General features: G+C 41.5%; 3 protein-coding genes, 1 long non-coding RNA gene and 1 pseudogene across 11 annotated transcripts; 2 read left to right on the top strand and 3 right to left on the bottom strand.

Moving 5' to 3' along the window:
* Positions 1–45073: 45073 nt before the first annotated feature.
* On the bottom strand, positions 45074–91043 carry LOC140466230 (uncharacterized). Of its 2 annotated transcripts, none has more exons than XR_011955205.1 (3): positions 90862–91043; positions 46669–46751; positions 45074–45158 (listed from the first exon to the last, which is right to left on the bottom strand). It is a non-coding gene; the product is annotated as an uncharacterized lncRNA (long non-coding RNA). The 2 variants fall into 2 exon arrangements; XR_011955204.1 differs by lacking the exon at positions 90862–91043 and adding an exon at positions 47908–48003.
* Positions 91044–113556: 22513 nt separating this feature from the next.
* LOC140472763 (5S ribosomal RNA) lies at positions 113557–113675 on the bottom strand (annotated as a pseudogene).
* Positions 113676–120714: 7039 nt separating this feature from the next.
* Positions 120715–159338, bottom strand: ddx1 (DEAD (Asp-Glu-Ala-Asp) box helicase 1). Its single transcript, XM_072561958.1, has 26 exons — positions 159223–159338; positions 156667–156718; positions 153531–153594; positions 153344–153373; positions 153031–153130; positions 152378–152425; positions 150662–150745; positions 149772–149855; positions 144637–144713; positions 144444–144516; positions 143890–143966; positions 143693–143807; positions 139376–139514; positions 138237–138297; positions 136490–136588; positions 134384–134473; positions 133317–133502; positions 132929–132980; positions 130829–130975; positions 130658–130749; positions 127491–127563; positions 127341–127413; positions 127201–127243; positions 126385–126480; positions 123548–123668; positions 120715–121063 (listed from the first exon to the last, which is right to left on the bottom strand). Exons 1-26 carry the CDS (start codon positions 159236–159238, stop codon positions 120933–120935), a joined length of 2223 nt encoding a protein of 740 aa, XP_072418059.1. The 5' UTR covers positions 159239–159338; the 3' UTR covers positions 120715–120932.
* Positions 159339–160251: 913 nt separating this feature from the next.
* On the top strand, positions 160252–409241 carry nbas (NBAS subunit of NRZ tethering complex). Of its 3 annotated transcripts, none has more exons than XM_072561955.1 (52): positions 160252–160381; positions 172261–172309; positions 173045–173081; positions 173445–173522; positions 174451–174498; positions 175236–175279; positions 177221–177354; positions 180421–180554; positions 183051–183149; positions 186201–186339; positions 187863–187925; positions 197600–197728; positions 198102–198165; positions 198799–198992; positions 200810–201067; positions 207873–207998; positions 209182–209333; positions 210622–210759; positions 214499–214577; positions 214827–214931; positions 219727–219863; positions 227047–227136; positions 229893–230046; positions 244276–244461; positions 247048–247221; positions 247936–248069; positions 252549–252611; positions 258971–259093; positions 260805–260907; positions 268658–268887; positions 288012–288124; positions 298058–298171; positions 298655–298768; positions 302656–302813; positions 309153–309233; positions 310499–310663; positions 310746–310859; positions 314236–314359; positions 318555–318631; positions 325985–326122; positions 333142–333371; positions 338222–338332; positions 344566–344816; positions 347745–348079; positions 356539–356757; positions 357816–358018; positions 366482–366571; positions 366686–366881; positions 371782–371921; positions 378589–378733; positions 385053–385181; positions 408611–409241. In XM_072561955.1, the coding sequence occupies exons 1-52, from the start codon at positions 160271–160273 to the stop codon at positions 408884–408886; spliced, it is 7098 nt and encodes a 2365-aa protein (XP_072418056.1). In that variant the 5' UTR covers positions 160252–160270; the 3' UTR covers positions 408887–409241. The 3 variants fall into 3 exon arrangements, with proteins under 3 accessions (XP_072418056.1, XP_072418055.1, XP_072418058.1); XM_072561954.1 differs by having other exon boundaries at positions 197600–197737; XM_072561957.1 differs by lacking the exon at positions 385053–385181 and having other exon boundaries at positions 197600–197737.
* A 123857-nt stretch (positions 409242–533098) lies between these two features.
* On the top strand, positions 533099–575907 carry lratd1 (LRAT domain containing 1). 5 transcript variants are annotated; one of them, XR_011955203.1, is made up of 3 exons: positions 533100–533279; positions 534281–535906; positions 571802–575907. XR_011955203.1 is itself a non-coding variant. In XM_072561951.1 (2 exons), exon 2 carries the CDS (start codon positions 534323–534325, stop codon positions 535256–535258), a length of 936 nt encoding a protein of 311 aa, XP_072418052.1. In that variant the 5' UTR covers positions 533099–533279; positions 534237–534322; the 3' UTR covers positions 535259–550996. The 5 variants fall into 5 exon arrangements, 4 of the variants coding, with proteins under 4 accessions (XP_072418052.1, XP_072418051.1, XP_072418054.1 ...); XM_072561951.1 differs by lacking the exon at positions 571802–575907 and having other exon boundaries at positions 533099–533279; positions 534237–550996; XM_072561950.1 differs by lacking the exon at positions 571802–575907 and having other exon boundaries at positions 534281–550996.
* The last annotated feature ends 809 nt before the right edge of the window (positions 575908–576716 follow it).

Genomic DNA, 576716 nt, shown 5'->3' with positions numbered 1-576716 from the left:
GGTGAGGTGGGGGAAGGGGAAATGAAGAAACTGTTGAAGTCCACATTGATGCCCTGGGGTTGAAGTGTTCCGAGGCGGAAGATGAGGCGTTCTTCCTCCAGGCGTCTGGTGGTGAGGGAGCGGCGGTGAAGGAGGCCCAGGACCTCCATGTCCTCAGCAAAGTGGGAGGGGGAGTTGAAATGTTGGGCCACGGGGCGGTGTGTTTGATTGGTGCGGTTGTCCCAGAGATGTTACCGAAAGCGCTCTGCTAGGAGGCGTCCAGTCTCCCCAATGTAGAGGAGACCGCATCGGGAGCAACGGATACAATAAATGATATTGGTGGATGTGCAGGTGAAACTTTGATGGATGTGGAAGGCTCCTCCTGGGTCTCCTTCACCGCCGCTCCCTCACCACCAGACGCCTGGAGGAAGAACGCCTCATCTCCCGCCTCAGAACACTTCAACCCCAGGGCATCAATGTGGACTTCAACAGTTTCCTCATTTCCCTTTCCCCCACCTCACCCTAGTTCCAAACTTCCAGCTCAGCACTGTCCCCATGACTTGTCCTACCTGCCTATCTTTTTTTCCACCTATCCACTCCACCCTCCTCCATGACCTATCACCTTCATCCCTCCCCACTTACCCATTGTACTCTATGCTACTTTCTCCCCAACCCCACCCGCCTCTAGTTTATCTCTCCATCCTTCAGGCTCCCTGTCTTTATTCCTGATGAAGGGCTTTTGCCCGAAACATCGATTTCGAAGCTCCTCGGATGCTGCCTGAACTGCTGTGCTCTTCCAGCACCACTAATCCAGAATCTGGTCTCCAGCATCTGCAGTCATTGTTTTTACCTTGCTGGCAGGTGGGACTAGATTAGGTTGGGATATCTGCTCAGCATGCATGAGTTGAACTGAAGGGTCTGCTTCTGTGCTGTATATCTCTATGACTCAACGACTGTATGGCTACCAATGACACTACTAACTGCTGGCTCAAAGTGGAGAAGATCTCCAAGTAGATTGACACAGTTCCACATTAAAGCAGGAAAGCATAGTAGAGAGGCTAAGTGGTAAAGGGAGGGAATTGAAGATGTTGGACATTCTTGACATTGATTGCAGTGGTTCAAGACAACAGCTCATACCCACCTTCTCAGGGATAGGCAATAAATGTAGCCTAGACAGTGATGTCCACATCTTCTGAATGAATGTTAAAATAGTTGGAAAAACTAAAATTATGGATCCACACAAAAACAGATATTATGGAGGTTTATGATGTTGGAGGAGATTACAGAGCTAAGGAGAGGTGAAGGCATAAAAGGGAAAGAAAAAGACTTGAAAGTGCAAAATCTTCAATCGAGTAAAAGTTCTATTTTAAAAATCATCCAAACAATACAAAATATCTCACACAACTAATCACTTTGGACTTGCAGAATTCTTGTGGAGATACCAATAACATACAACAAACAGAAGTGAGTTGAAGGACCTATTTATGTGCTTTGCAGTGATCCTGCCTGATTGACAAATATCAATCAGAATACTTGAAGGATTCCCAGTTTCTCATGAATAATTATATTTCTAATGTATGAACAGGTAGTTAAGTTTTATGGCACAGCTGAAGGATGGATGATACATTGTGATAATAACAACTGACCGTAAGCTATTGTCCATCTGTGACCCTATGGTGGGTCTTCGAAGAGGCTATATACTTGGTAAGATTTCGACACATTTCTAGATCCTAACCTGTAAGATTACCTTTTCATTTAACAGGCTGTAACCAGTGACACTATTAAGCTTAAAAATCACAACACGAAGTTATAGTCCAACAGGGTTAATTGGAAGCACTAGCTTTCGGAGCACTGATCCTTAATATAGCCCGGGGGGAATAAGGGTCAAGATTAAACACATGCTGCAAATAATGTTACACACAAAGAGTGTAGGATAATTATAAATGTGTACATAACTCACAATCAACACTTTTCAGTTTTGAGCCTACATTCATGTCTTCATACCTGTCTGATCATCGTTGTCATAGCAAAAGGAGCTTGACCAGCCCACAGAGAAAAACTGGTTCAAAACATAAATGATGACTAACTGTCAGGGGCAAGTGGTAGAAGATTTAATTTGACTTTGGAGACTCATAAAATAACACCAAAAAATGAAAGACTGTCTTGCAATTACCCATGTTGGTATAAAAGAATTATTTAATATTGTTAACAGAAAGGGGAACTGTGACAGAACAGAGAGATTGGGTAGACTGGAACATTTTTCACTGGAGCATATGAGGTTGAGGAGCGACCTTATAGAGATTTATAAAATCATGAGGGGCACAGAGACGGGGAATGGCGGGTGTCTTTTCACAAGGGTGGGGATCTCTAGAGTGGAAGGCATATTTTAAGGTGACAGGAGAAAGATTTAAAAAAGACATGGGGGCAATTTGTTTTAAAACAAAGAATGGTTCATATGTGAAATTAACTTCCAGAGGAAGTGGTTGATGTGGGTGTTGTTACAATGTTTAAAAGGCATTTAGATAAGTACATGAACAGGAAAAGTTTGGAGGGATATGGGCCAAAGTGCAGGCAAGTGGGACTGGTTTAGTTTGGGATTGTGGTCAACATGGACTGGCTGGACTGAAGAGTCTGCTTCCATGCCGCATGACTCTATGACGGGTGGAAATATGTCCCACCATCACAGATGAAATGTTCGGAAGACTATATTCAGCAAAGTTTGCCAGAAGAATTAAATGTTGAGATTAATAATGACCAAACAACACATGTAAAATCATTTAAAAATCTTTGAATGAAGTTATTCAAACAAAGGATTCCTGGAGGCAGGAAACATGTTTCCGCTGATGGGTGAGTCCCGAACCAGAGGACACAGCTTAAAAATAAAGATAGGCTATTTAGGACAGAGATGAGGAGAAACTTCTTCACCCAGAGAGTGGTGGCTGTGTGGAATGCTCTGCCCAAGAAGACAGTGGAGGCCCAGTCTCTGGTTTTGTTTAAGAACGAGTTGGATAGAGCTCTCAAGGATAGTGGAATCAAGGGTTATGGAGATAAGGCAGGATCAGGATACTGATTGAGGATGATCAGCCATGATCATAATGAATGGTGGTGCAAGCTCGAAGGGCAGAATGGCCTACTCTTCACCTATTGTCTATTGTCTATTGTCTAAAGCAGCCAGCTGATCAAATTACTACAGCAAATTTGGCTTTTTTTGCCAGATGAACTGGCAGTTCAAGAGCAAGATTTCAGTTCTTTGTCTTTCAAAGAAGATTTACCAGCACCACAGACAGAGAAAATGCTAAGTCTTCCAAGAGTACGATTACAGATGTAAAAATCTGTAATTCACCAGGATGTCATTGACAGAGGAGGAATGAATTTGTCCAAACTACTCACAGTTAACTAGTAAAGGTAAAGTGCTTATGTACAACACAAATGTATCAGCAGATTGAGAGTGAAGATGTGCTTGAGCTAACTGGTGATAGGCTGCATTCAATTTCATGGAAACTAAGCCTATATTTGCAGGAGCAGGACATGATCAAAAGAAAATTGCCTTGTCTAAAAATCCAGGACATAGCAAAGAGTTATTTTAAAGAGCAGCAATCTTACTGTGCGCCAGATTGGTAAGGTAATGAGTTTATTTTTTATTCCTTATTTTTCAACAGTCTCTTTGGGAATTTAGAATAGTGGGAATGGAGGTTAGGGCAGTTGAATGTTCCTCCTGCAGAAAGTGGGAGGTAAGGGTCACCACTAATGTCCCTGCTGACTACATCTGCGGGAAGTGCACCCAAATCCAGCTCCTCGAAAACCGCGTGAGGGAACTGGAACTAGAGCTGGATGAACTTTGGATCATTCGGGAGGCAGCGAGGGTTATTGAGAGGAGTTAGAGGGAGATAGTCACTCCTCAGGTACAAGAAAAAGGCAGATGGGTTACAGTCAGGGGACGGAAAGGGAAACAGCAGGCAGTGCAGGGACCTCCTGTGGCCATTCCCCTCAACAATAAATATACTGTTTTGGATACTGTTGGGGGGGGGGACTTACTGGGGAAAGCAGTGGGGCACAGGGCTCTGGCACCGAGTCTGTCCCTGCTGCTCAGAAGGGAAGGGGGAAGAGGAGCAAAGCAGTAGTCATTGGGCACTCCATAGTTAAGGGGACAGATAGGAGGTTCTGTGGGGACGAGAGAGACTCACGGTTGGTGTGTTGCCTCCCAGGTGCCAGGGTTCGTGATGTCTCTGATCGTGTTTTTGGGATCCTTAAGGGGGAGCAGTCCCAAGTCATGGTCCACATAGGCACCAATGACATAGGTAGGAAGAGAGATGGGGATTTCAGGCAGAAATTCAGGGAGCTAGGATGAAAGCTCAGAGCTAGGACGAACAGAGTTGTTTTCTCTGGTTTGTTGCCAGTGCCACGTGCTAGCGAGGCGAGGAATAGGGAGAGAGAGGAGTTGAACACGTGGCTACAGGGATGGTGCAGGAGGGAGGGTTTTGGATTATTGGATAATTGGAGCTCTTTCTAGGGTAGGTGGGACCTCTACAAGCAGGATGGTCTTCTTCTGAACCAGAGGGGTACCAATATCCTGGGGAGGAAATTTGCAAGGGCTATTGGGGTGGGTTTAAACTAATCCAGCAGGGGGATGGGAACCAAAATTGTAGTTGAGCATAGGGAGGTCCAAAATCAAGTTTCAGGGATGCAAGATGGCACCGGCAAGCAAGACGTTGGTTTGAAGTGTGTCTACTTCAATGCCAGGAGCATCTGGAATAAGGTGGGTAAACTTGCAGCATGGGTTGGTACCTGGGACTTTGGTGTTGTGGCCATTTCAGAGACATGGATAGAGCAGGGACAGGAATGGTTGTTGCAGGTTCCAGGATTTAGATGCTTCAGTAAGAACAGAGAAGATTGTAAAAGAGGGGGAGGTGTGGCATTGTTGGTCAAGGACAGTATTACAGTTGCAGAAAGGATGTTTGGGGACTCATCAACTGAGGTAGTATGGGCTGAGGTTAGAAACAGGAAAGGAGAGGTCACCCTGTTGGGAGTTTTCTATAGGCCTTCGAATAGTTCCAAAGATGTAGAGGAAAGGATAGCAAAGATGATTCTCGATAGGAGTGAGAGAGGCAGGGTAGTTGTCATGGGGGACTTCAACTTTCCAAATATTGACTGGGAGCACTATAGTACGAGTACTATAGATGGGTCAGTTTTTGTCCAGTGTGTGCAGGACGGCTTCCTGACACAGTATGTAGACAGGCTAACAAGGGGTGAAGCCACATTAGATTTGGTACTGGGTAATTAGCCCGGCCAGGTGTTAGACTTGGAAGTAGGTGAGCACTTTGGTGATGGCGATCACAATTCTGTTACCTTTACTTTAGTGATAGAAAGGGATAGGTGTATACCACTGGGCAGGAGTTACAGCTGGGGGAAAGGCAATTACGATGCGATTAGGCAAGATTTAGGAAGCAAACTGCAGGGGATGGGCACGTTAGAAATGTGGAGCTTATTCAAGGAAAAGCTCCTGTGTGTCCTAGATAAGTATGTACCTGTCAGGCAGGGAGGAAGCTGTAGATCGCGAGAGCCGTGGTTTTAGAAGGAAGTGGAATCTCTGGTCAAGAGGAAGAAGAAGGCTTATGTTAGGATGAGATGTGAAGGCTCAGTTAGGGCACTTGAGGGTTACAAGGTAGCCAGGAAAGACCTAAAGAGAGAGCTCAGAAGAGCTGGGAGGAGACATGAGAAGTTGCTGGCCGACAGGATCAGGGTAAAACCTAAGACTTTCTATAGGTATTTAAGGAATAAAAGAATGACGAGTGTAAGATTAGGGCCAATCAAGGATAGTTGTAGGAAGTTGAGTGTGGAGTCAGAGGAGATAGGGGAAGCAATAAATGAATATTTTTCGACAGTATTCACTCTAGAAAACAACAATGTTATTGAGAAAATACAGGCTACTAGACTAGGTGGGATTGAGGTTCACAAGGAAGAGGTATTAGAAACCCTGCAGAGTGTGAAAATAGATAAGTCCCCTGGGCTGGATGGGATTTATCCTAGGATCCTTTGGGAAGCCAGAGAGGAGATTGATCTTTAAATCGTCATTGTCTACAGGAATAGTGCCAGAAGACTGGAGAATAGCAAATGTGGTTCCCCTGTTCAAGAAGGGGAGTAGAGACAACCCTGGTAATTATAGACCAGTAAGCCTTACTTCAGTTGTTGGTAAAGTGTTGGAAAAGAGATAGGATTTAAAGTCATCTAGAAAAGAATAATTTGATTAGGGATAGTCAGCATGGTTTTGTGAAGGGTAGGTCGTGCCTCACAAACCTTATTGAGTTCTTTGAGAAGGTGACCAAACAGGTAGATGAGAGTAAACCGGTTGATGTGGTGTATATGGATTTCAGCAAGACATTCGATAAGGTTCCCCACAGTAGGCTATTGTACAAAATGCGGAGGAATGGGATTGTGGGAGATATAGCAGTTTGGATCAGTAATTGGCTTGCTGAAAGAAGACAGAGGGTGGTGGTTGATGGGAAATGTTTATCCTGGAGACCAGTTACTAGTGGTGTACCGCAAGGGTCAGTGTTGGGTCCACTGCTGTTCGTCATTTTTATAAATGACCTGGATGAGGGTGTAGAAGGATGGGTTAGTAAATTTGCAGATGACACTAAGGTCGGTGAAGTTGTGGATAGTGACAAAGGATGTGGTAGGTTACAGAGAGACATAGGTAAGCTGCAGAGTTCGGCTGAGAGGTGGCAAATGGAGTTTAATGTGGACAAATTTGAGGTGATTCACTTTGGTCAGGATAACCAGAATGCAAAGTACTGGGCTAATGGTAAGATTCTTGGTAGTGTGGATGAGCAGAGAGATCTCGGTGTCCAGGTACACAGATCCTTGAAAGTTGGTACCCATGTTGATAGGGTTGTTAAGAAGGCATACAGTGTTTTAGCTTTTATTAATAGAGCAATCGAGTTCCATAACCATCAGGTTATGCTACAGCTGTACAAAACTCTGGTGCGGCCACACTTGGAGTATTGTGTACAGTTCTGGTCACCGCATTATAAGAAGGATGTGGAAGCTTTGGAAAGGGTGCAGAGGAGATTTACTAGGATGTTGCCTGGTATGGAGGGAATGTCTTACGAAGAAAGGCTGAGGGAGTTGAGGCTGTTTTCGTTAGAGAGAAGAAGGTTGAGAGGTGACTTAATAGAGACATATAAGATAATCAGAGGGTTAGATAGGGTGGACAGGGAGAGCCTTTTTCCAAGTATGATGACGGCGAGCACGAGGGAGCATAACTTTAAATTGAGGGGTGATAGATATAGGACAGATGTCAGAGGTAGTTTCTTTACCCAGCGAGTAGTAAGGGTATGGAATGCTTTGCCTGCAATGGTAGTAGATTCGCCAACTTTAAGTAATTTTAAGTTGTCATTGGACAGGCATATGGATGTACATGGAATAGAGTAGGTTAGGTAGGCTTCAGATTAGTATGACAGGTTGGCGCAACATCGAGGGCCGAAGGGCCTGTATTGCGCTATAATGTTCTATGTTCTATGTGACATTATGAGGCAACTTCCTGAATTAGCTGGGAAAAGTTTCTTTGTGAAGAGAATTTAGGAAATTAAGGGCCCTTTGAATAAGGTGAAAAAGCAACTACCAAGTTAACAGAAGCAACATCATCTATGAAGGGTATCCAAGAAGTAAAGATCTTCCAGCAGAATAATGATATAATCTTTTCAGAATCAAGATCAATAGTTTTCAAGACAAACGTCTAACATCTCAGACAGAAGGGAACATGGTCTGGAAGCCCTTGTGAAACTACCTGACTTCCTGAAATTGTCGAATCAGAGACTTGGGTAGAAATAGAATAGTGGGAAATATACAAGTATTTATATATTTAAATGCACGAATGTTAACTGTGAGAGAGAAAGTCTTGGTGAGAGATATTGCATACAGCAATGGTTCTGAAAGGGTTAATGTTGGAGATTGCATTCTGTGCCATTCAATCTGGTCATGTTACACAGTCTTGAGTGAAACATCATGGAGTCCAGCTCGAGATCCCAACAAATTCATATGGGCTATCTCTGGCTCCTGATTGGATAGTCAGGCATCATTAGACATCTATGCAATTTATATCTATTGTAAACATGCAATGAACTACATCTAACTGTTAAGATAAATACCTTTTCAAGTGTGGTCATCTTCCTCCCAGCAAAACAAAGTGGCACTTGGTGTAGAAAGAAGTATTTCACAGTAGAGGGCCCTCAGAAAAGTATCTTTCCTCATTCCATTTGGGGAATCTTGGGATGGAGAGTGCAGCATGCAGCAGTCCCATCTAATAGTGGACTCAGTAAGTGCACACATGTGTGTCCTCGGGGAAACAATATTCCACAACTATGTTCAAAGATTGCAATCCCTTTACTTTTCTTAAGGGGCTACTCTGAAATATTTAGTTGCAGTTCAACCCCATGCTCCTAATCTGCAGACATCCCCTCAGAAACAGGCAATCTCTGACTGGCAATCAAAGTTAGTACCGAGGATCACCCTGACCCAGTATATCATTAACCAGTGTAAGGGGTGAGCTTTACACCTGAGAAACAGATCCAGCTTTCATTGCTTGAATGAGCAGCCAGTTGCAGAAGTCCACTATTCTCTGAGAGAAGAACAATTATCTAATATTGCAACTTGGAATTATGAAATCTTGTCTGCCTTAATATACTTAGTTGAAACAAGCTGTCTATTAATGGTGCAAAAGACCCCTGAATACCTTTCGATCTCAAATATTATAATGTTCTCAATCTTAGTGACAGCATTGTCTCCTTCAGAGACTGCAGACAGAGACACGTCTATAACTTTGATATGCTTTCCTTTATTGGTCAGAGCATTGAGTATAGCAGTTGGGAGGGAGTTGGGATAGTGGAATCAAGGGTTATGGGGATAAGGCAGGAACAGGATACTGATTGAGGATGATCAGCCATGATCATAATGAATGGTGGTGCTGGGTCAAAGGGCAGAATGGCCTACTCCTGCACCTATTGTCTATTGTCTATTGTTGTGCTGAGGCTATACAGGACCTTGGCTCAGTCACTTTTGAAATATTGTGTAGAATTTTGGTCTCCTTCCTATTGGCAGGATGTTGTGAAACTTGAAAGGGGATCAGAAAAGATTTACAAGCATGTTGCCAGTGTTGGAGGGTTTGAGCTACAGGGAGAGGCTGAATAGGCTGGGAGTGTTTTCCCTGGAGTGTCGGAGGCTGAGGGGTGACCTTATAGAGATTTATAAAATCATGAAGAGCATGGATAGGGTAAATAGACAAGGTATTTTCCCTGGGGTGGGGGAGTCCAGAACTAGAGAGCATATGTTTAAGATGATTGGGAGGTGCTGATGTTGGTCTGGGGTGTGCAAAGTTAAAAATCACACAACACGGGGGCAGCACAGTGTCACAATGGTTAGCACTGCTGTCTCACAGCGCCAGAGACCTGGGTTCAATTCTCCGCCTCAGGTGACTCTCTGTGTGGAGTTTGCACGTTCTCCCCGTGACTGCGTGGGTTTCCTCCGGGTGCTCCGGTTTCCTCCCACAGTCCAAAAATGTGCAGGTTAGGTGAGTTGGCCATGCTAAATTGCCTGTAGTGTTAGGTGAAGGGGTAAATATAGGGGAATGCGTCTGGGTGTGTTGCGCTTCGGCGGGTCGGTGTGGACTTGTTGGGCCGAAGGGCCTGTTTCCACACTGTAAGTAATCTAAATCTAAAACCAGGTTTTGTCCAACAGGTTTATTTGGAAGCACTAGCTTTCGGAGTGCTGCTACAGTTGATGTTGTCAACCACCTGATGAAGGAACAGCGCTCCGAAAACTCGTGCTTCCACATAAACCTGTTGGACTATAACCTGGTATGTGAGATTTAACTAGGTTTAGGATGAGACGAGAAAGATTTGAAACAGACCTAAGGGGCAACTTGGTCACACAGAGGGTGGTGCATGTATGAAATGAGCTGCCAGAGGAACTGATGGAGGCTGGTACAATTACAGCATTTAAAAGGCATCTGGATGGGTATATGAATAGGAAGGGTTTGGAGGGTTATGGGCAAAATGCTGGCAATTGGGACTAAGATTCAGGTCTGGTCAGCAGGGACGAGTTGGACTGAATGGTCTGCGTCTATGCTGTACGTCTTTAAAACTCTACAACACCATCAATAACACAGCTCTTTGTAGGTGGGGTGGAGATACAACAGAAGATGGACAGAAGAAACAATCACAATTCTCTTGTTTGGAGAGGAGACAGGTATTTCTACATCAACAGACCTGAATCCAGAATGGCATGGTGCTTTTATCGTGCCTGGGTCAAGAATGCCACTGAGTAACTGTAGAGCAACTGAACGGATAACAGTCAGAGGTCATGGCCCAGACTGGAATAATTAATGCAGGTAGAAAGAGGGTTGATTTCCCACAGGAAATGTTTAAGGAGCTAGGAATGTGAGTTGATTTCCCACAGGAAAGGTTATGGAGCTAGGAAAGAGACTAGCAGACAGGACCTCAAAATTGTAGTATTCTAATACACCAGCACTCTGTTGAGTGTAGAAATAGGAGACAACAACAATGTGCCAAGAGAGATAGTGCAGTGTGGAGTTTGTTTAGTCCTAAAATCAGTTTGAGAGATGTTATGAAGGTTGGTTGCTTTCACCTCAACAGAGGTGTTGGTTTGTTATGTTGATGGAAGGCTTTGAACTAACAGCAAACAGAAGGAAAGCATGCAAGGGTGTGGCATTAGAAAGGAGGACCAACGTGCACAAAGGTTTGGGAGATGTAGGACTATTTGTGAGATAAATAACACAAGAATAAGAAACAATTATTAGTTAGGGTTAGGCCATGAGGGAATATAATAAACTTTTGAGTAGGTTTACAAGTGTGTGTGTTAATACACAAGCCATGGGAAATAAGCTGTTGAGGGGATGAAGGGAGGTGCAACTAATGGGGGAAATACTAAATGAGTATTTTGCATCAGTACTTACTGTGGAAAAGGATTTGGAAGATATAGACTGTAGGGAAATAGATGGTGACATCTTGCAAAATGTCCAGATTACAGAGGAGGAAGTGCTGGATACCTTGAAACGGTTAAAGGTGGATAAATCCCCAGGACCTGATCAGGTGTACCCGAGAACTCTGTGGGAAGCTAGAGAACTGATTGCTGGGCCTCTTGCTGAGATATTTGCATCATCGATAGTCACAGGTGAAGTGCTGGAAGACTGGAGCTTGGTAAACATGGTGCCACTGTTTAAGAAGGGCGGTAAAGACAAACCAGGGAATTATAGATCAGCAAGCCTGACCTCGGTGGTGGGAAAGTTGTTGGAGGGAATCCTGAGGGACAGGATGTACATGTATTTGGAAAGGCAAGGACTGATTCGGGATAGTCAACATGCGTTTATGCGTGGGAAATCATGTCTCACAAACTTGATTGAGTTTTTTGAAGAAGTAACAAAGAAGATTGAAGAGGGCAGAGTGGTAGATGTGATCTATATGGACTTCAGTAAGGCGTTCGACAAGGTTCCCCTTGGGAGATTAATTAGCAGGGTTAGATCTCATTGAATACAGAGAGAACTAGCCATTTGGATACAGAACTGGCTCAAAGGTAGAAGACAGAGGGTGGTGGTGGAGGGTTGTTTTTCAGACTGGAGTCCTGTGACCAGTGGAGTGCCACAAGGATTGGTGCTGGGCCCTCTACTTTTTGTCATTTACATAAATGATTTGGATGCGAACATAAGAGGTACAGTTAGTAAGTTTGCAGGTGACACCAAAATTGGAGGTGCAGTGGATAGCGAAGAGGGTTACCTCAGATTACAACAGGATCTTGATCAGATGGGCCAATGGGCTGAGAAGTGGCAGATGGAGTTTAATTTAGATAAATGCAAGGTGCTGCATTTTGGGAAAGCAAATCTTAGCAGGACGTATACACTTAATGGTAAGGTCCTAGGGAGTGTTGCTGAACAAAGAGACCTTGGAGTGCAGGTTCATAGCTCCTTGAAAGTGGAGTCACAGGTAGATAGGATAGTGAAGAAGGCGTTTGGTATGCTTTCCTTTATTGGTCAGAGTATTGAGTACAGGAGCTGGGAAGTCATGTTGCGGCTGTACAGGACGTTGGTTAGGCCACTGTTGGAATATTGCGTGCAATTCTGGTCTCCTTCCTATCGGAAAGATGTTGTGAAACTTGAAAGGGTTCAGAAAAGATTTACAAGGATGTTGCCAGGGTTGGAGGATTTGAGCTGAAGGGAGAGGCTGATCAGGCTGGGACTGTTTTCCCTGGAGCATCAGAGGCTGAGGGGTGATCTTATAGAGGTTTACAAAATTATGAGGGGCATGAATAGGGTAAATAGACAAAGTCTTTTCCTGGGTTCGGGGAGTCCAGAACTAAAGGGCATAGGTTTAGGGTAAGAGGGGAAAGATATGAAAGAGACCTAAGGGGCAACGTTTTCACACAGAGGGTGGTCGGTGTATGGAATGAGCTGCCAGAGGATGTGGTGGAGGCTGGTACAATTGCAACATTTAAGAGGCATTTGGATGGGTATATGAATAGGAAGGAGGGATATGGGCTGGGTGCTGGCAGGTGGGACTAGATTGGGCTGGGATATCTGGTCAACATGGACGGGTTGGACAGAAGGGTCTGTTTCCATGCTGTACATCTCTATGACTCTCTATGACTCTATGACATGGAAACATGATGCTCGTGATAAAAGAAAGCTAATCTCAATAAAGGGAAAGAATGAGTATTAAATATTCCTGGACACAAAATATTTGAAATAATGTCTGATTAACACACATAGAAGTCAACATAACAAGCTTTTTAAAATGTTACAATTTATAGATGATAGTAAGAGTGGGCATTTAATCTGCAGACCAAGAGATCCAGGTTCCCGTTTCAGGCGAGCTGATGTCAATATTACGCGGTACCTTTCATATGTGATCTATCACTGTACTTAGAGATATGAGTCCCTTTCTTTTACATTCCAACTGTATTTGAAATGCCCCATTCTCCTTTTTGCATAAAACACTTTAACTCCACTTTCCAGCCCCTCACAATTGACCTTGGCTTAAGGGACTAGTCTCCAATAGAGTTTTCTGTTCTATTAGAGGACAGCTATGATATATATATTCTCTTGTAATTTCCCTACAGGGTCAAAGCATAGTCGAGTGGAATGATTGCTTTTGATGAAGATTGCTCTTTGTTCTGTGACATAGACAAAAACTCAAATTTGGCAGCAGCAAAGACCAATCAAGAAAAGCTGATTCAGAGAGGACAATACTCCAGGAGTCTTATGATCTCACGCTCTTGAAAAAGAAAGACAATAAAGTAAAATTCTCACCTTTCCTTCCATCTGCTTTGATTTCTGATTTAAAGATAAATGTAATGGACACAAAAAAAGCTATAGCTCAAGTTCGTTAGATGGGTCAGTGTTTGTCCAATGTGTGCAGGAGAGTTTCCTGACACAATATGTAGATAAGCCAACAAGAGGTGAGGCCATACTGGATTTGGTTCTGGGTAACGAACCAGGCCAGGTATTAGAACTAGAGGTAGGTGAGCACTTTGGGGACAGTGACCACAATTCGGTGATTTTTACTCTAGTGATGGAGAGGGATAAGTGTGTAGTACAGGGCAAGAGTTATAGCTGGGGGCAGGGAAATTATGATGCGGTGAGGCATGACTTAGGATGTGTGGATTGGAAAAGTAGATTCCAAGGCAAGAGCGTAATTGATATGTGGAGCTTGTTCAAGGAGTAACTATTGAGTGTCCTTGATAAGTACGTACCTATCAGGCAGGGAGGAAAGGGTCGTGTGAGGGAGTCGTGGTTTAATAAGGAATTGGAATCCCTTGTTAAATGGAAGAGGGCGGCCTTTGTAAAGATGAGGTGTGAAGGTTCAATTGGGGCGCTTGAGAGTTATAAGGTAGCCTGGAAGGACCTGAAGAGAGAGCTAAGAGCAGCAAGGAGGGGACATGAAAGGTCCTTAGTTGGTAGGATTAGGGAAAACCCTAAGGCTTTCTATAGGTATGTTAGGAATAAAAGAATGACTAGGGTAGGAATAGGTCCAATCAAGGATAGTAATGGGAAGTTGCGTGTGGAGGCTGAAGAGATTGGGGAGGCACTGAGTGAATACTTTTCACCAGTATTCACTCAGGAACAGGACATTGTTGTCGATATGAATACTGAGGCACGAATAAGTAGAATGGATGGCTTTGAGATATGTAGAGAAGAGGTGTTGGAAATTCTGGCAAGGGTGAAAATAGATAAGTCCCCTGGGCCTGATGGCATTTATCCTAGGATTCTCTGGGAAGCAAGGGAGGAGATTGCAGAGCCATTGGCCTTGATTTTTGTGTCCTCTTTGTCTACAGGAGTAGTGCCAGAGGACTGGAGGCTAGCAAACGTGGTTCCCTTGTTCAAGAAGGGGAGTAGGGATAATCCTAGTAACTATAGGCCAGTGAGTCTCACTTCTGTTGTGGGCAAAGTCTTAGAGAGAATTGTAAGGGATAGGATTTATTCACATCTGGATAAGAATAACGTGATCAAGGATAGTCAGCATGGTTTTGTGAAGGGCAGGTCGTGCCTCACAAACCTTATTGAATTCTTTGAGAAGGTGACTAAGGAGGTAGATGAGGGGAAAGCGGTAGATGTGGTATATATGGATTTTAGTAAGGCATTTGATAAGGTCCCCCATGGTAGGCTACTGCAGAAAATACAGAGATAAGGCATTGAGGGTGAGTTGGAGGTTTGGATTAGGAATTGGCTGGCTGGAAGAAGACAGAGGGTAGTAGTTGATGGCAAAGGTTCATCTTGGAGTGCAGTCACTAGCGGTGTTCCGCAAGGATCTGTTTTGGGACCATTGCTGTTTGTCATTTTTATAAATGACCTGGAGGAAGGGTTAGAAGGTTGGGTGAGCAAGTTTGCGGATGATACAAAAGTCGGAGGAGTTGTAGACAGTGAGGAAGGATGTGGCAGGTTACAGCGGGATATAGAGAAGCTGCAGAGCTGGGCAGAAAGGTGGCAAATGGAGTTCAATGTAGCTAAGTGTGAGGTGATTCACTTTGGTAAGAGTAACAAAAAGATGGGGTACTGGGCTAATGGTCGGATACTTGGTAGTGTGGAAGAGCAGAGGGATCTTGGTGTCCATGTACATAGATCTCTGAAAGTTGCCACCCAGGTAAATAGTGCAGTGAAGAAGGCATATGGCGTACTGGCTTTTATTGGTAGAGGAATTGAGTTCTGGAGTCCTGAGGTCATGCTGCAGTTGTATAAGACTCTGGTGCGGCCGCATCTGGAATATTGTGTGCAATGTTGGTCGCCATACTATAGGAAGGATGTGGAGGCACTGGAACGGGTGCAGAGGAAGTTTACCAGGATGTTGCCTGGTATGGTAGGAAGATCCTATGAGGAAAGGCTGAGGCACTTGGGGTTGTTTTCATTGGAGAAAAGAAGGTTTAGGGGTGACTTGATAGAGGTGTACAAGATGATTAGGGGGTTAGATAGGGTTGATAGTGAGAACCTTTTCCCACGTATGGAGTCAGCTATTACAAGGGGGCATAGCTTTAAATTAAGGGGGGGTAGATATAGGACTGATGTTAGGGGTAGGTTCTTCACTCAGCGAGTCGTAAGTTCATGGAATGCCCTGCCAGTAGCAGTGGTGCACTCTCCCTCTTTATGGGTATTTAAGCGGGCATTGGATAGGTATATGGAGGATAGTGGGTTAGTGTATGTTAGGTGGGCTTTGATCGGCGCAACATCGAGGGCCGAAGGGCCTGTACTGCGCTGTATTCTTCTATGTTCTATGTTCTATGTTCTATGTTCTAAAAAGAAGGACATTCTGAGGACAACAGTTCAAACAAGGAAATGAAGCTTTTCCACTCAATCTAAGACAAAAAACGTTTCCTTCTGTCACTGTCACACTAGGTGAGACATGACGCTGCTGAGGTGCGTGTAAGGACATCAAAGGGACTCCATAACTCATTTACTTTGACATACATTTCCTAGAGTTTGTCCTGTGCATCTGTAGTGTAAGGGGAGTCAAATTCTTAAGAATTCCCACCATATAACCCTACAAGAGTTCCTCCTGTGCCTCTGCATTACTTACTGGTCAGCTTAATTTCCTTTGCACACATTGCACTCCTCTGGGCAACCGTTTATAAAATTGGTTGAGTTGGGTTTCTGTTGATGGGGTCACTCAGTGTCTTTGACCATACCCTGTTTCTTCACAAATTTTCGGTTGGTGTATTTTCCAAGTGTTCATTTCTTCCTCATCTCAGAAAGTACCTTAAACTTCTGGTATACTTTATTTACTATGGCCAATTGATTTCCTCTCGTTGCTAACCATATATTTGCTGTGGGCCTTCTCTCACACTTGCTTCAGCTTCCACCCAGTTTCCCACTCCATGCTACAATTCCTAAATATGTCTTTATGTCTGTTTCTGGCAGACCAGGACCTACCACTCCACTTCAACTCATGGGGTGATTGTTGAACTAGCTTCATAGTTACTCTTTATTGGATTTACTTTAGGGTTTTACCATCATTGTCCAGTTCCACAGATCTAGTCACTTTTACCACCATGCAGCGGAGGCTGAGGGGTGACCTTCTAGAGGTTTATAAAATCATGAGGGACATGAATAGGATAAATAGACAAAGTCTTTTCCCTGGGGTGGGGGAGTCCAGAACTAGAGGGCATAGGTTTAGGGTGAGAGGGGAAAGATATAAAGGAGACCTAAGGGGCAATTTTTTTCAAGCAGAAGTGGGTGCATGTATGGAACGAGCTGCCAGAGGATGTGGTGGAGGCTGGTACAATTGCAACATTTAAAAGGCATTTGGATGGGTATATGAATAGGAAGGGTTTGGGGGGAGGTGCTGGCAGGTGGGACTAGATTGGGTCGGGATGTCTGGTCGGCATGCATGAGTTGGACTGAAGGGTCTGTTTCCGTGCTGTTCATCTCTATGACTCTATGTAGCGAAGTGAAATATACATGCTTACGAGTGAGCAGCCACCGATGTATTGAACACAACTTCCAAGAGAGAATGGTGAGAAAGGACATCTTATCTGGAGCCCCACAGACACAGGCTACAGTTTTATTCGATGTTATAACTTATGTTGCACATGCTCTATCACTGTACTTATGAATAACTCCTTTAACTACATAATATTTAGGAAAGATAGGGAAGGGAGGAAAGGAGGAATATTGCAGTGCAGAAATGAGATTAAACCTGGAGGGGGGTCGCGAGTGGAATTTATCAGCTTGCAGCAAAGAAGCATTGTTCATTGTATCCAACAGATGATTACCCAAGGGGAAAGAAGGGGACAAAACAAATTTATTGGGGAATCTGCAAGGTTAAAGAAAACATAGGCGAAAGTGAGGACTGCAGATGTTGGAGATTAGAATCAAGAGTGTAGTGCTGGAAAAGCACAGCAGGTCAGGCAGCATCCAAAGAGCAGGAGAATCGATGTTTCGGGCAAAAGCCCTTCATCAGGAAGGGCTGATTCCTGATGAAGAGGTTTTGCCTGAAATGCGATTCTCCTGCTCCTCGGATGCTGCCTGACCTGCTGTGCTTTTCCAGCACCACACTAAAGAAAACGTAGGGCAGCCTTACATAGACTGAGATAGAAATAGTATGAAAAGCTGGATGGGGGTGTGCAAGAGCTTCTAGAGTATGAACCTTTTCAATCAGCATGCTTGTGGCCCAACAAGGATCTGATACTGAGGAAATGAGGTGTGTCAATTAGGTTAAACATTAGGAGGTGACCTTTAGGAAACAGCGATCATCGTATCAGAAAGGTCAACTATAAAAATGGACGAGAAACACAAATATTAAGTTGAAAGAGGAGCAAATAGAGTGGAGTAGGAACAGATCTGTGCCAAGTAAATTGGAATCAGAGATCGTTGGGTAAATAAATTGTAAAGAACAGCAAACTTTATTGGGGAAATGGTTTATGGACATTTAGAGTAAAGTTTCCAAATGACAAACAAAGCTGGGGCTCTCTGAATAAAGAGATAGAGAACAGATTGAAGCAGGAAAAGAGTGCATGTAACAGATATCAGGTTGACAACAAAATTGAGAATGAGGCTGAACATAGAAAGTTCAGAGAGGACATGAAAAGTTAAATTCAAAACAGAGAATGAGAAGAGATTAGAAGTTAACATAAAAAGAAATCTCAAACTCTTTTTAGAGGCATATAAATAGCCAAAGGGTAATCAGTGGAGGGGTGGAACCAATTAGAGATTAAAAATGAGATTTGCAAGTCAGCAGGCAGGCTGAAATACTAAATGATATTTTATATCATTGTACCAAGGACAATGATACTGTCTAAGTCAGATACACACAGCGAACGTTTTGTATATGGATAGGTTAAAAATTAATAATGACAAGTTGTTAGAAAAACGTTAGCAGAATTTGAAATCAAGAAGTCACCAGGACCATAGGTGATTCATTCAAGGATGTTGAGCACAGGAAGGAGAGATGTTATTGAGGTATAACCTCTCAAACCTTCTTAAATATAGATTTGGTGGCAGGGAAATGAAAATGTAAATGTTACACCTGTTCAAAAAAATGGATGTATGCATAAACATAACAATTACAGGTTTAATCTTGTTTGGAAAATGTTTAGAGATGATAATCCAGGACAAGATTAAGGAAAGCCATCAGAAATTTTTTAAGAGCAAACTAATTTGATTGAGTTTTTTTTGATGAATTAGCAGCTGAAATAATGTAATCCAATATGTTTTCCAGCAAAGAAACATCACAGCATGAATAACAATACAAATAGAGTACTGGAGAAGCTCAGCAGATCTGGCAGCATCAGTGGAGAGAGAGAGAGAGGAGAGACAGAGAGACAGAGAGAGACAGAGAGAGAGAGAGACTTACACACGGTTAATGTTGAGTCTGATGTGACTTCTTCAGAACTTTTGCCAGCACTTTGTTTTTATTTCAGATTTTCAGCATCCACAGCAACTTGCTTTTATTAACATGAATAACAAGTTTATATAGTGACAGGAAAGAGAACTCAGTGGTGGATAGTTATTTTTCAGACTGTAGCAAGTCACGCGATTTCCCAGAAGTCATGACAAGAAGCACTGCTTATCTTGATACATGTTAATGTCCTGTACTTTGATGTTCAAGCCACAATTTCAAAATTTGCATCTCATTCAAATGTGGAGTTATTGTGAACTATTGGGTGGAAAGGAGTAGATCAAGAAGCTGTCATCTGTCACATTGGTAGACATATGGTGGATGAAACGTAACATAAGAAAAAGGTGAAGTATAACATTTTGATAGGAAAAACAAGAAGAGAATTCTTAAGGAGATGCAGGACAATGATGTATGTAGTAGACATATACAAATATGTTGTTGTTAGCTATGACAGGAATGGTTTAGCAGAAATTTATAATGGGGAGGTGCCAGTGTTGGACTGGGGTGGACAAAGTTAAAAATCACACAACACCAGGTTATAGTCCAACAGATTTATTTGAAAGTACAATCTTTCAGAGCACAGCTCCTTTGTAGCTACCTGATGAAGGAGCTGATCTGTGAATGTTTGTACTTCCAAACAAGCCTTTTGGACTATAACCTGGTGTTGAAGGAATGTTGAATCCTAGCCTTATAAACAAAAAGGGATAGGGTGCAAAACAAAAAGGTTATGATGAACCTTTATAAAACAGTTCCTTTAATAATATGTATTATGTTTTGGAGGTGCCAGTTCTGTCCTCTAGCACATCGCCAATTTGTTTAATCTTATCATTGGTAGCTGTGCCTGGAGCTGTCTAAACCCCAAACTCTGGATTTCCTTCAGTTAACCTCTTTGCCTTTTTCCTCCTAAAACAATCCTCACTACTCATATGTGACCAAGCTTGCAGTTAGAGAGTAAAGGGTGCAAAACAAGAAGGTTATGATAAACCTTTATAAAACAGTGTGGAGATGCTGGTAACATACCTTCACGTGGTTTGGTGTAGATTTTTGTCTAACATACTCTTGTGAAGCAACTTAGGATGTTTACTTTAGTGAAGTTGCTATACAAATCTAAATTGCTGTTGTTGCAGCATCTCTGTAAAAAAAGAGTAATGCATCCCCATTTCCCAGAATACCTCGTTTACAGTGCTGTCTTCATTCTGCGACAAGCAATGATCGTTGTTCACTTACATATTGCAGGGAACAATTTGAGGTGGCTGACAGGAGGAAGGATGGTAGACAGAAGAATAACAAAACAGCGCTTTCATTCAGAACAACAGCAATAAAATATTTCCTGTGGTTTAATTCTTGTAAGAACAGCTGATCCTTTACTCATTTCTACTTGACACAGATTAGTATCTACTCTTTAGCTAATTACACCCACAGGGTCTGGCTGGCAGCCCCTTCAGTGCATCCTGTGTTTAATACCACCCAAACGATTCTGCAAATGATTTGCGACCTCAAAGTCACAATAGATGGAAAGACATGTATACACATACTGCAATAAATAATTATTTTAGCTTGAATTGCACTCCAAGATTCCTCAGAGATCACTCATCGACCAGAATTTCAGCCCCCTTTCCTGCCTTTAGATCTTAAATCAAAAGCAATTCAATTAAAAGAACTCTTTTCTCGCCTAACACCTGGGCAGTCAGCCAAACCCCCCATCAGCTGATCAGAAACACAAACTTAACAAAATACCACATCTGAGCCAGAGACCAGCAACTGAGTCACCATTTATTAAACCCAGTTGGTGGTCATAAAATGTGAAGTGAATCTGATGGAAATTTCTTTTTTATCCCCCCAAAACAGTTTATGTATTGTAAATCCTTTCAAAGGGCAAGCAAACTCCAGTAGTGAGGTCATCCCTTTCATCACATCACCTCCAAACGTATTTCCTTCCAATGACAGGGAACGTGTCCCAGTCAATGTTAAATCATAAGGTCGATAGCAGCGAGTTCCAAATAGGATTAGAGTGAAAAATTATAAATTTTGAGCCAATGTGGGTGAGGTTTGTTAGGACTACCTTGTTTCTTTCGGCAAGCATTAACTTTCATACACTGTAGGGAATACACTGATTTTATTGTGGAGCATCATGTAATCATATTCTGAATAATTCTCAATGTTGTTGGCAGGAATCAACAGGTGATCTTTTTCCTCTCAAATATCTGTTAGCCGGCTAATACTTTGCAGCATCTAAAATGTTCGATTTCTATGCTGACTTTAACAGCGATACCCAGGAGATTCCAGAATTCAGGAATTATTTGAAGACTCACATCCTTGAGACAGAGTATCCACATTATTTTACACTACAAGGAAATTGTAGTGAATAGGAGGTACATTTTACACTACTGTATAATGTCCCGAGCTGTTCACACAGCCCCACAATGAAAGGTTCATCAGAAAAGCTCCACCCACCAATTCAAGAGCATTCTAATAGCAAGTTTTCTGCACATGAAGCCATTTTCTCATAACAGCCACTTAGATTACGAGATGATTGCGTGGGTAGTTCCTTGGTCACCTATATCAATATAATTCATGGCTCGCAGGTTGGGAGGATCGTTAAAACTATGATATCTGCAATCTTAGATTAATCTGGCATGAGAGAGAAAAGCTAATCATCTTGCTGATGTTAACGAGATAATTTTGACAAAAAATGATCACAAATGTTAGGTTTATATACAGGTTTTTTAAAAAAACCAAAAGACTTTTTTTCTCTTTATTCCTTTGCAGAATGAGGGCATTGCTGGTGAGGCAGCATTTATTGTCCATCCTTAATGACCCAGAGGGCAGTTAAGAGTCAACTGCAATTGCTGTGGGTGTGGAGTCACATGTAGGCCAGACCTGGCACAGCTGGTGGTTTCCTAAAGGGCATTAGTGAATCTGATGGATGTTTCCAACAATCAACACATGGTCACCATTAGGTTCTTAATTCCAGATATTTATTGAATTCAAATTCCACAATCTGCCGTGGCACGATTCAAACCTGGGTCCCCCGAACGTTATCTGGATCTCTGGATTAACAGTCCCGTGATAATACCACTCAGCCATCACCTCCCATGAACAGAGGTTTAAAATGAGAGAGGAAAGAGTTAAAAGGGACCTGAGGGGCAACACACATCCCTCCCTGACATGCTCAATGCTCTCTAAGCTTGGTTCAAGCAGAATGCCAGTGGCACAATGTCACCTGCCCCGACAGCCCCAGACACACCTGTTCCCTCTGTCACCACTGCAGATGTCCGATCGGCCTTCTTGAGAGTAAGCCTGATGTAAGTGACTGGCCTAGATGGGCTCCCATGCCATGCACTCAGATCCTGTCTGGACCAGTCTATAGGAGAATTCACTGGCATCTTTTAACCTCTCCATTCTACAACCAGAAGTCCCTACCTGCTTCAGAAGACCACCATCATCCCAGAACAACAAAGACTCATGCCACACATCTCAACAACAACAACCAGTGGCTCTGTCCTCCACAATCATGAAGTGCTTTGAGAGGTTAGGGATGGCTCACACTAACTTTAGTTTCCGAGCTTGCCTCGATCCCCTGCAATTTGCCTCCTGGCGAAACAGGTCCACAGTGAATGCCATATCCCTAGCCCTGCCTCATCCCTGGAATATCTGAATAACAAGAACACTTATGTCAGGCTCCGACACATCGACTCCAGCTCTGCGTTCAAAGCTATAATCCTTATCAGATTAATCTCAAAACTCCAAGTCTTTGGTCTCAGCTCCGCCTTCTGCAACTGGATCCTCAGCTTTCTGACCCACATTAGTGAAGATAGACAAACTGCACCTTCTCCATGATAACACTCAACACTGGAGCCCCCCAAGGATGCGTCCTCAGTTCCCCACAGAACATAGAACATCACAGCGCAGTACAGGCCCTTTGGCCCTCGATGTTATGCTGACCTGTGGAACCAATCTGAAGCCTATCTCTTCTGCACTGTTCCATTTTCATCCAAATGTTTATCCAATGACCATTTAAAAGCCCTTAAATTTGCCGAGGTAAAAACAATGACTGCAGATGCGGGAAACCAGATTCTGGACTAGTGGCGCTGGAAGAGCACAGCAGTTCAGGCAGCATCCAAGCAGCTTCGAAATCGACGTTTCGGAAAAAAGCCCTTCATCAGGAATAAACGCAGTGAGCCTGAAGCGTGGAGAGATAAGCTAGAGGAGGGGGGGGGTGGGGAGAAAGTAGCATAGAGTACAATGGGTGAGTGGGGGAGGGGATGAAGGTGATAGGTCAAGGAGAAAAGGGTGGAGTGGATAGGTGGAAAAGAAGATAGGCAGGTAGGACAAGTCATGGGGACAGTTACTGAGCTGGAAGTTTAGAACTAGGGTGAGGTGGGGGAAGGGGAAATGAGGAAACTGTTGAAGTCTACATTGATGCCCTGGGGTTGAAGTGTTCCGAGGCGGAAGATGAGGCGTTCTTCCTCCAGGCGTCTGGTGGTGAGGGAGCAGCGGTAAAGGAGGCCCAGGACCTCCATGTCCTCGGCAGAGTGGGAGGGGGAGTTGAAATGTTGGGCCATGGGGCGGTGTGGTTGATTGGTGCGGGTGTCCCGGAGATGTTCCCTAAAGCGCTCTGCTAGGAGGCGCCCAGTCTCCTCAATGTTGAGGAGACCGCATCGGGAGCAACGGATACAATAAATGATATTAGTGGATGTGCAAGTAAAACTTTAATGGATGTGGAAGGCTCCTTTAGGGCCTTGGATGGAGGTGAGGGAGGAGGTGTAGGCACAGGTTTTACAGTTCCTGCGGTGGCATGGGAAAGTGCCAGGATTGGAGGGTGGGTTGTAGGGGGGTGTGGACCTGACCAACTAGTCGCGGAGCGAACGGTCTTTGCGGAAGGCAGAAAGGGGTGGGGAGGGGAATATATCCCTGGTAGTGGGGTCAGTTTGGAGGTGGTGGAAATGTCGGCGGATGATTTGGGTGTTCTAAACTTCCAGCTCAGTAACTGTCCCCATGACTTGTCCGGACTTTTCCTACCTGCCCAACTTCTTTTCCACCTATCCACTCCACCGTGTCCCTGACCTATCACCTTCATCCCCTCCCCCACTCACCCATTGTACTCTATGCTACTTTCTCCCCACCCCCACCCTCCTCTAGCTTATCTCTCCACGCTTCAGGCTCTCTGCCTTTATTCCTGATGAAGGGCTTTTGCCCGAAACGTCAATTTCGAAGCTGCTTGGATGCTGCCTGAACTGCTGTGCTCTTCCAGCACCACTAATCCAGAATCTTAAATTTGCCGAGTCCATTACTGGTGCAGGCAGTGCATTCCACACCCCTACTTTTCTCTGAGTAAAGAAACTACCTCTGATATCTGTCCTATATCTACCACATCTCAGTTTAAAGCTATGTCCCCTTGTGCTAACCATCACCATCCGAGGAAAAAGGCTCTCACTGTCCACCCTATTCTAACTCTCTGATTATCTCAATTAAGTCACGTCTCAACCTTCTTCTCTCTAATGAAAACAGCCTCAAGTCCCTCAGCCTTTCCTCATAAGACCTTCCCTCCAGACAAAACAACAACTTAGTAAATCTCCTTTGAACCCTTTCCAAAGCTTCCACATCCTTCCTATAATACGGTGACCAGAATTGTTTGCAATAGTCCAAATGTGAGAGCACCAGAGTTTTCCACAGCTGCAGCATGACCTCGTGACTCTGAAACTCAATCCCTCTACCGATAAAAGCTAACACACTGTATGCCTTCTTAACAACACTATCAACCTGGGTGGCTATCAAGAATCTTACCATTAGCCAATACTCTTTATTCCTGTTGTTCCTTCCAAAGTATATCACCTCACACTTTTCTGCATTAAACTCCATTTGCTACCTCTCAGCCCAGATTTGCAGCTTATCTATGTCCCTCTATAACCTGCAACATCACTCAGCACTATCCATAACTCCACTGACCTTAGTATCATCTACAAATTTACTAACCCATCCTTCTACGCCCTTATCTGGGTCATTTATAAAAGTGACAAACAGCAGTGGCCCCAAAACAGACCCATGTGGTACGCCCCAGTAACGGAACTCCAGGATGAACATTTTCCATCAACCACCACCCCTGTCTTCTTTCAGCTAGCCAATTTCTGATTCAAACCGCTAAGTCATCCTCAATCCCATGCCTCGGTATTTTGTGCGATAGCCTACTGTGGGGAACTTTATCAAATACCTTACTGAAATCCATATAGACCACATCAATTGCTTTACCCTCATCCATCTGTTTGGTCACCATCTCAAAGAACTCAGTAAGGTTTGTGAGGCACAACCTACCCTTCACAAAACCGTGTTGACTATCCCCAATGAAATTATTACTCTATTGATAATTACAAATCCTATCTCTTGAAACCTTTTCCAACACTTTACCCACAACCGAAGTAAGGCTCCCTTTGCACTCACAGCCTTGTGGCCAAACTTTGTACGAATGCGATCTACAAGTTTGCTGATGACCCCGCCATTGTAGGCTGGATATCAAACAATGAAGAGTCAGAATGGAGGAAGGAGATAGAGTGCTTGGTGTCATGGTGCAATGATAATCTCTCTCTCAATGTCAGCAAAACAAAAGAACTGATCATTGACTTCAGGAAGAAAGGAGGAGGACACACCCCTATCTACATCAATGGAGCTGAGGTAGAGAGTTTCAAGGGTATCAAGTTCAGAGGAGTGACAGTTACCAACAATCAGTCCTGGACCTCCCATGTAGATGTCACAGTCGAGAAGGCACAAATCCTTTTTTCTCAGGAGGCTTAGGAAATTTGGCATGTCCATAATGACCCTCACTTACTTTTACGGATGCAACATAGAAAGCATATTGACCGGTTGTATAACAGCCTTGTACAGCTACTGCTCTGCCAGTAATATTCTCATTGAACCCCCTCCACCAGGCCGAAGATACAGAAGCTCCAACACATGCACCGACAGGTTCAAGGACAGATTCATCCCCCTGTTATTAGACTGCCAAATGAGCCTCTCTAATTTCAAATCTAATGTTGAAGTTGTTTGTATGCACCTCGTGTGCAGTCATAACCATGTATCGAAGTGAAGGAGCCATTGGGAAGTAGTGACCATAATACAATTAGCTTCAATCTGCAATTTGAGAGGGAGAGGGTACAATCGGAAGTGACAATATTTCTGTTGAATAAAGGGAACTATGGAGCTATGAGGGAGAAGCTGGCCAAAGTTCAATGGTGCAATACCTTAGCAGGGATGACAGTGGAGGAACAATGGCGGATATTTCTGTGTATAATGCAGAAGATGCAGGATCAGTGCATTCCAAAAAGGAAGAAAGATCCTAGGAGGAGGCATCGGTGGCTGTGGCTGATGAGGGAAATTAAGAAACATATAAAGTTAAAAGAGAAAAAGTATAACATAGCAAAGATAAGTGGGAAAATGGAGGACTGGGAAGCTTTTAAAGAACAACAGAGGATTACTAAGAAGGAAATACGCAGAGGAAAAATGAGGTACGAAAGTAAACTGGCCAAAAATATAAAGGAGGATAGTAAAAGCTTTTTTAGGTATGTGAAAGGCAAAAAAATGGTTAAGACTAAAATTGGGCCCTTGAAGACAGAAACAGGGAATATATTACAGGGGACAAAGAAATGGCAGAAAAATTGAATTGGTACTTCAGATCTGTGTTCACTGGGGAAGACACAAGCAATCTCCCTGAAGTAACAGTGACTGAAGGACCAGAACTTAAGGGAATTTATATTTGCCAGGATTTGGTGTTGGAGAGACTGTTAGGTCTGGAGATTGATAAGTCCCCGGGGCCTGATGGTCTTCATCCCAGGGGCTGAAGGAGGTGGCTCGAGAAATCGTGGATGCGTTGGTGATTATTTTCCAGAGTTCAATAGATTCAGGATCAGTTCCTGCAGATTGGAGGGTGGCTAATGTTGTACCACTTTTTAAGAAAGGTGGAAGAGAGAAAGCAGGAAATTATAGACCAGTTAGTCTGACCTCAGTGGTGGGAAAGATGCTGGAGTCTATTATAAAGGATGAAATTACGACACATTCTGGATAATAGTAACAGGATAGGTCAGAGTCAGCATGGATTTATGAAGGGGAAATCATGCTTGACTAATCTTCTGGAATATTTTGAAGATGTAACTCTGAGGATGGACGAGGGAGATCCAGTAGATGTAGTGCACCTGGACTTTCAGAAAGCTTTTGATAAAGTCCCACATAGGAGGTTAGTCAGCAAAATTAGGGCGCATGGTACTGGTGGCAAAGTACTAACTTGGATTGAAAGTTGGTTGGCTGACAGGAAACAAAGAGTAGTGATAAATGGCTCCATTTCGGAATGGCAGGCAGTGACCAGTGGGGTACCGCAGGGATCAGTGCTGGACCGCAGCTTTTCACAATATATATTAATGATATAGAAGATGGTATTAGTATTAACATTAGTAAATTTGCTGATGATACTAAGCTGGGTGGCAGGGTGAAATGTTAGGAGGATGTTAGGAGATTACAGGGTGACCTGGACAGGTTAGGTGAGTGGTCAGATGCATGGCAGATGCATTTTAATGTGGATAAATGTTTGGTTATCCACTTTGGTAGCAAGAACAGGGAGGCAGATTACTACCTAAATGGAATCAATTTAGGTAAAGGGACAGTACAAAGAGATCTGGGTGTTCTTGTACACCAGTCAATGAAGGTAAGCATACAGGTACAGCAGGTAGTGAAGAAGGCTAATAGTATGCTGGCCTTCATAACAAGAGGGATTGAGTATAGAAGCAAAGTGGTTCTTCTGCAGCTGTACAGGGCCCTGGTGAGACCACACCTGGAGTATTGTGTGCAGTTCTGGTCTCCAAATTTGAGGAAAGACATTCTGGCTATTGAGGGAGTGCAGCGTAGGTTGACGAGGTCAATTCCTGGAATGGCAGGACTACCTTATGCTGAAAGACTGGAGCGACTGGGCTTGTATACGCTTGAGTTTGGAAGACTGAGAGGGGATCTGATTGAGACATATAAGATTATTAAAGGATTGGACACTCTGGAGGCAGGAAACATATTTCTGCTGATGGGTGAGTGCCGAACCAGAGGACACAGCTTAAAAATACGGGGTAGACCATTTAGGACAGAGATGAGGAGAAACTTTTTCACCCAGAGAGTGGTGGGTGTGTGGAATGCTCTGCCCCAGAGGGCAGTGGAGGCCCAGTCTCTGGATTCATTTAAGAAAGAGTTGGATAGAGCTCTCCAGGATAGTGGAGTCAAGGGTTATGGAGATAAGGCAGGAACAGGATACTGATTAAGGATGATCAGCCATGATCATATTGAATGGTGGTGCAGGCTTGAAGGGCAGAATGGCCTACTCCTGCATCTATTGTCTATTGTCTATTATCTCTCACTCTGTATAAACACTCTATGATCTGTATGTCCTTGTTTGCTATGATCTTCCTATACTGCTGGCAAAACAAGATTTTTCACCGTATTTAAGTACATGTGAGAATAAATCAAATTTTTCCACACAGAGGGTGGTGCGTATATGGAACGAGCTGCCAGAGGAAGTGATAGAGGTAGGTACAATTACGTTTAAAAGATATTTGGACAGATACATGGATAGGTAGGGTTCAGAGGGATAAGGGCCAAAAGCAAGCATATGGGACTAATTCAGTTTAGGAAACCTGGTCAGTATGGCTGAGTTGGGCTGAAGGGCCTGTTCTATATACTTTTTTTTAATGACAGGTCTTCAATTTTAGCTGGACAGACAAATTGCTTAAATGAATCTACTAATAACTCACAACAAACCGAAGGATTTATAGAGTTAAACAGCACAGAAGCAGACCCTTCAGTACAACCCATCCATACCAACCAGGTTTCCCCAAACTAAATTATTCCTATTTGCCTGCACGTGGCCCATGTCCTTTTAAATGTTTCCTATTCATTTACCTGTCGAAACGTCTCTTAAATGTTGTAATTGTACCTGCATCTACCACTTCCTCTAGCAGTTCATTCTATATATGAACCACCCTTTGTGTGAAGAGTTAGCCCTCAGGTCCATTTGAAATTTTTCTCCTCCCACCTCTGTGAGCTCTGAGGGAACATGCTTTTGGAAAGGAATCAATAGAATCAATTTGAAAATTGCAGTGTCAAAATTGGAAATTAGAGACAGACCTAAAATAGCTGCCTTATTTCACAAAGTACCTTCATATCTGTAGCACATACCCAGAGCATGCAGCAGGTAAGCTGACTGTAAAGTTGCCACAGTCCAAGAGGATCTTGAGATGCTCTGACAGTAATGAGATACGAACAGTGGTGAATATAACCTGAGGGTCTCCACAACTTGTGCAAGGGGCGAGGTTGAGAAGGTAGGGCCTTCACGGTAATCTCAGCCAGTGCGGGGATTGAACTTCTGCTGTTAGTATCACTCTGCATCGCAAACCAACCATTTAGCTAACTGAGCGAGTAGTAAATGTACAGAACATATAATATTCACAGAGTCTACAGAGCTTGTAGCATGGACAGAGTATCAGATTCTGGAATTTTGAGGGGGGCTTTAGTAGTTACCCATAGCTTGGAAGAAAGTTTTTGTTTCAATTTGTGCAGTTGTGCAGAAGACTTGGCTGAAGCTGGATGTGCAAAACAGTTGCAGAGAGGTAGTGGTATAGGATTGTGAAACATAGAACATAGAACAATACAGCACAGTACAGTCCTTTAGCCCTCAATGTTGTGCTGACCTTTTATACTACTGTAAGATCAAACTAACCTCCAGACCCTTCATTTTACTATCATCCATGTGCCTATCCAAGAGTCACTTAAATGTCGCAAATGTATCTGACTCAATGACCACCGCTGGTAGTGCATTCCATACACCCACCACTCTCTGCGTGAAGAACCTACCTCTAACATCTCTCCTAAACCTTCCTCCAATCACCTTAAAATTATCCCCCCTCGTGATAGCCAATTCCACCCTGGGAAAAGGTCTCTGACTATCCACACTATCTCTGCCTCTCATCATCTTGTACACCTCTATCAAGTCGCCTCTCATCCTTCTTCGCTCCAATGAGAAAAGCCCTAGCTCCCTCAACCTTTCCTCATAAGACATGTCCTCCAGTCCAGGCAGAATCCTGGCAAATCTCCTCTGCACCCTCTAAGAAAGTTAAGAAAGTCCATCCTTCGTATAAAGCCTTTTGTTTAAAATTTCCATACTTAAAGATTTTGGTTAAAACCCTAAGATGGTTGAGAAAATCTAAATCTAATGAATCAAGGAAGGGATGATCAGGTTCCTATGATTCTAACCCCTCCCGATGTGAGACAGTAAAGGACAAGTCTCTCCATCATGTATGTTGTAAAAGTGTTTTAGGATGAATAGAATTGTGTCTTATATTTATTTGTAAATCTTTACATATATTTTTTGGGCAATAGCTTGGCTTACTCTATTTCATCTTCACTTCTTTTGTATTTTGTTTTGTCAAATCTCAAATCTGCAATATTGCGTCCCAAATTTCAGAGTGTTATCATTTAGTTAAAACCATAAAAAGAGGCACAAATGGCATGCCCTCTCCCTCCCTCACACTTGAGGCCTTTTAAATTGCAGCCTCCCATCCTGCTTCACTGTTGTTTGAGTCGTGTACCAGGGAACTTCCACCCACCACATTCGAAACAGTCACCACCAGGCAGCAGCTCAGACGCAGCCAGGAACTAACAATGTCCCCTTGGGGGGGGAAGGTGGGAGGGGGACCTGAAGCTTGATGAGCAAGGATCTACACCACCCTGTCCTCCCACAGTGTAGACCCTGGGCAGCAGCAACTCAACTCACCCCTCAACGGTGAGCCCAGTTCTGAAGAAAGGTCACCGGACCCGAAACATTAACTCTGACTTTTCTCCATAGGTGCTGCTGAGTTTTTCCAGCAATTTTGTTCAGAATGTACGGTCAGTACAATGTTACACTTTTTAAATTGGGTCGCTATCTAATTTGCCAATGTAGGAAGTATGCATTTAAAGTACAGTATTTCAAATTAAAGGATATAGGTAAAATGATTTATTATTTTTTCTCTGCTAAGGAAATCTCTAAAAACCTAATTCCAGTTTTAACATTAATGTTTCACTTAAAGTCAATTTTCAGGAACATGAACCTGGCTTTAAGTGAGAACATCCTGTAAATTCAAAATGTCAGTAGTGGCACTACCTACTGGTAGTTGGATAGTTTCACAGCCCACAAGATTAATGATTCACAAGCACATGGAAACTAAACTAGGTAATACCCACATGTGAAATATTAATGGTCAGAAACAGAACACAATGGTCCACAGTTAATTGAACGTACAGTAGTCCATTGGGATCACTGCCCTGAATTTGTTCATTAAACAATGGGTGCTTTAATCATGCAAGCATTTTATAAAAGTCTGGATTTCAAAATAAAATAAAATCATAATCACATGGTGTTAACATCACATTGGACACCATTGATATGGATGCCACAACTCCTTTACACAAACAAACAAGGATTGAATCGCTTCAGGAAAGGCTTTGTTCTCTTCTGCACAATGATAGTACTGAAGCAAAGTTTTATCCCCAAAGGGCTCAATATGCTTTAGACTCAATATCAATTCTGTAATACGGGACTTCAGTTTTGCTTTACCAATCAGATGCAAATGTCTTATGTACAGCCCGTTCTTTTGCTGCCAAAATAGTAAATAAAAGATGGGCTCAGACCTTTACATTGAATTTAAAAATGAATGAATAAAAAGAGAATGTATATGTTTGTCTAAAAACATAATACTCTGCATATTGATAAGTGGAGGCCCCCGAATTGAGTGAAATGTATCGTGGAACTAGAAAGTAATGAGACACTTTTCTGCGTTACTTAAACAACAATACGTTCATGAAAATGACAAGCAATTGTCTGGTAGAACTGAATGGCTGAGTATATGAAGGTGAGAAAATTTGTTACTTAAATGTTAGATCAAGGGTCAAGAGTAACTTAATTTGTCATTTCTATCATATACAACTGATACAATAAAAAACAAGGCAGTAGTGGGTGAAGGATCAGCAATCAATCAATACATTTTGTGGCCAGGTATAAAAATTACTCTAAACAGTGAATGACTACTAACTGCATTCTATAGGCTATGCATAGACAAGAGAAAAAAAAACAGTACTGTCTTCACTTTTTATATCAAAGCCTGGAATTCAACTTATTTGAGCTCAAAAGGATGCTTTTCATTATCATCACAGCCTTTGGCTTAAGGTGAATTGAAGTCGACTGTTGTTAGATGTCACATCAGAGACAGGGATAAAATCATTGAAGAGGATCAACTGAATGCAGAGGATTCCTGATGTTGCAATGTTAGGCACCATTTGCAAATGAGTAGCTTAAGACATTCACCCTAAATGTGATTTCATTCATGTTATCAGTTCACCTCAGCAATCTCAAGCAAACAGACCAGTGAAGCGTCTGGACAAAAGCTACTGAAGAAAAACAAAAGATTTGAATTGTGCACCACTAAATTACCAGCCCTCACTGTCAACATTACTGATGGACAGAAGACTGAAATGGTAACTATATCTGTCACAGGTGTTAAATCATATTAGTGAGAACGATCACAATAGAGTACTGACCGAGAATCAAACGGGACAATCTGGCTTAAAACCACAATAAGGAGTACAAAGCAGAACAATAATCAGACCTGCAGCCAAGGGAAGTAGTACAGGGACTGAGAGTGGCAGAATGGCTCAATGGTTCATACTGCAGTCTCACAGCACCTGGGTTCAGTTCCAGGGGTTTGTGTGGAGTGTGCACATTCACCCTGTGTCTGTGGGGGTTTCCTCCAGTTTCGTTCCATAATCCAAAAATGTGCAGGTTAGGTGAATTGACCATGATAAATTATCCTTAGTGTCCAGGGATTTCAGGCTAGTTGGCTTAGCCATAAGGAATGCAGGGTTACAGGGATACAGTAGGGTGTGAGTCTCGGTGGGATGCTTTTGGGAGGGTTGATGTAAACTCAACAGGCCAAGTGGCCTGCTTCCACACTGTAGGGATTCTATGAAAGAGAGAAACAAACAAAAAATAATCATAGCAAAAAGACAACTGAGAAAATATGGTTGAATCAAATCATTGTGATTTCCCCTCATGATTCAATATATTGATATCATTGAGCAGCATGCAGGATGAGTATCCCTGGTGGAGTCTCACTTAGTTTCAACATGGTATTCTGAAAATAACAAGAAGTGTGACTCAACACTAAATAAGGTATTAGAATAATAATTCTATTAACAAACACTATAAGCAAGAAAGGGAAGGAAAGGAGGAAGGCACCCAAATGATAACTCCAAACTGGTTGTACAAGGTAGCTTCCTAACATACTAAAATAATCCAAAATTAATCTGTTCACAAGAGCTCCTTAAATTTGTACAGCCCCACTTGCATTACCAAATCTCTGAAGAGCTTGACATGGCTTGGACTCTCCCTCTCCAGTCAGTCACTTTGTCAACGTCCTTCCTCTATAGTTCCGATGCTCGATTAGACCACTCCAGCTGCAGCAGTGAGTGCTGGATCTCATTTATGTCCAACTTCTAGGATTAGTTCCAGCCTTTCAAGGCCTTGTCCAAAGTTTCACAAAACAAGAACCTGCAACCATGGGTCCTTGTCAATTCTTCTCACAATTCAAAGATGTGTAAATACGGTGGATTGAACATGCTAAATTGTCGATAGTGTCCAGGGATTGCAAGCTAGGTGGGTTAGCCATAGGAAATGCAGGGTCAGAAAATGCAGGAAATGCTGTGTGACTGCAGAACTCAGGCTGTTAATATATCCGTTTAATGGTGCTCCCAAACTAATGTCACCAAACAAGTTAAACTGTCCAATCAAACTTCACCTCCTGACTTCATACCTATAGTTGACTCCTCCATGTGCAAGACTACTAGTTGCTCTAGCCTGTAATTCAAAGATCATTGAATACAACAAGGACAATATATCATTAGTCAACAGAAAACAATTTCATTTTAACAAATTTAACCAGATGAGGGAAAACAGGAATCAATAGCTATAAAGGAATTCCAGTTAATAATATTGGTACTGATTACATAATTGCTTAATAGATCAATGTATACAAAGTAGCTTTTAGAAAGAAAAATCAAGATGTTCAATACAGTATCTCATACAATCACAAGCAAAGCAGAAGTAACATTAAAAAATACAAGACTGTAAAAAATTGGTGATTGCGGATAGATCTTAATAGAAACCATTTGAAATTTTTAATGATTTCTCAGGAGAGAGAATAGGAAATCTCAACAACCATCCAGGAGAATAAGGAAAAGTGCACAATATCTTCAACCTCAATAAGATTGGAATTAAAATTAAGGAGATTGGTCAAAGAGATCCTTCCTGTGGATTTGGGGAAGATGTTTTGAGTGCAATTGTAATGATGATAAAAGAGTATTGGGGGCAGAGGTATGTAGAGTAATGGGACTATCATAAATCTACAGAATGATGATGCTAATTTAGTGATAATGTCAGTTACATGTTTCAGTGGAGAGAGCTAGAAGGATGCTGATGCTCTAATGCAAAGAGATTATGTAACTGATCAAGCTGTATATAATTGTACTTGTAGGTACTTCCATGGACTCCATCAACAATATTTTGAGAAACTAAACAGTGATAGACCCCAAATACTATTCAAAGCAATCCTAAGAAAGATAATAGGTTTGTGTTCCACAGAGCTACTGCTACTCTCCCAAGGTAGCACTTCTGCAAATTTAGTTACTTACTTCAGCACACATTGCCCGATAGCTGAGGGAGCCTACATTGTCTTTTGATCTCCAATCATGTTTGTAGAAATCTGAGCTTGTTTAGCAATGAGCATTAATCTGAATTTCCACTATGGTACAAAGATCTCGAGCATCTTCTCCATACGCTACAGCAGGAGCTGAAACCTTGGCAAATGACATCTATATGATGGTCACGCCACCTAATGCTTTCAATGGTGGAAAGGATAAGTTCCAAGATTGCACTAATGCCCTCAGCAATTCTGGAGTCAGATCCTTTACTTTCTGAGATAATGAATGTAGGCTGTTCAGCAGGCCAACCACACAACAAGAATTCAGTGACCAGCATGCACTTCAGAACTACCCTAACTGATATCCTCACCTGCGTCCAATGAGTCAGAATCTATCTGCAATCTCCCTCCCTGAGATACCTTTATCCCTTACCATTTGGAACACATTGGTGCCCAGTGCAGAATTTGACTCCATAACAGTTTCTAAAGTGTGCACATTGGCAATATCTGAGCTGTAGAGAGTGCAAGATCAACTGAGGGTGCCTCCTTTTCTCTGTTGTATGGTAGCTCATGCATCGCTTTCTGTGGTGGGTCAGATGTATCCGAGAACATAAAAGCAGTTGGGGAGAATAGGAGTAAGGGAAGGATTAGTGATGAGGAAACAAGGTGCTTCCCTTACACTCCATCTGAGCTCCCACTTCATGACACGCCTCAGGAGGGGTCCGAGAAGGACTTTGAGAAGGTGTAGAAGACTGCCACTTATCGTCATCCCTGGATAGCCTCTGTGGCACCAGGTGTCACAGGCTCTACTGGGGCTGCCTCTATAATTCAGACGACCATGGGACTAGGTGGAGGGAGATGAAGGTGTGCCAACTCGCTACTGATTCTCAGGCTCTCTCTGCTTTTGTGGGCAAATTTCTCCTGTAAGAACAACTCTGTTGTGAAAACAGATGATGACAGGCCCCTGTTACAGCTAAATAGTTCGATATTCCTGGATGTTGTAGTAAGAGATCATAGAAACCCTATGATGTGGAGAGAGGTCACATCAAAGAGCATCCCACCTAGACCCAGTCCTCACCCCTATCCCCACATCTCCCATGGCTAATCCACCTAGCCTGCACATCCCTGGATACTATGGCCAATTCTACACAGCCAATCCACCTAACTTGCATGTCTTTGGACTATGGGAGGAAACTGGAGCACCTGGATGAAATCCATGCAAACACAGGGAGAATGTGCAAACTCCACACAGACAGCCACCCAAAAACTAGAATTGAACCTGGGTCCCCGGCGCTGTGAGGCAGCAGTGCTGACTACTTGTGCCACCATATGGATGCTAAGCCGGTAGTAATTGTAGGGGTACGCGGATGAGGTACGATATGGAATTTATGACAGTCCGTAGTGGTGCCAGGAGTGCTGCAGAGTTACCCAGACCAGTAAGAGAGGCTGGTATCATAGAGCTCACAGGCTGCGTGTTCTCTCACAAAGATCAAATATTTTAACTGTACAGTACTGCTGCCATGCTCTGGAGCCAGGTTCTGGCTCTCTCACCTCTCTAATAAGGGCGGCACGGTGGCACAGTGGTTAGCACTGCTGCCTCACAGCGCCAGAGACCTGGGTTCAATTCCCGCCTCAGGTGACTGACTGTGTGGAGTTTGCACTTTCTCCCCATGTCTGCGTGGGTTTCCTCCGGGTGCTCCGGTTTCCTCCCACAGTCCAAAGATGTGCAGATTAGGTGAATTGGCTATGCTAAATTGCCCGTAGTGTTAGGTAAGGGATAGATGTAGGGGTATGGGTGGGTTGCGCTTTGGCGGGTCAGTGTGGACTTGTTGGGCCGAAGGACCTGTTTCCACACTGTAAGTAATCTAATCTAATCTAACCATCTGGTCCTGCTCCCTCTACAAAACTTGCACTGCAATAATAGAGAAAAAAAACGATCAAAGTAGCATAATGCTGAAAAAGAAATAAATATGAATTACCATGTCATCTCTAGGCTCTGAATGAATAGAACATAACTGCACCAAACATCAGAATTTTAATAATTTGTATTCAAAGAAGGTGAACAGCCGATCAGTGGAAAGCCAAGAATTTTGGGTCCAATAGGTCAAAACGAAATCTATCGCGAACACTCACTGAAAGCTGCAAAGGACATGCAGTACTCAGAGTTAAGTGATGAATGTTTCCAATAGAAATCTCTATATCCTGCTTCTATTCAGTTTAGCAGCTCTGTCCTGCTGTTAAAATGAGCTGTACAAGAAGGCGCTGTCAGCAAAAGTGATCTTTACAGAAGGCAGGCTGTGACTAATGAAAAATGGTTTCTGTTCTATTGAAACCACTGGAGTCACTATGTACGCAGACCTGTTCAGGAAACTAACATCTGGACTGTGTTAGGATAGGTATTCCCAGTCCTACTTAATGCTTTAGCGTACATTTATGATTTACTATTTGAGGATATTACCTTTGTTACACTTTTAGGATTTTAAATTAACTACTGAAAGACGGAAAAGGATTCATTAGTTCCCCTTAAATTTAAAATCGCCCCGTATCAGTGGAACCAAAGGTTAGGACAGGGTCGCACTCTGCCTGAGAATCATAGTGCATATCCTGGTATCCATAATTCCTCACAATAAAGACCCCACTCTCACTCAGATCTTTCCAATAGAAACTGAAAAGGTGAAGCTGCCTATGTATTTTTTTATCCTCTTACTAACTGGTTAGTCAGGTCTATAGTTGGAACAGGCCATCATTGATAATCAGCATTAAAGAACTTAACATGAAATAAAAATTTAAGCTTCTTCACGTTTTGTTTTTCTCCAGTTTCTTGATAATTGAATTGAACTTTACCATTTACCAGGATGTTGCCTGGAATGGATAATATGAGCTACAAGGAGAGACCAGATAAGTTTGGATTATTATTTTTTTACATGAGAGAAGGGGTCATGATTGAGGTGTATAAGATTATGAGGGGCATGGACAGAGTGAATAGAGAGCAGCTGTTTCCCTTGGTTAAGGGATCAATCACGAAAGGGCTAAGTTTTAGGGTAAGGGACAGGAGATTCAGAGTGGATTTTGAAGAACGTATTTTCACTCAAAAGGTGGGACTCTGGAATGCACTGCCTGGGAAGGAAACTTTACAACCTTTAAAAAAAAATTTTGGATGAGTACTTTAAATAACATTTAAGGACATGGGACAAGTGTAAGAAACTGGGATCAGCACATGTTTAGTGTTAGTTATTTCAGTGCAGACTTGATAGACCGAGGTGTCTTTTCTGTGCTGTATAAAGAACAAAGAACATTTACAGTCTAGATTAGAGTGGAAACTGGAGCTGGAAAAGCACAGCAGGTCAAGCAGCATCCGAGGAGCAGGAAAATCAACGTTTTGGGCAAATGCTCCTGAGATGATGCCTGACCTGCTGTGCTTTTCCAGCACCACTCTAATCTAGACTCTGATTTCCAGCATCTGCAGTCCTCACTTTTGACTAAAGAAAATTTACGGTCCAGGAACAGGCCCTTCTGCCCTCCAAGCCTGAGCCGATTCAAATCCACTGTCTAAACCTATCACCCAATTCCTAAGTATCTATATCCCTCTGCTCCCCACCTACTCATGCATCTGTCCAGACACACTATAAATGAATCTACTGTGCCTGCCGCTACCACCTCTACTGACACCCAGACACCCACCACCCTCTGTGTAAAGTACTTTCCATGTGTATCCCCCTTAAACTTTTGACCTTGAACACGTGACCTCTTGTTATTGAATCCCTCACCCTGGGAAAAAGCTTATCTCTATTCACCCTGTCTATACCTTCATGATTTTGTGGACCTCAATCTCCTTTTTTCTAATAAAAACAATCCAAATCTACTCAGCCTGTCTTCATAGCTAGCACTTTCCATACCAGGCAACGTCCTCGTAAATCTTCTCTGTACCCTCTCCAAAGCACCCACATCCTTTTGATAATGTGGTGACCAGAACTGTACACAGTATGAATCAATGAATTGACTTTGGTACTCCAACATCTGGCCAAAACGTATATCTCAGGCCCACACTTGCCAACGCAACAGGAGCAGCTCAGTGATTGTATTGAAGACAACTTATGGACCATTAAAATCCTTGGTGGGCTCCCAAATGATACCAGCCCAACCACTCAGAGGCCTAACTGCTCAGAAATATGTGCCAACCTTAGGAGAGGTGGGCACTGCTGAGGCAGACTGAAACCATGGAGGCGCTCCCAACTGAGTAAATTAAAAATAAAACATTAAAAAAAAAGACAGCTTTGAGACAAAGGAGTAACTCTTGCACTGGGCAATGGCTGTCACGGGGGCTGTGGGCACTGTCTTTCTTGGCATCAGTCCCCTCTGAGCCTCCAGATTCAAAGGGCTCACATGCCTCCTTGGTGAGGTCAACTCCACAAGTTTGGTAGCTTCCCTGTGTGGCAGGGACTATGCTGGGGACAGGATAATGCCAGCAACTCCAGTTTAATGACCACTAATTGGGAACAAAATACAAGTGAAATGAGGCAGGAGATTATTTAGCCCATCTGCACCACTTCTGAGCATTTTTTAAAATTATGCTCATTCCCTGCCTTCTCTTAAATATGCTCATACATATTTTCTATTTAGTTAATCCTGCAATTCTCTCTTGAATGTCTCAATTAAACCTGCCTTCATTACGTGTTCAGGCAGCAGAGTCCAGTCCCAGCTTCTCATTGTGTGAAAAGATTTTTGTAACCTAGCATTTGCTTCTTTTGCAAAACACTAAAAGTATGCCGAAAGGTGTGGTGCAGGAAAAGCACAGCAGGTCAGCCAGTATCCGAGGAGCAGGAAAATTGACATTTCAGGAATTCCTGATTCTTTTAGGAATTCTTGATTCTTTTCAGGCTTTTGCCTGAAACCTTGATTTTCCTACTCCTCAGATGCTGCCTGACCAGTTGTGCTTTTCCAGCACCACACTCTTGACATGGATAAGTCAAGTGGCTGGGTTGGAGGAGTGTTTGGGCTGGGTGCCAACTGTTAACAATTTAAGCTTTCATAACACCCAAACCTGTCCATTGTTTGAGATTAAATTACAGCCCTTTGTCTCATACCGAAACCATTGTTATACAGAACAATATCAGTAGATTCTGACATAGACGCAAAATAACACGAGATTCAAAAGATTTGAACATTGATTACGATGACACGTGTCTTGGGTATCTCACAGTCCTCTTCTAAGTGTATTCTTTGCTAAGGATTGATGTTTGACAATTTTTACTCTGACTGTATACTCTATACATCAGCGATTTGACTTTACATATAATAGAATGGCCTCCAGTCTTTATCAGCTTTCTTCCAATAAAGTTTACAATTATACTGAATTATACCCATTAAAAAAAGTTTGATTTGTCTAAATTTAAAATCCTTAATTCGCTTGCCAATTATATAATCTACACTAATTCCCATGCGTGAATTGCTATGTTAAGATGAAGGCATTATCTTTCTTGTTTTCACTTAAATTTGATTTCCTTTTGGCACATTTCTTTATGGTGCTTTCATAATATAGTGAGATCACCATCCTGCGCAATAAACAGTGAATTATAAATAAAAGGCTTGTCATCATCGTCTTCTGAATGATTGAAATAAGGAGGGTACAATTTGCTTTCTAAAAGTCAGTAGATACTCATTGGTATTCACAGAATTAAAGAGCATATGGAGGCAATGCACCCACGGGCTTATTCCTTCCCTGAATATATTTGCAATTCTTCTTTTAAAGTTACGATTAATTCAGATTTCACTACTTTCTCATGCAGTGCATTTCAGTTCATAACAACTCATTACATAAAAGATATTCTCATCATCTCTACCTGGATATCTTTGCCAATTAATTTGAATCTGTCTGCTTTGATTATCCACTTTGACACATGTGGAAGCATTTTCTCTCCATCAACATTATAAAATTCCATCATAAATTTTGACTACCTCCACTAAATCTCTCCCTAATCTGATCTCAATGAAGAACATTCTGTTTCTCCAATCCCTCCACCTAATTGAAGTCTACCTTCCCTGGTAATATTCTGGTAAATCCTCATCGTTGCATTTCCTCCCTTCCTGATCTCTGGGACTCAAGACTGAGCAGGTTACTTTGAGCTCTGGTTTTGATGAATAACTTAGATTTATTCCCCTCAGTCCCACGTGTGCCAATGGGCAGCAGGGCTCTGCCACTAGCTCTGATCTCTCACCATCCCTTGTCAAGTGCTTTCATCCATGGACTCCATCAATAAATACATAGATCTAGACCCAATATATCGACCACTGCAACAGACAACTGGAACCAGCAACCAGAAGTAGTGGAAACAAAACCAAGTAAATTTCAACTGACAGTACAGCAGTGCTTCACAGGAGGCTCCACAGCACTGAGGATGTCTCCTAGAAAAGGGAAGAAATGTCTGCAAACCAACTTCCCAGTTCAGCAAACATATCCACAACAACTGCAAGAGGCATCCGAGCTACAAATCTTTCCACAAACCTTGAAGTGGTGTCATGTCTTTGGACAGGATCACAGGAGGTCACTGCTTACAATACGTTCTGAGATATTGATGCGCAAGACAGAGCGTTGGAGGAGAATATAGCGAGATGGAGTCACTAGGTAACCATTCTGACTTTCGTGTCAGGAATTGTTGATGTCTAGTTTCCATCAGCAGCTAGGAGGATGGGAAACAGTTTATAAATGTAGCAAGATCAACTCATAATGAGATGTCAATGCATATAAATGAACCTTTGCAGTTCACTGCAAGATTCTTGCTGTTCAACACTTGGTTGAAAAACAGGATCTCTTGTCCTCGACATTAAGAAGCTCCTTGCTCCTCATCTCACCCAATTTTCCCAACTTTCTCACCAATGCCTATGTTGCTCAGTGGCTGGGAAAATTCTACCCTCTGTTACTGACTTACATCTGGAAATGTGCAGGTATTGAATTTCATTCAAAATTCTATTACCCTTTTTTAAAAGTCAGACTTGATTTCTGTAACACTATTCAGCTTTACTCTTCTGCCTCACTCTTCTGTCCTCATTCAAGTCTTTTGAATATTTCCCTTCCTTTCTGGATGTTGATGGCATGGTCTTCAGCCATGTTCCCCATGCTACTCTTTCTACACCATTAAATACTTTCTCTAATCCCATCTCCTCAATAAAACATTCAGTCAACCACCTTAACTCTTACACCATGGACATTGTCCACTTATTCATTTTTCATGACTTTAATTGATCTTATTATATTCTATTTTACTCATCTCGTCTCCTAAACCACCATGGAATATTGTTGTCACTATAGTTACAGTATAAACACAAGTTGCTATTTGTCACTGGTGGACAATTGCAAACAGCCTACACAGAATTTCACAATATGGTGCCACTGGGCAAGGATTCATGTCAAAAATGCAGAGTCGGAAAATTGCCTTTCAACAGCTTATATAATGGAATGAAATTAATGAAAACATTAATGTCTTCATGGGTTCACTAGCGACAATCAACCAACAGGCCTTAACTGCCCTCTGGGCAATTAGGAATGGACAATAAATGTTGGCCTAGTCAGCAACACTCTCATCTCATGAATGAATAAAAGAAAAAGATGAATCTTTGAAGGCTAGGTCATGCTTAACTAAATTGATTTTTTGAAGAAGTCACATTGCATAAATAAAGGAGCAAAAGGTGCCAAATATGAATTTTCAGGAGGCATTTGGTAAGGTTCAAAGTAAAAGATTTATTACAATATTAGTATTAAGGGATAAGCAGCCAGATCCATAGAAAGAAATCAAAAATAAAACTTCACTGGAAGTCTTTCAGAGAGGAAGGATGTGAACAATTGTATTCTCAACTCCAATCCATGCCTCCCTCATCCCAGCTGAGGATTCATGTTAGATTCTCTATTGTTTTCCATTTGCATTTACTAAAAGCAACATTAAAAATATTTACAATACGGAACAGTGTAGAAAACAATGAATGGGTCAACACCGTTGGCAAATATACAAGGTCAAACTACATCTGGTGAATCTACTGTGGTTTTGGGAAGTTCATTGGAGGAAGGATGTTCAGGCTATGAAAAGATTTACAAGGAGTAACACAGTGGCTCAGTGGTTAGCACTGCTGCCTCTCAGCGCCAGAGACCTGGATTCAATTCCACCCCTCGGTGACTGAATGTGTGGAGTTTGCACATCATCCCCGTGTCTGTGTGGGTTTCCTCTGGGTGCTCCCACAATCCAAAGATGTGCAGGTTGGGTGGATTGGCTGTGCTAAATTGCCCATCATGTCCAGGGATGTATAGGCTAGGTAGATTAGCCACATAACTATAGGGTCTGGTGGAATGCCCCTTGGAGGTTGGTGCTGACTCAACGGGCCGAATGGTCTGCTTCCACACTGTAGAGATTCTATGTTTCAGGTAAGAGAATTCACAGAATAAGAGGCAATGATAGAGAAGAAGGCTAAAACAATTTTTTCACAGAAACAAAGAGATATTAAAGGAGTCTTCAATAAGCACTTTCAAAATGATAAAAGTGTTTGAGAGCATATTATTAGAGGATTCTTACCTGAAAAATGAAGGAAAAGTGGTTTTACTGTCAATACTAATAGATGCTATGAATTTTCAGAGAAATATTTCCCATGTCCCAACAATACTTTTGCTGCCTGTTGGAATGATGTTCATGACAAGAGAAGAGGATAATCCCTGTGAGAATTCAGGGCCATAATACAGCGTTTATAGTGCCCTTGCAACGAAGAACTGGGATAATTATTTGAAAAAGAAGAATGGAAAAGATATGGCGAATGATCATAGAATTTTCCTGCTCCTCGGATGCTCCCTGACCTGCTGTGCTTTTCCATCAACACACTCTCAACTCTGATCTCCAGCATCTGCAGACCTCACTGTCTCCTAGTTAGCATGGCAGAGGCTAATTTATCTCCTCTGCACTTTATCATTCTATGGAACTTTGGAAGAATGTGCTTAAGGTAGCATATTGTTTATACTTCACACAACCTTTATAAATTTGCATGTTAACTCCACCCCCATATTCTTGACCTATGCCACAAGCAGCCTGTCACTTTGGACAGACAGCATGAGAAAAGAACCTAGGTAATATCCCACTTCACCATTCTGTAGGTGCAAACCCAATATTTGATGAAGTTGCTGGAGGTGAAAGACCTCCATTTAGCTTCCCACACAGTAGCAGGTTAGTACACTCTTAGAATCAGTTACAAGATGGTGCAATCCCCATTGCGGCAAAATGCCAACATGCTTAAAACATAGACTGTTGAAGCACCCACAAAAATAAAGAGACCTAAGTGGCAACTTTTTCCCGCAGAGGGTGGTACGTGTATGGAATGAGCTGCCAGAGGATGTGGTGGAGGCTGGTAAAATTGCAACATTTAAGAGGTATTTGGATGGGTATATGAATAGGAAGGGTTTGGAGGGATATGGGCCGGGTGCTGGCAGGTGGGACTAGATTGGGTTGGGATATCTGGTCGGTATGGACGGGTTGGACTGAAGGGTCTGATTCCATGCTGTACATCTCTATGACTCTATGACTCTAAGTGAATTAGTTCACAATTAGACTTTGTTCTTGTAGGATTACTCAGTGCAGAAACTAAGCACCAGGAGGAAAATGTTAAAGATGCTATTTATAGATGGAACTTCCTTATTTTCTAAACCAGGTAAAAAGAAACAGAGTAAAACAAACATTGTTCAATGATTAAAACTATTGTTTTTCCATGATAATTGTACCTATTCCAGAAAGAATTCTTTCCACATTCCAATTGAAATCAAAATGTACATTAGCTCACTAAGATATCCATGTGAATGTACATTTGATTATGCAAATGAGATGGAGGAAATAAAAACAGAATAAAAATGAAAGAATATATCATTTGATTGTTACTTGAAAAAAAACAAGAAAATATTTCAATTTTATGACGATATATAAAAACTATATGTGCAATGATCTCAGTGGAAATTTTCTCAACACATGTCACGATTTAGGTACTGTATATAGGTGTTACTTACTTCACGCATACGATTCAAACAATTTTAAGCAGAAGCAAGAGTTTATGAGTATCACATGAATCGAAGTTAGTCCACAGCCTCAGGCTTTCTTGAAATGTGTTTTTTTCTCTTAGCTCAGTGCAGGGAGAACTAGCACACAGATAATCTTATCTATCAACCATACACTTGGAAATATTTCTTATAAGCTGTTCAATACAAAAGCCTTCTGTGCTTATATTCGTAGCTTGCAATTATTTCACTTAGCAACGGGCAATTTCCTGATATCATCATCTGGTGACAAAATGCTGTTTGCCATCTACCTAAGGCAGTCAAACTGCTGATCATTCAGAGGAAGCCATTCACTGTGAAAGTTGTTTTATTCTGCAGTTACATTAATGTATAACTCCAGGGACAGAGTTAGTGAGTTAAACACTTACCTCTCACATGGATTCAATCTAGCCTGAATTCTCTTGGAATGAAATTCTCCTCTGAATAACTCAAAAACCGAAAATGCTGGTCAGGCAGCATCTGTGGAGAGAGAAATGGAATTAACGTGTCAGGTGGATGAACTGATCAAATGGGTAGATCAATGGCAGATTGAATTCAACCCTGAAGTGAGACATGATGCACTTTGGAAGAAGTAACAAGACGAGGGAGTACTTAATAAATGGCAAGACATGAAGAAATTCAGAAGAACAGAAGGATCTTGGGTATTTGCCCGCAGATCCCTGAAGGCAGCAGGGCAAGTTAGGAGAGAGGTTAGGGAAACATACAGTACATTTTTGTTTATCAGTCAAGGCATAGATGATAAGATCATAGATTATAAGGTTATGTTGGAGCTATACAGAACTTTGATTAGGCTGGAGTACTGTGTGCAGCTTTGGTCACAGGATATGATTGCATTGGAGGGGATACAAGGAGTTTCACCAGGATGTTGCCTGAGATGAAGCATCATAGCTACAAAGAGAGTCTAGGTAATCCCAGGATGTTTTATGTGGAGGAAAGAAGATCATGGTAGAGATGTATTAAATGATGAGGGCCATGGACAGAATGATTAAAAAGCAGCCTTTCCCCTCAGCTAAAGGGTCACTAGCAAGGAGGCACACTCTCAAGGGAAAAAGCAGGAAATGGCAACCTTTTTTTCACTCAGAGGGTGGTAAGGGTCTGGAATGCATTGCTTGAGAGGTGTTGGGGTGGGTAACCTTTAAAAAGTACTTGGATGAGCACTTGAAGTGTTGTGACATTCAAAGCAATTTGTCAAGTGCTAGATAGTGGGTTAGTGTAAATTCTGTGTATTTTTGATGGTATAGACTCAATGGGCCAAAGAGTTGTTTAACCACTGCAACCCTGAAGTAAACTGCAACATTCCAGTTGCTCATCATGTTTTGAATCCCTCCATTATGCCACTACATTCCAAAACAATCTAGCACATTGAGGAAAGGAAATATTCCTCCATTCACCAGGACCACAACCATGTTCCTAAGCATTAGTTAAAAGTTATGAAAGTCCTTCAGACTCTCACATTTAACCTTCAATCACGCAAATTCAAATCTAATCAAGCTTGGAAAGGTTAAGGGAGCTCACTAGAAGTCACAAATGAATTGTTTGTGGAGCACCCAACACAGAAGAGCCCTGGATTCAATGTTCTGCCAAGCACATGGACAACTCTGAACCATGTAGGCATAAACCATGGCAGATGCAGACACCTGATGCAAAGCAGCTATGTTTTTAAAAACTTGTCTGAGACTGCAATCACCCAAATCAGACGGTGGAATACATAGACCTGGATTTTCACCAGGATGAGTCTCCGAGTCATGGGAAAAATGGCAGAAGAACCTACAAATTGCAAGTCCCACCCACAAACACTGCACTTTCCATTTTTGCAGGGGCAGGAACAGAGGTGAATCTGGAGTTGAGCATGTGCAAGTCCATCGTAGTAGCTGGTCACTTAAATTAGCAGCTACATATGCTCGTACAACCTTACAGTGTGAACCGTGGAGTGTGTGTAGTAGACTGAGTAAAAGTAACTCTGGATTACCTGCACTTCTCTGGATAGCATGGAAAGGCGAGGTACTCCTCTGGATTTAGTCCTGGACATATGTTTGGGCAATCAAGTGCCATCTGAAATCATTAAAATTAGACGTAATTGTGATATTAATGTGAAAAACACATTGCTGTAAAGTTCATGAAAACTATCAAGAAATCTGTCAGAATAAACCATCAAAACTGTCAAAGAACCTGGTAAAGGCATCTCTCAAGAGTACCAAAGAATTCCTCAAAAGGGACCTGTCAAGAACAGCTGTCAAATGTTAAGACAATCCATCAAGTTACCAACAAAATGTAAAGTTCTGTTCTTTAAAGCTTTGAAAATATGGAATGGTTAAAAAGAATAGTGTTTGTTATTTCTGTCTATAGATTTCTATTACTGAATTGGTGCTCCATGACTGATTTTCCCACCATTTATTTTTCACATCATGGAACTTTCCATTTCACAGTTTGATTGACAACTACATGTGCTTATAGAATTTGACGTGGGACAATGAATTCCAACGTTAGCTGTTACAAAGATTGCACTCTTTTACAGCTTTATTTAATTCAGGGTACTGTATGTAAAAATATTGAATAGGTTTTTGTGAATGAGCTTATGAAAGAAAAGAGTGACGTCTGTAATACAAACCAATTTATTACATCTAATCTCCATGCTTCCTGAGGTCTGGCCATTGTAAACAGCAGATGGATTAACACAGGTTAGTACATAAGGGAAGACAATGGGAGGCATAAATTGGTATAAATTGACGTGAAACTATAAAGTGCCATTGGGATTTCTGGAGAGGAACAGGTTAGTATGGAGGGTAAGAAGGCCCATTGGCAATAAATGGATTGGGGGCTATGAGCACACCAGAGTACATGGCTGGGGACATACCTTTACATTTGGAGGACGGGCCATGGAAGATAGAATTGGGACATAAGGTGAAATGGAATGGCATGGAAGGTGTGTTTGGTGATGAGAGGATTAAGGACTGGAGGGATATTTCATTTGCCTGACTGGCTCCACACCTAACAGTCTCTTCAGTTCTTCTACAGTTAGTTGTTCCAACAACCACTCATCACACCCTCTCTCCCATTGCTGCAACTCCTAGTTCAACAATCCAATATATGGGCAGCCATTTTCCCCTTTCCTGTCTCAGAATATGCTTCACAAACATGAAGCAAGCACCGCAATCATTCACAGCCATAAACTAAAACAGAAATCGCTTGGAAAAGTCTCAGGACTGACCGCATTTGTGGAGAGAATTCAGAATTAACGTTTCGGGTCCAGTGACTCTTCTTCAGAACCGAATGATCATTCACTCTTCTACTCCTGACAGACACATCTGTCTTAATCACCTGAATGTGAAATTAGCCGCAAGAGAGATGGTGTGATTCAAGTTTATTTTAAATATTCATCAAAAGTACATAAGAGAATGACAAGTGACATTGCACCATGTAGCTATAAAGATAAATTTATACTTAGATTGAACACAGTTTAACTTATATTTATCAAAGACTGCTCGGATATATCTGGGGGAGGGGGGTGGGCATGAAGGCAGCATTTGGCTGAGGGTACATCAAGGAGACCAAACAAAACTGAAGGTAAGTGGGAGTGGGGAAAACTCGTCCCTGGTTGACTCATCCTCAGATTTTATTGTCACGTCTGCTCAAGTACAGAAGTAAGGAGCACAATGAAAAGTGGGTACAATGGAAAAGAAAAAGGAGGATGGTGTGATTCTTGAAAGATAATCAGCCCAGCTTCAGGACATAGCTGCCGGAGTTCCTCGGGGTATTGTCTAATGCCCAATCATCTTCAGCCACTTCAATGACCTTCCCTCGACCATACAAAGTCAAATGTGAAGATGCTCATTGATGATTTCACAATGTACAGCACTATTCAAACACATCAGGTAGAGAAGTAATCTGAATCCCTATGCAGTTGTACCCAGACAACATTCAGGCTTGGGGTTTTAACTGATGATAAGTAACATTACCTGACATTTTTTCACACAGAGGGTGGTGCGTGTATGGAAGGAGCTGTCAGAGGAAGTAGTGGAGACTGGGACAATTACAACATTTAACAGGCATCTGGATGGATATATGAATAGGAAGGGTTTAGAGGGATATGGGCCAAGTGCTGGCAAATGGGACTAGATTACTTCAGGATACCTGGACAACATGGAGAAGTTGGACCGAATGGTCTGTTTCTGTGCTATATGAATCATGTGGCACAAATGGCCATCTCAAATGAGAAAGAATCCAATTATTGCCTCTTGACATTAAATTGAACTACCATCACTAAATCCCAGAATAACAGCATCCTGAGGACTACCACTGACCAAAAGCTGCATGGGAACAGCCATATGTTTAGGGCAACACAGTGGCTCGGTGGTTAGCACTCAGCACCAGGGAGGAGAAAGTGAGGACTGTAGATGCTGGAGATCAGAGCTGAAAATGTGTTGCTGGAAAAGTGCAGCAGGTCAGGCAGCATCCAAGGAGCAGGAGAATTGATGTTTCGGGCATAAGCCCTTCTTCAGGAATGAGGAAAGTGTGTCCAGCAGGCTAAGATAAAAGGTAGGGAGGAGGGACTTGGGGGAGGGGGCGTTGGAAATGCGATAGGTGGAAGGAGGTCAAGGTGAGGGTGATAGGCCGGAGTGGGGTGGGGGCGGAGAGGTCAGGAAGAAGATTGAAGGTTAGGAAGGCGGTGCTGAGTTCGCGGGATTTGACTGAGACAAGGTGGGGGAGGGGAAATGAGGAAACTGGAGAAATCTGAGTTCATCCCTTGTGGTTGGAGGGTTCCTAGGCGGAAGATGAGGCGCTCTTCCTCCAACCGTCATGTTGCTATGGTCTAGCGATGGAGGAGTCCAAGGACCTGCATGTCCAACCAACCCAACCACCCCGTAGCTCAACACTTCAACTCCCCCTCCCACTCCACCAAGGACATGCAGTAATAGGAATGGGCCTGGGTGGGATACTTTTCAGAGGGTCAGTGTGGACTTGTTGGGCCAAATGGCCTGTTTCCAAACTGTAGGGATTCTATGTTATATACTGTTGCTACAAGTGCAGACTGAAAATTTTGAGTCAAGTATCTCTCCTCCTGATTCCACTATTTACAAGGCACAAATCAGAAATATTATGGAATACTCTCCACGCCACCTAAGGGGCAACATTTTCACGCAGAGGGTGGTACGGGTATGGAACGTGCTTCCAGAGGATGTGGTGGATGCTGGTACAATTGCAACATTTAAAAGTCATCTGGATGGGTATATGAATAGGAAGGGTTTGGAGGGATATGGGCCGGGTTCTGGCAGGTGGGGCTAGATTGGGTTGGGATATCTGGTCAGCATGGACGAGTTGCACCGAAGGGTCTGTTTCCGTGCTGTACATCTCTATGACTCTATATGGTCTCACCAGCACTTTAGTCAACTATAGTCAGCCTTCCCTACTTTTATAGTCCAAACTTCCTTGAAATAAGAAGCAGTATGAACCTTCCTGATCACCTGTTGCACCTGTGTGTGAGTTTTCTATGTTTCATGCACAAGTATTCTTTTTTTAAAAACATAGATATGCACAACCTTTTCAATATGTATATTCAACAACCAGTACCCTGTTAAATAGTAATGAATGTTAAGCTCAATTATTCTTCAATGTCACTGGATTCCCTTGGGTCTTCTGTTTCTTTCTGGACTCACACAAACTGTACCCATTTCCCCTTTTATAATTTATTGTTTTATGTCTTTTCTGATAAATTACAATTTTATTTCTTATTTTACAATTTTAATATGGGAAAAGCCATTTATGCCAATAAACAATAATGTGATTTTTATCACCGATTATTATGTAATTATTCCAAATGATCTCCACTCTTCCTATTTATGCTCCCCTGTAAACTTGTGTGAAATCTGACAGTAAGCTAATTAGCTATTTAACTGTGAAGGAAGAGTTAAGCTTCAATTTCTCCCCACCTGATTTCTATTCACTTGATTTGCCAGGAGGGGATGTGAGGTGGAGTAACTTTAGCCAATACACATCTGATTAAGCCAGAGTTTTGAGATTATATAGATCACCCCATCCTTGAGGCCGTACATAGCTGAGAACACAGAGCAGACAGGAATAGAAAATGGAACTGCTTCATTTGGATGATTCAGACATAATTTTACCGAACTATTGGAGGAGCCCTTAGCTGTAAAGCTATCTTTTTTTTAAGGAAGAGAAAGCCTTTTCAATGCATGTAGTGACTTGAAAGCCTTTGCAGACAGCCAACTGATCCATTCCTCATTTTGTAGAACCATGCACATTCCTGACATCAGATGAAGGTTAAGTTGAAAGCATCACTGCAGGGCATTGCGTGTGGTGAGGTGCAGAGCAGGCCTCATTAGAGTATGGACAGACTCCTGCGAAGCTCTTTAATGTGGTACAGTCACATTCTTCCAAGCCTCTTGAAGGAAAAGCAAATAAAGTGGAACATTTATTACTGTTTTATAACTGGTTTCTTTTTTTCTACTGGAACATTTAGTGCTTGTTAGGGTGAAAGCTTAGGGATTTCCTTCGCCATGGGAACGGCTGCAATTAAAAGGGAAATGGGGCAAAGCAGCTACTTGGAAACCAACCAAGGTTATGACCTTTACAGCAGGAGGGTGTATATAAAGAAAGGTCTGTAACTTGACAAGATCTTCCACCTGGGAAGACTGTGACAAAGCTCTTCGTGCCAGGCATCTATCGAAAACATACTCGTTCTAATCGCTTTTAAAATTTGGAAACCTCGTGCCAATATTTGACACACTTCCACAACAATAAACAGGCAAAGACTAAATCTCTTGCATTTTGTAGCTCTTTATACTGTTTGAAGGTGCAACAATCAATGAATAAGGAAGAGTTTATATCAGTACATCAACTAATGTGTGTTTTAATGGCCATTGAAATCACTCAGGCCCAGTTACACCAGTATTGCTTCCTGAAGTCTGGTGACCTCTCCACAAACGATCCTCGTTCGTTCACGTAGTCTTCAGTGTTGGCTGAACACAACGCCTGAGGCAAAAAAAAAGGCCAGTGCAGTTCTTTTAAGGTGCTTGGATTCCAGCTGCAGATTGGCAGGATAATATCTATGGAGGAAGTGAGGACTGCAGATGCTGGAGATCAGAGTCAAAAAGTGTAGCGTTGGAAAAGCACAATAGCTCAGGCAACATCCAAGGAGCAGGAGAGTTGATGTTTCGGGCATAAGCTCTTCATCAGGATAGTACATAAGCAATGAATAATGTTGCCAGACTGAAGGACTGGTTCTGTACTGTGTGCGTATTACAGGGTATTAGTATTTATCTGGAGGATCTTGCAGAGTCACTCAAATTTGTGAAAGAGGCATTTGGTAGGAGGTAGAAAGGAAGAAAACTAAATATCTGAAACTAATGTGACCAATCTACAGTTGCAGTTGGATGAGATGCCAAGAAGATGAGAAAGGTACTGTGGAAACAATGTGCCCAGTCATTGGGGAGAATCAAATCATAGACTTTAACAGGTTCTGAGTATTCTGTTAAATCAAACCATTTTCTTCAATTTTATTATATGATTCTTTATTATTGAGTTCCACAATTCAAGATAAGGACTCAAAATAATTATACCAATTTTGATTGTATATTCCATGTACATTGACACTGAACTACAACATATTGAAGAACAATGCAGACTTCAGTTCACAGAGTCAAGAGATGAATTAATGTTCATCTCAATCCCTCCTTCTTCAATTATTTTTCAGCCTTGAACAGAAGTCAAAATTGTGTCATAAACTCTCAAGGTATGAATGAGTAATTTATCCATTCCTTCATTTTCTCATATTTGACAAAGCACACCTGTTCAGCAGAACCGAAAACTGTTTGAACTTATCAGAGGATGAACCCACTGAGATATATGAGTAGCATGAACTCACATTCCCTAATCTGGCTATTGAGAAAGAGGAACGAGGTAGAAATATAACTTGATTCTCAAAGTTCTCGGCAATGCTGGGCCCTATGTCAGCGAGGTCCATCTTTTCATTGGGATCAGGAGAATTCCGGTATCTCCTGTCGATCCTGCTCAGTCTTTCATTTTCCATGCCATCTTGTGTTTGCAAGAAAAGGGCAGAATGTCAGGAAGAGTAATGCACTGTACTTGAGTAATGAGCCTAACACAGCTGAAGAGAGGGGGCTATGGTCTAAGTAGTAGGATTGGGTGTGAGGTGGCAGCATTTGGATATGTGTAAAAGTGAGATAGTATTTCTGAAAGTTAGACATGAATCCTGAGTGCCAGAAACTGGAGCTGATCTGGTGAATGTTGTGTTGTGGAGCATTGAGAGCTCAGTGGGTTGGTAGGAGGTTGATATCATATGAATTAAGTATGGTCTCTGACCTTGAACATGAGATCAGTAGGTATCTTGTGGTGCAATTGGTAGCTCCTTGGCTTCAGACCTCCAGGAATTGATCTATTGATCATATGCCTCTTGAAGGTGCCCTCCACAATCCATGAACTTGGTATCCTTCTCTCTTCACCCGTGTTCTATTTGCCTTACGTATAATTATAGCACAGATGTTCAGCAGCGGTTTTCTGTGATTCAGAACAGCTTCTCAAAGAGGGGCACACGGCTTATAGAACATGCCGCCTGTGAATTCTGCACAATCTCCTGCTGAGAAGTCACATGGGCCGTAGGAAATGAGGAGGCAGCACTGCCCACTGCCTACCTCCCCGGCTCTGAGTGCAGGCAGCTCACAAATGGCCACAAATAAACAGCTTCTCACCATCTGGCAAAGTCAGGAATCATGGTGGAAATTGCACTACCACCAAGGAGTAGCTTCCTGACTCAAGTTTCTGGTCAAAGATGCTTATATGTCCCTGAATATAAAATTTGTCAAAAGGCTGTGCAATTGAACAACTTTATAGGAATCTTTCTAAAAAACAACTATGGCTGAGAGAAACAACTTGGTTCAGCTTTATTAATACAGAGAGAAATAGGGTTATCACACAAAACATCACATTTTAATCAGTCTAGTCCACTACCTGTTAGTAGCCTGGAATTCAACAACTGAGAAAAGACTTTTAAGAAATCAGTTACTAATTACATCAGTCTCTAAAATACATGTATACAGAAACTTTTAAATGGTGTCTATTGTGTCATCATCAAAAAGTGTGGCGCTGGAAAAGCACAGTAGTTCAGGCAGCATCTGAGGAGCAAGAGAGTAGACGTTTCATCAGGAATTCCTGATGAAGGGCTTATGCTTGAAACATCTATCCTGCTGTTCCTTGGATGCTGCCTGACCTGCTGTGCTTTTCCAGCGCCACACTTTACAACTCTCATCTCCAGCATCTGCAGTCCTCACTTTCTCCTATAACGCCATCATGCCAAAGACAAACAGTTTAAGGACTCCTCAAAGGCTCATAAAGGAATGCAATCCAGGGCAGGTAGGGATGGGCAATAAATGCTGACCCAGCCAGTAATACCTATATCCCATGAGTGAAGAAAAAAAAAATTAGAAGGATCATTGCATCATAGTGGGGATAGGGTTAGTTTGTGTCCATGGGCAGCTTCCAGAGTAGTTGGCAGAATATCATTAGGTACTGAACACATGGGCATTGGAAAGAAGTTTAGGAAAGATGACATGAGTTGGAATTTCTCTATGTCAAGAACAAAAAAATCCCATTTTCCAACCAAGTGTTGATTGACTAAAGGAGATCGTCGCTAGTGAGTGTGAGAGGTTCTATTTTCATACATGACCCTGTTTTAGCATCTTATTGGTTAATCTCACCTTATTAGTATATCTTTGGCATGATAACTGTAATGCCTTGTTACAATCCATTAGGTTTAATTGGAATCATACTAGCTTTCGGAACACCGCTCCTTCATTAGGTGACAACCACCTGGTGTTGTGTGATTTTTAACTTTGTACACCCCAGTCCAACACCGGCACCTCCAAATCCTGTAATACCTTGATCAATCTTCAATTGTGGGTCAACAACAAATTCAATCAAGTTAGTCAGGCATACTTTGTCTTCATGCTGACTTACTTTGATAACATGTCTTGCCAAACGAAAGTTTATTTTGACGTTATTAATGGATTCAAAACTTCTCCATGACCAATGTTAAGATGACTAGTCTTTTGTTTGGAATAAGCAGCAAAAAAGCAACAAAGATATCTACTATCTTGTTATTGCTTTTAAATTTAAGGAATTGATAAATAAACAAGTCAATGTGCTATTCCCCTATTGTGCTAAAATTAAGCAAATTCTACAATTTTTTAAAAATGATAACACTGAATCATTATAATATAGTGATATGAAGTAGTGAGAATACTTAAAAGGGTAATTGAAGAGAAAAGGGATTATTATAGCGAAGAAAGGAATGTAAAAGAAAAAGTTAGAATTGAGATTAAAAGAAACAAAACAGATTGAACTAGTTTGCAAAAGGGAAAAAGATACTCTCATACTATATAATCTTTTGCATGGGGACCACATAAAGGCAGCATGTCACTCCCAACTGTTAACTATTTGTGGTACTAGATCATTGCTTGTAGCTCTGACATCAGGCATCATATGAACTAATATTATTAGGTAGCCACTAAATGCAAACAATGGAATTTCAGAAATAAGCCATGTGTGAAATGCATCTGCCTTCCATATGTTGTCTTGGTTTTTGAATCCAAGGTCAAAATCTATCTTAGTCTTGGTTGCAACCCTCAACATTATTTCCAGCTTTTTAGCATTTTACTAATCTAATACTTCCAGTTTTGCTTTCAGTTATCACTCTCCTGAGCTCCTTGTCGCACTTCAGTTTCTGTCAAAAAAGTTCCAGCCTCCTTTATTGGCAGCTCCCCTTACATCCACCCCCAGTCCTGAAACCCCTGAAAAGTTACCTTCTCCACCTCTGATGCTGCCTGGCTTGCTGTGTTCTTCCAGTCTCCTGCCTGTCTACCTCATTTCAGTGCCTAACTGTTACCTCTTGTACCTGCAAACTCTTTCGCTCATCACTGTTCCCAATTCCTTCCCTCAGGACATTTACGAGCTCTATACCTCTCTCCTGGTCCAATTCAACCTCTGAGCATTATGCTAAGCTCTCCCTCTCTGACTCACACCCAGATTCTCCCCTCAGCGCCACACCTTAGCTCAACACTGCTGCACCCTTGTGCTTCATCAGGTTTCTACCTACAGGGTCGTTGCAGTTTTAGGAATTAGATCCTGCTGTAAAAAGGAATTTGTGTTCATTAAGTGAGGTCAGGAATCCATGCTCACAAATTAGGAATGAACTGCATGAACTGAAGGGGGAGGGAGGAAAGCCATACCGTGAAATAGGGAGAGAAACCGTCTTCCAGAGAGGAGAGACCGTTTTGCTAGTTTATACTAAATGTAAAGTTGGGCACCATCAACAGCAAAACTGAGGAATGAGGAGAAAACTGCCAGTTCAAATCAAGGAGAGAATTAAGGAATAAAAAGAACCATGTTGAGCTGTGGAATACAAGGATAAGAATGTCAGTTTGAACAGAAGGTTAGGAAGTTATAAACACTGCTTCTATGAAAAAGGGGCAGGAAGAAGTGTGTCTCTGTGTTATCATGACAAGCATATAGACAATTTAATTATGAGATTTGTCAGAAAGTACTAATTATGGTGATGATAGCTCATAATTTCTCTGCAAGAACTGAGTGCAAATACCCATGATTATTGCCACAGATTTCCGTTTCTTTATTAGTACAATTTTTCTTAGTGTCCGCAATTTAAATAGCCACCCGTGCTAGTATGGGACTGCATTAATCAGTGTGGTATTAAAACATGTACGTGAAACTGTATAACCGCAGAGGCAAAATGGTGCTTCAGTGACATAATTGTGATGCACTAGATATTTTTAAAGTTGGGTCCCCTCCCAGAGCTCACCAATTGAAACATGCCTGAACTGCAGGATCAAGGCTAGACCCAGGCCCTAACCCACTGCTGATTCTGATTGTTGTCTAACAACCCTCTCCCCCTCCTCCGACTAAAAATTGTTTCCATTGGTCTACAGTCTTGGCCCACTGCTATACAATTTCCTGCCTCCATTGAAGACCTGGCCACGAGTTTGAATCCCTCCCCCACTTACAGATACATGGATCATTTATTGATCTTTGTTCCAAGTTAAAGTCTTGGCTATTTTTTTCCAGGTTAAAAGGCAACAGATTAAGAATTTAGATTGAAGTATTATCTATTATCATTATGTTGAAAATTGATAGCAGGATGCTAGTTACATCCATTGACTTGTCTCTGCAGAATTATCATAACCTGTCAAATGGGGCAATGGCTCAATACTGCCAAGTTCGCACAGAAACACAGAATTATTGCAGCACAGAAGGAGACCATGTAGTCCTGTGCCAGTTCTCCAGATAAGCCTTTCACCCACTTACTGTTCTCCTATCTTCTCCCTCTAACTCTTCATACTGTTATTTTTCAAATAACCAACTAATTCCCAACTAATGCCTTGATTGAACCTGCCTCCACCACACATTTAAGCATGCATTCCAGACCCTAACCACTGGCTAAATGAACAAATGTTTCCTCATATCATTTTTGCTTTTTTTCACGAATTACTCTGAATCTGTGCCCTCTGGTTCTCAATCCTTTCATGAGTCAGAACATAATCTGCCTATTTACTCAGTCGAAAATCCTTGTGATTTTGAATAATTCAATCAGATCTCTTCTCAACTTTCTCTTTTCCAAGGAGGAACATGCTCAGCTTGTCCAAACCAACTTCATAACTGAAATTCCTTATCCCATTCTCATAAACCTCTTCTGCGCTCTCGCTAATGCCCACACATCCTTCCTAAAGTGTGGTGCCCAGAACTGGATGCAATACTCCAGCTTAGGCAGAACCACTGTTCTTTATAAGTTCAACATATTCTCCTTGCTCTCATGCATACTTTATTAACTGGCCTCTCAACCTATCCTACCAACTTATGCACATATACACCAGATGCTCTCTTCCTGTACCTCCTTTAGAGTTCTATTCTTCCTTTCATATTTTCTGATCAGATGTATCAATACAAATTCTCTGCACCTATCTTTTCGCTCCAACTTGTCTATGTCCTTTTGAAGTTCCATGTAATCATTCTCATGTTTTACTATCCAGGTTTTGCATCATCCACACATTTTGTCATTGTGCCATGTAGCTCAATGTCCAGATAATGAATAGGTGAGGAAAAAGCCAGGGTTCCAACACTCACCCCTACAGGATTCTACTACACACTTTTCCCCAAGCTTGAAAAACATTCATTATCTTGGTTTTTTTTTTATGATTCGGCCAAATTTGTAACCATATTGCTACTTGTCCCTTTTCCTGTTTGAGCTCTAACTTGCTCCCATGTCTATCCTGTGTCACTGGAACAGGTGCCTTTTAAAGTCCATGTACATTACATCAACAGCATGGTCCTCAACAAATAAACTCCAGTAAGTTAGTTAAACATGATTTTCATTTAGGAAATCAATGCCACTCTCCTTAATTATGCCACATGAGACTATTGACTATTTCCCCAAATACTGTTTCTGGGAGTGCTCCAAACATCAAAGATAAATTGACTGGACCATAGTTGTATGGCTCATCCTGACACCTTTATTTCTGAATGAAGGTTTGCAATCATTTGCAATGTTCAAGCTCCTTAGATTCATTCAAATCTAAGGAACACTGCAAAGGACTGTAATTTCTATTCTCACTCCTTCAGTGTCCTTGCATACATCTCAACCCATTGAGTACCTTGTCAACTTGAAATTTGGAAGTTTCTCCAATACCACCTCCTTGTCAACTTTAAATCCTTCCAGAGACTAAATAAACTGATCTTCCACCTTGGTAAAGAACAGATACAAAGCACTTTTTAAAATATATTGCAGCCATGCTTTCTGCCTCCATATGTGAACCCCCATTTGGTCCCTTACTGGATCCACTCCTCAATTACCACCATTTTACTATTTCTATGCAGGTAAGCTTTAGAATTTCCTTCTATGTTCACAACAAACTATTTTCATATGTCAGTCTTGCTGCTCATATTTATCTGTCACCACCCCTCTGAACCTTATATTCTTAGCCTGTTTCTCAAATGTATTTTCTACCTGATTTCTGTCATAAATGCATTTTTGTTTATGATGGATATCAAAAGGGTGAAGTGAGGGAAAGCTTTTTCACTCAGTAAATAGTTAGGGCATAGAATGCACTGCCTGGAAGTGTGATTTAGAATCATAGAATTCCTACTGCACAGAAAGAGGCCGTCAAGTCTGTACCAATCCTCTGTCGAGCGACTCACCCAGCCCCAGCCCCCACTACCCTATCCCTATAGCTCATGGCTAATCATCCAGTCTGCACATCTCTCGTCACTATGGATGACTTAGCATGGCCAATCCACCTAGCCTGCACATCTTTGGACATCCTTGGATTGAGGCATTCAAGAGGGCATTGGATAATTACTTGGACAGAAATTACATCTAAGCATATGGGGGAAATGCAGGAGGTCGGCAGTAGTTAATGATGCTCATTTAATGAGCTAGCTTGGGTATAATGAGCTGTATGGCCTCCTTTTGCACAATAATTCTTCTTGATCATATTCCTACTTGTAGTGTCATCCACAGAATTCTAGATTTGTTTGCTTTATCTTTTGCTTCCAAGGGAATATACCTTGACTGCTCCTGAACCATCTCTTCTTTGAACATGTGTTTGTCAGTTGCCATGGTGATATCTAATGAAACAGTATTGGAGACACAGCTTTAGAATCAACAGGTTTTTGTTCCACTGCCAGTAGATTCTTGTTGCCTTAGGTTGTTTTTAATGACATGGCCTTCAGATTTGTTAGTGATGTCTTAAACTCGCTATGTTTATGATTAAAGGAAACATCCATAGCTTAAGGAGAGATTTTCATTTTATTTTGTTTTGAGTTTTGAGCAGAAATATGAAATGCTTGGTTGAAGATGACTGTACAGGCTACTACTCGTGAGAAGGAAAGGATAAAGTGAACCAAAATTATTTTAGAGGAAAGAATTAGTATAAGTCCCAGACCAGAATTATTTGGATAAGGCCAAAGGAATTTACTTAAAGTTGAGTATATTTAAGCTCGCGTATCTAACAGCTCCAGGAAAATTCTAACTGCTGCTTCAATCTTTAAAGTGTTAAAGACGGGTTTGAGACTCTGGTGTGTGTACAGACTGAAATGTGTGTCCACAATGCACCCTTCCAAGACTTATTTAGAGAATTAGGTGTTGAATATATTACATCTATTCTCTACTCCCCTCAGCTGAATGGCCTTACAAAACACACTGTACACAGCAAATTCCATAATCATTACATGAAATGACTTGATAGTTTCAGATAGTTATGTTAAATCTATGTGCTACTCCTCTAGGCAAAGGTTCACAGTTACTGGTAGTTTTACATGTTTGGAAAAAACATTCACACAGTTCTTTCCTTCCACACTCTCCCCATCCAATCACATGTGCAGGAAGTACTTTTGGAAAGAAGGGAGAAATTTGTCAAGGCAATGATAGGTTTCCCAATCTGAACCACAGTGCAAGTTTGAGATTTTTCCACAAACACAGGAACATTTTAAAGATACTACATCCTTGTGTCCAGCCCAGGACCTATGATGTAGTAATATGCAATGGTCAAGTCCTGCAAAGGAATAGAAAATATCGGAACTGTAGGTCATCCAGTGCCTGTCACATAGGATAACAACTTGGCTACTAAAGATATCGTGGAAAAGGTGAGGACTGCAGATGCTGGAGATTCAGCGTCGATAAAGTGTGGTGCTGGAAAAAGCACACCAGGTCAGGCAGCATCTGAGGAGCAGAAGAATTGACATAAGCCCTTCCATACAACAAACACACATCTACAACAAATGATACACATCCAGGTATAATGAGAAATAAGACATTGCAGAATGGTGCTACACGGTCAATCCATGATAATTGTATGGGATCAGATCTGGATGTGTCTTATCTCCAGCAAGATATTATTTGAATACATTGAGATAATGAGCTGTATGCATCCTTGTGCGTTTTATCCAAAAAGGGTTTCCATTCTTTCAATTAAAAAGGCGGAATATTGCATTTTGGCATAGATACCAGACCATACAGGCCTGTACCTTCAAGATAGGTACATCACATTACAACATGGCATTCTGGCATAAAGAGAGCCATTTCACGTTCAGTCACTGTCTATGTGTAGTCAGTCAGATATGTCTGTCAAAAACAGACGATACTGGCGGTTAAAATATACTCTACCTCACCTTGATCCAACCCTGCCAGACCCAACACCCACCCCCACATTGATCTGCCCCGCCAGACCCAACACCCACTCCCATTCCAATCCAACCCTGACAGACCCAACACCTGCCCCCACATTGATATGCCCCGCCAGACCCAACACCCACTCCCATTCCAATCCAACCCTGACAGACCCAACACCTGCCCCCACATTGATCTGCCCCTGCCAGACCCAATACTCACCCCACCTCGGTCTGACCCCGCCAGACCCAACACCCGTCCCCACATCGATCTACCCCTGCCAGACCCAACACCCGCCCCCCACATCGATTTGCCCTTGCCAGATCCAACACCCACCCTACCTTGATCTGACCCTGACAGATCCATCACCCACTCCCACCCCAATCCAACCCTGACAGACCCAACACCCACCCCACCTCCGTCTGATCCTCAAATACCCAACACCCACCCCACCTTGATCTGACCCTGAAAGACCCAACACCCATTCCCATCTTAATCTGACCCTGACAGACCCAACACACGCCCCACCTCGATCTGACCCTCGAAGAATCAACACCCACCCGACCTTGATCTGACCCTGAAAGACCCAACACCCACACCCACATCGATCCAACCCTGACAGACCCAACACCCACCCCCATCTCGGTCTGACCCTGAAAGACCCAACACCCATCCCACCTTGATCTGACCCTGACAGACCCAACACCCACTCTTACCCCGATCCAACCCTGACAGACCCAAAACCCACCCCACCTCGGTCTGACCCTGAAAGACCCAACACACACCTCCACCTCGGTCTGACCCTGAAAGACCCAACTCCCATCCCACCTTGATCTGACCCTGACAGACCCAACACCCACTCTTACCCCGATCCAACCCTGACAGACCCAAAACCCACCCCACCTCGGTCTGACCCTGAAAGACCCAACACCTATCCCTATCTTGATCTGACCCTGACAGATCCAACACCCACCCCACTCCAATCCAACCCTGACAGGCCTAAAACCCACCCCACCTTGTTCTGGCCCTGAAAGACCCAACACCCACCCCCTTCGGTCTGACCCTGAAAGACCCAACACCCACCCCTATCTTGATCAGATCTTGACAGACCCAACACCCACCCCCACCTCGATCCAACCCTGACAGGCCTAAAACCCACCCCACCTTGTTCTGGCCCTGAAAGACCCAACACCCACCCCCTTCGGTCTGACCCTGAAAGACCCAACACCCACCCACATCTCGGTCTGACCCTGAAAGATCCAACACCCACCCCTATCTTGATCAGATCTTGACAGACCCAACACCCACCCCCACCTCGATCCAACCCGGCAGACACACACCTGACCCCTGTTTCTGGTTTAATATATGTTAGTCCATGTAACATATAACACCAGGTTACAGTCCAACAGGTTTATTTGGAAGTACTAGCTTTCGGAGCGCTGCTCCTTCATCAGGTAACTAGTGGAGCAGGATCATAAGACACAGAATTTATAGCAAAGGATCATAGTGTCATGCAACTGATACATATATTGATATAATAAACAGATTGATCAAGACTTTTGATCCAGTCCTGCAGAGTTCTCTGCACACTCTCCTGCCTAGGGGACTTCTACTCCCTTCCGAAACAATGTATTGTTTTGTTTGCATGCCACTATGATCTTTTGCCATATGAGTCTGCCCCACTAGTTACCTGATGAAGAAGCAGCGCTCCGAAAGTACTTCCAAATAAACTTGTTGGACTATAAACTGGTGTTGTGTGATTTTTAACTTTGTCCACCCCAGTCCAACACCGGCACCTCCACGTCATGTAACATATAGAAAAAATAGTGGTCTCTGCTGGGAAATGTATCTTTAAATTTATTTACAACATTATTTACCAGGCTACAGTATCACAAGCATACACACAGTCTGGGTGACATTACTGTAGGTTACACCCACATAGAGGAAAACATATCATACTGGGCTCAGAATGTTAACTCTATTTACACTCCACAAATGCTACCAGACCTGCTGAGTTTCTGCAGAAATCTCTCTTTTTGTTTGAGATTTCCAGAATCTGTTTTTTTAATATATTAATAAAGATGTACTAACTGATATATCTCACAAATACTTAACACACTTTTACTCATTTCAAGAAACCTTACTGAAAGCATCTTCTTTGCTACACCCAAAGAAATTCGCTCCTGTACAGTTTACATTTTACTCAGGCATGACGGTCCTAACTGCAATAATGAAAAAAATGATGCCAGTAAAAAGAATTGTTTTTATGATTAGATTACTTACAGTGTGGAAACAGGCCCTTCGGCCCAACAAGTCCACACCGCCCCGCTGAAGCATAACCCACCCATACCCCTACATCTACATCTACCCCTTACCTAACACTACGGGCAATTTAGCATGGCCAATTCACCTGACCTGCACATCTTTGGACTGTGGGAGGAAACCGGAGCACCCGGAGGAAACCCACGCAGACACGGGGAGAACTTGCAAACTCCACACAGACAGTCGCCTGAGGCGGGAATTGAACCCGGGTCTCCGGCGCTGTGAGGCAGCAGTGCTAACCACTGTGCCACCGTGCCGCCCACTGGAAGAATAACATCCCACTATCTGTTGATAAACTAAAATATATGACCTGATATTCCAACTCAATCAATTTACTGTTCTTGAAAGTTATGATGCAGTTGCAGGAACTGCAGATGTATGGCAATTATTAAAGGGCTGCTGTTATGTATCAATTGCTCACTTCATTTCTGTTGCTCAGAGATGTTCCTGTGTTAAAAGCTTTTCCCAGTTTACTGAATGAGAGCCCAGAGAATATCAATAATGTTCAGACTGACAACATTATAAAGCTGAACATTATATCCCACAAGACCCGCCACTTAGTTCTGTTACAGATTCACCTTTTAATAGTCTTAATAAATGGTTTATAATGTTACAAGCAGATGTTGTTCTGGCACTATCCTTAATCCTTGTTATGTTTAATGAGAAACAATTAAACTGAATTTTTATGTTCAGTCTAAAGCATGTCTTGTAAACTTTGGACAATTGGGCACACCAAGCCTGCGTGCATCAGCAAATCTAAAACGTTTCCAAACCTTTGTGAAATGATTATGTTATGGAAAAGTCGAATGTTGGAAAGAGAGCTACAAATCTCAAGACAGAAATATAACAGTGAGGGCAAAAACAGAAGATGCTCGAAATTCTTAGCTGACCTGATAACATCTACGGAGAGAAAGAATTCTTTCATTAGGATTCTCTGATGAAAGGTTGCATAACGAGAATATTACTTCTCTTTCTCTCTCCACTGATGCTGTCTGATCTGCTGAGTAGGTAGAGTATTTTTCTGTTTTTATTTCAAATTTCTAGCATCCATAGTCTTTTACAAAAGCACATGTTTATTTTTGTGACCTCAGTTTCAGTTCCACCTTGAAACCTGAGTCTACCTCTGCATTAAAATATCAGATATACCGATAGACATCTAATAAACAGACAACTTCAACCAAAGCAGACGTTTTGTAAAATTACACTCAAGCAGTCAGCTTTGCATTGAGATGGTGAGCTAGCCTCAACTGTGGAATCATCTTTAACGAAAACGTCAGAGTCAAAACGTGTGGTGCTGGAAAAGCACAGCCGGTCAGGCAGTATTGGAGGAGCAGGAGAGTCGACCTTTCGAGCATAGGCCCTTCATCAGGAATGAAGAACGTATGCTCGATATGTTGACTCTCCAGCACCACCATTTTTGACTCTGATCTCCAGCATCTGCAATCCTCACTTTTTCCTTTAATGTCAACATGTCAGCCCAAGGATTTTTTTTATTGCGGATCTCAAAGATTGGATGCGAAGAACTCTGATTTTTTTTCTTCTGAATTCTAACTCTTAAGATGTTTCACAATGTGAAGAGTTTCCTGAGAAAAATTACAGAGAAACTTGTCGTGATTTGGAGGAGCCAGTGTTGGACTGGGATGGACAAAGTTAAAAATCACACATCACCATGTTATAGTCCAATAGGTTTATTTGGAGACTCTAGCTTTCGAAGCGCTGCTTCTTCATCAGGTGTTTGTTCCCTGTGAAAGACTGCTAATCGGAAATGAGGATAAAATTAACACTAACAGTGTTAGTAGTTTAATGTGAAAACAAGGTGCCAATGTCTCACAGTCAGCCTTCTCCTGGTTTGAGTTATACAGACTGTTGTAGATATTTTTAAACAACCTGTGCAGATGTATTGTAACAGATGTCTAGAGCAGTTCAGACTTGAAACCAAATGGACCAAATTTCCACTGCACCACAAAAGACTTATATACAGAATGTTGTATATGAAGTTGAAAGGGTTAATAAACCTGACCATGATAATAAACATGAGCATCACCCACTGTTATGGAATATGGAGTCTAACAGATAGAATCCAGGTTTAAGGTGAGAGGGCAAAATTTTCAAAGGGACCTGAGGGGTAATGTTTTCATACAGAGCATGGTGCGTGTCTGGAAGGAAGTGGTGGAAGCTGGTACAATTACAACAGTTAAAGGCATCTGTATTGGTATATGAATAGTAAAGGTTGAGAGGGATCTGGGCCAACTGCTGACGAATGGTGCCAGGTCAGATTAGGATACCTGGTCAGACAGGCGAATTGGACAGAAGGGTCTGTTTCTGAGTCTATATCAATATGAACTTGTAACTAGTTGTTAACTAGTAGTGAATTGTGTCTTGTTAGCTACAAGAGGCTCTTTAAGTTAGGTCAGAGAGCGAGGCTGCGTTAAGACAATAGTTGGATTAGCTACAATATTATTGATCAACCACTTTAGAATGAGAAGGCCCTGCAGTTCCCAACAATTAGAAGGAATGTTACAGCAACTTCCATTAGGAGTTGCTGCAGCTTATACAGGCATTGTACTGTCCATCCAGCACAATCACCTGCATTCTTGGTTCACTCGTGACATCATGCAAGCTGTGTTAGAGAACAGGCAGATCATTCCAGTGCATTGTAGAAACAGGAATATCCAATGACAAATGGTCACTCTATCGCATCACTTTAATCTTCCATCCAAACCCTGGTTCCCTAAAGAAAGGAGAGAAATGCTCACTCATTCTCAGCCTACAGTCTAATTTCCTGCAGATTAACCACATCAACAGGAGCTCAAGGGTTGGGCTTGCGATTAAGAGTAAAATGGTGATGGCAAAGAGAGATAACTGTATGAACAGAAGTACCGGATAGTTTTTAGGCCTCTGCCCAATGGGTTCATCGTGTCTGTTAATGAAAATGTCGCACGATAATCTCGACAGACAGTAGGATCAGTCTATCATTAGAGAGAGAAATATTGGTGGTTTAACCTGAGGGTCATCATGCCTCAGGCAAGAGGGAAGGTTGAGGAGGAGAATACTTTGTGATAACCTCAGCCAGTATGGAAACCGAACCCATGCTGTTGGCATCACCTTTCATTGCAAACCAGCCATCCAAGTTACTCAAGCCCCTTTTATGATGATCATACTTCAAAGCTTTTGATCACCTTATATCACTGACATGGTATGTGAGGTTGACAATGTGAAAAGCTTGTTCATCTTCTGAAATGTGCATTTGGCTTTGTTGGCTGTGCAATTGTCAAAAAATATACACCAACAGAAACATCATTATGATTGGCCATGCTGTCAGTGAGTTGCTGTTGGACCATTTTGTCTGGCTTGGCTTTTGAAGCTAAGTTTTCTCCACATATGTGCCCAAGCCCTTTGGGGTTGCATACTTTGTAGAGATACAGCTTCTAGGTAGTTGTACCAATGACACCTGCTTTGGAACACTTTCCTGACTATAGTAGTACTGTTATCTGACTTAAAGAATGTAACTGACGTTGGCCTGCTGTTATAGATTTTTGGTAGTTTCCAAAACGTCAATGGTACAGCACTTTTTCTTACCCAGAAGATCTTTCCTAAAGAATCAGTGTGGATGCAGTTACCAATACAATTAGTCTGTCCATGAGTCACAGTCATAGGGTCATAGAAATGTACAGCATGGAAGCAGACCCTTCAATCCAACTCATTCATGCCAACCAGATATCCTACCTAATCAAGTCCTATTTGCCAGCACTTGGCCCATATCTTGTTAAACCTTTCCTATTCATGCACCCACTCAGATGCCTTTTGTTGGAGAATTGTCCAGTAACAAATAGGGGCCACACACAGATCTTGTGAAATTGACGAACACTAGTTTATTTCTCACCATATGGTGGGGATGAGAAATTGACCAACAAGACAGACACTTCACACAGTTAAGTCAAGGATTCTCTTCCCTGGGCTTCAGATACAGACAGTTCTTATAGAGTTACAGTAGTGACATGTCAATGACAAAACAATACAGTTTTGATTACAGTTAATATAATACAAATGCTTGTCCAGCAGCATCCACCAGTTAACAATTGTAACAGGAGGTTTAGCTAATATGCACAAACAGGTGTTAATGGCTAGCATCCTGGCTTCAATAGGTCCCTAGGGTAGTGCTCATTCTTATCAGGTATCTTGGTGTCACCTAGTCTGCATGTGCTTTGTGGGGATTGTGTACCTGGAGAGACAGGGAATGCCCTGGAGGCCTCAGGAACGGTGATATTATTGTGAGGTAGGAAACCCAGTTAGCAGATCAAATTGGCAGCGTACTCCTTCAGTTAGGAAACGGCTTTGGTAATGTCTTGTTTCACCGCTATTTCCTGAGCTCAGTGTGGTCAAGTTGACATGCCAGTGGCATTATGGGTAGGGTCTCTTTGCCTAAAACAGACATGGTTTCTGTGAGCAAGTAGTGGGCAGGCAAAGTGGTTTGTTGTTTTCCCCACACCTTTTAAATGTTGCAATTGTACCAGCCTCCACCACTTCCTCTGGCAGTTCATTCCATACACACACCAACCCCTGCGTGAAAAATTTTCCCCTTAGGTCCCTTTTAAATCTTTACCCTCTCACCTTAAACCTATGCCCTCTAGTTCTGGAATCCCCCACCCCAGGGAAAAGACCTTGTTTATTTATCCTGTCCATGCCCCTCATGATTTTAGAAATTTCAAGAAGATCACCCCTCAGCATCCTACGCTCCAGGGAAAATAGCCCCAGCCTGTTCAGCCTCTCCCCATAGCTCAAACACTCCAATCCAGGCAACATCCTTGTAAATCTTTTCTGAACTCTTTCGAGGTTCACAATATCCTTCCTGTAGGACGGAGGCCAGAACTGCACACAATATTCCAACATTGGCCTAACCAATGTCCTGTACAGCCAGAACATTCACATTCATGCCCTTTGTTGTGGCACCTTGCAACAATCTTGCAACTTTGGTATGTTTTTGTTTTGGCTAAGTCTGGGTTGTGACAATTTTCTGGAGGGATTTCTGCCACAAGGTCCAGTGAGCTTTCTCACCATATCTTTCCCTGTTTTCCTCATTAATTATCCACTCCACCCTATGACATCCTTCAGGTCTGATTCTGTCTCCACCTTATCATACGCATTCCCAGATAATTCTCCACTCCTGGAATTCCCCAGCATCCCTTGCATCCACACCACCACTCCAAAGCTGCCCTGCATAATTCCTGACATTTGTCCCAACCAGAGGGGAACGAAAAACAGTAAAGAAAGGAAGCGCATTATTTGGAAATGAATATACTGGTCATACTGGAACAAAGTTCTGAGACATACGAAACCAGTATACACTTTACTGTTTCCCTCAGATTTCATGCAATGCTGGAGAAACAAAGTAGTGGAATAAACCAAGCCACAAAGGGAAGCTTCCTGAGATCAGAAAATCGTGCTTTTGTGGTCAAAAAAGATATTTGTTCAATAAGAAAAAGGTGTGCGTTTGAACTGAAAGTAGCTTTTCACAACTAACTTTACTCTTAAACACCACAGGTGGGTTTTGAAGCCAGGTATTCTGGTAGAGACATTGCCAGTGCAACACAAGAATCCTTCTTCCAGTATTCAGGAAGTGAGTTACTCGCTGCAAGATCCCTAGCCTCTGACATGTCCTTGTAGCCATTGTATTTATATGGTGAGTCAAGTTTAATTCTGTTCAGAGATTACAAATCACACAACATCAGGTTATAGTCCAACAGGTTTATTTGGAAGCACTAGCTTTTGGTCATCAACCACCTGATGAAGGAGCAGCGCTCTGAAAGTTAGTGCTTCCAAATAAACCTGTTGGACTATAACCTGGTGTTGTGTGATTTCTAACTTTGTACACCCCAGTCCAACACCAGCACATCCTAATCCTGTTCAGCTATGGTATTACACACCTCTGGTATGGGTGAGACTTGAACCTGGTTCAAGATTAGAGTGGTGCTGGAAATGCACAGCAGGTCAGTCAGCATCCAAGGAGCAGGAAAATCAAGGTTTCGAGCAAAAACCCTTCACCAGCACCACTCTAACCTAGACTCTGATCTCCAGCATCTGCAGTCCTCACCTTTGCCTAGTTGAACCTGGGTCACCTTGTCTAGGGTTAGGGAAACTACCACTGCACCACAAGAGGGCCCCCTTTCTAGTGGTCAATTGATCTATGTTCAAGCATCTGTCTCCTATTCGTACTCCTTGTGTTTGATTGGTTAAGCCTAGGTGGAAGCTCAGAAAAAGGCAGTCAGACTGCTGAAAGAGCTGAAAACCTGAACTGATGCATTGAAACTAGATCTTGTTACAGGTATAGATCCAACATGGACTCATGGTTTGAATAACACTTTAGTTTTTTGGTCTGCTTCCATATATTTAATACACTCAAACCGTATTCAGACCCATTAAGGTGAGAAGGCTAACACCATCCTACTGGTAGATTTTTTTCACGCGTTCACTCACAGGATGTGGGGCAGCATTCATTATCCATCCCATGTTGACGTTGAGAAGGTGTGCCTTCAGATGTCTTCCTGAACTGCTGCAGTCTATGTGTTGTAGGATTCTGTTAGGGAGGGAGTTTCAGCAATCAGACTCAGTGACACTGAGGGGACAATGATATATTTCCATTTCAGGACAGTACGTGACTTGGAGGGGAACTTGCAAGTGGTGGTGCTGCCTTTTCCTTCTAACTCAAAGAGCTTATGGGTTAGGAGGGTACACTGAAGGGTGTTTGGTGAATTCCTGCAGAGCATCTTCTAGATAGTACACGCTGCTGCTGTTAAAGTTCAGTGGTGGAGGGAGTGGATGTTTGTGCATGTGGTGCCAAGCAAGTGGCTGCTTTCTCCTGGATGGTGTCAAGTTTCTTGAGTATTGATGGAGCTGCACCCATTCTGGCCAGGAGGGAGTATTCCATCACACTCCTGACTTGCGTCTTATAGATGGTGAATAGGCTTTGGAGAGTCAGGAAGTGAGTTACTCGCTGCAAGATTCCTAGCCTCTGACCTGTCCTTGTAGCCATTGTATTTATATGGTGAGTCAAGTTTAATTTCTGGTCAATGGCAACCCTCAGGACGTTCATAGTCATAGAGTCATAGAGTCATAGAGATGTCCATGCCGACCAGATATCCCAACCCAATCTAGTCCCACCTGCCAGCACCCGGCCCATATCTCTCCAAATCCTTCCTACTCATATACCCATCCCAATGCCTCTTAAATGTTGCAATTGTACCAGCCTCCACCACTTCCTCTGGCAGCTCATTCCATACACGTAGTGGGGGATTCAGTGATGGTAATGCCATTAAATGTCAAGGGGTGATGTTTAGGTTCTCTCTACTTGGAGTTGGTCATTACCTAGCAATTGTGTAACACAAATGTTTCTTGTTAAGTAGGCAGAATCCCTGTAGCTAAATGTGACCAAAGTCAACAACAGTCTGCCTTGTACTCACAGGTTCACCACGTAATAATAAATAACAATAATAATAACATGAAAGCAGTAATTATTTATTTAATATCTTTAACATAAACATACCTATAGGTTCTTCACAGGAATATTAACAGAGCCCAAGGAGAGGAAGTGGGAACGGTAACCAAAAGTTTGGGCTAACGTGAGTTTTAAATTTAATTAATGAGATGGTAATGGAAAGGCCTAGGTTTTAAAGAGGGGGTTCCACAGTGTTGTGCCTAGGGGCAGGTCTAGCTGGATTAATCTGTAATATTTAACTGCTTCTCAATGCGCCTCCTTCTCCAGACATCACAGCAAGCTTCTGAATCTGACCACAGACTGAATGTACATATTCTTCCATTTATTTATCTGTAGCAATAGGTAAACATCCAAATATGCAATAGAAAATTCTGCACAATGACGATCTCAGAGTGCACGTCACTTTCTGTGAACATCAAGTTCAGCATCTTTGTTAATATTTGAAATCTAAAGGTTAGCCTTTTAATTTTCATCTTAACTGCTGTCTTTGACAGGATCTGAAAATAGTGTACTTCATAACAGCTCAGACTCAAGTGCACAGTACAAGCAGGAACAAGACATTTGAGAAGGTGCGAGACAGCTAGGTGAAAATCATGCATGATAAGTCGCAGCAAATCTGTTGAACAAACAGCTATTTTAATTAAATGTGTAGTGAATAATGAGGATTTCCAATTTCAGAGAGAAAAAAACTTATGGGTAATCCATTGCATTTTTAAAGAAATCTGTTAAGCTTTCAACAAAATTGTTTACATTCCCAAACTTGTAGCTTAATAAATTTCTGGTAAACAGTTCTGACTTGAAACGAAGTGCTTTTATTGTCTGTTTCTCACAGAAGTGGGATAGTTTTGGTTTACAGCTTGACTTGTTGGTAATGGGATCCACCCAGGCTCAGTGGAATGTTAAGCTCTTACTACATATTTGTTCAATTCATTGTTCACAAGGCTCCATGGAGGTGCAAAAGAGACTGAGTTTAACCTTAGATTAGAGAAAAAAAATCATGGAACCTGAAAAAAAGAGCAGCTTGCAGAAAAGGGAAACGAATTAGAGTCATTGAGATCTATAGTATCGAAAAAGGACCATCAAGTCAAAAGCAATCACCTACATTCTTTTATTCATTTGTGAGATGTGGGTGTTGCTGGGTCAGCATTTATTGCCCGTATCTAGTTGCCCTTGAGAAGGTGGTGGTGAACTGCCTTTTTGAACCACTGCAGTCCACCTGGTCCACAATGCCTTTAGGAAGGTAATTCCAGGATTTTGACCCAGCAATAATGATGGAATGGCAATATATTTCCAAGCCAGGATGATGAGTGGCTTGGAGGGGAACTTGAAGGTGGTGGCCTTCCCAAGTATCCCTTGTCCTTCTAGATGGAAGTGGTTGTGGTTTTTGAAGGTTTATTTTGTTTATATTGGTCCTGTGCATATGTGCAGTTGTTATGACCTTCACTGGAACTGGTTAACCTAGTAAAGGTTACCAAGTGGAAGTGGAAATTTATTGTCCTTTTTACTCAGTTCACATTGTATGGGCTATACTATTAAAGGGCCACTAATTCTGATCCCAATATATAAAGCCTGTATTTCCTGGAGTCCTGCTCTATCAGCAGACACACAGTGAAGAAAGAAATAGTGTGGTGCTGGAAAAGCACAACAGGTCAGGCAGCATTCTGATTCCTGATGAATGGCTTATGCCCAAAACTTTGATTCCCCTGCTCCTCGGATGCTGCCTGACCTGCTGTGCTTTTCCAGCACCACACTCTCAACTCTGATCTCCAGCATCTGCACTCCTCACTTTCTCCTAGTGAAGAAAGAAAATCCCACATCTACCTGTGGATTGCAAATTTTGGGGAAAGGGACATTTTACTACTCAGTAAGTAGCTTTGACAAAGGGTCAGTTTGACTCGAAACGTTAGCTCTTTTCTCTCCTTACAGATGCTGCCAGACCTGCTGAGATTTTCCAGCATTTTCTCTTTTGATTTTACGACTCAATACTGGCAGTATGCTCCCATAAAGATGCCTGTTTCAACTTGTTATGATCTCAGATGGTCATACAAGGTAAGTCAGATCGCCGAGTGAAATCTAAATGGTTTGATCATAACTCGGTTTTCTCTTATTCCAGAGGTCAGTCACAAGAGATTGCCATATGATTTCTAAAACAAAAAAAAATGAAACAAGAAAAATGTGAACAATATTACACCTAGGCTCCTTCAGAGGTAGCTTCCAAACCCATAATCAGCTCGATTTCGAAGGAGAAACATGGGAACACCACCACTTGCAAGTTCCCCTCCAAGTCACGTACCGTCCTGAAATGGAAATATATCATTGTCCCCTCAGTGTCACTGAGTCTGATTGCTGAAACTCCCTCCCTAACAGAATCCTACAGCACATGGACTGCAGCAGTTCAGGAAGACATCTGAAGGCACCACCTTCTCAACGTCAACATGGGATGGATAATGAATGCTGCCCCACATCCTGTCAGAGAACCAGGATGGTGTTAGCCTTTCCACCTTAATGGGTCTGAATACTGTTTGAGTGTATTAAATATATGGAAGCAGACTAAAAAACTAAAGTGTTATTCAAACCATGCCCGAGTCCATGTTGGATCTATGCTTGTAACAGGATTTATTTTCAATGCATCAGCTCAGGTTTCCAGCTCTTTCAGCAGTCTGACTGCCTTTTTCTGAGCTTCCACCTAGGCTTAACCAATCAAACACAATGAGTATGAATAGGAAACAAATCCATATCATACACCAGACAAAGGTTGGAAAAATTAATTACAGATTTCAATACAACTTCACACTGTTCCTTTTATCTAAGCAATATGCTTAGACCCTCAAATCTCAGTGAAGAGTTAATATTCTTTTAGCATTAAGGCTCCTTGCTCAGATCCAGGGTGGACAGCCGCTAGTAGTTTCCCTTCAATGAGTGCGCAATCATTATATACTACTTTCCTTCAATCAATATCTTCCCGCAAGACACCTAAAACAAACTGCAAATTACACGCACTATGACTTTACCTTCAAGGCAAATATGGAAGATCTCTGAACTTTGAGCCCAGCAGTTTTCCCTCCATTCTCCCGCACCCACAGGCACACTGGACTCAGTTTCTGGATAGTTCTGTCCTCCTGTGTCACTGGCCCTCTGTGCCTCAGCCATGGCATAATTTTTTTCTCCACCGTTTTTTATAATAATGCATGAGACCATTCGGCCCCAATTCCTCATTTCCAGATTGTAAACTCTCATTAAAATACATGTAACCACAACAAACCTCCAGATTTCCTGGTGCTATTCACAGATCACATCCAAAATGACACTTAATCAAGACTTCTCCTCCTTAACAGACAAATACAAACTTTAAATTCACCATAAAATCAGACGTTGTACATAAATGTCTGACCTAAGTATTATCAGAGTGGCACCTCTCCCATCTTAAAGCTGGCTCATTGTAAAATGGGGGAAGTTAACAATCTGCTTAAAATGGGCAGAAAATGTTTAGAAACTTAACAGGTCTGGCAATATCGGACAAGAGAGAGAAATAGAATTAGTATTTAGAGTCCAGTATGATTCTTATTTGGAACTGAATTTCTGAAATGTTACCTCTCCACATATACTGCCAGAACAAAATAAAAAGATAAAGAACTGCAGATGCTGGAAATCAGAAACAAAAACGGAAATTTCTGGTAAAACTCAGCGGGTCTTGGTCCAGTGACCTTTCTTTAGAACTGCCAGTTCTGCTGAGTTTCTCCAGCATTTTCTGTTCTGTTTTTATTATCTCAGATTTCCCATATCCGCAGCATTTTGCTTTTATTCAAGGGAAGCAAATAGCCATGGGTCCAGTATAACTGATCCCTCTGGCACTGGATTCTTTTGTTGACCCAATTTTCCTCTCAGTGGGGCTGGCAGGTATGGAATTGGTTAAAAAAAAATCTTAAGAAATAGGGAAAGGAGGGCTGAGGATTCCCGTGCTCTATCTGATTGAAATTCTTAGGAGAACCTAAATAAGGCAGTCGCTCACAATTGCCTGCTCCCAGCAGTAAACCCTACATCCTCCACAACAACTAAATTTTCCATCCATTATGTAGTTTTTCTGCTACCTTCATGAGCTTGTGGCAATGTACTGTTTAAATGTGTGATGTTTTGGAAGCAAGGTCTAGAAATGACAGAACAATCTATTGGCTCTAACGTAGTTACCTAGTGACTTTTCAAGTTGTTTCATTTAATTTTGCCTTTTTGCTCTTCAACAAAACCATAATAAAACTTAGGTGGAGAAATTGCATGATTCATTGTTACTTCTGTTTCGCATAACTGAAGTATAACTCAGTCCTATCAGAGATTCATGCAATTTGAATGAGGACATGCGTGCTCTTACATCACACAACATTTTACAGGTAATTTTTTCAGACAGATCCAATACTGTCGATGTTTTATCAATGTTTTACTTTCTGCTTTAATGGGTTTGGCATTTAAAACATTCAAATGGATAATCAAATCTACAGAAGTCATTTCCTTATGAAACAACATTGAAGATTGATCATGGTATATTCGTACAAATATAGTGAGCACATGCTGATGGATTTCTGATTGACTCTCCTGGACCTCTAACTTGCAAACAGATTAACTAATTCCTGAAAAGAGAACCAAAGGTTCTAAATGTCATGAAAGCAATATTGGAGACAAAGAAGTAAATTGCACTAAATCGCAAAAAGGCTTTTGGGCTCTCAGCACAAAACACATTGCATTCTCCAATTTCCCTTTCTAGTAAAATGCTTTGTATTTTCCCTCCTGTTCTTTACTAAGTCTATTCTGGACTAAGCGGTCTTCATGGGTCAATATGGAAGGGGAGGGCATCATGACCAATTCTCAGTAAGGAATCCATTGTTATTTGATCAAATATGAGTAGATGAGTAGAAGTCTGGGCAGTTTTCCCCATTGGTGTATCTCCTTCCCGGTGAGGAAGTTGTTTGATTTAATTTAGCAACTTATCCTCAAAGAAAGGCGAATTAGAATCCAGTGTTTGGCAGAATCGCGACTCTGCATTTATGCAGTATTGCTCTTTGGTATCATAGTTTGAATTTTTTGCTTGTTTTGAGATTAGAATTGGTAAACCTGCAATCGGGTACTCATAGAGTCATAGAGTCATAGAGATGTACAGCTTGGAAACAGACCCATGCTGTCCAACTCGTCCTTGCCAACCAGGTAGCCCAACCCAATCTAGTCCCATTTACCACCACTTTGTCCGTATCCCTCGAAACCCTTCCAATTCATATACCCATCCAGATGCCTTTTAAATGTTGCAATTGTACCAGCTTCCAGCACTTCCTCTGGCAGCTCATTCTATTCATGCACCGTCCTCTGCATGAAAAAGTTGCCCCAGAGGTCCCTTTTATATCTTTCCATCTCACCTTAAACCTATGCCTTCTAATTCTGGACTCCCCTGCCCCAGGGAAAATATTTTGTCTATTTATCCTATCTGTGCCTCTTATGATTTTCCAAATCTCCATGAGGTAACCCCTTAGCCTATGACGCTCCAGGGAAAACAGCCCCAGCCTGTTCAGCCTCTCCGTATAGCTCAAATCCTCCAACCCTGGCAACATTCTTGTAAATCTTTTCCAAACTCTTTCAAGTTTCACAACATCTTTCCGATAGGAAGGAGACCAGAATTGCACGCAATATTCCAACAGTGGCCTAACCAATGTCCTGTACATTGGCAACATGACCTCCCAACTCCTGTACTCAATACTCTGACCCTCTTGGGAGTCTTTTACAGGCCTCCTAATAGTCCTAGAATCGTTGAAGAAAGGATTGCGAAGATGATTCAGGAGAAGAGTGACAGTAATAGGGTGGTTGTTATGGGAGACTTTAACTTTCCTGATATTGATTGGGAAAGCTATAGCTCAAGTTCGTTAGATGGGTCAGTGTTTGTCCAATGTGTGCAGGAGAGTTTCCTGACACAATATGTAGATAAGCGAACAAGAGGTGAGGCCATACTGGATTTGGTTCTGGGTAACGAACCAGGCCAGGTATTAGAACTAGAGGTAGGTGAGCACTTTGGGGACAGTGACCACAATTTGGTGATTTTTACTCTAGTGATGGAGAGGGATAAGTGTGCGCTACAGGGCAAGAGTTATAGCTGGGGGCAGGGAAATTATGATGCGGTGAGGCATGACTTAGGATGTGTGGATTGGAAAAGTAGATTTCAAGGCAAGAGCGTAATTGATATGTGGAACTTGTTCAAGGAGCAACTATTGAGTGTCCTTGATAAGTACGTACCTATCAGGCAGGGAGGAAAGGGTCGTGTGAGGGAGCCGTGGTTTAATAAGGAATTGGAATCCCTTGTTAAATGGAAGAGGGCGGCCTTTGTAAAGATGAGGCGTGAAGGTTCAATAGGGGCGATTGAGAGTTATAAGGTAGCCCGGAAGGACCTGAAGAGAGAGCTAAGAGCAGCAAGGAGGGGACATGAAAGGTCCTTAGTTGGTAGGATTAGGGAAAACCCTAAGGCTTTCTATAGGTATGTTAGGAATAAAAGAATGACTAGGGTAGGAATAGGTCCAATCAAGGATAGTAATGGGAAGTTGCGTGTGGAGGCTGAAGAGATTGGGGAGGCACTGAATGAATACTTTTCATCAGTATTCACTCAGGAACAGGACATTGTTGTCGATATGAATACTGAGGCACGAATAAGTAGAATGGATGGCTTTGAGATATGTAGAGAAGAGGTGTTGGAAATTCTGGCAAGGGTGAAAATAGATAAGTCCCCTGGGCCTGATGGCATTTATCCTAGGATTCTCTGGGAAGCAAGGGAGGAGATTGCAGAGCCATTGGCCTTGATTTTTGTGTCCTCTTTGTCTACAGGAGTAGTGCCGGAGGACTGGAGGCTAGCAAACGTGGTTCCCTTGTTCAAGAAGGGGAGTAGGGATAATCCTAGTAACTATAGGCCAGTGAGTCTCACTTCTGTTGTGGGCAAAGTCTTAGAGAATTGTAAGGGATAGGATTTATGCACATCTGGATAAGAATAATGTGATCAAGGATAGTCAGCATGGTTTTGTGAAGGGCAGGTCGTGCCTCACAAACCTTATTCAATTCTTTGAGAAGGTGACTAAGGAGGTAGATGAGGGGAAAGCGGTAGATGTAGTATATCTGGATTTTAGTAAGGCGTTTGATAAGGTCCCCCATGGTAGGCTACTGCAGAAAATACAGAGATATGGCATTGAGGGTGAGTTGGAGGTTTGGATTAGGAATTGGCTGGCTGGAAGACAGAGGGTAGTAGTTGATGGCAAAGGTTCATCTTGGAGTGCTGTCACTAGCGGTGTTCCGCAAGGATCTGTTTTGGGACCATTGCTGTTTGTCATTTTTATAAATGACCTGGAGGAAGGGTTAGAAGGTTGGGTGAGCAAGTTTGCGGATGATACGAAAGTCGGAGGAGTTGTAGACAGTGAGGAAGGATGTGGCAGGTTACAGCGGGATATAGAGAAGCTGCAGAGCTGGGCAGAAAGGTGGCAAATGGAGTTCAATGTAGCTAAGTGTGAGGTGATTCACTTTGGTAAGAGTAACAGAAAGATGGGGTACTGGGCTAATGGTCGGATACTTGGTAGTGTGGAAGAGCAGAGGGATCTTGGTGTCCATGTACACAGATCTCTGAAAGTTGCCACCCAGGTAAATAGTGCAGTGAAGAAGGCATATGGCGTACTGGCTTTTATTGGTAGAGGAATTGAGTTCTGGAGTCCTGAGGTCATGCCGCAGTTGTATAAGACTCTGGTGCGGCCGCATCTGGAATATTGTGTGCACTTTTGGTCGCCATACTATAGGAAGGATGTGGAGGCACTGGAACGGGTGCAGAGGAAGTTTACCAGGATGTTGCCTGGTATGGTAGGAAGATCCTATGAGGAAAGGCTGAGGCACTTGGGTTTGTTTTCATTGGAGAAAAGAAGGTTTAGGGGTGACTTGATAGAGGTGTACAAGATGATTAGGGGGTTAGATAGGGTTGACAGTGAGAACCTTTTTCCACGTATGGAGTCAGCTATTACAAGGGGGCATAGCTTTAAATTAAGGGGGGGTAGATATAGGACTGATGTTAGGGGTAGGTTCTTCACTCAGCGAGTCGTAAGTTCATGGAATGCCCTGCCAGTAGCAGTGGTGGACTCTCCCTCTTTATGGGTATTTAAGCGGGCATTGGATAGGTATATGGAGGATAGTGGGTTAGGTGGGCTTTGATCGGTGCAACATCGAGGGCCGAAGGGCCTGTACTGCGCTGTATTCTTCTATGTTCTATGTTCTATGTTCTAAAGGAAAGCATACCATTCATAGCTTTCCACAACAGTATTCCACCAAGGAATCTGTTGCTTACAATATTATTCAGCATAATTGTGTATGTTTCTTGGTAAATTTGACAGTTAACTTAAAAACACTTAATGTGTGACAATGACATAATCTGAATGAAGTGAGCAGATTAGTACATGCTCTGTCAGAGGACAGTGCCATGCTGTTATAGGGTCAGTATTGAGGGAGTGCCAGACTGTCGGAGGATCAGTACTGAGGAAGCGCTGCACTGTTGCAGGGTCAGTGCTGAGGGAGCACTACATTGTCAGAAGATCAGTACTGAGGGAGTGCCATACTGTCGGAGGGTCAGTACTGAGGGAGCGCTGTACTATCAGACGAGGTTCTGGATTAGTGGTGCTGGAAGAGCACAGCAGTTCAGGCAGCATCCAAGTAGCTTCGAAATCGATTCGGGCAAACGCCCTTCATCAGGAATAAAGGCAGTGAGCCTGAAGCGTGGAGAGATAAGCTAGAGGAGGATGGGGGTGGGGAGAAAGTAGCATAGAGTACAATGGGTGAGTGGGGGAGGGGATGAAGGTGATAGGTCAAGGAGGACAGGGTGGAGTGGATAGGTGGAAAAGAAGACAGGCAGGTAGGACAAGTCCGGACAAGTTATGGGCACATTTACTGAGCTGGAAGTTTAGAACTAGGGTGAGGTGGGGGAAGGGGAAATGAGGAAACTGTTGAAGTCCACATTGATGCTCTGGGGTTGAAGTGTTCTGAGGTGGAAGATGAGGCGTTCTTTCTCCAGGCGTCTGGTGGTGAGGGAGGGGCGGTGAAGGAGGCCCAGGACCTCCATGTCCTCGGCAGAGTGGGAGGGGGAGTTGAAATGTTGGGCCACGGGGCGGTGTGGTTGATTGGTGCGGGTGTCCCGGAGATGTTTCCTAAAGGGGTCTGCTAGGAGGCGCCCAGTCACCCCAATGTAGAGGAGACCGCATCGGGAGCAACAGATACAATAAATGATATTAGTGGATGTGCAAGTAAAACTTTGATGGATGTGGAAGGCTCCTTTAGGGCCTTGGATAGAGGTGAGGGAGGAGGTGTGGGCGCAAGTTTTACCTGCGGTGGCAGGGGAAAGTGCCAGGATTGGAGGGTGGGTTGTTTTTGGGCGTGGACTTGACCAGGTAGTCACGGAGGGAACGGTCTTTGCGGAAGGCGGAAAGGGGTGGGGAGGGAAATATATCCCTGGTGGTGGGGTCTGTTTGGAGGTGGTGGAAATGTCGGTGGAGGATTTGGTTTATGCGAAGGTTGGTAGGGTGGAAGGTGAGCACCAGAGGCGTTCTGTCCTTGTTACGGTTGGAGGGTTGGGGTCTGAGGCCGGAGGTGCGGGATGTAGACGAGATGCGTTGGAGGGCATCTTTAACCCTGTGGGAAGGGAAATTGCGGTCTCTAAAGAAGGAGGCCATCTGGTGTGTTCTGTGGTAGAACTGGTCCTCCTGGGAGAAGATCCGGCGGAGGCGGAGGAATTGGGAATACGGGATGGCATTTTTGCAAGAGGTAGGGTGGGAAGAGGTGTAATCCAGGTAGCTGTGGGAGTCGGTGGGTTTGTAAAAAATGTCAGTGTCAAGTCGGTCATCATTAATGGAGATGGAGAGGTCCAGGAAGGGGAGGGAGGTGTCAGAGATGGTCCAGGTAAATTTAAGGTCAGGGTGGAATGTGTTGGTGAAGTTGATGAATTGCTCAACCTCCTCGCGGGAGCATGAGGTGGCACCAATGCAGTCATCAATGTAGCGGAGGAAGAGGTGAGGAGTGGTGTCGGTCTAATTATGGAAGATCAACTGCTCTACGTAGCCAACAAAGAGACAGGCAGCGCTGGGGCCCATACGTGTGCCCATGGCTACCCCTTTGGTCTGGAGGAAGTGGGAGGATTCAAAGGAGAAATTGTTAAGGGTGAGGACCAGTTCTTCCAAACGAATGAGAGTGTCGGTGGAAGGGTACTGTTGGGGACGTCTGGAGAGGAAAAAACGGAGGGCTTGGAGGCCCTGGTCATGGCGGATGGAGGTGTAGAGGGATTGGATATCCATGGTGAAGATGAGGGAGTGCTGTACAGTCGAAGGGTCAGTACTGAGGGGGTGCCACACTGTCAGAGGGTCAGTACTGAGGGAGTGCTGTACAGTCGAAGGGTCAGTACTGAGGGGGTGCCGCACTGTCAGAGGGTCAGTACTGAGGGAGTGCTGAGCTGTCAGAGGGTCAGTGCTGAGGGAGTGCCGCACTGTCAGAGGGTCAGTACTGAGGGAGTGCCACACTGTCAGACGGTCAGTGCTGAGGGAGTGCCGCACAGTTGGAGGGTCATTATTGAGGCAGTGCCACACTGTCAGAGAGTCAGTACTGAGGGAGTGCCACACTGTCTGAGGGTCAGTACTGAGGGAGTGCCGTACAGTTGGAGGGTCATTATTGAGGGAGTGCCACACTGTCAGAGAGTCAGTACTGAGGGAGTGCCACATGTCGCAGGGTCAGTACTGAGGGAGTGCTGCACTGTCAGAGGGTCACTACTGAGGGAGTGCTGCACTGTCAGAGAGTCAGTACTGATGGATTGCTGCACTGTCAGAGAGTCCGTGTTGAGGGAGTGCCACACTGTCGGAGGGACAGTACTGAGGGAATGCTGCACTGTTGGATGGGCAGTACTAAGGGAGTGCTTCACTGTCAGAGGGTCAGTACTGATGGAATTCCATACTGTTGGAGGGTCAGTACTGAAGGAATGTTGTACTGCTGGAGGGTCAATACTGAGGGAATTCTGCATTGATGGAGAGTCAGTACTGAGGGAATGCTGCACTGTCACAGGGTCAGTACTGAGGGAGCACTGCATTGTTGGAGAGGCAGTACTGAAGGAGCTTTATTTTGTATAAGGTACCTTGCCATGTGTGGCAACATTACACACTTTTCACTGCACTCCTGTCCTGTACTTGAGTTCACGTGACAATAACATCTAAAATCTAAAATGTTAACAACAAGATTCTCTCTTTTTGAGAATGCAAGTGAGCTATAATAAAGAATGACACTAATATGGGAGAAATTCAGAAACCAAAGGTTGATTTGTTTTAAGTGACTACATCCTGTGTGGTAGACAAGAGTCTGAAATCAACACTGCAACATGGGCTCAAGAGGTGGATTATAGAAAAAATGTTAGTGAAAATTGTGGATGTTGACAGTTCCATGAAGGATACAAACAGGTGTGTTAATAAAAATTAGAGCTTTTTGAATTATGAGACCTGCGCAAAGTGAAGACCAACAGTGGGAAAATCACTACTCTCAATCCCTGGGGCAGACATCAGAGAAGGTGAATCCTGGTTCAGTTTTCAATTCTGGTCTGTTTTTCTTATTGGTCCATTCATCTTCGAGATGAACTGGTCTTCATGGTTTCACCCGCATCTCTGCAAAATTTCCCAAGTTTCTTGTTTTAATAAAAGGAACAGAATATATATTGTTGGTAATTCCATTAAGTTGTTCAACAGAGGGGTCCAGTGAGCAACAATTTCTTTTGTGTCTATTAACTTCTTCAAACAACAGCTGGATAAACAAAAATAAAATACTTCAGATGCTGGAAATCTGAAATAAAAAGTGCTGGAAATATTAAGAAGCCCTGTAGAGAATGATAAGAATGGATAAACACCTTCTAAAGGTTGGAGTTGCAAGTTTCCAGTAAAAGTATAGACAGATATGCTCCAACCCTTCATGTAAAATGCTTTCTTTCTGTGCTGAAATGATGAGAAATAGTGAAACGTTGTTTCCACCCCTACACCCCCCCCACCCCCCCCACCTCCCCCCCACCACCACCCCCCCCCCCCTCCCCCGCACAGGCTGGAGGATCACTACTCTCTCAGAATAAAGGGCCACCCAGTTAGCAGTGGGGAAAAGGAGGAATTTCTTCACAGAGAGTTATGAATCCTTAGAATTCCAGACGACTATGGATACACAATTGATGAATATATTCAAGACTGATTTTTACACACTAAAGAAATCAGGACTTATGGGGATAATGTGGGAAAATGGAGTTGCTTGTTGAGTGATGGAACAGACCTGAGAGAATATGTGGTCCACTTTTGCTCCTCTTTCTTACATTCTTTAACAAAGATGTCAGTAGAGAAATATCAGTATTCAACAAATGTAAGAATAAGGAGTTTGATTTAATTATTTGGGATTCATGAAGATTAATGTAGAATGTTATCTTCACTGTCTGGTAATGGGAAATAGATTGGGGATCCACAAGATCTGTGAATCCAATGATCTTGAAGGAACAAACCATATTTTATAAATTCAAATTTCTAAAGGTATATCTTGCAATTCTTAGAGTTTATTACATTTATTCCTGCAGTAGTAAATAGGCTGACTGACCTGAATAATGGATGGTTGGCTCTTTGCATCCATTGTTGATAAGTGTGGTGCTGGAAAAGCACAGCTGGTCAGGCAGCATCTGAGGAGCAGGACAATCGACGTTTCAAGCAGAAGCTCTTCATAAGGAATGTGCAGGGTGGCCCAAGGGGGCTGAGAGATAAATGGGAGGGGTGTGGGACTGGGGGAAGGTAGCTAGAAATGCGATAGGTGGATGAAAGTGAGGGGTGATGGCGATAGGTCAAATAGGTGGGAAGGAGATTGGACAGTTCAAGAGGGCAGTGTTGAGTTGGAAGGTTGGATCTGGGATAAGTTGGGTAAAGGAGAAATGAGGAAACTGGTTAAATGGACATTGATTCTGTGTGGATGGAGAGTCCCAAGGAGGAAGATGAGGTGCTCTTCCTCCAGTCATCAGGTGGCTAGGATTTGGCGATGGAGGAGGCCCAGGGCCTACATGTCCTTGGTGGAGAGGGAGGAGGAGTTGAAGTGATCGGCCACGAGGCGGTGAGGTTGTTTAGTGCATGTGGCCCAGAGATGTTCTCTGAAATGTTCTGCAAGTTGGCATCCTGCCTCCCCAATGTAGAGGAGGCCACATTGCCAGCAACAGACACAGTGGATGAGGTGTTTGGAGGTGCAGGAAAATCTCTGCTGGATGTGGAAGGATCCTTTGGGACCTTGGATGAAGGTGAGGCAGGAGGTGAGTTGATGGGGGGGGGGGTATGGACCAAATGAGGGAGTCATGGAGGGAATGGTCTCTGCAGAATTCTGAAAGGAATGGGGAGGGAAATAGATCTCTGGTGATGAGGTCTGATTGTAGATGGCGAAAATGGCGCATGATGATCCGTTGTATGCAGAGGTTGGCGGGGTGGAAGGTGAGGACTGGGATGTGTTGGTGGGGGTTGGGGGGGGGTGGGGGTTGGGGGGGGCATTGTTCTGTCCTTGTTGAGGTTGGAGAGGTGGGTTATATGGTAGAGGTCCAGGAAGTGGAGGAGATGCGCTGGAGCCTCCACTGCACTTGCTTCCAGGAGGACCAATTTCACTCCAAAACATCCTAGATGGCCTCCTACTTCAAGGACTACAATTTCCCCAACTCATTTGATTAGCTGAACTGGTCCTCACTCTCAACAATTTCTCCTCCGAATCCTCCTACTGCCTTCAGACCAAAGGGTTAGCCATGGACACCGCGTGGTCCCCAACTATGCCTTCCTCTTTGTCAGGACCATGGAACAGAACATCTTCTAAGGCCATACCCCATCTTTTTTTCCACAACATCGATGACTGTACTGGCGCTACCTTGTGCTCCCACAAGGAGGTAGAATGGTTCATCAACATCACGACTACCTTCCACCCTGACCTCAAATTCATGTGGACCACCTCGGACACCTCCCTCCCCTTCCTGGACCTGTCCATCTTCATTTCTGGCGACCGACTCCACACGAACATCTATTTCAAACCAACCAACTCCCACCCCCTCTCCTGTATCCCTTACTCCCAATTCCTCTGTCTCCGCTGCATCTGCTCCCAGGAGGAGCAATTCCCCTCCAGAACATCTTAGAAAGTCCTTCTTTAGGGACCTCAATTTCCCCTCCCACTCAACAACAATGCCCATGTCACCTCCTCTTTGCATGTATTGTTAGGTATATGAGCATCTATTCCAGGAGACCAAGTACAAAGGACTGATTGAGCAGAAGCCAAACAGCAATCATTCATCACATTGAGAAAATAATTTTTTCCCCTTATAAGATTAATTTTGACTAATGCACAAAACCAGACAGTGAGGAACACTTGTCGCTATTTACACCTGTCCTTGTTAATTGAGATTTCTGTGATAGCTTGGTTGATAAGTCAAGTTGGAAATATGAAACGGTACACAGACTTTTCGGAGCATCTTGCATCAGAAAAACAATTGTGAGTCTCCTTAACCAGACAGATTGAAGGGTTGTGAAATTGAGAGTGTAAAGTGTGAACAAAGAAATGTAAGCTAGTGTAATGATTTAAACACATTAGGCGCTGATATAAAAAGAAAAGCCAGAGAAAATGATTGGATTAAATGAGAAAAACAAAAGAAGTAATAAAAGGGTATTCATCAGCTTTCAATTTTGAAATACAGTATCTTGATGTTTGTTTCATTTCTTGCTAAGAAAGGATTATTAGGTATGCCTTTAACCTTACATAACAGAGAAACATGCATAAATCTTACAGATACTGTGCTTGCAAAGTGAACATTATTTATTATGAAAACTTTACAAAATGTGATTTTTTAAAAAACATCATATCTTGAATATGATTGAACACTGAAATATTTTACCCTTATTATGGCATTAGGATCAATAATCATAACCTCTGCAATAGTTAAAATAAGAGACATCTAAATTAATAAATGGTCTTCGTGTTACTCTGTTCTGTTTTCTACAATAATATGATAGGCCTGAGTCTAACAATTGTGAGACATATGGCAGTTTGTTGTTGAAAGGCAAAATGAAACTATTGAACTTTTGATTCAATGATTTGTGTTCCTGTCTTTACCAACGGACAAAGATCTTTGTTGAGAGATTTTGATTTTGAAAGATATTGGAGGGACAGTAAGGTATGATCAGATTTTTTACCTTTTACAAGGAAGCCAGCATTGACAATGAAATGACACAGTAATAATGGTGATTATGATGATCGTGGCGAGACTCAGATTAGTAATGCGCATGAACATACAAACAAGGAGCAGAAACCAATCAGCAATCATTCATCATATTGAGAAAAGACTTACAAGTCATTCAGATAGGTCATGGATGTGAGAAAGAGTCATCTTTAACCCTGGATTATGCTTTTCAGCAGAACAATATGTAGCAGCAAAATTAGATATAGAAACGTTAATGGTCACATGGTTTTAAACAAGTGGAGCAGGTCATGGGTCAAATGATTGAGCTTTGCTCCTTCTATTTCTTATGTTCTGAAGTTTCAAATGTAATGCATTTCATCAACTTAAACATCTCATAACTTTCTAAAAATGAATTTCTGAAGCATGATGCTGATATTTTGGCAAGCATGCCAGACAAAGGAGAATTGGTGTCCCAATAGGCAGACAGGCACCTTAAGGTCCTAATGGAGGGGCCACGCTCTCTTCACCCAAGATTGGCAAAGAAGGCCATACCATCACACTGCCAGCCTATACCAAGTTTGTCCCCCTGGCCAGTGCAGTATCTACTGTCCAAAATGCCCAGCTGCGCACAGGGGGTTCAGTGGCCTCCTGCCAGGCTAAGTGCCTCCACCTTCCCTCTGCGACCGCACACCCACACTACTCCTGCTACTGACCCAACCTCCCCACAAAGCCAGTCCTCTAATATCATCACTGCTGCCTGAAACATCCTCCCTCATACTCTCTCTCCCTCATCCATAACCTCCCACATTACTAACCCTGGCATGCCTTCTGCCCTGCCTACTCACACATACGGGTCATCTCACCAGCTTTCGCCCACCTGCACCTCCACTATGTGCTGTGCCATCCACTTTCACTTTAGCCAATCCCTCTGGTTGCAGGAGAAGACAGCCCATGATGGGACAGGGCAGAGATGGGTGTAGGGTACCCACCATCAGGTCCCTCTTCCTCCCCCTAAGGGACTGCCTCTGTGGGGATACTGAAACATCCATGTCCCACTGACTGAGTAAGTACCACTCTTCACTCTAGTGAAACCCTCACAATAACCCAACTGTCACTGCCATTCATTGTACACCTCTCTGAGCACTGGCTATGTCTGTTTTGTGTCTTACAGGTTTGAAGCAGATGTCAAATGTCTTAGTGATCATACGTGATACCCTGAAAAAAAGCCTTCCAGCATCTCTCAGGAGGAGAGTTCATTGACCTCAGAGGAAGCAGCAATAAGCCTGACCCCGCACCCCAACTCCACCAGCTCAGATACTGACTCCTTGCTGGGAACATTAGCTAGGTTAGAATCAGGACCACCAGCTGGAGAGTGTGTCACTGCCACACAGATGACTGAGGAAGAAATGTCCAAGGTTTCAGGTTCTGAAAAAGGGTCACCTGACCCGTGTTGACCCTATTTTGTCTCGTCACAAATGCTGCCAGACATGAGTTTCTCCAGCAATTTCTTGTTTGTGTCGCCTCAAGTACCTGACTGTTTGACTGCATCAATGGACAGATTGGCAGCTGCCTTGGACAGTCAGCTCCAGCTCTCTCAGGGTCTGCTGGGGAAGCGCATATACCTGCACTCCAACAGCTCAGCCATTGGTCCTCAGCACCAAGAGCAGGACGACAGAAGGGCTGGTCCATCCTACCCTCACCCCAAGGTGCTCTGTCCTGACAAGGAGACAGGGGGATGCTGGGAGGCTCTTAGCCAGAGGAAGAACCACACACAGGCTCCACAGAAGGGGTGGTCCCAGGAAACTCTAGAGGCAGCAGAGCACCTCCTTGAATGCCAGGGTGGGTGGGGAAATGTGGGGCAGGTGCGTGCTCATGCCATTGGGTTGGGTAGGGAACTGAGGAAGTGCGAAGACTCTGAACTTCACGGGAAGGGTTACCAGGAATGGGGTTTGAACATTCAGGGCTGTCACTGATGTGTAAAGTCAGAAGCAAGAAATTTCTTCCTGTGGAGCACTCTCTGTCACCTTCCGTCTTCGTAGGAATCACTACTATGCAGTGGGAAAGAAAATGGCTGCAACCAGACTCAAAGTGGGTCTTGATCCATGAGGGAAGAGGTTGAGACATCCAGCAATGTGAGGCCCTAAATATATACATTGACCCATTCACTATGTAGGACACACAACAACAGGCTCCTAATCTCTGGAACAACATTCTGACTCCTCTGAATGATGATACTGTTACTCTTCCAATTTATTTACCCTGATTTTCTTGTTTTAGTCTCAAATGATTTGCTGGAATATGCATTTCATCAGCACACATTGGCTACAATGTGATTGACGAACCGTGCATGTTGTTTGGATAATGCGAACTTTCTGCTGAACGTGTACAGCGATTTTCTATTAGCAATCTTCGACAGCGCCATTTTCTATAGCGTGAGGTTTCAGAGGAACATAACCATCACATGAGAGCTGAATGACCTGTAAGCAACTTTTAAAACAAAAACTCTTCTTTATTTATTCTTAGGAAATGTAAAGGTACCATAATCTTACCAAACCCGTCAGAGAGAAAGAGAGTTGATGGGTCACCACACCTCAGGCAAAAGGTGAGGTTGCAAAAGAGATCCCTCCATGGTGATTTCAGCCAATACTAGAATTGAACCTACACTGCTGATATCACTCTGTATCACAAGCCAGTCATCCAGCTAACTGAGCTAACCAATTCCAGGAAACATACATCACTGTTGGTTCTGGCATTTATCCCACATCCCTAGTTGTTCTTGAAAAGGAAGCTTTTGTCTTTCTATTTGAACCATTGCCATCTGTGTAATGAGAAAATGAGTTTCTCCCAGGCTGTTGAGAAGTGTGTAGCAATATTTCCTTCTTCATTTTCATTCATACTTTCGGATATGTCAGATTTTTTTAGGTGCTAACCTATTGTTTAAATTGCAAACATGCTGCTCTCCTGTGACCTGTACAGTAAACACAGCCATTGCTCATATTTCTGTTCTTTTTAGTATCAGCATATATGACATAATGCAAAATTTACAGGCAGGATTTTCTTTGATGTTGAAATCCTCGCATTTTGTTTCAATAGCATGTAATATCATCACTTGGAATATTGCAGAGGGATCACCCACTGTGATAATTCCCTCAGCCTCAGCCTCCCTTCTGACCAGTCTGCACTGAGACCAGGATGAATTCCATACACAGTCACTGACTTAGCCAAAGTGCGAACGACCTGAGACCTGACATGGAAGCCTTTGTGTTTGAACCATGAGAGATCATAGCCCAAGGACCAAGTGAGCCTGAGAGTAACAGAATTTAAGCACTAGTCAGCTGTTAAGCAGCTTGCCAGCAATTGCATCTCTCATGTTGTGGGTTCCCACTATTGTCAATAACAGGCTAATTACTTAGAACGAGGCTAACTCCAGATATCCTACTGTGATCAGGGGCAGAGTTCATTGATTTTCCATCGGCTATAGTTGGGCTGAGGGTTTGCTTCTCAAATATATTTTGTTGTGGCAAAGGTTCATGGAAGCCAGCAACATTTCCCTTATTCTAATGAGAATCCTTCATCTATGAACATGGACAGTGTTCATTGATGGACTGCACAATATTCCTCTCACCTGATAGCTCCATACACAAGCATCTACACACACCTGACCAAGAACACACATGGATACAAGAACATGCACATGTGCACACACACACGCATCTGTTGAAGTACATATGCAAGCACATGATTAGATAGACACACATATATGACCCACTCTTATGCAAAGTGGCAATTAAATCTCCTTTTCAATCCTTTTCTCACTCAGTGACTCAGAGGCCAATGTAATGTCCCTACTACAATACTAAGACTGTCTAACTCAATATAGACTGAGGCTAGAACCTGGGTTACTCTTGGTCTGTCTCAATTAATACAAAACAAGGTATTTGAATGACCTACTACAAAGACTAACTACTTCATTTCTAACTCGCAGTAGCTGTTAGAAGTTGAATGTTTCTAGGTTTCTGGTCATGACCTAAGGAGGTGAGAGAAATCAATTCCTGTGATATTAGATTCGACTACAGTGTACTTAAACAAGCCAATGTCACTGAGGGGGTATTCTCAATACATGGACTGCAGCAATTCAAGAGGGAGGTGTGTCACTGCCTCCTCAAGGACACGTAAGAGGTGGACAATATGTATTGGCCTTGACATCAATACTGACATTGTCAGAATGAATTAAAAGGAAACTTGCCTTTTTTTTTGCTTCCCCAACAATAAATCATGCAGGTAAAGAAATTGGGAGTCAGCAGAGTATTAGAAAGAGTTTACATTTTTTTACAGCAGTGCAGGAGGTTTAAGGTTAGGTTTCTGTGAAAATGCAAATACATCAAAGGATTTCAAACATATAAGATGTTCGAATATTAAATTCAATACTTTAGCCTCACTGAAAATGTTATTCCATTGATGAACCAAGGTGCCTCATCGAAAGACATATAATTTCATTTCCACATTGAGTGACTTTTACTGACCAGTTTTCTTTCTTAGCTATACTAGATTGACTCTCATTCTTATCTTAATGTTAGATCAAAACAGTTCTATAGCTGTTTATAGGTGCCTGCGTGCCTCTGCAGCTGACATGCTCTCATCATTTAACCTCCTTGTGCCACTAATTCAAGCAGGCTGTCCTGTCCCCTCCCTCCAACCCACTTATCACCTCCCCTAACCCCCCCCCCCCCAACCCCCACAACACACTCTCATATAACTCATAGGTTTGCGACTTTTAAAACAGGGGAACCAATGTGAGTGAAACTTAAATCTACAAAATTAACTTTAGCTAAAAAAGAAATCAATTGTCATGCTTTTTAGAAAGACCTTAATTTTTACAGCTGAAAGAAATTGAGACTGTAAAGCTATTCACCCATTGCAGCATGTGGTTACTGCAGAGCATGTAATTCACCCGGAATCTCAGTAACCACTGGACGGGATCACCTTCTTACAGATGTTTTTGAGGAGTTCTTGATGTGTAGTGAATGCAAAAATAATAAAGGAAAGACCGACCTTCTCTCAATTTCACCGATTATAGATGTCCGTAAGGGTTTATATGCCATGAATAATTTACTCCAGTGGAGCCTGGTTCAGACTGACCTAACTTCTGTAACCTTTTACTGCGTACAATACAATCTTTCAGCATATTCAGCATTCCTTTATTTGCTTTCAGATCCTGACAGACCACCAGTGTGAACTCAATGTGAACAAGGAACAGATAGATTACCAGCATCCTCATGTAACCATGTTCATGGTCCATGGCATTGCGTGATTATATTTCAGTAATGGAATTTAGGTTATGAGAGAATGCTAGCTTTCATATTTACTTCAATACATGGCTTTAAAGTTGCAGCTTCCCCTTTTTCAGGACACGCCTGCCAATTTTAGGTCAGTTTCATGGGTCACTTTCACATAATTAACTCTTTGAACACTACTGCAGCATTTCTTTTCGGAACTAAGAATTTAGTCATTATGCAATGTCTTAGTTTATCCTGAGGTCATTGTGCCTTATCGAGTGTTCCAAATATTTAGGATTTTCCAGTTATTTAGGCATATTGAAAATGACTCTTCCAGATGTAGCATGAGGGCCAAAAATGCCAAGTCCTCCGTTTTCCCTTGCAAGAATAAGGACAACAAAAATGCAGGAACAGAGATGGTAAACTTATAGTTATTGCATTTGAGAGAATAACTAGTGACTTTTGACGTGAGGCAAGAGTAGCCATTACCACGCTGACCCTGGAAAGATCAGGCAAAGGTGTCAGGGATCGGACCAAGGTCACAGGTTTCCGAGTGTTTGCCCAGTTGTCTCCTCCCAACCCACTTCCACTTGACCAGGAAGTTTCTAAACATGAAAACCTGATTTTGTGGCAGTCCACTTGTGTCTAGTTATTTACTTCTTTCTAATCATACCTAATTATCATCTTCATAGTCCCCACTGCAGCAATTTCTGAGTTGGGATCTACAAATGGAGGATTAAGGTGACTGTGGTTCTCCATCAGACATGAGCTCTTGCTTATGCCCTTCATTGTGAGGCAGCAATTCCTAGGTTTCTGAATGCACAATTTCAGCGAGGCCTCCCATTGGTGTGAAGGAAGTGTTACTTGGGTGGAAAGCAAAGAGTCTGTAATCACATCATCTGCAATTTGTATTTCATGCATATTTGTGGAATTAGACTGAAGTGAAAAATGAGAAAGTGCATAAGGCATGCTGTCCTCAGGTTCTTTTAGAGCCAGTTGCAATAGTCTCTAGGCATGGCTGGCCCAGAGATTCACAATATTGCCTCAACCAAAGGTCAGCTTTCTGATGCTCCTTTCTAATGTGTAACATGTTCTTTCCTGCAAAATAGCATCCAGGAGTGAATTGTAATATTGTTGAGGTGATTTTCCTCACTGAATAGGTGGATTTATATGAAAGCTGCAAAATTTGGGTATGAAGTTTGCAGCAGTTATGTATGTGTGAAGGCCAGGTGTATCACATCAATATTAGGCATATGTCCTGATTGTTAGTCATTGCTAATGCTTGTGTGATCAGGACTGTGGTGAACTGAGCAGTATGTGAAGTTGGTGGAGCAGTGGGTGGGAGATGACATTTGAAGATGTATTCATTGGTCTCAGCCACTCATGTGAGGTCATTCAATATTTTATGGCGATATGTCCAGGTCCTCCTGGTCAGACTCTTTGATTTGCCCTCCATGTGGCTATGTGCTCTCAGTTCCTTGGCAGAATATACCCTGAGGACATCCTGCTCAAACCACAAGAACCAATCACCCTCACCCACCACCCCCACTGCAGAAACATAGTTTCTCGCATTCTTTCCACTCCCTCATCACAATATCACATCAGAGACTTTGGAAACCCTCTCTCTATCTATTCCCTTTGAGAAACACATTTGTTTCACCACCTGTTGCAGCCAGGACTGTAAGAAACTACAGAATTGTGAACACAGCCCAATCCACCATACAAGCCAAGCCTCCAGTCATGGACTCCATCCACACTTCTCAATATTTTGGAAAAGCAGCCAACATCATCAAAGCTCTCTCTCACCCCAGTTATAATCGCTTCCAACTTCTCCCATCAGGCAGAAGATACAAAAGCTTAAACACACTGACCAACAATTTCAAGAACAGCTTCTTCTCTACTAGTTATTAGATTTCTGAATGGACCTCTCAAATTTCAAATCTAATGTTGATCTTGCTTTTTGCGCATTTTCTTTGCAGCTGTAATTTTGTATTCCTCGCTCTGCTCAGTCATCCTGTGATCTTTGTATGTGGATGATCCATCTGTACAAAACTTTTCACTGTACTTAGGTACATGTGACAATAATGAATCAAATCAAATCAAAAGGAATCACATCCCTATTAAGGGCTACAGGTTAGTTCCAACTCATGTGAGCTGTGTTCACCTGGGGTCTCTGCTGGAAGGGCAGAGAGACAACAGTATACTTACTATTGGGGTTCACATCACATTCATGATAATGTGTGCTGCTTGGATTGGGTACACAGTAATTATGCTTCATGTCGCTTGTGTTCAAAAACCATCCCTAGTGGATTTTTCAGCCATTGTGTCATTGGCAGACCCAACTCCGGCATAGCAGTTGACATCAAACTTCAAAGAAAATTTAGCACCAATCACTCTGATTCCAAATGTATGGGTATAGAATACAAACTTTGACAAGTTGAACTGTTGCCTTTTCAGGTGACCTTTGTACTGATCTGCACTTCAAAAGCCTTGACTGTGTTCTTTGTAGCACTGAACAGTCTCAGGTCAAATGATGTGAACCCAACATACTTTGTCCAGGGGGCATGTAATGATGCATTGATAATTGCCGTCCTAATCAACAGGACACAGGAAGAATATTTTGATTCTGCTTTTGGAAATTCAGGCTGCAAAAAGCACACTTAAATAAGTAAAGGAAGAATAATGAGGTCACAAACTTTTCCTACGCTGCAGGAAATAATGTAAAACGCTTTTCTGAAGTACAGCACTCAAGGTAAGTTAACAAGCAGCAGATTTCATTGGTGTAGATCATAAGATCCAAAGAGTTTGACCCCCATTACTCACTGACCTTCCCTGCACTAAATTCTAGTATCACTGGTCACTTTTGTATTCATGTGACATTCCATGTTATTTTCACATTCCAGGAGTTTTGTCCAAAATTACTTCCACATCTTTGATGACCCATGAGATTTCCCAGGACTGGTGGTTGTAATGCATCAAAAGCTGGATGTAAGTGGAAGCAGGTTTATCCATATCCAGTACCAAAGTCCAGGATGTGGAGAGACCAGTTCTCTCTAACATATAAACTAACCTTGTACTGAATGTCAATGCATCTCTTGAGCAATGCCTCTTTAGATAGTGAGGAATAGAATCCTGACAGGAGGTAATTGAGATGGAGATTAGGTGACAGGATTATAACAGAGCAGCAGACAATTGGCAGAGATCAAATAAAATATGTATGCAGCTCACCCTAGTGCATGAAATAAATTTTGTCTCTTTAATTTAGAGAATAATTGTGTTGATTCAATACTGCTTTTTGTTTTTATTCTATTATTAACAGGATTAATTGTCATAGATTCTCAATTTCTATTCTTGAACATTTAGCAAACTTTAAAAGTTTGAACGACTTATTTAAACCTTGGAGCATTTTTTTTATAAACACTGAAAATTTACTTCACAGAAGGATGACTTTATGATTTGCAGATTAAATGGAATTATATGTAAAAATAAGTTCCAAGAACATAGAGTCATAGAGAGGTACAGCACGGAAATTTACCTTTCAGTCCAACTCACCCATGTTGACCAGATATCCTAAATCAATCTAGCCCCATTGGACAGGACTTAGCCCGTATCCCACTAAACCTTTCCTCTTCATATACCCATCCAGATTCCTTTTAAATGTTATAATTCCAATACTTCCTCTGGCAGCTCATCCCATACATGTACCACCCCCTGTGTGAAAAAATTGCTCCTTAGGTACATTTTAATTCTTTCCCCTCTCACCCTAAACCTATGCCCTCTAGTTCTGGACTCCTCCATCCCAGGGGAAAGACATTGTCTACTTATCCTATCCCATGCCCCTCATGATTTTATAAACCTCTGAAAGATCACCCCTCAGCCTCCAAGGCTCCAGGGAAAACAGCCCAGTCTATTCAACCTCTCCCTATAGCTCAAACCCTCCAATCCTGGCAATATCCTTGTAAATCTTTTCTGAACCCTTCCAAGTTTCACAACATCCTTCCTATAGGAGGGAGACAAGAATTGTACACAATATTCCTGAAGTGGCCTAGCCATTGTCCTGTACAGCCGCAACATGACCTCCCAACTCCTATACTCAATGCTCTGACCGATAATGGAAAACATACCAAACACCTATAAGTAAGGTTCTGGATTAGTGGTGCTGGAAGAGCACAGCAGTTCAGGCAGCAACCGAAGAGCAGTAAAATTGACGTTTTGGGCAAAAGCCCTTCATCAGGAATAAAGGCAGAGAGCCTGAAGCGAGGACAGATAAATGAGAGGAGGATGAGGGTGGGGCGAAAGTAGCATAGAGTACAATAAGTGAGTGGGGGAGGGGATGAAGGAGAAAGTAGCATAGAGTACAATAGGTGAGTGGGGGAGGGGATGAAGGTGATAGGTTGGGGGGTGAGGGTGGAGTGGATAGGTGGAAAAGAAGATAGGCAGGTAGGACAAGTCATGGGGACAGTGCTGAGCTGGAAGTTTGGAACTAGGGTGAGATAGGGGAAGGAGAAATGAGGTAACTGTTGAAATCCACATTGATGCCCTGGGGTTGAAGTGTTCCGAGGCAGAAGATGAGGCGTTCTTCCTCCAAGCGTCTGGTGGTGAGGGAGCGGCGGTGAAAGAGGCCCAGGGCCTCCATGTCCTCGGCAGAGTGGGAGGGGGAGTTGAAATGTTGGGCCACAGAGCGGTGTGGTTGATTAGTACAGGTGTCCCAGAGATGTTCCCTAAAGCGCTCTGCTAGGAGGCGTCCAGTCTCCCCAATGTAGAGGAGACCACATCGGGAACAACGGATACAATAAATGATATTAGTGGATGTGCAGGTAAAACTTTGATGGATGTGGAAGGCTCCTTTAGGGCCTTGGATGGAGGTGAGGGAGGAGGTGTGGGCGCAGGTTTTTCAGTTACTGCGGTGGCAGGGGAAGGTGCCAGAATGGGAGGGTGGGTTGTAGAGGGGCATGGACCAGGTGGTCACAGAGGGAACAGTCTTTGCGGAAGGTGGAAAGGGGTGGGGAGGGAAATATATCCCTGGTGGTGGGGTCTTTTTGGAGGTGGCGGAAATGTCGGCAGGTGATTTGGTTTATGTGAAGGTTGGTCGGGTGGAAGGTGAGCACCAGGGGAGTTCTGTCCTTGTTACGGTTGGAGGGGTGGGGTCTGAGGGTGGAGGTGCGGGATGTGGACGAGATGCGTTGGAGGGCATCTTTAACCACGTGGGAAGGTGAATTGCGGTACCTAAGGAGTGGGGGCAGAGTCAGTAACTGGAGTGAGTGTGATGGTGGGGGGAATGGGGGTGGAGTCATGAGCAGGGGTGGTGTCCATTTTTTCCTCTCCAGGCATCCCCAACAGTACCCTTCCACCGACACTCTCATTCGTTTGGCCGAACTGGTCCTCACCCTTAACAATTTCTCCTTCGAATCCTCCCACTTCCTCCAGACCAAAGGGGTAGCCATGGGCACACGTATGGGCCCCAGCTATGCCTGTCTCTTTGTTGGCGACATAGAACAGTCGATCTTCTGTAATTAGACTGGCACCACTCCCCACCTCTTCCTCTGCTACATTGATGACTGCATTGGTGCCACCGTGACTACTTGGTCAGGTCCACGCCCCCCTACAGCCCGCCCTCCCATCCTGGCACCTTCCTCTGCCACCGCAGGAACTGCAAAACCTGCGCCCACACCTCCTCCCTCACCTCCATCCAAGGCCCTAAAGGAGCCTTCCACATCCATCAAAGTTTTATTTGCACATCCACTAACATCATTTATTGTATCCGTTGCTCCCGATGAGGTCTCCTCTACATTGGGGAGACTGGGCGCCTCCTAGCAGAGCGCTTTAGGGAACATCTCCGGGACACCCGCACCAATCAACCACACCGCCCTGTGGCCCAATATTTCAACTCCCCCTCCCACTCTGCCGAGAACATGGAGGTCCTGGGCCTCCTTCACCGCCGCTCCCTCACCACCAGACGCCTGGAGGAAGAACGCCTCATCTTCCGCCTCGGAACACTTCAACCCCAGGGTATCAATGTGGACTTCAACAGTTTCTTCATTTCCCCTTCTCCCACCTCACCCTAGTTCCAAACTTCCAGCTCAGCATTGTCCCCATGACTTGTCCTACCTGCCTATCTTCTTTTCCACCTATTCACTCCACCTTCCTCCTTGACCACTCCACCTTCCTTCCACCTTCATCCCCTCCCCCACTCACCTATTGTACTCTATGCTACTTTCTCCCCACCCCCATCCTCCTCTAGCTTATCTCTCCACCTTTCAGGCTCACTGCGTTTATTCCTGATGAAGGGCTTTTGCCCGAAACGTCGATTTTACTGCTCCTCGGATGCTGCCTGAACTGCTGTGCTCTTCCAGCACCACTAATCCAGAATCTGGTCTCCAGCATCTGCAGTCATTGTTTTTACCTATAAGTAAGGCTCTTGTTGTGCAGTAGTGCTGTCTCTATCCCTGATCCCAGAAGCTTGGCTCAAGTTCTACCAGCCCTAGAGGTGTGTGATAACATTTTAGAAGAGGTTGATTTGTAAATATCTACAATTAAGGCAAAAGAGGTATAGAATCAAATATTAGTTCATCTTATTAAAATTAGTTTTCATACATACTAGATTGCTATACCAAGGTGATTTATAAAGGGAACAGCAGCAAAGAAAAAGGATTAAGCCAATTTGCTGTGCATCGGTTATACTTTTTAAAAATCACCTCTTGATTTTCACCTGATCTATCATGACTCCTTTGATTCTTGCTGAGCTATTGTTCCATAGATAACACCAACCTTTCACACCTTAATTACAAGTGCAAGCTAAATTGTGACTGTCAGCAGCAACATTGTATTAAACCCAGCATGATCACGATGCAGATATATTTTCAAACAGAAGTAAATGAAGTCCGGATTGGGAAATGCAGCAGATTTTTCTCCCCCTCTCATTCCAGTTCTGAGGTTGATAATAGAACACTACTGTTGCCCTGGTTGAAATTGGTTACACAACACGGTTTGTGAGTTGAATCTGACACCTTCTGGTTGAAATGACTAAGTGTTACATCATGCAGACAACAAGCAAGAAAGAATAACTTGCATTTGTATAGGTATGGAATTTTCTGGAAATTGGATGTGATGTACAATACAGAATTTTAACACTTGAAGTGAAAGGTTAAGTCCACGCTGACAAATGATAAGTCAGCTGTAGTGTCATTGCTTGAAGGGTATATTTTGCCCAAGACATTTGAGAACACTGCCTCCTCAATTTTCAGTTACCACTGTGGGAGTTCCATCTGAGATTGCGCAAACAGCTTTGATTTAATATGTCATTGTTAAGACAGCACATGCAAGAATGTAGCACTCTCTGATGACTGCACAATAGTGGATAGTTTCGGTCATTTTACTTAAGCAGGAATGTATTTCCCTTGGAGGAAGTTTGGAGAAGATGCACTTGGTTAGTTCCTGGGATGAAGGGGTTATTTTATGAGTTGGAGATGCCAGCGTTGGACTGCAGTGTACAAAGTTAAAAATCACACAACACCAGTGCTCCGAAAGCCAGTACTTCCAATTAAACCTGTTGGACTATAACCTGGTGTTGTGTGATTTTTTAACTTTATTTTTTGAGGAAAGTTTGAGCAGATTGGGCCTGTATGTATTGGAGTTTAGCGAGATTGGATCTCATTGAAACATTCAGAGGAGGCTTGATAAGGTAAATGCTGAGTTGATGTTTTCCCTCCTAGAGGAATTGGAGGGTACAGATTCAAAGTAAGTGGTATCCTATCAAAAAATGGAAATTCGTTTTTAAGAATGTCATTAGTGTCTGGAATTCTCTCCCTCAGAAAACACTTGGTCATTAATATATTCAAAAGTGAGTTCAATTGACACGGGAGTCAAAGTTTATGGTGTACAATCAAGAGAGTGGAATCACGGCCACATCAGAGCAGAAATATCTTTATTGACTGGTGGAGCAGTTCATCTATTCTAGCTCTGATTTCTTATATTCTTACTCAGAATTAGATTCTCTGCTGTACGCCAGCACGGCTTGAGCCCATAACCTCCCGAGAGAGGAAATGCTATCCCGTTCCAAGGTCGAGAAAAACATGAATTTATACTCAGGAATAAACAATAAATTTAGACGGTGTTGAGTGATTCATTCACTGTTCGCCTTTAGTAACAATTTTACAGACTAGGAGCCGATATTGGGGCATGCTGCAATTTGCAACTTGTACATGAAGCTTTGTACCCGAAGACAATATTTGACTTTAGTGTAGTTCATTCTTGCAGCTCAAAAATCTTTGTTCAAGTAATTTATGCGTAAATCATTCCTTTCCAATTGCTGCACACTTAAAGAAAAGTAAAGGCATTCCTAAACAGTAATAAGGTTGCATACCATTTCTACACTGCAGGAAATAAGGTACAGCACTTCTCCAAAGCATACATGGCTCTCAAGGTAAATTAACAAGCAGCAGATTTTACTGGTATTGATCACAAGATTGAAAAAGTTTGACCCCCCCATTACTCACTGACCTTCCCTGTGCTAAATTCCAATATCATTGGTCATTTTTGTATTCATGTGACATTCCACTTTATTTTCACATTCCAGCATGTTTGTCCAAAATTACTTCCAAATCATGCCTCTTCACTTACTAGTTCAAATGATTTAAATATGACTTACGTTGCTTTTAATGGCTCTCAATTTATTATTTTCAAGAGACTTTTAAGATCAGAAGGATAGTTGAAATTATGGTGTGACTATTTTTCCACGAGTAAGGTCTGTACTGGTTATTTGCCAGAGGCACGTTGGAAGGAACAATTACACCCTTGGATCCGCCTGACCAGATTTACGAGAAACATGTTTAGCGCAGTTACATGCAGCCGGGATAGATGCCGGAAGACACCACCCTTGAGATCCCAACCACAGATGCATCACACAAAAGTGGTCCTTCCTTCAGGGCTTTCTCTGGTCATATTTTTGGTTTTTCTTACTTTTTATGTGAGCAGGCTGGAACGTTGTCTGCGTGCATTTCTTATCTAATACTATATTGTAGCTAGATGCTCATGGGAAGGCATGAGGACTATGACGCACAAATACTCTGGCCTCATCTCACTGAAGCAGACAACTTGTAAGGTTTGTGGTAATGGTGGTACTTAGGAGAAAGTGAGGACTGCAGATGCTGGAGATCAGAGCTGAAAATGTGTTGCTGGAAAAGCGCAGCAGGTCAGGCAGCATCCAAGGAGCAGGAGAATCGATGTTTCTGGCATAAGCCCTTCTTCAGGAATGAGGAAAGTGTGCCAAGCAGGCCAAGATAAAAGGTAGGGAGGAGGGACTTGGGGGAGGGGCGTTGTAATTGCGATAGGTGGAAGGAGGTTAAGGTGAGGGTGATAAGGTGAGGGTGATAGGCCAGAGTGGGGATGCGGGTGGAGAGGTCGGGAAGAAGGTTGCAGGTTAAGAAGGTGGTGCTGAGTTCGAGGGTTGGAACTGAGACAAGGTGGGGGGAGGGGAAATGAGGAAACTGGAGAAATCTGAGTTCATCCCTTGTGGTTGGAGGGTTCCTTGGCAGAAGATGAGGCGCTCTTCCTCCAGCCGTTGTGTTGCTATGGTCTGGCGATGGAGGAGTCCAAGGACCTGCATGTCCTTGGTGGAGTGGGAGGGGGAGTTGAAGTGTTGAGCCACGGGGTGATTGGGTTGGTTGGTCCGGGTGTCCCAGAGGCGTTCTCTGAAACGTTCTGCAAGTAGGCGGCCTGTCTCCCCAATATAGAGGAGGACACATCGGGTGCAGTGGATTCAATCTTCTTCTTGACCTCTCCACCCCCCACCCCCACTCCGGCCTATCACCCTCACCTTAGCCTACTTCCACCTACCACATTTCCAACGCCCCTCCCCCAAGTCCCTCCTCCCTACCTTTTATCTTAGCCTGCTGGACTCACTCTCCTCATTCCTGAATGGTGGTACTTACACTGGTTGAGTGGACAATGCTATTGGCCTTGTTCCTACAATGCTGTATGTTGTGACAGGACTACCGAGACTGCACTGACCTTAGTGGTAACCTTGGATGAGGCTGACGTAGTCTGGTGTCCTGATCTTCACAGTGGTCCTGGGAAAAAAGGAAGTCCAACCTGTGCACCATCCTGTCCAACAGGAGATCCAAACCCATGCCTGTAACACGGGATGCCGATTTCCCCCTGTTTGGTATATCTGGGGCATTATGTCAGGAACTGCATGAAGCGGCTGAAGGAGCAGGTAATCTTGAGGAGGCTGGGAAGCTGCAGAAGGACACGGACAGGCTCAGGGAGTGGGCAAAGTAGTGGCAGATGGAACACAATGTGGGAAAGTGTGTGGTCAGTGGGAAAGATAGAAGAGTAGACTACTTGCTAAATGAGGAAAGGCTTTGAAAATCTGAAGTAGAAGGGAACTTGGGAGTCCTTTTTTTAGGATTCTCTTAAGGCTTACATGCAGGTTCAGTTGGCAGTTAGAAAGGCAAATGCAATGTTAACATTTCTTTCAAGAGGGCTAAATATGAGAGCAGAGGTGTACTCCTGAGGCTGTATAAGGCTTTGGTTAGATTGCATTTGGAATATTGTGAGCAGTTTTGAGGCCCATATCTAAGGAAGGATGTACTAGCCGTGGAAGTAGCCCAGAGGAGCTTTCCAAGAATGATCCTGGAGATGTAGAGTTTGTCATATGTGAAGTATGTGAGGACATCTGGTCTATACCCAATGATATTGAGAAGGTTGAGGGGGGTGGGGGCGGGGGGGGGGGGGGGGGGGGGTGGACCTGATTGAAACTTACAGAGTACTGAGAGGGCTGGATAGAGTGGACACAGAGAAGATTTTTCCACAAGTATGAGAGAGTAGGACCCAAGGAGATAGCCTTAGAGTGAAGGGATGACCTTTTGGAACTGAGATGAGGAGGAATTTCTTCAGACACAGGGTGGGTAATCTGTGGAACTCATTATCATAGAACATTGTGGAGGCCAAGTCATTAAGTGGACTGTGTTTAAGTCAGAGATAGATAGGGTCTTGATTAGTAAGGGGATTAAGGGTTAGGGGGAGAAGGCAAAAGAATGGGTTTGAGAAGCATGTCAGCCATGACCGAGTGGTAGAACAGACTCAATGAGCCGAATGGTTGAATTCTGCTGCTATATCTTATGGCTCCAGATGGATGGTGCTTGCCTGGGTGCACAACGGGCATTTAAGGATGGCTCTGATGCCAGTGATTCTGGTCAATTCTGGGATGGCTGGTGAGTCGCTCCAGGATTGGAAGGTAAGAAGGGGTGGAAGTCAGACATGATGCTCACCATAAAGGAAGGATTGCTAATCAATACAGCGAGTTTAGTATGGCTGGGCAGAAAAAAAAAACATTCAGCCTTGCAGCGAGATACACCAAACTCAACGTGACATGCACTTAGACAAAAACAAACATCAGATTCAGTCCTAGGTCTCTGACAAGGAAGTCCAGACACTTGATCTAATGCTCCTAGATGCCCCATCAGATACTTGTGACTGAATTTGACCATGGGATGTGGGCATCGCTGCCCTGACCAGCATTCATTGCCCATTCCTCATCGCTCTTGAGAGCAATTGATGGCGAGCCAGCTTCTTAAACTGCTGCAGTTCTTGGGACATGAGACACTCATTGTTAGGAAGGGAGTTTCACGATTTTGACTTGCTGGTACTGCCACCAGGGATCGGGATTCAATTCCAGCCTCAGGCAACTGTCTGAGGGGAGTTTGCACATTCTCCTCGTGTCTGTGGGGGGGGGGGGGGGGGGTTTGCCAGTTTTTTTCCCGCAGTCCAAATATGTGCAGGTTAGGTGGATTAGCCATGGGGAATGTGGAGTTAACAGGATATGGTGGGGTGCTCTTCCGAGGGTCAGTGCAGACTCGATGTGATAAATGGTCTCCATCTTCACTGTAGGAATTCTGTGATTGTATGGATGCACCTTCGAAAACAGCATAGGTTCATGTTCAGCTTTACTGGTGTGTCCCGCAGCATGAGTGGGCTCCAGCCATTCCAGTGAAAAGGGGGGTTTGTGTGTAAGCTCACAGAGGGATTCTGCTGTTCCAGAGAACAAATTGGATGGGATGCTGCATGGGAGAATTGTGATGTCTATAGACACAGAGATACTTAACGCATTCTCAGGGTTTGTCACTGAGCCTATTTCTACTGCCAAGGAGCATGAAGGAGTCTGGTTCCAAACTAATGCAGGATTTTACATGGGGTTGGAGCCTATCTTTTCCAGTGTATACACTCACATCATATATAATATATATATATAATACGCACATATATATAATCCTGCTTGCATTCCTAGCCTTAATGCAACACTCAGTGGTCAATGTCTCAACTGCTCAGCGTGTCAGAGTGCAGGTTGGAGTCTCAGGCTGAGGTGAGAAGGGACATGCTCACTCCCATGCAGGGTTAGACCACTGTCCCCATGGCTGGAGATACTGGTGCTCAGAGGGGCTTTCAGGATCTCACAGCAGTCCAGCAATCAGGCTGTTGAGGTATCTAACCACGGGGAAGTGACACGTAGTGGACTGTGATTCACACACACCTCCTGCCCTCTCTCTCAGGGAGACAGCATTCAGGCTCCTCCCACTGCTACCCAGCAGACACCTTCCTATTTCCCATTGGCCAGTCCAGACTGCTGACTCCCCCCTTTGCAAAGATGGTGCAGACCAAAGCTGGACTTGAAGCCACCGTGCTGCTCGAGGTCATTTGTCAAGTCGTCTGCTGTCTTCCCCCAGTGAAATGAAGCAGCGTTTGAACAGGTAATAAAGAACCATGCAGGGCAGGAAAAGACAGGCATTAAAGAACAGGGGGTGAATGCTGCTGGTGGTGAATGTGGTGCCAGTCATGTGTCTGCCTTATCTAGGATGGTGAACAGCAGTGTTGTTGGAGCTGCACCCATCCAAGCAAGTGGGGAGTATTCCATCACACTCCTTACTTGTGCCTTGTAGATCATGGACAGGCTGTGGGGAGTCAGGAGGTGAGTTATTCGCCGCAGTAATCCTAGTCTCTGATCTGGTTTTGCAGCCACAACATTTATATGCAGTTCAGTTTCTGGTCAGTGGTAACCACCTAGGATGTTAACGACAATAATCCTATCAAAGTCCCCTGGTTTGAGGAAGAATCCTCATGCCCTATCTATTCAGGATTATATTTGTCCCGAGGTATCAATTTGCTTTTATCTAAAAGCTGTTGACTATTGGGTGGGAGAACAGCTCAACATTGCGGACGTAAAAACTGAAGTTTTTTCTCCCCCATTGGAAAGTCTGCTTTCTTTTTCATTTTACAAGAAAAAAAAACCCAAAGAAAACACATCATGCTGCAAATTGATATTCATTTTACAAAGTGATTGGACTAGTACCAGAAGGTACAACATTTAGTATAGGAGTCCTATCTTTATTTATGAAAACAAGAAAAGGGAGTTGTACTTATCAAACTACAGACTGTATCTAGTTGACCATTTTACAGATCAGTTTGAATACTGACAGAGGACACTTCTGGATCTATCTTGCTGAGTTTCAACAGGAAACAAGCAAAACTCAAGATCATTTATTCACTCCCAGATCTGCCTATTTTAAATGAAAACTGAAAGAACTGCGGATGCTGGAGATCAGAAACAAAAATAGAATTTGCTGGAAAAGCTCAGCAGGTCTGGCAGCAGCTATGTAGAGAAATCAAAGTTAACGTTTCGGGTCTAGTTACCTTTCCTCAGGACTTCCACAAAATTTTTCAGTTATGTATGAATCCTGTGAGTAGTAAAAATCCAAGAATAAATTTAAAAATCACACAACACCAGGTTATAGTCCAACAGGTTTAATTGGAAGCACTAGCTTTCGGAGCGACGCTCCTTCTTCAGGTTGTGGCCACAGAAAGCTAGTGCTTCCAATTAAACCTGTTGGACTATAACCTAGTGTTGTGTGATTCTTAACTTTGTACACCCCAGTCCAACACTGGCATCTCCAAATTAAGAATAGACTGTTTGATTAGATTAGATTCTCTACAGTGTGGAAATAGGCCCTTCGGCCCAACAAGTCCACACCGACCCTCCAAAGAGCAACCAACCCAGACCCATTCCTCTACACCTAACACTACGGGCAATTTAGCATGGCCAATTTACCTAACCTGTACATCATTTGGACTGTGGAAGGAAACCAGAGCACCCGGAGGAAACCCACGCAGACACGGGGAGAATGTGCAAACTCCACACAGACAGTTGCCCGAGGCGGGAATTGAACTCGGGTCCCTTATGGATTTCTGTTGGTTGTTTCCTAATAGATAGATATTTGAATCTATTCCCATCTCTCTTTACGATTGCTAAGTCAGTTTATAATCTCATTACTAGTATTACCATGAAAGGTAACTTCCCTTAAAAATACCATGCACAGCATTTTATCAAATTACTTCCATTCATCATTTTTCAACCTGTAGAACTTTAGACTTTGGCAATAAACCTGGGCCTCAGGAAACCTGACAGATAGAGAGAGGTGAAGAGCAGGGATGCTTTCTCCTGGATTCCCACTACCAGACCCTACAAGGACTTCCATAATCAGGGATCAGATCATACCCAAGTTATGGAGTTTAGAACCCTATTGGCTCTGGATTATAATCAAGTCCTGATTTGAACCCTCTCAGAATCTGGGATTAGACCTTTTTCCCAGGATCATGGATTGATCCAAGCTGGTCCAGTGGTCTGCTCTGTGATGCTATCTGCTTAAAGCCTGTCTATCAAGTTGATTCATGATGATGTAGTTGAGGGCGTCAAACAACAAGTGCTGTGAGGGAAAACTCCAGGGAAACCCAGGTATTTAGTTTCACAACCTGAAACTCTACATTACCATCTACCACTGCCTAACACACCCAGTAAGACCACAGTGACAAACATAGAATCCCTACAGTGCGAAAGCAGACCATCATGTCCACACCAACCCTCCGAAGAGCATCCCTCCCAGATGCAGCCCCCTACCTAATCCCTGTAACCCTGCATTTCCCATGGCTAATCCACCTAACCTGCACAGCCTTGGACACAATGGACATCTCAGCATGGCCGGTCCACCTAACCTGTACACCTTTGGACTGTTGGAGGAAACAAGAGCACATCCACACAGACACAGAACAATGCGCAAACTCCACACAGACAGCTGCCCAAGTGGGGGATCAAACCCAGAACTCTGGAGCTGTGAGGCGGCAGTGTTAACCACTGATCCAGCCCCGCGGAATCGACCAAATGTGACCCACCTTTAACAAAGATGTTCTGATCTTTGTAGACGATGCCACTACTTCATCCTAATTGGTTTAGCTCAGTTGGCTGGATTGTTGGTTTGCAGAGCAGTCTGATGCTGACAGTGTGGGTTCAATTCCTAACCCCTGTTTGAGGTATCTAACCACCTTCTCAATTTCTTCCCTCACCTGAAGTCTGGTGACCCTCAGGTTAAATCACCACCAGTCATGGATCTGGTGAGAGCGCGGTCCCAATGGTCTGGTAAGATTCTGGCAACAAAACAACAACAACTTTATCCTGAAAAATGGAATGCTAAGAGATTTCCCTTATTTTATATTAGGAAAAGTGGCCTAAGCATTTTTTTCATGAACTGTTTGGACATACTACAACACAAGATGGGAGGGACTTGAAACTGGACCTTTTGGCCCAGGTGGTAACGACACAACCACTGCACCAGAAAAGCTTTGACAAAGCGGTGAAGAGTTTAACTCATTGGTTAGGCAGCTCAGTTAAGTTGGGAGTTGATTTTTTTCTTTTTTTTAAAATGTATTCTGCTATATGATGGATGCAGATATTTTTACTCGCCTTTTTCAGATAGGCTATGATATACCTCTGAAGGTCCCTGAAGGTGACAGGACAAGCTAATAGGATGGTGAAGAAAGCCAACAGGCCATTTGCTTTTATCAGGTGTGGCATAGCTTATAAGTGTGGGAAGGTGATATCGGAGCTATATAGGACTATGGTTAGACCACAGTGGGAGTACCATGTGCAGTTCTGCTCACCATACTATAGGAAGGCTGTGACGGCACTGAAGAGGGTTCAAAGGAGATTCACCACGATGTTGCGTCAGATGGAACACTTCAGTGATGAATAAAGGTTGGGAAAGCTCCCTTTATTTTCTTTGGAGCAGAGAATTTTGAGAGGAGATGTGATAGAAGATATAAGATCATGAGGGGCATAGACAAGGTATTTAAAAGGCAGCTGGTCCCCTTAGTCAAAAGGTCAATAACAATGGGGCATGGTTTTAAAGCGAAAGGCAGGAGATTTAGAGCGGACTTGAGGGCAAATGTTCACATATGGAGGGTCGTGGGAGGTCGGAATGCTCTGCCTGGATGCCTCACAGAACGTACTTGGATGAGAACTTGTATATTCAAGGCTATGGGCCTAGTGCAGGAAATAGCATAGTTTTTGGCAGTACAGACTCAATCTGTCAAAGGACTGCTTCTGAAATATGTAATTCTATAAAGGTGTTCTTGAGCCTAGACCTCCTGGTTCAGACACTGCTTGGACACCACCACCACCACTACCACAAGAACCTTCTCCAGAGGACAAACAGGTTGTAGATACTTATATATTGATGTGTTATGGCATACCTCTGGTGAGACCTGAGTCTTCTGGCTCAAAGATAGGGACCCCTAACATTGCATCATGAGACCCCTGCTAAAACAAGCCTGTACAGTAGTTTAAAAATTTGGTGAGGCAGCTCAATTAAATTGGAAGCGGTTCTTAGCTCACAGCTGCCACCAAGTGGTATTAGTTAGCAACATTCCTTGAAGTATAAGAATAGCCAGAGTGGTTAAAAATTCCTCCTCAGGGCAAGTCTAAGACATATTGGTAAAGGGAGGGAAACTCTTGGTTCTAAAGATTCCTTTTTAATGGGATAACATTCTTTCCACAACACAGTCATAGTTTACTTCAGAAATGTAAATGTTGTCGTTATGCAGACCATTCAAGTATACATCCTCTCCCTACAATATCTCTTGAAAACATTCAGTTTGAAACCATTAAGATATGCCCTGACTCCCAAAGTGATTGTGTTATTGGCAGAAGGAATAGCTTTTAACCAGCCCGTCGTGTAATCCTAATTACAGGATTGTTCTACGTGCTGGAAATTCTGTATTTATGATCTGGCATGCTCAGCTCAGGAAGATTGTGAGACAACATGGTGGCTCGGTGGTCAACATTGCTGCCTCACTGTGCCAGGGACACAGGTTCAATTCCAGCCTCAGTCTGTGTGGAGTTTGCACATGCTCCCCATGTCTGCATGAGTTTCCTCCCACAAACCAAAGATGTGCAGGTTAGGCAAATTGGCTATGTTAAATTGCCCATAGTGTTCAGGGATGTTTAGGTTAGGAGTATTAGGTAGGCGTAAATTTAGAGGAACGTGTCTGGGTGGGTTACTCTTCGGAGGGACAGTGTGGACTTGTTGGGCTGAAGGGCCTGTTTCCACACTATAGAGATTCAGCTCTGTTCTGTAACTCTTAGCTCAGATTTTTCTGCTTGTCCCTGTTCTTCCCAATGGGGTTATTTCAGAATGGTCCCATTAATTGAGGTCATTAGAGTGGTCTGACAGGAATGAAACCTTATTTCAGGATTTCCATTCAACAACAATTCTGTAACTTTGGAAAAAAAAGCTTATTAAATATTTCTGGCAGAAATATTGTCAGTAGAGGAGGAAGGGATCAATGACAAGGGAGCATGGATTAAAGGTATGGGGCAGGAAGTTTGGAGAGATTGTGAGGCAAAGCCTTTTCAACCAGACCATGGTGGGAATCTAGAATTCAATGCTTGTGAGAGTAATCATAGAATCCCTACAACATGGAAGCAGGTCATTCAGCCCATCAAATCCACACCAGTCCTCCAAAGAGGCATAGAGTGAATCATCAGAGGTTATTTCCCAGGGCAGAAATGGCTGTCACGAGGGGGCATAATCTTAAGGTAATTGGAGGAAGGTTTAGGGAGATGTCGCAGAGCGTGGTGGGTGCGTGGAATGCACTGCAAGCTGTGGTAATAGATACATTAGGGGCTTTTAAGCGACCCTTGGATAGGCACATGGATGTTAGTAAATTGAAAGCTATGTAGGTTAGCTTGTTCTTAGAGTAGGATATAAGGTCGGCACAACATCAAGGGCTGAAGGGCCTGTACTGTGCTGTACTATTCTATGATCTAAAGAGGATCCTACCCACCTTACCCAATCCCTGCATTTCCCATGGCTTATCCACCTAACCTATACATCACAGGATTCTATGGGTATTTTAGCATGGCCAATCCATCTAACCTGTATATCTTTGGACTGTGGGAGGAAGCCCATGCAAAAATGGGGAGAACATGCAAATTCCACATAGACAGTTACCTGAGGGTCGAATTGAACTTGGGTCCTTACACTGTGAGGCAGCAGTGCTAACCACCGTGCCACCCTAATAGAGACTAGCAGAGGCAGAAATCTTCACTATATTTAAAAAGAATTTACATGGGCATTTCTGATGCCAAGGAATATAAGGCTATGGGCCAAGTGTTGGAAAATAAAATAAGAATAGTCAGGTGGTTGTTTTTGAATAGCGTAAACACAATGGGCCGAAGGGCCTTTTCCTATGCTGTAGACATGCATGGTTCTACGAGGAGTGCAGTCTGAACATTTGAAGTAGTCACTTGTGATTTTCATTTCACTGAACTGAAGAATATAGGAAGCTGATTTCGACATAAGTCTGTAACGTAAATGCGGGAAGTCATTGCACGCTGAAAATGTAAGCGAAAGGATACATACCTTGACACAAACAAAAATTCATTGAAGTAATTTGGGGAAGAAATGCCATGTTTTGTCTCTTTATATATCTTTTCCTCAAATCATTATTTTGGAGAAGAAATTTAATTCATTGTTGTCCATTTTTGCATCTCAAAAACTGGCATTTAAGAGTGAAAAAATCAGGGATTAATTTCCAACAATGGCAAAGACTCAAATATTCAGTACATCACCATAACACAGATTCTATTTGTCTACAAAAAGGGTATCACATTATTAAGTCAAATTATGTTTTTAATGCTAAGAATTCCAAGATTTTGCAGGCTACTTTGAAAATGTAATGATGTCATCGGTTTTTTTCTATGCATGCTTTAAATGCTTACTAAATTGGCCATATGAATGCATTGTTTAAAATTTGCATCAAACTGCAGTTTTGCCAAGGTACCGTTTAGGCCAACAGTGTTTACCATTCTGCCATAATTTCAGTGGAAATTCATCAGAAGAGACACAAACACTACTGCGGTGCATTGTAACAGAACTTAGTCAGCAAGTATTATCCCAGGGGTGGTTTCCACCCACAAGCAGAAAAGCATTGGCTTAAGTGGGAGGTGGATCTAGACATCAGATTGGGAGTTCCCAACACTCTAGCCCTCAGGAGGGACTTGGTTCTTGGTCAACACCCCATGTCATCGGGAGTACCTCGCCATCAAGTCCAAAGATGTGCAGGTTAGATGGATTAGCCATGCTAAATTGCTCCATAGCATGCAGGGGGTGCAGGCTAGGTGGATTAGACGAAAGTGGGTACTGCAGATGCTGGAGATCAGAGTCAAGATTAGAGTGGTGTTGGAAGAAACATATACTGGCTAATCTCTCAACTTTTCCCTTTGTAGGCACATATTGCGTTATTCTAGAGCTTTTGATCAAAGTAAGTAGTTGATCTTGCTGATAAGCAGCGAACACAAGTGGTTGAGTGTACAGAAGCTTTAAGAGTGGTGTTGGCAGGTCAGGCAGCAGGGAAGAAGCTTTTCTTGAACCTGTTGGTATGTTTTAGTCTTTTGTACCTTCTGCCTGATGGAAGAGGTTGGAAGAGATTATAACTGGGGTGGGAGGGGTCTTTGATATTGTTGGCTGCCAATCCGAGGCAGCGAGATGTATAGAAGAAGCCAACGGATGGAAGGTTAGCTTGCGTGATGGACTGGGCTATGTTCACAACTCTCTGTAGTTTCTCACGGTCCTGGGCAGAGCAGTTGCCGTACCAAGCTGTGATGCACCCAAATAGAATGCTTTCTGTGCTACATCAATAAAAGCTGGTGAGGGTCCTTATGGACTTGCCAAATTTCCTCAGCCTCTTGAGGAAGAAGAGGCAGTGTTGTGCCTTCTTGAGCAATGCAACAACATGGGTGGTCCAGGACAGATTTTTGGTGACCGTCACACCCAGCAGCTTATCATCTGTATTCCCACAGAAGAAAAGTGACTGATCTTTCAAAAGTATGTTGCCAGATTTTGTAATCATTGATAATAAAAAGGTCAAAAAGGCTCTATTTCTCTTTTACAGATGTGAGGAATTCAAAGATATGATACTTAATTGTAACAACTCAGCCGAAAAAATGCAGAAACTCCTTATTTCTTGCCCAAGTAAAATATACAAAACACATTCTTCCTGATGTACTGGGCAGAAAGCAAACAGCCCACTAATATTGCTCGGGACTGAGGCAACAAGCAAACAAATGCGACTTTGATGTCACAGGAAAGAGACAGAGAGCTCTCAGAGTACTGTCGCTTTCTGAATGCAGAGCTACTGAAGTTGAGGCTGCCATTAACAACTACCAAATTCCTGGAAAGAGTGTGCATTGCTAACATAGAATCCCTACAGTATGGAAACAAGCCATTAGGCCCAACAAGTCCATACTGACCCTCCAAGAGTAATCCACCCAGACCCATTCCTCTACACTTAGCCCTGACTAATGCACCTAACCTACACATCGCTGAACACTGTGGGCAATTTAGCTTGGCCAATTCACCCTAACCTGCACATCTTTGGACTGTGGGAGGAAACCTGCAGAGAACGTGCAAACTCCACACAGTCACCCGAGGCAGGAATTGAACCCAGGTCCCTAGCACTGTGAGGCAGCAGTGCTAACCACTGAGCCACCATGCCATCTACATGCAGGAATCTATCTGCAAAGTAACAACATAAGTCACGCAGAGCAGTGACTTGATGAACAATATTTCCAATGGGTGGCACGGTGGCTCACAGCTCCAGGGACCCAGGTTCGATTCCACCCTCGGGTAACGGTGCGAAGTTTGCACTTTCTCCCAGTGACTGTGCAAGAACCATCTGGGTGCTCCGGTTACCTCGTACAATCCAAAGATGTGCAGGTCAGGCGAATTGCCTATGCTAAATTGCCCTTAGAGTTAGGTGCATTAGTCAGGGGTAAATATAAGGTAGGGGAATGGGTCTGGGAATGGCTACTCTTTGGAGTGTCAGTGTGGACTAGTTGGGCCAAAGGGCCTGTTTTCAAACTGTAGGGATTCTAATTTTAGTCAATGTGGTGGTGCTTATTCATTTAGGAGACAGTGAGGTCTGCAGATGCTGAAGATCAGAGTTGAGATTGTGGTGCTGGAAAAGCACAGCAGATCAGGTAGCATCCGAGGAGCAGAAAGCAGAATAACCTGCTGCTGACAAACTGTTAAAGCTTCTGTACACTCAACCACTTGTGTTCGCTGCTTATCAGCAAGATCAACTACTTACTTTGATCAAAAGCTCTAGAATAACGCAATATGTGCCTACAAAGGGAAAAGTTGAGAGATTAGCCAGTATATATTTGAATGAGGTGGACATGAAGAGAATTATATTAAACTTTGTTACTCTTTCTATGGATATTGCCAAGTCTGTTGAGTCTCTGCTTTTTCTGCTTTTATTTAAGACTTCCAGCATCCACAGTATTTTGCCTTTAAAGAGACCAATGACTGTGAACATACTTCTATGTTGCTTGTTAGACACAGCAATCAACCACGTGATATAGTGACCACTATCTGCATGAAAGTAGATGGTCTGATCCAGGAGTGTTTGCCAATGTCATGGGAAACAAAACGTTTCACAAATGTCAGCTTGAGCCCAGTCTCCGCATACCACTGAAAATTACTAAAGTCTCTCTTGCTGATAATGGTTGCCTGACACTTCTATTTCTCAGTATTACTTGTTACTTCTCATCTCAAGTTTAAGTGCTGTCCAAGTCTTCCTGCACATGGACAAAGGCCCCTTCACAATCTCAGGTGTTGCAAATGAGTTTTTGTGATAGACAAGTAATAATTTGATTGGATTAGATTCCCTACAGCATGGAAACAGGCCGTTTGGCCCAACAAGTCCACACCAACCCTCTGAAGAGCAACCCACTCAGACCCATTTCCCTCTGACTAATGCACTGACCATGGGCACTTTAACATGGCCAATTCACCTGATCTGCACATCTTTGTGACTGTGGGAGGAAACCCATGCAGACACAGGGAGAACGTGCAAACTCCACAGACAGTCGCCCGAGGCTGGAATTGAACCTGGGACCCCGGTGCTGTGAGGCTGCAGTGCTAACCATCGTGCCGCCCCTTAAAAGCCTACTGCACCTGGTATTCACAGGCAGTCTCCCATCCAAGTACTAACCAGGCCTGAGTCTGCTTAGCTGCCAAGATCAGATGAGATCCAGCTTGACCAGACTAGCATGGCCACAGGCTCCAAGCAGGGGGTCCCTTGTTACATTGGATGCTTTTGATATCTCAAAATCAAACTTATGTTAGCAGCTAGCTAGGGCCCTATTCATCGGCTTCATTAGACTGATCTTGTGTCATGTGGGAATGTAAGAGTTGCCATATGTAAATTTACTGTGGTAGACCATAGTTAAGAACCATTTGCAGTCTTCATACCTAATACATCATGGAAGGGAAACTCATTTAGTTGCTCCAGTTCAATGGTAACTTTGAGTGCAGAATGGAGTTTGTTTAACTGTGTAAACCATGAAAACAGGGTAATCTACTCATCTACAAAGGGGATACATGTTTTGTATTGAACACTGCATTGTGCATTTTGTCCACGTAAAGCTACAATATCCATGTACCAACAGAATGAATTAAGAGCAAGAATAAATGAATGCATTCTGAAGTCTCCTTGCAGTTTCTTCTAAAGGACTTCAGAGACTCAGCAAGTCGGTCATATTTATGTACACAGTAGGTAGGTTAACATTTCATATTTACACCTTTCAGATACAGTAAAAATAAAATGTACTTATCTGAATTGCGTTCTTAGTGGGTAATAATGAAACTAGTCAGATCTTCTAAGTGTTTTCATGATTCTGTCATAAAATGTGAACACCGTTGGATTTATATGGCACAGTCACAAATATGTATCAGAAATCTTGTGGTTTTCCAGTACATGGTTATGCAATTTCCCCAAGGTTTCCATAATATCAGGAGAAAATGTGAAAGTTCCAGGTGCAAATTTTTAGCTTACACTCATTACTGCAATGGGATATGAATAAATCATGTAATTTTATTGGGTGAGTTTAAACCAGAATACAATATGCTTCCTTAATTAGAAAATAATAATTAGCAAATTTATTAGATTGATACATGGATTTTGTAGCTTTTTGTTGTTGCGTTGCCATAGTCTTACCAGACCATAGGGGCTGCTCTCTCATTAGAGAGAAGCAACTGGTGGTGATTATGACTGCTACCAGACCTCAGGCAAGGGAAGAGTTTGAGAAGGCAAGTCCTTCATGGCAACCTCAAACCAGTGATGGCGACTGAACCCACGCTGTTGGCATCACACTGCTCTGCAAACCACCAATCCAGCCAAGCTTTATGTGGAAAAATGCACAATGCAATGCTCAATACATAATGCACTGCTCAACACATTAATTCTCTTCTTCATACATGAGAGGAATACTAACTTTTCACTAAAATGGAACAATCCAATGAGGTACCCTTTCTTGATGTGTTATGTAAGAAGTATGAAAATGGTTCTTAACTATGATCTACTGAAAGTCAAACTGACGAAAGGCATATGAGAAGTTTATGTCACAATTGTCATGAACATTTCAAAGGCAAGCAATTAAAACTCTACAGGATTTAATGAAAAGCACACTCATGTAGTGCCATGGCAACAACAGTGAGGAAAATGAACCACAGCACTGTGCAATTCCAAAGGCTGGCCTGAGCTGGAGCAACAGCGCCACCCTATGGCATGCCAGGACATTTCTCAAACATTTTCCATTACTCCAGTTAGGTCAGTAAGGAATTCCACAAGGTCCATGTACTGGTCTGAGCCCATTCACTTCCACTTCAAGGAATCTCAGCAGAATTAATAGGAAGAACGATGGTGCATGTGACTGAGACGCCAATGATGTGAAATCATTTTCCAAGGTGGAGAATTTAAAGTCAGGCTCCACATTCATTTTTGTTTTCAGGCCCACAAATGTGCACTTTTGCAATTACCTGTATATGTTGTAACAGTAACAGGCTAATAAAAAAGGGAATTGTTGCTGTTTGATCCTCTAATGATGTGCGCCATGCAGATGGCCTGTTTGCGTGACCTGAGGATGACTCCTGGCCTGTTCTTTTCTTTGACCTCAGCTGTGGTGCTTTTCCACTTTTTCCATTGGGACCTCCAGTTCATTCTCCCATGGTTTACCATTGATCTTTCTCAGGCAGTGCAGATACAGCACCAGCTGAGTGCATCTCTTGATAAGACCATCCTTTTACAAATATTATTGATCAATCCAGTCAGACATCTTAAACATACATCTAGAGTAGGTGGGATTTGAACCTGTACCTCATCCACATGTAGTGACTCTGCTGCTGTACCACCAGACTGCCTTTAATAACCAATTTTAACCTATGTCAATTTAACCTCTGCATGAACAAGTCACCCCTCAGGTCTTTTTCAAACATTTCCCCTCTCATCTTAAACTTGTGTCCTCTAGTTTTGGATTCCCAAGCCATAAAGATCTTGGCTATTCACCTTATCCAAGTCCCTCATGGTTTAATAAACCTCTGTAAGGTTACCTCTCAGCCTCCAACACTCCAGAAAAGAAAGCACCAGCCTATTCAGCCTCTCTCTATAAATCAAACCCTCCGACCCCTGGGATTGAAATACTGTCCAAATATAGCACTGTATTCCTAAGTGAAAGCTGGCAGAATAAAGTGCAAATATAAATATGAAAATAATACAACAGGTTGCTTTTCAGACTGTGACCAGTGGTGTGCCACAAGTGCTGGGTCCACTGTTTTTTTGTCATTTACTTAAATTATTTGGATGTGAACATAGTAGGTATGTTTAGAATCTTTACAGATTACACCAAAATTGAAGGTCAAGTGGACAGTGAAGGAGGTTATCACAGTGTACAAAGGGATCTTGATCAGAGGGGCCAATGGATTGAGAAGTGATAGATGGAGTTTAATTTAGGTAAATGAGGTGCTACACTGTTGGAAACCAAATCAGGGCAATATAGGTCCTGGAGGAGGTGTGCGTGCATGATAACAATGAGACCTTGGAGCACAGGTTCATAGTTCCTTGAAAGTGGAGCAGCAGGTAGATAGGATAGTGAAGACGACATTTGGTATGCTAGCCTTTATTGGTCAGCACTGGAGTTGGGAGGTCATGTTGCAGCTGTACAGTACATTGATGAGGCCACGTTTGGAATATTGCAAGCAATTCTGGCCTTCCTGCTACAGGAAACATGAAAGGGTTCAGCAAAGATTTACAAGGATGTTGCCGGGGTTGGAGAGTTTGAGCTACAGAGAGCTGAAGAGGGACTATTTTCCCTGGAGTCAGAGGCTCAGGGGTAACATGATTGTATAAATGTCTATAATGAGGGGCATGGATAGGGTAAATAGACAAGGTCTTTTCCCCAAGGTAAACGTATCCAAAGGTAGAGGGCATAGGTTTAAGGTAAGAGTGGAATGATTTTTAAGGGACCAAAGGGGCAACATTTTTATGCAGAGGATGGCGTGTATATGGAATGGGCTCCCAGAAGTAGTGGGAGACTCATACACTTACAACATTTAAAAGGCACCTGGAGTACATGAATACGAAGGGTTTAGAGGGATAGAGCCACATGCTGGCAAATAGGACTAGATTTATCGAGGATATCTGACCCGCTGGACGAGTTGAACCAAAGGGCCTGTTTCTGTGCTGTATATCTCTATGCTTCTGTATTACCTCTGTACAACAGTCATTTAAAATATTCACCTCACTTTCACTGGAAAGCCACAGGCTGAGCAGTGACCCGATAGAGGTCTGCAAAATTATAAACAGAGCTAGGGTGAATAGTCAGACACTTTTTCCCAGGGTGCACAAGAGTGCACATGGTTCAAGGCAAGAGGGGTCAAGTTTAGGGGAGAAGTATGGGCTAAGTTTTTCACTAATAGGGTAGTGGATGCCTGGAATGCATTGCCAGTGGAGGTGTTAGGAGCAGGTACATTAGCAATGTTTAAGTCATACCTCGATAGACACATGAACAAGAGGCAAACAGAGGAATATAAACCACCTATGGGCAATAAGTAGCGTGTCTAAACAAAGATCAGGAATCACCACAGGCTTGGTGTGCTGAGGAGCCTGTTCCCATGCTGTATTGTATTGTTCTGTACTTTTAATTATGTTCCATTTAGTAGCATAAATTAGTGCAGGAAACTTCATCTCTGCACAGGCAATCTCTGCCATTAGATGGAGCCCTTCAGAGAAGTTCAGAACGTAAAGCCAAAGAAGGAAATGTCTTCAATCGCAAAGAGAGCAGCGTAAATGAGAGTAGAGACAAGAGAGGCCAGGCTGGAGTGGCACAAGCTGGGAGGCAATGTTGGGGCAAAGGTGGAGGGAGGCAATGCTCAGGATAAGGGGTGATGGAGGCAAGAGAATGTTAGACTGGAACTGCAAACATATGAGGAAATACTCCTCAAAAATAAGGTAATGTCTATAAGAATCTAAAGCATGGGCTACGCTTGTGAAGCAGTAAACTAAAAAGCTATTGTGACCATGGATAAGTATTTTATAGAAAGACTGTATGCCAATAAGAGAATTTAGGTAAGTTTGATGTACTAGCTACTTCACTTTAATTAAAGTACACTATCTAAAAGTCCAGCTGCATTATTGTACAACTTTGAGTAGGCTAATAATTGTCTTTATTTTTGAGTCTTTAAAAAATTGTGGATTACAAGGAGAAAGAAGCACTTTTAAGAACACCGATTTACTAGGATGGCTGCATCATCTCGTAGCAAGGCACCTAATACCTTTTATTAACTCTTTCTTTGCGACTAGGGCTCCTGCAATGTTCAGATGATCAGGAAATAAGGAGTTACATAAGAAGCGGATTGTTGTTCAGTTAACTGAACATGGGAGGGGGGGGGGGGGGGGGGGAAAGAGGACCACAGGAAGGTGTGCTGTTGTTCATCTCAGAAGAACCTGCCAGTTCTCCACAGTAACAAACTCAATTTAAACTTGATAAATCAGATATTTCCCAAGTGAATGAGTTGCTCTGTACTTCTAACAGATCAGTGGAAGCATCCAGAAGAGCAGAAATGAATATCATGAGCCTGGCTAAAGTTGGATCATCTCAGTATTGGAATCAGGAAGCAAAGATCACTAAATTGACTTGCCAGTTTTTCTCTATCTCCACCAATACTCTATTCTCCCTATTTGTTGCTCCTCCCAAGGGGAGTCTGTTAGGGAATGAGAGTTTTAGTTAGACTATTAAGTATCAATGGTTTATATCAGTTTATTTGCAATGATAATTCTTGGTTCAATTAGAAACCTAGTCTCTGCTTTCTCTCAACCTTGTCTGAAGTTCAGTTAAATTGGGCTGCTAAGTGTACCTTTTTTTAAAAAAAGTAAACATTTTGTATGATTCTGGGAATACAGGAACTCAATGTATAGCAGACTTCCCCACAGGGTCATAAAAATGCATTGCTCCTACAGGTAACTAATCTCTTTGCTAATTAGTGATAGAAATATTTGAGACAGTCCCAATAAATTAGAAAGAATTGGTTTTAAAACCTACATAAAACAGATGGGCCTTTAGTGAGAGAGGTGGTGGTGGTGTAGGTAACAGAGGAATTAGCTGTTGCTAACCTTTCATATAGAGCAATAAAAAAAAATCAATCTATTGTGCTGTCAATTCTGTGTAATCACAAGTGGGGAATATATAATGATGGACATCCAAGAATAATGAAGACCCCAATGTCATTACGACTTAATACAGTCAAACAGACTGCTTTGTTCTGATGTTAAAGTACAAGTATTGTGACCTTTAGTCACCCATGTGAGTGCTGAATTCTCCATTGTATTCCTGCCAAGATTTATAGATGACCAAGATAAATCAGGTAATGAGCCCCTCCAGCACAAATATTTACTCAATGCATTTTGAAATAACTGGTTCAATTAGGTTTCCAATTAATTATGATCCTATTGTGTTTGTTTGTTTATTCCAGACTCATTTCCAATAACGGAGGAAAACTGAAAACCCTCAAACTGATCAGCTCAGATAACTGCATATTTGATATACCATATATTTAGCAAAAGAATTTCCCCAGAAAGTCAACCATAGGCCTGTGATTTTATTGCTATCACTAATACAGAATAAAGAATCCTTTATCCTTTTTTAAAAGGAAATGCATTGTTTTACTAGCTACTTATTGTAAAATTCTGTACTTTTTGCCTTCTAGAAAATATCAATGCTAGAAGTGATGACTTATTAAATCTAAGTAACCTTTAAATGCAGAGAACGTTAACTCAGGAAAGCATTGTTTACTAGAGTATTTACTTTAATCTCGTTACAGCCTTTAAACAGTCCTGTTCATTTCTACTACATTGAGAGCTAATCAAGGCTTTACTGACCTGTGTGATTTAATAAAGGAAATTAACATGGCTAATGTGTATTTGCATTTCTTTTTGCCTGCTACTATTTTTAAGAATGCACTCTTATGGTAAAAAAACTACCAAATGTAGATACATTTTTATGCTTCTAGCAAGGAAACCGAAGCATGCGTTAATAATTAATTTTTGCACTTCTTTGATCATTTTCCTAGAATGCAGTTTGCCTATAACTCTCAATTTGAAGCATGCGAACATCAGTCTGGAACAGGCTCTCAGCAGATGCTGTAGGTTGCAGTTATGAGAGTCTTGCAGCGAGAGGAACAGGGTTATGTTTTCCACTTCATTTTAGTAGGTTGCTATCTACATTAAAATTAAATCTGAACCAAAAATGAGTTTTCCCAAAGCACACCTATTACAATGCTGTTCCAGATTTGTGTGTAACCAAGTCATTTTATTGTTTGAGAATGGAACATTTTGCATTCTAACATCAGCTGCCTTCATGCCACATTATGGGTGTTCTGCTCTGTGGGCATGTGTAAACAAAAAGGTCCCTACAGCAGTGAAAGGAAGCTTTCATTTAAAATCAGTGCAAGCTGAATTTATACTACAGGTTCCCGGGGTTGGCAAGAATGGAACAGAAGAGAGAAAAGACAAAAAAAGGCATCATCCAATTCCACTCAGACAAAAGACAGCAAGTTGTTGATTTAAAAGCAAGCCGAATATTAAACTATTAACTGTAATGCAAGTAGCCAATGATGTTGGAAATTTTTTTATACATTAATGGCAATCATGGAACTTGTCCAGCTTGCATGAAAAATACGATTAAGATTCTTTTCCCTTGTAGATGCGATTGAAAGAGTTGGAAAAATAATGCTTTATAAAAGTATGTTAAAAAAAAATCACACAACCACTATGATTTAATTATTTTAATCACTCGCAATTCCAATGCTTGATGGTTCACAATCTAATTAAGTTGTGTAGATGTGTTTAAGCATCAAAAAACTAACAAGTTAACAAAGATTGTAGCATGTTAACAATTAAGATGTCACTTTGTAGTAATAAACATGCTAAAACCTCTATTGTAGGTTGTCTGCCTCTTTGTTGCACTAACCTGAGGCACATGCTCCAATCAAAAGGGTTTGAAAAGTTGATTGGGAAGATAGCCAAAATGTAAGAAAGAGGATTGAGCCTCCTTTTCAAGAGCAGCCAACTCTTGTACTGCAGATGCTAAAGCATCAACATGGCCCCTATACTGCCCACCTGCCAAGGGAAAGAGCAGAGAAAGTTAAAATAAGACAAAGTTTGAATTACTTGGTCAGTGTCTTCTCATTAAATTTCATCAACTACTGTAACACACATTCACTACTAAAGCTGCCAGGCAAACTTATTGCTGTTGCTATGATCTAATTGGAACCAATGAATGCAGTTAGCACAAATGAAGACTGACAAAAGGAAATGGAACCCTTAAGTACGTTTAAAAAAAAAGTAATTTTGTTGACAACAAGAAATAGCCAATTATAGACTAAGTAGAGAACACAAAAAAAGTAGGTATAATCTCTTGGCACGGAAGTGATCTTACTTTGCTTCAGACCGAACTTGTATCCTTTACTTTCCTGAAAATGGTTTGACCCCATTATAGCTTTTGTGCTAAGTTGACTTCCTCTTCCCAGATTTATATAATTGGAAATAACGTTTGACATGCGTCAAATTGTAATCTCCAGGTTAGCCCTTCACTTCAAGTCCAGCCAATGAAACGTTTGCAGGTTATGGGGACGCATAGGGAATTGGAACTTCATTTAAATTTTTAAGAATATTTGTTCACAGGGATGAGGACATCACTGGCTAGGTCAGCATTTATTGCCTATCCCTAACTGCCCACAGGACAGGAAAGTCAACCACATTGTTGTGGGTCTGGAGTCACATGTAAACCTGACCAGATAAGGATGGCAGTTTCCTTTCAAAAAAGGTTGTTATCAAACACTTGGGTTTTTCTGACAATCAATAATGGTTTTGCAATTAGATTCTGAACTCCAGATTGATAGTTCGCTCGAAGTATCAGCACAGAGAGGATGGCCAAATGGCCTTGTATATTGTATGTATAAAGTGTGTTCCCAAGAACCTTAAAAACAATTCAATGAGAGTGGAGGGCTTATGCAACAATAACTTGGGCAAACCCATTTCAGAATAAAAAAGGAACAGAAAGTACCATGAACTTGAAGTTAATGAAGCAAATTAAAAACAGCATGGTACTCAAACTGATGTTAATTATTTAAAGATCTTCTGGTATAGTTAGATGTAACTAAGTACTTTAGGAATTTGTGAACACTATAAAAATAAGGTAGATTCATTTAATGTTACAGCATTGTCATTAAACCTCTTGCTGGTAATTTAACAAGGAAGATGTGCTTGCAAGACTCATCAAGACACAAGATAATTTCCAAAGTTCAGGAAAAGGGGATTTAAAAAGAGATGCTCAGTAGGCAGGACTTCTGGCATTCATTTCACGCTCATGCTGTTTGTTTCCACAAAATGGAAACTTCCTAAAATACGCTGGACTTTGTTATTTGTGACAGCAAAATAAAGTTGCACTTCATTTAGTGTTATACTGACTTAGTTAATGATGATTACCTTTAGGAATAGGTGATTTAGGACACTTTCATGCATAAATGATCTAATTTCCAAAATGGTATGGTGTGAAGATGAGGAAGATTGAAAGAAGGGAGAAAGAATTTTTTTTCAAGAATACATTTTTTGGATTAACTATTCAACTGTTATTCACTTAAATGATGGTGACATGAAGATGACAACACAGTGGTCAGCACCACTGGATTAGAAGTCCAGAGGCCGACAGATTTTAATTCCGATCATGTCAATAAATGAAATGTGGAATTTGAAAGTGATAGTGACCGTAGCAGCTTGTTGTAAAACCCATCTGATTTATTAATATCCTTTCAGGAACATGCCTTCTTCACCCTGAATGGCCGACATATGACTCTAGGTCCACAGCAATACGGATGACTTTAATTAATGGTATGGCAAACCATTCAGTTGAAGAAAAATTAAATGGATTTATAACAAATGCTGTCCTTCCCAGAGACAGCAACATCCCATTAGAGATGCAAAAAGTAGTATTAACCAAATAAAAGGCAGTAGTTAGTCGTGAAATACGAAACACTACGCCCAATATCACAGATCATACCATTGGTATAGAATGGTCTACATTTACTGCAAACTTTATTCACAGGTTTGGGTAAGCATTCATTATACCTTCAAATTTAACATTGTTCTGGAGATAGTGATTAAATGAAACAGAAAAAGGAGGTTTATGACCATTAAAAACTGTATAGTGGCAAAATGCCAAAAAGTAAATATAGAAAATAAAGGAGATCTAAATTGAAAGGGCAAAGAGAATAGAGGAACAGATTAGTAAGAACCTTGAAAACAACCTTGAAGTCTTTTTTTGAAAAATGTAAGCAGGAGAAAAATAGCCAAAAAGGAGAAGTGGGATTGGATCAAACAAAATCTCCTTTTTATACAAAAAAAAACTGTTCTTTGGCAGCTGGTAAAGATTCAATGGGCTAAATAGCCTCATCCTGTGTTGTCAGTGACTCCATGATGTCAACACAAGATAGATAAACATCTTTTGGAATTTTAATGAACCCACAGAAAAGCAAAGATAACATGATTTTAAAAAAAAACTGATGAATGTAATGTATCATAGTTCTTCCTCTGTAAAATACTCACCTCCCGTTGCTCTTTTCTTTCCATAGACTACTTTGCCATCAAACTCATCCACTGGTATTTTCAGGTCAGGCTCAACTTGAGTGATGATGACATTCAGGTGCTCTTCAATGTCAGACAACAGCTTGGAAAAAAATCAGATATTTTCTTATTTCCTTCTGAGATAACTTAAATGTATCCAAATATTTATAATTATAAATAAATGTTAAGTCATTCTAGCAGACATACTATCCATTGTATTATGCAGAAATGAAAGATTTTTGTTCTCAATTGGTTATTTTTTAAAACTAGACAATCTGGGCATGAATAATGTTTAGCATCCAAACTCATGAAGGAACTAGTTCAGAAGAACAAATTACTTGTTTTTATTTTGGGGGAGGTGCCAGACAACACTGTTGGGGAGGGACAGGTAGGTTGATAAAAACAAATAATCTGAATGAGTTCCTATTTGCATCAATACATTTGCACGATTAGATTAGATTAGATTAGATTAGATTAGATTACTTACAGTGTGGAAACAGGCCCTTCGGCCCAACAAGTCCACACCGCCCCGCCGAAGCGCAACCCACCCATACCCCTACATCTACCCCTTACCTAACACTACGGGGCAATTTAGCATGGCCAATGCACCTGACCTGCACATCTTTGGACTGTGGGAGGAAACCGGAGCACCCGGAGGAAACCCACGCAGACACGGGAGAATGTGCAAACTCCACACAGAGAGTCGCCTGAGGCGGGAATTGAACCCGGGTCTCTGGCGCTGTGAGGCAGCAGTGCTAACCACTGTGCCACCGTGCCGCCTTCCCCAGAAACATTGCAATGTACTTATCCTCAATAGCACAAAGCTCAGCTATATAGCCCAAAATATCGAAGTCAAATTCTTGGTCACTGTTAAAGCAGCTAATCGTAAACGAATGTGGTTGATGATGTGACCATTCGTCTTCAAAGAAGAAAGAAAATTAAAAAATGTTTAGCACAGTTTTACCACAATGTACATTATCAGCAGGGTCAGAAATGGTTTAGTTGAGATCAAGTTTCCAAATCAATTTCTTGGATCACAGGTTCATACAGGGTACGTCGTAACAAATGTAATCTTTATAAACAGCACACCATGCAATTCACCATAAACAATCTTGCATTCATTTCAACAGTTTCATTAGAATATCACATTTTGACACAAACACAAAGCAAAAAGCTGAGTCATTCTATTAACCAGATATTTACAAATCAGCTAAATCTGTCAGAAAATAATTACTGATTTCATTAATTAATTCCTCAACATGTGCTTATTTATACAAATAAACCTAAATGGCAGTAAAGATAGCTATAACACAATAATGCATTGAACACTACAAAATTAAATACCCCTATCCTCGTCTGCATTCTTGGATTAAACATGAAGATTGTATGATAACATATTCTGACAATGTTTTCTTTTGCAAAGGACAAAGTGAATAATATCCCTAGTTGGTGGCCAGCTGCCCTGCATCAAGCATTGCAGAGAAGCTAAACAAGCTCCTATGACATTCCTGCCCCTACCCTTCATGTAATCTTGTACCCAAAAACAGTAGCCCTGACAGCGCCGGAACGTCATTGTGGGTGCTGTTGGAACTGCAGAGAAAACCTGATAGATACTGGAAGTCTTTAGACTTAAGCTGGGAGTTTCAGTAATTTGGGATATCTTCTCAAGGAGGGTACCCGTAAATAGGAGAGGGGATCTCTTCGATGATAGCAACCTTCCCTTCATCCAATTTTCAACACAAAACAAATTGCACATTCCTACCCACACGAATCATTTTATTCTCTGGACAGTTTATTATTGAAAATTCTGAGCTTTTGACAATTAGTTGTTTACATACAGTGGCTGGACTGCTGACATTTGTGCCTGCCAACTTTTTCTGATGGAGTTGATCTGGCTGGGTGGATGGGAAGGTAATGGGCTAGTCACTTTATATCACATGTCACAACTAGTTCACGGCATTAACAATCAGTTCAAGATCCAAAGCAGTGTTCGAGTTGTAACACGTTTCTCAAGTTCCATCGATTACTAAGTTTATTTATTTGCTACATTTCAAGAGATCAAATACCACTATTTTGATCCCTAAAAGAGAAACTTCTTATAATCAACTAATCCATTACATACAGGTCACCAAAGTCTGAGATTAGGTATTTTACACATTTGGTACCTAGAATGGGAAGCCAAAAAAAAAAGTCTTAGTGGGGGAGCAAAAAAAAAACCCAGCAAGCTCAATATAATTGTAGATTGTTTCCAAGTAGTTATGGGACATATCAGCAGATTAGGCCATTCAGTTCTTCAGCACGGTGCTGACATTCAATATAATCATGGCTGATCTGATTGTGGTCTTAATCCTACTTTACTGTTAATCCCCCTGACTCTTTGTCAAAAATGTATTTAACTCTGCCTTGAACAAATTCAATGACAAAATGTATTCAGCCGCTCTACCTCCTCTTGACAACCTACTTTCCCACCTATTGTGGCACCAATGGTAAATTCTGCTACCATTCTGCATCCATGTCATTTATATAGATTGTAAATAGTGAGGGCCCAAACACTGATCTTTATGGGAAGCCTCTAGTTACAAGCCAACTTGAAAATGCTCTCATTCATCTCTTCTGTTCCCTATTTGAAAGCCAAACCTTTATCCATGCTAACAGTTATTCTGAAGTTAGGCTGAAACTCAGTGACTGAACAATGCCCAAATATATTGGTGAGCTGACTATTACAGTAGGTGAAAGGATTTACATTTTTAAAATCGCACAAACTAACGTTATGAATGGCTGTGATCACTATTATTATTTAGGTGTAGAGGTTAACATACCTGTAGTTCATTGTACCATATGGTGCACCCACCCTGATCCTTAAGTCTGGTGTTATAGCAACCTCTCCCGCGATTTGGACATACATGGTACCAAACCTAGAAATGATTACAATAAGATTTTTTTTATTAGATCATTCCTAATAGTAATCTCCAAATAGCCAAGATCTTTTTCCCCCACAGTCGGGGAGTCTAAAACTAGAGGGGGATTTATGGGGAAACTGATTTATGGGGAGTGGGAAAAGAATGAAAAGGGAACAGAGCGGCAACTTTTTCACAGAGGGTGGTGAGTGTAATGGCATTTGTTGCCAGAGATGGTGGTGGAGATGGGTGTATTTACAACATTTAAAAAAGGTATCCGGGTGTGTATACAAATAGGAAGAATTGATGGATTTGGGACAAATGCAGGCAAACGGGACTGGATTAATTTAGGATATCTGGTCAGTGAAGACAAGTCGGATTGAGGATCTGTTTCCGTGCTATGTAACAATACGACAAGTCAACTACTGAAACCATTAATTTAGTGATCAGATAGCAACAAATCAACATCAATGGTCCTTAAACATTTCTAAATTATATATGTTCAATACGGATACAAATCATCTGATTTGCACTTCAAGTGAGTATGAGTGACAATTTACCCATCAGATCAATATATTTAAAAACAAACACTAACTGACAACAATTATAAACAGCTCCAGCTAAATTAGCAGCAATTTAGATTAAAGCACTCACAGGTTGTGGTTGTTATGATACTGAATAGTTTAAAAAATAACAAAACAATTTTTTATTATAGTAGAATTAACACAAAAGAATTACCTTCTCTTTCTCAGTTGCCACCAAGGAAACGGCTAGACCCATCCTGAAAAAAAAATTGCCATTTGTTATTTTGCAAACATACAATAAAAAGCAATATATTAAAGTGTACATATAGAATGAATGCAAACTTTGTACCTTACCTGTCAGCTCTGCCCACTCTACCAATCCTATGAACATAGTTTTGTTTTTCATCGGGAAGAGTCACATTAATTACTGTTTTTAAAAGCAAAAATAAATCAGTACTGAATTAAATTAATAAACAGCAACACACTAATGAATAATATACTTACCAAAAGGAATTCCATGAATGTCAATACCTCTGGCAGCAACATCAGTGCAGATCAGGAGTCTTACATCTGCTTTCTTCCCAAAACAAAAACCAAGCATCAAATCTTTGTATTTGACCTCTAATGTTTAATCATGCCAAAAACATTTTTGTCCTTTAGCACACATTGTATAGCAAGTTAATCTCACTTGATACCACTTTTGATTTCTATCTAGACTCCATCCTACTCAGTAATTGGAGGTGGCAAAAGACAAAGACTCATCATCAGTTCAAATGAATAATGACAATTATTGGGTGAGCTGAATTATCACCAACTAATGTCATTAAAATTTATAAGACTACACATGATGTTGCAAGATTATAGCGAAAAAATGTCAAATCTAAAAGACCAGTTTAACAAGAAATGCTGGTCATGAAATTTACCTACCCTTTACAGTGAAAAAAAATAGAATTAAGTACATCCAGCTAAATATAAATTGCCCATTCCTGTTTCTAATGCAGAGCAATTATTTGATCCAACGTTAGTCACTAACATTATTTAACATTGTTTATTTTCACTGAAATAAATGTGTAACTTCAAATAAAAATAAGAGAATATAGCACCTTCAAGTTTTTCAAATTTAGCTGAATTTGTGGTTCAATAACTGGCCAAATTCTGTAAAAATTGAATTAATTATCCTCACAAATAATTAGTCTTCAGATCTCAATTTTAGATTAGTTGCTTAATGCTCAATGCTCAACAATACAAGCGTTGCCAGCTTTGTTCAGAAGAACAAACTAAAAAGCTACCAAATCCAGTTTCAAATGTCTCTAAAACAAAACAAATTCTTGCTTTCTCTCTACAATTTCACATTTTTAGATTGGTCTAAATAGGACTGACTATAATGGAACAAAGGTAAAAACAAGGACTGCAGATTCTGGAAACCAGAGTCTAGATTAGAGTGGTGCTGGAAAAGCACAGCAGGTCAGGCAGCACCCGAGAAGCAGGGAAAATAAAAAAATCGACGTTTCGGGCAAAAGCCCTTCATCAGGAAGAGAGGCAGGGAAAACATGCTGACAAACTGACTGAGTATCTCCAGCAGTCACGTTATTTTGCTACTGAAGAAGCCATAAACCTTCCCTGAATTTAAAAAAAATGTTGTTGTATCATCTACTCACAGCTTTGAAATTGGCATTTTTATTCTTTTAATTGGTGGAGATGTTTATTTTTAATATTTGATCTTTAAGCATTATATTGGTGAATACATTTCTGAAGATTTCTCAAATTATTTTGAAATTAATAAAAGCAGTAATACATCAAGGAACATAAACCTATTCTTGAACGAACCTGATTTAATATAAATCATGCACATATATAATGCAAATAGTCAGACACCAGGAGCTGAAGTTATCAAAGTAATGTGCAGCAGTTGCTCACCAATTTGACGTTAAATTGACAATTGCATAATAAAATTGCAGCATAATCAGACCATTCAGCCCTTCAAGCAGATTCTACTCTTCGATAGATTCACAAATGATTTTGTATCTCACCTTTCCTTTCCTCCCTGCACAACTTGGTTCCCTTTGCGTTGCAAAATCTATTGGATTGTCTTGCATACATACTCAACGACAGTTACTCTGAAAGCAAGAGGATGCTCAAAGATCTACAACCCACTGAATAAATACATTTCTCCTTATCTCTGTCCTAAGTGGATGACCCTTTATTTTCAAACTGAGCCCCAAATTCTGGATTCACCAGACAGGGAAAACATCCTGAAATAGAAAGATACTACTGGACAAACTCATGCCTGGCCGTTTCTGTAGAGACAGAAACCATTCATGTTTTGAGTCCAATGACTCTTCAGCTCTGAAGAACGGAATTTATAGGTAGTTATGAGATTTCAAATAAATTACCAGCTAGCCAGCTGGGTAGATAACTGCTTACACATTTGAGGACTTGAGTTTTGTGGCCACACAGAGAAAAGGCTAGAGACTCATTACAGCAGAAGTGCTGTTGTCAGCAGTCTCAAAACATTCAGGGCTGGTAATGCTTAGAGGCCAGTAAGAAGAAAGTTCCCAAAGCAGAAGGTTGTGGGGGTGTCAGAGACAGAAAACATGAAAACATGAATCTAGGGAACTTGTGTTAAACAGTAACCAAACTGAATTAAAAGTTTGTTTCAAGTGCTGCAGGGAGGGACGTCAATGTTCTTTTGCTAAAAGTAGGTTAACAAATGAATACATTCAGGGACTGATTGCCATTGTCAATAGAAAGAAAATAAAATTCATGATCTACCAAGTCAGATTTCACTCTGGAATAAAACTTTACCAATGTTATCAGCTGGGATCATGACTAATTCAAGACAACAGACTATAATTCCTTTCTGCTAAAAGGAACATTAGCTTAGCTTACACAGCTTCTCATACTCTTATGTACTTCAACACTTGAATCAGTCCAGTAAATCTTTGTTGCGCATCCTTTAAAAGGCAAGTATATTCTCTCTTGGAGTACTGTGTTCATTTTGATCTCTACACCCATATGCAGTCTTGGATCTTGCATAAAGCTATAAATAAAATGTATTTACTTTTATACACCAATTCCTTCACTATAAAGGCTAATATAGGATTTGCATTCCTACCTGTTTGCTGTACCTCCATGTTAACTTCCTATCATTTGTGTACAAAGGTACCCAAGATTACTCTGAATTCTAGCATTTCGTTGCATCTTTTTAAAAAAAATTCTGCTTTAATTTCCTTATCAAAGCAGAAAACGTCACACTTCCCACTGAGTTTTGTATTGTTACTAAACTTAGATGAGACTGTAAATAATGTATCCAAGTCATTGACACAGATTGTAAACAAGCACAAAAGGAGCAACCCACCAGTTACAGCTCACCAATGCAAAAATGATTTAGTCAGACAGTTTTCGATGAATCAATCCTCGAAATGCAATCATATTATCCCCATCCCACTCTAACTTTGTCGAATGAACTTGCATTGTAAGTTATTGAATATTTTTTGAAAAATCCAAATTCACATTGAGCTTGCTTCAATTCCAAAGAATCATATGGAATGGTTTCTCATGCCACAAAATGCTGCCAGACTGCAAATAAATTACTCCAGTACATTCTGATTTGTTCTTAGACCCCCTTATCTGGTAACTCAAAAATGAGTTGACAAGTTTTTCAAAACTACCTTGAATCTTTCCAGGTTTTGCTTTCGTTCATTTGGTTTTCTATCACCATGCAAGCAGACACACGAAAATTGATGTCCCCTTTTGTCTGGTCCTGAAAGAATAAAAAATAATCTAAGAATCGGTACCTCAAAACACAAATGGCCAAAGAATAGCCATCAAAATGATCTCACCTCCTCCCATCTGAATAAAGTACTGTTCCATGTTATCACAGTCAATCTTAGTCCTGCAAAAAATGATTGCTTGGTCCATCTTGTGTTCTTTGATTGCACGGACTGTATATTCTCCCTTCAGTATTTTAATAGCCTCTGACCACATCTCTGGAGAAATTAGAAATGGAAATACGTGAATTAAAAATAGAACATTGATATTTCTAAAATACAAGCTACTGAATCCAGTCAATTCAGAAATTCCAAGGGCGAGCAAGTTCATTAAATGATTTAAAAAAACCTTTTACTATTCCAAGCTATGGAAACCTGATATTCAATAATTAAATTCAGTACAATGTTTCTTGCTGCTAATGTATCATTTGAATTCATAGGATAAAGCTTTTAACTTAAAATGTAATGTGAAGGAAAGAGATTTTGCAGATTAATAAGTATTACTCGAAAAATGTACAAAGAAGTAAATTAGCTATTGGAATTTGGACGTCGAGATTAGAAAGGGGGCCAGACAGCAAACAGTTTGACTTCAAACTTTCCATTTGGGTGAAAGACTTGAGCCCTGCATGTAGCTAATTAGTATTTCCATTTATAAGGCCCTTGTGATTCATGGTGCTATAATAAAAGGGTACAGAAGAGGCCATTGTAAAAAAAAAACTGACCTCAGACTTTCCTGGAATATCATCAAACATTATAGAGTATTTTGAGTCTGCATGGATCTGGGATGTGAGCAGCTGAAATTAAAAAGGTTTCTGTGGATCACTGTGCGAGAGCTCTTGCTCAGGTGTGAAAGATCAAATGTATGGGGAATTAATGAGCCAGGAATTGTTGATTAACTTGAGACACCTCATTGTAAAAGACAGTTCAAAGATTTCAAGCTATTAGGTAAAGAACAGGACAGGAATGAACCCACGAGAACCAAGAATCACTTTGGTTGAATCAGGGGAAAATTGAGTATCTATGTAAAGGACAGTACAACGATACCTTTGAAGTACGTTTGTCGGTTAGACTAGTAATATGTCTTAATACATGAAATCTTGAGGAATGCTTTCAGTAATTAACTGGAAGTTTGAATTTCTTTTAAAATGTCATCACTCTCTCTGGAGAAGCTAACAGGTTTTACAAGAATGTTTTGTGGCTACTCATTCACACCTATTTAGATACAGGAGGTTCAAGAATTTCAGCTTGATGCTTGTCCACAATGTAAATAAGATGAAATAGCTGCACAAAATAGCTTTGCTCCCTTCCTGGGCAAAAATGTTGAGCCGCATATTCTTGTATTGCCCAAGACAAAGAATCACTGCTATTATCCTTGATTACTTTCAACATCCAGTTCAGAGTTCCACAGAGTTCACATCATTCTTTCCGCAATAGAACAAGGTAGATCGAGATTGACCACCATGTGTAAACATCACAGGTAAAGCAGAGGGCCCTCTTGTAGCTCAGCAGTAGAATCTCTACCTCTGCACCAAGAGGCCTGTGTTAAAGTCCCACATGCTCCAGATGTGTGTAATGGCATCTCTGAACAGGGTGATTAGGAAAAGGAGGTTAAAACTTTTACTGTTAGATGAAACACAGAGGGTCCTCTTGTGGTGCAGTGGTAGCGTCCCTGCCCCTGGACCAAGAGGATAAAGGTTTAAGTACCACTTGCTCCCGAAAAGTGTAATAACAGGATGATTAAAAGAATAGGATTTTAAAAAATTAAAAAGAAAATTTGGATGAAACAGACTCAATTTACTCCTCTTTCCCATCTCTTCCAAGAAGACAGTCAGAAAACCAAAGTACAAATTAAAACTAAAGGGAATACCAGAAGGTGGCTCATTTGAGGACCTTGAACAGCAAAGCTCACGAAAAAGTGATGAATTACACTGCAATGGTATACACAGTTTTCATCAGCTGGAAATGCAGTTTTGATTTTTCAGGAGGGAACTATGAATTTGCTGATGGATACATAGGAAATTCAATTAAGAGTACATGCTACATGATGTTCAATAAGAAAAGCTTTTAGAATTCAATACCAATAATTTTCATTTAAAAATATTACATACATTAGTATTTAGCAATCTAAGAAGGAAAGCTGGAAAGTATGACATATAATGTAAAGGCACTGACCTGAACTATTGGCGCCAGGTCTCGTGTTATCTTTTGCATGGACTTCATCTGTCTAAGGGAGCAAAACAGTCATATATTCTGATTACCAATTGGTTTAATGCATATTAGGAGTAATATTTTCTTGTCATAGAAACAAAAAAGTAAATTAAAGCACATCAAGATTACTTTGAAATTGGTTCTGAAGCTTAATTCAACAAATTTTCAAAGGAACATTTGTAGTTTTTGTTGGGGTGAGGGTGAAAGCGGGAGAACAGAATATGCAGTACCATGATAAAAAAGGTTCCACAAACACTAACACAGGATTAGCATGTTCCCTTTGTTTAGGCACTGGGTCCAAGATTGCTAATAATTGCTAAATTGCTAATGAAAACAGTCCAACCCTCTTTACCCGGATATGCCTTTGAAGTTTCTCCCAGTGATGATCGGTTTTTGGATTAACTTTTAGAACAACATGATGTACGGTCTCAGGAACAGAATCTTCTCCTTTAAGATCTACCCAGGTTGGGAAATGCATGATCTTCTCTGACAACTTCTTAACATCAAATGAATGCAGTGTGGCAGAGCAAACAATGACCTAAACAAAGCATAGTAAACAAAATCATTTTAGGCCATTTTACTACCTTGAGTGGAGGAATCATACATTTAAAGATACAACGGGTGAAGTCAGCATTTCAATTTCAGAAAAAATAATGTTTTCCATTGATTTTTACTCATGTTGTTAGACGTATGGCAGAGGATGACTCCCAAGGTCTTTTATTCTTTACCTACTCATTGTACTTATGAGTTAAAAAAAATGGAAAGAGCACTTTTGCAATTTTTGACAAAATATTTGGCTCACAAAATTGAACAGCTCTTGTAGTTCCCAATTGCAAGGAGGTAATGCTTTCAAAAAACAATTTCAATACATGAATAAAAGATCCTTTACCAGCCAAGTTTCCAAATATCACTTTCTAGCAACTTTTGCAATTTGAAAAATACCAATTCACTTTAATTTCATTAATGAAGTCAGACTGGATTTCCTGCAAAGGCAAATTATGCGATATATTAGGAAACCCAAGTTTTTTTTTGAAAACAGCCCAATCACAGAATTGGAAATTTTTTTAATAGCCATTTCTACATATGGGATCATTTAAAAAAAATTGTTTGGTTCAACTCTTGAAGCCTTTATCACATTTATTTTTGTGTCAAGGAAGTCTGGTAAAGTTTGTAAATAATTAATTAAATTTCAGTTTGCAGCTGATGAAAATAATCAGGTCTTTTTCAAAAGAAAATTTCAGAATGCTGAAATCAATGAGACAAACAAAACCAAAAGCAGTGATTCCCCGATTGTGCTAAATACCCAGCATGACCAAAATTAAATGAAATATCAAAAGAATCCCCATGTGATCTTCAAACAAGACACTTTGATGTTATAAGGTGTTAAAATGTCATTGCCTTGCTTAACAAAGTTCATACCTGCAACCTTTTGCCATCAGATGTTACTTGAGGGATCTGAGAATGTATTCTTGAAATGAAGTCTGAGTAGCCTTGAGTAAGCAGTCCATCCTGCAAGTAGCAATCACACAAGATAGTTCCATGCGCAGTCAGCAAGAAATATGCAACATAAATCTTGTATACAAATATTTTTTCAACTTTCAAATATGTGATGTCTTTTAATCCAACATTTGATATGTGGAAGTAGCAGGTCATTTGCCATCGAACTGTTCATGGCTGGTCTGATAATCCTCAACTTCACTTTCCTGCCTCTTCCCAATAACCCTGGATTCCTTTACAGATTAAAAATCTGCCTGAACCTTGATGACCCAGCCACAACAGTCCTCTGCAGTAAAGAATTCTACAGATTCAATACCTTCAGACAATGCATTTCTAAATGCTCTATTACCACATTCTTTATAACAGACTCTACACATTTTCCTAATAACAGACACTAAGCTAACTGGTGTTTAGCTCCCTGTTTTTTTGTGTCCTTCCATTTTTGAATAAAGATGTTACACTAGCAGGTTTTTAATCCTCTGGAACTTTACCAGAATCCAAGGATTCCTGGATTACTAACATTGCATCTGCTTTCTCTGTAGCTACCTCCTTGAATATCCTAGGAAATATATCACTAGGTCAGTGCATGATTTTGTCTTTAGCCCCATTAATTACCTCTAGTGCTAGTTCTAGTATTTATTTCCTCTCCTCCTTTTACCTTTGATTATTCGATTAATGTTTTCTACTCAGAAAAAATATTTATTTAGCTCTTCTGGCATTTTCTGCTTTCCCCAAAGTTTCACTAATTTTTAAAACTTGTCCAAACCTCTGGCTCAGAGCTAATATCTACCATGTTTCACATTTATTTTCTTTCAATTCGATACTATCCTTAACTTCTGTTAACCACGGTTGACTTGTCCCTTTCAAAGAATCCTCCTTTCTCTTTGTAAATACTTAGCACAAAGTTTAGACTTACTTATTACCTACACAACCAGAGAACTTCCATGAACATATGACACAGTAAACTTTGTTCTTTTTTAAACAATAGGTACCTCCCTTTGACTCAAAGAAAAACATGTCAACACAATGCTAACACACCTAAGGTAAATAAAACAGGGTTTTGTGTAAATAAATATTGGACAAAATCTAAAACTTTGATTTTTGTTTTTACTGTAAGGTATAGGATGGTAAAATGCTTAAACTGTTTCCCATAATAGTAAGATTAGTCTACACCATTTTAAAATAAAAACACTTAATCTAAGTATTTCTGAAAAATGAACAAAATGTTGGCCTAAGTTTTGTGGGCAGCAGTGCAACAGACCACCAACACAGGATAAATATCCTGGTGGTAAGAATTACAGCTACCTTGAAACCCAGCAGCACAGGCTTGTGCAGGCAAAAAGGAGACAGTCATGGTACCAGAGAATCTGAACATTCAGCAGTAAAACGGCACTGGAAAAATCCCTTTTCTGTACACATTTCACAATTTGAAAAACGTTAAAGTCTGACACTCAAAATGTTGGTAAGTCATCTCAAATTCATACATTTTACTTTTTAATATGGTTAATCAGATTTTTAAAAAGGTTCTAAAGTGAAGAAATAGTACAAAAAAATCATGAGTTTGAAAAATTATATAAGAGGGCCTCCCATTGTGAAGTTACAAATTGACCGTTGGCTCTTTACATTTTAAAATTTCACACCAATATTTTCAAAAGTAACTCATTCAAATTTAACAGACTATTAATGCAAATCCATACTGGCTCCTTAGTGTCAGAAGTATTGAGCCCTAGGTAGCAGCATTGGCTCGTCAATTGCAACTTTCTGATCAATATGCCACAGGTGTAATTCGAAAGCGGTGAGGCCTCAGTCGGGTCTTGTAAGTCTGTCATATTCATTTAACAGGTACCCGAAATCAGTCTTGCAGCTTAGAAAACAGAATGAAAAGTAACTAAAAGCTGTTTGATTGAAACAGAGATTACAGATAGTATGTGAAGTTATGAAAAAGTGCTGGTGAAGATGAGCACAGATGCTATTCAATTTGCAGGATTGGCAGTGACAGCATTTCAGTTTTGATGAATAAACACTTACAGCTTCATCCAACACCAAGAATCTAACTTGGGACAGATTCAGTTTTCCTGTTGAGACAAGGTCATCTACTCTTCCAGGAGTTCCGACAACAATATCCACCTGGAGAATAGGCCAAAAAATTCATTTATTTGTAATTTAATGCCATCAAGACTTCAAATGTAGGATAGAACTAGAAGCTTGAATAATTGCTGAAAATGTGGTTTTCAAGAAAGGCACCTTGAGAAAAATAAAACATTAATAGCTTAGTATTACAAACTAAGGAGATCCAAATAAACCATGTTGACGGCGTGTAATAGATTCAGTTAAATTTTGTCAAAGCTCTCAAGTTTAAATTTAATGTTGATAAAGACATAAAAACATTACCAAAACAAAGCCAAATTTTGTTCTTAATAAATTGTCTTCAGAGTGAAGTGATAAAACGCATAAATTAATTTAACCTCTCTTTTAAAGATGGGGTTAACACAATTGTAAGAGAACACAAAACTGTACATCATGAAAGCTTGAGAAGGTCCCAGAAAGGAGGTTAACATACAAAATTAGAGTGCATGGAATAAGGGTAATATACTGGCATGGATTGAGCACTGGTCATCAGAAAGAAAACAGCATAGGTCGACGGGCATACCTGAGCCTACTGGGATTTGGAGGAGGGTAAGTGGAATATTTCCAAGTTTTTGGCTGAGACAAAATTAGGAGACGGCTGATGCATAGAGTCTTAGAAAGGGTACATACAAATTAGTCAGTAAGTACATAGCAATTTAAATATAACATGGATAAGTGAGAGGTTATCAACTTTGGCAGGAAGACGACACGCAGAGTATTTCTTATAAGAGAGCAGTAAGTGTCAATGTCAATACACAGATGCAGATAGAAATCAGAAAGGTCAACAGTATGCTGATCCTTACTGCAAGAGAATCAGAGTACAGCAATAAAGTTGAACAAAAATGAGAGGGAATTAGATGGGTGCTCGTGAGGGAGAACAAATGATTGTGGTGCGAAATTGGGAGGGGGAGTAGTAACAGCAAAAGGATATTTTATGCAAAATGGAATGGTTAGGAAAAGGCAAAGGAAAGCTCCAAAAGAAAGGTTTAGGGAATGAAATTGCAGATCTAGATAATAATTAGAGAACACAGCCTCAGGAAGAAATGGATGTCAACAAGATGCCTTTTTTGTTGGTGGGGCTGATGGTGTGCATTTATAATGAGGAAAGTGAAGGTTAAAAACACACAGTTTCTCAAAACATCTATTCATTAGCAGTAGATGATGTTCGGCAGTGATTGGTTTTAAGTAGTCCCGAAAGAAAATTGTGCAGATTAACAAAGCAAAAACAGTAAAAATACATTTGCAATGGCTATATTTTACATCAATAGCTTGCTATGGAAATTTAAAAATACATTGAAAATAATAACTGTTTTTCCGTTAAGTCACAATAATTGTTTAATGGTAGCATATATTAGGAAATAGAAGTTGTTTTAAAAGAAAATAAAATTTGGGACTGACAAAATTTGGGGTTTCATCAGTGCTTGGAAAGGAGAATTATTTATATTCACACACCATTCACGACCTAGGCCATCACAATCCACTTTTAGCACATGCTTGGTACTGCTGTGCACAGAACATCACTGCAACTCCTGTTGAATTTTTTTAACTCATGTACCATAAATTTATTCCATGTTACTTTGTTCAGCGAAATCACAAATAAATGTACACATCAACACATTTTCTTGGGAGTAAAAAAGTGAATACTTACTCCTTGGTCCAGGACAGCTAGCTGATCTTTTGCAGAAACACCACCAATTATCAGAAGCTCCCTAAAACAGAACAAGAGAGTGTCCCAAAATAAGACTATGCATGCACGAACAAAGAGTACAACACAGTTCAGTAGTTGGGTTTCGTAGTTTCCCAAAAGGACTGTTGTAAATTAACCAAAACATTTATCTTTAAAATCAGCACTTGTACTATTGAGTCTGAACATATATATCTGTGAAGATCAAATCAGAGACAAAAGCGCCCTGTCCTTTCTGAATGAGTTGGTGCAACAAAATAAAAACCTTGCAGTCAGAGGAAGAGAAAGTCAAAATTGGGATTCTAATTTCAGTGACTATCTGGTGAACACAGCTGCAAAATGAAATGACACTATGTGGAGATATATTTTCTCAATGTGCGGTGTAAAGTTTTCTCTAGATATGCAATGACGAGTAACGTTGGAGGGCTGATAGCATCTATGGAATTGTTCTCCGGATGGGTAAGTCAAAAAAGGAAGAAACTAAAAATGTTCTTGGTTACCTTCCACTGACGATTCATGCGTAAAACGTAACTGACAGCTTGACTGTTCCAAAGCATTTTGGGCACACTGCCAATTGGAATGCAGTCTAACCAAAACATTTTGTTAAACATTTACAAAACAATACTTGCACAGAATTATTTCAACACACAAAAAGGTGCTTTATTATCAGCATATTTTTATGCCATACTGCCACTTGAGGAAATGACTGCTTGACAATTTTATGCATTGACTCTGTAAATATATAAGACAAACAAAAATTTGACACATTCTTTGACCAAAAGTCAGAATTCTACCAAGTGTCAGAAACTTCTCATTCCTGCGCAAGCAAAATAACTGAAAATAATGCAATGTAGTCGCAGAGTTAATGGAATGCTGGACAAAGATGCAGGATAGAACAAATTACAGTTGAAATTAAATACAATAGAAATGATTTGTGATTTCAGAATGTTCAAGGGCAATGGCATCACCAACCAGATATCCCATTAAGGCCAATATTTGTGATAGTCTGAGAAGTAAAGGACAGTTGGTTCAACAGTACAATTATTTATTGGATGGCTGGGGTAAGGGGGAAAAGAGGGGCAAAAGCTTTGAAGACAAATTACCTTAGTTTGGGATCAGAAATATTTTTCTTGAACTGCTTGACATTATTCAGGGTTTGTTCAGCCAGTTCCCTTGATGGTTCAATAATGAGTGCCTTTGGAGCATTTGGTAAGTTTTTAGTTTGAGCCACTTGTGCTGTGCCTGGAAAAGAATGAACATCACTGAATTTGTTTCTCTCATAACTTATGATCAGGTATGGTCTGAAAGAATTCTCTTAGTTTACAGTTTCAGTGACATTTTCAACCACCTACAGAATGAACAAGCCAAAGTCATGACCAAACATCTGGAAATTTCACAATCATGGATTTATCCAGAATTATTATTTAATTCAAGAATCCTGAAGTGAGGTCAATAGTTGTGACAAAACATTATTGACTTAAAACTTTAACAGTGTCCCTCTCCACAGGTGTTGCCTGTTCATATTTTCCAGCACTTCGTTTTTACTTGAGACATTAGAAATCCAAAGCATTTTGTTTTGGAAAAACACTACATTAGGTATCATTGAGGCTGTTGGAATTCCTCCTCACTGTTGTCAAGTTTTGGTTTTCCTTCAATTCAGGTAGTAGTCTTCAACTACATTGGGTTCACTTGTGAACTTGCTCATCTCATTATCTCACTCTGCTTTAAAAATATTCTTAATACTCACTGCGTCAATCAGCAACTAATTCCCCATTTGCTAGTTAATTTTGACATGACTTTTCTAATCGATTACCTGGTCAGCCTCCCATCTTCCACCTTCCGTAGAAACTGACCTTACCTAATATTCCTTGGCCTTATCCTAACTCGCACCAAGTCCTGTTTAGCATGCTCACTAACCGACAGAGGTTTCAGTTTCAACAAAACCTCAACATTGCAATTCTTATCCTTATTTTCATAGCTTCTGTCACCTTGCTCCTTTCTCTCTACGTAACCTCCTCCAGTCAAAACCCTCTGAAATCTCTGCATTCAAAACATTAGGAGCAGCTACTGTGTCACTTGCCAACTGTTTACAGCTCTAGAATTTCTTCCTTACACCTGTTACTTTCTACTCTTCTAAAATGCCCCTTAAAACCTACCCATCTAACTCATTTTGTTTTGGTTGCTGGTCCAAATTACATGGTATCGAGGTTTGCATAAAGATTTGTAGCTCAGATGCCAGTTGCCATATTTGTGACTAAGTTCGCTGAGCTGGGAAGTTGATTTACAGATGTTTCATCCCCTGTCTAGGTGACATCTTCAGTGTGAAATGCTGCTGTACTCTCTCTTCTGGAATTTATTTGGTTCCATTTCTGGAGCTTCAGGGTGCTGGTTCCAATTGCTCATTGTAGTGGCCGGTATTTTGGGTCTAGGTCTGTGTTTGTTGATGGATTCTGTGGATGAGTTGCACGCTTCTTGAAATTCTCTGGCTGTCCTCTGTTTAGGTTGTCCTATGATCGTTCTATTGTTCCAATTGAATTTCTGGTCCTTATCATCAGTGTGTGGCTCTCAGGGACAGACGGTCATGGCATTTAGTGGCTAATTGGTGCTCATGGATGAGGATTGCTAATTGTCTCAAGAGTGTGGTGCTGGAAAAGCACAGCAGGTCAGGCAGCATCTGATGAGCAGGAAAATAGACGTTTCGGGCAAAAGCCCTTCAAAAGGAACGAGGCTGGAGCCTTGGGGTTGAGAGATAAGTTTGGGGGGGGGGGGGGCGAAGAGGAGGAGAAGGGGAAGGTAGCTGAGAGTGCAATTGGTGGATGGAGGCATGGTAAAAGGTGATAGATCAGGGGGAGGGTGGTGCAGATAGGTGGGAAGCAAGATGGACAGATGGGACAGGTCATGAGGACGGTGCTGAGCTGGAAGGCTGGAACTGGGGCAAGGTTGGGGGAGGGAAAAATGACGAAACTAGTGAAATCCACATTGATACCATGGGGTTGGTGGTTCCCGGAGCTGGAAGATGGTGTTCTTCGTCCAGGCATCCTGTGATAAGGGAGCGGCAATAGAAGTGGCCCAGGACCTGTACATCCTCGGCAGAGTGGGAGAGGGAGTAGCAGTGTTCGACGACGTGGGGGGGGGGGGGGGGGAGAAAGGTGGTTGGGGGTTGGTGCAGGTGTCCCAGAAATGTTCTCTGAAGGGCTCTGCGAGTAGGAAACCTCCCCCCCTCCCCAATGTAGAGGCGACTGCATCGGATACAGTAAATGATAGGTGTGGAAGTCCAGGTGAAATATTGATCGATATGGAAGGCTGTTTTGGGGCTCTGAATGGAGGTTTTTGGGGGGCGGGGGGGGTGGCGTCCGCAGGTTTTGCAATTCATGCAGTGGCAGGGGAAGGTGCTGGTGGTGAGGGGGGGGTGGACCTGACGAGGTAGTTGCGGAGGGAACAGTTTTTATAGAAAGCAGATAGGGGTGGTGAGGGAAATAACTTTCTGATGGTGGGTTCCATTTGTAAGTGGCAGAAATGGTGGAGGATGACGCGATGTATACGGAGGCTGGTGGGATAGATGATGAGAACCGGGGTGGGGGTGGGGTTCTGCCTGCCCTTGTTGCAGTGTAGGGTTCGACAGCAGAGGTGCAGGAAGTGGATGAGGTGCGCTGGAGGGCATCAACCACGTGGGAAATCGCAGTCTTTAAAAAGGAGGCAGCCATCTGGTATGTTCTGTGGTGGAACTGGTTCTCCTGGGAGCACATGCAGCAGAGATAGTGGGAATAAGGGATAGCATTTTTGCAGGAGGTAGGGTGGGAGGTGGTGTAATCCAGGTAGCTGTGGGAGTTGATGGGTTTGTAGAAAATGTCTGTGGAGTTGGTCACAGTTGGTGGAGATGGAGGGGTTCAGGAAGGGGACAGAAGTGTCAGAGATGGTCCAGGTGAATTTAAGGTCGGGGTGGATTGTGTTGAAGAAGAAGTTGATGAACTGTTCAACCTCCTCATGGGAACACGAGATGGCATAGACGCAGTCAAAGTAGTGGAGGAAAAAAGGCGGGTAGTGTTGCCAGTTTAACTGTGGAAGATAGAATGTTTCACTTAGCCGACAAAGAGACAGGCAGAGCTCGGGCCCCAAGCAGGTGCCCATGGCTACTACTTTGGTCTGGAGGAGAAATTGTTGAGGGTGAGAACCAGTTCAGCCAAATGGATAAGAATGACAGTGGAAGGGTAGGGGTGGGGATTTCAGGACAAGAAGCAAGGAGAGGACTTGGAGATCCTGGTCATGGTGAAGGGAGGTGAATAGGGACTGGCCGTCCATGGTGAAGATGAGGCATTGGGAGCCATGGAAAAAGCAGCCTTGGTGGAGGTGGAGTCCCTAATGTTGTGGGGAGGTACGTGGAGATGAATTCGGTGGGGCTGAGCAGGCTGAGACCTTCACCTGGTCGGAGAAGTCTGTTAGTTCAGAGTGTTTTTTATATAACCAAAGTTGTACAATCTATGTAAAAGAATTTAAATATATTGCCTGTGAACACTTAAGATAGTAAAATAGAGAACACAGATTTTATCGGCATGAGATAATGTTTTTCTAAGGGCAGAATATGCAAAATGAAAATCATTAGGAATGCACTAACTGGCAAATACAACCCAACCTGATCCAGACATGGCACAGGTATACACACCACACTTCCCTCCCACATTGCCACACGAAGTAAGCCCTACCTAAACAACTAAGTCAAACTGCAGCAAATTGACAATACTTGAGAATCTTGTTGCTCACAAACCTCCACCATATCTTTTTCCTCTGTAATTTGAATAATACTTCTTTTCAAGGGTTGTGGATATTTGTGCAAATTCGACCTGAGCTCCAGTGCTCTGACAAAATAGGCATGTCTTAACAGTAAACCTATACATAGCTGTATTTTATATACATCTTAGAATGTGGCAAGGCAACTTGCCCCCACGTCACTGGCAAGGCCAACATTTGCTGCCCATTCCTGATCGCCCTTGAAGAGACCAGCTTTCTTGGCCATTTCAGAGGTACTGAAGAGTCAACCACATTGGTGAGAACGTGGAGTCACATGTAGACTATCACAGATAGGAACGCAAGTTGGCTGGATAGCCTACTGCCTTTATGTCTTCTCCAGTTCCATGATATTCCTATGACATGCAGAAGATATGAGTGGAACATAACTGCTGCTGTACCAAGATAGCTTTGAAATTTTATTTTCAATTTCATTTTGAACTATTCTAACCAAACAGTCGCAAACTCCTAAGTCCTTGCCCAAATGGCCTAACTGGTAGTATTAGAAACAAGTTTTATCAAAGCTATGTAGCTAGATTGCTAATATAGATTAATAGATTGCAGAGAGATCACCTAACATTTTAATTTTCTGAATTACTCAAAGGAGTTGGAAAGTCAACATATTACTTCTAACATACCGGTATGTGGCGACTTTACAACATGGCCATCAATAGCTTTGCTTAGTGCTGTAAAACCATCTTTTGGTGGGAACTTGAATTCTTCCTCACCGAAGTTAAATTTAAGTTCAGCATTCTAGGATGCAACAACAAAGACTTTTAGTTATCAGGACTATTTGTGAGTCATAAAATTTGTCTCAAGTGATGGAGAAAATTACCTTTAAAACACAAGCAGCAAATAAGCCTTGGGTTTTTAAATGAGCAGGAATATCAAAGGCATGTCCAAGGTCTCTCCCTGAAAAAAAACAAAACAACTCTTAAAAACAATAAATAGTTATTTTACAATTGAGATATAACCAGAGAGTGTTAAACAATCTGTGTTAAAGCAAACGGATTGTGTCTATCAATTAAGTTTCAGTCATTACACAAGATTGAGATTCTTCTAATAATTTTTCCATTCACAAATTTCCTTCAAGGATATACGGCAAATGAGGAATAGAGTGAGGAACAGTACGAGGGGGAAGAAAATAAACTAGTGGCCACATTATCTAACTGTACACTGAAACATACAGTTTAATAATAAGAGATGGCCAGATATACAATCGTCCATTATGTCAAGTCATGCATTACGAAAAGTTAATCATTTGAGAGACTGAGGAGCAGGAAAATTATAAAAGCCATAAAAAACTTACACCAGAGACTCACATCTGCTTTTAAGCCAGCATATTTGAATTAAGAGCAGTAAATGCAGAACATCTTGGGGAAAGCTTACCATTTTTTGAAAAGCTTACATTTCCTTTATCAAGATCGATATAGCATCCAATGGTATCATGCATGGTAAATTCCTAAAACGTAAAAAGTAACATGAAAAGAGTCATGAGCAGAACTGCAACATACAAACAAAGCCACACCATGTTGAATTGCATTCAACTTTCATTGTGATAGCAAGGGCTAAGTGCAAGTACCTCTCCATAGCTGTCAAACTGTTTGCAATGGGACTTCTTTCCAGTGCCACCAAATCCAAAGCCAAATTTGTCAGTACCTGTTCAGAATTCCCCAGAAAAAAAAAGATCAGCTGTTAAATCAAGGACATTCATCAATCAAAACACCCTCACCACAATTTTATTCATGATTATAATATAATTAGGGACCCTTGTTTTTGCCTCCTTCACAATTGGAAACATCTCCTCTATATGTATCATATCAAACCCAAGAATAAACCTCAATGCCACTGTGGATGATAATTTAATCTTCTTGCTTTGGGAAACGATTCTCACCTGATTGCTTAAAGATGGATTTTGTTCCCAAATTTAATCTCTGCCCAAAAAGATGTTTATAACAATTTTAAAATGATACAAGAATCAGATAGACTATAGATTCATCAATATGTATCTGGTCTAATATAGATTACTGTACCTGTGTCATTGTTTAGTACAGTGTTTGAAAATGATCAGAAGTGACGATTTAAGATTAACCAACAGAATAACAAAAAACAGGATTACTGACTAGCGTAGAAGTAATAGAAAAGTCATTTGCAATCACGTGAAGTCAGAATTGCCAAATCATCGAAGTATAATTAAAAGTTTTTAAAATATTTAGTGGGGCTGTGTGGTGTAGTAGGGGAAGATTATTTAAAAGAAAGTGAGGACTGCAAATGCTGGAGAGTCAGAGTCAAAAAGAGTGGTGCTGGACAAGCACAGCAGGTCAGGCAGCACCCAAGGAGCAGGACAGTTGACATTTCAGGCATAAGCCCTTCACTCCTGAACTCAGGATCAGAAACATTTGCAGAGGGTTCATGGCAGCAAGAAATGAGTCCATCAGAATTTTAAACATTCCAGGCTGGTCCCACGTATGTTTGTGTATCAGACCTTCGCAGTCTCTCAAAAATGCTTTCTTTCACCCCCCTGCTCCAGTGATCTGGAGTCACCTAAGAGGACGGAAATTGAGCTATCGGAATAAACCCGATGTTTCTTAACAAAAAGTATGCACCTCAAACATTTGTGTGCATCTCAAAATTCATGTTCCCACATCATTAAGTGGTATTATCCATTGAATTGATCAAATGAAATGTGACTTGTGGTTATTAGCAAGTCAAAGTACATCTGCAACCTGAGAGAGCAGGGCAAGCAACTGTGCGTCTCCTCAGCCAAATCTTTTTGAAGGCATTTGATGGAGCCATGATGGGTCTAAACTACGAACTGTAAATAAGAATGAGTTGTGTGATGTTACACTCATTACCAAAGTGGAGTAGAGACAGGAACAGAGGATGAGAGAGAAAAGATAAGTTTGTTTTTAAATTTCATTTTAATTTGTCAACTTTAAGATCTTGAACAATAATTAAAATTTGAAGCAATGATGCTCCATATTTAATTAAATTCTTAACTTTGTTTTGGCAAATTTGTTTAGCACACACTAAAGTTCACTTAATGTTGAACAGACACTTAACATTTTCTGTATTGTGGGTGCATGGGACAGCAGCTTCATGTCATATCTACATGAATGCTGAATCTACTGGAGGAATATCAACATAAAATTTGCAGAGAATGTGAGGACTGCAGAGTTGGAGAATCAGAGTTGAAAAGGGCGGCACTTGAAAAGCATTGGAGGAATTCCCGACGAAGGGGTGATGCCTGAAACGTTAACTCTCCTGCTCCTCAGATACTGACTGACCTGCTGTGCCTTTCCAGCACCACACATTTTGACTAGCAGTGTAGTACTAGTGCCCCTGACACTGTGCCAGAAGTTCAGGTTCAAATTCCACCTGCTGCAGCACTGTGATCTACTAGATCATAACAGACTGAATACAAATGTTTACCAAATACTTAGTGGGAATGGTGAAAATATTAATTGCTCACTTTGCATTGGTCTTGAAAATTATTCATGATTACTGGAATTTCTTCATATATAGAAACTAACAATGGTGAAGATTAAAAAAATATATATTTTTGTAAATAGAAGTCGTCCATGTTGAAATGCAACAAGATCTGGGCAATATCCTGGTTGGGCTGACAAACGGCAACTAACATTTGCACCACACAAATGTCGGGTAATGCTCATCTCCAAAAGACGACAGGCAATCTAACCACTGCCCCTTCACATTCAATGATACAATTACTGAACTCCCATTAACATCCAGGCAGATTACCATTGAACTTGGATTTGCCATGTAAGTATAGTGATTACAAGAGCAGGTCAGGGGTTACAAATACGTAACCTCCTGACTCCCCAGAGCCTGTCCACCATCTACAAGGTCCAAGTCAAGAGTATGATGGCATACTCTCCACTGTGGTTGATGCAACACAAAGAACAATTCAAGAAGCTGGACATCACCCAGGAGAAGGCAGCCCACTTGACTGGCACTACATCCAGTCCCTCCATCACTACTAACATTCATTAGCAGCACTATCTACATAATGCATTCCAGAAATTCACCAGAGGTCAATCATACAGAAGTACAGTGAAGCAGCAGACCCTTAAGTCCAACTCATCCATGTCAACCAGAGATCCTAAACTAATCTAGTCTCATTTGCCAGCAGTTGGCTCATATCCCCCTCAACCTTTCCTATTCATTTCGCCATGCAGATGCCTTTGAAATGCTGCAATTGTACCAGCCTCCACCACTTCCTCTGGCAGCTCATTCCATACACGTACCACCCTCTGTGAAAAGGTTGCTCCTTAGGTCTCTTTTATATCTTTCTCCCCTCACCCTCAACCTAAGACCTCTAGTTCTGGACTCCCCGACCCCAGGGAAAAGACTTTGTCTATTTATCCTATCTATGCCCCTCATGATTTTATAAGCCTCTAGAAGGTCACCCCTCAGCCTGACGCTCCAAGGAAAATAACCCCAGCGTATTCAGCCTCTCCCTATAGCTCAAATCCTCCAACCCTAGCAGTGTCCTCCTTTCAGGTTTTACCTCATCCTTCCGATAGGAAGGAGACGTGAATTGCACGGAATATTCCAAAAGTGGCCTAACCAATGTCCTGTACAGCCGCAAACATGACCTCCCAACTCCTACAATCAAGGCTCTGACCAATAAAGGAGGTGCCTTCTTCACTATCCTGTCTATATGCATCTCTACTTTCAATGAACTATGAACCTGCACTCCAAGGTCTCTTTGTTCAGCAACGCTCCCCAGAATCTTACCCTTAAGTGTACAAGTGCTGTTCTGATTTGCTTTTCCAAAATACAGCACCTCACATTTATCTAAATTAAACTCTATCTGCCCCACACCATCTTCCAAACCCATTACTATTCCCATTTAGAAAGACAAGGACAATAGATACATAGAACACCACTACCTGCAATTTCCCCTCAAAGCCGGTCACTATCCGGACTTGGAAACATATCACTGTTCCTTTACTGTCGTTGGGTCAAAATCCTGAAATTCCCTAAGGCGTGGTGGATCTAGCCACAGCACATTAACTGGAGCAGTTCAAGGTTGCAGCTCAGCACCACATTCTCAAGGACAACTTGGGATAGGTAAAAAAATTCGGACCTGCCAGTGATGCATACGTTTGAAAATTGACTTAAAAAATTAGTAACCTGAAAAAGCGACATGACAGACCTGGGTACATATGACCCAAGCCTTTGTCATTAGAGGAAGAAAGGATACCCAAGGGAATAATCTTTTAAGGAAAAAAAGCTGCATTTATACAACACATTCTTCATAACCACTAGATGTTTCAAAGGTTTGCAACCAATGTAGCACTTTGCAAGTATAGTCAATATTGTAATGCAAAAATTGTTAGGGACACAATAGATAATTGACCAGGTGGGGGAAAAAATTACTTAAGCACCATATTTGGTTTCACAAAAAAAAGACAGTATGTATTAGTCCTACCATTGCAGAGTTTGGTAGTGGGACCAGAGGAAGTTGGAAATCTGGTGTGGGGTGGATATAGCTAATCACATGGCAGCAAGCTCATGGATGTAGGTGACTGGATCATATGGTAGAAGCTGCACCGATGTCAGGAAACCAATGCCACCTGATGCCGATATAGGAGAAGTCACCGGATTTAAACTTAACATTGCTCTTTAAAGTTGAGAAGTTTTATTATAGCCTTTAGTCAGGTGCCTTGGCCGTCCCTGCAGTTTAATTTGTTTTGTTAGATCTTGTAAGAGGTAAATACCAGCAGAGTGACTTGCCAAATTTAGACAAATGCTGTCTTGATGCCATTACAGGAGGGCAGTTAAGAGTGAACCACATGAAAGGGGATCTGGATTCATTTTTAGATGACAAGTTGAGGATGACAATTTTTTTTCCCGTAATTAATTTTACTGAGTCAGACAGACTTTTGCAACAATCATGGTCACCATTAAAGTAGGTTTTAATTGCAGGTATCTTAATTCTAATCAAATTTCACTACCTGCTATGGTAAGACTCATACGTAGGACATTATCCTTGTTCTCTGGATCACTAGCCCACTGACATTACATTACCTTCGAAAAGGAATAGTTTGTGCTTGAGATAGCCAGACCTTTACCTCTATTGTAAAAGTACTATGAAAGGGGGTTCTTATATAGTGAAAATATCAAACATTAAAAAAAAGTGAGGGTTAATGGCAAAACCAGCACTTATTGCCCATGCCTTAATTCCTTTTGAGAGATGGTGACGAGGCATCTTTTCCAAACACTGCAGTCCAGGTGGTGTAGGGACACATCTATATTGCCATGGTGGTTGGGGGGGGGGGGGGGGTGGTGCGCGGTGATGGCACAAGGTGGACGACAGGAATCAGCGTCCTTCAGGAGGGGCTGTACCAATGAGATCACCTTAGTTTGTGTGCTCAGCAAGCTCAGTCAGCAATTAAGAAAGTAGGATTTGTTTTGTTTCAATCCCATATATACACACTATCTAAGGTGCTACAGCAAAAGAACATTGATTCAATATATATACTACTACTCATTAATATTTGTACCTTATACAGTATGAAAAAGTACAGTAGTGCTTAAAATAACTACCACTTCTACAGAATTTCACATCGGATAAAACTGAACATACCATGCATTTTTTATTTAACAGTTAAGTATTAACCATCAAATTCATGAACAATTTAGTCCTGATGTAACCTCAGGAAAAGATACTTAGGTTAAATAACTTACCCAAATCTAGTGATGCCTGTGAGGTAGACCAACCAATTCTACACAAGCCTTGATCATGGCAATGTACTTCATAGTAATATTTGCCTGTTTGTAAAGAGGATAAGACAAATGAAACAATGTTGTAATTACATTTCAAAACTCATTTGAAAATTGATAGAAGTTTTTACTAATAGAAAATTTAAATAGCTTTTAATTGAACAAGAGCTGGAAAAGAATTCATCTAAGTTTTCAGAGGGAAGATTACAAAAGCAGAATAGATAAAACAGTGAATGTCAGATACCAAAATCACAAAAAAATTGGAAATGCTGGAAATAAATAAGCCAGGTAACAATCTTTTTTGAAATGCTGATTTGACCCATAATAGAACACATTCATTATAAATGTTGGTAATCCTCAAATATATTCTGAAGTATTAGCAGTGTAGCCATTTTCTGCACCTTTCATATTAATGCCAGTTTTATGCACATTTAAAACATAGCACAAAACTAAAGATTGTACAATTCAATACAATTCCACATGAAAGATCCAGTTACTGAATTTCTAAGTCACTGTAAATCTTATTAAACATTGATATTTCAAGTAACTGTTACAATATGCACAACTTGGTCTACCTTATTATCTTATTTGTTGTATACTTGTAAGTGAAAAAGATACAGCACCAATTCGAGTCAATTAATCCTTGCAAGAACAGAAAGGGAGGCAACTTTCCCTCAAATTCTACAGTTTGACGAGCATCGGAAAAAGATTGTTGTTCAAAAGTTGCACTAACTCTTTCATGAGACAACTTCAGAAAGAAATGTTAAGGCTGCACTCAACATCCAAACATTGGAGCACTTCAGCAGTTTTAATTATAGAAGCTGGTTCAATAACATCTAATTTATAACACTTACCCTTGATCACTCCCTTTGTGGACCTGCATCCATGCCACTCTTTTACTTCCCTGCTCTGACAACACATGCCATCGGATCCGATGGCTGAGAAAAATAAAAAACAAAATGATTAACACATTTGCAATAAGCTAAAATTGGAAAAGTAATACTAGTTTCACTGTCACAGTATAGTCTATTAAATTGCTCGAGTCTGTTTCAACACTCAAGTTATATCACAACTAATTTTTTTTAAATTTCACTTTCATTTCTATATTTTTGTTCTTTATTCTTTAATTTCTTTAGCCAAGAAACACAACTGGTTTCAAAATATATTAAACAACGAAGCATGGGGAAGGAAGCTCCGGACTTGTACCATCCCTTTGTGCAAACCTGTTAAAATGAATAAGCAGAGTTTGAAGGTTAACTCCAGAGTGCCCCTTTGTACTGTGCTATGCAGAGCTAAATTATGCATTGTGTATCTCCCTTCTCTGCATTATACATTGATTTGAAGTAAACTAGACTATGTTAGGTCACCAAGGATAAACATTCAAATTTTACCAAACAATTCAAAGTGAAGTGGGTTGCTAATTCATCTCCTGGTCTCTACTGAACCAATTCATCATGTCTAGGAGAGAAATTAAGAAGGAAAGGATAGCTCAGTTCTCTGTATTAGGATAAAAGGAAGAACTTAGCAGTTCTTTAAATAACTATTTAAATAAGAACAGGTTCAGGACTGGCCAAGATCCCTGAAGAACAAAATGCTCTTGATCCTTGCCAAATAGTTTATCAAGACATGGAATACACTTCATTAGGGGAGATGATGCATAGCAATTTAATTAATAGAAGCATAGAAGACAAATGGGCATGGTTGACCATAATGCTGTAATTGTGTATTTATTGCATCTTTTTATTATTCTTCATTTTTGATTAGGGATGAAGTTGTAAAGGACTATTTTAAAAAATAAGGATTGTGGAAGGGATTGCTGCACTTTCAGCATCACTGTGTATCAGCATACAGGAAGTTTTATAAGAAGGTTAGATTTTAACTTAAAAAACTCTACATGCTGATAATTTACAATTGTTTCTGTTGCTAGAATCTATTCACTTTTAATAAGTAATAATTCTTGTTAAGTACAGAAGCCTGTGCCAAGGTTGAAAAATCAGGTAAATTGGGAAATTTTGTAAAAATGTTGTGCTTCTATAGAGTTTTTAACTTTTGTGACAACTCTGGGAACAGATGTGTTTGAATTTCAATACAGTACCCCAGTGTGGTATAACAATTAAAGTTGATCAATCTGGACTAATTCCTTGAAAAATTCATTTAGGATGCTGTGAAGCAATGTTACAAAAACAAAAAACAGGATATGGAATACATTAAAAAAAGAGAGACATTTCCCCTTCATATGAATTAAGGCAATTTACATTCACATGTCACAAAATTCCTCCCATTAACATGAACATGTCTGACTGCTTTCTTCATAAACCATATTTGGAAAAAACGTTACAAAGCTGATCATTTGTGTTCATGGTCAATAAAACAACATTAGTTTTAATTAAAATAACTCTATAGGGCATTTTTAATGAAATTACAGTTTCAAGAGTTGCAATTTTTATAAATTTTCATCCTAAAACTTTCATGTCTTGACTTGCTCTTGCGATTGCTCAAAAATAGCAACCAGAAAACTAGCATACATCATCTTTATGTTCAACATTTAACAAAAATAAGATAAAACTTACCAAAGGCTGAACCTCTATCATAGGGGTTCATCTGCCATTTGCTAAATACTGGAAGAGAAAAGAGCATGCATTAATAAAATTCCCAAATTATGTTACTGAAGTTTCAAAATATTGACAGTATGCCGTGCTTCTAGGTATCAGGATCACAAATTCTAAGTATCTTAAAAAATACGCTATGGAATTTGCTTAAAAATATCTGAACATTCAAGACTGTCATTGATCAATTCACAGAATTGATTTTTATTTTCTCTTACTTTCAGTCCTTTGTATACCATGCTACAATAAATATATTAAAAACTTTATTCTTAAAGATTGAACATGAGCACATGATCTCATTGAATATGAGCTCTTGTCAAAGCTTACATTTACACAATATTAGCAAACAAAAAAGCATTTTCAAACTCAAAACAAAAACTAAGAACATTTCAATTGCAACAGGTCATAAATATTTAGGATAGGACAAGTCAAGAGTTATTCTTAAATGCAACAAAAATATCAAATGCCAAATCTTGCGATCTTAAGTTATTTCCAAGTCAGAATACTATGCATATATTAGGAGAATGCATTTTTCAGCTGTTTTCCTGGAGTCAAAAAAGATACATTCATTATGGGACATTTTCACCTACATATTAAAGCAACCTTAGCATCATTACCTGCACCACCAGTCTTGACAGATGTTTTTCCCCCTTTTTTGCCTTCTTCATGGTCCTTGAGTGTTTCATATACAATCTGAATAACTGGTATACTGAATGCCTAAAAACAAATGTTTGTTAAAAAATATTGTACTCAATACAGTAACTGAAATTCTACCTCAATTAATTTTACAAATGCCTTTCAGGAACTCTGACATCTAGAATTCAAATTTGCTGAAAACTGTTTATTTCACCTTAATAGCGTCTAATCAGCATTCACTATGTTTTACACATGATATTTTCAAAAGTTGTTATTAAATTATTCTGTACTTACTCCAGTCTTGCCACTGCCAGTTTCTGCTGCCTGTAAGTTAGAGGTTAGAAGTGAGCACCTAAGTTGAATAAGATGTCATTCTGTATTCTTCAGAATTGTATATAATGAACAAAATATAAACCAGGCCAATACAACCAATTGTAACAAATATTATTGTGGACACACTTAAACACTGCAATCTACTCACCATTAGCACATCACCACCACCCAGAATCAAAGGTATAGATTCAGCTTGGATATCTGTTGGAAGACTGAAGAAAATCGCTACGTTAGGAAGAAAGATTTCTACATATATAACGAATAACTACGACCAAACAATTTTAAAAATCCAGCATATACTCGTTGTAACATGAAAATAATTGTTCTGATTTAGCCTGAAGGGGCAACAATTCATCTAAACAGATGAATTAAGAACAGAAGTAGGTCATTCAGGACCCTAACCCTGCTCTGTTATGCAAGAAGATAATTTCCAATCATGTGTTTTGAATTCTACTCCAATAGCCTTTGATTTCTTTGCCTAACTAAAATCATCATGCACCTTAAAAATATTCAATGATCCCACCTTCACCGCCTTGTGACAGAATATTCCAAGATTGGCAAAATGTTCAAATTCTAATTTTTGTCCAAAAAAGGTGACCCCTAATTTTAAAATAGTACCTTCTAGTTAAGTAACATTCTGTGAAATGCTTTCTGGAAATCTAAACAGAGAACATCCGCAGGTTTATCCATGGTGTACATTACACCCTCAAGGAACCCCAAAAAATTGGTTAAATATGATGTACATTTCAGAAAACCGATGATTTTTCTTGTTCACCTTGACTTTTTCTAAAATGTCCACCTGTAGCCTCTTTAATAATTGATGCTAACACTAGCCCCACAATAGGTGCCAAGTAGCTGGCCTACAGTCTCCTGTTTTCTACATCAGAACAGTCCAGCATCAGGAATTGCAAGTCATTTTGTTAAGTTCTCCAAAGAAAAAATAGTTTGCTGTACAAAATTGCACTGGAAAATTAGTGGCACAACTGTAAGATGTCAGAAGAAGAAATGATCAGACATATGAGCAGAAATTAGGTCATTCAGCCATCGAGTCTGTTCTGCCATTCAATCGTGGCTGATATGTTTCTCAACCCCATTCTCCCACTTTCTCCCTGTAACTCTTGATCCTCAAGAACCTATCTATCTTGGTCTTAAATATATTCTATGACCTCGCCTCCACAGCCTTCTGTGGCAATGAATTCCATAGATTCCCCACTCTCTGGCTGAAGAACTTTCTCCTTATCTCTGTTCTAAACTGTCTTCCCTTTACTCCAAGACTGTACCCTTGGGTCCTAGTCTCTCCTACCAATGGAGACATCTTCCCAACATCTACTCTTTTCAGGCCATTCATTATTCTCTATGTTTCAATTAGATCCCCCTTCATCCTTTTAAACTCATCAAGTATAAACCCAGAGTCCTCAAAAGATCCTCACATATGAAGCTTTTCATTTCTGGAACCTCCTCTGAACATGCCACAGGGCCAGTACATTCTTCCTGAGATAGGAAAGCGAAATCTGCACACAATACTCCATATATGGTCTGACCAGAGCCTCAGAAGTTGCATCCCTGCTTTTATATCCAAATTGCATTTGCCTTCCTAATTCCTGACTCAGCCTGCAAGTTTACCTTGAAAGAATCCTGTACTAGAACTCCCTAGTCTCTCTGCACTTCAGACTTCTGAATCTTCTCCCCATTTAAAAATTAGGCTATGCCTCTATTCTTCCGACCAAAGTGCATGAGCTCACACTTTCCCACATTGTACTTCGTTTGCCATTTCTTTGCCACTCTCCTAACCTGTCCAAATCCTTCTGCAGCCTCCCCAAAGCGACTGGATCCCTTTGTATCATCTGCAAACGTAGCCAGAATGCTCTCAGTTCATGTAGATCGTTACTGCATGAAATGAAAAGTAGTGGTCCCAAAATGACAGCAAAGAATATCCTGATTAATGGAAAAGGGAAATTTAGAGTATGAGAGAAAACTAGCTTATTGTTTATTATGAGGGGAATTGAATGTAAGTGTAGGGGAGGTTATCTTTAAATTATACAGGACATGGGAGTACTGTGTATATTATTGGTCTGCTTTTTTAAGGGAGAATTTAACTGCATTGGAAGCAGTTCAGAGGCTTACAACACTAACCTGGAATAGCAGTTTGTTTTCTGAGGAAACACTATATAGGCCAGTTTTGAATCCACTGGAGTTTGGCAGATTTGACAGAGTGTCTTGACAAGGTGTGTCTGAAAGGAGTGTTTCCTCTGGTGGGAGAAACTGGAACTAAGAGTAATGATTTTTTAAAAAACTCATCTATTTAAGACGGAGATAAGAGAATCCTTTTTCTTATTGAAAATTGAGTGTGTCCTAGAACACTCTTGGAGGATGTTGTGGAAGCAAGGCCTTTGAATATTTTTAGAATCGAGGTAGGCAGATTCACAAATGAGAGAAAAGGGAGGATGGGGCAGAAAGACAGAATACTCTCATCAGCCAAGATCTTGTTGAATGATAGAGCAGGCTTAAAAGGACCAAAGGGCCAACTTCTTTTCTTAATTTTCATGCTTGCGAAATGTTTGTATCTTCGAGTGGAAAGGGTGAGGGACACGGCACTGCAAAATTACTTTTGGTATAATAGCATTGATTGTTATAAAACCTAAAATTATGCATTATAGAGAAAGCGGACCTCCTTGATTGATGCCAGTTTTCATTTGAATTGGTGACTGTGGATGCAGTTAATCACCCCTGGTAGAACAGACCCTACTTGATTCACATAAGATAGTTAAAGAAAATAGGTATTTCAACCTCAACACAGGAAATTTTAGAAGGTAATTTTTTTTTCCTTTACAGCAGTTATTTTTAGGCACACCTAATTTTGCAATTAGGTAGTTGTAAGCCATTACTAAATACTGGACAACTGTTAGCAATGCAAAAACAGAAATTGCTTGAGAAACTCAGGAGGTTTGGAAACATCTTTGGAGACAAAACACAGTTAATGTTTGAGTATGAAGACCCCTCATTAATTCCTGTTTTGTTTTCCCAGGCTTCCTGTATCTGCAGATCTTTGTTTAATGTAACTGATAGCAAGACCTTCTATTAAATAAAAAATCAATTCAGGCATAATTACTTAGATAACAAATTCCTGAATTGACCAATTAACAATCTCCATTATTATACTTTTATTCAATAATCCATCCTTAGGTTAATGTTTAATGACTTTCTAAACTTAAGCAAAATTTATTCAAATCTGACCTCATAATATACAATATTCAGGTTTGAATAAACTAAGAAATCATACTTACAGCCAGTCCATCTGTTCTACTGCCTCGGCAATTTCCGGCATAACACCCATCTCTTTAAAAAGAAAACAGTTCTTTAGCAAACAATAAAGGAAATAAACAAACAGCTAGCATTGAATAATTTCATGACAGTTCTGATTCTCAATTGTTTTGTGCTTTAGAAATACAACATTTAAATTAATGGAATAATTAGCCAAACAATTGCTAGATTGTATAACATTGAAATCAAATGCAATCCTTTCAAACCTTCTGAGCTCCATCTTAGGAGTCTGATATCCTATATACATCTGTCAGCATTTGAAAAGACAATTCAGAAATTATTTGTTTTGTGTCACTTTCATGTAGGTTTTATGTGAATATGGGATTGTGGCTAAATGAAACACTGGAACAGAATTAAGTATGGAAGGACGTTCCCATTTCTTTCGAGAGTCTATAAGTAATTTTATGTACCATCCATATGAAATATAAACCTATTACAACTGCTGAAATACACAGAGTGTCATAGCGTCATAATGCACAGAAACTGACCCTTTGATCTTCCCCGCTGTTAAGATTTATGAACGGACATCCCAAATTTCAAATCTAACGTTGATCTTGCCTTTTGTGTACTTGGTAGGCAGCCGTAACTTTGTATTCCTTGCTCTGTTCAACCTTTGTTTGTTATGACCTATCTGAACTGCATACAAAACAAAACTTTTCACTGTACTTAGGTACTTGTGATAGTAATAAATCAAATATCATCCATGCCAACCAGACATTCTAAATTAATCTAGTACTATTTGCCCATATTCCTCTAAACCCTTCCAACTCATGTACCAACCCAGATGCCTTTTAAATGTTGTAATTGTACCTATCTCCACCACCTCTTGTTCTATACATACATCACCCTCTGCTTGAAAAAATAGCCCTTCAGGTCCTTTTTCTGTCCTCTGTCTCACCTTGAAACATAAGAGCAGAAATTAGGCCATTAAGCTCATTGAATGGCAGAGCAGACTCAATCATGGCTGAAAAGTTTCTGAACCCCATTCTCCCACTTTCTCCCTGTAACTCTGACCCCCTTGATCCTCAACAGCCAACTCCTTAGTTCCTCGTCTCTCCTACCAATGGAAACATCTTCCCAACATCTACTCTGTCCAGGCCATTCAGTGTTTTGTATGTTCCAATTAGATCACCCCCTCATCCTTTTAAACTCCATTGAGTATAAATGCAGAGTCCTCAAACACTCCTTATATGTTAAGCTTTTCATTCATGGGAGCATTGTTGTGAACCCCCTCTGAATTTGCTCCAGGGCCAGTACATCCTTCCTGAGATATGGAGCCCAAAACTGTGCACAATTCTTCACATGAAGTCTGACCAGAGCCTTATTGAGCCTCAGAAGTACATCCCTGCTTTTATATTCAAGTCCTCTCAAAATAAATACCACCATTAAATTTACCCTCCTAACTACTGACTCTATCTGCAAGTTTACCTTGAGGGAATCCTGGACTAGAACTCCCAAGTCTTTGTGCACTTCAGATTTCTGAATTTTCTCCCAATTTAGAAAAAAATTAGTCCTTGTCTCTATTCTTCCTACCAAAGTGCATGATCGCTCATTTCCCCACGTTGTACTCCATCTGCCACTTCTATACCCTCCAGTTTTGGACTCCCTCACTTTGGGTGAGGCTATTCACCCCATCCATGATTTGATAAACTTTGCTAAGGTCACCCCTCAGCCTCTGAAACACCAGGGATTTAAAAAAAAAGCCCCAAACTATTCAGCCTCTTCCTGCAGCTCAAACCTTCCTATCCTATACTTGTAAACCTTTTGCGAACCCTTTCAAGTTTCGCAACATCTGAGCTATAGCAGGGAGGCCAGAATTGAAAGCAGCAACCTCAGTGGACTGACGAATGGTCTGTCCAGCCGCAACATGACGCCCTAATGCAACAAGAGACTGCATTAATAAACCATCTTTAGCATCGGCAAACATCCCAAAAGCGCGTCAAACAAAAGTCGGACCTTTAGCACCACCATCGCATTACCAAATCTAGAACCAAATGAAGATGAACGACCTTGCGGATATTAACAGAGAGATTTGCGGCAAAAACAAAAAAGAGGCAGATCATGGGAGAGGAGAGTTTTGGAGGCGAGCTGGGATTGAGAAAGGGCGCGAGGAGAAACCGGCCGGCGGCCTCGGATGCTGCGCCTTTCCAGCACCGCTCTTAATATAAACGCTCGAAGGGGAATGACAGTGCCACGTCCGTGCGAGGCATCGGGCATTTTCAGACCGAGAAATTTTCCAACAGTGGGGCCTCCCGGGGGAAAGCGTCCATCAGCGATTAAACCATTTACAGCAGCTCAGTAACTCGGGGAGGTGCTAACATTTAGTTGTAAACCCCGTTGTTTTGGCCTTAAACCCAAGGCCCTGGAGAACCTGCTTGTCCCGGGCCTCAGCTGCCCGACGCTTCCGAGAGAGAGGAGAGAGTATGAGAGGTGTGTAGGCAACATGAACATTTTAATATCTATCTATATGCACATAAAGTATAAAACGACAGCAGCCGGTGAAGAGCGGAGAGGCTGACCTGAGAACGCCGCCATGTTTCCGCCGTTAGTGGAATCCGCGCGCGAGCTCGGGGTACAGCTCCGTCCCCGAGACACAGACAGGGGGGGGAGGGGGGGGGGGGCAGGGCCAGGGCCAATCAGCTCCGTCCCCGAGACACAGACGGGGGGGGTGGGGGGGTGTCAGGGCCAATCAGCTCCGTCCCCGAGACACAGACAGGGAGGTATCAGGGCCAATCAGCTCCGTCCCCGAGACACAGACGGGGCGGGGGGGTGTCAGGGCCAATCAGCTCCGTCCCCGAGACACAGACAGGGGGGAGGGGTCAGGGCCAATCAGCTCCGCCCCGAGACTCAGACAGGGGGGTATCAGGGCCAATCAGCTCCGTCCCCGAGACACAGACAGGGGGGAGGGGTCAGGGCCAATCAGCTCCGCCCCGAGACTCAGACAGGGGGGTATCAGGGCCAATCAGCTCCGCCCCGAGACACAGACAGGGGGGTATCAGGGCCAATTAGCTCCGCCCCGAGACACAGACAGGGAGGTATCAGGGCCAATCAGCTCCGCCCCGAGACACAGACAGGGGGGTATCAGGGCCAATCAGCTCCGCCCCGAGACACAGACAGGGGGGTATCAGGGCCAATCAGCTCCGCCCCGAGACACAGACAGGGGGGTATCAGGGCCAATCAGCTCCGCCCCGAGACACAGACAGGGGGGTATCAGGGCCAATCAGCTCCGCCCCGAGACGCAGACAGGGAGGTATCAGGGCCAATCAGCTCCGCCCCGAGACACAGACTGGGAGGTATCAGGGCCAATCAGCTCCGCCCCGAGACACAGACAGGGGGGTATCAGGGCCAATCAGCTCCGCCCGTCACAAAGGGTAGAAACAAACCCCCTCCCTCCCCCCCTCCCCGGCCAACACTCAGCCCACTCCCAACCCCCTTCACCGCTTCTCTTTTTGCAATTTCGTTTCGGAAAAAAAAATCGATTTTAAATGTGCCGGACGCATTTGAGTGACGGACCCACCACCCCCTCCACCCTTTTTTACTGTTGTTTCCGGCGGTGTCACACGATGAATGTTCCCCCACTTCCGGCCGTTTCCGCTGGTGACGATGGCGGTGGAAGAGGAGAACGTTCTGTACGACCTGCTGGTTCACAGCGAGTGGCTGCAGGAGAGCGAGGCGCAGGTGAGCAGACAGGCATTGAGCGTGTGTGAGAGGGAGGGAGACAGAGAAATAAATAAATAAATAAATAAAGGAGAGTGAGGGAGGATGCTGACAGTACAACACGAAAGGCTGTAGAGTCTTTGAAGAAGCCTCACTGGTCCTGAAACATTAGCTCAGTGTTTGCCTCTTCACTGATGGTGCCAGACCTGCTGAGTGTATCCAGCAGTTTGTGTTTGGAAAGGCTGTAATTGTGTTCCGCTGGTTTAGCTGTCCCCAGGCTGGACCATTTTATAGCGCTATCTAGCCCTGCTACACCTGCTCCTTCTTGGTGGACCCGTCCCCTGATCGCTGTTCGTGAACCTGTCCCGTGCCCTGTCCGGTATTTCCATCCCCTTATTGCAAAGATTACTTCTGATGCTCATAGAGAGCCACTGGACTCTGAACTTTAAGTCTGCTTTCTCATCATGAGTGCTGCTTGATCTACTGAGTTTCTCCAGCAATTTCTATTTATTACAGCATCAAGGTTTCAAGATTGAGCTCAATAACTTCAGAAACTGATTATGTTATGTTAGTTCTTCATTTTTCTTGCATTCTCTCTTCCCCTGCTCCCCCTGCCCTCCACTCTTCCTCTCTCTCACACATCTACATGCAGTCACAACTTTGTCTTGTTACTTGGCTCTCAGTAGATCCATAATGCCCTTTTCACCCCTTAATTTACACACATTTTACATAGTCATAGTCACAGAAACAGACCCTTCCGTCCAACTACTCCTTGCCGACCAGCTATCCTAACCCAATCTAGTCATACCTGCCAGCACCTGGCCCATATCCTTCCAAATCCTTCCTATTCATATTCATATACCCATCCAGATGCCTTTTAAATGTTGCAATTGTACCAGCCTCTATCAATCCCTGTGGCAGCTCATTCCATACACGTCCACCCCCTGCATGAAAATGTTGCCCTAAGATCTCTTTTATATCTTTCACCTCTGATCCTAAACCTATGCCCTCTAGTTCTGGACTCCCCCACCACTAGGAAAATACTTTGTCTATTTATCCTATACATGCCCCTCATTATTTTATAAACCTCCATCTCTCTTTCCTCTTCACCATGAACATCCCTTTTGTTTTTGTTCTGGGTTTCTGCCTCTGTCATAAGTAAATCAGAAATAAAACACATTCCAATGCCTTTCAGCTCTGAAAAAGAGACATAACCCAACTTGAAATGTCAACTCTGTTTCTCTCTCCACAGATGCTGGCAGACCTGCTGAGCTTCTCCAGCATTCTGTTTGTTTCAGATCTTCTGAATCTGTAGTATTTTGCCTTTAAAATAAGTGAAAAGAGCTTATATGTTCTGGTAATTAAAATTGAGACCATCTAATCCGCTCCCTCTGCAATTTCCCTAACCTACCAGAGAAAACTTGCTTTACAGTTCCCTGTGTTAACCCTGAACTTGCAGCTTGCACTTGATACTATCTTTTCATGGCATCTCTGGGCACATAATTTTCACATGACCTCTCTCCTACTCTCCCAACTCTCTTTCCATTCAACTGCTTACCATCTAGCTTCCTCCCTAGTTCCCATACTAGCTGATAGAGCATTCTATCTCTTCAAGCTAGTCCTTTCCCTTTTTAAATCTTAAGTCAACCATCATCACCCCTTCCTCAGTAAAGAAACCCTTACCCTCATCATACTTTGCAAATATTGTCCCATCTCCAATATTCCTTTTCATGCCAAAGACCTTGACATTGATGTCATCTCCCAAAACTATGCCCATCTTCCTCAAGTCCATGTTTGAATTCCCTCCAATTAACTTTCCATGCCTCTTCTAGTACGAAATGGTTCTGACCAAATCACAAATGACTGGACAAAGGTGAACAATAAGATTCCCCAGACTTCAGTAATAATATTCCTGGTTGATATCTATGAATTAGACTTCGTTTGTACAGCACATAATGTTGAAATTTGCAGATGACATGAAACCTGGGATTATAGTGAATTGCGGGTAAACAAGTGGTTGACTTTGAGGAAGTGGTGGATTGGATGGACAGTTATCAGAGATGTTCTCCTTTAGAGAAGATCAGGTTGAAAGGAGATTTGGTAAAAGCGTTTACACTCTTGAGAGGCTTAAAGATTGTACATGCACTGTTTCCATTGACAGAGAGGTTGAAAACCAGAGGGCATGAGTTTAAAGTGATTGGCAAAAGAATTAGGTAATCAAAGGAAAAACAGTTTTATGGAGTGAATCATTCCAAACACAGTTTGAAAGGCTGGTGGAAACAGATCCATAGTTTTCAAAAATAAATTTGATAAACGAAATTTAAAAAGTTATAGGAGCAGGCAGGGCCTAGCTAAATTGATGTTGGAGAGAAGTGGCACAGATTCCTCGGACCTCAGAATGACCTCACTCTGTGCTGTAACTATTTTATGATTCCATTTGTTACGTCTAGCACAAAGCTAAAGTATCCCCTTCTGATCTTTCTCTATCAGTCTGCCACCTTTGACATGATATATCACAACACACTGCTCCAATGTTTCCCCACTGTCATCTAGCTGGTTCCAAGAGGTCCCACTAGTCGAGGAATCTTTTTCTGCTCCTGGGTTGTCAATATTGATGTTTCACAAGGATCTTTTTCTCTGTTCCCCTTCTGTTTCTATATATTGATAATGAAATTATTACCTGAAAACATATTTCATTAAGCGTTCACATGTGAACACTCAGACTGCTCATCAAGCATCCAGTACTGAACGATCTTGGGGTGCAGTGATAGTGTCCCTACTTCTGAGCCAGAAGGCCCAGATTCAAGCTCCAGGTTCAAGTCCCACCAACTTCAGAGATATGTAATAACATGTCTGAACAACTTGATTAGAAATCATTCTAAAACATCCAGTACTGACCCCTGAATCAGGAGGCCTGGGATAAAGTGCCTCCTGCTCCAGAGGTGTGAAACAACATCTCTGAACAAGTGGACAAGGCAATAAAAACATCCAGGACTGGCTTTGTTAATTTACTGAGAGACACGGTTTAGTTGGTGCCGATTTACTTTTTCAAAAAAAAAACTCCAATTCTGACAATGAAAGATTCCTCCACTTCTATATTAGGAAGAGTAAAGCCATTGGCTTAGATTTCACTCCAAATTCCATTCCCTCAGTAGTGACTGTGTAGCTCTCCCTGGTCTGCTTAATAACCCATTTTCTTGACCAAGCTTTGGACTATCTACTGTCTTATGGTCTTATGGTAATGTTCCTTTTTATGGTTTATGCTCTAATTTGCTTGACTAGGTATCTTGTGCAATGCCTTGGAAAGTTTTATTTGTCTTAAATGTGCATTCTAAATTAAATTGCTATTATTATGTTGGGAGACAGCCTGTTGCGAGTTGGACGAGTGGGAGCTGGTAATGGTGAGGGCGCCTGTTAAGACAGTGTATGTATTTGGGTGAGCCAGGTGGTGGAAGTATTTTGGAGAGATCCTGATGGGAGAGGGAGAAGAGGTCATGGAAACGGTTCACCGTTGGAGCTTCTGATCTCAAGGGGATGCTCCATCATCAGAATCAGTGAATGCATCAACAACATGATGAGGCTGATGCTTGAAATTTTGTTTTGCTGGTTAGATGTTCTATCAACTCAAATCAAAAGGTTTCTTTTCAGCATTAAGGTCAAGAAACATGGACTTATTAAGCTTCCAGTGCATGCAGTGATAAAACTTCAAATCACATTCTATCCACACCTTGTTATTGCTGTGTTAGGGGAACAAATATGTTACAGCTCTGAATTCTGTATCAGCAATTGTGAATACTCATTATAATCTGCAATATAATAATTTCTTTCACCCAACTAGATGGCAATCAACTGATTTTAGTTTTATATGATTAAATAGAAGTTAAATCCTTTTAATATCAAGGTGCATTTTAATCAAATCTTCCCTTATCAATCACTTCAATTTATAAACTGGTTTACTTGCATGAGTAGATATTGAGCTTGGTGTAACTTATTCTGTAACATTATTTAAACCTTCATTTCTGTAATGTATAATTGTTGTTCCATCAAGTGAAGTATTTTTTTGTAATGATGTCTAATTATGTATAATTCAGTACCAATCTCCTGATTCTTCAGTAACACCAAAGAAAAGGGCTAATTTATTGCAATATGTTTCCCTTTTGCAGGGTTTGCTATTTTGCCTGGAGCAAGCATCATTGATTGCGCTAAGATTCAGTATTTATTGAAATGTCTTTAATTCAGTCCTCATTAATCAGCCAAATAATTTATCTTTGCTGTTGGGCAAACGTTTATTCAAAAATTTGGTCCAATTTAAGACATGGTTCCAAAGCTGAATGATAATTGTGATGAAATTGGATTTGCATTTCAAAATAGAGGCAGATAGCTCAAGTTAGTTGTGTGAAGGTTATGTAACAGGTTAGGAATTCATTCTGGGACAGTGGCACACATATATCAGTTCCACAAAGACGCATGACTACCATCAAATCCCTGGTGCATCTTGTCGAGTGTTAATTAAGGAGATGTTTATCATTTTGAGTTTATGACAGGAAGAGTAAACAGTATAAAACTATTAGCTCATTTTTTAAGTTCAAGTTCAGAAGAAAATAAGTGTTTAGTTAAAAGGGAAAATGTTTTTCCTTAGCAGGAGTTTGCAATTCAGGGCAACAAACTACCACCCGGCAAGAGCGTTTTCTAGTCTGAGGAACTTCCAAATCAGGACAGTTTGGGATAGAAGAAGCCCTATTGTTGTTAGCCCAAATTCTTCTTCATGCAATGAAAATGGTGAAAGCTTCATGCCACCGGATTTGAAAAGCAATTCTAAAATTGTCTCCAGAGAAAGAAACTAGAAATAATCAGTTACGTCAAGATTTTAAAAACCTTTAAGGCTGAGATTTTCCAGCGATTGAATCTTGGAATATATTGTTTTGAGAAACAAATTATAACTTTGTATTGGTGTGTTGTGTATTTTTGTTTGTTTGCATTTCTTTGTATAATAAACTTATGTCTTGTTGTTAAACAACTGCCGTCATGTGAATATGTTTCAGTGACTAATAATCACAGAAACCAGCTGGAAAAATTAATTGTGCTCAATTAAGCAGGTTTAATTCTGAAATCTGACTTGACTAGTATTAGTATTATCTGGGATCATAACACAATGCAAAGATAATTCAATTGTAGTAGAAAATTAATAGACTTTGACAATCTGATCAATGTTTTCTTTACATTAAAAAAGAAATGTTTGTGGCAAACAAAGCTTGAATAAGCTATTTGGTATCATGAGCCTCACTTGTTGCTTAATGAAGGCTTGGCTGGTCTGTGGTTTAATTTTAATCCATATCCTTTAAATGCCATTGGCTTAATAATGTTGTTAGTAGGAGCTTCAGTGATGGTACAGTCGTGACACAAAGGTTAGACTCTCACTTATTTGACCTTGAGGAAGATAGGACCTCATGGTATAGGCAATAGTATATTAGCATGGATTGAGACTTGATTAACACACTGAAGACTGTTGGATTAATAAGTCTTTATCAAGTTGGAAACATATAGGTATGAGCAAGAATCAGCCCTTGGCTCTCAATTATTTACCATGTATATTGATTACTTGAATTAAGGGGCAGATTGTAATGTATCCAAATTTTCTGTCTATAGAAATATGTAAGAGGCATTTTGTAATGAGGCAGAAGGGATCAGCAGGGAGGAATATAGATAGGTTGAGTGAGTTGTCAAAAATTTGACAAGAGTACTTGAATGTTGGAAAGTGAAAGACCTTGATAGGAAGAATCAGAAGGTGTACTATTATTTAAAAAGTGCTGCCAAGAGGGGATCTGGGTGCATTAGTCCATGAAACATGAAAGGGTGAAATGCAGATGCCGCAAACTTGATTGAGTTTTTTGAAGAAGTAACAAAGAGGATTGATGAGGTCAGAGCGGTAGATGTGATCTATATGGACTTCAGTAAGGCAATCAACAAGGCTCCTCGTGGGACACTGGTTAGCAAGGTTAGATCTCTCGGAATATGTGGAGAACTAGCCATTTAGATGCAGAACTGGCTCAACGGTAGAAGATAGAGGGTGGTGGTGGTGGTGGGTTGTTTTTCAGACTGGAGGCCTGTGACCAGTGGAGTGCCACAGGATCGGTGTTTGGCCCACTACCTTTTGTCACTTATATAAATGATTTGGAGGTGAGCATAAGAGGTACAGTTAGTAAGTTTGCAGATGATACCAAAATTGGAGGTGTAGTGGACAGCGAAGAAGGTTACCTCAGATTACAACAGGATCTTGACCAGTTGGGCCAATTGTCTGAGAAGTGGCAGATGGAGTTTAATTCAGATAAATGCGAGGTGCTGCATTTTGGAAAGGGAAATCAGAGCAAGACTTATACACTTAATGGTAAGGTCCAAGGGAGTGTTGCTGAGCAAAGAGACCTTTGAGTGCAGGTTCATAGCTCCTTGAAAGTGGAGTTGCAGGTAGATAGGATAGTGAAGGAGGAGTTTGGTATGCTTTTCTTTATTGGTCAGAGTATTGAGTACAGGAGTTGGGAGGTTATGTTGCGGCTGTACAAGACATTGGTTGGCCACTGTTGCAATGTTGCGTGCAGTTCTGGTCTCCTTCCTATCAGAAAGATGTTGTGAAACTTCAAAGGGTTTAGAAAAGATTTACAAGGATGTTGCCAGGGTTGGAAAATTTGAGCTATGGGCAGAGGCTGAACAGGCTGGGGCTGTTTTCCCTGGAGCTTCTGAGGTTGAGAGATGACCTTATAGAGGTTTACAAAATTGTGAGGGATATGGATAGGATAAATAGACAAAGTCTTCTCCCTGGGTTTGGGGAGTCCAGAACTGGAGGGCATAGGTTTTGGGTGAGAGGGGAAAGATATAAAAGAGACCTAAGGGGCAACATTTTCACGCAGAGGGTGGTGTGTGTATGGAATGAGCTGCCAGAGGAAGTGGTGGATGTTGGTACAATTGCAACATTTAAAAGGCATTTGGATGGGTATATGAATAGGAAGGGTTTGGATGGATATAGGCCAGTTGCTGGCAGGTGGGACATCTGGTTGGCATGGATGGGTTGGACTGAAGGGTCTGTTCCCATGCTGTACATCTCTATGACTCTTGAGTAATTAAGAAGGGAAATGAAAGCTTTGTTGTACAGGGTGATGGTGAGGCCACACCTGGTGTCCTAAGTATGATTTTATCTTCCTATTTAAGAAAGAATATATAGGCATTGGAAGCAGTTCCAACAGTTTCACTGGGTTGATGCCTGGATGTAGAGGGTAATGTTTTAAGAATGGTTAAATGGGTTAGGCCTTTATTCATTAGAATTTAGAAGAATGAGAGGTGATCTTATTGAGATCTTTAAATCCAAAATTTCAAAGAGGCTTGACAGGATATATGCTGAGATGTTTCTGCTCATGGGAGAAACTCAAATGAGTGGATACTGTTACACATTCATTTAAAAGTGAAGCAATCTTTCAATGTCTTGAATGTCTGGCACTCAGAGAATTGTGGATAGTAGATTTTGTTTTCAAGTACCAGGAGTTCAAGGCTTAGAAAATGGTGAAGCAGGTTAGAGTGTCTGAATAGCCTATACCTTTTATATTTATGTTCTTACGGTCATGCCTGGCACGTGGTGTGAATGTTATTTGTTCATGCAAGCCTGGGTGTTGTCAGGTCATGCTGCATTTGGACGTGGACTGCTTCGTATATGAAGAGTCATAACTGATGCTAAACATTGTGCAATCCTTGCCAAAAATCTCCCCTCTATCCTTTTGATGGAGGAAAGGTCATTGATAAAACAGCTGAAGTTGGTTGCATTGATGACACTGCCGTAAGGAACTCTGCAGAGATGTACTGGAACTGAAATGACTGAGGGTCAGAGGGCATAATCTCAGAATAAAGGAGCACACTTTTAAGACACAGATGAGGAGGAATTTCTTCTGAGGGTAGTAAATCTGTGAAATTCTTTACTACCGAGGACAGTTGAGGTTGGGATGTTAGGTATATTCAGGGCTGAGAAAGACAGACCAGTTTTTCCTCAGAAAGGAAATCAGGGAGAAGGCAGGAAAGTGGAGTTGAAGGTTATCAGATCAACTATTGAATGGCAGAGTAGACTCTGGCCGAATGGCCTACTTCTGATCCCATGTCTTACGGCTTTATGGACCTCAACAGCCATAACCATCTTTCTTTGTATTGAGTGTGACTACAACCAGCAGGGGGGTTTACCTGGATTCCCACAGGCTCTTATTTTGCTAGGGATCCTTGATGCCTCTGACTAATCTGGGCTTTATGTCAAGTGCAGTCACTCACTTAACTTCAAATTCAGTTGTATTGTCCATGTTTGAATCAAGGCTTTAATGAGGTCAGGAGCTTAGTAGCCCTAGTGAAACCCAAACTGAGCATCAGTGAACAGGTTATTGCTTAGTAACGTGCTTAAAACCGTTGATTACTATTTCCATTACTTGACTGATGATCAAAAGAGATGGGGCAGAAAGTGACTGGGTTGGGTTTATCTTGCTTTTAGTGAACAGTACATATATCTTAACAATTTTGCACCTTGTGTAGGGGCCAGGGTTGCAACTGTACTGGAACAGTTTTGTTTAGGGGAAATGGCAGGTTTTGTACAAATCTCGGTACTTTGTCAGGATGTTGTCAGGGCCCATAGCCTTTGCAGTATTCAGTGCCCTAACTGTTTCTTGATATCACATGGAGGGTATCAAATTGGCTGAGTCTGGCATCTGTGACACTAGGGACTTCTGGAGGAGGTCGAGAAGGAGCATCTGCTCAGTACATCTGGCTGGATATTGTTGTGAATATAGTCTTGTCGTTTGCACTGATGTGCTTGGCTCCCCCATCATTCTCTTCTGGTGAGTTGTTTGATTGCCTCACTATGATTCACAATCGGATGTGGTAAGACTGTAGATTTTAGATCTAATCTGTTGGTTGTGGAATTGCTTCGGTCTGTTTACAATTTGCTGTTTATGTTATTTGGTATGCACGTAGTCCTGTTGTGTAGCTTCACCAGGTTGACACTTCAGTTTTAGGTATGTCTGGTGCTGCCCTTGGCAAGCTGTCCTGCACTGTTTGTTAAACCAGCATTGATCCCCTGGCTTGATGGTAATTTAGAGTGGGGCATATGCTGCACCTTGAGGTTATATGTTGTATTGGAGTGTGATTCTGTTGCTGCTGATGGCCCATACTGCATCACGAATACCCAGTCTTGAGTTTCTGGATTTATTTGAATTCTGTCTCACATAGATGGTGATAGTCACATAACACAATGCACAGTGAAGGTAGGACTTTGTCTTCACAAGGTATACTTGGTCATTCTTAAAGATATTGTCCAATTAGTGAGGTTGAGGTCAAGTACATTTTCCCTATATTTGGTTCCCTCCTCTGCTGCAGTCTCAAGCTAACAGCTACATCCTTTAGGACTTGATCAGCTCGATAATGAATGTTGCTGCTGAGCTACTTCTGGTGGTGGATGTTGAAGTTCTCCACCTAGAATCCATTTTATGCTCTTGTCGCCCTCAGTGCTTCCTCCAAGTGGTGTTTAACCTGGAAGAGTATTGACTCATTGATCAAGCATGAGTGGTTTGTGATAACCAAGAATTGCCCATGTTTGACCTGATGCCAGTTGATTGCATGGCTTTTGGAGTCAATATTGAGGACTCCCAGGGCAACTCCCTCTCACTATATACCACTGTAATGACAGAACACATCCAGCAATAGTGGTGATAATGTCTCTGATATTTTCAGAAGGGATGACTGGGTTTTGTGACAAAAGGAGTGGAATATAAAAGTGCAAAGGTTTGCCACAAGTGCACATGGAGGTAATGTGATGTGGATATTATATTCTGATGGAGTTGGGCAGGGCAGAGGCTGAGAGGATGTTTCCATTTACAAACAAATTTAGTATTGGCTGCATTGTTTCAGAATAAGGTTTCCTCCATCCAAGTTAGAAATGAGGATGAATTTATCCTTAGAATAATTAATCTCCAGAATTCACTACCAGAGAGCTTAGACATCAAATATATTTAAAGTTAAGTTGAACATATTTCAACTATCCGGTGGGGTTGGAATGGGGTGGATTGGAAGTGGCGAGTTGAGGTGTAGCTGGGTTAGATCATGGCTGGGAGCAGGGTGGGGGTGATGGTGAGTTAGGAGGAGAAAGTGAGGACTGCAGATGCTGGAGATCAGAGCTAAAAATGTGTTGCTGGAAAAGCGCAGCAGGTCAGGCAGCATCCAAGGAGCAGGAGAATCGACGTTTCGGGCGGGCTCATGCCCGAAACATCGATTCTCCTGCTTCGTGATGGTGAGTTAGGCTAAGGTAGAGTTGAAGGAGGCAGGAGAGATGGATGTATGTTCTTGTATGTTTTGTGGGATATATAGGGCATGTTGTTTTGAGTGGGATGGAGCCAGGTTAGGCTTCATTTGGGAGCCAGGGAGCCCCTGCACTATGAGCAAATTTTGGGTTTAACTCCGATTGATCCGCATTTCTCTGATTTTCACCGTAGGGTGTGTGGGTTGGAGGGGAACTTTAGAGGTGCCAGTGATTTCAGGCCTCTAGATGGTACAAGCCACACATTTGGAAAGTACTGTCGAAGGAGCTTGAATGAGTTATTGCAATATATTTTGGTCAATATCTGGTAGATACTGCAGTTATGATATTTTGGTGGTTATTGTGATGTCAGTCAAGTGCATCGCTTAGTCCTGGATGGTGTTAAGCTTTGTGACTTGTTGGAACTGCACTTGTCCACGTAAGTGAAGAATATCCCAATGTGTTTCTGACTTGTGCCTTGTAGGTGATGAGCAGGCATTGGAAATCAGGAGGTGAGTTATTTGCCACAGTATTCTCAGGGTCTGATCTGCTCTACTAGCTGTAGTACTTACCATATATACTCGAGTAATAGTCAAAGTTTTTTGACTACTTTTAAGGATAAATTTATGGGCACATGTTTAGCTGAATAAGGAAACTGGTTTGAACTTTTTGGTTGTATTCCAATCAACTTTTATGCTAGACGTCTTAATCCTGAAACAAAATTTCTGGCACTTTACTTCAGGATTACATTTTAAATTGATTGAAAATAAATTTATGTTCTGAAATCCTAACAAGCATTTTTTTTAGACCGTATTTAGAATCTTTGTTATTACATGAATGCAACTTTTGAGGGGCTGAAATTCATGCCTCTCAAAATTCAAACCATATCATTAGCAGAAGCCTAATTGATCTCTAAACGAAAAAAGAAAAATAAACAGCGGATTATGGTAATTTTGAAAACCCGAAGTGGAACACAGCAGCTGGCGAACTGGAAGACTGGGAGTGGAGCGGAACAACTGGCGGACTGGCAAGCTGAAGTGGGATGTGACAGCCGGTGCACTGACTCATAAACGTTGATCCGTGATCTGTGAAGGGCTAGGTTTGACTTTTACATATATGGAAAATTCCAAATTATTTGGCCAAAAAAGGGGATTGACGTTTACTATTACTGTCGGATATAAGGTATGTGCTTGGTACATGATCAGGTTGATGCTGGGGAGATTCAGTGCTCCCAATACCTTCAAAAAAAGATGGCTAGGTTCTCTTTTGTTGGAGATGATTATTGCCTGCGCTTGTGTGGTCGGATTGTTAATCAGCCCAAGCGTGAATGTTGTCCTGGTCTTTTTGCCTGTATTACAGACTGCTTCCATACCAGAGAAATTGAGTCATGACTTGTGAAGCATTGAACACTGTGCAATCAGGATCAGCATCCATATTTCTGACATTATGAAAATTATGAATGGTATTCGCTGAAGTATGTTAGGTCGAGGACACAACCCTAAGGAACTTTTAATTTTTAGTGAGTATTGTTGAAAGTAAAACATGTTTCACCATAACCTGCAGTTTAATGCCTTGTTTTATTTTGCTGCAGCCCAGACGCCACCGACAATGTGGATCCATTCTTGTCAAGACCATTTCTGGTACGTAATATTGGCACCTCTACTCATGGTGAACAGCTTGGAATAAATTTCCAACACCATCTTTTGAGAGATGAATTATTAAAATAGAAATAAATATACATGAAGCTTATTCCTTTCACAAAATCATTATGTCAATGACATGGCTGTTTTGGCAAAATAAGAAATGTAATTTCGCTGTCATTTTCCCCGGAGACTTCGTTTATACAATCTGTTTGTGATTGAATTTTGTTTGTGACGCTGTGTATAATGTTAAAGATGATATGCTGAACATTTGTTTCCCAAATGTAAAATTAATTTTATTTCTATAACTGAGATTTATCAACCAAAGAGCGCACGTTTAGCTGAATAAAGAAACTGGTTTGAAATTTTTTTTTGTTTTCCAATCAACCACTTTACTTTATGCTCGCTGTCTTAATCCTGAAACAAAATTTCTGTCACTTTACTTCAGGATTATGTTTCAAGTTGAATGAAAATAAATTTATTTTCTGAAATCCTAATGAGCATAAATTTTTATAAAGTATCTGCATTTTATATGTGTTATAAATGTGTTTTTCAAGACAGTATTTCGAATCTTTGTTCAGTTGTGAAATTCGTGAAGGTTGTTAGATTTATTTAAAAGTATTAAAGTTGTGTATTATCTTTGCATTTTGAATATTATCTTGCTGCATCTAAAAATATTAACACTGAATAAATATGTTCATTATTGTTCGTTTCTCAACAATTTTCTGTTTTCAGGTCCCCTTAAATTTGTGCTTCAGTATGTCAGATATAGGTAATTGCTATTGACATTTTCTTTTCATAATTTTGGGATTGTAGGGAGGAGTGTGTCAGTTGGAAATTATCACCTATTTATTATTGATCCTGTCACAGATTAATTTTTAATTCAAATACTGAATAAATTTCCTAAGTTAACCTGTTCATTCACTATTAATTACCCTTTGTAGTGTTGGTGGAATGTTTATATTGCTCCATTTTGAAACCTTTAACCTTTAAGTGACAATACATATTGTCAGTTCATTGTGTTCTTGGTGAACCTGCATGAATGTAAAGTTTAATTAGTCCAATAGTGTTCTTTGTTGGTTTATAGCGATTTTCTTTTATAGTCACAATGTTCTTAACTCTCTCTCCCACACAGCCACTCCAGCTCTTTGCTTTCTCCTAGTTTTATCCAGTTGGTCAACAAGCAGATCAACTGGCAACTTGTTGTAGCCAGGTAATTATCTCAGATGATAGCTGGACTGTTTTGATTTTCTAAGCAGACTTAATATGCAGTATGATTTATCTATTATAGTAACGAGAGGCCTTGAGTGCTAATAACTTGAATGTTACCTATTTTGTCATCTTTCAGAATGAACCCTTTTACTGTTAGTAAGACATTAAAAATTCATGGCTAGGTTGTGTTAAATGTTAAAAATCACTTACGTCACAAAGATACTATGTTCAAAATGAACAAGATTTAAGTTTCTGTTGTGCTTATCTAATATTCATTGCACAAGTATATCACTTTCACACCATTTAATATATTTTGATAAACTTGATTGCATAATAGTATTGTGAGGCTAATGGAGCACTGCATTTTTGACAGTAACCTTTTGACTTTCATGTTTAAATCAACAGAGTCCTCATCTGAATGTGTTACCACATTTGTACATTAATAGCCATGTGCTTTATTAGACAGAAAATTAATGTGCAAAGTAACCTTTAAATCCAAGTTGGTATAGATTTTTTTAAAAAGTCAAACCACAAAACATTTATCCAACAAAATAAACCAGGTTTAAGCTGGTGATAAAAACAAAAGACCCTAATCAATGTATCTTTAAAACATTTTTAATGTATTTAGTATTGTTTTGTATTCCCAATGCTGTTGCATGAGCATGTTCACTGAATCTTGTTCTTGTGCACAGGAAGTAATATTCTGAAAACCTTTATGGTGCTGACTGTTCTGTTTTCACAGTTAATTTTAATGCTGTAGCATGTTAGTCTCTTGCAAAAATATTTTAGCATATTATAACTCATTAAGTAATTTTGTTGAGAACATGCGAAACCTACTGGTTTCGAATTTTACATTTGAAATTATGTTTGTAGTTTTTTATTTTTAGGCATGACAATTTTGTTGAAAGTTATGTTCTGTTTTCTGACAGTAATGGGAAATTGTTGGCAGTGGTTCAGGACCAATGTATTGAAATCAGGTACTGTATGATATCAATCAAATATCCAGTTCTTTCGTTATATTATTAAATTTTTGTGTTGATGGATGACTGTTGTAGAATGAATTGACCATTTCTTTCTGTCATTAGTTAATGTTGTGTGTAATTTACAGTACAGACACATGACATTTGTTTCAGCTAGTTTGTGTCAAAGGTGAGACTCTACAAAAGCCTCTCTCCACCCACTTTGTTTAACCATACCCATTTATCCAAACAACTTGTTTAAATTTTGCTTCAGTAAGTAATTGTGATTTACTGTCTTTATTGAGGGATTTCTAAGTTTTCTGTTGGTTTATTATACCATTAGAGGTGCTCTATTTCCTCTTCTTGCTCTTCCAGCCTCCCCCCCCCCCCCCCCCCCCCCCCCCCCCTGGCAAATCAATGCAGATCACAATACAGCTTCTGACTGATTATCGAAAAGTTTGCAAATCAAAGTTTCTGTTCGCCAGATGGTGGTGGGGAAGGTCTGAGGATGGAGTTCATTTTTTTTTTGTCACTTTTCACCCTCTGGTTCATAATTTCCCAAATGAGATCATCAAACCTAGTTTGGCAGATCAGTCCCAGACTGTGTAGCTCAGTTACATAATGTTAATTAACCAAATATGGTTAAGTTTAACTATCCATTGGTGAAGATATTCTGAAGAAATAATTTGAGAGTCCAAAAGTAATTGAACAAAAGTTAACATTTTTCAGTTCTTAATTCTGACATTTTTTTCCAGATCTGCAAGAGATGAATTTGGATCTGTCTTTGGAAAATGTCTAGGTACTGTATCAATTAGAATGTTCCCTACTGTCATTAAGGGACTCTATTGTTTAAAGGAAAGCTGGAAGATGGGATTTAGTTGTCATCTTTTTACAATGGTAATCAATGTTCATATTTGATCTTTGATCATTGATTGTTGTGCACTTAAAAACATCAGGTTGTAAGTTTGCTCACTGAGTTGGTAGGTTTGTTCTCAGATGTTTTGTCGTCATGCTAGGTAACATCATCAGTGAGCCTCCATTGAAGTGCTGGTGTACTGTCCTGCTTTCTACTTGTGTCTTGGTCTGTTAAGATGGGTGACATCATTTCGGTTCTTTTTCTCAGGGGTTGGTAACTGGGGTCCAAATTTTTTTTTTTATTGAAGGAGTTCTGGTTTGAATGCCAGTCCTATAGGAATTCCCGTGCGTGTCTCTGATTAGCCTGCCCTCGGATGGATGTGTTGTCCCAGTCGAAGTTGTGTCCTTCTTCATCTGTATGTAAGGATGCTAGTGCTAGCTGATGCTCGTGTATCCTGGTGGCTAGTTTCCTGCCTGAATGTCCAATATAGTGTTTGTTGCAGTCCTTGTAGTGTTTGTAGAATACCCTGCAAGAACTGCAGACCCTGTAAGGATTGCAACAAACGCTATATTGGATAGACAGGCAGGAAACTAGTCACTAGGATACACGAGCACCAACTAACCACCAGAAGACACGACCAACTATCACTAGTATCCTTACACACAGACGAAGAAGAACACCACCTTGACTGGAACAATACATCCATCCTAGGACAGGTTACCCAGAGAGCCACATGGGAATTCCTGGAGGCCTGGCATTCAAACCGGAACTCCATCGATTTGGACTCCACTTAGCAGCCTCTGAGGAAAAGAACCGGAAATGATATCACCCACTTGAAGAGACCAAGACACAAATAGAAATCAGGACAACACACCAGCACTTCAAAGGAGGCTCACTAAAGCTGTTACCTAACGTGGTGACAAAATGTCTGAGAACAAACCTCACAGCTCAGTGAACAAACTTACAACCCGAACCTCAACCTGAGCTACAAATATTCTCAAAAATCGCAAGCTTAAAAACATCCCAATATGTAGTTAACCTCTCGAGATTGATCTTTCAGTAGGTTACCTGCTGTTTAAGGAACCTGCTATGCGGTCTTGTTTGCCCAGTTGAGCAACTCCCTACTCAACTAGTCTCCATTCCTTATGCAATAGCTGACTCTTTGTATCATAGCTTGCAGCAGATGCACTGAACAGGGCATCTTTGACACCATTCACATACCTTTTAACTGTAACTTGATAATCTTTTGGGTTTCCCCGAGTTGAAAAGTTTGAGATTCATGTAAATGTTTGTGGTTTAGTGATGCTAATGTGATCAGTAAAATTTAGAAAGATGTGGATGATTTGAGTGAGCACCAGATTGGAATTTATAGGACAGAGTTTCTGAAATGCTTATGACCTTTTCCACTTCTGTAAAGTTCTAAGGTTAGTGGTTGAAAAATGTTTACACGGCTCAGCTAAATCTTCACCACAGATAAGGTTTATACAGCTACTTTTTATCATTAGAATACAAAAGAAACTTCGATCTTAACAAATGCATTTAGCATCCTGCAGGAACCTGTTTTTTTTTTCAATCTGTGTCCTCATCATCGTTGCTATCTCAATTTGATTATTATGTGTTGCATGTTTTTAATTTGGTGGATTGAAAGATAACTAGGATAGTTGAATCACAGCATTGTTTTTTGTTAAGGAACTGCTTGAAGAAACTGACACTAACTAGATGATGTATCTAGTGACTAATTATTTCTTTACAGCTGTCTTTCAGGCAGTGGATGAAAGCTAGTTTTCTTTCCAAAACTCGTTGTGCTGATATATTAATGGTGTGACTTGTTTGGATGTTAAAAGTATAAAAAATTTAACAATTCCTCTTTATTTCTGTCCATAGTTCCAAAAGATCCACACCCTCAGTGGCGTCATGTGACGTGGAGTCATGATTGTACACTGTTGGCTTATGCTGATAGTTCAGGCACAGTGAAAGTGTTTGATTTGATGGGCAGTGAACTTTTCATCATTCCACAGGTACCACTGAAATATCATCTTCTATTTTTTAAACGTAAATGTGCACAGTATCATTCCCTGTAAATGATGTGCCTGTTTTGTCCTGTGGGCTTTCAGGTCCTGTGAAACATACGTCCAGAACATCTTGAATATGTAAGATTTCATTGAATCCCTACAGTGCGGAAACAGGCACACACTGATCCTTCAAAGAGCATCCCACCCAAACCCAACTACTTATCCTGTTCCTGTAACCCTGTATTTCATTTGGCTAACCCAGCTAACGTGCACGTCCCTAGACACTGTAAGCAATTTAGCATGGTCAATCCACATCTTTGGACAATGGGAGAATACCAGAGCGCCCTACGAAATCCACACACAAATGAGAATGTGCAAACTCCACACAGAGGGTCTGAGGGTCAAATCGAACCTGGGTCCCTTGTGCTGTGAGGGATATTGTTGGGGAAAGTTAAGGGGGAAATATTTTTACTGTGAATGCATGTGTTTAATTTTTATGTGGTCATCATAAAGTGGGAATACACTAAATTGAACTGGATTGAATTATTTGGTGAAGTTTCTTATTTACAGAAATGTAGAGAATGGTTGAAATAAAAGTATTTTGTCCAGCTTGAATGCTTTACAATGCAGTGCTTGCAGTCTGTTTTGATGGCTCTTTCTGCCAATAATTTAAAGCATAAAAATACATTGAATGTGGTGTGATGTCGATAATTAAAGGCATCATAAAGTTAGTGAATTTTGAGAAGATTTGTAACTCAGGTTGGGGTTCTGGATGTAAGTTTGCTCGCTGAGCAGGAAGGTTTGTTTTCAGATGTTTCGTCATCATACTTGGCAATATCAGTGAACCTCCAGTGAAGCACTGGTGGTATGGCCTACTTTTTATTTTAGACTACATCAGAGACATCTCTGAAATGACTGCCAGACTACTCAGACCTCTTGGCGTCATGGTAGCCCACAAACCCACCAACACACTAAAACAGCAGTTCATGAACTTGAAAGACCCTATACAGACAACTTGAAACTAATGTCATTTACAAGATACATTGCAAGAAATGTAACAAACACTACGTTGGACAAACAGATAGAAAACTAGCCACGAGGATACATTAATATCAACTAGCCACAAAAAGACATGACCCACTCTCTCTAATATCCTTACATAGAGATGAGGAAGGAAGCCACTTTGACTGGGACAACACATCCATCCTAGGACAAGCCAAACAAGGACACTCGGGAGAATTCCTAGAAGCATGGCATTCCAACCGGGACTCCATCAACAAACACATTAACTAGGATCCCATTTATCACCCCCTGAGAAAAAGAACAGGAAATGACATCACCAACCCAAGGAAACCTAAACACACACATAAAAACCGGGCCGTACCACCAGTGCTGATGATGTTGCCTAATATGGTGACAAAACGTCTGAAAACAAACCTTCCAGCTCAGTGAGCAAACTTACATTTGGCATAAAGTAACTATCAGGAAGGTTTGCAATTTAATCAGCACTTTGATCACTGCAGGTTGATGCAGAGGAATGGGACTCACCAACTCTACTTGAATGGAAAGCAGAGAGAAATGTTCTGTTTCTGTATCGGTTGAGAGTAAGGAAATACTGAAGTACATGTCTAAGCTCTTCCAGTACAGTACAATTCGGGCATGTACCTGACAATGTGGAAAGTTAACTATCTATGGTCTGTTCACAATACGCAGAACCAATTCAATCTGGTTAGTTATCTCTTCAATGATTTACTCTCAATCATCAGTAAAGTGAAGGGAGGCAGTGTTGACTATGAGGAAGGTTTAAAGTGTTTTATTATTACTTGGGAACTTGAGTTCCAAAGTAGAGGTGAATTTTTATTTCAATTCTGTGAAGGTGATATTTTTAAAGGTCAGGAACACTTTGGCATTGAGCCAAAATAGTATTTCCAATAAATCATGATTTGGAGGAGCCAGTGTTGGACTGGGGTGTACAAAGTTAAAAATCGCACAATACCAGGTTATAGTCCAACAGGTTAATTTGGAAGCACCAGCTTTCAAAGCGCTGCTCTTGATGTTGTTCGATTTTTAACCCAATAAATCATGTGATTTAGGATAAATACCCAAGCAAGGCAGGTCTGGTGAGATAACTGAAGATTTACACCCGGAGAAAGACAAGCAATGAAGAGACACAAGCAGAAGAGCAGTTAGGTTTTGGTAGTCTCCATGGCCTTGGTGCGAGAAAGATGTCCTAAGCTGTTTCATCAGTTCAAATATACTGAGTTTGGGAAAGGTCCAAGTTTTTTTCCTGGAATTTTGTTAGTTGTCTGTTCCTGTCCCTCTTAGGAAGCGATGCAATAAGAGAATATTTAGAAAAGAATTCAGTATTTCTTTTTGTTGTTCATGTTAAGAACTTTCCAAAATATGTTTACTTTGTATGGTATACTTTTGTTTCTTTTTAATTTGTAAGACTTTGACCGTCTTGTATGAATATGCCCAATTACTGACTATCTCGGTAACCACTCTGTAAAAGTTAAACATTATGGTCCATCAAGTCCGATTCGTTATTGATCTTTTTCATGTGTGCCATGAGCTTTGTCATAACAGACCGTGCTATTAGTCTAATTGGCACAAAAGATGATGATTGTCACTGTTGGTGGCTAATGATCTCAGCCACAGGAAATAGCTTCAAGAGTTCCTCAGGATTGTGTCCTAGACCCAGCCATCTTCGGCTGCTTTATCACTTCAGTCATTACTCTGGATTTATTTTGATGCTTCTCGCATTTTCAAATTTGAATGACAATTGACATGTGACAATCCCAGAATCTGATTATGGAGGACATTTCTTTAGAAATAGGATTGTAGTCAATTAAAGATTCAGGAGAAGATATGATTGAAAAAAAAATCATGAGTGAAGACAGTGAATACCTGTTTCATGGTGTTTACTTTTGTAAAATGATTTTTAAAAATATTGTGTGGTTTGACTCCCTTATTTGTGAAATGTTAGGTCTTGATTATGTTGCTCAAGTACAAGTTTTTGAATGATTAATGAAAAATATCAAATAAATTGTGCAATTTTGTCTTTTCTTTCAGACTACTAATTCTGCAGGTGACCTGAGTTATGCTGTGGCAGGATTGATATTCCTGGAGTCTACTGATAATGCTCAATGTTCAACAGAGCTTCTGGTTATAAATTATCGTGGGCAATTGAAAAGTTACTGGCTCAGGTAAGATAGAGATTTTTAGGAACATTCAGTCCCTCTCGTCATTCACTGAGATCATGGCTGTTCTGTGGCCTTACTCAATATCTCCTAATATCTTTTAACAAAAATGTATGTCTTTGATTTAATAATAACAATGGATCCAGCATTCAATGCCATTTGTAGAAAAAAAAACTCTTTTCCTGTTCAGTTTTTGAAGACTTCAATCAGATCACCCCTTAACCTTCTACATTCTGAAGAAAACAGGCCTAATTTGTGTAATGCCTCTTCATAACTCAATCCCTGAAGTCCAGGTATTATTCTTGTAAACCTATATCGTACTCTTTCTAAGGCCAGTATATCCTTCCTAAGGTATGGTGCCCAGATCTGCTCATCATACTCAGCATTTCGTATGACTGCAGCATAATTTCTGCGTTCTTGTATTTCATTACTTGAGATATAAACATCAGTGTTCCATTAGCTTTCTTGATTATTTTATGCACCTGTTCACGACATTGTAATGATCTATGCACCTAAACCTCCAAGTCTCTTTGGGCATCCACTGTATTTAACTTCAGGCAAAAGTGAGGACTGTAGATGCTGGAAATCAGAGGCTAGATTAGAATGGTGCTGGAAAAGCACAGCAGGTCAGGCAGCATCCGAGGAGCAGGTAAATCGACGCTTCAGGCAAAAGCCCTTCATCAGGAATCAAGCATTTTGCCTAAAACTTCGATTTTCCTGCTTCTCGGATGTTGCCTGACCTGCTGTGCTTTTCCAACACCACTCTAATCTCGACTCTATTTAACTTCATACCATCTAGAAAGTATCCTGAGACTATTTTTGAGATTAATTTACAGTATTTTGCATTAAATTCCAGCTGTAGAAACATTGCTCTCTCTTTCCATCTGTATAATGTTGTTTATTGCCAACTCAACTTAATTTCTAACAAACATAAATCAACTATTTCCTTTTTCAGGAAAAAAAATTACACTGTCAGAACTGGTAGCACATGCAGGTGTTGATCATTTTCTAATTTTGAAATTACATCAATGTATTTATAGTGACTCATATACAAAACAAATTCTACTGAAGATTATTTGGTGTAGCATGGATTGAAATTAAGTAATGACTTTGCAAACTGTAAGGCAGCTGCACTACGCATTTCTGAAATTTTTCAATTCCTGCTGAAGCAGAAGTTGACAGTGCAGCATCTCCAAGATAAATCCATCAAGCAGAGCTAAGCGAAATGGAGGACATGCTTCATTTTTATGCCTCTGGCAGCTGTATTCAAGTAAATTTGCAAACATCTTGAGTGTGGTTCAGTGAGTGGCTAAGTGAGTGAATGAATGAAGAGTTTGATAAGTTGGTGTGCGTGCCCTGAAGGTAGTCATGTTAGTTTAGGTAAAACTTTATTCATGGCTTAAAGATGAATGGGGCATGTGATGGGAGCGATGGGTAAGTTGGTTTTGACACTAGGTTGCTAACCAGTTGATAATTCGAGCATTAGACTAGCTGATGTTTTTCGGATAAGTTTCCAGGAAAGTTACATACTTCTGAACTCAGGATCAGAAATATATGCAGAGGATTCATGGCAGTAAGCAAATCAGCCCATCAGAGTTTTAAACCTTCCATGTTGGTCCCAAGTATGTTTGTGTATCAGAACTTTGCAGTCTCTCAAAAATACTTGTTCTTTTCTCCACTGATCTGGAGGCACCCAAGAGGGCAGAAAACGAGCTGTACAGAAAACATGTACCTCATCAAACATTTGTGTGCATCTCAAACTTTGTCTTCCCAAATCATTACATGGTCTTATCCATTGAATTGATCAAGTGAAATGTGACTTGTGGTAATTAACAAGTCACAGTGGATCTGTAACCTGAGAGAACGGGGCAAGCAACTGTGCGTCTCCTCAGCCAATTTTCTTGAAGACATTTGATTGAACCATGGTGGGTCTAAATCAGAAACTGCAAATTAGAATGGTAATGAATATTACATCAAATACTCAAAGTGCAGTAAAGACAGGAACAAAGGATTGGAACAGAGAAAAGACATGTTTGTTTTTAAATTTCATTTTAATTTGTCAATTTTTAAATGTTGAACAGCAATTAAAGTTTGAATGGTGCTCCATATTCAATTTAATTAAATTCTTAATTTTCTGTGCTGGCAAAGTCATTTGTGGGATGCACTAAAATTCACTTAACATTGAACAGACAACTCTAAATATTTTCTGGATTGCTTGGTCCATAGGATAGCAGCTTCATGTTGTATGTGCATGAAGGTTGAAACTTTTGGAGAGATGTCAATAAAGCAATATTCATGGTAAAGCAGAGAACCTTTTCACAAAATTTTCTAATTTCCTTGTTTAACTGTGAATATGCAAATGCTGGAAATTGCTGCCCAATTTCTTCCTTGAATAATGTTGTTCATTGTAATTGTTAGACTTCTTAAAAAACCCAAGCAATTTTGTTGATCGTTTTCCAAAATCTTGAAATTCTTTGTTTTTTTTTCTTTTTTCCTGTGCAGTGTTGGAACTCAGCAAAGTTATCAAGAAAGTCACAGCTTCAACTTTAACAGTCATTATTCTCATGGAATTATTACAGTGATCTATCACTCTGGCCACAAGTAAGTACACTTTTGTACCTGCTGTATTGGAAATGTATTCTGATATAGTTGGTAAATTATTGGAAATGATCAGATTATCAAATGCTGAATCTGTTGGCAGGGTATGGTACCAAAGCTTGTAGTGAAGCTGGGCAGGAAAACTGCTTCAGCAAATATGTAACGTCTTGCATATCTTTCTCCGACACCTATTGAATACACAACTAGTACAGAATAAACATTTATTTTTATTTGTTTGGGCATGGAATGTGGCATTGCTGGTTAGGGTACCATTTATTGCCCATCCCTAATTGCTCTGGAGGAGCTAATGGTGAGCTCTCTCTTTGAATCACTGCAGTTTTTGGAGTATAGAGAAACCCATGGTTGTGTTAGGATGTTAGTTCCTAATTTGACCCAACGACAATGAAGGGATGGCAATATTCCCCAACTTGGTACTACTGGCTTAAAGTGCATCATTGAGGACGGGGATAATGGTGGAGACTCCTATTGGTTCTTTAATTGTCTGCCATGATTCACAATGTTGGTTCGAAGGTCTTACAGGGTGAACAAGGCTTTGGTTGCTTTTGTTGCTTCAGGTTGCTTGCTAGGTGGTCTATCTGGTTTTCGTTCCTTTTATGAAGGTCTTGTCGTACTCTAATGCAACTGAATGACTTGCTAGATAGTTTCAGAGGAATTAGCCACATTGCTGTGGGCATGGAGTGTATGTATTATAACTACTTCACTTCAAATATTGTACTATCTCCCCAGATTCTAAACTATTAACCTGCGTGAAAGTGATCAAATTCTTTAAGTATTTGTTTTGAAAGGGTGAGGACAGCAAAACTAAATTGCAATTATATGGTTTCTGAGTAACTGTATTGAACTTGTGCTGGTATCTTGCTAATAGTCTGTCAACGTACAAATACTGGAAATACACAGTAACACAGTCAGCATCTTTAAAGAGAAATGCTGCTGAATTGTCTCTCTTCAAGTCGAAAACTTGGATTTGTCCATGTCTTTTGTAGTCACTGAATATCTCAAAATTCTTTGCAGGGAGTTAAGTATTTTGGAAATGTAGTGATGGTTGCACGGTAGGAAAGCAGGAGTGAAATAATTAATTTGCTCACCATGAACATGAACGAGGAAATGCAATAATGACCACTGAGTGTGTTTTTGTGATATTGAAGGACAAACTTTGACCAGGAGAGGTGATTTTATTAAAACTTTGGATCCTGAGGGGACTCAATAGGATGGGTACTGAAAGGATAAGATTAGAAATAGGGGACACAATTTTTAAAAAAAGATTTCTCATTTAAGATGGGAATGAGCAGACCTTTTTAGTCTTCTTTGAAACTCTGTTATCCATAGTGTGGTGGAAGCAGAGTCATTGAATATTTTAAGGCATTTTTTTGGTCACCATGAATCCTGACCAGTGAAGTCCAAGATTATCAGTAATATGTGAGAATGTGGAATCTATGCAACAATTAAATTAGCCGTCATATTATTGAAAGGTGGAGTGTGTACAAGTGTCTGGCCGATTCATGCTCCTAATTCTTGTGTTCATCAACTTGTCGGACACTGATCACTGCCCTACTACCCTACAAAATAGTGTAACAAAATCTTCATGCCCACCAGAGAGGGCAGACAGAGCCTCTGTTTAATATGTCATTCCAAAGATAGTGTGAAAAATGAAAACTTCAGTGGTGGCAAGATATTGATTTGTAAGTTTAATTCCAAGAGGCTTGATTCCAATATTTAATGATTATTAGAAGTGGAATTGAGGGTGATCGGAGCAGCCATGATCTCATTGAATAGCAGAGCAGACTTATGGGATGAATGGCCAACATCTGCTCCACAGTCTTGTCTTAGACTTATAATAGAATTCTATCGTTTATAACGAGAGAAAATAAAATTGCAAGTAGTAATATTATGCTTCGGTTTTATTGGGCCTTGGTGAGTCCATATCTCGGAAGGTTGTGCAGTTTTGCTCTCTTATTTAAGGAACAATACAGATCTGTTGGAGATGTTTCAGAGGAGGTTTACCAGATTGAAAGCCTGGAATGAATGAGTTGTCTTATGAAGGCACGTTGGACAGACTTTGCTTGTTTCCCTGTTGTTTGGAAGACTTAGGGGTGACTTGATTGAAGTAAATAAGATGCTTAGAGATCATGATAAAGTGGTTGCCTCTCTTATGGATGGCTCCAGAATTAAGAAGCACTAATTTAAAAACTGGGGTCACCATTTTCAGACAGAAGTGGAAATTATTTTTTTCTTAGTGAATTCTCTCAACATCTGTGGAATGCTGCCACAAAAAGCAGTGAAGGTACAGTCATTAAATGACCTTAAAGTAGTGGTATACTGATTTACTTTCTGAATAGAAATCTAAGTTTACTGGAAGTAGATGGGAAGATGGATTTCATAACTCACCATTATCCCATTGAATGATGAAGCAGGCATGAGGAGTCTGAAGTGATCATAACGCGATCAACCAGACTGGGGCTGTTAATCTGCTCCAATCAAGGAGCCTTAGATGACTGACATAAAGAGGAGTGTCAGATATCCTGTTCACTTTGAGACCTGACTCTGAGGAAGCTGGATCAATGTCAAGGACTTTCCACATGGAAATAAAAGGTCACTTGGCGACGGGCTACCAAGCCACTGTGAATTTATTTCAGGGCCGAATGATGTAGTTCTGCTCCTAATTCATAATATTAAAAACATGCAAATAATCTTTTATGCGGGGGAAATTATAATGCCCTAAAGCATTATTAGCATCTTGAGACCCCCTGGGTAATGGCTGCAAGCATAAAATGTGTTGTTGAATTTACTCTGCCCTACTAAAATTTGAGTTACTTTACAAAGATAACTAGGAAGGTTGTAAACAGTATTTTTTTTTAACATTCTACCCAATACCATTCATTAAGGCATGTAGTTTAGTATATAGCTGTACAAAGACATGAAGGATGAATGATTGAGCTAAGGAAAGGGTATTGTGCATTTTTTTAAAGCACCATTTGCATCTTTGTAAAGGAATTATTTTGTGCAGTATTAAAGGCAGAATTTATAATGATGCAGGTTACTTCTGGTAGGAGGCTGTGAAACCAGTGAAGAAGGAATCTCTAAAGCTAGCAGTTATGGGATAACTGCGTGGCGGGTTCTTTCTGGTGCACCCTACTACAAGCAGGTCACCAACTATGAAGATGATATCGCTGGTGTAAGTAGAAAAATGTTTTTGTAGTTTTGTTTAAACGAATAGCATGTGTATTGCATTGGCAGAGTTTAAATGAACAAAATTTTGGCCATAAAGTTCACAGTTTATACAAAATGCTGCAATTGGAGAAACTAATTTGCGCAATCATTCATTTGAAGAACATAAAACCAGTGAACTATACAGTTCAGAAAGAGACTGTTCAGCCCATCTAGTTTTGCCAGTTTCATTGAAGAGCAACCTAATTCATCCCACTGACTCATTCTATCTTCAAAAGATATTTATCTAGTTCCCATTTTGAAGGCTATTAGTGAATCAATATCTAAAATAGTGGGAAAACCATTTCGATAATCGGAGGCTGAAATTCCTCGAGGTGTAGAATCTGGATACATTATCAGTGGTAGAACTGATAAGTTCAGTTTGAAGATCGTGTACTGGTTGCATCTCCAAGAGAAACTTGCAATTTTACAGGTTAGCATTACAAAAGAATTGCCTAATTGTACAGCGGCAGGAAATTATGTCATTCTCATCGTATCTGGCGTGAGGACTTTTTAAAAAAAAATGTAGCAAGGGTTTTACTTTGTGATCCAAAACATCTGTTAAGCCCTCTGTGAGGTCAAGAGCTGGAGTTCCTTCTTCAGGCATGGTGGCTCAGTGGTGAGTACTGCTGCCTCACAGCACCAGGGACCCACGTTTGATTTCAGCCTCTGGTGACTGTGTGGAGTTTGCATGTTCTCCCAATGTCTGTGGATTTTCTCTGGGTGCTCCAGTTTCCTCCCACAATCCTATGATGTGCAGGTTAGGTGAATTGGCTAAGCTAAATTGCCCATAATGTTCAGGGATGTGCAGGTTAGGTGCATTAGTCAGGGTAAATGTAGAGTAATTGAGTAGGGAATGGATCGGGGTGGCTTACTCTTCAGAGGGTCGGTGTGGACGTGTTGGGCCGAAGGACCTGTTTCCACACTCGGGATTCTACTCTTCTAATTCTGACGTCGATATTTCTTTTGTTCTGATGCTGCCTCTCCTCTCTCTTTCCCATGGATACGTGTAACTACATAGTATGCATTTTGGAAGTTCATAGACACTACTTTGGCTGCAAAGATCTCATCCACATCCTCATCACCTCATTAAAAATATCAATCAAATTAAGGGAATTTGATTTTTTGTTAGAAATCCATGTAAACTTTCATTTACTAGTTGCAGAACTGTTCTTTTTATCATTTCCAAATGTCTCTCCACCACTGACATTGAAGTGGCTGGCCTGTTTTTTTTCCTTTCTCCCTTTTTGTTTTATCAAACGGAAGTCTGAAATACCCAATCCTTTGTCTCTCAGAAGGTTTGGAAGATTTTGCCTCAGTCAGAATTAGTCAGTCTGGTTAGGATTAAGCCTGTTTCTTTTTACATTCTAATAGTATGTCACAGATCTCCTTCCACTCTTCAGTGGACAGCTATGTATGAAACAGCCAAGATAACATTATTTTATTGTTTAACATTGAAACTATAACCTACAACCTCTGCTTTGTTTACAGTCACAAAGAGGTTTGTTAAAGTTGCTCAGTTTTCGAGGATTGTGGAGACAGGAACCAAAGCAGGTAAGACTAAAACAAAGTCATCATCCTGAGTACAGTGTGTGTTACGTAAATCCTATTCCACTTGACTAATAATTTTAAACCTTCAGCTCACATTGGAAAAATAAACCCTAATGTTCAAGTTTTAATTGTCCTTTTGTCCTGAGGCTGCTGGTAAGCAGTCTGGTCAGGTGATTAGAGGTAAGATCCCCATCTTGTACCTTTCCACCTAATCACATGGCTCAAATCTGCTTTTTGTACCAGTCTTGACATAGTGGAAAACACACACAATTTCTGGAATGAACGGGCAACTATCAGCAGCTTTGATTTATGGAGCATCTTTAATGGAGGAAAACGTTTAAAGATGCTTCACAGGAACATTATCAAACTTTGTGGGCGGCACGGTGGCACAGTGGTTAGCACTGCTGCCTCACAGCGCCAGAGACCCGGGTTCAATTCCCGCCTCAGGCGACTGACTGTGTGGAGTTTGCACGTTCTCCCCGTGTCTGTGTGGGTTTCCTCCGGGTGCTCCGGTTTCCACCCACAGTCCAAAGATGTGCATTGGTGAATTGGCCATGCTAAATTGCCCGTAGTGTTAGGTAAGGGGTAGATGTAGGGGTATGGGTGGGTTACGCTTCGGCGGGGCAGTGTGGACTTGTTGGGCCGAAGGGCCTGTTTCCACACTGTAAGTAATCTATTCTAATCTAATCTAATCTAATCTAAATTTGACACCGTTGGGAAGGCATTAGAACCAGAGAACCAGCAGCTTGGTTTGAGGGAGTTTTGAGAAATATTTTAGTGGAATAAAGAGTAGAAAGATTGGTTGTTTTAAAAGTCTTCTAACAATAGTGAGAAACTTTATGATTTCAACTTCTGACAGTTATATTTTTTAGTGAGATACTTAGTGATCTTCCCAATGGTGCAAAACACCACACCTATTCCAAGGGCATTTACGTTTCTGAAATTGATTTTGTTTTGTGTTGAATTACATATGTCTAAAACGAGGTTGACATTGTAATGAAATGTCCTCCTATCTGCTCATTATCAATTGTGGTATTCTATTCAATTTGGAAAAATGTAACCATTTGTTTACAGTACCTCTCAGTATGAAGCGAGAAACAAGTTGCTATGAGTTACAAGCCCTATCTTCTTATGCAATCAAACTTTGCTTGGTCACTATTTTCATTAGTGTAAAATAAATCAATTATGCACTAACATTAATAATCCCGAGTCCAACCATAGCAGATGGTGAACTTTTGATTCAATTAATTAATGGCTAATTTAAAAAGAACTAGTCCAATGGTGATTATGAAGTCATGATTGTCCTTACCAGGTCGAGCCTACCTGTGACTCCACATCCACAGCAATTTGATTCTTAAATGCCCTCTGAAATGACCAGCAAGGCACTTTACTGTATATAACAGCTCTACAAAGTGTAAGAGTAGGATAAAACTAGATGGATCACTAATCTGGGCATCAGAAACACAATAGGTGGGTTGATGTGGGGAGTCTTCAGCATTGGTTTTGGATGCCATGAAGTCTGAAGGTATCAGGTCAAACAAAGTCTATTACCTCCATCACTAAGAGGACCCTGACTGACTGATCTGCAAGAGTGGGTCTGAGATGACAAGAGGGAAAACCATACCTGACCTCATCCTCCCTAAGTTATTTATCGCAGTTGCTTTTGCCCATGACAGTATTGATGGGAATGACCACCTCACACGTATCTTGTCAGGATAAAGTCCCATGTTCACATTGAGGATACGCTCATCATGCTGAATGGCACTGACATCATACTGAATGATTTAAAATTCTTAACAGATTGTGTCTCAAGATTAGGCACTGTGGAACGTTAGCAACTGCAGGGGAGCTGCATTGAACCAAAATCTGTAACCTCTTTCCCCAGGATGTCCCCCACTCCACCAATACCAAGTTCGGGACCAACGCTGGTTCAATAAAGAGTGTAGTTGGGCATACCTAAAAATGAGGTGTCAACCTAATGATGTAATTTACAGGACAACATACATGATAAACAGCAGAAACTGCTTGTGATAGATGGGTGAAGCAATCTCTCAACCAACAGATTTGATCTAAGGTCTGCAGTCTTGCCACATGCTGTCATGGTTCACACTGAAGCAATAACAGGAGAAGGCAAGTGCCCATAATATCTCCATAATCAACCATGATCATATTGAACCGCTGAGCATGCTCAAAGGCTGAATGACCTGTTCTTGTTCCTGTTTTCTATGTAAGTGATGGTAAGTGTTGTTGACAGTGCTGTCAAGCAGCCTTCCTACAGAATAATCCACTTGCTGACAGTCCGTCTGGGTCTGTTGAAGCCACTCTGCTCCTGACCTCATTACAGCCATGATCCAAGCATGAACAAAAGAGCTGAAATTTGGAGGTTGAAATGACTGTCCTTGACATCAAGGTGGGATTTGAGGAGCCCCAGTTAAACTGGAGTCGATGAAATCTGAGAGAAAGTTTTCCACTTGTTGGAGTCATATATAATACAAAGAAAAATGGTTATGGTTGCTCGAAGTGAATCATCTAAATTCTAGGGCATCTCTGTAGGAGTACTCAGGGTAGTGAGCTTAGCCCAACCCTCTTCAGCTGCTTCATTAATGACCTTGGCTCCATCATAAGGTCAGAAGTGAGAACTGATGATTACATTAGGCTTAGCAGTATTTTCAGTTTCTCAGATGCTGAAGCAGTCCATGTCCATATGCAGCAAGACTTGTAGGACATTCTGGTAGGAGTTATTAAGGACCAGGCTAGACACCCCTCAAAACATTTCAAGGAAGTAACTTTGCCAGGTGATTTAAGCAGATCTAACGCAGATTAGATTCCCTACAGTGTGGAAACAGGGCCTTCGGCCCAACCAGTCCACACTGACCCTCCGAAGAGTAACCCACCCAGACCCATTTCCCTCTGACTAATGCACCTAACACTATGGGCAATTTAGCATGGCCAATTCACCTGACCTGCACGTCTTTGGAACTATGGGAAGAAACCAGAGCACCCAGAGGAAACCCCGTAGACACTGGGAGAATGTGCAAACTCCACACAGATGGTCACCCAAGGCTGGAATTGAACCTGTGACCCTGGTGCTGTGAGGCAGCAGTGCTAACCACTGAGCCACCGTGCCTCCCCTATTCCAGGAGTGATGCACGTGGTCAAACTACTTAGTTTTAAACAAAACAGAATTTATTTACAAGATTACGAAATGAAACACAAATAAAAGCAAACAGAATACCGAATAACTTATCTGAAAACCAAACAGATTATACCAACTTAATGATGCTGTTCCCAACACTTTGAACAATCCCAATAAACACCCCTTGGCACAATAGGTAAAATCCAACACAGGGTCTTGCAGGAAAGAAGTCAGAGAGAGGGAGGATCAGCATGGACCTACATCCTTGGGTTCAGTAGCTTCGCAACTGCCTGACTGCTTTCGCTGAATAGCCAGACTGCCAAAACCCAAATCAAACCAGAGAAAAGCTGAGCTGGGATAACTGGCCACTCCCCTTTCATTGTACAAATGTGTTTTGTAAATTTGAAAGTCTTTGTCTGACGCAGTGTCTGTTAGCTATAATCAAATTGGCCCTAAAATCCTTCAAACTTAGACTTCTCGGAGTCTGTGTCTTTTACAACCTCAGGAAAAAAAGGCCAGGACATCATGACCTTGTTAAAGGAGCAGCATTACACAAGGTTGACAAGTGAAACTGACATTTTTCTTTCCAAGCAAAGCGCCTCTTAAAAAAGAGAAAATCTAACCAACCTTGAATGATCATTGCTGAATTCCCCACTTTCAACAAGCTAGGAGTTGCTATTGAACAGAAACTAACGTCGACTAGGCATATATATACGAAGGTTACAAGAGCAGGGCAGAGCTTTGGCATCCCACAGTGAGTAACCCTCCTCCAGAATCTCCAAAGACACTGCTGTAACAAGGGCTGAGGTTGGGACTGTGATGAAATACAACCCACTTGTCTGGATGAGTGCAGCGCCAATAACTGTTAGGGAAGTTGACACCATCGAGTGCAAAAGGGCCCTAATGATCAGGACCTCAGCCCACCACCTTGACCATTTACTCCTTCACACTCTCTACCACTGCGCTCAAAGACAAGCAATGTATGATACTTGGAAGATGAGCCCCAACTCTCACAGACCTCTTTGATAGCACCTTCTGAGCTCTTAACCTGTATCATTTTGAAGGACAAGCCTATCATATGTATCAACAGCTGTAATTTTCCTCCCAAGCCACACGCCATTCTGATGTGCAACTAAATTGGTATTCCTTCACTCACTGAATCAAAGTCCTTGAGGTCCCTTTATAGCTGTTGTGGTTCTGTTCGTCGAGCTGGGAATTTGTCTTGCAAGACAAATTCCCAGCTCGGCGAACAGAACCACAACAACGAGCACCCGAGCTACAAATCTTCTCCCAAACTTTGTCCCTTTATAGCATTGTGAGCATATCCATACAATGGTTCAAAAAGACAGGCCACCATCACCTTCTCAATGGCAAATAATAATGGGCAATAAATGCTAGCCTAGCTTGTGACTCGACTGCAAACATTTCCAAGTTTCAAAATGTCTGCACTGCACTATTTGTACTTTTACCATCTCTGTTTCAGCTGAAGCTTCATTTATTAAACCTTTTCTCTAAAGGTTTTGATCATCAAAATCAGTGATTTTCATTTAGACTTTGCATGCTCGAGCTTTACAGTGTTGTTAAAACTCCTGAGATACTACTAATGTTTCTTGTTGTTCAGCCAGCTCCAGATCTGTCGTCTTGAAATATTATGAACATTTGATTTTGTTCACACCATGCAAGAGGCAAATACTTGCACTTTTCCTGACGTGAAATGCTTAGTAAAAGCCCAAGCTCAGCTGGCAGTGCACATTATGTTAATTAATGAACACAATAGATTGAACAGGTGTGATGATATGAGAGAGCCTCATTCAATGTTTTCCTGATTTAAGACACTCATTTAATGCTCAAGATAATCATATCCAAAGAATGATCAGTTATTATGGTTGTTGACCAGCGTTAATATGCACTAAATCAGTAAGCCTAGACAATAGATTTAAATGCAGCCTTGATTTATGACATTCCATTAGAGGATTGAGAACGTTGCCTGCTAATACTTGTGGTATTGAATAAGCAATTGACATCTGAGTGTGCTGTTATCAAATGGGAAGAATTGTGTCAAGTGTCGTTAGTGAACACATGCCTGTTTTTTATGTTGCTTGTAACTGTGTGGTAGAATTACTTAAAAAAGAGTGAATCAGAAATGCAGGTGTGTTCTGAAATTTTTAACCTGAGTCCATTTCATGGTAAATGTTGTCCACTCATAGCTAAGGAATAAGCCACCAAAAATAATGATATTAAAAAAGAAACTATGATCATTGAGGGCTTTTTAAGACCAATTGCAGGATTACAGCACGGTGTTAGTATTACTGTTAAGATAAGTTTGTAAGAAATTGCATTCTTGCCCTAGTTTTACAGTTTGAGAAAAAAACATTGTGAGGCACTTCAGGTGTGCATAATACAACTCCGAAATTAGGCAATCGCAGCACCTGCATCAATAACTTCTGGAGAAACTCACTTTTTGAACAACCAAAAAACATGAAAATGCTGGGCATTCTTCAAAATATTTATCCAGTTCTTGTACCATATAATACTTTGAAACTGTCATGATGTTATTTGCTGCAAAACATAATTGTAAAAATACTAATGAAATGATATGCCTTCAGATTTTAATTGTTGAGAATTGTTTTAAATTTTGTTTATACAGCTGTGTGTAATGGTTATGTTCAGTTATCTTCACATTTCTTTGCGTGATTTTTCAAGATATTGTGCAATTGCGTTTTCAGTTATACAAAACTCAAGTTGTATATTTACCTGTCGAAGAGTGTGGTGCTGGAAAAGCACAGCCGGTCAGGCAGCATCCAAGGAACAAGAGAATCGACGTTTCGGGCTGGCATTAACATTGTTAATTAATGAACACCCCTCTTTCTCCTTGTCTATTTATCTGTTTGTCTTTAAATTGAAAAAAAGGGTACCTTAATGTTTGCCTTTTAGAGTCATAGAGATGTACAGCATGGAAACAGACCCTTCGCTCCAACCCGTCCATGCCGACCAGGTATCCCAACCCAATCTAGTCCCTCCTGCCAGCACCCGACCCATATCCCTCCAAACCCTTCCTATTCCTATACCCATCCAAATGCCTCTTAAATGTTGCAATTGTACCAGCTTCCACCACTTCCTCTGGCAGCTCATTCCATACACGCACCACCCTCTGCGCGAAAAAGTTGTCCCCTAGGTCTCTTTTATATCTTTCCCTTCTCACGCTGAACCTATGCCCCCTCATTCTGGACTCCCCAACCTCGGGGAAAAGACTTTGTCTCTTTATCTTATCCATGCCCCTCATGATTTTGTAAACCTCTATAAGGTCGCCCCTCAGCCTCTGACGCTCCAGGGAAAATAGCCCTAGCCTGTTCAGCCTTTCCCTATAGCTCAAATCCTCCAACCCTGGCGACATCCTCTTTCTATCAAACAAAATAATAACAATGCTATTTTAATTAAACATGCTTGCCGTTTCTTATGCCATTCTTTCTGTAGGTCTCCAGTGTGATCATGGACAATGGATGTATTGTTTTGATGACTGCAATGTTCTTGTCATAGAATATGGTTTATACTTGAGTAACGGTGGCACAATGGTTAGCACTGCTGCCTCACAGGTTCAATTCCCGCCTCAGGCGACTGACTGTGTGGAGTTTGCACGTTCTCCCCGTGTCTGCGTGGGTTTCCTCCGGGTGCTCCGGTTTCCTCCCACAGTCCAAAGATGTGCAGGTCAGGTGAATTGGCCATGCTAAATTGCCCGTAGTGTTAGGTAAGGGGTAAATGTAGATGTAGGGGTAGGAGTATGGGTGGGTTACGCTTCGGCGGGGCGGTGTGGACTTGTTGGGCCGAAGGGCCTGTTTCCACACTGTAAGTAATCTAATCTAATCTAATAGTCAATCCTGTGCCCTATTTTTGGTCAAAAAAATCTTGAATTTTCCATACCTCTTGTGTAAAGGTCGACCTTTGTTCTTCACAGATAACAGATCACGTTTGTGACCCAAGGTAATATCCTGGACATAAATGTTAAGATGAGGAAATGAATTTTTTTGTGCTATCATGTGATGCCATGGACAGTTCGGTGTGAAAGAGTCAGGTGACAACCAACATCGTGAAATACAGTCATATATCTAGTTGAGGTTTTGACATTCCTCCATAATTTTGTCTAAAAATGTCCTAGAAGAAAAAACAAGTAGTATACAGAAGCATTTATACTGAAAGTTTCTGAAATTGCAGGGAAGACCAATAACTGCGTAACAGCAAGAGAATTTTATGTTTCAGAGAAACTGGGGAATGATATTGAACAACTTCAGACAAAGCTAAAATGGAAGTGTCAAGATTAGAGTGATGCTGGAAAAGTACAGCCGGTCAGTCAGCATCCGAGAAGCAGGAGAATCGATGTTTCAGGCTCCTTGGATTCTGCCTGACCTGATTTGCTTTACCAGCACCACTCTAATCTTGACACTGATCTCCAGCATCTGCAGTCCTCACTTTTGCCTCAAACAATGTGTGCCATCAGAGTAAGCCTACAATTGGAGGAAATTGGAGGAAAAACGCTGAATGGCTACAGGTAGACAATCCTTTATTCCCAACCCTCAGGACCAGCTGTGTTTCGGATTTTGGAATTGTTTGGGTAAAGGATTAAATGACAAATTCATAGTAAAAATAAAAATAAATGACCAAACAGCTGATGCACCTATGATTACTACAAGCACCAAGCAATTGATGCCTGCCAGTGTTGGACTTACTCCTCTGTCACACATGAGTGACGTGGGTCAAGTGGTGTGGAGTTCAGTTAATTGTTTGCACACCAAACAACATGGTTATTGAGAAAAAGGGTTCAGGGAAAAACTTCAGATTTTGGAGCTTTTTGGGTTTTGGATAAAGGAATGTCTGCCTGTACTTTAAAATTGTCAAAAAGGAAGGTGTGTTAGTTGTGAAACCATCCGAATCCATGCACGAAACAAATGAAAGGAGAATGGAACTTTGGATTTTAAGGCAAGTGCTTCTTGAGAAGGCATGGCTTAATACTTCGGCAGAGAACTAAGATTGCATAAAAGCAGCCTGCTGAACTAGAAGCTAAGATAGTACAGCTTCACTTGTTTGGAATCCGAAATCGGCAGAAGGAAGTTAAAATGCATTGGGAACATGGACGAAACGCCTGTTACACTCGATGTGCCGGAGAATTGAACTGCAAAGCAAATAAGAGAGAAAACCGTATTGGTGAGTTCCACTGGCCATGAGGAAAGAAGGTTTACTTCAGTTCTTTCTTGTATGGCTGATGGCAGGATTGTTATGGAAAAGGACCAGATCAGTTAAAACTGATGGCTGTTTGCCAAAGGAGAAATTTCCAAAAAGAATTGTCATCCATATGCATCCACGTGAGTGTAAAAAATGGATAAAGGAAGTTTGGGATTTATAACCTGGTGGGCTATGCAAGGAAATGATTGTACTCATCTGGGACCATTTTAGATCACATCTCACGAAGAATGTTATTGGTAACATCCAATCACGTAACAGTGACGTATCTAAATCCTGGCAGATTTACAAACAATAGATGTTAGTATCAATAAGCCATTTAAGGACATGATGAGAAGGAAGTGGAATAAGTGGATACATGATGGAGAAAAAACATACGTGAAAGGAGGCGGTATGAGGGCCCCATCACTGTCACTGATGTGTGAATGGATCATTAATTCATGGAAGGAAATAAAAGCTGACACTGTTTCCAAATCATTAAAAGTAGTATCGATGTAATAGTTGACCGCATAAATTTAACCTTAAAAAGTGACCTTAAAAATTTGACTAATTACTCAAGTATATAAGGTAGTTTGGAAACACGTCATTCGGCCCATCGAGTCCATACATCCCACCAAAGAACATACCACCCAGATCCACCCCCACATCTCCCCCCCCGCCCCCCCCCACCACCATATCCCTGTAACCCTGCATTCCCCATGGCTAATCCACTTCATCTGCACACTACAGAGCAATTTAGCATGGGCAATCCACCTAACCTGCACATCTCTGGACTATGGGTGTACCTAGGGGAAACCCAAGCAAACACTGAGATATTGTGCAAATTCCACACAGGCTGTCACTTGAGGGTGGAATCGAACCCAGGCCCCTGGCGCTGTGAGGCAGCACTGCTGACCACTGAGCCACTGTGCTATCCATGTGCATATCTTGATTTGTATTTTTCTAAGCAAATTTTAATCAGTGTTGCACTGATATAAAGGAAGATGTATGGATCCTGTGAGCTGTAATTTTCATTTTTGACTGGGAAAATAAACTTAATTCATTGAAGCTATTAATACTGATATATTAATAGAAATTTATTCAGAATCTGAGCATTGTTGAAAATTTTTTCCTTGTCAGATTTTGTATGGCAGCATTTTTAACCAGTCTGAGGGAGAGTCCTTGAACTCAAAATGTTAACCCAGATTTCTCTCCTCAGATGCTGCCAGACCTGCTGAGCTTTTCCAACTATTTCTGTTTTGCTTTCTGATTTACAGTGTCTGCGGTTCTTCAGGTTTTCATTTTGTAACAATTGTGTTTACTTTTTCAGGATGGGGTTTTCAAAATGAGTTTGTCTCCTGATGGGACGATCCTGGCTGTCATCCATTTATCTGGCCAGCTGACTTTATGGGAGCTTCCCTCCTTGAGGCACCAGAAAGAATGGAAACAAGAAATGCAGGTAGAATTTGTAAGTTCTGTTTAATACAGAGAAAGCATAGTGTGATACAGTCAGTATGGATCTCTAAAGAGGAGGTTATGTTTGATCAACCTGATGCAGTTCGTAAAAGTGCAGGGTCAAGAGTAGACGAACCTTTTGGATTTTCCACAGGCCGTCCAAATACTGCATTGTAGATTCATGATTAAAATTAGAACATTTGGATTCAGGGAGCATGCAGCAGAATGTGTAGCAAACTGGTTGGTAAAGAGAAGTGAAAGGGCTCAAGGAATTTACTGAGATTGGCATAGGTGGGAAGTGGTGCTTCATTCTCAGTTTCAGCATGATGGCTATTACATAGTTTTGGAATGTACAGCTGTGCTTGTTTTTTTCCCAGGTTGGATATGATGCCATTAACCCGGAGTGGACAAAATTTATGGAGAAAAGGAAGAAAATAAAAGGTATCCAATTCCTGAATAAAGGAGTGACTTCTTCGGATTTTTAATAGAGATTTATTTCTATTTTGCTTTTCAAAGTCCTGCTGTAGGAAATAACTTTTAATTAGATAGCTCATCCTTTTTCCCTTTCTTGTATTGTTGTGCAGTATGTTATGAACGGACTCCATCTATACAAAATAAAGCCCTCGCTCTCATGGTTTGTTTAAACTGTGTGTAATTTGAAAATAAATCTGACAGCAAGATGTTATAAAACATTTTTCTATGACTCTATGGTCATCATTGCCAAGGCCAGTAGTCTTCAGTCAATTGAACATGTGCTCCAAGAGCATTAGCCTGGGCCTCTGGATTACTGGCCCAATGATATTACCACTACATCACCATCTTTGTAAGTTGATAGAGACTCCAATAAAGAATGTCTTCGGATCCATGTATTGATAAAATTAAAAGCAGATACAGAAAATCTGCAATGAAAATAACATTTCTTGATAGATACTACCTCACCTGCGAAGTGTTTTCATTTTTAAAGTTCCTTTGCTCTGACAGGTAGTTAAATATACCTTTAATCATATCTGACCATTTTATGTTGTTGCTTTGAATGACCTTGACATGAAATTTATATTTTCTCCCGTCCTTTAGATCGATCATCATTCTACCCCCTCTGTGACATAAACTGGTGGTCTGACAGTGCAGTTATTCTGGCTCGCTGTTCTGGTGCTTTAACTGTATCATCTGTGAGGACATTGAAAAACTTGCTTGGACAGTCTTGTGAATGGTTTGAACCTTCTCCTCAAGTCGGTGCTGCTCATAATGGAAGCTTTATGTGTTTAGAGGTACTGAATGTAAAATGTATTTCACTAGATTGAAGCTTTAAAAAAAGCCTATTCCTATTGAGACTTGTTTAAAAGTTATTTTTCGTTTTGTTTTGCTGTTGTATCTTAGAATTTTTGATCAAATTATTTAACATGTTCGTGACTTAGTTTATTTTCAACCAATCTAATTTTTTCTCCCCAAATTGCTCAAGACATAATCATAGTGCAGCAGAAAAAAAACTAGTATCCTGGACTCAAAAATAATAGCATACTCTGAACACAAAGTCTTTCTTCATTTCTGCAATTTCCAATTTCAGAGATGGAAAGGATTAGGGAAGCCCATTTCAAGAAGATTAAACATGTCAAAGATGGGAAAGATTCATTGATGCTTAAGCATCTAATACACTTACCTTGGCTGGGAAAGCATCATATTGAATGTTGACATTTCCAACTTGCCCCAGAACTGTAAATCTCATGGTCTCTTCATTTTCTCATTTATTTGATTGAGATTTCTTCATTACATATCTCTGCTGATCATGCTTCATTCTTATAAACAGTACCTTTGCATTTGATAATATTAGAATCCAACCTTTTCTCGACTTAGTGATCTAACTGATATGTTGTTCACCAACATGTGTATGAACCATAACCCAATTTACAAACCCTTTGACAGATTAGTGCTGTTTTTGTTTGATGTCTTAAAGTATGTATGCATGTTGGTCTTCTGACTATGGTCAGTTCAGCAATGATATTCTGCCACGAGTGATATTTTGGGTGCAATTTCTGGACCACATTCAACTCTCCCACTAAACATTTCTACTGATCTTTTTGCATATTTGACAACCTTCTTAAAATTGATATGTTTGACTAAAGATTTTATTAACTGCCCATCTTGATAATCAGATAATAAGAAATAGAAACAGGATTATTGGCCATTTAGCACATCAGCTCCACCATTCAGTAATCCATTTGATAAATGTGGCAAGTTTGACTAAGCTATAGTCTGTCCTTTTATCCAAGTCATTTTTAATATAGTTTATAAAGCACTGAGGCTCCAACAGTGACCCCAGTTATAGTTTACTAAGCTGGAAATTATCCATTTATTCTAACTGTCTTTCCTATCAGTTAACCAATCTATCCATGCTTGTATAACATCTGGACTTGTTGGCTTTCATGTAGCACCTTATCAAATGCTCTTTTTGGAAATTGCAATGCACTCCATCTGAGTTTCACTTTATCCACCCTGCTTGCTTCATCCTGAAAGAACTCTAATAAATTTATTAAACATGGTTTCTCTGTCACAAAATCATGTTGACTCTCCTTAGTTATGTTTTACATGTCCTGCTATTTCCTCGATAATGGAGGATTTCCCAATGACATGCTTTACTATCCAGTCTGAAGGTTCTTCTGTTTCCCTACTTTCTTGAATGGTGTTGTTAGATTCGTGTTACAACTACAATCTTGCCAGAGTTTACAGAATTTTGGAAGCTTTGCATGAATTAGCCATTCTTTTATCCTTCATCTTTGCTTAGCCTTCACTAGAGGAACAAAAGATTAAACTGGCAGGTGGTAGATTGGCAACAATCACAGTTATTACTTTATTTATAATGAATAATGTGTCATCTTTTTCGAATTCTCTGAGATACATTTACAAAAAAAAAACATGGTGTTCCTTCACTAAACAATGCAGCCCAACTTAATTGCTACATCTCAAAATCCATTCTCGCCTCCATTCGAGTTAACTGTGATTAATGCCGGTTCAACTAATTACCTTCTCAAAAGGTGGTTACTGGAACCTGTAAGAATAATACACTATTTTTCTTTAACATTCTTCTTAGTGTGAACTGAAGGTAGCTTACAAGAGGCATCGTTTGGAAACTAATACATTCGAAGATGATGAAGGCGATGAAGAATCTGACTCAGATGATGAGTCCTCTGCCAAAGCTCGATATTTTAGTTATGTGAAGCAGGGCTTGTATTATTTGACAGAAATGGAGCGATTTGCTCCCCCTCGAAAGCGACCACGAACAATCAGTAAAACTTACAGGCTAGTAAGTTTGAGGTCTACAACTCCAGAGGAGCTGTATCAAAGGAAGGTCAGTATATGTTTTGATCTGATACTTTTCACAAACATAGCATTGATAAGAATTAACCAGAGAACATCCTTTTGCATTATGAACCAGATCGTACTGTTACACAATCAACAAAACCTTGGAAGTTGTGGTGAACCCAAGGTTTGAAAGAAGCCCTCGTTGCTGTAATTTGTTTGCTGAATAGAACAATTTGCTCATTTACATCCCTTGAATTTGGATGGCAGCATATAATTTAATTGCACAGAAGTCCTTATGAATAGTGCATTTCTGAAGTGCAAACGTTGTGAATTGTTGGTTCCCATCTGAATCAGTGCTAAAGTCAGAGTTTGGTTCCTTCAGATATTTTTGCCTGGAGAAAGACAATGTACAAGTTGAAATACTATACTATGTATGTGTAACACTGTGCATTCCTAGTTGAAATAACCAACAAAATAACATTCACTGTTAACTATGGACAAAATGCAGTCCAATAAATACTCTGCACATTACTGTAATTTTACTCACTTACCTGCAATTGTAAATTAACTAGGCTCCAACTAATGGCAGAAGTCATGCTGGCAATTGCAGAGTTTCAGCACCAATCAACCTCTTCCACAAAATGGAGCCTTTCAGTATAAGTTCTGAATCACATTTAGAAAGGAAACTGCTTCAATGAAAAGGAGGTTGCCCTTAATTTAAGGGCAGATGGTGTCAAGGCGGGAGGGGGAAGCGGGGGGAAGCAAACAAAGGTGTAATTGGGGCAAGGGCAAAGGGTAGCAAAGCCTGGGGGAGGAATCAGTACAGGGGAGGTAACTTTGGGAGATAATGTCAGAGGGGAGCAAATCTGGGATGTGGGAGTGGGAGGAAGAAAACTGGCAGACAAGGTCAGATGAGAGGAAATGACTTTGAACCCATAATGATGCTGGCCTCAAAACAATGTTGAAACAAAATTATATTGAGTGATGGACACAACTTAAAGCGAAGTCTTGGTGTAAACCTACATGTACTTCCAGTAAAGTTTTTGTCGTTGCATTTTTCCCCTTCTGAATTTCTGAATGTCTACACTTAAATCCCTCCATTCCTGTCCAACAGAGGACCTCATTTATCTTAACATATTTCATAAGAGTCATAGAGATGTACAGCACAGAAACAGACCCTTTGGTCCAACCCGTCCATGCCAACCAGGTATCCCAACCCAATCTAGTCCCACCTGCCAGCACCCGGCCCATATCCCTCCAAACCCTTCCTATTCATATACCCATCCAAATGCCTCTTAAATGTTGTAATTGTACCAGCCTCCACCATTTCCTCTGGCAGCTCATTCCATGCACACACCACCCTCTGTATGAAAAAGTTGCCCCTTAGATCTCTCTTATTTTTTTTCCCCTCTCACCCTAAACCTATGCCCTTTCATTCTGGGCACCCCGACCCCAGGGAAAAGACTTTGTCTATTTATCCTATCCATGTCCCTCATAATTTTGTAAACTTCTATAAGTTCACCCCTCAGCCTCTGATGCTCTGGGGAAAACAGCCCCAGCCTGTTAAGCCTCTCTCTATAACTCAAACCCTCCAACCCTGGCAACATCCTTGTAAATCTTTTCTGAACCCTTTCAAGTTTCACAACATCTTTCTGATAGGAAGGAGACCAGAATTGCATGCAAAATTCCAACAGTGGCCTAACCAATGTCCTGTACAGCTGCAACATGACCTCCCAACTCCTGTACTCAATACTCTGACTAATAAAGGAAAGCATACCAAACGCCTTCTTCACTATCCTATCTACCTATTTTGCCTAAATAAATTAGACATTTTATTAACTACATTATTATCCTCCAAACTTATTATATGCAAGGAATGGCATAATATAACTTAAAATTGGTAATTATTATCACATTTGCCTTTGGAATAAAATTCAATACAAGTAAAGTTTCGTGGGTTTTACAGTTGTCAGATTTAAACTAGCTTAGCAGTTTTAACTATTTTTGATTAACTATTTTATTATGGCATCTGATTTGTCTAGAATTAGCATCAGGTTGAATAATAACAAATTCACTGTCTCACCTCAGAACGATTACCTTTCACCTCCTTGCTTATCAACAATTGATCTACATCTATCTTAAAAATATTCAAAAACTCTGCTTCCAATGTCTTTTCGGAAAGAAATTCAAAGACATATGACGCTTAGTGATAAAATATTTCTCCTCATCTCTATCCTAAACCTTTAACTTTAAAACAGTAAACCCGAGTTCAAGATTCTCCCAGTAGAGGCTGGAATTGAGCCTGGGTTCCTGACACTGTATGGCAGTAGTGCTAACCACTGAACCACCATGCTCTCCCCAATTTTCTACAATATGATGTGGTGCCTTATCAAATAATTTTTTTTAGAAATCTAGATGCAGTATTAGCAAGTTTTGAGAAGATTTATAGCTCAGATTGAGGTTCTGGATGTAGGTTTGCTCACTGAGCTAGAAGTTTCATTTTCAAGAAAATAAACCTTCTTGCTCAGTGAGCAAACCTACATCTAGATGCAGTGTATCCACTGGTTCCCCTTTATCCATAACATATGTTACTTCTCAAAGAACTCCAATAACTTGACCAATGATCAAACTGTTGTTTATGTTTTGTGACCTTGAACTTTTCTAAATGGCATGCCAAGTTGTCTTAACTAGACGTTTCTTCATTCTCTCTGTGATGTGTTGAATTGTTTCAGAATCAAGCTGATTTATGTTACTTCACTCCATTTAATTACAGTCCTTTGGAGACAACTGCACACCAAAAGCTAACTGGATTAATTGGTATTTGTAATGAACTGACAAGTAAAAGTAGGGAGGATCTGTCATTTTAATACATGTTCAATGATTTCTCCTCATCTGAAGCCTACTCTAAGTGATTTGTAAAAAGTTCATAACTTGCATAAGTAATTTAATTTATGTGCATGCATATATATGTATGTTTCTATTTGTATAAATAAATGTTATGCATAAGTTTTTGAGAGGGATAAATGGTTATAAACTTGTTTGTTTTCATGTTCCTGAGAAAATTAAAATTTGAGTATACTAGACAGATTTGTGGATATAGAACAGTACCCAGTTAGGAATGAGTTTCTGTGTAATCTTCTAAAGTAAAATTTAATCACTTTCTCAAGGCTATATAAGTATGACTCCATGGATTTCCTCATTTTCCATTCCCCAAGATACCTGATTTTTTTACTTGACAGGTACAAAATGAAATTAATGCTGTATTTCCCTCTGTACTGTCTACCTCTATCTTATGCATCTAAATGTGTTTCTTTAAAATGTTGTGGACTAGATTTTGCCATGGGCAGACAGGCAGTTATTCCAGTATAGCTGCGAGTTGCACATGGGGACCTTATGATAACCACCATCTTAGTAAACTCTGAAAGAATCATCTGGAATTTAGAATTGTCTTCAAGAAAATTCCACCAATCCTTTTATCAACTTTTAAATAGGATATTTGGGAGGTTCTGATGAAATTCAATAAAATGGTCTCTCAGAAAATGTATACTTCCACAAGAACACTCAATTATACCTCTTGTACCCACTGATCCTGACCTAATCTCTCCCAGCCCCAAACTCCTTATTGCCACTAGAACCAATCTGATTTCCTTTCCCACCCACACCATTGAATGCAACTCCTCTCACCCTTCCCTGCCAGACCTGATTTCTCTCACCCACCCAACCTACCTAAGCATAGCATTGCTAACCTTGCTAACTTGCCCCCTATATGGCGACAAACCGACCCATCTGGTACCCTACACCCTCAGCAGCTGGCACTCTACTTATCTGGCAACTTTGCCAATACTCACCTGGTGCCCGAGCCTTGGCTTCCTGCTCCCAAGCTGGAACCCTTCCCAGCTGGCATCAGATCCTCTTACCCATATGATACTCTACTTCCCAGCACCCAGCATCATAATTACCTTCTCTATATATCATTTAACACCTATCAGAGTGGCTGTCAGGACCGATGAATGTCAGAATATACCACTTGACTGCTATTAAAAAGGGGTGTGGTTTGTCTTCCATTGACTGTTCTGTGCTATGGAAGAACTGTGAGAATGGAAGTATGACTTTGCACTTTTGAGAGAGCCCTGAGCAGAGTATCCGCTCAGAAATGTGAATTACCTTCTTTCGGTAGTAAAGAACAGCTGGATTGTCAATTCCTTAGAAGATCCAACCCTAAGTTTTTTTTATGCTGTAATTTGCCATTTTATTTGACCTTTTTTGTTTTCTTTCTCATTATACTTGAATTGAATTTATTGTCATGTGTACTGAGGCACAGTGAAAAGCTTTGTCTTGCGAGCAATACAGGCAGATTACATAGTTAACTAGCATAGGTAAGTAAATCATAGGTAAACAGTGGCAAAAACCAAAACACAGGTACAGGCGAATGTTAAGAGTTTGTGAGTCCGTTCAGTGTTTTAACAACAGTTGGGTAGAAACTGTTTTGAAATCAGCTGGTGCGTGTGTTCAGGCTTCTGTACCTTCTCCCCAATGGTAGCAATTGGAGAAAAACATTGCCAGGATCTTTGAGAATGCTGGTGGCCATTCCTTGACAGCAGGCCTGCTGGATGGATTCTGTAGATGGGAGGTTGGCCTTTGTGATTGTCCAGGCTGAGTTCACCACTCTCTGTAACCGTCTCTGATCTTGAATGGTACAGTTGCCATACCAGGTAGAGATACATCCAGACAGAATGCTGTCAGTTGCGCATCTATAAAAGCTGGCAAAGGTATTGGCTGTCATGCCAAATTTCCTCAGCTGCCTGAGGAAGAAGAGAGGTTGGGCATTTGTATCCAGTGTTTCCACGTGAAGAGTCCAAGAAAGCTTGTTGTGAATGACCACTCCGAGGAGCTTGAAATTCTCTACTCGTTCCACCTCTGCGCTGTTAATGTGTAGTGGGGCATGAGTAACATCCTGCCGAAAGTCAATAATGAGTTCCTTAGTTTTGCCGGCATTATGAGCTAGATTGTTCTCAGTGCACCATTTTCCAGGTCTTCCACCTCCTCTCTGCAGTCTGTTTCGTCGCCACCTGAGATTCAACTGACTATGGCGGTGTCATCGACGAACTTGTAAATGGCATTAGTCTGGTATTTGATTACGCAGTCATGGATATACAGTGAGTACAGTAGGGGGCTGAGTACGCACCCCTGGGGGGTTCCAGTGCTGAGTGTTAGTGAGGATGAAATATTGTCCCCAATTTTCACTGATTGTCTCCTTGTCTATCTGAACATGCGATGCTGTTCTCTCAGGCTTTCACTTGTTGTTCAGTTGGTTGTTAAGACTGTAAAAAGCAGTTTGGTGAAAATTGACACTTTCCCCACACTAATCAGATTGTGTCCTGCTTGGTGCTTTCCAATTGTGGTGAATCAGATCAAACTCGCAATTCAGAACTTCATAGTGCAGTAAATTATAAACATGCTGTTGTACCAAAGAACAAAGAGCAATACAGCTTAGGAACAGGTCCGTTGGCCCACTAAGACTGCGCTGACACATGATGCCTTTCTCAACCCAAAACCTTTTGCCTCGATGCAGTTCCTATCCCTCTATATGCTGCCTATTTATAAATCTGTCAAGATGCCTCTTAAATATTGCTATTGTGTCCACCTCCTTTGGCAGCACATTTCAGGCGCTTACCACCATCTGAGGAAAAACTTGCCTCTCACATCTTCAAACTTGCCTCCTTTTACCTTAAACCAATGTCCCTTACATATGTCCTTTTACCTTAAACGTATGTCCCCTTGAAATTGACATTTCTACCTGAGGAAAAAGACTGACTATCCATTTTCTTCAAGCCCCTCATAATTTTGTGAACTTTTATCAGGTTGTCCCTTTAGCGCTCTAGTGAAAACAAACCAGGTTTATTCAGTTTCTCCTTATAGCTAATACCTTCCAAACCAATCAACATCCTCATCAACCATTTCTGTATCCTCTCCAAAGTCTCCACATCGTTTTAGTAAGCTAAAAATCACGCAACACCAGGTTATCTTCCAACAGGTTTAATTTTAACTTTGTACACCCCAGTCCAACACTGGCATCTCCAAATCCTTCTACTAATGTATCGACCAAATCAGCAGTAATATTCCCAAGGTGATCTAACTGAAGTTCTATACAGCTGCAACGTGACTTGCCAATTTTTACACTCTGTCCTGACTGATAAAGGCAATGATGCCATGTGCGTTCTTGATCACGTTATCCACTTGTGTTGCCCCTTTCAGGGAACTGTGGAGCTGTATGCCTAGATACCTTGTATGTTGATGCTACTAACGGTCCTGCTATTTACAATATACTTCCCTCCAGATCTCCCAAAATGTATCAGCTTGCATTTGTTTTGATTAAACTCCATCTGCCATTTTTCTGCCCAAGTTCCAGTCTGTATAAATCCAGCTGTATTGTCTGGCAATCCTATTCGCTATCTATAGTTCCACCACTCTTTGTGTCGACCACAAACTTACTAATTGAGCCACCTACATTCTCCTCCAAATCCTTTATAATTATTACAAACAATGGGAGTCCCAGCACTGATCCCTGTGGGATACCATTGGTCACAGATCTTCAGCCAGAATTACTATTGACTACTTATGGCAAAATCATCTGAATGATTGGATTTAATTAAGACTTTTAAACAAAGATGTTGTAATAGTCCTAAAATGTTTTTGTTTTAGAAAAAGGCGATGAGCTTTAAAATTTATTATTTTGACAAGAAAATAGGACAAGTGGATTTCTAAAAAAATTGTAGCTATCATATAATTTTATTATGAGACTATGTATTATATGTATTTAAAAATATTTTGTTAAACCATCTTTTTTTCAGATTGATAATGAAGAATATGGTGAAGCATTGGCTCTGGCACAAGCGTATGACCTTGACAGTGATCTGGTATATCAAAGACAGTGGAGAAAATCCCCCGTGAATCTTGCGTCTATTCAGGACTACCTGGTATGTTAATGGTTAGCAATGTTTTGGTATCCTTTCAGCGCTGCAAATTACTTCTGTATTTTGATTACTGCTCAGTACTTTTTTTTTTGTGTTTTGCTTGATCATAATGCTGATTTTCTTATCGGTAACCTTTTGCTTCTTGAATCTGCCTGACTGGTTTTGTTCAGTGATATTACCAGCTAATGTGCTCCATATGATAATTGCCCTCTGTGTGGAAAAAGTTCTGCCTGAATTCTCTTTCGTACTAAACAAGAACAGGATTAGGCCATTCAACCCATCTAGCCTGCACCACCATATCATAAGATCATGGCTGGTTTGCTGCAGGCTTCAATTCCTCTTTGGTACCAGCTTCTGATAGCCTCAGGTTCTTGATTTGTTCAAAGATTTACCACCCAGGTCTTCAAATACTTTCGATTTTGTTCCCACAGCTCTCTGAATTCCAGGCATTCATTAACCCCTGAGAGGTTAAGCAATCTCTGTTTAAAACCAGCCTGCATTATCTCAAATATGGGGATCAAAACCATACGCAGTCGACTAGGTGCAACCTCAACCACACCCACTGCAGTTATTCCCTGTTTCCCTGTTTTTAAACACCAAACCCCCCTCACACCCTAATGAAGAGATATCTTTTTCGTGCTTGCATGGGGTGTAGTCCATCTGTAATTTCCTTTGAACTGAGTGGTTTCCTCGGCCATTTCTGAGGGTACATTGCTGTGTCTGCAGTCATGTGGAGCTAAGACCAGATAACAAATACCATTTTCCTTCTCTAATGGGCATTCGTGAAACAGATAGAGTTTGCCACATTGGGACATGAGTCTCAACTTCTAGTTCCAGATTTTATTGAATTCAAATTTCAACATATGCCAGGATTCAAACCTTTATCCCTATGACAAGAGTTCTGAATTACTAGCACAGTGATATTATCATGACATCACTTCCTCCCCTTGGTTAGGGACCACCACTTTAGGTACTTGCCTCTCTTTTAAAATCTCTGCTGGAATAGAATCAAATTAAATCTAATATCTTTTGTACACTTGCAGCTCTGATTTTTTGTTTTCTTGTGTTATTAATTTTGGTGATCAAATTGTGTAGTTTCATGCTTTCATTTTGGTCCCTCTCGATACTGAATTTGCTCACGCATCTGATATTTATTTGAGCTGTTTCTGCTCATTTTTCCCCACAGAGTAAAATTAAGAAACGTTCATGGGTGTTGCACGAATGTGTGGAAAGAGTGCCTGAAAATGTTGATGCAGCAAGAGAACTGCTTCAGTATGGATTGAAAGGGACTGACCTTGAAGCACTTATTGCTGTAGGAAAAGGAGAAGATGGAGGCAGGTTTGTCATCTGTTGCAGTGGGGAATTGCTAGTTATTTGTCCGAACTATTGAAGAGTCTCAACTGTACAGCCTGAAAACAGATCTTTTGTCTGATTCATCCATGCTGACTGGATATCCTAAATAAATCTTGTTCCATTTGCCAGAATTTGGCCCATATCATTCTAAACCCTTCCTATGCATATACCCATGCAGATGCCTTTTAAAGGTTGTAATTGTATTAGTCTCCACCACTTTGTCTGGCAGTTCATTCCATACACACACCATCCTCTGCATGAAAAAGTTGGCCCTTTAGGTTCCTTTGAAATCTTTCCCCTCTCCCCTTAAACCTATGCTCTCTAGTTTTGGACTCCCCTACCGTGGCGAAAAGACCTTGACTATTCACCCTATCTATGTCCCTGATAATTTATAAACTTGAATACGGTCCCCCTTCAGTATCTGACGCTCCAGGGAAAATGGCTCCAGTCTCTCCCTTTAGCTCAAACCCTCCAACTCTGGCAACATCCTTGTAAATCTCTTGTGAACCCTTTCAAGTTTTACAATTGTCTATATATATTTTATTTTCCACTAACAGCAAGGAAAAATTCTCCCCCGTCTTTCTGTTTTAACACTGTTAATCTTCTCTATGAATGCTGGCAGACCTGCTGAGTTTCTTATTTGGTTAACTGAATTTCCAGCTGGTTTCAAACTATTCAGAACAATTCACTCTACCCCAAGCTTTTCTGCATTTTATACTGCTTTATGTACACGATACTTTGAGTGTTGTGGTTGCTGGAAATGTGAAATGAACACAGAAAATATTGGAAATACCCAGCAGGTTAGGCAGCGTTCGTAGAAAGAGAAATGCCAGAGTTAACAGTTAGCTCTGTGACCTTACATCAGAACTGCATTTTCTGTTTTTATTGCTGTATTTTCTCAAATCTATGACTTGCTTTAATTTATTCTAAAGAAGTTTCATTTTGGAAAAGTTTTAAAAAGAACCCCATAAATCTATCATTTACATACCATAAAAATAATTAATGATTCAGAGGCAGTGTGTTTCAAAAGTTCTTTTCAATTATTTGAACTTTATGGCAACTAAATTTCTTTTTTTACAACACTTGTAAAATCTACTCTGGTTTACTACATTGTTCAGAAAATGTAGGCCACTGGGACAATATTTTTACACAATCTAATAAAACCTCTTGAACAGGTGCATTACTTTATTGAAACAGGACATTTATAATGATATACATTAAAGTTTGAAGCAGTTTTTGGTTCTTGGAGAAATATTCTCTTTCATTTTAACAGATTTATTTTGCCTGGAGATGTAGATATTGATGTTCTCCCCTACGAAGATTATATGTCACCAGTTGAAGAGATGCAGAAGAGAAAAGAAAAAGAGGCAGCCAAGAGACAGGAGCTGCTGCAATGTGTAAATTTTTCCATGTGAGTAACAATAGTTACTGTATGCAGTTATCATGATTCCTGATGAAGACCTCATGTTTGAAATGTCGACTCTCCTGCTCCTTGGATGCTGCCTGACCGGCTGTGCTTTTCCAGCACCGTACTCTTTGATTCTGTATGCAGTTATAAGCCGAATTGCTGTGTGTTTCTCAAATGTTGTCTGAGCAGTTTATATCTCACTTGCTCTAACTTGACATTGTAGCTCTGAAAATCCACACTGGTCTTAAGAATGTACTGTATGGCTTGCATAAACTTAATATACTGAAATGCAAAATCTCAGCAAAGCACTTAGTTATTCTTTGTTTCATGAGATGAACTTGCTACCAATGTTTCACTTATGAATAGGACTAATGTGTAATCCTGACTTCTGGACAAGCTTTGATTTTCACATCAAATCACATTACTAGCTTTAAAAACTATTGTCCACCAATAGTATATGTAATGTTAGAAAACATCGTGCAGAGAAAGGGAAGACTCTATAGTGACAGTTGATTGTGTTTCGTGCTATTTCCAAGCATTATAATTTTAAAATATTGATCACCCTATTTTGTTGAAGCCATTATTGTGCAATCTTGCCAATCAACTGGCCTGCATTTACTTTAAATTCATGCATTGTTACTGATACACACCAATATGAATGTGAAAATTGACCAGTAAATTCAGAGATTTAAGAGATTTGGTGTAAAGTACAAATCTAGACAACTTGTTGGGTTGGCATAAATCCATCAGCTTTTTTTTCCCCACAGGCAGAGAGTCCTTATCCTGCCTTCTGCTTAGCATGAAGAAAGATTCTTGTATCGAATGATGGCCACAGTCCTGGCTGTAGGGGAAATGTAAATATCAGTGCTTTAGATTTGTGTATACATTGGAATAAGTGATCTGTGGGCATCACATGATTCTGTCAAATCCCTGGAGGATGACTGACTGCATTAATGAGAATTGCCAGAAGAAAAAAACTGCAGAGTTCTGTTCTAATTGTACATTTGCAAAGAATGTGTTTGAAGATTGAAAAAGTATCAACTGTAAAAGGCAAGAGCATTGTGAAGAATTGAAATCAGTGTTATATGACTAACTTTGTGTGCTATATTTGAGATGAGGCACTGCGATGCCTGTTTGAAGAAGAGTTTGCTCATATTTTTTTCTGTTGCATGGAGCTTTGATTGCAATGGAAAACTGCTAGTGTTTTCTCAACTCTGGGCTTGGGTTTATGAGTCTAATTTACTGCTTGGAGCCTCAGCAAGTCTTCTAGTGCTGAGAAAATTCCAATACATCACAGGATGTAGCAGCAGAAATAGGCCATTCAGCTCATCGGGTCTGCTCTGCCATTCAATGAGATCATGATAGATCTGATAGTCCGCAACTCCACTAGTGTGCTTTTTCTTCATAACCTTTAATTTCCTGACTGATTAGCAATCTTTCTGTCTCAGCCTTGAATTTAATGATCCAGTTTCTACAATCCTTTGCAGTAAACAAATTCTACAAGTTCACTATCTTTGAAGAGAAGAAATTACTCCTGATTTTTGTCTTAAATTGGCTACACCTAATTTTGAGATCTCAAGATATCACTTATTGCTAAAACTCTGCTTCGTTGCATCCATTGTCCCTTTCACCTGCTTAAAGGATTACTGAATTTTGGCACTACTTCGATATTTCATTTCGCTCTTTATTATTTATCATAGAATCCTTAAGTGTAGAAGCCAGCCATTCAGTCCATCACATTTACATTGTCTCTCCTGAAGAGCACCCCACCCCATCCCTGTAACACTGCATTAAATTCTCTCAGGCCCCAGTAAGAAACAAACTCATGAACACTGGTTTACAAGACCAGAGTTCAAACCACTGAACTACAGAACCAGCAACTAAACTACAAGAGAATGTACAAATGTCTGCTTATTAAGTGTTATTAGCTATTATTTTTCATTTGTACAAGTGTGTGAAATGGAAAATAATTGGGTATAATAATCCCAGGGAAGAATGACACGTCATATGAAAAGGGGTCGATGACTCTGGGTCTGTACTTGATAGAGTTTAGAAGGATTAGGAGGATCTAAATGAAGCTTTAAAGGATATTAAGAGACCTGGATAGAGTGGATGTCGAAAAGATGTTTCCAGTAGTAGAAGAGACTAGGACCTGGAGGTACAGCCTAGGGATGACCCTTTAGAACTGAGGTAAGGAGAAATTTTTTCAGCCAGAGGTTGGTGAATCTGTGGGGTTCATTGCCGTGAAGAACTGTGGTGGCCAAGACATTAAGTGTATTTAAGCCAGTAAGAGATTGGCAAGGAGATCAATGGTTATGAGGAGAAGGCAGGAGAATGGGGTTGCAAAACATGTCAGCCATGATCAGATGGTGGGACAGACACAATTGGTATATTAGCCTAACCCAGCTTCTACATCTTATAGTCTAATGGCCACAAGAGTAGGTTGTCACTAATGAGATTCCTGCCTCCTTTCAAAATGAAGTTCTGGGTAGGAAGGCTCATGGTAAATCATTTTCACCCAATACTGATGAAGGCCCTTCAGAGGTTAATTAATGACCATAAAAGTGCCTCATCCCTCCACTGGCCTGATTAACCTGTTTCCCAGCAGATTAAAACAAAAGTGACAGATTTCCCAACTGATGAAATGGGTGGCCCACCTGCCGAGTTGTGCATGGGATCCATGTTTTGGCCCGGAATGGGGGGTGGGGGTGGGGGTTGGGGTGTTCATGAATGTGCAGGTTGGATGACCACCGAAAGCCAACCGCTACTGTTGCTTCCAACCTGCTTGATCCCCTCTCCTCACAACTACCACTCTATGCACTCTCCCAAAACATCTCACTCATCATCTTGCTCTTCCTGGTCTTCAATAATGCAGTGTAGCCAGCAGTATGACTCTTCAACATTGTTACTTTTTAGTGTGGCTGTTAGTATCCAGATTGGGTGATAGCGTCTTCCAGGGTAGGACATAATAGTGACAAAGCCAGGGAAAGGATCATGCTGCCACACCAATGTCCCACCCATCCCTTCGCATGACCACCACCTGCCTTAAGTGTGACAGAGCCTGTGGTAGCTCCTTATGGAACTCACCCTGAGAGTGAAAGAGAATCCTCCTCGTCTGCAATGATGATGAAGTGATTGATGTGGATTGCCCATGGGACAAACACTTAGGCAGCTGATTGGTACTTAACCTGGTGGACTTTCTAGTTGGTGGTAGGAAGTATCTCACTTAAAAAGATCTCCCCCACCCCCCCCCCCCACCACCGCATGAATTATGTATAAAATTCCTAACCCTTATAATTTTCAGCATATCAAGGAAAATGCTTTCTTGTAAATAATGCAATGTGCATAGCAATATTTTAGTTTTTATTGATCATAAAATTAAATTTAGTTATAGAATCCCTACAGTGTGGAAACAGGCCATTTGGCCCAGCAAGTCCAGACTAACCGTCCGAAGAGGAATCCACCCATTCCCCTACCCTAGTACTCTACATTTACCCCTGACTAATGCATCAAGCCAACACACTATAGGCAATTTAGCATGGCCAGTTCACCACAGTTGTACATCTTTGGAGTGTTGGAGGAAATCAGATTACCCAGAGGAAACTCACACAGACAGTTGCCCAAGGCTGGAATCGAACCCGGGTCCTTGGTGCTGTGAGGCAGCAGTGCTAACCACTGAGCCACCGTACCGTCCACAGTGTGTGAATGTTTAATGTTTGAACATCTGATTTCATTTTTACAGGTTGACATTAGAACAAAAGGAGCTCTGCCGCTGCAGGTTGAAATTATTAACTTACTTAAATCGCCTAGCAACATATGAGGTATGATATTCACGTTTTGTACACTAAATGAAAAAAATCACATCTTGATGATATAGTTTTCTCTATAATGGAGTTGTAACAAGTGCATATTGATTCATAGTTTGTTGTAGCTCATTATTCTGATGGCTTGACTTCATTGCATTGGAGGTGCTAGTAATTAACAATTCTCTAAGTTGTCAATGCACCTTTCGTGGAGCTATGTCTTGAATCTAGTACATCAATAACAATTGCTTTTATTTCTACATGTAGGAAATTCTTGGAGGGCCTCATGCTGCTGAAAGAAGATATGATTCAGAATTTTTCAAAAAATTTAGAAGTCAAAATATTGTATTATCAGCAAGAACTTATGCAAGGGTAAGGTGTACTTTCTGAAAACGCATCTCCACTCATGAACTAAATTTCATTAAGGGCATGGAAATAAATTTTATCTGATTTATATCCAACAACTTGAATTCATATGATGTTTATGGTACTTGTAGCAGGGCCTAAAGATTTTGAATTTGATTTCTGCTCATCTGGTGTTGGTTGTCAGATCCCTTAGGCAATTTGATACCTTACAGAAGTGATGGTGAGGAAGAGGTTGGTTTCGATAGCATTAATTTGGAAACTGACACTGTTTCAGCAAAAGGCAAAATATAGATGATAATTAAGAGGAACTCTAGCATAGGTTTGTTGGGAGAAAAGCAGAATTAAATAATTTATTTTTCAGAGTTTAACTTGCAAGCATGACAATACGTTTTTGCATTTTATTTTAATATTCTCTACTAAAAAAAAAATCAGATATTGCAACTGGATTGCCAAATTTAAAGACTCTTCCCTTGTCATGATCACAAGTTGTCAGATAAACCAATGTACGACCAAGTAGTGGTTGTATTACTGACTGAGTAATCTAGAAGCCTTGACCAATACTACAGAAGTATGAGAGTCCAAGTTCCCCAATAACAGCTTGAAAATATAGAATCTGTTGTTGGAGAAATCTAGAAATTAAAAGCTAATATCAGCAAAAATAACCAGGATGCTGTCTGATTGAACAAAAATGTTAACTGGCTCCTTACTGTCATTTAGACCGGAAAGCCTACTTCCTGCCTTGACTTGGTTTGACTTGTGTGTGATTCCAATCTATTACTAATATGGCTGAATGTTAACTTATCTCAGACAACCTAGCAAACTATGAGAAAGAGTAACAAAGACATATTTCTCCAACAGGTCCACTTGACAAAGATAGTCAATCTTCTAAAGTTCATCTCACTTGCGTCTCAGGGCTAATACCAAATTTGAGCTGGCCTATGGATTAGCAGGGCAATACCCTAATGTAGTAATTGCAACAGAATCATACAATTTAACCAATGCTCAAAACTCTATCTAGCTCCATCGTCCTATCTTAGGAGTCAGATAGCTCCTCAACCCTCTCCCCAGATGAAGGGACACAGGTCGTGTGCAATTGCAGTCAGTGGCCCTAAGAAATCCTTACATTAACTTTGTATCATGTACCATCAGGCCAAATATAGAAGAATATACCTCATGCTGAAGGCTACCATATGGCCCATGCTTAGCTTGAGTCTGTACTGGCTTATATTTCATACCATTTGGAAGAAGCCTTGAAGGTAGCAAGGACATTGGTGCAGGACCTCAAAGTCCATTATTGAAGGTATCACTAAAGTTCCACCAAAAATGGAACTGACTGGACACTGAAAGACTTGGCTGCCTTGCAATAGGTATGGAAGGAACTAAGATAACAATTATGACAAGGGTAACTTTTGGTTACCTCCCATTGCACATGCAATGTTCATTGATAATAGTGACTACCACACAGAGCTTTTTGAGACTGATTCCAATTTCACAATAAGGGCACCTTTCACTGTTCTTGCATGGCATGATCACCGCAATGAATCGAGAATAAATCTGGAAGCTGAAAACTGGGTATTCTTGAGGCACAGAGCTATCAGCATATTTCTCAATGATCTTGGATGAGCCGACAAACCAATGATTAATTTGACTCGAATGAATAATGTAGCAGAACATGATTTCAGCACGTGTTGGGACAATGAAATGGCTGTCTTGTTACACAAGTGAAATCTGAGCTTGCTGAATTCCTTAACCATACAATTCTGGGATTCACAGTTGGGGCCTACATGATGTAAAGAATGGACTCTTAGCCTTTCATGATGAATAAAGGATCAGTTAATGTAAGCAAAGCTATTCCGAGTAATAATAAAAATGAACAGCATACTGCAGAAGTTAATTTTATTACAAACACATTTCCATTATTACGGACAAAAGGGGAAACTGGGTAAATTTAAGTTAGGATTGTTTTCCTTTCTTAAACCTAAGATGGCAATGTCTTGTTTGATTTACTCTTTTCCCTTTTTATTCCCATCCCGTAATGAGGTAGGCCAAGGCAAGTTCCCCAAACTCTGGTTTACAAATTTCAATTTCTGAAGCAAATCCGAAGCAAGAATCCTTCAAGGTCATATCAAAGATAGAGTTTATTAACACACGTCCAAAACTTGGGAATTGCTTTTGCTATTTCATCGACACGTACCAACATTTGGGAAATTAAGGGAGAAGAGACCCTCTGGATTTACCAAAGATTTTAAATTGAAAGTTATGAAAAATCAGTTCATCTAAGTCACAATATCCTCGAGGTGAATGCACAAAAGCAGTTTACTGAGCCTGGGACAACAAGAAGGTTTCCTTCTAGCAGTCAAAGTGTAGGTTTCTTTCTAACTAGCAACTTTGAAATAGATGGTGGATCTGTAGTATGCTGCCAACTCAGCGTAGTCTTGCTGACTGGAGGTTAAACAGCAACTGGCTGTGAATCCCAGAATCGTATGGTTAAGGCATTCAGCAAGCTCAGATTTCAGTTGTGTAACAAGACAGCCATTTCAGTTGGCAATGGTCTATCTCAGAGGGCAAATTAAGATTATTAAGCTCATGGGATAACTTTACTTCCTCCAGCAGACTTCCAGTTGTGAGGTGAAGAGGTAACAGGAGTGATTGTAATGTGGTCAGCTAGCTGGACCTCAGATAATGAGTTCCCCATTTGGACCAGATTAACAGCCCCAATTAGGGAGCCCTGGCTGACATTAAAAAGGGGACTGTTAGAGATACAGGGTGGCACAGAGCTCAGTGGTTAGCGCAACTGCCTCACAGCGCCAGGGACTCTGGTTCGATTTCAGCCTCTGACAACTATGTGTGTGGAGTTTGCACATTCTCCCCATGTCTGCGTGGGTTTCCTTCGGGTGCTCCAGTTTCCTCATGCAGGCCAAAGATGTGTAGGTTAGGTGAATTGGCCATGTTAAATTGCCCAAAGTGTTCAGGGATGTGTAGGTTAGGTGCATTAGTCAGGGGAAATGTAGAGTAATAGGGTAGGGGAATGGGTCTGGGTGGGTTACTCTTTCGAGGGTTGGTGTGGACTTGTTGGGCTAAATGGCTTGTTTCTACACTGTAGGGATTCTTAACAAAAAATACTGGCATTTTGATAGGTGACTCTGAAAAGGCAGTATGAAAGTCAAACACTTTGTGTGTAAATAAAGGGTGACCTGGTGACAGGCTACCAGCCTTTTTGGGGTTATTTGAATACCTGAAAGCATTCGTGCCTACTTTAACATAATGCATTTTAATGTTTTCCTTCATCCAGAGCTGGTGGGCAAGACTTAGCTCGTGTCCAATCTTTTTGTGACAACTTTAGCTGGCATCTCTCGACAATGCAGGGTTTTCAGAAACCTCTGAAATTAAAATCATGTGATCACCCTCTGCAAGTTTGAGCCCAGAAAGGTCATCTATTTTAAAAAAAAGAATTTAAACAGAATAATACCAAAGAGAGTAAGGTTTTTCATGAGATTTCTCATCAGGATAAAATATTCAATTGTCTGACTGTCAAAGTAGGATAGGCCAGCTTTTGTAAATCATATTGGCCATGTGTGTTCTGATAAAAATAGTTATTGTATTCTGTGCAATTCATAAATATGTCTAGTTTTTCTGAATGGAAATTTAAATTCTGTTCCAAATCCAAGGAAGGCCAAGCTTGGTGTCAAGAATTGTACACCAGTTTTGGGTTTTCATATTACAGTGTATATGCAAGGTATTCTAGCTTCCGAAGTATATTTACCTGTTGCATAAAACACAATCTTGACTTTTGCCCTCCCTTGTTGACAATGTAATTTTTATTCATCTTTGTTCGTAGACGTACGAAAGCTAACTGAGTGCAGGGCATTAAGGTTATAGGTTACAGTTGGAGAAGCATTTAAATGAAATTGTACTTCATTTACTAATGTAGAAAGAAAAAAAATGGTGGCACTGTTCTCTGCTCATGACAGATGTGACTCCTATCTATGTGTTAATAGGTTTGCTTGGCTTTATTAAAGGAGACTTTGTGTAAATAATGTGTAATCATTCCAAATACTAAATATTTCTTCTGCCAAATTATTGCATCTTTGCTGGTGGCTCACTTTCCCCTGAGTCTGAAGCTTTTAGATTCAAGTTCCATTTGGGCACTTGAGCACAAATATCAAGACTATCTCTTCAGTGAAATACTGAGAAAGTGCTGCACTGTCAGAAGTGCACCATTTGGGCAATTCATTTAAACAAGGGCAACCCTGCCCTCTGAGGTGGAAATACAAACTTTCACAGCTGTATTTCTGAAAAGCCCCATGTTACCTTGTTTGTTGCTGTAGCTGTTTGTGAGAGCTGTCAGTCTGCAAACCTCCACCTCCTCGTCAAACCCTGAATATTTGTCCAAAACAGTTTATCGATTGTCAAGTGCTTTGACACATTCACTTGTTGCAAAAGACACTCATAGGTGTAGTTTCTTTTCTATTCCGGTGTTTCATTTTTAGATAGAAGATATTGGAAGAATGAATGTTTGTTGCATGAAGGCAATTGTTTTTCAAGTGTTGATGCATATTAATTTGGTTATACCAGCTAGAAGCTTTATTTTAGTGCCAACTGTGTTGGCAATGTCGTGGAGAAAATGTAGAGAATCACAAGGAGACGCGGAGAGTTCTTCAAGGAGTAGGTCTTTTGCAAACAAAAACAATGACACTCAGAAAACCAGATTCTTGAATGCCCCCGAATCTCCGGGTCCATGACTCTTTATGCCTTTTTTATCATGTTTTTGATGTCTTGGCTTTTTTTTTTCTTTAAACAGGAGAGCAATGTTCAGGCTTTGGAGATTCTTTTTACCTATCATGGATCAGGTTTGCTGCCTCATCGGTTGGCCATTCTTTCCAACTTCCCTGAAACAACAACTCCTCATGAGTATTGCTTCCTTCTTCCAGAAGCCAGGTAAGAATATTTTGTAAAAATACAGGTGTGCAGATTTATATGAAAAAAGTTATTATCAAAGCACAGATTATTACATTTCATTTTATAATCTAACCTGAAATAAAGCTGAGTCATTTACTACGCCAGTTCATTAATGTCTGAAATAGTGTAAACGAAGGCTGACACAGGTAGCCTAGTGGCATACTATTTCAGAACTGAACAAACCACTAGATTGTAGATATTTCTTTTTTTATAGAATTTAGTGATAGTTATAAAACTATAATTAATTGCTGATCATTGCAAAAGCACAATTCTAATTAAATCTGACACGTTTACCATGTTTGAGAGGTTTTTTCAATTGTGGAAAATCCTGGCCAGTTTAAAATTATCTACAAATTACAGATTCATTAATTTCTTGAAATGAGAGTTTAAGTTACATTAGCAAATACATGATCACATGAAGATGATTAGGTTTCAGAAAGCTATTGTATAGTTCTCTGTGCATAAACCTCCTATTCAAGAATAATATTACTTGAGTGTTAAAATAAAATGAAGAACTGCAGATGTTGGAAATCTGAAGCAAAAACAGAAATTTCTGGAGAAACCCTAGCAACGTCTTTGGAGAGAAAACAGAATCAGCTTTTCATGTCCAGTGACCCTTCATCAGTACTCGTAGTATCTAGAAAAAGCGAGTATATACGCTGAAAGCTACCATTTCTGCTGCCTCTAGTGGGATGCTACCACCAGACTCATTCCCCTCCCATCCCCTCCCTTATCAGCATTTCACAGGGACCATTCCCTCTGGGATACCCTGGTCCACTGCTCCTGCTCTCCCAATATCTCCCCACATCTACTTCTCATGCAATCACAGAAGGTGTAACACTTGCATATTTATTCACCATCCAAGGCTTCATCATACTTTCCAGGTGAATCTGTGATTTACCTGCACATCATTCAATTTAGTCTACTCTATTTGCTGCTCACAATGTGGTCTGCTCTACAGTGGGGAGATGAAGCACAGCCTGGGTATCTGCTTTGTGGAACACCCACATTCTGTCCAAAAAAATGACCCTGAGCTTTTAGTTGCCTACTGCTTCAACATGCCACCATGTTCCGTAGCCAACATCTTTGTGTCAGGCTTGCTACAGTCCTACAGTGAAGCTCAGCACATGCTGGAAGTACAGCATCTCACCTTCTGCTTGAGGACCCTGCAGCCTTCAGAACTGAATATCAAATTCAATATTTTTTTAGGGCCTCAACATCACCTTCTATTTCCTTTAACTATTGCCACATCCCCAGGCCTTGTCATGACAAGGGCTGCTTTCAGCAGAGCCAACCCATTTTAGGGTCCCGATTATCAGCTTTTCTTTCTTCCTGGCTCACCATTATTACTTCCTTTGTTTGCCTAATTGCTGTTCTGTCTCCCTGGGTTCTGTCTCATATATCACGTACTCCTTTCCTCCACTGTCTTACAGTATTCAGTGGATATACCACCTTTTCCTAGCTACTACTGACTCTGAAGAAAGATCACTGGACCTGAAATGTTGACTCTGCTTTCTTTCCATAGATGCTGCCAGGGCTGCTGAGTTTCTCTGGTAATTTCTATTTTTGTGTCACTTGAATATCATTGGATCACGTACTTTGTGGTACAAACTAATGAATTGGTGGTGAGATATGAAGACCTTGTGAATGTCCAACATCATGCTTGCATTTCAGAAATGATATTGTTGTAATTCTGTTAGAGAACATTTAAAAGGAAATCCGAACACCCTATAATCAACTGAAAGAACAGTGAGGAGAAAGTGAGGATTGCAGATGCTGGAGACCAGAGTTGAAAAGTATGGTGCTAGAAAAGCTCAGCAGGCCAGGCAGCATCCGAGGAGCAGGAGAATCAACATTTCGGGCATAAGCCCTTCTTCAGGAATGAGGCTGGTGTGCCAAGCGGGCTGAGATAAAAGGTGGGGTGGAATTGGGGGAGGGGTGCTGGGAATATGGTAGGTGGAAGGAGGTGAGGGTGATAGGCTGGAGAGGGGGTGGGGGCGGAGAGGTCTGGAAGAAGATTGCAGGTCAAGGGGGAGGTGCTGTCCCTTTTCACCCCCCCCCCCCCTTATCTCAGTCCCAACCCCCAGATTCAGCACTGCCCTCTTGACCTGCAATCTTCTTCCCAACCCCTCCACCCCCACACCCTCTCCGGCCTATCACCCTCACCTCCTTCCACCTATCGTATTCCCAGCACCCCTCCCCCAATTCCACCCCCCACCCACCCACCCCCCCCCCCCCCCCCCCACCTTAGCTTTTATCTCAGCCCGCTTGGCACACCAGCCTCATTCCTGAAGAAGGACTTATGCCCGAAACATTGATTCTCCTGCTCCTCAGATGCTGCCTGGCCTGCTGAGCTTTTCCAGCACCACACTTTTCAACTCTGAAAGAACAGTGACGCAGGATTTTATGTTTTTACACAAAACGAACTTTGTTGTCCGTAAAAAAATTCAGCAAAGGCAGGCACTATCAATTTAGGTTTGTATAATTGCTGATGCAATGATCTCAGTTTCACTTTGTATGAACATAGAACATAGAAAAATACAGCGCAATACAGGCCCTTCGGCCCTCGATGTTGCGCCGACCGAAGCCCACCTAACCTACACTAGCCCAATAACCTCCATATGCTTATCCAATACCCGCTTAAATGACCATAAAGAGGGAGAGTCCACCACTGCTACTGACAGGGCATTCCATGAACTCACAACCCGCTGAGTAAAAAATCTACCCCTAACATCTGTCCTATACCTACCACCCCTTAATTTAAAGCTGTGCCCCCTAGTAACAGCTGACTCCATACGCGGAAAAAGATTCTCACTGTCAACCCTATCTAAACCTCTAATCATCTTGTACACCTCTATCAAATCTCCCCTAAACCTTCTTTTCTCCAATGAGAAAAGTCCCAAGTGCCTCAGCCTTTCCTCATACGATCTTCCTACCATGCCAGGCAACATCCTGGTAAACCTCCTCTGCACTCGTTCCAGTGCCTCCACATCCTTCCTGTAGTATGGCGACCAAAATTGCACACAATACTCCAGATGAGGCCGCACCAGAATCTTATACAACTGCAGCATGACCTCAGGACTCCGGAACTCAATTCCTCTACTAATAAAGCCCAGTACACCATATGTCTTCTTCACTGCACTATTTACCTGGGTGGCAACTTTCAAAGATCTGTGTACATGGACACCAAGATCCCTCTGTTCATCCACACTACCAAGTAGTCTACCATTAGCCCAGTAATCCATCTTCTTGTTACTCCTACCAAAGTGAATGACTTCACACTTAGCTACATTGAATTCCATTTGCCACCTTACTGCCCAGCTCTGCAACTTATCTATATCGCGCTGTAACCTGCCACATCCTTCGCTGTCCACAACTCCACCGACTTTTGTGTCATCCGCAAACTTGCTCACCCAGCCTTCAAGCCCCTCCTCCAGGTCATTTATAAAAATGACAAACAGCAATGGTCCCAAAACAGATCCTTGTGGAACACCGCTAGTAACTGCGCTCCAAGATGAACCTATACCATCAACTACTACCCTCTGTCTCCTTCCAGCCAGCCAATTCCTAATCCAAACCTCTAATGCACCCTCAATGCCATACCTCCGTAGTTTTTGCATTAGCCTGCCATGGGGTACCTTATCGAACGCCTTGCTAAAATCCATATAAAATCCATGACTCTTCAAGAACTCCTTTGTACATGAGCAGAATCTTGCAGATTAATTTACTTCTTGAGAAATGAACCCAAAGGTATTCCAGCTTTCTCCAAGGAGCAAGGTGTACAGGGATTCTTCCGCTGACTTTTGGCTAAATGACTCTCCAATTTTGCTTTGAACACCTTAAAACTGTGAACTCTGCAGCTTCTTGCTTGGCAGTCAGTACCTACCCAAATGCTTTCTCACAGCCTTGCAAGTTAGCTGTGCTGACTGCTTTCTGATACTGCACTCTGTGAAAGCCACTGTAAATTTCATCCTGTAGCTTCCATCTGGACAAATCTTCAACTTCTTCCTCCTTGTATATTCCCAGCTAAACCGGAAAGCCATCCGCATTCCATGTGGTAAATGATAAAGTTAATTTTTCTCTCTGTTTAAGAACATGCCTGATTTAAAGTCATTGCCGTTTGCTCTTGATTGAGATGCAATTGATATCAAATCCAAACTTCTGAGAGAAATACTCACCTGAATTAAACAAAGGAACCTTCTTAGCTCCACAGGCCATCTCCAAGAAAACCTGACATGATTTGGGATGGTCTCGACAGAAAAGTGAACTGATTATTTTGTCTTCAAAGCAATTCTCTGGTTTTCTAACCCATATGAATAATTTAAATCTAGCACAAGGATTTACAATAACTTCTCAGAATTTGTACCCTGTTAAGCTCCTATCTCGTTTACAACCAATGTTAAGCATCTTTTCATCTGAGAACAATATAAATAATTTATATCTTATATTGAAGTTAGGATAAACCTTCTGACACCATTACAATTCTAAACATGGGTCACCCCATCGTTCAGTAATTCCCACTCCTCTCTCTGATTTTGTAAGATAAACGGTGGCTATAATTGAACTGAAATGAATAATTCAAACCGAAGTTTGGAATTAGACTTGCATACCAATTTCTTAAGCAGATATTTCCATTCATCGCGAATTTAACATTCCAATTTACAAAGCGAAAAGTTATATTTTACAGATTATGAACCAGATGATGATGACAATATTATTGCATCTGAAACAAAAACAGAAATTACTGGAAAATCTCAGCAGGTCAGTTCCGAAGAAGGGTCACTGGACCTGAAACGTTAACTCTAGTGTCTGTCCATAAATGCTGCCAGACCTGCTGGGCTTTTCCAGCAACATCTGTATTTGTTTCGGATTTCCAGCAACTGCAGTCTTTCAGGTTTCTTTGGGTCCAACCCCAACCTGACCTTAGCCTTAATCCTATCAGTTTTTTTCTTTTAGTATTATTGTATCAGAACATTTTCAAAGTAGTTTCCAATGTATTAACAGTGCTCAGATGTTCTAATTTAACTTCTAATAATTCTGTAAAAAGCCAACTCTCCTCTTTGTGAACCAGGTGATAAAATCTCAACAAGCTTCATACCTAGATGAAGTCAGAGGGCTGTTTACCTAGTTTCTTGCTGGGGGAAATTTTTAAACGTGTGCTGCGTTAAGAATGGATTCTCGCCATTTCTGCACAGAATGGTTTGGGAGACACTTAATATATTTTCCTGTATAAGACAAATTGTCAAGCTTTATTTTGAAAGCAACTAGATGAAAGATACGAAGAATAAAAGTTGCTTTCAAATAATATCAGCAAAGCTGATTTATTGGTGCCTCTTATCCATCGTGGTGGGGATTCTGAGATACCAGTTGATCTTGGCTAAATAAGATAAAATCATCAATCATCAAAAATCCCTTGCATGTTTCTGTTTTGTTTTAGAATAGTGCAAAGGTCTTTAAAAATTGAAATACGTGAGGGTGTTTATTTAGCCCTAATTTAGAAATTCTGGAGAATGACTTCTGATGATTTTGTTGTTATCAAATAAAATGAACCCCTGATCCAGGAAGTTTAACTCATTCTTCATTTTGTATTATCTCATGTTGATTGGATTAATTTGATTTCAATCATAATTGCAACTCTGTTCATTCATCGCATGAAAGAGAGCATGTATTATTGATTTGTATACAGAATTGTTTCATCATGTGTTTGCCTGTTTGCTGGTAGAAGGATTGAAGAAAAAACAAATGTGAAAGATGTGAATCTCTTGCTCAGATCACAAGGGGGTACTATTGTTATGCCTTAGATTTCACTATCATGCCTGGAGATATGGGACAGTATGAGTCAATTTCTATTAAAGGTGGATACTCAGACTGATTGCATGAGTGACTGCACTGGGAAATTGTCTGCAGTAGACCAGACATTATTAAACACAAGTATAATGTATAGTAGCTACAGGTTTTTTTTTTGCATTAATGTAATACCTTCATATTTTCTTTGAAATATTGCTGCTAGATACAATAAAACTAGTTGACATGATGACTGAGTTGATATACATCAGTGACAATATCAGCAAAATAAATCTGGAGCATTGTATAATGTAGTCATCTGCTACAAAATTTGTTGTCAGAGTCAACTAGGAACATAGGGTAGTGGCAAAGTAACAAAAATGTTCAAAATTAAATGTGTTATCGACAAAACTAATTTGCAATTAAGTATTGACTCTTGTAAAATCTTTGAATTCTCTTGTGTGTCTGTATACTATGTATTGAGGTTATACTTTATTTTGTTCGAGCAATGTTATGGTTTTGGGGGAAAGAAAACTAATGCAAGCTACTTTTATTAATATAAAATGAGATTTAGTTTACATTGAAAACTGCCAGAATCTCTCAAAAACAGGGAAACAAAGGGATACATTTGTGAAGTCTGTTGCTGTTTCTCTGTTGGTACTGTTAAAATCATCTCGATTAGTCGGCAGGGACATGGCCCCCAGCATGGTTTATTTGGAGACCATCACATTGACCCTGATTCCACCTTCCCTGACATTTAGTGCCTATGCCCCACAACAGGAACACACTTCGCCTACACCAGTCATCGAGCAATGTATACATCTGTCTAATCTGATTTACATTTAATGCAGAGATTATGATCTGTGGGTTGCGCTGCTTTATTTGGTACCTAACTCCTCATATTGACTGTGCAGAGCTTCCTGTTTTAACCTGCCAATATTTGGCGGTGCCAGCGTTGGCCTGGGGTGCACAAAGTTTAAAAATCACATAACACCAGGTGATAGTCCAACAGGTTTATTTGGAAGCACTAGCTTTCAGACCGCTGCTCCTTCATCAGGTGGTTGTGGAGTATAAGAGCATAAGACACAGAATTTATAGCAAACGTTTAGTGTGATGTAACTGAAATTATATGTTGAAAAAGACCAGGATTGTTTGGTAAGTCTCTTATCTTTTAGAATGACCATGTTGTTTTCAGTTCTTTCATATGTAAGTCACAAAACCTTTTAAAAAAATGTTACATTCTCAAGTGAACTTTAACATGTCAGCGCAGATAATGCATTGAAGATGTGAGGCAGGAGACGGTGAACATTGTATTTTAAGGTTTAGTATGAGGATTGATCTGTCTTAGTTTTGAATGTATTGCATTTTTTTTCCACAGGTTTGTTGATGAGCAGGGTGATTTGGTGGTATTGCCGTGGAATGAACAAAGGCATCAGGATCTAGATTGGTGTGAAGAACCAAATCTAAGGTAAATTTTTGCATGTTCGTATTCAGTTTTATAGATTTACCTACTGTGCTGAGTACAATACAATCAACACTTACTTCTTGAGATATTTTGTTGAAACATTCTTTGGAAGGGATTGGGTAACTTGGGATGGATTAAAAAAAAATTGATCAGCTGATCAACACGAAAGCTGCGCAAGATTAGTGAGGCAAGTGGGGAAGGCATGTTGCTTACCAGTCAGAATTATAGATTAGTAGCCTGTAGTAAAAGGTAGAATGGCTGTGACTGAAGTGTTTCTTAACAAGTTTTGGGAGTTAAGAGACATAACGTTTGTGGAAAAGTATGCATTAAAGAGGGGCAACTTGGAAGGAAAGCTGTGCTTTTTTAATATCTTAGTAAATTTAGGGGCAGCCAACACATTTTGATGTTCTTTAATGTGAGTTCAAAAATTGTGACTCACTCCAACCGCAAATATCTTCCTAAAGATTTGCATAATCTCTGCTGCATGATCACCCTGTAACAAAAGTTCACTTTTGCTGTTGCTGTCGACATAAAAAAGCTAGTATCAGTGAATGATGGTCACATAATATTAGATAAAATAGAATTGTGCTACTGTGTCACCTGCAAGAATGATGGTAATAAAATGTTGAGGTCATTCGTGATTTTTAGTATTTAATTGATAGGTACACAACAACCTACAAAAGAGCCGACAATTTTATGTTTAAAAATAAACTAATTTTGATTAAAATTTATATTTGTAACTGACATTAATAACCAATTGTTTCTGACATTGCCACCTTTGACTGAGGTTTCTGTATGTGCTTTCTGTGATAATTCTACAGTAATTCCGAGTAATAAAATTTGTTCAATCTTGTCAATTCAGCTCAGGGTAATTAGCAAGTTACTGGACCTGAATGACTGCATTCTTCTAAAAAAAAGTATTTCTTCAAGTTAAATTATTTTGATTTTGAAATGCACATTCTTGTGTTCAACTTCCTCCCTGGCCTCATCCCTCATAATCTACAGCACTCTCAAGAACGCTGAATCCCTTGTGCCTTGGTGTTTTACATCACAAATCTTAGGTTGCTATTTATTAGCTGCACAAACTCCAAATTCTAGTTTTCTACCTTTCTCCTCCTTTTGAGATAATCATAAAAACCTGTTTGTTTTTTGGCTAAGCTTTTAGTCATCTGTTCAGTCACATCTCTGTGACTGTCTCATCTGTAAGCAAAGGAGAGGAATAAGATGAGAGAGCAGAAAGCAAACCTCCAAAAAAATCAAAACATGGTGGCTGCAAAGGCTATAGTCTCAAATTATTGAGTTCAGTATAAGATCCAGAAGGTTGTAAAGATCACCATGATGCAAGAGTCAACAGATCAGGTCAAAACAAACTGCTGCTGCTTTGATAGAACCTTCTATTGTAACCTCTGCCATGTAAGACCAGGGCACAGACACATCGTAGCAGACACACCAGCTGCAAATTCCCCTCCAAGTCAAGCACCATCATGACTTAGAAGTATATCATTATTCCTTCAGTTCATTGGATCAAATCTTGGGAACTCCTTTCCTAACTGCAACTTAAGTGTTCCTAAACTGAATGGACTGCAGTAGTTTAGGAAGACTGCTCACCACTAACTTTCCAATATCACTTTGGGTTATGCTGCCAGTGACACCCATGTCCTGTGGATAAATTTTAGTAAGTTTCTAGGGAAAAGATGAGGTGTTGCACTGCAAGCTTGCATTGACGTTCACTGCATTACTGTAAAACTGAAGAACAGAGAAGACTGAAAGGGAGTAAGGTGGAAAATTTAATGAAAAGTGACTGGAAGGTCAAGGTCACATTTGTGAATTGAACTCTGGTATTCTGCAGAACAGTTGTCCAGTCTACCTTACTTTTTGACTTGGGAGTTTGCAAGCTTTCGAGTTCAAACATATTCAATCAAAACACTGCCCCAATTTATTTCGTTCAATATTGTTTTCTTCTTTTCTCGCTAATTTTCTCATTGCTTTTATACAGCAGCAATTCAGATTTCTGCCACTCGCACCTCCTGCAAATATTTTCACCTTCAATGAAGAGCATTCCTGCTTAATTATTTTTCCCCATTCATTTGGTTTTGTTTAAAATCATTAACTTTCTTCTTATTGGCTGCTATATGTGGGAAATGCTCTGGGGACCCAACACATCATGAGCTTTTTTCTTTCCCCGGCCAATTGAAAGCTCAGATTTAGGACATTATCTAGTTCTGATGTGTGTGATTGAAACAGGTTTTGATGCCTAGTGATATTCAGCTTTCGAGCCTGGAAATGCTCAAATGGTTAAACTTGACTGGGCTCGATTAAAAATCTTGATATAATAAGTTGCTGGAAAAGTAGACTCTGTTACTGAGAAAATAGTATGACCGAGCTTTCTCGAATAAGAGCCTTCGGTCTAAAAGAAAGACAGCTACTATAAAATAAGATGATCAAGATCCCTCTCCACAGATTATGCACAAATTAGAATAATTTCTACTTTCAATGTGTTAAGTTATTTTCTTTTAGTCCATAATCAAGTTTATTTCCTTAGTTATTTTGGTAAATATTTTGCAACAGGCATCCTAACTTGATAATTTATATTAACATGCTCAACTTTGATACGGTACATACCCCTAATGAATAAAATGCATTCAGCCATGACTAGCTTATTTTGTTCATCGTTGACTAGCTTATGGCTTGCATAATTATTCCTTTATATGTAATTTCTATTAATCTGATCAACTGCAATGTGTATTCCATTCCTGCAGACAGGTCATAGACTGCAGTCCACAAGATGTAGCTGAATTTCTGTATCAAGAGCAGCCTGAATTGTTGAAGTACAGCACAACTGAACCCTCTATTGAATGTCTGACAGAGTGGTATCAGAAGCGTGCAGAGGAGATTGAGAGCTACTCCAGACAGGTGAGATCAGAAGAAAATTCTACGTTTTCACCTTTTTGTTGAAATAGTGTTATAAATTGTTGGAGATGAGAATATTTCTATGCAAGAAGGTGACATTCACCACCTTATTTCAGAGTTTTTCCTCAAAAGATATTTATTGTTACATGTAGCATTCAGACTTCTGAATTCTCAAGGATTCATGGGAAAAGCTATGGGAAAAGGTCATGTGTGTATATTTCTTTAGCCATTGTTATAACTGAGATTGGAGAGCTGCATTATTCCTCACGAGTGGAAATCAGCCTCACTATTCCAAGAGTCAACACAGAAATTAAAGTTTAAAAAGTATAAGAATTCCCCAATTTAGCTATCTTGCAGATCCTGATTGACAGAAAACATGGACTAAGTTTCTGTACTTAACAAGATTTGTAACAAATAAGTAGATTCAATCTCTGGACAAGCAATTATGAACTGTTGTATATAACTACTAGTTAAGACGCTAGCTCTCTTTTAAATTCCCCATTTACACACAAATACAAAAGAGGAAACAAATGTGTGTGATGGGCAGATGGAAAGACTTTAATGGCACTTTAATGGTCCTTGTTCACAGCGTACACTCATTTGGCTTGTCAGGACGTGGTGCTCCCTGATTCTCTTCCTCTCAATACTTCCATGTGCTTGAAAAGGGTGCAAGGTGGTTGGAGTGCAATTATAAAGTCTCTGCCGTACTGGTTAAGAGCCACTGCCTCCAGCAATTTTTGAGGGGAAAAAATAAGCTGGCTTTCTTCAGGCTTGTTAGTTTTTCCTGCAGAGCAAAAACATCTCCTCCTGCAGAAGTCTAATGGTTTCTGTCCAAACATTCACAGCAACAAGCTATTCAGCTACCTGGGAGCCAAGCACATTTTTCTTTTTCATCGATATCCAGTCACTCATCTGGATGATCGGAAGCAGAGGTTAATTGTGAAAGGACGTTTGTCGGACTGGAGGCCTGTCACTATTAGAGTGCCTCAGGGATCGATGCTGGGTCCGCTGCTGTTTATTATTCACATCAGTGATTTGAATGAGAATGTACAAGGCATGTTCAGTAAGTTTGCAGATGACACTAAAATAGGCAGTATCGTGGACAGTGAGGAAGATTATCAGAAATTGCAATAGGACCTTGATCAGCTGGGAAGTAAAAATCTTCGAGGAGAAAGTGAGGACTGCAGATGCTGGAGATCAGAGCTGAAAATGTGTTGCTGGAAAAGCGCAGCAGGTCAGGCAGCATCCAAGGAGCAGGAGAATCGACGTTTCGGGCATGAGCACTTCTTCAGGAATGATTCCTTGGATGCTGCCTGACCTGCTGCGCTTTTCCAGCAGCACAGTTTCAGCTGGGAAGTAGGCCAAGAAATGGCAAACTTGAGTTTAATATCGGTAAGTGTGAAGTGTTGCATTTTGTCAAGTCAAATCAAGGTAAGAGTTTCATGGTGAATGAAGGGGTGTATAGAACAGAGAGACCTTGGAGTTCAGGTATACAGTTCTCTGGAAGTGGAGTCACAGGTAGTCAGGGCAGTGAAGAAGGCTTTTGGCACACTGGCCTTCCTCAGTCAGGGCAGTCAGTATAGAAGTTGGGAAGTTATGTTGCAGTTGTACCGGACATTAGTGAGGCCATATTGGGAATATTGTGTTCAGTTTTGGCCACCTTGTTATCGGAAGGATGTTATTAAACTGGAATGAGTGTAGAAGAAATTTACAAGGATCATGCCTGGACTCGATGGTCTGAGTTATAGGGAGAGGTTGGACCAGCTAGGACATTTTTCTGTAGAGGGTAGGAGACTGAGAGAGGACCTTATAGAACTATATAAGATCATGAGAGGCATGGATAGGGTGAATGCACTCAATCTTTTTTCCAGGATTGGGGAAACAAGGACTAGAGGGCATCAGTTTAGGAGAGAGAAGAAGAGGGAACTTGAGGAACAATGTTTTTACACAGAGGGTAAAAACACTTATGCCAGCAGAAGTGGTTGAGGGGGGTAAATTAACAATATTTAAAAGCCATTTGGACAAATACATGGATAGGAAGGATCTGGGCCAAGTGCAGGGAAATGGCGTTAGTGTGGATGGACATTTTGGCTGGCAGGACCAGTTTGAGCCAAAGAGCCTCTCTTTGTGCTGTACAACTTACAATGATTGTTCAATTACTTTTTTTAAAAAAATGCAGCAATCCTTTGACAATCCTTGGGGTTTTAAAATAGTTATTTTCCTATTTCACTCCACAATAAAAAAACACCAGAAAACTACAGAGATATGGTATCAACAAATTTTTAAAGGGTCAAGATATGACCAATTATTTAAGTCACAGACATTCAAAACCAGTCAGTCAGGTTTCCTTAGTTGAAGAATAATGTGTTTATTACAAATAAAATGTTGGAGTTTCGAGATTAGTTTGTTTGGAAATATGGTGTTAAAGCAGAACTCTAGTCAATAAGTAGGAGCCTGACTTAGGTTTTCTTGTTACCCAGATGTTCCAGGGATGAGTGTAGAGCCAGGAAGCTTGCATCTACCTTGGACCTGGTGCGTCAGTAGGCGAATTGCAAAAGATCAAAGCAGTTTGGTAGGCTGGAGTTGATGTGAGCCATGACTAATCTGTCAAAACACTTCATAATTATGGAAGTCAGAGCCATCAGGCAGTGGTCATTGAGGCACGCTGCATGATTTTTCTTTGGCAGCGGGATGATGGTGGTCGTCTTGAAGCAGGTGAGGACATGACGTCATAGTAAGGAGAGATTAAAGATGTTTGCGTATACTCCCGGCTGGTCCGTACAGGATCTGAGTGCACGACTAGAGCCTCTATCTGGGCCACTTGCTTTTAGTGGGTTTGTTGTCAAGAATGCCGATCTGATGACTATGGTAGTGACCGTGCGTACAGGTGCATCTAAGACTAATGAGAGAGGTGACACTGTTTCACTGATCTTTTCAAAGCTGACATTGAGCTCATCGGGTCGTGACTCTGTTCAACTTGGATTTGTGGCCCGTTATATCATGTGAACTTTACCATAAACATGTGTTTGGTCTGGGACTCAAGCTGAGTTTGATGTTGCCTCTTGGTGTCTCTGGAGTTATGATTTCGTGTAAAGGTCAGGATTTCCTGGGGTTGAACACCTCAGACCTGGACTTCAGTTGGGGGTGGATCTCCCCGTCCACCCATGGTTTCCATTTGGGGAACCTTCAAATGAACTTCCATACACTGTCGTCTGCACACTAATGAAGTTTGTAATGGTAGTAGCGTACTCATTTAGGTTGACTGCTGAGTTCTCAAATATGGACAAGTCTATTGATTCTAAGCAGTCCAGTAGAAACCCTTCCGTTGCCTCAGACCAACATTGCACTACTTTGTGTACTGGGTCCTTACACTTCAATCCCTGCATGTAAGCTGGGAGGGGGAGACAGCATTGTGATCTGATTGTCCAAAATGCGGATGGGAGATGGAGCAGTAGGCACCTTTTGGTTGCATGGTAATAGTCAAGGATGTTCAGACATCTGGGACACGAGAAGTGTTGACAGTATCTTGGTAGCATGTTTTTGAGGTTGGTATGGTTGAAGTCACCAGCTACAATGAAGAAGGCCTCAGGGTATTCTTTCTGAAAACAGTTTGTAGTGTTGTATGGTACATCAGTGCAGTTTTCACTTCTGCATGGAATGGGATGTAGACTCAATCAGCATAGTGAAGGTGAACTCATCTGGCAGGGACAGCACTTCACTTCTATGATATTCCAGACCTGAGGAGTGGTAACTTGCCAGAGTTGCCATGTCTGAGCACCAAGGATTGTTGATTAGGATGCAGGCCCCACCGCCCTTTGCCTTGTCCAAGGACACCAAGCGGTCTCTTTGGTAAACTGAAGAACACTCCGGTTGTAAGGCACAGTCAGGTGTCACAGGAGTGAGCCATGTCTTTGTAAAACAGGACACAGTAGTCTCTGAATTCTCTTTGGAAGGTGAGTCTAGCTTTAAGTTCATCCATTTTGTTTTCAATGGTTTGGATGTTTGCCAGGAATATACTTGGGAGAGGGGACTGGGGTGTGGGGGCGGCTGGTGGGAGGGGGACTTTAAACTCCAGAATTTCAGTCTCCCCTGAAGTTCAGCCCATATCCCGAGTACAGACCAAGATTATACTTTTGTAAAAATGACTACTTATTACAATTGGTTAGACTAGCTACAGCTAAACATTTACAAACTGTTGGCATTTAACACTACTAATTAAATTCCCTTATAAACTCTCCCTTACACAGACAGGAAATAATATATGGGGAGGAAAAACTGGAAAGAGATTCAAAAACTTCTGTCCACAAATTCTCTTGGATTGGTTCTTGCTGATCTGTAAGCTGCTGCTTTTCCAAATGTGTCAACTAGTTTGCAAGAGGCACAGGGTGGTCAGTTCATTTGTAAAATGTTTCTGATATCAGTTAAAAGTCACAGCTTATATCAACTGTTTAAGGGAAGATTAATTGGTTTTCTTAAGGCTTAAAGTGAGTTTTGACTGCAGAGAACTGAAACCACTTCTGAACTGGTGGATATCAACATCTTCCCATCTTGTTCCCAGCCCCAAGCCTGTTCGTTTACCTGACAACTAATCACACGGTTGTTGACAGGAAAAAGGCTTTTGTCATCAATAGCTGGTGACTATTCAATTGACCAATCAACTTATTGTTGCCTCTCAGCTGCATCTGAACGGAAAACTCCATGGATCCAGTTCCACTGCAAGTACTTCAATTACTGATTGTTAGAATAGCTGTTTATAGAATGTTCACCACGGGTGTCAAGTGACCAGCTGTTTATATAATGTTCACCACGGGTGTCAAGCGACTTGCTTTTCAAAGCACGAAGCACTCTTGCAAGACGCCAGGTTTGAAAATAGTTCTTAGTAATTTTAGTTCATAAGTTATGAAAAGCACAAAAATAAAAAGACACGGTTCTCTCATACTAGCCAGCAATGCCTGTGAACAAATAAAAACAATTCTTTTAAAGAAATAGAAGGAATCATGTTGGTGCAGAAAGCTCCTGTGGGAACTGTACTCCATAATTTATCACTATAAATAAGTTGTGGCTTCAAAGTGATCCAAAACCTAATCATAACTGCAGTGGGAGATGTGACATTGAATCTTGAATGTTTCCCCACACACTGTTGTAGAGCCTTCATGTAATTTGGTGAAGAAGCCAGAAGGCAAACCTTCTGTTGATTTAAAATTTAAGGTTTCACTGACATTCAGTTGCTCTTAAGCAAAGGTCTGCCAGTGTACACTTCAGTACCATGTGTGGACCCTCCTTTTCTATCAGTGGTTTCTTTCTCATGGCAGAATTGTCATTAGAAAATATAGACCTGATTTTTTTTTGCTATATTTGTTGATTCTCTCCCTGCAACTAGCTCTTATCAAAAGTTGCATTGCTTTTAGTGACCACATAGTGGCACCCAATCTTAATTTGTGTAAGCAATCAATTTAAAAATAATTATATCAATAATTATATCGCATGAATCATTGCATCATATCAGTTATGGATAGTGTAACAATTTTGCTTTGATGTTCGTAAGGGAAAAGGAAGGAGCAATAATTTTATTTGTAAATAAATGGAGCTGCAACTATTTTTGACCATAAAAAGTTTAAATAGGAGAACATGTACTTGAATGGATTAACTATATAAAAATCAGAATGAAAAAAATAAAGATTCTGTCATTTTTTTTTCTGAAATTTTAGTCATTAGGATTCCTGACAAATGGTCAATAGCAATTTTTTTAGCTACATCAAATCTTTTTGTCTGAGTCAAAGATTGTTTTGACAATCAAATTTAAATATCATTTAGCGATGTAATATATGTGATCTACAAAGTATTTATCAAAGTTATCATCCTGTTCAACATTGCTTTTGATGGTCATTGACCAGAAGAATATAATGAATAAAAGTAGCAGTAGATAATGGCCCCTTGTGCACATTCTACCATTTAGTATGATTATGATTAATTCTCTGCTTCAACTCTATTGTCCTGCCGGTTTCCCCAATATCTCTTGATTTCTTAACTGACCAAAAATGTTTCTATTGCTGTTTGGGATGCTTTCAATATGGGGCATCCATAAGTCTCTGAGGAAGCAAATTCCAAAAATACACAACCCTTTGAGTGAGAAAACTCCCCTCCTTTCGGTCCTAGAGGAATGTCTCTTTATCCTAAAACTGTTGCCCTGTGTGTTAGATTCCCCTGCCAGGTAAAACGAGCTCTCAATATTTACCCTGTCTGATCCTTTCCAAATCTTGCATGGTTCAATGAGATTATGTCTAATTCTCAAAGAGTATAAATCCAATCTGCTCAGTTTCTCAATATAGGACAGCCCTCTCATTATAGTGATCAATCTAGTAAAGTTTCACCACCTGCAAGGCAAGTATATTAGCAGCAATCCAGTGCTGTCTTACTGTAGAGTAGGTAAACCCTTCAGGTTTATTTTTCTCAATTGCCTATCCCAGTTATCTCTTTAAATAATTTATTGTCTCACTTTTCCTATCCTTGTGGGCATTGACTGTTTACTTTTATAGTTTTCATTTATTTAGAGAGTGATTATTTTTATTTTGAGCCAGTGGCAAAGTTATGTTGATTTATTTTGCTCATTTTCCCCCAAACATCTGATTGAGCACAGTTCAAACAGAGTAATAACTGTGTTAGTAAAAAATGTCAAGGTTATGCAAGAACTTTTTCAATTGCATGAAATAATTCCACCTTTCCCTCACTAAATCTACTACCTATTCAAGAAATTCATTGATGTGCAAGAGAAACACTGCCATGTTTTGAATCAAGATATGTACAAAGACATGAAAAAATGTCAGCAGTAGTGAGTGCATTGACAAGAGTGGATTTAAAAAAAAGTGTCTGATGAAGAATACTAAAGGTTAATGAAATGAAAAGCTGCTGGCAATTATTTTAGCTCCTTTGTGACATATGTAGATCTTCCATTTCTCTGTTTTTAAAAAAAGCTTTTGCATGTTATACATTGATAATTCTCAGTCCATTCAGTTTTGAAAGATTATTTTTATGCACTTGAAATGCACACCTCTTACTTCATAATACCATTTTTAACTTCATGCAATAATACATTTCTGAGCTTCATCAAAAATTCCCTTATTGATGGCATTGGTGAAATTAAAATAAACAATATCAGTTCTTTTCCATTTTTGATTATTTGCAGCTTTCAAATGACCTGTTTCCTTTGAATCAGTTAAATTGGCGTAATGTAAAGATGGGTAGGGACAGGTAGGCCATTCGGCCCCTTGAATCTGCTGTGCCATTCCAAAAGATCATGGCTGATCGTAAAGGGTGACCTCGAATTTTTAAACAGTGACTCCCTCCCCAGTTCTAGACTCATCCACTAGAGTAAACATCGTTTCCATGTCCACCTTATCAAGAACATTTAGAACTTCAAGTAAGTCATCACTGACATTTTAAACTCCTGTGTCAATCAGTTCTGTCTGTCCAAGTTTTCAATGTAAGACAACCTGCTCATCGAACTGTCAATCAAGTAATCTTTCTCTGATCTGTATCTGACATATTTGCATCCTTCCCTAATTGAAAGTCCAAAATTGTAGACGCAAATCAAGATGTGGTTTTATCAATACCTTGCACCACTGAAGCATAACACTTTGTGTTCACTTCCTCTTATTATAAGGATAACATTCCATTAACCACCTTAATTATTTACATTTAACATTTTGTGTGTCGTGCAGTGGGACACAGTGATCCCTCTGCGCCTCAGATTTTGGCACTTATTCTCCATTTAAGTAATGCAGTGCTTTTTTTTTTACTTTTTCAGCCTCATGAACAACTTCACATTTTCAAACATTATGTTTCGTCTGCTGGATTTTTGCCTACTCATTCAATGTATCCATGCCCAGCTACAACTTGATTTTGACTTCTACAAATCTGCTTCTCTACTTAGCTAGGTGTCATTGGCAAATTTTGTTTCTGTGTTTTTGTTTGCTCATCTACATCATGGATACAAATTGTAAAAACTCAAGATTCCCACAGTGCCCTACCTATCACATCCTTCCAATCAGAAAAAGATCCATGTAAGCATCCTTAAGGCCAGCCAGCCAATCTTCCTGATGAAGGGCTCCTGCCCAAAACGCGATTTTTCCTGCTCCTCAGATGCTGCCCAATCTGCTGTGCTTTTCCAGCACCACTCTAATCTTGACTCTGACCTCTAGCATCTGCAGTCCTCACTTTTGCTTATCAATGCCATTAGACTGGTTACCTTTTAAAGAATGTACTTCTACATTTAAAAAAAAAATTCTCTCACAGTCTAAGGGCATTGCTGGCTAAACCACAATATATTACCCACCCCCAATTGTCAAGAGGACAATTAAGAGACAACTACATTGCTGGTGGGTCTGGGGTCACATATAGGCCAGACCAGGTAAGCAGAACCGTTTTCTTCCTTAAAGGACATTAGTGAACCAGATGTGTTTTTCAGATAATCTACAATGGATTTGTGGTCACCATTGGAGTCTAGAAAAAAAATTCCAGATTTTTTCAGATTGAATTCAAATTCACCATCTGCTGTGGTGGCTATCAAACCCAGTTCCCCAGAAAGTTCCCTGTGTCTCTGTTTTAACAGTCCAGTGATAATTCCACTAGGCCATCAGCTCTACTTTCTGCAATAGCCTTTTGTGTGCATCTTGTGAAATATCCTTTGTAAATCCAGTTGATTAAGGAGCTCCCCATTATCCACAACAAGTTACTGATTTGAACAACTTCAATAAATTTTGTTAAAACTGATTTTCCTTTCACGAAACCATACTGGCTTTTTCCAATTATGTTGAACGTTTAAAGTGTTCAGAACAAGCTCCTTTAGTGATCAATTCTGGCACCTTCCCTACACTAGATATCAAGCTATCTCGCTTAAAATTCCATTTCCTGCCTGCCTACCTCCCTTGGATATAATGTATATGCTTGCTACTTTCTAGTCTGATGACACCTTTCTGACGTCAATTGACTTTTTAAAAATCAACACCAACTCATCAGCAACCTCATGTGAGACCCTCAAATGGAGTTATTCAGGACCTGAAGGCAAGTCACCCTGCAGTCCATCAGTTTGTCAGTACTGTTTCCTTGATGATTGTAATTTCATCAAATCTTTGCTTTCTTCCACATCCTAATTTATATTAAATCCAAGTAATAACTGTTGCCTCAACGGTGAAAATAGAAACCCAAGTATTCAATCACTATGACCACTGCTTTACTGTTATCAATTATTAACTTTCCTTCTTACTCTGTAGAGGACCAGCATTTACCTTTTCTCTTTTTAGATATCTATCGAAACTCTTGGTCTAGCTTTACATTACTAGCTTGCTGCCTCTCATACCCTATCTTTCCCTGGTTAAACTTCGAATCATTTTCTGCAGTTCTTTGTACTCTGACTAAATATCTGAACTGCCACTTTTTGTGCAATTGTACACTTTTTCTTTACGTTTGATGCTTTCCTGAACTGATTGTGTAATTAGCTACAGGCGTAGATCCTGCCCTTTGAATTTACCTTTCTAGTCAGATTGTAATTATTCTGAGAATTCTGAAATATTCGCTTTTAATATCTGCAACTGCTTGTCTATTTATCTATCCACTGGCTAGCATTGTAGTTCACTTCAGTTACTTCAGCTTTCATTCTCACATAGTTGCTGTAATTTAAGTTTAAAATACTCGACTTCTCCCTTTCAAACTGAAAGTACTGTAAATAAAAATCACATTGTCATTCCTGCTGCAAAGAGGTGACTTTACTCTGTGGTTCCTAATTAATCCTGTCTCATTACAAAATTATATTGTAAAAACCTGTGCTTTGCTTGGTTCCAGAACTTGCTGTTCTAAAGACCTATCACAAAAGCATTCTATAAATCCCTCATCTAAGCTACTATTGTACGTCTTATTTATCCAGTTTATATGTGGATTAAAGTCATACATGAAAATTACCATCCCTTTATCATAAACCCCAATATTTCTTCTTGTATACTGTGTCTCTCACTGGTTATTGTGTGGGGGCAGGTAGATTGCTCCCACTAGTGACTTCTTTTCCCCCTACCAAACCAATTCTATGTAATCTCCTGAAACAAGATAATTTCTAACTACTGCATGAAAAACCGCCTTTGATTAACAGTGCTTTACGTAGCATCCTATTCAACTAGAATATCATGTACCCGTCAATATATCAGGAATGATCCTTGTCCTCTTGCTGTCTGGTTTGAATAGTGATCAGTCATGTTTATTTACTTGGTTATACACTGTCAATTTATTTAATTTCTTATGAATGCCATGCACAGCACTTCTAGCTAGTCTAGGTTTTTTTTTCCCTCACTGTCCCTTCCTGCCATTCTTGATCTTCTTTTCCCATATTTTCTTTTGCTCTCCTGCCTTTACATTCTCTCTTTTCACTGCCCCCACTACTTTCTCCATGACCTTATTTTGCTTAAAAGCCCCTCCACATCCTTAGTTTTTTCATTTACATTTATGTGATAAATCTAGCATTTTCACAGTTACACATTGTTTCCCTTAAAATGAAAGTTTCATTTTACTTGCTGTTATCTGGATTGATCCATCTTTTTAAAATTCATTTCTTTGCATATTCACTTCATCTTTTTTTGGTTTTTATTTGATCACTAGACTCTGTTTATCTTCTTCTTACTATTCATTTCTTATTCATCAATGCAGCAGAATAAAAATGAAATAAGCATTTCTGTAACTTGATTGTAATATCCAGAGGAGAAGGATAAAAGCAATTTGTTTCATTCTTAATTTTGAGTTTCTTTGCCTGTTATGTATGGTCAAGGTAAGAGATTAGATAAAAATAATGGTAGAAACCACGCCAGTAAACCATTTGAACATCATAATTTGTTTATTTTATTGCAATCAGAAAAGGAAATTTTGATTCATGTGATGCAAAATGCTATGAACTTGAACATTATGTAACAAATCACTTTTGAGTTAAAATTTTGATTTATTTAAAAAGCACATCTGTCTTTCTGTAATAAAATCAATTTGCTGATAATACAAGAAATGTTTCTGAAGATATTAGACAAAATAATTGAGGCTCATATGGTCATGTCATAAAAGCATCAGGCACTCTAAGTTTATGTAGATAAATTACTGTTGCGGTTCATGATATTCATGAACAGTGTAACATCAATAGTTACAAAATCAGTACTGCACATTTTTTGAATAACATTGATATGCTGTAGCTCACCTCCACTTTTTTAAGGGCATCTAAGAAGACCAATAAATAGTCATCCAGTCAGTGACACCCCAAATCCCCTGAAGAAAACAGGTAATATTCTGTAAAATTGCTTAGGAAGCAGATTTATAGAACATCTGCTGAACATTTCTTGATGCTCACAAAGGGAATGCTAAAGAAACTCAGGTCTGGTAGCATCTGTGCAGAGAGAAACAGTGTTAACGTCTTGAGTTTTACTTGGCCTTTCAAAAAGCCGTCTTGCTCTCTCACTCCTATTCCTGTCCTGGGCATGCTGCAATGTTCCATTGAAGCTTAAGGAACAACACTTCATTTTCTACTCAGGCATTTTACGGCGTTGACGTCTCAATACTAGATTCAGTAACTTCAGAAACTGATCGCATCACATCTGTTATCCTTTTCTGTTGCATTCTCTTCCCCAAGCCTTGTCTTTTTGTGTGTTCTTTACTGTTATTATAAAGGACCCACTCCCTTTCACACCTTAAGTTATACCCATTTTACATTTCTTTTTCTCTTTCTCCACCATTAATAACCTCATTGTCTTTTGTACTGGGTCTCTACCTCTGTCAAAAGTGAAAAGAAAAATTTATAACACCCTTTAGCTGTAAAGTATAGTCATATTGGATTCGAAATTCTGCTTCTCTCTCCATAGATGCTGAATTTGCCTAGTGTTGAGTGCATTTATTTCAGATTTCCAGCATCCAATGTATTTTGCCTTTATTCAGAAATTTCTTGATTCTTGCCGTTTACTGCAGAAAGGTAATATCCACTGACAAAGCAATTATCTCGTAACATATTCAAAGTGTATTTCACGTACTTATTAACAAATATAGCCTTCTGTTTTTGTTGTCATTTTGGGGTAAATTAGACTAAATGCAAAGTTTTATTTTTCTTTACTCACTCATCTGATGTGGCTGATGCTTGTTAGGCTAACATACATGTCCTTTTGTTGCTTTTGAGGAGGTGGCGTTGAACTCCTATAATACATGTGATGTAAACAGATCCAGAATATTGTTAGGGAGGAACTTCTAGGATTTTAACTCTGTGACACTGAAGGAACGGTGATATATTTCCAAATTAGGATAGTGAGTGGACTGTAGGGGAACCTGCAGGTGGTTGTGTTCCACCTATTTGCTATCCTTGTCTTCTGAGATGGTAGTGGTCATGCATTTGAAAGGAGTCTTGGTGAGTTTTTGCAGTGTTTCTTGAAGATGGTACTTTCTACTGGTGCTGAGCCTCCGTGCTGGAGGGAGTGAATGTTTGTGGACGGAGTGCCAGTCAAGTGGGGTTTTTTTTTGCTGTTTGGTGTTCAGCTTCTCAAGTATTGTTGGAACTGCATCCATCCAAGCAAATGAGAAGTATTCCATCACACTCCTGACTTGTTCCTTATAGGCTTTGGGGAATCAAGAGGTGAGTTATTTGCTGCAGGATTCCTAGCCTCCGATCAGGTCTTATGGCCACAGCATTTATTCCCCTGGTAAAGTTCAATTTCTGGTCAGTGGCAACCCTTTGATGTTGATGTCGGGGAATTCACTGATGGTTATGCCATTGTGTTTCAAGAAGCAATAGGTCAATTCTCTTTTGTAAGAGATAATCATTGCTTGGAACTTGTGTGGTGTGGAAAATACTTGCGACTTGTCAGCCAAATCCTGAAAGATAGGTTTTCCTGCATTTAGACATTGACTGCCTCAGAGTCTGAAGAGTCACGAATTGTACAGAAGATTGTACAATCACTATCGAACATCTCCACTTCTGACCTTATGATGGCAGGGACTGATTGATGAAGCACTTGAAGATGCTTGGGCCTTTTAGCTATATTAGGTTACACATTTGGTTTTGGATGAATATGTCACCTGTTGAGTATTTGTTGAAGGTCTTCTCATGGTTTTTTTGTTTTGTTGGTGGCATTTTTTTGTCAGGGAAGCATAAAAGCAGCTGATCCAAATTAATTATGCTGCATTATACCTCATTTTCTTTTAATCCTAAGACAACCAGTGACTTGTATGTTTTTCTGTTTTGTTGTTTGACCATCTGCCTTTTTTACTGCAGGAGTTACATGAAACAAAAGTAAGGAATGCACTTGGCAAATGAATGCCTTGTTAATAAAAAACTGTTGTGGCCAGTAAAGTACATAGGCTGCAAATGAATGAGACATAGAAATTATGCTCACCTGCAGTATTAGTCTACACTTCTTCAGAGGAAAGACACTTCTGTTGGAGTTTTTAATTATTGTCTGGTGTAATGTCTGACCTATAATCGATGATGCTGGGCTTTGAAAGTGCTTCCTCACTACTCTTTCTGTATATGTTCACATTTTTGATGTCTCTTTAAGTAATGAAACCACCGCAGTAACATCACCTACTGCCAGTAAATATTTAGTTTGTGCAATAATGTTCATGGAATGAAATAAATTTATATTTAAACTGATTTAAGACATCACACCTACATGCACGCAAACACACAAAGCTATATATAGTCTTCATTTTGGGCACTCAGAAACCTACATTACTGCAGTATGTAAAAGGACAGATATGTAGTATGAATGTACAAGTACTGTTCAGTGGAAGCTAATTGGATTGATTTGAGAAGTCAAATTTTTCAACATCTTGCACCTGAATTAACTTTGAAAGATTTTGGGATCCATGTCATTTGCTGTCCCCTCACTTTTGAGACTGGAATCAAAATCCAACTCCACTTCATGACATGAAAGCCCCTTTTTTTTGGAGTTTTTAATTATGAGTGTAAGTCTACTTCATAAAAAGTTCCATAATTCAAAAAAATGATAGTCAAATGATACTCTTATCCAGATAGAGAAATGAAAGAATTGTCATTGGAGTTTTAGATAATGTTACAGAATGGATGTTAAACTGGAGCCAACATTTAAGCCAATAAATAAAACAGGCATAAGGTAATGTGTCAGAGGACTGAAAATCAAAAAGTTTTCATCTGTAAACCATGCCAAAGGCTTTGATCAGTTTTAATGTTGCTCTATAACATGCCTTTAGGTGGATTGTGCCTTATCTCTAGTACGCCTTGGCAAGGAGAGGAACATCCCTGGATTAGAGGTTCTATGTGATGATCTGATCACTCTGGAAACTCTCGTGTATGAAGCAGGAGCTGATCCAACTCTTTCTCTGAAGGAACTGCAACAGATGAAAGACATCGATAAACTGAGGCAATTAATGATCAATGTAAGCTGTACAAATTTGGTTCAAGAGGTCTTCATTTTTATATTAATAATACTGTAGTTTGGCGATTTTGTTTGTCACTGGCTCCCTTTATAAGCTGAGAAGTAATTCGTATGAAAAGATTTTACTGACAGGTGTTTAGAACAAATTCTTCTATCCCCACAATGTTCAATATGTAAAAAGCATGAATGCCTACCTTTATCCCAAGCCATTGCAAGAAATAAAGGGAAATCTAATCACCAGGATGTGGATGCCTCCGCGAGCTGGAAATATGGTGGCAGCTCTATGGAGCCATTCCCAAGAAACCCAACAGGATTAAGTTCCAAGTAGGCATTTGTTTTCTTGACGTCAGTCTTCCCAGCTCCTCTGAGAGCAACACCACCTCCTCACCTCTACCCCTACCCCTACCCCTAGAAATCCTTGACATTGAGGTAATGTCAGACTTTGGCAGCACTGCTCGAAGCAGTGGCCTCTGCTGATGCTGTAGCAGGTCCAGGTCAAGAAACAGTGTCCATGCCTCAGGGAACAGGAGAGGAAGGGCAGGTTCAGGTCAGACCCCCCTTCTCTTTTCCCCCCCCCCATAATAATTTAAGAAGGTAACCTAGACCTGAACTTTTTTCACTTTTTAAAGGCAGATGTCATGTGGGTGTTGTAGGTGGGATGCAACTGGTCAAAACACTCTCCTTTGAGCAAAACAGAATTTACTTAAACACTATTGTTGAAACACAAACAAAAAAAAGCAGAATTCAGAATAACACTCACTATTGGAAAACTTAACCAAATCAATATAGCAACTTAATTAATTATTCCAATACATAACATCACATCAACGCACCTCTTGGCAAAAACATAATTTCAAACAGATTTTTACAGGCAGGAGAGAACAGCGTCCAGAGAGATTTGAGAGAAAATCAGAGGAATTCTTTTGAAACTTGCAACACTTCTGGACTCTCGCATTTTGTGACTGCGATAGCAAAAAAACAAACTAGAAAACCTGAACTGGGAGAACTGGCCACTTCCTTTCCATTGTTAAGATATTTTTTTAAAAACTCAAAGGCCTCTTTGGCACCTCTGCCTTTGCACTCTCTCTTCAAAAAAAAATCCAGGACTTGATTACCTTTTTTAAAGTAATTGCATTGTCACATGAAGGCCCCTGTAAAACATTATAGAGACATTAATATTTAGGGCAAGCAGTGAAGGTCTACAGCCACGATGATTCATGTCTCCATTAAGTCTTTCATTTGACCATGTCTGCCCTTGTCAAAGTCACCCTAACCCCCACACCAAATGACCAAAGGCATATCAGCTGATCACAATTGACAGATTAGTTGTGTGTCACGGCTCCTTGCTGGCTAAGTATCAGTGTTGGTGGAGAGAGGTCTCCAACTAGCCACTTTAGAGCCTTGCTTTCTCAGCCAGAGGCTAAGTCTCTTTAGGCTGTTCCACTTTGGACCAAATCAGAGGAAAATGGGAAACTGTGGAATGTCTGCCAAACCTCCCTGTTTGTGAACCCATCTATTGAATTCTACTTAGGTGTGCAAAAGAAGCTGACTGTGAATTGTTGTCTGATTTATCCTTAAATGCGTTTGGAATATCGTGTGCAGTGTTGGGTCCAATATCGACGAATCTACTGGTGTTGAAGGAGATCTAGAGGAGGTTTATGAGAATGATCCTGGGGATGAAGGGCTTGACGTATGAGGAGCAGTTGAGGAGTCTGCCTATATTTGATGGAGTTTTGGAAGATGAGGGATGATCTAATTGAAACTTAGTGAATACTGAAAGGCCTGGATAGAATGGATGTGGAGAAGATGTTTCCACTCAGAGATGAAAGCATAGCCTCTGAGTGAAGGGATGGCCCTTTCAAACTGTGATGAGAAATTTCTTCAGCCAGAGGGTGGTAAATCTGTGGAACTCATTGCCTCAGAGGGCTGAGGAGGCCAAGTCATTGAATGTCTTTAAGACAGAGAGAGAGAGATGTTCTTGATTAGTAATAGGATCAAGTGTTAGGGGGAGAAGGCAGGGGAATATGGTTAAAAACAATCAGCCATAATCAAATGGCAGAGTGTTTTGATGGGCCAAATGACCTAAGTCTGCTTCATATCATATGGTCTTAGTGGAATTTAAACTTTATTTAGTTATAAGTAAAAGCCAGTGCCTACCTATTCCATACAGCTGAACAGTATATTGCTAGTTGTTGTGGTTGTGTTCACCGAGCTGGGAATTTCTATTGCAGACATTTCGTCCCCTGTCTAGGTGACATCCTCAGTGCTTGGGAGCCTCCTGTGAGGATGTCACCTAGACAGGGGACGAAATGTCTGTAGCACAAATTCCCAGCTCAGCGAACACAACCACAACAACGAGCACCCGAGCTACAAATCTTCGCACAAACTTTGAGTATATTGCTAGGTATGTTATATTTTCAACAATTATTATGATGATGTATCTATTTTAAAATAATTAATTGAAAATAATGCATTGTGATTAACGTCTAAAGTTTTTAAAATATGATGAACATTTTCTTTCAATAATACAATACCTATGTACAAGTTACTATGATGTAATTGATGTCTTTTTTTTATATTTTTGTAGTCCTCTGAGGAAATGTATATAAAGAATGTCTACCAGTGGGTGGTTCCTTTCCTGCATCGCTGTGAGAGTAAAAATACTGGACATGCAGATGAGTTGCTAAGAGAGTACTTAGTAACAGAAGCAAAAGAGGATTTGAAGTACCCTTTGAAAATATTTCAGCAATCTAAACCCGATGTATGTTTGTTGCACTGTTAGTTTTCATGGTTTTAGTGAATAATGAAGCAGAGTTGACTTTTTCTTAATTAATCTTCCCATTGCAACCCGTTTACCACATGAGTTCTCTGGCCAAGTGCACAGTTAAGCAGACAGCTCCCAGGAATGTGTTGCAATGCCCAAGTAATAACTTGCGCATAATAATGCCTCTATCCTTTGGGAAAATTATTAGTGATTGCTCTTTTTTTGATGATTCTGTAATTGAAAAGTGTGGAAAGAAACCTTTGACCTGCTGTTCTTCAGTTCAGCCCATTTATATTAACAAATATTGTGTAGTTTCATTTTTGGAAGTTTCATTAACTTTACCCTTAATAAGTCACCTAAACCAAAAAGAGAAATGATTAGAGTCAGTTTTCACTGTTCATTTAGTTACTGAGATATCATAACATACTGAGGCAGCATGACATGAGATTTTCACTCTAAGCATTTTTTCTGTCTATATGTTAGCAGTGTTCTTAATTTGATGCCAACGTACATGTTGTTTCTTGTTTGTCTATGCTGGGAAACCACTAGATTTTTATGCACTTGATGCTTTTTGTAACTTGCTGTACATTTCTTTCTTGCAGTGGTTTCAATTCTTTTCACAAAACAAAGCAACCAAGAATAACAAGAGTTATTCTCAAAATACACCAGAAATCTGGTTCATTCCATCCTTATCTTTTTTTTTTCAATTAGTGTCAGCAGAAAATTATTCCTGACCATCACCAGTTAATGGCAGTAGCCCTGGAATGTCTCTACAACTGTGAGCGGGATGATCAGTTGGCTCTTTGTTATGATATCCTTGAATGCTTACCACAGCGGGGCTTTGGGTACGTATGATCCAAATCATGACCATTTATAGGTTGACTGTTGTATTCTACGACAACAATTATTCTAAAGACCATTGACCAATTTCAAAATGAATTGTTGCCAGTGCACACTCTTCTTCTACCTCATATACTTCCAAAAATGTATTTTTTTTTAATTGTAATTGGGGTTCATAAGATAAACAAATATCTTGCCATGGAACAGACAGGGAATTGAGGAATTGATATTTGCTTTTTTATTTATTCAGGGATATCAGCTTTGCTGGTTGGGCCACCATTTATTGTCCAGCCCTAATAGGTCTTGAGAATGTGATGATGCGTTGTCTTTTTGAACTGCTGCACTCCATTTATTGGACCCACAGTGCTGTTAGGTAGAGAGTTCCACACTTTTGAGCCAATGATGGTAATGGATCAGCAATATATTTCCAAGTCAGGATGGTGAGTGGATTGGAGGGGACCTTCCAGATGGTGGTGTTCCCATGTGTCTTCTGCCTTTGACCTTCCAGGCGGTAGTGGTCTTGGATTTGGAAGATAGTCTGAAAGGAGCCCTACTGAATTTCTGCAGTATGCTTTGTAGGTGGAGCACACTCTTGCTGCTGTGTGTTGGTGGAGAGAGTAAATGTTTAAGGATGTGATGCCAAACAAGCCAGTTATAAGCTAGGTTCATGACATACATGAAGAATGGTGGTTGGAGACTCATGTGGATCCCAAACACTGGAATAATCCGTTGCATTAAATATCTTGATTCTCTGCGGTAGATTCTACATAATATTACATTGCTTAGCACGTATTTTCATTTTAAATTTGAGTGAAGTAAATTTATAAAAGTCAATGATCCAGTATTTTTTGAAAACTTCTGCTGAAACCAATGTGTAAGTATGGCATATCTGTTATGCAAACATTTGTTGAAACTCAGGCATAAATAACTTGTGCCAATTCCAAGCCACGAGCGAGTTTTCTCTAATTTTGTGCCAATATTTTGTGGCATCTCCATCAAAGCAACACAGTATTGCTTCACCACCTACAAGTCTCCAGCACTGCCTTACACAATAAAAGTGCAACATGGATACATTTCCTGGAATTATTTCAGTTCTGAACAGTCTGTACACATAACTGGAACAGAACCCAAAGTATAGATTCTGATCACTAATGGTGCAGGTTTGTTTTTTCTAATGTTGAAAATTGAATTCTTCTTAATGATGCATTCAGTATATTTCAATTTCTATTAAAACAAATCACATTGAAACTTGAAATCTTCCGCAATTGTTTTTAAACATGCTATGTCTAATATCTGTAAATGATATTTGATGTATTTTGCTGGTTTTAATGCAGACCAAGGTCCTTCAAGAAGGAATATGGCCAAAGTTCACTGTTTTCCTCCCCCGTTAGAATTAGAATGTGGAAACAGGTCATTTGGCCCAACAAGTCCACACCGACCCTCTGAAGTGTAACCCAACCAGACCCATTTACCCCTGACGAAAGCACCTAGCCTACACATCCCTGAACATTATGGGCAATTTAGCATGGCCAGTTCACCTCACCTAATTGTGGGAGGAAACCCATGCAGACACGGGGAGAATGTGCAAACTCCAAACAGACAGTGGCCTGAGGCTGGAATTGAACCCAGGTCCTGGTGCTGAGGCAGCATAAATAAAATTATTTATTTATCCAATTGTTTGTGCTGATTTCTATTTGTTTTCTGCCCCTTTTCCACCGGCATATGATAATGAAATCTCAATATTTCAAAGTAACCAACTGAAGATCAATGGAAATTTTGGCATAACTTGCCAGTTAGACTGTTCCAAGGCAGTCAGGAATGCATATATGTGCAATACTCACTGTGAGGAGGGTAAGTAAGCAATAAATTTGGTAGATAATTAGTGTTAAAACTAAAATTGTCCCCACAAATACTAGAAATGAAAGCAGAAACAATGAGTGGTTATGCTTTGGCTTAATTAAGAGCTTAAAAATGTGTCCCTGGAAAAGCGCAGCAGGTCAGGCAGCATCAAAGGAACAGGAGAATCGAAGTTTCGGGCATAAGCCTTCTCCTGAAGAAGGGCTTATGCCCGAAACATCGATTCTCCTGTTCCTTTGATGCTGCCTGACCTGCTGTGCTTTTCCAGCAACACATTTTTATGCTCTGATCTCCAGCATCTGTAGTCCTCACTTTCTCCCTTTGGCTTAATTAAGTTTGCTTACTAAATAGGTTATATTCCTATAAAAAAATATTACCACATGAAAAGTGAGGTCCGTCAGAGCTTGACTTGGTAATAGTCTCAAGTGAATGCTCACTGTTGTCTCAACATAAAGTGGATAATGTGTTTTTGATTAATTAATCTGATAATGATTTTTTTCCTTTCCTCATTTTTGAGTTTCTCCTTTTTGATGAATATTACCAATAATTGTAACATAACAAATTCAAAATTAGCCTTGGTGGAAATTTTGTCCCAAATTGCGCTTGAACCATTAATGTCAATACTTAATTGTGAAATAGATGTAATGCCTATCCTCTTGGTTGCTGCTTGCAACTACTCTTGCCACAAGATTTGTCATTGCCATACTTGTTTGTCATGAACCATTCTCACTCATACATTGTAGTTCACCTCTTCCTTTTTTTTATTGCATCCTCCTCAAGCGGTTATTAATGACAATCCTTGAACACCGTATAGTTAATTAATTGTGTTGTAAAGGCAATGGCAATAATTTTGAGCTGAGGATAATGCTGATTGGAGAAAATAGTTGTTCGAATGCCAGTTTATTCCTACTTGTGTTTCCTGTCCATTTTAATACATTACCCCAATCCAATTACTTCAATTTTACACATTAACCTCTTGTCTGAGACTTTAACAAAAACCTTCTGAAAGTTCAAATAAACCACATCGACTGACTCCCCTTCAACTCTACACGTTGCATCCTCAAACAATTCCAGTTGATTTATCAAGCATGATTTCCCTTGCATAAATCCATGCTGACTCTGCCCAGTCCTGTCACTGTTTTCCAAGTATTCTGCTATTAAATCTTTTATAATGGATTCTGATATTTTTCCTACTACTGCCAGCAGGTTGAGTAATGTATAATTTCTAATTTTATCTCTACTTCCTTTTTTAAATAGAGAGGTTACTTTAGCTATTCTCCAATCTGTAGGAACTGTTCCAAATCGAAAGAATCTTCTAAATTGACCACCAATGCATCCTCTATTTCTATGACTGTTATATACTGGGAGATGTAGATTATCAAGTCTAAGGGATTGATCAGTCTTCAATCCCATCAATTTCCCCAGTGCCATTTCCTAACTTATACTGGTTTCCTTCCGTTTCTCTGTCTTGCTGAATGCTGTGTTCCCAATATTTCGAAGAAGTCATTTGTGTCCTACTTTGTGAAGTATGCATTTAGTTGGTCATCTATTTTCTTGTTAGCCATTATAAATTCCCCTGTTTTTGTCTGTAAGAGACCTACATTTGTCTTCACCAATCTTTTTCTCTTCACATGCATATTGATTGTTCTACCTGTTGATTTGATTTTGTCAGCATCTAGTGAGCTCCAAATTTAGATGTCAAAATGTGTTACCCTTTATAAGCATAATGCAACATGAAACTGCTGCATTTCTTTCTGTGGTTCTTTTATGTCTCAGGAAATTGCTAATTCCATTTTTTTCTTTGTCCAGCTACCCATGATTCAGATGTTTAATATAATTTCCCTCCAATGACTACAAAATATATTATGCTGTCATAATATTTTAATATCATAGAACTATAGAATCCTACAGTACAGAGGGAGGCCACTTGGCCTATCCTGTCTGTACTGGCTCCCATATGAACTTCGCAGATATTCCAATTCTCCACGCCTGTCATAGCCTTTGAAATTCATCACTTTGACACATCTATCCGGCTTTCTTTTGAAAGCACCTATAGAATCCAGCAGCACCACTCTCCCAGGCAATGCATTCCAATTCCTGAATGCTCTCCTAGAACATGGGCTCGAACTTTCAGAAAAACAATATCCAACCAAAGACTTAAGACAGTTAATAGGATGTACATTCAGCTGATGAATGCCTTGAAACATCTTCAGTCTTTTAATTTAGTTTATCAGGAAAGGTAAATCAGATTTAAGAATCTAAAAATATCATCCACCAAGAGTACCATTAGGTTAGAATCTTGAGTTGTGTGGAAGGTGATATTGTAAAGATAAGTAGATTCTCTAAGTTAGACCATTTTCCCAGTTTCGCCATCTCCGCCGCAGTTCTGAAGGGTCACTGAACTTGAAACATTAACTCTGCTTTCTCTCCAACGATGCTGCCAGACCTGCAGAGTTTCTCCAGCAATTTCTGTTGCTGTTTGTTTCCTATTGCTTAGATAATTGTTTTACAACTTTGTATCAAATTGAACTCAGACTAATGGCAGTATCAGTTATTCAGCCAAAAGTTGCTAGCATGTCATTTAAAGGTATAAAAACAATTTTTTTTCCGTTGTGCTTTTATCACAGTCCAGAGACAGAAATGTCTAAAACTCTGCATGACCAGGTTGACCTTTTGGAACAACATCTGAGGTAAGACTTCTCCCCTTCTGATTTATATGCGTCCATTTAAAAAAAATGCTTAACGATAAAAACTTGATGATGAGATATATTGTCAGTAATTGAGTGCAGCACAGTACGAGTAAGATGTTTTGAAATGCTGTAGTATTGGGACATGATTGTTTCTTTGTGTGTCTGCATTCTAGTTTTCAGTAACTGAGGCACAAGGACATTCCGGTCCCTTTGAACATCAACATTTCCCAGTATATCACCCATTAAGATTTACTCTGCATGCCTGTTTTTCCTGTCAAAGTGGATAAATTCACATTTTTCCACATTATATTCCATCTGTCATGTTCTCACCCACTCACTCGTGTCTAAATTCCCTTTGATTGCTTTCAACACACATTTTTGCACAGTTTTATATCATCAGCAAACTTGGAAATGTTACGTTTGGTCCCCCCCATCTAAATTGTTCTGAAGAAGGGTCACTGGATATGTCATATTAATTCAGCTTTCTCTCCACAGATGCTGCCAGACCTGCTGAGTTGGTCTAGCAATTTCTGCTTTTGTTCCAAATTGTTGACCCTAGATTATGAATAGCTAGAGCCCAAGCATCGATCCTTCTGGTGTCCCACTCATCATAGTCTGTCAACCTGAGAATGATCCATTTAATCCTATTGTCTCTTTTCTGACCATTAACTAATTCTCAATTGATACCATTATAATACCCCCAATCTCACATGCTTTAATATTACTTAGTCACTTGTGTGTAAGACTGAATTGTGAACACCTTTGAAAATCCAACCATAATCACTGGTTCTCTCCTATCTGCTCTGCTAGTTGCCTCTTCAAAGCAACTTCAAGAGATTTGTAAAACATGATTTTCCTTGCATAAATCCATGCCTAATCCTACTGCAGTTGTTTCACTCTCCAGTTATCTTGTCTTTGACAATAGATTCAAGTTTTTCCTCTACTGCATGGCTGATTAGCAGATTTGGTGTTCCTCAATTTCTTTCTCCCTCCTTTCTTAAATAGTTGTGTTACATTTGCGACCTTCCAATCTATGGAAGCATTCCAAAATTCTTTGAATTTTGAAAGATGGTCACCAATGCATCTATTATCTCCACAACCAGTCTTTGAAATGACTGATCATTGGGTCCAGGGGATTGATCGACTTTCAGTCCCATTAATTTCTCCAGGACTGTTCTTTTAAACTGTAATTTCTTTTAAGTTTCCCATTTTCACTAGACCCTTGATTGTCTCGTATTTCTGGAAAGCTTTTTGTACCCACTATATGAAGACAGATGCAAAGAGAAACAAAACAAATCTTGCCATTTCCTTTTCCCTGCCTGTAAGTTCTACTCTCTACCTACGATGGGCCCACATTTGCCTTTGCTACTTGTTTCCTTTTTACATAGTTATACAATCTGTTTTTGTTTTTACCTGTAGTACTTGGACGTTCTATTTTCTTTTTCTTCATCGGTTTCTTCGGCATATTTTAGTGAATTATGAATGCTCCTAGTCCTTAGGATTACTACTTTTTTTTATTGCAACTTTCTAAGCCTCCCCCTTTGATCTATTACAGTATTTAACTTTTCTTGTTAGTCATGATTAGCTAACATTTCCACCTCGGTTTTTGTTCCTTGAAGGCAAATTTGTTGGGAATCATATATTAGTTCTTTAAATATTAGCATTTGTTTGTCTCCTATCATGCCGTTTAATGTGTTTTCTCAATCTGCCACAGCCATTTTGCCTCCCGTTCCTTTGTAATGTCCTTTGTTTAGATTTAAAGCTTCAGTGTTAGATTGAGCCACATCATTTTCAGACTCAGATAAAATTCTATCATATTGTGGTCACTGCCCCCTTGAAACTTCTTTAAAATGACACTATTAATTACCCTTTCTCAATGCAAAATACTCAATCTGACATAGTTTGTTTTCGAGTTGGTTCCTCAAATATTGTTCTGGAATGCCATCTCCCATAAATTCCATGATTAATATGAGTGTACTTGGACTAGTACTATTCCACAGCATTAGTACTAATTAGGTTTACCCAGTCTTTATGTTGACATCTGACATAAATACCATTTAATCCTTGTTTCCTAATTTCTATTATGCCCTACATTTTTGCGACTGTTTGGTGATCTATAAGCAACTCCTACCAATGTTTGTTGTCTCTTAGTGTTTCCTAGATCCACCCAAGCTGATTCTACATCTTGATCTTTCAATTGAAGATTCCATCTCACTGATGTACTGAGCACACCCTTGATTCATTAACCTCTCATCCTTTTCACATTTCTTAAATGGTCCCTTCCTTGGTCACCCTAAATCCATGTCTCATAAAAATAGCATTATACCATATCTGTTTCTTTCATCTGTGCTGTTAATTAATCTATCTTGTTGAGAACATTGTATGAATTGATTCTGTCCTGATTATTTTCACAACCTCTCAGCTTATCTGCTGGCCCAGACTTAGGTTTGTCCACTCTGTTCCTTCCTGTCTTAGTCAGATTATTACTTTCCTTATTTCTGCTTTGCTGTCTTGCCTTGAGCTCTCTCTTAAATTTATCACATCTTAAAAAATCCCTTTTTTTGACTATTTTGTTTAAAGCGCTCTCTATGTGCCAGCCAGAATACTGGTCCTAGCATGGCACAGGCAAAATCTATCCCAATAGTACAACTCCCGCTTTCCCCGGTACTGGTATCACCACTTTCCCTGAATTAAAACTCATTTCTCTCACAGAAATCTTTGGACTAATTTTATTTACCCTAATTCAATTATATTCTGGTTTAGGAAATAATCTAGTGATTATTACCTTTGAAGTTCTGCTTTTTAATTTAACTCTGAGTTGCTCATAAACCTAATGCAGAACTTCCTTGCTTATTTTGTTGGCACTTAATGTTGACCACAACAACTATGCCCTTCACCTCTCGCTACAAGCTTCTATCTAGCTCAGTGCAAGATGTCCTAAGTTAAGAAGTCAGGTTTTGTAACAATTAAATTGCCTATTTAATTTCAAACTATGGAGTTGAAGGTCTTAAGAATAGGTAATTAGCATTTCTACTTGGTTACTTCTCCCTTGTTTCTGTGGAGATAGGTGTTGGAATGGGTAGAGTCCATAGCAAGCAATTGTAGTATTAAGTTACCAGGATGTCATATAACTTTATTCGCAGCACAAGTTACTGCCTCAGGGAGCTCCAATAGACTGGTTCAGAATTACTTACAGTCCGCAGCATCATGTTGACTCTGATTAACTTGAACATCTCCAAGTGCTGAGTTCGAGCTGCTTCTATAAAAACTTTAAACATTCTCCCTATGACAGATGTTAAGTTAGCTGGTCTGAGTGTTCTGTTTATGGTACGACTCCCTTTTTCAATAAAGGATTGATGTGCTAATGAGATCACCTTTGAATCAAGGGGATTTTGGAAAATGAAAATCAGTGTATGAACTCTCTCTTTTAAGAAAAGCTATTACTTTTAAAATGGGATGCAGCCCATCAGCACCCAAGCACTTTTCAGCTTGTAGCTCCATCAACTTACTCAATACCACTTCTCTGGTTAGTGTCATTGCCCTGAGCTCCTCCCCTTTTTTTTAATGAATGCTGCTTCTGGATTTTTAAAAAAATTTCCTCCACAATGAAAAATGATTCAAATTGCTGAATTCATCTCCTTTTATTCCATTATTTCTTCAGACTTCCTTTCTCGACAAGTGTCGCTTGTTAAGCCTTCTTCTTGAAATATTTATAGAACCACTTTGGATAAGTTTGTATTTTTGGCCAGCTTTTCTCTCATTAGCTAATTTTTTCCTTATTAAATTTCGAGTTCTTTTTATTTTGAGTCCAATTTTCTGCCACCTGGCTTCGTAAGCTTTCATAGAATTGTTAGCCCACACAAGGAGACCATTCAGCCCATTGTGTCAGTACCTGTTCTATTACTTTGTATTTCTATCCAAATAAATTATCCAATGTTGTCTTGAATGTCTCCATTGAACCTACCTCCTGTACACTTGCAGTTAGTGCATTCCACAGCCTAACCATTCGCCGTGTGTAAAGATTTTTCTCTCATTACCCTTTGTTTGTTTGTACATCACTTTAAATCTATGCCCTATCATTCTTTTTATTTTATGGGCAGTTACTCCATCCAGCCCAATCATAATTTTGAAAATCTCTACCAAATCTCCTCTGAGCTTCCATCTCTCCTCTGAGAACAGTCCCAGCTTCTTCAATCTATCCTCAGAACTGAAAAGTGTCAGTCCTGGAACATCCTTGTAACTCACTCTGCACTCTCTCCAATGCCTTCACATCTTTCTATGCTGCGGCATCCACAATTGTACACAATATTCCAGCTAAGATCTAAAAGGTGTCTTGGACAAGTTCAGCATCACCTCCCTGCTCTTTTACCCTCTGTCCTTATTAATGAAGTTGAGAACACTATGCTTTATTAACTGCTCCCTCTAACTGTTCTGCTCCCTTCAACATGTATACACCTGTACCACCTTTAGGATTGTGCCCCCTCATTTCATATTGTCTTTCAATATTCTTGTGACCAAAGTGCATCTGCTTCTGCTCGCACTTCCCCGCTCGCACTTCCCCGCTTTGAACTTCATCTGCCACCTATTCACTCACTCCGCCAATTATCAGCGTCCTTTTGAAGTTCCGCACTCTTCTCACAGTTCACAATTCTTCCAAGTTTACACTCATCTGCAAAACTATGAAATTATCCTCCATACACCAGTTGTATCAAATGCCTTCTAGAAATCCACATATGCCACATTAACAGCATTAACCTCGTTGACTCCTTTTATTATCTCTTCAAAAATTGAAACAAGTTAGTTAAACATGATTTCCCCATTAGAAATCAATTCTGACTCTTTCTAATCAACACGCAATTTTTCATGTGATTAATTCTATCCTGAATAGAACTACGTTTGTTCTTTAAGTTTGTAGTGTCATATAGTTATATAGTACGGAAACAGACCCCTTCAGATAACTTTGACCAGATATCCTAAACTGACCTCGTATAAATTCTGTGTACTCTGAAATATCTCAAGTGCCTGCCACTTTATCATTTAACTAGTTTACCAATTCATTTCAGCCATCTCTGCTTCATACACTCATAATTCCCCGACTTGAAATAAAATCTTGGACCCATAATATTAAATTCATTCATATTGCTGCCACTGAGGGGTGCTTGCTCTATGAGTTAATTCATTAATCCTACCTCATTGCACAATACCAGGTTCAGTATAATTTGCTGCTTGGCCAGTTCCAGAGCATGCTATTCTGAGAAGCTATCCCAAAAATATTGTAGGACTACTTCATCTGGACTTCTTTTGCCTATCAGGCATTTCCAGTCTGTAGGAGATTAAAATCTCCTACGATTATCCTCATGCCTTCCTGACAAGCTTTCATTATTTCTTCCTTCATGTTCCACCCAACCATGCAGTTACTGTTAGGAGGCCTGTACACCACTCCCACAAGTGACTTCATCCCTTTATCATTTTTCACTTCTACCTAAACTGTTTCAACATCTGTGATACCTGAACTTAGTATTCTTTTTTGTTGTGCTAATAATAAGGCAGTTATTGTAGAATTTTAATAATACAAATAGCAATTGGAATAGTTCCAGCTCACAAGTTGGGGAGGGAGCAAGTTCTTAAATTGAATCTAAGAGAACCTTTTTTAGCCAGTACATAACCTGACTAGGGAGAGGGCAGTTCTGGACCTGATATTCAGAAATGACCCCTGGCAGGTGGAAGACTTGTCAGTAGAGGAGCTTTTTGGAGCTAGAGGCCATAACTCAATTTGATGTTGGATAATTAGGAAGGTGGATAAAGATGTGCCTGAAATAACAGTCCAAAAATTGGGGAAAGGCTGATTTTACTAAAACTAGATACAATTTGGCCTAGGTGGAGGGGGAATGGGGGTAGCGGTCAAGAAAAAATAGCAAGAGTAACATGCAAACATGTTCTTTCAAAATAAAGGATGGGACCAAGACTGAGAATCCTGGATGTCAAGAGACAATAATGGGATGCTTAAGAAAGAAAGAAAAGTTTATGACAGATACCGAGGCCTCAATACGGCAGAGTCTCTGCAGGGGTATAAAAAGTGCAGGGAGGAACTTAGGAAAGGAAATTAGGAAAGCCAAAAGCATTTGGGAGAATAAAGTAAAACACAAAATATGTAAAGAGCAAGAAAATAGCTCGGGGAAAGTAGGATCCATTAGGGACCACTGAGAGAATCTCTATGCAGACCTGGTCCAGTCCTTGCCTGCTGCTTATATCTCGCCCTTTTTAAATAAGTCAGCCTATGTGCTCCTTTACCCCTGTCAGAGAAAATTGAAAATTGTAAGTTGTTACTTTAACTCATTACTTGTAATTATTTGCTTCAGTGTGGCAGAAATTTTGGAAAAGCATGGTCTGCAGAAACCAATTTCATTTGTAAAGAACACACAGTCAAGTTCAGAGGAGGCTCGTCTGCTTATGGTGCGGCTAACCAGGCATGTTGGACGCAAGTGAGTAAAGCTCATATTGCTTTCTAATGGTAAAGTTCTAAAATGGGTTTCAAAGTGCATTTTAACATGCAACTTCCTCTTACCTTCAACAAATTAGCTGATGGCCAATATTCTGGTAAAGACTTAGCCCATAATAATAAAAAAAAGTAACTTAATTAGATTGTGCTGGTAATGCTGCTTTCATTTTCCCTCCAACAGTCAAGTCATGAGGCAAGTCGAATTAAACTAAGCAAATCCTCTAATTTTCCATAATGGAATAACCACAAAAGAAATGAGGGTGAGAAAACCACAAAACACAAAATTGATCAACTGGTGACCTTTAGTCCTTTTTGAGAGCAATGTGTAAGGTCGCCTTGGCATGGAATAGGCTCCAGTGTCATAGGGCTGATGGAAGACTATAAACTGAGATAGTTAAGTGCACAATACCCTTCATTATTGTTATCAGGTAATATTGCTCAATAACTAATCTTCAGAACAAGGTGTGGGAGACTTGAGATTTTTCCCACAAAATGTCCCATGTACTTCCATAAAGGGCGGCACGGTGGCACAGTGGTTAGCACTGCTGCCTCACAACGCCAGAGACCCAGGTTCAATTCCTGCCTCAGGCGACTGACTGTGTGGAGTTTGCACGTTCTCCCCGTGTCTGCGTGGGTTTCCTCCGGGTGCTCCGGTTTCCTCCCACAGTCCAAAGATGTGCAGGTCAGGTGAATTGGCCATGCTAAATTGCCCGTAGTGTTAGGTTAAGGGGTAAATGCAGGGGTATGGGTGGGTTGCGCTTCGGCGGGGCGGTGTGGACTTGTTGGGCTGAAGGGCCTGTTTCCACACTGTAAGTAATCTAATCTAATCTAAAATCATGCCAATCTGATTCAGAGTAAATTTGAAGTTTGCTATTTCTCTGTGCTGGTAATCAGTGCACCTTCAAATGCACAAGCAACTTTGTTCTGTTTGGAGGCCATTGATCTTGACCAGGATGTATTTATGCTTTCAGTGCTTTGGTAATTGGGTTTTACATCCTTGAGGGAAGATTTCATCATCTCTACCTGGTATACACAAAAATTTCCAGTGCGAGTAACTGGTTACAATACTCACACGGACCTGAGTGTGTTTGTTTTTGAGTGATTTAAAACTAGCATGCAAGTGTAGCAAACAATTAGGAAAGTGAGTGCTACGTTGGCCTTAGATGAAAGAAGATTTGAGTACAAGAAAAAAGATATCTTGCTACAGTTTTATAGAGCCTTGGTAGATCTCATCTGCTTGTACTGTTTTGGTACTCTTATCTAAGGAGATGTTACATTGAGAATGCAACAGGTCAATCCCAGGGATAAGTGGATTGTTTTTTAAAAAGAGATTGAAAATTCTGGGTCTGTTTTCCATAGAACTTCAACAAAGGAAAATGACATCATTTAATACCTAGGAAATTCTGGCAACTTGTGGCAAGGTGGATATAGCTGATATGTTTCCCCTGACTGCTGAGGCTAGAACCAGAGAACATAATTTCAGGTTAAGCGATAGGCCATGTATGACCGAGATGTGGAGGAATTTCTTCATTCAGAAGGACGTGATTCTTTGGAATTTTCTACCTCCGAGAACTATGCAAGTTGTAAAGCAACACGTTTTCTTTTGGAACTATAAATCAAAATGGAAATTGGGCAGCTACAACTGAAATGCCAGGTGAGATTTATAGTTTGAAATCTTAAATTCTCTTCATCAGGAACCCACCTGTAAGTGAAAGTGAGTGGCGAGGCTTGCTTCAAGATCTTTTGGAAATGCAGCGTTCTGTATACAATTGTCTGGACTTCAATATCTGCTGTGAGGTACTTTTCTTTTCTTCCAGTTCCGACTTGATAAGAATGAAAGTGTTTGAACAGATCCCAATAAATGTGCTTGCTTAACAAATATTCGGAAGCGAAGAAAGATTTCATTGGATCTGAACTTAAATCTCAAATCTGAATTGCTCCTTGCTCTTTTAAGACTCTGCTTTCCCCTTCTATTCCACCTGATTTTGGATGTATCCGATGCATGGTTTCACAGTCAAGCTATCATTCTATTGACTTAGCCTTTCATGTAATCAAGTTTCTGAGATGAGAAGGTCATTTTGTATATGAGGGTTCAATAAATAAAATCATGTTTATTTGCAAACTGTTTTACATATTCTTACCTCTACTGAATGTAATTCAGTTTTGGTTTTGAAAAATAAACACTTCATTGTTTCCAGACCATATTATGATTATTTTGTAGAAAATCACATTCTAATTCACAAGTTCATACTCTGTATGGTGTTGGCATTTGTTTATTTTGTCCCTATGAATTTTACAATGTGCAACATTATATTTGAAATGCATGAAATAGAATTATACATTTGTTCCCTTATAAACCTTTGACTGAAAAAGATGCAAATTTGCAGTTGAAAAGGACAGACTGAAAATAATTGAGAGACAAAAGGAAATTGAAGACCAAAATAGTAAATCTCAAAAAAAATGTTAATTTTCAGAGAAAGAATGGAATAAGGAAAGATAAATTGAAAAATAAGATGCAATGGGAAATATTTAAATACATGATCAGTAAGAAAGCAAGTGAAATATATTCTTCTAAAATAACAAAATCATCTTGTCATTAATGAATAAATAGGCCAAAATTAAAACTATAGATAAAAATATATGTTCACTGTCTAGAAAGATAAATTGGTGCAGAAAGTTTGTCATTAGACCAGTCATCCTGGAGCCAGGACTACTAATTTGAAGACATGAGTATGAATCCAACTCGGCATTAGAATAACTTGGTTCTGTTAATTAAATCTGCAATTAAAAACTGGCTTCAGCCTCGTTCATTCAGGTCCACAGCCCCTGATACTGGTCTCACGTGCCACTCCGTTATATCAAAACCGCTGAGATAAAATCGAATAAGAGTAAAATTGGACAATTCATGTAGCACCAATCTAAGCATTAGATACCACATAGGCACAATCTGCCTTAACATCCGTGAACTTGTGCCCAATTGAGAGGACTGTGCGAGACGAATAAATGCAAGGGCTTGACTTTCAGAATTATGCCAATGTCCCAGACTCCTCCGTCACCATTTGAAAGATAACAAGCATGAAGGGGTGGCCCTAGGAGTTCTCGGTATTCTCTCTGGACCCTGTGATATCTTATGAAATCAGATCAAACATGAATAAGGAAAGCTGCTGCTAGTTTTCATCTTCACCATTCAGGTCAGAGTCTAGGAATCCTGTGGCAAGCAGCTCACCACCTTACGTCCCAAAGCCTGTCCACTGTTTACAAGGCACAAGTCAGGAATGTGATGGATTAGTCTCCTAATTGCCTGAGCAAGTGTGGCTACAAAAACACTCAAGAAGCTGAAACCACTGGGACAAAGCAACACTCTTGATTCGCAGCACATCCACGAGCATTCACTCCCTCCATCACCAATGTTTAACTATAGCAGTATGTACTGTCAAAAACATGCACTACAGCAGTTCATCAAAGCACCTTGGACAGCATTTTCCAAACGTTCTCTCTTGGAAACGCATCACCATTCCTTCATTGTTACTGGGTCAAAATCCTGGAACTCCCTCCCTAACAGCATTGTGGGTCTACCTATGTCAAATGATCTGCAACAGTTCAAGAATGTCACTCACTACCATCTTCTCAAGGTCAACAAGGACAGCCAATAGATAGTCATAGAGTTATAACGCCCTTTGGCCCAAACTAGTCCATGCTGACCAAAATGTCCCTTCAAGCTAACCCCATTTCCCTGCACTTGGCCCATATTCTTCTAAACCTTTCCGATCCATGTATTTGTCCAAATGCTTCTTTAATATTGTTAATGTACCCACCTCAACCACTTCTGCTGGCAGCTCATTCCATATGCATATTACTCTGTGTGTAAAAAATGTTACCCCTTAGGTTCTCTTTTATTCTTTCCCCTCTTACCTTAAACTGATGCCCTCTAGTCCTCCATTCCCCCAACCCTGGGAAAAAGACTGAGTGCATTCACCCAATCCATCCTCTCATGACCTTATACCCATATATAAGTCCCCCCTCAGTCTCACACACTCTAAAGAAAAAAGTCCGATCTTGTCTAACCTCTCTCTATAACTCAGATCTCTGAGTCCAGGCACCATCCTTATAAATTTCTTCTGCACTCTTTCCAGTTTAGTAATATCGTTCCTATAACAAGGTGACCAAAACTGAACACATTACCCCACATATGGTCTCACCAGTGTCCTGTATAACTACGTCATAACTTCCCAACTTATATCCTCAGTGCCCTGATTGATGAAGGCCAGTATGCCAAAAGCCTTTTTCATTGCCTTGTCTACCTGTGACTCTATTTTCAGAGAACTGTGAAACTGAACTCAAGGTCCCTATTTGCCACTACCCTCCTTAAGGTCTTATAATTCACCATGAAACTCCTACCTTGATTTGACTTTCAAAAATGCAAGACATTACACCTCTCTATAAAACTTTGGTTAGACCGCACTTGGAATACTGCGTCCAATTCTGGTCGCCCTATTATAGGAAAGATGTGGACGCTTTGGAAAGGGTTCAGAGGAGGTTTACCAGGATGCTGCCTTGCCTGGAGGGCTTATCTTATGAAGAGAGGTTGACTGAGTTCAGACTTTTTTTCTTTGGAGAAAAGGAGGAGGAGAGGGGACCTAATTGAGGTATACAAGGTAATGAGAGGCATAGATAGAGTCGATAGCCAGAGACTATTCCCCAGGGCAGAAATGGCAAACATGAGGGGTCATAGTTTTAAGCTGGTTGGAGGAAAGTATAGAAGGGATGTCAGAGGCGGGTTCTTTACACAGAGAGTTGTGAGAGCATGGAATGCGTTGCCATTCGCAGTTGTGGAAGCAAGGTCAATGAGGGCATTTAAGAGACTGCTGGACATGCATATGGTCACAGAAATCTGAGGGTGCATACATGAGGATCATTGGTCGGCACAACATCATGGGCTGAAGGGCCTGTTCTGTGCTGTACTGTTCTATGCTCTATGCTTTCTACATTAAACACCATTTGCCACTTCTTGGCCCACTTCCCCACCAGAACAAGGCCCTGCTGCAATTTCTGAGGACCTTCCTCACTGTCCATGATACCACCTATTTTAGTATCATCTGCAAACTTACTGATCATGCCTTGTACATTCTCATCCAAATCATTGATATAAATAACAAACAGCAATGGGCCCAGCACCAACGCCTGAGGCACTCCAATAGTCACAGGCCTCCAGTCCAACAAAAATCCTTCCACTATTACCCTTTGCATCCTAACATCAAGCCATTTTTGTATCCAATTTGCCAGCTATCTTTGGATCTCATGCAATCTAACTTTCCAGAGTAGCCTACCATGTGGAACCTTATCAAAGGCCTTACTGATATCCATATAGACTACGTCTACTGCCCTGTCCTCATCAACCTTTCTGGGCACTTCTTCATCAAGAACTCGAACAAATTTGTGAGGCATGATCTCCCACTCTCAAAGTCATGCAGACTACACCTAATCAAATCCTGTCTTTCCAAATGCACGTGTATCTTATCTCTCGGTATGTTGTCAAATAAATTGCCCACAGGCATTAGCTTACTGGTCTATATTTCCCAGGCTTTTCTTTGCAGCCCTTCTTGAATAATGCGCAACATTCGCTACCCTCCAGTCTTCCGGGGCCTCACTGGTGGCTAACAATGATGTGACAATATCAGCCGGGGCCCCCGCAATTTGTTCTCTTGCCTCCTACAGTGGATATATCTGATCAGGGCCAGGAGATTTATCCACATTCATACATTCTAATACATCCAGCACCTCCTCTACTGTGATATGGACTGTCTCCAAGAACTCACTACTAACTTCCCCATGTCTTTGTGTCTTTCTCCATGGTAAACGCAGAAGAAATATTCATTGAGAACATTGCCCATCTCCTGTGGTTCTACACATACATGTCCTTTTTGGTCCATGAGGGATCCTATTCTCTCTCTACTTATTCTTTTTCCTTTAATATACTTAAAGTATCTCTTTGGACTTACCCTAACTTTCTCAGCCAATGCAATCTTGTGCCCCCTTTTTGACCGCCTGATTTCCTCTTTCAGTGAACTCTTGTATTTCCTGTATACCTTGATCACAGCCTCCTGTACCTGAGCTGCACCTCTTTTTCTGGTCAAAACCTCAATATCTCGTCATCCAGGGTCGCCTATTCCTGCCAACCTTTCCCTTCACCCTCATAGGACATATAGACCTTGACTGCTCTAGCTCGCACACTTCTAAAGGCCTCCCACTTGCCAGAGGTCCCTTTGCCTGCAAACAAACTACTCCAATTAACCTCTGCAAGCTCCTGTCTAATTCCATCAAAATTCGCCTTGCCCCAGATTAGAACTTGAACCTGTGGACCATTTCTGTCCCTCTCCATGACTATTTTAAAATGAATAGAACTATGGTCATCAGTCCCAACCTGCTCCCCTACTGTCCCCTCCATCAGCTATCCTGTCCTATTTCCCAAATGTAGGTCGAGTTTTGCCCCTTCCCAAGTAGGACCCACTGTATACGCTTGAGGAAACTTTTCGAAATGCATTTAGCAAATTCCACCCCATCTCAGCCCTTAATGCTTTGGCGGTCCCAGTCCATGTTAGGAAAACTAAAATCCCCTACTATAATAACTGTATTGCTCCCGCAAGTCTCCCCAGTTTCCCTGCCGATTTGTTCCTCTGATTCCCATTGATTATTTGGGGTCCTATAGTACAACCCCAATAACATCACCATCCCGTTCTTATTTCTTAGCTCCACCCACATGGCTCAGTCAGTGAAGCCTATATCCCATTAATGCATTTTTAAAAACCAGTTGATGTACCAATAGTCCACCATGTTGAAGAGCATTTGGAAGTAACGTTGAAGTGAACAAGAGAATGGAATGTCCTTTGGGTTGGGACAGTTCAATTAACAACTTGAAATCAGAGTTGAACTGAATTCAGGAGTTGTTGTACAGGACTTGAACTGTTAACTCTGTCTCTCCCTTCACAGATGCTGCCACACCTGCTGAGTTTCTCCAGCATTCTTTAGCTTAATGGGAGAGTTCAATGTTCATCCCTAAGCTCTGTCACTGCTGATGAGCTGGCTCAGTCCTGAAAGAGAGCTGCCACACTGAGCTTGTGGCAGATGGTGAGCGAATCAACATGAGGAAGCTTGAACCATCCTCCCTCACCGAACTGTGACAGATGAATCTGTCCAGGACTATACAGATTGGAGCGATCAGTACACAATTCTTGTGAAAACGAAGTCCCGTCATACTGAGGATTCCCTTAATCATATGCACAATTTCTAGAATAACTGGAATAGATTTAGGACAGATCTAACAATACAGTACTGAAGAGCCATGAAGCCAGGAGCAAATGAATTGTCAATAACTACAACCTGTTGCCTCGTAGCCCCTCATTTTACCAAGCCTAAAGGGCTATCAAGCTAAGGGACCAATGCATATTCTATGAAGATGTGTATTGAAGAGACAGTCTCAAGAATACCAGATCGCATTCTGGTAAACTCTCAACACAGGATGTCTTGCATGTTAAGCCGAAGCAGCAAACTGTAGGCAGAGTTAAGCAATCCCACAATGAAAAGACCAGGTAAAGTCGTGGAGATCTGTTGCAACTAGTCATTAATGCTGAAAGAAAATTAAATATCTTTTAAGAGGCAGTGATTCCATGAACGTGACTGTGTTCAATGATGGGAGACCTCAGCACATGAGTGAAAAAGAAGATACTGAAACCATTGGGTTCTTTTTCAGTCATCTGTTCTAAGTGAGCGTTCTATCTCAACATTTTCCTGAGGTCCCCAGCGTCAGTGAATCTTGTTGATTCACTCCATGTGATATCAAAAAACAACTGATTGGCTGGATGCAGCAAGGTGTATGGTCCCTGAGTATATTGGACTAATGATATACCGTGCAAAACTAGTCACATCTGTAACCAATCTGTGCCTGTAGAGTTATGGTACTTGAATCTAGCTGCCAAGGTTGAAAAATGCCAAACTGCAAGTCCAATCTTTAAAAGCAGGATCAATCCAGTCCAACCAATTGCCGCACATCAAGAACAGAGGCTGTGATGGACATGGCACCATGTGGCCCTTAATCAGAAATAACCTGCTCACTGATATTCGATTTGTTAGAGTCACTGAGTTCCAGGCTCATGGTCGAAAGAGAAAAGTTTCAGGAAAGATGAATAACTGCCAGTGATACCAAGGAAATATTTAATGGGGTTTGACCTGAAGAATCCCCACGCAAAATTGAAGTTTATGGTAATTGGAGACTAAATTTCCTCAAGCGCTCCTAGCACAAATGACGATTGATTGTAGTTGTTAAAGGCTGATCACCTCCGTCCCATGGCATTACTGCAGGCAATCCCAGGGGCAGTATTCTAAGCTCATCTGGCTTTAGTTGATTCATTAATGACCTTCCCTCCTCCATAAGGAATGGGAAAGTTTACTGATGATTGTGGAGTTCAGTTCCGTTAGCAATTCCTCTGATAAGGAAGCAGTTTGTGCCCGCATGCAGCAAGACTGAAGAACGTTCAAGCTTAGATTAGTAAATGGCAAGTCACATTTATACCACAAAAATGTTAGGCAATGATCATCTGCCATAATAGAAAGTGGAAGCATTTCTCCTCGACATTCCACTGCAATACTATTGTTGAATCACTCACCATCAATATCCTGGGGTTACCAATTACCAGAAACCTAACTGGACTAGCCACATAAATAGGAGAAAGTGAGGACTGCAGATGCTGGAGATCAGAGCTTAAAAATGTGTTGCTGGAAAAGCGCGGCAGGTAAGGCAGCATCAAAGGAGAAGGAGAATCGACGTTTCGGGCATAAGCCCTTCTTCAATGCTATGAATTAATACTGTAGCATATAAAGAGACAAACTGGGAGTGTGATGGAATTCACTGTACTTGCATGGATGAGTGAGGTTCCCATAGCACTGAAATAAAACTCAGCACCATCCCAGACAATGCAGCCTTTGAACAGCATCCCATTCACCTTGGCTGGCAAAAAAATCACTTTGAAGATATTAAGCTTCTAAATATTTTTGGTGGTTACATAAATATTTAACCTGACTGCAATATTTCGTGTAGCAATTGACAATGGATTTTCAGATTTAACGTAAGTAGTTGCCATTTCCACTTGTCTGGAGTGGGCAGTGAAAGTGAGCTGCCTGTTGTGCAAAGTTGGGAATGCATTCCACTTTCCTTAATAAGTCACCTAATTTGAAATTCTCAGCATTATTTATAAGTATGATTTCAATAAGGTGTTGCTGCCAATTGTCCATTATCATGGGTGTCAAATAGATTATTTTAGATTTATAAATAGACAATGAATTGAAGACTGGGGTGGATTCTTTGGAGTAACCGGTTTGGAACAAAAGGGCATTAACCTTAATATTAACTTGATTGCTTTGTAACCATATTGCTACCACTACAATACTGTCAAAAAAAGAGTCCCTATATGTTTTAAGGTTAAGAGCATAAATTTATGGATCTGTCATTCTTGGAACCAGAACTCTGAATGTGACCAGATATTTCAATTTTTAGATATTCACCGAGAGCCTACTATGTTCTAATCGTTTGGAGAATATCCGTTTGGCTGGGCAAATGATGCACTGTAATAGTGTATCTGTTGATCCTCCCATTAGTGCTACTTCCAGAAGCAAGATACAGTCCAAGGTCAACTATGAGAAAAGTATTGAATTGGTTCTAACTGCAGCGAGAGAATATTTTAACTCATCAGCCACCTTAACTGACAATTGCATGGATTTGGCCAGGTAATTTATTTTTACAGATATATTTATTTGTGTTTTTGTTTTGAAACACAAATGTGAAGACCAGTCCAGAAGTTTCTGGAAAAGCTCAGCAGGTCTGGCAGCATCTGTGAAGAGAAATCCAAAGTTAACATTTCGGCTCCGGTGACCCTTCAGAACCTGTGCTGAGGAAGGGTCACTGGCCCCGAAACGTTAACTTTGATTCCTCTTCACGGATGCTGCCAGACCTGCTGAGCTTTTCCAGCAACTTCTGATTTTGTTTCTGATTTATAGCATCCGCAGTTCTTTTGGTTTTTAAGAAAACCAATGTTTGTATAATGTCATTATAACTTGGTGTTGTGCCATGAGAGTTGCTAAGGTTCGTTTTGTGCTGCTGATGCCAGAAGAGCTGCTACAAATGAACTAAAATGTTGGTATCAGTTTAAAAAATGTTCAGCATGAAGTGTCAGTCATGTTATCACCACCACCTTCTTCTGCAATAAACTTCCAGGTAGGTGATTGCATGGAAGATAGTACCTCTTATACAGAAAAATGAATGTGGTGTAGCATGCAATAAGTCAAACCTTTTGTCTAAGTGAGCCACATAACCCCCAAAGGCTGTATGCACATCCTAATAGTTCCAAAGCCCCCAACAAATTAAGTGTTAACTTTAATTACGTTCACATAATTTACCCCAAACTAAATTAAGATTAAGAATTTTCCAAGAAGGAAAAAGCAATGCTAAGCACTAGAGTTGAATTTTTGCCAAGGAGGCAGGAAATACGAGTGAACTTGTTTTTACATCAAAGCTCAGTGGTCGATCTCTTCGTTGGCATGGAGGTGACTTTTCTGTCAAATGACAGAGGTAGCTAGCCCTTCATGCAGAAGAATTCATCAGAGGTCTTCTAGCTTCATGGCAACACTTGGTTGCAGTTCATGCTAAGTGCTGGGAGGGTGACTCAACACAATAAGGTGTCCTTCCAAATGTAAAAAAAAATCTTCAAGAAAGCAATAAAGTGTGTGAATGATCTGCCACTCTACAGGGTGGTCTTTGGCTGTACCCTCAACTGGCACATGTTGCCTGCCTCGAATATACATAATCTAGTGAGATTTTCTATCCTGTATGAGATTGAATAACACCCTTCTTTCCACCTATCCTGCTGAGAATTTTGCTTTAGACTAAACTAATAACATTATTTCCTGATGGGGTACACTGGAATAAAATTCAGTCTTGTTATGAGCATTTAGGTACTGCTGTACTGGAGAAGTGATATTACAGTTCATAACAAAAAAATGGAAAATCCAAGTTCCTCTGGGCTTGGTGGAAAAATATACTTTACAGTCGCTTTCTCTCCAGCGCTGAGGTTTATTATTCATAGGATGAAGAGGTTATCTTATGAAGGAAAGTTGAGCAACTTGGGCCGGTGCTAATTGGATTTAGGATGAATCAAAGATTATCTTATTGAAATAAAGTATTCTCAGGAACCTTGACAGGATAGATGCCGAGAGGATATCCCTCCTTGTAAGGGAATCTCAAACTTGGGGACATCATTTGAAAATAAGAGGCTTCCCATTTAAGACAAAGTTGAAAAAAGAAATTCATACCTTGGATGGTTGTCAGTCTCTAGAATTCATTTCTTCTAAGAGCAATAGATGTTCAGTTATTGAATATATTCCAGCTGGAGTTGGGTGGATTCTTGATCTACAGGAGAGTCTCCAGTTATGAGGGGGTAGGTGGCAAAGTGAAGTTACAGCCACAATTATGTCAGCCATGATCTTGTAAAAGAATGGAGCATTCTTAATGGCCTATTCCTATTTCATGTTTCTTATGACCTTGGGAGGAGTTAAGAGGCAACTCAGGCACAGATGAACCTGGATGTTGACAATTGATTAGGAATAAGAAAGCTAGATTTATGAAGCTTGTTAAATTGGCTTTTATTTGCTGCACATATTCTGCACCTCGGTACTATTGATTTGTAATAATGTGCAGACAGGTGCTCAGGTACAGTGTGAAAATGGAGCTTCACTGCTGGGCGTTGAAGTTAATATGATTGAGACAGGTTTTAACATTATAAATAACACTGCCGACAGGACTAATGGATATTCCGGGTAAGTGGTGTAATTGCTAAAAATAGGTTTTCTATTGAAAAAATCTTTTTGTGGGTGTTTGCAATGTAATTTTAGAGGTAATTTTGCAACTTGCTGAAAGAAAGTCATGCAATAGTGTAATTATATTACTCAAATTATCGATGCTAGGACTAACAAATGATTCTGAAAATAGAAGCTTGAGTTTTACTATGCCCATTTGAAGATAGGAATTTACATTCGTCAATAATAGGTGACAATCATAAAACTGAGCTGAGAATTAATTTTTAAAGATCCTCTACATTTTTATAAATTATTGCTTAATCAGTATAATTTGATTTATGTTGTTACATCTGTTTCACTCACATCATCTGTTATCATCTGTTTCTTTCCTCCTCTTTCTTTTATTCTACTTTATTTCTCTCTGTTTCTTACAGAATAGAGAGGGTATGTAACTAGTTGGCGAAGTTGTGGATTTATATAGCATGGAAACGGACTGTTGTCCACACTGACCAAGCTTCCCAAACTAAACTAGTCTCACTTGCCTGCATTTGGCTCATATACCTCTAACCTTTCCTGTTCATGTACAAGTCCAAATATCTTTAAAATATTGCAACTGTACCTCCACCTACCACTTCCTCTGGCAGTTCATTCCATGTATAAACCACCGCCCCCCCCCCCACCCCCCCGCAAAAAAGCTTCTTTTAAATCTCACTCCTCTCCTCTTATAATTAAAGCCCCTCTAGTTTTCAACTCCCTGACCCGAGGGCAAATACTTCTGCTACTCACCCTATCCATGTCCTTGTGATTTTATAAACCTCTATAAGGTCACCCCTCAACCTCCTACAATCCAGTGAAAAGATGTTGCAGCCTATCCAGCCTCTCCTTATAACTCAAACCTTCTATTCCTGGTAATGGCCTGGTAAATCCTTTCTGTACCCTCTCAAATTTAATAATCTCCTTCCTGTAGTAGGGTTAAATGCCATTGAGAAATTATAGAATTTCACAAACTTCAGCTTGAGCTTCTTTCTTTATCTGGCGGAGTGACCATTTTATCATCCTAACCTGCATTGAGGATAGATAGTTGACTGTATTGATGTAGTGTCAAAGATAGTAGGAGGATGATTTTAAGGAACATGTCTTGGATAAAATACGCTAGCTCAAGAATTAGAGCGAATGAACTCAAAAGCTGTAGTCAAGGGCTGATCAATTCTCCTTTTAAGGTAGTAAAGGAAAAGAAAAAATCTTGTACTTGTAAAATCAGCATCCCACAGGCAGCTAATTACATTTGATTTATTGTCTTGTTATTATGGAACACACAGCTGCCAAGTTGTGTAAAACCATGTCATTTTTTGTCGTGCTAGTTGAAAGATTAATATTTTTCAGGAGACTAGGAAAACTCTTTGCACTTTGATATTAGCCACATGATAATACTTACATGAACTCAACAAGCAAATGACTTGTGATTTAATTGCTCATAAAAATAATTTTCTGAACCTGCCATCACTGCCAACAATTGGATGTTTGTAATTTTTTTTCCAAATGTTTTTGTTATAATATGAGAAATGTTCCTTCTAGTACTACATCTCCTCAGCATACACAAGACAACATGGTGAATAAAAGGTGTTTCAAACAATATTTTGCCTTCTCTTTTTGGCCAGTTTGTTTTGCTTGGTACTTTATAATTGTCCATGAACAGTATTCCAAAGAACGAGAAGGTTTATGGAGATACAACACTTTTAACATGTTTGTTGAAGTTAGAACAACAGCTTTCATACAATATTCTTTTCCTATCCAAGCCATGTGAACATTGCTGGTAAGATTGACCTTTGCTGGACATTCCTAATTGTACCTTAGAGGGTGATGGTGAGCTGAATTAGAGTCTAGATACTGTTTAGATATCTACAGTGTGGAAACAGGCCCTTCGGCCCAACAAGTCCACACCAACCCTCCGAAGAGAAACCCACCTCCTTTATTTACCCCGACTAATCCACCTAGCACTATGGGCAATTTAGCATGGCGAATTCACTTAATCCGCACATCTTTGGACTGCGGGAGGAAGCCAGAACACCCAGAGGAAACCTACGCAGACACGGGGGGAATGTGCAAACTCCACTCAGAGGCAGGAATTGAACCCGGGTCCCTGGTGCTGTGAAGCAGCGGTGCTAACCACTCAGCCACCGTGCCGCCCACAAAAGCAATCACCAGCCCTGACACGGCACTGCAAACCTCACTGGCTGACACACCTCAGCCCGACACTCAGTGTGGGGATTGAACCCACGACCTTGGCATTATTAGCACCAAGCTCTAACCAGCTGAGTGACCTGACCAACCAACTAAGTCATAGAGATGTACAGCATGGAAACAGACCCTTCGGTCCAACCCATCCATACCGACCAGACCACCCAACCCAATCTAGTCCCACCTGCCAGCACCCGGCCCATATCCTTCCAAACCCTTCCTATTCATATACCCATCCAGATGCCTTTTAAAAGTTGTGATTGTACCAGCCTCCACCACTTCCTCTGGCAGCTCATTCCATGCACGTATCATTCTCTGTGTGAAAAGGTTGCCCCGTAGGTCTCTTTTATATCTTTCCCCTCTCACCCTAAACCTATGCCCTCTAGTTCTGGACCTCCTGACCCCAGGGAAAAGACTTTGTCTATTTATCCTATCCACACCCCATATGATTTTGTAAACCTCGATAAGGTCACACCTCAGCCTCCAACGCTCCAGGGAAAACAGCCCCAGCCTGTTCAGCCTTTCCCTATAGCTCAAATCCTCCAACCCCGGTAATATCCTTGTAAATCTTTTCTGAACCCTTTCAAGTTTCACAACATCTTTCTGATAGGAAGGAGACCAGAATTGCATGCAATATTCCAACAGTGGCCTAATCAGTGTCCTGTACAGCCGCAACATGACCTCCCAACTCCTGTACTCATACTCTGACCAATAAAAGAAAGCATACCAAATGCCGCCTTCACTATCTTACCTACCTGTGACTCCACTTTCAAGGAGCTATGAACCTGCACTCCAAGGTCTCTTTGCTCAGCAATACTCCCTAGGACCTTACCATTAAGTGTATAGGTTCTGCTAAGATTTGCTTTCCCAAAATGCAGTACCTCGCATTTATCTGAATTATACTCCATCTGCCACTTCTCAACCCATTGGCCCATCTGATCAAGATCCTGTTGTAGTCTGAGGTAACCCTCTTCACTGTCCACTGTACCTCCAATTTTGGTGTCATCTGCAAACTTACTAACTGTGCCTCTTCTGCTCGAAACCAAATCATTTATGTAAATGACAAAAAATAGAGGACCCAGCCCGATCCTTGAGACACTCCACTGGTCACAGGCCTCCAGTCTGAAAAACAACCCTCCACCACCATCCTTTGAGCCAGTTCTGTATCCAAATGGCTAGTTCTCCCTGTATTCTGACATCTAACCTTGCTAATCAGTCTCTCATGGGGAACTTTGTTGAACACCTTACTGAAGTCCATATAGATCACATCTACCGGTCTGCCCTCATCAATCCTCTTTGTTACTTCCTCAAAAAACTTAATCAAGTTTGTGAGATATGATTTCCCCCGTACAAAGCCATGTTGATTATCCCTAATCTGTCCTTGCCTTTCCAAATACATGTACATCCTGTCCCTCAGGATTCCCTCCAACAATTTGCCCACCGGCTCACGTCAGGCTCACTGGTCTATAGTTCCCTGGCTTGTCTTTACCGCTCTTCTTAAACTGTGGCACAATGTTAGCCAACCTCCAGTCTTCCAGCACTTCACCTGTGACTATCGATGATACAAAAATCTCAGCAAGAGGCCTAGCAATCACTTCTCGAGTTTCCCGCAGAGTTCTAGGGTACACCTGATCAGGTCCTTGGGATTTATCCACCTTACCTGTTTCAAGACATCTGTAATATGGACATTTTGCAAGATGTCACCATCTATTTCTCTACAGTCTATATCTTCCGTATCCTTTTCCACAGTAAATACTGATGCAAAATACTCATTTAGTATCTCCCCCATTTTCTGCGGCTCCACACAAAGGCCGCCTTGCTGATCTTTGAGGGGCACTATTCTCTCCCTCGTTACCCTTTTGTCCTGAATGTATTTGTAAAAACCCTTTTAGATACTTCTTAATTCTATTTACCAAAACTATCTCATGTCCCCATTTTGCCCTCCTGATTTCCCTCTTAAGTATACTCCTACTTCCTTGATACTCTTCTGAGGATTCACTCGATCTATCCTGTCTATACATTACATATGCTTCCTTCTTTTTCTTAACCAAACCCTCAATTTCCTTAGTCATCCAGCATTCCCTATATCTACCAGCCTTCCCTTTCACCCTGACAGGAATATACTTTCTCTGGACTCTCGTTATCTCATCTAATTTCTGAAGGCTTCCCATTTTCCAGCCGTCCCTTTACCTGCGAACATCTGCCCCAATCAGCTTTTGAAAGTTCTTGCCGAAGACATCAAAATCGACATTTCTCCAATTTAGAACTTCAACTTTTAGATCTGGTCTATCCTTTTCCATCGCTATTTTAAAATGAATAGAATTATGGTCGCTGGCCCCAAAGTGCTCCCCCACTGACACCTCAGTCACCTGCCCTGCCTTATTTCCCAAGAGTCGGTCAAGTTTTGCACCTTCTCTAGTAGGTACATCCACATACTGAATCAGAAAATGTTCTTGTACACACTAAGCAAATTCCTCTCCATCTAAACCTTTAACACTATAGCAGTCCCAGTCGATGTTTGGAAAGTTAAAATCCCCTACCATAACCATCCTATTATTCTTAAAGATAGCTGAGATCTCCTTACAAGTTTGTTTCTCAATTTCCTTCTGACTATTAGGGGATCTATAATACAATCTCAATAAGGTGATCATCCCTTTCTTATTTCTCAGTTCCATCCAAATAACTTCCCTGGATGTATTTCTGGGAATATCCTCCCTCAGTACAGCTGTAATGCTAACCCGTATCAAAAATGCCACCCCCTCCCACCCCCCACCCCTCCTCTCTTGCCTCCCTTCCTATCCTTCCTGTAGCTTTTGTATCCTGGAGCACTAAGCTGCCAGTCCTGCCCACCTACCCATCCCTGAGCCATGATTCTGTAATTGCTATGATATCCCAGTCTTCCCCCGCTACTTTAAATCCTCCTGAGCAGCTCTTGTAAATTTCCCTGCCAGTATATTAGTCCCCTTCCAATTTAGGTATTCTTGAATACCCTGCAATTCATACAGCAAAGGAATGTAGCCAGTGATATTAAAGGGTCTTGTGGTGCAATGGTAACGACCCTACCTATGAGCCAAGAGGCCAGGGTTCAAGTCCCACCTGCTTTAGATGTGTGTCGTAACATTTCTAAACAGGTTGATTAGAAAATATCAAGCCAACAATGTTAAGAATGGAATTTTCAAATCTTGACTTGATAACTTTGAATAACAATGCATTTCCAAGCCAGGGCACTATGTTTCCATGTGTCTGTTGCCCTTGCCCTTCTTGATCATATAAGTCAAAAGATTGGGAGATTCTGCAGAAGAAAACTTGGTAAGATAGGAGAAAGTGAGGACTGCAGATGCTGGGGCTCAGAGCTGAAAATGTGTTGCTGGAAAAGCGCAGCAGGTCAGGCAGCATCCGAGGAGCAGGAGAATCAACGTTTCGGGCATGAGCCCTTCTTCCGGAATGAGGCTCATGCCCGAAATGTCGATTCTCCTGCTCCTTGGATGCTGTCTGACCTGCTATGCCTTTCCAGCAACACATTTTCAACTTGGTAAGATTGTCAATGGTGCAGAAGTGATGGAGGGAGTGAAAGTTTAAGGGATAGATCAGGCACTATTCAAGAGAGCAATTTTGATCTGGATGATGTTGCACTTTTTGAATGTTGTTGGAGTTGGAACATGCAGACAAAAGGAGAGTATTCTATTATGTATCCGAGCTATGCACTAGAGGTGATGGAGAATGTTTGGCGTCAGATGGTGAGTCACTTGTTGCAAAGTTCACTGCATCCACCGCCTCCTTTACCCTGTATTCATGTGGCAGCTTTTGGTGAGTGATGACCTTAGTTTCCAGTCCCCACATGATTATGGCAGAAGCTACAATAACAGCAATTTCACTGCATGTCACAAGAAGGTGGCCCTTCTTGGGTATGGTCATTACCTGACACTGTGTCATCAGAATGTTACCTGGCATTTCTACCTTTGAATTTTTTTGTGTAAATAAAACCTTAATTATATAATGAAATGCAAAATATCATGTATAGGCCACTTACAGCCAGCTACCGTACTGTTAGCAATGGACTTTTGCATTGAAGCCTCACTGGTCAGAATATTGTGATATGAAACTAAAATTCAAATAATCCATGATCATATCAGCACCTTCCACCTTTGAACCTTTTTACACTCTTATGTGCAAGAACTTGGGTTTGAAACCCATCAGAGGTTAGTTCCTGTATTAGGATTTGCCTGTGTAAGCCTTGCCAAGCAGTAATAATTCCATTATCACATGTCTGTCTCACCTTCATGAAAAAAGTTGCGTTGTCTTTGTTCTTGGTAGTTTCTAAAGGCAGCAAGCTAAAAATCAAGTTCAAGTGGGCTTTTAATTAATTGAGACGTGTCTGTTTCATTTGATTCATTGTTCATTTGGGCAGGATATATTTAAGTGTTCATGGCCGCCTGTCACACCAAACTCTACACCAGATCAGTTGACTCAGCCTGAGTAAATTCTGTATTCGTGTCAGCAGTGCCTGCTTTTCTGATGCACTTGAGAGAATGTTTGGTCATTGGAACATTTGGGATTGGAATCTTTGTCAGGCTCAGCTATATGCAAAATCCTTTAGATTCAGTTTTTCTCTTTTTTTTCCATTTTCGTTTGACTAGTTAATAATACTTGACAAAATAGATGTTTGTTACTTTGGCAAAGAGATTTTCAAATAAATTTTATACCATTGTACAGGTTTTGATTCTCTCATTACCAAGAAGTCTCAATTGAGACTGAAAGGTTTTCAAAGTAATTGACTTTTGTGACATTGAATCACAAATAGAGACACTTAAAACCTTAGTACTATAATTTGACACTCTGGATGATTCATTCTTCTGCTTTGAGAGATTGAGGGGCTAATTCTTAGTTAATGCTTTCTTTGATCTGTTTCTTCTTCTCAAACTTAAAATCACTGTTTTTTTCTATTACTTGCTGTAATTACAACAAAGCAGTTAGCTGTATCTTTTGTTTTTTCCTATCATCTGTATGGCTTGATAAAGCAACTCTCTCTGTTGTGGCTTCCTTATCTCCTCTTGCCCTTCAAAAGTACAGCAAATCTTGCCTAGCCCTTTAGCTTTACTAAAGATAAAAAAAATTAATCTTGCAACATTTTGAAGTACTCATATCTTCTAGCCTTAAACTTCTTAGCTTGCCATCTGATTTCAATCAAGATTAGCTGTTAAGTATTTGATCCTTTCTCAATTAAATTCTGTTCATTTAACAAATAATCAATCATTTTAAGCTTACCTTTTAGTGAATACTTCTTTTGAAAGTCCACATTTTTCCATCACCTTTTCATATATAGCCGCACCAGTGTGGTTTTCATGTTATCTGCAGTCATTTCAGAATTGTGTTGGATTCTTTTATGCCTGAAAGCTTCTTCACCAACGTTTGAGCCCCTCATATCATCTGTCTTATGTGGGATGTCACAAAAGTGAATCATGGCTCAGAATCCTATTTCAACAGTTTGCCCTCTGTCTCAGTAACCCCCTTGTACTGCTAATGAAGTGGAGATTTTTTGTTAATTTCATGGCTGAGCTCATCCAACTATTTCACATTGACAACTGTCTTTAGATTCATGAATATTAATAATAAAGTTACTTTTCCCAATCTTGGCATAGAATTTCCTCTGAATTTTCTGTAGTGATCCAAGTATGAAGTCTTCCTGCCAATCAGTAATGCTTGATAGATTTGTTTTTATGCTCAAGATAAGCAATAACTTCATTTAGAAAGTTTTTCCTTTTTTCTCTCTGTTCTGAGCAGAAAAGCAATGGCAGCAATAGTGTTCAGGGATCCTAACGATTTAAGTTTATTAAGATTTGGGTTTTGCTAAGGCATACTCCACTCTCTCTTTTTTGTGATATCCCAAATAATAGTCTGTTGCTCAGGCTTTAGTTCATTAATTCATGGTCACACACTACTCTGATATCAGATATTACTTGACATTCTTGAAACTTCATAGGTAGTATTAGTTAAATCATGACTCTTTGTGTTCAGTTCTTAAATCAGTATGTCTCTTCCCTTCTCCCAGAGCAAGGTAATGTATTGCTTGGTATCAATATTGTTGTGTTCACAGTTTTCAATTTTATGATGCCTACTATGGGAGCCCCTTTGTCTCTACAAGTGTGAAGTAGAGTTCTAATTTGTTGCTTCTAGTTCTCCAACTTGAAAGAATTTGATCAATGAGTCTGCGTTCATTTTCAGGACTCTGCAGCAGAGGATTTCACTGTGAGTCTTTGCAGCAAGTTTGTTATTAAAATCCACTAGAGCTCAATTTGTCAGTGTAGGTTGTTAGCAGAGTGTTCATTTGTCTTGCATTCATCAACTTCTGATCGTCTTGGTCCCTTCCAATGTATGGTGTACTGAAGTAGAATTACTGAATTAAGTTGAGCAATTCTTTTTCTTGAGATATCAGGGGGAAGCGTTGAGTTTTCATTATTAAAATCAATTAGCACATCTGAAATGAAGCTGCATAGTAAACAGTACATTACAGACTATAAAGTGACAAACAAATGTCTTAATTCTTAATAGAACAACAACTCACTTTATAAAACATCTTTAACAGAAGATATTTCGAATCCCAGCAAGAGAATGAATCAAAATTTGACACCATGCCTCATATGGCAATGTCAGGGCAGGTGACCAAAACCTCAGAATGATAAGTTTTGTGGATTGTCTTATCAAAGAAAGGAGAAATGGAGAAAGCACTTTGGGAAGGTAGAAACCCACTGCATGTGGTGGAGCGTAGAACATCAGACATACAGAAGAGGCCAGAATTGGAGGAGCATGTAAATCTGGAAGGATTATTGTGCTCATGGCACCATGCAGTGATTTAGAAGCAAAAATAGGAACCTTGAAGAAGGCTGCTGGAATAGGAACTGCCAAAGGTGATGTGTTGCAACAGAGGTGTTAGGAGAGGTTGCAGTGAAATAGAATTAAGTGTTATTATGGTACATGTGAAAACTAATACCACTTTTGGATGGATTGAGGGAATTAGCTCCTAACTCAAGCAAAGTGTTGTAGAGCTTTCAGTATTAATTTATTGTAACACAATTGTAGAAGCCCAACAGCAAGCTAAATATTTGCAAGCTATTAATTTTTATAATATTTGTAGTACGGAGACCAGAACTGCGTGTTGGGTGTGCGGTTTGATTTCAACAAGAATTCTATATGAAGTTAGCAATCCTGCTTCCTTTTTATATTCTATTCTGCTTGAAATTAATTTGAGTATTTTATTTTGATGTTAAGAACTATTGAATCTTGTTTTATTATTTTGGAGTGTCTGTACTTATACATCCTTTTCTCCTCTAATTTCACACCTTCAAAAAAAAGGCGTCTCCATATTTCTCTTAACAAAATGAACAATCTCATGGTTAGCTACCTTAAATTTATTTGCCAGATAGCTGCTCACTTTGCAAGCTTGTCTAGGAGGAGACTGGGAGGAGTGTGTAGCAAGTCAACCTCACTCTGAAGCAGACTGGGGGATTGTGCAACAGGGAGTATCACTCTGAAACAGGTTAAGCAAGTGAGAGCAGGAGCCTTTGCTCCTGAAACAGCACAGGAAAGAGCAGAAACAACACCTTCAGAAAGAACATGAGAGCAGGGTCAGCAGCTTCATTAAGAGCAAGAGTGAGTGTGGGATCAGCAGCTTCTCAAACAATGTGAGATACACAAGTCAGCAGCTTCATAAAGAGAAGAATGGATCGATGTGAGGGAAGCAGCAACAGCATGAGATTAAAAACGAGCAGCAGAGAGCTCCTCCAACTAGTTTGTTCCTTTAAGAGCTGAAGTGTGATACCATAGGAAAGCAGGTAAGTAATTGGTGAGCAAAGTAAAAATGATTTGATTTATCATGGAGACATGGTTAGAGGAAGGACAAAACTGGGAACTCAATATTTAAGGGTATTCAAAATTCCAGAAGAACAGGTTAAAAAGAAAAAAAAGGGTGAGGTAGCTTTGCTAATAAAGGAGTATCAGTGTTGTGATATAAATGCATTAAATCATGATGTTGAGTCAGTTTGGGTGGAAATCAGAAATAGCAAAGCAAATAATTCATAGGTGAGAGTCATTTGTACATCCTCAAAGTGTTGTCTCACTGTAGAGCAAAGTATAAATCTGGAATTAATGGAGGCCTAATAGGACACCACAATTGTCATTAATGATTTTAATTTGCATATGACTGGACAAATCAGATGGGGAAGGGTGACATGGAAAGGGAATTTGTCAAGTGCATCAGGGATTACTTTTTAGAACGGTATTTTGCAGAACCTACAGGGGAACATGCTCGTTTAGGTCCAGGAATATATAATGAGGCAGAAATGATTGATGTATTTTAGAAAATTCATGAAGCTTATGAGTGAGAAAGGATAGACAGATATGTGGGGTGGAAAGAAGATAGGAGGAGGCATCTTGGGTTCTAACTATCACCTAATCAGATGGGCTGAATTTCCTGTTTCTTGTGTGGACTCAATGTAATTTTACAAGTGTTGCTGTTTTTTTTATTGGAGACTGAGCAAATTTAGTCTCCATAGATGGATTGCTTGTGAGAAATCTGGACTCAGAACCATTTTTGTACTATTTAGCTGTTAATGTGACCAATTCTTCTGGCAAATCAGGTAATTACACTTGGTTGCATACTGGGATCATTAACATGACAATTTTAACTGCTATACATTTCAGATTGAAAGTCACCTGCAGCCCTTTTATCAAAAACATCTTCATAAATCTGGCAACGTGTGTGATGCCTCGTGTGTGGTACACATGCATGTTTAGTTGTAAAGCCTTGGTATATGCCAGCAGGACATCCATGATGTTGCTCATGGAGCATCAGAGATTTTGTTGCTTTGAGTAGGAGGGGGGGCACATTGCCACTGAGAACTTGGAAAACATATTTGCACAGAAAATATGCAGAGTTGTTCAATTGCTTCATTAAAAAATACTTTTATCATCTTTAGGTCGATTATATTCGTTTCTTCATGTTATGTTTTTATGTAATGTTCTACGTAAATACATGAGTTAATAGCTCAGCTTACAAAGTACCAATAAATAAAACTTTTTTTGTATTTTTACATTATTACTAAATATCCTTGCAGCAGTAGTCAGCCACCCCCTTGTTCCTGTATAAACTCTGACTTACTATCATTGAAGCTAGATATAACCTATTAGTGATATGTAATGCAGAACTGAAAATAGTTGTTTCAATAAATAAATGTTGCTGTTTGCAAAACTGACCGAATTTTCTACCTGAAAAGCTGTTCCAAATTAATTTTTTCAAACTTATGATGGAGACAGGTACCTTTACATTGGAGACAGCATGGTGACTGTGAAAAAGACTCTAGAGAATGCAGGGGAGTGAATTACTGTTGCCAAGTTCAAGGTGGTGACCGGATGGAATCTTGTGCTGCTCCCGGGTGTGGGAAGTTTGGCAGGTGGGGAACCTTATTATGCACGAGGTTGAAAATCATCCTCATGGGAGCAGGATTAAATTGCAATATTAAGTTCTCATGAGCTTGAAGGCAAGTCAAACTTGCATCCATTTGCTCATCATGCACACTAATTAAAAGTTAATCTCTCCTGAATCAAGTGCACTTTCAAATTAACTGATCAATATGTGCCTTCAGATTCATGACTGTACTGTCAGCGAGGTATTGTATTTGGCGTGGAGTAAGCCGCTACACTTCCCTCTTTGGGGGCACTATTCTGCAATGGACCATGAATGAGATTGTGAAGTGGCAGATTAAAGACATAGAGAGTGAATGTCAAGGTGCAGGAGCATGCAAGGTCCTAGCAACATGGTTATGTTGTTTGGTGGAGAATGGGACTTGAGCATAGAGATGATTGGAAAGAGGTGATTCTAAAGGGAGGATCTGTGCTGTGAATGGTGGGGAACTGGTGTAGAACTGGAGGTACCTAGCAGTGAGAGGAATGGGATGCAGTAAGGTGGGACTTCGAGGATTATGGTCCTTTACTGGATGTCGTGAGTCGGAGGCTGTGGAGTCATATGATACAGTTGGAATGGTTAATGGGTCAGAGAGGGCAAGGGGATGGTAATGACTGTAGGCTCAGATGGGAGAGAACGCATGTGGTGTCTGATGGTAATAGGGTAACAGGAGTGACAGAGAGGTGTGATTCAGGAGTAATAGAAGAGGGAGGAGTAGTTATAGTCAGTGGGGCAAGCTATTTGGATGAATTTAGTGGATCACTCTGGGAGGATGAAAGCTGGATGAACAAGTTTGAAAAGGGATGACTTGTTTTTGTCTTCGTAACTGATCCTTAATATGCAATAACCCCAGAAGTGTGACTCCTCCAAAGTGGATGAGGGTCATTTTGGGTGGGTGGAGTCATTTTTTGAATGCAATTGACCAAATACAGAGTCATCCTGATAATAAGTTCAATATAAGAGCCATGGTCAGATATCTACTCATTGCGATGCAAACCTCTGAACACTTTTCCCTGAGCCCTGGTTCTCAGTTACATAACATCCCAGAAGCTTGGGAGGATATGCTATAGAACAGTTCTTGCTGACTGAGGAAAGGAAGGAATTGCCTGGTCTGTGATCACTTGGGAATAGGGGAGAGTAATGTACCGTACAGCAACTTCACTCTTGGCATTCCATTGGTCTGAAATATTTGCAGGGAGAAGCAAGCCTAATACTGGGATGCTCCCAAAGTTGTGAATCTCAAGGATGACTGTTGAAAATTTGCAGGTGGATCAAGAGAATACTTTGGTTGATGGGTGGCAGGTTGAGTGGGATGAATGGAGGACTGCCACTGTATTTGGGAAGTCCAAGGTTCCCTGATAGCTGGTCCGGGCTCATGTGGAACCTTTCTGAGGGCAAGGCGAGGAGCGATGGTGGAAAATCAGTGGTAATTGAGGGTGGGTGTAGGACCTATTTCTAGTGCTCCTGAATCTATGATCTCAATGGTGACTATTCAGGATGGTATTGATCACTGTGTGGTGTATGGCCAGGTGATTCTCAGTGCCTCTGATTTGGCAGAAGTGCACAGAACAAAGGCAAGGGTATGCTGCCAAGAGTATGCTGATCAGATTATTCCCTGTAGTTTGTTCAGACATGTTAGTGGGTCATGTCAGCCCAGCACTTCTGATAGCTCTGGTACAGCAGCAAAGGGTGATCCCAGGATAGGACAGACCATCACCAGTTCAGCCCCAGGGAGTATATGGTTATACAACTCAAGAGGCTGGCAACTCGGAGCCATCACAGTCAAAACCCTGAAGTGCAATCTAACGTGCAGCAGGCAGTGCAGCTAATTGCCAATGTCAGAGGCAGTTGGGGATATCATCGGTTGCCACCATTCACATGTTCTGCTTCTCCAGGAAGACTTGCATTTAAAGGCTTGGGAGCCAGTCTAGTGCGCCCAATGTAGATTCACAATAGACCCAGAGTTAATCTGGCAGAGCTGTGGGATTTGCTGTGTTTGCTGGATTTCCACAGGTGCAATTCGCTGCTCACTTGTGATTTTGAGAGCTCTCTGGGTCAGTCCTCGCTATTCATTAACAAAAACAAGTTTCACTCATTATATCTGAAATTGGTCTGTGATCAGTGGAAACATCCTTTAGCTTGTGTGCACTACCCAGGGAGTCTGACAACTCCTACATCTTCACACTCAGCTGCCACAAATGATTGCTCCCCTTCATCAACTGCAAGGTTGTCCCAGTGGTGACAGGGGATACCCAATTGGTAACACCAGTGTAGAACTCACAAAATGAAGCAGGGAACAGGTACAATGCTGCCTGAGCCTCAGATGGGGAATGATAAAGCATGATGGTTGACTTAGTAAAGGTGAGGTTCTGCTGTCTGCGCTGCTCAGGCAGAATGATACAGTACACGCCAGAGCTCTGCACAATCTTACTTAGCAATGTGGGGAGGAATTTGCAAACAGTGAGATGGAGGAGTGAGGTGGGTCCTCTGATGCTGTGATAAGGAAGTGAATGATGTGAGTGCAGCAGTAGATGCCAGGGCAAGGAAACAATGTGAATAGACAGACCTGTGAATTCCTCAGATTCCAGATTACTATCAGTATCAACGTATGTTGACTGCACACCCAAGGTCCTCTCGTGGGTACAGGCAACTCTGTTTCATTGAGTTGTAGTATTGCTTTAATGGGTGCATTGATGGTCTGGATATTGTGAGGTACTATAATCACAGCCATTTTGCAGTGAACATTTTTACATTAGAACTGTGATCCACGTTTCTGGCCAGCAATTCCAAAGTCGTCATCTTCAAATATGGGGAACATAACTGAAGTCAACGGGTCCTCCTTTGTGCAGGATAGTCAAGAGACATGAAACTACATCTCCTTTTTCATGGTAGTAGATGCCGCTCTCTGTGAGTTAAACATCCAGCAACACTGCCAGACACTTTGACAGCTCCTGTGAAAGCAAATTATGTAGATTCATGTGAGGTTAGGGTGACCTTTGGCCTAGGTGCTAGATGCCTAAGGCACCAGATGGGTTATGAAGGGCTTCAGATTGGAGAGAGATGGATGCCTCCAGTCTGATGGCAGGGACTGGGGGAGAGTCAAAGTTGTTAAGTCCTGGGTGAGGGAAATGGAATTGTGTTGGGTTGGGGGAAGGTGGTCTGAGGTCCACAGTGTACTAAATAAGGAATGATATAATTGGGGCATTGGAGGTGAATCGGGGTTAGTTTGATTCTTAGGGGTTAGACGTTTTAATACTCTTTTTTTTTTTCTGGTTACCTGTTAGCTTAACTGAAGCAGAACTCTCTGAATTCTCTTCTTAATGGTTCAGAGAGTTCCAGATGAAGGGAAGTTGCCCTTCAGTGTGTTCAATTTCCTGGACAATTCCCATAGATCAGCAGCATCTGGTATTTCATCTGGTCCAACGTACAACTACTGTTTATACTGCTCCAGTGACTATCTGGCATTGAAATATCTCGGCCAGCATTTTCGTGTCAATACTGTTTACAATGTGATTCTGTGCATGCCAATCTGACATAATAAGCATATTATTACTGCCACGTCAGCGTATGTCTACACAGTACACCTGTGAACTAATCACTCTGACTACATTCAAGGACATAATCTGAGACATCCTTCTCAAGATGATAAATGTAACTCGTCCCTCTTCTCATAATGAGTTTGGACTTGTCATTTTCTTCAGGGTGGATTCTTTCTCCCATTCTTGCACCAGTTTTTCTCTAATGCCAAATTCCTTCACTGCAGCATGGTTATTTGATGATATCACAAATGTATCATGTCTTTTAGCTTGAAATTAGCTTCATATGTCATTAATTTTGTTAGAAGTCTCATTTCTCTTCATTGTTCACCAATTATTCACAACCTGTGAGTGTGTATGCGTGTCTTTAAAGTCACATGCATCTTCACAACACAGCTGTATCGCCTACTAGATCCCCTGAGCAAAGTTATAAGACACAGGGTGTCCTTGCTTACAATTGGGATTATGTAACTGAAAACTGCAACTTTAATTGAAAAGATTTCAAATGGAGCATTGATTCCTATGGGAATCAATGTTAAAAATGAAGTTATATTTCATTGTGCCCTGCTTAGAACAAACCAATATAGCTGTACCCTCCAAGCTGAAATACAGTATTTTAAATTCCTAAATATATCACTGGTAAATGAAATAACTGTTCAAATAAAATGAATTGTAAAATATAAAATTGCAATGTAACGTTCTTCTTCCACACGTTCCAGTCATGTGCTCTCCGAGAATGGAGCCAAGGGGATATTGCAGAGTGAATACTGGGGGACTTAAGTCAGCTGTTGAGGGCGTCACTTGTTCCTGGCTTAGGGTTTTCCTTTCGGGAGAGGTATTTGCAGATTCCCTTTTTGCTGTCTGCAACCCACCCCCAGGGTCCATTCGGTCCAACACCTTGCCCCTCTTAGCTATCTACTGCACCCCCTCAGGACTGCACTCTCTGACATTTCCTTCTCTCGCTCTCTCACGCTCTGATGTTGGCCAGCACTGTCAATGCTCCTGAGGCAGATGATGACTCTCAGCCATTGGTGCAGGCCGACAGGGGGAGCAGCTTGGTTTTTATTTTCCAAGCAGTAGGACAGGCAGAGGGTGAAGACCACTCTGGTGTGGTAGGAGATCAGTGGCTCCCCTGTAGTTTATGTCGGTTATGCACTGCAATCTGCAGCAGTTGTAGGTCCACAGGGGTGGGATGGGTGTTGCCAAAAGCTCAGAGGCGAGGGTACTGGTACTGAGCTCAGGCAGGGCCTCTCTGCCTTATTAAGGTGGATTCTTGCGGCTGGTGGCAGCCTCTTGGTGTGAGGATGTATGTTGGTGTGCAGTAGCTACAACTTGGCTAGAGGCTAGCACCAGCTCTGGGAGCCAGTCTGTGTCCTGGTGGGAGGGGGCTCTTTGATGAAGACCTCAGGCAGTGTTGAAGCATAGGGAGCAACCTAAGAAGTCTGAGTGAGGGTTAGGTTATGCCATTTGCGACATCCCATGTGATTTGTGGGTCCTGTTAACTTAGCAACATTAAAACAAAACAATATTAAAACTGGCAATGTTAAGTTTGGACTCCCTGAACTGCTAAGTAAAGCACATCTATTTCAGCGTGGAAAAATTGAGGCTGACAACTGATTTGAGTACAACACCTTGTGGCTGAGAAGGGGGTCAACTTATTCCTGCTTATCAACTTATGCCACCATCTACGGTATTGCTTTAGTTCACTCTATACACTTGGAGAAATCATAATTAAGTGTTGCATTAAAGCGACTGATAATGAAGGTAATTGAGTGTGTCACCTTGCCTTCATGGTTGAAATTAATTTATCCACTTTATTGTGTTAATAGGTGCTGTTTACAACTCATTACAGACTGCCCCCCTGTCATTCAGGAAGAGCTGGATCTCATTAGTGCTCTCAATGTGATGGAAGAGTTCAACATGAAGATTTTGCCCATGCAAGGTATAAGAGCTTGCTTCTCAAATGAAGCAGGTCAAAGAAAATTTATCTCACGTGTAGAAGAGAGTGAGGGGCATTAGTGGTTACAAAGTGGGAGTGATGGGATGAAGACCACTGAGCAATGTTGGCAGGCAGTACAAGGAAATAGTGATGCTATTGCTGTGTTGTTGCTGGACCAGAAACCCAGAGATCTAGGTAATAAATCAGGTTCAAATCCTAGCACAGCAGATGGTGGAACTTAACAACAGTTTTTTAAAAAAAGTCTGGATTTAAAGTCTGTCCTGTACCCATAAAGCAGAATGAGTCTAACCTGATCAATTACCAACCCCTCAGTCTAAGCTCAATCTCAAGGAACGTGATTGAAGGTGTCATTAACAATGCTATCAAGCAGGGCTTGTCTAGCAATAATCTCCTTACTGCTGCTTGGATGGATTTCTCCAGGGCTACTCAGCTCCTGACCTTATTACAGCTCTGGTTCAAACATGGCCAACAGAGCTGAATTCTAAAGGTGAGGTGACAGTAACTTGCACTTCACATCAAGCCCACATTAAGGAGCCCCCAAGAAACTAGAGTTATTGAGAATCTGGAAGAAAACTCTCTTCTGGTTAGTCGTACATAGCAAAAAGAAAAGTTGAGTGTTGGAGGTCAGTCATCGCAGCTCCTGAACGTGTCTGCAGGAGTTCCACAGGTCACTGTCCTCAACCAAACCATCTTCAGCTGCTCCATCAATGATCTTCCTTCCACCAAAGATCAGAAGTGGAGGTGTTGGCTGATGATTGCACAACGTTCGGCACCATTCGTGATCCTCCGAATCTGAAGCAGTCCAAGTAAGAAAGACCTGGACAGTCTCCAGTTTGTCCTGACAAATGGAAAGTACATTTGTGACACACAAGAGCCAGGCAATGCCTAGATCCAACAAGACAGAATTTAACCTTGCCTTTTGGACTTGTGTTGGCATTACCATCACTGCATTTTCTACTATCAACATCCCGAGGAATTACTGTTGACCAGAAACTGAACTGGACAACCCGTATAAGTACTATGGCTATAAGTCATAGAGATGTACAGCCAAGAAACAGATCCTTCCATCCAACTCATCATGCTGACCAGATATCCTAAATTAATCTCGTCCCATTTGCCAGTATTTGGCTCATATCCCTCTAAACCCTTCATATACATGTATCCATCTAGATGCCTTTTCAATGTTGCAATTGTAGCAGCCGCCTCCACTTTCTGTGGCAGCTCATTCCATACACGCACCATCCTCTGCATGTAAAAGTTGCCCCTTTGGTGCCTTTTAAATCTTTCCCCTCTCACCCTAAAGCTATGCCCTCTAGTTCTGGATTCTTCCAGCTCAGGGAAAAGACCCTCATCTATTTACCCTATAAGGTCACCCCTCAGCTTCTGATGCTCCAGGGAAAACAGTCCCAACCTGTTCAGCCTCTCCCTATAGTTCAAACTTGGCAAAATCCTTGTAATTCTTTTCTGAACCCTTTCAAGTTTCACAACATCTTTCCTCTAGGAAGGAGACAAGAATTGAACAAAATATTCCAAAGGTGGCCTCACTAATGTCCTGTACCGTCGCAATATGACCTCCCAACTCCTATGCTCACTGCTCTGACGAGTAAAAAGAAAGCATACTAAATACTTTCTTCACTATCCAATCTACCTGTGACTCCACTTTCAAGGAGCTATGAACCTGTACTCCAAGGTCTCTTTGTTCAGCAACACTCCCCAGGACCTCACCATTAAATGTATAAGTCCTGCTAAGATTTGCCTTTCCAAAATGCAGCCCTAACGTTTATCAAAATTAAACTTCATCTGCCACTCCTCTACTCATTAGCCCATCTGATCAAGATCCCATTGTACTCTCAGGTAACCTTCTTAGCAGAGTCCATTACACTCCAATTTTAGTGTCATCTGCAAACTTGCTAACTATACCTCTAATGCTCACATCCAAATTGCTTATATAATTGATGAAAAGCAGTGGCACATCACTGGTCAGAGGCCTCCAGTCTGAAAAACAACCCCTCCACCACCACCCTCTGTCTTCCACCTTTGAGTCAGTATCCAGATGGTTGAATCTCTCTCTATTTCATGTGATCTGACCTTGCTGACCAGTCTATCATGAGGAACTTTGTCAAAGGCCTTACTGAAGTTCAGACAGATCACATCTACAGCTCTGCCATCATCAATCGTCTTTGTTACTTCAAAAAAACTCAATCAAGTTTGTGAGACATGATTTCCCCCACACAACGCCATGCTGACTATCCCTAATCAGTGCTTGTCTTTCCAAATACGCAGAATTCCCTCCAACAACGTACCACTATCGATGTCAGGCTCACTGGTCTATAGTTCCCTGGCTTTTCCTTACCACATTTCTTAAATAGTGGAACCACGTTTGCCAACCTGCAATGTTCTGGCACCTCACCTGTGACTATCGATGATACAAATATCTCAGCAAGAGCCCCAGCAATCACTTCTCTAGCTTCCCACAGGGTTCTAGGGTACACCTGATCAGGTCATGGGGATTTATCTAATTTTATACATTTCAAGACATCCAGCACCACTACCTCTGTAATATGGATGTTTTTCAAGATGTCACCATCTTTTTCCCCACATTCTGTACCTTCCATAACCACCACCACTGTAAACACATGCAAAGTACTCTTTTAGTATCTCCCCTATCGCCTGTGGCTCCACGTGTAGGCTGCTTTGCTGATCTTTGAGGAATCCTGTTTTTTCCCAAGTTACCCTTTTGATCTAATGTATTCATATAATCCCTTTGGATTCTCCTTAACCCTATTTGCCAAAGTTATCACATGTCCCCTTTTTGCCCTCCTGATTTCCCTCTTAAGTATACTCCTACTGCTTTTATATTCTTTTGAGGATTCACTCGATCTCTGCTGTCTATACCTTACATATGCTTCTTGTTCTTAACCAAAACCTCAATTTCTCTTATCATCCAGCATTCCCTATACCTACCAGCCTTTCCTTTCACCCTAACAGGAACATACTGTCTCTGGACTCTTGTTATCTCATTTCTGATGGTTTCCCATTTTCTAGCCGTGCCTTTCCCTTTTCCAAACACCCAATTAACTTTTGAAAGTTCTTGCTTAATACCATCAAAATTGACCTTCCTCCACTGTAGAACTTCAACTTTTAGATCCTGTCTATCCTTTTCCATCATTACTTTAAAACTAATAGAATTATGGTCACTGGCCCCAAAGTGCTCCCCTACTGACAGCTCAGTCACCTCACCTGCCTTATTTCCCAAGAGTAGGTCAAGTTTTGTACCTTCTCTAATATGTGCATTCACATACTGAATCAGAAAATTTTCTTGTACACACTCAACAAATTCCCCTCCATCTAAACCCTTAACACTATAGCAGTCCCAGTCTATGTTTGGAAAGTTAAAATCCCCTACCATTATCACGAGTATTCTTACAGATAACTGAGATCTCCTTCCAAATTTGTTTCTCAATTTCCTGCTGACTATTGGGGGGTTTTTAGTACAATCCCAATCCCAATCCCAATAATCCTTTTCTTGTTTATCAGTTCGACCCAAATAACATCCCTGGACATAATTCCAGGAATCTCCTCCTTAAGTACTGTGTAATGTTATCCCTTATCAAAAACACCACTCCCCTTCCTCCCACATCTCACTGCCAACCCCACCCCCCCCCCCCCTCCGCGCGCCCCCAATTCTTCTTTTCCCATTTCTATCCTGGAACATTAAGCTGCTAGTCCTGTCAATCTCTGAGCCACATCTCTGTAATTGCTATGATATTCCCAGTCTCATGATCCTTCCCTGTTAGGCCTCTTCCATAGAAATTCAGGTGCAATTCATCCTTCTTGTACAGGTCACTTCTACCCCAAAAGAGTTTCTAATGATCCAAAAATGTAAACCCTTCTCCCCTGCACCAGCTCCTCAGCCACGTGGTTCATCTGCTCTGTCTTCCTACTTCTATCCTCTCTAGCTCATAGCACCAGGAGTAATGCAGATATTACTACTCTCGAGGGCCTCCTTTTTAAGTTCCTGCCTAACTTCCTTTATTCTCCCTTCAGAATCTCATCCTTTTTTCTTCCTATTTCGTTTAGTTCCAGTGTGTACAACGACCTCCTGCTGATCCCATTCTCCTTTGAGAACATTTTGCACTGCCTCCAAGATATCCTTGACCCTGGCACCAGCGAGGCAACACACCATTCTGATTTCTCGCTGTTGGCTGCAGAAACGTCTGTCAGTGTCTCTGAATCGCGAGTCCCGTGTCACAGTCGATCACTTGGAACCTGACATACTCCTCCTTACATTAGAGCCAGTCTCGGTACCTTGGCCATTCATGCAATATTCCCCTGAGAATCTATCACCTCCTATGTTTTCCAAAACAAAATAATTGTTTGAGATGGAGATAGCCACAGGAGACTCCTGCACTAATTGCATCCCTCTCCTGACAGTAACCCATCTACCTGACTATAAATGCAGTATTTCTCCCTTCCTCTAACTGCCATTCATCACACCCCTGTAAATTCCTCTTTGCCTCTAACTGCCGCTCCAACCGATCCATGTGATCTGATAGGATTCACAACTGTGGGTGGCACGGCGGTTAGCACTGCTGCCTCACCGCGCCAGAGACCTGGGTTCAATTCCCGCCTCAGGCGACTGACTGTGTGGAGTTTGCACGTTCTCCCCGTGTCTGCGTGGGTTTCCTCCGGGTGCTCCGGTTTCCTCCCACACTCCAAAGATGTGCAGGTCAGGTGAATTGGCCATCCTAAATTGCCTGTAGTGTAGGTAAGGGGTAGATGCAGGGGTATGGGTGGGTTGCGCTTTGGCGGGGCAGTGTGGACTTGTTGGGCCGAAGGGCCTGTTTCCACACTCAGTAATCTAATCTAATCAAACACACTCGCTGCAGACATAATCAGCAGCAACATGAAAATGTTCCCTAATCTCCCACATCTGACAAGAAGAGCACATCACTCTACAAAAGGCCATCTTTGCAGTCTTACTGCTCTGAAAAACACTGCTGTAGGCTAACTTAGTAACTGTATTTTATATTTTTAAACTTTAATCAAGAGACCGATCTCAGTAAAGCATATAACCAAATAGACCCCACTCTACTCACTATTAAAAAAAGATGACAAGGTTATATTTGAAAACCATTACTTATCTGATCCTGTTCTGTGAGCTCTCCCACACCGTATCCTTAAATTCATCTCTGAATGTTGTTGTTTGTTAATTTTTTCCAGATGTACTCTGTCTGGAAATACTTGAGCTCAAACAGCAAAGACAGTGGCTGTACAGATTCACTGCTGTGTCAGACAGCAGTGTAGGTTTCTTTCTGTCTTTCTCTCACTGACCATTGGTCCCTGCCTTTGTTCTGTTCCTCCTTTTAAAAGTGCCATTATTTTGACTTTTTATTCTCCAAAGTTCCAAACCAATGCAACAGTTTATAAAACAGTAAATACTGCTTTCTGAATTTGAGGAAATCACCTCTAACACCTAAAATATCTCCTCAAAGGAGCAGCTCTTACAGCCACAATTTATTTCCCATCCTGCATCAGGTTCAGAGACGAGGGATACAGCAGTGCATAACTCGCCACCTGACTCAAAGCCTATTCACCATCTTCAAGGTACGAATTGGGAATATGGTGGAATGTTCACAAATAGCTGGATCAGTGCTGGTCCAACAACACTCGAAGCTTGAGGCCATCCAGGACGAAGTGACTGACTTGTTTGGCACCACCTCCACAAATATTCACTACTTCCTCCACTGGTATACAGCTGCAGTAATCTGTACCATCTACAAGATGCACTGCAGGAATTCACCCAGGTTCCTTAAGAAGCACCTTCCAAACTCAGGGTTACTACTATCTAGAAAGACAAGGGCAATGCATACATGGAATACAACACTTCTATGTTCTTTTCCAAACTAATCACTTGACTTGAAAATATATCACCGTTCTATCATTGTCAAATTCCTGGAACTGCATCCCAGTTGGCAATGTGAGTCTATGTACATCAAATAGACTGCAGATATTCAGGAAGGCAGCTCACCAAGGGCAATAAATTTGGCCTAGCTAGCAGTGCTCATATTCCATGGATAAAGAAAAAGATTCCCTGTTCTCACATCAGTTGAGTTAAGCTTTCTTTTTGCGCTCTCTCCAGGATCTCTGTATTCTTTTAGTAACAAGGAAACCAGACTGATGACAATAGTGCAAAGTCTGCATCTGCAGACTACGTATAGTCTCAGTAGAATGGGTGGAGCCAATATCACATTAACATCGACCCTTCAGAATCATAACCTTTGACAACAATTAACACGAGATAAACAAAGGACAAAAGAACTTTGCTTAAAGCACCCAAATACTAGAGTTCCATGAAACAGCATGGTTGCTCTCTCTGTTTTGATTAAGTATAATATCTGAATCTAAAATATTACAACAGGCACTTGAACTGTTTCTAGAAAACTGGAGCATCAAAGAAAAATTTCAAAATATTTAAAAGGAAATTTACAGAATCTAATCTTGCTGATAAGGTTCATTATCTGTCAGCATTTCAATCAGAACAGAGTTTAATCTAAGAAAAGGGGAGTCATAGAGATGTACAGCACAGAAACAGACCTGTCAGTCTGATTCGTCCATACTGACAGATATCCTAAATTAATCTTGTCCCATTTTCCAGCTATTGGCCCACATTCTTCTAAACCCTTCTTATTCAGTGAAAATACTCTGGAACAAATGTTCTGGCATTGACTTCAGTCAGTGTCTAAATGCAGGGTGAAATCCTGTCACTTCACAATTGAGATTGTTAATTCATCACTATGGACAGATGGTACCACATTTACAGCATGTTAATATAAACCACAATTTGCATCCCAAAATGTGTTGATACCATGATTCATCCATCAAATAGTTTGGCCTTGAGAAATGCATGAAATAAATTTAGTTACACTTAATTTTGCACTGGATTCTTATTAAAAGTGTGAAGAGGATTTGTCATGCATGATTGACCTCAGTTTTATTTCTAAACTGTTTCCGATTCTCAAGCTGTATGACCAGGAACAGAATTATTTGGAACAATGAGTTTTCTTTCAATTATGACATGAGATTTCATGAGTATATTTCAAATTGAGAATTTTACGTTAATATATCTAAAATAATTCTCTTATTTTCACTTTCCTGTCTTTGAGAGTGTGCAGACTCTGATACGTAAAGCTATAGTTCTTTTACGAAAATATTTTCAGTGTTTGATCAATGATTGGTAGACTGTTGATTTTACTTGTAAGTCCATTAGAAATTTGAAGTAAAAACACCATGTACTTCACAAATGCTGCTACATGTCTTTGTCAGCATAATTAACCAGCTGTTACAATATGGTGCCCAGACCAATTAATGAGTGCATAGTGTAATTTTTCATACAATTTGTGGTGAAAGACACTATAACAGTCATTGTTGCTAGATAATTAGATAGAAGACAACTGGTTTGAAAATGGAAATAACTTCAAGGATTGATTAATTGATCCAGAGGTTTTCAATTTATCAAAACTGTTGGTGCATTAAGACCACCTTTATGCTTCTCCTTGTAGATTACTGCCTGGAAAATTTAAAATTGGAAACAAAAGTCATCTAAATGTGAAACATTAACAGTTTCGGAAGGCAGCTTACAACTCTGTGGCATTGACCTGTTGCTCCATTGTAATGCAAATTCCTACAGTGTTTTCATGTGACTTGTGATATTTTTGATAGCAAGTTTATTTTCTCCCTCAAGTATTGGAAGTCTGCCCACACAAGATTACGTTTAATTTGTTGCTGATAAGGCTGTTTGTCTGTCCTGGGTTCCTGAATCCAATAAATGTTTCCGATGGAAGTAAAAACAGTTGTTTAGATTTTCTGGAGGATGTTTGGCACCCTCATCCAAGTGCTGCTGCTTAGGACACCAATGGCCATCAAAGAGAGTGAGGATTTAATACATTTGAAATAGGTATGGAACGAGACCATTACATCCCTCAAGCCTGCTCTACCGTTCCACTATGGCTGATGGTTTTGTGTTTGAATTTCACTTTCCCATCTTCCTCCGATAGCCATTTCCTTTGACAAGCAAGAATCTATCAATGTATTGAAAATATTTCATGACCCTACCTCCATTGTCTTCTGAGGCACAGAGTTCCAAAGTTGCACAGCCCTCTGAATGCAAAAAAAAATTTCACCTTTGTCTAAGAAAAAAGCTACTCCTAATTTTAAACGAGTGCTCCCTGCTTCTTGGCTGACTTGCAACGTCTTTTCCATGTCCGCCTTGTCAAGACCTTTCAGAGTCTTCTACTTAAATCAAGTCACCCCTCTCTGTCTTCTGAACTCCAGGGGAGACTAGCTCAGCTAATCCAATCTATCTTCATAAGCCAGCTCACTTATTCCACATATGGATCCAGTAAACTTCATCTGAGCCGCATTCATGTCCTTCTTATTTATGTCCTTCTTAAATAAGCAGACTAAATCTGTATATGCATTCGAGATGTGACCAGAACTGTATGCAATATTAAAGTGCAATTATTCCAAATAATTAAATTTTTGTTGGTGATTTTCAGTATTATTATTTGAAAGCATTCATACCTGTGACTGCCCACTTTTGTTTCGGTGAACTCGAAGCTTGGACATGTTCCGTGAATGCAGAAATTGGCCTCTCTACCACTCAGTTTCTCCATATTCATCATTCAAGCATGTACTGCTGCATTCTATATTTATCACCTTAATTCAGCTCTACATTATCTGTATTCATACCCGCAGTGGTTAAATCATTCCACCTTTATGTCCTCTGTGTCCTGTCAATTGTTCAGTGAAGAACTTGCTTCACCTTTTTGAAAATAATTTCTTCGTGGCTTTGTGCACCTCAGCACCAGCGAATGGGAAAGAACCGCAAAGAAGATTTATTCACAAAATGGAATCCATGAATTAAATGGAAGTGACTGCTTGGGTACAAAATTGGTTGAAGCACAGAAAGCAGAAAATGGTAGCAAATGATTGTTTTGAAGGGAAGCGTGCAGTGTAGCTCCGCAGAATTTGCAAATGACATACTCAAAAATATGACGGTGAGAAGGTTAGCAATTGATTTTTTTAAGAGGACATTTCACACTTGTGAAATACACACTTGTCAAATGAAATTTAACAAGCGTAAGAAGTGATTCTCCTTGGTATGAGGAATGAAAAGAGTTAGTATAAACTGCAAAAAGTTTAAAGGCTGGCACAGGGATATGAGAGAGAATGTACACTAAATTTTAAAAGGTGAGAATTTGTGAAGGCTGTTGAAAAGGCACATGGATGGGATCGTTGGTTATCTAAGTACGTGGTAGTTCATAAAAACAAGGAAATTATGTCTCAGAAATTACTGGTTTGCCACCATCTAAGTTTACTAAACGTTGGGTACTGCTTCTTTGTCAGGCGAAAGACGAAAGAGCAACGCTCTTAAAGGTTGTGATTTCCAGTAAACCTGTTGGACTGTAACCTGGTGTCATGTTGCTTCTGACCTTGGCATTCTATGGTTTTACAATTCGAAGTATACATGAAGCAAATGTTGTCAGTCCCAATATCTCAAAGCATGAGTGGACTGAACCAGTATAGGGCTTAGAGTCGAGTGTGTGGTGCTGGAAAAGCACTCCGGTCAGGCAGCATCCGTGGAGCAGGAGAATCGAAGTTTCGGGCATAAGCCCTTTATCATTTCCTGCGTGTCCTCCTGTGCTTTTCCAGCACCACACACTTGACTCTGATCTCCAACATCTGCAGTCCTTACTTTCTCCCAGTATAGGGCTTAGGTTGTCACCAGTTATGGTAGGCACATATTGCTATGATATGGACACTTATTATTGTAAAAGCTTTTCTCTTGTTATGACTGTGGAAACAGACTAAAGAAGTTGCATTTTTCTTTCTTTTTGCCTTGTCTCTCTACAGTACGTATGTGCTCAGACCGACTCCGACTCATCAAGGAGTGCATTAATCAGTGTCCAACAGCATACAAACAGTCAAAAAAGCTCTTGATTCTTGCAGATTTGCTGAGAGTAGCAGGTAAGTGGGCTTGTTAGTAAAATGCATCTGTCCAATTAGATAGCAACAAAGATACAAACAGTTGTTGACAGAAGCCTGTTCTCTATATAATCTCCACCTAGATGTTGTGATCTTTGTTAAAACATATCCTTATAATATCAGTATGAAATATAAACTACAACTTATTTTTAGTTTTCACGTGTTTGAATTTGTCACTTCTAACAAAGGGTCATTGACCTCGAAATGTTAACTCTGTATTTCTGTCAACAGATGCTATCTGACCTGTTGTTTCCCCGGCTGTCTGTTTTTGTTTCAGCTTTCCAGTATCAACAGTTCATAATTTTTATGTTCATATTTGTATCTGACAATTATCCTCATCTTGCCCTTTTAAAGTTTGAGACCATCTCCAGATGTTTTAGGTAATTTATTTTAAAGATGGTCATTTGTTCGGTAAGTCTTGCGCATCATCTGAACTGTTATTTTGTTTTTCCAATATATAAACAGGGCAGGATAAGGCACAGAGGAAAGGAGAGGTATTGGTTCTCCTGGCTGAGCAGGCCCTTGAGTATGAAGATTACAAAGCTAGCAGTATTCATTGCCAAGAGCTTATGTCTGCAGGTGACTTTTTTAATTGTGACTGCACCGATTTTGTACTGTTCTCAGAATAGGGATTAATTGATTTAGTTTTATTTTCCACATTAAAACCTGTTGTGAATTCATTATATAAATTCACAGTTGCTCATAAAACCCTATGCAATTGAATTTTGGAACACAGCCATCAATAAATACATCCGTATAAAATTTACTTGAACTTGAGCAGAATCTGATATTCCAGCAGAATTTGAGCAATGTAAACTTCTTTTGGGTAAAGTTAGCCTGTTACTTCCTCTTTGTCTGTTGGTTCTTGCTATATTTAGCCTACTTGCATTCCTCTGTATCCCATACAAAGATGCGATGAGGTTATAAATTAAGAGCATTGAGTCATCCATTCACACCTAAGCTCCGTGAACAGCAGGATCTTCTATTGACTGAGTAGCAGAATATGCACCTACACTAATCAAATGATTAGACACAACTATTCATGTTAATTGAATTCTTAGCATTTTGTAGCAGGGAGGAGAATCAATGGCATACTCCTTTCAGAAATGAATTTTTCATATCGGTAGAGACAAAAAAGACCTGCAGATGCTGGAATCCAAAATAGACAGGCAGGAGGCTGGAAGAACACAGCAAGTCAGGCAGCATCAGGAGGGGGAGAAGTTGACATTTCGTGTGTAACCCTTCTTTGGGACTTGAGTCGAAACGTCAACACCTGAAACATCAACTTCTCCACCTCCTGATGTTGCCCGGTTTGCTGTGTTCTACCAGCCTCCTGCCTGTTTATTACTCATATCTATGACATAAATGTAAATGAAAATTATTGGCTATTATGAAATAACATTAATTCTTCATCACTCAAAAAATCTCAATCAATGCTTAGAAATATTTAAAATGTATGCTTGGTCAAAAAAAAAACGACCTTCATTAATAACATACCTCTTGACATCCCCCCCCCGCTTCATGTCAAAATCTAAATCATTTATATGCAGAATGAAAATGTATGGCTACAGCACCACTTGCCTGTTAACTCAGTAACATGCTTTTTATTCGCTTATCCATATAGCAATCAGTTTTGCTATTGATATTGCCATTTCCAAGTTCTTTAGTTACAGATACTTATTCTTTATATAAAACTTTCTACTTGTTATGTTAAAATCCTTCTCTTTCTACCATTTCGGTGATGGCATCAAGAACTCAATTGGTTGTCATCACTGTGGCTCGGTTGGAAGCACCCTTGCCTGAATCAAAGTTGTGGATTTCCATCTCACTTCAGGACTTAAGCACACAAAAAAATATCAAAGCTGAAGTACTGAGGGAAGTGAAGTACTGAGGGACAGAGCACTTTCACCTTCTGGATGAACTGTGAAAGCAAGTCCTCGATCTGCCCTCCAGATGAATGTAAATGATCCTACGGCACTATTTCAAAGAAATGTAGGGGAGTTATTTCTGTTGGCTGGTATTTATTCCTCAAACAACAAATTATTTGTCCCCTTGCTTTCTTGCAAGCCTTTTTTTAAAACCTTTTCCGACTTTGAGGCGAGATGTGAGAATTGAGCGCAATATAAAATGATATCATCTCTTTCTCAATTCCTCTAAAACAAGAAATGGTACAAACCTGAACCAGATTACCTTTATTTGTCACTCAGTCATATTTCCAACATTTTAACTGGACCATATTTCCACACTTAAAATATATACCCACTGTGGTTCACTGAGACAAAGTTTACTGGCAGTCAGATTAAAAAGGCTGGTTGCACAGGCGTTTGGCCACTGGATGGATTGATAAATGGAAAGAGATTGAGCAGTCTGTTTAACAGCAATGTATAGATGATCTTTCATTGTCAAGTATAATGCATAATATTGAGTTACAGGAAATAGGTGATGGAACCCTCATGTTCACATGATAGTAGTGCTTAATCTCAGTCATTTTAGCAATATATGATACTGATTGTATGTTACAGAAATTACAGTATTAAATATGTAAAAGTAGTTCGATACCTGGAGGCCTATGATGCTTCAGATACTAAATATTAGAGAATTATTCATCGTAAGGTTTCAAAATGCAAGCTGATGCACAAGTCTGCAGTTAAGTATAGCTGACTAGGGTCCATTACTAATTCAGTAATTAACAGACATGACCAGACATCTTTAAACAATTCACACATGACATTAACGATTAGCCTAAATTTGAACAGATCCACGTTGAATGAATTTTATTGGATTGGAGTAAAATCTCTACAGCTGATGTTTGTAAATATGTGTCATTTCCTCAAGAACTCTTGACTTGCCGAGACTCAAACTTGAAAGCCTGGTTGTTTCCAAGCTTTCTAGGAATTTCCATAATCTTGGATGACAGGAATAATAGATACCAAAAGCAAGTTCTAGAAAAGGGCTGTACAAGAAATAATATTCATTCACTTAAGGTTCAATTAGTTGTATCCTTTGCGTGGACTTCATATTCTCTGTTCTGTAAATATCCCATGTAATTGTTGTGCTGTGTCAACGTCACTGGACTAATATTTAAGATGCTCACACAATGAGGACATGGGTTCGTATCCGACTATGGCAGCTGGTGGAATTTAAATTCAATTAATTAGCACAGGAAAGTAAAAGTTCTCCATAATGAACACCAAGAAACACTCATTAATTGTTGTAAAATTGCAAGTTTACTTATGTCTTTTGGGGAAGTAAATCTACCATCCTTACCAAGTGTTGCCTACCTGTGACTCCAGATCCACAGCAATGTGGTTACTTTACATTACTCTCTGAAGTGTCCCTGAAAGCCACTCAGTTCAAGTGTAATTATGGATGGCAACAAATGCTGGCCTTGCTGGTGATGCTCATGAAGAAACTTAAAAACGTGCATTTTAAAGGTTTTACCGTGTTATTAACTTCTCATCTTTACATGCTTTTAACTATTTTCTAATACGAAAAACAATTTATTTTCCTGATTCTTTCTATCCATCTCAACTGTCTGTTCAATTACCTTTCTTTCTGTTTTGCCTAATATTCTTGCATCTGTTTCTATTCATTTCAAAATCTTTTGATTTTTTTTTAATAAACATTCATATTGTTAATACACAAGGTAAACCCCTCTGTTAATTTAAACCAGATACACAGAAAAGCTCACCTTGCGCTGTAATCTGTTAAATTTTGAGTGGCAAAACTATCTCAAATATCAGTACTTTAAAAAAAATTAACAATTTTACTCTTTAAGTCCAAAAGAGAAGACTAAACAATAACTATTTATAATTCCTTTCTCTTAAATCTATTTCTGCCTCTCACTCTACAATACTGGCTGATAAATTCCCTCTTACATTTACGGCAAATCAATTTCAAACCCACTTGTCATCTTCGCAGGTTTCTTCAGGTCAGCTTCAATCTTCTGCTGCACAAACCACCGAAGTCTATTAAGCCTTTCCTTCACAGACACAGCAAAATGAAATATACAGATAACCCGTTTTCCCCAAATGATGATGAAATATGAGAGGCTGAAACACAGACCCTTATATAATCTGTTTAGATATCAATACTGGACTCAAAAATTGATGCTCTATTTATTTTGTTTTATATTTCCATTACTTTAAAAGCCCAGCCCCTTTAGCATATTGCCTTCTCTGTTTTCTGTAGTACCTAGATTTCCTTTTCAGAGTTTTGAAGTTCTCTGAATAAATTGGTTATTCTTTTTACTCCTAAGAGTAATATTGTTTAAGGAGAAATTGTACATTTAAGGACAAAATGGCAACTGGTACTTGTGTATCTTTTGTTGAAAAGAATGAGTACAATGCCATTTCTGCTGCAGTTCGCATATGACTAAAGTTGAGAAATTATGCAGTGCTAAAACAGGTTGTGACCCAGCTTTAATTAATCGAAGTAACAGGTGGGTGTTTATTTTTCTCCGAAAGGTTACAGCGCTGGTTGGCAGGTGTGCAGCAAACTGGGGCAGTCAGATGGCTATCAGGACCTGACAACCCGGCAGGAATTCATGTCCTTTGCTCGGACTTACTGCCCTCCCAATGTTATCCAGTCCCTGCTAGCTGTCAGCAGCTCACTTCAAACACAGGTATGAACGAATTAGCTCTATGCTGCCAAGAACTGCGGAACCTGGGTGTTAACTCTTGAATTTAAAGAATATCACCTAATACTGTTTGTCCCACTAAGTTTGATGTTCTGTCGAAAAATAAATCAATCGTAATGCAGTCTCCTTCAGTGTGTTCAGGAGAACCTCTTGGCCTAACTAGAAAGGTGTATTGCTGGACCTACTGCTGAGAAATGTGGTAGGCCGAATGGACCAACTGTCCATGGGGTGGGGTGTGTGGGTGGTGGTGGTCAATTGGGTAAGAGTGATCCTCACATTGGAAGGAATAGGTTAGCCATGCAGAAAAGCAACAAATGGTAGAATGAAGTATGTAGAGAATGGAAGAGGGCTCATTTCAATGAGATGAGAAAAGATCCAGCCTAAGTAAAGGCTGATAGGAACTGTTTTGGAACAATGGATAAAGTTCAGCTACAAACCGGGTAAGTTCCTATAGGAGCAAAAGGTATAAGAATCAAAACACAGCTCATTGAATGACGAGTGAAATAGAGATTTTAATGACATGAAATTGTGATTGCATGATGCTTGACATGTACATTCTTCCAAATGAGCACCAGGTAAAGTTCCTGAGATGAAGAAGGTGACAAGGGATATAAAAAGACAAGAGGGACTGTGAGAATACAGTGGCAATTAACATAACCTGGAACCTAATAATTCTCAGCATTTAAATAATTAAAGGTAGAAAGATGCGGAATGGACCCTATTAGGGACGAAGAAGATGCTGTGTAGTTTGAGGCACAAGGCAAAGCTAGAACACCTAATGGGTACCTCATGTTGGTATTTGGTAATGAATATGGAATCTGACAAAATATCAGTTGAAGTGGATTGTAGATACAATGTATAGGCTGAAAATTGAGTAGTAGTAGGACTGGAAGTGAGGCTCTACTTGAGGTAGATAAGTCAATTGGTCCAGATGGCTTGCATCCAGCATGCTAAAGAAAGGTGGGGGATGATTAGGAGATTGGGAAAGACCTTGCCATAATCTTCCAACTTCCCTAGATACAGAGTGACAAATTCAAGGAAGGATATGAGGACATTTCTACGAACTACGGGCCAGTTAGCTTAACATAAGTGACCGGTAAGGTTTTAGAAACAATAATCCAGGCAATGGATTAGATTACTTTACAGTGTGGAAACAGGCCCTTCGGCCCAACAAGTCCACATGGCAGAGTAGAGAGAGAATCAGCAGGAGAGATTGCAATTAGCTAAAGATGGCCAGCACAGATCTGTAAAATGCATATTGATTGATGGTCACATGTCCCAAGATACAGTGAAAACTGTTGTTGTGTGTGCTATACAGGCAGATTGTATCATACAAAGTGCGTCTGGGTAGCAAAACAGAATCCAGAATATCATGTTATAGCTGCAGGGAAGGTGCAGAGCGAGAGAAATCAAGATTAACATTTGAGAGTTCCATTAAAAAATGATGACAACAGGCAAGAAGCTGTTCTTGAAACTGTTTGTATATGTATTCAAACTTTATATCTTCTGCCTGAAGAACAGGTTGGAAGACAGTATAATTGGGGTGGGAGGGGTCTTTGATTATGTGGGTTGCTTTCCTGAGGCAGCAGGAAGTATAGATGGAGTCAGTGGATGTAAGGCTGGTTTGAGTGATGGACTGGACTGTGTTCACGACTGTCAGTAGTTTCTTACGATCTTGGGAAAAGCAGTTGCCATACCAAGTTGTGATGCATCCAGATAGGATGCTTTCTATAGTACATGTATAAAAATTGGTAAGAGTCATTGTGGACATGCCTAATTTCTTTAGCCTCCTAAGGAAGTAGAGACATCGCATTGATGTAAATGTACTAGGACAGACTGTTGGTGATCATCACTCCAGAAACTTGACATTCTCACCCATCTTCACCTCAGCACCATTGATGCAAACAGGGATGTGCCATCCAGTCTGCTTCCTTAAGTCAATCACAAGCTCGTTCATTTTGCTGACATTGATGAAGAGATTGTTGTCTTTACACCATAGTGCTAAGCACTCGATCACCTCCCTCTATTCTGTCTTGTCATAGTTTGAGATCCAACCTACAACCGTGGTGTCGTCAACAAAATTGTAAATATAAAAACAGAAAGAACTGCAGATGCTGTAAATCAGAAGCAGAAACAGAAATTGCTGGAAAAGCTCAGCAGGTCCTGGCTGTAATTGTGAAAAGAAATTAGAGTTAACGTTTTGGGTCCGGTGACCCTTCCTCAGAACTGACATGGACCTGTTGCACCTGTAGATGAATTGCAAAAAATCAAGGAAATTTGGTAGGCCTGAGTTGATGTGAGCCATGACAAACCTTTTGAAGCACTTCATAATTATGGAGGTCAGAACCTGGGGACAGTAGTCATTGAGGCATGCTGCATGATCTTTCTTTGGCACCAAGATGGCAGTGGTCATCTTGAAGCCCAGGTGGGGACTTCAGATTGTAGTAAGGAGACGTTAAAGATGTCTGTGTATACTCCCGCCATCTGGCTCACACAGGATTTGAGTGCATAGCAGGCGATTCCATTCAGGCCAATTGCTTTCCAATTCTGTAAGGCCGATCTGATGTCTGTGGGTGACCATGGATACGTTGTACCGAGGCTGTTGGGATAGGTGATATTGTTTCACTGATATACTGTTGTGATACTGGATAAGACTGTCAAAGTGATGTTACGATCTTGTTGGGGGCTAGCAAATACTTTTGTTTAACGAGGACATTGTTTAAGATCTCAGATATTCATGAAGAAAATAAAATCATGAGTGCCCATAAGCAAAAGTGAGGACTGCAGATGCTGGAGATCAGAGTTGAGATTAGAGTGATGCTGGAAAAGCACAGCAGATCAGGCAGCATCTGAGGAGCAGGAAAATCGACATTTTGGGCAAAAGCCCTCCATGAGGAATGAAGGCAGGGAGCATTCAGTGTGGAGAGTTAAATGGGAGGGGTGGGGAGAAGGTAGTCAAGTGTACAATTACGTGGATGGAGGTGGGGATGAAGATGACAGGTCAGAGAGGAGGGTGGAGCAGATAGGTGGGAAGGAAGATTGGCAAGGAGGACAGGTCGTGAGGATGGTGCTGAGCTGGAAGGTTGGAACTGGGGTAAGGTGGGAGGAGGGGAAAAGAGGAAAGTGGTGAAGTCCACATTGATGCCCTGGGGTTGAAGTGTTCCGAGGCAGAAGATGAAGCGTTCTTCCTCGAGGCGTCGGGTGGTGAGGGAGCGGTGTTGGAGGAGGCCCAGGACCTACATGTCCTCGGCAGAGTGGGAGGGGGAGTTGAAATGTTCGGCCACAGGGCAGTGAGGTTGATTGGTTCGGGTGTCCCAGAGGTATTTCCTTAAGCTCTCTGCAAAAGGGCTTGAGGGAACATCTCCAGGGCGCCCGCACCAATCAACCACACCGCCCTGTGGCCGAACATTTCAACTCCCCCTCCCACTCTGCCGAGGACATGCAGGTCCTGGGCCTCCTCCACCACCACTCCCTCACCACCCGACGCCTGGAGGAAGAACGCCTCATCTTCTGCCTCAGAACACTTCAACCCCAGAGCATCAATGTCGACTTCACCACTTTCCTCATTTCCCCTCCCCCCACCTTACCCCAGTTTCAACCTTCCAGCTCAGCACCATCCTCTTGACCTGTCTAACCTGTCAATCTTCCTTCCCACCTATCTGTTCCACCCTCCTCCCTGACCTATCACCTTCGTCCCCATCCACCTAATTGTACTCTTGACTACCTTCTCCCCATTCCCCTTCCATTTATCTCTCCACCCCGGAGGCTCCCTGCCTTCATAAGTGTCCATAGTTTGGAATAAACAAACTCAATTTTGCTATACAAAATTAGAAAAGTGAAACAATCATCAAACAATACACAGAAAAATTTGCTTTTTAACATTTGGGATGAGCATGAGCTAAATTTGAGTTAACCAAGATATCGTGGGTCACGAAATCTCATTAAAACTCTTGCTTCCTTTGCAAGGGATTCTAATTCTTCACTTTTGAAGATTCCGTCTTAGAATACCATCAAAGCCTCCGTGTTCTGAATGCTTCAGTGACCTCACATGTCTCGGTAGTTCAATCTCATCTCCCGAGACAAAGTTCCCCTGAATTGCTGTCAAGCATATAATTAATGCAACAGTTTCAGCTTTTATCAATCAGCTAACTTCCCTAAGCTGTTGCTGAATTTCTCGAGGTTCCAATTTTTCTCAACTGCGTCAAGCATATACTAATTGCAGCTTCCTTCTTCCCACACTCAGCTGCACTGAACTAGGATTAAAAGCTCAGAGCGTTTCTCTTTAGCCTTCACCCTTTTTGCATTGAACCACAAACTTCTTGGGATTTGTTGTAAACCCTAATTTTGAGGGATCTGCTAGCACTAGCAGTCATGGTGATTGGAGCTACTCGTTTGCGTCAGCACTGTTCCAGTTCCAAAATGTCCTGGACATTTCCCAGCAAGCACACAAATTGAAATCAGAGATCCTGCTTAAGCTGCAACCAATTTCGAGACAACGTTGCCATAGCTGAGTTGTCCTTAACCTGACTTTCAAGTTCCAAATCCTCATTTACAATTTCCTCTTTGATCTGAGCAAGTGAATGATTTTTAACAACCTTTCAGAATTCATAAAATTCATTTAATTAATTTAGTTTTACCTCCAGGATCACTCCGTCTCTCTGGACTTGCAAATAGTGCAAGCAGTTCAGGTGCCTTAGTTCAACAAGCTCTCCTGCTGTTGATCCAGCTATTAATCTGTTAAAGCATCATGATCTCAACCTTTTACGTGCAGTAGACTTGCACATGCTTCAGTTGTTTTGATCGTATTTTCTACTCTTCAATGCTAATTCCTAAAACTAACCATTACATTGTACTTGGATTACGAAGATCTCAAACCACACATTCACAAAGATATAATGCACCTCCTTTCCCATCTTCCTTCCCTTCTCCTCCACCCTCACTTTGCCCCTCATTCAGTGCTCCAGTTGCCTACATTGCAGTCAAGTTCATTATCTGTTCAGTTTGTTTGCCTTTTGGCTCACTTTGTTTCAATTAAATGTCACCACAAATGTCACAATGTTTTCGAATGTGAAGTCAAAATTCAGATGGAAAAACTCTCTCTGGCACAATCGATGGGAAAAATCAAAGAATGTACCTAGACATTTTGATGGTCCTTGAAATCACTAAGGCATAATTCATATCCATTTCTTGAGAGTCATTAACAATAACTTCTGTCCTCTTCAGATGGAATGGTGTTTGGATTTTGGGACCAGATCTATTAACAATTAATCATTTCCCATGATGTTATTAGAGTTAAATAATGTGAACAAAAACTGTAATTACTTTTAACTGAACAAACCACATGGTACTTTAGCTAATATAATTGTATTAAAATGAAATAAATTTTGTTCCAAGTATTTTTGTCAGAGCATTGGAAATTATTCTCAAATGGCATATATGTTTGTACAACCATGAAGACAATTGTGTTTCTATCCGTAAGCAACCAGACTGAGATACTATTCATGAACTGCACAAAGCCTGGACCAGGAAGTGTGCAGGTATCAGGGGCAGTAAACAAAAATAAAGGGAGGCAAATAATTATTTGATGAAAGCAGAGAGAAGTCATAAAAATCCAACAATTAAAAGCTGAAGTAATAAGATTTCACATTTATAAATTTAATTTTCAGTGCCACAGAGATTAGTAATTTAAGACTCATCATACCTTTACAAAGGCATCTTGACAAAAGCTAGCATGCCATAACTTTCTGTGGCTTGTTTAGATTGTACCTGACTGGTCGTAAGAAAGTCAGCAACATTTATGATTTTAAATGTTAAATTGGATTGCAAGATACTACTTTCAGGTCTTGCTACAAACCCACTGTCATAGGAAGTAGTTATGTGATTTAAGTGCAAATACCATTAAATTCAACATCATTTTGACAGTAATTCTTGACTCCTATACCGTATTCTCCAAGAAATAAAGTCAGTTTTTAATTTAGATTAATTATCTGAACAATGCAGAACCACTTTTGAATTGAGCTTTGAAACAATTGTGTGTGTGAATTAATGTTGAATGCAGCAGTTTCTAGTTATGCAAAGTATTTGTTTCATTTGTTGAGCCATTAGACAGTTACATTCGATGTATCCCTGCAATTTGTTAGTTTTTGTGACTCATTTCTTAATGTTGCTTTACTTGGAGTAGTACTTTCTCAACAGACATAAAAATTCAAACATTTTATGCTAGAAAAGATCAATATACTTGTGTGTTTCATAGTTCATTTAAATTAATCAATGTTATAATTGCAAGGTGCTAAATCACTGCTTCTTGTTGAATTAATTTTGCAGATATTGTATCAAGCTGTAAATTATCAGATTGAGCCATCAGAGAGGAGCGAGTCTATAAATTCTACGGGCAATGCTCAGCAGGTCAGAATTGGCATATCTTCAACGGGTTCTCCCACCTTTCTGAAGCAGGATTTTACCATCCCATCTAATACACAAGATAAATTGTTGTCTCATAACTTAGAGAGTGTGAATAATAAAATGCATCCATTATTTTCAGTGCCTTGTAATTCAGGTAACCTGTTTATTTTAAATATCAACAGCAACTTTTATTTATGTGGCATTTCCAAGCAGCCTGCGATACTTCAGCACTCCAACTATGACAGCTGCTTACATCTTAAATCTGATAAGCAGGTTACCCATCTGGAGAAAGTTTTGGGATTAATTGTGACAGGATTGTACATTGTGGCATGTTTTTCTTTTTGTGAATTTGATTAAAAAAATGTAAAACATATCCATGTAAGAAAGAATAAGATCAAGTAGATGATGTTAAAAATGAAGCAGCCTGTCAGAGAAAAAATTACATAAAATTATGATTTTTATTTTGGAATATTGTTTGATGATATGACAACTGGGGAAAAAAGAAACTTGAAATCTCTGGTTTGTCACAAAGCTGGTCCTTTTTTTTGGTCAAGGATACAGTGTCCTTGGTTTTTTTCAGAGGGGTCATAAACCACTCAGGCTCCGAATAGACTGGTTTGGTACAGAGATGAAAGGCCTTTTTGTTTTTACATAAACAAAGCTTTTTTTAAGAAGTAACCTGTATGAGTCAGTAGGGTGAGCATTTCAGTTCAGAAGTTGAGTTAGAATCAGATTAGCTGTGGGCTGTGTGGAAACAGGCTGCTAGGCTCTCTCTTCTTCTGCCCTTCTAACTTCGACCTGTAAGCCTTTGTTTCACATTTTGCTCTGTGTTTATTGGGACTGTTGTGTATATTCGGAACAGCATAATTAAGTCGAGTTTGGGATAGTCAGAGTTCTGTGGATATTCTATATTCTGTTCCATGTATTCCATTCTGTAATTTTGTGAATACATTTTTGTCTGTTTTAAAACCTAGTAGTCAACCTAGCGAACTTACTCCGGGTAATTTTCGAAACAAATTGCAAAGTTATACTCTGGGCTGCCAGCTTAAGAATGTTTTGAGTGGTTTGGCCTAGTCCAATAACAACTTTGTTATACTCTTGCCAATTAACTAATAGTGCAAGAAAGCTTTGAAACTTACCATTAAAGTGTTGGTTAATTTTTCCAAAACATTAACAAACCACTTCATTTCTTCTGAATGCCATAAATTTGTTAGGAACCATTTTTTTTAAAAGCACTAATTATTTTGCTTTTTGATTCAAACTTTTAGATTGAAATAAAAGTTTCAAATAATTCATCTGATCTGCTTCATCGGACAACTGCAAAGACTATGGAGGTTCTCAGTAGTACTTCAATGACAACTAAAGCAGTGTTGCATGCTGTCAGTGATGCACAGTGGTGGAAGAAGTCCCTCAGCTACCTGCGGCCTTTACATGTAAGGCCTTTTTGATCATAGCTGAAGAAATAGAAGTTAGATTCTCTCATTTCTATCATTTTAAAGTGTAATTTTCCTTTAGGATCAAGGACGAGAAGCAACATTAAGACATGAGGCTGGTGTAAATGGAGATTTGGAAAAGCAAGGCTGTCATCCCTTTTATGAGATCCTCATCGATGATCCTTTCATTGACAAAGTAAGTCAAACTAGCCGTTAAGTCCAGGATTTGCACTAAATTATCTTTCAAAGGTAGAGTAGTCACACTTATCAATAGTAGATTAGATTAGATTATTTAGAGTGTGGAAACAGGCCCTTCGGCCCAACAAGTCCACACCGACCCTCCGAAGATCAATCCACCCAAACCCATTCCCCTACATTTACCCCTTCACTTAACACTACGGGCAATTTAGCATGGCCAATTCACCTACCCTGCACATCTTTGGACTGTGGGAGGAAACCGGAGCACCCGGAGGAAACCCACGTAGACACTGGGAGAATGTGCAAACTCCACACAGACAGTTGCCTGAGACTGGAATTGAACCCAGGTCTCTAGTGCTGTGAGGCAGCAGTGCTAACCACTGTACCACCGTGTCGCCCCCACATAGAAGTTCCTGCTACTGTTCCAGAGAGATAAAGTTTCCCCTTACTCAACAGCTGAACAAAAAAATTGCAGCACTAAACTATTTGTCTTGTACACACCATTTGAATATTTAGGGCTCATTGAGAAAATTTACCTGGGATTTATTTTCTAGATTTCAATTGATTATTGATCATGTGTATCCTATAATATTGTTTGTATTATCCAAAATATTTGATACAGTAATGTATTTGATCTTTTTGGTTGAGGAATTCATTCTCTACAAAACTATTAATATTTTTGTTTTCTTTTGAGTTACATTTTTGGTGTTGGAGATGATATTCTAACAATTGAAAGTGCTGCAGAAAGCTGCATGAATTTGTTGGATCATTTATAATGACCCAGAATTTGGTGGAACTGAGCTTCTCATGAAATGTTTCTTCACCCTTTAACTCCAATTGTTTTGAATTGCAAACTGCTGACAGTGTAAATTGATAATGGTGCAGTAAGGCCAATGGGACACTTGGTACAAGACAGAACGTAATCTATATCTAAGTAACTTTAATTTTCTGCTGACCATCTTCATTCCCACTAATATTCATGGCATCCTTCAATTTAAGCTTACTCCATCAGTGGCTCTTCACCAATCACTGTCAGGGCAGTTAGCAAAGTTAGTATAGGCCTGTGACCTGGATCAATATTGATCACCTCAGATACAGGATCCTCTCCAGGATGTTCTGCTTTGTTAACATTTGAACAGACTCTGCTAACTGGTGTATTCATGTGTGGGTAGTTGGCTCACAATTTATAGGATCCAGGTCCAGAGCAGGTGTAATAAGCAAGTACCCACCCTTACTCATCAAATGTCTTGTACTTCGATGTCTTTTTCATTCTCAGATATTGCAAATTGGTGCAGAGCATGTTAGCATAAAGTTGGGTCAAACAGCACAAGAAAGGTCACTGGACCTGAAACATTGACTCTGCTTTCTCCCCACAGATGCGACCAGATCTGCTGAGTTTCTCTAGCAATTTGTTTGTGTTTCACAATTATTGAATACTATCATTTTCAGGTTCCATGTCACAATAAGATCCAGCCATGTTCTCAACCACCCCCTCATAATATCAATTGACTATTTTTAATTTGGCTGTCTGATCCAATGGATTATTTAACATGTCACTAAAATTCATAAAAAATAAATTCCTGTTATCATTTGGAATTAATTTGTGATTTCTGTAGGTTGCTTTATCACTTTGAGATAATCTTTTTGTCTTTTTAAGCAAGAATTGTACTGAACCACATTGTCAATTGTGATGACTATTCATTGCATTTAGTTCCAGAGTTCACTGAACTCTCGTGTCTAAATACAAGTTGGAAAGTGGCTAATGGAGTGTGTTATCTAATATTGCAACCTCCTTTCTGAGAAACGCAAGGGCTCAGTAATGGACACCACTTTAGGAAAGATGTATTGGCCTTGGAGAGAGAACAGTGTAGGTTTACAAGAATGAAGCGTGGACTTCATGGATTAAGTAATAAAGAGAAATTTTAGAAATTCGGCCAGTTTTAAAAATTAAAGAAATTTTGAGCATTGAAAAGATTAAGGGGTGATCTGATCAAAGTCTTCAAGAAATTAACAGTAAAGAAAATGACTGAAAAAGACAAACTATTTCCACAGGTTGGGGATTCTCTAATTATGTGACATTGTCTCTGAATTGGGATCAAACTGTTTATGGAGATGTTAGGAAGCACTTTTGTACACAAAGGGTAGTCGAGGTTTGGAACACGCTTCCACAAAGAGCTGATGCTCGATCAGTTGTAGATTTTAAATCTGAGAAAGATCAATTATTGTTAAGCAAAGGTATTTAGATATATGGGCTAAAGGCAGGTACATGGAACTAGGCCACAAATCTCATTGAATGGCAGAACAGGCTTGAGGAGCTCCTGTTCTTGTGTTCCTGTGAATTATTTTGTTCAGTTCATCAAGCATCCTCAGAAACATGTTCATTGCTGTTATGTTTAAAGCTGACATGTAGGGCTGAATGTTTGTTCTGAGGTGTTGACCTTGCCATTAGGATGAAATTCACGTCAGGATCACCAAAAATACCAATAGCAAAGCCCACAAGACAATTTTGAAAGAGGGAGTCCGTTAACTGGCCATCTCCTTTTTAGGACAGCAGACTGATTGCTGAGTCTGGAGGGCCAAGAAAAGGTGTGCAGCATGAACAAATTTGCAGCCCTACTATCAGGGTTGGGAGTTGCTGTAGTACACAGAGAGGCACTATGACACTTGCATTCCCAGTCACTGGCTGCAGATTAGGTCATTTAGAGGACCAAGAGGACTTTTCGACATAAGTGGTAATGCCCTATCTATAGTAATGGCCACAATAATGCAGGTATTTGGAACAGCAACTCCTAAATAGATTGGAGTTTGTTACTTTAATGCCTATTCGTACTGCCATTCAAGGCCACCACCACTGTTTCATAGATGGCCTATTGACATGACCAGCACCGCATGGGCCAGATTGGAAATCTGGTTAGGTTTTGGGGAATGTCCATAATTGTGCCCACTTAGCTGCCGTTTTTGGATGGGTAAGGTATATAGGGCATGCTGTCTCTAATAAAATTGAGATTGGACTAAGTCATAAAGCTAGCATGCTGTTTAATAACACAAAGCTTATCTGCTTTTGATCTTTTTCCTTTGTCAATGATATTGATTCATTTTCCAAACACTGCTAGTTGTCCTTTGCAATTTTTGATGGTGAAACTTCACACAGGTGTATCCTGGCAATTAAAATGCACCTCCTTGTAGGCTCTAGTCTGCCTCACAGTTTCTAATGTACTCATTTGAAAAAGCAAATGAGAAGGGTTGTGTTAATTCTTCAAAATGGAGTATTCTTTACACATTAAATCAACAGGATAGTTTGGTAGGAGTCGGCAGTAATTTAATTTTGTTCATTTAAATTTGTGATGTTCTAATATATATTTTCTCTCATGCAGAGTGAAGTAAACTACACTAGTTATCAATACAGTGCTCTGGAGAACTTTGCAGAAGTCTTGTTGAGAGCTGGAAAATTGTCTGAAACCAAAAGTGAGGGGGAAAACCTATTTCCTGCCACAGAAGGTAAAAGTTATCTTCAGTAGGCCCTGTTACAAATTGTATCTGGTTTTACACCATACTCAGTCTTGCAATGTTATCTGTACTAAAAATGTCTCATAATCAATAGAAATCAAATTCCTTTGACATATCATGTGTGTGCAGAAATGTAAACAGTACATCGTGAAAAATAATAAGCAGACACACGTAAATATATTGCTTATTGCAGCAACAGTGTGCAGATTGTTAGTTCAGGTACACGGTCCTTTATCCAAAATTGTCAGGACTAGCTGTTTTTCAGAATTCAAAAGTTTTCAAATTTCAGAGTAAGTGACAGGTTGATGGTGAAATTTTATAAAGTCTTAGGGGAGGGGCAGACTTATTAAGTAAAACAAGCCTTGAGAGAGAATCCAGGCCTGTCAGTGCTGGGCCACGCCTCCCCATGTCGCACCTGAGTGACACGCATCGAGTGGGTGTCGACTTGGGTTAACTGTTCTCTCCATCCTGGATGCTCCCTGCCTCCATTCCTAAAGAAGGGCTTTTGCCGGAAACGTCGATTTTCCTGCTCCTCAGATGCTGCTTGACTTGCTGTGCTTTTCCAGCACCACTCTCATCTAAACTTTGGTTTCCAGCATCTGCAGTCCTCACTTCTGCCTAGTTAACTGTTTGCATGCCAAACAACCTTGTTCATGACAAAAAAATTCACAAAAACAAATTGCAGATTTTGGAGGTTTTTGGATTTTGGAATTCGGATAAAGGATTGTCTACCTGTAATATCAAGAATGTGCGTGGTACTTTTTTTAAGAACTTGTGTGAGTGAAATCCATCCTAAATTTTCATCTGTCACTAACCTCCGCTGTTGAAAGTTCACACTTTTTGAAATGCAAGTCTCTCTCATGGTGGCAGGCAGAACTTTGTCACTTTCAGTGAAAACGCTGTAATTAATAACATGTTTCCAAAATGCTTATTAAAGAATATTTTTGTGAGATTTTGATTTTGTCCAATATTGTGGGATATTCTGTGGTATATGGAAAATAATATGTGAAGATTGAGAACCGTGCTATAAAATAGTTGATCTGTTTCCTAACAGTTGATTTATAGTTGATTTGTTTCCGAACATCTAATCAAAATTGGGTATTACATTGCCAGTATCTATAGTTTACATTTATGAAAGGCTGATGCATGTGTTCGGGGTCGGTTTGGGTAGTATTGAATTTTAGGACAAAAACCAATCCAACTATGGTCTAAATAATTTCGACTAGAGCACAACTGGACACTGTTCTTGAATGTCATTTACTCATAGTCTTTTTTTCCCCCTGATTTCTCTTTTCTTGGCTATTTCATGTGCTTTTCGGAGTGTTCAGCTAATGTATTGAGGACCTTATTCTCTCTTCAGAGAGGTGAATCAGTTCCTAGCTCCATTAAAATCAACCTGGGAAAAACACATGTCCGTCAGTAAACCTCATGAGCTATGCTGATCCAATTTATAATTATGTGTTCATTGATTATCTCATTAATTTAAAAATAGCATTCACATTAATTAAAAAGAATACACATTAATTAAAAAGAGTACACATGAACATTTTTTCAACTAATCTCTTATGAAAACAAACATTTTACTCAAGTACTCAAATCTCTAATGAAAACAAGCATGTGTACTTTAAATCAATGGACTGTCAATCAAACTGTTCACATAACAGGCACCCCACCATGCTAATGTTATGTAGTAAAATCAGTCATGTCGCACCAGTTTTATAATGATAACCCATGGACTCATCTCAAGGGAGAGGGAAATAGCAATAACTTTTTAAAAACCCTGAACAGCCAAATCATTTGACAGCTTTGAACATTGTCTGATAGCTTTGAACATTCTCTGGCAGATTTCACTTTTTAAACACATTAATGTGTTTAAATATAGCAATGCCAAAGGGCATCTGTCACCCTTGTGGAGTCCTGAAACCAAATCCAAAGGACTATCTAATATCTTAAAAGTGGTACCCTGGCTATCCAGAAACATACATGAAAAACAGACCAGATCTAGCCTGTTCTGCTTTGTACACACCATATTATACAATACAGGGGTGCCAGAATTTGGGTGGCACAGTGGTTAGCACTGCTGCCTCATAGCGCCAGAGACCCGGGTTCAATTCCCGCCTCAGGCAACCCACTGTGTGGAGTTTGCACCTTCTCCCCGTGTCTGCGTGGGTTTCCTCCGGGTGCTCCAGTTTCCTCCCACACTCCAAAGATGTGCAGGTCAGGTGAATTGGCCATGCTAAATTGCCCGTAGTGTTAGGTAAGGGGTAGATGTAGGGGTATGGGTGGGTTGCTCTTCGGCGGGGCGGTGTGGTCTTGTTGGGCCGAAGGGCCTGTTTCCACACTAAGTTTGACTGGAGGGAGCTGATCATTTAACTAGCCAGCAGTCTCTGTGAACTACACGGAAACCTATTCTGTCTTGCCCCCAATCCTGTCCCAGTAAAAATAAAAGGCACCTTGTTTGGGGCAGGATTGGCAAATTGCAGCTGACCTTTGACATGACAGAAGCCCTGTCTGTCAAAACTTCAGGCCTGAAACATAATTACAAAAGGTGTAAATGCGACTTCAGTGGAGTTTATTTAAATTTCCAGCTCAATAAATGAAGTGTTAGGTTTCTGATTTCAAGAAAGTAAGCTGCCCAGCAGTTTTCTATCCGTTCATGCTTGTATCAATATAATGTAGATGACATAGATGATTATGCTTCTAAGAGCATTAAATAATATCCTTGGGATCTCTGATAGCTGATTGAGCCAGTAATGATTGAAGTTATGTTTTCATTGGTGGCTATTTGATGATTGTCGAGTGCCAGGACCTGAAGGTATCATGAATAAGTCATCCATCAATAGATATCCATTTATAATGTAAGTTGAAATCTCAAATGGAATTACTGATTGGGCCATTTTGTAAATATGTTAACTGGGTATGACATCAGGATTAATTTGCTCCTCATGAACAGCTATTGGGCAAGTGTTACAAAAATTATTAAAACTTTCTAATACCCTAGATCAGTCATGATTTGTTCTAAAATTGCATTCAGTGCCAAGTCTGTTCATCATTTGAGAATTAGGATTGGTGGAAACTAAAAGCTTAAAATAAAATATTCTATTGTTAAGAAATCTGAGTTTCTCAATTGGATTTCATTTTTGTGCCTTTAGATGCAAAAGCTAGATAGCTTTATCTAAATGAATACTCTGTAGATGTAGGATTTGCTTTGTTGTAAAGTCAATTTGTGAGATCTGTGTGGCAAAGTGGATTCAAGTACTGCCTTTTCATTTTTAGTGTATGGATGTAATTTCATTTTGAGGTTGATCTGGTGAAGTACTGTATCCATTGGTATCAGGCAAAATGATTGTGGGCAGATCTGAGCTTCCTTCTGAGTGGGTGTGACTTGCAGCAGAAAAGTATCTGAAATTCAGAATTTCTTCATTAATCTCACCCACTCACACTCAGCCCACAGTGATTGCTGTGAGAAATTGAAATGTCACACAACGCAGGACGGATTCAATTCTGGAGCTTGGTTCGTTTTTAGAACAGTGAGGAGGATTTGATCCTGTACTTAATCCATCTTGTGCTTAAAGAAAAATTTCAAAGGAAAGTAGGGATGTCTGTTCTCTAGCCCAGTCCTCCTCTTTGCTTCACCAACAAAAAACATCAGGACATTCAATATTTGCCTTATTGCCATTTACAGAACTGCCGTGTTCATTTTCAAAACATTTTTATACTTTCAACTTGCCTTATAATAAGGATTTATTACATTTCTCTGAAAGATCCAAAAGTGCATTTGAGTGTTAGACAATAGAGTTGTGCTTAAAGCAGATTCCACCAACAGAACTGAAGTGAATGATGTGTTTGAGACTTGAACTTGCCTACCTCGTGAGAGTTTGTGCTCCGTTACTTTTGGTTCTGTTTGATGAGAGAGGACCTGCATATTCCTGGTATAAAGACCAGTTTGCTGCTTCATGTTTTCATGTTATGGATAAAGGATCAAAGGATAATCAGTTCTTTGCTGACAACAGAAAGCTTTTAGAAGTTGTGAAATGAAGATTAGTAATGAATTTTGTTGTAAAAGGTGAGTCAGTATGCATGTTTAGTTCAGTTACAAATGCAAATAGTGCACAAATTTAACACTATTAAAGGTTACTACAGTGGTCTACTTACACATTTTGAATTCTTTACCATCTTTTCACAGTTCTTTTGCAGCTAGCCAGTGACGCTTTACCCAAAGACATGACCTTAGCCCTAGCCTACCTTCTGGCCCTGCCTCAGGTACAGTAATAAACTTTCTGCTTGTATGTGTAATCTGCAATTTTAAAAGAATGATGCAGAATAAAGTTTTACTGCAGCTTCCTTTGTATATTTCTGAATTTCTTTGAGGATAAGTTATTTCCAGCTTGATTGTTTTAAAAATAAACTACACATAACTGTGTACCATCGCTAACCTATTGCTGAAGCCAAGAGATGGAAATGAAATAGCCATTATTTTTGATAATGGCTCATATAAATTCAAATATCTGTGAGTAAGGGTTGTTGTAGGCCTTACTTCTAGCATAATGACCAGTCAAAAAATGTTTATACTTTTCACAATATTAATTAAAGTAATTGATTATAAGAATATAAAGGTTACTACATCGCCTCTCATAGGATCATATAAATCATAGAATCCCGAGAGTACTGAGGCAGGCCATTCAGCCCATTGAGTCCATATCATCCCTCGAAAGAGCATTCTACCCAGACCCACTCCCCTACCCACCTATAACCCTGCAAGTCCCATAGCTAATCCACCTAGTCTTTACATCCCTGGACACAGAGCAATTTAGCATGGCCAAACCACTTAACCTGCACATCTGGGAGAAAGAGGGTGGAATTGAATCTGGGTCCCTAGTACTGTGAGGCAGCAGTGCTAGGCACTGAGCCATTGTACTATCCCACCATAGGCAGCATGCACATGCAGAACTTCTATAAAACTCACCTCTAACCAAATAGTCAACTGTCCTAATATCAGCGTTTTCATTTGGTATGTTTTCTTCTGAGTTATGTAATCCTTCAACCTTGCAAGCCATTGAGTCTGTTGTGCTTGTGCCAGTTCTTTATTAGAGCTTTCCAATTAAATTCACTCCTGTTTTCCCCATAGCCTTGTAACTTGTACATTTCTGAAACGTTAATTCATATTTCCCATGTTAAAATCCCTATATAAAGACAGGTTGTTGCTTTCTTTACATTCTTGTTAGCAATGTGCTTGCTTGATTGCATAACAGTTTTAAATTTTCAAGTTCCAAGACTGAAAATAGCTTTTATGAGTTTTAACTCTATGACTTTGTGTTTTCTGTTGGAAAGATGTCAGAATGTATTTCACAAGTTTCGGCAATCAATTCCAGGCAGTAATTTTCGTCACGTCATGTTTACTTTGATTTGCTGAACTATTTCTACCGAAATAAAAGCCACTCTGAAGCTACTACTAATTTGTTAGATCCAGTTGAATGCATCTTGTTCTTCAACAATTGCAGGATTTGTGCAACCTGCATGAACAATATAATATCTGTCACAGGGGAATGTTACAATCTGCCACAAAGGATGTGATAATTGGATACCCAGAGCATAAGAATTTAATTGGGAAGAGAACAGAGAAGCAGAATGGTAGACTGTTACTTGTGTATTACCACAGTACCAGTGCTTGGAATACAGCTGTTCACTATTTATATAATATTTTCCAAATTTCCTGATGACACAAAAGCAGGCAGGAATGTGAGATGTGACACAGTTGCAAGCAGGCTTCAAGGGACTTGGACATGCTAAGTGAATAGGCAAGAATGTGGTATACAATACATCATGTTACTTAATGTGACCATATCTACTTTAGTAGAAAACCATAAAGGTAGACTATTTCTTAAATGGTGAGAGAGTTGGAAGTGCTGACGTCCAAAGAGATGTGGGTGTCCTTGTTCATGATTCACTGAGTGCTAGCATGCAAGTACAGCAAACAATTATGAAAGTAAATAGTATGTTCATCAGAAGGGGATTTGAGTACAGAAGTAAAGATGTATTGTGAGACTTCACCTGGAGTATGGTGCATAGTTTTCATTTCTTTATCTGAGGTATCTATCTGAGTTTCTCTTGCGATAAAGAGAATGCAGCACAGATTCATCGGAACTATTTGTTGGGGTAGCAGATAGTGACTTGTGAGGAGACAGTAAAGAAACTGGGCCTGATATTCTCAAGACATCGGGAGAATAAGAAGTGGTTTCATTGAAAGTTGCAAAATTCTTACAGGGGTGCATGTGGATAAGGTATTTCCCCAAGTGGGGAGTCTAGAGTCTCAGACTCAGGGGCATTTAAAAGCCTGAGTTGAGGAGGAAATGCTTCAGGCAGAAGATGGTGAATCTTCGTAACTATCTAGTATGGACTTGTAGAAGCCCAATCATTGTTCAATACAGAAATCAATAAATTTCTGAAGGCTCATGACACAAGGGTCAATATGGGAAAAATGGTGTGCTATAGATGAACAACCATGGTCTGTTTGAATGATGGGCCAGGCTTCATTGGTGGAATGCTCCTGCTCCTGTGTTCTTCCGTCACAGTTATGTCATTTTTAACTTTGACTGGTACGGTGGTGAAAGGTTTGCTATGAATTTGTGAGGCTGGAGTATGTTCAAGTAGCTTGGAGCAGAATAAAAGATTGTAGATGGGACTCCCTTTGCAAGGAGGGCGAAGGTGTTTTTTTTTCCCCAGCTGGTTTGATGACAGCAGTTTTAAGGGAAAGGAAATGGTTTACAGTATCAGCTAACGTGGGTGTTGGTGGTCGCATTTTAATGAGATTTCATGTGAATGACATCAAGGGAGCTGGAGCTGGGTCTTAGGGAAAAGATGAACTGTGATGGTATATTAAAGTTGATGCTGAAAATGTGTTGCTGGAAAAGCGCAGCAGGTCAGGCAGCATCCAAGGAGCAGGAGAATCGACGTTTCGGGCATGAGCCCTTCTTCAGGAATCTATTAAAGTTGATGAGATAGAAGCAAAAAAAATGGTGCAATCCTGATGCATGGGCAAGGTTTGGTTTAGTGAGAAAAAAGAAAGCTAAGGGAGACACTAGCGGAACTGTGTGGAGATGATTAAAGTTTCGAATAAATGGTAGGAACAAGAAATGTAGGAGGCATAAACTGTAGTCTAGGAAGGAAAGATGACTCTGAGAAGGAAGGAGAAGAGATGGGTAAGGGCCCAGCTACAAAATAAAGGTGGTCAGCAGTAGAGCCTACAGTGTACTTACGAGTTCAGAGTTCAGACATCATGTATGCTTCCTCGTCAACGTTTTCACCAAAACTGGGTGGTACACAGGAATATCAGGCATGTCTTATCAATGTCTGTATTTGTGGATTCTTTCAACAAGAGTATGTGACAGAAATCTCCACCTCCCAATCATACAATATTTCCAGCCTCCTTTTACTCCTTGTTGTAACTATCCTATTGACATTTTAAAAATCAGTGGAAGCACCATGTTCCACATATTGGTAAACTGTTGAGCATGCAGATGTGTGAAGCTCTGCAACACTGATGTCAAAATTGAATCCCATCAGTACAGAGGAGGTGAGATTGCAATCTGTTTTGCTTGTTTATCTAATTTTGTGTTATCTAGTAAAAGCTGCATTTAGGTGTTGCAAATATTTTCATATCATTCAGTGAACTTTTAGAGATGCAGCAACTTCCAGAAGATTTTTATCCATATAATTGTCTCCCAAAGACCCAAGTTTTACTAGTCACTAAAGGGAGTTTTGCTAATACTGGCAACTTTACATACTTTGAATTACAAACACAACAAGACTGTTATCATATGATGATTTCCTCAACTGCCTTTGGACTCCTGCATGACTTTTGAAGTGCAGACATCACCACAGCCCATTCACCTAGATTCTTTCAGATAATTTTATTGGTTACTCAAGTTGAAGAAGGAGCATGAAACCATGAAAATATCTTGATCTAAAGATGCAGTAACCTGGTTTACATTAGAAGATAAGTGACATTTAATTTTACTTATGAAACAGTTGTAGACAGAATTAGAAATGTAGTTTTCTCCCTTAAGAAGTTCTGAAAGGTGCACATCATTCCCCTTTTTTTGTTGTCTCTTCATCTTAGTCTTAAAGCTATCTCCATAATTCTATTGGAAATCCATTCCTCCTTGAATAAGTTGACTAATTGCTGGAATAAACACATTTGATGAAATTCAACCAGTTGCTGTGCAAGTGGGTTTTTTGCCAAGACAAGAAAAGGTGCAATAGTGGCCAATTTAAGTGGTAAGATGTGAGATATTTTGTCAAGAAAAGGCATAATATTGAACAAGAGCTTCTGGAGTGAGGGCTATTCTTGAAGCTGTCTTTCTCTTCTGACATGGGTTACTCTGGAAGGTGTAAAGATCCACATATTTTCCTCTTTGGGCTCTAGCAATAGAAGTTGGATGGCTATATCACTGAAATACCAGGAGAGTTCTGCAACCTGTAATAAAAAAAACTTGGTTATGCGTATTTTTAGCTGTGTAGCAAATTATTGCTTTTTGAAGCAGTGAGCAGGATACTTTGAGACAAACTAGTCCCAAGAGTTTTTGGATTAAAGAAAATATGCCTGATGACAGTCCTTTAATTGGGGTGCTGTTTGTTACAAAGCTTTAAGTACATGACAGGCAGTAACATCCAAAACCTTCCAACCAAAAACATATCTCTGTCTTCCCCTCTCTCTCTTTCCCTCACTTTCCTCATCCTTGAAAGGACTGACTAACCAAGGAAGCTTAAAGGAAAGAATTCTAACATGTAAAGACCTCGTCCATAATATCAACTGTCAACATGAAAAACGACCAGCACTCTACAGACACCAGTGTGTTATCATCATTAAAATCAAAAGAAATTGAAGGAGACATTTTAACTTGAGATTGGTTATTTGATCTTCAAAACTTCGTTCTCTGTCTATTTTTTTTTTTCCGTAGGTTGTGTTTTATATTTATTCAGAATTTCTGAAAGGTGTAGTTTAAAATGCGTAATAGCTGATTTGAAATTCGTTCTCATCTCTGCCATTTGGTAAAACTAAGTGTGTTGCAGTCAATAAATTTATTTTCCATTAATGACGAAACCTGGTTTGTCCTGAACAGCGATCACCAGGATTAGTTATCTTACTAGTTGCCTTGAGTTTTAATGGTGGGGCATGATTATCTGTGCATTCCTCCCAGTTAAATCATGGCAAAGGGTTTAACAATCAGAGTCACTTTGTCCATTGTCCATCATGGACAGCTATCAGCTAGTATTAATCCTGTATTGAGGCAACAATTTTGGATCTGCTGCAAACTCAAATCACCCAATAATCTGCCAGAAACTGGCATTCAGATCAAATAAATGAAACTATCGCTGCATTAAAATGGGGGAGAGAAGATCTATGACCAGTGTAAAAAGTGTTATGTTAACTGATAGTTACACCACTACCTTCTGGCACATGAGGCTCTGCTCAGGTTTATAAAATGGGAGGACAGGTGGTAAATGTAATTCAGTGCAAAGTAATTTGGAGAAGTGTATTTTGCAAAACGAAAATGCAAATCCTGAACAAGTTTATTGGCAGCATGAAGAAACAGATGGAGGTAGGTATGCTGGTAATCTCATTTTGCAGCTGGGAATGGAAATAAAGATCATAAAACAAAGAAGAATTGGTGTTTTATGGATGGGACATTGAATGTAAAAGCAATTTTGGTGAAAACAAAACATTTTTGTTGGTAGTATTTTATTAGATTTTCTTTCTTGCGACTAAATTTATTGGGTGAAAAACCGTGTTGGCTCATCGGCTTTTTTTTTCTATCTGGTTATAATACAACTTTGTTCAGTTTAGGAGTCAATCATTGGATCCCTGCAGGCCATTGCCCATCGAGCCTGCGCTGACCCACTGAAGAGCATCCCACCCAGACTCTCACCCCCTACCCTTTCCACTGGAACTGCATTTCTCATGGTCAATCCACCTGTTTGCACATCTCTGGACACCATGGGCAACTTAGCATAGCCATTCCATGTAACTTGCACATCTTTGAACTGAGAGAGGAAGCCAAAGCACCAAATGAAACTCGCACAGACACCTGAGAGAGTGTGCAGGTTCCACACAGAGTCACCCAGGATGGATTTGAACCTGGTTTCCTGGCTTTGAGGCGGCAGTGCTAACCACTGAGCCACTGTGCCACCCCTAATGTGACCTGCATTCTGATATGTAAACATATTATACCAAAACCCTTGGTTTTATCAGTCATTGTGTTCAAAGTATTATTATTTTAACAGCAGCCTGTGATTATAAAGAAATCATTGACCTCCAGCATGAATCTAAATGCTTAAAAACCAATTTTCAGTTTTTAAAGTGTAGTCACTATTACATTAGCAAATGTAGGAGTTCAACTGCCCATGACAAAGTCCAAAACAGAAATTACTTGTATGTCAATTAATTTGTTTTGGTGAGATTGAGGGGAAAGTCTTGACTCTGCGAACCCCCATCTCCTCTCCTTCCTTGCTCCTGCCCTGCAGTCTTCCACATTCTGCTAAACAAGCAGCTGTGCTCCTCTGTCCTCTGGAGACCAGATTGAAGGTTGTGTGTGGAAATAATTAAAAATGGAGAACAAGACCAATAAACTCCATTCCTGCTGGCATCTCGCTGATTCTGACTTTCAGGACACCTATCCTCTGTTGAAATTTTATGGATGCCTATCTGATTTTGACAGCAATTTCTTTAATTTTAGTAATTCAGTCATGTTATCATATCACTGATTTCATTTTAATCTGAGGTTTGATCAGAGGAGCAGTGGTAGCTGAAAGATATGTAATAGAAAGAAAAGGGGATGTAATACTGTTAGAGTGGATAGCTCTGATTGAGGAGTTAAAGCAAGTGCAGTGTACCGAAAGGTCCCCCAAGCGGTAATGAAGATTCTTCAGAAACGGAAATGCCGCACTCATACAATCGCAAAAAGTGAAGAGCAGTTTAGTGGTGATCCTGCAATGTCAGAGAATATTACATCGAGATCTTGTATAAACTACAACCAGGGCTGCTGCAAACAGCAGAAGCAGGGTATTGAATGTAGCCTAGACCAAGATTTCAAATAACAGCATGGTAAAAGAATCACATCATAAAATTTCTTTTGAAATGGTGCAAACGTTACTACTAACTGCAGGATTTCATAATGTTGAAAATACCTGAAAGATTTAAATATAAGTAATTATTATCATTTTGCTCACCTGCAGAGTAGTATTTGTACAAAGTGGGCACTGGAGAACGAATTGTGTGATGTCTGCAAACTGCAATATCCCTTCAAAGGGAACATTTCTGTGTTTGCCCTCTGTTGGATAGCTGAATTTAGAAAAGTATGAAATAGTCTACTTGATTTGGAAATGAACTACACCATAATCTGCAAGTTATTTATGAAATACATTATGACATTTAAATGAAAGAAATGACTTTGAATGGACTTTTCACGTTGAATAGCATCGTAAAATATTTCAGCATTTTCCTACCAGATAGCTGAAGTTAAAGTTTACTTTTTAAAGACAAATTAGTCCTTGATGACAATTATACTGTAAATAGTTTGATTTATGAAATTTCTGTTGTTCTTTCATTTCTGGTAGATTGTGGATGCCACTAAGTGCTTTGAGAAGCAACCTCATTCAGCTTTGTCCCTCCAGTTTGCTGGATACTATTACGCCTTACAGATCTACATTCGCTTGAGTCCATGTTTTAAGGAAAAGTGTCACTCCATATACAGGGTTAGTGCTTACTTTTCCTTAGACATTAAATCAATCACAATAGAAATGTATGTATGTAACTAAAATGCCATTTGTTGAAAGCAGTGTCAAAATTGTATTCCAAATTATGTTCCGAACTGTGTTTCATTCTCTGTCAAGTAATGACTGGCAAATCAGTATATAAATAACAATAATAGTAATTATGTAAAAAAAACTATGTATGACAGTAACATACACATCCATTTCTGGTGAGATCTTATTAAAGTTCATGTTTATTACTTGCACTGAACTGCATTACTTTGAACATGATAAGAAGGTTGATGCTAAAATAAATTACCCTAAATGATGTACATTAGATATTATTGCTGCAGTGTTTTGTAAAGCAATAAGCTGCATTTTTAAAAATCTAAACTGACAACCATAGACTTATGTAATCAATCTAAAAGCAGTTTATTTAGCCATGTTGGTATGGGGTATTGCTAAATGATTCACCTGGACTTTATTTTTGTACAAGGTTTGTTGCTACCGTACATGTACCGTACCCTGTACTTAGAGCTGCTCAAGTTGATTTTTAAAAAAAATCACCATTCATGTTCTCAAGATAACATGTCTTAATCCATCATTTAATATCTGTTGAAACGTGAAACCTATACTTAGTTTTGAAACCTGAAAGTAAAACTTTTCTACTTAAAGTGCATCTTTCTATGCTATGAAGTTTCAAATCTCTAAATGATCATGACTTAAATAATATCATTAAAACTATGAACGATTTAATCTGAAAGATTTAAAGAAAACATTTTGTTCTCATTTTCATTGAAGTATTGAATTTGTTATGTGGAAATGTTTGTGCGAAGTTTTAAGTGCCCTGCTTGCATGACTTAAGATTAAATGGCACCATCTGTTAGTTAAACCAGATTCCTGGTGAAGTCACGAATGATGTGGCCTGGGACTGCCAAAATATCATGAGCCTAGCCCTCATTACAATTAGAAGACAGGTACCATCCTATGTAGTAACTAAGAACATAAAGAATGCTACTTTCCTTCATGATTTTCTGCCCCTGCCTATTTTATGTTTGATCCTGATATCTTATTCATCTACGAGCATCTTTACATCATATTAGTTTTGTTCAATTCCTTGTGCCAAAGAACAAATTAGTATTCGGTTGTAACAGGAAGCATTCCGCAAGATTATGGAACTATTCCACATGATTGCCACAGTTTAGATGGATACATCATCAGCAATGGTGTGCAGCTTACCTTTTCTCACTAAATTACTAGGTATTAGCTAATTCCATATTCTCCAGTTAAATACTTCTGTCACTTCCTTTGCTATTTGGTCTCTCCTAGAGCATAAAACTAGAGTCTGTTAGCAATTGTTCCTAGAGCTATTACAGGTCAGGTATCCATTGTCCACATGTCAGAAAACCAATAAGACCAAAAAAGCGAAGATCTTTTCAAAAGCAGACCCAAATGGACCCATAGACACACTGAGTGCTGGCCTATTCGGGGTAAAAAAAAACTTTGCTTTCCCCAAATTAACTTCTATCCCCAAGAGCTGAACTCGGTGAGTCTACAGGCCCATTTCGGTCCAACCAGTTATGCAAACTTTTTTCCAAAGGGCTCAACAGAGCTGAACAGATCCAAGCTGACTATATTGGGCAGCAAGGTTGCTCATTGAGTGCTGTTGCCTCAATGCCAGGGACCTGGGCTTGATTCTACCATCAGGTGACTGTCTGTGTGGAGTTTTCATGTTTTTCCCATGTCTGCGTTAGTTACCTCCAGGTGCTCTGGTTTCCTCCCACAGTCCAAACGTGCAGGTTAAATGGATTGGCCATGGGAAAGGTAGGGTTACAGGGATAAGATAGGGTGATGGGTTTGGGTGAGATGCTCTTTAGAGAATCCGTGTGGATTTGGTGGGCTGAGAATGGCTTGCTTCACTACTGTAGGGATTCTGTGATATTCAAAAACATCCTTTATCGAAACCGAGTTAGTTCCAATTTTTTTTTACATTAAGGATTCCCAACCTGGGTATTTCACATTCATACTCTTTCTACAGATTGTCCAATGACCATTCTTGCTTCTTTTAATAACCCAGATAATGTGTGATTGAAATCAGTGATTTGTGTGAGTTGAGATCAACACCTGACATGCATCGCAAGAGAGATGCACAGTGCAAAATTCCCCAAAAATCCCAGTTAACTCTGTTTAGTAGATTTCCTATTTTTATGCCTAAACAAAATGGATATGGATCATTCAAATTTTAATTAAAGTTGCATAATGATGGATAGAGATACAAATGCATAATCTGCACTCATAAAAGGATGATATCTCGGAAGATTTCTGTATGGAATATCTTGCCTGAATATTATTCCTCAGGCACACTCCATCTTAATTGCCATCAATGCTCACTTGTGCAATTTACTGAAATGTTTTCCCAAGTTATGCTTTTTCTCCACTAAGACATCAGTGTCAATGTTTTGTTGTCAATGTTTGATGTTTCGGCAGTTTATAATTGTTTATTTTCATGACCTTAGTATAGTCAACCTTTAGCAAACTGTCTCTAAATAAGGCAGGATTTGCTTGAGAAATAGTATTATTTTACAAATCTACTCTCAATGCAATGTGTAAAACTGAAGAAACTGTTTTGTCCAAAGACCTTCTGAGAATTTTGAAGAATGGATTTGAAACTCTTTTCTTTGTAGTGGCAGTAAATGGCATTTTTTTTTACAGTTGTCAAAATAATTCTTCTGATGCCAGCTGTAATAGATATTAATAGGTTATGAGTATTTTTTGAGGCTATACTACATCCTGCATATATTAACTACACATATTGTAATTATTCAGAAATCCAAGAATAGGTCTGAGACATATTCAGAGAAGACCTCTGCTCAGATCTTTCCAATGGGAAGGTAGTTGTTGCAGTAGCATAGACAGGAGTTCATCATGACCTGGGAGAAGTCCCAAAGTGGTTGACTCCACAGCACCATATGATAACAGTTGCAGAATTAGGCCATTTGACCCTTCAAGTCTGCTCTGCCATTCGATCATAGCTGATACGTTTTGCAACTCCACTGGAGTTACCTCAGAAGTTGGAACTTCCAAAGAGCAATTACCTGTCCTATAGAATCTTCTGGAAAGATCCCAACTCTGAGGTGGAGTCTCTGTGGGTTCTAGCTGACTAATCTTAGAGGAATTAAAATGTGCTGTTATTCCTATTTAATAGACTTTCCACAGACACCCCACCCCCGACTCACTCCAAGCTTCTCCAGCTGACCTTAACCACCACCCTCCTACTTCTTGGACCCAATCTATCCCAGCAACCCTAAATTCCCCACCCACTCCAACCACTACTAACCAAAACCAACCTCTTGCCCACTTAACGATCACCCTTACTCCTCCATCTATCACCCCTACTTTTTCAACCACCTGACTGCCCCTGCCAATCCTACCATTTCACCCTGGCACCCCAACTCCTCACCCACTGTCAGCCTGGCACCTCAACCACTGAGCCCTCAGCTTCCACATTAATTACCTTGCACCACCTGGCACTTTCACCCCTTACTTGCATACCTCCTTTCAGTTGCTGTGAAAGTGGTTTCAGAATCTTTTAAATCCTGAAATACGGATTGCTGTGATAAAGGATTGTACTTTGAAGATTGATCCACTTCCCTTTTGGCTGGGTGGATTCCTGGACTATGCTAGACTGCTTTTGCAAAGCTCAGACTTCTGCACAGAGAGCTCCTTTAAAGTTGTGTAAACCTATGATCAGGATTGGAAATCCAGTTTCAAATCTGGATTGAAAATCGAGTTTTATTAGGAGCATCCTGTATTCCACAGAAGATTCAGAATGAAAAGAATGAAACTTTTTTTTTCAAATCATGGACACTTGTAATTGATCGTTGTCAGATTCAATTTACTTCACCTTTACCTCATGTCCTGAAGATCCATCAGGGTGAATTTAGTTTGTCTGAGTTCCACTCAGGCTTGAAAAATGGTACGGTTGTTTTGGCATACAAAAGAAACCATCTTTGTGCAATCACTCAACTTTTCAGGAGCCGTTTCTTAACATGTCTTAGAGTCGTAGAGATGGACAGCCCGGAAACAGACCCTTTGGTCCAACTTGTCTATGTCGACCAGATATCCCAACCTAATCTAGTCTCATTTCCCAGCACTTGGTCCATATCCATTTAAACCCTTCCTATTCATATACCCATCCAGATGCCTTTTTAATGTTGTAATTGTACCAGCTTCCACCACTTCCTCTGGCAACTCATTCCATACATGCACCGCCCTCTGCGTGAAAATGTTGCCCCTCAAGTCCCTTTTGTACCTTTCCCCCCTCATCCTAAACCTATGCCCTCTAGTTCTGGACTTCCCCCACCCCAGGGAAAAGACTTTGTCTATTTATCCTAGCCATGCCCCTCTGAAACAAGGTTTTGAATTTGTTATTGTCAACACCCTGACAACAGGCTTGAGAAGGATGATACACTTTTTAAATTATTTGTTCGTGGGATGAAGGCATCTCTAACTTGGTGAGCATTTATTGTTCATCCTGAATTTTCCTGCACAATATGGTGATGAACCACTGTGGTAACTGGGCAGGGTGGGGGGAGTGGTACGTAGAGGGAGAGTATTCCAGAATTTTAATCCAGTGTCTGTGAAAGGACAGCAGTGTAGTTTTTAGTCAGTATGGTGTGTGGCTCAGAAGGGAACTTTCAGGTTGTGGTGTTGTCTTGCCTCTGCTGCTCTTTCCTTGTAAGTGATGGAGGTTGTGGGCTTGTAAGGTGCAGTATAAGCATCCTGAGTGAGTTGCTGCCAAGCATCTTGTAGATGGTACACACACCTACTATTGTACGCCAGTAGTGATTGGAGTGTCTGCAGAAGGTGGTGGATGGGGTGCCAGTCAAATGATTGCTTTGTTCTGAATGGCACTGAGTTTCTTGAGTGTTCAAGCTGAGTAGTAAATAATTCAATTAAATCTCAATTTGAATTTATTTGATCAGCTATTTAAAATCCATTATGTCTTCAACCATTATCTGTGAAATGGAACATTTAGCCATTGTAGCCACCTTATGAGGGGTGGCTAACAAATGCTGGTGTGTTAGTGAGGCTAATTTTCCATGGAATACAAATATATATATATTGTGTGTGTGTGTGTGCGCATTTATATTTTATATGTTATGTATAACTGCAGTGAATACTGAGACAAAATGTTTTTTCTCAATGCAAAGTTCTGGCAAGCATGCTAATTTAAAAATCACTTTTGCAATGTTAGATTAGTTCTTACTGTTTTGGTTTCATGGAGATAAAAGGACTTCTGCTATAAATATGTAAGTAACTTGACTTGGATAACTTATTTAATTAATTTGCTCGATTTTTATTTTAATGTTCAAAGCAAGCTCTAATGCCATTCTTTCTCATTTTTAAAAACAACTGAGAGGCCATGTACCTAATAGCAATTATGAAATGTGACATGCAATTCATTTCTCTGATATCTTCATCAAAAGCTAACATAGATTTCAATAGAGTACCAAAAGTGTGGGTGGATGCAACTTAGGCATTTCAGTTTACTGAAATGTGAGGGTCAACACAATCTACCATCAGGAGAATTAGAAATAAATAAATATCAAAATACTGCCTTGAAAGTGATTGTACATTAATTGGTGTGAGGGAAGCCGGGGTGATGGAGGGGGTTGGTGGGAGCCAGAATTAAATGTACAAAGAAACATTTAAAATCAGTGAAGATAATTAACTGTCAGTGACCCCAAGAACAAATTGACGGATGTTTGTTCACTTCATAACACGAAAAGGGTGTGGTTTCACAGGAATTATGCCACCCCACTTATCTTGCTGATGGATCCATGCTGCAGCTGGGACCACACATTCCTGTTACAGCCTGTTATGATTCTAATAGAGTCTGATAACATCTAAAAACATACTTGAATTCCCAGTAAAAGAGTTGTATTACATTACATAAGATTTCAAGTTTTAAGCCTTTTACTTAACAAGCAAACTGAAAGCAACATCAAGTCACCATTACTTCCTACGCAACGAAACTACAGAAAAATTACTTTTACTAATGTTTAACTTGACTGGCAATGTAACCTTGTATACATGGACATTTATAAATGTCCTCTCGACAGGAATTGCCAGGTCCTAATGGGTTTGAGTTTTCCAATCTGCTAGATTGTAACATCTGAGACCGCTAAAGGGTGCTTCTCTCAATTTGCAGAGAATTCTCAAACCAACTACAAACAGCAAAGCCTAACCCTGCGATTTCCTCTCCTGGCCTTGGCCTTGGCAATGGCAATACTTCCAGAGTCAATAGAGTGTCATGGGATGGTCCTTTCAAACAGAAGTATCGTCAGTTCTTGTGCATTCCACCTGGGAGCTTGTGAAGGATTCATAACCTTGTCCACTCTGCTGATTTTTATGTCAGGACAACAACTCTCATTCTTTCTGCCCAAAAAAGGCTCTGCACCAAAGGTCTGTCCACTGTTAGCACAGCTGCTCTTATCCTTTGTTCTGATATGGACATTTTGCACCTTGCTCCCAGTTAGTCTCAACTTGGATCCTATACCTATTGCCATGATAACCAAGCCACCCAGGCTTGCTGTTCAATGCAAAGCAGGTGATATGGCCCTCTTTATTGCTGCATTTAACATTAAGTTGGGAGACTTGCAAAAACATAATATATTTATGAAGCCTCATCCATGATGTTCTGAACACAGTCAGTGGCATGTATCTCCATTCTGATTACAGTTATTGGTTAATGTAAAATAGAACATTAAGGTTGGATATTGTTCAATTTTCACATAATCCTGAACAACTTATTCATAAGTATTACAAACACTGACCAATACTTTGGCAATTTTAATTAAAGTAGAACAGTACTGCTTTAGCTTTTCATAACTGTTGACAATTTTTATGACGTTTGGGGTTTTTTTGCAGAAAATTATTTAATTAGCAAAATATAGTAGAGAGGATGATTTTCTTCAAGAAAAAATAACAACTTCATCATTGCATCTGCAAATTTACAGGCTGATCCCAAAGAGGTAATTAATCTGGTCACGAAACATGTGACTGAAAATGCAGAGTTCAGTTGGCCAGAAGAAATTCAGGTGCTAATTCATCAGCTTTGCTATTACAATGAGCTGTTGACAGACTTCACACAAGCTCAAACACTTCAAGGCCTTGGCAAAGGTGTGGATGTCCAGCGATTCGCAACAGACAGCCAATATAAAAGGGAGACAATTCTGGGGTTAGCAGAGTAAGTATGATATCATTTGTTTTATTTTAGTCATGGTAAATAAAGATTGGTAAATAAAACACCAGGTGACTGTGTTAACTTGTAGAGTCTTTCCACAATTCAGCAGCTCTTAAGAAATTTAATGAAGGCAATGTATTTTTCATAAAGGGGGTGAAGCTAATTAAAGTTAACTCCAACAGATTCAAGAATAACTGACTTAACTCTGATGTACTTTGAAGGTAGTCTAAGTAAAGAGAAATAAGAAAGATGGACTGAAATGGATGCTAGGATGATCAATGTGATTTTCATTAAGGATTCACTTTTTAACTTTGCACATTTGACCAGATGAATTTCTTTGCATTTGATTATAGGTGTGTGTATGTTTTACTCTAGTGATGCTGGTTAGGTAATATAAATGGGGAAGTGGGAAAGTTTGTGAGAAGGCCTGAGAGCTATTGATTGAGAGTACATTTTTCTTTACCTGCAGTATGACTTTCCAGAGTTAAGCAGCTATGATACTTGTCAAACATAAATCTTATGTTTTTGAAATAATTTAAGGTAACTTAATCCCTTTATGGTCTCCCTTTCCTTTCACTTTAGCAAAAACTCAAGACATTTTGTAAAAGCAAATTACTACAGATACTGGATATTTGAAATGAAAACAGCAAGTGCAGGAGAAAATCAACAGGTCTGGCAGCATCTATGGAAAGAGAAAGTAGAATTAATGTTTTGAGTCCGATGTGACTGTTCAGAAAAGTTCTGAAATTAAGAGCAGCTGTCATTCATTTTTTTAATTAAACAAATGACACAATTTGCCAGGTTATTGTGGCAAATTAAAAGGCTGATCGGAAATTGCAAAAACTACACTTAAAAGTCATCTTTGTGTTGCACTTGTGAATTAAAGAACAGATTGCCCAATTGTGCAAGAATAATTAATTATGGGTTTTTAAGGAGGCAACCTTTGACCTAATAGTTTGCTGGGGAAATAATGCCAAGTTCATTCACCATTATTGCAGTGTTTTGAAGAAAACAACAATTTGTGATGTTAATGAGACTTAGATTCTGAAGTATCTCAAGTTGCTGGCCATTTTTTTCTTAGCCTTGCCAAGCCAGGTACTACTGTTAATATACCCATTAATATCAAGAGATATTGGATTGTGTCATAAATACAAATAAGACTGCTAAAATTTAAGGTTGATATTTCAAAACTCAAGGACTTTTTTTTAATCATTGACTGGTGTAGCAGAAATGTACATTTAATGTTGGAAGACTGGAATGGCAACAATCAAAACTGGAGCAATTGCTCTCTCAATCTAATGAATACAAAGCTGAACTTTTAGTAAGCTCTGGTTAGACCACAGCTATTTCATTGCATCCACTTCTGGTCACCAAACTTTATGACAGATGACAGGACTCCTGAAGAGTAAGACAAGTTTTTTTTATTCTTTGGGCTGGCACTTACAGTATATCTCTAATTGCCCAAACATACATGTAGTGGTATTCTCATGTTTTTGCTGCCCATGACCTTCTAGCTGATAGAGGTAACGGGTTTGGGAGAGGTTATTGGAGGAGCCTTGGTGAGTTGCAGTAGGAGGCATACACTGCTGGCATTGTGGTAATGGTTGGTGGAGTGAACATTGAAGGTAGTGGATGGTATAATGGTTAAGCAAGCTGCTTTGTCATGGATGGAATCTTGAATGTTATTAGAGCTGCACCCATCAGGGCAAGTAGAGAATGCTCCATCACACTCTTGATTTGTGACATGTAGGTGGTGAGCATTTCTTTAGAGAAACAGGAAGTGAGTTACTCTCGGCAGAATTCCCAGTTTCTGACCTGCTTTTGTTGCTCGTATTAGTGTGGCTAGACAGTTCAGTTTCTGGTCAATGATAACCCCAGGATGTTAACAGTGAGGGATCGAGCAATGATAATGCCACTGAACATCACTGTTCGATTCTCTCTTGTTGGCGCTTCTCATTGCCTTGTATGTATGCACTATGAATGTAATTGCCTCTTATTGCTGACTTAAGTCACCAGAGTGTTTGCAAGTATGGGAGATTTTAACTAAAGGTTCGATCGGAGAAGCTTGTGTTGTTTTACTTAGAGCAAATGAGACTGAAGGGAAATTTGCTGGGGAAATGTACAGGATTATGACAGGTTTGATTTATATTGAGGAGGAGAAACTGTTCCAGTTAACTCTGGATCAAGAACTAGGGGACAAAGATTTAAGACTTCTGGCAAGAGATGCAGGATGTTTGTGAGGAGAAACCGTTTTATGCAGTGAATGTTAAATACTTGGAATGGTGGAAGCAGCGATGATCAGTGATTTCAAATGGAAGTTTGATGGACATCAGACGAAAATAAACACAGAATGGGACTGGAATGGAATTGGACAAAGAATAAATCCATTAGCTACTTAGCTTTCCAGATGCGCCATTGACCTTATTAATTATCACTGAAAGCAATTTGTAGCTCTCAAATTATGAAGTGCAAGGATAAAATCTAACTTGCAGAGCCCACCACAAGCTGGGCCACACATGGTTAGCACTGCTGCCTGGTTTAATTCCAGCCTGGGTGACTGTGTGGAGTTTTTACTTTTTCCCCATATTGGCATGGGTTTCCACTGAGTACTCCAATTTCCTTCCACAGTCCAAAGATGTGCAGATTAGGTGGTTTGGTCATGCTCTTTAGTGTTCAAGGACATGCAGGGTGGGTCGATTAGCCATGGTAAATGTGGGATTAAGTGGGGTAGGGAGGGTGAGGGTGTGTGGGTCTGGGTGGGATGCTCTTCCTGGTGTTGGTGTGGATTCAGTGGGCCAACTGGTCTCCTTCTGCATTGTCGGGGTTCTATGATTCTGTGAGATACCCCACTGAAATACATTCTGGCCATTTAAATTTCTGGCCATTTTAAATCTTCAACATTCTTTAGTTCATATTTTTATTGCCTCCGCATTCAACTTTTCCAATACACTCCCTACATCCCTCTCCTCTTCATAAATTTGAACACATTGAAAACTCTGATGTTCCTAACTCTCAAGTCTTATTTATCCATTACTTCCCCATGGCTCACCAAACAATAGTGCCTTCTACTGCCCAAATACTTGGATTTTAAGATTGTCCTCTTGTGTCAAAAGCACAATTGGAATATGCATCCGAAATCATTATCAGCTCTGTTGACTATATCCCGTTGTCCTCTATAATTTAATTGGGCTCTTCAGTGGTTCAAGAACTGCAAGCTCCTACAGCTCTAGGCTCTTGTGCATCCCCTCATTCTTAATTCTATCATTGGCACTTTTAAGTTGTTCTGTCTCTAAGCTCTAGAAATCTGTTTCCAAGTCCATCCACTTGGCCTTTTAAGGTGTATAGTTAAGCCTATCCTTTTGACCAATCTTTTATCCATCCATTTTTAGATTTGTGTCATTTACTCCACTCGTGAAGCACCTTAAATACACATTGTTATGCAAGATGTAGATAACATAAGTTGAATAACATCATCTTGTTTTCACATTTTGGTATTTGCTCTTTTTTTTTGCATCAGTCTATTATTACATGATAGTTGGTTGAATGCCAAGTTCAGAGCAGTTACTGAAGTAGATCCAAGTCCACTGGGAGCAATACTGCACAGCAATAATGAAGTTCAAACTCAGCTTTTCTGGTGACGTTTCAATTAATCAGTGCAGTCCATTTAAATTAAAATACACCAAACACAGAAATTTTTAACGTGTACTGGGTGTTTCAGTTCACTGGGAAATGTCTTCAACTGTGTGAATGATTAATTAAGAGCTACATATTATTGAAGTTTTAATCATGTACACTGTTGAATACATTGTCTGGGGAATCAAAAGAGTGATTGGACAAAATGAACTTATATGGTTGTAGCACATGTAAGTGGATTAGAAGTTATGAGATTTGTAAACTTTGATCTGGGCTCAGGCACCTCCATATTTTTCATCCTGAAAATCTTCAACCTGAAAGCTGAATGAATAGATTTTGAAATTCCAAAGTAGTTTTTATTGTATTCCACGGCAACTTCTGTGTCATAAAGTCATACAGATGGAAACAGACCCTTCAGCTCAACTAGTCACGCTGACCATGTTCCCAAACTAAGCTAGTCCCACATGCCTTCATTTGGCCCATATCCCTCCAAACCTTTCTTATTCATGTACCTTTCCAAATATCTTTTAAATGTTGTAACTGTAGCTGCATCCACCACTACTTCTGGCAGTTCATTCCACTCATGAACCACTCACTCTTAAAAAAAGTTGCCCATCATTATCCTTTTTAAAACTTTCTCCTCTTACCTTGAAAACATGCACATGATTTTGATCTCCCCCATCCTAGGGAAACAGCCCTTGCTATTCACCTTATCTACACCCCTCATTATTTTATAAACATCTATACGGTCACCTCTCAACCTACATATCTCTAGTGAAAAACAGTCCAAATGTATGCAGCTTATATTTATAACTCAAACACTCCATTCCAGGCAACATCCTGATAAATCTTTTCTGAACCCTCTCCAATGTGAGTAATATCCTTCCTACCGCAGGGTGACCAGAACTGAAAAGCTTGCAGACGCCTTCAGCAAAACCGTGTAAACATTTTTTTAAAATTTCAAGTTCTGCCACTGTGTAGCAGAGTCATAGTGAGAGATTCTGGAATATAGTCACAGTATTTCAATACCTTAACCTCCTGAATCACTATCTCTTAAAGGAAGACAAAACAATCCAATTCAATTTTAACAACTTACATATTTATCTGTTGATTAAATTTGGCCATTAGGCTTTGTTTTATTCAGATTACTTGCATGATATTCTGGATGACTGCATAATTTCAAATGCTGATATTGAGAAATTATTTGTTTTTTTTCATAGAACCTTGGAAGAAAATGTGTACAAAATCTCTCTGTCTTTGGCTCAACGTTACAATATCGCACTCTGGGAAGTTTACATGACACATTTGGAATTCCTTTTCACTGATAGTGGGTGAGTATCCTAAGTATTAGGTCATTGTACAACTAAGAACATGAACCTTATCATTTATACATCATTTTTCAGTACACATCTCCATGCTGACTCTTCATTCTCAACCTAGCTTGTAGCAGCAATTGAAAATATAGCCAATCTGTTTTTGGTTATATAATTCATGAGGACAAAAAGACAAAACATGCATTTTAATCCTGCATTTGAGAGATATGCAGGGACATTGTAATAGAGAGGAGCAAGTTCTGTCAAGGCTATTTTTTTAAAATTAATTTCACAGTTGCTGAAGGAGTATAAACAGTGTCAGATATTACACGTGATAGTAAATCAGAAGCTGGTTTTAGTGGTAGCGTGCCATATTTTTGTTTTGACGAAGCCAAAAATATTCATTACTGAAACCTTTTTGACACATTACATGTCCTAGACATCACAGCAAATTTCCTACTTAAAGTTTGTCCCTTTTAATCAAGCTCATTTTGTTTTAATAGAGGTACAGAATTTATAAAGCCTTTCTAGATTTAAAAATTATCATGAGGTCTAAAGACTGATTGATTGGACAAGGATATCAGGGCAATGTATTAAGCAACAAAGGATATATTTAAAAACTGAAGCTAGTGATCATCCTTATTCATCCTGGTTCTTACTTCTGACCCAACTTTGAGTGGCACAAGCAACTTTATAGCTCTTCACCTGAACTCTGTCCATCTTCTCTATATCTGTGGCTGTGTTCTGATGTTGATGTCATGTTTTGATCTTGTTATTTCTTCTGTCAATACATCAATTCACAATCCTAACCTAAAATGATTATCGTCTAAGCAGCCCATTGTTAACTACTTCATGGATGACCGTTTGTCAGACTACTGACCGCAACATTCATTGATTAGAACCTGAAAGTCAATTGATACATTACAAAACATATCCTGTCATTACAGCTGGTAAAATTGTTTGGACATGTATCTTACTTTTACCCTGTTCATGCTATCAGTTCACACCATCGGTCTTTTACGATCTGATTCCAGTTTAACTCAAACCGCCCATGCAATATTTTCTCACATGTCTATAATTCACCCTTCGTCCACCAGGATTGTTCAGTAAATACAAAATATATGTAAAAATTAATGCACAGCATCAAATTTATAAAAATAAAAAAACTGTGAAAAGATTCACCTGTCTACGTCGTCGTGGTAAAGTAATATTCCGTAGCTATGAGTCGAGAGTGTAGTCCTGGAAAAACACAGCGGGTCATGCAGCATCGAAGGAGCAGGAGAAGTCCTTCATCAGGAATGAGGCTTGTGGGTCAGAGCTGAGAGATAAATGGTTGAGGGAGGGGGATGGTTGGAGGAAAGTACCTGGGAAAACGGTAGGTGGATGAAGGTGAGGGCAAAGGTGATAGGTCAAAGAGGGGAGTGATAGACGTGTCCAGAGGGCAGTGCCAAATTGGAGGTTTGGGACTGGGATAATGTGCGGGGAGGTGAAATGAGGAAGCTGTTGTAATTATGAGTCAATCAAAGGACAGAAATTACCAGAGATTGCTTTCATTAAGTCGTGAAAATGTATCCAAAGTCATTAGATTAAGAAATGGAGTTCACAGTTGTGGAGCACAAAGATTACAAAAAGAATTTTGAATAATCCTGATTCAAGTCTCTCAGCCATGAAGATGAGGAAGCTCATCACTTTGCTTCTTGATCTCTGCTGAGGTGGAAAATCTCAGCCAGGGCAACAGTAAGACTGCAATGCTTGACTGGAGATTTCTGGATAGACTTACTAATCCTAATCTTGATGCTATATTCATGTAGATATTCAGCAAGAAAAGAGCTTGTTTGTAATGTCTTTATTTGAAATTGTTTATAGGCTGTTACTGCTATATTTCACATTTGAACTAAGACCAATTGGTTGATGTATCAGTGGGACTAATGCTCATGGAACCAAGCAATAGGGTACCATCTCCATAATCGGCAGGAAGAAAATGAGAGTAGGAAAAAACTTGAATTTCTATTAATTTTCTGTTCAATGCAAACAATAATTTTGCTTTAGATCTGCTCAATCATTTAGTTTAACAACATTGTAGAAATGTTTCTACGTATGAACTTTTTAGCCTTTAGCAACACCTAATGTTCAAAAATCTTAGCACATTTAAGGAATTAAGTATCTGTCTCATTCTTGAACACATGAATCTCCATCAAGGATGGGCCCGTCAGTACCTCACTCTACCGCAAACCCATGTATAACCTCACAATGCTATACTTCTCCAGCTTCCACCCGAAACACATTTAAATAGCCATTCCCTATGGACAAGCCCTATGCATACACAGGATCTGCTCAGATGGGGAACGTGATGAGCACTTGGAAGTATTCAAGGATGCCCTCATAAGAATGGAGTATGATACTCAACTCATTGACCACCAGTTCCGACGTGCCACGGCGAGAAACCATAATAACCTCCTCAGGAGACAGACATAAGCTGCAACTGAAAGGGTTCCCTTCACTGTCCAATACTTCCCAGGAGCTGAAAAACTACTCCATGTTCTTTCAACCTGCAACACATTATCGGTGAGGATGAGCACCTCGGCAAGATCTTCCCCACGCCTTCACTTCTCGCCTTTAAGCAACCACCAAACCACCAGATCATTGTTCGCATCAAACTGCCCGGCTTTCAGGACAACTCCATACAACCCTGTCATGGCAGACGCTACAAGACGTGTCAAAGTGTCAACACGGATACCACCATTACCCATGGGGATACCACCCACCATGTATGTGGCAGGTACTCTTGAGACTCGGCCAACATTGTCTATCTCATACGCAGCAGGCAAGAATGCCCTGAGGCATGGTACCTTGGTGAGAACGAACAAAGGCCATGGCAACTGATGAATGGACACTGCGTAACAATCAACAGACAGGTGTGTTCCCTTCCAGTTGGAGAACGCTTCAGCCTGGGACATTTGATCTTGGACCTTTGAGTGACCATCCTCCAAGGTGGACCAGGACAGGCAACAACACAAACCAATCAGAGGCTTGGAGGTGGCCTCAACCAACCTTTGTTTCATGTCACACTACAGGTAATCCAGTGCACCGCAAACACACACACACATGCACACAAAAGTTTGGGGGGTGAATTTGTACTTGCAGAAATACATTTTATTTTGCTCAAAAACTGCATGAATCTATGTCAGATTCTCTAAATCTCTTTTTTTAGATTAGAATCTAAACATTGAGGCACAGACAGCCTCACACAGGGCATCCCACCCCTTCAATGCATGATCTGGCACCTGTTGTTAAAGTTCACTTGAGATTGTTACTTTTAAAAAGTTTTTGGATTTACATATAAACATAATATGGTTACTCTAAAAGATGAGAGACTTACAAACAATCCAGGTCTTCTTTGACATTGCACTGTAAACCTTTGCTATAAATACTGTGTAGCAGCACTCAAAAAGCTAGTGCTTCCGAATAAACCTGTTGGACTATAACTTGATGTATGATTTTTAACAATTAAGGAAAGATTACCTTCAGGTATGAAGCAGAAAAAAAAAAGCAAAATTATTTATTCATCAGTGAGTTGCATGATATTCTAAGTTTCTGTCATGATGTCTAGTGATTCTCAAGAGAATATAATTTGCTGATTGCTTGTATCTTTTGAATCTCCTTAAGACGCTACTATTAAAAGAAATCCATCTTTGTGACTATATAAGAGCAGCTGTTTTCTTTGGTTGTTTTGTACTTACATCTTACTACTTCAATAATCTCTATCCTTTCCAATACAATCTCTTCTTTGCCAATCTATCTTTGTTGTGCTGTATTTGTCGGCCTCACCCCCTTGTGCCATATTTACCAACCTCACCCCCTTATTGTGACGCATTCGCCGGTCGCACCTCCTTGTGCCATATTTACCGACTTCACCCCCTTGTGCCGTATTCACCCACCTCACCACCTTGTTGTGCCGTGTTCACCTGCCTCACCCCCTTGTGGTGCTGTGTTCACCCGCCTCACCCCCTTGTGCCGTATTCACCAGCCTCACCCCCTTGTGCCGTGTTCACCCGCCTCACCCCCTTGTTGTCCATATTTACCGACCTCACCCCCTTGTTGTGCCGTGTTCACCGGCCTCCCCGCCTTGTGCCGTGTTCACCAGCCTCACCCTCTTGTTGTGCCGTGTTCACCGGCCGGCCTCCCCCCCCCCCCCCGGCCTCGTTGTGCCGTGTTCACCGGCCTCCCCACCTCGTTGTGCCATGTTCACCGGCCTCCCCACCTCGTTGTGCCGTGTTCACCGGCCTCACCCCCTCGTTGTGCCGTGTTCACCGGCCTCACCCCCTCGTTGTGTTGTGTTCACCGGCCTCCCACCTCCTCCTTCCCCCCCCTCCCCCCCGTTGTGTCGTGTTCACCGGCCTCACCACCTTGTGATGAGTTCACCAGCTACACCCCCGTGCTCTGCCATGATCACCGGCCTCACCACCTTGTTGTGCTGTATTCACCCGCCTCACCACCTTGTGCCATATTGACTGACCTCAACCCTTTGTTGTGCCGTGTTCACCAGCCTCACCCCCTTGTGCCATATTTACCGATCTCACCCCCTCATTGTGCCGTATTCACCTGCCTCACCCCCTTGCTGTGACGTGTTCACCAGCCTCACCACCTTGTTGTGCCGTGTTCACCGGCCTCACCTCCTTGTTGTGGCGTGTTCACCCTCTTTACCCCTGTGTCATGAGTGTAGAAGTTATCTTTGCTTGTGGTTTAACTTCAGAAAGCATTATTGCTGTCCTTACAAAACCAAAGCCCTCAAACAGAGAGTGTGGGGAAAATGCGTCACCACTATTTAAAAATGTGGAAAAGTTAAATCTCAATCTGGTTACAGTCAGGTGGTGAGACCGAGAAGTGAAATTTGTTTTAAAACTTGTAATCTGTCCGTAACACCAACTACATAGAAAGACGTTTTTTTTTTACAAGTTTATGCATTTCCATAAGCCTTCCAAAGCAATGAGCAAAGGCGAGAAACATTCTGGAGGAAGTCCTAAAGAGTTGGGTTTCCAGCCTTTAATGGACTTTCCTTCTGGCCAGAGAAGATTTGGCCTTAGAAATAATCAATTCAGACAGGACAGGAGTGGGAGTGTTGCTTCTATTTCACAGAAGTTACTCGTTGGCCATGTATTTATAAGTTAACTAATTAAATTCAAGGCTGTAATATAATATAAATTACCTTGGTTTCAAATTTTACCCAATTATGCAGAGAGTCATACAGCATGGACTTAGGCCCTTCAGTCCTGCACTTCAATGCCAATTAAGTTTCTCAAACTAAACTAATCCCACTTGCCTGCATTTGGCCCATTTCCCTCTAAGCCTTTCCTATTCATGTACTTGTCTAAATGTCTTTTAAGTGTTGTAACTGTAACTGTACCTGCACCTACAGCTTCCTCTGGCAGTTCATTCCACATAAGAACCACCCTTTGTGTGGGGGGAAAAAAATTGCCCCTCAGGCAATCTTTCAACTCTCACTTGAAAATTGTGCCCTGTAGGTTTGAACTGCCCTACCCTCGGGAAAAGACTTTTGCTACTCATGTTATCTATGCCCCTCTTGATTTTATAAACCTCTATAAGGTCACCTCTCAACCTCCTACACTCCAGTGAAAAAAGTCCCAGCTTATCCAGCCTCTCCTTCTAACATGACCCGTGCAGTCCCAGTAACATTCTTGTAGATCTTTCTGCACCGTTTAATAATATCATTCCTATAGCAGGATGACCAGTACTGTACACAGTGCACCAAAAATGGCCTCACCAACATCCAGTACAATCTCAACATGGCGTCCCAACTCCTATACTCAATGGTCTGAACAATGGAGGCAAGCGTGAAAATGCAAAGGAAGACTACATTATGTAATTTTCAGAATGAGTTGCTTTTAGTACTGACAACAACAACAATGAAATGCTGCCATAAAAAACAGAAGTGCTGGAGAAACTCAGCAGGACTGGCAGCATCTGTGAAGAGAGAAAAAAAAGTTGACATATCAAGTCCAGAATGACTCCTCTTCAGAACCCTTCCAATAAATGCTGCCAGACCAATTGAGTTTATCATATACTTATTCTTTTTAATTCAGATTTCCAGCGTCTGCAGTACTTGGCTTTTATTTCTGTGGACAGAGTCCTATGTTTATCAGGTACTTGGGTGATGATAGATAGATATGAGAAATGTGAAGCTCAATCCCTGGAACTGTTTCATTCATAGATGATTTTGGTTTAACTTCCAGGCTGTCAACGTCAGAAATTGAAAATAGAGTCCGAAATCTTGATCTTTTCGATGTTCTGAAAACCAACCAAGAAGCCTTTCATGAGCACATGACAAAATATGTTTATCCTGGCATTGATGGTGTGGACCATGTCCGATTACTTTATTATTTTACTCTGCTGGAAAACTGCGGCTGTGCTGAATTTGTGAAAAAACCCATCAAACCAGACACTAACATAAAGCTTCTAAAGAAGTTAAAGGTCGTTACGCCAGGTATGATGGTCAATAGTTTAAAGGCTAATTTTTTATCTCTGACTTGTGCACTTCAACTGCATTAAAAATAATATAACTACAATTTTTTTGCTGGACTCTGGTGCATTCCATCTCATTAGACAATGATTTGTGCCATGATGATTGAGTTTGTGTTGGCCATTGCCTCTTGTGGCTCTGGAGCCCTTCTCTTGTATGGTGCACTCTACTACATTTGCTGCAGGTGAAGACTGCAGGACTGAGTACAAATCCCAAATCTTTGCTTTCTCTAAGTCCACTTCTCAGTTAGCTTGAGCTTCTTTTGTTTCTGCTCACCTCTTCCAAAACCCTTTCAGACAGTTAACTTCCAGATCTTCCAGCCATCAGTGACTATGTCCCAGATTTGGAGGTGCCAGTGTTGGACTGGGGTAGACAGAGTTAAAAATCTAAACAACACCAGGATATAGTCCAACAGGTTCATTTGGAAGCATAAGTTTTCAAGGCGCTGCCTCTTCATCAGGTAGTTCATCAGACGAGACAGTATCTCGAAAGCTAGTGCTTCCATATAAATCTGTTGGACTATAACCCGCTGTTGTGATTTTTAACTTTACCTCCCACGTGTCAGTGTCACTATCTGCTATCTTAATATCTCTCTTATGGATGTTCTTGTAGCAGACATGAAAACCCTAGCAGTTTGTGCCCCAGTGGTCTATTTGCAGCACAAGCTCTCTGGGTTTATGGATACAATTTATCATGATGAACATGGACAAGTCAGTTGTTTTGTTTGCTTGCCTGGTGCAATGGATTCTATCCACTTCTTGAACAGAAACTGTGAACTTGAAACACTAATTGAAGCAAGTGGATTGTGGCTGGTCAGCTCTTCAGAATTCAGGGTATTCCACCTTGAGGTGAGACAGTGGCTGAGCAATCAAACATGAGAGACTCATTAGAAGATGGGCTATCCTATCCAGGGCACAAACCTGGGCAAAATGTATTGAGTGCTTGGACTGTCCATACATCAGAAACACACTCTTAACTCCCCCAGTTGAATCCAAAGCATTGCAGAGTATGATGTTGCATTGTTCGGTAGTAGGTGTCTCTGGAAAGATGAGATATTCAGATATCAGTTTACCTTTGGACTGCACTCAAGATTTACTCATTTAACCTTCAGTTCTCCCAAGATATCTATTAGGAAGTAGAGCTATTCACCCATAGTTCAGAGTTAGTTTCATGAATGTCAGAATGCGTCACTTGTCAGTAGGCTTGCATGCTACATGGAGTTCCTCTGAAGCCTTAGACTAAAGCTGCAAAGAATCCAGGTTCCATCTGTCACAAGAGAGAGGCATAGCTGAATGAGATGGGGATAGGATTATTGAAAAATCATTATTACACAAGAGTGATCTTTGGCATTTAAATAATTATAGTGCATTGGAAATAGACACCTTTAATTTACAGAATAGAAATAGTTACTGCACTGTACATTTTATATTAAACTCCATGAATTACATGGTATCAGGTTGAGTTCATTGAACATTTATGTTATTTCTGAGTCGTGTTAGGAGGGAATTGGGCTGTCTCTTAGTTAATTAGTTCTTTACCTCATTGGTAGAATGAGTTACATGTATCATGGAAGAAAACACAAATAGAAAATTTCTAAATCTACTTGGAAATGTACAAAATAATTCTGGGCAATTTTATTTGATCAACGTATGGTAGAATCTTGGAGTCCAAAAGGATGTGGAATGTAGATTTTCAGAGTTATGTAAGTTGCTGGTGGTCGAGTTCTTTGTGCATTTCAAATTCAGCAGTTGTTAATGGGGCAGTAAATGTATAATCTATTTTGCATTGAGTACATTCAGATATTATTTAACCTTCCATCTTTCTTTCTGCAGCATGTTTTAGTCCACAGTTTGTTCTCCCCCACTAGATTTCCACTTTCCCTATCTCCATCTTGCCTTCCATCCCAACCCAGTCACACATTTAATGTTGTATTTGAAAAAAATAAATATTGCTCCAACTAGTTTACTTTTAATACCTAAACAGTACTTTTAAACAGATTAAAGCTAACAAGATGAATCGTCACATTGCAAAATAATTGGTGGAATGAAGTTGGGTGTTAGAAGATAGTTCATTGGCATTTTGCATGGCTATAAGGCACATGTGATTACCTCACCATGGCGGTGAACTTTGAGAGGGGAACAAGCCATAGTAAACCATTGTAGTTACAGCCTGTGGGTTTTTCTTAAGAAATCCTGACATGCTTCAGACAAGTCCGTCTTCAAAGAGAGCTACAGGAAAAGATAGAGGTGGCTAGTCCTCATTTTAACCACAGAAAATGCTGGGCCTCTTCGTCACCACACAAAATGTGGACGGGAATGTGCATTCAGACTGAAGCGTTTGCGTTCGTGAGGATTTAACCAAGACTGGAAGATTCAGCTAACTTTAGGTAGAAAGCGTGGGATTGCTAGAGTAACCCTCACTCAAAAATCAGTTTGGGAATTGGGTGTTACCAGCTGGGAAAGGACAAAACAAGCCATTGGGAACTGAGAACAGCTTTGTACTAGTTTCTGGAGATTGAGATGTCCGCAGAAGAAGTGGAATACAACTGTGGACAGTGATTTTCTGTCAGTTAAAAGGTGAATAGGAGATTTTTTCTAGAATTTAGATTATAAGTCACCAACTGAGATTGAGAAAGTGTTATTTTTGGTTTGTTCATTACTGTAGAAGCCTTTAAAAGTGAAATATTGTTATTTGATCTTCCTAGTCAACCAATGGGGGAATTGAAATATCCTTCTAAAAATTATTAGTCTCAATAACATCTCACTTGAATTATGTTTTGTTACTTTGGTCAATTAAAACAATCTCAATTCAAAGCTAAGTGTTGCAGATAATTTGTTTCTAATTGCTGTTGCATTTGTGTGCTGGCTTTATTTTCTTTCTTTTCTGTATTAGACCTTAATTACAAGAAGCTGACAGATGGAGACGCTGATCCTTTGGAATCTTTGGAGCCAGTTCTTAACAGCCATAATGTCTTATCAGTTTCTAAACTAGCACCCAAAATTCCTGGGAAAGGTGGCACAATGCTTTCAGCAAACCTCATCTATGCTACATGGCTTCGTAAGCTTTTCTGGATTGGAGATATCCAGCTTATTAAAAAACCACCACAGGAAGAAGCTGAATGGTTGCATGCCTATGATACATGTGCAAAATATTTCGACAGGCTTCTCCCTGAAGATGTTATTGGACTAATAGATGACTTCACCTTTTCTGAAAATTCTGTGAACAAGGTAATGGAAGTTGTTTAATTTGATTGGCTGCATTCCACATTCTATATGTTGACCCACAATTCCCTCATGGAGGGAACTCCAAGATCTTGATCCAGCAAAAATGAAGGAACAGTGATACATTTCCAGGTCAGGATGGTGAGTGACTTGGAAGGGAACTTGCAGGTGGTGGTGTTCCAGGTATTTTTGCCCTGGTCAGAAGGGGGCAGGGTGTGACTCATAAATAGATTTCATTTTAGCTCTTACGAGAGTCTGAATTTTATGGAATATATATATATAAAGTCTTGATGTCTCTATAAGATGAGTCTAACTATCATGATGTAAAATTATTTAAATCGCCAGTCCTTTAAAAAGAAAATGAAAGGCAACCAGTTTCGGTGATCGTTTAATCAAGGAAACTTAATTTTAGCAGATTTAGGCACTGTTTGGTGACATTTCCCTCGGGTTTCTTTGCAAATACTTGAGCTGATTTTCAAAACATAATTATCTCAGCAAAGTGCTCTATGTTCACAATATATTTGACAGCTCACAGAGGCTATTAACTGGTTTTCTGTCATTGTGTGTTTGTGAATAGAAGTTTGGTTTTGAAAGTGATCACCATTTGAGTGTTAAAAGTTTTGAATGGTTTTGATGAATGAGAGTTTTTAAAAAGTATAGTTGAAGTTGTATTAGAACCTGATTTTATTTCATCTTAACGTGAGTCAGAGGTCTGACCATGGAGGATATTGACATGAAGGGCAAGGTTGTTGTGTGAGTTGGTGTGGTATCAAGTCGTCCCCTGATGCTTAAGAACTACACACACACGGCGTAGGATGGGGGTGAAGGGTGATGGTGTGTGAGCAGTGAAGTCAAGCAGGCTAAAAGATGTAACTGAACAGTTGGAACAAAGGCAATGGCAGACCTGTTAATTAACCTACTCAGCACTTGGCCATTCCTTTAGCTAGGGGGCGCTCTGAGGCTGGCAAGTCTGAATCATTCTCAAAGCACGCACCCCTGGCTGCCCTACCCAAAAGCATCCAAGATTTACCACCCAGGCGTTTCGAACAAGACAGGTGACGCGATGAAATTTCCCAATTCAAACCACCCATGTTAGTGGAGAAAATCCAGAGCTTAGGATCACTGACAGGAACTGGGTTTTGTTGTCATTGCTGCTACAGAATCCAGACCATTACTCCTTAGAGCTGGTTGTGCTTTATAGACAAGATTACTCAGTGCATTTCTTTTGTGTAATGTTGCCTGTGATGTGTAGAAAACAATATTTGTGACTCATCCCTTTGAGGGCATTTTGAGTACTTCAATTTGTATCTCTAGTCAAACACTGAATAATTCCCAGTTGAAGCATTACAAGTATAGGGCTAGTCAACACTTGCAATGTGATTTCAATGCAGACAACTGTACTGATTCAGTGCCACATTGGATACTTTACTTACACTGCCTGGATTGTTAAAATAACAACTTGCAACATTCTGTTATATGTAAATACCATTGAAATACAAGAGGACATTAAAAACTATTATAATTATTATGGTGGTTAAAAGGATCATAATGTCAGCAGTTCCTAATAATTGCATAGGACTTGGATTTTGGAACAATAGATTATGTATTGTGAGCCTTCAATGTGTGAAATTGATTTTGATAAATAGAACATGTTACCACCACACACTTTTAACAGGCTCACAATCAAAATGAAGATTACACGACTGTCAGCCAAATCTGACAACAGTTGTAGAAACTGTAAGATTGCATGAAGTATTAAAATAATGCCTGCGCAGAGATCCTGTCCAAAGCCTACTGACCCAATTATTTATGACGTGTTCATAGACTTGAACGACATAAACAGATTTTTTTTTTCGACACAACAGACATTGCATGCAACCTGAAGCTATTACCATCCAATGACATTCAACGTTACAACTAAAAGGCTATGTGCATCAATATCTTATTCATAAGGTGATCTGCAGACAATCATGAATTTAGGTGCTGCAGGTGTTCTCCATAACCAAATTTCATGCAATACTAACTCCTGATTTAAAAGTGTAAGGCAGTCCTTCAAAATTTCAATCATGCCATTAATGCGAGGGAGGCATTATTCATATTTGTCTAAAGCCTGCCCAGAAATAATGCTGAACATTAACACATCCTCATTGCCTTTATGTGTACCAAATGTTTATTGTCAAATTACAGATGATTTTTAAAATCATGTTTAAACACTATACATTTAGAATAATTAATGTAATACTTATGTGAGTTGGAATCTTAAAATAACAATAGTTTAGTAAGGATGACTCGGTTCCACAAATATTGCCAGACTGCATTTTGTAAAATATTGTATTATTGGCTGAGTCTCTGTGGTATTACAGTCAAAGAGTATTTTTAAACTTTCTCCTTTCACAGTGTCACTGTACTCAGAATTGTATTGAAAAGTAAGTGGTAAAATTGACTTGAGTTGAATGAAAATTATTGTGTGGTGTCAAATAGGCTGTTAATTCACTTAAAAATCACACAATACCAGGTTATAGTCCAATAGGTTTATGTGGAAACACTAGCTTTCAGAGCGCTGCTCCTTCATCAGGTGGTTGTGGAACATAAGATCATAAAACACAGAATTTATTGCAGAAGATTGCAGTGTCATGTAACTGAAATGATATATTGAACAAACCTAGATTGCTGTGAAGTCTTTTAGAATGGATTGCAGGTTTCGGTTCATTAATATGTAAATCCCAGAACTTCTCTTAAGTCACCTTCTCAAGATAACTTGGGGTTTTATAACAAAAGGACAAAAGGTTACATCCCAGCTCAGACAACGCATGAAAGGTGTGAGGTTAGATTCTGTCAGTATCCCAACCTTGAGTCAGACTGCTTCTATTTCCGACATGGGATTTACAGAATATTACATGGATTGAATGTCAGCATTGACTGCCTGCAGATTGTGCACTTTTTGAGCAAAATAGAATGTATCTGCAAATATAATTCTGCAAATACAAATACAACCAAAAAATTATATGTGTATGTGTGTGTGTGAGAGTGCACATGGGAGTGTGTGTTTGCGTGTGTGAAAGCTTGGTAAAGTGTTTGCGTGGGTGTGATGGAGTATCAGCTTGTGAGGGGATGTGTGCATGGATGTGAGCGTGGAGGATGGATGTGTGTGTGTGAGCGAGAGCATGTGAATGAGAGAGAGTCAGCATTGAGTGTGTGTGTGTGTGTGTGTGTGTGTGTGTGTGTGTGTGAGAGAGAGTGTAGTGCTGTCCCCTATAGTGTGACATGAACACAAGTCCCAGTTGAGGCCATCCTCATGGGTACCGAAATTGGCTATCAGCCTCTGCTTGGCCACGCTGCATTGTTGCCTATCCCAAAGTCCACCTTGGAAAATGGTCACCCAAAGATAAGAGGCCAAATGTCCCTGACTGCTGAAGTGTTCCCCGACTGGGAGGGAACACCTCTGTCTGGTGATTGTTGCATGGCGTCCATTCATATGTTGTCGTAGTGTCGTGTGCCATGCCTTGGGGCGTCCTTGCCTGCAGCATATGAGAAAGACAACGTTGGCCAGGTCATCTGAGTACCTGTCACGTACATGGTCAGTAGTGTCCTCACGGGTAATAAGACCATAAGACATAGGAGTGGAAGTAAGGCCATTCGGCCCATTGAGTCCACTCCGCCATTCAATCATGGCTGATGGGCATTTCAACTCCCCTCACCCGCATTCTCCCCGTAGCCCTTAATTCCTTGTGACATCAAGAATTTATCAATCTCTGCCTTGAAGACTTTTAGCGTCCCGGCCTCCACTGCACTCTGTGGTAATGGTGGTATCCATGTCGTCACTCTGACATGTCTTGCAATGGTTAGCATGAGAAGGTTGTACAGTGTTGTGGTCGATGCTGTCCTGAAAGCTGGGAAGCTTGCTGCGAGCAATCATCTGTTTAAGGTTTGACAGTTGTCTAAAGACAAGAAGTGGAGCTGTCGGGAAGGTCTTGGCGAGATGCTCATCCTCATCGATAATGTGTTGCAGGCTGTGAAAGACATGGTGTAGTTTTTCGGCTCCCGGAAAGTACTGGACAATGAAGAGTACCCTATTGGTTGCAACCTGTGACAGAGACATCAAATCACTGTTACCCTGTTCCGCTCTACTACTGTTCACCAACTTTATCTATGTAATATTTGAGATGTGTGGACTTTTAAAAAAATTACTTCTTCCACATGTATACTCTCACACAAAAGCATATACATATCTAACTACCAACCAAATAGTCAATTCAATAGCCATTCTGTGAATGCAGCAAATTTCCTCAGTTAGAAATTGGCTCAGGTTGTTTGTAAAGTGATAGCAACAGTTGATTGTTTACATTCCTGTTATTGAGGTCATGTCTGTCATCTTGGATTTGTCTAAAGGAGGATTGACCTTTCAACCATTGTAGTGGCCTAAAGTATAGTTTTATGATTGTTGAGCTGCTGTATGGATGCCGCTGTACATGAAGTTACAACTGTGCATTAATGAAGTTTGGATCACATTACAAGCTATCATTAGTAAATATGTGCCTCATCTTTATACAGAGCAGATTCATAGCAAGGATATTCCCATTCAATGCTGTCTGTAACAAGAATGAGATTTTTGCCTCAACAGCAAAGCCTGTCAAGCTTTTGACACGAACCCCTCTAGTCAGTTTCTTAGCATTGGTCAACTTGACAATTGCACTGAAAAGGAGTGAGCTATTGACACTTACATGAAGTATACAATTTAGAAAACGTTTTGATTATTACAGTTAGAGTCATAGTCATAGAGATGTACAACATGGAAACAGACCCTTCGGTCCAACCTGTCCATACCGACCAGATATCCCAACCCAATTAGTCCCACCTGCCAGCACCCGGCCCATATCCCTCCAAACCCTTCCTATTCATATACCCATCCAGGTGCCTCTTAAATGTTGCAATTGTACCAGCCTCCACCACATCCTCTGGCAGCTCATTCCATACACTTACCACCCTCTGCATGAAACAGTTGTCCCTTAGGTCTCTTTTACATCTTTCCCCTCTCACCCTAAACCTATGCCCTCTAGTTCTGGACTCCCCGACCCCAGGGAAAAGGCTTTGTCTATTTATCCTATCCATGCCCCTCATAAATTTGTAAACCTCTATAAGGTCACCCTTCAGCCTCTGACGCTCCAGGGAAAACAGCCCCAGCCTGTTCAGCCTCTCCCTGTAGCTCAGATCCTCCAACCCTGGCAACATCCTTGTAAATCTTTTCTGAACCCTTTCAAGTTTCACAACATCTTTCCGATAGGATGGAGACCAGAATTGCACACAATATTCCAACAGTGGTCTAATCAATGTCCTGTACAGCCACAACATGACCTCCCAAAGGCTAGATTATTAATTATTCAAGTATTTTAATATTGCAACAGATGTATAGAAACATCTAGAACTAGAGTGTATATTAGGGCCAGACTGTTCAGAACAGATTTTAGGAAGTACTCCTACATACAGAGGATGGTAGTGGTTCGAGACTCTCTTCCACAAGTACAGTTAATGCTAGATCAGTTGTTAATTTTAAGGCTGTGATTGATAAATTTTGATAAGCAAAGCTATTAAGGGATAGAGGCCTAAGGCAGGTATATGGAGTTAGCCTGTGGATTGGCCATGATCTAATTGGCAGAACAGGCTCAAGGGGCAGAATGGCCTACATCTGTGCCTATATTCCTAAATGAAAACGTAATAGACCAAGCTAATTAAAAATATTTTAATTGTGACTTGTTTACAGAAAAAGATTTCTTATGGTTTATGAATATCTTAATATCCAGTTTCTTCCTGCACATATTGAGATTGTCTGCTTCTTTCCTCCAAGTAGAATCATAAAGATAATGCAGTATATATTCTGGCTACAGCATTAGCTGTAAGGTGAGACTAATTTTGCATTGGCCTATACTATTCCTTTAAAACTTTCTCCAAAAGGATAATAGCTGAAAACTGATAGTTATACTTAAGGAACGTTATTGCTGAGGTTCTTGCTTTTATCTGGATAGTATTCTTTTAAGCATTTTTTAAAAAACACAGTTAAGCCTCTTATGATTGGGAGAGAAGTACAAGAGTTCATACCACAAAACCTAGAAACCTGACCACCTGCAATCTCCTGTGATGATGCTGCTACTTCAACAAGGTTGTGTTGTCCTTGGTTTTTTTTCACAAGTGTTATACAGGGCAGAGTTGCTGAGATGTCTGGGTTATTTTCTTGAAGAAGTTTTAAGTATTAGAAAAAACACTTGTACAATGAAAGGGCAGTGGCCAGTTCTACCAGCTCAGCTCAGCTTTTCTGTGTTTTTTTTTGTGTTTTGGTTTTAGCAGTCTGGCTGCTCAAACCTGCTGATCAGTTATTAGCTGGGAAACCAAAAGAAACAGCTTCATGAAAGAAGGTGTTTGATGCTGAATCTCTCTCTCTCTCCTGTAAGACCCTGTGTTTGATTTTACCTTTTTTTTTCCAAGGATTGTTTATGGTGATTGTTGCAGGTATTTGGAACAGCATCATTAAGTTGGAATAGTCTGAGTTTTCGGATAGGTTAAGTTATTCTGTATCCTTCTCTCTTATTTGTGTTTCATTCGGTATTCTGTAAATAAATTCTGTTTTGTTTAAAACCGGGTGGGGGTTGACCTAGAATATCTACATTACACCTGCTTAAAGTAACAAGAAAAATTAGGGTCCAGGCTGAAATGTTTTGAGGGGGTCTGGCCTGGTCCGTAACACTCCCCTCAATTGCAAGGTGATGCATTTTTGGCTGGACAAATTCAGGGGTGATTTATACAATAAATAGCAGAACCCTTAACATTTAGAGGTATCTGGATGTACAGGTCCACAGAGACTTGAAAGTGTCAACACAAGTGGACAAGACATTCAAGAAGGCATACTCAGAAATCTCACAATACCAGGTTATTGTCCAATAGGTTTATTTAAAATCGCAAACTTTCAGAGCAGTGCTCCTTTGTCAGATGACTTTACCTGACAAAGGACCAGAGCTCCGAAAGCTTGTGATTTAAAATAAACCTGTTGGACTATAACCTGATGCCTTAAAACTTATGACCTTATCCACCCCAGTTCAACACCGGCATCTCCACATGAAGAAAGCATATAGCATACTTTCCTTCATCGGCTGGGGCATCAAATATAAAAATAGACAAATTATGACACAGCTGTAAAAAACTTTAGTTTGGCCGTATTTGGAATATTGCATGCAATTCCTCATCACCACACTACCAGCAGGACGTGGATGTTTTGGAGAGGGTGGAGAAAAGATTTACCAGAATGTTGCCTGGCTGAAGAGTCTTAGTTATGAGGAAAGGTTGGATAAACTTGGATTGTTTTCACTGGAAAGATGAAGGCTGAGGGTCAACCTGATAGAGGTCTACAAAATTCTGTGAGGATTAGATAGGGTGGATAATAAGAGCCTTTTTCCCAGGGTGGAAAGGTCAACTACAAGAGGGCTCGGGGTCAGAGGGGGAAAATTTAGGGGAGAATTGCAGGGAAAATATTTCACAGAGGTTGGTGGGTGTCTGCAATGCACTGCCACTGAAGGTGGTGGAAGCAGGCATGTTAGCAACATTGAAAATGTTATCTTGATAGACCTGAATAGGAGGTGAACAGATGGAAAATGTGCATTAAGTAGCAGGTCTAAATAAGAACTAGGGATCAGCGTAGCCTTAGTGGACAGAAGGGCCTGTTCCTCTGCTGTATTGTATTGTGTTCATAGTCACTCTGTATGTGTATGATCATGCTTAACTATTCATTCACAGTAGTTTTCAGAGTAAAGCTGCATATTCAGTCTGTGTAGCTGCTTTATTCCTCAATCTATAACTTTCTCACTAATGTGAGAATATCCACCTGAGAAGATTAAGTAACTTAGTTGGCTATCCAAGGCATTGGATCAGCTCAGTTGTCACTTAAAAGTAGGCGCAATGCAGAATTAGGATCTCAGTTTCTGAGAACCATGAGGTGGTGAGTTGGTGATCTCATATGATTTTGTGGTATTGATACCTATTCACTCGCAAATTGTAATCAATTTGCTGATATGGCAGAGACATGTCTAACAACTTCAATATTGGATACACATCAGTAGAAGCTCTACACTAAATTTCTAGTTTATTGCTAATAAACAAGTGCAGTTAAGTTGCATAATGTGATCTGCAGCAATCTACTAAAGCATGAAAATTAACTTGCACGGTGTTTTGTGCTTCAAATGAAAAATCCGTTTCATTTCCCCCACCCCCACCTCTTCACTGCTATTATTGTGCATTCTAAAAGGGAAAGTGGAACACGAGGAAGTTAGGCACTAACTTTGAAGATATAGTTTGAACTTCATTTTCTTTCCTTCTTGATTCATGCACCCTTTTTTCATACTTCTGTGCACAACTCATTTATGTCAGAAACATTTTCTTGTATGTGCTCACTTCCTTTCTATTGTTTTGTCTTTGCTTTGCAGCTGCATGTTCAAGCTAGGTTGGAGATTACTAAAAGAGCAATGAAAGCAATCAAACAGGCCAGTGAGAAGCAGCAGAAGAAGGCTTTCGAAGGCAACATCCCACCTGCTTCAAATTCCCAAGTCAGCTATGAAGAGGCTTTGACTCATCTACAGCAATCATTTGCTCATCTAGAAACTCTCAACCACAGCTTTGTGCACTCCCTAAAGGCTAACAAACAGGTAAAGCTAATCCTGTCCTTCACAACCAACTGCACAATGTTCATCTTCCATGAAAAGTGATTATATGACATGCACAAGGCAAACCCTTTAATCATAGCTTTGTGTATATAAAATGAAGGCTAGTTGTGCTTGGCAATCATATGTTGTTCATGTTTGTTAACACTATGATTGCTGTTGTGTTAAGTACAATAAAGGTCAATCACATGACTGACAATATAACTCTAATGTAAAAGGAAACTTTAATGAGGAATGTAAAAGCAAAGTCCCTACTAGAATTTTCCTCAATTCCACAAAAAAAAGCTCCATCATCAAGCTAGTTTAAAGCCCTGTATTCCTAGGTCTCCTTGGTGTCTTACTTTGTTGCAGTTTATGGAAGTTTGCACTGTATATGTTGTTGCTAAAATTCCCAACACTTTAGCAAGTGAATACATTTCAAAGGTGCTTGGCTCTAAAGCATCTGGTGACACAAAGAAGTCACATACAGCACTATATAAATGTAAGTTTGTTCTTTAATTAAAAATCTGCAATTTAACAGCACTTTAAATATTGAAAAAACCTTCTGCCTTTTATAATGGTATAACAGAAAAAAACATTTGCAAATTGAACAACTGAAAAGACAATGCCAGAAATACTCAATCTAACAAAAACTATCCCAATTGAACCCAAAATCCCCTTTCCTCTAGGACCCAACACCACCATTCCCCCCCCACCAAAGACCCAACACACTTTCCCCTCCACCCCTCTCCAAGAGACCCAAAACCCCACTCTACCTCCAGGATCCAAAACACCCCTCTACACCTGGCACTCGGCACTCTGCCTATCTAGCACTTGACCTGCCATCCACTTTTACTATCTTTGTTTCAGGAGCTGACAAAGTGGTGGATTGTGATGTTGGATCTTTAAGGCACAGGGTTACAGCAGCTGATTGATGTAAATCCTGCACTATGAGAGACTTGTCACGTTTAATACAGAATTGACTGAGTCAGAAAATCTGGCCCGAGCTTGTTTTCAGACCCTAGTTCGAGAAACAAATCTGAAAGATATTATTTTCTTTCCAGGTCCTGTTCCAAAAATACTATCGGCTCTATGACCTTTCGAGATCTGAGAGTAGTAAACTGCACAACCTGGTGGTTACTATGGTTCTAGATGGGCAACCTCTTGATATAATGCAGCAGATGCTTCTAGTTGCTGTGGAATCTCAAGACATATCCCCTAAAGCTGTCGTACAAGATGCTATACAGAGAGTTATAAATGTGCTAAGGTAGGCTTCCAAGCAGGTACAGTTTGGTGTTCTGAATTAATTAGCTCAAGTTACCTAATATTTCTATACATGAGCTATTTAGCTATCTTTGCACACCAGCCCACTACATCTAGATTATGTTTAGTCAGCACCAGTGACATGGTGGTTATATCACTGGACTGGTAACCTATTGTCCTGGACTAGAACTCTGGATTAAAATGCCACAATGACAGCTGGTATCATTTAAATTCTATGAATAAAATCGGAAATATAAAACTAGTCTTGGTGATGATGACCATGATAGCTAATATTGATGTTGTGGTGTTCATCAAGGAGGAAGATCTGCCAACCTTATTCTGTCTGATCTACATATGATTCCAAACTGGTCAAAACGGTTGACCCTTAATTGCCCTCTATGATGGCCGAGCAAGCCTTACGATATTTATGAGAATAGATTGTTTGTATTTGAATAAGGTGGGATAACAGGAATCATATGCTTATTTTTTGAATCATGATTTTGTATTGCTTTTCTGTAATCTGCATTGTGCATTTAACATCGTTGATCATTCTCTCTCTTATATAAAATTCTCCTGGGTAATTTCATTTTTTTCCCACTGTGTTACTGCAGGCAGTGCGAAGTTTATACCAGGACAGTTTGATAATCGTTACCGTCAGAATATGCTGTTGCTTTAATCTATTTGCATTTTAACTAACACAGAAGGCTTTAAGCACTGAATGACTTAGGTATTCAGAGATCTTGATCACTACCTCTGATTGTTTGCTTATTGTCTTTTTAATTATTGCGACACAAACTTAATTTTAATTGTACTGAGTTTGCAGCAATCATTATACAGACTGAAATAAATATGCAACAGAAAAATTGGCTATTTGATCCAATAATGCTCTGTGCAAATCCCTTCCCATTCTTCTTCTTTTGAACTCTACTTGCATAACTCCCACGCTCTCATATGATTATCTAACTTCATTTTAAATACATCCTCCAAATATCTTCAAAGCACCTTACAAACCTGTATCATCTCGACAGCCAAGTGCAGCAGGTGCATGGGAGCATCACCATATGCAGGCTTCCCCTCAAATTGCACACCATCCTGACTTGGACCTCTATTGCCATTTATTCAAAGTAGCTGGGTCAAAATCCTAAAGCACCCTCCCTGACAGCGCTGTGGGTGTCCCTACCAAACCCCCAGACTACAGTGGTTCAAAAGAGCAACACGCTGCAAACATCTTTAAGGTCATTAGAGTTAGGCAATAAATGCAGATTCAGCTAGCCATCTCATGAACAAATTAAATAAATGCCCTTACTTATTCATCTAAACTAGTTTCTGTTTTAGGGAGTTCACAATTCTCACTTACTTTTACCTCTACTGATCAGGAAGTTTCCATGCTTTCTCTATTTAACTATCTTTATACTAATGGCTTCTATTTTTATTTTTCCTGCTGTGTGAGAGGGTGGAAATACTTGTCTGTCAACTCTGTCAATATTTTTCAAAATTAGGTTATGTTCACCGTCAAAAAAGAAAGGAAATCCAGCCTCTTCATCGTTCCCTGATTAATATAGTCTTGTATTCCAGGTATCACCCTTAATGAATCTTTCTTTTTTCCATCTTTTGACCCAGGATCTACATAGTGCTCCGTGGGTTGGATTTGCAACCCACCCCCCCCCCCCCTCACAATCTGCCAGCTGGTTTGAAGGTTGGCAGGACACTTAAATGTCCAGGCTGTGTATAATGTGTAGGTTAGGTGGATTTGCTGTGTTAAACTTCCCACAGGGTCTGAAGGTATGCATACTAGGTGGCTGTGTCATGGGAAATGTGGAGTTACAGGAATAGGGTAGGTGGGGTGTGGGTTTGGGTGGGATGGAAGGTTGGTGTAGCCTCATACTGTCGGGATTCTGTGAATTGCTCCTTCCTTTCTAAAGTTTTATGTTTGAGTGGTTCAGTCCTAATGAGTCCAGAATGAAAAGCTTCAACTTCATGTCTCTTTCTAGCAACATTTAAGTTACTGCCATGTAGTTGTTTATATATTTAATAATATATTTTTAATATATATATAATAATATAGATTTTTATTCTAAATTTAATTGAGTGACTAATTTAAAATCCTCAACAAATTTGGTGGGACTTGACTGCTCTGATGGGCATGGAGACATGGCTGCAGAAAAATCACAACTGGGAATTAAACACTGAAGTGTATAATCTGTGTGGAAACATTAGAGCGAAGAAATGGGTGCCAGAGTCACTGTTCTTACTGGAGATAACATAATAGCATTAGAATAAAGAGTAACTGCCTCTGAAAAAGGCATATTGAATTGCTTAGTGTTCCAGAACTTAAATATTCCAAAAACAGATTGAAGTGGAAGCTTTTTTGCACACATCGGGATTGAAATGTAAGAATAGAAATACAAATCTGCCTAACAATGTGGTTGATGTTCCTCATTTGGTCTTTGTTGTCCCTTTGTCTCAAATATAAAAAAAAAACAACGTAAGTGTATGTTTCCTTGCTCTGTATTCCTGTACGCTCTCTGTATCGATCATACTATTTAACTATACCATGTCAGTGGCTTACACATGGTCTATATGTAAACATCTGGGGTTGGAGCTCTTTCAGGTGAGAGACTTGGGAGATAAAATTGAAAGTAACCTAAAGTAAAAGGTTGAATAAGATCCAAAATGGAGGAGAAACTGAGGACTGCAGATGCTGGAGATCAGAGCTGAAAATGTGTGACTGGAAAAGCGCAGCAGGTCAGGCAGCATCCAAGGAGCAGGAGAATCGACGTTTCGGGCATAAGCCTTCCTGAAGAAGGGCTTATGCCCGAAACGTCAATTCTCCTGCTCCTTGGATGCTGCCTGACCTGCTGTGCTTTTTCAGCAACACATTTTCAGCTAAGATCCAAAATGGTCAAAGGAACTATGTACTATCAATTTCCTTCACCATGTTTAGAGTTTTATTATTAGCAGAAATGGCAATTCTATCTAGTTATGCTGAAAGAGTGTCAAAGAGTTCAAGAATTTGGCTTTAGATTTTGAACTACATTCTTTACAACGCAGCTGAGAGATTAGCATACATGTGATTCTAGACCACGTTACAGAGCATTAATATTAAACATGTCAATAATTTAAATTTTTATTTGAACTAAGATTAAAATAAGACTAGTTGGGTCACAGTGAGGAAATTAGAAGGGGTATAGCCTTGGTTAGTGAAGAAGGAAAATCAATGGAAAATTACTTCTGTTACTTGAATTGTTAAATTAAAACCGTGCTAATTAAAGTTCAAGTATTAATCTCATGACAGACCTTTGCTTTTAAACAAAACTTTTTGCCCACCAAAATAAATTTAATTTACCAACACAACCAAAAGTTACACTGTAATTTTCACTCCTCTGAGAAAGGCAGACGTTTTATGAGGCAATGTAAATCCTGAATTGTCATTGCGTGGAAAGAACATTTGTGACTGCAGTTCAGTGATGCATGTCATGCAAAAGTGAACTCTACATGCACCGATTTTGGATCGGCTCTTTTTACGATCAGTTGATTTTAATCCAGTTATAACTGGCATGATATTGAGCAAGCTCATTTACTTAGGACCTTCCAGAGAAGGATCTGCAATTTGATCAGTTAGTTCAGTTAGTTTAAATCCTGAAATGAACAGTGTTCGTTGCATACATTTAGTCAAATAGGCCTGGCAGCATTCAAGAAAATCATACTTGCCCAGAATGTTTTCGTGGATGTCCGGTTTGAATTGACAAATATTTTTGGAGAAGTTTTGAATATGGAGAGGTGAAAGATCTAATAATGTATTTGGGAAAATGATTGTTGTATATCTTGTAAGGACAGGGTGAACATGAGAACTGCAGATGCTGGAGATCAGATTCAAGAGTCTGAAAAAGCGTAAAAGATCAGGCAGCATCCGAGGAGCAGGAAAATCGAAGTTTCGGGCAAAAGCCCTTCATCCGGAATCTTGATGCTGCCTGACCTGCTATATTGTAAGGACAGTCATTCCAAACTCTTCATCAGAAAGTGGCCTTGACTTGGGTAGATCATAGAACAATACAGCACAGAACAGGCCCTTCGGCCCACGATGTTGTGCCGAACATTTGTCCTAGCTTAAGCACCTATCCATGTACCTATCCAATTGCCGCTTCAAAGTCATCAATGATTCTGACTCTGCCAGTCCTACAGGCAGTGTATTCCATGCCCCCACCACTCTCTGTGTAAAAAACCTACTCCTGACATCCCTCCCTATACCTTAAATTTATGTCCCCTTGTAACACTCTGTTGTACCTGGGGAAAAAGTCTCTGACTGTCTACTCTATCTATTCCCCTGATCATCTTATAAACCTCTATCAAGTCACCCCTCATCCTTTGACGTTCCAATGAGAAAAGGCCTAGCACTCTCAACCTATCCTCGTACGATCTATTCTCCATTCCAGGCAACATCCTGGTAAACCTCCTCTGCACCGTCTCCAAAGCTTCCACATCTTTCCTAAAATGAGGCGACCAGAACTGCACACAGTACTCCAAATGTGGCCTTACCAAGGTCCTATACAGCTGCGACATCACCTCACAACTGTTGAATTCAGTCCCTCTTCTAATGAATGCTAATACACCATAGGCCTTCTTACAAGCTCTATCCACCTGAGTGGCAACTTTCAAAGAGCTATGAACATAGACCCCAAGATCCCTCTGCTCCTCCACCTTACTAAGAACCCTACCATTAACCCTGTATTCCGCATTTCTTATTTGTCCTTCCAAAATGGAGACCCTCACACTTGACAGGGTTGAACTCCATCTGCCACTCCTCAGCCCAGCTCTGCATCATATGTAAGTCCCTTTACAACCGACAACAGCCTTCCTCACTATCCACAACTCCACCAATCTCGTATCATCTGCAAATTTACTGACCCACCCTTCGACTCCCTCTTCCAAGTCATTAATAAAAATTACAAACAGCAGAAGACCCAGAACTGATCCCTGCAGAACTCCACCTGTAACTGGGCTCCAGCCTGAATATTTACCATCTACCACCACTCTCTGACTTTGACCGGTTAGCCAGTTCTCTATCCAACTGGCCAAACTTCCCACTATCCCATGCCTCATGACTTTCCGCATAAGCCTACTATGGGGAACCTTATCAAATGCCTTACTAAAATCCATGTACACTACATCCACTGGTCTACCCTCATCCATATGCTTGGTCACCTCCTCAAAAAATTCAATAAGACTTGTAAGGCAAGATCTACCCCTCACAAATCCATGCTGGCTGTCCCTAATCAAGCAGTATCTTTCCAGATACTCATAAATCCTATCCCTCAGTACCCTTTCCATTACTTTGCCTACCACCGAAGTAAGACTAACTGGCCTGTAATTCCCGGGGTTATCCCTATTCCCTTTTTTGAACAGGCGCACAACATTCGCCACTCTCCAGTCCCCTGGCACTACCCCCATTGACAGTGAAGACGAAAAGATCATTGCCAACAGTTCTGCAATTTCCTCTCTTACTTCCCACATAATCCTAGGATATATCCCGTCAGGCCCGGGGGACTTGTCTATCCTCAAGTTTTTCAAAATGCCCAACACATCTTCCTTCCTAACAAGTATCTCCTCTAGCTTACCAGTCCATTTCATACGATCCTCTTCAACAATACGGTCCCTTTCATTTATAAATACTGAAGAAAAGTACTCATTCAAGACCTCTCCTATCTCTTCCGACTCAATACACAGTCTCCCACTACTGTCCTTGATCGGACCTATCCTCGTTCTCTTCATTCTCATGTTTCTCGCATACGCATAAAAGGCCTTGGGGTTATCCATGATCCTACCCACCAAAGATTTTTCATGCCCTCTCTTAGCTCTCCTAATCCCTTTCTTCAACTCCCTCCTGACTATCCTGTATCCCTCCAACGCTCTGTCTGAACCTTGTTTCCTCAACCTTATGTAAGCCTCCTTCTTCCTCCTTACAAGACAGTCAACCTCCTTCGTCAACCAAGGTTCCTTCATACGACCATCTCTTTCCTGCCTGACAGGTACATACATATCAAGGACACGTCGTATCAGTTCCTTGAAAAAGTTCCACATTTCAATGACATCCTTCCCTGACAGCCTGTGCTCCCAATTTATGCTCCTCAGATCATGTCTTGCAGCATCGTATTTACCCTTCCCCCAATTGTAAAATCTGCCCTGTTGCACGCACCTATCTCTCTCCATAACCAAGGTGAAAGTCACAGAATTGTGGTCACCATCACCAAAATGCTCACCCACTAACAAGCCCATCACTTGTCCTGGTTTGTTACCAAGTACCAAATCCAATATGGCCTGCCCTCTGGTCAGACAATCTACATACTGAGTTAGAAAAGCTTCCTGGACACACTGCACAAACACTGCCCCATCCAATCTACTTGATCTAAACAGCTTCCAATCAATATTTGGGAAGTTGAAATCGCCCATGACTACTACCCTGTGGCTTCTGCACCTTTCCAAAATCTCTTTCCCAATCTGTTTCTCCACATCTCTGCTGCTATTGGGGGGCCTATTGTAAACACCCAACAAGATGACTGCTCCTTTCCTATTTCTGACTTCAGCCCATACTACCTCTAAAGGCAGATTCCCCCTCAAACTTCCTTTCTGCAGCCATTATACCATTTCTAATTAGCAACGCCATCCCCCTCCTTTTTTACCACCTCCCCCTAATCTTACTGAAACATCTGTAACCAGGAACCTCCAACATTCCTGTCCCTCTTCTATCCATGTTTCCGTGATGGCCACAACATTGTAGTCCCAAGTACTGATCCACGCCTTAAGTTCACCCACCTTATTTCTGATACTCCTTGCGTTGAAGTATACACACTTGAGCCCATATCTGTGTCCGCAAGTATTCCCTGTCAGTGCTACCTTCTCCACAGCCTCCCTACATTCTTGGACATCCTGAAAAACAGCTAACCTACTTGCTGGACTACAAGTCCAGATCCCATCCCACTGCCAAACATTTTATTAACTGGCACACCTCCTAAAATTGATGTAAATACATCTACTAAGTAATAGAAACTTAATGCAGGTGGTATACACATTACTGTTATACTTTATATGCAGCCTAAATACTCAGACATCACAATAGTTGAAGTAGATAATTCTTAGTGGTCTAACAAAAGTGCCAGTTGAGGAAGTGCCGGCTAAAACAGAGCTTGCTGAAGTTGTTATGGCTCACATTTTAATGGATAGGTTTTACTTGCATTCTTGGGATCCCGTTGAAAGACTTTTGCCTGAAACATCGATTTTTACTACCCTCAGGATCTATTGTGCAGTATGAAAACCTATGTGACAGGTTGCGGCAAAAATAAAAGGTTCGTAACAGAAGGTAGTAGCAGCAGAGATGGAACTGGGCTTGAGTGAATGTAGTCACAGAAATAACATGGGACACTATCTCAGGGAGGAGTTGAGTGACTGCAGAGAATAGTTTTGGGGCAATGTGAAGTAAAAACTAAGCGTTAGAAAGCCTCAGCTGATTTGGCATCTGTTGCATCGGTGGATAGAGAAAGAGTATTAGCATTTTGAGTGCAACGTTATTTTTGCTCAAAACTCAATTTTCTGTACACAGATGCTGCAAGACATTCTCAGTTTCTCCTGCACTTTTTAAAAAAAAAACTCTGATTTACAGCATTTCTGCGGTATTTTGTTTTGTGTTGGGCACTCTGAGCTGGAGTGCAATTGCCTGACAACTCCTTGCAGGAAGAAGCAGCAAAACTGCTTCCTGTGGAGGGAAACCAGAGGCTAAGTCCTCACAGAAGATCCGAAATCCCTCATGAGAAAGTGAGAGACTTTAAAAGTTTTTCTGACTCAGAAAGATCACAAACAACTGGGTGCGTTGCTGAGAACATGTTGGGCCTATCTTTATTGGGTCTGCAATTTAAAGTGCAGTTTGTGGTGTGTTTGGCTGCAGCTTGCCTGTTCATTCATGCGAATGGATTTCGGGGTACAACATAGCTGATATTAACTTTGTTTTGTTGTCTCTTGCATAGTTAAAAAAGAGCTTTGTTTTGGAATTTTAGTTTTATTCTTTTAATAACTATGATTTCAAATTTTGTCAACTGTGCAGCAATGCCACTTCAAAGGGTAGTTATTAAGAACCAATCAACCTGAAATGGGATAGAGTTGATAAGAAGTCAGAATGAAGACAACTTTTCTTCCTTAAAAGAAAGTTGATAGTTAGGATGTACAACAAACCAGTAACTTCACAGTGATGTTTTTGCTAACATAAGAGCATTTTATTTCAAGATCTTCCTCCAACTAAATGCACTGCCTCAAACTTCTCTGATGAGAGTTGAATTCACATTCTGTGATTAATTAGTTCAGCCTCTGAATTATGAGTGCAGCAATGTAACAACTACACAACAATTTCTGATGAATCTAAATGATAAATTGGGCATATAATTCTCTTCACTTACCTTCCTGTTTGTTCCTTTTGTGACAGTGGTACTAGTACCGATGTCCTACCAGAAAAGGATCCACTTCAGGTCCTTGAAGGTATTGTTAAATCTGTGCATTCCAATGTTGCGGATGGGTAAGTAAACATTCCACCTTTAAAGATGTCAAAACAGTCATAAAATGCTTATATCTTAATGTTACATTTTTTACATTGTGGGAAAAAGAAAATAAAAACTCTCCTCTAACTTAGGGGTAACCTTGTTTCTTCGGATGACCTCTTGACATGGCTGAGACCTTTTTGCAGTGATGCAGATTTGCCTGTAAAGCCTCGTATTTATGTTCTGCAAATTCTTGAGCAGGCATTTGATCTCAGTGATGAGGACAGCAAGTTACTTGTGCTGTTCAGAACTCAAGCTGTTCTGAAGGCATGCTGGCCAGAGAAACAGGTAGCTTTTATTTATACATTGTGTTGTTTTGGTTTCTAACTCGTAACTGTATCATTGAAATTACTTTACGAATGCTTTATTAATACAACTATTTTACGTGTTCTGTTTCCTTAAATACATTTTTTAAAATTTGGAAGTGATCATGCTTGTATTTTGGCTTGTTACATAACCAAAGTGAATCAACATATGTGTTAAAATATGTGTTTTTTTTTCAAACTTGATAGTTGCATAGAACTACTTCGATCCACTTCTAAATCTTACTGTCTGAAAGTTACAGGCTATGTGGAGGTGAAAGTTAGGATGTTCTAACTGGTAATTTTTATTTTGGGAACCTGAAAAAAAAGCAAGCTCAATCCTTCTTCAAAACCAGCAAATTTAAATTGTTCATTTTCAAACACAAATATCTATCTACTGCAGGAAACCATATAGTACTCTCTTAAAGAAAGAAAAACATGCAATAATATATCTGGGAAACTCAAAATTGCATTTCCCAGCAGTACATTAACAGTTATGAGTTGTATCATGTAAATTATAATCAAAATTAGGTTCAAATCATGTAAAAAAAATCACTGTGCTATGATAATTACCTAAAATGGCACCATATGTAGTGACTTATAAACTTCTCACTGTACTCATCTGTGTACATGTGACAATAAAGCTAATTCAGAAAATTCTAATTCGAAGATTCTAACTTCTTACATATGTGTACTGGATGTTTTTGTCTTGGTATTCTCAGAGTATAATTTTTTAAACTGCAGCTCGTTAGTTTTTCTCTTCTGAACTCTTACTTCAAGTCCACTCTAGTTGACAAATTTAAATAATTTCTGTTTTATAACCACAGTTGATTAACATGTCTAATCAGAATTTATTTTTCTGATGTTATAGATGAACCACCAAATTAAGAACTCACTTACCAAATGTATAATTGTATTTTTCTTAATTCTGTGAAATCCAGTTTTCAACCTAAATAGGTATTTGTTGTCTGGTGTTTTTTTATTATCCATTGGTTGGTTCCCTTTTCTAACACAGTGCATCAGCATTCATTTATTAAACTACATGTCTGTCTGAGGTGACAAATCAATAAACCTCCTCCTTGTACATGCTGAGCTTTCTGACTGTACACAGATACTTCTTCTGAGCTTCTGAAACCAGATTACCATTCCAAGTTCTTTTTTCTTCCATGACATATTATGCATGTTGTGACTAGTATAAATTTCTGCTAAAAACATATCATTGGTACTATGCAGAAAGGTAGTAGTTGCAGAAGATACATCATGCCCATCATAACTTACTGTAAGGTGTTTTATTTGCATGGATCATTCACTGACTAGACTCTACATAGCATTATATTTGCTCCTCCTTCAGCTGGTAAGTTGAAGTGTTGGATGCATGTTTCTTGGAACGTGATCACCATGATTGAAAATAAACATCATAATCAGTATTAGTTGCTTTCTGTTGCTTTTTATACAAGCTCTGCATGGTGTCATCTGGTCTCGTAATCAATAACAAGAAACCTCTTATTGGGAGAACCAGTAAGATACGAGAGGAATAAGTCCTGTGATTGAATCACTGTGTGTTGGAAACTGGCACTACTTCAGCTAATTAACATGCCTGTTTCTTCAGAATGGCTTTTGCTTATGTCATTGATGAACGAGAGAAACAAGAACTGGCTCATCAAATGTATAATTTAGTTTTTCTTTAATCAAACCTCTAAGTTTCCAACCTATGTGTCATTTGTTGGTCTGTTGGTCCTACTTTCATGCATTCTCTCTTACCTTCACTCACTATTTCCTACTTTTGCTCATTTTCTCAATCCTTCTGCTTTCATTTGTCATTGCACATGTTTGTTCCCACTCCTTTCACTCCTTTTTTGCCTTTGTCTGTCTATCTTCATCACTCCCCTACTGTTACGTGCCCATTTTTAAAATCCTATGCCACATTCTGCAAAAAGTTTTTTTTTAACCCTTTTTTTCACTTGTATTTCAAACATAATGCCGAACCAACCATTTTCCTCTGCAAGCTTTTGTGAAGGAATACAAATCTCAGTGAACCTTACCAAAGTTTGTGTGGCAGTATGTAATCCTCTTAGTCAGGCTATGTGGACATTAAAGAGTTTAATATTTAATTAATTTCTGTGCACTGTAAGTATGTTTTTATGGATTGCCATGGTGCTGGGAGATAAGCTCTTTCAAAATTTAAACAGTTGCATTGAGGCAAACAGCATTTGAACCATAAAAAATAGCAGATGCTGAGGCAGTAATGAATAGTTGACAGAATTAATAATTTAAATGTATTTAGTTTGCAGGAGACTTTGAATCTTTACTTGAAGGTTGAACTTGGAGCCCTACCTCCACCACTAGAGGGAGAAAGTGTGCTCTTCCAATTGCCTTGATGTGTCTTATCTGTGTTGTGTAATTTTCTAGTTACATGGTGTGTGGATAATTAGAATCCAGAAAACAGACTGTTTGTTTAAAGCAAATGAAAACTGATTTTTGCAGCCTCTTTGATAAGTACAGAAATCTCATTTGTACAGTCCAGGCTTAACTCAGTTTCACTAGGTACAGTATAGATGACCGACTGCTCAACATACTGCAATAATATTTAGCCTAAAGGCTTTGTTAATTGTAATCAGGTTTCTTCTGTGGGTACCAATGTATCATTAGTAAAAATCAAATTATGGTCAGAAATCTTTCATGTTGGCAGGCCTGTGTGCCCTGCATTGGACTTAATAAGGCAGAGGTCGATGGTTCTTGGAGGACAATTGAGCATCTACATATTAGTTGCAATCTGGGTGTGTAATTTTAAAGACCTGTTTTCATCCATTCTATCAAAAAAAAGTACAATGTTGCAGCATGCCTTCCTTCTATAGCAGTTAGCAAATTGAAGAAGAGCACAGCGTATTGTTTATAATATCTCTAAGTAAGTTGAGTAAAATGTGTAATTAAAAGTGCATTTTTTTTAAAGCCACAGTGGATTTTTGCAGTTCAAAAATATCTCCCTCATCTGGATGTTTGTTTGATCTTTGTGAGGGAACCACTTTCAGGACATACCTTCCCAAGCCACTCTAAAATCAAAGGAAACTCATCAGCTTAAGAAAGAATCAGCATACCTATAACAAATTTTGGACTTCACTCTAAATGATGTCATTACATGCAGCTTCCCCCTGGATTTTTAATATCATTTTTAAGACATGAAAATATTACAAAAAGCCGAAGTCTCTGAAAATCTTAACTAAACGGAAATTACTGGAAAAGCTCAGCAGGTTTGGCAGTATCTATGGAGAAAAGTAGAGTTAACATTTTGAGTCCAGTGACCCTCCTTCAGTCATCTGGTTAAAAAAAGTCAGTAGGATGAAGATAGGCATAAATAGTTAAATATTCAATCTTCTCCCCATAACAGTTTTTTGGGTTCAGTATTGACTGATGTAGGGTAGAAAATAAATAACCTCATTTGATTTTTTTTTCTTAATTCTACTCTAAACCAAGAGAAATATGAGTTTTATTGTCCTTTGAAGTTTTACCTAGAGTGATAGAGATATACAGCATGGAAACAGACCCTTCGATCCAACCTGTCCATGCCGACCAGCTATCCCAACCCAATCTAGTCCCACCTGCCAGCACCCGGCCCATATCCCTCCAAACCCTTCCTATTCATATACCCATCAAAATGCCTCTTAAATGTTGCAATATCTAGTTGATTGTTTCCTTCAGCCAATGATAAGTAACTTGAACAAAACAATAATGAGCTTGAATTGTATTTTCTAGCTATGTACTTGGTACCGATCTGCTTTGGAGTTTTGGTTTGTAAATGTGATTTGAAAAATTCACAGTTGGAATAGCCATGAAAGTTCTCTATCTCCATTTGTGTCCGAAACTTTGGACCGAATTCTTCCTGCTTCAAAGTGCTAAAAGCCATATCTCTTGGCATCTGCCTCCTTCCTGCCAATCAAGTGCTGGATGGGAAGGCCTGTGGACAGCCTTCCTGACCTGCTCCTAATTAAAGCCATTAAGCTGCCAATTCATTATCTCTTAACACTTCTGTCCTCAGCCCCTAGTAACCTTCCTATCCGACAGCTGAGAAAAGTGACTCCTTTCCCAATAGGGAAACCAGGACAGCCAAGATGAGGTTCTGTTTGCCCAGTCTGGGGGTAATTTGATGGAATGAACGATGGACTGGGAATGCCCAGTCATCCCCTGATCTAGCCTCTAGGTTCTCTGCAATCCACCATGTGATTCTCTCTCTTTCACCCCATTACCATGAAGATGCACACCTTTTGTCACTGCAGATCTTTGTGGCTGTGCAGCCTAGGTCTCTATAAACTTTGTCCATATCCCAGTGGTTGCTGGACTCTGACCACAAGCGTCAGGTCAGGTTTGTGGTCCATCAGACAGGACTGGCAGCAAAGAAATGACACATTGGCACTTGATCAAATGGGATTTCTGACTGGTCGTGGGACATCATTATCACACAGAGTTCCAAAACTCTTGAATCCTCACCTTGGTTTATTTCTAGTGAATGTTTGTAGTGGTTATATGTACCTTGTATTGAATTGGATTTACACCGCAATATATATTTTGCAGATTGTGATTTACTGTCCTTTAAATAATACTATAAATCAAATATTTCTTTAATGTATCCAGTTCTATGACTGTGCTTTGTCATGCTGATCATAGCATTCATCACCAAGAGTATTTTTTACTGATGTCATATGGTAGCAAACTCCCATTGGAGAAAACCGAGGAGAGCAGCCATAAAAATGAGAAACTGAATCTGTGCCCTCAGGGAGAGGTGCAACAATAGGCATCTTTCAAATCATAACTGAATGCAGAAATGCTTACTGTGGTCCTGAGGGTGTTGAAGTATTTAATAAATCTATGTTTTCTGCATGTTTTATCATCAGGTTAATGTAAATGACATTGCAAATGAAAAGAAACGTTTCCAGCTCTTTTTGGAGTTGTTAGATTCCAGTAACCATGGGACTAAATTTCAGCATTTGGTGATGCTCCTTCAGGCTTGGCCACCCATGAACAACGATGATATGTAAGTGTCAGTGCCTGTAAGACAATGTATTCATACCTACATTAGCTGCAGCAGCAGATCTGGGAAATGCTGTAAGTTATAAGGAAGTACCACTCAAACATACATCATCAATTAAACATTTAATATTCTAGCCATCCCCATTTATCTAAAGGAAGCGTTTGGCTGCATTCCAAGAAAATTTCCAACTTGCACTACGTTTGTACATTATGCCTCCTTGTAGTTATGTTATTGAAAACTGTGTTTTCTCATAAATAGAATAGGCCATTCAGCCCTCCAAGTTGGCCATACCTTTTAATAATAACATGACTGATCTGTATTTTAACCATTGTTCCATATCCTTTAATACCCTAACAGAATCTATCAGTGTGGTTGACTCTTTGCTGGGATAGGCGATAAATGCCGCTTTCGCCATCGACACCCACGTTGATTTGATTTCATTTCATTTTGATGTGATTTATTGTCACATGTACCGAAGTACAGGGAAAAGTTTTATTTTGCGAGCAGTACAGGCAGATCATAATTTACAAGGACATTCAGATCAAAGGATGTTTAAACAGCGAGGCATGCATTGCATGAATGAATATTTTAAAATCTTAATTTTGAAATTTCAATTAACCTAGCCTAACTTAATAAGTTAGCATTGTGAGTTTTCACCACACTTATGATTTATTGAGGTTTTTATTAACAGCAATCAAGATGCAGAAACGTCTCAGGAAAACTGGGAGAGCACATTTGCAGCGATTGTGTTTTAAAAAATAAAGCAAAAGTATCATTTAAGGCAAAATATATGTACATTTTCTTCTTTGGTGTGCTAGTCTCTTATTATTAGCCATATTTTCTTTTCTTTTTTTCCAAAGTGTTTTAGCCTTGTTTTAACTTTAATAATCTTAATAATATATAATTTAGATGGTATTATATAAATGATACAGTATTATGGGAAATATGTTTTACTGAGTGGATTGCATTGTGAATGAGCTGAAGATGTAATAGTGTTAATATGTATGACTCTGCTTATCTGCAATTACTCTTGAGGTTGGTGGTACATCAAAAGTTTGGTAGTTCCCCTGTTACACTATATACTTGCTACATGTCAGTGAAGGCTCGAAGAAGTGATCAAATTTTGAAGAATTTCTGCTGGTGCACTATCATGGTTTATTTGACAAGATAGTTTTTCCAACTTGAATCCTAGCACACTAAGACATATCTATTGATGCTCTAAAAGTTTGTATATAATTTATTTCTCCACCCTCCCCCCATACATTCTATGTTGACATCACATGCATGATTTCATTTGCACTGCAGGCTCACTCATTTTATTCAAGATTTTGTATTCATCAAATCTCAATGCACATGTTGGAAAATCTATCAAAATCAATGAATGAGTCAGAACCTGAGCGAATTGAATTGCTCCAATGAAAATTCAAGATACTTTCAGCCGATGAATTATTTCTGTATCTGAGTTTTGAATGTTTAAAGTAGCTACTTTAAGATAACCAAGGCAAACAAAGTAACGCAATAACTTGGCTAGGTTTAACTAAAATGCTCCAATTTTTGAAATTACATTTAATACACTGTCTTTCACCCACACCATTTTAAAACCAGTTAAATGTTTGAAATGTGGTCACTGACGTCAGTCGGTAAGCACTGCATTAAACTTTTTTATTCTTTAGAAGTCTCTATCCTTTTGCAAATTGAAATTGATGTTCCTGTTACTCTCTGCCTATAAATGGAAGAATTTCCTATGTCTTCAGGTCACAGAATGTTACTGAGCACACATGCTGTTGCTATCCTGAAGCCCTATAATTTGTTGTATAGAACTGCCTGCACTAGTTTCTCAATGTTTAACTTACATGTTATGTTGTTTTTCCAAGTAATTTGAAAATCATCTTGGCAGAGAAATAAAAACTTTAAAAGCTATTTCAAGGAACAATTTATTAGAAAATTAAATGCAAATGTGTTTTCTAAACATTGAAGTAAACCTGTCTTAGACAATGGCATTGACACAGAAAGACAAAAGGCACGTGCCATGTTTCAGGATTTTGCACAATTCTTTCCTGAAGGAAATTTGGAAATGTTTTACATTTAGATATTGCAAGTTCAAACAGTAAATGTTTATCATCTTAAAAAAAAAATTGGCTGCAGGAATCAAAGATATGCATTGATGGCATGATAGAAATTGTGTGAAATGACACACCTCGAACTGATACTATCAGGTCCAGTTGTATCATTTACAACCTAAAATCTCTCAGTCATTTTGAGGTTAACAAGAATGGTGGCTGGTTTTATTGACAAATTTACTGGCAAGTTACGTAAGTCAGAATGATTGAGGAAAATTGCTCTTCTCAGGACAATAGTCAATCAGGATCACAAAGCTGACTATTAAAAAGCGAAACAAACATGATAATTGCAATATATTTGCTATTGATTTATTTAATGTTTATCTTATTATCAGATCTGTTCTTCAATTCCTCAAGATTTGATTACAACAACAACATTATATTCATTCGCATGCTCTCTAAAATGATACAGCTTTTTGGTGGTACAGAAGTGATGGGCCCCAAGGCCTGTACTGTGCTTTATGATTCTATGATCACATGATTCCAAGAACTCATACCACATTTTGTCTCACTCAGTGTTTCAGAACAATTTCAAGAGGGTTGAGGGTGGCTGTATTAGAACACAATTCCCAGTTTTGATAATCAAAGTATCTTAAATCCAGGTGTTATTAGATTAGATTCCCTACATCAAGTCCACACTGACCCTCCGAAGAGTAACCCGCCCAGACCCATTCCCCTACCCTATATTTACCCTGACTAATGCACTTAATGCTATGGGCAATTTAGCATGGCCAATTCACCTACCCTGCACATCTTTGGATTGTGGGGGGGAAACCAGAGCACCCTAAGGAAACTCATGCAGACACGAGGAGAATGTGCAAACTCTGCACAGACAGTCACCCGAGGCTGGAATTGAACCCAGATCCCTGGGAGGCAGCAGTGCTAACCACTGAGCCTCCGTGCCGCCTTGTTAGTCAGTCAGAAAATGGGCAGGATGGGCACTTTTAGGTATATGATGCTTAGACTCAGTCATATGGGACAGTGGTAGTGCCCCAGTCTCTGGACAGAAGGCCTGGGCTCAAGTCCAGAGATGTGTCATAACATGTCTGAAAAGATTGATTAAAAATATCTATGACACTTGGATTACTTAGCAAGTGGCCAGTTGCAGTCCAGCGAGCATCAAAAACTTCAGTCTTGTAACCATTTGACTTAGCTCTCAAAACGCTGATTATTTCTGTGACAAAAGTGATTTAAAGCACTGAAAATTTGTGTCAATTCTCCTTTAGATTTAAAAGTCATCTAAATCTAATAAAGTTAGACATGAATTATGAAGGTTAGCTGCTAGATAAAATGAGAAAGTGTAAGAAACATCATGAACAGAGTTAAAGATCACACAACACGAGTTATAATCCAACAGATCTAATTGAAAGCTATTGCTTCCAGAGTGCTCCTTCCAATTAGACATTTAGATTACTCACAGTGCGGAAACAGGCCCTTCGGCCCAACAAGTCCACACCGTCCCGCCGAAGAGCAACCCACTCATACCCATTCCCCTACATTTACCCCTTCACCTAAACTACGGACGATTTAGCATGGCCAATTCACCTAACCTGCACATTTTTGAACTTTGGGAAGAAACCGGAGCACCCAGAGGAAACCCACGCAGACACGGGGAGAATGTGCAAACCACACAGACAGTTGTCTGAGGCAGGAATTGAACCCGGGTCTCTGGCGCTGTGAGGCAGCAGTGCTAATACTGTGCCACCATGCTGACCTGTTGGACTATAACCTGGTGTTGTGTGATCTTTAACTTTGTACACTCCAGTCCAACACCGGCACCTCCAAATCGTCATGAACAAGAGCAACTTAATTTGAGACCACAAGAAGGAGAAGCAAACTATCATGAGGTAATGCTGTAATTTCAATGATAGGGGGAAATAACATTTTTGCACTCTTGATCTGGCAGAAAAATATGGACTTTAAGGCTTCAGCAAATGGCAGGCATATTTCACAGGCGAAGGGATATTGATACTAATAACTTGGGTTGTACAGGAGGTGCTATTAACCAGCCACACCAAAAACCATACGGAAACCTAGAAACTAGGAGCAGGAGTAGTCCATTTGGCTGTTCAAGTCTGCTGTGCCATTCAGTATGGTTATGGCTGATGAATGCCATAATCTCACTTTCTCCCCATAACCCTTGATATATTTAAAATCTAGAATGTTATCTCTTTCTTCCTTGAATATATTCAGTGACTTGGTCTCCACAACCTTTTGTGGTGGAGAATCCTAGAGATTCACTACCCATTGTGTGAAGAAATGTTTAATCATCTCTGTCCTAAATGATCTACCCAGTATCCTGAGATTGTGACCCTAACGAGGGAAAACATTCTGTATCTCGTCTGTCTAGCCCTGTCAGGAGTTTTATATGTTTCAATCAGTTCCCCTTCCCACACTTCTAAATTCCAGTTCAGGCTCAGTCAGTATCAGCCTAGTGAACCTCCCCTGCATTCTCCCGATGGTGAATATATCCTTTCTTAGGTATGATTTGGAAGTGCTGGTGATGGACTGGGGTGGACAAAGTTAAAAATCACACAGGTGTGATTTTTTTAACTTTCTTAGGTAGGGAGAGCAAAACAGCAAACACTACTCTAGGTGTGGTTTCACTGAGGTCCTATATAACGAGTCGGACATACCTACTTCGGAACTCAAATCCCCTTGCAATGAAGGCCAATATACCATTTGCCTTTCTAATTGTTTGCTGAACCTGCCTGTTTTCTTCCATTGAAAAAGTGGACAGCTGGAGATTTGAGCAGTGAATGAGGCTGATTAATGGAGTTGGATGGATATGGCATTTAAAGATGCATTAATTGATCTTTGACCACTTGTATGAAATAATTGAATTTCTTGTAGCATTATGTTCCAGGTCTTCAGAGTTTGATCACTGACATTAGAGTAGCAGCAAGGATGAGAGGGATGGAGGAGTCAGGAAGTACAATTTGAGATCTTCACAAAACAGGGACAAGGATCACAATGCACAGTTAATCCACACCTGCTGATTGTAATTGTTGCTCACAAACGGTGGTGAATATTTGTAAGTTCTCACTGCTTTTTAATTGTGTGTCTGGATGGCCTTTGGCCCCCTGCAAATACAAGATAGCTGTTATCTCCCCTACCAAGGCCTCCAATGCAGCACAGAAAAACAATGGAACCCACACTGTCCCCATTGTGATTTCTTCATTCACAGGTCAGCTTCACTTCAACCTGTTCTGTGTACCATGTTCCCCAGGCTGCAACTGATTACTTGTGTTAAGTGGTTAGCAAAGTGTCCACCTGCGCAACATCAAATTAAAATGACACTAAAGTTATTCAGATACCTTTGCAATCCAATTTGAGAATTGTGGTTTCGTGGTCATCTTTGATATTTTTGTATGTGGATTAAAACCCTTAGTGAAACAAAGTTAGGTATAAATTATAGAGTCATAGAGATGTACAGCATGGAAACAGACCCTTCGATCTATCTCGTCCATGCCAACCAGATATCCCAACTCAATCTAGTCCCATCTGCAGCACCTCCCTTCAAACCCTTCCAATTCATATACCCATCCAGATGCCTTTTAAATGTTGCAATTGTACTAGCCTTAAGTCAGTTCTCAAATCAGTTCAAAATAGGAGCAGATTAAGAACACTCAGCCCCTCAAACCTGCTCTGTCATTCAGCAGGGTCATGGCTGATCTGCTTACGTCACACTCCTGCCTACCCACAATAACCTTTCATCCCCTTGCTTGTCAAGAATCTATCTCTCTATCCACCACTGCCTTAAACATATTCAAATACTCTACTTCCACTGCGTTTTAAGGAAAACGTTACCAAAGATTCACCACCGTTTGTGAGCAACAATTACAATCAGCAGGTGTGGATTAACTGTGCATTGTGATCCTTGTCCCTGTTTTGTGAAGATCTCAAATTGTACTTCCTGACTCCTCCATCCCTCTCATCCTTGCTGCTACTCTAATCTCTTTGTCTCTCTTCTTCCCGCTCGCCTATTTCCCTGCTCCCACTTGTTTCCGCTTTCTGAATTGGGTAAGTCGGTAGTAGACTGGATGGTAATGCATGGTAACCAATAGAATGACGGAGTGTGGTGGCGCACAGCTGTCAAATCAGAGGGTGGAAGTCAAGATAATGTTATTTGTAGTAACTGATTTAGAGCAGTTTTTGTTAAAAAAATGCTATCTGCAATATAATTAAGATGGAAAATGCAGGTCAAACCAGCCAGCAGCTGAAATTAGAAAAAGGCAAGTTAAGTTGGGTGCTAGGTTGGCTAGCAGAGCACTGAATTGTCCATTGTTGGTGCTCAGAAAAGCACAGATAAGGGTTTCAGTAGCAGGTAGGTTGAGGTGGGCTTAAACAAGTGATATTTGAGAGAGAACTGTCTGTTACTTTGCCTGACCTTAATTACAACTTGGTGCAATAGTTTATACCATGGTGCTAAAGTGGTAGTTATGCATTAAAAGACAGGCGTAACTTTAGAATTTTCTGTTTGGAGAGTGAAAATTGCTAGAATATAAATGATATTTACCTTCCTAATTAAAGCAATCTAACCCTTACAGGTCAACGGAGGAGCATAATGCTTGGATTAAGCTTGTTACTGCCATGTTGGTAAAGTGTGCCCCTGAAAAGCAAGATACGACTGGAAATGAAATACTTTCCATCTGCCGTTCTCTTTACTTGACAAAGCACAAACTACCATTGAAGGTGATTTTAGAATTGTTTTTCAATATTACAATTATATTTAATTTGGGTTGATTGTATCAACATCATAACAGCCAGCTCTGAAAGTAAAATTCCCACAGAACTGGTGTTAACAATCCAACCACAACAGATTAGTGGCAGTGCATTCACATTAAGGATATAACTTCATTATTCCTGTAAAAACAAAATATTCATATGTAAACTTAATTCACTTAGAACCAATGAAGGACAGAAGTTATGCTTTCCTCAGTCTTTATGATGATAGTGCATTTATCCCATGGGGATAGAGAGACTCTGCAGAGCTGTGGCTCCTGATATTACTTTGACAGTGGCAAGTAAAGTGAAGCCAATGAAATGTGGCATGTGCTTTCATAGGTCTGGCCAGATTCTACTCTTCTATTTAATATATATTGTTCTGATATTTTATTGCAGCTCCACAGACTTTTCCAAATATGACTGGTCTGCAGCATGCTGCAGACCAATCTTTGCCATCAGAAGTGGAATAATTTTGCAGCAATGGAAGAGATTGCTGATAATAAGCTCAGAACTAAAACTTTGTCTGTTGCATTAGAGCTGTAATGATGAAGACAATTCCAAAATGCCTATTAGAAAGCAGTTTCAATCACAATTCCCATACTGTGCATGTTCTATTTCAAACAGGCCCATCAAATAAACAGGTCCATCAAGCACTATTCCAACCAAAGATATCAAACTGGCTTCATCCACTATTCACACCTATTATTTATGCCTTGCATTAGAAACTTCTCCAAATACAAGCTCCAACAGCACTCGAGAAGCTTGACACCATTCAGGACAAAGCAGCCCATTTAATTGGCATCACCTCATAACATTCGCTCTCTCCACCATTGGAACTTATTGGCATGAGAGTATACCATCGACACAAAAAATATTGCAAAATTCACCAATGCTTCTTAGACAGCACCTTTCAAACTCATGATCACTTCAACTAGAAGGACAAGGACAGTAGAAACATGGAAACACTGCCTGTACAGACTGTCTTTACTTGGAAATATATTGACATTCTTCCAATGTTGTTGAGTAAAGTTTTGGAATTCCCTCCCTCTTGGCAATATGAATGTACCTTGAACGCGCAGACTGCAGTAGTTCAAGAAGGTAACTCCCCACCACCTTTTCAAGGACAAATAGGAATGAGCAACAAATGCTGGCCCAGCCCGTGCCACCCACATCCCATGGATGAAATAAAAAGTGGATTAGGAAAAGCCCTGAGAATTTTTTTTTTGAAAGCCAGCCTTTGGAACAGGCAGCCCCAGTCATCAAGAGAGCAAACACTGTAAGATGAGATTTATACATGTACCAGTCAGGAAGTAATTCTGCAGAAGTCCACAGAATGATTTGGAAAATTGTTCTTTTGTAGAAACAGAGAAGAGTAGAAAGCACTATCTCAATCCAGAAGATTTGGCATTTACATTTATTATTTGTGCCTGGGAGGTAATAGATACCATAATATCTAGACTTGCACTCTAATCTTTTGAAGGAAAGAAATCAAGTACAATGTTTCAAGGACAGCATTAGAAACATCATAAAAGCGGCAGGATTCTTTTTAAACAATACTAGAAAATCTTTATTCAGTTTCTGTTGTTTTGAACATTTTACATTCTTGTTCTGTAAAGGGCTAATCCAGAATTAGGGATGGTTTCAAAGGAATCAACAAGGGGTTGAGATAGAATTGAACTCTCATGAGAAGGTTTATGAGCTGTAGGTTACTTCTTAAAGACAGTAATATGCTTTCTGATATAGAAGATGTATTTTGTAGGAAAAATGGTATTTTCATCAACTCAGTTTCTCTGGGCAGAATATTCCACTCCTTGGTACAACATGGGCATTAACTTTAATTTACTCAGGTTCCCTTTTTACTACTTGTGAACTGTCTTAATGTATTTTAAACAATCTTTCAGTTCAATGACTCATCCTGAGAAACACTTTGGGTTTATGTTCTGAATGTTATGTGAATGCGAATGTTGCTATGTATTTTATAATGCATATGTTGATTTATTTAGAATTGACTATTCCAGTACTCAGCTGAAAATGTATTGCTGGAAAAGCGCAGCAGGTCAGGCAGCATCCAAGGAGCAGGAGAATCGACGTTTCGGGCATGAGCCCTTCTTCACGAATGAGGAGAGTGTGCCAAGCAGGCTAAGATAAAAGATAGGGAGGAGGGACTTGGGGGAGGGGCGTTCAAAATGTGATAGGTGGAAGGAGGTTAAGGTGAGGGTGATAGGCCGGAGTGGGGGTGGGGGCGGAGAGGTCAGGAAGAAGATTGCAGGTTAGGAAGGTGGTGCTGGGTTTGCGGGTCGACCCTATCACCCTCACCTTAACCTCCTTCCACCTATCGCATTTTGAACGCCCCTCCCCCAAATCCCTCCTCCCTACCTTTTATCTTAGCCTGCTTGGCACACTCTCCTCATTCCCGAAGAAGGGCTCATGCCCGAAACGTTGATTCCCCTGCTCCTTGGATGCTGCCTGACCTGCTGCGCTTTTCCAGCAACACATTTTCAGCTCTGATCTCCAGCATCTGCAGTCCTCACTTTCTCCTATTCCAGTACTCGCCAGGCTGGTCTTTGTGAATGGATGAGTTCTGACTGTCCATCATCTTTGTGTGCACTGACCTGTATTCGGCTCCCAGTTAAGCTGTTCTTTTTTCAACTCCTGCCATGGCTCATAGCAGGGTTAAATCAATAGTAAGAAACGAAGTAGGGTCAGATGGTGGCGAATTTGTATGGATAGAATTGAGGAACTGCAAAGATTAAAAAAACATAGTTGAAGTTATGTACAGGCCTCTAGATAGTAGTCAGGAGCTGAGGTGCAAGATACACCAGGAGATAGGAAAGACAAAATTACAATAATCATGGGGCATTTCAATATGCAGGAGGACTGGGAAAATCAGGTTGGTTGTGGATTGCAAGAAATGGAATTTGTGGAATGTCTATGGGATGGCTTTTTGGAGCAGTGATCATAATATAATTGAATTTACTCTGTAATTTTAGACTGAGAAGACAGAATCGAAGGTAATGGTATTACAGCTAAATAAAGGCAACTACAGAGGCATGAGGGAGGAGCAGGGTAGAATTGACTGGGAGAGGAGACTAGCAGGAAAGGCACTGGAACAGCAATGGCAGGAGTTCTGGGAGTAATTCAGGAGACACAGTGGAAATTCATCCTGAGGAAAAAGAAACATGATACTGGGAGGTTGAGGCAACGATGGTTGACTAGGGAAGTCAGGGATAGCATAAAAGCAGGAAAGCATATAATGTGGCAAAGGGCAGTAGGAAGCCAGAGGATTGGGAAGCTTACAAATGCCAACAGAGGGCAACAAAAAAAAGAAATAAGGAGGGACATTGAATATGAAAGTAAGCCAGCCAATAAGAAAAAGGAAGACTGTAAGAGTTTGTTTAAATACATAAAGGGAAAAAGAGAGGCAAAAAATGGACATTAGGCTACTGGAAAATTACGCTGGAGAGGTGTTAGTGGTAAACAAGGAGATGGCTGAGGAACTGAATAATTATTTTGCATCAGTCTTCATGGTGGAAGACATGAGTAATTTCCCAAAAACATCAAGAGATTGAGGGGGCAGAGCTAATTATGGGGGCCATTACCAGGGAGAAGGTGCTAGAAAAGCTGAATGGCCTGAAGGTGGATAAATATTTTGGACCAGATGGCCTGCACCCCAGAGTTCTAAGGGAGATAGCTGAAGAGATAGTAGAGACATTAGTGGAGATCTTTCAAGAATCGCTAGAATCAGGAGGGTCCCAGAGGACTGGAAAATCACTAACATGACACCCCTGTTTAAAAAGGGAGTAAGGCAAAAGACAGAAAATTACAGACTAATTTGCCTAACCTTTGCGGGTGAAATCCTGGAATCCATTGTAAAGGATGAGGTTTCTGAATGCTTGGAAGTATGTGGTAAAATAGGGCAAAGTCAGCATGGTTTCATCAAGGGGAGGTCATGCACAAGAGGCTTCTAAGCAAGATGAGGCCTATGATGTCAGGGGCAAGGTGCTAGTATGGATAGAAGCTTGGCTGTCTGGCAGAAAGCACAGCGTGGAGATAAAAGGGTCCTTCTCAGGATGGAAGCCGGTGGCAAGTGGTGTTTCACAAGGCTCAGTTTGGGACTACAACTTTTCACTTTATACATTAACAATCTAGATGAAGGAACTGAGGGCAATCTGATTAAGTTTGCAGGTGATATAAGGATATGTAGAGATACAGGTTGCATTGAGGAGGTGGGGAGGCTGCAGAAGGATTTGGACAGGCTAGGAGACTGGCCAAAGAAGTGGCAAATGGAGTACAATGTGGGAAAGTGTAAGGTCATGCACTTTGGTAGGAAGAATATTTTCTATGGTAGGCATGGGCTATTTTCTAAATGGGAAGAAAACTCAGAAGTCTGACGTGCAAAGAGACTTGGGAGTTCTAATCCAGGATTCGCTCAAGATAATTTTGTAGGTTGAGTCGGTAGTTAGGAAGGCAAATGCAATGATGGCATTTATTTTGAGAGGACTTGAATACAAAAGCAGGGATGTAACTTCTGAGGCTCTATAAGGCTCTGGTCAGACCACATTTGGAGTATTGGGCCCCATATCTCAGGAAGGATGTACTGGCCCTGGAGCGTGTTCAGAGGAGGTTCACGAGAATGGTTCTAGGAATGAACAGCTTAACATAATAGGAGCATTAGAGGACTCTGTGTTTATACTCAAAGTTTAAAATAATTGAAATACACAAAATACTGAACAGCCTGGACAGAGTAGATGTTGGGAAGTTGTTTCCATTGGTAGGAGAGACTAGGACCTGAGGGCATAGCTTTAGAGTAAAGGGAAACCTTTTAGAATGGAGATAAACTTCTTCAGCCAGAGAATAGTGAATCTATGGAATTCACTGCCACAGAAGGCTGTGGAGGCGATGTCATTTAAGACTGAGATAGATAGGTTCTATGGGATCAAGGTGATCAAGAGTTACGGGGGAAAAGTGGGACAATGGGGTTGAGAAACTTATCAGCCACGATTGAATGGCAGAGCAGACTTGATGGGCTGAATGGCCTAATTTCTACTATTATGTCTTATAGTCTAATGACCTCACCAACCACCACCAGCCCCACAATCCTCTATAATTCCAACTTCTTAAGCATTCCTAATTTGAATAGCTTCACAATACTGTGCCTTCCACTGCGCAGACCCTAAATCTTGGATACCCTCCTAGACCTCTCAATCTTACTTTCCTCCTTTTTATTGATATTACTTAAAATTGGCCTCATCTATCCTAAAATCTCCTTATGTGTCTCAGCATCAGATTATATTTATAATGCTGTTTGAAGTTCCTTAGGATGTTTTATTGCACTAAAGGTGCAGCATAAACACACATGTTCATCAAATTTTAAGATGTTAATGGTGAGAATGAAACTCTTCCCACTTTAGGAAATGGCATCCATAGTCAGGTGAAGCAGTCACAGGGAAGGATGAAAGTTCCTTGGTGTGATTTCAACCCCAAATCCTAAATTGAAGCACCAAACATCCAGGATTTTGTAGGATTTGGAACACATCCACATTGGAATTTTGGGGCTACTTTTGAAACTCATTACCCTTTCTGCCCTGGGAATTAAATAACCTTGTTGTGCCAAAAGAGCTCTGTTGAATAATGTTTACTTCAAAGAATCCCTACAGTGTGGAAGCAGGCCATTCAGCCCATCAAGTCCATACACGCCCTCCAAACAACAAACTATCTCCCTACCATATCCCTGTAACCCCGCGTTTACCATTGACTAACCCACCTAGCCTGCACATCCCTAGACACTATGAGCATTTTATTTTAAGCATGGCCAAACCACCTAACTTTATTTCTATAATCCAACTCACTTTCAGAGTTCTTCAAGATCTTTCCTAAAAGGTATCCATCTTGTAATAACTGCAATGGAACAAATAATAGATAATTAATTATCTTTGGAGAGTCTTTGTTAACTGATTGGGCCAAATGGCCTGTTTCCACACTGTAGGGAATCTAATCTAATACATTGTTAAGGGTTGTTAGTGGAGTTTCATATCAGAGCAAGCTAGTTGAACTGTTCATAACATTGAGTAAAATCTTAAATTTCCAGAAAGGAAGTAGTAAATTGTATAGAAAAAGCTATCGATTAGCACCTTATTTTGTGATTGCTGTAGAATGAAATGACACAAACCTTTTGGTGTGAGCGTTTCTGTACATTGTGTTGTTCCTGTTTACTGTGGATTTTCTGTGTGAAGATCATTGAGTTATAATACTGTTCCAAATTGACTAAAGGCCTCATTTTAAATAGTGTGTGAAACAAATTTATCTCCTACTCCTGGAACAATCCATCCTACTGCCAGCGTTGAAGCTTGGGATAGAAAGTGGTAACCATGAACTGCAGAAACTGGTCATGGAACAGATAAGGGCTGTCTCTCAGGTAAGGACTGTTCATTTAGAAATCTCTTAAATCTCGTATGAATGAACCAGCTATTTTATCGAAAACTTCAAACAAGATAAATATTTCTAATATACAATAATGAGATCACACAACAGATTCCACGATAAAGTATATATAAGCCGAATAAATTAGATTTGAGCCTATTTTGATCTACAAACCTAAGTAACCGTTATCATAAAAAGAATAACTTGTCCGAGATTATCCTGATTTTGTATCTGAACAGGAAAGCAGAGTGATGTAATAAATTAAGTAATTAACATTTACAATGGAACAAGGTGATGGCTGAAAATAATTTGTCTTGTCATCTTGGGTAAGGGATGCAATAACTGCATTTACACAATAAATATCGAGGTGCATTCAGTTAAGTTAACCAAGATTCATTCAGAATTTAAGCAAAGCTTACTGATTAAATTGATGTGACAGTTTTATTTCACTTTTAGTTTGGAACGCAATATTATTATTTGTAATATTACTGAGTATCAAACGTGAATTTATTCCACTGTGTGGTTAAGACCATTGTTTTATGGAACTCCAGATGTTTTACTCTTGTTGCCACTTAGACCAATGAAAATATCTTTTGTTTATCGACCGCTTGAGCAGAGCTGGTTTAGCTCTTGTTCTCCCTGGGTCACTATATACAATAGCACAAAGTTCAACCCAGTTGAATTTAACCTCCCATTTGTATGGAGCTAGTAGAAAAAAAGTTCCAGCCCGAATGGAAAACAGACATGTGAGTGAATGTCATGCAAGCAAAGGAAAAAGTGTGCATCCACAGGGGAAATGAAGCCAGAAACAAATTACACCCAATATCATGAGACCATAAGACACAGGAACAGAGTTAGACCATTTGGCCCATCAAGTCTGCTCTACCATTCAATCATGGCTAATATGTTTCTCAACCCGATTCTCCTGCCTTCATCCCACACCCTTTGATCCCCTTGCTAATCAAGAACCTGTCTATCTCTGTCTTAAATATGCTCAATGCCTTGGCCTCAACAGCCTTGTGTGGCAGTGAGTCCCATAGATTCACCACCTTTTTGCTGAAGAAATTCCACCTCATCTCAGTTCCAAAAGGTCACGCTTTCACTCCAACACTGTGTCCTAGGATCCTGGTCTCTCCTGTTAGGGGAAACATCTTCTCCACATCCACTCTATCCAGGCCTCTATTCTGTAAGTTTCAGTGAGAACCCCTCATCCTTCTAAACCGCATCAAGTGCAGACTCCAACTTCTCAACCATTCCTCATATGCCAAGCTCTTCATCTCCCAGATCATTGCTGGAAACCACCTCAGATCTCCTCCAAGATCAGCACAATCTTCCTTAGATATTAGGCTCAAAATTTCTCTCAATATTCCAAATACTGTCTGATCAGAGCTTATACAGCTTAAGCAGTCCACCCCTGCTCTTGTACTCTAACCCTCTCAAAATGAACAGTAATATTGCATTTACCTTCCTAACTGCCAACTGAACCTACTGCTTAACCTTAAGAGATATAGGATGCCAAAGTCCCTTTGTGCTTTACATTTCCAAATCCATTTTACCCATTTAGAAAATAGTCTATGCCTCTATTCATTTCCAGAAGAAGGGCTCATGCCCGAAACGTCGATTCTCCTGCTCCTTGGATGCTGCCTGACCTGCTGCGCTTTTCTCGCAACACATTTTCAGCGATGCTTCTATTCTCCCTACCATAACCTCTCAGTTTCCCAAATTGTATTCATCTGCCACTCGTTTGCCCAGTCTGCTACTTTATCCAAGTCTTTCTGCAACCTCCCTACCTTCTCAACACTATCTGTCCATCTGCCTATCTTTGTGTCATCTGCAAATTTATCATGCTTTTCAGCAACTGTTGAATTAAGCTGGTAATGTGAAGTTTTACAGGCTGTGTACTTAAATTTAACATGTTGAGTGACTGTCGATTCGAGTCGGTAGTGCAGCAAAGTGTTTAGAAGGAAAAACTACAAATGTGAAATCAAAGCAATGGGTGTTGGCATCCCATCCAAGTTCATCAACATTGGATACAAGAAAACTTCGTGTTACGCAGAACTTCACCTTCACATTTGTAAAGGTTATCCAGTCAAAGTGATAAACTTCTTGTATAGAAACAGAATTCAATTGATAAAAATAAATCTAATGTGAATGTTACTTCTATCAGTAAGCCCTTCTTGGATTGTAAGCTGAACCAGTTGATAACCATAGTTGTCCAATTTTAATGTGTTTTTTGTGTCTGGCACAGAACATTCTGTGCAATAATGATGTATATGTTTGAAATAACGTCAAATATTTATTTAATATTTGTAAAATATTTCTTAAAATATCTTTTATTAGGACTTTCTTAGCCTCTGGTGTGCCCAAATATATGACAGCATCTTTCCTATCCTCTAACCCTGTTTGACAGGAAAACTGCACTTAGCTTTGTACATTGAAAGTCAAGGCTATGAAATATCAACTAACATTTAAAATTAATTGTCATCCTGTACTATCAAGCTTGGAAACTGTTATGTTTTAGAGCATCTCATGTGAAAAACATGTCAAATTTATCTGTTTGGCTCATATAATTACCATCTGTTCAGTTCATGGTACTGATTCTGATCATTAAAGGCATGCAAGAAAGCTGCTCCATTGTAAATCAGTAAACTGGTAGGAAAAGCGAGCAGGTCTAAATCTTAAACCAACAATAAACCAACAATTAAATGTTGAATTGATAACTGTGAAGATATCAGTTGGGCAACTTCATTAAAGTTGAGCAATCAAATATTTGTTAAAAGCTGATTTGTTTCCTCACTAAGTTGTTTACTTTGCCTGACACATGCTTGAAAGTCAGTGCAGAAGTAGGACTACAAATATGAAAATTGTATGGATGAAAGGGGTGGCATATCAAAGGAGAATCCTATGTTAACACTGAGTCAGACACAGACAGATAAAATGGACATGTCTCAAGCATGAGGGGAGATCATAGAGTCATAGAGATGTACGGCACGGAAACAGACCCTTCGGTCCTACCTGTCCATGCCGACCAGATATCCCAACCCAATCTAGTCCCACCTGCCATCTCCTGACCCATATCCCTCCAAACCCTTCCTATTCATATACCCATTCAAATGCCTTTTAAATGTTGCAATTGTACCAGCCTCCACCACATCCTCTGGCAGCTCATTCCACACACGTACCACCCTCTGCATGAAAAAGTTGCCCCTTAGGTCTCTCTTATATCTTTCCCCTCTCACCCTAAACCTATGTTGTCTAGATCCGGACTCCCCAACCCCAGGGAAAAGACTTTGCCTATTTATCCTATCCATGCCCCTCATAATTTTGTAAACCTCTATAAGGTCACCCCTCAGCCTCCGACGCTCCAGAGAAAACAGCCCCAGCCTGTTCAGTGTCTCCCTGTAGCTCAATCCTCCAACCCTGGCAACATTCTTGTAAATCTTTTCTGAACCCTTTCAAGTTTCACAACATCTTTCCGATAGGAAGGAGACCAGAATTGCATGCAATATTCCAACAGTGGCCTAACCAATGCCCTGTATAGCTGCAACATGACCTCCCAACTCCTGTACTCAATACTCTGACCAATAAAGGAAAGCATACCAAACGCCGCCTTCACTATCCTATCTACCTGCGACTCCACTTTCAAGGAGCTATGAACCTGCACTCCAAGGTCTCTTTGTTCAGCAACATAAAGTGTATAAGTCCTGCTATAAGAAAAGATGCAAAAAGAGTGAGAACTTGAATAATGCTTCAGGTATCAGTGGCATTATATAGCAATATACAGCAATACATGTGTCAAGTTGGAAAGAATCCCTGCTGCTTTAAAACACCAGGAAGGTTACTACTCATTTTTTGACGCATGAAGTGTATTGTCAGGATTTTCTATTCTTTGTTTCAGAGCTGTTGAGTCATTTTATTTTTTGTAGAAATGTCTTATAAGATCAATTATTTATTCAGTAGAGCTGTCTGTACATGGTACAAATGAAGGAAATTGGCAAAGCATTTGAGTATTCCTAAATTCACAGCTGAAGAAATTAAGGCCTGTTTTTGAGTTCAGAAAGTTATTTTGACAGACCATAAATCGAAAATATATCTGGTGCCAATTTTGTCGGCTTCTAGTTTGTTTGTTTACCTTGTACGGAAAAGTTAGATTCAATCATTTCATAACAATAGATGTAAATATGGTAAATATATTCATTTATAGTAGTCCTGTTTGAAACATTCTGGTAGAGAAATAATTCTTCTCAAAGCAAATATTTTCTCTCAATTTTGAGCAATGAGTGCATTGTCTCTGACTGGTCACATAGTGTTCTTTATCAGCTGGGGTGTCCTTCCCTATCAAGGCAACCTATTTCAGCATTCTCTTCGTCATAGTGTGCATTTTTTTCAGCATCCCTGTCCTGCCTGTTGCCTTTTTTTAAAATTTCTTCAAACAACTTTCCATTCTTTCAGCTTCTGCAGTGTTCATGTTGAGTGGTCATCAAAAATCTAGCCCTAGCAATTTAAGTTTTTGTTTGAGAATTTTGTGAGACTCTAGAACACATTGTCAGTGTTGGTGAATGAGGCAGAAACTTAATCAATTATGATGTAAGGTATGTTATGTTTTTTAAAATAATTTATTTTACATTTTAGATTTTGAACTAGTGGCATGTGGGTTTAGATCTGTACGTATGAGGAAATTTAATGAGTAAGACGCCCATATTTCTGAAGCCAAGTTTTTTTTTAAAAGACAGTTACCAAGTTATGTATTTGTGCAAGAGAGAGAGAAAATGGGAGTTTCTTAGATGATAATCAAAACTTGTTTGCATTTTGGAAGAGCAGACCGAGTAAACTTTGAGGAGCATTAATTTGCTTTCAATTAAGAGTCAGGATTTTCTTTTCTTTGGGGAAAACCCCAGAGCTTGAAAAGCTGTTGTTTTTCAGTTTGCAGAATAAAATCTTGTCTTACAAAATTGATTGAGTTTTTTGAGGAAGTTCCCAAAAAGATTGATGATAGCAGAGCAGAAGACTTTGTTTATTTGGATTTTAGTAAACCCTTTGACAACATTCTGCTCGGTCAACTAATTAGTAAAGTTAAGTCACATGGGATGCAGGGTGAGCTTTCCAATTGGATCTGTAATCTTAAGAGTAGAAGACAGTATTGATGGAGGGTTGCTTTTGGACTGGAGGCCTGTGACCAGCAATGTTCCATGGACATCAGTTATGTTTGTCATTTATATAAGTGATTTGAATTGGTGGCATAGTAGATAGTAAAGAAATTTTTCTAAGATTACAAAGGGATCTTGATCAAATGGGTCAATAAGCTGGAAAATGGCAAATGGAGTTCAATCTGGATAAATGCAAGGTATTACATTTTGGTATAACAAACAGTGGTAGCGTCTTGGGTAGTGTTGTAGAACAGAAGACCTGAGGGTGCAGGTATGTAATTCTTTAAAGTTTGTGTCACATATAGACAAGGTAGTTTAAAAGGCATTTGGCATGCTCACCTTCATTGTTCATTCCTTTGAGTGTAGAACTGGGATGTTATGTTGAGGTTGTATGGGACATAGGTGAGGCCTCTTCTGGAATACTGTGTCCAGTTTTGGCTGCCCAGTTATAGGAAGGATATTATTAAGCTGGAGAAGGCTCAGGAAAGATTTACCAGGCTGTAGTCAGGTATGGAAAGTTTGAGTTAGAAAGAAAGGCTGGGACTTCTTTCACTGGAATGTAGGAGGTTGAGAGGCGATCTGATAGAAGTTTATAAAATAATGAGAGATGTAGATACAGTTAATAGTAGTTGTCTTTTCCCTAAGATGGGGAATTTCAAGATTAGGAGGTACATCTTTAAGGTGAGAGAAGAGAGATTTAAAAAAAGATATGAGGTTAATTTTTTTTAAGAGGGTGGCCTGTGTGTGCAATGACCTTCCTGAGGAAGTGGTAGATGTGGATACAATTATGTTAAAAAGACATTTGGATAGAGACGTGAAAAGGAAAGGTTTGGAAGGATATGGGCCAAGAGCAGGCTGGTGAAACTAGTTTCGATTGGGATCATGTTCAGCTTGGACCGGTTGGACTGAAGAGCCTATTTCCATGCTGTATGACTCTATGACTGTAAGTCCTAAGTGACAAAAAGCAAAATACTGTAGATCCTGAAAATCTGCAATTAAAAACAGAAAGTACTGGAGAAGCTCAGCAGGTCTGTCTATATCTGTGAAGACAAACTATTTCAAGTTCCATATTACTCTAATTTGGAACTGTAAGGAGCTGGAAAATAGTGTTGCTTTTATGCTGTTGACAGAGGGACAAATGAGCATGTGGAATAGCTTATGAAGGTGCCCAGAGCAAAAGACAAAGGGAGTGATAATGGTGGTAAAGGAGAGTTTGATATGTAAAATGGGTGTTAAGTATGAAAAGAGTATGAGTCTGCTGTGGAAGTACAGCCAATAATCACAGCTTTGAGGTGGTAGATGTAAGAACAAAAGTCATACTCTGAAATTGGAACGCAGTACTGAGTCCTAAAGGATGTAAAGTGCCCAAAATGAGGTGGTGTTCCTCCAGTTCATGTTGAGAAAAGGAAATAAAATAAGGTGGATGCACAGTGAGCACTTGGCATTAAGATTGCAGTTGATATGGAGAATCAAAGTCAACAAGAACTGGCTGCTCCTAAGTAGTATTTGTAACATGGAAGTAATTCCACAAAGACAGGATTCATATGACACACGTTATACTAATTTACTTCCCAAAACAAGCCTAGAAGTTTGTGCAAAAAAAACTACTGTTCAATTGCTTACTAATGCATAATTGTATTATTTCTTTAATCTGAAATAGCTCCAAAATACAGTATATTCCACTTAACAAATTATGGCTGTTGTTACACTGATGTTGATGGCCTTGAATAAATGTAAACTCCCAAGATCAAGTTTGTGACAGTGGAAGTAAATAGAGGCATCCTACTGCAAAGTAGGAATTATTATTCTTTCACATTGGTGATTAGGATGTGCATGTGCATGGTGAGAGACACTAGCTTCAGGCAGTTATGCTTCACAATTTGTTGTTCTGGATGACTTTTTTGTTGTTGGAATTTGCCAAACCACTTCTTGGATCTCCACAGCTTTCCAACCTTGCACAGAATACCATCTGTTTCTATCTTGCTGACACTTTGACTTTGACCAGACTTTTCCAGAGAGTGGAGAAAAACATTTGCATGCAGTGTGTGCATTTAAGAACATATAACATTACAGCGCAGTACAGGCCCTTCAGCCGAGGGTGTTGCGCCGACCAGTCATACCAATCTGAAGCCCTTCTAACCTACACTATTTCATGTGCGTCCATTTGTTTGTCCAATAATGTCTCAAATGTGCTTAAAGTCGGCGAATCTACTAGCGTTGCAGGCAAAGCATTCCATACTCTTACTACTCTCTTACTACTCTCTGAGTAAAGAAACTACCTCTGACATCTGTCCTGTATCTATCACCCCTCAATTTAAAGCTATGCCCCCTCGTGCTTGCCGTCAACATACTTGGAAAACAGCTCTCCCTGTCCACCCTATCTAACCCTCTGATTATCTTATATGTCTCTATTAAGTCACCTCTCAACCTTCTCTCTAACGAAAACAGCCTCAACTCCCTCAGCCTTTCCTTGTAAGACCTTCCCTCCATACCAGGCAACATCCTAGTAAATCTCCTCTGCACCTTTTCCAAAGCTTCCACATCCTTCTTATAATGCAGTGACCAGAACTGTACACAATACTCCAAGTGCAGCCGCACTAGAGTTTTGTACAGCTATAGCATAACCTCATGGTTCCGGAACTCGATCCCTCTATTAATAAAAGCCAAAACACTGTATGCCTTCTTAACAACTCTGTCAACCTGGGTGGAAACTTTCAGGGATCTGTGTACCTGGACACCGAGATCTCTCTGCTCATCGACACTACCAAGAATTTTACCATTAGCCCAGTACTTTACATTCCGGTTACTCCGACCAAAGTGAATCACCTCACACTTGGTCCACATTAAACTTCATTTGCCACCTCTCAGCCCAGCTCTGCAGCGTATCTATGTCTCTCTGTAACCTACAACATCCTTCGTCACTATCCACGACTCTACCATCTGCGAATGGTCTCCTCGCATCACTGATAGGGATGGGGAGGGAAATATATCCCTTGTGGTGGGGCCAATTTGTATACGGAGGTTGACGGGGTGGAAGATGAGGACCAGTGTGGGAAATGGAGGAGATGGGCTGGAGGGCATCATCAACCACGTGGAAGAGGTTTCAAGGGCGGAGGTGTGGGAAATGAAGTAGATTTCAAGGGTGGGGGTATTGGAAATGGAGGCGATTTCAAGGGTGAAGGTGCGCAACTAGAACCTCCCTGGTCCTCATCTTCTACCCCGTCAACCTCCGTATACAAATTGGCCCCACCACAAGGGATATATTTCCCTCCCCATCCCTATCAATGATGCGAGGAGACATTTAAGCAGGAAAGAATACCAAACGATACACAAATATGCACTTTCTACACAAAATCACTGTTTACCAGGAATAAAACTTTAAAACATTGTAGCATTGACTTTGCAAATCAGAAATTGTTTATCCTCCTTCCTAAGCTACAATTGCAAGTTAATCAGAGTTTGCGAGCAGGAATGCTCTCCTCTTACACGTTGTTGAATAATATACAAGACAAAAGTTAACTGATAGATGATCTTTTTATCTTTTTTATAGTCCAGAATTCTTCCATTTTTCCTAACTGATTGATTAGAGGCTAGAATAATAGGACGGAAGGTGAGCTGGAGAAGGGGAGTTTAGGGAAACAGAAGTGTGTCGGTAGTCATAAAGATCATCTGGCATAGCACTGCTGCAGAAAAAATGAACTGAACTGGTGGTGTGGAGCCATAGAAAAAGACTGCAGAAGAAGGACAATTAAAATTCAGTCAGCAATATGTTCCCAAGCTTCGTGGTACACTGTTGCCTGAAGGAAGAGGGGAAGGAGAACAAAGAGGAAAAGATTGGTTTGAAGGAGAGTGAAAGTAGAACAAACTGGGAAAAGGAGAGGAGGAAGTAAGTGAACGAATGAGGAATGGATGCAAGGAGTACTACAGGAGGTGCTGTTAAGTGTACTGGGCCTCATGCCTGGGAAAGCTACTCAGTGTGCAAAGTAAGACTGAGTGAGATCAGCCAGAATGAGGAACTAAAATAAATAACATCTATTGCCTTTCAACTGCATCTACCATGAATCATAGAGTCATAAAGCACAGAACCAGATCCTTCGGCCCAACTCATCTATACTGACCAGGTTTCCTAAACTGATCTCATCCCATTTGCTTGCACTTGGCTCATACACCTCTAAACCTTTCCTATCCATTTACCTCTCCAAATGTCTCTTAAATGTCCCCACCTGTACCCCACCACCCACTGTGTGAAAAAGTTGCCCCTTTAAATCTTTTCCTTTTCACCATAAGCAATGCCCTTTAATTTTGGACTCACCTACTCTGGGGAAAAGACCTTATCTATTCACCTTATGATTTTTTACGACCTTGTTCTGAGAAGCAATATTTTGCTCAAGAAATCTGTTGGGAGCATGGAGGCTTATCAGACAGAAAAGATCTTCAACAGGTTTTTGTGTGGGGTTTGAGATGTGAATGGTTGTAGGGCATGGCTAAAAATCTCAATCTGTGATTTAGATTTGCTCAAGTGTGATTTCGGGAGGAGGAAGAGTTGTTGCCCATGTTTTCAGGATGTTGGGATTAGGGGTATGGAGGAATGGTAGCAAGCAATAACTTAAGAGCGCTAAGGATTCACTGATTTTTGGGAAAGTTTGGGTGGATGGTGGACCTCACGAAAGCCAGATTCCTTAGTTTGTTGATAGTCTGTTGGATATGGTGCAATCACAACATGCTCAAAAGAGGGATAGAAAATCTCATCATTTGGTGATGGAAAGGTTTGATGCTGAAAGTCTGCTCTGTGGATTGAGAGTGGGGAGTAGTTCATCAGCAGGGAGATGACAGTGAAATGCTCTTGATCAGTGCCTGAATAGTTGGAGGTTAGAATTTCCAAGGAGTGAAGTATCAAAGACAGTTTCAGATCCAAAGGGCTACAATGTAGTTTGAAGTTGCTGAAGACTTCATTATAGAGGACAAAAGTCAAAATCAAACATTTAGGTTTGAGGTTTAAGATGGTTGCTCAAGCAATTAGAGTGGAGATAGGGCTCTCATTGAAAACTTGCTTGGCAGGTTGACACAGTACTTTTATTACACTTGTACCATTTGCACTAACATTTAATTTGTGTGCCTTAATAAATTTTGAACATTCTGAAATTATCTAAGCATGGGTGTTTGTTCTGGCTATTTGGTTCATGATTTGCCAGTTTTGCTTGGGTTCCATTTCAAATTTCAGTTGGCATGTAATTTGCCCAATCTGATTTCTTCATCACACTGGCATCTTATTCACTCAAAGTGCCAGTGCCACTTGTATCTTTTCACTTTGGTCGTTTTGTCATCTTTGCAACTTTTACTCCACCAGAATTTTTAGTAAATATGATTCACACCTTTCAAAAGGAATGCAATTGTAGCTCCTGAATTTATCTCCTCGTGGCCTCTATTTATGCTTCCTGGGATGTTGAAATCAGTTACTTCTTTGACAAATGATTACCTGGAAGTTTGTAGGAGAGACATTTAGGTTGTCACATAACATTAGGTGGTACTTTCCATTCAATTTATGTTGACAATGTCGCTTGATAGTGCAATATCTTTAGAATCCAAAGATCAATCACACATCTACTTTAAATATGTTATACTTGGCATGTTCTCTTGCAGTCACAAGTCTCTTTTATAATTATGCAGAATCATGTTTCAGACAGAGAGATGTGGAAGAATTCACATCTTGAATTGATGGTACAGAATGAAGCAAAGCTTCATTGTGTGACAGAAAATAATTTAAAGGGGGGCAGGAAATTGATTATACCAAATCTGCTATCCATTTAAAATCTGAATTGGCTTGTTGATTGAATTGTATGCACTGATCCTTGCTTTACAAATCTTTCTGATTACATACTGAACAGCATGTTAATGGCACTGAAAGGACTATTAAATGGATCTGTGTACTTGGTTGCTTCCTGAATATGAATACACAATCAATTTCAAACTGCTTCTCAGGAACATATTCTTTCAAGTCTTCCAATTCCAAACTAAACTTGAATTCATCCATTCAATTGATGCAATTACCTGGCATCTGAAACCCTCCAAAAATGCACCCAATTCTGAGTTTAGTCCAAAACATTGGAGCGTTGTGACTTATTTAAGATTGATAATCGCATGGGAAATGTTAGTTGGTTAAAATCTGTTCTAGCCTGGATAGCTATTATTCTGAATCCTGACCACTGATCCCCTCCCCAACTGGACTGCCTGAATTCTGACAGCCCCCTGCTCACCTCGAACTTGCTGACCCAACTACCACATCCCACGCAATCCCCCAGCAACTGGACACTCCACCCCTTTCCGTGACACTGATAGTTCCCTCAACCCCCAACCATATTGCTTGATTATAAATCCTCGCCTACCTTACATTCGTGCATTCTTTCAGAAGCTTTTAAAATGGCAGCCAGGTATTTAGACCACAAAATACAGCAACCTACTGCACATTAAGCAGATGCAGTTTCCACACTGATCCACTCTGCTGCAGGTTGCGAGCATTTCTGAATTGATCCCCTCTGGGGCCGAAGTGGTTTTTTTGTCCCATCGTGATCTTGATAGGAAAATACAATGTTCTGGAATCCTTGTTGGATCCCAGCTTGCATTTTGCTACATTTCGTGCATCCGTGCACATTGTATTTCTGGTGATGATGTAAGCGTTTGACTATTTTTGAGGACACATTCATATTTGTACTTTTCAGTCCTGTAGCTGGCTCCCTTTCCTCGTGGTCATTGACATCATCCGCAGGGCAGGTTCCCCCTCCTCCTCCTAATGCTTCTTTTTTCTAACATCAAGCTTTTCACTATGCTTTGTATGCATGTGTCTTAATGCATCTTTGCAACACGCTATCTGCTTGGTCCCTGGTACCCAGTTCTAAGATTGTTAAATAAAATATGTATTTTTGGGGAGAATAAAATTGAGACTACTATTGTGAGTATAGAATGTCTTGTTTGAAAACTGGGGTTGGGATTGTAACCTGGGTCAGTTTATATTCTGGGCAGTCAGCATACAGGTAGTTCTTTGATAATGCATTGGCTGTGTTCTTGTGCAATCTCGTGTTGATGAAAAATCGCATTTTAGAAACAGTGCTTTTATGTTGGCGATGTAATCGCATCACAGCAAACACATGTTTTAAAAGTTCACATTTTAGAAACAGTGTCCCCCAATTCATCAATCGTATTACAGCAAATTTGCATTAACGAAACACGTGTTATTGGAGGTGTAGTGGACAGCGAAGAGGGTTACCTCCGATTACAACAGGATCTGGACCAGATGGGCCAATGGGCTGAGAAGTGGCAGGTGGAGTTTAATTCAGATAAATGCGAGGTGCTGCATTTTGGGAAAGCAAATCTTAGCAGGACTTATACACTTAATGGTAAGGTCCTTGGGAGTGTTGCTGAACAAAGAGATCTTGGAGTACAGGTTCATAGCTCCTTGAAAGTGGAGTCGCAAGTAGATAGGCTAGTGAAGGTGGCGTTTGGTATGCTTTCCTTTATTGGTCAGGGTATTGAGTACAGGAGTTGGGAGGTCATGTTGCGGTTGTACAGGGCATTGGTTAGGCCACTGTTGGAATATTGCATGCAATTCTGGTCTCCTTCCTATCGGAAAGATGTTGTGAAACTTGAAAGGGTTCAGAAAAGATTTACAAGGATGTTGCCAGGGTTGGAGGATTTGAGCTACAGGGAGAGGCTGAACAGGCTGGAGCTGTTTTCCCTGGAGTGTCGGAGGCTGAGGGGTGACCGAATAGAGGTTTACAAAATTATGAGGAGCATGGATAGGATAAATAGGCAAAGTCTTTTCCCTGGGGTTGGGGAGTCCAGAACTAGAGGGCATAGGTTTAGGGTGAGAGGGGAAAGATATAAAAGAGACCTAAGGGGCAACATTTTCACGTAGGGGGTGGTACGTGTATGGAATGAGCTGCCAGAGGAAGTGGTGGAGGCTGGTACAATTGCAACATTTAAGAAGCATTTGGATGGGTATATGAATAGGAAGGGTTTTGAGGGATATGGGCCGGGTGCTGGCAGGTGGGACTAGATTGGGTTGGGATATCTGGTCAGCATGGACGGGTTGGACCGAAGGGTCTGTTTCCATGCTGTATGAGTCTATGACCTGTAGATTTGATTTTAGCAAGCTTCTGAAAATATTTGAGAGATTAAAAAATTAATTAACCTGTTTGCACAGTAAAGGTTTAAGGTTAATTTTTAGCCAAGACTGAAGGAGAGCTCCCCCGCTCCTCTTTAAAGAATGCTGTAGGAATTTTCAAGCGCACCTGAACAAACAGTCCACTGTCAAATCCAAAAGATGACACATTTCTTCAACACATCACTAAAATGTCGGTCCAGAATCAGTATGTGTGCTGTTCAGATAATGACTATCAAAATTAGTTCACCGTCATGATTGCACAGAAAGGCATAATGGCGTTCTGTTGGCAGTAGGCTACTTTTGGTTAGGAAAGTAAATGAGTACTAAAATTCCTTCCACTCAAAGACTGCTGTACTCAATTCCAAAAGAATTTTCAAACCGAATCTCTGAGTGTGTGTATCCTTAACTTGGTCGACATCCCCCACACCCCCATCCTGAAAGACCTGATAGCAGATTCATCTGTGAAATGCCAAACATAATTAAAATTCAGCTCTCAAAGAGAAAGTGGGTTATGGCTCTAACATCGGAGAGAGCCCTAAAAAAAAAATCACTTCTGTCCCAAAGGGATTCCTCCCAGAAGTAGTCCTCCATGCGTTCTCATGCTTTTAGCACTTGCAGCCAATATTCCTTAGCCAGTGCATATATGATAGTAACATACAAATTTTATCAGTTAAAGCTTTGAACCAAAAGGAAAGGGTTATCAGCTCTCAGTAAATATTTTAGACCTTTTTTCTCTTTTTGACAAATTTCAATGAAAGTGAATCTCAAAATGGTGTATTTCTGTCTGTCAACATTTAATATTTTCCCTATGAAGAACAGTAATCAGTGTTTGCTCAGAATGTTGGAACTAGGAGCAGTTGTGGGGTTTTTGCCCCCCCCTCCCCTTGAGCATGCTTAACCATTCGATAAGCTCATGGTTGATCTAATTGTGCCTTTAACTGCACCTTTATACCTACCTTCTGAATCCCTTGGCCCACTTGTCAGACAGAATCTGTCCATACTCGCATTGAATATGTTTTTCCTTTTAATTCATCTTGATAGCTGGGCCAGCATGTGGGGTGATAATGTTCTTCAAACATTACAGTCCTGCACTGTAGGTACACCCACAGTGCTTTTTCAAAAGGGAGTCCCAGGGCTTTGACCCAGGAATGGGAAGAAACAGTCGTATCATTTCAAATCAGTCAATGGGTCTGTGCACCTGGTTGCTTCTTGAACATGAATGCACAATCAATTTCAAATTGCTTCCCAACAACATATTTAGTGAAGTCTTCCAACTCTGAACGAAATTTTCCTTCCTCCATTCAGCACCTGTTTACCTGGTGACAAAGGTTTTCCGTCTTTGGGTGAATATCAAAGTAATAGCCAGAAATTCATTGCAAGAGCATAGGTTAGAGTTGTTGTTGGGATAATGTAGCAGTCTTGACACAGCTGACCGCATGGAATTGCCTGGGAAATTGAAATTTCCTCGGTGTAATTATCTGGCATCTGGAAGCCTCCAAAAAACTACCCAACCCTGAGTTTAGACCAAAATGTGGGAGGATTGTGACCTACTTAAGCTTGATAATCACACAGGAAATGGTGGTGGATTAAAATCTGCTCAAGTGTCTGGATAATTAATAAACTGGCTCGCCATTGATGCCCTCCCCAACTAGTCCTCCTGATTTCTGAAAGCCCCCTTCTCACTTCAACCTTACTGACCCAACTACGTCCCATCGTGTTGCACTGACCACTCAGTCCCTCCACCAACCAAACACCAATTGTACATGGCCTGGAAGGGAGCTTGCAGATAGTGATGTTCCCTTGCATTTACTTTGCTGGCTTTGTCCTTCAAGATGGTAGAAATCAGGGATTTGGAAGAGACATCGACACAACTTTCACTGCTGTCAAATGTAACCAAATCCAAAGATTAACAACAACTGAGAACAAATTTCTCCTCATCCCCATTTTTACTCTTATTCTGATAGTATCATGCCAGGCTCAAGATATCCCAATGAAGAAACATCTTCTCAACCTCTACCTTCAGTCAAGACAGTACAAATTTTATGTTTCAATAAGATCACCTCTAAATTCCAATAATTATAGGCTCAATTTGCTCAGCCTTTTCTAAAGAAAACCACTTTACGGAAATAAAAGATAATGGACTGTCTCTGAACTGTCTCCACTCCAAGTGTAACTTCCCTTAGGTAAGAGATTAAAACTGTACACTGTACTCTGGATGTGATCTTATTAACAACCTTTACAGTTGAAAAAAATCTATTGTTACACTCCATCCTTCTTGTAAAATTGAATAATATTTTGTTTGCCTTTCTAATTATTCCACTGTGTTCTAACTTTTTGTAGGAGTTTCTCGGGGTAATTCAGGAGACATAGCAGAAATTCAATGAAAGAGAAAGTAAAGATACTCAGGGGAGGATGAGTCAACCCTGGCTGACAAGAGAAATCAGGGACAGCATAAAAACAAAGGAAAAGCATTAAGTATAGTGAAGAATAATGGGAAGCTAGAGGATTGGCAAGCCTTTAAACTCCAGCAGAGGATAATTAAACAAGCAATAACAAGGGGAGAAGATGAAATATGAGAGTAAGCTAGCTAGTAAAATAAAAGAAATTTGCAAGACTTTTTTTCAAATATATTAAAGGTAAGAGAAAGATCGGACCCCTGGAAAATGCGGCTGGAGAAGTTGTAATGTGGAACACAAAAATGGCGGAGGGCCTGAGTAGGAACTTTACACTGGTCTTCACAATGGAAGACACCAGCAGTATACCAGAATTTCAGCAAGATCAGTGGGCAGAGGTGAGTGGAGTAGCCATCATTAAAGAGAAGGTGCTGGGAAAGCTGAACTCTCCAAAGATGGAAAATCGCTTTGGTAAGATCAACAAGGGCAGGTCTTCCACAGTAGAGCTCTGGGGAGCGTTGTCAAACAGAGACAGAGATTCAGATATATAGTTCTTTGAAAGTTGCATCACAGATAGACAGAATAGGAAAGGTTTAGAGGTAAATGGGCCAAATTAGAGCAAATGGGACTAGTTTAGGACATGTATGGCATTATGGTCTAGTTCGGGATTCTGTTGGCAGCTAGGAAAGCAAATGCAATGTTAACATTAATTTCAAGTGGGCTAAAATACAGAGCACGTGCTTTTTTTAAAATTCATTCATGGTTTGAGATATCACTGTCTCGAGCAGCATATATTGCCTATCCCTAATTACCCAGAGGGCAGTTAACAGCCAACCACATTGCTGTGAGTCTGGGTCACATGTAGGTCAGACTGGGTGGGTATGGCTGTTTCCTTCCTTTAAGGACATTAGTGAACCAGAGTTTTTTCCAGCAATTGAAAATTGATTCACAGTCATCATTAAGTTCTTAATTCCAGATTTTTGTTGAATTCCGATTCCACCATCTGCAATGATGGGATTCAAACCTGGGTCCCCAGAACATTACCTGGGTCTCTGGATTAATAATCTAGTGTTAGTACCACGAGGTATTATCACATCTAGTGATAATACTAATACGCATCTCCCAATATTTGGAATATTGTAAGCAGTTTTGGGCCCCATATCTAAGGAATAATGTGCTGGTGTTAGAGGGGATCCAGGGAAAGAATGATCCCAGGGATGAGAGCTTATCATGTGAGGAGCAGTTGAGAACTCTCGGTCTATCTTTGTTGAAGTTTAGAAACATTGAGAGGGGGAGGAGGTGGTGGTGGAGGTGGTGGTTGTGGTGTGTAGGGGGCAATGGTTCTCATTTGAAATTTACAGAATACTGAGAGGCCTGGATAGAGTAGATATGGAAAACCTGTTTCCACTAAAATGAGAGACTGTGACCCCAGGGCACAGCCTCAAAACAAAGGGACCACCCTTCAGAACTGAGATGAGGAGGGATTTTGTTAGCCTGGGAATGTGGCATCTGGGGAATTGATTGCTGGAAAAGGCTGGGGAACCCAAGTCATTGAATGTATTTAAGACAGGAATAGGTTCCTGTTTGAGAAGGGGATCAAAGGTTACAGTGAGAAAGCAGGAGAATGGGTTCAGAAACTTATCAATCACATCAAATGGTGGAGCGGACTTGATGGGCTGAATGGCCGAAATCTGCACCTCCATCCTACAGTCTTATTCCACATTTCTGTTTTGTGTTAATTCATCAATTCTGTCAATGCTAATATAACTCTCAACACCATGAGTTCTTATTTTGTGCATTAACATTTTATCTGACAAATGCCTTTTAGAAATCCAAATCCTCTACATGTGCTGGTTTCTCTTTATTCAACCTGCTTGTTACATTCTCATAGAGCTCAAAAACAACTTTGTCAAATCCAATTTCTTTTTATAAAACCATGGTGACTCTGCTTGATTATGATTTTTGTTCTAAACCATCTGCTACTGATTCCTTCGTAATGGATTCCAACACAGACATTAGGAAGTAGACCTGTTTCCTGCCTCCCTCCTTCCTTGAACAAAGATATTACATTCATGATTGTGTAATCCACTGAAACTGTTCCACAATCAAGGAAATTATAGAAGGTTGCAATCAACACATCCACTTCTGTGCAGGCATTTGTTATAAGACCTAAGATGTAGGCCAGGCCTGCTGAACTCTTCCAGCAATTTCTGTTCTTCTTTCTGACCTCCAGCATCCGCAGTTCTTTTTGGTTTTCATTTCCAAGAATGCTGATCTAGGCTAACAAAAATGCCAGCAGATTTGCAGAACCGCTCCTTACTATCAGCCACGGTTATTTAGTTGCACTTCAGTCATATTAGCAAGGAATTCAGTCGTTGTGTTGCATAAGCAACTTGCTTCTTATCTGTCAGTAATCTATGGGTGCATGATATTGTTCAAAATTCATCTGAATTAAATGTCACCTTTAGTCAGCTATCAAAAACATTTACTGATGTAAATGTAGACTTGAGTTATTTCATCCATGAGCCCAGCTTCCCAGAATGTTGCCTTGTGGGGGAAGAGCTATAGTACAGTTTGAGATGTGATTGAAAGGTCTGTGTCCTCATCATTGTCATTGTACTGTGTTTATACAAGTAGCTTGAGAGGCATTTTAACTGTAATAACCCAGGCAAAATTGTCTGGAATTATTAGGGTGGAAACACAGTGTTAAACACAATAATTCTAAAGCTGCTTCTGTTTTATTGTTGCCCCACTTAGCAAGTTAAAATCATTCATCATATTTGCCTTAACTTAAATGCTTAAATCGGTATGGATGAGCATTTCTTTGAGCCATGAAGCCATCATGCTTTAAGCAAATTCATGGTATATTGATCTGTTTTATATCCGAATCCACAATACATTACATCTGTAAACTTTATCTGTCTTACGTCTGTCTTGAGATTTTCTGCAACATGCATTATTCATTGTACAGACCCACTAGCTTTTTTTTCTGGATATCATTTATTAGTCTCTCTCACTCTATAATGGCAGAATTTCCATTATTTTATTAGCTACCACATGCTCCATTATTTAAGATTACCTATTACTCGTCACCAGACGATTATATAATTCAGTCTACACATTTTAATTTCAAGTCTTTGGACTTGCTCATTAATTTGACACATCCTATGTGATTAAGATGGTGGTCCAAGTATTGCTCCTGGTAATTCTCAATCAGTTTGCAACCTTTCAGGTGTTTGAGCATACATCATCCTGAAATGCTACCACTCTGACATCCAGCTGGAATATGACTGATCCTGCCTGATCCCATTGTCATCTGGGATGGCTTACTTTCTAGTCATGCACTGCTATTTCAGGCATTTCTTCAAGGATCTATCTTCAGCTCCCTCCTACTTCTCACCTAAGCCCTGTCCCTTAACAACAATGTAGAATCATAGAAACCCTACAGTGTGGAAACAGGCCATATGGCCAATCGAGTCTACACCAACCCTCCAAAGAGTGTGCCATCCAGATCCACCCACCTATCCTGCACATCCAGGACGCTATGGGTAATTTAGAATGGCCCAATCCACTAACCTGCTCATCTTTGGACTGTGGCGGGAAACCCACGCAGACATGGGAAGAAAATGCAAAGTCTACACAGACAGCCACCCAAGGGTGGAATCAAACCTGGGTCCATGGCGCAGTGGGGCAGCATCCTGCCACCCCATCTGAAATATCTGAAAGCATGCAAGATACAACACGTGTGCTGATAACCCCCAGCTTTGCCACCACCTTTATTTCAACACATCTATTGTCTATTATTTGCTGCTGTTTCAACATCCAAAGCAAAATGTCCTCCAGCTAAACATTAGGACTTTGGAAGTTGGTCTTCAATCCTACCACAATTCTGAGGCCAAATGATGCACTCCTTCTCTCTCTGAGGGTCTGATGAATGTTCATCAACCTGAAACATGAGTTCTTTCTCTCCACAGATGCTGTCTGACCTGCTCAGAGTTTCCAAAAGCTCCTATGTTTGTTTAAGATTTCCAGTATTTTGCTTTTGACTCTCTCTCTTCTCTCTGTCAGTCTGTGAGGCTGAGTCAATTAATTGTTACATTCTGATTGGCCCAGACATGAGCTGTACCACGTAGCCACTGTCCATCATCAAGGGTGAACCTTTGTCATTTTTTTAAAAATTCTGTCAAGGAATGTGAATGGTGCTGACAAGGCCAGCTTTTATTTTTACATCCCTCCCTCAGCTTTCAAGCTACTGATGGTCTCCCCCAGACTTCACAGCAGGTAATTCCAGTGTTCTCTTTGTGGGTCTGTTGCCTTCCATAAACTTCAGCTCATCCAATCCTTTTACAACCTCTCTCCCCTAAGTCCTAGCAAGTCTTATTCATGATTCCTTCGACCTATATTCATTTCTGACGTATCAGCTCCTCCGTTTTAAAACCCTCCTCCTTGTTTTCAAAAGCCCCATGTCCTTTCCCTGAAATCCTGCCCCACTCCCTAACATCCTCTACTGGAGATTTAAATGCTTCATTAACTGATAGCTGTAACTTTATCTGTCTGAGCTCTAAGTTCTGGAATTCCCTCCCTAAGCATCTCTACTTTATTACCTGCTTCCTCTCTTTAAATCTCCTTGGTACCAACCTTCTTGACCACATATTTGGTCTCTAGCCTTAATATCGTCTTACATGGCTTAAGGTTTTTTGGATATTTCATGAAAATTTTGGTCTTCACTTATTCTTTCTTTCTTTCTTTGTGGCCGTGGGAACGTTCTTAACTCTGAATCAGAAAGTTATGAGATTGAGCCACTCTTCAGAGCGTTATCATGTATTCTAGACTGACACCAGTGAAATATTACATTTCCAAAGGGCTTTCAGTTAAGGCAATAAATTGTGCCCTTTTCTGCCATCGCAAGTGGGTATGCAAGATGCTGTTGTTGTAAGTGGAAGTGAGTTCTTGTAATGTCTTAACTGATATTTATTTCTTGACAACATTACCAAATCAGAAAATTTAGTCATTTCTATGTGGAACTTGACTGCGTACAACCTGGCTTGTATGTTTAAAAATAAAGACTGCAGATGCTGGAAACTGAAACAAAAAAAAACAAAGTGCTAGAGAAACTCAGGAGGTCTGGCATCTACTAGAGAAAAGTAGAGTTAATATTTTCAATCCAGTGATGAAGTTCCTGAGACTCATTTTCATTTTTAATCTAAAGTAATTCCAAATTTTGAGTTAGTTGGTCACAATGTCCTGTTGACAAAGGACACTGGACTGAAATACTAACTCTGTTTTTCCTTCTACAATTGCTGCCAGACCGGCTGAGTTTTTCCAGGATTCTGTGTTTTTGGCTTTTAAGTTTGCTTGCACTGCCATGATCCCTGCACTTTAAAAATGTTTAATTGTTGCTAACACAGACACCCTGAGGTCATAAAAACTGGTTTATAAAGGCAAGTACTTCTTTCCTTTGTTACCATGGAATAAATCTACAACATTGGAAATCATTCCACAAGCATTCTATGACAATGTAAAATTCCCCAAAGTCAGCAGAGATATATTAAATCAAAAGTTGCTTGAAGCACAATAACATTAAGAAAAAGCAATTTCAGCTTTTCATTGCGCTGCCGAATGACATTCCAAACATTAAAATATCAAATGAAATATGTGTTGTACAAAAGTGATAGATTTCTAAAATAATGTTAATGTTTGCAGGTAACCCTAGCACTGGCATTTGATTCCCAGTGAAAAAAAAAATGAATAAAAATGTTGTACTTGTATTGTTGTAATATTATTGTTACTTCTTTTATAATGCATAACTTTGCTTTTTACATTAATCATTCCAAAAGGTTTTATAAGCTATTGTAGTGAATTAAAACTTTTTTAAAACCAAAAAAATTACTAAAGTTTTGCAATCTGGACATTCAGTTACTCACTAATTGATAATCTTACTCTAAAGTAATTCCAAATTGATTTAATTGGTCACAATGTAAGCCTGTTGAGTAAAATAACAATGTGCTTATTCTCTCTCTGCCACCTCACCCTGTCTCATACCCAACTCAAATTCCATGCTGTCACAATTGCCACATTTGTTTCAAATGCCCTATACCGATGGGTTGAGGAAGCCCATATCAATTATTGCTGTCGGGGTTAAGAACAGGAAATTGGGGATAGCAGGGAACAGGCTACAAATTTGACATAGGAGGGAGAGAATGTTCAAGAGAGTCAATCTTTGTTTTATCCTACCACCCAGATCCAAAAGTATCCATGGTGGAAATGATTAAATTTTATTCTGGCAAATGCAAGACATCTGATTCAAAACAAACTAACCTTTTTAATATAAAGCACCACTTGGCTGCACTACTTAATTTGGGGGTTCTGTGTAATGGAGTGAATATGCATTGGTTGTTACAAGTCCTTTTTAAAAATTATGTAAGCATTTATTTAAAACTAACTAGTGAGCAAAAAAGTCCTCTGAATATTCATGAGTGTTCAAACCTGCTTTAAATCCCTGAGGTATGATCAAATTTATCTGTGCATGTCAGTCTGAAGCTGTTATCTCTTGCACTGATGACAAAAAGATCAAGATAATGTGTATAAGAACATAAGTTTAGTAATCATTAATTGTTAAGCTGCTTATATATTCATCGAGGTTTTTATTTCGACTTACGCAGTATAAATTAAAATTACCATGTAATTTATAAACAAAAATAGAAGTCTCAATAATTTAACCACTGACATTAGAGAAGTTGCCAATGACAACTTCACTCAGTTGGTAATATTCCCACCTCTGGATCAGTTTTTCTACTAGAATTTGTGCAGAAGTTCAAATGTTGCTATTCAAATAGAAATCTAAGTGTACCCTGCACTGTTGCAAGGATTGTCCTTTTGATTACAAGTCTGTCTGTTTCTGTCTTTCAGGTGAACTATTAAAGACCTAATTGAAACACATTTCAGAACACTATTCAAAACTGTATTTCTCAGTTTTCCCAGCTCCCTTTCCAACCTCATGTCACTAAAACTATTAACTTGTCACCTGTTCCCAATCACTGAAAACTCCATCCATACCTTAGAAATAGTCAAACCTGAAGGTATTATTCCATGTAATCCTTTGTAAACCTCTTGTAAACTCTTTGTAACCCTTCAGGCCCTATCCTATCTCATACTAAATCATACTCATTTATTACTCCTGTTTAAAAATTCCCACCCTCCTCTGTCTTAACAATTTTGCCCCTAACTATCTCTGTAAACTTTCCTGGCATTATAACTCTTTCCCATCTATCTAGATCTGTCCATTCTTTCAACAGTGGCTTATTGTGAATTCATCTGTAATTTCTTCCTTAAAACTTCCTTTGTCTGATTTAGAGCTATTCTAAAAGCTTATGTCTTTTATCAAGCCTTTTTTGTTTTACTACAAGCCAACCCACCTTCTAACCCGCAAGCCCCCCCAAAACCCCACAAAAACACACACATCTGCACCTTTCATACAGGATTCATTTTGTCAGATTAGTATTGTGAAATTTGCTCTAATTATGCTCCATTCTAAAGATATTATATCAAAGTGTACTTTAAAGTTAGTGGAATGGAAAGAGCTATGATTTGATGTGTTTATATATTTATTCTGTGATCTCAGTACATAATGTGTCGGTTGTAATTTAAACCCTTTGGTAACTAATAAAATGTCGATTTTTCAATAGTCTATCCAGAAATGCATACTCATCATATTTTCTTTCTTTAGATTGATGCTTCCAATTGTGATACAGAGCTGCTTTCCTTGCTGTTGAACAATAAATTAGTGGTGGACTGCGTCTCTACTGTTTTCTACCCTTACCTTCTGAAACATCTTTTGGCCAATCATGAGGAAGGACAGTACACTGTTGAAGAGATAGCAGAACAATTGAATGAAGCAGGCTGCACTGCAGAGGGAGGGTCTTTACTGATGTATCATAGGGCAACACATCCATCATTAAGTACATTTAGTGCTGCATTAAGTGTAACAAAGAGGTGGTTATGAAAGGATTTTGCCTCGATAGCAAAGTTTCAGGTAAAGGACAAAGCATGGACTTTCTGACTTACTCACCTTCAATCAGATACTGCAATGAAGTTTAACATTACTGCATTTGCTACCTAAAAATGTTTGTGTTTCTAGCAATAGGGCTATAATATCAATGTGGTTCTGTAAACAATTTAAAACCTATTACTGAAAATTAAAATTTGAAACCTTTTTTCAGTTTATAAAGATAGTTTAATAAGGATGATGTAAAAAGGGTTGCACCACAGTAGTTTACTTTGGTGCACTCCTAGAAATTTCACTGTGAAATAGTGTATCAGATTTTTCAAATAAACTTGCAGTTTTAAATTTGGAATTACTTCATGTTTCCTCAATTTTATATCTTCTTCAGGCTAGCAGCCTTCCTTTCATTCAAAGGTGTTACTGTGTGTATTTTGTAATGGCATAAAAATTTTCTTATTTTTTTTAGATTAGATTAGATAACTTACAGTGTGGAAACAGGCCCTTCGGCCCAACAAGTCCACACCGCCCCGCCGAAGCGTAACCCACCCATACCCCTACGGGCAATTTAGCTTGGCCAATTCACCTGACCTGCACATCTTTGGACTGTTGGAGGAAACCGGAGCACCCGGAGGAAACCCACGCAGACACGGGGAGAACGTGCAAACTCCACACAGTCAGTCGCCTGAGGCAGGAATTGAACCTGGGCCTCTGACGCTGTGAGGCAGCAGTGCTAACCACTGTGCCACCGTGCCGCCCACAATTTGTAACCATAGACACTGCACCTGAGCAGCAAGTTGAGCTTTTCTTTTAGTGTGAACAGTGAGCTTGTTACTTTTAACGGTGTTTACATTTTTAATTCTTAGACTTGCCTTCATAGATCATCAGGTTTGTGCTAAGCCAGTTCTTCTCAAGCAGCATTAGGAAGGGAAAATAGTTAACTTGCTTTGACTCCAGCTTTCTAACCCATACTTAAAAATATTACTTTATGGACTCAGAAGAAGGTAAACATTGTAAACATTTATATAATCCACTAACAAACAGTGACAAGAAAATACATGTAATTTCTGTCTCAAAAGTCATGTAGGAGGCTGGAAGAACACAGCAAGCCAGGCAGCATCAGGAGGTGGAGAAGTCGACATTTTGGGTAGAGCCAGTCCTGAAGAAGGGTTAGACCCAAAACATCAACTTCTCCCCCTCCTGATGCTGACTGGCCTGCTGTGTTCTTCCATCTTCCTGCCTGTCTACTTTGGACTCCAGCATCTGCAGTCTTTTTGCCTCAAACATCATGCAGCCATTAATCACCTTGCCTGCCTCGATCTCTTTCAACTGCATCCATAGCCATTACACCTGTATCTGTTTGAAACACTGTTACTGCCTCCTCCTTTCACAATGCACCGATAGAAATCTCTTCCGTAAGGAAGACAGTGCAAAGTAATTATTTGGTTTTGTCAGCCGTACATTCTCCAAACAAAAGCAAACCTCTTTTTTGGCTCCTAATTGACCCCAGCATTTTTGTTTAATAACCTTTGACTATCTCATAAGTTTATAAACCATCGGTGGGTTCCCTTCGGTATTAGCTGCTCAGCCATTCTTTTGTACTTCTTACACACTGTGTCTCTGCTGTAATTCCTCCATTCAGCTTGGTGGTTTTTTTTTACACAGATTATGAATTTGTCATAAGTTTCCTTTTTGTGTCTCACTTTAATCTCAGTTCCTACAGACATTCAGGGACCTCTAATTTTCCTTTTCTCTCTTCACAATGTATCTACTTGACCATTTGCTGTCTACTATCCAACTAGTGCTAGATTAATTTTTGCCTCTAAAATTAATCATCTGGGCCAGACCATTCTTCATCTCACTGAAGTTCTCTGTCTCCAGCTAAGTATTGTTTTATTTTTCATCGTGTCTTGTCCCTTACATTGACTTTTACAAAGCTGATGATACATTGACAGTTCTCCAAATGCTCTCCAACTGAAACATGTTCTACACAGTTCCCCAGAACCATATCCAGCACTCTTTCCTTCCTCATTGTGCTGGGCACAATCAAATCAAAGTTATCTTGTACGTAATTTGGCAACATCAGAGCCCTATTTTCCTTTTACTCTGCTATCAACCTAATTTATATCAGAATAACTTATGTTTCCCATTATCGCTGTTTTTTTAGCATTTGCATGTTTCTGTAATCTGCTTGCAAATTTATTTGTCTATCTGCTGCCAATTTCATAGTCACTGGCAGTGGCTCGTGGGCAGGATACCCCCAAAAAAAGTCCAAGTCAAATGAAGTAAACACCAAAAGAATTGCGGGTGCTGTAATTCAAATAAAAAGAGATTGCTGGAAAAACTCAGCAGGTCTGGCAGCATCTGTGAAGAGAAATCAGTGTTAACATTTCAAGTCCAGTGACTCTTCTACACTGGACCTGAAACGTTAATTCTAATTTCACTGTCAGACCTACTGAGCTTTTCCAGCATTTTCTGTTTCTGTTAATCAAATTAAAAGCTGGTGTTAAAAGATCAGGTGCAGAATGATGCTGCCACTCTCTGACCTGTCCTAGGAACTGTAGCTATAAAGAAATCATCAAGTTCATGTTGAGTTCCTTGTTTATTCTCTTCAACTAAGTGCCAGAGGGTTCTTTCATTAGATATGCATGCAAATTTAGGATTGATCTGGAGATAACATCACCAATTAATTGGTCTGGTGAACAAGTAGATTCAGCTATCACTGTGTCTCAATCAGTGGCATACTTGCCTTAAATCACCAGCTTCCAGATTGAAGTCCCACTCCAGGACTCGGGTACAAACATATACCCAGCCATTCTAGTGCAGGACTGAGGGTGTACTGCACTGTCACAGGTGCCAACTTTCCACTACAGCATTGAACCAAAGTCCAGCTTCATGAGTGGATGTAAAAGATCCAATGGCACTATTTCAAAGAAGAGCAGAGAAGCTATCCATAGTGTTTAGGTTAATATTTATTCCTTGGTCAATATCACAAAAATAGATTATCCAGTTATTGAACCACGGAGCTGTACAGCACGGAAACAGACCCTGCGGTCCGACTCATCCATGCCAACCAGATATCCGAAATTAATCCACTCCCATTTGCCAGTGTTTGGCCCATACTCCTTCCTATTCATATACTCTTAAATGTTGTAATTGTACAGTCTCCAGCACTTCTTGTTGCAGTTTATTCTATACATGCACCAATCTCTGCATGACAAAGTTGCCCCTGAGGTGCCCATCTGATCAAGGCCCCATTGTAGTCTGAGGTAACCACCTTGGCTGTCCACTACACCATCAGTTTTGGTGTCATCTGCAAATTATGCTAACCATACCTCCTATGTTCACATCCAAATCATTTATATAAATGACAAAAAGTTTGATATCACGTTATTCTTTGTGCAAATTTGTATTCCGAATTGGCTGCCATATTCCCTTCATTATAACAGAGACTACACTTTAAAAGTACTTAATAGGCCGTGAGGTACTTTCAGAGGTCTGGTGATCCTGATAGGTGAAGCTACATGGCCAATGACCTGCAGAGCGCTATCTAAATTCAATGCTTAAAACCAGTACTGTCACTTGCCAGCAAAATAGATGCATATCAGCTTCGTTTCAGGTGATTTAGTAGAGAGGTTGGGATTGATTTGACATTCTAATTATTGAATCACAATTTGCTTTTATTAAGAATCTCCCATGTTTGAAACAAATTATTTCTTATGCCAGAGATAGATCTAACTGTTCAGGTGAACAGAGCATAAGGAGTCCATTTATTATAGTTTAGTAGTTCAGGTCTTCATGCCTCAGGTCTTCATAGATTTGTTGCTCAGCATCAGGAACAAATTTCATGTTAAGCAAAATTAACCAAAGGCTCAGATATTCTTTGGACCATCAGGACTCCAGCAGATGGCAATGATGGGAGGAAAGGTAGGTGAAGGATTAGGAAGATATGGTGGGGGCATGGTGAGTGTTGAGTTGTATCACGTCCTGGGAGCTGGCAGGAACAGCATACCAGAGGGAGAAGTGTCAGGTCTGGGAAGGAGGATCAAGCTAAAGGCAGAGGAGAAAGCAGCAGTGGACATTGGGTTCAGGGTGAGGCTACCGAGTCCACGCAAGCTCAACCTGCTGGAAAGAGAGAAGTGTTGGGTCAAGCAGGATGGTGACATAGAGTAGGGTAGGGCGTTGTGCAGTCAGGTTGTGGTGGGGTTGGGTGGAGGCTTCTGGTCAGGATGTAGTTGCATGGATCCAAGGGCTGGAAGGGGTCAGCAGAGATCTACTTCAGCAGGTGAGGGGTATAGGGGGAGCCACCAGTTTAATAGTTACCCAGGAGTTAGACAATGTCATTAATTCTCTCACCTTTCGTGGGTAACTTAAGTGAGATGAAACCTTGAAATTCTCCTATTTATGAACTTGTTCAAAGGGTTCCCAATGCAGGTGAGTTGCTTTTTGGAAAATTCATTATCAGCTGCACCGAGGCCTCCATATGTTCCCAATAAACAACTTCATTTTGTGCTTCTCCAGTGACTGGCCGTCAGAATATCCAGGCCAGTATTTACCTCCCTCATCCACTTTTTACAAATGGTTCGGTGGAGACTTACATATTTATAATACTGCACAGGAGGGGCAAAGAACCCTCCCGCCGGCTTGTTGCATACATCCAGTCATGTAATAACTTCTGTAGTGTCTGTTTGTAATCAAATAGTGTTTTTTGGCCAAACTTTTTGATCCATTGTGGGTCTCTCAATCTTACTCTATAATTCATAGAAACCCTACCGCGTGGAAACAGGCCATTTGGCCCAACAAGTCCACACCAACCCTCTGAAGAGTAACCCACCCAGACCCATTCCCCTACCTTATAGCTCTACATTTACTTTGAATAATGCAACTACCCTAGACATCCCTGAACACTATGGGCAATTTAACATTACCAATTTACCTAAACTACTGTCGTGGAAATTAAATCGACTTGACTCAACTATTAGCAAGAGCAAAGAAAGGAGCTTTATTTTAAATTCTGCAGAATTGACTCCATTACACTAAGCTAGATACCTCAATGTAAGGAGTACTGAGCATTGTTCAGATGCTTGCCTTATACTGTTTCTTATCATGTGCTCAAGGGCAAAGACTGGGAGAACTCAAGTTGTTATCCTCTCATCTCCTGGTCCTAACAGTTCTCCAGCTTTCGCTGAGTTCGACTATCACAAGGTCAAGTTGAATGTTTACTGAATTCAAACAGATAAGCTGACTGCAGACCTTCATCAAAGTATTGTTTACAAAGCTCAGTCCAGCATTAAATTTAAGGAAAGCATTCTCTTTTAAATTTCACAGTAAATGGATAATTTTCCATTACATTTCCCCCCTTTTTGTCATTTTATGATAACAATGACAACTACAGCAACAACAAGGAAAATACAGAGCCGTGATAGCTATACATCAGAAAATGTTAAGGAAATACCAGGCCTTTCGTCAGACACCACCGACCTGAAACACAGCTTTGTGGTGATATCGTCACTTGCTCTGGTGTGCCCTGTACACATCCCATGTTCACACATCACACTCGTCACAGCCATGGAAGGGTGGGGTCCGTGCAATGCCCCTGCTCTTACGAATAGTCCTTCCAGGGCGCTTGCAAGAAGTGCGAGCTGGGGCAGCCCCATATTTGTATGAGGTTTCTAATCACTACTTGCACTTAATTGGTCCCGGTGCTGTCCGATGTCTCCTCAGGCCCAGCTACACTTTTGCAATGGCTGGCGTGCATCCACGTGGCTCTTTCTGCGATCTTAACTGCTCTCTGTGTTGCAAGGCGCACTTGAAACAGTCCCAGCCACCTCTTCACCTTCCAGGTTTTCCTCCTAAAGTCTTTCTCCACTATCCAGTCTCCAAGTTCTAGATCGTGTAGCTTCCCTTCTGCTGGTTGGGGTGGTGCTGCTTTCACTTGATTCTGTATTTGAGATAAAAGGGTAGAGAGTTTTACACAGTAACGTGACATCTCATCCTCACAGTGGCCTGTTATCTGTCTTACCTTAGGTCTTGGGCCAATTCCTGTGTTGGGCCCCGCCTACCAAACATAATCTCAAACGGGCTAAGATTAGCTCTTCCTCTCCTACTAGATCTCATATACATTAGCACAATTTGAAGTGCCTTTGTCCATGTCCCCCCCAAGTTCCTCACAACATTTTGTCAATTTTAATTTATTTTTTTAGGGTAGCATTTTCTCTTTCCACTGCCCCACCTCTCGCTGGGTGATAGGCACAGTGTTGTCTTCATGTTTATTCCCAAATAATCACTGATCTGCTGTAAGGCATGATTGACAAATGGTGTCTCATTGTCACTACTAAGCGTTTCAGTGATGGCCTATCTCAGAATTATCTCAGTTAGCAGAGCCTTGGCTAGTGCATTGGCACCCGGTTTAGATGTGGGAACACTTCCATCCCATTTGGCAACATATCAAATATTACCAGACAGTACCTTTTCCCTTCGCTGGGCATTAGCTCAATGAAATCCATCGGTAAATGTTCAAAAGGTTTTTGGGGTTGGGGGTGTGCTGCCTGACTCATCTGTATTCCCCTCCCCACATTATTAGTGGCACAGATAACACATCATTCACAATAAACCTGCGAGCAATGAGTAAATCCCCTAGTGTGCCGAAATACTGTCGTACATCCCCCCTTTTGACACATGGTCCTTACCGTGTGTCAGTTTGGCATAGAATGGAAATAATGATCGTGGTAGACAGGATTTACCAGTGGGGCCATACCATACTCCTTCCCTCAAACTGCATCCTGCTTCTGTCCACTCACGCTTTCCTTCCAGTGTGGCCTGTGACTGTAACTCCCACACATCTGCTGTTGGGGTACAAATTTTTGTCACACACATGTCAATCTGCTCACTTGCTGGGCTGCCATTTTTGCTGCTGAGTCTGCCCTTGCATTGCCTTGGGAAATAAAATCATTATTTGTCGTGTGGGCTTCACACTTACACACAGCGATTGATTTAGGCAATAGGACTGCTTCCAGGAGGTCAGAAATCAGGCCACGGTGTGTGATGGGCTTTCCAGTGGAGGTCAAGAATCCCCTGTGTTTCCACAGGGTTCCACAATCATCTGCAACCCCGAATGCGTATCTGCTATCGGTGTAAATATTCACTGTCTTTCCCTCAGCTAATTTACAGGCCTCAGTCAAGGCAATCAGCTCCACTGCTGGCGCTGACAGATGAGAAGGGAGTGATCCTGCTTTGACTATCTCGTAGGTAGTCACTACAGCAAACCCAATACAATTCTGGCCTGTCTCCTTGCTCCTGAATGCTGACCCGTCCACAAAAAACTCCATATCTGGATTCTGAAATGGTGAATCCTGCAAATCCGGTCTCGGGCTGCAAATTTCATTAGTTACAGCGACACAATCATGTGGGTCTCCGTCTCCTTCTGTGGGGAGAAGGCTGGCAGGGTTAAGGACGTTACATCGCTTTATTGTAATGTTAGGCATCTCCAAGAGCACAGTATTATATCAGAGACAACGTGCTGCTGACATGTGTGCGGTCCTTTGCTCACTCAGCAGTCAGGATACTGCATGTGGGACCAGAAAGGTTAATTCACCATAGCCAACTATATCCCTGGATGCTACAACAGCCTTTTCAGTTGCGGCCACGGCTCGCAGACATTTAGGCAATCCTGCCGCTACGGGGTCTAGTTTAGCTGAAAAATATGCCACCGGCCTCAATCTTCCCCCATGATCCTGCAACAGCACAGATGTCATGCAGCCACGCTTCTCATCTACCGTTTGTACAAAAGGCTGGTTTGGGTTCGGAATTCTCAATATAGGTGTAGTTTGGAGCGCCCTTTTTAATTCAACAGAGGCACTCTCAGTTTCTAGGGTCCACTGCAACGGACTCTGGTTCTGCGAACCTTTGCAATGGGCTATGTCACTTAGGGGCACCTCACCTGCATAAGGTGAGATGAGATCAATGTTCTACAGTAGGAGCGTATGCCCAAAAAGGACAGCAATTGTTTCTTCGTGTGAGGCTTTGGAATTTGCTGGATTGCTTGAACTCTGTCTTGACCAATGGCCTTCCCTTGTTCAGATATTAAGTGACCTAAGAACTTCACCTGTTGTTGCACAAATTGTAGCTTTGCGAGACTGGCTTTGTGCCCTTCCCACGCTAGATGGCAGAGCAACACAAGGGTATCCTTCTCACATTGTTCCTTTGTTAGTGCCACTATCAAGTAATCATCTACATACTGCAGAAAAACTGATCCCGGGGTTAGAACAAGAGTCTCCAGACTCCTGCGTTGAGCCTCATTATATATGGTGGGGGACTTTCAGTAACCTTGACAAAGTCACGTGAAGGTATATGATTTCCCTTTGAATGAAAAAGCGAACCAGAGTTGACTATCTGGGTGTACCGGTAACACTAAAGAAGACATTTTCTAAATCCACTACAGAGAACCATTTACTGTCCGGTGGAATTTCAGCCAATATAGTATAGGGGTTGGGAACATTCGGGGCACGTGGGACAACAGTGTTATTGACTGCCTGCAGGTCTTGAACAAACCTCCATTTCTCCTGTTCACTGGGAATGTTTGCCTTTTTGACCGGAAAAATGAAGGTTCTCACCGGTGAGTTTTCACAGGGGATTATCACGCCAGCCTTTAGGAGGGATTCAAAGACTGGAGTAATTCCTTCTATGGCCTCGAGTTTTAACAGGTATTGTGCTCTGCAAGGACAATACTCAGACTTCGGGGTTATCCTTATGGGCTCACAGCCCCATATGAGCCCCACATCATGTTTGCCCTTTGCCCACAACTCAGTAGGGACCATGTTTAATCTTGGGTCCGAGACTTCAATCTTAGGGAAATGCCAGGCTATCCCCCCTAGGCTTTTCAGGGCTAGTGGGGGTTACCTGGACTGTCCTATCTGCCTGAGTTAGCCAATTTAGTTTCTGCCTATATGTCCGCATATCTGCATTGAACCAGACATCCACATCGTCCCTGAAGACCCGACCTTTTGTTCTTTGCGCCCTTAGCACCCATGGTCCCAAATCCTGCCACCTGTTGCCAGTGACACGTGAGGAGCGAAGCCTTCCACATCAAAAAGATCGGGTCTTCTTGCTGTTACAGACACCTTAGATAAGTTCACACTGACTGCACATTTGTGATCACTCCAATACAGTTCACACAGTAACAACTGATCTGGTCTAACCAATCTCCTGAACCAATCCTTCTCATATGGTTCATCAGGGCCATTGGGTGTATGTGTGCTGTGCAGTGCAGCATGTCCCCGGCAAGAAAATCGGTGTTAACAGGATTAACATGGCTGCTTGCTTCCAGGATGAGTGAATCGCTCACTGAACTTATCACTCTCCGGCTTAATCGCCACTCATAGACATAAATCAGGGGTCGTGGGTCATATTTTACGGCCTGCACTGGTAAATTGTCCCTTTGAATTACCTCCAAGCCCGTCGGAGTACTGAGCAAGTCCAACCCCAGTCTCCCTATGAGATGCCGATCGATCACATTTAAAGGACAAAATCCCGATAACAAGAAGGAGAATTGGAATGTTTCCCTGTTACTAGTTTCGCACAATAGGGGTGCGGAAAATCTCTCTTGTACCACAACTCCTGATGCACCCATTGTGTTCAGGAACCTTTCTCTCATTTTTATTTGTGTCGATTGTCTAAACTGGCTTAATGTAAGGACTGAGTGTGTTGCCCCTGTATCTACCAAAAAGGTAACTGATGTACCTTCCACATATAACATAGAAGTAGGCATCGACTTATACACATTATTGTGATATTGAACATACTGTCCACACTTCACAATCTCAGTGCTCAACATGGAGGTGTGATGTGTCTCAGTGCCCGTAAGGTTAGTAGAAGAGATTAGCATAAGCGAGTCTTCGTTGCCAAGCATAAAGGAAAGAGGCTGACCTGTACCTTGTGGGCTGCCCACCTCCACCTCAGCCTTCCCCTGTCAGTCCCCCTGTCACTCAGCCTCCATGGCCAAGTGAGGCTGTCTGTGCGGGCTCTGTCTCGCCCGGTGGTCCATTGCACCGCAAACAAAGCACCCTCCAGATCTAACTCTGCCTGCACCTCTTCCGCGACCTCTTCCTCTTCCACGACCTCCCCTTCTGCCTCTCTCTCTTCCTGCAGCACCTCCCTCTAACGGCTGGGTGACCATTTGCATCATAGTAAGCTGAGCTTTATGTGCTTGCTGTTCCATCTTTAGTTTCCGCTTATCCTTCTCATGGGTAAGCGATTTTTCTGCATGTATTGCATGTTGTTCTATCAAATTCAGCTTTCCCGTGTCCCAGGTAATACATGTGTCTTTTACTTTTTTCACTATTTCGCCCTTCACTCCATTGATGAAGCTGTCCCTCAGATGTGCTTCATACGACGTGATTTCTGCCGCCATTATGTTATTGGGTGGTCTCGGTCCACTATGGGCATTATGGACTTCAGTGAGATGTGTAAGATACTGGGACACTGTCTCACCTTCCCATTGTTTACACATTGCTATTTTGGTCATGTCCATTCGCACTGGGAATGCCTCCCTACAGGAGATTGCCAGTGCTACAACAAAAGCATCAAAAGTCTCCGTTCTCTTCCGCTTACGGGTTGGCTGCTCTGGCATGGACATTTGCAGCTGGCCAGTTATACTCGATTTTGGTGACATCGGCGCCTAGTTTTCATCCCAGGAGACGTCTTATCTCATGTGACGTGGGACGGAACTCGAATTTGTCACTTCTTCGGCAAACTTATTACCTCCAACCTCGCGGGGTCAGGCAACTGCCCATAGGCACTTTCCAGATCCTTCATGGTCCATGGCCGGTGGGCCAACACTGGATACCCTTCTGGACCTGCGCCTTCAACCATTGGGACTTGCAGAACTACCTGGTTAGGTGACTGTGTGCCAGTACCTTCACTGTCTGACTCATCATCCGTCGGGGTGTGATCGCGAATAGGCCTTGGATACCTTTCCGTCTTGGAGTGGCCGTCCTTCTTTTGGTCTTCTTGTTTCAATTGGTTGTGGGTGTGGTGTGTTATTGGTGATCCAGCAGACCCTGAGGCAGTGGCCGCTGCTGATGTGGAACCTTCGCCAGGTGGATCTCATAGTGGGGCTGTAGGTATCGGAGGGCAGGCATCAAGGTCAGGATCTGAAACAGACTTATGACACTGTACAGCTTCATTAGGTTGTTTTCCACATGCATCTGCATGTGCGTTGGTGTTTGTACATGTACTTGATCTATCTATTACTTGAGATTTTCTTTCTCTGATATCAGCCTCAGCCTTCCACATACTATAAGCACTCCAATTCACAGGTTCTATTTTTCCCTTCCTTTTCTCCTTCTTGCTCTCCTTCAACCTCGACCTCAATATTTCCAGCTGTCTTTTACTAAAACTTCCTCCCTCGGGAAAACCACATTCCTTGATCCACAATTCTAACTGCTTCACAGACTCTGGGCCGTAATTATTTAGCATGTATTGTATTTTTGGTTGGCCATTCCAAGACCTGTGTGGACTCTCCCTTTATTTGCTCTTGCCGAAGCCCATTTTTAGTGTAACTGGAAAAGTGTTCAGCTCTCTCTCTCTCTCTCTCTCTCTCTCTCTTTCTCTCGCGGTACCGTTATCTTTTCCCTTTTGACTTGCTTTTTACCTCCGGAGGTCCCCTCTCACATTGGGCACGTCCGCCTCAATGCCTTGGTTTTCATAAACCAACAAAACCACGTACCCGGTACGTCTTAGGCGAGTCCAACTCAGCCAGTGGTGGTTCCAAGTCTAAAACCACCCTTAAACTTGCTGTCTCCAAAACACTCTAGAGACGACAATCCCCTTCCCTGGGGTTTTGCTCTAATACCACGCGAGAGTTAACTGAACCCTTTTCCTGCTGTATTTATTTTCTTAGAATGAGTGTCTATGCAGGATTACTTCAGTCACGTCTCTTACCCCGAGCCTATTCGGTTCGCACCCCGGAGCTAGGGCGATCCACAGATTCCCAATCCTCTCACGCAAAGGGGTCAATTCAGCGTTCAAGATAAAGTGAAAGACCTTCAAGGCGCTGGTGCCTGCACCTCTTGGGAATCTTCAGAATCTCACCCAGTCGCTGGGTCCCGGGACAATTCCCCAAGTTTACTGTCATGGAAATTAAATCGACTTGATTCAACTATCAGCAAGAGCAAAGGAAGGAGCTTTATTTTAAATTCTGCAGAACTGACTCCATTACACTAAGCTAGATACCTCAATGTAAGGAGTATTGAGCATTGTTCAAAAACACAAAACCGATAACACAGGGGCATGGATAAAGAACTTATCAGACCGGACCCTATCAGACACAGAAAGAGAGGTACTAGTAAAAGGATTAAATTTCAATTACCGAGACGCTGACCAGAAGGATTTCCTAGCGGCATTAGAAACCACATTGAAGGACAACAAACTCACGGAAGAAACACAACAAACAATCAGACAGACAGTTGCACCTACTCTGAGCCGAAAAGGGGAAGGAAATAAACTGAACACAAAAGAAAAGAAAGCCCTAGAAAACCTCAAAAAAGACAAAAACATCGTTATATTACCTGCAGACAAAGGTCAGCTCACAGTCATCCTGAACAGAAGGGACTACATCGAGAAAGTCAATGCACTACTCGCAGACACCAACGCCTACCAACAGGTGGCGCTAGACCCGACCCCACAAATAGGAAACAAAATTACATATCTCCTAAAAAAAATTACACAATTCCAGACAATTAAACAAGACGGAATTCCAGAAAATGAAACCCGACGGGACCAACACCCCATGATTCTATGGACTACCAAAAATCCATAAACCAGGACCCCCCCTCAGACCTATAGTCTAACTACCCGGAACACCAACTTACAGACTGGCCAAAGAACTACACGAAAGACTGAAATACCTAGTAGAAGAGTCACAGCACTCCATCCACTCCACTCAGGATTCCTAAAAATCATCAAAAACACCAAAATAGAGGAAGACGAAGCAATAATCTCATTCGACGTAACAGCACTGTTCACCTCCATCAACATCGACCTGGCAAAGGAAACACTTACCACACTTTTAGAAGAGACCATCACACCCACCCCAAACACCATCGATCACATTACCAACGAAAACATCATGAAGCTGGTGGACCTGTGCCTCACCACCCACTTCACCTTCAACAACATAATCTACAAACAAACCAACGGCACCACCCATGGGATCTCCGCTATCAGGATTCATAGCAGAAGCGGCAATGCAAAGACTAGAACAAACAGCCCTACCAACCATCAAACCAAAAATCTGGGTCTGCTATGTAGGTGACACCTTTGTCATCACAAATGAAACAAGATAGAAGAGACATTTAACATCATCAACAACACCCTCACAGGCATAAGGTTCACCAAGGAGGAAGAAACCAACAACAAACTCGCATTCCTGGACGTCACAGTCGAAAGAAAGGACAACAGAGAACTACAAACCTGTGTGTACAGAAAACTGACAAACACTGACCAAATACTTAACTACACCAGCAACCATCCCAACACACAAACAAGGCTGTACCAGAACACTATTCCAACGAGCTGCCTCACATTGCAGCACAGACGAACTTTGGAAAACAGGGAAGAACCACCAATACAACGTATTCAAGAAGAACGGATACTCAAAAAATACAGTCCGCAGATTCCTCAAGAACAAACCACGACAAGCAGACCAAACGCAGCCAGAAACCCTAACTACCTTACCACACATCAAAGAAGTTTCAGAAATGACAGCCAGACTACTAAGACCCCTCGGAATCCTAGTAGCACACAAACCCACCAACACTCTCAAACAAAAACTAACAAACTTAAAAGACCCAGTACAACCCATGGACAAAACCAACATCATCTCCAAAATTCCATGCAAGGACTGCCACAAACACTACCTAGGACAAACAGGAAGGAAGTTAGCCACCAGGATACACAAACACCAGCTAGCCACAAAAAGACACGACCCTCTCTCCCTCGTAGCCCTACACACGGATGAAAAAAACCACTATTTCGACTGGGACAACACATCTATCCTGGGACAGGCTAAGCAAAGACATACCAGAGAATTCCTAGAGGCCTGGCACTCCAACCACAACGCCATAAACAAACACATAGATCTAGATGCCATCTATCAACTCCTCGGAAAACAAACAGGAAATGAGAACACCACAAACCCCAGGAACCCCATCCAGGAGAAAGATATAAATAGAAAGCAGGAGACAACAGTTTCGCTTCACTTGGAGGCCGCCACTGATGATGTTACTTAGCCAGGTAATGAATCGTCTGGATATCAAACCTACACCCATTGTTCAGATGCTTGCCTTATACTGTTTCTTATCATGTGCTCAAGAGCAAAGACTGGGAGAACTCAAGTTGTTATCCTCTCATCTCCTGGTCTTAGACATAACAGTTCTTCAGCTTTCGCTGAGTTTGACTATCGCAAGGTCAAGTTGAATGTTTACCGAATTCAAACAGATAAGCTGACTGCAGACCTTCATCAAAGTATTGTTTACAAAGCTCAGTACAGCATTAAATTTAAGAAAAGCATTCTCTTCTAAATTTCATTGTAAATGGATAATTTTCCATTAGACCTACACATCATTGGAAGAAAACCAGAGCACCCGGAGGGAACTCATACAGACACAGGGAGAACATGCAAACTCCATACAGACAGTTGCCCAAGGCTGGAATCAAACCCAAGTCCCTGGTGCTGTGAGGCAGCAGTGCTAACCACTGAGCCACCGTGCTGCCCAAATTGTTAGGTCTGGAAGTGTAGTCAACTAAGTATGAAAAATCAGAGCACAAGTAGGCTATTCCACCATTCAACGTGATCATACCTAATCATCTAGTTCAACATGTTTTTGCGTGATGCTCTGTATCCTGATGTTTTTAATATGTTGAAGTCTGTCAACCTCAGAGTTGAACATACTCGATGACAGAGCGTCCTCAGCCTTCTGGAGCAGAAACCTCCCAAGGTTCACTACTCTCTAAGTGAAAGAAATTCATCCTCCTCTTCATGTTAAATAATGTGTCCCTTCTTCTGAGACTGTCTCCCCTGGCTTTGAGCTCCCAGCCAAGGGAACATCTTCCATGCATGTTGCTTGTTGATTTCTAAAGAACTTGAATGAAGTCTGTAGGCTGTGGGGTCTAGTCATACAGAGATAGGGTAGGAGGATGGGTCTGGGAGGGTGGTCTTCAGAGGGTTGGTGTGGACTTGATGGGCCAAATGGCCTGCTTCCACACTGTAGGGATTCTATGAAAACACCCCCTTCTGAACTTCTTAGAAAACAATCTACTTAATCTATTAGAGAGACATGAGGGGCAAGTGTTTTACACAAGGAGTGGTGGGAGTCTGGAATGTGCTACCAGGGACGGTGGTGGTGGCAGATGCTATAGGGGAGTTTAAGGGACTTTTAAATCAGACCATGAATATGCAAGGAATGGAGGGATAGGGACCAAGGGCAGGCAGAAGGGATTCGTTTCATTTGGCACCATGTTTGGCGTAACATTATGAGCTGAAGGGCCTGTTCCTGTGCCATGTTCTTTGTTCCCTCCATCACAGGAACCAGGAGGTGTACTCTCACTAATGCTCCATTTTATTCCCATTTGCAGTTCCCTGTAATAAAGACCATCATGTCATTTAACACCTTTAAAGATATAGTGCTGGACAGTCTTCCCTTGCTGATTATTGAGAATTCACTAGTGTGGGAGTAAAAGGTCAGGTTTACTTTGTCTTATATTTTGTAAATAAAAGATAACAGAGTAAATTTGCATTTTGCTGGGTCAATACCAATGTTTTAACTGTCATGGATCAACCTGGTTCAGGGCGCTGCTAAATTTGGAGCATGTCTTCGGTACGATTGTCAGAATGTTGTCAGGGCCCAAAGTCTTTGCAGTATCCTGTGCCTTTGGCCTTGTTTTGATATCGCACGGAGTGAATTTATTGCTCTGAAAAGGGTTCTCCCCATCCTTTCCAGTGAATTTCACAATCACGGTGCACAGCATAACAGCCACCTGGGCAGATAAAGCAAAAGGGAAGAAATTTCTGTCACGTTTTAAACTAATTTTGATGGCATTTCAGCAGGAAGAAATCTCAAGAAAAGCTTAACATTATTTTGTCGAGGCTACAGTTGAGTTGAGCCAAGAAAGGCTTGTTGGGATGAAGTGATTGAAGGTGACTTTAAAGATGGTGATTTGAGCCTAAGAACTGGTGTTTTGGCTTTCATTAACAGGGGAATTGAGTTTAAGAGCTGCGAGGTTTTGCTACAGCTCAACAAGTCCCTGGTGAGACCACACTTGGAATATTGTATCCAGTTCTGGTCACTCTACTATAGGAAAGGTACAGAAACTTTGGAGAGGGTGCAAAGAAGGTTTACCAGGATGCAGCCTGGACTGGAGGGCTTGTCTTTTGAAGAGAGGTTGACTAAGCTTGGACGTTTCTCTCTGGAGAGAAGGAGGAAGAGAGGAGACCTGATCGAGGTATACAAGGTAATGAGAGGCATGGATAGAGTCATAGCCAGAGACTTTCCCCAGGGCAGGATTGACTGGGATGAGGGGGTCATCATTTTAAGATATTAGGAGGAAGGGAAAGAGGAGACGTCAGAGGTAGGTTCTTTACACAGAGAGTTGTGAATGCGTGGAATGTGTTGCCAGCGGTGGTGATAAAAGCAGAGTCATCGGGGACATTTAAGTGACTGCTGGACATGCACAATGAGAGCAGTGAATTGAGGGGTGTGTAGGTAAGGTTATTTTATTTTAGATTAGGATTAATCCTTGGCACAACATCATAGCCGAAAGACCTGTTCTGTGCTGTACTTTTCTATGTTCTATTTTAACCATATTTTACAATTTTTCAGTTTCTGGTTTTTGTTATGTCATTTCAATTTATAAAGCCCATGTTGGCCCCAAATTGGGATCATAGTTTGCTGCTAGATATGATATTTCTGTCTGATTCAAATCTATATGAATTCATAAGCTCAAGCTTCATTCTTGAAGGTTGCATTCTGTCTTGTAAGAGAATTGCAGAATGTCATAGGGGAACAGCTTTAAATTATTTGAAATTGAGACCATAAAGTGCTTTTCTTGTCACTATCATCTGTCAGTGTTAATGCATTGATTAAATTTAAGAATTAATCACAAACCCCAACATTTTTTGTTAAATGTAGAAAACACCGATTGATAGTTTGCTTCCTAGATTGCTGTGGCCGAAGTAGGACTGCATTTTATATTTTCCGAGCTCGGAATCAGGAAAATCAGAGGGTGGGTTGAGAGTCTGTTGTGCCTGCTCTTTAGCTGTTTCCCAGGCACCTGAATCAAGTCCCGATTGGGCAATAGTGACACTGGATGAAATCCTTGTAAATTCATTAAACATTACTCACTGGACGACAAAACTGCATCGTCAGGTCTCTAACAACAGTTAGCTGGCTATAAAGCTCCTTTTCAAGGACCTTGCTTCTAATCTGTCACACTTTGATGTGCTGCTACTAAGTGCTGAAAGTGTAGAAGGAGACAGAATAGATTATCCCTACCTTGGTGCAATTGTTTTCATTTTTTAAATAGCATCCTTCTTCACATATCACAACCCACGCACTCTTATCAACCGTTAAGTTCGACGGGGCTAGGGGAATCTCAGTTACCTGTGGGAGTCTTGGTCAAAATGAATTGGTACAGTACACTGGATAAAGAGGGAGTTCTGGCTTCTTACTGCAAGTTGAGCACACATTCAATATAAGTCCATTCTCCTACAGTATATGAAGAATGTTTCCACCTGATAAAAAGAGAAACCCCTTCCATCTCCCCTTAGTATTTCTAAACACACCATATATGTTTGTGTAAGAGCCACATTTATTAGATTAATTTTTAAGGTTAAATTTATGGGGTCAACTATTACATGAATACGGCTTTTGAGGAGCTGAATTTCATGCTACAGTCCAAAATATCATCTCATTAGCAGAAACCCAATTGATCTCTGAACATATAAAAAAAAACACAACGAATTACTATAATTACCAGATAAAGACAATAGAAACAAAAATGAATTAGTAAGCTTTGATTTATGCATGCAAAAAGTGAAGTAGAAATATAAGATGCCGTTAAATTACAAATTACATGGTACATCTTAAATTAAACATCTCAAATACAAAAGTTCATTAAAATCCTGCACAAGTACACTGTTCAACATCTTCAGCCCTGAATAAAGCTTCATAATCATCAGGATGAATGACATCATCAAATGGATCCTCTTCATCCTCGCTGTCCGTAGTTAGAGGTAGTACACTAATGATAAAGTGCTCGGTCAATAATGAGCTTAAGAAATCCATAGCCTAACATTGATGTGAGTTGTACATCAAAACACATAATAGCACAAAAAAAAATTCATTTCCCCATCACAATATTTATGTACGGCACAGTACCTTGACTTACAAATGTTGATCTGTTATCTGGGAAGAATTAGGAACAAACTTTACATGAGACATATGGAAAATTCCAGATGTTTTGGCCAAAAAGGGTCGACGTTTACTTGAGTATATACGGTAATCCGAAAATGGAAGCAGTTCTGCCTGTTTAATCACGGTTATACATGATTAATAAACAAACCATCAACTAATCACATTTCTATGAAAATGTGATCTGTTGCTGAAACATTTCGATTTCCACTAAGAAAACAGAGTTCCCTATATCATAAATGTTGAAACTGTATTCTAGAATATTATTGTTCTGTGGGAAAATTAAAGTTGATGTGAGAGATGTTCTTCAGAAATCTGTGTGAGTTTACCTTTTACCAGGTTTATGGAGTCGAAGGCATTGAAACCAGATGTTCCTGATTACCTATCTTTCTAGCTAGCTCAACTCATTAGAGTGCTATTTGTAAGACATTCCATGGAATAGATGGAAAGCTGAAGTAAGCAAACTGACCACACTCAGCTTATACCTTGGTTGGAGAAAGGCAATTGTAGCATTAATGTTGTAGCTGGCTTTTTGTAGTCATGCGAGCTGTACCTCTGCAGTCAATGTTGTGTCCAATCTTTGGCAGCAATTTAACAGACATCAGCCAAAGCACACTTCTTTGTTTATCTTGGAACTACACCGATGCCAGCAATAAAGGTAATCTACAGGGAATACCTCGCTGCCAATAGGTTTTAACAGGATAAGCAATGCTAATAATAAAAGAAAATTAGATCTGATTTCATTGGCAATTTGAAGAGTGAATGGATATTGCTTCTAGAGAAAGCAAGGATTAGAGACAGGAGTGTGGGATACAGCCATAGTTGTCTTTTCAAATTCCACACCTGTATAAACTCCAAAATGGGGATAAGAATGATTTTCACTCATCTAATGTTTTATCCTGTTATGTATTTTCGTTATGATCATTAGTTGTAACTATTGTTGCATAAACTATGAAGTCAATGTGACAAGTTTAACAAAATGCCATCTCAAGTAAGCAATGTCTTTCCCACTTTCAAGGACACTCTGATACAATTGATAATATTCAGTCTTAAAAATAAAATTTCCACCTTATAGTCAGAGTCATAGCTTCACCAAAGGAGGCACTGCTGTCCATCAAATCCTTCTTGTCTCCAATCAGTAGGTCCAATTTCCCCACTCCATCATGATAGCTCTTACATTTCTTAGATGTGTGGACGGCATGGTGGCTCAGTGGTTAGCACTGCTGCCTCACAGCGCCAGGGACTCAAGTTTGATTCCTGCCTCGGGCGACCGTCTGTGTGGAGTTTGCACATTCTCCCCGTGTCTGTGTGGGTTTCCCCCGGGTGCTCTAGTTTCCTCCCACAATCCAAAGATGTGCAGGACAGGTGAATTGGCCATGCTAAATTGTCTACAGTGTTAGGTGCATTAGTCAGGGGTAAATGTAGGGGAGTAGGTCTGGGTGGATTACTTTTCAGAGGGTCAGTGTGGACTTGTTGGGCCGAAGGGCCTGTTTCCATACTGGAGGAATCATTTATTGACACTTCTTTCAATTTATTTGTGGGCAGCAAGTTCCAAGTTATTGCCATTCTTTGTGTAAATATTTATTCCTCACGACCTATTTTTAAATTTTCCAAAGTCTCCAACCTGTGTCCCCTAGGCCTCGTAGCATCAGTGAATTGGGAAGGTCTAAAGGACCATTGGAGATGGTTGAGGGACATTGACTGACATGGAGAGAATAAGGGGCATTGCAGGTGGGTAGAGGATATAGATGGGCTTGGAGACTATAAAGAAGCTTGGGCCACTTGGGGTTCTTGGGTTGGTGTGGATGGGATGTGGGAAGTGGGTGCAGGTGTCAAGGATAAGAGCTAGGACTTCTAACATCAGACAAAGTCTCAGACAACTGAGGCAGGCCTGTAATACAGCCCTTTGGCAGCCCCTGTGGCCACTTCAGATCTGTATCCACCTTGCACCTGCATCTCCCACCCTCTTGCACCACTGCACACTAGAGCTATCAAGGATTGGGTTCAGTGTTCCATTTGAGGCCAAATCATTGTTTAATAATAACTTCTTATGCCTCTTCAGATATAGCCCAGGTTTCCATGTACTGTTTTACTCAATCTGTCCTGCCTCATTCAATGTTTCAAGTAAATATATCCCCAGGTCCCTCTGATCCTGTGCCTCATCTCGAATTATACCCTCAATTTTATATTGCCTCTCCTCAGTCTTTCAACAAAAATTAATCACTTCACACTTCCCTGTGTTTCATCTGCAATTTGTCTGCTCATTAAACCAACCTAGCTAGTTTATCTCAAAGTTTATTAATATTCTCCTCACCATCCTCAATACTCCCAAGTTTTGTGTCATTCTCAAATTTTGAAAATGTGCCGTTTATACTATATTCTAGATCATTATCACAGAATCCCTACAGTGTTGAAGTGTGGCCATTTGGCCCATCGAGTCCACACCGACCTTCCAAAGTGCATCCCACCCAGGCCCAGTTCCACCCCCCCACCCCCGCCCCAACCTATTCTTGTAATCCATGCATTTCCCATGGCTGACCCATCCAGCCTGCACATCCCTGGACGCTAGGGGCAATTTAGCATAGCCAATCCACCTAACCCGCATATGTTTGGACTGAGGGATGAAACCCATGCAGACGCAGGGAAAACGTGCAAACTCCACCCAATCCTCGAATGAAACCCCAGTCGCTGACACTGTGAGGTGGCAGTGCTAACCACACCAAAGGGTCTAACACAGACCCTGGTGATACTCACAATGCACCTTCCAGTAATCTGAAAAACAATTGTTCAGCACTATTCCCTGTTTAATTCAGTTAATTTTGCATTCAACAATGCCACTACTCATTTATTTCTTCGGCTTCAATATTGCTGATAATCCTGCTATGTAATTCTTTTTATCAAATGTCTTTTGCAAGTGTATGTACACCACATCAGCTTAATGGCCCTCATTAACCTTCCCTGCTGCACATCAAACAATTCAAGCAAGTTAATTCAACAGAATTTTCTCTTATCAAATCTGTGCTGCCTTCCCTTAATGAATCTACATTTGTTCAAGAGACTTTTATCTTTATTAAATTATAATAGCTTTTCTATCACTGAATGAAGATGTAACATTTTAAACAGAAGTTGTGACATTTGCAATTCTTCCATCTTCTCGTACCACCTGCGTGTCAAAGGAAAATTTGAATATTCTCCTCCTTTCCCTGCCTTTGTTTAAAACTTGTTACATCTCTAAGTTGTTTCATGTTCTAGTAAAGGATCATTGACCTAAAAGGTCAAATCTGTCTCTCTCTCCACAAGTGCAGCTGGAATCACTGAGTATTTTTTGGAGTTGTTAAAAAACAGTCTATTTTCACTAATGTTGTAGATAAAAGCAATTGAATGTACAAAATTGGCAGTCATTGCCAAATGGAGGGGAAGACATTTCATTCTACTCCGAACTTTAAAAGCTAATCAATGGTAGGTGCAATGCACTATAACATAGTTTAAGCCGATTTCATGACATTAAATGACTCCAATATTTGAGTGTAAAATTCCCTGATATGACTGCTCCTGAAACCAGCATGCTGGAAAAGATATTTGCACTGTTCCCTTCTGCTAGAATGAGATAATATTCAATACTAAGACTGTTTCAGGGGTTATTAGTTTCATTTGTCGAAACTGTCTTTCTGAGAATGAATTATTTTGGACGCCATCACAGTAATTACCAGGAAGGTGTTGTGCATGCTTAACTTTGCACATATGGATGATAGTATTAAACTATTATACTCAGATATTAATAAATATACCTTATTGCTATTCTTTTCTCAGTAACCTTTTGTAATAATTACTTAGCTTTATCACTTTCTCAATCTGTTTTCTTTTATACTTATTAAGAGTCATTCAATAAGATGTGTAGACATTGAAGTGGTACATAGTTCTTTGTGAAAGCATATTTAGTTTCTGCTAACTGAATTTCTTTTGCAGTTAAAATGGTCAAAATATTGTTGGTAATTTAATGCTGCTATGTTTTAAGGATGTGCATAAAACCCTGTTGTATGAGCTGTTGCTCATGATGAAGATAGTGACCACTATTCTCTTTAAGTGTAGGAAACTACAAAGTCTACTTGGTCTCATGTGACAGAAAAAAGGCACTTCCTGATCAAACTAAAGGAATCTGCTATTAATCAATATCTTATCAACAACTTATAGGTCCTTGTATGTTTGCAACAGTTACAGGTTCCATTGCTGTGATAGACATTTTTACAGAGACCCTGAGGAGGACTAGAATTTGCTTCTCACTCATCTGAACACACAAAACAGAAGCAGTGGTAGGTAATGCTGTGCTCCATCATCCAATAAGATCTGTTTCTGTTTCAAATTCCCTTCTACTCCTGATAAACCTTGATTCCCCTCACTAACAAAGATCCCTGTCTTAAAAATATTCAACAACCCCATTTCCCCCTTATTCTGAGGCATAGGGTTCCAAAGTTGCACAGCACTCAGTGAAAAATAATTCTCCCCAGCTTGCACCTAAAGATGGACTCCTAATTTTAAAACTGAGCCCTCTAGTTCTAGAACCATCCACAAAAGGAAACATCCTTTCCATATTAATCATGTCAAAACCTTTCAAGATCTTTTTCACTTTTATCAAGCCTCCCCTTATTTTTCTAAGCTCCAGTGAAGGTAAGCCCAACCTGTCCAATTTATTCTCAAAAGACAGTTTAATCATTCCAGGTATCAACCGAGTGGATCTCATCTGAACTGCTTCCAATATATTTGCATCCTCCCTTAAATAAAGAGACCAAATCTCCTGTGTACCTGAAGAATAAAGAACTGCGGGTGCTGGAGATTTGAAACAGAAACAGAAATTGCTGGAGGAACTCACCAGCTCTGGCAGCATCAATGGACAGAAAGCAGAGTTAATATTTTGAGTCTAGTTACCCTTCTTCCTGATGAAAGATTCCCGATGAAGGGCTTTTGCCTGAAATGTCGATTTCGAAGCTCCTTGGATGCTGCCTGAACTGCTGTGCTCTTCCAGCACCACTCTAATCTAGACTCTGGTTTCCAGCATCTGCAGTCCTTGTTTTTACCCAGTTGATTTTAACCCTACTGCGAATCCTCTTGCAAGGATGCCTGCCTTGAAGAGGTTTTCCTCCTCTCTCTACAAGAATCTCAGGGAGTCCCTCTCCCACTGCAACTCCCAGGTCATTTCCTCTGCCCTGAAGGTACAGAATGTCCTGACAGGGCCTGTAGTGTGGGGATGGGTATAAGACATGGAAGAAGGTTTTCAGAATGTAAAATTATTGATCTTCAGCTGCACTCCAGCTCCTCACCTCCCCCCCCCACCCCGACCCCCCCCCCCCCCCCCCCCCCCACCTTGTCTTCAGTATATATACCACCTTTTCCCACTATAACCAGCTCTGAAGGGTCACTGGACTTGAAATACTAACTCTGTTTTCTCTTCACAGATACTGCCAGACTCCCTTACTCTAATTTTCAACTCCTGTCTTAATAAAGGATTGTCCCTCATTAGTCTTCTTGATTAGGTGCTATATCTGAACACTAACTTATTGTGACTCATGCATGAGAACACTGACATCTATCTGCCACCTCAGAATTCTATAGTTGTTCTCTATTTAAATAATATTTTGCTTTTTCATTCTTCCTACCAAAGTGAACAACTTTATATTTTCTAAAAACAACAAATACTGGAGATCACAGTGGGTCAGGCAGCATCCAAGGAGAGACAGCAAGCTAACATTTCGAGACTAGATGACTCTTTATCAGAGCTGAATTGAGGTGTGGAGGGGACAGCATATATGCAATAATTGGGGGAGTGGGGATGGGGTATGGGGGTGCGGGAGTGGGGTATGGGGGAGTGGGGGTGGGGTATGAGGGAGTGGGGGTGGGGTATGGGGGTGCGGGGGTGGGGTATGAGGGAGTGGGGGTGGGGTATGAGGGAGTGGGGGTGGGGTATGGGGGTGCGGGGGTGGGGTATGGGGGTGCGGGGGTGGGGTATGAGGGAGTGGGGGTGGGGTATGAGGGAGTGGGGGTGGGGTATGGGGGTGCGGGGGTGGGGTATGAGGGAGTGGGGGTGGGGTATGGGGGTGCGGGAGTGGGGTATGGGGGAGTGGGGGTGGGGTATGAGGGAGTGGGGGTGGGGTATGGGGGAGCGGGAGTGGGGTATGAGGGAGTGGGGGTGGAGTATGGGGGTGCTGGTGGAGTCACGGTGAAAGAGACAACCAGAATTCCTGTTAAGAGCAAACCTTCTTCAGGGTAGACATTCCTCAGAGATGTGGTAGTCAATTAAACACATTGTAGGAACAATTTACTGCAGATGCTGGAATCTGTCCTGAAAACAACCAATGCCGGGGATCACAGTGCGTTAGACCTCACATTTCCCACATTATATACCATCTGTCCAAATATATATACCAAATGAAATTTACTTAATTGATACCAGAAAAGAGTTAACCATCTTTTAAGATTTTTGCCCACTCAATCAGTCTATTTAAATCTGGCACAAATTCCTATATATTTTCCTACCTATATTTTTGTTGTCTGCAAATTTCACAACCACGCCTACATTCCCCTCATCCAAGTCACTGATTTAAATTGTAAAATATACCCCAGCACAGACTCTGGTGGAAGCCCAGTCGTCACTTTTCGCCAATCCGACAAGGACCGTTACAGATATTCTCTGTTTTCTGCTGGCCAGCTAATTTTCTATAACACGATGTAGCACCTTGTCAAATGTAAGTTGAGTACAATACATCGAAAAGCTCCTCTTTAACTCCAATATAAGTTACTCCTTTCCATGAAGTTTAAATAATTCTTTAAGCATGATTTCCCTTTCACAAAGCCATGCTGATGCTTCCTGATGACCTTAAGTTTTTCTAAAAGCCCAGTTGTAGAACATCTAAATGATTGATTCTCACATCTTCCCTGCAGCAAGTTAACCAGCATATAGTTTCCTGTTTTCAGTCTCCTTCCCAAGCCTGCTTACTTGAATAAAAAGCTTAAATTTGCTACTCCTCACCCTGATGGAAATTCTGCTTAATCTTGGAAATTTTAGAGAATTATTATCAATGTATCTACTACTCCTTCAAGATCCTAAGCTGTTCTACTCATTCGTCCATGACATTAATATAGTGTTTGGTGATTGTGACACTCCACAACCTTAATCCTTTTAAACTCAAATATAACACACACTGCACTCCCCCAATGCAAATCTTCCATTCTTTACCACAGCTTGTCCAAAATCAAAAAACGCAAGGTGGAATACTTCCCTCTGCTCTTCTCCATCCCAGTCCCTCTAAAAGCACAGGCAGAATTGCATTTGCACCCTGCATTAGTCAGGGATAGCAAGGTGGTGTCATGAACCATAGTCACGGTGGGTAGCACTTGTTTCCCCAGCAACTGGCCTGACCCCAGATCATCAAATACACCAGCTACATAAGACTGCTTGCTCCAGGATTGTGGCGGCTACCAGGAAAGCGGGAACACACCTATACGAGTTGTAACGATGTTCACAGATCACTGGAAGTTTGTCCGAATAGAACCCTTTCCTCTTGACAAATGACCATAAGATCATAAGACCATAAGACATAGGAGTGGAAGTAAGGCCATTCGGCCCATCAAGTCCACTCCGCCATTCAATCATGGCTGATGCGCATTTCAGCTCCACTTACCAGCGTTCTCCCCGTAGCCCTTAATTCCTCTAGACAACAAGAATCTATCAATCTCGGTTGTTGTGATACAGCCCTCTCAATGCCATGTCATTGATGGCGCCCTGCACCTGGGGGCAGACATTCCTGAATGTCTCTGCCTGAGCTGCAGTGCTGACCTCTTCATTGGGGAACAAAATGAGCTGGTGTGACCCTTGGACCAATGGCAATCAGTCATCGTCCTGATGGATTTGTGGGTACACGCCAGGGAGACCCCGCACCGGTCGCCCATCAGGCCCTGGTAAGAGTCAGTTGCATTGAGGCTCAAACTATCTGTCACCTTCACAGCTATTGGGAGAGGAATGGCCTCCCATGCTTGCAGCTTCAGCTTCTGCTTTACCGTCTGGCACAGATCCATCACAGTGTCTCGGGACATACAGAGGATGTGTAAACACTGTGGCTCAGTTATTTCTTGTCTGTGACAACTGCCCTTGACTATCTGCATACAGTAACTGTGACTGACAGTACCAGGACTCGTTGAGTGACAGCACAAGAACCCACCCCAGCATCCCCCCCAACCTCACCCTTGACTGGATTGAGGACCCAGTTTCTGATATGGCCATGTGCTGTTGGGGTTAGACTGACATCATGGTATGCTCACACGCACACACACTCCTTCTCAGCCAGTGACAAGCTAAAGTGTCACGTTCCCACGCTGAGCTCCACGTCAGGATTTCCCAACATCTAGCCTGTTCAGCACAGTTAGTAAGATAGGAAGCTAAATAAGGCTAGTTGTGGCATCTTACAAGCAATAAGCCTCCTTAACTGGCAATTTACCACTTCCTAGTAAGAGACTCACTTCGTCACTTGGCAAAACCATAATAGTTACGGCAAGATGCTCTTGACATCAAGATAGAGCTCACTGGACTTCTTGCCCAATTTTGACACAAACCCCACCCTCACCTGATCCCTATGACATTGTGCCCAGAGTGCTAGATCACTGTATCAACTGGAATTAGTGTGCAGACAGCTGGTAACAGCTCAGGAAAGTCATTTTGGGCCATCATATTTGAGTTCACTGTAGACCAGTCTATCTGATCTCACTCCAGTCCATTACCAATCAGTTATTGGTTTAAACTTGTCTTATTGAGAATGAATACTGTCTGGAAACCTAATTCAAAGAGATGTTAGAATAGACTTTTTTTTGGGAAATGAAATCGGTTTACTGCAGAAGCCACTTTGGAGCAGAAGCCTTGATGAAGTTTTGTGTTGTCCATGTTCTGCTCAAACTGAAGCCAATTGCAGAGTCCTTGGTCTGTTAATAAGAGCAAAGATTGAAACTGGCCCTTTGCAGAGCTGTATGGTTCAGTTTTATACCTGGCATTGAATTTGTCAGTTAAACCACTGGGGAAATAATCGTAATGAGGAAAATGGAACACATATATGCTATATAATCTGATGTAATGATAATGAAAGGAGACCGATGTCAAGGTATGGAAAGGGAGAAAAAGTCACACTTGTACGAGGCTCAGGCTACGATATCAAAATGTTCACAGAAATGGAAAACAAAATCCCATTTCACAGCAGTCATTTCTCATCCTTAAACATAGTTACACCAGCAAATGGAAATGTGCCAGATGTGAAGAGCTACTACTGATGTAGTGCATTATTATGAGAAATCTATGCTTCGTGTGTAGATTCTGCTAATGTATATCATGTGGGAGATATTTTCCTTTATAGCAGTTGATTCATGATGGCAACACATTGCGGTCATAATGCAAACACCAGTAACTAATGCAGGTGGATGGCAGGCTGATACAATATTTAAATCTAAAAACACTAGAAATCACTCAAACGTAAGTCATGTTGTCATTATAGTGCTTCGAAGATGAACTGTCATTAATTATTTTCCTTTGAATTATTTCCCAGGACTGTGATGGAGGGAAAAGAGAATGGAATTGGGACATTTTTATCCCAAAGGGCAGGCAATACTCCTGAATCCCCTCATAATAAAGCTGATATTTGAACTAGTTTAACGGGGGGGGGGTGAGGGGATGGTGGGCGGTAAATGCTTTCAAAGTGAAACTGCATGGGACTCCAACCCCCCACCAGCATGTTTAATAATGTCAGATGTTAGCGAGTCTGAGTGTACTAATATGAGGAAGTGGGATGCTCAGTTTAAAATCAGGTTCCTACATTGCACTTGCAAGGCTGATTTGAATTCTGCTGAAGCTTTGCAGGCATTACAGGCAATCAACATTCTTAGCGATGGGAAGCCATTTTCAGTGTTCCATGTGGAGCAGGCATATGCCAGCTCATGCTGTGAAGGTACCTTTGGCCTCCCGAGTTGATAACCTCCCTTTAGCTTTGATCATGGGACACCCTTTGCCTTAATAATCAATGTGCTTGCTCCATCCTCTCAATTTGTCAGGGACTAGTCCCAAAGGCCTCACCCCAGTGTGGGCCCTTGGTATGTCCTCCAACTGCCTATCAGTGGGCCCAGTCTGCTGAACGAACCACAGATTTGAAAGGGTTGAAGTTTGACATGGACTCCATGTCTTTAGCCATCTCTGGCTCTTCAGACATTTTTCAGGAGAGATGGTAATGGTAATGTCATGTAAGACATATGCTCATAGCCCACTGCGACAGATGGTAAAAGCAATTTCATTAATAATCTGGAATTAAAAGCCAGCTCAATGGCAATCCACTGTCCATTGCTGTAAAAACCTATCTGGTTCATTAATGCCCTTTTGGAAAGGAAACCTGCTATCCATAGTCCTTAGTCCATGTCAGACTGCAGCTCGTGTGAGACAGCCATCTTACCAGACAGAAGATGGACCAGATACGGTGGAGGAAGATCGGGGAAGAGCTCTCAAACACATCAGTGAGGAAGCAGAATAATGCCAGTAAAAGATTCTGAGATCAACCCACTGTGCCAAGTATCTGTTCATTCTTTGAGATAGGTTCTCAACAGTTACAGGTGTCTATTTGAAAACGTATTGTATCTAAACAAATCTAACAATTTGTTAAAAATTACTTGCATCTACCTATTTTAAGTATCAGTGGCTTTCAAACCCAACTCCTTATACCAGGTAGATAATGCCATTGTCTCTTTCCACAGGCTCCCTAGTGAATATGAAAAACATGAACCTTTAATTGTGGTTTTAAAAATTTATTCACAGAATGAGGGTGTTGCTGACTGGGCCAGCGTTTATTGCCCATCCCTAATTGCCCAGAGGGCAGTTAAGAGTAACCACATTGCTGTGGGTCTGGAGTTTTTACAGATTTGCAAGGGATTGGTGGAATTATTGTTCATTGCAAAGTGTAATTCTTCACACGATTGGAAGTGAACATATAATTAGGAATGAGAAGGGCAGCCCATTTAACCTATTCCTTCAGGCAGCTTCATAGAATTGATTCCACAGAATTCATTTTTTTTTGCATACATATGAACATACAGACACACAAACTAGGAGCATTATGCCACTCAGCCATCAAGCAATGCTCAATCTGATCATAGCTGATCTGTTGTAACCTCAAGTCCATGTTCTTAAAAACTCTTGTAAACATTCACCTGCTTATTTAACAAAAATCTATCTACCTCTGACGTAATTATACACAATAATTGTTTCCATTGCCGTTTGAGAAAAAACGTTCCAAAGACTTGCCACGCTTAAAAATTTCTCTTTGTCTTTGTCTTAAATGGTGACCCAACATTCTAAGCTTTCCACAACAGCAGCAATTCCCGAAGAAGGGCTTTTGCCCGAAACGTCGATTCTCCTGCTCCTTTGATGCTGCCTGACCTGCTGCGTTTTTCCAGCAACATGTTTTTAAGCTCTGATCTCCAGCATCTGCAGTCCTCACTTTCTCCTAGTTCATTCCAGACATTATCCAAGTAAACTGTGAATGCTTCCGACGTATTTCTGTCCTTCCTTAAAACACGGAGACAGTACATGGTACTCCAGATGTGGTTTCTGCAAATCGTTGTATAACTGAAGGAGGACCTCCCTACTTATTTTTCCTAATGGTATATCAAAGCTGAAAACTAGCCTTTTGCATTTCATGCACTCGGACACCCAGGTCCACATACACCTCAGAGCTCTGTAATCTTACATTATTAAATAGTACACTTTTTATTTTACACTGCTTTCGTAGTGGACAAAACTAGAGTCCCAGACAAACCACATGAACACACATTGATTGTAGCAACACATACACAATGTTATAGAATGCAAATCAAAGTTGAGTGGAATCGCTGACAACAATGCCTGATAAGCTCAATGCATCCGATCTCTGTAAGCTGGGTAGCACAGGAGGACACTACAGTCTGAGCTCCTCTGCTTTGTCAGTTCCTTTTCCAGATTCTTCTTTTTCTTCTTCTCTTTTCTGCAGTATTTCTCTTCTCCACTAACCCAACTTTTAACTCCTTACACTTTCCCGGATGGAATGGAGAATGGCGGCGAGTCTGAATCCAGCCGGTGTGGGAGACGGGTCAGAGACCATGTCAGCGCTGGAGGCTAATCCGGAAGCAGGTCGTGGGTCACAGCCTGGAGCAAGAGGCAGTCTGAGCCCAGGCCAGCATGGGAGATGTGTCCCAGAGGGGAGTGTGTCCCAGAGGGGAGTGTGTCCCAGAGGGGAGTGTCATCCAGAGGCGAGCGTGACCCAGAGGTGAGTGTGTCCCAGAGGCGAGTGTGTCCCAGAGGTGAGTGAGTCCCAGAGGCGAGTGAGTCCCAGAGGACAGTCTGACCCAGGGGTGAGTGTGTCCCAGAGGACAGTCTGACCCAGGGGTGAGTGTGTCCCAGAGGCGACTGTGATCCAGAGGTGAGTGTGACCCAGAGGTGAGTGTGACCCAGGGGAGAGTGTGACCCAGGGGAGAGTGTGACCCAGGGGTGAGTGTATCCCTGGAGGTGAGTGTGACCCAGAGGTGAGTGTGACCCATAGGCGAGTGTGACCCAGAGGTGAGAGAGTCCCTGAGGTGAGTGTGACCCAAAGGTGAGTGTGACCCAGGGGTGAGTGTGACCCAGGGGTGAGTGTATCCCTGGAGGTGAGTGTGACCCAGAGGTGAGTGTGACCCAGATGCGAGTGTGACCCAGAGGCGAGTGTTTCCCAGAGGTGAGAGAGTCCCTGAGGTGAGTGTGACCCAAAGGTGAGTGTGACCCAGAGGTGAGTGTGACCCAGAGGTGAGTGTGACCCAACGGTGAGCGAGTCCCTGAGGGGAAAGAGTCCCTGAGGTGAGTGTGACCCAGAAGTGAGTGTGACCTAGAGGCGAGTGTGTCCCAGAGGCGAGTCTGACCTGGAGGTGAGTGTGTCCTAGAGGTGAGTGTGACCCAGAGGCAAGTGTGTCCCAGAGGCAAGTGTAACCCAGAGGCGAGTGAGTTTCAGAGGTGAGTGTGTCCCAGAAGCGACTGAGTCCCAGAGGTGCATGTGTCCCAGAGGTGAGTGTGACCCAGAGGCGAGTGTGGCCCAGAGGCGAGTGTGACCCAGAGGTGTGTGCGTTCCTGAGGTGAGTGTGACCCAGCGGGGAGTGTAGCCCAGAGGGGAGTATGACCCAGAGGTGAGCGTTAGCCAGAGGTGAGTGTCATCCAGAGGCGAGCGTGACCCAGAGGTGAGTGTGTCCCAGAGGTGAGTGAGTCCCAGAGGTGAGTGTGACCCAGAGGCGAGTGAGTTCCAGAGGTGAGTGTGTCCCAGAGGCGAGTGTGTCCCAGAGGCGAGTGAGTCCCAGAGGCGAGTGAGTCCCAGAGGTGAGTGTGTCCCAGAGGTGAGTGTGTCCCAGAGGTGAGTGTGTCCCAGAGGCGAGTTTGACCCAGAGGTGAGTGTGTCCCAGAGGCAAGAGTGACCCAGAGGTGAGTGAGTACCAGAGGTGAGTGTGACCCAGAGGTGAGTGTGTCCTAGAGGAGAGTATGACCCAGAGACAAGTGTGTCCCAGATGCGAGTGTGACCCAGAGGTGAGTGAGTACCAGAGGTGAGTGTGACCCAGAGGCGAGTGAGTCCCAGAAGTCAGTGTGACCCAGAGGTGGATTTGACCCAGAGGTGAGAGTGACGCAGAGGAGAGTGAGTCCCAGAGGCGAGTGTGACCCAGAGGCGAGTGTGACCCAGAGGCGAGTGTGACCCAGAGGCGAGTGAATTCCAGAGGTGAGTGTAACCCAGAGGTGAGTGTGTCCTCGAGGTGAGTGAGTCCCAGAGGCAAGTGTGACCCAGAGGCGAGTGTGACCCAGAGACAACTGTGACCCAAAGGTGAGTGTGTCCCAGAGGCGAGTGTGTCCCAGAGGCGAGTGTGTCCCAGAAGTGAGTGTGAACCAGAGGTGAGTGAGTCCCAGAAGTGAGTGAGTTCCACAGGCAAGTGTGACCCAGAGGCAAGTGTGTCCCAGAGGTGGGTGTGACCTAGAGGCGAGAATGTCCCAGAGGCAAGTATGTCCCAGAGGTGAGTGTGACCCAGAGGCGAGTGTGACCCAGAGGTGAGTGTGACCCAGAGGCGAGTGTGTCCGTGGAGGTGAGTGAGTCCCAGGGGCGAGTGTGACCCAGAGGTGAGTGTCACCCAGAGGTGAGTGTGACCCAACGGTGAGAGAGTCCCTGAGGTGAGGGAGTCCCTGAGGTGAGTGTCACCCACAGTGAGTGAGTCCCAGAAGCAAGTGTGACCCAGAGGTGAGTGTGACCCAGAGGCGACCATGACCCAAAGATGAGTATGTCCCAGAGGCGAGTGTGAGCCAGAGGTGACTGAGTCCAAGAAGCGAGTGTGTCCCAGAGGCGAGTCTGACCTGGAGGTGAGTGTGTCCTAGAGGTGAGTGTGACCCAGAGATGAGTGTGTGCAGAGGCGAGTGAGTCCCAGAGGTCACTTTGACCCAGAGGTTTGTGCGTCCCAGAGGTGAGTGTGACCCAGCGGCGGAGTGTGACCCAGAGGACAGTCTGACCCAGGGGTGAGTGTCTCCCAGAGACGACTGTGATCCAGAGGTGAGTGTGTCCGTGGTGGTGAGTGTGACCCAGAGGTGAGTGAGTCCCAGAGGTGAGTGAATTCCAGAGGTGAGTGAATTCCAGAGGTGAGTGTAACCCAGAGGTGAGTGTGTCCTAGAGGCAAGTGTGTCCCAGAGGTGAGTGTGACCAAGAGGCAAGTGTGTCCCAGAGGTGAGGGTGTCCCAGAGGTGAGCGTGATCCAGAGGTGAGCATGACCCAGACGTGAGAGTGACCCAGAGATGAGTGCGTCCCTGAGGTAAGTGTGACCCAAAGGTGAGTGAGTTCCAGAGGCAAGTGTGACCCAGAGGCAAGTGTGTCCCGGAGGTGGGTGTGACCCAGAGGCAAGTGTGTCCCAGAGGCGAGTGTGTCCCAGAGGCGAGTGTGTCCCAGAGGTGAGTGTGAACCAGAGGCGAGTGAGTCCCAGAGGCGAGTGTGTCCCAGAGGCGAGTGAGTCCGTGAGGTGAGTGTGACCCAGACGTGAGTGAGTCCCAGACGCGAGTAAGTCCGTGAGGTGAGTGTGACCCAGACGTGAGTGAGTCCCAGAGGGGAGTGTGACCCAGAGGTAAGTGTGATCCAGAGGTGAGTGTGACCTAGAGGCGAGTGTGTCCCAGAGGTGAGTGAGTCCCAGAGGTGAGCGTGACCCAGAGGTGAGCGTGACCCAGAGGTGAGAGTGTCCCAAAGGCGAGTGTGTCCCAGAGGCGAGTGTGTCCCAGAGGCGAGTGTGTATCCGAGGTGAGTGTGACCCAGAGGTGAGTGACCAAACGGTGAGTGTGACCCAGAGGTGAGTGAGTCCCAGAGGCGACTGTGACCCAGAGGCGACTGTGACCCAGAGGCAAGTGTGTCCCAGAGGTGAGAATGTCCCAGAGGTGAGAGTGACCCAGAGGTGAGTGCGACCCTGAGGCGAGTGCGACCCAGAGGCAAGTGCGACCCAGAGGCGAGTGTGACCCAGAGGACAGTCTGACCCAGGGGTGAGTGTCTCCCAGAGACGACTGTGATCCAGAGGCGAGTGTGCCCCAGAGGTGAGTGTGTCCCAGAGGCGAGTGAGTCCCAGAGGACAGTCTGACCCAGGGGTGAGGGTGTCCCAGAGGCGACTGTGATCCAGAGGTGAGTGTGTCCGTGGTGGTGAGTGTGACCCAGAGATGAGTGAGTCCCTGAGGTGAGTGAGTCCCTGAGGTGAGTGTAACCCAGAGGTGAGTGTGACCCAGAGGCGACCATGCCCAAAGATGAGTATGTCCCAGAGGCGAGTGTGACCCAGAGGTGACTGAGTCCAAGAAGCGAGTGTGTCCCAGAGGCGAGTCTGACCTGGAGGTGAGTGTGTCCTAGAGGTGAGTGTGACCCAGAGGCAAGTGTGTCCCAGAGGTGAGAGAGTCCCAGAGGTGAGTTTGACCCAGAGGTGAGTGAGTTCCAGAGGCAAGTGTGATCCAGAGGTGGGTGTGAGCTAGAGGCGAGAATGTCCCAGAGGCGGGTGTGACCCAGAGGTGAGTGTGACCCAGACGTGATTGTGACCCAGAGGTGAGTGTGTCCCAGAGGTGAGTGTAACCCAGAGGTGAGTGTGTCCTAGAGGCGGGTGTGTCCCAGAGGCGGGTGTGTCCCAGAGGCGGTTGTGTCCCAGAGGTGAGTGTGACCTAGAGGCGAGTGTGTCCTAGAGGCGGGTGTGTCCCAGAGGCGGGTGTGTCCCAGAGGCGGGTGTGTCCCAGAGGTGAGTGTGACCTAGAGGCGAGTGTGTCCCAGAGGTGAGCGTGATCCAGAGGTGAGCGTGATCCAGAGGTGAGCGTGACTCAGACGTGAGCGTGACCCAGACGTGAGAGTGACCCAGAGATGAGTGTGTCCCTGAGGTGAGTGTGACCCAAAGGTGAGTGAGTTCCAGAGGCAAGTGTGACCCAGAGGCAAGTGTGTCCCACAGGTGGGTGTGACCTAGAGGCGAGAATGTCCCAGAGGTGAGAGTGACCCAGAGTCGAGTGTGTCCCAGAGGCGAGTGTGTCCCAGAGGTGAGTGTGAACCAGAGGCGAGTGAGTCCCAGAAGCGAGTGTGACCCAGACGCGAGTGTGACCCAGAGGTGAGTGAGTCCCACACGCGAGTGAGTCCCAGAGGGGAGTGTGACCCAGAGGGAAGTGTGATCCAGAGGTGAGTGTGACCTAGAGGCGAGTGTGTCCCAGAGGTGAGTGAGTCCCAGAGCTGAGCGTGACCCAGAGGTGAGCGTGACCCAGAGGTGAGTGTCATTCAGAGGCGAGTGTGACCCAGAGGTGAGTGTGTCCCAAAGGCGAGTGTGTCCCAGAGGCGAGTGTGTCCAAGAGGCAAGTGTGTATCCGAGGTGAGTGTGACCCAGAGGTGAGTGTGACCAAACAGTGAGTGAGTCCCTGAGGTGAGTGAGTCCCTGAGGTGAGTGTGACCCAGAGGCGAGTGTGTCCCAGAGGTGAGAATGTCCCAGAGGTGAGTGCGACCCTGAGGCGAGTGCGACCCAGAGGCGAGTGCGACCCAGAGGCGAGTGTGACCCAGAGGTTTGTGCGTCCCAGAGGTGAGTGTGACCCAGCGGCGGAGTGTGACCCAGAGGTGAGTGTGACCCACAGGTGAGAGTGACCCAGAGGTTTGTGCGTCCCAGAGGTGAGTGTGACCCAGCGGCGGAGTGTGAGCCAGAGGACAGTCTGACCCAGGGGTGAGTGTCTCCCAGAGACGACTGTGATTCAGAGGTGAGTGTGTCCGTGGTGGTGAGTGTGACCCAGAGGTGAGTGTGACACAGAGGTGAGTGTGACCAAACGGTGAGTGAGTCCCTGAGGTGAGTGTGACCCAGAGGTGAGTGTGACCCAGAGGCGACCATGACCCAAAGATGAGTATGTCCCAGAGGCGAGTGTGAGCCAGAGGTGACTGAGTCCAAGAAGCGAGTGTGTCCCAGAGGCGAGTCTGACCTGGAGGTGAGTGTGTCCTAGAGGTGAGTGTGACCCAGAGGCAAGTGTGTCCCAGAGGTGAGAGAGTCCCAGAGGTGAGATTGACCCAGAGGTGAGTGTGTCCCAGAGGCGAGTGTGGCCCAGAGGTGAGTTTGACCCAGAGGTGAGTGTGTCCCAGAGGCGAGTGAGTCCCAGAGGCGAGTGAGTCCCAGAGGTGAGTGTGACCCAGAGGCGAGTGTGACCCAGAGGCGAGTGTGACCCAGAGGCGAGTGAGTCCCAGAGGTGAGTGAATTCCAGAGGTGAGTGTGTCCTAGAGGCGGGGGTATCCCAAAGGCGGGTGTGTCCCAGAGGTGAGTGTGACCTAGAGGCGAGTGTGTCCCAGAGGTGAGTGAGTCCCAGAGGTGAGCGTGATCCAGAGGTGAGCGTGACTCAGACGTGAGCGTGATCCAGAGGCGAGTGTAACCCAGAGATGAGTGTGTCCCTGAGGTGAGTGTGACCCAAAGGTGAGTGAGTTCCAGAGGCAAGTGTGACCCAGAGGCAAGTGTGTCCCAGAGGTGGATGTGACCCAGAGGCGAGTGTGTCCCAGAGGCGAGTGTGTCCCAGAGGTGGGTGTGTCCCATAGGTGGGTGTGATCTAGAGGCGAGAATGTCCCAGAGTTGAGCGTGACCCAGAGGTGAGCGTGACCCAGACGTGAGAGTGACCCAGAGATGAGTGCGTCCCTGAGGTGAGTGTGACCCAGAGTTGAGTGTGACCCAGAGTTGAGTGTGACCCAGAGTTGAGTGCATCCCTGAGGTGAGCATGACCCAGGGGCGAGCGTGTCCCAGACGTGAGAGTGACCCAGAGGTGGGTGCGACCCTGAGGCGAGTGCGACCCAGAGGTGAGTGAGTTCCAGAGGCAAGTGTGACCCAGAGGCAAGTGTGTCCCAGAGGTGAGAGTGACCCAGAGGTGGGTGCGACCCTGAGGCGAGTGCGACCCAGAGGTGAGTGAGTTCCAGAGGCAAGTGTGACCCAGAGGTGGGTGTGAGCTAGAGGCGAGAATGTCCCAGAGGCGAGAATGTCCCAGAGGCGAGTGTGACCCAGAGGCGAGTGCGACCCAGCGGTGGAGTGTGACCCAGAGGTGAGTGTGTCCCAGAGGTGAGTGTCTCCCAGAGGCGACTGTGATCCAGAGGCGAGTGTGCCCCAGAGGCGAGTGTGTCCCAGAGGCGAGTGAGTCCCAGAGGACAGTCTGACCCAGAGGTGAGTGTGACCCAGAGGCGACCATGACCCAAAGATGAGTATGTCCCAGAGGCGAATGTGACCCAGAGGTGACTGAGTCCAAGAAACGAGTGTGTCCCAGAGGCGAGTCTGACCTGGAGGTGAGTGTGTCCTAGAGGTGAGTGTGACCCAGAGGCAAGTGTGTCCCAGAGGTGAGAGAGTCCCAGAGGTGAGATTGACCCAGAGGTGAGATTGACCCAGAGGTGAGTGTGTCCCAGAGGCGAGTGTGGCCCAGAGGCGAGTGTGGCCCAGAGGCGAGTTTGACCCAGAGGTGAGTGTGTCCCAGAGGCGAGAGTGACCCAGAGGCGAGTGAGTCCCAGAGGTGAGTTTGACCCAGAGGTGAGTATGACCCAGAGGAGAGTGTATCCCAGAGGCAAGTGTGACCCAGAGGAGAGTGTGACCCAGAGGTGAGTGTGACCCAGAGGCGAAGTGACCCAGAGGTGAGTGAGTCACAGAAGTTAGTGTGAACCAGAGGTGAGTGTGTCCCAGAGGTGAGTGAATTCCAGAGGTGAGTGTAACCCAGAGGTGAGTGTGTCTCAGAGCGAGGGTGACCCAGAGGTGAGTGTGACCCAGAGATGAGTGCGTCCCTGAGGTGAGTGTGACCCAAAGGTAAGCGAGTACCAGAGGCGAGTGTGACCCCGAGGCGAGTGTGACCCAGAGGCGGGTGTGTCCCAGAGGTGAGTGTGACCTAGAGGTGAGTGTGTCCCAGAGGTGAGTGTGACCTAGAGGTGAGTGTGACCTAGAGGTGAGTGTGTCCCAGAGGTGAGTGAGTCCCAGAGGTGAGCGTGATCCAGAGGTGAGCGCGACCCAGAGGTGAGAGTGACCCAGAGATGAGTGCGTCCCTGAGGTGAGTGTGACCCAGAGGTGAGTGAGTTCCAGAGGCAAGTGTGTCCCAGAGGTGAGTGTGACCCAGAGGCGAGTGTGACCCAGAGGCGAGCGTGACCCAGAGGTGAGTGTGTCCCAGAGGTGAGTGAGTCCCAGAGGTGAGTGTGACCCAGAGGCGAGTGAGTTCCAGAGGTGAGTGTGTCCCAGAGGCGATTGTGTCCCAGAGGCGAGTGAGTCCCAGAGGTGAGTGTGTCCCAGAGGTGAGTGTGACCCAGAGGTGAGTGTGTCCCAGAGGTGAGTGTGTCCCAGAGGCGAGTTTGACCCAGAGGTGAGTGTGTCCCAGAGGCAAGAGTGACCCAGAGGTGAGTGAGTACCAGAGGTGAGATTGACCCAGAGGTGAGATTGACCCAGAGGTGAGTGTGTCCCAGAGGCGAGTGTGGCCCAGAGGTGAGCGTTAGCCAGAGGTGAGTGTCATCCAGAGGCGAGCGTGACCCAGAGGTGAGTGTGTCCCAGAGGTGAGTGAGTCCCAGAGGTGAGTGTGACCCAGAGGCGAGTGAGTTCCAGAGGTGAGTGTGTCCCAGAGGCGAGTGTGTCCCAGAGGCGAGTGAGTCCCAGAGGTGAGTGTGTCCCAGAGGTGAGTGTGTCCCAGAGGTGAGTGTGACCCAGAGGTGAGTGTGACCCAGAGGTGAGTGTGTCCCAGAGGCGAGTGAGTCCCAGAGGTGAGTGTGACCCAGAGGCGAGTGTGACCCAGAGGCGAGTGTGACCCAGAGGTGAGTGAATTCCAGAGGTGAGTGTGTCCTAGAGGCGGGGGTATCCCAAAGGCGGGTGTGTCCCAGAGGTGAGTGTGACCTAGAGGCGAGTGTGTCCCAGAGGTGAGTGAGTCCCAGAGGTGAGCGTGATCCAGAGGTGAGCGTGACTCAGACGTGAGCGTGATCCAGAGGCGAGTGTAACCCAGAGATGAGTGTGTCCCTGAGGTGAGTGTGACCCAAAGGTGAGTGAGTTCCAGAGGCAAGTGTGACTCAGAGGTGAGTGTGTCCCAGAGGTGAGTGTGTCCCAGAGGCGAGTTAGTCCCAGATGCGAGTGAGCCCCAGAGGTGGATTTGAACCAGAGGTGAGTGTGTCCCAGGGGCGAGTTTGACCCAGAGGTGAGTGTGTCCCAGAGGCGAGAGTGACCCAGAGGCGAGTGAGTCCCAGAGGTGAGTTTGACCCAGAGGTGAGTATGACCCAGAGGAGAGTGTATCCCAGAGGCGAGTGTGACCCAGAGGAGAGTGTGACCCAGAGGTGAGTGTGACCCAGAGGCGAAGTGACCCAGAGGTGAGTGAGTCACAGAAGTTAGTGTGAACCAGAGGTGAGTGTGTCCCAGAGGTGAGTGAATTCCAGAGGTGAGTGTAACCCAGAGGTGAGTGTGTCTCAGAGCGAGGGTGACCCAGAGGTGAGTGTGACCCAGAGATGAGTGCGTCCCTGAGGTGAGTGTGACCCAAAGGTAAGTGAGTCCCAGAGGCGAGTGTGACCCCGAGGCGAGTGTGACCCAGAGGTGAGTGAGTCACAGAAGCTAGTGTGAACCAGAGGTGAGTGTGTCCCAGAGGTGAGTGAATTCCAGAGGTGAGTGTAACCCAGAGGTGAGTGTGTCTCAGAGCGAGGGTGACCCAGAGGTGAGTGTGACCCAGAGGTGAGTGTGTCCCTGAGGTGAGTGTAACCCAGAGGTGAGTGTGTCTCAGAGCGAGGGTGACCCAGAGGTGAGTGTGACCCAGCGGCGGAGTGTGACCCAGAGGAGAGTGTGACCCAGAGGTGAGAGTGACCCAGAGGTGAGTGAGTCCCAGAGGTGAGTGTGACCCAGCGGCGGAGTGTGAGCGAGAGGACAGTCTGACCCAGGGGTGAGTGTCTCCCAGAGACGACTGTGATTCAGAGGTGAGTGTGTCCGTGGTGGTGAGTGTGACACAGAGGTGAGTGTGACCAAACGGTGAGTGAGTCCCTGAGGTGAGTGTGACCCAGAGGTGAGTGTGACCCAGAGGCGACCATGACCCAAAGATGAGTATGTCCCAGAGGCGAGTGTGAGCCAGAGGTGACTGAGTCCAAGAAGCGAGTGTGTCCCAGAGGCGAGTCTGACCTGGAGGTGAGTGTGTCCTAGAGGTGAGTGTGACCCAGAGGCAAGTGTGTCCCAGAGGTGAGATTGACCCAGAGGTGAGTGTGTCCCAGAGGCGAGTGTGGCCCAGAGGTGAGTTTGACCCAGAGGTGAGTGTGTCCCAGAGGCGAGAGTGACCCAGAGGCGAGTGAGTCCCAGAGGTGAGTTTGACCCAGAGGTGAGTATGACCCAGAGGAGAGTGTGACCCAGAGGCGAGTGTGACCCAGAGGTGAGTGTGACCCAGAGGTGAGTGAGTCCCAGAGGTGAGTGAATTCCAGAGGTGAGTGAATTCCAGAGGTGAGTGTGTCCTAGAGGCGGGTGTATCCAGAGGCGGGTGTGTCCCAGAGGTGAGTGTGACCTAGAGGCGAGTGTGTCCCAGAGGTGAGTGAGTCCCAGAGGTGAGCGTGATCCAGAGGTGAGCGTGACTCAGACGTGAGCGTGATCCAGAGGCGAGTGTAACCCAGAGATGAGTGTGTCCCTGAGGTGAGTGTGACCCAAAGGTGAGTGAGTTCCAGAGGCAAGTGTGACCCAGAGGCAAGTGTGTCCCAGAGGTGGATGTGACCCAGAGGCGAGTGTGTCCCAGAGGCGAGTGTGTCCCAGAGGCAAGTGTGTCCCAGAGGTGGGTGTGTCCCAGAGGTGGGTGTGTCCCAGAGGTGGGTGTGATCTAGAGGCGAGAATGTCCCAGAGTTGAGCGTGACCCAGAAGTGAGCATGACCCAGACGTGAGAGTGACCCAGAGATGAGTGCGTCCCTGAGGTGAGTGTGACCCAGAGTTGAGTGTGACCCAGAGTTGAGTGTGACCCAGAGTTGAGTGCATCCCTGAGGTGAGCATGACCCAGAGGCAAGTGTGTCCCTGAGGTGAGTGTGACCCAGAGTTGAGTGTGACCCAGAGTTGAGTGTGACCCAGAGTTGAGTGCATCCCTGAGGTGAGCATGACCCAGAGGCAAGTGTGTCCCAGAGGTGAGAGTGACCCAGAGGTGGGTGCGACCCTGAGGCGAGTGCGACCCAGAGGTGAGAGTGACCCAGAGGTTTGTGCGTCCCAGAGGTGAGTGTGACCCAGCGGCGGAGTGTGAGCCAGAGGACAGTCTGACCCAGGGGTGAGTGTCTCCCAGAGACGACTGTGATTCAGAGGTGAGTGTGTCCGTGGTGGTGAGTGTGACCCAGAGGTGAGTGTGACACAGAGGTGAGTGTGACCAAACGGTGAGTGAGTCCCTGAGGTGAGTGTGACCCAGAGGTGAGTGTGACCCAGAGGCGACCATGACCCAAAGATGAGTATGTCCCAGAGGCGAGTGTGAGCCAGAGGTGACTGAGTCCAAGAAGCGAGTGTGTCCCAGAGGCGAGTCTGACCTGGAGGTGAGTGTGTCCTAGAGGTGAGTGTGACCCAGAGGCAAGTGTGTCCCAGAGGTGAGAGAGTCCCAGAGGTGAGATTGACCCAGAGGTGAGTGTGTCCCAGAGGCAAGTGTGGCCCAGAGGTGAGTTTGACCCAGAGGTGAGTGTGTCCCAGAGGCGAGTGAGTCCCAGAGGCGAGTGAGTCCCAGAGGTGAGTGTGACCCAGAGGCGAGTGTGACCCAGAGGCGAGTGTGACCCAGAGGCGAGTGAGTCCCAGAGGTGAGTGAATTCCAGAGGTGAGTGTGTCCTAGAGGCGGGGGTATCCCAAAGGCGGGTGTGTCCCAGAGGTGAGTGTGACCTAGAGGCGAGTGTGTCCCAGAGGTGAGTGAGTCCCAGAGGTGAGCGTGATCCAGAGGTGAGCGTGACTCAGACGTGAGCGTGATCCAGAGGCGAGTGTAACCCAGAGATGAGTGTGTCCCTGAGGTGAGTGTGACCCAAAGGTGAGTGAGTTCCAGAGGCAAGTGTGACCCAGAGGCAAGTGTGTCCCAGAGGTGGATGTGACCCAGAGGCGAGTGTGTCCCAGAGGCGAGTGTGTCCCAGAGGTGGGTGTGTCCCAGAGGTGGGTGTGATCTAGAGGCGAGAATGTCCCAGAGTTGAGCGTGACCCAGAGGTGAGCGTGACCCAGACGTGAGAGTGACCCAGAGATGAGTGCGTCCCTGAGGTGAGTGTGACCCAGAGTTGAGTGTGACCCAGAGTTGAGTGTGACCCAGAGTTGAGTGCATCCCTGAGGTGAGCATGACCCAGGGGCGAGCGTGTCCCAGACGTGAGAGTGACCCAGAGGTGGGTGCGACCCTGAGGCGAGTGCGACCCAGAGGTGAGTGAGTTCCAGAGGCAAGTGTGACCCAGAGGCAAGTGTGTCCCAGAGGTGAGAGTGACCCAGAGGTGGGTGCGACCCTGAGGCGAGTGCGACCCAGAGGTGAGTGAGTTCCAGAGGCAAGTGTGACCCAGAGGTGGGTGTGAGCTAGAGGCGAGAATGTCCCAGAGGCGAGAATGTCCCAGAGGCGAGTGTGACCCAGAGGCGAGTGCGACCCAGCGGCGGAGTGTGACCCAGAGGTGAGTGTGTCCCAGAGGTGAGTGTGTCCCAGAGGCGACTGTGATCCAGAGGCGAGTGTGCCCCAGAGGCGAGTGTGTCCCAGAGGCGAGTGAGTCCCAGAGGACAGTCTGACCCAGAGGTGAGTGTGACCCAGAGGCGACCATGACCCAAAGATGAGTATGTCCCAGAGGCGAATGTGACCCAGAGGTGACTGAGTCCAAGAAACGAGTGTGTCCCAGAGGCGAGTCTGACCTGGAGGTGAGTGTGTCCTAGAGGTGAGTGTGACCCAGAGGCAAGTGTGTCCCAGAGGTGAGAGAGTCCCAGAGGTGAGATTGACCCAGAGGTGAGATTGACCCAGAGGTGAGTGTGTCCCAGAGGCGAGTGTGGCCCAGAGGCGAGTGTGGCCCAGAGGCGAGTTTGACCCAGAGGTGAGTGTGTCCCAGAGGCGAGAGTGACCCAGAGGCGAGTGAGTCCCAGAGGTGAGTTTGACCCAGAGGTGAGTATGACCCAGAGGAGAGTGTATCCCAGAGGCAAGTGTGACCCAGAGGAGAGTGTGACCCAGAGGTGAGTGTGACCCAGAGGCGAAGTGACCCAGAGGTGAGTGAGTCACAGAAGTTAGTGTGAACCAGAGGTGAGTGTGTCCCAGAGGTGAGTGAATTCCAGAGGTGAGTGTAACCCAGAGGTGAGTGTGTCTCAGAGCGAGGGTGACCCAGAGGTGAGTGTGACCCAGAGATGAGTGCGTCCCTGAGGTGAGTGTGACCCAAAGGTAAGCGAGTACCAGAGGCGAGTGTGACCCCGAGGCGAGTGTGACCCAGAGGCGGGTGTGTCCCAGAGGTGAGTGTGACCTAGAGGTGAGTGTGTCCCAGAGGTGAGTGTGACCTAGAGGTGAGTGTGACCTAGAGGTGAGTGTGTCCCAGAGGTGAGTGAGTCCCAGAGGTGAGCGTGATCCAGAGGTGAGCGCGACCCAGAGGTGAGAGTGACCCAGAGATGAGTGCGTCCCTGAGGTGAGTGTGACCCAGAGGTGAGTGAGTTCCAGAGGTGAGTGTGTCCCAGAGGCGAGTGTGTCCCAGAGGTGAGTGAGTCCCAGAGGTGAGTGTGTCCCAGAGGTGAGTGTGTCCCAGAGATGAGTGCGTCCCTGAGGTGAGTGTGACCCAGAGGTGAGTGTGTCCCAGAGGCGAGTTTGACCCAGAGGTGAGTGTGTCCCAGAGGCAAGAGTGACCCAGAGGTGAGTGAGTACCAGAGGTGAGATTGACCCAGAGGTGAGATTGACCCAGAGGTGAGTGTGTCCCAGAGGCGAGTGTGGCCCAGAGGTGAGCGTTAGCCAGAGGTGAGTGTCATCCAGAGGCGAGCGTGACCCAGAGGTGAGTGTGTCCCAGAGGTGAGTGAGTCCCAGAGGTGAGTGTGACCCAGAGGCGAGTGAGTTCCAGAGGTGAGTGTGTCCCAGAGGCGAGTGTGTCCCAGAGGTGAGTGAGTCCCAGAGGTGAGTGTGTCCCAGAGGTGAGTGTGTCCCAGAGGTGAGTGTGACCCAGAGGTGAGTGTGACCCAGAGGTGAGTGTGTCCCAGAGGCGAGTGAGTCCCAGAGGTGAGTGTGACCCAGAGGCGAGTGTGACCCAGAGGCGAGTGTGACCCAGAGGCGAGTGTGACCCAGAGGTGAGTGAATTCCAGAGGTGAGTGTGTCCTAGAGGCGGGGGTATCCCAAAGGCGGGTGTGTCCCAGAGGTGAGTGTGACCTAGAGGCGAGTGTGTCCCAGAGGTGAGTGAGTCCCAGAGGTGAGCGTGATCCAGAGGTGAGCGTGACTCAGACGTGAGCGTGATCCAGAGGCGAGTGTAACCCAGAGATGAGTGTGTCCCTGAGGTGAGTGTGACCCAAAGGTGAGTGAGTTCCAGAGGCAAGTGTGACTCAGAGGTGAGTGTGTCCCAGAGGTGAGTGTGTCCCAGAGGCGAGTTAGTCCCAGATGCGAGTGAGCCCCAGAGGTGGATTTGAACCAGAGGTGAGTGTGTCCCAGAGGCGAGTTTGACCCAGAGGTGAGTGTGTCCCAGAGGCGAGAGTGACCCAGAGGCGAGTGAGTCCCAGAGGTGAGTTTGACCCAGAGGTGAGTATGACCCAGAGGAGAGTGTATCCCAGAGGCGAGTGTGACCCAGAGGAGAGTGTGACCCAGAGGTGAGTGTGACCCAGAGGCGAAGTGACCCAGAGGTGAGTGAGTCACAGAAGTTAGTGTGAACCAGAGGTGAGTGTGTCCCAGAGGTGAGTGAATTCCAGAGGTGAGTGTAACCCAGAGGTGAGTGTGTCTCAGAGCGAGGGTGACCCAGAGGTGAGTGTGACCCAGAGATGAGTGCGTCCCTGAGGTGAGTGTGACCCAAAGGTAAGTGAGTCCCAGAGGCGAGTGTGACCCCGAGGCGAGTGTGACCCAGAGGTGAGTGAGTCACAGAAGCTAGTGTGAACCAGAGGTGAGTGTGTCCCAGAGGTGAGTGAATTCCAGAGGTGAGTGTAACCCAGAGGTGAGTGTGTCTCAGAGCGAGGGTGACCCAGAGGTGAGTGTGACCCAGAGGTGAGTGTGTCCCTGAGGTGAGTGTAACCCAGAGGTGAGTGTGTCTCAGAGCGAGGGTGACCCAGAGGTGAGTGTGACCCAGCGGCGGAGTGTGACCCAGAGGAGAGTGTGACCCAGAGGTGAGAGTGACCCAGAGGTGAGTGAGTCCCAGAGGTGAGTGTGACCCAGCGGCGGAGTGTGAGCGAGAGGACAGTCTGACCCAGGGGTGAGTGTCTCCCAGAGACGACTGTGATTCAGAGGTGAGTGTGTCCGTGGTGGTGAGTGTGACACAGAGGTGAGTGTGACCAAACGGTGAGTGAGTCCCTGAGGTGAGTGTGACCCAGAGGTGAGTGTGACCCAGAGGCGACCATGACCCAAAGATGAGTATGTCCCAGAGGCGAGTGTGAGCCAGAGGTGACTGAGTCCAAGAAGCGAGTGTGTCCCAGAGGCGAGTCTGACCTGGAGGTGAGTGTGTCCTAGAGGTGAGTGTGACCCAGAGGCAAGTGTGTCCCAGAGGTGAGATTGACCCAGAGGTGAGTGTGTCCCAGAGGCGAGTGTGGCCCAGAGGTGAGTTTGACCCAGAGGTGAGTGTGTCCCAGAGGCGAGAGTGACCCAGAGGCGAGTGAGTCCCAGAGGTGAGTTTGACCCAGAGGTGAGTGAGTCCCAGAGGTGAGTGTGACCCAGAGGCGAGTGTGACCCAGAGGTGAGTGTGACCCAGAGGTGAGTGAGTCCCAGAGGTGAGTGAATTCCAGAGGTGAGTGTGTCCTAGAGGCGGGTGTATCCAGAGGCGGGTGTGTCCCAGAGGTGAGTGTAACCTAGAGGCGAGTGTGTCCCAGAGGTGAGTGAGTCCCAGAGGTGAGCGTGATCCAGAGGTGAGCGTGACTCAGACGTGAGCGTGATCCAGAGGCGAGTGTAACCCAGAGATGAGTGTGTCCCTGAGGTGAGTGTGACCCAAAGGTGAGTGAGTTCCAGAGGCAAGTGTGACCCAGAGGCAAGTGTGTCCCAGAGGTGGATGTGACCCAGAGGCGAGTGTGTCCCAGAGGCGAGTGTGTCCCAGAGGCGGGTGTGTCCCAGAGGTGGGTGTGATCTAGAGGCGAGAATGTCCCAGAGTTGAGCGTGACCCAGAAGTGAGCATGACCCAGACGTGAGAGTGACCCAGAGATGAGTGCGTCCCTGAGGTGAGTGTGACCCAGAGTTGAGTGTGACCCAGAGTTGAGTGCATCCCTGAGGTGAGCATGACCCAGAGGCAAGTGTGTCCCTGAGGTGAGTGTGACCCAGAGTTGAGTGTGACCCAGAGTTGAGTGTGACCCAGAGTTGAGTGTGACCCAGAGTTGAGTGCATCCCTGAGGTGAGCATGACCCAGAGGCAAGTGTGTCCCAGAGGTGAGAGTGACCCAGAGGTGGGTGCGACCCTGAGGCGAGTGCGACCCAGAGGTGAGTGAGTTCCAGAGGCAAGTGTGACCCAGAGGTGGGTGTGAGCTAGAGGCGAGAATGTCCCAGAGGCGAGTGTGACCCAGAGGCGAGTGCGACCCAGAGGTGAGTGTGACCCAGAGGTGAGTGTGTCCCAGAGGTGAGTGTCTCCCAGAGGCGACTGTGATCCAGAGGCGAGTGTGCCCCAGAGGCGAGTGTGTCCCAGAGGCGAGTGAGTCCCAGAGGACAGTCTGACCCAGAGGTGAGTGTGACCCAGAGGCGACCATGACCCAAAGATCAGTATGTCCCAGAGGCGAGTGTGACCCAGAGGTGACTGAGTCCAAGAAACGAGTGTGTCCCAGAGGCGAGTCTGACCTGGAGGTGAGTGTGTCCTAGAGGTGAGTGTGACCCAGAGGCAAGTGTGTCCCAGAGGTGAGATTGACCCAGAGGTGAGATTGACCCAGAGGTGAGTGTGTCCCAGAGGCGAGTTTGACCCAGAGGTGAGTTTGACCCAGAGGTGAGTGTGTCCCAGAGGCGAGAATGACCCAGAGGCGAGAGTGACCCAGAGGCGAGTGAGTCCCAGAGGTGAGTTTGACCCAGAGGTGAGTATGACCCAGAGGAGAGTGTATCCCAGAGGCGAGTGTGACCCAGAGGAGAGTGTGACCCAGAGGTGAGTGTGACCCAGAGGCGAAGTGACCCAGAGGTGAGTGAGTCACAGAAGTTAGTGTGAACCAGAGGTGAGTGTGTCCCAGAGGTGAGTGAATTCCAGAGGTGAGTGTAACCCAGAGGTGAGTGTGTCTCAGAGCGAGGGTGACCCAGAGGTGAGTGTGACCCAGAGATGAGTGCGTCCCTGAGGTGAGTGTGACCCAAAGGTAAGTGAGTCCCAGAGGCGAGTGTGACCCCGAGGCGAGTGTAACCCAGAGGCGGGTGTGTCCCAGAGGTGAGTGTGACCTAGAGGTGAGTGTGTCCCAGAGGTGAGTGAGTCCCAGAGGTGAGCGTGATCCAGAGGTGAGCGTGACCCAGAGGTGAGAGTGACCCAGAGATGAGTGCGTCCCTGAGGTGAGTGTGACCCAGAGGTGAGTGAGTTCCAGAGGCAAGTGTGTCCCAGAGGTGAGTGTGACCCAGAGGCGAGTGTGACCCAGAGGCAAGTATGTCCCAGAGGAGAGTGTGTCCCAGAGGTGAGTGTGACCCAGAGGTGAGTGTGTCCCAGAGGTGAGTGTGTCCCAGAGGCGAGTTAGTCCCAGAGGCGAGTTAGTCCCAGATGCGAGTGAGCCCCAGAGGTGGATTTGAACCAGAGGTGAGTGTGTCCCAGAGGCGAGTTTGACCCAGAGGTGAGTGTGTCCCAGAGGCGAGAGTGACCCAGAGGCGAGAGTGACCCAGAGGCGAGTGAGTCCCAGAGGTGAGTTTGACCCAGAGGTGAGTATGACCCAGAGGAGAGTGTATCCCAGAGGCGAGTGTGACCCAGAGGAGAGTGTGACCCAGAGGTGAGTGTGACCCAGAGGCGAAGTGACCCAGAGGTGAGTGAGTCACAGAAGTTAGTGTGAACCAGAGGTGAGTGTGTCCCAGAGGTGAGTGAATTCCAGAGGTGAGTGTAACCCAGAGGTGAGTGTGTCTCAGAGCGAGGGTGACCCAGAGGTGAGTGTGACCCAGAGATGAGTGCGTCCCTGAGGTGAGTGTGACCCAAAGGTAAGTGAGTCCCAGAGGCGAGTGTGACCCCGAGGCGAGTGTGACCCAGAGGTGAGTGAGTCACAGAAGTTAGTGTGAACCAGAGGTGAGTGTGTCCCAGAGGTGAGTGAATTCCAGAGGTGAGTGTAACCCAGAGGTGAGTGTGTCTCAGAGCGAGGGTGACCCAGAGGTGAGTGTGACCCAGAGGTGAGTGCGTCCCTGAGGTGAGTGTGACCCAAAGGTAAGTGAGTCCCAGAGGCGAGTGTGACCCCGAGGCGAGTGTGACCCAGAGGCGGGTGTGTCCCAGAGGTGAGTGTGACCTAGAGGTGAGTGTGCCCCAGAGGTGAGTGAGTCCCAGAGGTGAGCGTGACCCAGAGGTGAGCGTGACCCAGAGGTGAGCGTGACCCAGACGTGAGAGTGACCCAGACGTGAGAGTGACCCAGACGTGAGAGTGACCCTGAGGTGAGTGTGACCCAGAGGTGAGTGAGTTCCAGAGGCAAGTGTGTCCCAGAGGTGAGTGTGACCCAGAGGCGAGTGTGACCCAGAGGCAAGTGTGTCCCAGAGGTGAGTGTGTCCCAGAGGTGAGTGTGTCCCAGAGGCGAGCGTGACCCAGAGGCGAGTGTGACCCAGAGGCGAGTGTGACCCAGAGGCGAGTGAGTCCCTGAGGTGAGTGTGACCCAGACGTGTGTGAGTCCCAGAGGGGAGTGTGACCCAGAGGTAAGTGTGTCCCAGAGGCGAGTGTGACCCAGATGCAAGTGTGACCCAGAGGCAAGTGTGTCCCAGAGGCGAGTGTGACCCAGGGGCAAGTGTGTCCCAGAGGCGAGTGAGTCCCAGAGGTGGATTTGAACCAGAGGTGAGTGTGTCCCAGAGGCGAGTTTGACCCTGAGGTGAGTGTGTCCCAGAGGCGAGAGTGACCCAGAGGCGAGAGTGACCCAGAGGCAAGTGAGTCCCAGTGGTGAGTTTGACCCAGAGGTGAGTATGACCCAGAGGAGAGTGTATCCCAGAGGCGAGTGTGACCCAGAGGTGAGTGTGACCCAGAGGTGAGTGAGTCCCAGAGGTGAGTGAATTCCAGAGGTGAGTGTAACCCAGAGGTGAGTGTGTCCTAGAGGCGGGTGTGTCCCAGAGGCGGGTGTGTCCCAGAGGCGGGTGTGACCTAGAGGTGAGTGTGTCCCAGAGGTGAGTAAGTCCCAGAGGTGAGCGTGATCTAGAGGTGAGCGTGACTCAGATGTGAGCGTGACCCAGACGTGAGAGTAACCCAGAGATGAGTGTGTCCCTGAGGTGAGTGTGACCCAGAGTTGAGTGTGACCCAGAGTTGAGTGCATCCCTGAGGTGAGCATGACCCAGATGCGAGCGTGTCCCAGAGGTGAGAGTGACCCAGAGGTGGGTGCGACCCTGAGACGAGTGCGACCCAGAGGTGAGTGAGTTACAGAGGCAAGTGTGACCCAGAGGCAAGTGTGTCCCAGAGGCGAGAGTGACCCAGAGGTGAGTGCGACCCTGAGGCGAGTGCGACCTAGAGGTGAGTGAGTTCCAGAGGCAAGTGTGACCCAGAGGTGGGTGTGAGCTAGAGGCGAGAATCTCCCAGAGGCGAGTGTGACCCAGAGGCGAGTGTGACCCAGAGGTGAGTGTGACCCAGAGGTGAGTGTCTCCCAGAGGCGACTGTGATCCAGAGGCGAGTGTGCCCCAGAGGCGAGTGTGTCCCAGAGGCGAGTGAGTCCCAGAGGACAGTCTGACCCAGAGTTGAGTGTGACCCAGAGTTGAGTGCATCCCTGAGGTGAGCATGACCCAGATGCGAGCGTGTCCCAGAGGTGAGAGTGACCCAGAGGTGGGTGCGACCCTGAGACGAGTGCGACCCAGAGGTGAGTGAGTTACAGAGGCAAGTGTGACCCAGAGGCAAGTGTGTCCCAGAGGCGAGAGTGACCCAGAGGTGAGTGCGACCCTGAGGCGAGTGCGACCCAGAGGTGAGTGAGTTCCAGAGGCACGTGTGACCCAGAGGTGGGTGTGAGCTAGAGGCGAGAATGTCCCAGAGGCGAGTGTGACCCAGAGGCGAGTGCGACCCAGAGGTGAGTGTGACCCAGCGGCGGAGTGTGTCCCAGAGGTGAGTGTCTCCCAGAGGCGACTGTGATCCAGAGGCGAGTGTGCCCCAGAGGCGAGTGTGTCCCAGAGGCGAGTGAGTCCCAGAGGACAGTCTGACCCAGAGGTGAGTGTGACCCAGAGGCGACCATGACCCAAAGATGAGTATGTCCCAGAGGCGAGTGTGACCCAGAGGTGACTGAGTCCAAGAAGCGAGTGTGTCCCAGAGGCGAGTCTGACCTGGAGGTGAGTGTGTCCTAGAGGTGAGTGTGACCCAGAGGCAAGTGTGTCCCAGAGGTGAGAGAGTCCCAGAGGTGAGATTGACCCAGAGGTGAGATTGACCCAGAGGTGAGTGTGTCCCAGAGGTGAGTGTGGCCCAGAGGTGAGTTTGACCCAGAGGTGAGTGTGTCCCAGAGGCGAGTTTGACCCAGAGGTGAGTGTGTCCCAGAGGCGAGAGTGACCCAGAGGCGAGTGAGTCCCAGAGGTGAGTTTGACCCAGAGGTGAGTATGACGCAGAGGAGAGTGTATCCCAGAGGCGAGTGTGACCCAGAGGAGAGTGTGACCCAGAGGTGAGTGTGACCCTGAGCTGAGTGTGACCCTGAGGTCAGTGTGTCCCAGAAGTGAGTGTGAACCAGAGATGAGTGTGAACCAGAAGTGAGTGAATTTCAGGGGCTAGTGTGACCCAGAAGTGAGTGCGACCCAGAGGAGAGTGTGACCCAGAGGAGAGTGTGACCAGGGCTGAGTGTGACCCTGACGCAAGTGTGACCCAGACGCGAGTGTGACCCAGACGCGAGTGTGACCCAGAGGTGAGTGAGTTCCAGAGGCACGTGTGACCCAGAGGTGGGTGTGAGCTAGAGGCGAGAATGTCCCAGAGGCGAGTGTGACCCAGAGGCGAGTGCGACCCAGAGGTGAGTGTGACCCAGCGGCGGAGTGTGACCCAGAGGTGAGTGTGTCCCAGAGGTGAGTGTCTCCCAGAGGCGACTGTGATCCAGAGGCGAGTGTGCCCCAGAGGCGAGTGTGTCCCAGAGGCGAGTGAGTCCCAGAGGACAGTCTGACCCAGAGGTGAGTGTGACCCAGAGGCGACCATGACCCAAAGATGAGTATGTCCCAGAGGCGAGTGTGACCCAGAGGTGACTGAGTCCAAGAAGCGAGTGTGTCCCAGAGGCGAGTCTGACCTGGAGGTGAGTGTGTCCTAGAGGTGAGTGTGACCCAGAGGCAAGTGTGTCCCAGAGGTGAGAGAGTCCCAGAGGTGAGATTGACCCAGAGGTGAGATTGACCCAGAGGTGAGTGTGTCCCAGAGGTGAGTGTGGCCCAGAGGTGAGTTTGACCCAGAGGTGAGTTTGACCCAGAGGTGAGTGTGTCCCAGAGGCGAGTTTGACCCAGAGGTGAGTGTGTCCCAGAGGCGAGAGTGACCCAGAGGCGAGTGAGTCCCAGAGGTGAGTTTGACCCAGAGGTGAGTATGACGCAGAGGAGAGTGTATCCCAGAGGCGAGTGTGACCCAGAGGAGAGTGTGACCCAGAGGTGAGTGTGACCCAGAGGCGAAGTGACCCAGAGGTGAGTGAGTCACAGATGTTAGTGTGAACCAGAGGTGAGTGTGTCCCAGAGGTGAGTGTGTCTCAGAGCGAGGGTGACCCAGAGGTGAGTGTGACCCAGAGATGAGTGCGTCTCTGAGGTGAGTGTGACCCAAAGGTAAGTGAGTCCCAGAGGCGAGTGTGACCCCGAGGCGAGTGTGATCCAGAGGCGGGTGTGTCCCAGAGGTGAGTGAGTCCCAGAGGTGAGCGTGATCCAGAGGTGAGCGTGACCCAGAGGCGAGTGAGTCCCAGAGGCGAGTGTGAACTAGAGGCGAGTGTGTCCCAGAGGCGAGTGTGACACAGAGGCGAGTGTGACCCAGAGGCGAATGTGACCCAGAGGTGAGAGTGACCCAGAGATGAGTGCGTCCCTGAGGTGAGTGTGACCCAGAGGTGAGTGAGTTCCAGAGGCAAGTGTGTCCCAGAGGTGAGTGTGACCCAGAGGCGAGTGTGACCCAGAGGCAAGTGTGTCCCAGAGGTGAGTGTGACCCAGAGGCGAGTGAGTCCCTGAGGTGAATGTGACCCAGACGTGACTGAGTCCCAGAGGGGAGTGTGACCCAGAGGTAAGTGTGTCCCAGAGGCGAGTGTGACCCAGAGGCGAGTGTGACCCATAGGCGAGTGTGTCCCAGAGGCGAGTGTGACCCAGAGGCGAATGTGACCCAGAGGCGAGTGAGTCCCTGAGGTGAGTGTGACCCAGACGTGAGTGAGTCCCAGAGGGGAGTGTGACCCAGAGGTAAGTGTGTCCCAGAGGCGAGTGTGTCCTAGAGGCAAGTGTGTCCTAGAGGCAAGTGTGTATCCGAGGTGAGTGTGACCCAGAGGTGAGCGTGACCCAGAGGTGAGAGTGACCCAGAGGTGAGTGTCATTCAGAGGCGAGTGTGACCCAGAGGTGAGTGTGACCCAGAGGCGAGTGTGACCCAGAGGCGAGTGAGTCCCAGAGGCAAGTGAGTCCCTGAGGTGAGTGTAACCCAGAGGTGAGTGTGTCCCAAAGGCGGGTGTGACCCAGAGGCGAGTGTGTCCCAGAGGAGAGTGTGACCCAGAGGAGAGTGTGCCCAGACGCGAGTGAGTCCCAGACGCGAGTGAGTCCCAGATGCGAGTGTGACCCAGAGGTGAGTGTGACCCAGACCCAGACGCGAGTGAGTCCCAGAGGTGAGTGTGACCCAGAGGTAAGTGTGGATCCCGAGTTGAGTGTAATTCAGAGGCGAGCGTGACCCAGAGGTGAGTATTTACCAGAGGCGAGTGAGTCCCAGAGGTGAGTGTGTCCCAGAGGCAAGTGTGACCCAGAAGCGATTGTGTCCCAGAGGCAAGTGTGACCCAGAGGCAATTGTGTCCCAGAGGCGAGTGTGTCCTAGAGGTAAGTGTGACCTAGAGGCGAGTGTGTCCCAGAGGTAAGTGTGTCCCAGAGGCGAGTGTGTATCCGAGGTGAGCGTGTCCCAGAGGTGAGTGTGACCCAGAGGCGAATGTGTCCCAGAGGCGAGTGTGACCCAGAGGCGAGTGTGACCCAGAGGCGAGTGTGTCCCAGAGTCGAGTGTGTCCCAGAGATGAGTGAGTCCCAGAGGTGAGAGTCATTTAGAGGCGAGCGTGACCCAGAGGTGACTGTGTCCCAAAAGCAAGTGAGACGCAGAGGTGAGTGAGTCCCTGAGGCGAGTGTGACCCAGAGGTGAGTGAGTCCCTGAGGCGAGTGTGACCCAGAGGTGAGTGAGTCCCTGAGGCGAGTGTGACCCAGAGATGAATGTGGACCAGAGGTGAGTGTAACCCAGAGGCGAGTGTGACCCAGAGGTGAGTGAGTCCCTGAGGCGAGTGTGACCCAGAGATGAATGTGGACCAGAGGTGAGTGTAACCCAGAGGCGAGTGTGACCCAGAAGTGAGTGTGACCCAGAGGCGAGTGTGACCCAGAGGCAAGTGAGTCCCAGAGGTGAGTGAGTCCCAGAGGTGAGTGAGTCCCAGAGGCGAGTGTGTCCCAGACGCGATTGAGTCCCTGAGGTGAGTGTGTCCTAGAGGTGAATGTGTCTCAGAGGCGAGTGTGAACCAGAGGTGAGTGAGCCCAGAGGTGAGTGTGTTCCAGAGGTGAGTGAGACCCGGAGGCGAATGTGATCCAGAGGTGAGTGTGTCCCAGACGCGAGTGTGTCCCAGAGGCGAGTGTGCCCCAGAGGTGAGTGTGTCCCTGAGGTGAGTGTGTCCCTGAGGTGAGTGTGACCCAGAAGCGAGTGTGACCCAGAAGTGAGTGTGACCCAGGGCCGAGTGTGCCCAGAGGTGATTGTGACCCAGACGCGAGTGAGTCCCAGACACGAGTGAGTCCCAGAGGCGAGTGTGACCCAGACGCGAGTGTGACCCAGAGGCGAGTGTGACCCAGAGGCGAGTGTGGCCCAGAGGCGAGTGTGGCCCAGAGGCGAGTGTGACCCAGAAGTGAATGTGCTCCAGAGGTAAGTGAGTCCAAGAGGCGTGTGTGTCCCTGAGGTGAGTGAGTCCCAGAGGTGAGTGTAAGCCAGAGGCGAGTGTGACTCAGAGGGGAGTATGACCCAGAGGCGAGTGTGACCCAGAGGTGAGTGTGTCCCAGGGGTGAGTGTGTCCCAGGGGTGAGTGTGACACAGAGGCGAGTGTCATCCAGAGGCCAGTGTGACCCAGAGGCGAGTATATCCCAGAGGTGAGTGAGACCCGGAGGCGAATGTGACCCTGAGGTGAGTGTGACCCTGAGGTGAGTGTGTCCCAGAAGTGAGTGTGAAACAGAGATGAGTGTGAACCAGAAGTGAGTGAATTTCAGGGCGAGCGTGACCCAGAGGCTAGTGTGACCCAGAGGCGAGTGTGACCCAGGGCTGTGTGTGCCCAGAGGTGAGTGTGACCCAGACGCGAGTGTGACCCAGACGCCAGTGTGACCCAGACGCCAGTGTGACCCAGAGGTGAGTGAGTCCCTGAGGCGAGTGTGACCCAGAGGTAAGTGTGACCCAGAGGCGAGTGTGACCCAGAGGTAAGTGTGAACCTGAGGTAAGTGTGACCCAGAGGAGAGTGTCATTCAGAAGCGAGCGTGACCCAGAGGTGAGTATGTCCCAGAGGCGAGTGTGACCCAGAGGCGAGTGCGACCCAGAGGCGAGTGCGACCCAGAGGTGAGTGAGTCCCAGAGGCGAGCGTGACTGGAGATCAGAGTCGAGAGAGTGGTGCTGGAAGCAAGCAATGAGTGTGTCCCGGTGGTGGGTGTGACCTAGAGGTGGGTGTGACCCAGAGGTGAGAATGTCCCAGAGGCGAGCGTGACCCAGAGGTGTGTGTCATCCAGAAGCAAGCGTGACCCAGAGGCGAGTGTGTCCCTGAGGTGAGTGTGACCCTGAGCTGAGTGTGACCCTGAGGTCAGTGTGTCCCAGAAGTGAGTGTGAACCAGAGATGAGTGTGAACCAGAAGTGAGTGAATTTCAGGGGCTAGTGTGACCCAGAAGTGAGTGCGACCCAGAGGAGAGTGTGACCCAGAGGAGAGTGTGACCAGGGCTGAGTGTGACCCTGACGCAAGTGTGACCCAGACGCGAGTGTGACCCAGACGCGAGTGTGACCCAGAGGTGAGTGAGTCCATGAGGCGAGTGTGACCCAGAGATGAATGTGACCCAGAGGTGAGTGTGGCCCAGAGGCGAGTGTGTATCCGAGGTGAGTGTGACCCAGAGGTGAGTGTGACCCAGAGGTAAGTGAGTCCCAGAGGCAAGTGAGTCCCAGAGGTGAGTGTGACCCAGAAGTGAGTGAGTCCCAGAGGCGAGTGAGTCCCAGAGGCGAGTGAGTCCCTGAGGTGAGTGTAAGCCCGAGGCGAGTGTGACCCAGAGGCGAGTGTGACCCAGGGGTGAGTGTGTTCCAGAGGCTAACGTGATCCAGAGGCGAGTGTGTCCCAGAGGCGAGTGTGACCCAGAGGCGAGTGTCATTCAGAAGCGAGCGTGACCCAGAGGTGAGTGTGTTCCAAAGGCGAGTGTGACCCAGATGTGAGTATGTCCCAGAGGCAAGTGTGACCTAGAGGCGAGTGTGACATAGAGGCAAGTGTCATCCAGAGGCGAGCGTGACCCAGAGGTGAGTGTGTCCCAGAGGCGAGTGAGTCCCAGAGGTGAGTGTGACCCAGAGGCGAGTGTGACCCAGATGTGAGTGTGTCCCAGGGATAAGTGTGACCCAGGGGTGAGCGTCATTCAAAGTCTGACCCAGACGTGAGTGTGTCCCAAAGGCGAATGTGACCCAGAGGTGAGTGCGTCCCAGAGGTGAGTGCGTCCCAGAGGTGAGTGTGACCCAGAGGCGAGTGTGACCCAGAGGCGAGTGTGTCCCAGAGGCGAGTGTGACACAGAGGCGAGTGTGACCCAGAGGCCAGTGTGACCAAGAGGTAGATGTGACCCAGAGGCGAGTGAGTCCCAGAGGCGAGTGTGAACTAGAGGCGAGTGTGTCCCAGAGGCGAGTGTGACACAGAGGCGAGTGTGACACAGAGGTGAGTGTCATCCAGAGGCCAGTGTGACCAAGAGGTAGATGTGACCCAGAGGTGAATGTATCCCAGAGGCGAGTGAGTCCCAGAGGCGAGTGTGAACTAGAGGCGAGTGTGTCCCAGAGGCGAGTGTGTCCCGGAGGCGAGTGTGACCCAGAGGCGAGTGTGACCCAGAGGCGAGTGTGATCCAGAGGTGAGTGTGTCCCAGAGGTGAGTGTGTCCCAGAGGTGAGTGTGAACTAGAGGCGAGTGTGTCCCAGAGGCGAGTGTGACCCAGAGGCGAGTGTGAACCAGAAATGAGTGTGAACCAGAAGTGAGTGATTTTCAGGGGCGAGCGTGACCCAGAGGCTAGTGTGACCCAGAGGCTAGTGTGACCCAGAGGAGAGTGAGTCCCAGACGCGAGTGAGTCCCAGAGGTGAGTGTGACCCAGGGTTGAGTGTTTCCCAGAGATGAGTATGAACCAGAAGTGAGTGAATTTCAGGGGCGAGCGTGACCCAGAGGCTAGTGTGACCCAGAGGAGAGTGCGACCCAGAGGAGAGTGTGACCCAGACGCGAGTGAGTCCCAGACGCGAGTGAGTCCCAGACGCGAGTGAGTCCCAGAGGTGAGTGTGACCCAGAGGTGAGTGTGACCCAGAGGCGAGTGTGACCCTGAGGTGAGTGTGACCCAGAGGCGAGTGTGTATCCGAGGTGAGTGTGTCCCAGAGGCGAGTGAGTCCCAGAGGTGAGTGTGACCCAGAGGCGAGTGTGACCCAGAGGCGAGTGTGTCCCAGAGGCGAGTGAGTCCCTGAGGTGAGTGTGACCCAGAGGCGAGTGAGACCCGGAAGCGAATGTGATCCAGATGTGAGTGTGTCCCAGAGGCGAGTGTGAACTAGAGGCGAGTGTGTCCCAGAGGCGAGTGTGACCCTGAGGTGAGTGTGTCCCAGAAGTGAGTGTGAACCAGAGATGAGTGTGAACCAGAAGTGAGTGAATTTCAGGGGCGAGCGTGACCCAGAGGCTAGTGTGACCCAGAAGTGAGTGCGACCCAGAGGAGAGTGCGACCCAGAGGAGAGTGTGACCCAGAGGCGAGTGTGACCCAGAGGCGAGTGAGTCCCAGACGCGAGTGAGTCCCAGGGTTGAGTGTTTCCCAGAGGTGAGTGTTTCCCAGAGGTGAGTGTGACCCAGAGGCGAGTGTGACCCAGAGGCGAGTGAATCCCAGACGCGAGTGAGTCCCAGACGCGAGTGAGTCCCAGGGTTGAGTGTTTCCCAGAGGCGAGTGTGACCCAGAGGCGAGTGTGACCCAGAGGTGAATGTGGCCCAGAGGTGAATGTGGCCCAGAGGTGAGTGTGACCCAGAGGCGAGTGTGACCCAGAGGCGAGTGTGTCCCAGAGGCGAGTGTGTCCCAGAGGCGAGTGTGACCCTGAGGTGAGTGTGTCCCAGAAGTGAGTGTGAACCAGAGATGAGTGTGAACCAGAAGTGAGTGAATTTCAGGGGCGAGCGTGACCAGAGGCTAGTGTGACCCAGAAGTGAGTGCGACCCAGAGGAGAGTGTGACCCAGAGGAGAGTGTGACCCAGACGCGAGTGAGTCCCAGACGCGAGTGAGTCCCTGAGGTGAGTGTGACCCAGGGTTGAGTGTTTCCCAGAGGTGAGTGTGACCCAGAGGCGAGTGTGTATCCGAGGTGAGTGTGTCCCAGAGGCGAGTGAGTCCCAGAGGCGAGTGTGGCCCAGAAGTGAGTGAGTCCCAGAGGCGAGTGAGTCCCAGAGGCGAGTGTGGCCCAGAGGTGAGTGAGTCCCAGAGGCGAGTGAGTCCCAGAGGTGAGTGTAAGCCAGAGGCGAGTGTGACCCAGAGGCGAGTGTGACCCAGGGGTGAATGTGTCTTAGAGGCGAGTGTGAACCAGAGGTGAGTGAGCCCCAGAGGTGAGTGTGTTCCAGAGGCGAGCGTGACCCAGAGGCAAGTGTGTCCCAGAGGTGAGTGTGTTCCAGAGGCGAGTGTGTCCCAGATGTGAGTATGTGCCAGAGGTAAGTGTGACCCAGAGGTAAGTGTGACCCAGAGGAGAGTGTCATTCAGAAGCGAGCGTGACCCAGAGGTGAGTGTGTTCCAAAGGCGAGTGTGACCCAGATGTGAGTATGTCCCAGAGGCAAGTGTGACCTAGAGGCGAGTGTGACATAGAGGCAAGTGTCATCCAGAGGCCAGTGTGACCCAGAGGTAGGTGTGACCCAGAGGCGAGTGTGTCCCAGAGGCGAGTGAGTCCCAGAGGTGAGTGTGACCCAGAGGTGAGTGTGACCCAAAGGCAAGTATAACCCAGTGGTGAGTGTGTCCCTGAGGCAAGTGTGACCAGAGGGGAGTTTGACCCAGTGGTGAGTGTGACACAGAGATGAGTGAGTTCCAGAAGTGAGTGAGTCCCAGAAGTGAGTGAGTCCCGGAAGCGAGTGAGTTCCAGAGGCAAGCGTGACCCAGAGGCGAGTGTGTCCCAGAGGCGAGTGTGTCTCAGAAGTGAGTGTGTCCCAGAGGCAAGTGTGACCCAGAGGCGAGTGAGTCCCAGAGGCGAGTGAGTCTCAGAAGTGAGTGTGTCCCAGAGGCAAGTGTGACCCAGAGGCGAGTGTGACCCAGAGGCGAGTGAGTCCCAGAGGTGAGTGAGTCCCGGAGGTGAGTGTGACCCAGAGGTGAGTGTGACCCAGAGGTGAGTGTGACCCGGAGGTGAGTGAGTCCCAGAGGTGAGTGAGTCCCGGAGGTGAGTGAGTCCCGGAGGTGAGTGTGTCCCAGTGGTGAGTGTGTCCCAGTGGTGAGTGAGTCCCAGAGTTGAGTGTGACCCAGAGGTGAGTGAGTCCCGGAGGTGAGTGAGTCCCGGAGGTGAGTGTGACCCGGAGGTGAGTGAGTCCCAGAGGTGAGTGAGTCCCAGAGGTGAGTGAGTCCCGGAGGTGAGTGAGTCCCGGAGGTGAGTGAGTCCCAGAGGTGAGTGAGTCCCGGAGGTGAGTGAGTCCAAGAGGCAAGTCGCAGGCCAGAGGTGAGTGCATCGAAGCAGCGAGGCCTCATGTTCTGAAGCCCAGCAGGCATGGACTCAATGAGAAGGACCATCATTTGAGTACTTTTTAAGGATAAATATTATTCTTATTCTGGACTTTGAGTAATTTGTTTACTTTTTAATCTTTGTATTATGCTAGACTCTTTTTTACTTTTAATTCTGTAACAAATATTTAAAGTTTCTGTACCTAGGTACCCTGTACCCAAAGCAGGGACATTACAAACGTTTCACTGTACCCATTCGAGTGCACATGACAATAAAGGCCATTGTATTCTATATTTTGAACAGAAGGTCAGTGAAATGACGTCACCTGCCCTGATAGTCTCAGCTGCACATATACCCACAGTCACTGCCACTGACATCAGGTCGGCCATTTTGAGAGTGAGCCCACGGAAAGTGACTGGCATGGATGGAGATCAGGTCCTGCACAGAGCAGCTGGTGGGAGTATTTGCAGACATCCTTAACTTCTCCTAACCAAGATGAGAGGCTCCCACTTGCTTGAAGAAGACCACGATTATCCCATACCAAAGAAAAATTAGACAATGTGCCTTGATGGCTACCACCCAGTGACTCTAACCTCTATCATTATGAAGTGCTTTGAGAGGTTAGTCATGGTTCACATCAACTTCAGCCTCCTAGATTGCCTTGATTCACTACAATTCACATACCATCACGATAGGTCGATGACACATGCCATCTCTCTGGCCCTAACCCATCCCTGCAACATCTGGAGACACCAATGTAAGACTCCAATTTATTGAATTTAGCTCCGACTACAACACAGAAATTCCAATAGAATTCATCTCTAACCATGATGTGGAGATGCCGGTATTGGACTGGGGTGTACAAAGTTAAAAATCACACAACACCAGGTTATAGTCCAACAGGTTTATTTGGAAGTTCTAGCTTATGAAGGAGCATCGCTCCGAAACAGTGAGTCCTGAGACTCTGTTCCCCTCTGTGCAACTGAATCCTTGACTTCTTGACCTGCAGACTGTAATCACATCTCCTCCACAACGATCCTCAAGGTTATGTACTCAGCCTTTTACTACACTCCTTATGCACTCACAACTGTGTGGCCAAATTGAACACTAACTGCATTTATAAATTTGCTGCTGACACCACCGTAGTGGGTCGGACACTGTACAGAAAAGAGATAGACAGCTTAGTGGCATGGTATAAAGACAACAAGCTTTCCCTCAAAGTCAGGAAAATGAAAGATCCGGTCATTGACTTCAGAAAGCAGAGTGGAGGACATACCCCTGTCTGTATCAATGATGCTGAGGGGCAAGTGGTCAAGAGCATCAAGTTCCAAGGAGTAAATATCAACAATCTGTCCTGGGCCATTCACGTTGATGCTACAGCCATGAAAGCACTCTGAACTCCTCAGAAGGCTAAGGAAATTCAGCATGTCTACATGATTCTTACCAATTTTTATAGATGCGTCATAAAAAGCATCCGATCTGGTTGCATTACAGCTTGACATGGCAACTGCTCTCAAGGCCTCAAGAAATTACAGAGAGCTGTGAGTGCAGCCCAGTCCATCATGAAAACCAGCCTTCCTTCCATTGACTCGATCCACACTTCCCACTGCCTAGGGGAAGCAACCAATATAATCAAGGACCCCTTGCTCCCTGATTATACTCTCTTCCATCCTCTTCTGTCGGGCAGAAGATACAAATTTTGAAAACACGTACCATCAGTTTCAAGAACAGCTTCTTCTCCACTGCTATCAGATTTATGAACATACTTCTCATATTGTTGAGTTGCCCTTTCTCTGCACCTTCTCTGTTGTGTAACACTGTATTCTGTCTTCTGTTCTATGACCCTGGTGTACTTATGCAAGGTATAATTTGTCTGGTTAGCGTACAAATCAATACTTTCACTGTATCTTGATATACGTGACAACATTAAAGCATTTCAAACCAAATCAAAAACATCACATCTTCCCATATTATACTCCATTTGACAGATATTTAACCACCTCTTAACTTATTTATATCTTTTTGTAGCTTCCTCATGTTCTCATTAGAACTGACTGTCCTTACTATTTTAGCATTGTCAGTAAATTTAACAATTCATTGAAGACGTTTACATAAATTGTGATAAAAAAACTGAGGCCCCAACATTGATCACTGTGGCACAATGCTAATGTGTTATTCCCTATAGAATGAAGTTCTATTTTCCACAATAATGTTTGATGTGGCATCTTATCACATGCCTTCTGGAAATCGAAGTGTAATATGTCCAGTAGTTCCTTTTTATCCATGGCACAAGTTACTTCTTCAAAGAACTCCAATAATATATTTTTATTAACTCACAGAATGTGGATGTCAATGGCTGGACCAATATTTAGAGCCCAACTCTAGTTGCCCTTGAGAAGGTGGTGGTGAGTTTTATTGAACTGCTGCAGTCCATTGATGTAGGTGCATCCCCAATGGTTAAACATGATTTCCCTTCCATAAAACCATATTGACTCTATCTGATTATCTTGAATTTTTCAAAGTGCTCTGCTATAATTTCTTTAAAAATAGCTTCCAGCATTGCTTTATGACAGATGCTAAGTTAAGTGGCTGGCAGTTTCCTGTTTTTTGTCCCCCATGATTTTTGAATGAAGGAGTGACATTTATTATTTTAGAAACTTCCCTGAATCATGGGGATTGGGAAAACAGTGCATCCAAACAGCTATAGTGTCATAGAGATGTACAGCATGGAAACAGATCCTTCGGTCCAACCCATCCATACCGACCAGATATCCCAACCCAATCTAGTCCCACCTGCCAGCACCCGGTCCATATCCCTCCAAACCCTTCCTGTTCATATACCCATCCAAATGCCTCTTAAATGTTGCAATTGGCAGGATCCAAGGACTTGGAGAAAGTGAGGACTGCAGATGCTGGAGATCAGACTCAAGTGTGTGGTGCTGGAAAAGGTGCAGGTCAGGCAGTACCCAAGGAGCAGGAGAATTGATGTTTCAGGCAAAAGCATTTCATTAGGAATCAAGGACTTGTCAGCCTACAGATTCAACATTTTACTCAATACAACTTCACTGTTGATCGTAATTTTTTTGTGTTTCTCTCTCCCTTCCATTCCTAAGTTACAGCTATTTCTGTATCTTCAATAGTGAAGACTGATGCAAGATCTCTGTGCAAGTCATCTGTCATCTGACCCATTATCAATTTCCCTAGACTCACTTTCTATAAATTTTAGAAATGTTTGTCTCAAAACCAAAAATAAGTTGAGTAAAATACCAAAATATTGATCTAACATGACAAGCTATTAGTTCCCTTTTATCTTCTCTCCCCAGTGGATGTATATTGAAGGAAATAGTACAATTATAATCTTAAATCTTGTTATTTACATTTCCTACCTACACACACGATCCAAGTTAAACAATCTGACTGCGTCAATTTTATCTATTCTTCATGGTATTTATAAATAGATACTCTATCTTCATCAAACGACCCTTTTTTACAAAAAGAATGATATCATTGTGAATCAGAACTTGGAGCCCTCGATTCTAGAATTATCCTCAGCACCTTGCTCTGAAACCTCACCAATGCATCGACCTCTTTGAAAGCGATGTTACTGAAGTATTCCAAATCTAGTCCATGCAACCCACCCAAAATAGGGTCTATGCACTAGGGCCAGGCTTTGAGCTTTAGTTCATGCCTCAATGGCCTTTGAATATGAACAAACTATTGGTTTGGTGCATGACTTCTGCAACCAGTTAATACTAAGTGAAATATTTCCCTGCCTTGACATTTTTGATTCAATTTGTCATTTTAGTGCATCTGTTTAAAAGTCATTTTGAGAAACCAAACCAACCTCACATTAAATCAAAATATTGTCTTTGTATTCCCCTGGCACTACCTTGGACAGGTCCACAGCAAAGTAAGAGGTCTTCATTAAAAGCTCCATTACTAATAGAAGATATTCAGAGAGTCATTGGGATGTACAACACAGAAACAAACCATTTGTTCCAACATGTCCATGCCCACCAGATATCCTCAATTAATCTAGCCCCATTTGGCAGCATTTGGCCTATATTTTTCTAAACCCTTCCTATTCATATACTCATCCAAATGCCTTTACAAAGTTGTAATTGTACCAGCCTCCACCACTTCCTCTGGCAGCTCATTCCACACACGCATTACCTTCTGCATGAAAAAGTTGCCCGTTATGTCCATTTTAAATCTTTCCCCTTTCACCTTACACCTATTCCCTCCAGTTTGGACTTCTCCACCTTGGGGAAAACACCTTGGCTATTCACCCTATCCACACCAAAGTCACATTTACTGCTCTACGTATTCTATTAAGCAATATTTTTGTTTGTCGTTGCAGCTATTTCCACCAGAAGCAGATGATAATCTATTTCATTACATTCCCCATGGATACCTACGATGTCACCCTGTGAGTAGTTAAGTTCTCCAGGGTGGATTAGATTAGATTAAATTAGATTACTTACAGTGTGGAAACAGGCCCTTCGGCCCAACAAGTCCACACCGCCCCGCCGAAGCGCAACCCACCCAGACCCCTACATCTACCCCTTACCTAACACTACGGGCAATTTAGCATGATCTGAAGTCAGAGTATGCAAGTTCCTGCGTCAGAACATTAATGCTGGAGTAATCAAGCTGTTGGTAAAATCAGAAAGTTACTCACTTGCAATTTGGAATTTTCTGTAGCTTTGCAACTTTTTTGATGATGAAAACTTATTTGCATTCTGCAAAGACTTAAAAAAAGATTCATGCACAGTATTGGAAAAGTCAGGCCAAAGGAACAATTGACTTTGAGTAGGAATTTGTTTGCTCTGTGCACTGACTAAAAAGATTATTTTGGTCAGACTTTTGTTTAATGATCTGGTTGATAATTAGTTACCTCAAGTGGCCTGCTTCATTTATCATTTAATTCTTTTGACCCCATTCAGTTGAAAGACTCTCATCCTTGCTTAAGGCTATTGTGTATGGAGGTAATTAGTCCCAATGAATTAGTCATATGTACACATCTGGAGTTTACAATTCAGTGGGGAACTAATGTTGTTAAAGTGAAGTTTTCAGCTACTGGTAATTGTTCTTAACAACAGCAACAGCTGAACAAAAAATAATTACTTATTAGCAGATCTCATGACAGGTTAATGCAGGTGGTTCAGTACTGAAAACCTGTGTGGCACTCTAATCATTACTTCTATAAATAATGCCACTTGGATAAGTTAATGTTTTGGACGTTATTGATAGGTTTGTGGCTTGTTGTTAGATAACACGGATTTGCACAGCAGTCGTGCTGATGCAGGGTTTTCTATGAAATTAATTGACCATAATTCCCAAAACTCATTAATTCTTTTGGATTGAATGTGAACTGATGAAGTGTTCTTTTATAGTTTGCATGATAAAGGATATGCTGCACTTCAGTTAAGCACTTTCAAGATTGTAAGGAACTTAAATCTTTGGGATCAGGGAAAATATTGCAGTGAAAACTGCGACTTTATACCGATGGAATTTATGGTCCCTATTATGTCAATCATTTTAAAATAATTTGCAACCATTGATGTTTTGCTATCCTCACGTGTTTGATTTATCTTGTAACACATGGCTACTTTCAGCAGCATTCATCAAATTATCCTGCGTTGATACAATCAGAGCTAAAGCTAATGAAGAAGGTGTACACGTCAAAGAAGATTGATGGTAACATCTTATCGGGGATGAGTGGGAGGAGATTTAAACCTGAGGTTACTCACTTCAAATTCTAGCTGAGCAATAAGAACCCTTCTTGTGTTCTCTGCAAATGCAATTAAACTTACCAAATGAAATTACGAGTGAGTTTCCATTAGACGAGTGTGGGAGATTTCTTTTTGGCCAAAATTAGAAGTCTCAGCTGCAGAGGTGATACTACAGTTTCCATAGCCTCAAGGCTTCACTGGTGAAGTGCAGCATTCCCTAAAACACTTGGGAAGCCCTGGCCCAAGACCGTCCAAAGTGGAGGAGGAACATCCGGCAAGGCGTCGAGCTCCTTGAGACTTGCCGTTGGGGAAAAAATGCAAGTCAGGCGAAAACAACACAAGGAGCATGATCCCATATCAATGCCCCAATCTCCCCTTCCCAGGACCACCTTCTGCCCCAAGTATAACAAAACCTATGGTCTGTACAGCCACCTATGGACTCACCCTGAGAATGGAGCAGAGACATTCTCATCTCAAGGGACCGCCAGTGATGATGATGACGACAGTTTCCAACAGAGAGATAACGTCGGTGGACTAAGTGGCCTCCTTCAGCTATTTTTGTTTTGTGTTTGCTTTCCATTTTTTACTAGAGCTTTCACAGTTAATCCCCAGAAAGATGAGCTACCTCTTGGGGTTGACAGGATATGTGTTGACTTAAATCTAATTTGTTGTTTATTAGAACTCATTTGTCCGTGGGTGAAGGTTCCCTATAGTCATCACTGTCAATGAGATTTTGAGAAATACTGCGGCTCATTCAGATTATTTCAGCCATGCTTGTGGCACAACTGACTAATTGGTGTGGACTGCAATATCTTCCTACACAATTTATTTTCTCTCTTCTTCCTTTCTCTGTTGCAAACAAATGCAGGTGGAGGGTAATAGAGATTACAGGTCCCTAGGCTTTAAAATATATGAAAGACCAACCAAAATATTTCTTATCAAAAGTACTACTTCAATATATATGGAAAAAGAAATATAATTTGAAAATGTGTTTGTAACTTCTTTAAAATAAAATTAAATGTCTTGGCTTAGTGGGTGTTGTTCCTTCCCACATCACTCTCGTCAATTATTAAATGAGTGTGTATCTGCTAAGGCAACTTCATCCATTTATAAAAATTCAGACTAATCGGTGAACTGATCAGGTATTATCTACTTGTGCTTTATACCTGCAAAAACATCTCCTGATTGATCAGGAAAAGATAAATTACAAGAAAATATCTTTCTGTGTGTCACACTTAGTGAGTGTGTGTTCTAACTTGGTACCAACATCAGGAATTCTTTTAATTCTTCATAACTCGCTTTAATCATCACTTTCACCTTTACAAAATATAATTCACTCCTAGTTTAGTTTTATCAGCTCAACACCTCTTTCTGAGTCATAAATGTTCCCAATTTTGAGATGGACATATCTGAAGAGCATGGTCAATGTAGCAATGCAATAGCTATGTTCCACATTATAGCTCCTTAGAATACAGGAACTCGCTGTGCATAAATTATTTGCTGCATGACGACAATAAAGATTACTTCACTGCATGACCTCCCAAAGTACTCAGAGCTAATAAACCAGGTAGGGAAGAAATTAATTCTGGATTAGTGGTGCTGGAAAAGCACAGTAGTTCAGGCAGCATCCGAGGAGCAGTAAAATTGACATTTCGGGCAAAAGCCCTTCATCAGGAATACAGGCAGAGTGCCTGAAGGGTGGAGAGATAAATGAGAGGAGGGTGGGGGTGGGGAGAAAGTAGCATAGAGTACAATAGGTGAGTGGGGGTGGGGATGAAGGTGATAGGTCAGGGAGGAGGGTGGGGGAAGGTAGCAAAGAGTACAATGGGTGGATGGGGGTGGGATGAAGGTGCTAGGTCAGGGAGGAGGGTGGAGTGGATAGGTGGAAAAGAAGATAGGCAGGTAGGACAGGTCATGGGGACAGTGCTGAGCTGGAAGTTTGGAACTGGGGGTGAGGTGGGGGAAGGGGAAATGAGGAAACTGTTGAAGTCCACATTGATGCCCTGGGGTTGAAGTGTTCCGAGGCGGAAGATGAGGCGTTCTTCCTCCAGGTATCGGGTGGTGAGGGAGCGGCGGTGAAGGAGGCCCAGGACCTCCATGTCCTCGGCTGATTGGGAGGGGGAGTTGAAATGTTGGACGGGTTGATTGGTGCAGGTGTCCCAGAGAGCGCTAAAGCGCTCTGCTAGGAAGTGTCCTAATCCTCTGCAGAGGAGAGGCAGTGTCTCAGAGGCTGAATGCCAGGATCTGTGGACCGAGTGACACAGTCAGTGAGGAGGCAGTGAAGTGATGGCACCACATGGGACCAGTGCAGGCAGGTAACTGGCTCATTAGAAAGATCATTAAGATGAATACACATACCTCTGACTGGGCTGCTCTCTGAACTTAATGTGTACCGTAACGAATCATGGAGCATTTCATCAATGACCATACAATGATCACAGTTTGGAGTCTCTAACAGTGAGGGGAATGTTAGTTTCGAGAGATGTCTTCCATTGGACTGCAAACTTTCACAGAAAGAATGGGAATGTCACCCACGATCATGTCTGCCTTTTTTTTCATTCATGGGATATAGGCATTCCTGGCTGGAACAGCATTCATTGCTTATCCTTGAGAAGGTGGTGATGGACTGTCTTCTTGAATTGCAGCAGTCCATTTGCCACAGGTAGAACCATAGTATTGTTATAAAGAGAGCTTTAGGATATTGACCCACTGATACTGAAAGAACAGCCATAAATTCCCAAGTCTGGATGGTGAGTAGTGTGAAAGAGAACTTGCTGCAGGTGCTATTCCCATGTATTTACCTCCTTGTCCTTCTAGATGATAGTTGCCATGGGTTTGGAAAGTGCTATCTAAGGAGCCTTGGTGAATTTCTGCAGCGCATCTTATGGATAATACACAAAGCTTCTAGAGAACATCAGTGGTGGAGCAAATGGATGTTTGTAGATGTAGTGTCAAAAAGCAGACTGCTTTTAACTGGATGGTGTCAAAACTTTGGGTGTTGTTAGACCTGCACACATTCAGGCAAGTGGGAAATATTCCATCACATTCCTGATGGAATTCTAGTCTGCCATAACTGCAATATTGATAAGGCTGATCCAGTTCCATTTCTGGGCCAAAGTAACCCCTAGGATGTTGACAGAGTGGGATTCAATGATGGTAATGTCATTGAATTTCCACAGGGCGATAGTTGGTTTCACTCTTGTTGGAGATGATCACTGCCTGGTACTGGTGTGGTGTCATTTTACTTGACACGTGTCAGCCCAAGACTGGATATCATCCAGGTTTTGCTGTATTGGGCTAAAGATATTTTCAGTCTCTGAAGAGTTGTAAATGATGTTGGTGTTTCGTAGCATTCTGCTCAGAGATTGATGCTTGATGGAATTGACTGTGAATTAGTTTGTCAAGAGTGTCCCCAATGTGGCTCTTTAAGGCTTAGGCTTCTGGTGGAGGTAGTTGCTGCAATGCAAGCCTCCTCATTTATAGCGTTTCTATTAGGAGAGAAATGAGTCTCTTCATGACTCCACACACACGTTCTCCCTCCCTGGCTGCACAAACTTGTCAAGTGCACAGCAAACAATGATTCTGAGTAATACTGCAGAGCACTTCCAGGAGACAAAGAGAGGTAATTATAGGCTAGTCAGCTTAGCATCTGTCATTGAGAAAATGCTAGAGTTGATTATAAAGGATCTAATAGCCGAGCAAGGAGAAACATATCATGTGATCAATCAAAGTCAGCATGGCTTCACGAGGGTGAAATCAAGTCTGACAAATTAATGAGAGTTCTTTGAGGACAGCTACAAATCAGCAACTCTTCATCAGTAATATTACTAATCCACTGACAAGCATCTCCCAGGTCTGTGCTCCATGCACTGTCTTCACTCCAGAAACAGGCAGCTAACTGTGTGAGAGTTCACCGAGGGATTCAGTGACTGTAAAATACAGAATAAAGCATTCAGGATTTCATAAAACACAATAACCATTAATTAATTGCAGAAGTATAAATGTCTATCCTGAAGAGGGGTCACGAGACCCAAAAAGTTAACTCTGCTTTCTCTCCACAAATGTTGCCATACCTGCTGAGATTTTTCCCAGCAATTTCTGATTTTGTTTCTGATTTCCAGCATCCGCAGCCCTCTGATTTTTTTTTACCCATTTAAATGAGTGCTACAGTATCGTCCAGTCATCTGCAACCAGGTTGCCTGCTGGATCCGGTGGCCCATGGCATGAAATGATCCTGGTGGTTGTCCTCTGGTTGCCTGGAGCCTGGAGATTCCTCGCACGCTGAAGGAATCTTACCCCAGTGCAGAAGCATCTTCGCTGGGTCAAAGACCTGGGATGACCTCTCTGACGGCTCTGTGGTGTTTGAAGAAGTTGGCACACCACCACACTTTCCAGGGGCAGGTGGGGGTGGCAATAAATGCTGGCTCAGCAAGCAATGTCTATATCTCATAAGAGAGTAACACATGAATGTGAAAATAGTAACAAAGGAGTAAAGCCTTTTTTTACATTCTGGTTCCCTCTCACCCATTCCTTTTGCTGTGCCTCCCTGGTAGAAAATTGACAGGAAGCCCCAGGAGTCCATAAAGCGAAGGACAGCTCTGAATAAAAGCCTCCTCTCCTTTTTGTCTTGTTTCAAAGCATTTAGCACTATGAGCATTTAGAAAATCTTTAGCTTCTTCCTTCTTTGGAATATTTCTTTGAGGTTCCTCAGTGTCTGTTGAGGTTCTGGACTGACATCTCACCCTCTGCACTGATTCCATTTTCTCTGATGTGGAGGTGCCGCTGTTGGACTGGGGTGGACAAAATCAAAAGTCACACACCACCACAGGTTATAGTCCAACAGGTTTATTTGGAAATACTAGCTTTCAGAGTGCTGATCCTTCACCAGGTAGCTGTGGAGCATGATCATAACATACCTGATAAAGGAGCAGCATTCTGAAAGCTCGTACTTCCAAAAAGATCTGTTGGACTATAACCTGGTGTTGTGTGATTTTTAACTTTGTCCAATGTCTCTGCCACCCAGCAGTCTCCCTCTTAGCAGTAGAAGTCCTGCCAGATACCTATTGTCCATCCACTAAGTGCCTTAGCCCAGGTAAATGGAATTGTGGTGGACACACTATTCTGTCGCTAGTCATTACTGAAAGGGAAGTGCAGACCCAATCACAACTTTCAACCTCAGGTTACAGTCAATGGAAAGTACTGCATGGAATTCTTTCCTGTGATGATTCAAAACTACTTTTGACATCTCACGAAAATCTTCCCAAAGAACCATCAAAAATAAGACATGCGAGTGGTTATGTAATACAGAATAGGTAAGAGTATCTCGTGAGTAAAACAGAAAATGGCAGTAATACACAACAATTGACTGGGATGTGAAGGAAAACACAGGTTAATGGTCTGGGTTTTCTGCACAACTAGAAACTGAAAGATAAGCGTCCTCTTATTGGGGCGGCACGGTGGCTCAGTGGTCAGCACTGCTGCCTCGCAGCAGCAGGAGTCCCAGGTTTGATTCCAGCCTCGGGTGACTGTCTGTGTGGACTTTCCTCCGGGTGCTCTAGTTTCCTCCCGCAGTCCAAAGATGTGCAGGTCAGGTGAATTGGCCACGGTAAATTGCCCATAGTGCTAGGTGCATTAGTCAGAGGAAGTGGGTCTGGGTGGGTTACTCTTCAGAGGGTCAGTGTGGACTGGTTGGGCCGAAGGGCCTGTCTCTGTACCGTAGGTAATCTAATCTAATCTCTTTAACAGGTCTGCAGGAGGAAAGGAGGATAGAAGAGGAAACAGGCAAAAGTAATAAAAAAAAGAACACTGGCTCTTGTCGCTGAGAGGCAGTTAATGTGTTTAATGGTCTGAAAACTGTTTGTTTGGAAAGGCTCTGGAAGAAGACTGGTAGACGATTTTCAAAGCTCATCTCCATGTAGCAGTGCAATGGCATTGAAGAATAGCAGAGTGTGAAAATCTGCCGAAAATGCAAGTGTAATATTCAAACACACACAAAAAAAAAACTGAAGAGTAATGGAATGGAATAAAAATGAGCACAAAGAGAGGTAACTTTGGTCTAAAGTTGCCGAAGCTAGAATTCAGATGGAGAACTACAAAAGAATTAAGATGTTGTTGGGGTTCTGAACTATTTTTCCCATTTCACGGCTGTACTGCAGAGATAACCATGCCAAACATAGCTGAGCCACAGCCAAAATTTGCTGGGATTTCTGTTTTAGCAGCATCCTGAACTGTGCACAAGCTTATTTTGAGTTTTTGTAATAAGGTACCTCTGGAGAGAATAATTCCTCTGAAACTCAGCGAGACAGATGGAAAGACATGCCTGTTGTATATGGCAGAAACCCTGAAAGTCGATCTGCTGTATAAAGAGGGTAGTAAGCTGGAAGCTGTGCATTAGAGGATGTGGTGAAAGAGGTGTCTATCATTATTGTGAGAAAAGTGACATGAATGACAGTGGAGGCATGGCAAATGGTAAAAATGGTCCAGGCACATACACAGCTGAGGAAAGGTCTCATGTCTATCTTCAGGGCTTCTGCTGCCAAGAGGGAGACTGCTGTGTGGCAGAGAAAATGGACCAAGTTAAAAATCACACAACACTAGGTTATAGCCCAACAGGTTTATTTGGAAGATTGGAAACTTCAAAGCTCCCATGAGTGAAACTGAGTAAAATTGGATGGACAAACTAACAGAGGTAATTAAATTTGAAAGGATACTCATAAATTTCAGGTAAGAATCTGCATGGCAACCAATTTTATTCACTAGTGGGATGTGGGTGTTACTGGCTGGGCAACATTTATCACCCGTGCTTAGTGTATTTCTGTAGCTTGTACCTGTAGAGACAATAGTTTATCATGAAAGTATCAATTTCTAGGTGGATGTCAAAATTAATGTAATTCTTTAAAAGGTTTGGTAAGGAGTGCTTCTTTAATTAAGATTATGTTGGAGAAGGAAATTACAATGGGCTCTCAACAAAGAAACGTTTAATTAAGAACATGATGGTGAAGAAAATTACACAGGCTTCACAACAAAAAAACTGATCACCCAGAGAAATTGTAAGCTACAAACCCCGTGAACACTACCTTCTGTGCGAGGTTCCAGCTGCCACATATAGGCCACACTCTCTAAAGTGATACCCTACAAGATTCCACAATCCAGCTCCAAAGGGGTGTTCCCCCATACTGTCAGGCCTAATGGTGAAACTGGTGGATGACCCACCCAACACTTGACATATCTGATTGTATGAAGCAAGCAGTTTCTTTTTTTTTTATTTCAAAAATATACTTTATTCATAAATGATTTGATGGTCTGTACATTTGGTCATGCTATACATATGTCAACATTTACATACACAGATCAGAGTTTATCATTGTTATATACAGGTCTGTGCATTTCTCAATCATATGCCCATATATTTAGCTGAGACATCAGCAGAGCCCAAAATATCTGCATGGACCCCCTCTTCTTCTTAGGCAGGCAGATGTTACACGGTGGTTTTTACCCACCGCGCCTTGGCGGCAGCTGCCCGAAGCTTCAGCGCGTCCCTCAACACGTAGTCCTGGACCTTGGAATGTGCCAGTCTGCAACATTCAGTCGGGGCCAACTCCTTCAGCTGGAAGATCAACAGTTATCGGACCACCCAGAGAGCGTCCTTCACCGATTTGATGATCCTCCAGGCGCAGTTAATGTTCGTCTCGGTGTGCATCCCGGGGAACAAGCCGTAGAGCACGGAGTCCCGCGTCACGGCGCTGCTCAGGACGAACCTCGACAAACACCACTGCATCCCTCCCCAGACTTCCTCTGCATAGGCACATTCCAGAAGGAGGTGTGTGACAGTCTCGTCCCCACCGCAGCCGCTTCGAGGGCAGCGTGCGGTGTGGCTGAGAGTCCGGGTGTGCATGAAGGATCTCACAGGCAGAGCCCTTCTCACCACCAGCCAAGCCACGTCTTGGTGCTTGTTGGAAAGTTCTGGCGATGAGGCATTCTGCCAAATGGCTTTGACAGTCTGCTCAGGGAACCGCTCGACAGGATCCGCCCTCTCCTTTTCCAAAAGGGTCTCAAGGACACTACGTGCTGACCACTTCCTGATGGACTTGTGGTCAAAGGTGTTTTTCCTCATAAATTTCTCCACGAAGGACAGGTGATACGGAATGGTCCAATTACTCAGACCATTCCGCGACAGCGAGGCCAGGCCCATCCTTCGCAACACCGGGGACAGGTAGAACCTTAGTACGTAGTGACACTTGGTGTTTGCGTACCGGGGATCCACGCACAGCTTGATGCAGCCACACACAAAGGTGGCCATCAGGGTGAGGGTGGCATTGGGCGTGTTTTTTCCCCCATTGCACCGGTCTTTGTACATTGTGTCTCTACGGACCTGATCTCCATATGAAGTGGAAGATGGCCCGGGTGACTGCGGCGGCACAGGTCCTGGGGATAGGCCAGACCTGTGCCACATATAGCAATACTGAGAGTACCTCACACCTGATGACCAGGTTTTTTTCCTGCGATGGAAAGCGACTGTTGCTCCCATCTGCCTAGTTTCTGTCTCATCTTCCTAATCCACTCCTCCCAGGTCTTAGCGCACGCCCCAGCCCCTCCAAATCAAATACCCAGCACCTTCAGGTGGTCAGTCCTGACGGTGAAGGGGATAGAGGATTGGTCGGCCCAGTTCCCGAAGAGCATGGCCTCGCTCTTGCCTTGGTTTACCTTGGCCCCCGAGGCCCGTTCGAACTGGTCACAGATGCACATGAGTCTGTGCACGGACAGCGGATCCGAGCAGAAAACGACGACGTCATCCATGTACAGGGAGGGCTTAACCTGCAGGCCCCCACTGCCAGGAATAGTCACCCCTCTCAGGCTCGCATCCTTCCTGATGGATTCGGCAAATGGCTCTATGCAACACACAAACAAGGTGGGTGAGAGGGGGCATCCCTGCCTGACTCCAGATCTTACAGGGAAGCTATCTGATTCCCACCCATTGATTGAGATTGCACTGACAATGTTGGTGTAGAGCAGTCTGATCCAATTTCTGATTCCCTCCCCAAAGCCCATTTTGGAGAGGACATCCCTCATATATGTATGCGATATCCTGTCAAAGGCTTTCTCCTGGTCCAGGCTGATGAGGCAGGTGTCCACCCCCCTGTCCTGCACGTAGGCGATCGGATCCCTGAGGAGTGCGAGACTCTCAGAGATCTTCCTGCCCGGTACAGCACAGGTTTGGTCAGGGTGGATTACCGATCCCAGAGCAGACCTGACCCGGTTGGCGATGACCTTTGACAAGATTTTGTAGTCTGTGTTTAACAGTGAGATCGGTCTCCAATTTCTAATTTCCTCCCTCTCCCCCTTCCGCTTGTAGATGAGGGTGATGATGCCTTTCCTCATGGATTCACTCATGGTACCTGCCCGGAGCATACTGACATACACCTCCAGCAGGTCCTGGCCGATCAAGTCCCAAAGAGCGGAATAAACCTCGACCGGTAAGCCGTTGTTTCCGGGAGTTTTATTCTTTTCGAAGGACTCGAGGGCCTTGGTCAGCTCATCCAGAGATAGCGGCTGGTCCAGCCTCTCTCGTGTTCTGTCGTCTAGGACCTCCGTGATAGAGGACAGGAACGACTGGGAGGCCGCGCTGTTGGTTGGCTTCGATTCATACAGACTGGCATGGAAGGGTTTACTGATCCTCATGATGTCAGCCTGAGATGACGTTACCGAGCCATCTTCTTCCTTCAGGCTGCTGAGCACGGAGCTCTCTTTGTGCACCTTCTGGAAGAAGAAACGTGAGCACGTCTCGTCCTGTTACACGGAATGGACCCTGGACCGGAAGATTATCCTGGAGGCCTCCGAGGCAAAGAGCAAGGCTTGCTGGCCCTTCACCTCCTGGAGGTCCTCCGTGACATCGACCCCCATCGTCTGCAGCAGGAGCAGGTTCTGCATGCTTTCCTGGTTTCATTCGAGTTGGTGGACCCCTGAAATTATCATCTTAGTCCTGTTCAACAGAGGTGGGAGAAGACCACTCCCTCTGGTACACCCTCTTCTGGGCTATCCCTACCACTAGGACTTACTGCTTCTCACTGATGTTGGCTGTTTCAGCACAGCCAGATCCCTCCAGTACAGTTTGAACCCAGAAAGTCGACCCTAGGAGTTATAAAGTATTAGTTTGTGCCTCCTCAGAAGGATTCTCCACCTCATTTAAATGTGGTAAGATTAAAGCTTTTTACAGAACCAATACAGAATCCTGACGTCTGTTTGAATTCCAATGACATATTTGAGTGAAAAGTTGTGACATTTCCTAAACATATTTCTTTCCTCATCCTTAAATCCCGTCATCCAGCATTTCACACTATTGCTTTGTACTTCTGCCGGGATTATCTTGAACTCCAGCAGTAATTTAATCTTCAGACTGGTGACAGCCCTAGTGAAGTCAGATAAGTGGCAAGTTACAGTGTCCCCAATTGATTTCCTCACATCTTTCACTGCTGTTACAGCAGAGATCAGGAGAACGGTGTGGAAATCCCAATCCTTTGTGATGTTGGTGAACTGTTGGTTTTTAGCAGATCACTTTGAGATGCTGAAGGGCTGCTCTGGCCTGACTGCATATTAATTGCCCTCATGTCCTTGTACGAATGTGGTCAGCCTCCATTTGCTGCTTCTCTATTACAACATAACAAGACATAAGAAATAAAGCATGGAAACCATGCCATGTCATTGCAATACTCAGAGCATTGGGAATACAATATGCAGCTCTATGTGGTCATATTATAATTTGTCATTTTAAACTGGGGCACAAAAACAAATTGCAACAATGTATATGTTTTTGAATGTAATTGTATTTGAAAATCAGACACTAAAGTCTTAATCTAACCTACTTTGATGAAATTTAGTGAATTTATCACCATAAAGAAATCAAGATTTCCACAGACAGACTTGGAGAACAGTTAAAGTGCAATATGAGCATTTTAATAATTCATTCAAGTCTGCCTATGGATCTCCTGTGAAATAGTAATAGAAAATTCAAAGTAGGCGGATCTAAAGTGTCATTAGTTTAGCAACAGGAGACTGTCATAATTGCAGAATTAATGTAGGAACAGACCTCACATTGATCTGGCAGTGGTTCAGCTCATTGTTGTTTTCACAATGATATTCTTCATCATTACAGCTGCAAGTTCTTACAGACAAAACTGTGTCCTCGCTACGATAGTGTGTGACTTGTCATCAAACCTATCAGCAGTTCTTCCACAGGTTTTTATCCTGATCTGAACAGGAAGGGTTTGGAGGGATATGGGCTAAATGCTGGCAAATGGGAGTGGATGAATTTAGGATATCTGGCATGGGCAAGTTGGACTGAAGGGTCTGTTTCTATGCTGAACAGCTCCATGACTCTATGGTTAAATTCCTGGTTTCATATTAAAGGTTTGAATGTTGAGATTCAAGAAAGTGAACAACTCAGGTCCAATTCCAATAGGGAGGCACATTCCAAAAGTATTGAGAACATTGATTAGCAAGTAATGCCCTCTTAAGGACCTGATCTCATTGCCACTAGTATTAACCCAACACTGAGTGGGCACATACCATCCAAGGAGCATAATGTGCAAATTTCTGTGGGGTTTCCTGTGGGATTCTAGGGGTGCCCTCATTCAAATACATTCAGTAGCCTGATTGAGCAACTTGGTATCAAGAAGGAGATTGGAGCCTGACACCCCACTCTCCATCTTCCCCATCACCCCAAACTCGACTTTGGTCTTATTTAGAGATTTTGATTCAGACTTTCCCTGATCTGTCAAGTTTACACTAGGTGTCAATAATCCAAAGCAATTCTAATGACAGAACTTACCCAATGTTCTTTATTTTAAAGAAAGCACAATACAAAAATACTGCAAATGTCTTATCTGTACAATGCTTACAATCACAAGACCCTTTTACACAGACTTGTCAAACGTCAGACTAGATCAGTGACCAGCTGATACTGTTTCAACTTGCCGTTGTTGATCTGTTGATCTCCATGAGCTAACCAGCGTTCTGCTTTATGTGCTTTCCAAACAAAGAAACTGTGCATTTTATACTTTTGACACGATCGAGCCTCCCAGAAAATGATCAGTTTGAAAGCTGGCAAACATCACATTTGTCATGTTTTCCACATCGGTTTGATCAGTTATTCATTAAATCTTGCTTGTGTTTCTTGGAAAGATGCTTATGCTTCACCCACAATCAACTTTGATGTAAAATTTAAGCTTGCACTTGTTACTCACTTATATGTCATCCAATCAACTATGTGCTATTTACACAGCACAATTCCATGACAATCACAAATTTAGCCAATAAGTACTCAACATTGTTATATCTGATTCATGTTAAACAAAACTTCAGCTTTACTAGAATAATTACAACAGTTCGGTTCATTACTGCTTGAGTTTGATGCTTGATGCAACTATTTTCAGGCTTATATGCACACTTTCTCATCACAAGAACAACACCAAGTTTCATATGTTTTCCCCTTCTAAGTTCATTCTAACCTAATTTCATTAACCTTCATTTTGACTGACCCAGCAAATTTTAGATTAATATCTCTACATCCACCTTATCAAAACTCCTCAACATCTAATATATCCTGATAAGATAATTATTCTACTAAGTTCCAACTTAGAAGAATAATGATATAGATAGAAGTCCAATAAGATAGAGGTCCAAGCTGAGCAATGTTTGTTCACTGGCTAAATCCCTCATCCCAGGAATGAGTTGAGTGCACCTTCTCCATACAGTTTTTAATGCGGTTATATATTTTTTCCATAGTAGTGGGGTGATATGACTGATAATATAAGATTAGGGAGATCCATCAACAACTGAAGCAATTCAAAATTAGAGAATTAGGTCAAGTACATTTCTCCCCTTTGTATAGTTCCTTCACCACTTGCTTCAGGCAGTAGGTTGGAATCAGCAGAAGGTTTCCCTTCCCACATCTGATCTAATATTCAGTGACTTCATGAGATCAGGAATCAACTTTGAAGGTTCACAGCAGAAGTTGCAGCTGACTCTATATTAGGATGCCACCAACTCTGCCAGGCCTGTGGGAGGGAGAAAACATGTCTGGGACTGATGATGGAGTAATCTATAACATCGGCTGGAAAGTATGTTGTTTGTGAACTTCACTACATCAGAGAGTTGCTTGATATATCTTTGGGATTAAATTATTAGATTACCCCAAATTATGTATTTGGATCTCTTCACTCTATTGCATGTTTGAACAAGAGCAACTTAAAGAGAAACAAGAGAGGAAAAAAGATGGGATAATGCTTTGGGAAAACTTACAAAAACCTTTGGAGCCATTGCTAATCCCTGTTGTTAAAGAGACACTTTAGTTTGAGTGCTTGGTGATTTAACTAAAGGTTGGAGCTTTCTGTCATAACCTTTCCCTTTTTGATTGGAGTTGTCTGAATAATTAGACTTGTTCACGTGAGAGAAATCTAATTTTGAATTGCTTCAGTTGTTGATGGAGCTCCCTAATCTTACACTAAACAGTGAAAACTATTTAATGGTTATTGTTGACCTATATTTACTGGTGATGTGGGTTTGCCTGCATAAACACTGTAAGTATTTGTACATCCGCGTGTTGGGGAAACATATGAAAGGTTGCCAGGTAACAGAAACCTATGGTCATTTAAATTAGAAAACCAGGTTGTGACAATAGATTGGAATTTATATTCACATTCCGCTGGGTTTGAAGGTGAGTGTTGGACGTGGGAGTGGGCTCTCTGTCTGTCATTTACCTGCACTTAATGGTTGCATCCACTGGGATTTGCCTGGTTGTAGGAGAGATCCCCCAGGTCTGTAGGCTTCCCTATAGTGGCTGGTGATGGGTGGTAGAGGTGGTGTCCACTTAATAGACTCCCCACCTCAACAGGGCTTCCTGTTTGTGTTTAGTAAGACCCTAAAACACTTACCAAGCCCTAACTAAATGGCAGACAGTGTGGGAATGAGCTCTGATAGCCTGATGGTTTTTAAAATTCATTCACGGATAGGGTATCACTAACTTATCTAGGCCAACATTTTGAACCCATCCCTAAATGCCCAGAGGGCACTAAGAGTCAATAACACTTGCTGTGGGTCACATTTGGTCCAGACCAGGTAAGGATGGCAATTTTCTTCCATAAAGGAAGTTAGTGAACAAGATGGGTTTTTCCAACAATCAACAGTGGCCTCATGGTCATCATGAGATTCCGGATTTTTATTGAATTCAAATTCCACCAATTTAAACCCAGGTCCCCAGAACATTACCTGGGTCTCTGGATTAACGGTCCAGTCATAATACCATCACCTCTGCCAGTATGGCAGACAAGATACAGAAATACAACCTTTAATGGATCTGTTCTCACGGGTTCAGTGTATCATGAAGTTGGAATGCCTGGGGCCACTTCTGCATTCCTGGGAGGCTACACTCTTTGACTGTGCATGCTGCATCTCCCTATCTGTCTTATTCAAGAGTAACTGTTATCTGACTGTCTCTAGAGTTCCCATCGACACTTTTATTTGCATACTATTATACAAAGTATTGCTGGTATATAACAGCTCTCTCAGCATTATTCCACCCTCTCTTCCCAGACCCTTGACAGCCTGTTGATGCTGTTATCATATCATTAACATATGCCTTCTCTTTGCTATAGGAGAAATGCTTTTAGACTTGAAAGGGTTCAGAAGAGATTTACAAGGATGTTGCCAGGTTGAAGGGTTTGAGCTAGAGGGAAAGGCTGAATAGGCTGGGGCTGTTTTCTCTGGAGAGCCGAGGCTGAGAGGTGACCTTAAATAGGTTTATTAAATCATAAGAGGCATGGATAGGCAAGGTCTTTTCACCAGGTTAAGGGAGTTCAAAACTGGAGGGCATAGGTTCAAGGTGAGAGGGGAAAGCTTTAAAAGGGGCCTATGGGGCAATGGGTATTCATGCAGAGGATGATGGAATGAACTGCCAGAGAAAGTGGTGGAGGCTGGTACAATTACAACATTTACAAGGCATCTGGGTGGGAACATGACTAGGAAGGGTTTAGAAGGATGTGGGCTAAAAGCTGATAAATGGCACTAAATTAATTTTAGGATACCTGGTCAGCTTGGACGGGTTGGACTGGAGGGTCTGGTTCCATGCTGTACAGCTCTATGACTCTATGACAACCTTCTTCCTCTGTGCATGCTCCCGGTGATATTTTAGTTGCGGTGGGGTTTGGGAAGGGCTGGATGTTGGGGAGTGGGTAGTGGTGTGAGGACCACAGCACCCCCTAAAATGCACATTCTCTCCATCCTGTTTTACAAAAGTAGGATGTACATCAAAAGAGCCGACAGTGATTAGTTATTCTCAAGTTGCTGTTTTACTACATTTTGTAAAACTGGCTAATTCCTTGGTTTCTGTGGGGGTTTATAGATGCCAACTACAGCAAAGTATTTTTGATATTTATAAAAGGACTGGACACAATGGTCTTCAGATAAGGCATCAGGAGCAAACTGTGAAATAAATAGACTATTAATGTCACTACACAAGAGGCTTTAGCCCTTTATGAAATCCTCAGTGGATTTGTTCAGTTGAATTTCAAAGCTTTGCATTGAAATATATTACATCCTTTCATTGTTGAGGTTAACTGAGTTAACACAAATGGGGGCAGGAGGTGAAGGAGTCTAGGGGGAACCAAGTAGAAGGGCCAGAGGAGGGTCATTGTAAACTGGAAGAAAAGGGAACAAAAGAGAAAGAAACAGCCAAAGTGAATGTGAGTAATTCATGATCTCCAGTGCATTGGGTGGGAAGATCTTGTGGCTCAGTGGGTAGTGTCTCTGCCTCTGGGTTCTAGGTTTGTGCCCAGCTCCAGGTCTTATTGGCCATGGAAGGCATATTTATAATGTAGTCAAAGAGGATTGTTATGTAATAGCTGGCTGAGTGGTTAGCACTACTGCCTCACACCTCAGGCGACTGTCTGTGTGGAGTTTGCACACTCTGCCAGCATGGATTCAGGTTAGGTGGCCATACTAAATTGCTCATAGTGTCCAAGGACATGCAGGTTGGGTGGTTTAGCAACCGGCAATTTGGGGTTACAGGGGTAGGGTAGGGGGTGGGTGGGGGTGGGATGCTCTTCAGAGGGGTGGTGTGGACTCAATGGGCCAAATGGCCTGATTGTACACTGTGGGGGTTCTGTGCTTCTCATGGCCTGCAAAGAGAAAAGAAGTATGTTGAAACATAAAATCCTGAAAGAAATTGACAAGGTGGGTGCTGAAAGGATGTTTCCCCTGTGGGAGAGACTGCTAGGAATTAAAATAAAGGGTGTCTCATTTAAGAGAAAGAAAAGAAGGTTTTTCTTAGAGGGTTTAGACTCTTTTCCCCATGAGGCAGTAGAGGCATATTCATTGAACATTTTTAAGGTAGAGGTCGATACATTCTTGATGAACAAGGGGGAGCCAAATGATTTCGGACATAGACAGAAATGTAAAATTGAAGCCATAAAGAAATCAATCATGATCTTAGTGTGTGGCAGAACAGGCTTGAGGAGTTGAATGGCCTACATGTGCTTCCAGTTTGCACATACATATGAATACAAAAGGGGCTGAAGATTCTTTGAATATGTCCATGGCAGGCTATAAGCACTAGAGAGTCTCCTGGTTAGCTAGTTTTGCTACAGAATGCTGCCAGAGTCTCTGGTGACAGACTAGTAACCAGGAAAAACTAGCTACTGAATCAGGTGTAAGCATCTGCTTCATCTGTCTCATGTGTCATGAGGTATGAAAAGAGAATTAAGAAGAAGGGCAATGATTGTATCTGAGGGTTAGACTTGAAGGAAACCACCTGGTATGCACAAACTCAACTTTTCCTACCAATAGTTGATGCATGAACGGACATGTAAAACTGAAGTTTTACTTCAGATTTGCTTCACATGAACCAAGAGGTAAACCAAAATTGGATCCATCAGGGGTGAGCTGCCTGGGGTTGGGGTGTTCAGAGAAGGATAGAAGAGATGGAGGAGGATGAATCCTCTTGAGGATGGCCCAGGGGAAGAGCAGAAGAAGAAGAAAAGCACCTCAAACTTGGGGTAGTGGAAGATGGGTTCAATCACTTAGAGTGTGAGGTGGGGGTGCAGAGGAGTGGGAGGGAACATAAGGGCACACTCATCTCCTGTAGTTTGTGGGGAGAAGGTAGTCACTCCAGGCAGGGTTTGAAGGAAAAAGAGCATGGAGAGGGGTAAGAAGGGTAAAGCCCAATAATGGGATGGGGAAGAGAGTGGATCAGTGCGTTGGAGCAATGGGAAGAGGAGGCTGAGTGATCTAGATCTAAGTTCTTGTCTCAAAGGCAATTGTCCCCCCTGTTCTCACACTGCGCTGTTATTGTGGACGGGTTGTATGATGATGACTGTGGCATTCTTGGAAAGAAAGAGTAAGGATCCTCCAGAGTCATTATATTGCATGCGAAACATGAATTCCTTTATTTTCTTTCCAGACTCAATCTGCTTTTATATGGGTATGTTAGCCTTAAGCGAAGAAAATACACAATGCAACTTTCAATATGCTGCAGTGACAAATCTCACCTCATAATTTCTTCTGCTCCAGTGCACTCCTACACCCCAAAGAACCCACCCCATATTCAATCTCCAGTCCTACTAGCTCTCCGTGACTCCCCTCTTATAGATAATTGTCAAGATGCTGACACGTATCATAAACCTCTCAAAATCTGAGCCCAATGTTAGAAGATACTGAAGCACTATGAATTAGGAAAAATGCATCCTGCTCTCCTGTAAGACAGGGCAGATTTTATATCCAGCATGATAATGACTTGGAGGACTTCAGCTGTTCAGAAATAAGGACAAGTTTGTTTGTGGACTTTACAAGATACCTGGTGTTTCTTGGCTTCATTAATCTTCTGCCAAATATCCTTGGGCAGACATTGCAAAGATTTTTTTAAAACATGGGCAAAAGTATAGTCACTATAGTTAGATTTTGGCGAATATGTCCTGGTTACTTTACACAAAGTTGAATTGAATTCAGTGAGTATGATTCTACTGTGGCAGTAAATGTGTTACTATTAAAATTGTTTTTGCTGCTGCTCTTCAATGATTCAGTCAGAATCCGTTTGCAAATGTTTGACAGATTGACTGTTCTCAGTTAATAATATCAGCGTGTATACATTATAGCCTTTGTCAAAGGATAAAATGATGAACTGCCTCGATTGTTGTTTGAATTTGTATAAGAGTTTTACTATTTAATGTTGATTGTTGTTTTTCTGTGCTAACCTAAGGAATTCTATGGAGGGGAAGAGAATGAAGTGATGGTGTGGTGGAAGGGGTTATATGGGAAGGAGAGGTAAAGGGTATGGAGGGAGAGTTGGTGGTCTTGCCTGTAGATTAAAGGTGGAGTTGTGTAGTACTCAACCACAGTTTACATTGCTACTGCTTAGAAACCTGGCAACAGAACTTTGATTTCAGACTGTCAGTTACCCCTTTAATGCTTGACACTTCTTCCTTACTCTGATCAGTGAGAGAACCAACACGGGAGGGAGCAGTTTTACTGGTTATAAACACAACGTAATTAGCATAACGGAACAAACTAGGAGCTGCAATCTGAAAATGAGCATCGGAGGCCTGGGTGAAAAATAGTCAACAGCAAATTGCAGTCATTGTAACAAAGCCATCCATGTGGACCTCATAGGGTGTGAATTCCCTGACTCAGGCTGTTAATCTGGTCCAATTAGGTACCCTGGCTGACAGATAAGGACAGGAGTGTCAGGGGTTCTGTTCACTCTGAGAGGTGGCTCTGAGGGAGCTGGATCAGTGTCAAGTACTCTCCATGTGTAATTAAAGGCTGACTGGGTGATGGGATACCAGCTTCTGTGGAGATATTTCACAACCAATTTGATTTAAGGATTAAAAGTAGACTTCAGAAGACTTTAGAGGGTGAATGATTAGAATAGGAGGGTTTAATGTCAAATCAGGTAAAGAAAGTACAATAAGAGCAACAAGGAAAGATTGGATTGACAGAGGTACAGAAAAAAGACACAAAGGAAAAATACAAAACAGAAATTGGAATCTTTTATAATTTCCAACAATTTGAAGAAATGAAATTCTACATCACTAATTATTCATTTTCTGAACAAGAGAGCTTGATTGGCAGTCATTTACAAATATAGCAGCCCTAAAAAGGTACTTATGCTATTAATTATGAGCTTGACTTTGTGTTGAGTTTAATGGACAATTAATGGGCAATTGCAAGTTCAGGAAAATCATAGGGGAGTTAAGGGTGACGTGCCATTTCCACAGTGCTAGCAGAATGCTGCAAATTGTTCATCAACTTCTAACAATTCACAACTTTCAGGTATCTCTCCCTCACACTCATGGGTGATTTGCTCATTTATCATGCACATGGCATTACTTATATCAGCGCACAATGTTTGGCAGCTGCAGAGATTTATTTTTAATGGGTTTACATGCTTTGCCACTGCTCAAAGTAATGAGGGGGTTTCACATTTTCAGTGCAGAAAAGTAAAACAGGGTACAGTCCAAAATGAATACACTGGCGTCCCATTTGTTTTACATACATGAATATGCTAACAGGTTGAACAGAGAGCAAGGAGTGAGTCACCCATGAATGGGTAAGTGCTGCAAGGTGGCAAGGTCCTCAGAAATTAACTGAGAAAAATTATCTGGAAACAAGGTTCTGTGCTCAAATGTAAAAGGCGAGGCAAATAATCAGTAAGAAACTGTGTACAGTGCTCAGAAATTGGTTTTGATGTAGTACAGGAAAAACTTGTAATAATTTGATAAGAAATGCCAAGAAAAGATTTTGCTTCACAGTTCTAACACTCAGCTGTTAGAGCTGAGGCCAAAGTAGGGTATTGATTGATTGTTCCCTTTCCATTTCCCTGCCATTCTCCCCAAACGAACAGGGAACACTTCACTGTTCCATACATCCTTACTGCTTGCACTTACCATGCTCAATACCTGTTGTTTTTATCACAACTATTACTCCATCATGGTTTCATTTGCTATTTGATCCTGTCAGCATCCATGCTAGGCTAAACGGCTTCATCAATATTGAAAACCATTGCCTGGGGCACACATCAGCCCATTTCTACACTGTGTAAGATTAAGATGGAACATAAAAGGAGAGAGACAACAGAGAAGGATGCTTGACTTCATGCTTCAAGCTATTACTGGTCCCTGCACATTGAGATACAGGTCTGGATTATCGTGGGCCATGGTTGTCTGAACATACAGCATCCCTGAGGCTACTTTTTCATCATCTCTAAATAAGGTTCTTCAACGCCTTATGTTAAACACTTCTTTTTTCTATCTGTTCATTGTAAGTTATCAAATACAACTCTCTGGTGTAGTGTCTTTCTCTTTTCATGCTGTTCTAGATTGGTACTTCCTCTCTGACTGATGTCAGGTTCATGTGATTGGTTATGTCACCATAGAGTCATAGAGGTATACAACTCAGATACAAGGCCTTTGGCCTAACCCATTCAGCCAGACCAGGTTTCCTAAATTGAACTAGTCCCATTTTCCTGCATTTGGCCTAACTCCCTCTAAACCTTTCCTATCGATGTACCAGTCCAAATGTGTTTTAAATGTTGTACTTGTACTCATCTCTATCACTTTTTCTGACAGCTCGTTCCATACACGTACCACCCAAAGTTGCCCGTCAGGTCCCTTTTAAATCTATCCCCTCTCACCTTAAACCTGTGCCCTCTGGTTTTGGACTCCCCTATCCTTGGGAAAATATCTTGGCTATTCACCCTATCCATGCCCCTCAAGATTTTATAAACCTCTATAGGGTCACTCCTCAGCCTCCGATGCTCCAGGGAAGGATGTCCCAGTCTATCCCGCCTCTCCTTGTAACTCAATTAAACTCCATTTGCCATTAAGAGTATTACTTAAGTGAAAAACGATTGCAAAACACAAAGGTAGACAGGGATCAAAAATTTTCTAGTGCATGAATCACAAGAAATTAACATACAGGCAGAGTCATAGAGAGTCATGGCATTTTGAACAGCATACGAGAGGCTCTTCAGCCCATCATGCATGTACAGGTCGTTCAATAAAAGTATGTAGGAATAGAAGTAGGCCATTCAGCCCCTCAAGCCATTCATTAAGGTAGAATAGTACAGCATAGGAGCAGACCTTTTGGCCCACCATGTCTGTGCCAGTCATGATGCCATTCTAAACTAATCCTATCTTCCTGTACATCTGTAAACCTCTATTCCCTGTCTGTTCATGTTTCTGTTTAAATGGAGGTAGGCCACAGATCAGCCAAAGAAACATGGGAATATGGAAATTAGGAGCAGGAGTCAGCAATTCACCCTTCGAGCCCACTCTACTATTTAACATGATCCTTGCTGATCTTATCCTAGTCTCAATGCCACTTTCCTGACCGCTTCCCATAGCCCTTTATTCCACTTTTCATCAGAAACACATCTATTTCTTTCTTGAATCTATTGATTGATTCTGCCTCCACTGCACTCTGGGATGGTGTGTCCCACAGATTCACAGCCCACGGAGAGAAGTAGTTCCTCCTCATCTCAATTTTGAATCTACTCTATGTTTATGTCCTGTTGTTCGAGTCTGCCCTACAAGGGGAACTCTATTCAATGTCCACCTTATTAAACCCCTTTCACATTTTATATACCTCAATCAGATCCCACCCCCACATTCTCCTGAACGCCAGTGAGTACAAGCCTAAACTGTTGAACCGCTCATCGTAAAATGGCCCTTTCATCCCTGGAATCAATTTGGTGAATGTACTCTGAACTGCCTCCAGTGTCACTACACCCTTCCTCAAGCATGGAAACTAGAACTGGACACAATACTTCAGGTGGGGCCTCAACAACAAACGTATTTTATAGTTATACCAACACATGTTCACTTTTATAATCCAGTCATTTTGCAAAAAATATCAGGATTCCCATTTGCCTTTCTTATTATATGCTGCACTTGCTTACCCACTTTCTGTAATTGGTGCACAAAGATGCCTCGATCTCCCTGCACTAACACACATTGAATCTGCTTCCCACTTAAATAATAATTTGCCCTTTTATTTTTCCAACCACAATGGACAACCTCACACATATCCACATTAAACTCCATCTGCCAGATTCTGACCCATTTTCCTCGCCTATCAATAGCCATCTTTATCTCTTCATTACATTTCCCACCTATTTTAGTTTCATTCACAAACTTTGCTATGTTACAGTCTGTCCCTGCTTGCAGATCATTTATATAGATTGTACATAGTTGAGGTTTGAGAATTGAACCCTGCAGCACCCAAATCGTTACAGTTCAACATTCAGAGAAGGACCCACTTATCCCAACCCTCCATTTTCTGTCAGTCAGCCAATCCTCTACCCAAGCCTGTACTCTACCCTTAACTCCATGGGATCTAACCTTCTGGATCAGTGGCATCTTAACAAATGAAGTCTAGATATACTATATCCACCGGTTACCCACTATCTACCTTGCTAGTTACATCCTCAAAGAACTCCAACAAGATTGTTAAGCATGACTTGCCCTTTATGAAACTATGCTGACACTGGTGAATAGAGTTTTGTTTTTCCAAGTGTTCAGTTATCTCCTTCTTTATGATTGCTTGCAGCAACTTCTCCATTACAGAGGTCAAACTACTGGTCTAATTGGTCTACTAACTGGTCTTTTTTTGAATAAGAATGTCACATGAGCATGTTTCCAATCCACTGGTACCTGAATCCAGAGGAGTTTGGATTTGGGTAAATCATAACTAATGCATCCAATGTCTCTGCTATCAACTCCTTTAATATCCTAGGCTGCAAGCCATCATGCCCTGGGGACTTATCTGTCTTTAATACAATTATTTTACTTAATACCTTCTCCCTAGTTATTGTAATTCCATCAAGTTCCTACATAGTAACTACAGTTTTTGGGAAGAAATGATTATCTTCCACTGTAAAAACAGAGTCAAAATATTAGTTTAATGCCTGTCTGAGTTTCCCACTATTACCTCACCATTTTCATCCTCTAAAAGGACATCATTTACTCTTCTCTTCTGTTTTATGTACACTTATAGCAGCTTTTGGTTCAGTGCTTATGTTCTCTGCTGGTTTTCTTTTGTAGTTCGTCTTAGCTACTTCAGTTTTGTTTTCAGCAACCCCTTTGCTGAAGTTTAATGTTCTCCCAATTCTCCAGAGTGTCACTAACTTTTGCAGTGTGATATGCCCTAGTTTTTGCCTTTATGTTATCCTTGACTTCCATATTAAGCCACAGATGATTTTTCATCTTCTTACAATTCCTATCCTCTCAGGAATATACTTTAATTGAGATATATTTAGTATCTCCCTGAGCATTTACCAATGTTCTTCAATTGTTTTGTCCTTTAATAGTTTTTGCCCAGACCACCCGGGCCAACTCCTTCCTCATGCCTGTACAATTACCTTTGCCCAATGCTAAAACTTTCATATCCGACTGTCTCTTCACTCTTTCAATCTGAATTTGAAACTCTATCATGTTGTGGTCACTCAGTCCAAGAGGATCCCTAATTACAAGGCCATTTATCAATTCCTACCAGTACAAAATCTAATGTAGCTAGTTCTCTGGTTGACTCCACGACATGTTGCTCTAAGAAACAATCCCTCACACACTCTATGAACCTTTCTTTGAGACTACCTTTGCCAAGTTGATCAATCCAGTCAATATGCATGTTCAAATCACCCATAATTACTGTTGTGCCCTTCTCACAGGCCCCCATTATTTCTTGATTTATACTATGCCCTACTTTAGAAGTACTGTCTGAGGGTCTGTAAATTACTCCTTCCCCTGCTTTTTATTTCCACCCAGACTGATTCAACATTTTGGTGCCTAGTGCCAATATCATTTCTCAATACAGCCTTGATTATCATCTTTAACTCCACCCTCTCCTCCTTCTTGTCTTTCCAATCGGAATATTGAGTATGCTTGGACATTTAACTCCAAGGCCTGATCTTCCTGTAACCACGTATCTGTAATCCCTATAAGGTTTTACCCATTTGTCTCTATTTCTGGCGTCAGCTCATCAACATTATTCTGAATACTGCATACGTTTAGATACAGGGTTTTGAAATAAATTCTACTGGTTTGTCTTTCTCTTTTAATATTTTCTTCTGCTCTACACTTTCCACACTCTCCATCCTTATTTATTATTCCCAGATAACACTGAGTCTCATCTCTATCACTTACTCCAACTTTCAACTCGCATTTTGATTTTTTATGATTCCTTCCCTCACTATGGTCATTAGACTGGCCCTGTTTGTTTATCCTATTAAACTCTCCCTTCTGCTCACTTTCTAATCTGTTGTTTTGGCTCCCACCTTGCTCCCTTATGAGTTTGCATCCACCCGAGTCGTACTAAGAAACCTCCCGAACAGGCTGCTGGTGCCGCCACTCCCAGCTGTGATGTAGGTGGTCAAATCCGTAAGTTTGCAGATGACACGAAAATTGGTGGAGCTGTGCATAGTGAGGAAGGTTATCAAAGGCTTCAGCAGGATATAGATCAGCTGGGAAGTTGGGTAGAGAAATGGCAGATGGAGTTCAATCGGACAATATGAGGTGATGTATTTTGAGAGGCCAAATGCACGAGGAGCCTTAAGAGCATTGAAGTATCGATGAACCTTGGGGTGCAAGTCCCTAACTCCCTGAAAATGGTAACACAAGTAGATAAGGTGGTAAAGAAGGTGAATGGCATGCTTATCTTCATTGTTCAAGGCACTGATTATAAAAGTTGGCAAGTTATTTTATGGCTGCTGTTTCTCTGTCCAAACTTCCAGCCGACCTATATCCTGCTGAATCCTTTGACAACCTTCCTCACTATCCAGAGCTTTCATGTCACCTGCAAACTGACTAATCCAACAACCTACATCATGGCTGATCTGTAGCTGAACTTCACATACCTGGTGGTGGCCCATATTTCTTAATACCTTTGCTTCACAAAGAAATTATCTATCTCAGGTTTAAAATTAATTCCACTGCCGTTTGTGGAAGAGAGCTCCAAACTTCCACCACCCTTTGTATGTAGAAGTGTTTCCTAACATCTCTCCTGAATGGTGTGGCCCTATTTCTTAGACTATGCCCTCTAGTTCTAGAACCCCTAACCAGTGGGGGAAAAGAAACTTTATATTTATCTACAATGGCTTTTCCTGTTAATTTCTTGAAGATAACTCCTTAACCTTTTAGAAAACAGGCTTAATTTGTATAATCTCTCCTCAAACCTAAACACTGGAAGTCCAGGTATCATTCTTGTAAAAATCAAGTCATTAAGAAACCATGTGGAATGTTATCCTTTATTGAGAAAGCAATGAAAGACAGTATTAAAGGAAAGATGTTACACTGTAGTTATACAGGGTCTTAGTGAAACAACTACTCAAATAATGTATGCAGTTCTCAACTTTTTATTTAAGGAAAGATATAAATATGTTGGAATCATTTCAGCGACAGTTTACTAGGTTAATGCCTGGAATGAGCATGTCTTAGGAGGAAAGTTTAGACAGGCGAGGCTTGTTCCTAATAGAGCTTGAGTGAGATCTGACTTGATTGAAGTTTATCTGATCCTAAATGGTCTTTATAAGGTCAATGCAGATCACTTGTGGGTGATTCCAGAAGTAAGGGTCACTGTTCTAAAATTAAACATCTCTCTTTTAGAACAGCAATGGCAAGAAACCTTTTCTCTCAAGAGTGTTGTGTGACTTTGGAACAGTCTGCATCAGTAGGCAGTGAATGCAGGATAATTGAATATTTTTAAGCAGAGATGATAGATTCTTATTAGGAAGCCAAATGGGAACGTAGGAATTAAAACACAAACAGATCAGCCACAATGCTAATGAATGATGCAACAGGCTCACATAGTCATAGAATCCTGACAGGTAGCAGGCCATTCAGCCCATCGAGTTCACAAGACTCTCTGAAGCACATCCCAACCAGGCACGTCCTATCTCCGTAACCTTGCATTTCCCATGGCTAATCCACCTACCCTGCACATCCCTGGACAATGTCGGCAATTTAACATGGCAAATCCACCAAAACTGCAAATCTTTAGACTGTGGGAGGGAACCAGACCACCCAGAGGAAACCCACACAGACACAGGGAGAATGTGCAAATTCTACTCAGCCCAAGGGTGGAATCGAACCTGGCACTGGGAGGCAGCAGTGCTAACCACTGAACTACTGTGAGCCCCTGCAACAAGCTCAAGGGGCCAAATGGCTTACCTCTGTTCCTTATACATATGTTCACATGTTCTTGAAAAGATGGGAGTACAGCACATACTTACTGCTGAGGAAGGGCCAATGCTGTTAGCATACACGGATTGATCTTTGCTTTCTCTGTCCAGGAAACTCAAAGCTAGACTTGACAAAATGTAACTGTACAATTGCTTTTGTCCAATCAAGGGTTTTCAACCCTGACCAGAAAATCTCAGTCGTTTTTTCTTGTTAAATAAAGAGACATTCTAGCTACACCATGAAGTCAATGAAGTGAATACTGGATCATAGAGCATGAAGTGAACTTTCTACCACACTAGATCAAGCAGCAACTTTGACCCTGAGCAGCAGCTCGTAGAGTGTACTGAGCTGGCATGACCATACGCCATATTAGGCAGTGGTGCAGATTTAAAATGACTGACAGCAAGGTTAATGTGAGAGTCCCTTTAGAATGTAGAGAGGGTTGTATTCGGTTGATGGGATGTGGATGTCTTGGTATCTCCACGGGAACAGTCCAGGTCATCTTCTGCAAGAGTCATAATTGTCTCCTTGGAGGGGCGTGGAGCATGATTTTGAGCACATCTGTACCTGAACTGGCTCTCTCTCTGCTCTGCCTTCTCCTGCGATGATGAAAACTGTGGGGGGAAATGGGTGAGCTGACCAATGGCTGGCATGGCTAGTTGTGTTGGTTCATTTGGGGGAAAGTTGAAAAGGTATTTCTGAGGGATGGTCACTGAGGGGGTGAATCTGAGTGATGGAAGATGTTGCAGGCAATAAAAATCCCTAACCTTCCTCCCTAAAGTCCTGTATGTATATCTACAGCAGATGGACAGACGAGGAGACTGACACCTTCTCAAGAGCAATTAGAAGTGGGCAATGAACGTTGGCCTTGTTAGCAACGAACAAATCCAATGGAAGATTAAAAAAAAACAGGTAGTCTTTTGCTCAAAGCAAGCACAGATGACAGACTGACCAATGTTACTAATAGATCTTGTCCAAGCCTGTTGCAACCAGAGGTAAAGTGACCTTGACAACAGCTGATCACGCTGTGTCAATTTGGACATTTTTTTTGCAGATCTCTGATCGCCTCAACAGAAAAATGACACCTCCTTAAGTGCTGCACCTTTGAGAGGTATGTGGGTGTTATAGAGCCTACAATCTCAGTTGGGCAATTTGCTCTGCCTCCATTTACAGGTCTGCAATGAGTTTCTGTGTTGTCCCAATCCCTGTCTTGCCAGATATGAATTCCTATGGGGGGGAATGGCCATGAAGGATTCAGTTTAATACCAGAATCCACTTTGGAATGTGCAGCAAATGTATAGATTTCAAAGTCACCTGAGTAGCAAGAAAGTCAAATAGAGACAAAATGTAGTCCAACATGTTCTTCAGTTTCACCTGATAGCAGCTGAGAATACCTTTTAATACCATAGCAAATTGCTCCCTCCCATAATTGTTGTATGTAGGTTCTGAAGGTGGGAACACAAACTGGCAGTAGCAATTCAGGCAGCGATGATAATTGTATCTTAACTTTGTCATTTAATCTTGATTAGGTTCCCATCTGTTTCTGGCAATAACTCTGACAAAGTAGATTGTGGTCAACATAAAAATTTGGAATGGGTAACAATATGGGAGTAAGCTAACAATGCCATTTTGCCAAGCTATTTTGGTCTGATATTTACCTCCATTTTAAAATGCAAAAATGAAAAATCACGTGTTAAAGTTATTAAAAAAAATCCATCTATGCATACCATTAAACTTTGACTTTAACGAGAAACTTTTAACTTTGGTACCAAACCAAATATTTTTGTGTGAGTATTAAACAATGTCAATGGCACTTAAACCTATAAAACTTGAATGCTAAAGATGAGAACTGTTCAAGGTTCAATTTGCAGCAAAATTAGAATCCTTTTTCTCGATGGTTTAACCACTTCTGTGCCAATACAAATAAACAGAGAGGTGGGATTTGATCACAACGAATGTTTTAGGGAATGTTAGAATGGTGGTGATACAGTGCAAGCCTGGTAACGTCCCTGCCTCTGATTCAGAAACACTGGGTTCAAATGCCACGCAGTTATGCAGAGGTTTGGGTCTGCTATGTGGATGGCACCTTTATAATCACAAAACGCAACAAACTTGAAGATTAGATTTTTTTTTAGATTAGATTCCTTACAGAATGGAAACATGCCCTTTGGCCCAACAAGTCCACACTGACCCTGCAAAGAGTAATCCACCCAGACCCATACCCCTACCCTAAATTCACCCCGACATTATGGGCAATTTAGAATGGCCAATTCACCTGACCTGCACATCTTTGGACTGTGGGAGAAAACCAGAACACTCGGAGGAAACCCCGCGACATGGGGAGAATGTGCAAACTCCACACAGACAGTTGCCCAAAGCTGGAATTGAATCTGGGACCCTGGTGCTATGAGGCAGCAGTGCTAACAACTGAGCCACAGTACCGACCCACAAACACATAAACAACATCCTCACCAGTATAAAATTCACCAAAGAGAAAGAGAACAATAACCAACTCCTCTTCTTGGACGTCATGGTAGAACGAAAAACCAATGGAGAACTGCAGACCAGTGTTTACAGAAAACCTACACACACACTGACCAGATACTCAATTCCAGAAACAACCATCCCAACATCCATAAACGGAGGTGTGTCAGGACACTGTTCAAATGAGCCACAACACACTGTAGCACCCCAGAAACAGAAGAAGCTGAGCAAAAATACCTATATAATGCATTCAGGAACAATGGTTACCCAATAAATGCAGTCTGCTGATTCCTGCACAACAGACCTAAACGGGAAGACACAATATGCCCAGAGACTGTAGTCACCCTGCTGTATATCACAGACATTTCAGAGATGACCACCAGACTACTGGCCTCTGGGTAACATGGCAGCCCACAAACCTTCTACCACACTAAAACACAACCGATGAATTTAAAGGACCCCATACCCACAGCAGCAGAACAGACGTAATATACAAAACACCCAGCAAGGACTGCAACAAACATTACATTGGACTGACGGGCAGGAAACTAACCACTAGGATACATGAACACCAACTAGCCACCAAAAGACATGACCAACTATCACTGTTATCCAAAAAAACTGACAAAAAAGGGAGACCAGTTTGACTGGGACAGTGCATCCATCTTGGACAGGCCAAACAAAGACATGCGTGGGAATTCCTAGAGGCCTGGTATTCAACCTGGAGCTCCATTAACAAACATAGATTTGGACCCCATTTACCAACCTCTCAGATTCAGAACCGGAAATGATATCACCTACCACAACAAACCAAGACACATAAATAGCAAGCGAGACAGAACACCAACACTTCACCAGAGGCTCACTGATGACGTTACCTAGCACGGTGATGAAACATTTGAGAACAAACCTACCAACTCAGCAAACAAATCGACAACCTACTTTGGTACATGATGGTCAAGAAGCAGAGTTCACAATGAGACCAAACAGGTAGAGTATCAAGACTTCAAATGTCAATGGCAGATGGTGACAGTGTGAGAAATATGATCAGCTATGTCAAGAAAAGAGAACTGGAGCCTCCACTGATACTCTTCATAGCTCAAGCATTATAGCCCTCATGGAGAGTTGCATAGGTCGCCAGCAACTTTGACTCATTGGGGATTGGTTATCTTAGCTGGCTGCATGGTTGTTGTGGATCAAATTGATGCCAGTACCATAGTATTTCATCTCTGTTCCAATGAACTCGATTTGGGACCTGCTTCCTTGTTTCACCTGTAGAGGGAAATCACAACGCTATGAGTCTGACTTATTTTCAGGCAAAGAATTGAAGAACAGTGGAGGGGTTTTAGCTTAATCACAAGAATATCAATGACTCTTCATGAAAAAAACTGTTGTGGCTCCTGCTCTTGTAGCTCTCCAGCCTGGTATTGAATTCACTTATGTCTCTAATATTGAAAATTTCTTCTTGTTGCCAGTGGCCCTATGGGAAATGAGTCTGGTCTATCTCAGCCCAAGTTCAAATGGGTGTAAGACTACAATATAAAAGTGCCCTTGTCTTATTGCAAGCAGAAATCTGACTCAAATAAGGCATTTGAGTGGTTGATTGTAGGAGGTGGATTTACCACATTCCAATGTTGGGTTGCTCCACTTTTCAGGCACAGTAGTCACAATCTGGGGCCTGCCAAATCTTGGTGGTGGTCAAGATGTGCTGCACTTAAATTTGGTATTGCCACATGATTTACCTGATAGTCTCGTTGGCTGCCATGCCACTGAATGCACCAAGCAGTGCGATACTGACGATTCCTGGTCCAGTTCATTCTGTTCTTAAAGACGAGTTGTCCCTGTTAACTGGAAGGCACACCGGATGAAAGGAGGCTGCTGTGGAACACTTTTGCTGCATTTGTAAACAGGGAAAATAGAATCTGTAGCAGGACAGTGAAGGCAATTCCAAAAACACAGATGTGACTTTGAAGCTTTAATAGAGGATGTGGACAAGGGGAGAAACACCACTCTGATGGAGGAACGGTGGCATCCTGTTGGTGGATGGATTTGGTAATTGGAGCTCCTCTCGGATTTATAATGAATACAGTGATCCCAGATATATTCCTCCCTCTTCCTCTTCTGCTTCCTAAACTTCCACCTTTCCTTCCTCTTTTGGATGTGGGTTCAGGATGCCTGGTGACGTCAGCTGCACTTTCATGACCGTAATGTTATGAAAGGTGCAGTAGACCACTATAGAACTAGACACCAGCTGCTGCATTATACTGGAGAACCCCTGACACTCACCCACACAATGGCCCCCTAAGAGCACTGCAGTGACTCTGTGGGTATCTCCTATGTGTAATCTTGGTTCAGTATAATTCCAGGATTCATTGGTTATGGGAGAGGTCCGCAACTGGTGCAGATAAGCAAGTGTGTATCAGTGCCAGACTCCAAACTGGTTAAATTGAGGGGTTGGCATTGGAACGGTCAGTCAGCAGAAAGACAGCTGTAAAATCATCCACCAAACCAAAAGATATAATGGTTGATATAAAGGTGGCCAATCAGTATTGTGGCAACCCAGATAATTTGCCCCTACGGGGAATCCTCCTCTTTGGTCTTTGTAGACCCCCAAAAAATCCAACTATACTTCCCAAGTCTCTTTGTAAACTTGAATGACCAACTCTTTTGAGTTTTCCCGATTGAATGCAACACACTTGCATGAGGATGGATGGTCCTTTAAATAACATTCGTGGGTAGGTGAGCTCCTTATATAGCTAAATGTATGATTAGGTGTAGGTAAGCCTGGACCGTCAAAGTAATGTATCAAATCCCCTTGCTCAGTGTCCTGCACTGAAAATGACCAGCAGTGGATCTCCAATATTTCACATCCTTGGGCTTTTGTAACATTGACAGCAATGTTTCACTGAGTCCAATTTTGCACTCTTGCTTTAAGTGGTACTTTTGGTATTTACTGTATTTTATTTAATTTGTTCAAGATTGTGCCAGGACATTACTGCAAAAATATTTGAGACCAATTTTAATTAAATGTTCTTAACGTGCACTGTTCTTTATGTTACTAATCATGAAAATTTATTGTATAATTTATATCATTTGGATTTTTTTCAAAATCATTTGTTAAGGGAAAGGGCTGTTTCTTCCACATAGGGTGTGTTATGGTATAGTTCCAGCTACAAATATATAAACTCTATATTATATTTTCTGTGAGTAGCAACGGAGTTAACGTTTCCAGTTGATGATCTGAAACATGAAGTCTGTTTCTCTCTATAGATGAGACCTGCCTGACCTGCTGAGAATCTCGAGCAGTTTTTGTTTGTATTTCAGATTTCCGGCAGTATCCACAGTATTTTCCTTTTGTGGATTGTATTTTCCTCACTCTTCAAATTGTCCAATAAAACAGCTGCAATTCTGAGTATCTTGCTCTTTCTGATTTCCAAGAAAGGCTCAATTTGAAAGCACATGAGCACTTAATCCTGCCTGCAATTATAATTAGTTTAGATTGTCTTTTAAGTGCATGAGATCTTCAAACTGCTCAGACAAATATTGATTGTATAAAGATCAATAGTAGCTCTGTGTAAAAGTGCCAAACTATTGCACCAGGTCGACAGATGCACGTTGATCGCTCACAAGAGGTCACCTTTTACGCTTGGATGAAACGAAAGTAGTAACAATCTGCCTATGTAACTGGCCTCTGATCTGCATGTCAAGTCAATGCTAGCTGGTGGGAGAAATGAAGAGAACCATTAACCCTGTGCTGATGATTAGTAAGAACATCACATTAAGCATTAATTACATCCATTAAATTGCTATATTGCCTTGTGCGTACATTTTAAAAATTATTTTGTTGTCCCATATACTTGCTCCTTTAAGGGTTCTTAAACCATGAAGAAAACTGGGTGTAAATTGTTCTAAAACATTTGCTAAATAGTCATTAAACAAAACAATCCAGTAGCTTTCTGTTGTCAAAAACCTCACCTCTAGATCAGCTTTCTGTACCTTGCATTGACCTTCAAAGGAGGGCAGTAAGTTACCATCTGTATTGTTTCAGCTCTGTACCTGACCAATGAGCAGTGTTTACTAGCAAGACAAGTCATCTGATCTTTGGCCATTTCTTCATAACCTTCCTCCATTACCCCTGAAATATCCCAACCCCACATCCATCCATACAGAGAAATATAGTCTGATTATACAGTGCGTGCAGATTATATGCAACTTAATATAGTTTATATTCAAGTTTGGACATTTGAATGTTGGATTAATGGTATACTGGTTTCTCCGTGAGTCTGAGGGGTTTAATGATTAACTTGCAAAAATACCATCTGTTTGTAATTTTTATTAATGACTTAGATGAGGGAGTCGAAGGGTGGGTCAGTAAATTTGCAGATGATACGAAGATAGGTGGAGTTGTGGACGGTGAGGAGGGCTGTTGTTGGCTGCAGAGGGACTTAGATATGATGCAGAGCTGGGCTGAGGAGTGGCAGATGGAGTTCAACCCTGCCAAGTGTGAGGTTGTCCATTTTGGAAGAACAAATAAGAATGCGGAATTCAGGGTTAATGGTAGGGTTCTTAGTCAGGTGGAGGAACAGAGGGATCTTGGGGTCTATGTACATAGATCTTTGAAGGTTGCCACTCAGGTGGATAGAGTTTGTAAGAAGGCCTATGGAGTATTATCGTTCATTAGCAGAGGGATTGAATTCAAGAGTCGTGAAGTGATGTTGCAGCTGTACAGGACTTTGGTTAGGCCACAGTTGGAGTACTGTGTGCAGTTCTGGTCGCCTCACTTTAGGAAAGATGTGGAAGCTTTGGAGAGGGTGCAGAGAAGATTTACCAGGATGTTGCCTGGAATGGAGAGTAGGTCATACGAGGATAGGTTGAGAGTTCTCGGCCTTTTCTCGTTGGAACGGCGAAGGATGAGGGGTGAATTGATAGAGGTTTATAAGATGATCAGAGGAATAGATAGAGTAGACAGTCAGAAACTTTTTCCCCGGGTACAACAGAGTGTTACAAGGGGACATAAATTTAAGGTGAAGGGTGGAAGGTATAGGGGAGATGTCAGGGGTGGGTTCTTTACCCAGAGAGTGGTGGGGGCATGGAATGCGCTGCCCGTGGGAGTGGTAGAGTCAGAATCATTGGCGACCTTTAAGCGGCATTTGGATAGGTACATGGATGGGTGCTTAATCTAGGATAGAAGTTCGGCACAACATCGTGGGCCGAAGGGCCTGTTCTGTGCTGTATTGTTCTATGTTCTATGTTCTATGTTCTATGTTCTATGTTCTATCAATTCCATTCAAAGATACTTTCAGATGGAAAGGTCAGTACTTTTAATGCTGAGGTAAACATGTTTTAATCTCTTGAAACACCCAAAGACCCTTATTACTTCAAACTCTCAAGGTGTTTAACCAACATCACAGGATGTGCAATCAACATAATGAGCCACCTTATTCAGAAAAGGAATTGAACTTGTCAAAGGCTACATGATGATAGAAGCATGTTTTCTGTTTATTTTTAGAGCTGATTGCAGATAGAGTTCTGCCATAAGCTTATCAAACAAACTGTGCCTATCAGCATTCTGCAGGCCAGAGAGAAACCCTTGGTGGGTTGTACTGTGGCCTATGGGTTGTTAATGGACAACCTTTGGGTAGCACAGTGGCACAGTGGTTAGCACTGCTGCGTCACAGCGCCAGAGACCTGGGTTCAATTCCCGCCTCAGGCGACTGACTGTGTGGAGTTTGCATGTTCTCCCCGTGTCTGTGTGGGTTTCCTCTGGGTGCTCCGGTTTCTTCCCACAGTCCAAAGATGTGCAGGTCAGGTGAATTGGCCATGCTAAATTGCCCATAGTGTTAGGTAAGGGGTAAATATAGGGGTATGGGTGGGTTGTGCTTCGGCGGGTTGGTGTGGACTTGTTGGGCCGAAGGGCCTGTTTCCACACTGTAAATAATCTAATCTTTATCTACACATTATGCCAAATCCTGAGCACCATGATTTAAGTTAAAAGAGAATTTTTATTGGAATGAATTTGATGTATCAGAGTAGTATTTTAGTTGTGTGGAGAGAATGAATAAACTGAAATTATTCTCCTTGGCTCAAAGCAATCATAGTTAAAATTGATCTGAGAAAAGGAACAGGAAGTGACTTCACCATAGGAAATGACATCACCAATCCAAAGAAACCCAAACATATAAATAGAAAGCAGAAATTTTCAGTATTGCTTTGCATGAAGTCCACTGAAGATGTAAGGTAATGAAACATCTGGAAATAAACCTTTCAGCTCAGCAAGCAAACATACACCCAAAAGTTAAATTTTATTGAAATGGAAAAAACTGTTTCCATTATGGGAGTTAATAATAGAGATTAACTAGGTTAATCTAGTTTATAACGAGGTAAAAGAGCCTGATGAAGGGCTTTTGCCCAAAACGTCGATTTCGAAGCTACTTGGATGCTGCCTGAACTGCTGTGCTCTTCCAGCACCACTAATCCATAATCTAGTTTATAGTCATACAGCATGGAAACAGACCCTTTGGTCCAACACATCCATGCTGACCAGACATCCCAATCTGACCTAGTCCTATTTACTAGCATTTGGCCCATAACCCTCCAAACCCTTCCTATTCACATATCCATCCAGATGCCTTTTAAATGCTGTAATTGTACCCACTCTACACCACTTCATCTTGGTCTGCAAACTGTGCTAATTGAATATTTGTGGATTGGATACCTTCTGCAAGACAGCCTCCACTGTACCACTATCATGGTCAAGAGTGCGGTGCTGGAAAAACTCAGCAGGTCAGGCAGCATCCGAGAGGCAGGAGAATTGATGCTTTGGGCAAGAGCCCTTCATCAGGAATGTATCACTATCATGTCCTTATCCTTCTTATATTATAGCATAAAGTGTTGAAAGTATGCCAGTTGGCATTCTGGTATAACACAGCACGAGAGGTATTTGGATAAATAAACAGGTTTATCAGTGCTTTTTAATGTTTTGACAATATTTTATATTCCAAGAATATATTTCAATCTGGTTCACATTTGTCATTAGGCATTAAAACGTTACTTTATAGTTCTGAAAATTCCAAATTCAAGAAATGCATTGATCCCAAACATTCTTGAATCAAAAGGATACAGTGTGATTGCCAAGAAAAAGTATAATCAGGAATACAATGCTTGAAAGTAATTTGCAAACTGATTTAGTTGGACAATCACTTGAAGGAGGAGAAATTTCAAGGGCATGAAGCCAAAGCCAAAAAAATTAACTAATTGGATATCTTTTCCAAAAACACAGTTGGTCCAAAGGCCTTTTTCTATGCTGTAGCATTCCATGAAACAGGACATTTCCCAAAGTGAATGTTCTTTCATTAGTCTAATCCCATATTTTCTTCACAGTACCATCTCATGCAGGCATAGTGTTATAGAGTTGTACAGCATGAAAACAGATCCTTCAGAACAACTTGTCCATACCAAGCAGATATCCTAAACTGATCTAAACTCATTTGCCAGCTTTTGGCCCATATCCCTCCAAATCTATTCATGTATCCATCCAGGTGCTTTTTAAATGTTGTAATTGTACCAGCCTCCACCACTTCCTCTGTAAGCTTGTTTCATACATACATCACCCTCCGCAAGACAAAGTTTACCCTCTCACTATACCTTCTTGTTTTGGACTCCCTAACCCTGGGGAAAAGACCTTGGCTATTCACTCTATCCATGCCTCTCATGATTTTATAAACTTCTATCAAGTTCACCCTTCAGCCTCCAACCCTCAAGGGAAAATAACCCCAGCCTATTTTAGCCCCTCCCTATAGCTTAAACTCTCCAATCCCAACATCCTTGTCAATCTTTTCTGCACCCTTTCAAGTTTAACAACATCTTTCCTATAGCAGGGAGATCAGACCTGATTGCAGTGTTCCAAAAGTGGCCAAACCTATGTCCTGTACAGCAGCAACATGACATTCCACCTCCTATCCACAATGGACTGAACACCCTTCAGTCATCCTCTTGTTTGTGATCAGTGACCATTCTTCAGCAGTGATCTTAAACAGTGAGTAGTAGCAGAACAATAATGTTGTCCATGAATATGAGTTCATCATAACCCATTACAATTTCCCTCACTTATTTTACAGGGCAGACAGGAACACTGTACCACTTCAGGCGTTTCAGACACTGGAATCTTTAAGTGATTGTAGCCAGTTCAAGAGATGCAGCACTTTCTAAACACCAAAAGGAAGAGTGGCAGCAATGGCTGAAACAACAGCATCAGAAAGGCCGCAACAGCTACAGGAACCCTCCGATTATCGGGTGAATCTCTCTGAGTGTTTCTGGCTGAATCAAGTGCTAGTTGAGACAACTCATAACCAGAATCATCGAAGAACTACCTCATTGGTTTGTCAAAGAAAACACTTGCCAATTACCAATCATACAGCCTACACTCATCTCCCATTTTTCTCACATTCTTCCACAGCATTAAGGTCTCAGGGAAATTGTAATAAATAATATTATGAATGTGAATAAAGTATAACCTCTGTAGATACTCAGAATACTCAGTCATTACTCAGAATTCATTTAGAGGGACATTGCACATCCACATTTTATTATGGCACATTATGAAGCAGCTCTCTCTCTAAGTCAGGAGCTATCATTCCTGGACATCCTGGTCAAAGTAGCTGCATTTATAATGGGACCAAACAAGTTTTTATTGATTTAAAAATCCTTCCAACATACATCCACAATGACAGGTGTAGGAGTGAGAGGTTCCTGGTCAGCTCTAGGCTACCATATGCATAGAAAGGTTCATGTTACCACAACAACTCAGACTTCTTGAGCAGCCAGTTGGTTCAGTTAGTTGGACAGTTGATGTGAATCAGACGATGCAAAGGAATGGGGTTTGACCCTTGTTTCAGCTGGGCTGGAATTGCAATCCGTGTTCTTGATGTGGCACTTTGAATTGAGCCTACCTTCAGGCACAGAACCCAATTACAAATAAATTTTAATTACAATGAGATCCATACACTTATATGGATGGATCTGTCCATATCATTTCCATGGAGAAAGTGAGGACTGCAGATGCTGGAGATCAGAGCTGAAAATGTGTTGCTGGAAAAGCGCAGCAGGTCAGGCAGCATCCAAGGAGCAGGAGAATCGATGTTTCGGGCATAAGCCCTTTGTCGATTCTCCTGTTCCTTGGATGCTGCCTGACCTGCTGCACATATCATTTTCATGCCTTTCACTCCTAGAGAAAGCAATGGTCTATAAACGTAACAGAAAGAAAGCCAGGGTAGAAGGAGCAACATTAAAAATCATAAGCACGTGAATAGGAGATACTTCAAAATTTGGGTTGACCATGGGAATGGGTGCATTTGTAGGAGAGTTGGGAATATTTCATTAAAGGCTGGAAGTTGCTCTGTGATAAAGGTAAGAGACTCAGTACCACTGAGTTTTTGAGGACATATATCCATCAAACAAAATTCTTAACTGAGCACCATCTTTTGTTAAAGGTTTCTATTCAATAAAACCTACATCCAGTCTATTTAATAGAAAACCATTCCTGTCATTTTTCGGACATTAACTTCCAAACTGTTAGTATCTCAGTGATTACAGTTCCACGTGGACACTGACATCAGTCTTACACTCTGATTGTTATATTCAGGTCAAGCCTCATCAATACAACAGCTCTCTTATATGAAATACTTTGCATTTGCAGTTATTTTTAAATTCCTTGAGTCCTGAGTATTTTTTCTCCTGACACAGACATACCTCATCAGTCAAGAAAAACTGAAATGCGTCACTACACGTGATACTTCTGTAATTCATATTGCTCAACTTTTGCCTCGACTGATTAAGCACAAGAAAGATACCTGGGCTATACAAGTTTCTCACCAGGAACTGTTCATGGGTACAGAAAGGAACATGAAAAGCACCATAACATCACCATCCAACTTGGTCCAAATACAGAAGGTACCAGAATCATGCTTAGGTCAGCCAGCATCTGCAAAAAGAACAGACAAGTCAATCTTCCTTGCATCAGAACTGGTAGACTCAGAATATTTCCAGCATTTTAAAAGGGAACAGAAGAAGAGAAAGGTAAGGTGGGTGAAAAACACAACCACACACAAAGGAAAACAAGTTTAATGATGTGTAAAGTGCTTAATTGGAGAACAGCAGATGTTTAAATAGCAGTACTGTTATTAGCAAAAGACAATGGGAAGCAACGGGCTAAATCTCAGTGTTGGATGGCTATCAAAAACTTTTATTCGGTTGATTTAATTAAAGAAAATTCAGTTGGGAGCGGTATGTGTGACTAAATCACTATTACCTTTCTCCTGGCTTCACCAAATTTTACCCCCATGTGAAAGAATTTAAAAACAGACAAGTGCAAGTGAGGGTATGACTGGAAATGGAAGGGAAGGAAGAGAAGCATGAAAATTAATAAAATGAAGCACCTTTGGAGCCCAGGAACTAGTCTAATTAAGTAGTCAACAACAGCTAGCCATTACGGAGAGTTGCCTGGTGAATGTCTTGAAAGATGAGAGTTACTAATCAAATTTCTTTGTTCTGGGTAACATTCACAATTTAAGGATACAGGGTAGGCTATTTATGACTGAGATGAGGAAAAGTTTCTTCACCCAAAGAGTGGTGAATCCATAGAATTCTCTACCACAGAAAGTGGTTGAAGCCAAAACTCCTGTTTTCAAAAAGGAGTTAGATATAATTCTCAGGGCTAAATGGATCAAAGAGTATGGAGACAAAGCAGGAAGAAGGTACTGAGATGGATAATTATTCATGTTGAATGGTGGAACAAGATTCAAGGGCCAAATGGCCTACTCCTGTTCCTAGTTTTTATATTTCTACACATTTTCCACAGAAATAGTTTGGAAGTGTTCTAAGAAGAGTGAATAACTTGTCTTCCATTTTTGAAGTCAAAGTATTAAACACTTAAAGCACTTGAGCAATAGACTAAGGCATCCAATAAAAAAAGAATAGAAAGAAAACAGTTAATAATACCTATTTTTCAGAAAGGTTAAAAACAGCTATGTCAAGAGGTCTTACTAGAGGGAAGAAGCCATTGAGTAGCCAATTACAACTGTTAATATGGATGAGGTTTATAAAATAATGAGGGGCTTTGACAGGGTCAATAGCCAAGGTCTTTTTCCCAGAGTAGGGGAGTCCAATACTAGATGTATAGGTTTAACGTGAGAGGGTAAAGATTTAAAAAGGACCTAACAGGTAGTACATTTATGGAACGAGCTGCCAGAGCAACTGGTGGAGGCAGGTAAAATTACAATATTTAAAAGACATCTGCCTACGTACATGAATAGGAAGAGTTTAGAGGGATATCGGTCAAATGCTGGCAAATGCGACTAGATTAATTTAGGATATCTGGTCAACATGGATGAGTTGGACCGAAGGGTCTATTTCCATGTTATACATCTCTATGACTCAATGACTACCTTCAAAAGTATTTGACATTTTTTATAGTTTGTATTTATACAAGTCCTATCTGTGTTGTCAATGTTTGTTGTAAACACTATATGTTGTAAAAGGGCCATTGCTTTTGATAATTCTTCAAGGAGCTTGAAAGATAGAACTAGAAGCCAAATTAGACTGATCCTTCATTCTAGGTGTCAGTAGAGATTGTTCCACACACTGTAGTGGCCAGTTTTTTTTGTGCTTATCCAAACATGCTGTTAGAAACCATCAAAAGAGATAATCTGTCAGCACAGTCTATCCTGTACATTGTGCTGATGATATGGAGGTGTTGGTGTTGGACTGGGATGGACAAAGTCAGAATGACACCAGGTTATAGTCCAACAGGTTTATTTGAAATCACAAGATTTGCAGTGCTGCTCCTTTGTGTTTGAGCAGAGCTTGAAGGAGCCGCGCTCCAAAAGCTTGTGATTTAAAATAAACCTGTTAGACTATAACCTGGTGTCATGTGACTTCAGATATCATCCTGAGGGGAAAGAAGCACCATCCAACTTGGTCATTTACTACCCCTCCCCCAAGCACCCGCTTCCTCCACCATCCCTAAACAGGTTCATTAATTGTTTTCTTTTAAATCTAAAAGCAGTTCCAAAAGCAACAAAAAAACCTGTGTGAGATGTGCCACAGGGTATCATTCTCACCAGACATCTCTATCCTGTCTAACATATTTTCTCTTGCCGTGATATGTTAGGGAGTCTGCACTCTCTTATTGTACAAGCAGATGAAAATAAATGGAGCTTTTCAATCTATGATTTATATGGATTTATATTGGTGCGTAATGTTTGGTTCTGTCTGTACCTTCATCCCCATGGCCCAGCAGTGCTTCACTGTAACCACCCAGCAGGGGGTGGGCTTGAGCTATGCATATGAATTCTCCTTTATGAGTTCAATCCTAACCGTTGATGAAATTACAGTTGGGTTTGAATTACGTCGCAAAAGTTCCACCATTTAACTTGAACACATATGGAAAGTGATTCTTTTATCTGCAGACGTTTTCATATACATAGTAATACAATAACATATTTTGTAAATAATTGTCTCACTTAATGTACATAATGAAATGTGCACAACACATAATTTTCTTGCAACTAATTTTAAATATATTTTCAGGGCAATTTTCTCGTGGGAGTGCATGTACTAAATAAGTTACACTGCCTCGTCTGTCACCAATCTTTGTATTTCCTATTTATCCCATAATAAGATGCTCAAATTATATATTACGGTATTAAAATAATGTGTCTGGTATAAGTAATGACTACTCATTTGAATTGTATTACAAACATAACACAACAAAGCAGTTTTCATATTCTTGCTACCCTTAACTAACAAAAAAAGTCTGTTGCTGTCTGTCTGAAAATATCAACTGACACAGCATCCTTTATCTTTTTTTGGAAGAAAGTACCAGATTTCAACTATTTCCAGATTTCAATCCCAATTAAGTTGGCACTAATTTGATGTCATCCCACCCCCCCCCCCCCATTGTTCTGAGTAATAATTCTGCTGGCCTGCTTATTTTTGACATTCTTTAATTGTTCTCTTTTTCAAGCAGATATTTCATGAACCTTAAAATTGAAGTCACACATTTTTTGGTTCATCTAACCCACACTGATGAGAATGGAAGTTTACAGTAAAGGTGCTATGCAACACTTGCATTTTGGACAGTAGAAATAGGACCATAGCAAAATATTTGTTCTATTTAGGACTTATTTATATTAGTTTAGCCACTTCACTCCATGTGATTAATGTGACTAATAGAAAAATGTCAGATAGGTGGTGGATAAAGTATTTTTTTCTGAGGTGAGGGTTATGACACATTGTTGAGAAGGATAAAGGAACTTTACAGAACAGCTGACCATCATTAATGTAATCTACAAGTATAAAATATGTGAATTTGTAGCAAAATTTCCATATTTAAATATCCTCTCCACCTTGAAATAAAGGCCATCATTCCATTGCCTTCCTGGTACCTGCATGCTAATATTTTTTGGATTAATGTACAATAATATTAAATATTATTCTGCTTTTCTACTCTCCTGCCAAAGTGGATAACCACACATTTTTCCATAATTTACTTCATCTGTCAATTTTTTGCCCTTTCTATTATTAATATCCGTTTGCAGACTTGTTGTAACCTCCTAACAATATGCCTTTCCATCTATCTGAGTCATCAAATGTGAAATTTGACTACAGTACAATTGGTTCTTCATCCAAGGGATGAATACATACTGTAGAAAGTGGAAGCATCAGCATTGATCCATGTAGCATACCACGATACACAGCTTACCAACCTAAACATTCATCAATCCTGACAATATTTCTTGTTAGCCAATTATTCATCCATGTTAATATATTACTCATAATATCATAAACTCTTCTCTTTTATAATAACCTCTTGTGTGGCATCCAATTGAACGGCTTTATTAAAGTTAAAAACATCATATCTGCTCATTCCCATTTTTCCATACCATCGGCCAAGTCTCTAATATATTTGTCAAACACAATCTTCCTTTCAAAAACCAAATTGCCTCGCCTGGACTATGATATTCTAAAAGTCATATATGATCCTTAATAGAAGATTTTATCTTTATCCAAAGGCCAAAACAGACATTGGTTTAATGTCTCATCTTCTAACAGAGCAGGATATGCAGAATGTTCAACAGAGGAGTGTGAGAAACGATACAACTGTTCCAGGGATCAGATGATTTTGGAAAATGCTCAAGCTTCATTTGTGCAATTTCTAAAATTATATCAAAACCTTGACTGTATAACAGATGTCGAATTCATAGAATCTTACCTAAAATTAATTGCAGCCAATTAACTCACTGCAATCCTTCAGTAACTTTGCCAGGAAGTTAAACCTTCAATGATGATGTCAGAAGCAGAATACAATTGCTTTAAATTAAGCTGTTTTGGGAAAAGCAATACTGGATGAAGCTAGAGGCATTTGTCAGCTGAAACTCTAGATAAGGATATTTCCATTCCACTATTCTCCCACGCCAAATCTATTTCTGTTAATCCATAATATTAAAATATTAAATTCTTAAATTTGAAATGCTTACCATCTTAAAGATTTTACTCGAATCAGAGGTATGACTTATGCAAGCATATGTAGACTGCATTTATAAACAGTATCAAAATTCAACCTACACATCCTATTTAAAAGAGAGGAATACTATTTAAAAGAGAGGCTTCACAGGAGGCTCCCAAGTACTGAGGATGTCACCTAGACAGAGGACGAAACGTTTGCAAGACAAATTCCCAGCTCGGCGAACAGAACCACAACAGAGAGGAATACTATAATTAGCATTTTTGATGATCTAAATTGTGATTCTATTACCAGCAATCACTCAATTAAAAATATAATGAGCATTTTTTTCCTCAGCATGTACAACAGCCAGGCAGACACACAGATAGAATGGAATATACACCAAGCCAAAGGATTATTAGGGTGGCCAGAAGCTTAATGAAATGGATAAATTTTGAACATGGCCTTAAAATTAAAGTTAGGAATTCGACAACATTGGGCCTGCTCAAGATTATGAGGGCATTTAGAAACCTGGGTGAGAATTTTAATATTGTGATATTGGCAAAATGGTAGCCAATAGTGGCCACCAAGGACAAGGCTTGATGAGAAAATAAAATATTTGATGTAGTGACAGGTAAGTTGGATTAAGCAGAGGTGGGTGACAATATAGGGATGATGGAGATGATGAGGTTGGATGCTCAGCTTGGCATTAATTAAGCTGTTCAAGTTGCAAACAACTCTGGTAGCCCTTCAGCTCGTGCTTTTTGAAGGAAATTAGCTTAGTAGCATGGTTTTGCAGTTCTGTGGCTTGGGTTGTACTAACAGTTGACTGGAAGAAACTGTATTTGTCAATAATGCCCAGCGTTTACTTCTGCACATAACCTCGATTCTATGAGCTGTCTGACTCCCTCTACAAAATTAAATTGTGTTAAACCCAAAGTCTTCTGCTGCTTAGCGTTAACAATAGTAAAGCCATCTTTTTGACTCCTGTGAGAAATCTCATACCCTAACTTCTGATTACAAGCATTTTTTTTGGATGCCTGTGATCAGCTGATCCTGCACAACCTCACTGTCCTACTTGACTTTCACCTTTGCTTCAAACCCATATGAGTCTAATACCATTATCTTGTTGTCTCCTTCACCAAAATATTTTCTTTTCTATCCCACTGTAACTACTTATTCATATCACCATCATCTCCAGATGAATTCTCCTTGCTGATTTTCCAAGTTACGTCTTATGTCAACTCAATTCGTTCAGAGATAACCTGACATCATTTTCCTAACCTATAAAGCTCAGCTTCCCGCGAATACCTTGTCCTTCTATTATCCCTCCCCAAAACAGTCTAACTTCTGTGATTTGTGTTCAGAACTGTAACTCACTCCTTTCTGGTAACATGTTAGCAATTTTGCATGGTAATGGAAATTGCTTTTATATTCTCTGGTCATGGAGTACTTATTCCAACTATGCTCCAATTGAGGTCAGTACAAATTAAGCATTACCATCTTACGGTTGAATTCCATCCCTCTAAGTAGGACCAAGATCAAAGACTGCAAATTTGCTCAGAGCTGCTTCTACACCACTGCTATGACGTTGCTGAAAGTTCAAGAAACGATTTGTTCAATGTGCATAAATGGGGTTTCTGCTGCACTTCTGATGATCCTATGGTGCTAGAATGAGAACAGCTCTGAGGAGGTTTGCAGTTAAGGAGTTAATTTACCTTTTCTAACTACTTGGTACTTGTATCATCACTTTAATAAACTGTGCACTGGTGCAACAAAATGCTCATGATTGTTAATATTAAAAAGTTTAGCCATTACATTATGTATTTTCTCGATTCTTACTTCTAAAATGCACTACATTAAGTTTACTACATTGAATTATATCTACCTATCCATCCTGCTGGGCTATTAATGTCATCCTGTCATCTTCAGTTTACCATACCCCTCCCAAGTTTCGAACATCAGCACATTTTGATATTTTTTAGTATTACAAGGTGGAATTGTTTTCATGTTATTTTTGCACCAAAGGTTAACCTGGTTGCATCTTCGGATTCCAAGCTTTTAACAGGTCACAACCTAACCATTTTCAGCCATAAAAAAAAACACATTTATTTTAAAAGAAGAGTGTCTACCTCTTTGAAATGGATAGAGGGTGCAAGGAGCCAGATGGTGAAAATGAAGTATAAAAATCATCAGTAAAATAAATAGGAAAGACGATTAGAGTCAGCAGACAGGAGTAGAACAAAAATTCATAGGAGAATCAGTTGATTTCTCTGATGTTCCTCTGTAAATCATGCACCATCCTAATTTGGAATTTTATCACTTTTCATTCATTGTTGTGGGATTAAAACTATGGAAATCTGGGTCTACTATGGGCACAAGGATTAGAGTGGTTCATTTAGACTGTAAGTGTTAGTCTCAGATCCCAATAATAAAAAAAACTGCTTACTCCTCCCAACTTTTCAGCATGCCATTGTCATCAGCTGGTTCCCAAATGGTCCACACCACATTTCACAGATGTGAATAATTCTTCATCATACCTTTTTGGTATAATTTTTGTCCGTTCTGCTTTCTTCAGGCAACTGTTAGTTCTTCATTAAGCATCTGATTCATGGGCATACATCACTGTAAAGTCTTGTCTAGTCCAACAGGGTTGAGGACTGATGACCACACCCTCAGTGCCGATGCAGTTAACAAGTCCCAGTGCTTCATTTTTTGTGATCTTCTTCGACCATCTAAAGCAAAGCTTTTCCTATTGGGAAGATGTTGTGAAACTTGAAAGGGTTCAGGAAAAGATTTACAAGGATGTTGCCAGGGTTGGAGGATTTGAGCTATAGGGACAGGCTGAACAGTTTGGGGCTGTTTTCCCTGGAGCGTTGGAGGCTGAGGGGTGAACTTATAGAGGTTTACAAAATTATGAGGGGCATGGATAAGGTAAATAAGCAAAGTATTTTCCCTGGGGTCGGGGAATCCAGAACGTGTATGGAATGAGCTGCCAGAGGATGTGGTGGAGGCTGGTACAACTGCAACATTTAAGAGGCATTTGGATGGGTATATGAATAGGAAGGATCTGGAGGGATATGGGCCGAGTGCTGGCAGGTGGGACTAGATTGGGTTGGGATATCTGGTCGGCATGGATGGGTTGGACCGAACGGTCTGTTTCCATGTTGTACATCTCTTTGACTGATTCTAAATACAGAGTGCAAAGCTTAACAGGTAAATGCTGAGAGGATATTTTCCCTCATGTGAGACTCTAAGTTCAGAATCTCAGAATAAAGGGCTGCTGATTAAAGACTGAGATGGGGAAGAATTTATTCTCTCAGAGAGTTGTCAGTCTTTGGAACTCTTTGTGACAGAGAGCTGTGGTGGTAGAGATCTTGTGTATATTTAAGGCAGAGATGGATAGATTCTTGATTGGTAGGCATTGTCAGGGTTTATGTGGAAAACACAGGAAAGTGGACATGAGGAATGTTGGGAGTGTGGTGCTGGAAAAGCACAGCAGGACAGGCAGCATCCGAGAAGCTGGTGAATTCCTGATGAAGGGCTTATGCCCGAAATGACAATTCTCCTGCTCCTCGGATGCTGCCTGACCTGCTGTGCTTCTCCAGCACCACATCCTCTCCAGCATCTGCAGTCCTCAATTTCTCCTCCGCCATGAGGAATGTCAGATCAGCCATGATTCTATTGAATGATTGTGGAGGCTCAAGGGGCCAACCTGGCTACTCCTGGTCCTATTTTTTTATGATCTTAAATGTTTTGATGAAGTTTTTCCAGCCTGAGTAATGTTTGTAAAAATACGGACAACCATTGTTTCTATTCTTTCGCAAGTTGTGGGCAATGCAAGACTGGCATTTATTGTCCATTCATAATTGCCCTTGAAAAGCTAGTGGTGCCATTTTGAACCACTGCAGTCTGTGATGGGCAGGGAAGAGTGGAAGAGTGTTCCATCAACTTAACCCACCAATGGTGAAGGAATGGCATTATACTTCTAAGTCAGGGTAGTGTGCAACTTGGAAGGAAACTTGCAATTGGTGGTGAACAGATACAGTTGGCTTCTTAGTTGGGAGAGGTTGTCAATTTGGAAGGAGCAGCTGAATCATAGGATCCCTACAATGGGGAAACAGGCACTTCGGCCCAACAAGTCCACACCCAACCCTCCGAAGAGTATCCCATCCGACTAATTCCCGATTACTCTACATTTACCCCTGACTAACCCACCTAACCTACATATTCCTGAACACTTTTTATGGGCAACTTAGCATCGTCAATTCACCTAATTTGCACAGCTTTGGACTGTGGGAGGAAACCGGAGCATCCAGAGGAAACACACACACACACACACACACACACACACACACACACACACACACACACACACACACGGGGAGAATGTGTGAACTCCACACAGATAGTCGTTCAAGGCTGGAATTGAACCCAGGTCCCTGGTGCTGTGAGGCAGCAGTGCTAACCACTGAGCCACTGTGCAACCCCCTGAGCCACTGTGAAAAGGACACTGGGTGAGTAGCTGCAGCCTATCATACAGATGAATATATTACTACAGCGATGAAAAGAATGAATACTAAAGGTGGTGGTGGAGCTGTTCCCCAGGGTAGGAGGGTCTAAAACTAGAGGGCATAGGTTTAAACTGAAAGGAGATAGATTTAAAAGGGACCCAAGGGGGCAACTTTTACACATAGAGGGTGGTGTGTGTATGCAATGAGCTGCTAGAGAAGGTAGTGGCGGCGGGTAAAATTACAACATTTAAAAGGCATCTGGATGGGTACATGAATGTATGGGCCAATTGCTGGCAAATGGGACTAGATTAGGTTAGGGTATCTGGTCGGCATGGACGAGACAGACCAAAGGGTCTGTTTCCCTGCTGCACAACTCTATGGCTGTAGTGCATTTCTAGATGTCTCTACATTAAGTTGGATGACAAGGGAGTGTGTGGGCTTAAGGGATCTTGGTAACACTAGAGGAGAGTGGGACCTGATATTTTTGAAATTTGATTCAGGTTCACTCAGTCAGACAAAGTGAAAAATGTTTTGCAACATGGGAAATGTTGTTATTTTTGACTATGAGGGCAGGGAAATCTGGATTTTGTCAGTATTAGGGAGGTGAAGGATTTGGTGTCTTGGTATTGTGGAACATTGCAATGCTATTGTTAAATAGTTTTGCAGTGTTTGTTTTAGAACTCCCAAAATTAAAAAAAAGCAAGAATTGTAAACCATCCCCATTTTTATCCTTCTGAGCATGCCTACTGAAATAAAAATAGATTTGAAATGAAACTTGTACTGACATAATATTTTAAATTCATCTAACAATTTCCTTTGAAATGATTTGAAAACAAACTCTAGTGCCAAAACCTGAGCAAAGGCATGATTACACAATTTGACACTTACTTCTTTAAGGAATTAATTAATGATTCAATATAAATAAAAGTCAGCACATATGGTAAAATCACTTGCTTTCATTTATTGCATTTTTTCTCAGCTTAGTTTTAAATCCAAAATAAAAATAAGCATTTGGCAATTGTTTAAATCTGAAAATGTTTCTACAAACAAAATTTAAAATTAATTCCGCTGTCTTTTATTAAAAAAAAATTTGGAAAGAAGCAAAGAAATTCAGAATTCCTTATTTTGCTCTATTTGCATTTGATCATCCTGGTAAATTCTGCGCACAGCCCAATCTCTGACTGCAGTATATGAAGAACTGCAGGTTCCCGTATAATTGGTAAATGCTTTCAATTGATTCAAAGAAGCACACCTTGCAAGAAAGGCTGAAGCTGAAAGGTAAATCATTAGAAGGGATTCAAAGACACAAAAGACAATTTAATTTTTACGTTTAATTATGTTGCTGTGAACTGCTTGCATTTGTCCTCTTTTTACTGATGAAAGTGACCTGCCCCAGCCTCTTGAAAAAAGAGAAAAACTAACAAACATTCTTTTCTCAAACGTTATTTGAAAATATTTTGTAAATTCAGTTTATTTTCCTTAAATCTTAAATCTTCCTCAATCTTCATCATGATATAGTTTGGATTCTGAGAAGTGATTTTGAAAAAAATCCTCTTGACAAATATGTTTACATTCCTTAAACGGATGATTAGATTTTCACACTCCCTTTTTCTCACTGAATGTGGGCTGCTGCTAACTTCTGAGTATGAACTGTACCAATCAGCTGCACATATAATTATCTTGAATGAAGTGCATCTAATCTGAGGTAGTGGAAAGCAACATAGATGGTTTAACCACCTGAAATGTACTGGACAGGAAGTACAGCTGCTATAATATTAAGAATATGTATGAGGAGATCTCCCATGGTAAATTGGAAAATTGAGTTGTTTCATAACAGCGAAGAGGAAATGTATCATTCTACGGCAAACTGAAGTTGCGTTTGAGTCGATCTGTTTTTAAAATCATAATGTTTGATTATAAATAGACTGAACTAATTCAGAATTAAATCACTTTCTGTGTGCTAATATATCATGTTTAATATGGCTTCTCGTGCTGAGTCGTATGTTACACTATCACAAAGGAGAAGATCCACACTGTGTGATGGTGCACTTCTCCAGTGGAAATTATCTGAAATAAAAATTCCAAACTGTCTGTTAAGAAATGTGAAGCAAGTGGTTTGTTATTGGTTCATGGAAAGTAAGTAATCGGTATTTTCCTCCAGCACCGAAGGTCGTTTTAGAAATATAAATGAGCGACACAAATGTATAATCGCTTTGAGTAAACAATGTTTATCTTTGCATTTTGCATGTAAATGAAACATCACATAGAAGTTCTAGTCATTATTTTGACTTGCTCCACCCTTAATTGTCAGGTGCACAAAATAAATATCATGTAAGTTCAAAAAAGCTTTAAAATTCAACTTCCTGTATGTTATTTAATAACTTGCAAAAAAATGCACATATTATCTTGGCAGAGCAAAGACTCTGGCCATTATTGTACTGAAAGATAAACCGTTATCCTTCCTTTTCTCCTTTCCTTTCTCCATTCCTTCCTCTTTCTTGATTTTGGTCTCTTGCTTTCTCAGGCAGTCCCTCTGACATAAAAGGTAAGCACATAATAATAGTTTGCATCGGAAATTTTACCTTAAGCTTTTAAAATTCATCTAATAACAGTTTTCAAATCAATTGAACAAAGAAATGTAGAAATCTCATTACACATGAGGAAAGATGTGTTTGCAGTTGTACTGAATCACACTGATGTATTCTATGAAATATTTCAGATTGGAAATGCTCAGAATACTGCATTTTGGGAACTTGCAAACACAGAAGTAATGATAACTCCATTTAGCTGACGAGTTCTTCGCTTTGGGGAAAGTAACTCCAAATGCAAGCTTTTGAAAGAGCTTGGAATCACAAATCAAAAGAAAAAGCTTCAAGACTTGGGGTGGCACAGTGGCTAGCATTGCTGCCTCACAGCACCAGCGTTCCAGGTTCGATTTCAGCCTTGGGCGACTGTCTGTGTGGAGTTTGCACATTCTCCCGTTGTCTGTGTGGGTTTTCTCCGGGTACTCCGGTTTCCTCCCACAATCCAAAGATGTGCAGGTTAGGTGAATTGGCCATGCTAAATTGCCAAAGTGTTAGGTGCGTTAGTCAGAGGGAAATGGGACTGTGAGGGTTACTCTTTGGAGGGTCGGTGTGGACTTGTTGGGCCAAAGGGCCCATTTCCACATTGTAGGAAATCTATCTAAATAACAAGGTCAAGTGTAATACTATTGTTGAAATAATTTTATTGTACTTATATTTCCAAGGCTTTAAATAAGTATGTAAAAATGAAAACCAGCAAATGAGAGATTTTAGTGATAAGACATTTGTTATTAGTTTGGATTGTTAAGTTTCTTTCGCTGTAGAATTCCATTAATGATGAGTCACAGACCACATGACAATATTCACTGCACTTCCCTTGTGTTTGTTCTTGCGCTTCCTTCTTCTACAACAATAGAAGTCTCTCTCACCTATACCCTCCCTCTTATCATCCATCAGTTACTGGATTGTTTTCTGTCACCTGCAGCATGATGCCACTACCTGCAAGTTTCATTTTCCCTCACCTCTCTGTGCTTTTGGGATTGGTCAATAACACATTTGTGCATGCGTCAATGACCCTGACTGCAACCAGATTTTCCACTAGCATTTGTAACCATACCAAATGTAACATTTGTCTATTCCTCTCTCTTCATGTCATTGTTGTGGCTCTGTGTGAGGCAGAACCTTATCTGTACTTCTTTCATTCTAAAATACTGTATTCGCTGCTCACGGTGCAGTTCACTCTGGGCACCAGAAAGACAAATCTAGATTAAGTGGTAAGGCTATCAAAGAGTTAATTATATTTTCCAATGTGACTCTCTTTGTGGCTCATTAGCGAATTTGCCATCCTAATCTGACCCAACTATCTTTAAACCCTACTTCATTCCAATTTAAACTTCAGGAATGTCATATTTTCTCTCTCCCAAGACATTTTCATATATTGAAGCACTCTGGTTTCAGTAATTTTAGACTGGAGATATATTTCTCATATACTTTTTAGCAGTGTTGATTGCAGCAGCAGCCAATGGCAGTTTGGTTTAGGGCTAAGTAGACTATAGTGGTCAATGTGCACTTGAAGGAATGATCTGGAGGTTTTCCATTTCCTGTGTTTCTAACACCAGTACTGGGACAGGAGTAGGATCCCAGCAGAAAGAATAAATATGATGGTCATAAGGTTGGAAAGATGGTGTAACTCATAATTCGAAATAAAATATCAATGAGGAGAATTGGAATGATCGAAAATTGTGCATCAAGCATGAAGAGAAATCTGAAATATGTAAAGCAATTTAAATGGGGAACAAGGAAGAAGAAGTGTGCAAAAAAAGATCCTGAGGTTTAACACTGATAGCAACTTACCTGGAACTAGTCACACAAACACTGTGGTTACAAGAGCAGGTCAAAGGCTTGGAACACCAGAGCGAGTAACAAACACCATGATTTCCTAAATCTTGTACACCATCTACAAGATGCCCAATCACAGGGTGAGAGTGGCTCCAAGAAGTTCAACTTTATTTTAAACAAAGCAACCAATCAATTAACATCACACCCAGTACTTTAATCATTCACTCCTCCATGACTGATACACAGTGGCAGTAGTATACAAGATGCACTGCAGCAACTCACCAATGCTACTTCGAAAGCCAATTCCAATCCTGCAACTTCCACCACCTCAAAGATCAAGAACAGCAGATGTACAGGAACATCAGCACTTGCAATCAAGTCATGCAACATCCTGATGTAACAAAATTCTGGCAATCCTTTATTGTTGCTGAGTCAAACTCCATGGACTCTAGCAGTTCAGGAAGGTGACCTGCTCAATGGCATTTAGGGATGGACAACAATTGCTGGCCTTACCAATGGCGCTCATATCTAATGAACTAACAAAAGAAAGCTAATGACCAGAATAGATATGTGTGGCATTATAATAATGTATCTTAGGCAAATGTGAGGAGTATAAGGAGCAATTATGAATTGCATTATTATTTCAACTTAGAGGCCAACACTAAGATATAGTTTCAAGATGGTAAGGATTAGAAATTGAATATATCAGATGATTAAATCCACATTAAAAGGCAATGTACTAAATTTGTTCGCATACAATTGGTGAATCAGAATGAAATTTCTTGAATGTGCTCTGAATAGTCTTCTCCAAGGATATGTCATAGAACTAATAAAGGGGCAGGCAGTCTTATGTTTAATGAGTAATTAACCATTTTTAGTTAACAGCCTAATGGTCCATAAAATTTATCTGATAGTGACCATAATATAATTGTGTTCAGTGACGTACGTGAAAGGGAGAGATACAAAACATCAAATAAGAGTCTAAATTTAGATAAGATCTACGTCAAAGAATGAGACAGAAATCATCAACCATAAACTGAAAATATCTTCTTAAAGACAGAAGGTAAGTGATAATTGTTCACAGAAGAATACAATATGTCAGAGAACCTGCTTAGTTCCCTCAGAGCCAAGAGGTTTGCATATACAAATTAGTCATGGACAAAGATAAAACTAAAAGAAAAACATAGGAAAATGCAAAATGCAAAAATACAAATTGGAGCAAGGGGGAATGTAGGGAAAATACAAAGAATAGCAAAGAGTGTCTCAACATAATAAGAGCTACAAAAAGAAATGAAAGTAGAATGTTTCAAGTGACAAATAAAAATAAATCATGAAGATTGTGGTTAAATTTGATTCTGTTATGTAATTGAAGTGATATTGTCAATAAAAACAAGGAACTGGTGGATATATTGAATAAGTATTTTGCATCATTATTTAGAATAGAGGATGAGGAGAGCATGCTGAATATTCCAAGGAAAGAATAATTCATGCACAGGGATTCACCAAAATTAACAGAGTAAAAAAACAGTAATGAGGAAAATATTAGCATTAAAGAGGGAAAAACAAGATGATTGGACATATTCATCTGAAGTTTGTGACAATACTGCAGATGCCTTAATATAATAATTCAAAGTACTTTTGATTTAAGAGCGGATCTTTCAGACTGGAAAATTACACATGAAAGATGGAAAACAGGTAATTAGAGACTGGTTGGTCTAACATCTTATGGCAGAAAGTGACTGGAGTTTATAATTAAGGATGAAATGACTAAACACCTTGAGACTTTTCAGCTGATGAGAGAGAACAAGCATAGCTTTCTAAAAGATGGATTATGCCTAATGAACCTAACTGAATTTTTAAAAAAATTCTTTCATAGAATTGAGGTGCCATTGTCTAGGTCAGCATTTATTGTCCATTCCTAATTATTCTTGAGAAAGCGATGATGAGCTGCATTTTTGAACTGCTGCAGTTCATGTGGTGTACATATACCCACACTGCAATTGGTAATGGACTTCCTGGACTTTGCCACAGTGAGAGTTGAGCAATGTGATATAGTCACTCATTACGATGTGTATTTTGAGAGAAGCATGACAAAGGTGAAGTGCATTTACTGCCCTTGTCCTTTTAGGAAGTAGAGATTGTGAGTTTGCAAGATGTGGTCAAAAAGACTAGGTGAGTTGCTTCAGGGCATATTGTTGATGGTACACCCCACTGCTAAATGCTTTGGTGGTGATGAGTGACTGGTTAAAGTGGTAAAGGCAATACCTATCATGCAGGCTGCTTTGTCTTGGATTATGTTGAGCTTCTTGAGTTGTTGGAACTGTATCCATCCAGGCAAGTGCAGAGTATTTCATGACCCTGATGACATGTACCTGATGGACAATAGACAGGCTTTGGGGAATCAAGCGCTGAGTTTGTGGCTGCAGAATTTCCAGCCCCTGATTTGCAATTTAGCCATGGTATGTGTATGACTGGTCCAAATCAGATTCTAATCAATAGCAAACCACACTCCCTCCAACAATGTTGATAGCAGGTGATCTAGCAATAGTGATATTACTGAATGGTTCCACAGTTATTTTCTCTGCTGCTGGAAATAGTCATTGTCTGGTACTCATGTATTATGAATTGTACTTGCTACTCCTCAGCTCAAACCTGAGTGTTATCCATGTCTTGTTGTATATGGACATGTTGTGTTTCAGTATTTAAGGTGTAAAGAACGGTGCAGAACTTTGTACATCAGAAAACCTCCACTTCGGACATTATGATGGAAGGAAAGTAATTAACGAAATAGCTCGAGATGATTGGTTTTAGCATACTATCCAGAGTAGCTCTTGCAGAGCCGTCCCGTGGCTCAGTTGATTGACTTTCAATAACCACGACTATTTTCCTTTGTGTCAGGTATGATACCAAACGCCAGAGAGTTTGAAGCACATGGAATTGTAGACAAATTGTTAACACACCTCAGAGATTGATGAAATGACAACAGACTGAGAGGAAAAGAAATGAGTGGAAAATTTAAGTGACAGGATGTTACTAATAGTGTCAAACATTGATCTGTGTTAAACGTGAACTATTCACGGTACCTGACTTAGATAAAAGGTCAGAGAGCTATATTTTCACATTTCCCAAATGCATAAAGATCGATGCATTGTAAACAGTGCAGGTAGAAACAAAATGGCTGATGGATCAACTGAAGGGTCAAAACTGTGGCAAATAAGTGTCCCTGTGAGGCCATTCTCTTTGGATTTATAAATAATGAAAATTCAGAAGCTATAGAGAAGCAAAGGGACTTCAGGGCCCATCTACCAGGATCATGAAACAAAATAATTACACAAGGCTAATGGAATGTCAGTCATTATCTCGAGGAGTAAATTGGTTGAGGTTATGAATCACTCTACTGCTGTACAAAGTATTGGTTAGACAGCACTCGGAGTTCACTTGAGAAACGACATAGTGACCTTGGAAGGGTGCAAAGTAGGTTAACGATAATACTACTTGAATTCTAAAGGAGAAGCTGCAAGGAAATGGTCCAAAAATTAGTGTTATATTCCTTGGAATTTAGATGCTTAATTAATGATTAGTCAAAATGAGTATACAGAGAAAAGATAGTTCCACTGGTTGGGGTTTCAAGGATTAAGGTGGATGGCTAAACAGTAGCTAATGACAAAGAGACTAAGGTAGGTTAGGAACTAGAAACAATCATTATCACAAAAGAGGTAGTATTGAGCAAGGTAATGGAGCTAAGGAGAGATAAGGCTCCTAGCCCTGATGGAATGCATTCCAGGGTACTAAAAGAGATGTTGGGAGAAATAGCAAGTGCACTTGTGGTAATTTTCCAAAATTCCCTGGATTCTGGGGCAGTTCCAGCAGATTGGAAAATAGCAAATGCGACGCTACTGTCTAAAAAGGGTGTAGACGGAAGATGGTGAATTATAGACCAGTTAGCTTAACTTCTGTTGGGGAAGATACAAGGGTATATTATCAAGGGAGAAATAGCATGGCATCTGGATAGAAATTGTCCCATTGGGCAGATGCAGCATGGGTTCATGAAGGGCAGGTCATGCTTAGCTAATCTTTTGGAATTCTATGAAAACATTACGAGTACAGTGGACAACAGGGACCCAGTAGATGCGCATACCTAAATTTCTAAAAGGCCTTCAACTAGATACCACACAAGAGGTTGCTGCATAAGCTAAAGATGCATGGTGTTACAGGTAAAGTATTAGAATGGATAGAGAATTGGTTGATGAACAGGAAGCAAAGAGTGGGGATAAATGACTGTTATTCTGGTTGGCAGTCGGTAACTAGTGGTACACCTCAGGGAGTCAGTGTTGGGACTGCAATTATTCACAATTTACATGGATGGTTTGGAGTTGGGGACCATGTGCAGAGTGTCAAAGTTTGCAGATGACACTAAGATGAGTGGCAGAGCAAAGTGTACAAAGGACTGTGAAACTTTGCAGAGGAACATAGTTACTTTAATTGAGTAGGCAAGGGTCTAGCAGATGAAATACAATATTAATAAATGTGAAGTCGTCTATTTTGGTCGGAGCAACAGTAAAAATGAGTATTACTTGAATGGTAATAATTTGAGGCATGCTCCTGTGCAGAGGGACCTGGGTGTCCTTGTGCATGAATCACAGAGAGTTGGTCTGCAGGTGCAACAGGTAATTAGGAAGGCAAATGGAATTTTGTCCTTTAATGTTAAAGGGATTGAGTTTAAAAGCAGCTGGTGAGGCCACATTGGAGTACTGTGTGCAGTTTGGGTCTCCCTATTTGATAAAGTATGTAATATCACTAGACAGGGTGCTGAAGATGTTCACTAGGTTGATTCCAGAGTTGAGGGGGTTGGCTTATGAGGAGGAACTGAGTAGTGTGGGATTATATTCATTGGAATGTAGAAGAATGAGGGGGGATCTCATAGAAACGTATAAAATTATGAAGGGAATAGGTAAGATGGACGTAGAGAGGATGTTTCCACTGGCAGATGAAACTCGGGCAAGACAGCATAGCCTCAACATTATGGGGAGCAGATTTAGGACTGAATTGAGAAGGAACTTTTTCACCCAGAGGGTTGTGAATCTATGGAATTCCCTGCCCAGTGAAGTAGTTGACACAACTTCAGTAAATGTTTTTAAAGCTAAGATAGATTTTTATTTGAACAATGAAGGGATTCCGGGTTAAGGTGAGAGGGCGGGTAAATGGAGCTGAGGCCAAGAAAAGCTCAGCCATGACCTTAAAGAATGGTGGAGCAGGCTCGAAGGGGGAAGTGGCCTACTCCTGCTCCTAGTTCTTATGTTCTTATATTAGAGGCAAACCGTTCAGGTGACTTGTAAGAAACACTTCTACATGGTCGCATGGACAGGTTGGACTGAAGGGTCTGTTTCCATGCTGTACATCTCTATGGCTCAATGTGAGGGTGGTAGGAGTTTTCAGTACTCTTCCAGCCAATTGATGAAAAATTAATTGTCATCTTGAAATCTGAGATTGGTAGATGTTGGTGGCCAAAGATATGAGTGCATATGGGGCAAAGATGGAGAGACAAAGTTAGGTTAAAGCTCAGCCATGATCAAATTGAATGATAAATTAATTCCAAAGGTGATCTGGCTTACTCCCAAATCCCTGATGTGGAGCTCTCAACAAAAGCCCAGTTTTTCCTTTATTTTGAGATTGACTAGCGTGCACTGTGCATTTCCTGTGTTCACTTTACATCTCTGGTATCTCTTAATGTTCTTGCTCTTTATAGTCTTTCTGCTGTCTCATTGGCTATTTTGGCTTCATAGTCTAATATCATCTAATTTATTTGATTAAGTGGCTTTTAGGCATTTAGCACACAGTCTCCAGTGGTAATGACCCTACATCTGGACCAGGAGATGCTAGTATAATTCACACCTCTCCAGAGATGTGAAAAAAAATTCCGAACAGGTTGACCAGAAAATACATTCTCTCTTGATTCCCAAACCTGCATGTTACTTGTTTTATATCCTCTCGTGCATTTTACAAGAAAATGTTTACACTCTGGGATGATTTATTTTCTCCTCATAAAGAAGACCTGTTGCGCACAACAGCATTCTCTGGTTCTGGTTGAGATTTACTTTCTCTGTTTTAGGTGCTGTCATTACACATGGTTCCTGGCAGCTGTGGAATTAGATTGTGAGTGATTTGAAACGGTACAATTTCAGACTGGAGCCATGTGCAGTCAGAAATGTAAAGTTAGCTCATATATTGTAGATTGGGATGACTACTAATAAACTACACTTGGTGTTGTGAAACTTACATTTCCATTGTATTCCTCGTGCTTTCAACCTCTTATCTAGAAATAACATCAAATCAAAGGTTTTGTCCTTTAAGGGTTTATTGAAAAAAAAACTGAATAATCACTTCTTAATTCTAAAAGTTAAAATTGCCAAAGGCAGTTTCTGTACCAGACTTGCTAATGATAGGGGCTGAATTTTCCTTTGAGAATTTCCACAACTTATCCTAACATTTCCAGCTGGTGATCAGGACACGCTCGTGCAAGTCACACCTCTCCAGAGATGTGAAAAAGAAATTTCCGAACAGGTTGACCAGAAAATACATTCTCTCATGACTGCCAAACCTGCGTGTTCCTTGTTTTCTGACCTCCCGTGCACCTTACAAGAACATGTTGGTGACAGCGCAAATGTTTAGTCGGCAAGAGCTACCTCTTCAGACTTCAGAATGTTGTTCATCGTCCAGGTTTTTAAGTGCAAATTCGAAAGCATGCATCGTTAATTGAGACCAACCCTCATCACGGCGAAGTTTGTGTCGACTTAAGCTGCAAGTACAACATTAGGGTGAAAAATGTCCTTCCAACGCGATTTGCCTGTTTGTGGTGGGAGTGAAAGACTCGGACTGATGCACTCATTAATGGTCCAGGCGACCCTATTGCATTCCGCACTCAAAAAGTCGCCAAAACTAATGAAAGATGAGTTTTTTAAATAAAAAAATTTTGGTCCAAGTTGTTACGGTCGATTGCGCTTTTATTTTGGCAGAACACGGCGGAAGTTGGATCCGTTCTGCGATCACATTGACCAGAGTGTCCCAGGCTCTCCGCCCCTTGCACAAGGGGCTGGTTCCAAGAGTCGGGCTGCCAGTTGCTTTGATTGACAAGCCGGCTCGGAACAATCAGGGGAGCTCCCAGCGCTTGGGAGAATGTGGAGCAGGCGAATGAACGAGGGTGGGAGGCGGGAGCAGGAACACAGCCCCGATACATGTGCAGAGCTACAGAGGGGAATCTGTCTGTGTCAACCCCCACCCCCCCTCCTTTAGGACAGTGCAGATGGAGGAGCGCTGAGACAGTGCTGCCCTCCCCACATTGAGCAGGGGGGGAAGGAGGTGGGCGCCAGGTAAGTTCAGCCAGCTTCTCCGCGAAACGAAACCCGTCGGTTTTCAACTGAGGCTTGTTTAAGAAAGAAAGCAAGCGAAGGGGGAGGGTGTATCTTCACGAACATTTGGTAGTTGAGAGTGAAGCCTAGTCGAGGTGAAATTTTGCCCGGAGAGCGCACGAAATTGACTGACTTTGTGGAAGGGGATTTCTTAGTTTATTTTTTCCATAAAAAAATCTTTAAAGGCGGCGTTTCATTTCTCAGCGATGCAGCAGTTCAGAAGCGGAGTTGTGCAGGAGAGTTGCTCGGTAGGAATTGTCCGATTAGAGGTGGTATGTGTGTGAGAGGGGGAGAGAGAGAGAGAGAACTGGAGAAAGATTCAGGACCCATCTTTTCCAGAGTGTGCAATAATATCTAAGCAGGTGGAATAAAACAAATGGAGAGGGAGAAACAATCCCATGGAGCTACATTTGTGTGTCTCAGAGAGAGAGAGAGAGAGGTGGACGTACATTTGTATGTCTGCCAGAGAGGTGAAGGCAGACTGGTGAAACAATTCCAGAGAGCTACATTTGTGCCTCTGCCAAAGAGAGGGGTGAAGGTGCACTGGAGAAACAGTTCCAGAGAGCTACATTGGTATATCTGCCAGAGAGAGGGGGGGTGAAGGTATACTGGTGAGACAAGAGCTACATTTGTGTATCTGCCAGAGAGAGGGGGGTGAAGGTACACTGGTGAGACAAGAGCTACATTTGTGTATCTGCCAGAGAGAGGGGGGTGAAGGTATACTGGTGAGACAAGAGCTACATTTGTGTATCTGCCAGAGAGAGGGGGGTGAAGGTACACTGGTGAGACAAGAGCTACATTTATGTATCTGCCAGAGGTGGGTTGGAGAAACAATTCCAGGAGCTACATTTGCATGCATCTCTCGCTCTCTTTCTCTTTGCTTTTTTTTTTATTTCTCTTTTTTTTGTTTTAATCCAGGTTTCCATTCTTTTTATTATTATTATTATTTGTTAACCCCCCAGTGTCCTCACTGCGGGTTCCGGGTCCGTCTCCATGTGCCATCGATGGGAAATCAAATCGACCGGATCACCCACCTGAATTACAGCGAGCTGCCCACCGGGGACCCCTCGGGCTTGGAGAAGGACGAGCTGAGGGTGGGGGTCGCTTACTTTTTCTCGGACGAGGAGGATGAGGGGGACGAGCGGGCGGCGGCGGCGGCAGCAGCAGCAGCAGCGCCGGCAGGGGCGGCGGAGCTGCAGTGGATGGAGTCGAGCGGCGCCGGGGCTGAGGTGTCGCCGCCGCAGGTGCCTGCAGGGGGCGGTGTCGCCGGAGAGCTGGAGTACTCGGCGTTCTGCCGCCAGGAGTGCATCTTCTCGAAGCTGAGCGGCAACCAGGACCTGCAGGTGCACTCCCTCAACGCGCTGCTGCCCCGCTGCCGGGCCGGGGACCTGCTGGAGCTCACCGTCCACGGCCAGGCCGCCCACTGGGCCGTCTACGTGGGCGGCGACCAGGTGGTCCACCTGCAGCACCAGGAGATCCGGCTCGACCACTTGGCCGAGGTCGGGGCGGCCGCGGCGGCGGCGGGAGGAGGAGGCGGCGGCGGGAGGGCAGGCCGCATCGTCAACACCTGGTACCGGTACCGGGCCCTGCCGCCCGAGCTGGTGGTGCAGAACGCCCGCGGCCACCTCGGCCTCAAGGGCCGCGACATCTGCTGGACCGACTCCGAGAGCTTCGCCGCCTGGTGCCGCTTCGGCAAGCGGGAGTTCAAGGCGGGCGGCGAGGTGCCAGGGGGCGGCGGCGGCGGAGGAGGAGGAGGCGGAGGAGGAGGAGGAGGAGGAGGGGGCGAGCGCCGCTACTTCCTCAAGCTGCATCTCTCGGACAACTGGGTGCACACGCTCAACTTCGCCAGCCTGCAAGATCTGATCAGGGAAAAGCGCCGGAAAGACGCCTGCGGGAAAATACGAGTGCTCAAGGAGCTGTCCATACTGAACCACAAGTAGCACACACTCTCTGGTTTCACATTCTCTTCATTTCTCTTCCTCCTCTCTGCCTGTTTATATTTCCCTCCCTAACTCTCTGCTATTATTTCTCATCTTATCCATACCTCCTCTCTCTGCCTCTATTATTCCTCATCTTTCCCTATTTCTCCTCTTTGTCCTTCCTCCTGATCTGTGATCTCATCTCTCTGCCACTTCTCCTTCCCTCCTCTCTGCCTCTATAATTCCTTCTCTTTCCCTGTTTCACCTCTTCACCATACCTCCTCTCCTTACTTCTCCTCTTCGACTTTACTCCTGATCTGTGATGTCTCTCTCTGCCTCTATTATTTCTCCTCTTGCCCTTCTCTCCTCTCTCTGCCTCTATTATTCCTCCTCTCCTTATTTCTCCTCTTCGCCTTTCCTCCTGATCTGTGATCCCCTCTCTCTCTCTGCCTCCTTATATTTGTCCTCTTTCCCCTTCTTTCTCTGCCTCTGTTATTCATCCTCTTTCCCTATTTCTCCTCTTCGCCTACCCTCCTCTTTGCCTCTTTATTTTTCCAGCATGTTACCCTGAGAAGAGTTTATTTCCCACCCCAGCAATTATAAAGTCAAAGAGCCCAAATTGAGGGTTACCAGCTCCACTGACTGGCCGAAAACACTCAGACTACTAAGGTGTGAACTTGACCACGTACTGTACACGTTTTTTTTCGTAACTGCCAGTTTCTTAATACAGCCCAGTGTTCTCATTCCTTGTGCCATATTTTTCTTATGTCATTGATTGAACTTGGACGTTGAAATGTTTCTATTCAGAAGTACTGTTTTTATCTGTTCGAATGTCCTTTATGTGCAGGAAACCTTTTGTTACTATCTTTATTCAGACTAAGTTCTTAGTTTAGCATTGCATTTGTATTTCAGTGGGGTTGGGGTGCTGATGTGGAATTTCAGACTTGGAAATAGCAAATTAAATGAAAGAGGCAATGCTCAACTTTGAGATTTCACCACTTCAATTTTCTTGTAACTTTCCAAAAGGGATGTTATGGGGATGGTGCTTACCATTCTATTACTAAAATAGCACAAAAATAACATTATCAATGTGGCTGCAACATGTCAAAAAGAATGTGCATTCTTAAGCTCTGGGGACTGTCTAACACTCAGATCTCCTTGTCATATTCTGTCAAAGTATTTGACACAGTCTGACAGAGCATATCAGTCCCTTTGAGCCAAACGCAGAGCAACATTGGTCAAAAGTTTGGACCATACAAATTTCAGCTCGGGTGAAGTATGGGGAGCTCTGCTGTCCAGTATTCTGTGGCACTAGTGAGTAACACTAAATGGGAAGCTCTGGATTGCAGAAAGAATAATACTTTTGTTAGGAGTATTGTTAATGTGCAAATATTTGTATATGGCAATCCCTTTTTTGTTCTGTTTTGTATTTTTGTGTTGGCCCATATTTTGGACATTTTCACTTTGAGTGATATATTAGCCTTGGGTGAAATGCAAAATAGGATTACTGAAATGATATCTGGATTCCTGAGAGTTTCATGAGCAGAGGTTATACAAATGTGCTATATTTTTGTGGAATTTAGGTTTAAGGGTTGGTGGCTTCGTTGATGAGCAGACAGCAGACGAGGCATATTTCTGTTGATTGTGGATTCTCGAACTAAGTGAGAATAATTTTAAAACCGATTAAACTTTTCTGGGTGGTACAAGTTTGAAACTCTTCCATAACTGGCCATTTATGTTGAAGCAGTTATAATTTTTAATTGCAGCTTTTGTATTGTTATCCAAAGGTATTAAGAGATATTGGACAAATGAAGTAAAAAGCTGGCTGTTATGATCTCACTGAAAGGCTAAAAGACAGTTCTGTTCCAAATATTCACTTCATGTATGGCTGTCAAGTGACTTCTCACAGGTCACTGGAGTTTACTAATTGCTCATTTGATCCAGTGTGCTGCCCACAGGAGAGGGGTGGGGTTTGGGGAAAGCATTGCTCTCTGGCTTTCTGAAAAGTGAAAGCTGCACTGAGGCTGCTTACTCAATGTGGTTGAAGAACCTGTAATCTCTAGTCAGCGTCTTTATTTTAGACCAAAAATGAGCAACTACCCATAATTTACACTTGATACACTAATTTTTATACAGCTACTGCTAACAAGGCCCCCACCCCCCATGGAGTGGGCGGTAGAGACTTCTGGGCTCCCCAGATTTAATAGTATAGGCGTGAATACCATACATTGCTGTATGTTATGCTATAATGACAGAGAACATTAACATCCTTGATGTTTTTAAAGCAGCAAAATTCAAACATTGCTTTTGCTCGGTATGGCTGAGCATATTAAAATCGCCATGTTCTTTAAAATTTGCTCAGTGTGAACTCACCAGGACTTTCTCTGGCCAGTCTTTGATCTTCCTCTCAGTTATCTCGTAAAGCTTTGCAGTGATGGAACCACAAGTTAGAAGTAGAATTTATAACAATTTTTTTTTAGTTAATTCAGAACCTAGATTGTAATGGAACAGGCTAAATTAAATGACTTAATTTTTGTAATTTTCTTATTTGTAGTGGATGCGTTGTCTGTTTTTCACCTGTTGTGCTGTTTCAGTACACTGCTGGATTGTAGTATTGGCAGACTGTTTTCGCTGTCTTGTAAATTTTTTGGCACAGAGCCCACTGCTGGTTAAAATAGTAACACGAACAACTGATACCCTATGAAAGAGAAGGACCTAATTCACTTGTAGTTAGAGACATTAAGTGCAAAAAATAATGTTATTTTTTGAACTATTTTTATTATGCATTGCCCCTTAACTAGATCTGTGATCATTTTCACATTCAATATTGCCCAAGTATTCTCTCCCCCTCTCAAAATTACTGTTTTCTACACTCTACTCTTAAGTGGCATCTCTGGAATTTCATTAGAACTGTTGCAATCTTTTTGAAATTTGATTAAATACTTTGATAAGTCATAAAATCGTAGGCCTGTGGTAAAGGAGCTGTTATTATTATTGTAACAAAAAAAACATTAAATTTACATTAAAGGCGTTCTGCCAGTTACATGCATTTCATAGCAATGTCAAAGCAGGAAATTTAACTGCTGTTGTTTGAAGAGTACGATACCATAGACTGTTCATGGAGATGACTATTGGCCACTTCACTCCCCTAATTATATCCTTCGATGTTACGTATTGAGATTACTGCAAAGGAATGTCTGACTAGCCACTACCCTTATGTAACTACTCAAGATTAATCTATACCCCAAAGTAGCTTCTCTTGACTTGCTAAGAGTCATGTTTATCTTTTAATAATTTAACAGAAAATATATTAACTGGCTTAGTCAGTTTTTAACTGATCGAAGGCATAGTTCCAGTGATCCCTCAATTGTCATAAGATCGACCAAATTAAAGGAGTAGAAGGTTGACTAGAATTGAGAAAAGAGAGACTTTGTCTCCAGTCAGGCTTTTATTGAACCTAACCAGTACCAACTGATCTGTGATAAACCAATCTGCCCTTGTGGAGTGACAAGCATGAAAAAATGTCATTAAAAAAATTCCAAACTAATATTTTCTTTTGGACTGCAAAAGGAAAATGAAAGTTTATGAACCAAACTCAATGCGTTAGAAAACCAGGCATTTGAAAATGGTAGTTTTTGGGGCATTTCATTGCTTCTGTAAACTAATTTTCTTTCAGCGACTGCATTTGGTAATTCATATTTCAGTTGCTGTTAGTTTTGTAATGACCTCCATCTGGACATCTGCACAAACCATAACATTTCTACTCTTCAGCTAAAAGGTGTGGAATCCAACTATAGAAGCTCAATTCATTTCTGTTTTCCCTTGGAGTAGACAGATATTTTTGTGTTTACTTCTCTCAATGACACATCCTAACCATTTGCTCAACTGTAGGACTGATTTAAAGCTTTGACTTAGAATGTTTAATGCCAGTAACTAGTCCAAATTCCCCTGAATAATTTAGTCAAATCATCTAATTCTGATTTGCATAGCTAGTAATGTACAACTCTGTTCCAGTTGTCTAATTTGGTTGCTTATTTTTCATTATCCAACCATGAATATAAATAAGATTAATGCAGAAAGCCCAGCATTTCCTAGAATTGTTTCATATTCTTTCGTGACTAAGCAAATGTGTTAGAATTATACAACTACATAGCAAAAGAAATTGCATTTTCTGACAGCTGTTTCCTGCTTGCCTCACTGACTGTATAGTAAGTGCACTTCATAGGCTGTTTGACATGTAGGGGCAAGTAGTCACAGTAAAGTGAACGTATTATTTCATTCGAGTATTGCATGTGCCCATGAGAACATGGTCAATAATACAGTTTCTCTACTGTACCCTCAGCCTGACTCCTGTTTCACAAAGTAATGGAGTGGCATTCAAAACTGACTGCTGATTTTCTTATTATCCATTTATACAATTGTCCACAATGAGTGAACATCCTAGAATCTCTATGATGATTTTGTTATTTGCTCATGAACTTTGGGCATTGTTGGCTGCGCCAGCATTTATTGCCCTTGAGAAGATGGTGGTGAGTTGCCTTTTTGAACTACCATAGTCCATGGCCTTTAGGTAGACCTACAATAGGATAGGCAGAAAATTCCTGAATGAAATCAAGAACTTGCATTTGTTTAGTGCTTTAATTTAGTAAAACATTCCAAGACACTTCAGTGTTATGAAACAAAAATGGCAACCCAATCATGTAAGTGGGGATGTTCAGAGACCTCAGACTGAAATCATAGTTTGCGTCGTTTTTGAGTGCAGGATACTTCAACTGGAGCCAGTGTATAAAGTAAGTTTGTTTTTAGACTAATTATGTATCCTAGTACATGGTGTATGACTTCCCTTGAAGAACATACTACAGGGTATATATTTAAGGTGAGAGGGGAAAAGATTTAAGAGACCTAAGGGGCAACCTTTTCACGCAGAGGGTGGGTGTGTATGGAATGAGCTGTTAGAGGATGTGGTGGAGGCTAGTACAATTGCAACATTTACAAGGCATCTGGTTGATATATGAATAGGAAGGGTTTAGAGGGATATGGACCAAATGCTGTCAAATGGGGCTAGATTAATTTAGAATATCTGGTTGGCATGGGCAAGCTCAACGGAAGAGTCTGTTTCCATGCTGTACAACTCTCTGACTCTATAGAACAGTACAGCACAGGAAAAGGACCTTCAGTTCGCCATGTCTGTGTCAATCATGACACTATTTTAAACTAATCCCATCTGCCTGTATCCTTCTATTCCCTCTTATTTCTGTCTAAATGGCTGTTAAATGTTGCTGATAGTGCCTGGGGAGTTGGTAAAAGCAGGCACGTGTTCCAGGCATCCACTACACTGCTTTTATTTTTTCAAAAAAAAAAGCCCCTCATCTTTTAGTTCTGGCAGTGAAAGTCTTCTCAAGTTCCCTCCCATTCTAGGTCAGCTTCTTTTGTAAGAAAATATACATGAGGCTTTTGGATTTTTGTTGGGGGAGGGTAGGGAAGTGGTCAGATTTTGGCCAGCATTTTACTCCTGATCTTTGATGCTTTCCATTCTGTCGTTCATGTTGTTCCTATGTGGCTTTTTAAAATATAAAGTGAGCCATTTCACACAACCAAAAAGTTGAATTCCCCCCCCCCCCCCAACATCATGATGTATGTACCTGCTGGGTGGGCTTGAACATTTGAATGCCTTGAGTGGAGTAGGGTTTTCTCACATTGATCTGATTTAGTAAATACCCACTGTTGGTTTTTAAAAGAAAGTCAAATGCCCAAGAAGCAGCTCCTGATTATTTCTAAAGACTACTGCAGACCTATTATTGGTATTTCCCCACTTCCCTCGCCAGGGTTAAGTGGACAAGGCTTGGGCTTTAAATTCATCTGTTTAAATAACGAGTTTCCTCAACCATGGTTCAAGACCCAATTTTGAGCTATCAATATCGCCAGTTGCAGTTTATGCATTTGGTCATGGACCTGAAATTCAGTCATAACCGACCATATTTTAATTTAGTGCACCATAAACATCAGATTTGGCCTTTAAGTCTCTGAAGTCTACAGATAAAGTTAATAAAAGAATATTAAATTCTTCAAAACAAACGGGTATTTTAAAAGTAATAAACAAATGCTGAACCAGTCTGGCAGCATCAGAAGTGTTCTGCTGAAAGGCGATCAATATTACTCTTTCTCTCGCCACAGGTGCTGCCTGAACTGCCAGATATTTCAGATTTGGCAGTACTTTGCTTTTGAGAAATAAATTGTTGGTCTATATTGAACATGAGGTTCAGTTCCAGTTTAGTGCACCAAGTTAATTAGATTCCAAGATAGAAGGTAGCAGCTTATATATGTGAACATAAGCCATAAGTAGCTAATGCCTCACTTAATATAAAATCCACATCCGCATTGCCCCAAGCTGTGGCCTTGGAAATGCTTGCAGGTAAAATAATTGCAGTTTTCAAGCTGGTTCCAAATACTTCAATTCGCTGTAATGCCATTATGATATTTACCAATATTTCCTGTTCGAATTTAGATTTTTGTACTGTGAATTGGCAAATTTAAATTTGCACCTAGATCAGAATAATACTGCAGTCTGGTATCTGTTTATCTTGCTAATGCTATTCCCAAAGTAATGCTCCTTGATTAATCATGCAAGAAACACAGCATTCCTGCATTTGTTCAATGAAATTTTACAACATAATTTTTGCTGTGCAGTGTCTCCTGAATTTCTTAAGGAAGATGTGTGTTTAGCAGGTTGCTGGTTTAATGTTGGAGGATTAGTATTGAAGGGACTTTTTGTGATGGTGCTTTTCAATTTTTTTTTGTTTTACAAATTTGGAGATGTAAACACTTTAAAATGAATTGCAAATTGGGCGAGGCAGTTAGTTACAGTCCTGATGTTTCCTGTCTGTTTTTCACTGATTCATCATCTTAATCAAGGTGAGGCAAATAAATTGGAATGGTGAAGGTGACACAGTAGCCCTCTTTCACTCTGCCAACAGTGTTACCTGTCCGAAGTGCTGTTCAGTTTAAAGTGAGTCTGATGGTGCACTGGAGGATGTATTAATGCAGATAACACCATACTGTACATTTCCCATCAATAGAACCCTATTGATGCTGAGCCCCGAGATTGCTGATTTCTTCCTGTCGTTCAGTGTTACGTGCTGAGGTAGAGAGGATCGAATGTAGGAAATGTTAAAATCATTCAAATATATTTTTAACTTTTTTAGCCAGTGTTGTTACTCATGTCACAACAGAACAAAACACAAGGGAGTTGAAAATTAATGGTGCCAGTATTTGGGCAAGTTGGCCTTGGAGAGATGCTCAACTTCTACTTTCCAACTCGCTAGTAGCCAGCAGCTTCTAGGGGAGCTGCTGTTGAGGCCTGTGATAGACTAAGCAGCTCACCAACCAGCTTTTGAGCTGATAGGCATGTGTTTTTGGTGAATTTTCTTGGTGGTTGGAGCAGCAAGTTGGTTGACTGCTGACCAACTTACCCCAGTGCTTAGCCTTGCAAAGGGAAAATTTCAACCCATGACTGATGGGGTAGTCTCAAATAAAACCTAGAAGGAAATAAGGTTACATATTTATCCAGAGTTTTTAGGGGTCATAATGTCCTATCGCTTACAAGTATTTGAAATGATGCATTTGAAGGGAAACTAGAAAAATGTTAGAATGGGGTACAGATACGATATCCATTTAAAATGGTGTGAGGGGACCCGAGAGAGCATAAACATAGACCATTTGGGCTGAATGGCATGCTTTGGTATGTTTAAAGTCTAATACTTGATAACATTCCCCTTCTTTTCTCCTGCCTCCCCAAACAAATTCAGGCCTGTGTGTTTTGTCCTGTGTTCATGACCAAAAAAGTCAGGCATTGCTTAGAGTGTGGACAGCTGCAAGTCCATTGTGCTTATAAAGATCTATGTCAGTAGATTTGAATTTGATATCAAGAAGATAAATGGCAATTTGTTTTTGTTCACTGAAGATGTTCTAACATAATTTACAAAGTGTTCATTGAGAAGAGTATACCACCTGAATCTTGTCAGAAACCAACTCAAGTGCATTCCTCAAGTCATACAGAAATGAATTTCCAATCATTCAACCTTATTGAGTTTTTAAAAATATTCCTTCAATGTTATGAATCTTGTGACAATGATTGACTTTGTAAATAGTTCATCTCTACTTTTTTTTTCTCTCCACCATGTATCCATTGCTGAAACAAATTGCAGCGAGTATATCTAACTTAATTTAATATTCCATTTTAGAAAGTATTTCCACTGGGAACGATTAGTCATTGGCGTCTTTTAAATTAAGTAGGAATAATTTTGAAAGGTAATAATGTTACCTTAAGTAACAAGTTATCACAATTAATAAGTGGACTCCGATGGAAAATTGAAAATCAAGACCCCATAAATTGAATTGTTATCCACCTCTAAAACTGCTCATTTATCAGTTACGTCATCCAGCTAGCAATGATAACTTTACTGCCTGTCTGTCCCACATGTGCTTGCTCCAATATCCTTCCCTTTTCACCTACATGCCCTCTCAATTTGTTCAGCTCAACTACTGGCTGAGCTACTCTGCAATGCAGGGTGATGGGAAAACGTGTTCAATTAGCATTCTGGTTGAGGTAACTATGAAAGGTTCTCCTCGTCAACCCCCCCCCCCCCCCCACCCCAAAATCCTGAGTTGTGTCAAGTAAAACCATTACCAGTTGCCTCATTCTGGGAAGACTATGGTGATTTTTTTTTAACCTTACTTCACCATCTCTTTCCATCTGTCCAGCCCATGTACACTCCCCCTCCAATTTTCCTCACTCAGTCCCCCTCTCTGTTCCTCCAATCCCAACACCTGCTCGCTCTTCATCCCTTGTATTCACTCTTGCCCCATTTCCTGCTTACATGTAGAAGCTTGCTTCCTTTTCTTGTTTCAGAACCACTTATAGTCTCTTTCTCATTTGCTGTTGTCACCCTCGTGCTCACTGGCACACTCCACCCTGGCTGCCTTTTTCTCGTTCTCTACTCTCCATCCTTCACGTGCGCTCTCCCAACCCATCATCTTCTCATGCACTCACTTTTCTACCTGTTACTGCACTCCTTTGATCTCTGAAATGGATAAGGACTGATGGGGAAGTTTACAAAAAGTACAACTGAAATAATTTAAATTTAAGAGTTTGAAACTGAAAGAAATCAGTGTTTGTAAAAAGGTAGCATTGAAATTATAGGGACGGAGAGTGGAGAAATCACCCAATGGCCTTCACCCTGGAAATTTGAAAGAGATGGCTACATAGACAGTGGAAGTATCAGTGGGTTATGCCGCCCCACCAAAGGAAGGATATAAGTGTTAGGGAGTGAGTGCAGTGTTGATTCAACAGATTGATCCCTGGGATGATGGGACTACCATGTGAGGAGACCGCCTGTAGCCTCTCAAATTTATAAAAATTGTTAAAAGGATAGAGAATGTATGTAGAAATATTGACACTGGATTGTGCAACACAATCTCCCAAATAAAAAGCAATCTACTGAATATACTCGTAGTTAAAAATCACACATCACCAGGTTATAGTCCAGCAGGTTTATTTGGAGGCACTAGCTTTCGGAGCGCTGGTTCTTCATCAGGTGTTTGTGAAGCAGGACCATAAGACGCAACTTATAGCAAAAGATTGCAGTGTCGTGCAGCTTATACTGAAGTATTAGTTGAATTTTTTTGACTTTTAAGATTAAATTTATGGGGTTGACTGTTAAGTGGATACCATTTTTGAGGCACTGAAATTCATGCCTGTCAAAATTCAGACTGTATCATTAGGAGAAGCCCAATTGATCTCTAAACAAATAAAGAAAAATTTATGGCAATTCTGAAAACCCAGTGTGGAACACAACAGCCGGTGGACTGAAAGTCTGGGAGCGGGACAACCGGCAGACTGGAAAGCTGGAGCCGGGTGTGACAGCTGGTGCACTGATTGATAAACGTGATCTGTTATCTGTGAAGAACTAGGATTGTCTTTTACTTGAGATATATGTGGAAAATTTCACGTTATTTGGGCGAAAATAGGGGGTTGACTTTTACGTGTGAGCGACTATTACTCGAATATATTCAGTATTTAGGACTGTGAGGAGGAGGACCATTTTCACTCAATGAGTGATAAAACTTTGGAACTGAAAACAACAAATGCTGGAGATCTCTGGGTCAGACAGCAAACTAACATTTCAAGTCTAGATGACTTCAGAGCTAAAATGAAGTGTTTATGATTCTGTACTCAAAAGGATCGTGGAAACCAGTCCTTCGTTCAAGACTAATAGATTTCCAGCTAGTAATGACAGTCAAGAATATGATCTGGTACATAATCAGCCAAGTTCTGGAATGGTGTAGCAGGCTTGGGGATTGAAAAACCTACTTCTGCTTGCATGTACCAGATTTCCAAACCTCCAAACTCTGTGAAAAATGAGACACCCTTGAGAAAAAGGCTGACGTGCTGAGTCAGATGCATACTAATGAACAAAAGAAATGAGGTATTGGCACAGTTACTACCAGCTGGAGGAGGATGTTTAACTTTTATTTTACAAAATGAAATTTATGGGCTTAAAAGCAGTGCAGCAGTGATGTAGTTGTGCTGAGGTCCACATTTGTTTTTATATGGGAAGTCAGGGTGCTGCTAAATTTGTTGTTTGTTTGTGGCCCCTGAGACCTGATACAAATATAGACTTCATTTCAGACTCCCCACTTGTTTGTTAATTGTGTTGTGCCAAACCCCAGCTGACATTTCCAGAAGTTGAGGCACCCTATCTTTAAAGGCTGCACTCCTTTTTAATGAAAATGTTCAAAATTTGAGCAAAGTGGGAGTGCCCCTACTAACTTGCTGAAATAATTTTGGCTTGCTACCAGTACTGCCTTACTCCCTGAGGCTTATTGTCAATGAAATTTGCAAAGCCTTAACATGCAAGGTACATGGGGCTGCTTTTGTCAATTTGTAGGCTGCCTGATTAAAAGTAAGGTACAGTGAATTTACTTCATCCTCTGGCTTCTTTGTACTGATGGACTGTTACTGCAGTTGTCAGAATAGAGTTTTAATTTGAGACTCTAAGAAACTTGAGGTGCCCAGACCTCTCCATTATGGGAGATGAACTAAGGTAAACTTTGACGTACAATGTTTAGAGGTCAGATAAAATAACTTGATTAATGTCTATGTGAGAATGACACAAAGGAAAACCGTATTGGCATGAATTTTGTTTGTTGTAAAATACATTCCAGTGTTTTAAAACCATTTTAAAATCCTAATAACCAAATTGAGCAAAGACTAATCCTTGCAATATATCAATCAGCTAGCAGAGAAGAAAAAAGATCCTTTTGTGTTGCAATATCCAGATTTTTGCTTCTGTCTTTTAGATATTTAGATTTTCGAGCCTAAACCAGTTTATATATCATATGTAGTTTCTCTCCGATTGAATGGTTTCAAGATACAAGGCAACAAGTTAAACATTAATTGGAACTTAACCAGTAATTGTTTTAAAGTAAGTGGTTGCTTCATTTAGATGTGAGGTTAACTAAGCAACTGTGGATGTGGCCTTTGGAGTTATCAATTGCTTATGAAATAGAATGTTCCACTTCAGTGCTGTGTTTTATCTGAATTGGTAAATTATTTTTCAACAGTACAGTGTTTCCAAAACCATTCGATTTGATTTATATTTTGTTCTTAAATGAGCCCTGTTTTCTTTGAAGGCAATCCGTTTCATTTGTAAATACAATGGGAATAACTGTCTCTCCCAGGAGAGATGCAGAATGGGCAGTTGAATCAATATAGTCTGTTTTATGCTATCATTCCAAGTCAATTTAATTCTATCAAGTTCTATTATATGTATGACAATGAGAAATTGTTGTAGCATATCTCTACATGCTGTGTGATTGAAATGTAAGAGGAAAACAAATATGACAGTAATGTTTGACAAGGCTTTTTAATTACAATTAATAGTCAACTTTTTTGACCGATCACAAGATAAAGGAGTGAGGTTATTCAGCCCATTTTAAGTAATCCATCAACTTTTTTTTTGAAAAGCTTATGGTCTTCCCAGGCTTAAAATTGCTGGAGACATTTATCTTCACAGCTTGCTCCAAAGTACATTCTAATTGTCAATCACTTACCACGTAAAAAAATCTTTTATTGTCCATTCCAAGCTTGTATTTCTCCGGTTTCTTATGTCCTTTTTCTCATTGTCAAACTTTTGAAAGTGTGTTCCTACTTTATTTACTCAGTACAGTGTAATACATTATGTTCATGTTTGCAGAGAGCCTCTTACTACACTGCAAGTGTCAAGAGCCATTGTTTTATTAATATTTGTTTCTTATTTCAACCTGTTAACATTTTGTGAAGAAATTTTTGGTATGTAGTACCCTGTTTTGATAAGACCTTGAACAATAGCCTGACCAACCTCAAAATAGAAAATTTGCTGACTTCATCCCTCCTGAGTTTGCTTCAGGCCTTGAAATAGCCTTGCCCAGACCTTTGCTGGAAACCAGCAAACTTAAAAATGTGCAATTGTGCACAAGCCATTCTCATCACAGCTTGGCCAAGTCAGCATCCTTTTAATGGCTGCATGAAAAGACTTGGGTGTTAAGTGGACTTTTTAGTATATTAGTTGGGACGAGGATGTGCATAGTAGCTGAGCCTCTGAAAATGTTTGGACTTTTAAAAAGCATATTTAAGCATGGACCTCTTACAAAGAGTATTGTTGGGGAAACTAAATGCATCACCAGAAGGTGACTGACACACCTCAGCAATTGGTAGCATCAATTGCCATTTTCAGTTTGTCAGAGAAGCAGGCATGTAAGTGGGTGCCTGGCTTTGGGTTGATATTAACTTTGACGTCAGTAGTCATACTCCTAGCATTTTCTCCCAAGCATTATTAATTGCTAGTTTGGGACACTATAGTACATGTGTTTATCACTTTTTTTTAATTTCAATGTATGGTATTTTAACTCACTCGATCTTCAGCTCAATTACACATTTGGCTCTTGTTTGCTAATGGCTGCTGCTTTTCTCAATTTTCAGAATGGTTCAGACATGTTTTACCCCAGAATTGCACAGTGTCTATTAAAGCTTTTTGCACAGATTCTGTTCCACCCATTCCCTTCTATTCCTTCTGTAAATGATATCTGATTTACCAATTGTTTTCAAACAATATATATCTCTTTTTAAAAAATAAAGTAACAATGACTTTTCTCTAGTCATTTATTATCTTTTTTAACTCATGCTGTAGGTGTGGTATTTGCTCACATAATTAGGTGTTGCAATACATCGTGCAGCTTTTTCTTGTGCATGTATCCTACTAATGTGGATTGTATGTCTGTTCCCAATGTTGAAACCTAACCTAAAGTATTTGGTCTATCTCACTGGGGATAGACAGCACATATGGACTCAAAGTTATGCATTAAAGCCATAGTCAACTGGCATTTCTTAAGTTCTGCTAGAATGCCTGAGGAGCGTATAGAAAGCATATTTGAGATTGATGCTATGTAGAGGATATTGACTAGCTGTCATGTAGTCCTGTTTTGAATATATCCTCATTTTTTATTGGAGTCTTTAATTTCAGAAGCTCAATCACCAATGGAATCAATAAGCCAACTTTAGAACTCAGCATTTCAAATGCACTTGTTCCAGACTCTCTCTTGTTGATCCATGCCCTGGGGTAGGTAGGACTTGAACCCCGAACTTCTGGTCCAGAGAAGTGTGCCACAAGATGCCTTTTTTTCTTGTGGGTCTTCACTGAACTTTATATTGCCAAACAGAAAAAGGAGTTATTGTGCAGTTGGGTTGGTGATGGTGCTGCACTGAGAACTTGGAGTTAGTTCCTCATCAGCAGCTGTTGTGCAGCGTATTACCTCCTTTTCACTGGGGCATTTCCACTGTACTAGATATGTAAATGAATTGATCCCAAATTTATGGAATGGAGTTAACCTATTTCCACATGGATGTGGCAAGTCCTTTGGGAGCAAAATGAACACATCATTATTGATCCCATATTATTGATCAATATATAACAAGGTGGAAATGAAAAGTACAAAATACTATTGTCAAATGAAATGTTAAAGTGTTTACAGTATTCTGGAAACAAATGTTATTCATTGTACGCTATATATCACTTAAGTAGTTCCATTAATAATGCTGTAAAAATGGGATATTGATTTGAGTGTAACAATCAACTCCGTGTTATGACTGACCTCTCCAAAAGGGCCATTGCCTCAATCATTTTTGCTGCTTCACATTTTGTTCTGAAAAAGGAAAGAAACATGTTCATTTTTCTTCCCCTGTGTGCTGAACTGCTTATCTGATCTTCACATTTGATCAGATTGTGTTTATGCAAATGTTTTAAAAACTCCTTTTTATAAGCAATGAAATCAAAAGGATAATGCAAGAGTATTACTAAAATGCTGAAAAGTATGATAATAGCTCAACTTATTATTGGAGCATGAAGTTAATTTTGCGTAGATAATAGTGTTATCAGGTCCAAAAGAACACAAGGTTTCTCTTCATCTTTATGCTCATATTTATAATCCACAGGCCCTGCAATGTATGCTTTGTTCCTTAGTGAAAAAATTCTGGCAGAAAGGGATTTTTAAAAAAAATTGAAGAAACATGTTAATTATTATGGTGCAATTTAAGACACTAAGAGTATAAGTTGAACTTTATGCAAGTAAGAACCCATTACTATAGAGAAGTAGAAGTTGTAGCAATAATACCATTGAAAAGTAGTGAACATACTAAGCTACCTAATGAAATACATGTTTTTATTTCTTTGACGTGAGTACAGAAAAGCTACTTGTATTGGATTTTATTTTTAAATCCCAGAACTCTAAATCGAATTTTGATCATTTGCTTTAAATGTTTTTAAAATATTCCTTTTGTTTTGTTGGTCCCCTTGCATGCATTTATAGTTTGAGGGATTTTTTCAACTTTTTTAGTTTTAGTTAGCAAACATGGGTAACAGAGTGGGGGAAAAAATGCAACATGGCATTGGCTCAATAGGTACCAAATCTGGCAGCTAACACCAGATTCCTCAGTGAGGTACAGGTTTACCATTGCACAGTACAGTTTATTGATTAAGCCAAATTTGGGACTGCGTGTTAAATGGCTCCATCATCAATTCGTAAAATTATGTCTGATAACCTGTAAATGAATTTGAGGTTTTCTGTTTATCTACACTACAGAAGTATAGAATTTCTTATGTAATATTCCTGTCACTGGAGATTATTTGCTGAAACCAGTGGCTGGAATAATTGGAGACCCAATGGTTGTTTGATATTCACACACTGAAGTGTGCATAATTTAGTCTGCAGTTCCTTTTTGGTGTTGGATTTGTGCTTGTAAGTGTTTGCGTGGGTCTGAGTTGAAGGCACGTGGGCAGTTTGCAGATAAATCGTAGGGCTTTAAATATCAAGGTCGGGGGAAGGTAACACGACAATGAGAGATTACTAGCTCAAGAACATCTGATCTCCACACAAGCCAGGGCATGGAGATGGAGACTGATGTGTTTTTTTTAAGCAATGCACTTTGATTGTTGATCTGTTAACACTCTGTTCAGGGAATATGTTCATGCAAATGCACAGATCTGTTTTCAACTGCTACAAAGCAAAATGTGTTTTCTGTTCAAGTACAATGTCTGTTGCGCTGTTTAAACAATTAATATGCATCACACTGTAAACTTGCAGATCAAACAAAATGTGCATCTGGAAACTGGTGTTAAATGTGAAAGACTCAAAGTATGTGCTGTAATAAAAATTCTATTTTTGCCATTTGTGTCTCTGTGCATTTCCTGGAACAATTGTAGGTGTAAGGATTTATTGTAAAAGCCTCCTATTGACCAAGCTAAGGAAAGTTTTTTTTAACCTTTTTATGATGGTGTAGTGTGGAGAGATAGAATGTCTGTGTCTTTCTTTCACCTACTCGACTGCCCAAAGTATTATTGGATATGCTTAATGGTTTTCATTTTAAGTTTAAGAATATTCTCTGTTCAGTCAACTCCTTAATCCTGATTTACATCTCTGCTGTTGGCATGTCTGCTCCAAACATGAATAAAGTTCATCAAAGAGGAGTCATGCTATATAGAATCAGATTTTTTTCATACAGAACAAAGTTTCTGTTCAGTATTTTAAATACTTGTTTTATGGGTAAGTGATATAACAGTGCAGGCTTTACTAGGCTAGCAAATTAAGCCAGGAGTTCACATTTGCATTCTAGCAGATTGGCAAAATATAATTAAATATTGCGGTTTGGTACCAGGAATCAAATTGCCTTGCAAGTTGTGGAATGTTCATACAACCCAGGTGGTTTACTAATACATTAAAGGAAAAATGCCATACTACTTGGGCAGGGACTTTGGGGAAAAAAAATTCAACTATGTGCATTGCTGGCTAGACCAGACTTTATTGCAAATCCTTAATTGCCCATGAACTGGTTGGCTCCTTAGGCCATTTCAGAGGACAGTTTGAAATATCATCAGCATTGCTGTGGATATGGAGTCCTTTTAGGCCAGGCTGTAAGAATATCAGATTTGAACCAGATGGGTTTTCACCACAATTGACAGCAGTTACATGATTGGCTAGCTCTGTCTTCCAGATTTCTCAAAAACCTTAATTCAAGTTTCACAGCCAGCCGTGGTTGGATTTGAACACTGCCTTGAGGATCACTGATCAGAGGTTCTGAATAACTAGTCCAATAGTTTTTGCGATGATCATACCACTTTAAGTACCACCTTTTTCAGGTAATGTATGCAGTTGTGGAAATGTTGCCCTCCCAGAACAAAAGCAGAATACACTTAGTGCAGGAAAGCCATCGATGTCATTCCTAGCTTAGTTTTGAGTCAAACTACAGTGTAGACTTAAGTACAGAGTTGATGCAAAGAATTGAGAGGATATTAAATGCTTGAGTACCTTGATAAATGAATAACCTTTTGTGAGCTTCATTTATTTCTATTACCCAAATTTAACGTAAACTTTAAGATTTGACATTTCACGCAAATGCGCACTTAATTTCAATTAATAAAACTGGTTTCTACTGCCTTGGGCTATTTTTAATGGTTTTATAGTTTTGTATGTTTAATAATAGTCTGCAGTTAAGAATCCAATCACATTGAGCGGAACTATGAAAGTACAGAACTACCAGATATGCTTAGATATAACCTTTTACTAAATGTTTTACAGTGATACTTTATTCCTAGCATTGTTTACCGAACAGCACAAATCTGTGGGGAGAGACGAACAGGAGAAACTGTAGCATAATGTAAACTCAGTTGATACTTCAGATGGGCCCAGGAGAGCAGGTGATCTTTGAATCTCAAACACATTGGGATTATAACCCTGCTATTTTATTGACCAATCTTGTCAGTGACGGTTTTGCTGATACTTTATTGCATAAGCACAAATTCATCCTGGGGCTACCAATATTCCTGCTATTGGGTACAGGGTTCATAATGCTTGGTTACTCTGTGCCAGGTCCTGTTATAATAGGTAGTACTTAAACCAATTCAACTTGATGCTGCTTATTCATTGTGAATAGTAGTGTGCAACCAAGCATACAATATGCTACTGCCATATTGGCAATCCTGTACTACTTAAAGGCAACCTGTCTTTTTTTTTAAGGGATAGTGTGTTCAAGTCACAGCAGCACCTGGAGCATATTGATCTTCTGCCCTAATTTTATAGGGCAGCACGATGACTCAGTGGTTAGCACTGCTGTCTTACAGCGCCAGGGACCTGGGATCAATTCTCAGTATGGGTGATTGTGTAAGCTCCACACACACATTCTCCCTGTGCCTATGTGGGTTTCCTCTGGGTGCTCCAGTTTCCCCTCTCAATCCAAATATGTGCATGGTAGGTGAATTGGCCATGCTAAATTGCCCATAGTGTTAGGTACATTAGTTAGGAGTAAATCAGGGTTGATTTCAGCCTAGGGCAGACTGTGCAAATTCCACACAATCTGTGTCTGCATAGGTTTCCTCCGGGTGCTCCGGTTTCCTCCCACTGCCCAAAGATGTGCAGGTTAGGTGAATTGACCATGTTAAATTGTCCTTAGTGTTAGGTGTGTTAATCAGGCAATATGTAGGGAATGGGTTTGGTGAGTTACTCTTCGGAGTGTCAGTGTGGACACGTGTGACCAAATGGCCTATTTCTGTACTGTAGGGAATCTTAAAAAAAAGTTGGGAAATTGGTCTGGATGAGTTACTCTTTGGAGGGTCGGGGTGGAGTTGTTGGGTCAAATGACCTGTTTCTACACGCTAAAGAATCAAATCTAATGTTCCTTGAAGGAAAGGGAACAGGGTTAGAGTAGCAAATGTGGAAGGTTTGAGGTTGCTATGTCAGGTGCTTGGAGCTCTTGCTGAGAGAGGTTGTAAGGATTTAATTTCTAGAAGGTTGAGCTATACTCAAGGTATATGCTGCAATACACTGGGAGCAGATGGTAAAATAAATTAATTCCCACCACACGCGCACTTGCGCACACACACACACTGTAGTCTCAAAGACCTGGCTATGTTGCTGGAAAATGTACACTGATCTTACATGGTTTAGGGTGTTAACCTTGATGAATATGTCTTTTAAATGGCAACTAGCTGTTGTACCATGAGCCTCATGTTGCTCAATGTACCACAACTATATCACTCCTTAGCAGCAATTGAGACTTGTGTCAACCTTTCAATGTTCCACTTTGCCCTCTTACATCAGTGCTGCTAGTTGACCACACCATCTCTTGCAGTTACCACTCAATCTCTGCTGGCACATTAACCATGACTCTTCACAATGCACTTACTGGCATTCTTTCCTTTAGCAGGACAATGGTGCACATAATTGGATGATGAAGTTGCTTCCATACACTAAGCTCTTTTGGGCAGCTGATGCTCTGCTCCTGGGACAAGCAACGGCTGAGGCTGTTGCGCCTGGTATCATTGAGAACATTAAGGATGACAGGATGTTCACCTGTTCTGTTTTCAATCCCATTTCGCCCACATCCTGCTACCTGGTATGCTGCATCAGCAATAGATTGATGTGATAGTAGATTTCCTCTTTTTTTTTTTCCCCTTATTTCCCAACTCTTCCCTTGGGCAAGTTTTTTTAAAATTGTTCATTCAAGGAAGGTGGGTGCTACTGTTTGTCAACTTTTTTGCCTACAGGTAGATCTCCTATAATGCGTTTCATTAATGCAATTTGAGAATTAGATTTTTTTTAAATAAAGTGAACTCCAGTTTGCTGTTACACCATTCCATCCCCTGTATTATCAGCCAGCTATGATTTATTTTGGTGGTGCATCTGTTGCCCCAGGCTGTCGTCCGTGTGTGTGCATTTTTGTTTTTTTTTTGCTTCAGTATGCAACTAAGATAGGGGAAACTGACATTGGAATTTTTTTGCTGGAAGGACCACTGGGATCATGCATGGAGTTGGTGTGGACAAGGAGTGGGAAGGGAGACAAAGTGCAAACCTAGTGATGTCCAGCAAGTGGTGTTAAGCAGAGGCTCAGTTGCTGGCAATCTGAAGATTCAACACAAGGTGACTTTACAAGAGAGGGTATATGTGTGTGGAAGAGGGGAGGTGTGAACTAAGGATAGACCATTGGCCACCCTCATCGATCCTCACCCCAGCTTATCCCCAAGTTATGTCTGATCCAAGGTCACCCTGTCTATGTTTGAAAGCAGAGGGTCTGAGAGTCTTGGCCCCTCAGCCTTTCTGAAACCTGAGACCCATCAAAACCTCCAGCTGTTCAGAGCATCCCAGCCCTTTGACCACCCCCTCAAAAAAAAAGGAAATTTTACTAGTGCCAAAGAAAAACTTGGGGAAGTTTCACGAAGTTTGATGGCAGAGAGTTGGGTTCTGAATAAACTTCACTCCATAAGAAGCTGGGAATACAGCAATACATTGGGAAGTTTCACTTGTAACAACTTGTCCATTTCTGGTCAGTTACAGAAATACCAAGTTCATTAAACTGGAGTCCCTAAACCTGTTTTTCCCATAGGCCCCGTCGCTTATTTTCTATAACACGATGTCGCACGGAAATGCAACCACTGTGTTATAGGAGAACTACCTGTATCTTTATCTTTATCACCCTTGAACTTGGTGAGCTGTCATCTCAAACTGCAGCAGTCCACTTGGTGTAGGTAGACAGACATTACTGTTAGGTCAAAACCCTGGAACTCCCTTCTTTACAACAGAGAAGGAAAGGTGAACCAGCTCTAGGTTTGGCAAGTGTCTGGTTTGAATGAGAAGTTGCTGATGGTGTTTCCTTCTGCCTAAATATTCAAATCTGAATATGTTCAGCTACCCTTGAGCCAATCACATAACTTCACAAACAGTAGGCTTTTGGCATTGACAACAGTCCACTAACCAATCGGCTGTTTGCTGCCAGCTGAACCAATATCCATGGGCCACGCCCATCCCAGGCTCCAGTTCACCTGAGTAGCAATGCTTCAACAAGCCTTTGGCTTTCAAAATCTGTCAATCCTCTTAATCTTTTCCTTTTTCAGTCTGCAATAAAAAATGCAGAAATGTAAAAAGATATTTGTATACTATTTCTGCTAGGGCTCCTGGGTACCATACTCTGTCAAATGCTCTCTTGATATGAAGTCTTTTCCCCCTTACCTCCTGAGGGTCCGTTATTTGATTGTAACATCCAACATCTACCAACCTCGCCCCTGAATATCTGCTTGTGGATAGTGCAAGATGGTCTTGGATATCTCCTCTCTTTTCTCCTCTTTCTGAACTTTCCTCCAAAGGTCTGCTGTCATCAAAAGAGCAAGGTTGTGGTGGACTCAGCATGATGTTGACCTTGAAGAAATGCTCAAGTGAGTACTGGAGTACCATTGTCCACTTCCCAGTGCAACCATAATCCTGATAGTTTCCTCTACAGTGTCCTGGTGTCAATGTGGCTCCAATTGTAGGCATACTGGATGGATGGGGAAGGGAGTTGTAAGCCAAATCCAAAGTGGGTATTCGTTGTTCCCCCAGCAGTCAGCCTCTGGTTTTTGTGATCCTTCAAGGGTAGTTTGGTTGACTGTCTCAGGGTGAATACATAATGACAGCTGTCAGGATAGTGGGTATTAATCAGCAGCATTTTAAGAGTATCGCCAACAACAAATACGCATCCAGGGAGTAATTGCCTGTGTGGTTGAGATATGCCACCTTCTTGATGCTTAAGGTCCACAGAGCTACATGAAACAATCACTAGCATCCTGCATATTGGGAATCATACTTGATAAAACCACAAGCTCAGTCTCCCATTTTCTCTTTGGTTAGAGGGGAGGTGATGCAGTAATCTATCACTCTGTACTAGACCTTGGACACCTTCACAGTCAAGAATGCATGCAATACTGTTCAATACCAAAAATGGAATTTGCTGGCAAAACTTAGCAGGTCTGGCAACATCTGTGGGAAGAAAGCAGAGTTAATGTTTCAGGTTTGGTGACTCGGACAGCAGCTTTTGTTTCAGATATCCATTATTTGCAGTTCTTTGCTTTTATTTTAGTGCACAATCGTTAAATGTTGGTGATGCCACTGCTTCCACCTGAAGCATCTACTGGTCGACAATTTGAGGGCCACAGTTATCGTCAAGATGACGGGCAGTACCATCCTTGTCCTTATGCAGATTCATGTCTCGTTGTAGGAGGTGGTACCTTACTGTTACTGCCACCCTTGTGAAATCTAGGTGTCTCAGGTGCTGTCATTAGCCGAGATAGAGGCAGAAGTTCTCTTTGAAAATCCTCGATGAAGAGGTCTTCTATTGAGAGCTACTATCCTCTTCCCTCCGTGCACAATATTCCTTCTCAGTTGCCAGGCTAATCTTTAAGTCATGCCACAATGTAAGAGTAAGTGTAACTTAACACTCATCACCAAAAGGAGGCGTTCTCTACGAAAACCTCCTCACTCCTTTGACTTTTTAGAGTCCAGCAACACTCCCTTTTCTAATGACACTGAACATGGTGAGTCCACTAACTCTGCAGCAACTGGCAAAAGTCAATAGCACCTCACTTGGACATCCCACGATGATCCTCGTAAATAGGACTGATAAGAAACAATTTGGAGGAGTGGTTCCTCCGGCATTATGTTTTAGAAGTCGCATTAACAAGACCCACAAGGTCCAAATTACCAGGTCATTTCTTATGTATTCATCAATGTTCTGTGGGTATTACTGGTGAGGTCAGGATTTTTTGCCAGCTCCTAAAAGCCCTTGAAAAGAATAATTTGCTGAATCAAGAGTCAAGCAGATTGCTATAGGCCTGGAGCCACATATAGGATAATTAGGCAAGAATAGCAGATTTCCTTATTGAAACAGCAAAGAAGATTAGTTTTAAAAATTAAGGGCAGTTGTCCTGGTCACCACTATGAAGACTAGCTTTACGTTCAAGGTTTATTTATTAGCTTAACTTCCACCAGCAGCAGTGTTGGAATTTGGGCTCATATTCACCAGAGCAGTAGTTTAAGTCTCTGATTTAGTTACTCCACTGAAATTGCTGCTTTGCTATCATCTCTTTTATACCAAAGGTAGTGTTGTGCACAGTTTGACTTCACCTTCTCATTCTGCTGATTCTGCCTCACTCACAGCCCAGCCAATCCCCCATCCTTAAAGTCATAGCACACCATAGCGGAATATCTAAGCTGTTTTTTTTTGTTTGCAATTTTGGGATTCCATCATGCTGTTTTCAGTGGTGTTACTGCACTGTACTTTGGATCTCTAATTACTTATCCATCTTCAGTCACTTACCTTCCTCACCGGAGCGTCAAAAACACAGTTGAGATGATCATTTAGGTAAAATGTTTGTACAAACAGTCCAATGTTCTAACTAGTGTGGGAACTCCTGAACCTTTCTTAGCTGACAGTTTTGTTATCCTAGGCGAAAGTGAGGACTGCAGATGCTGGAGATCAGAGTCAAGATTAGAGTGGAACTGGAAAAGCACAACAGGTCAGGCAGCATCCAAGGAGCAGGAAAATCAATGTTTTGGGCAAAAGCCCTTCATCTGAAATGAGTTTTGTTATCCTGGTCAACAACTCAGCAGCTATTTATCGGTCCTTCGAGATGCTTTTCATATTTAGTTAACTTACAACCACTTTGTGCCAAAGAGGGCTGAGGATTGCAGATTGCACCTTTTCCACTGAAAGTGTGTTTCCTGTTGCATGTGGGCCTGTCATTTATGATAGCTGAACCATGTTGTATCTAATTTATGGTATGTAAAGAGATGTCTGTAAGTCAAAGGGGCTTTATTGAAGAAGTTTTACCGAAAGTGCTTTAGACACATTTATATTTATAGTTCAGTGCATTTGGAATTTGCATAGAGAAGAGGTTTGGAGGCCACCCTGAAATAGAGGTTAACTTTTTTTTTGAGAATAAGTTAATTCTCATTGCAGACATTAAGGGTGTCACAAGGGCTAATATTACAGCTAAAAATACAGTTGACCTTGTGCTTAAAAATATGCAGGCATTACTAATTCATGATTTGGATTCTCTCAAATCAACCCAGAGCCAAGTAAGTCAACTATTATTTTGGAATTGGCAGAGATGTTTCTAGAATCATTGCACTTCTGGCTCATTATAAACTGTTCAGGGTTTGGAAGGTTGCTTTGCAAAATGCAAAATTTTAATATATTGCTTGTTTTTCTCTCTGTAACTCCCAGACATTATTTACTCCTCCACTCAAGGTGTTGGCGCTGATGGTATGCATAGACGGCCAATCTATTGAAATGAAATTAATTTGAAAATAGTGACTTTCACTCACAAACAATCATTGCTACCTATAGAAGGAAATGGGGGCTTAATATATGGGTTCCCAGAAGAAGTTTTCAAATGCTCTTGAACCTGGCCACTCAAACTGGAGGGTCAGAAAGGGCAAAAAAAAACCTGGAAAGACAACAAAAACACAAAGAAGCACTTTTATAAATTGAGTACTGGTTCCTAATGAACCATCATGGTTGGAAGCCTGCTTTTGGACAACAGCCAGAAGGCATTTCTGGCAGGCCCTACTTTGGGTGAGCTGAAAAGGTGGGAGAAATAGTGGAGCTCAGCTTTCCTACCAATGTGAGAAGGAAACTTTGCAGATTCTGGGAGGAGAGCCATAAGACTGTTGGAGATTGGAACAGTGGAAGGGAATTTGCCAACTGAGGCTGCGTCAGAACATTCTGTTTTCTCTCTTATTGTATATATCACAAACTGATACTCAACCATGTTATGAAATCCTGATGTCATTTTTAATTGAATGTGATGCATGAGTTAACGCTCTCCGGAAACCATTGTTCTCTCTTTAATGTTTTGAAATCTGCCACATCATGAGAAAGGTGTGGTCCTCCTTCATCTAGGAATGGTGGCATTTCACATTGTAGGCATGTGTGAGGATACTGATCCTTCAACAAGGTTATGCTGACCTTGGCTTTTTTTTTCAGAGAAGTCGTAAAAGCAGCAATTCCATAAAGTCTGGCTTGGATGGGATTTAGGGCCAATTTGATGATTGCTAACTGATACTGCCTCAGGAAAAACGCTTTCCAGTTTTAAAAAGGAACACTTGTACAATGAAAGGGGTGTGGCCAGTTCTCCCAGCTCAGCTTTGCTCTGGTTTGGTTTGGTTTTTGGCAGTTTGGCTGTTCACTGAATGCAGTCAGGTAGCTTTGAAACTACCGGACCCAAAGAAGAAGGTCCATGCTGATCCTCTCTCTGTGTGGCATTTCTCCTGTCAGACTTGTGTTTGATTTTACCTTTTGTGCTTAGGGGTGTTTATGGGAATTGTTGGAAGTGTTGGGAACAGCATCATTAAGTTGGTATAATCTGTTGGATTTTCAGATAGGTTAAGTTACTCTGTATTCTGTTCATGTTTCTTTGTAATTCATTTGGTCATCTTGTAAATAGATTCTGTTTTGTTTGAAACTCAGTGGTTTGACCAGCTGCATCCCTCCTGGAATATCCATGTTACAAATGCTTATAAGATCTAGCAAAGCAAGGGTCTGGCTACTTTCTTGGAATGTTTTGAGGGGGTCTGGCCTGGTCCAAAACACACACATTCACTATTTATCTCTGAACTGTGGTTTGGAGATGTTGATCGAAGGGCAGTTACATGAAAACAAAACAAATATGCAAGAAATGGGACACACACAACCCAGAAATGAGAGAAGTGGATGTTGATGCACGAAGAAGGGGGTAAGTGCGTCTGGAGCTATCACCTTCTGGTTAAAGCATCTGGGAATTTGCAGAACTGCATTTCAAAAGGTAATATTTACAGAATTCCAAAGCTTGGTGCAGGCAAACGGAGCTGACCCAGGCAGACTCTATATGGCAATTTGAGTGGATGAGTTTACCATAAGGTTTTGAATGACAGTGATGATAGCATTGATAGTCCTGAGTTGGAAGGTCATGACCTCTAACCTCGCACTAGATACTTGAACGTGTAATTGAGGCTGATGCATACATTATCCAGAGAGTGTTGCATTATTGAAAGTGCTGTTTCTCAAATAAGATGTCAAACCAAGTCTTCTGTTTGCTAAAGACGCACTGCATTGCATCAAGAAAGTATAGTTGGCCAGTATCCTGGCCAATAATTATCACTCGATCAACATCATTTCAAATATAATTTTTTATTCTTAATAAAACTTTGTGAGTTTGCTGTGGTCAAATTTACCATCTTGTTTCTTTATGTTCTGAGATGTGTTTTCAAAAGTGCTTAATTTGTTGTAAAACACTTTGAGACCATGAAAGATGTTAAATGAGAAAAGAAACCTTTTGGTTTATACAGCTATAGCTTAACCCATCAACGAGCAACATCTATTGTAAAGAGCTCCTTGATAGAAGGCTTAGAGCAGTCTCCATGCTGTGCAGATGCTCAGACTGATGTGAAACTGGCTTAGGTATTTGATTGGAGAGAACTGCCTTTTCTGGGTCAGCATAATACAGGGCACGAATATTGGGGCAATTAGACTTGTATTCCTGCAGTTCAGCCATCATACAGAAGCAGTGTTCGGAACTGGTGGCTTGACTGATCATCAATAAAGAATATTCTATTCTATTTGAGAGAGCATGAAGAGTGACCGAATATAAAACTATGTTCAAGTCTGCACCTGACGGAGTGTGAGAGGAGTGATCCAGAATAAAACCAGACCTGAGACCTGGACCAACAGAGGAGCAAAGGAATAACTGAAATTAAAACCAGGCCTTAGAGTGGATTTGCAGGAAAATGAGCTAGGTAAAGGCGAAGTGGTGCAAGCTAGTACAATTGCAGCATTTAAAAGGCATTTGGGTGGGTATATGAATAGGAAAGGTTTAGAGGCATATGGGCCAAGTGCTGGCAAATGGGACTATATTAGTTTAGGGTATCTGGTCAGCTTGGATAAGTTGGACTGAAAGGTCTGTTTCTGTGCTGTACATCTCCATGACTCTATGATACCTATCATGCAATTTAGGAAATTCTGCCTCCAAATTGTGCACAGCATACTTCCACAAACCGCCATGTGGTAATGACTCTATTATTGAGGTTGGCTGCGGGACAAATATTAGCTAAAATGCTGGGGATAAATCCATGGCTCTTCCTTGAAATAGTTGCCATGGAAATGTTTACATCCATCCGAAAGAGAGGCTGGTGCTTCATTTTAATATTCACCCAAAATGTAATGCCCCTAACAGCACTTATGGGCTAGCTTAGACTTTGTGCTCAAGTAGATGTGACAGATCGTACATCAAATGTTGTCTCCCACCCACCTATTTATCAACCCAGAATTATCTTCTTAAAATGTACCAGCACAACTGCAAGCCTGGGTCCTTAAGACTCGGAATGTAATGAGTATTCAAACAGTATTTCACAATGCTAACTTTACTTTGTCTTTAGTTTGTATTCTTATGATTCCCCTTTAAGAAAAAATGTTTAATTCCTTGTAACCGACTTAGTTAATCCAGAAGTCTGACATTACAAATCTGTAATATTAATTGGACAAGCAACCATTATATATATAATATTTTACTTCAGAAGTATTTGCCTAGAATATTAGAGGAATATTCACTCACTGTGATGCAGTACCAAGCGCAGAGTTGTCAAATGCAATTACAAGTATGTAGTTAGGCAAGTTATGATCAAGCTAAGGCTCAATCTGTCTAATCTGATTGTCCTTATAGCACTCTTCGAAGAACAGTATGAAATTCTTTTCATGTCATAACCAATATTCCTCCCCCAATCAACATCTAAAGAAACCTTCACCTGGTAAGTTGTGCTGTTGTGGATATGATTGTAGGAGAAGGTAGAGAATCCTGGTGACATGGAGGACTTAGAAACATATTTGTGGGCAATCTTGAAGATATGTAGAGGTTGAGTAATCTTGGAGATACAGATTGAGATTGAGCAGCTATAATGTCAAACACTTTGCCATAGCTTTGACAGCAGTAACGAGAAATCAGAGTGAAATGTCACTGCATCATTTCCCCAGGCTATCTGTGGATCTTCTGCTCTAGTGGTATGGTTGACAATTGGAAGAAACCCAATGGAAATTGATTCCTATGGAGAAGTTTGGATATCTCAGGTACATAGAAACATTTCAGAAGTTTAGCATCCAGAAATCTACTAGTTTCATACCTTTTTATACAAAATGTTAAAAAAAGGTCATATCATATGATGCATCTCAGCTAAGATGTATGATTTTTCAAGGATTTATGTAATTTGTGTGTATTAGACATAGTACAAATATTTACACTTACCTGATAGGAAAAAGAGTTTAAAGAGGAACAAAATGAAAGATTAGGAAGAGAAGGACGGACGGCACGGTGGCACAGTGGTGTGCACTGCTGTCTCACAGCGCCAGAGACCTGGGTTCAATTCCCGCCTCAGGCGACTGACTATGTGGAGTTTGCACATTCTCCCCATGTCTGTGTGGGTTTCTTCTGGGTGCTCCGGTTTACTCCCACAGTCCAAAATTGTGCAGGTTAGGTGAATTGGCCATGCTAAATTGCCCGTAGTGCTAGGTGAAGGGGTAAACGTACGGGAATGGGTCTGGGTGGGTTGCGCTTCGGTGGGTCGGTGTGGACTTGTTGGGCCGAAGGCCTGTTTCCACACTGTGTGATCTAATCTAAGGAAGAAAACTGCTGAAACAAAAAAGTAAAGAAGTTATGTTGAAGTTACATCAAATTTTGGAGAAAAGCATATAATATTGTTGTCATATTATAAAATAAATTACAAGGATACCATGAATGCAGGAGTAAATCTCTTGGGAGAGAATGAACAGATTTGGTTGTTTTGCAAAAGTAAAGGCTGACCTAATGACGATGTTTAAAATTATGAAAGGTTTGATAGAATACTCACTGAGGGGACAAGTACATTTGGGAAAAAGAACAAAACTAGAGCTGATCAGTACAAAGTAACCACTAAGAAGTTTAGTAAGGAATTTGTAAGAAACTGCTTTACATTGGTGGAGTAGTCAATAATGTGGATTACAGGAAGATGTAGATGGGCTGATTAGTTGGACTGTTCAGTGGCAAATGGAGTTCAGTTTGAATGAGTGGGAGGTGATCCACTTGGGCAGACCAAACAAGGTAAAATGGTACATGATGAACAGTAGGAACTGGGAAGCACTATGGATCAAAGGGAGCACTGTTCTCTTTCAGCAGCGGTACAGGCAGATAAAATGGTTAGGAAGGCATATGGGATACTTGTCTTTATTAGCTGAGGCATAGACTTTACGAGCAGGGAGATAGATGCTGAAACTATATAAAACCATATTTGGAGTATTGTGCGCAGTTCAGGAATCCACATTCTAGGAGGGATGTGATTGCACTGAGAGTATGCAGAGGAGGTTTAGCAGGTTGGTACATGGACTTGTGAATTTTAGTTATGAAAAGAAATTGGATAGACTGGGATTGTTTTCCTTGAAGCAGAGGAGACTGAGGGGCCACATGATTAAGATACATAAAATTAGGAGCGACATGGATAGGGTAGACAGGAAGATGGAGGGATCAATGCCTGGGGTGTAGGTTTAAGGAAAGGTTTAGAGGGATTGTGAGGAAAATAATTTTCATCCAGAGGGTGGTGGGAATCTGGAACTCATTGGCAATAGGTGTGATAGAAGCAGAAACCCTTATTACATTTGAGAAGTATTTAGCTCTACATTTGCAATATTAAGACACACCGGCCTCCTGGGCATGTTCTGGAAAATGGGAATAGAATGGTTAGGTGTTTGATCAGTGCAGACTCAGTTGCTTGAAGGGTATTTTACAGTGCTGTACACACGTATTGGCTCTACATATCTATGAATCAGAATGCTGAGAATATTGAACCTTCCACAGGGAGTAGTGAGATGAATAACATAAATGCATTTTAGGAGAGTCTAGGTAAATATAGTGGTAAGAAGGGAGACAGTTGAATAAGAAAAGATGGGAAGAGACTCAAGTGGAGATTGGCCTGGTTGGACTGGATGGCTTGTATCTGTGTTGTATACCTTGGCAATCCTAGATTCAAAAGAAAATAAAGCAATTTGGACTGTTCAGGACAAGGTACTCTGTTGGTTTATTGATTGACTGCTAAATGTTACAACAGCAAAGTTAAGTGCAATTGTCATTAAAAAGCCTACTTTCAGCATATTGATACGTGTGTAAAACATCACTCCTTGTCATAATATTTGCCAGGGTGAGCACTAATAACTAGTTATTAACAATATTAATCACATCCGGTGTGGTTTTACATTGTATGTTGCATATGCATTATATTGGCATCAGCTTGCGTGAGAAAGTCCTGAGCTACATTTACTTGAATACTTGAGTGCTGTGCACTTTTAAAAGAAAGAATAGTAAAGTTGAAAGCTTTTTGTTAGTTTTAAAGCAGAACAGACATTTAAAAGCAAATGACGCAAAATGATAATAAGTAATGCACTTTAAAAGATCTCTTTATCCAGGTTAAATAATTCATGACACATTTTATTTTGAATAAGCTGTGATTGTACTTGCGTTTTCAAGAATAATTGACTGGGCAAGCAGGCAGTCGGTTTTTCTGCTTTTGGGAATGCATGCACAGACTTGCCCTCAATCTTTACCTTCTCTACCAGACAAGTAAAACTTGATTTTTATTGCTCATCTGAGATGTTGGACAAGTCATTGAAAGAGACACTTGTCTGCTGTCCCGCGTGGACACCCCAAATCTCATGATGCTATATTGAAGATGGTCTCTCTAGTGTCATCAATCAATCCATATCTTAAAGTCATAACCACATGCTGTTTGAGCTTTTGTAAGGTTGTGAATAAATATAACTCCACATTGGTAAATAATGATAAAATAAAGATTTGTGCCGTAAAGATTCTGTGATTCAGAACCAAACAAAGCTGTGGCAATGGCAGCAGAAATCTGTGCACACCTGCCAAAGTGTTTAAAAACTCTCTGTAAGATTTCTTAACACATTTAAGGCCCAGACTGCATCTGTTCTTAGGTGTCACAGAGACTTGGCTAAATTATACTGAGATGGTAAATGAATTCCTAATACTCCATAGTGAATGTTTTATCCTGTGAGGAAGAGCATAACTGGAAGCCTTCAATTTAAGATGGTCACCAAGAGATCCAAAAAGTTATTGAGAAGAAACATTTTTGTTCAAACTATGTGGTGGAACTTGCTACTGCAAGAAGATGCAAGTAGTGTAGATGCATTCACAAAAAAAATGAGGGAAAAGGTTGGAGGGTTATGAAGATCTATTTAGATGAGAAGATGGGAGGAGAATTAACTGTGACATGAAAGCTAACATGGCCGAGTTAGGCAAAGCGGCCTATTACTGTGCCATGTATCCTATGCAATGTGCTCCTAATTTCATCTATGGTATGGTTCAGGGGTGCCAGGGCATGCGCAAAAACTTGGGGTGAGCTGAGCACTAAGGTGAGGCAGAAACTGGGTTTTTGGGAGCACCACTCCCTCTCCATCGCAGGATTATCAGTTGTGAGCTACTCTCTGTTGTTGTACATAGCACACTGGCTCATGGCCGATAGTGCACTGTTGCAGTCACTCAAACAATCTTTTACTTCCTCTGGAGGTGTAAGATACCTCTGGGAAGAACATGCCCAATACCATCCTCATCCTGATGGCCATTTTTGTGTGTGTAGCTGTATCAATCTGTGTGTAGACCCTTGATGCGCAAACACCAAGTGTCGCTATGTACTGTGATTCTACTTGTCCTCGGTATTGCAGAGGATGAGACTTGCCTTGTTGCAGCCACATAGTTGGACTGATCCATATCACCTGTTCGTTGTGGAAAAATTTGCAAACAAAAGCACTTTTGACCACAGGCCCATCAGGAAGTGGTCAGTGCATAATGCCCTCAAGATCCTGCAGGAAAAAGAGAGGAAAAAAAGGGTCAAAACGTCAGCTCTTTTCTCTCCTTACAGATGCTGCCAGACCTGCTGAGATTTTCCAGCATTTTCTCTTTTGGTTTCAGATTCCAGCATCCGCAGTAATTTGCTTCTATAGAGGGTTACTCTTGTTGGGTTGTTCCCTAAGTAGACTATCAAAGTCATTTGGCAGAATGCCTCATCTTCACAATGCTTCAACAAGCACCTAACACGGCGTGCCTGGTATTAAGGAGGGCACTGCCTGTCAGATCCTTCATGTACATCCAGACTCTCTCTGCCATCACATGCTGCCCTCAAAGTGGCTGTGAGCAGGAAGAGACTGTCACACATCTCCTGCTGGAATGTGCCTTTGCAAAGGAAGTCTGGAGACAGATGCAATGACTTTCGTTGAGGTTTGTCCCTTGGGATGGGACCATTCGCCACAGCAGATTCGCCACCGATGATTAGCCACTGCCCTCTAACCGCAGAGGACGCTTAGCCACCACCCATTGGTCACTGAAGACGATTCGCCACCACAAATAAATCGTATACTTTGAAGCACTCACAGATTTTCTGCCTCAAGAACTACAACCAATACTAGATTGGTTTGAATTTAATTATATTGGACTCTACAATAAACGTGGCAGTAGCCGAAGGGCACCTTTGTGGTCGGTCTATGAGACAACAATAAACGATGAAGATCGCGCAAGTAATCACGCTGAAGCCGCTCATTGGAGAATTGCTTTTGTACTCAGAGCTCACCACCCAACCATATGGAAATTTATTGGAACATTAATGAAAGTGCAAAAGGGGCGAGATTTATATATGGAACAGCTGATAGTGGGTTACCCACCACAAATAATGCTAAAAAAAATTGAGACGCAGACGATAGAATAAAAAAAATTTGTTCTTGAATACAGCGAAAGAGATTGCTTGGAATATCTTAGAGAAATAGCGCATAAATATCAAATGAACTGAAATTTCATTGTTTAATATTAATGTGAGATTTTACAGCCATTATAAAGATTTAAAAAATATATTTCCTTTTTCTGGTTAAAGTTTGTAACTCATTTTTCTATATAAACCAATAAAATGATATTGATAAAAAAAAGAGGTAAATTAAATATGTAGTATATAGTTGTATAAATAAAGGGGACCGAGAAGTATGAAAGAACAGGCAGGAGGGAAAACAATCAGTACATATATATATTTCCGGTGGCAAGTAGTCTCCAGAGGTCAAACGACCCCAGAGGAGAAAGACTGGTGGAGAACTGGCAGTGGCTAATCATCAGTGGAGAATCTGCCGTGGCTAATCGTCACCCACCCTTGTCCCGAGCTGCTCCGGACCGCAGGACTTTGTGCTCCAGGATGCACACCGAGACAAACAGTGACTGCGCTTGGAGGACCATCAACTTGGTGAAAGATGTTCTTTGGTCAGCCCGAAACTTGTTGCTTTCTCAGAGCAAGGAGTTGACCCTGAGGGAAATCTTGATCCTACAATTAAGTCTGAAGTGGGAAGAAGCAAATGTGTGGTATTTGTCGGGTAATGGCAGGCTGTCAGTTTTAATAATTACACCTGAGACCACCACTCAGGGATTAAATGGGAATTGCATGGCTTCCCTATGCCTCCCAAAGGCTACCTAATGCCTAATTGAGGGATCCAGTATTATGAAATGCAAGGCCACAGTGTTATAGACTGGCCCATTCTAAGGTCCAGGACTGTGTGCTGACGGTCGCACTGAAGCTTGGGGCAGCTGCTGCCATGGTGCAGTGAGGGAAAACCACCATCTAAGGTCTTTCTGCTAATATTAAATAGGCGTCCGTTCAGTTATCAGACCTTCCTGGTGTCTCAAATATATGTAAATAACATGTTGCATTAGTAAGAAATGCCTTTGGCTTGTTGGAACTGTTGGGAGAATCTAAAGTTTGTTGTTTCTCAAAATGCAAAGTCTGCATAGAACCGAACTACTCTAGTGACCATGCATGTATATAAAGATACTTTTATGAATAAAGCATATTTTTGAAATTAAAAATAGTCTATCTTATTCGAACCTGATACAAATTTATCCACCTCAGTCACTTTTTCCTTCTTTATGTAAAACGCTCTGTTAGGTGGTGCTCTCTGTGTCCACCATTTTCCACTTGCTGGCACTCCAGTGCTTGCCCTTTTCCTCCCATTCTCTTTCTTGAAACCAGGTATTAGAAAGAAGGGCAGGTTTTGTTTTCAGTGGCCTTGCATTTCATAATACTGGATCCCTCAATTAGGCAGTAGGTAGCCTTTGGGAGGCATAGGGAAGCCATACAATTCCCATTTAATCCCTGAGTGGTGGTCTCAGGTGTAATTAAAATAAACTGACAGCCTGCTATTACCCGACAAATACCACACATTTGCTTCTTCCCACTTCAGAATTAATTGTAGGATCAAGATTTCGCCACCACCAAACTGGTGAGTGGGCCTCTCTCATGCTTAAGCGTTTTTTAGCTGTCATGTTTCCTGCCAAAGTGGGCTCAACTAAATTCCATCCAAGATTGCAATATTTAATGGTAGAAAGAATGTTTACCAATTTAGCTAGGAAGTGATTTACACCCAAGCTATTGAGGTGGTTGACTGATGTGTCGTGCCAATTTTGTTAGATATCTAAAATATTTTTAAGACTTGTGTTTATGTTGTTCGGGTGGCTGACATCTGTTGAAGGACCTGTCTGTCAAATTGGACTGCCTAAGCTGACCTCTGTTCAGGGTCTCCAGGGGTCATGAACCCACTGCCACTGAAAAGCCATTCTTATATTTTTAGTCTCAGCTCTAGATGAGCACGGGTGCTTATCTCAACTTTGTGTTAGTTTGAAAGGTCAATTTATCTTGCTATCAAGATATTCAGAGAACAGATATGGTAGACTGGAGGTGAGCTTATTTCTGATGGCTGACACACTTATTAGGCCGTGGTTCAACCATTAAAGGTTAAGGAGGAAAAAATAGGAAATACTTCTACATCTAAAGGCTGGTGGGAATTTGGAAGTGTCTTCCCAAAATGACAATTGGTATTATATTTATATTATTCATTTTAAAACTGAGATTGATACATTTTTGTTGGTTAAAGATACTAATGAATATGACACACAGGCAAGTTTAAGAAGTTAGGTTGCAGATCAGCCATGACCTCATTGCTTGTTGCAGCAGGCTCAAGAAGCTAAATGAACAACTGCTGTTCCTATGTTTCTCCACCAACCCACCCCAACCTGGGCCTTACCTAGAGGCCAGTGCTGGCAAGTTGAATGACCTGAAGCTGAATTTGTTCAGTAGGAGAGCTACCTGTATCACTGGTACAAGGTGGAAAGTAATGATTCCAACTATGTTGTCTTTTCCCGAGGATGGGGGATTTCAAGCCTAGGGGACATATTTTTAAGGTGAGAGGAGAGACGTTTAAATAAAACATAAGGGGCAACTTCTTTACACAAAAGGTGGTTCGTGTGTGAAATGAACTCCCTGAGGAAGTGGGCACAATCACAACATTTAAAAAACATTTGTATAAGTACATGAGTAGGAAAGGTTTGGAAGGATATAGACCAGGATCAGGCAGGTGAGACTAGTTTTATTTGGGATTATGTTTGGCATGGAATGGTTGGACTAAAGGATCTGTTTCTGTGTTGTATGACTCTATGTAGGTGAGACTACGTTGTAATTTATTGTGCTGTGCACACAGTCTATTCTAGAGTTGATTCAATGGAATTTCTAGGTTTTATATACACTTACGTAATCCACACCACCTTTAAACATGTGCCTTAGGTGGGAAGGTGGCATGATAGAATTTAAACCATTGAAATGTCTGTGTTTACAATATAGCAGTCACTTATTTTAGTCAGAAGGGGAAAATGATTATCTATTTGCATTAAGAACAATTTCAATTGCTGGTTGCAATGTTTTAAGTACTATTTATGTTGTGTAGAAACAACTGTATTTACACGCTCATTCACTCAGCCAGTCAATAATTAGACCATTAGTCTTGTGCTAGTCACATTTGATCAAACTAGTATAAGTGTTAGCTGCTCAGTAACAGAGTGAATAAAACAATTATTATTAAAGCCATGAAGTGACCTACATGGGTGCTACTTGGCATTAACGTATATGGTTCATCTAGATTAAATACAAAGGGTGGAATTTTCTTAACCCATGATGTACCATTTTTTTTCAGGTGAGAAAACCATCTGGCTAATTAGCAGTAAAATAATGATGAAAATCTGAGGCAAAACCTGACATTTCAAACTCAACAACTCTTGCAGCATTATGTTAATTTTTAATCTGAGACAGTAAGTTTTTATTACAGAAAGGTATTAAAGGTTATGGGCTAAGGGTGGTATATGGAGTCAGGCCACAGATCAGCCATTCCCTCATTGACTGGTAGAACATACTCGAGGGACTGATTGGCCTACTTCTCTTCCTATGTTCCCATGTGTAAACTTCAGAACTGTTCTGAAGAAGGGTCACTGGATTCAAAACATTAACTCTGCTTTCTCTTCACAGATGATGCCTGACCTGTTGAGTTTCTCCACCAATTTCTGATTTTGTGGCTAATTAGAACACTTTGCCAAGTCTCTGTCATTGGGTCATGGCATTGACTTCCAGGTTTGAAAAGTGTGGTGCTGGAAAAACACAGCAGGCCTGGCCTTCTGGTCTCTAGCATCTGCAGTCCTCACTTTCTCCTAATTGACTTCCAGCTTCCCTGAATGATTGGGAAGGGCAGATAGGGTGACCAGTCAGTTCTGTGAAAGGAAGGATTTCTAATTAAAAAAGAACTCGAGATGCCCGCAATGGCTCACCAGCTCTTGGATTTGTGAGGCTTTGGCAGCCACAGCACTGAAGGGGAGATCTGGAAAGGCTACTCTGCTGGAGCTGTTGGTTGGGATGTTACTCCTGCCTTGTGCCTCCCCAGAGGTGGATGGTGGTGCTGCAAAACCAGTTTCAATGCCATAACAAAGGCTGGCAGTAGGGATGTGCAACTGAAAGGAATTGACGGGCTGTGCAGGTGAAATACCTTCCAAAAAGTTGACCATCACCTATCAACACCAATGACACTTCCTGGGAGAAGCAATGTTTCAACAGCAGTCTCCTAATGACTGTGGCTGCAATTGTTCAGTTTCACCTGATTAAAGCCTTCCTGACATGTCAATTTCAGTGAAAAAGCCCTTTCTACTGTCACTCACACCTCATTGACCCTGGTGAGGTGTGAGTAGGTTAGGAAGCCAGTGTCAGGATGGGAAATCCAGAATTCAGCATTAACACAGTTCTTGATTTGCTTTTCAGATTGCCTTTATTATTTACCAGCCAGATCCAAGGGTGTTACTTGCTCACCTTCAAACCTGCCTGGAGAATATCTGGAAGAAATGGGTGATATAAGGATCCCAACCCAACATCACTTGGGAAACTGCCCCCAGAATCTCCATGATTCCTAATTTTTCTGCAAGGTCAAAGGTTGACAGGCATGTTTGAAAATGAGTAGAACATAGATATTAAAACAATACAGCGCAGAACAGGCCCTTCGGCCCTCGATGTTGCACCGACCTGTGAACTATTCTCAGCTCGTCCCCCTAAACTAACCAATCATCATCCATGTAATGTTGCAAGTCCTAGCTTATGCAGAGTTTGGTGGGGCATTTCAGAAAATGAACTGTGAGGAGAAAGAGTGCCCGACAGCCACAAACTCACCAACCATGAAAATGCATTTTCAAAATGTACAGTAAAGAGGTTAAGTGCTTAATATCATGCTGTAAAGACAACAATCTCTCCATCAACATCAGTAAAACAAAGAAGCTAGTCATTGACTTCAGGAAGTGGAGTGGAGGGCATGTCCCCATCTGCATCAATGATGCTGAGGTGAAGATGGTCAAGTTGCTGGGAACAATGATCACCAACAATCTGTCCTGGTCCACCCATGATAACACAGCAGTCAAGAAGTACAACAACACTTCTACTTCCTCAGGAGGCTAGGGAAATTCGGCATGTCCATAAATTATTGTTGATGCACCATCAAAAGCATCCTATCGGGATACATCACAGCATGGGATAGCAACTACTCTTCCCAAGACCGAAAGAAACTACAGAGAGTTGTGAACACATCCCAATCCATCACACAAACCAGCCTCTCATCCATTGACTTCATCTATGTTTCCCACTGCATTGGAAAAGCAACCAACATAATCAAACACCCTTCCCACCTTGGTTATACCCTCCTCCACCCTCTTCCAAGGGAGAGAAGATATAAATGTTAACACACATGTATGAACAGATTCAAGAACAGCTTTTTCCCCACTGTTATCATATTTTTGAATGGATCTCTAATGTTAATGTTGATCTCTCTCTCTGCATCTTCTTGCTGTAACACTGAATCCTGCACTCTGTTCTATTACCCTGATGCATTTGCTATTACAATCTGCCTGTAAAGTGTGTAAGACAACTTCTTTCACTGTACCTTGGTATATGTGACAGTAATAAATCAAAAAGATATGATTTTATGCAGTAAACATCCAGATGAAAATCTCTCAAATATCATCCCACGCAAACACAATTGCCCAAGCCTTCTCACTATGAACAGTGGAGACTGTATCGAACAGGTAATCATATCTATTTTTTAATGAAATGCAAATGTCACATCAGATAGCAATGCATTAGACATAAGCTATATAATAACCCCTTATAGATCCTTCCCTGTACTTGGAGTATCATGCACAGTTTAAGTTTCTATGTGATACTCACATGTAGAGGAATGTGAATAAACTATTTGTATGTTATCAGATCTGAGAGATGATAATTCTTTGGAAAGTTTAGACAGGCTACCGCGTTGTTCTTCAGAATAGAGAATGCTTGGGGTGACCCAATAAAGGTCATCAAAGTGATGAAGGGGCTTGAAATGTTTCCACTTGCAGGAAGTGTCAAACAGAGGAATCATAAATGTAAAAAAGTTACAAATGAATCCAAAGAGGAATCCAGGAGAATTTTCCCAGAGAATGGTTAGATTGCCAAACATATTACCAAATGTGAGCATCTGAGGAGCAGGAAAGTCGATGTTTCGGGCAAAAGCCCTTCATGACCAGCATCTGCAGTCCTCTCTTTCATCTATATTACCAAATGGACTAATTGAATCAAATTATTTAGATCCCTTAATAGAAAGTTGGACAAGTATAGGGGCATGGTAGAATTCGGTTAATAAGGATGCAAGAAAGCTGTTGAAAAGCATAAACACATATAAATCTGTTGGATTGAATGTCTTGTTTCTCTAATTTGTGTTCCATGTAGGTTCAGCACCTCAAGAACAAATAAAAAGGAAATTCTATTTCAATCTTCCTCTAGAAATTGTTACAATTGTCGTGAAAATGGACTATCAACATTTAGTTTCCAACATTTGATCTTAATACCTAAGTCTTTCTAGCACTAAAGTAAAGTTGTGTAAAAAACCATGCTGACTTAAAACGGTTGCTTTGATCACCAAGTGAGCTCAGGCACCCACACAGAATATATTGTATATAACCAACTGTCTGAAACTTACCATTTTAATCAAGGAACCATGAAACTCAGTGAGACATGAAGCATTTTACAGTTCTTGTTTTACTCACAATTAAATGATAACTTCATTTATGGCAGTTGAAAGGTTACCTGCAGAGTGTTGGATTTGAAAAAAATTTAAAAAAGCTTGACTGGAAATACTCAAATGAACCATACTTTAGTAGCTTGCTTTGAGTAACAAGGAGAGAAAGTGACATAGACTGAACACGATAAGCTTCTCTCTCCCTCTTGTTTCATTACCAGCAAATCTGCACCAATTTTAGCAAAAAGCGAAGTGTGACAATCTCTGTTTACTGAGAAATCAATGTTATTTCTAAGCTTTGCACTCCTGAGGCAACAGAGGGCTAAACAGTTGGACTCAAGTTTCACTTCTGCAACTCAAAGACTCTCTAAAAACCATTGAACTGCAACTGCTGTTATCTTTCAGTCTGTACTAGATACAATCTCTGTAAGCTCATTATCTGTATTTTGTGTGTACTTTGTGTTCTGGTATTTTGTTTTTTTTCAGGTACTAAAACGCCAGCCTTTTCATTCAATTAAATCTTGGCATTGGCTCTTTACTTTTGATCTGGTTACTCGAGTTTAATTACACTGCGATAGTTGCGGTTTTGTTGCAACTGACTGAGAAAAGGATCAGAAAAGAGAGGAACCGTGGCCTCTCCTGGTCATAACAATGTGGTCAGACATTAGATGTTGTACCCTACAAAGTAAAATGTACAGGGCTTTAAACTGGTTATGTGATTCAATTGTGGAGATAGAGAGGGTGAAGTAACTACCTAATTTCATCAGTATGAGATCCAGGGAATTTTAACTGCTGGCCATCATGAACATTTAACTTGTGAATGGACTAACCCCCAAATTCTCTGCTATGTTCCTGTACCTTGAAAAGTTGAGGATATGGCCGATAGTCTCTTTCTAGTGGCTCAGGGATAAAGAAACGAAAGCTGGCATCAAATTAGCCAAGAGAAATGTGGCATCCTTTCAAGAATTACTCCCAGGATGCATGTTCAAAGAAGGAAATATTATAATGACCTATCGAGAATGATGGAACCCTTTCCATTCTTGGAATATGAGCATCACTAGCACTATTTTTTGCTTTATCCCTAATTGCCCTGAGAGGGCAATGTTTCTTTAATGTTTCAGTGGACAGAAACTCAAGTAGAAAGGGATGGAAAGTCTTCCTATGGTATTTGAATAAACCTGTTTCTGCCAGGTAGGGTGAGTTAAAATTCCCTCTTGCATTGCAGTATCATTGTGTTAGATGGAGAGAAATTTTCAACAATAAAGAAATACTTTCTGAATAACATTTTGTTATGAGATCCCGGAAACACAGATTGACAGACTGTAGCAGCTAGACAGTGCTTAGCCCTTGTTTTCAATATAAAATTACATTTTTGCATCAAAGGCAGCATGCTTGGAACGCTTTAGCTGCAGAAAGTTGCTTAGTCAGTGTCACAATGAAGATATTTTGTAAATCAGTTGCATGTGTGATCTCTAGGCTTTCCAGAACCTCTATTTTTGTCAGAGTGGTGTGATGAAGCTAAAAGTTGCCTTTCGCAGGAGCTAATTACAGAGCTGAGTGGACATCTTGCTCCCTGTGTAATACCTCGTACAAGACCACAGAAATTAGGAGAAGGCAGGAAGTACTTTAAAAGTAGTTTTGATAATGTTGCTAAGCATATTCAAGATGTAGTGAAGATGTATTCAAACTTGGAGTTTGACTCCTATGACAATGAGAGTTCCAGAAATGCAGGTTTGATTGTTTTAATAAATTCCTATTTTCTAATGTAAGGGATTTATTATGAAATGCAAATGAAATAAAAGAGAACAAAATAATAATTTCCCAGCAATTCTGTGATAAAACATTATTCATTTTCATGAAGGTCATTAATTTTAATGTCAGTAACAAATGTCGGCGACTACTTTTTATAATCTAAATTTTGACACTTGGTTGACCATATGAAGCCATAGCAGTCATTGTTACATATTTTTGTCCTATGTAATCAATCCTTGGGGACTCTTATTACTTGTTAGTGTCACATTACTCAAACCAAAATAACATGCAGATAAGAATGTTAAAAACATTAACAAATTACAATACAGCTGTGGTTACATTTCCAAAGGACTTCCTTGGCTGGGACATCCTGACTTTTGAAAAGAGCCACATAAATGCAATTATTGCTTCCTTCTTCCCCTCTTTTTCCTTCTTTCTTCCCTCCTCTAACTTCTTACAAAGGACACAATATACTTTATGTTTTGGTTCATGTAAATACTGTCCAAGCATTCTAACCAAATCATCAGAGCATCTCAATGTCATAGGTTATTAAACAGTTAAGAAAAATTATATAATGCCTTTGACAACATAAAGACATCTCAAAGTGATGTATAGCCAAAGGAGTACTTTTTGAAGGTGTAGCTAATGTTGTAATGCAGGAAAAGAGTGAGTAATTTGTATATGGCAGTGTTCCCACATATAGTAGTCTGGTATTGATCAATAATCCATTTTGAGATGCTGCTTGAGGGATAATATTAACTAGGGTGCATGGGATAACTACCCATCACTTCTTCAAAATAATGTCTTGGGATTTTACCATCCACCTGAGAGAGATGTTACCTCAATGTAAACTAACATCTAAAACACAGCCCATTTGACTGTGGG

This window comes from Chiloscyllium punctatum, chromosome 3, assembly GCF_047496795.1.
Source record: "Chiloscyllium punctatum isolate Juve2018m chromosome 3, sChiPun1.3, whole genome shotgun sequence".
Classification (NCBI taxonomy): domain Eukaryota; kingdom Metazoa; phylum Chordata; class Chondrichthyes; order Orectolobiformes; family Hemiscylliidae; genus Chiloscyllium; species Chiloscyllium punctatum.
The sequence above is the reverse complement of the archived record's forward strand: the minus strand, read 5'-3'. Positions and strand labels throughout refer to the sequence as shown.

What these genes read in the sequence shown, in the direction of transcription:
- nbas (XM_072561954.1), top strand. Translation starts at nt 160,271, where the DNA reads ATGTTCCCCCACTTCCGGCCGTTTCCGCTGGTGACGATGGCGGTGGAA. An exon ending in CCCTAAAGGCTAACAAACAG is followed by an intron (nt 356,758 to 357,815) that starts GTAAAGCTAATC and finishes TTTTCTTTCCAG; the next exon opens with GTCCTGTTCCAAAAATACTA. An exon ending in AGCACAAACTACCATTGAAG is followed by an intron (nt 378,734 to 385,052) that starts GTGATTTTAGAA and finishes CATTTTAAATAG; the next exon opens with TGTGTGAAACAAATTTATCT.
- ddx1 (XM_072561958.1), bottom strand. An exon ending in TGTCAAGACTGGTGGTGCAG is followed by an intron (nt 152,426 to 153,030) that starts GTAATGATGCTA and finishes TTTCTCTTCCAG; the next exon opens with TATTTAGCAAATGGCAGATG. An exon ending in ATTTCTGATCCCAAACTAAG is followed by an intron (nt 138,298 to 139,375) that starts GTAATTTGTCTT and finishes GTTCTGTTTTAG; the next exon opens with GGAGCTTCTGATAATTGGTG.
- lratd1 (XM_072561951.1), top strand. Translation starts at nt 534,323, where the DNA reads ATGGGAAATCAAATCGACCGGATCACCCACCTGAATTACAGCGAGCTG.